General features: G+C 34.3%; 7 protein-coding genes and 1 long non-coding RNA gene across 24 annotated transcripts; 2 read left to right on the forward strand and 6 right to left on the reverse strand.

Annotated features, from left to right (window-relative positions):
- Window positions 1–1,142: 1,142 nt before the first annotated feature.
- Window positions 1,143–2,619, reverse strand: LOC120354735 (activating transcription factor 7-interacting protein 1-like). The gene is given in 5 exon segments (XM_039442181.1): window positions 1,143–1,436; window positions 1,439–1,467; window positions 1,503–1,956; window positions 2,023–2,354; window positions 2,403–2,619. Coding segments are annotated over 5 exon segments (1,230 nt in total). The 3' UTR covers window positions 1,143–1,238.
- Window positions 2,620–5,055: 2,436 nt separating this feature from the next.
- Window positions 5,056–7,894, reverse strand: LOC120354889. Its single transcript, XR_005573279.1, has 2 exons — window positions 7,757–7,894; window positions 5,056–5,307 (listed from the first exon to the last, which is right to left on the reverse strand). It is a non-coding gene; the product is annotated as an uncharacterized LOC120354889 (long non-coding RNA).
- Window positions 7,895–29,166: 21,272 nt separating this feature from the next.
- On the forward strand, window positions 29,167–296,687 carry LOC111048178 (neogenin). Of its 11 annotated transcripts, XM_039442943.1 has the most exons (32): window positions 29,168–29,444; window positions 71,182–71,350; window positions 74,673–74,821; window positions 83,259–83,423; window positions 86,652–86,774; window positions 88,107–88,257; window positions 91,002–91,144; window positions 93,622–93,784; window positions 110,998–111,113; window positions 119,548–119,758; window positions 122,243–122,531; window positions 123,630–124,004; window positions 128,325–128,454; window positions 134,136–134,294; window positions 136,970–137,163; window positions 145,561–145,716; window positions 154,713–154,875; window positions 158,043–158,237; window positions 158,658–158,702; window positions 163,490–163,631; window positions 164,826–165,040; window positions 168,809–168,919; window positions 177,377–177,502; window positions 179,358–179,445; window positions 187,284–187,418; window positions 240,189–240,345; window positions 256,512–256,601; window positions 257,420–257,472; window positions 269,489–269,725; window positions 273,818–274,047; window positions 274,457–274,606; window positions 277,665–277,803. In XM_039442943.1, the coding sequence occupies exons 1-25, from the start codon at window positions 29,348–29,350 to the stop codon at window positions 187,318–187,320; spliced, it is 3,912 nt and encodes a 1,303-aa protein (XP_039298877.1). In that variant the 5' UTR covers window positions 29,168–29,347; the 3' UTR covers window positions 187,321–187,418; window positions 240,189–240,345; window positions 256,512–256,601; window positions 257,420–257,472; window positions 269,489–269,725; window positions 273,818–274,047; window positions 274,457–274,606; window positions 277,665–277,803. The 11 variants fall into 11 exon arrangements, with proteins under 11 accessions (XP_039298874.1, XP_039298877.1, XP_039298878.1 ...); XM_039442944.1 differs by lacking the exons at window positions 273,818–274,047; window positions 277,665–277,803 and adding an exon at window positions 294,296–296,687; XM_039442942.1 differs by lacking the exon at window positions 273,818–274,047.
- Window positions 214,885–229,109, reverse strand: LOC111048184 (transmembrane protein 134). The gene is made up of 3 exons (XM_022334049.2): window positions 228,623–229,109; window positions 227,217–227,367; window positions 214,885–215,173 (listed from the first exon to the last, which is right to left on the reverse strand). The coding sequence occupies exons 1-3, from the start codon at window positions 228,836–228,838 to the stop codon at window positions 214,989–214,991; spliced, it is 552 nt and encodes a 183-aa protein (XP_022189741.1). The 5' UTR covers window positions 228,839–229,109; the 3' UTR covers window positions 214,885–214,988.
- LOC120354736 (E3 ubiquitin-protein ligase HUWE1-like) lies at window positions 278,516–288,340 on the reverse strand. Its single transcript, XM_039442182.1, has 2 exons — window positions 288,194–288,340; window positions 278,516–278,821 (listed from the first exon to the last, which is right to left on the reverse strand). Exons 1-2 carry the CDS (start codon window positions 288,338–288,340, stop codon window positions 278,516–278,518), a joined length of 453 nt encoding a protein of 150 aa, XP_039298116.1.
- Window positions 296,688–298,635: 1,948 nt separating the features above from the next.
- LOC111054006 (unconventional myosin-XVIIIa) lies at window positions 298,636–482,645 on the reverse strand. 7 transcript variants are annotated; one of them, XM_039442931.1, is made up of 33 exons: window positions 482,365–482,522; window positions 477,203–477,357; window positions 474,893–475,558; window positions 472,635–472,748; window positions 470,296–470,487; window positions 464,800–464,979; window positions 459,693–459,896; window positions 458,956–459,108; window positions 456,459–456,626; window positions 447,881–448,034; window positions 446,430–446,604; window positions 444,951–445,125; window positions 442,986–443,193; window positions 439,959–440,121; window positions 438,648–438,762; window positions 422,117–422,227; window positions 420,716–420,940; window positions 416,625–416,753; window positions 416,017–416,160; window positions 413,569–413,658; window positions 389,407–389,526; window positions 380,312–380,533; window positions 377,132–377,286; window positions 374,938–375,061; window positions 349,140–349,289; window positions 340,016–340,181; window positions 332,617–332,870; window positions 320,680–320,877; window positions 315,831–316,082; window positions 312,023–312,327; window positions 307,502–307,597; window positions 304,581–304,674; window positions 298,636–300,749 (listed from the first exon to the last, which is right to left on the reverse strand). In XM_039442931.1, exons 2-32 carry the CDS (start codon window positions 477,335–477,337, stop codon window positions 304,626–304,628), a joined length of 5,592 nt encoding a protein of 1,863 aa, XP_039298865.1. In that variant the 5' UTR covers window positions 477,338–477,357; window positions 482,365–482,522; the 3' UTR covers window positions 298,636–300,749; window positions 304,581–304,625. The 7 variants fall into 7 exon arrangements, with proteins under 7 accessions (XP_039298865.1, XP_039298864.1, XP_039298870.1 ...); XM_039442932.1 differs by having other exon boundaries at window positions 300,614–300,749; window positions 304,581–304,671; XM_039442930.1 differs by lacking the exon at window positions 304,581–304,674 and having other exon boundaries at window positions 482,365–482,645.
- On the forward strand, window positions 351,187–358,863 carry LOC111059940. The gene is made up of 2 exons (XM_022347568.2): window positions 351,187–351,651; window positions 358,629–358,863. The coding sequence occupies exons 1-2, from the start codon at window positions 351,339–351,341 to the stop codon at window positions 358,658–358,660; spliced, it is 345 nt and encodes a 114-aa protein (XP_022203260.2). The 5' UTR covers window positions 351,187–351,338; the 3' UTR covers window positions 358,661–358,863.
- An 8,393-nt stretch (window positions 482,646–491,038) lies between the features above and the next one.
- Window positions 491,039–559,770, reverse strand: LOC111054009 (glucose dehydrogenase [FAD, quinone]). Its single transcript, XM_022340966.2, has 6 exons — window positions 559,638–559,770; window positions 505,210–505,287; window positions 501,951–503,285; window positions 496,891–497,186; window positions 493,568–493,900; window positions 491,039–492,772 (listed from the first exon to the last, which is right to left on the reverse strand). The coding sequence occupies exons 3-6, from the start codon at window positions 502,295–502,297 to the stop codon at window positions 491,868–491,870; spliced, it is 1,881 nt and encodes a 626-aa protein (XP_022196658.2). The 5' UTR covers window positions 502,298–503,285; window positions 505,210–505,287; window positions 559,638–559,770; the 3' UTR covers window positions 491,039–491,867.
- Window positions 559,771–559,889: the final 119 nt, after the last annotated feature.

A 559,889-nucleotide genomic window follows, 5' to 3' on the forward strand; every position in this document is an offset into this window, starting at 1 on the left:
TTTTTCCGGTGAGGGGTTATTAGCCCCTCGCCCAACCCCCAACCCTGAGGACCAGGTCATTTTTTTGGGTTTCCCTCCCTAGCCTTTGGTAAGCCAATACCAAACTACAAGGCAGCAGTCAATTTACTTTCAGGGTTTTCTTCCCTTAGCCTTTGAATATCCACTGATCTCCATCTGCAAGGCAGCAGTTGTTTGCTGGTTTTGGTCCACCCCGGATATTTGATTTCTCCGGTACCCCCGGATATCTAGGAGGCATTCCCCAATCCGCCACCTGGGGAGGCGCCCGATAGGAGACCAGCAACTCCCACGGGGACACATCCCTGCATAAAACATTTTTAATAATTTCAAGTCTCTGTTTATGAAGTAGTATTTTTTAATATAATATCTTCATGAATTATAATGTTTGGTTATAAATAAATTGATGTACAATTCAATTGTATATAGAACTAGCCTATTTCAATTAAATGAAAATTATTATATATTATCTCAATAATAATTCTTATACAATATGAAGGATAATTTTCCTACATTGGATTAGAGTCAAGATTCTTCACAAAATAATTTTTTTCACTCTTTGATCAGATACAATCAAATATCAATCATGAATTAATAATGGAATTATATACACTGAAATAATTATAATTACTGAGAAAATAAGAAAGTGCTTGAACAACTAGTACAAGAAAAACATAAATGAGATTCGATGAGGATAACAGTACCAGTTGAAAAAAATGTGTCAATAACTTTCAAATTGTTCCTAATATTTAAAAACTGATTGATATCAGGCGATACAAAAATGAAAAATAAAGGTAAACTACTTGTCAATATGTAATAAAAGTACAAAAGAATTGAATCAAAATATTCATATGTATAACATTTTTTGAAGTATTATTTCATTCATAAACTAATGATATTAACTTATTGTTATGAATATTACCTAAAAAACAAAAAAGCGCAATTATTTACAAGTACAACAATTCTAAGCTAAACAAACAACAATATTACAAATCGCTCAATATTTTTGTACATATCACTTAATTTTACACGAACTTTTATCAACCCATCAGGGGGTTCACAAGTCGAAAAAGGCTTCACATAAAACAATTCAACGTAAATAGTATCATATAATAAAAAATTAAGTCAGTTCTTGATAGTAGTATTAGGTACGTATTATATTAATGGCAGGGTATAAATCATTTTGGTTTGTACTGCTCTTCACTCCAATCTTCAGATTCAACTCAATTGAGTGTAATCGTGCTGGGTCCGCTAAAATGCCCCACCCGCGCATGGATGTCTACTGCCCTCACCGCGAAGTGGTACTTGTGACCCTCCACAAACTGTGTGAGGGTGCAGGCCATGGGCAGGGGCAGAGCTTTGACATCGCCAACCTTCTTCCAGAGTGTGGAGGTGGGTGGTGCTGAGCCTTCTTGGTAGGCTCAGTTTGCTAGGCATACAGCTGGTAGCTGGCTGTTTCTTTGTCCACGACAGCATAATACCGGCACCGTTAGGTGTCTTCCTGACCACCAATTGAGGCCTGGGCGGCGCCAGACGCCATCCTTCTTGATGAATGGCCGGCGGGCAAGGTGGCAGAGGAGCGGGGTGAGTCGCGCTCGTAACTCTGACTGTGTGCACAGGTTTCAATACATTACTCATTGCTCCATTCTTCATGATCATAGTACCATTTGCTGCCAATGTCCCAATCAGTAAATTGGCTGGTGGCATTTGTCTAACAACAGTGTAGCTGGTAGGAGTTTTTGAGTCTTGGTTAGCAGCAGCACCTTTTTCTTCTTTGTCGGTGAGATCAATGAGATCAATGACTTCGTGAGACTTGGCCGGAGATTGTCTGGCCATTTTGGAGGCAGTGATAGACACAGGGATGGGCACCGACGTTGACGTCCCAGCAGACGCCGACGCAGTCGTAGACGGCGAACTTGCAGCTGATGAACACAGAGGAGACTGTATGTTAGTAGCAGGTTGAGCAGGCTTCGAGGAGACGATGTGTCAAGGAGTGGATGAGCGCACATTTGTTGTTGCAGCCGGTTTCAACGAAGTCTGGAACCGTTCTTGTGTTTTTAGTAAACGTTTTTCAATATGCTCCTGATCCTCTTTAATGCGCTGTTGAGTCTCTTTGCGTTTCTTCTCGTTTTCTTCCTTCTCCTTCAGCTCTTCCTCCTTTTGCCGCTTCTCTCTCAATTGCTGCTCTTTGAGCTGTTGAGCATGCATCTTCCGCTGGCTGTGCTGCTGCAGCTGATGCAGCTCTTGCTGCTCCTTGTACTGCAGCTGCATGCGTTCCTCGTGCTGCAGCCGCTGCCGAGATTTCACCTGCTGTTTCCTAGGATTCGTCGGTTGGATGACTTGGAGACCAACAGATCAGCTAAATCTTGATGGTAGACTAAGTGGACCTTTCTCAGCCCTCAGCAACTCAAGATCACGCATATATTTCTTCAGCTTGACAGTAAACTCGCTATCAATTTTCTCAAAATAATTGCATCGGCGAATCCATCTTTCAATGCTTTCTTGAGCAGCTTGATAATTTGCCCTCAGTTCGCCCAACTCATTTTTGTAGGCCAGAATTTCGGTCATTTTGATTGTCATGAGATCTAAATCTGACTTTTTCATCCATCTAATACAGTGTAGGCTCATCCGTCAAGTAGAGTGTTGTCATCTCCACTTTATATTTTGATGGCACATTATTCTGATCAGCAATCTTCTCTTCTTTCTTTTTTGTTGGTATGATAAAATTTTCCTCATTTTTTACACGGTTATTTCAACTTTTATTCTTGGCACTCATTTTTGTCATAAATCGTTACAAATGCCAATATTTATTGGAGAGTTTGTGGTTTTAAAATTATTCAAATAGCCAACATCACCCATCACCTTTCAATTGACAAATTTCAGGTTGAAACCTGCCTGTAAATTATTGCAAACTGTGGAATGTGGAAATGAGTCCATCCTAACCTAAAAACACGCCATTTTCGAGAGCAATCTCACAATCATTCTTCATGTTCAGTTGATTTTTACTCTTCACCAAGATACTTATATCATTGACAACACTGATTCAGAAGGAACGAGATGAGCAGGCAGGTCATTCATATAAATGATAAACAAAGCTGGACACAACACAGAGCTTTGATGCTGTTTTCAACAATTAAGAATAGTAAATTTGCTGGAGACCCTCATTGAGAAGGACCGGATTAAAAAAATAGATAAAATAATTGTATTGCATAGAATTGTATTTTGTATTAGCATTCAAAATTATATTCTGGTTTTTGAGGTTAGTTTTCGATCTTTTGTTGTCTGCATATAGCCTATAGGTCGCGGGAATGTATGCAAAACTAATATAGTAGGGATGGGTATCAAAAGACAAAACATTGATGTTTTTCCGCCTTAACATTGATAAGTGAAGAACATTGAACAGTAAACATAGATGTTTTTAAACATCATTGTATCGCCCTAACTTTTCATGGATGATACTATGAAGACTATTTATTTTTCACCTCAAAGAGTTTATTTTTCACCTTATTTTTCCGCTTAGAGTGACTCATATAGTGAATACCAATTCCTTTTTTCATGTATATTAAAAAAAAGGGAGAGAGCTTTTGAAAAGTAGTTGACAATAAAGAAACATTATTGATTGGCAGCAGCCAAACTGAAAGTTTATAAATTGTTTGTAGGTAATCAGACTTGACAATTAGCTTAGCACAGAGATTTATATTTAATCAAATTTAAAAAAGAAAATCCGATATTCTAAAATATTGTTTTATGGATTTGAATAAATCTACTGTGATATATACTAATAAACTGCCTCTGATCTTTTGCTACATGCATCACTTTTGTCTTATCCAAATTCATTCGCATGTTCTTCTTCAGCAGCTCCTCCTGCCATATTTGTAAGTTGTTACTCAGACTTAGCCAGGAGGATGAGATCATCAGCAAAAGCAAGCTCCAATGCAATTACCCTTTCCATTACCCACACAAAACTTCCTTTGCCTCTGGTTGCAGGTCTTCATAACGCCATCTAATAGCACATTGAACAGATGGGGAGAGAGGACATCTCCATATCTCAAACCCATCCTCATCCTGAATTCCCCAGACACTAAGTTTCCCAACCTTACACAACCTCTGCAATTTTTATGCCTTCTATGAGATTCCTTGATACCTCTCTGCCTTCTAGCTCCTCCCACAAACCAGCCCATGGTACCATATCGAATGCTTTGACCAAGTCTATGAATGCTAGGTACATTCCATTCCCATACTCCAAGTTTTTCTCTATAACTTGTCTGAGCGTGAAGATCAAATCTTGTGTACTTCTATGAGGTTGGAACCCACATTGTGCCTCATCCAGTTGATGTTCTACTTGTTCCTGTAGCCGATTCTGCAAGATACAAGAGTAGATCTTTCCTGGAACACTGAGAAGTGTGATGCCTCTATGGTTTTTACACTCTCTATTATCACCATTTTTAAAATGGGTATTATTATTCCCAACTCCCAATCTTTTGGAATCTTCTTGTACTTCCAGGCAAGCCTCAGCACCCTCAGCAGTAGCTTCTCTCCATTCACCCCCATGTACTTGATCATCTCAGGTGTAATCTCATCATGCCCAGCTGCTTTTCCAACCTTCATTTTGTTAATTGCTGCTCTCATCTCTTCCTGCCTTATCCTCTTCCACATATATCCAAAGATAATTGTAATTATTTATCTTAAATAGTGAATTAGACATTAAGTTTTCTCATCTTTCAAAGTTGATTTAAGGGGACTTGATTTAAGCTTAGTTAAAGATCAAGTTGTGGAACAGCTTTGTCTGTCAGATGCTGTGCTTCAGGAATGGAACCAAATACTTCTTCCCCTACACACAAATTAACCAGGGTTGATATAATAGTAGGAGAAACAAAATAGATAAAGAATGTAGAATTTTTCAATAACTACTCTCATCTATCATAAAAAGACATTTCACCATGAATCAAATCGAAATCAATTGTATATGTACAATTTTGGTAACACAAAAAGGTAAATTGTGAAAAATCACATCAAAGCCAAGTAAAACATACAAAAAACTGCCATGTTCTAACAAGTATGTATTCAAAATACAAAAATACTTAATCAGTAAATTATACAGAAATTAAAGTAACACTTTACAAAATGAGTCGACATGACCAACAGGGAAATGAAAAAAGTTCACACAATGTCCAGATAATAATACTCCCACTAACAAATGAAATACACATTTCAATGAGGGAACTCTTCCTTACCTCAATTGAATAGACAAAACGATACAAAAAACTTCCTTTTGAATAAATAATCATGTACCTAGCTCAGATGATACTAACGCAGGAAGAATAATAATTTTCTCTTTAATATTAATAGGCTTACTATATGTTATATTATTCAAACTTCCATTGGAAAACTTTACTTTGGTAATTGTAAATGTTTTCAATTCCAATGAATCTGTTGTAGTAATTATTGTTGATATTATGATTAATTGATGGGTAAAAGTGTGAAACCCCTTTGGTGTGTGACTATTTGGACACCCAGTAGATTTGTATGTATTGATATCAGTACAGTATCCCTTTGGTGTATATTCGTACAGGGTTGGTAGGGGACAAAGTGGCCCTTATTCAAAGTTGTCCTTACTCTTGCATACACAAAACTTTTTTAAAATCATAATTATAAGATAACCAGTTTATGTGGCAGAATTTGAAGTTTAATCACTAGTTACAATAGAACACACATTCGACTCACTGCCCCCACTGTGCCTTTTTGGCTTAAATAAACTACATTTGACTCTGTGCCTTTTTGGCTTGAATAAATCATATTTGACTCACTATATTGGCTTATATAACTTTGCAATCTTAGATTCATATAATATACAAAAGGCAAAGACATCACATTTGACCTGCTGCTCCCGGTAGCATGTGGATTAATTTTGTTACAAAATGTTTCTCTAATTGGTGTAGATTCGTACAGGGTTGGTAGGGGACAAAGTGGCCCTTATTCAAAGTTGTCCTTACTCTTGCGTACACAAAACTTTTGGGAAAGTTTAAAATAACTTACTGATTTTCCAATTAAAATTGGCATAATGAATAGTTTCAAATCTTACAGTTAGTTTCTTAAGTTTTCCTAAGCAATAATTATCATGTTAAATATATTGACAAAGTGAAAGATAGTAATGCACAAATAAAATCACATCATATTGATTATATCTTATTGATTAAACCATTATCCACACACACATACACACATCAACTTGTTTTAGAAAGCGCATCATGTGAAATTCGTTGATGAAACCATTGGGCAATATTTAAAACATTCTTTGCTAGAATATCATTTAGGAAGACAAATTGATAATTCAATTCAACAGCAGGAGGGGTAGATTAGACAGAGAGGGAGGGTGACTACCCCCACCCTAACTAATCACTTGCACTTCAAAATGGTTTCACCAAAGATTTCAGATCAGCAAAGCTGCATCAAGTCCTGTCATACGAGACTGTTCGGAAACCTTCCAGCCTTAGAACAGTTGTTTATGGCTGCAGCCATTGGTTCTGCTATTTGTTCAGAAGTTGCCCTTAGCACAATAGTAGAAAGCCCAGGGATATCCTGTTTCCTGGAGCTCTTCAGCCCAGAAATGATGCTCCTGACCTGGGTAGTATCCACTGGTTTCCATGAATCCAGCGCTGCTGCACCTGACCAACATTGGCCACAGGACTTGAGCCACAGGTGCTTGGTGTAAATCCACCAGTATGTCATCAACCACACTGACAAAGTAGTTGTTGAACTCATCAGGGGTGAGTGGTGACTCAATTGGTGTTTTCTTGGGAGAGTGCTTTCTATGAGAGTAGAACTGCCCTGGAACACTGAGAAGTGTGATGCCTCTATGGTTTTTACACTCTCTATTATCACCATTTTTAAAAATGGGTATTATTATTCCCAACTCCCAATCTTTTGGAATCTTCTTGTACTTCCAGGCAAGCCTCAGCACCCTCAGCAGTAGCTTCTCTCCATTCACCCCCATGTACTTGATCATCTCAGGTGTAATCTCATCATGCCCAGCTGCTTTTCCAACCTTCATTTTGTTAATTGCTGCTCTCATCTCTTCCTGCCTTATCCTCGTCCACATATATCCAAAGATAATTGTAATTTTTTATCTTAAATAGTGAATTGGACTTAAATAGTGGAATAGTGATTAAGTTTTCTCATCTTTCAAAGTTGATTTAAGGGGACTTGATTTAAGCTTAGTTAAAGATCAAGTTGTGGAACAGCTTTGTCTGTCAGATGCTGTGCTTCAGGCATGGAACCAAATACTTCTTCCCCTACACACAAATTAACCAGGGTTGATATAATAGTAGGAGAAACAAAATAGATAAAGAATGTAGAATTTTTCAATAACTACTCTCATCTATCATAAAAAGACATTTCACCATGAATCAAATCGAAATCAATTGTATATGTACAATTTTGGTAACACAAAAAGGTAAATTGTGAAAAATCACATCAAAGCCAAGTAAATCATACAAAAAACTGCCATGTTCTAACAAGTATGTATTCAAAATACAAAAATACTTAATCAGTAAATTATACAGAAATTAAAGTAACACTTTACAAAATGAGTCGACATGACCAACAGGGAAATGAAAAAAGTTCACACAATGTCCAGATAATAATACTCCCACTAACAAATGAAATACACATTTCAATGAGGGAACTCTTCCTTACCTCAATTGAATAGACAAAACGATACAAAAAACATCCTTTCATGTACCTAGCTCAGATGATACTAACGCAAATTATAACAGATGAACTTCTAAAAGCAAAAAATTGATACAATTTGAAACCTCAGAAAACTTTGTCCCGCTTTTTTGAGCAAAAAGCTCTTATTCTATGCTGGGGAGAATAATAAATTTCTCTTTAATATTAATAGGCTTACTATATGTTATATTATTCAATCTTCCATTGGAAAACTTTACTTTGGTAATTGTAAATGTTTTCAATTCCGATGAATCTGTTGTAGTAATTATTGTTGATATTATGATTAATTGATGGGTAAAAGTGTGAAACCCCTTTGGTGTGTGACTATTTGGACACCCAGTAGATTTGTATGTATTGATATCAGTACAGTATCCCTTTGGTGTATATTCGTACAGGGTTGGTAGCGGACAAAGTGGCCCTTATTCGAAGTTGTCCTTACTCTTGCGTACACAAAACTTTTTTAAAATCATAATTATAAGATAACCAGTTTATGTGGCAGAATTTGAAGTTTAATCACTAGTTACAATAGAACACACATTCGACTCACTGCCCCCACTGTGCCTTTTTGGCTTAAATAAACTACATTTGACTCTGTGCCTTTTTGGCTTGAATAAATCATATTTGACTCACTATATTGGCTTATATAACTTTGCAATCTTAGATTCATATAATATACAAAAGGCAAAGACATCACATTTGACCTGCTGCTCCCGGTAGCATGTGGATTAATTTTGTTACAAAATGTTTCTCTAATTGGTGTAGATTCGTACAGGGTTGGTAGGGGACAAAGTGGCCCTTATTCAAAGTTGTCCTTACTCTTGCGTACACAAAACTTTTGGGAAAGTTTAAAATAACTTACTGATTTTCCAATTAAAATTGGCATAATGAATAGTTTCAAATCTTACAGTTAGTTTCTTAAGTTTTCCTAAGCAATAATTATCATGTTAAATATATTGACAAAGTGAAAGATAGTAATGCACAAATAAAATCACATCATATTGATTATATCTTATTGATTAAACCATTATCCACACACACATACACACATCAACTTGTTTTAGAAAGCGCATCATGTGAAATTCGTTGATGAAACCATTGGGCAATATTTAAAACATTCTTTGCTAGAATATCATTTAGGAAGACAAATTGATAATTCAATTCAACAGCAGGAGGGGTAGATTAGACAGAGAGGGAGGGTGACTACCCCCACCCTAACTAATCACTTGCACTTCAAAATGGTTTCACCAAAGATTTCAGATCAGCAAAGCTGCATCAAGTCCTGTCATACGAGACTGTTCGGAAACCTTCCAGCCTTAGAACAGTTGTTTATGGCTGCAGCCATTGGTTCTGCTATTTGTTCAGAAGTTGCCCTTAGCACAATAGTAGAAAGCCCAGGGATATCCTGTTTCCTGGAGCTCTTCAGCCCAGAAATGATGCTCCTGACCTGGGTAGTATCCACTGGTTTCCATGAATCCAGCGCTGCTGCACCTGACCAACATTGGCCACAGGACTTGAGCCACAGGTGCTTGGTGTAAATCCACCAGTATGTCATCAACCACACTGACAAAGTAGTTGTTGAACTCATCAGGGGTGAGTGGTGACTCAATTGGTGTTTTCTTGGGAGAGTGCTTTCTATGAGAGTAGAACTGCCCTGGAACACTGAGAAGTGTGATGCCTCTATGGTTTTTACACTCTCTATTATCACCATTTTCAAAAATGGGTATTATTATTCCCAACTCCCAATCTTTTGGAATCTTCTTGTACTTCCAGGCAAGCCTCAGCACCCTCAGCAGTAGCTTCTCTCCATTCACCCCCATGTACTTGATCATCTCAGGTGTAATCTCATCTTGCCCAGCTGCTTTTCCAACCTTCATTTTGTTAATTGCTGCTCTCATCTCTTCCTGCCTTATCCTCTTCCACATATATCCAAAGATAATTGTAATTATTTATCTTAAATAGTGGAATAGTGATTAAGTTTTCTCATCTTTCAAAGTTGATTTAAGGGGACTTGATTTAAGCTTAGTTAAAGATCAAGTTGTGGAACAGCTTTGTCTGTCAGATGCTGTGCTTCAGGCATGGAACCAAATACTTCTTCCCCTACACACAAATTAACCAGGGTTGATATAATAGTAGGAGAAACAAAATAGATAAAGAATGTAGAATTTTTCAATAACTACTCTCATCTATCATAAAAAGACATTTCACCATGAATCAAATCGAAATCAATTGTATATGTACAATTTTGGTAACACAAAAAGGTAAATTGTGAAAAATCACATCAAAGCCAAGTAAATCATACAAAAAACTGCCATGTTCTAACAAGTATGTATTCAAAATACAAAAATACTTAATCAGTAAATTATACAGAAATTAAAGTAACACTTTACAAAATGAGTCGACATGACCAACAGGGAAATGAAAAAAGTTCACACAATGTCCAGATAATAATACTCCCACTAACAAATGAAATACACATTTCAATGAGGGAACTCTTCCTTACCTCAATTGAATAGACAAAACGATACAAAAAACATCCTTTCATGTACCTAGCTCAGATGATACTAACGCAAATTATAACAGATGAACTTCTAAAAGCAAAAAATTGATACAATTTGAAACCTCAGAAAACTTTGTCCCGCTTTTTTGAGCAAAAAGCTCTTATTCTATGCTGGGGAGAATAATAAATTTCTCTTTAATATTAATAGGCTTACTATATGTTATATTATTCAATCTTCCATTGGAAAACTTTACTTTGGTAATTGTAAATGTTTTCAATTCCGATGAATCTGTTGTAGTAATTATTGTTGATATTATGATTAATTGATGGGTAAAAGTGTGAAACCCCTTTGGTGTGTGACTATTTGGACACCCAGTAGATTTGTATGTATTGATATCAGTACAGTATCCCTTTGGTGTATATTCGTACAGGGTTGGTAGCGGACAAAGTGGCCCTTATTCAAAGTTGTCCTTACTCTTGCGTACACAAAACTTTTTTAAAATCATAATTATAAGATAACCAGTTTATGTGGCAGAATTTGAAGTTTAATCACTAGTTACAATAGAACACACATTCGACTCACTGCCCCCACTGTGCCTTTTTGGCTTAAATAAACTACATTTGACTCTGTGCCTTTTTGGCTTGAATAAATCATATTTGACTCACTAAATTGGCTTATATAACTTTGCAATCTTAGATTCATATAATATACAAAAGGCAAAGACATCACATTTGACCTGCTGCTCCCGGTAGCATGTGGATTAATTTTGTTACAAAATGTTTCTCTAATTGGTGTAGATTCGTACAGGGTTGGTAGGGGACAAAGTGGCCCTTATTCAAAGTTGTCCTTACTCTTGCGTACACAAAACTTTTGGGAAAGTTTAAAATAACTCACTGATTTTCCAATTAAAATTGGCATAATGAATAGTTTCAAATCTTACAGTTAGTTTCTTAAGTTTTCCTAAGCAATAATTATCATGTTAAATATATTGACAAAGTGAAAGATAGTAATGCACAAATAAAATCACATCATATTGATTATATCTTATTGATTAAACCATTATCCACACACACATACACACATCAACTTGTTTTAGAAAGCGCATCATGTGAAATTCGTTGATGAAACCATTGGGCAATATTTAAAACATTCTTTGCTAGAATATCATTTAGGAAGACAAATTCAATTCAACAGCAGGAGGGGTAGATTAGACAGAGAGGGAGGGTGACTACCCCCACCCTAACTAATCACTTGCACTTCAAAATGGTTTCACCAAAGATTTCAGATCAGCAAAGCTGCATCAAGTCCTGTCATACGAGACTGTTCGGAAACCTTCCAGCCTTAGAACAGTTGTTTATGGCTGCAGCCATTGGTTCTGCTATTTGTTCAGAAGTTGCCCTTAGCACAATAGTAGAAAGCCCAGGGATATCCTGTTTCCTGGAGCTCTTCAGCCCAGAAATGATGTTCCTGACCTGGGTAGTATCCACTGGTTTCCATGAATCCAGCGCTGCTGCACCTGACCAACATTGGCCACAGGACTTGAGCCACAGGTGCTTGGTGTAAATCCACCAGTATGTCATCAACCACACTGACAAAGTAGTTGTTGAACTCATCAGGGGTGAGTGGTGACTCAATTGGTGTTTTCTTGGGAGAGTGCTTTCTATGAGAGTAGAACTGCCCTGGAACACTGAGAAGTGTGATGCCTCTATGGTTTTTACACTCTCTATTATCACCATTTTTAAAAATGGGTATTATTATTCCCAACTCCCAATCTTTTGGAATCTTCTTGTACTTCCAGGCAAGCCTCAGCACCCTCAGCAGTAGCTTCTCTCCATTCACCCCCATGTACTTGATCATCTCAGGTGTAATCTCATCTTGCCCAGCTGCTTTTCCAACCTTCATTTTGTTAATTGCTGCTCTCATCTCTTCCTGCCTTATCCTCTTCCACATATATCCAAAGATAATTGTAATTATTTATCTTAAATAGTGGAATAGTGATTAAGTTTTCTCATCTTTCAAAGTTTATTTAAGGGGACTTGATTTAAGCTTAGTTAAAGATCAAGTTGTGGAACAGCTTTGTCTGTCAGATGCTGTGCTTCAGGCATGGAACCAAATACTTCTTCCCCTACACACAAATTAACCAGGGTTGATATAATAGTAGGAGAAACAAAATAGATAAAGAATGTAGAATTTTTCAATAACTACTCTCATCTATCATAAAAAGACATTTCACCATGAATCAAATCGAAATCAATTGTATATGTACAATTTTGGTAACACAAAAAGGTAAATTGTGAAAAATCACATCAAAGCCAAGTAAATCATACAAAAAACTGCCATGTTCTAACAAGTATGTATTCAAAATACAAAAATACTTAATCAGTAAATTATACAGAAATTAAAGTAACACTTTACAAAATGAGTCGACATGACCAACAGGGAAATGAAAAAAGTTCACACAATGTCCAGATAATAATACTCCCACTAACAAATGAAATACACATTTCAATGAGGGAACTCTTCCTTACCTCAATTGAATAGACAAAACGATACAAAAAACTTCCTTTCGAATAAATAATCATGTACCTAGCTCAGATGATACTAACGCAAATTATAACAGATGAACTTCTAAAAGCAAAAAATTGATACAATTTGAAACCTCAGAAAACTTTGTCCCGCTTTTTTGAGCAAAAAGCTCTTATTCTATGCTGGGGAGAATAATAAATTTCTCTTTAATATTAATAGGCTTACTATATGTTATATTATTCAATCTTCCATTGGAAAACTTTACTTTGGTAATTGTAAATGTTTTCAATTCCGATGAATCTGTTGTAGTAATTATTGTTGATATTATGATTAATTGATGGGTAAAAGTGTGAAACCCCTTTGGTGTGTGACTATTTGGACACCCAGTAGATTTGTATGTATTGATATCAGTACAGTATCCCTTTGGTGTATATTCGTACAGGGTTGGTAGCGGACAAAGTGGCCCTTATTCAAAGTCTTCCTTACTCTTGCTTACACAAAATTTTTGAGCAAAAAGCTCTTATTCTATGCTGGGGAGAATAATAAATTTCTCTTTAATATTAATAGGCTTACTATATGTTATATTATTCAATCTACCATTGGAAAACTTTACTTTGGTAATTGTAAATGTTTTCAATTCCGATGAATCTGTTGTAGTAATTATTGTTGATATTATGATTAATTGATGGGTAAAAGTGTGAAACCCCTTTGGTGTGTGACTATTTGGACACCCAGTAGATTTGTATGTATTGATATCAGTACAGTATCCCTTTGGTGTATATTCGTACAGGGTTGGTAGCGGACAAAGTGGCCCTTATTCAAAGTCTTCCTTACTCTTGCTTACACAAAATTTTTGAGCAAAAAGCTCTTATTCTATGCTGGGGAGAATAATAAATTTCTCTTTAATATTAATAGGCTTACTATATGTTATATTATTCAATCTTCCATTGGAAAACTTTACTTTGGTAATTGTAAATGTTTTCAATTCCGATGAATCTGTTGTAGTAATTATTGTTGATATTATGATTAATTGATGGGTAAAAGTGTGAAACCCCTTTGGTGTGTGACTATTTGGACACCCAGTAGATTTGTATGTATTGATATCAGTACAGTATCCCTTTGGTGTATATTCGTACAGGGTTGGTAGCGGACAAAGTGGCCCTTATTCAAAGTTGTCCTTACTCTTGCGTACACAAAACTTTTTTAAAATCATAATTATAAGATAACCAGTTTATGTGGCAGAATTTGAAGTTTAATCACTAGTTACAATAGAACACACATTCGACTCACTGCCCCCACTGTGCCTTTTTGGCTTAAATAAACTACATTTGACTCTGTGCCTTTTTGGCTTGAATAAATCATATTTGACTCACTAAATTGGCTTATATAACTTTGCAATCTTAGATTCATATAATATACAAAAGGCAAAGACATCACATTTGACCTGCTGCTCCCGGTAGCATGTGGATTAATTTTGTTACAAAATGTTTCTCTAATTGGTGTAGATTCGTACAGGGTTGGTAGGGGACAAAGTGGCCCTTATTCAAAGTTGTCCTTACTCTTGCGTACACAAAACTTTTGGGAAAGTTTAAAATAACTCACTGATTTTCCAATTAAAATTGGCATAATGAATAGTTTCAAATCTTACAGTTAGTTTCTTAAGTTTTCCTAAGCAATAATTATCATGTTAAATATATTGACAAAGTGAAAGATAGTAATGCACAAATAAAATCACATCATATTGATTACATCTTATTGATTAAACCATTATCCACACACACATACACACATCAACTTGTTTTAGAAAGCGCATCATGTGAAATTCGTTGATGAAACCATTGGGCAATATTTAAAACATTCTTTGCTAGAATATCATTTAGGAAGACAAATTGATAATTGATAATTCAATTCAACAGCAGGAGGGGTAGATTAGACAGAGAGGGAGGGTGACTACCCCCACCCTGACTAATCACTTGCACTTCAAAATGGTTTCACCAAAGATTTCAGATCAGCAAAGCTGCATCAAGTCCTGTCACACGAGACTGTTCGGAAACCTTCCAGCCTTAGAACAGTTGTTTATGGCTGTAGCCATTGGTTCTGCTATTTGTTCAGAAGTTGCCCTTAGCACAATAGTAGAAAGCCCATGGATATCCTTTTTCCTGGTGTTCTTCAGCCCAGAAATGATGTTCCTGACCTGGGTAGTATCTACTGGTTTCCATGAATCCAGCGCTGCTGCACCTGACCAACATTGGCCACAGGACTTGAGCCACAGTCTGGCAAATCCACCAGTTTGTCATCAACCACACTGACAAAGTAGTTGTTGAACTCATCAGGGGTGAGTGGTGACTCAATTGGTGTTTTCTTGGGACGATGGCTGTTTATAATATCCCAGGCAGCTTTACAGTTGTTTTCAGCTGGCTCGATGAAACCTGGTTACCTTGATGTAACAGGTTTCCTGGAACAGGTTGGGTTTCCCTTCGCTGGTTGCATGAAAATTTCCTCATTGTCCTAGGGAATACAGAGTTCATAATATTCTACTAATAAATAATGGCAGAATAAAATTTGAAATTCCATAACTTTAAAAGCGAGAGAGGTAATCAGTATAATATAATATTTGAATGAATTGCCAATATTCATTCTACTACTAAATACATTAGACAATTGCAGTGTATCGTTCACACAGAATAAAACAGTGGAAGATGATAAGAGTTTTTGGGGGGGGGACGAGTGAGCGGCAAATACTGGGTGAATATCAAGAGAGAGAGAGAGAGAGAGAGAGAGAGAGATAGGAAACACCCAACACTACCCTCTCATTCGCTTCCACTAAAAATTGGACTACAGTTTAAAAGAGCGGGTGCACAGCTCACACCACCTACTTCTTTTATTACATCAATAATGAGATCAGGAATAATATTTAAAAACATTACTCAAGAACACTGATGACCACCTGGTGGTAGGGGTAGTGATAGGGAAAGGTTGAAACACCTTTGCCACTAGTGAAGAGCCCTCAACAAGAACTAACCTCAAATCAAATCATGATTTCATTTCAAGACACTACCGAAACTGGTCAAACTCAAACAATGTCAACAGAATGTACGAGAAATCTTCGTTGTGTCTAAATCTAATACTGAAATATAGATAGATTCAACTAAAATCAATCACACATTGTCAACACAATAAATAGACTTAAACTTTGTCAGATATCATTGAACTTGAATAGCAATCTGACCTGTTTCAATTTTTTGAATAAGTTACGTACTTTATAAAACGGTTAATTTATGAAGAAGCTACTTTATGAAGTTACATTCTACTTCTTCAACATATCAGGATGATGATAAAATTTTCATGATAATCAATATCATACATCAGAGTTAAGATTTACTAATGAAGATCAGCATCTCGAGCTGACAAATCAGTCCTTGAACACTTTTACGTTCTAGGAAAACTCTACAATATGACCAAGGTTACGTCCAAGAAAAACTTTACAAGATGAACAAGGTCACATTCAACAAAAACTTAAGGATGACCAAGGCTACGTTCAACAAAAAATTTGCAAGATGACGGATCATCTGTGATATTGGTGCAGCCCTTACCAGTGGCATAGACTGACCGACGAAATTAAAGTTAGTCAAACATAATTTCAATGTGAATTGAATGTGATGGCGACTCATCAGCTGCCTCTGAGGAATGCAGATGTTCACATGGATTCTCCCTCTGGTAGATACCAGTGGCATAGACTGACCGACGAAATTAAAGTCAGTCAAACATAATTTCAATGTGAATTGAATGTGATGGCAACTTATCAGCTGCCTCCGAGGAATGCAGATGTTGTTCACATGGATTCTCTGCCCAGGTGGTAGGGGGGAGGAAAGAATTCAGGGAGGTGGTGGAAGGGGTGGATCAGTCAAAGTCGAGTGCCACTCCTCACAGTGAGGAGGAAGCCCCTAACCTATTCAGTTTAAAAGAGCGGGTGCACAGCTCACACTTCCTACTTATTTTATTACATTAATAATGAGATCAGGAATAATATTTAAAAATATTACACAAGAACACTGATGACCACCTGGTGGTAGGGGTAGGGGTAGGGAAAGGTTGAAACACCTTTGCCACTAGTTATTATCAGCCTTTTTTCTCTTTAGATTTGTTTTCTAATATAAACCGCTAAGAGGAGAGAACAAGTCAAATCTGATTTAATCAAACTGAGGTTATCTATATGAGTAATTACAAAGAATGAGATTGAAGTAAGTTATTGATGCAACAAGAAAAATGCTTAATCACTAACGCTCATTATGAATAAGACGTCATGTTTGAAACTCCATCGATTTGGGCATCTAACAATGTAAAACACTGAACATACATTATTACAATAATGTATAACCTAACCTAACCTAAACTAACATACATTATTACAATAAAGCTGTAAAATCATAATTATAAGATGAACCAGTTTATGTGGCAGAATTTGAAGTTCAATCACTAGTTACAATAGAACACACATTCGACTCACTGCCCCCACTGTGCCTTTTTGGCTTAAATAAATCACATTTGACTCTGTGCCTTTTTGGCTTGAATAAATCATATTTGACTCGCTAAATTGGCTTATACAACTTTGCAATCTTAGATTCATATAATATACAAAAGGCAAAGACATCACATTTGACCTGCTGCTCCCGGTAGCATGTGGATTAATTTTGTTGCAAAATGATTCTCTAATTTAAAAAGTAGCTTTTCAGTGTTTATGGTTCTAGTGTTTATTATTTCTATGTTTCACAATTAAACTTTTTTGACCTGTTTGCCATGCTTTTTCAGCATTTTCTTATAAGGTTCTGCATGCTTGTGTTGAATTGATAGCAAAATTTATATTTTTGTTAATTCACTCCAGTTGATATTACAATTTAAAACATATTTACCAATCATTCAAGACATTCCTGTTTGTTACTAATTTTTCATTTATACTGTGAATGGTTGGTTATCTGATCTGATGAAAAATCTTTCTATCACATTTTGCATATTAGAAGCATTTGAATATTGTCAGCATGTATATTTTTTTTGCAAAATGTTTACATCTGTTTATAAATTTCAAAAAATCTTGACCATGTATTCATATTTCTTGCTTAATAGATGAATATTTAAGTTTATTTGTAAAAATATCATAAATATCTTAATATTTCTCAATTGTATGGTAATTAGGTTATACCTTTTTTTGTCTTACTTTCATAATTGTCCATTTATTTGTAACTTAGTTTGCTTATCATTACTTCTTTTGTATATTTAGAATAATATTTTCAATTCATTTATATATTGTAATTTCGCAATTGTAGGCTATAATTTCGATGTTTTTAAAAGCAAATGGGGTTTTCAAGAGCTGATATGTAATAAATAAATCAATCAATCGCTATGGCTGTAATAGTGGTACAGTTCTGCATAGATCTTCAAATAGAAAATTGGAAGTATTAATATCAAGTCCAACCTCCGTACAATCTTATTAAGGCAATCTGCAACAAATAACAAGAGCAAGCTCATTTTTGAGCATAGTGCATACTAACATATCAAGGTCGGTTGTTTGAAAAAAGAAGTTCAGAAACCGATCTCAAAAATGGTAAAAGATTGTATTGGTAGAAAGATATGGTATTGATTGTAATTGTTAAATGGTAAAAGATGTTATCCCTTTTAAATTCCTATCTCTTCTTTCACACTTCATGCAGGCCTAACCACTCTTCTATCCTGTAATGCTGCATGAAATAAAACATGAAACTTTATAATATTATTTCATTCACAAATAAGAGAAGAATCATGATTGACTTCCTTTCCCGTTATGTCACGGTCTGTGAGTACATTATAAAACCCTTCTGAAGTATAACGTAAAGTCTAGGTGAGCTACAAGAGGCTTAGGCTCACTTGTGCCTATCTTGGTGTTACCAGTGCACAATTTATGAATCTACCTGCTGTTTTTTCGGCAAAAGTAGCTGCAAGAGCCTTTGAGGACGGTCGGTTGTCCTGGTGTTGTTTGAATTGGCGTGAATCCGTTCAGAGGAGACTCGTCTTGGTGTTAGAAGTGTGGTTGGGCAGGTTGAAGATCTGGAAGGAGAAATGTCTATGCTGGGGGCTGATAGTACTGAAACCAAATATGAAAAGGGCCTCTATAGAAATCTCAAAAGTTCAAAGAAATACAATCAATAATAACTTTGCATCCACTCAAGTTTGAATTAATCAACCTACAATAGTTGTATGAATATTTTACATTAAAGTGAAGTTTACATTTCCCAGATAGGTGTTTACCCATGCTACTCCATGAGAGAGATATTGTCATAAAACATTATGGCACGAAAAAGCTTTGCAACACTTGTAAAAATAGAGTGAAGGATTTATAAAATGTATTAAATTGTGTGTAATTATTTAAAATAAATCCAATGACGACAACAGAAATAATACGGTATGTGAAAAACATGAAAACCCCATATTTTGGGGTAGAGTTATAGAGACTATACTGATAAAATTTGAAATCTTGATAAGATTTGCTAACTTTTTTGTCTCTTGTAATTTTTTTGTTAAGTAAACGGGTGTCGTGAAATTTGCAATCAAAAATTTAAAATGGCCGCCATTTTGAAAATTTACATTGAAAATTTTTATTTTATTTTTTATAGTTGAGTCTTTATAGCCTAAATATTCATTGTCAAATTTCAGATCAATACAACATTTCTTTCTTGAGATAAAAATTCCTAAGTGAAAAAAAACAAATGGCAGCATAACTGCTGAGTTTTGGACACTTCAAATACGACATTTGTAGTCTCCTATCATCCAGGAACAATACCTTAAAATGTTCGACACTTCAAACCTACTGTCAAGATAGGGTTTCCTTGGTCGACCTCTACCTCTTCTTCCTTCAGGGATGGCCTCCATTATTTGCTTGGCTTTCCTATCTTCTGACCTTCTGATAAGATGCCCATACCAATTATATACTGCCTTGAAGATCTGCATTTTCACTCCCAAGCCAACTTCTCTCTTTCCTATCAGGGTATTGTGCAAATGGTAGAAGATATGATCAGCTTTTCTTACTCTAGTAAGAGATTCTTGTTCCATCTTTCCAAGACGGTTCCCAAGTATTCAAAACGATTGACCTGCTCTAATTGTTCATTTCCAGAATTCTAGTAACTATGCATCTTGTATACAACTGATGAACAACATATGGTCTGGTAGTTTTGACATTTATGAGTATCACCATTTTTATGGATTGGTTCAATTAAATTTTCTTGCCATTCCAAGGGGATTACCTCCTCATTCCATACTCTATTGAATAGAAAAGCGAGCTCTTCTATCAGTAAACTAATATTTTTGAATTTGTGTAGACATATATCTTCACATGTTACATTCAAATAGACAATACATTTTTGAAAAAATTGTATGATACTCCATCCTCTCCTGGTGCCCTACCATCCTTTGCATTAGCCATCATCACCTTCCTCAGCTCCTGCATCTGAAATGATGCATCCAGCATGTCGTTCCAAAATAAGGCTCAGCATACAACACTTCGTCAGCTGTAACTGCTGGATTCAACAACTCCTGGCAATGCCTCACCCAATCCCCGACTGAAATGCTTGCACCCACTATGAATTGTTTCTTCTTGAGCAGTCGAACCAGTGTCCAGAAATCCCGTGAATCCTTTACAGCCCTGAATCCCTCTATGCACTCTTCTCCTGTAAAGCTTCCTTTTCTCTTCACAGATCCGTTTGTATGTTGCATTTGCTTCCAGACAATGCATTTTCAAAACTGATGAGTTGGTTTTCCTGTACGCTCTCAACAGACTGAATGCTTCTCTTCTCCTTGCTCTGTACTCTCCATCAAACCATCCAACCTACTTCCTCCTGCTGTTCTGACAGGTTGCTGATTGACAATGAAACTGATGACTCCTGTCAATAGCCTCAATAAGGTAGTGCCAATCTGCTTACATATCAATATTCCAAGCACCCCTACTGCTGACAGCTTCCTCCAACCGCCTCTGGTACTCGGCTTTCCTTGCTGGGATCCATTTTCTCTTAGGTCTGATAGGCTGAGTGTTGACTGTATGGTCAGCTCCACCCGCCACTCCAATGACTGTCTCTATAGGAAGGTGGTCAGACAGGAGCACTGGTATAACTGAAAAATCTTATATACAGGGCAGTAACTCCAATGACACAGCGCAAATATCTATGACTGAGGATCCATGATGTCCCAGAAAAGTAAATATGCCCTCCACATGCCCTGCTGTTCGTCCATTCAGTATCACAAGCCCATACTCTTCAAACAATTGGAGCAGATTTTTTCCATTCCTATTTCATACTAGGTCCCTGGAGTTCCTTTGGAATGACTGCAGACAGTGTAGCCCAGTTATCAATTCTTCCTCAATCGTCTGTTCACTACCGAGACTTCCATTCACATCTCCCATGAGCATAATGTTCTGCCTCAATTCCTGCATTACTGAACAAATTTCATTGAAATCATCATTCCAGTGATTGCAATTTATTTAAACTGGCAATATGTTCACAATGTGGGTTCCCAAATTCAGCTTGATAATATCATGATTTAAAACTTGAGTAAATTTAATGAATTTTCATGTATTTTTCCTTTTTTAATTCCATAAATTCTGCCACCACTGGCTCTTCCATAACTTGCAATTCTGATCGCTGGCACCCAAATTAACTCGTAGCCTGTAAACCTCAATTTGAATTGTGAGAAAACATCTTCATCATCAGAGTCTCAAACAGAAGAAAATGTCATATCTCTCGAGAAAGTTGATGAAATCAATAATATGTAATTTGTTCATCATTCCAGATACATTATATGCAAGGACACTGAAGGATTGTGTATTCACCTCGATGTAGTTATTGTGATTATTAGTGGGTTGAGCTGCTTGACGGTTGAAAAAATCAGTTCTTTCCGAAGTTGTCCTTGAACTAGATTTAGCAATTCCTGCCAGCTGGTCGCCTTCTCTCCTTCGTTTTTTCTGATTCTCTACCTGATGACGTTCATCACTCAAATCCGATTCTTCTATATTATACTTGCGCTTCACCTCTTCATAGCTCAAACATTCTCCATCAATGTCTAAACCTTTTCCTCTCATCTTCACCAAATGCTTCTTTAGTCTTTTGCTCACTCCATTCAGGTGACCTGTCCTTATAGGGACACTTACAGGACCTTATAGTTACACTTCCTAAACATTAATTGCTATCTTGAAAAAACCATAAATCATTCCCATCAAAATCAAACAAATAAACAAGGCTAATATCAAGTCTAGACTGGCAGCAATGAGCCAACAACCCCCATTTCAATTGAAAATCCAGAGGTACAGCACTGTCTCAAGCCTCCCACTTTTCTCCTATTTATAATAGCTTACATATTCAATGATATATCAATCAATAACTAGTAATAATATAATTTCTGTATTAAAACTTCAAATACGTAGAAATGAAGCAGAAAATTACATTTCTGAATGTATATTAATCATGGGGAGAAAACCCTGCAAGTATTTCACATCCATATGCTTCATGGTTTTTATATTTATATCATTACTATTTGTATATTTTACATGCAAATAGACTGCATCGTTCATAAAAATCATCAGTGTTCTAAAATCATTGAATAATTTAAATTATCTTAATTTAAATCTATTTTAAAAGTCATATTTTTTAATATTTATTTGTGTAGATCTGTATAGCTTACATTCAAATAACCAATAAATTATTCATAAAATTCATAATAAATTAAATTGTCTCAATTTAACTAAATTAAAAAAGTAATTTTCAAATTTGTATCTATTTGTGTAGATATACATTTGTATATCTTACATTCAAATAGACAATACATTATTCATAAAAATCAATGGTAGAACCATTTAATAAATTAAATTGCCTCAGTTTATCTAAATTTGAAAAGTAATTTTCAAATTTGTATATATTTGTGTAGATATATATGTGTATATCTTACATTCAAATACACAATACATTATTAATAAATATCAGTGTTAAAACCATTTAATAATTCAAATTATCTCAATTTAACTCAATTTGAAAGTAATATTTTTCTTCTTCTTTCCCCAAACACATGTGCCTTACAGCGTAGGATGTAGCTCAGACATTCAGATATTCTCCATTCTCGCATTTCACTAAAATGTTTGCCTCACTTCAAACCTGCTGTCAAGATAGGGTTTCCTTGGTCGACCTCTACATCTTCTTCCTTCAGGGATGGCCTCCATTATTTGCTAGGCTTTCCTATCTTCTGACCTTCTGATAAGATGCCCATACCTTTTTAGCTGCATCTCCTCCACTATGTTCATCAAAATAATCAGCTGGATCATCCCCCTAAATGAATCATTTCTTACCATATTCCATCATGACTTACCAACTGATTTCCTCAAATATAACGTTGAATAAACATTAAAAACTAGTGATAAAACCATTATTTTCAACGTTGAATGAGCATTGAAAACACGTGCACAAGAATATATGCTAAAAAATATTTATCAATTTCCTGTTAGGATATAACTTAGACTCTATCAGTTTCTCATTTGTAATTTTGGGGAGTGATTAATAAGTAGTATAAACCCTTAAACAAGGCTGAAGCAAGTAATAGTATACCTGAATAAAAATACAGTAAACTGTAGTGTTACAGAGATAATTGTCCAGTTCAGTACTTACATCATAGGCATAATTTGCTCTGTTGCAACTGATAAATGCTTCCCACTCTTCCAAATCATTAAGAGACCTTGATGGTAGATTTGGCATGCCATCTGGACGAACCAAGGTGCCAGTATCCAAGGCCACCCTTGAATTTGTCACCAGCTCCTGTAGAATGATGGAGTGCTGCTCCTGAACAGCACACATTGTCTCCAACCTCCGTACAATCTTATTAAGGCAATCTGCAACAAATAACAAGAGCAAGCTCATTTTTGAGCATAGTGCATACTAACATATCAAGGTCGGTTGTTTGAAAAAAGAAGTTCAGAAACCGATCTCAAAAATGGTAAAAGATTGTATTGGTAGAAAGATATGGTATTGATTGTAATTGTTAAATGGTAAAAGATGTTATCCCTTTTAAATTCCTATCTCTTCTTTCACACTTCATGCAGGCCTAACCACTCTTCTATCCTGTAATGCTGCATGAAATAAAACATGAAACTTTATAATATTATTTCATTCACAAATAAGAGAAGAATCATGATTGACTTCCTTTCCCGTTATGTCACGGTCTGTGAGTACATTATAAAACCCTTCTGAAGTATAACGTAAAGTCTAGGTGAGCTACAAGAGGCTTAGGCTCACTTGTGCCTATCTTGGTGTTACCAGTGCACAATTTATGAATCTACCTGCTGTTTTTTCGGCAAAAGTAGCTGCAAGAGCCTTTGAGGACGGTCGGTTGTCCTGGTGTTGTTTGAATTGGCGTGAATCCGTTCAGAGGAGACTCGTCTTGGTGTTAGAAGTGTGGTTGGGCAGGTTGAAGATCTGGAAGGAGAAATGTCTATGCTGGGGGCTGATAGTACTGAAACCAAATATGAAAGGGCCTCTATAGAAATCTCAAAAGTTCAAAGAAATACAATCAATAATAACTTTGCATCCACTCAAGTTTGAATTAATCAACCTACAATAGTTGTATGAATATTTTACATTAAAGTGAAGTTTACATTTCCCAGATAGGTGTTTACCCATGCTACTCCATGAGAGAGATATTGTCATAAAACATTATGGCACGAAAAAGCTTTGCAACACTTGTAAAAATAGAGTGAAGGATTTATAAAATGTATTAAATTGTGTGTAATTATTTAAAATAAATCCAATGACGACAACAGAAATAATACGGTATGTGAAAAACATGAAAACCCCATATTTTGGGGTAGAGTTATAGAGACTATACTGATAAAATTTGAAATCTTGATAAGATTTGCTAACTTTTTTGTCTCTTGTAATTTTTTTGTTAAGTAAACGGGTTTCGTGAAATTTGCAATCAAAAATTTTGGCCGCCATTTTGAAAATTTACATTGAAAATTTTTATTTTATTTTTTATAGTTGAGTCTTTATAGTCTAAATATTCATTGTCAAATTTCAGATCAATACAACATTTCTTTCTTGAGATAAAAATTCCTAAGTGAAAAAAAACAAATGGCAGCATAACTGCTGAGTTTTGGACACTTCAAATACGACATTTGTAGTCTCCTATCATCCAGCAACAATACCTTAAAATGTTCGACACTTCAAACCTACTGTCAAGATAGGGTTTCCTTGGTCGACCTCTACCTCTTCTTCCTTCAGGGATGGCCTCCATTATTTGCTTGGCTTTCCTATCTTCTGACCTGCTGATAAGATGCCCATACCATTTTAGCTGCATCTCCTCCACTATGTTCATCAAAATAATCAGCTGGATCATCCCCCTAATTGAATCATTTCTTACCAACTGATTTCCTCAAATATTTCATCTCAGTGGCTGTGATTCTAGATGAACATATGGTTGTGACTGGCCAACTCTCAGCAAGGTGGGATTATATACTGCCTTGAAGATCTGCATTTTCACTCCCAAGCCAACTTCTCTCTTTCCTGGTAGAAGATATGATCAGCTTTTCTTACTCTAGTAAGAGATTCCTGTTCCATCTTTCCAAGACGGTTCTCAAGTATTCAAAATGATTGACCTGCTCTAATTGTTCATTTCCAGAATTCTAGTAACTATGCATCTTGTATACAACTGATGACAAACATATGGTCTGGTAGTTTTCACATTTATGAGTATCACCATTTTTATGGATTGGTTCAATTAAATTTTCTTTCCATTCCAAGGGGATTTCCTCCTCATTCCATACTCTATTGAATAGAAAAGCGAGCTCTTCTATCAGTAAACTAATATTTTTGAATTTGTGTAGATATATATCTTTACATGTTACATTCAAAAAGACAATACATCATGCATAAAAATCAGTGTTAAAACCATTTAATAATTCAAATTTTCTCAATTCAACTCTGTAATTGAAAGAATAAGACTTTGATATTGTCAATACCTCTTTTATTTACTCGAAAATTAATTAATAATACAGAACCAAGTTTCATGGTAATACCTACCACATTTTCAGCTGAACTAATATGTTTGTTTTTGTTAGAGGAACAGGAAATTAGTTCAGCAACAACAACAATCATGGTAGGTATTACCATGAAACCTGGTTCTGTATTATAAATTAATTTTCAAATAAATATGCAGTGGTATTGACATCTTATTCTTTCTATTATGGAGAAATACCATAACATCTCATACCATACAATCAAATTATTCAATTCAAGAAGTAATTTTCAAATTTGTATATATTTGTGTAGATATATATTTGTATATCTTACATTCAAATAGACAATACATTAATAAAAATCAGTGTTAAAACCATTCAATAATTTAAACAATCATCTCAATTTAACTCAATTCAAAAGTAGTAATATTTTCAAATTTGTATATTATAGTACTGTATAATCTGATATTATACATATTGTTCATGAAACCAATGTTTGTCAAAAACAAAACGATTGTTTACACATTTAATAGATAAGTTTTTTGTAAATTTTTAATTTTAGAACTTGTTTATTTCAATTCGATTATGATGTCCTCTGCTATTATTTTGACAACAAAGCATTTTAGGGCCAATGTTAACGAAAACGTTTTCTTCATTCTGATGTAAGAAAAAACAACTCTGCACTCATTTTGTTGGTACATTTCAGAAACACTCTGTATATATTTACATTCAAATAGTCACTTTCTCTAATTATTCTAACCCACAAAAATTGAGCTGACAAGACAAGCATTTTTAAAAAGTAATGTTCATTTAAGAGAACACATTTAAAAAATGCTTTTTGACATTTAAAACATTATGACATTTAAACATTATTATTGTTTTGTATACTCCTTAAGGTTTGAAGCCTGGACTGACTTGTGTAGTTGCATTCCTACTATATACTATTGTTGATATTGTAAATGATAACAATTATTTTTATTCAATAAATAAAAAATCGAGAAATCTATTTGAAGCTTGTATGCCCAAGCCAAATAAATGTCTTTTTATGAAATTCTTTTCTTATCTGGCACCAAAGCTCTACAACCTCCTACCCTTGGAGATAAGACAATGCAAGGTGTAATCAAGGTTTCTGAAAGGTTTAGAAGTATTTTTTATGGCAATCAAGAATAATTTATAGATTTCTTTCAGAGTTTTTGCTTGCTCAATATTCTGGTAATAAATCTTGTTTTATCTTCATTTTCTTTCAAATTCAAAATTGTTACATCTTACTGCTTAATTAATATTCATTTTTCAATAAATAAATAAATAGTCAGCCTCAGTAATTGTTTTCTGTTTGGCACAAGTCTCATTATTATAGACCTATACCTAGGTAATACCATCTCATATAGGTATAGTACCTATAGATGGGCTCACACTCATTGGCATCTTTTATTGTAATAAATGTTTTATTGTAAATTATACAGTATAAGTTTACAATATGTGTTTCAAGTGTCGACATTGTATTCTTTCTTTTACTTTTTGCAATAGTGATTGTAAAATGTCCTATTTCTTTGCCAATAAAGATTATTATTATAAGTATGATGGCAGGAAAATCAATAAAATGGGTTTGGTCCTATTGTTTGACATTGTAATGCATTTTATGTTCTCTTAAGCTAGGTACTACAATGAAACTTTTATTTAATTACCAAAACCTACTTGAAAACTTATGACGGGCCCAACTTTAAATAACTCTTCTTTAGCACATTTTGTTTTATACTGATGTTTCAATTTTTTTGTTAAGAGTAATGAGTTTTGTGATGGAGATTGAAATTGATCCATTCTTATTTATGATTTTCAACTCAATAAATGTATTCATATTGGAAATAGGATTTTTATTTCATTTCAGTTTTATCCATCAACAATAATAATTTTAACAGGTACCCAGTAGAAGGGAAAATGTAAAGAATCTGGCCAGTCTGAGAAATCAATCTCCAGGGGCCTATTGTATGAGACTCCCCCCTCACGGTGTGATCAATTGCGTCATGACACCATTAAAAGGGGCTCTAATGAGTGGTACCACCCCTACATTGCTTTAAAACGAGTTTTCTTTTTTATATGAAAAATGAATCAAATAGTTTTCAAATACAATAGTATTGTGTAAGTACTAGAATGTAGGCTATACCCACAGGTGCAAAAACCTGCATTTTCTGTACCATACTTGCCAAAAAGAGCGTAGATGTGGCGTAAAGTTGTGCAATAACCTAATTCCTTTGTTGGAAATTGCACTCAAAAGTAAACAAAATAAACCAGGGCCAGCCCTTGTAGTATAATGTGTAATAGGTAGATAACACACCTGAAATAATACATACCTGAAAACCTAACAATGAATGAATGTGGTAAAGTCTGAAAATATTCAGTTATGTATGATTATGACGTTGAGACAGCTCTGAAGAGACCACTGATAACAGACCACTGCTGAAGATAGGTGAGGATAAGGGTGTGACGTGGCGAAGCTCTTGCGAACTAGCAAACTTCTTCTCAACAATAAAATTTTATCTAAAAAAACTAAAATTGTTTTATATCAATATTTTTTAGAATATTGTAGGATGAAGAGCTTTGGGAAGATATACCTGTATAATTACTATAAACATAACAATACTACTGTTTATACTACACTGTTTAATAATAATTACTTCATCAGGGTAACCGCTAGGGATTATAGTAGTAGGGTAGTACCTTGAAGGGAGTGTCAAGTGACGCGCGCTTTTTAAATAATATTATTCACAAATACCTATACATAATAATTATAATACACGTACAAAAGTTGCTTCAGTAATAATACTGATATCAATATGCAAAACAAACTGTAATAATGTTATACTAACAGTACATTTTACTGTTCTCTAGTAAGAGGACATTTAATCTTGGAAAATTACAGAATTCCAGCACTGTCTCTACTTCAAACTACTGACTAGTAGGCCTACTACTACTCGAGGTTGATGTTGATAATAAAATACTCTCTTCGCCAAATTTGAAAAGCTTCTAATGATGTAATTGAACATTTCATTTCATATGTCATAATTAAGACTGCGTTTTATTGTGTATTATAACTTAGTTGTTTGAGTTGAATCATACATTTAGTTGTCGTAGATGAAGTTTTGAACTACCCGCTCTCTAGTTAATGATCAGGGAATAATTTGTTCAAGTTATTACACGGAGATTATGACCAGTGAGAATGAGAAATGAAAAAAAGGTACCCAACAGATTAAAATGTTGTGTTTAATCCTCCAAGAAGGATTGAATTAATGTAATATTTTGGAAGATTGGAGAAGAATATATGTCTTATAGAAAAATATTCTGTGTGGGAATTTATTGCCAGTTGTGTTGGCATGAGTAGCAGCGCTTGAATTGTACATTGTAAAATGGCGTCTGGTAGTGTCAGTGCAACATTCGATTAGGAAGTATTGTTATGCATCTGTTCCAGTCGTGTCAAATTTGTGTTTGTTTACTTTTTTATTTAAATTTATTCTAGAGAGTGCAACTTGTTTATGTCAAGAACTAATTATGACATAGTATTTGTGGAGTAATAATGATTCCATCTAGCGTATATGCGCTATCTGAGAAGTTATGGCCACTCTTAATTGTCTGTTTCTTGGTACGATGTTCTGCAGTGTCTGGAGATGAAGGTAAGACTGAATATCGTTGATTTTATTAATTATTTCAATAAGTTATGCCTAAAATATAGATTATTCCAAAAAACGAATACATTTCCACTCATAACCTTATTTATATTCAATCTTCTAGGAGTAAGTTACATTCAAGGAATCATCTTGCTGAACTTTGAATAATAAAAAAAAAATCGGCCTAAATCACTTTTTCAAACTATGAAACTCAAATTTTTCTGGAAACGGAGTGAATTTTTATTTTCGAAAATAATTATTACATAAAACTGCTGATGTTTTTGGAACATGCTAGTGTTTGTTTACATGATTCATGACTCTTATCTTACCTAAATAATTAAGTTATTCAGTTATGACACATTCCTAATATATTATTTCAATTACTCTGAAATTATGACACATATATGGTCAAATTAAAAATGTTTTAGTTTTAATTTTAACTTTGATGTGATCAGTAGGCTATGTATTTAATAAAATATTACAACTAATTAAGTGAGAAGTTAACTGTCTATAATAGCATCCTATAATAAACTATTAAACTAAATACTTTGGGCTTACCAAGAATTTGCTTTGATAATCAACAGCTTTTTAAACGTTATTCTTGACAATCAAACAATCTTTTGTGTTGGGTTTCAGATGTATTATGACGATTTACAGTGTAATAAGTTAGTTGATGAAATTACATTACAGACATACACACACTTTACTTGAGCCTTGATAAAATTATAATACAGAATATATACTTGGGCTCCAACTATACGAGTGTCTCAGACGCACTGTATTTTTTTAGCTCGTTAGTCGGATGTAAACTACTGTCTCTCATAGGGTAAACTACATTCTATACAAGCGTAATAGACGCTTCCCATGAAATATATCATCCCATTTTATACCTAAGTTATAATCTGTACAAAATAATTTTTGAGTTGGAGGAATAAGCGGCGTAGATAAATGGAGGGAGATCAGCCTATTACTGTGATGATAGTGCCGGTTAAATTTTAATCGTGATTACTTCCACGAGAACCAATCAGAAAAGCCGTCTCATCAAAAAGGCCTTCTCTGATTGGTTCTCGTGAAATTAATCACGGTTAAAATATGCTACCGGGCCTCAGAATCTCAAACTAGCGCCTGTTTTTTCGTTTCGATATTGAATTTTTTATCCAATAAATAAGTTGAACTAAGCAAATCCGAATTTTGTGATTATTTAGCTTTATTTTTACAATCATTTGCAGATGTGGGATACTAATGTTTTGACTCACACTGTGTTACAATAGTGCATTGCATATACTTTTGAAATGGAATTTTACTTTCATCTTATAGTCCAGTCAAATGGTCGTTTTTCAGGAAACAGCCCCGAAAGAATTTTTCTCGACGGTCCTATATGTATTTTGGGGCGCTGAATTCGAATCTGAAATTTGCTGACACGCCAGAGGGCGGCTTCTCCCCCAAAACCCCCAAAATTTCGGACTTTTTTCAATTTTTCCATTCTCGTAAACCTTGAGTTTCTCAAGAAAAAACATTGTCGACAAAATTAAAGAGAATAAAATTTCCAATCAATTGAGTGGTCGCGCAGGATTCTACCATTTTTGGTTCCGGAGCTACGAATTTTCAAGAAAGGGGTATTTTTTAAGGGGTTTTCAAAATTATGCAAACCTACCACTTCTACCCTATAGAACTTGGATATTTTTCTAGTATAGATAACAAACACACATCACGTGAAAGAACAATTCATTATGTACAGGATTCCTTAGGAATTTTAGAATTTAGTGGAGGGGGGAGGGGGAATACACTAAAAATAGAAAATCATGTCCCACAGCCAAAATACAATTTTTTCATTATTATACCTTTTCAAGGCCTTCCTAACAAAAAAATACATATTTCGGCTGAAATCATCTCATGAGGGTTATTTTCTATGAGAATCACCCGTTAGAAACATTTAATTTCAGTATTTCCTAGTGGGGGTACGTCATAAGGATACGTCAAGGATCAAAACTTCAAACATTATAAGTGTCTATCAAAACTTATATAGCATGTAATTATCTTTCATTTGAGACCAATTGCAAGTTTCTATCATGTATCTTAGTCGTTTTAGAGACTCTTGAATAACAGTAAAATCGCTGAAAAAATGAGAAAATGAAAAATCTTTTGAATATGCGAAAATTTTTTGATATGTTAACCATTTCCACAGTCTCGCATATTCAAATTTGCGTATCTTGTGAAACACTTCAGATAAAAAATCGAAAAAGTAGTCAAGGTTGTAGAGAATTTTCTCCTCTTACCGCTCCCATGAATCGTTTTTCAGATTTCAATACCGTTCAAAAGTCACAGCTAATTGAAAAAAATATATATTTTCATTTTCTCATTTTTCCTGCGATATTACTGTTATTCAAGAGTATCTAAAACGACTAAGATACATGATAGAAACTTGCAATTGGTCTCAAATGAAAGATAATTAGTACATGCTATATAAGCTACGTTGCCTTAAACCCATCTTGCATGACTGTTTATTATCGGAAAACTGTCGAGACTGTGAAAATGAGGAAAATATGGCAAATTTCTTGATTTTTTTAATCAAACGTATTTTACCTCACGATTATATTTTTAAAATTCTTTTACCTCACATGAAAGAGGAAATTCTGTTGTTCAAATCAAGATAAAGTATCATTTTTTATCATTTCGGGTTACCGAGATACGCACTTTTGAATATAGAAATTGGCCATTTTTCTGTGTATTTAAATAGGGGCTAAAAATACACTAAAAGAGGATTTTTTTATTTTTTCATCAAATTTCAGTTATGATACATGATTTTGAACCGCCTTGACGAGCTGAGAAGAATTAGCTGTAGTACGAGGAGATCTGATCATTCTGTCGAAAGTTATAAGTGATTGAAGTTTTGATCCTTGACGTATCCTTATGACGTACCCTCCACTAGGAAATACTGAAATTAAATGTTTCTAACGGGTGATTCTTATAGAAAATAACCCTCATGAGATGATTTCAGCCGAAATATATATTTTTGTTAGTAAGGCCTTGAAAAGGTATTATAATGAAAAATTTATATTTTGGCTGTGGGACATGATTTTCTATTTTTGAGTGTATTCCCCTCCCCCCCCTGTACTAAATTCTAAAATTCCTAAGGAATCCTGTTCATAATGAATTGATCTTTCACGTAATGTGTGGTTTTTTATCTATACTAGAAAAATATCCAAGTTGTATAGGGTAGAAGTGGTAGGTTTGCATAATTTTGAAAACCCCTTAAAAATACCCCTTTTTGAAAATTCGTAGCTCCGGAACCAAAAATGGTAGAATCCTGCGCGACCACACAATTGATTTAGTCTCTAAAACGACTAAGATACATGATAGAAACTTGCAATTGGTCTCAAATGAAAGATAATTACATGCTATATAAGTTTTGATAGACACTTATAATGTTTGAAGTTTTGATCCTTGACGTATCCTTATGACGTACCCCCACTAGGAAATACTGAAATTAAATGTTTCTAACGGGTGATTCTCATAGAAAATAACCCTCATGAGATGATTTCAGCCGAAATATGTATTTTTTTGTTAGGAAGGCCTTGAAAAGGTATAATAATGAAAAAATTGTATTTTGGCTGTGGGACATGATTTTCTATTTTTAGTGTAATCCCCCTCCCCCCTCCACTAAATTCTAAAATTCCTAAGGAATCCTGTACATAATGAATTGTTCTTTCACGTGATGTGTGTTTTTTATCTATACTAGAAAAATATCCAAGTTGTATAGGGTAGAAGTGGTAGGTTTGCATAATTTTGAAAATCCCTTAAAAATACCCCTTTTTGAAAATTCGTAGCTCCGGAACCAAAAATGGTAGAATCCTGCGCGACCACACAATTGATTGGAAATTTTATTCTCTTTAATTCTGTCGAGAATGATTTTTCTTGAGAAACACTCAAGGTTTACGAGATAAAATTGAAAAAAGTCCGTCATTTTGGGGGTTTTGGGGGTGAAGCCGCCCTCTGGCGTGTCAGCAAATTTCAGATTCGAATTCAGCGCCCAAAAAAAGAATAGAATGACTGCCTTTATTTCATACCTGGGAGGGCGAAGTTAGGGCGCAGTCGGCCCTCTCTTACACTTAACCCTCCAATACAATACAAAATTATAATCTAACAAGCAATACTCAGTAAAATAAAATAAAACAAAACTATATTTTAAGTGAAAAAAGTAAAAAAAATAATAATAATAATAAGTGGAATATTTGAATAAACTTGAAAGCATTTTTAAAATGTAAAATAGCAAAGATCTGTTGGGAAATAAATACAACATTTATGACGGAATGATAGGATCGAAGAAGCAAAAAAGAGCAATATGGCTAAAAACCTTACAAGCAAGATGAGAAAATAAGGAAATTAATAAATACTTCCAGCATGAAATAATTAATTTTGAGAGAGAAAAAGAGTATTTTTTATATCTGTCTTTAGAGTTTACTTTTAAAGTTGAACTTGATTCTCTTAAAATTACTCTAAAGAAATTAATTTTGAGACTGAATAAATGAATGTATCAAAAGTATGAAAGCATGAAAATACATATAGAACCGTCGAGAAAAATCCTTTCGGGGCTGTTTCCTGAAAAACTACCATTCGACGGGACTATTATTACTAACAAGAAACCCGTGCTTAGGGTCTAATTAAACACTTGAATACTGAAATACTGATGAATTTAATATAGGCCTATAACCAACCTCGGTAAATTGAAAATCTACATGCAAAATTTCAAGTTAATTAAGATATAGATATAAAAAGCTTGGCATCAGCTGATTAAAAGTGAATTGCTCATGTTCGCGGCGCGTAAATCTGTACGCACCTTTATTTATAATAAAGGAAAGAATTGGCTTATACACGTATGGGATAGGAAATTCACAAATGAAGTTTCATCACGTCTCAACTACCTCTTCATTTGTGAATTTCCTATCCCATACGTGTATAAGCCAATTCTTTCCTTTATTATAAATAAAGGTGCGTACAGATTTACGCGCCGCGAACATGAGCAATTCACTTTTAATCAGCTGATGCCAAGCTTTTTATATCTATATCTTATACAGTTTCTGTAAAAATACAGATATAATCAGCTGATTAAAAGTGAATTTCTCATGTTCGCGGCGCGTATATCCTTACGCACCTCTATAGATATAGATGACTTGATGAGTCTAAACATGTATCTTGAAAACGAAAAATAGAAGGGTACTGAATAATTCTTCCTTAAAAACCCATCAACACCAATGTTTATCAAATACTGCAATTATAACGTGGACCTCACTTTACTAATCAATGCTAGATATAGGGTAATTTAATGTCGAAATTCAGTCATAATAGGCTAGAATCATGGTATTATAATATTAAGTAACTCTTAACCTATTAGCTTTGAATATTTTTGGTTTGTATTTTAGAATATTATCACGGCAAATGTACCAATAATTTAATTAAAGAATATTTTCGAACTCATGGCTGGAGCTCAAGGCTTCTTTTTCCAGCCACACCAATGTATATTAGTTGATAAGTGTAAATTTCTAGTGAATTGGTAAAATAGTAAATTTGAGCTTGATTTGCGTATCGATCGCAATAGAATTATTAAAATAATCACTTACCGTACATGATATCCAATACTTCAGAGCTGGAGTCTATCAGTCGACACTGATTGCTAGAACTGTACGTCGAAATAAGGACTTAACCTCGCCAATTGATCGAAAATTATTATGTCATCCCCAAAAATAGAATTCCAGCTTGATTCTTCATGTTATCTCTACTAATTAAAAGTAACAAAGGTTATACCCTCCCTATTCACTGATAAAAATGGTCTTAATTAAATTCCTTATCTGCCGGTTCTCGGATTAATATTCAACTTTATTGAAAACTAGCTGGTAACCCGTGCTCCGCAAGGGTCTGCTTAAACCACAAATATACAGGGTGGGTGAAAAGTCCGAGAACGGCTTAATATCTCATACACAAAGGTGATTTGATGGTGGGTGTGATTGGGGATCTACTCAAATTGAAAATACTACTTTACTATGACTTTAAAAATCCGCCATATTGGATGCAACTTTATTTTTTTACATAGGAAGGTGGGCATGTAATACATGATTTCGATATGAAATTTCAAGAAAAAATTAATGGTGAAGACCGCACATCGATATCACAAACCGTTCAGAAGATATTCACATTATTAATCAATATTTTTTGTAAATTGTATTGATGGCAAATAAAAAGAATTGAATTGAATTGAATTGAATACCACTTATGTATCTCATTTCTGATATGCATGATATTGATTAATAATGAGAATATTTTCTGAACGGTTTGAGATATCGATATGCGGCTTTCGCCATTCTTTTTTTCTTGAAATTTTGTATCGAAATCATGTATCGCATGACCACCTTCCTATTTAAAAAAATAAAGTTGCATTCAATATGGCGGATCCAAGATGGACCAGATTTTTGATGTCTTAGTAAAGTAGTATTCTCAATTTGAGTAGGATCCCCAATCACACCCATCGTCAAATAACCTTTGTGTATGAGATATTAAACTGTTCTTGGACTTTTCACCCACTCTTTGTTTAATTTAGTTTTATAGTTCCTTGCTGATATCAAGAGTATTAACAGGGTGGCTACCTACTGGGAAAACCGGAAGAACCTTGAATTCGTCATGATTTTAAAACAGGGAAAACTACCTTGAATTCCTCATGAATTTTTCCAATTACTCATGAATTTTTCATAAATTTCAATTAATTTAGTAAAGAAGTATAGGCTACATTAACATATTCAATTAGTAAACTTCCTATTAATTTTGGTTAGCCTTTGCTTTTTTAAATGCTTCTTAATGTACTGATAACAGTCCCTCTGGTGCAATAATAAAGTATTTATGGTCTGTAAGGGTGTAACTGAAGACTGTTGGCCTAGTAGATTTCATATAATTTCTGGTTTCAATCGATTTGTTAGCTTATTTTGAGTATAAACACTGAAAAAAATTTGGCGCGCACTTATCGTTTATTTTAAAATGATCATATTTAGTCACGATATAAATCAATTGCATTTCAAAATTGAATAAATTGATGGCTTCATTCTCTTTGGAATGAAACTTTCTTCAAGGTTTGAAGAGTCATCAACAGCCGCAATCGGCTATGATACTGTCCATACATATATATGGCTTCATTAGTAAACGTATGACTCAGAATACATAATAAATGTTCAAATGTATTGATAACTTTGACACTGTAATCTATTCTTGTGAGGAATTTTTCGTTTTTTAACTACTCCCTGAGTTGAAAATGGACTCTGTCCGAAAGCACTCCACACACATGAGTAGTTAAAAGAACGTACTAATTACTAACACTCATAGAATGTAGTGTCAAAAATTGACAATATATTTAGAAATTTAAATATGCTATTCGCAATTCGTCATGGAAGATCATAAAGATTACCATAATAAATTCTTTACGAATGTATCTTGCTCCTCAAATACCGGAACTCCACCTGGAAAATATTAAATTTTACTCTGGAAAACCGGGAATTACTCATGATTTTTTATTTCAAAATGGCTGGCCACCCTGATTAACAACTGTAATAATTTACAATAGAAAAAGATTTGATGAGGCTTTCATCTTACGTAAACTTTGCATCAAAAATTGAATATGTTTGTTTTAATTATTAAAATTATTTTTATTCGATCAACAACACTCAATAAATGGTCTACCCTTCTGGTAGAATTTATTGGTATTAAGAGTGGATTAAAGTTTTTGTTCTTGTAGATCCAAGTTGAATGTAAAAGTCAAACTGGTTCAACATCTTCTTGATTTATGAACATTTGAGAATTCAAGTTTATAACTTGAAGGGTCTAGTATTATGATTGGTGTAGTGGATTCAAGTTTCCGTTCTAGTAGTCTATTTTGGTATAGTGGATTAAAGTTCTGTTTTAGATTCAAGTCTACATTGCTATAGTGTATTAATGTTTCAGTTCTTGAATCCAAGGAAACTTGACTAATGTAAACAACGCTGCTTTACGAGAAAATAACTTTTTGTACAATAAATTTGTAGCAGATGTCTTTTACTGTTGATCATATTACGGGTTGTGCAGGAAGCATTTGCAAAATGATGTAAGGGTTGCTTGTCAAGCGGATTGGGAGAAAGACAAATGAAGATGTTAGCCCCCAGTGCCGTCCGTTGAAACTGTATCACATTTCCCTCTCACTTCCTTATTCAATTACAATCCCCCCTCACCAACCCTCCTGGGAACGGACACAAGCGAATACCTTGTACTTGAGGGGAGGAGGCGTTTATTTGGTAGTGTGACACTTCCTACGGTGGCCTTTCCTACGAACCCATTTAGCATGGCGTCTCCTACGAACCAAAATTCAGTCGTGGACTTTCCTACGAAGAACTGCTGTCTGTACTTAAGTTGTATGTTTTACGGCTACTGGTATTTGTATGGACCAGATGGGTGGACTCTCGTGTAGTGACACTTCTAAAGGAGCGTACAGATTTACGCGCCGCGAACATGAGAAATTCACTTTTAATCAGCTGATGCCAAGCTTTTTATATCTGTATCTTACCGTTTCTGTAAAAATACAGATATAATCAGCTGATTAAAAGTGAATTGCTCATGTTCGCGGCGCGTATATCTGTACGCACCTTTAGACTGTACTCAAGTACGAACCAAAATTCAGTCGTGGACTTTCCTACGAAGAACTGTTGCCTATACTTAAGTTGTATGTGTTATGGTTACTGGTATTTTTATGGACCAGATGGGTGGACTCTCGTGTAGTGACACTTCTTAGGCTCCCCACTAACGATAGAACATGCATACTCGTCATTACAGCGAAACGCTTCGAGCAACATTTTTTGAGTTTAGGATTTTGTATATCCAATTTATTTGTTCATTTTCTCTTTGTTGCTCCATTTGAGGTTAAATTATATTCCTAATTAATTTTTTTAATTTTTCAGTGGTATATTTATTGTCGTTGGTTGTTTATTTTATGTTAGAAGACTCTTGCTGATGATGAACATGTGTATGACATGCATGTTTTATCATCTGGTTCATAGGAAACGCCACGCTCAATGGGTTCGTAGGAAACGCCACCGTAGGAAATGCCACGTAGCCGTTTATTTACCTTTGAATTCAGTGACACCAGGTTTTCACAATTCCGGCGTCCCCTGAGCTCTATCCTGTTCTTCTGTTTGCACCAGGCAAATCCCCCTTCCAACTCCCTCGTCTCTCCTTTATTGATCAGGTTATGCCCAATTTAGTCTAGTGAATTTGCACTATTTCGTCTTTCCTCCGAACACGGCAAAACTTTTCTGCCCTTCTATATTTTATTGGCAAACAGAGTAACGTTTTCCCTCTGTTTCACTTTGAAAAAAGAACTACATGTACAATCATTGATTGTTTTATTTGTTTTGATTCACAATCGACAGAGAATAGAGTAAAGAATTGAAAGAGTGCTTTACATCCAAATTAACACAGTACAATATAAAATACAAACACACATATTTACGGCTTGATTAGACAATCGTCAGCCGGTCATTCACAATCGATATCAAATGCAGTATTGTCTCTGAATTTTTACTAAAAGCGGTCACTGGATCACTGTCATCTGAATAGTTGTGTATTGATCCACGTGTATTGAGTTTTATGACGTCATTAATCCAACAAGTGTGGGTAATGAATGAAGAAGGTATCATAATAATAATAATAACCTGGCTGGCTCAGGTCTGGTGTCAGAGTTTTCGCTTTTCGGGGTGCACCTGATCAATTTATAGCAATGTAGAATTAAAATAGTTTATCATAATTTATTACTGAATCATCGAAAATTATATTTCCTCGATGAATAAGATATAGTTGATCATTTCCAACAAGAATGGACAGTTGATATCACATTAGATATACTGGTATCAGCTATCATCTATAGACGATAGTGACAAGGCAGAGAATCGGCTATACTGTCTTTCTCTATTATTGTCTTTATAAAGTGGACCTCACTATAGTAGACCTTGAGGCACGAAACAATATCATTTCATTTTTCATTATAAATAGTATATTAGAAAACCGTAGTTAGTTTCGAATGATTTTTTTTTCATTGAAATTCTTTCCAAAAGTGTGTAAAGATTTTTTCGCCACACTGCACAGAAAGCAGCTGTTTTCCAGTCCCTATGTAGATCTGAAAGACATTGTTTGCAGACGACTCTCGTCTGTCGTCAGAACAGGTTTCTTTCCGGCCTAGGCCGGAAAGAGTACCCTTTCCAGCCGCTAACATGGAACTAAGAAAGGTGATCAAAAAACTTTTCATTATTAAATAATTAAAACATTTATAATAATATCATCTTATTGTCATTTGAAAGAATAAAAAAGTATAAACTCAACCTCCCACATAATTGAACATAATCTTTTAGGTTATTTAGACAAATCAGAATAAAAAATAAAAATACTTGGACAATTTCCTGATTTGAGATTACCTCAGATTTGCTAGAGCTATCACCTTCCACTTCTGCTTTCGGAAGTGCTTAGTAAACAACTATTCTCATATATATATTTTTTATTTTTCTGTGTGGCGAAAAATAGCGTTCGCACCACGGGCAAAAATGTTTTTCCGGCTCTCAATCTTTTCTAGTCCTCGACCTACGGCCTCGGACTTGAAAACCGATTTCGAGCCGGAAAAATCTCATTTTCTGCTCTAGGTGCGAAATATACTATATTCATAACTGATTGCTGGAATAAATCGTTTAGGGCCGTTTGCACAGTATAGATTGCTAAACTCGATTAAGTTAATCGAGTTTAAGTTAATCTGAAAGTTTAAACTTGAATGGGTTTCTCAGTGCATTTACTAATCCAGTTTAAGTTAAACTAGTTAAGCGTTAAGTTGATAATAGAATGTCATCGTTTATAATATCAGGAAGGGTAATTTTTACAGGAAATTTGCTATTTGTTCACAAACCATCAGCAAATTGAGGTTATGTAGCTACTATTTCCTGGTTCCAAATCCACAGAGCTGTAAGCTGTACGGTAATAAAAGTGAAAAGCGACCAAGAAATTCTTCAAAAAATGATGAAATGCTATATTACTATTAGAAACAAACTTAAATTTAGTTGGCATCAAAAAATATAATCTAAAATGTAAGATTTCTATCTTCTTATTTTGTTATGAAAATCTACTTAAATCTACTACGGTCTTCCTCGTTTATCAGAAATCTCTCGAAAGCAAAATATCTCAGTTATGTGTTATTAAAAACATGTTTTCTAATCAAAAATCACTGATAAAAATTGTCTTATTTTCTATCAAGTGACTTATTCAATTAAATACTAAATTGGCACTTGCTTTACTCAAGGAAACCCGTTAAAAAATTCTCTATCATCCCAGAAATTTAAATGATTCGTTTTTTGCCCGATTTTTCTCAGTTCCAAAATTTCTTCGAGTCATCTCTATCAATCGCATGAAAAACTTCTATCAATTCCATCAATAATGATTCACTATAACCTAAATAATTATTATCGTCTACATAAGCATTAAAAACAAACGTCGGAAAATAATTTACTATTAGATGTTTCCCCATCAAATTTTACAGATGTCTATTTAATCCAAATTATTTGGTTTAAACCTCCTGTTTTGGAGGTTTAAACTTTCCTAGAGTTTAAACTCAATATAGAGTTTAAACTAATACTGCGCAAACAGAATATTTTAGTTTAAAAAAAAAATCCAAATTTAGTTCAAGCATTAGTTTAAACTTACACTGTGCAAACGGCCCTTAGATGTCTAGAGCTCTAGAAATACCAAACCTTGAACTTCTTAAGGTTTGTTCCTTGGAACCTCGTTCATTTGATTTCCTGACATTATTCCTCATTCTTTCCGTTTATTCCTTCGATTTTAGAAACCCACTAGGACTAGACTTTTTATGAGCTATTGTTTTATGAAATATATCATGGATATGCTGCCAACATTTTACTTCTCTGCCACTAGGAGTTGCTAGCCAAAACAGTTGGTTTTAACTGAAGTGGTTACATGGATAAAATCGGATGAATGTATGAGATGTTTGGATTTTGTTATTGTAAAAGTCACGCACCAGATTTCGTACCGGAACAATGTGTTACTCTTTCCCTGTTGTGGAAATGGCCATTAAACTTGGCAGGAACCAGAAAGCATGCTCAGAATGAACAAAGAATAACAAATAATTGCCAGTCTCTCATCTTCATGTGTTCCTTCGATTTTTATTGGCCTTTTGGAAAACTTTATTGTTTTTGAAAAACAACTGTGCCAAGATGGTTGCTAACATCTGGACGTATTTCATAGCTGTCATATTCTCATTGAAAAAGTTTTTTAGCTTTTATTGAGGCTAAACATATTGATTGAAAACTACTTTATATTTTCAAAACCACTAACTTATTAAAACAATTCAGGGTATTTATTTATTTATCATATTGTGTATTTATTACAATTTGGGGTATTTATTTATTTATCATATTGTGTACAAATACTTGACATGAGGAAAGGCACAACAGGCTCATGCGCAAAACTGTCACATTTCTAATTTATACTATACTGTCCGAATCAAAATGTAGGTTATGTCCACTTTTCAAAAAAACAATTTACTCTCATCAAAGCTCAGAAAAACGAGAAAATTTTGAATCGTATTATGAAAGTCTGAGTTAACAGAATCTAGAACATTAATCATTTAAAAAAGTTTAAATTTTGAATGTAACTCGTGCCAATTTTTATCAAGCTCTGGATTTCCAGAGCTACTTGTCAATAGTCCTGTCACCACAGTTTTCATTGCTTTTTCCCTCCAATCGGTACGATTTTATCATCTCTTTCCATTATTTATAACCCTGTGTGTTTCCGATCATCCTATTTTGAATTATCGTGCTTGAAAACTCATTAGCTTTATGTGATATTATCAGCATTTTGAAAATATCGTAAGAACTATTTTGTTAGGTCCACGTTATATCGGCAGTGGAGAAAGATAGGAGAACAACGTTTCCGGTTTTCTGCCTTGCCATAGAGGATACTGGTATATCTGATGTTATAATTTTAACTGTTCATTACAGGGTCACTCCTGTGTTATCGGATGGGCACGTTAAGCTTTCGGTCCCGGCAGAAGTATGACAGTCGTAAGGCTCATTGACTCCCCACCAATAAAAGCCATAGAGAGAAAGCCAAAAAGAGAGTTTATCAGAGATTGACAATGGTGTAATAACCGAAACCGGTCTTTCTAATTATCTATAAATCATTGGTTTTTTGACAATTTCTTAGTCTTTTTCATTCAAAAAGCCATACGAATATTATTATTAACTGTTCATTCTTGTTTAAAATAATCAATTATATTCCATTCGTCAAGAATATATACTTTTCTATGATCGAATAATAAATTTTCATTATTGAGGTTGAATATTTTGCTCATTTATTATATTTCTACATTGTTCAAAAACTATCTGAAACGTTGTGTTGCGTCGCTATGTGTTTTGTAGAATGATAGACTAGAGTAGCAACACGAATGTTGATCAAATACTGCCATTATAACGTGGACCTCACTGTAGTTTATGATTGTTCAATTGATTCAGAATACTGCATTCTAAGTGCCGTTTGCACAGTGACAGTTTAAACTGGAATATTGGAATATCTTGTACTATTTGTTGAATAAGCGAAGCGAATTCTATGTTTCAAGTCAATCGGCGTTTGTCTGTTTGTTTGTACCGCAGTTATGAACCGATTTGGATAAAATTTGGTATACAAGTACTTTGAAACAAGGCGTAGAAACTATATATTTCAAATTCTAAAATTCATCCCCGTTCCAAGATGGCGGCCCTTCATTCGGAAATTTTACCCTAAAAATCAACCTAACTTTTCAATACCTACTTTATCGGATCAGGTTCAAATTGGGCTCATTCGTCTCAGCGCTTCAAAGCGGTATTATTTCAAGTATCACATGCTCAAAATTGTTTAATTTTTGAAATTCGAATTTTTTTCCAAGTCCTTATTCAAGTTTAAGATTTTTTATCTTTTCAACCATGCATCCTAATTCAAAAGTGTAAAGAACATCTATTTCTCAGCGTCCTCCACCGATCCTATTGCATATATCATATCATACTCTAAATCCAATTTGTATGTGTGTGTTTGTGTGTGAATAGGTGGGAGTGTGTGAGTAGTGATGTTAGTAAGTGTAGAGAGTTCTACTGTTCTCCGAATTACTAGTATTATAGACTTGAATAGATAATAACTTGACACCAATATAGACTCGTTATAATCATTGAATAGTATTCGTGAATTATATTTATAGGAATTTAATTTGTTGATTTCCTATGTTGAAATTGATTAAACATCATTGATTAATCATCTAGATGAATGATGAAATATTTTTAATGTTGGAATGACAAAATTGAACTCTAGATAAATATTGAAATAAACTGTTTCAAGTGATAAACAAACTCAACCAGTTGAAAACATCACAGGTGGCAATCATATGATTCGCCACATATTGCTGTGCTTTACAAGTTTACAATATCTGGCCAATAACTTTATTCTATCCCAGTATGTTAGCCACCATAATCGTTCACTGCATTTTGTTAGTTCTGCATTGTAATGAAATTTATGAATAGGTGCTTAAAGTTTATCTGTGGATAGTGAAACCTCAGTGCTGTTATGAACTCTTACCAGCCGCCAGTTAAATAAACCATTAAACGTCTCCGTTCAGTTCTTCTTGTTTGTATTTTCATCCATTTGTCAAACATCACTCCCCTTCTCTAAATAAAGATGCTTGGTCGTGGTCGGATTCATTAAATAATGCCCTTCCTCTACTCAATCTCAACTATAAATAGTTGTTAATTCAGCTTGAAAATATCCTGAGAGGGTTTTTTTGTTGAGCGGAGAACCATCCATGGAGGTTATGCCTTGTTAAACTTATCACTTTGATACAAATGAGGGTGATACTTTTATACTTAAATGAGTTGGGAAATGTCACCTTACAATCTTTGTTCTTGTCAGTTTTGGATTTGTTGTGATATCTCTTGATTCGGATTTGTTTCACTCTTTCTCTCCAAATAAATTTTTTAATATTTCTGTTGAGAGTCTTAAGGTGCGTACAGATATACGCGCCGCGAACATGAGCAATTCACTTTTAATACATGAGAATGTACCCTAGTAGACTACTATTTAAAGAAATTGATTTACCAACATTGAGACAAACATACGTAACTAACGCAATTCTGTACATTAATAAAAACAAAGACAAATTCACTACTCGTAATACACCATATCTAATACGTCCAAATGTTTTCAATACCTACAATAACCTATTCACTAGACTTACATCTTGCAAACACCAATTGTCCTTCTATTGCCATAGAATAATAAATTGTCTACCTGAAAAATTCATTTTAAATAGAATTACTAAGTGTTTAATTTATGAAATAAGAGAGTGGGTATGTAGGAAAGTTTACTTCGGACTTGAGATTTCAGAAGATTAATTGACTTTTTGTTCTAGTGCTTACATTGTTATATTATACATACATTCATATTGCATATTGTTTCTTCTGGTACTAATTAAATTGTCTTAGACATCCATCCTAATTACCGTTAACATTTTTGAACTCTCTTCCAGAGCTCAAGCATTAGCTTTTCTGGGAGAGCCAATTATTTCAATATTAAAATATTAAATAATCAACTGATTATATCTGTATTTTTACAGAAACGGTAAGATACAGATATAAAAAGCTTGGCATCAGCTGATTAAAAGTGAATTGCTCATGTTCGCGGCGCGTAAATCTGTACGCACCTTAAGAGAGAGAGAATCGACTGCGCCCTAACTTCGCTCTCTAGGAAAAATAGAGGCATTCATGATAATTCATATTTTCTAGCACGATTCCATTGAATATGTTGTGAACAACAGTAAAACTGTAAAATTGTAAAGCTGTAAAACAACTTACTTCAACTCATGTAGTAATCGGAAGAATAAGACGTTGATGTCAACACAATACTACAATATAATAAGAATAGAATAAGAATGTTTATTTCGCCAAAATTACATAATACAGAGTGAGTCATATGCATGGGTTCCCTTCAATAAATCGGACAATGTTGTTGATATGATACTGTGACATTCAAGATAAGTTATTGGTCAAATACTCTACTTTTTGACGTACAACTGAATTTCAACCCTTCATAACGGGGTGACTTAGGGGTTGTAACTCGAATATTTTGAATGTAAACATCCATTGTGTGGTACATCATTTTAAAGGCCTCTTTAAAACAAGAAAGATGGCATCGATAAAAATGTTCTATGATACTTGTATCCAAAATGGCGGCTGATTGAAGATTTAGTTCTTAAAGAAATGAAGGTTTGTAACTCGGAAATTTTAAATGTAAAAACCCATTGTGTGACACATCATTTGAAAGGCCAATCTTAAACAAGAAAGATGACATCAATAAAAATGTTCTATGATACTTTTATCCAAAATGGAGGCTGATTGAAGTTTTAGTTTTAGTAATAATTCATAAAGTTCAATCAGCCGCCATTTTGGATATAAAAGTATCATATAAGTATCATATAAAAGACCTTCACACAATGGGTTTTTACATTTAAAATATTCGAGTTACAACCCTTCATTTCTTTAAAAACTAAAACTTCAATCAGCCGCCATTTTGGATAAAAGTATCATATAACATTTTTATTGATGTCATCCTTCTTGTTCTAAAGAGGCCTTTAAAATGATTTATCAGACAATTGGTGTTAACATTTAAAATATTCCAGTTGCACCCCCTATGTCACCCCTAAATAAAAAAACCCCTTATGAGGGGTTGAAATTCAGTTGCACATCAAAAGGTAGAGTATTTGACCAATAGCTAATCCTGAAAGTTACAGTATTATATCTACAACAGTCTCCAACTTATTGAAGGGTTCCCATATACAGTCGAACCTCTGTATAACGAAGTCGATTATCCCGAGAAAAAATTCGCTGCAGAGAGGTATTCGTTATTGAGAGGTTGCTCTCTCAAGAAAACTGCTACGATCTTTTGGATCTTATAATATCGTATCACGGCGGTAAATAAATGAATATGGTACATAAAACATATCATCGCGAACGTAGGTAGGGTACCTATTAGGCCAATATTAATATGGAAATTTGAAAATTCATGCAGTTTAAAATAAAAAAACATGTTTTTTAATATTTACAGGATGTAATAAGTAAGTGAACACACCAATTTATCCCCAGAAAGCTTGATTTGTACTATTAGTAGAGTTTAATCAAAGTACATACTCTGTAGCAATATTTTTCAACTTTATTCACCAAAGTTATTTTACTACTTTTTACACTACTATCAGATTGAACGCTAAATACGGTACTTTTGTCAATAACTTCACTATAAATACTATAATAACTCAACTTTACTATTTTTTAATGTTTTATTTGAAAAAGTGAGTAATTTCCGGTTGAATTTTGTTTGCATTTGGATAAAACATCATGTTTATAATAAACGACTCACTTCTATTCAAACAGTCGAACAAGTCGAATGTTGTCTGGTACATTTTTCAGTTTTAATCCTTGCCTGATGATTTTGAAAGCTTCTAGAATTTCTTGATCTGACGGATTCTTTTCCTCAGGTTCGTCACAGCCATCATCATCATAGTCAGTTCAATGAATTGAAATGTGTGACAAGAGCAAGAATGGGAAAGTCCAGTCGTTCACCTGCCTGGTCTACAAATTTAAGTTATTGGAATTTAATTTCCAGTAACTTGCATTCAATTTCAAACATGTGTTTCAACCTCTATTGATTGTGTACCACCCTATCTTCTTCCTACCTGAATTTCCATTATTTTTAGTCTATTGACCTTTCTGCTGAAACTGAACAATTCCTTGAGAATCACTGTCTGCTTCTTATACACACTACATTTTGTTTATTGAAGTCAAGAGAAAACTTTGTTGTTGAGAGGTCCTAAATTCGTTAAATAGAGGTAAATAAGCAGCCAAAACTCTAAAATGTCATGGGACCAGGTAAAAATTCGTTGTGTAGAGGATTTCGTTAAGTGGAGGTTCGTTATAGAGAGGTTCGACTGTATATGACTCACTCTGTATGTTGTCCATATTGTTATTGTATATAGTGGTATTGACAGATTCAACATCTTATTCTTTCAATTACGGAGAAATACCTCAACATCTCCTCCCATACAACCAAATTATCATCTAGTAATATTTCTCTGGGATCAACATTTTTCAATTCAAATATCACAAGTAGTTCTGTGAACAGTAGACCTCACGCAGTATTCTCATCCACAAGTACCTGATTGAAACTATAGACCTTATGGAAATACAGCAATAGACTGGCTTCTCCACACATCTGTGTAATCACTTGTCAGCTGATTTATGATGAATATCTCTAAAATCTAATTTTTACTCCAATATTGGCGTATGAAGGAGGCTCTTTTTTCCTTTTATATTATCCTTGAAATGCAAAATCTCCAAAAACCTTGTATATACGTCGACGCGCAATTAAAAAAGGAACATACCTGTCAAATTTCATGAAAATCTATTACCGCGTTTCGCCGTAAATGCGCAACATTTAAACATTAAGAGAAATGCCAAACCGTCGACTTGAATCTTAGACCTCACTTCGCTCGGTCAACTACAGGATATATTTCGTCTGCAATTGACAGGAGTGCATTCAGTTCTAGGCGTTTCACCTACATGGAAATGAATATGTAGGAGGACAGCAATTCGGAATTCATGTCAGAGTGACGTTTCAGTCGTGTTTTTATAGCTTCCATCACTCTCACAGAGAGCAGGCATGTCATTCTGATGACTTCTGACCATAATTCATGAGTAGGATCTACAAGCTCTGGCTTTTTTCACGCGGTCCCTCGTAACCCACCATCCATATAATTGAGTGCTTTGATAATTTTAATTAATGGACTCAAAATAATGACAGATGATCATCTTAGGTCATGATAAAGCAGTCTATTGACTGTTTATTATCGGAAACTTATCTTCATATTTTAGGGCAGTATTGAATTGAGGATTATTATTCATCTCATCTGTACCCTTGTCAGAGTGATTAAGTTATTATAAAATGAAATGGATAGCTGTTTTCTGTAATTAATCACGGAGCAACGTTTATTCTTTGTCGTCTATGCTTTCTTGTATTTATTAATTTCCTTTTTTTCTCATTTTGATTGTAAGGTTTGTAGCCGTATTGCTCTTTTTTACTTTCCTTGCCCTACTACCATAGGTAAGGAAAGTATTGCTTTCCAAAAAAAATTAAGGTACCCCAATTTCAAGTTTTCTATACGTTTCAAGGTCCCCTGAGTCGAAAAACATGATTTTTGCTTCTTCGATCCTATCCGTCCATCCTATCCATATCCGTCCATCCTATCCATATCCGTCGATCCTATCCATATATTCCGTCATAAATGTTGTATTTATTTCCCAACAGATCTTTGTTATTTTACATTTTAAGAATGCTCTACTTTTAAGTTTATTCAACTATTCCACTTATTATCATTATAATTATTATTTTTTACTTTTTTCATTTAAAATATAGTTTTGTTTTATTTTATTCTACTGAGTATTGCTTGTTAAATTATAATTCAGTATTGTATTGGAGGGTTAAGTGTAAGAGAGGGCCGACTGCGCCCTAACTTCGCCCTCCCAGGTATAAAATAAAGGCAGTCATTCTATTCTATTTTATTCTATTCTTATGTAGTTACATATATGCTTTCAAACGCTCATTTCAATTATTGAAACGTTTCTTACTTCCTCCCTCCAATATTTGAGGAGCGATTCACGGTAAGATTATCTGTAACCGTCGGACCCAGATGCCTAGAATGAGTCGTTAGGTCACGTCAGAGGCCCTGAAATTGATCAGGAGCTACCTGAAAACTGTCTACTGACTACTAAACCAAAAATCCAAACTTAGTTGAATAGCACAACGGACCGTTTTAAAGTGACGAATATAGAGTTAACAATAAGCCAGTTAAGGCTGTGAGGTACACCTTTTTATTTTTATTTAAATTGGATAATCTTTTTCAATATAATTGTCAAGATCATTATGAGAGTGAGAAAAAGTGGCAACTGAAATTTTTAAGTGGTCTAATAAGCTAGTTATGGGTCGTTGAAGTGCTAAACTCCGTTTTCTTTCCAGATCATGAACGATTTCGAATTTTCCATTGGAGTTTTTTTTTTATACATTCAGTATTGGCTTTGTTCTAATATGAGTTTTTCGCGATTAATGCCAAAATAAACAAGTTATTGAATTTACAAAAAATGTTACTTTTTTATTTATGAACGATATGGGGAATAAAATGTTTTAGTTTGGAAAGATACATTTTTTTGAATTTTTAAGAGAAGTTCTAATAATATAGTTGAAACCGTTTATGATTTGGAAAGAAAACGGAATCTGGGAAGTTAGCACTTCAACAACCCATAACTCGCTTATTAGACCACTTAAAAATTTCAGTTGACACTTTTTCTCAATCTTATAATGATCTTGACAATTATATTGAAAAAGATTATCCAATTTAAATAATAAAAAAATGTACCTCACAGCCTTAAGGATTCATAATCGTACTGAAAGTTGATTTAATCATCCATTAAAATAACTTGAAAAAAATATATATAAGCTTATGCTTTATGGGCCAGCATGTGGAAGCGTCACAAGCGACTTGTCATAATTTAAAAAATACAAAACAGAAATTACATCAAAGATGTACATTGAAGGACAGTATGCCTTATTAATACTGTATATTTTGGAATGGCCTTCTATGGGTCTGCCTCAAATGTCAATTTTCTGTAATACTCCTTCGATCCATTTAAGCCCTATATCACTTGAAAAATGAATAGCTGACGTTGCTGGGTGATTCAAACCCGTAATATTTGACAGTGTGAATCAAATTTGATTACTTTTTCTCAGTCGCCACATTGAGAAGTGATATTGCGGTCATGCCAGTTGTGTTTTCAGAACTTTTCAAATAAACCGCGGCAGGAAGAGAGTTTCATTAGCTAAATTAAGAGAGGAGGGTAGCCGTCAAGTGGCATTTAATGGAAGCGTAGGAATGCAAAAAATTCATAACTCAGTTGAGATCCAATGTAAGCCTGGAAAACGGATGATTGTCGGTACAGCGAAGTCCACGTTATAATGGCAGTATTTGATCAACATTGGTGTTGCTATCCTTGTCTATCATCCTTGTATCATCTTCCTATAGTGAGGTCCACGTTATAATGACAGTATTTGATTAACACTGGTGTTGCTATCCTTGTCTATTATCCTTAAATCATCTTTGTATCATCTTCCTAGTGAGGACCACATTATTATATGGCAGTATTTGATTGACAATGCATGCTATCCTTTTCTATCATTCGACGAAGCAGATAGCGCTATCCCGTTCTGCAGTGTTGCCAGTTTGCCAGAAATATATTATTTCTACTTTTGACAGTGACTATACAGATGTAAAAAAATCTTCAGGTCATCCGTTATGCTTTATTTTGGTTCTAACAAATTTTTTTTGAGTAGACATCAATCCGCGTAATTAATTTTTCAATATTTTGTTTTTGAATTTGTTTAGATATTACTATACTAACACGAATTTACTTTCAATTACATTTAACAAGTTGATAACTTTGACCATCCTGGACTTAGTCCGCCCTCAGAAACTTGCTTCAGTTAAGGTGCGTACAGATATACGCGCCGCGAACATGAGCAATTCACTTTTAATCAGCTGATGCCAAGCTTTTTATATCTGTATCTTACCGTTTCTGTAAAAATACAGATATAATTAGCTGTTTAAAAGTGAATTGCTCATGTTCGCGGCGCGTATATCTGTACGCACCTTTAGCCTACAGGTTACCAGTACCGGTTTAAGGTTATTTCAGAATTATTTCTATTGAAATTATTTTATTATGAGTAGGATTTCTATTTGCTTTAATACTGTCAAGAGAAATTGCCTACCGAATAACTTAATCCCTGTTGATTTGAAGTTCAGATTATTGTATCAAAGCTTTTAAAACTAGCCGCCGAGATTTCAGGTGTGTATGAGAATAAAAATGTGATCGCAGTTGTGAAAGTTTTGAATAAAATCATAAAAAGGGACATTTTATTGATTAATTCAATATATTTGACATGAAATTGATTATTAGAACAAATGTAATGGGATGATTTGAGTTACAGCTATCCAATATAGATGGCTGTGTTCTAGTACAGTCTGTGGCAAAATGGAGTCAAATTATAGAGAATCGGCAACTCTGTTCTTCCATCTTTCTTCACTGCCATTATAACGTGAACCTCACTATAGGGGGTGGGTGGATCTGCTGGAGGAAGGTTATCATTCAAGCAGTGCTATTATTACTTCTTCTTCTTCCTGCCATGCAAAATGTCAGAATTCCTTCATCAAATAACTCACCTGTTCTGCTCTCTCTTTTTCTCGCTTTTTCCAATTCGCTGTGGAGTTTTTCAGATTTAATTACGTTTGTCTTTATTGACGTAACTCGCGAGTAAAGTGTACGTTCCAGGGGATATGAATCCTCATTGTTGTTTGCTCGGATTAACGTTTGTTTCCTCTTTTAATTAAAAAATCTTCTTCTATCCACCTGACCTTATTGAGAACTAGCAGGTACCCCGTGCTCTGCAAGGGTCTAATTAAAATCTTGACAAACTGAAAACTTGACCCACTGAAGATATAGGAAAAGAAGATATAAGGATAAGAATCTATGACAATGGTCGCCAAACTGATGAGCCTGTGAGCTAAAAAAGCATTTATAAATCTTCTAGTGAGCTACCAACGAATATTAGAATAAAGAAAGTATCTTTCATCGCCTATAAAGATACAACAAGTATAAGTATAACAAAAGTTGAAATGTACATTTCAATGAGAGCAGTGGAACTCTTTTTTGGTCATCAAGTATTTTCTTGATGTTTGGAGTGTACGTTGTAGCCGCCATTCTGACGCAGTTGTCCAATTGTTCCTATATCAATTTTTATGAATTTCATACTTGAAAAAGATGCTTCACACAAGTATGTAGAGCTGAACATGGCTTCCAACCTCGATTCAACTTGGAATAATATTTGGATATTTTTCTTTTGGGACTTGAGGTCAAATATTTCCAGTTGTGGAAAGTGATCTGAAAGACAGATCATTTTGAAAATCCACAAATACCATTTCAACTGAACCCTGATATCCACCAAAATGTTGTACAACATAAGCTGCAAAATCTTCTGCATAGATCTCTACGAAAGAGAGTTGATGAATTTACCATATTATTTGATATGCTTTTAAAATCTTGAAATCGTTGATCAAACTGTTGTAACAAGTCTGAAAGAATTGCAACGTATTCTTGGTTATTGCTGCGGTGCTGTGGAGGATTTTTCTCGTCATTCATTTTCTTCAGACTGGGAAAGTGTATATATTCAAATTAATGTTGTTTTCCATGACGAAACACTATATAATAACTTTGTTATAGTTCAGACACTGTGTTACTTGTAAATATTTGAAAAAAAAAACATTTACTTTTCTTGGAGTATTGAGGTATTGAGTAACTCAAATATTTACTAGTAACACAGTGTCTGAACTATAACGAAGTATATATTCAAACTGGACTACATTCTTTTGCACGAGCGTTTCTGTGAGCTACCAAAAACTACTCCACGAGCTACCGGTAGCTCGCGATCGACTGTTTGGCGACCACTGATCTATGACCACTCTGAAGCAAAGTATAACAAACTGGAAGCTTGCGAATTGAAAACTTGATGTGATAAAATCCTTAAGAAGTGAAAAGAGGCTTATAACCATCCTCGAAAACTATATGCAAAATTTCAAGTTAATCAGTTGAGTAGTTCAGACGTGATGATGTGTCCGTCATTCGCGAATTTCCTATCCCCTATAAACCGATTCTTCTTTCCTATATATTATATTATCATAGCCACCTCTTATACAAGGCCGCGGCCTACGATATTGCAACGTCGCAGTGTAGGCCTAGAATCTAATACATGATTGGTGAAAAAGATCAGCTGGTATTTTTTAAAATCTTTTTTTAAAATCACCTCTAATACAAGGCCGCGGCCTACGATATTGCAACGTCGCAGTGTAGGCCTAGAATCTAATACATGATTGGTGAAAAAGATCAGCTGGTATTTTTAAAATCTTTTTTTAAAATCACCTCTAATACAAGGCCGCGGCCTACGATATTGCAACGTCGCAGTGTAGGCCTAGAATCTAATACATGATTGGTGAAAAAGATCAGCTGGTATTTTTTAAAATCTTTTTTTAAAATCACCTCTAATACAAGGCCGCGGCCTACGATATTGCAACGTCGCAGTGTAGGCCTAGAATCTAATACATGATTGGTGAAAAAGATCAGCTGGTATTTTTTAAAATCTTTTTCACGAATCATGTATTAGATTCTAGGCCTACACTGCGACGTTGCAATATCGTAGGCCGCGGCCTTGTATTAGAGGTGGCTATGATATTATAGATGAGAAAATGAACATTATTTTCTCTGTGTAGTGTAAATTGATTTTGTGACAAAGTTGAGGAATTCCACTTTATTTCAAAACTATTGGGTTGGGTTCCCTCCACATATTTACTTTGATATGTTTGGAAGATTTGTCAACCGCGCCTATGTCTCCGGTTCACCAAAAGCATCTCCACAATAACGGTACATACTATGAATACCGAAAACATTGAGTTCCTAGTTGTTTTCAAATTAGTATTCTAAATTAATAATTATAGAGATTGTATATTAGTTGAACAGTCATATTTGCTTTCTGAGCAGTTGTTTATTTATTTATTCATAAACAATAAATGCTTTTGTGAAGGTGACATTGTAGTAGTTATCCATTTTTAATAAAAAGTCTAGATGTTCAGCTAAAAATCGAAATACCGGTTCCGGTTGTTACACCATTATCAATCTCTGGATTTATTTGGATCAAGTGGTAACTTCAGGAGGGATGTCAATCGATCATTTTTCTGCTAAAAAAATAATTATTATATAAGAAAATATTATATAAATATATAGAATATTATTATTATACATTAAAATATTATTATTTCCGCTAATGCTCCTCTCCTTGCTGATATTATCTTTTGTTTGTAGGGTATTTATCGACAGGATCTTGAATTTGAATTTAAAAACGTAACTTCTTGTGTCCTATTCTGTAACTTATATCTGTCTATGGCCCGGCTTTTATGACACTTATTGAATCCAATGAACCATTAAACCCATATATTTGAAATGGACTAGAATCTAGTTGCTATAGTGAGGTCCACGTTATAATGGCAGTGGATAAAGATAGGAGAATAGCGATGCCAATTCTCTGCATTAATTTATTATATTTCTACACTGTCAAAAACATAATTGGCATCGTTGTGGACCTAGAAAAGGATAGTACCACCGGCTTTGTCGAATGATAGACAAGGATAGCAAAACCAAAGTTGATCAAATACTGTCATTATAACGTGGACCTCACTATAGCAACTATAATGAGGTCCACGTTATAATGGCAGTGTAGGACTAACAATACTGTTGCTGTCCTTTTCTATCATACAACAAAACAGATAGCGCTATCTCTCTCTAGCTTTGCGATGTTGTCTGTTTTCCAGAATATTTTATTTTTACTTTTGACAGTGACTTTACAAAAGTAGACAAAGAATTCTCAGCCGCCATTTTTTTCTTCATTCTATCAAAATACTTTGGAACACAAGTCGTATAATTGATTTAAAATGTATTTTTGAATTAATTAAATAAATTTTAGACATATTCTTGAAATGACATTTTAAAAGTTGATAACTTACCATCCTAGACTTCATCCATACTTCAGTTAGCCTACACTTATAGGTTAGACCTACTCGTACCGGTATAAATAATATTAAAAGGTTATTTCAGAATTATTTCCATTGAAATTACTTATTTTTAGTAGGATTTCTATTTTTCTCATATTTTTAAAAGAAATTGGAATAGAAGACCTACCAAATAACTTAATTTCTGTTGTTTTGAGATTCAGATTGGTGTATCACAGCTTTTTAAAATAGCCGCCATTTCAGGTTTGTATAAAAATAAAATCTGATCTCAGTTATGGAAGCAAATTTTTGAATCAAATTATGAAAAAATATATATTCTTGACTGATTTGACATTAAATTGATTATTTTATCAAGGAAATTATTATTATTATTAGATCAAATTTAATGGGATGAATTGAGTAACAGCTGTGTACAGTCAGTGGCAAAATGGAGAGACTTGGCAACGTTTTTCTCCTATCTTTCTTCACTGCCATTATAACGTGAACCTCACTATAGCCATTAGTTCTATAGTGAGGTAGGTCCACGTTATAATGGTAGTGGGGGAAGATAGGACAACAGCGTTGCCGATTCACTGCCTTACATAGACGATAGCTGATACCAGTATATTTAATGTAATATTATGAACTGTTCATTCTTGTTGATAAACGATCTGACAACGTCGCGGACATGGGAAAGGATAGCTTCATCTGCTTTGTCGAATGATAGACAAGGATAGCAACACCAATGTTGATCAAGTACTGCCATTAAAACGTGGACTTCACTATACAGAGTGGGTGAAAAGTCCGAGAACGGCTTAATATCTCATACACAAAGGTAATTTGACGGTGGGTGTGATTGGGGATCCTACTCGAATTGAATATACTACTTCACATTGACTTTAAAAATCTGGTCCTCCATCTTGGATCAGCCATATTGAATGCAACTTCATTTTTTTAAATAGGAAGGTGGTCATGTGATGCATGATTTCGATAGGGAATTTCAAGAAAAAATGAATGGTCGAAACCGCACATCGATATCTCAAACCGTTCAGAAGATATTCATATTATCAGTCAGTACCATGTAAATCAGAAATGAAATACATGAGTGGTATTGATTAATAATGTGAATTATTAATCGGAAAAGGTTTGAGATATCGATGTGCGGTTTCCACCATTCACTTTTTCTTGAAATTCCGTATCGAAATCATGTATCGCATGACCACTTTCCTATTTAAAAATATGAAGCTGCATCCAAGATGGCGGACAAGATTTTTAAAGTTATTGTAAAGTAGTTTTTTCTATTTGAGTAACATCCCCAATCACACCTACTTTGGAATCATTTCATTTTATGAGATACTAAGACGTTCTTAGACTTTTTCTCTCCTTTCTGCTTCAAATAGTATTTATTAATAATGTGAATATCTTCTAAACGATTTGAGATATCGATGTGCGGTTTCCACCATTCATTTTATCTTGAAATTCCCTATCGAAATCATGTATCGCATGACCACTTTCCTATTTAAAAAAATGAAGCTGCATTCAATATGGCGGATCCAAGATGACGGACAAGATTTTTAAATTCATTGTAAAGTAGTTTTTTTCAATTTGAGTAGGATCCCCAATCACACCCACCGTCAAATTTCCTTTTTATATGAGATATTAAGCCGTTCTCGGACTTTTCACCCACTCTGTATATTGACTTCTGTGCTAAATTTCTCCTATAACACAACCCGGTACTAATAGTATTATTGTAGGAGGGAGTTTCCCTTTGAAGTGGTTTCTGCACTTGGAGCTGTGAGCTGCTGTATTTGGTCAAAGCAATTTGCCCTTTCGTGAATTTCAATTTGTGGCTTTCTTTGTGAGAAGTTCCATCGAAAATCAAAATTTCCCTCTTGATTGGACAAGAGAATTTTAACTGAAAAAGCTGCTGGTTTCCATAGAATATCTAAATTTCCCTCTTGATTGGACAAGACAGAAGCTTGTTTATGTTAGGAAAATTATCGTTTAATCCCACAGATAAGACTATTTAAAACAAGGGGTAGCCACCTATTCCAGAAAATCTACAACAATCTCTCGTTATCTGCCAATAACGAAGTGGATAAAAGAAACTAAGCTATTTCATTGACAATTTGCAGGGAGTATGTGTAGAAATAGAGTATAGAGTATGGAATGTAAAATTTGTAAAATATAAACTTTTTTACTTTCTTAAACGAACCCCCAAATTAAATGCTGTAATTCATCCCGAAGACTTCTGCTACTGCAAATATTGACAACAGGGTAAACAGCTAGATGGAAATTCGATATGAAAACGCTCATCGAATTCCCATCTAGCTGTTTACCCTGTTGTCAATATTTGCAGTAGCAGAAGCCTCCGGGGTGAATTACAGCGTTTAATTTGGATTTTCGTTTAATAATAATTATTAATTCATTAGCATTTAAATAATTGCAATATCTCAGAAATTTCCATCTGTAATAGTACTTTTTGTCATACTAATGCCCGGTTGCACAACAGCCGGTTAAATTTTAACCGTGATTAATTTCACGAGAACCAATCAGAGAATGCGTTTTTGGAAAGACCGCTTCTCTGATTGGTTCTCGTGGAATTAATCATGGTTAAGATTTAACCGGCTGTTGTGCAACCGACACTTACTCAATTGCAGCTGTTTCCATGAATTAAATCTAGCCAGTAAACAGCTGTTTACAGAGCAAGAAAACATGTGATTTTCATTACAGTATACTATACTGTAAATAGATCATAAGTTCTCTTTAAAGTCGAGTATGTTAGGACTCCACTGAGTCCTAATAACATCTGAGTAATAAATTAATATACTAACTCAAATAATTAAAGAATTCATTTAAGGAGTTTCAAGTTATAAAAACTCATCTGAAATCTTATAATTCAGGCCTTTATTATTTTATTTGAGCTCGATGGGTCTGTCTGTTATGAACTAGGCGCTACGGGCTAGGACATGTTCATAGAATGCAGTAGTTCGAGCAGAAGCCGGTAATGGTTTCTGTTTCTCAGCAATATTATTCTTTCTCAGATAAGTATGACAAAAAATGTTGTACGTAACGTGTACGGTAACGTATTTACCGCATTCGTAAGATAATTCTGCAACAATCATACTTATGCGGCAAATTATTGTTACCGGACTTGTTACGTAAAGTACTATTACATTCTATACTCTGGTAGATATACTGAGATAGTCGAGGTAGTTAATTTTTATATTTAGTTTAGCTTTTTTTAGTAGATCAATTTCTATTAGTGTAGTGATTAAGCTATTTCTATTGAAACGTTTGGCAAATAAAATTTGACTCAAGACAATGAAGCCTGTTTATTCCAACAAGTTTAGGTTGGAATGAGGAATAACATACATAGAAAATGTATTAAAATCAACAATTCAGGTGATATTGTTTGGGAGGAGTGATAAGAAGTGAGACCGGTAGATGGAGCCAGATTGAACGTAGGCTTTTCTGTTTTTGAGAGCTGTTCCTGTTGTAGATTCCTGGAGATGACACTTGGACGTCACTTGAAGACAAAGAGACCCTTTTCACCCAGCACTGTTCAAACAGGCCACCCTTTGACATTACGAGACCTTATTAAATACACCCCACCTCGTGAAAGTCCATCCGATGCTAGAGCAATAATAACCACATCCTGAGGTTATCAGTTCACTATAGTGAGGTCCAAAATTATGCAATGAAGATTACCATTTGTGTTGCTATCCTTGTCTATCATTCGACAAAGCAGATAGTGCTATCCTTTTCTAACTCCGCAACGGTGCCAGATCGTTTTTAACAATGTGTAAATGTAATTAATTAGTGATAATAACACTGAGGGTGATGCCCACATAAGCTCTTAGGCTTGTGCGTGGATAATGATGAGTGAGAGGGATGATGATGAGAGATAACGACTACTTTTTAGGTAGTCGGGACCGACGGCTTATCGTCTCCTCCGAATGACGGGGTGGCCGTATCTATGCTGTGGTCAAAAACTTTTGCCCCAGTCGAGATTTGAACTCGGGCTCTCTTGATTATTAGACCGGCACGTTATCACTTACTCCAACCAACTACCCAAAAAAAATTCAATCTCATTTATGAAAATTCATTATCTAGTCATTGAAAAATATTTTTTCCAGGAATGAAATATAATTTATCATTTTCAACAAAAAAAAAAAAAACACTAAAAGTTATCAAGTACCCTTTTATTTTATCGGAACACAACTAATTCCAACTCTTCAACATCCATTTTCAAGTGTAAATAGTTTACATTAACTTATAATATTTTTTTTTAACATCTTTATTGCCCATAAAAACAAATACAAAATGAAAAACTTACAAAAGAAATATTCTAGATTATAATATTATGCTATTTTACAAATAAATTAAAATTACATGGCACCACCCAGCAAGGGCAAAACCCTGACCGCTGAGTGAGAGTATCAGCTGTTTAGACAATATAAAAATTTATTTACTAATAATCAAAGCTAAAAAAAATCGAAGTTAACAATAAATTACTAGTAATTATAATATCTGACTGATGTCGAAGAAAAATTCTTGTATCACCCACTTATTTATCTGTTCCATCCTCTGTCTACCCCTATTAGAAAGATATTCTGACAATGCATTTGGCATGATATTTATTATTTTTGAGCTAAGATACCCCAATTGTCTTCACACTATTGTCAAATCTGAATAGTTGATATTATAAATGTTATGAGATATAACTCTCAGGTTATACATAGAAACGTTATTATTCACTGTAAATTCATCCTTCCTCATCCATGCATAATAGAGAAGTTTCTTTATATAAATTTGACGTACTGTCATCACTTTAAATTCGGCAAATGTTTCACTACTAGAAAAAGCCCTTGGCTTATTAAGAATTGCTTTTATTATCATTTTTTGAAATGTAAAAATTTTATTCATGAAAACATCATACGCTCCTCCCCATACCACTAACCCATATTGCAGCACCGATTGAACATAGGCAAAGTAAAGGACCCTAAGTAATTTAATGTCTAATATTTTAAGGACTTTATAAAAGATAGAGGAAATAAATTTTAAGCGTTTACAAATATATTCTATATGAGGCTCCCACTTAAGGTGGGAAATTATTTTCGAACTATCAATATTTAGTTTAAAGATGTCGTTGATATAGAGTAAAAATAAAATCGGGGACAAGACGGTACCTTGTGGTAATCCAAAGTCGTTAAGTTTTGTAATATTTGATTTGTAACTGTTGTTATCAGATATTAATTGTGTCCGATCACTTAAATAATTCTTAAATAATTCAAGGTGGAGTCCTCTAATCCCGTACCTCTCCAATTTTTTTAGTAATTTATTGTGGGGTATGGTATCATAGGCTTTTGCCAGGTCAATCATTATAGCTAGGCATTTGTTGTTATTGGAAGACATGGCTTCAGAAACTTCATTTGTGAAGGCGGCCAGAGCATCCTCAGTATTTTTGTTACTTTGGAAGCCATATTGATCCTCATGAATTATGTTGTGATTGTTTATAAAACCCATCAATCTAGTTTTGATTGCTTTCTCCATTATTTTTGCTAGATTACTGATTAAACTTATGGGTCTATAATTCTCCGGAAGATCAACGTTACCTGACTTGAAAAGCGGTTTAATTCTGGCTGTCTTGAAGCAAATCGGGAATTCACCAGCCTCAAAGCATTTATTAATGATGAAACATAAAGGTTCTGCAATCCAAGTAGATATTTTCTTTATTGTAATATTATTGATATGGTCTAGTCCGGGGCTTGCTGAATTCTTCAAATTTTTTATAATACATTTAATCTCATCACTCGTAACAGGATTCAGGGTAAACTGTTCGTTTATTAATGGGAAGTGGTCGTTGTATATTTCATCACAATCTACATTTATAGCCGGAATTTTACTAGCATATTCTCTACCTACATTTGCGAAAAAATTGTTTAATTTATTGGGGTAATATTAACATATACACTTGAGTATGGCTCTTAAAGAGTTGAAATTATGTGTGTTTTTATAAAATAAAAGGCAAATTGCTGAATTTATATTGTGTTTCAACAATCTCAGAAGCCCTGAGATTAGTGAAATTAATGAAAAAAGTATTTTGTGATTATACAGAGTGAGTCATATGTATGGGAACACCTCAATGAGTTGGAGACTGCTGTAGATATAATACTGTAACTCTCAGCATAAGTTATTGGTCAAATACTCTACCTTTTCACGTACAACTGAATTTCAACTCCTCATAAGGGGGTTACTTAAGGGTTGTAACTCGTATATTTTAAATGTAAACACCCATTGTGTAGTACATCACTTTAAAGGCCTTTTCAAAACGACAAAAATGACACCAATAAAAATGTTCTATGATACTTTTATCCAAAATGGCGGCTAATTGAACTTTATCAATTATTTCTTTAAAAACTAAAACTTCAATCAGCCGCCATTTTGGATAAAAGTATCATAGAACATTTTTATTGATGTCATTTTTCTCGTTTTGAAAAGGCCTTTAAAGTGATGTACTACACAATGGGTGTTAACATTTAAAATATTTGAGTTACAACCCCCTTATGAGGGGTTGAAATTCAGTTGTACGTCAAAAGGTAGAGTATTTCACCAATAACTTATCCTGAAGGTTACAATATTATATCTACAAGAGTCTCCATTTTATTGAAGGGCTCCCATACATATGACTCACTCTGTATAATATCATACAAGTTAAGAAACTTGAGTTAGTCTATCAGAGTTCAAAACCACCAGTTTGTGCTCATTAGAGTGAACTTATCTAAAAAATAGAATGCAGTTCAACAATGAAAACACTTAAAAGCTCAACCTTAAGCAATTTTTCAGAAGATTGAATTATTGTTCCACTTGGAAATAAGGATGTGTTTGAAAACGTGACGCGAGTGTGAATTGAACGAATCAATGCAAATGTGTTTCTTTATTTAATTGCAGCTTTTTATTGAGCGCTTTAAATGGAAATTTATTGTGGTGGGACGTAACTTGCTTTCGTCAATTGTGAGGCTCTTGATCCGTGGCTGTAAAAATCTCACAGAGGGACCAAACCGATTAGGCCTCTAGTTAGGAACACAGAAATATTCCATTGTTGATGGCACTCGAGTCAATTGTTCTGTGTGGGGCGAGTCGCTGAAATAATAGACCAGTTGCTTGCCTCGTTCGATTTCATAGACTGATAGAATACGCCTATTCAATGGAACATATTATTCATACTCAAATAGAATGGCATTCTTTATTGATTGATACAGTAAGTAAATCGTCAAAATGTAGGGAGAAAAAAGGTAACCTTGTACTATTCCTCTCCCAAATTTAGATAAGGTTTCACAGTCCGAAATAGGTCAAGTCTTGTAGTTGTTCACTTCACAAAATTTTCAGTACCTAATTATTTCACATGTTTCACAAGTCCATTTGAACTGAAAACGTGAAGTTACTTGTGTTGATTCAGTCCTTAATTATTTTCACATGTGTCACAAGTCTATTTGAACTAAAAACGTGAAGTTACTTGTGTTGATTCAGTCCTTAATTATTTTCACATGTGTCACAAGTCCATTTGAACTCAAAACGTGAAGTTACTTGTGTTGATTCAGTCCTTAATTATTTTCACTTGTGTCACAAGTCTATTTGAACTAAAAACGTGAAGTTACTTGTGTTGATTCAGTCCTTAATTATTTTCACATGTGTCACAAGTCTATTCGAACTAAAAACGTGAAGTTACTTGTGTTGATTCAGTCCTTAATTATTTTCACATGTGTCACAAGTCTATTTGAACTAAAAACGTGAAGTTACTTGTGTTGATTCAGTCCTTAATTATTTTCACATGTGTCACAAGTCTATTTGAACTAAAAACGTGAAGTTACTTGTGTTGATTCAGTCCTTAATTATTTTCACATGTGTCACAAGTCTATTTGAACTAAAAACGTGAAGTTACTTGTGTTGATTCAGTCCTTAATTATTTTCATATGTGTCACAAGTCTATTTGAACTAAAAACGTGAAGTTACTTGTGTTGATTCAGTCCTTAATTATTTTCATATGTGTCACAAGTCTATTTGAACTAAAAACGTGAAGTTACTTGTGTTGATTCAGTCCTTAATTATTTTCACATGTGTCACAAGTCTATTATTTTCACATGTGTCACAAGTCTATTTGAACTCGAAACGTAAAGCTACTTGTGTTGTTTGAGATTATTAATAAGTTTTTCATAGCTATCATAATATTTTATGGTCTGTTTTCCGAGTTCCAAATCCACCCTTTTCATCCCAAATTCTAATGAATTCACATTCACGCACACCTCCGTTTATCTCTATTCAAATGCGCAATATGAGCATCCTTTTCGGAGCGAGCTGTTATTGAAACAGACCTGTATGAAAAATGCGGGGGAACAATAGCTTGAATCACTGGTTGTGCCTAGAAGGGGAAAAGAAGAATAGAGCTGTGGATTTTCATCATGAGTATTGTGGAAGTTTGGTGCTTAGTGCTTAGGCGGTAAAGGGACTTCTCATTTTTACGCTTGTATGATGGAGCTGCTTCTCAATCACTTGATATGTCCGAGGGGAAAATGAAGAAAGAAGAAAGGAGAAGAAGATATTAGTAGGAGGAAATGGAAGGGGTTGGAAAGAGATAGGGGAAAAGTAACGGGTATGAAAAGGAAGGGAAAGAGATAGGGGACGGATTACTCTTGGAAAGATCTCTTCTGCCTTGAATACTGAGACAAAGCTGATGTAGAAGTTATTTGCATTGTGATGAGGTAGGCTGTAGGCAGACATCTCTCCCCCGATCGGAAAACTTTTGCTGAAAGTGTAGCATGCCAATCGTCCTCTGAAAGACGACCAGCAAAAGTCATCGAATTCTGCAGCTCTATTGAAAGCTTCAACAAAGTCCTCTTCCATGGAAAATTCTTTGACTTTTCAAACTTGCGTATTCCTATCTTCCACGAATATTAGAAATTCTCAAGTGAGTTCCACGTTATAATGGCAGTGGAGATAGGAAAACAACGTTGCCGAATCTCTGCCTTGCCACTGCTTTCTCTAGAGGATGGCTATATATGTAATATTAACTGTTCATTCTTGTTTAAAATGAGCAATTATTGTTTATAGCCCATAAATATTTTTCAATGAGTGTATAATGAATTTTCGTAACTGAGAATAAATATTTTGTCAAGTATTAATATTTCTATAATAATAATAATAATAATAATAATAATAATATCGTGTGACCTGGCTGGCTCAGGTCTGGTGTCAAAGTTTTCAGGTCGTAACTGATCAATTTCAGGGCCTCTGACATAACCTAACGACTGCTTTTTAGGCAGCCGGAACCGACGGCTTAACGTGTCCATCCGAAACACGGGAGTGGCCCGAGAAAAATATCTTACCCGGGCTGGGATTCAAACAATATTTTATATACCTCACTATACTGTGATTTTTACTGATTAGCTAATATGAAAACCCTTCGAAATACTACGGTTAATTAGGGTTTTCTTCTTTGCCAGTTAGGAACATTTCCCACTGAAAGTTATAATAAAACATGTCCTGCTCTTTTCAAGTTTACGGATTTTCTTTGCCAGTTGTAAACTTTTCCCTCTGATAATATTATGATCAAAATTCGCTCTTATAAAGTAGTATTGTAAGTACTATCATGATCATCATCACTAATTAAAATAGTGTTCTTATACTCTGTCCAAATAGGCATGCGCTCTGGAGGATTAGGCCGACCCTCCTACTTCTCACACACACACACACACACACACACACACACACACAAGCGCAGTCTCCTTTTGTGTGTGTGTGAGTAAAGGGACGGTCTGCCTACCTGTATACTACGTAGTATACATAGTATATCAATGGCGCAAGTAGGCCGGGCGTGTGTGCCTGCGCGTGGGGGAACGAGGGTCGGCTTAAACTTTCAGCGCTCATGGCAGTCTGGACAGAATATAGTAATGTAACTTGAGTCTGTGCAAAGGCTAAAAATAAACTTTTTACTCGTGATATTTTTCAAAGTTTTCTCACCGAAAAATTTTTTTGTGATCATTACTTTTTGAGATATGAGCGCCTAAAGTTTAAATTTTTGGGACAACATTTCAAATTCGGTAAGAGATGAATACATGAGATTTAGAAGGATAAATACTTCATGTTATTGTTGATGGAATTAAACAAAAATGTTTTGAAAATATCAATTTTTGAGAAAGTTATTCAATTTGCCAAAAAATAACTTTTAGATGAGTTAACTCATGAGACATAACTCATCTAAAAGTTATTTTTGGTAAATTGAATAACTTTCTCAAAAATTGATATTTTCAGAATTTTTCTGGTTTACTAGATCAACAATACTATGAAGAATCTACCCTCTAAATCTCAAGGATTTATCTCTTACCGAATTTGAAATGTTCTGTCCCAAAAATTCAAACTTCAGTCGCTCAGATCTCAAAAAGTAATGATAGGAAAAAAATGTTTTCCTGAGAAAACTTTTTCATTTTGATAGCTTGATGATATACAAATCGAAAAACTTAGAAAAATATCACGAGTAGAAAGTTTATTTTTAGCCTTTGCACGGCCTTAATGAAGGCAGTGACAGAGAATCGGCAACTCTGTTCTCATAGTTTTCTACACTGCCATTATAACGTGAACCTCACCACAGAGCAGTAATCACAGGCTTGACGCTTCATTAAACAACGATCGGAAATACAACAGCGTTGTAGTTACCTCTGGAAGGGTCCTACAGTTGCAATGTTCTACGTAGAAACTTCTTGCCCCATAAGTGTACCGTTCACCCAAAGAAATCTGCTCAAATTGCTTAGTTAGAAAAACAGGAAGCTAAAGGGAGGTACAAGGATAGTTATGTTCGTCCTCACTCGAAAATAATTGCAGATAAATGTGTTAAATGTTTGCATAATCATAAGAGTGAGCTTGAAACCATTCAACTATTATAGCAAATAATAATGTACCGCTCCCAACGATGCGAGACCAAATCACAATTTAGCTTTAACTATGCCATCATTAAAGAGATGTTTAAGGAGTGTCCTTTGATTTCATTGCCTTGAACGTGTCTGAGACTCCCCTCTTCAATCAAACCGTTAGACAAGACAATTGAAACTTCACAACGAAATTATTATTATTATACTACCAACGAATCTCAATGGTTGGAGGTTGGTAGACTGCACGAATAAAAGTTTAGTTTCATAAATGAAATGGGAACTTATATTATAGAACTAGTTATCTCTCATCATAGATAAATCTTATACTTGAAGATCTTTCACATGATATATTAAGGCTGTGCAAAGGCTAAAAATAAACTTTTTACTCGTGATATTTTTCAAAGTTTTTCGATTTTTATATCAGCTATCAAAATGAAAAAGTTTTCTCAGGAAAACATTTTTTTCCCCATCATTACTTTTTGAGATACGAGCGCCTAAAGTTTAAATTTTTGGGACAGAACATTTTAAATTCGGTAACAGATAAATCCATGAGATTTAGAGGATAGCTTTTTCATAGTATTGTTGATCTTGTAAAACAAAAATTTTCTGAAAATATCAATTTTCAAGATAGTTATCCATTAACTAAAAATAACCAAAAATAACTTTCAGTTGAGTTATTTTTGGTAAATTGAATAACTTTTTCAAAAATTGATATTTTCAGAAAATTTTTATTTTACTAGATTAACAATATCATGAAGAATCCATCCTCTAAATCTCATGGATTTATCTCTTACCGAATTCGAAATGTTCTGACACAAAAATTTAAACTTCAGGCGCTCATATCTCAAAAAGTAATGATGGGGAAAAAATGTTTTCCTGAGAAAACTTGAGAAGAAGATGATAGCGCTATCTTCTTTGTCGAATGATAGACACGGATAGCAACACCAATGTTTATCAAATACTGCTATTATAACGTGAACCTCACTACATATTGAAAAATAAATCTATTGACTCTGCAATATAGAGATTTGACAGAATAATATTGAACTGAGTATGATTCTGATTAAACGTTTTTGTCTGATGAGAGATTGAAACAGCCATTGTGAGGTCCCGTTATAGTCAGTATTTGATTGATTAACATTGACGTTGCTATCCTTATCTATCATTCAGAAAAGTAGATAGCTCTATCCTTTTCTAGCTTCACAATGTTGTCATCGTTCTTCAGTAATGTTGAATCGGGGAATTTGCGTTCAAATCGACTTATGAGTAGGTTTGTAATTTTGTATTCAAATTTTTCAAGTAAGTGTAATATTTCTAAAGTTTTTTATTCATTTTGATACATTCTGTGATTCTTTTAAAGTACTATGTCAACCTTCAAAATTCAAAATCTTTAAATATTATTCCTGGATTAAAAATCAAGTGAAGAAGCAGTGAGTGTGTGATATCATAACCTCAAACTTTGGACAACATTAATTTTTTATCAAAATTTTGGAGAGAAATAGTACAGGCTCAGCCTATTTTTTCCTCCAATGTCATAATTATATTATGATTGTAGTATTTTGTACAATTAGAAATTAAGAAATAAATAATGTAGAAATATAATTAATTTACAAAATTTTTAATCTAAATTATGAAAATGTATAATTGAATCATAAAAAATATTTTCTTGACTAATAAAATTGATCATTTTTTAGAAGAATGATATTTCATCAGATATACCGGTGTCAGCTATATTCTATAGAAGGCAATGGCAAGGCAGAGAATCGGCATCGCTGTTCGTCTATCCTTCTCCACTGGCACTTATTATGAGGACCTCACTGTAACACTGATGTAAAGTGAAATACTCGTTTGACTGTATTTTGCCGATACATGACTTTCCCATTCAGTTACTGGCATTTCCATATTACCCGAATCTTACCAAAAAATTATTGGAGCTGAGGAACAAAATCAATCAGACATTGTATTTGTGGAAAAATGAATTACCAAGAGAAGGCTAATTGTACAGGAAAACTGGTCTCTACATTGCATAAGAATATTGTAGACATAGAAATAGAAATGGATATTTATGAAGTTGCAAGGGTTTCATTGATGATTACTGGGTAGAATTCGAGTTGTATTGTCGTTTAGATAGTGTTTTCGGAGCATGCCGAACGGCAAATTTGATTATGAATGTTTTATTCCTGTGATTGTGACACCTTTCCAGTCAATGTGGAGTTCATCTATTATTAATTCGCAGTGAAAATTGTTTTCGGAACGAGCAACTCGGTTTCAATAGAGCTGGCGAAATTATCTCATGAATAAGAGATTTGACTTGGTACCGTTGTTGAAAAAATTCAGTAGACTCTCGTGTTTCTTTCCACTGCGGGTCTTTGTATTAATAGTCTACGAACAAAGGTTACAATATAGAATTGCCTAGTTGTTCTTCCCACTTAATACTTATAGAATTTCACCCTCCAAGGTCTCTGCGTATTTTTCACTTACGGGGCGTTTACATTATTCAAGTTTTCTTGACGTTTGAGTAAAATGAATGATCTTTGCAAACTTGGAGTCAAGTTTACAAGAACCGAAACTATATCAATATGTAGATACTGTTGATTCAAGTAGATGTTGCCTTTAAAAATCAACTTGAATCATGTAGCTACAATTCAACCTAGAAATTGAAAAATGAGATCACAACTGTTGTCAGTAAATGTACTTACTACTTACTCCATGGTACTACAGCCCATCCAGGGCCTTGGCCTCCTCAAGAATGCCTCTCCACTCCTCTCTGTCGGCAGTCTTGCGTCTCCATCCCCTAACGCCTATTTTCCGGAGATCATCTTCCACATCCTCCAGCCAGCGCTTGCGTGGACGTCCTTTCAACCTTCTTCCGCCTGGGTTTTCTCTGAAAACTTTTTTAACGGCTCTTTCATCGCTCATTCTTTCTACATGACCCAACCAGCTCAAGCGTCTCACTTTGATCTCATGTACAATAGGTGGTTTTCTGTACAGGTCACGCAGCTCTTGATTCGAACGAAGTCTCCATTCTCCATCAATACATACTGGACCGTATATTCTTCTCAGAATCTTCCGTTCCCATATACTCAGTAGGTCTTCATCCTTCTTTTTCAAAACCCAGGTTTCTGCCCCGTATAACACAACTGGCTTCATAACAGTTTCATAGATTTGTTGTTTAATTTTCCTAGACAGTGTTTTGGATCTCAAGTATTGGCTAAGTGCATAATAACATCGATTTCCTGCCGCTATTTTTGCTTTTATATCAACTTCAACATCGTTATCTTCTGTGATAATAGAACCAAGATATTTGAAGCTTTCCACTCTTTCGAATGTGTAATTATTGCACTCTATGAATGTGTCGCCAATCTGCCGGGCTCTGCTGCTTGCCAGATACTTTGTTTTACTCTCATTAATTGAGAGTCCCATTTCTGTTGATCCGTCATCGAGCTGTTTGAAGGCATCTTTTAGAGTTTGGATATTTCATGCAATCAAGACTACGTCATCCGCATAGGCCATGTACTGCAACATTCTGTTCATTATCGTTCCTCTTGGATTTATTACTATTGTCAATAAATGTAGAATGAATAAAAACATATAAATAAAAGAGTTTGATTCAGATAAAAAAGAAAACATAGATATTAATTATTGTTGAACAAAAATCCTAACTAAATGCTGTAAATCATCCCGAAGACTTCTGCTACTGCCAATATTGACAACAGGGTTAACAGCTAGATGGAAATTAGATGATAGCTACTATCCAAAAATTATTTGACAGCCCGGGAATCGAACCCGGTACCTCCTAATTGCTAGTCAGGATTGCTTTCTGGTACACCAAACTGACTCTCTGGATAGCAGCGCTCATAGTATTTCAAGTCTACTGTTCACTCTCTCTGAGTAGTTTTACCAATTGTTATTGCAATCTTTACACCATATTGACTAGTTGGTTGATTTCTAACCTTACAACAAGTCAGCAATGTGACACTTTGCTTGGAAGGTCGTAGATAAAATTGTGCATATATGGTCTTTAACGCACTCCTGATAAGTTAAAGAAACGCATTCGCTCACTTATCTCTACATCTAACTCGTGCTTGAAAAACCCTTATCATAAAACTGTTGTACAAGGTGCGCCGAGAAACTTACTTATTTGAAAGGTTAATAAAAACAAAAGTACTGTAGAATATTGTTTCAATCTTTTATATGAGAATACAATGTCTAAATTGTTTTCCATGCGGTCTTGAAAATGACATCAGACCAATGGCGACCCCCATTGCGCATATACTGATAAAGTCGATTTTTGAAATTTCGTTGCAGTATATCAATCGGTATGTTGGCAAAGGTGTCGCGAATGTTGTTCTTGAGGTGTGCTATGGTCCGTGGTCGATCGACATAAACCAGGGATTTCAAATAACCCCATAAAAAAATCGCATTGAGGAAGCGCATGTGGAAATGAGCCTTGTCAAATGACCGCGTCTTCAGGCAGGTTGTCAATCAGCATATCACATGCATTTTGACGGGCAACAAAATCGCGTTTAGTCATTTCTTGAACAACAGCCAATTTATAGGGATGAAGTTGAAGGTATTTAATGGAAAATTCGTCGAACAGTGGAGTCAGAAATTGCCATATCAGCAGCGTGTTTGCAAGCCGCACAACTGACTGCCTCACTCTTTCCATATTTTCTGGAGTACTGTTGGTACGTTGAAGTACATTTCTGGGTTTAGCGACACTTGCACACACCTGAAATGAGTTAACCCACGACAGAATCCAATTATGGCCAGGAACGAGTCTGTGGGGATGAATTTCAAATCGAGCGCGGAAGATGATCGACCATTAGAAAAGAAGCTATCAACTGCGAAGGCCCGCTGCTCTCTAGACCGGAGCATGATGGCTATTTACTTGAGGGTGGATAAATTTGAAAATTTCTCCCTCCATATGCGCCCCCTCCTACCCCTCTACACGACTTATTCAACGCACGGGAATTTTTTCAAATAAGTAAGTTACTCTGACGCACTTTGTATAATCTACTGTTTAAATTCAATTCAATTCTGGTTACAGGTTCCCAGGTGCGATTATCCCTAATCGAAGAGCCAAACAATGTTGTAGTGACTGAAGGCAGCTCAAAAGTGCTGAATTGTGCTGCCGTATCTTCAGACGCCCGACAAACCCCAATCATAAAATGGAGGGTGAACAATGATCCTCTCACGTTTATTGGGGATTCTCACAGGTAAGAACTAGCAGATAACTCATGCTCTGCAAGGGACTGTTATAAACACAAATATTATTGAATTTAGTTTTACTGTTCCTTTGAAAGTGTTAACAACTGTAATAATCTACAATAGAAAAACGATTTGATCTTACGTAAAATTTGCATCACAAATTGAAAAAAATTGTTCTTAATATTGAAATAATTGGTTACAAAAATGAAAATAGGCCTCTAACCAACCTCGGTGAATTAAGAATCCTTATGCTAAATTTCAAGTTGATCAGTTCAGTAGTTCAGACGCGATAATGGTGTGTCAAACATATATATTTGGAATCCCATACATTATAAGCTTATTTCTCCTCTATTTATAGTATAGATATAGGAGAAGAAGATATCGATTGAATAATAATATCGAATGACCTGGCTGGCTCAGGTCTGGTGTCAGAGTTTTCAGGTCGCAACTGACCAATTTCAGGGCCTCTGACATGACCTAACGACTACTTTTTAGGCAGCCGGGACCGACGAATTAACGTGTCCATCCGAAACACGGGAGTGGCCCGAGATAAATATCTTGCCCTGGCCGGGATTTGAACCCGGGCCTCTGAATCATAAAGCTAGCATCTGGTCCACTCGACTACGGCCATTCCATAAGAAGATAGAAGATACAACCGTTGAATAAACTACAGTATTTTATCTACGACCACTCTCAAACAAAGTATAACAAACTGGAAGCTTGACGAATTGTATGTAAACTTGATGAACTTTGAAAACTTGACGTTCTTAAATCTTGGAGAATTGCAAATAGGCCTTAAACCAAGTCTTGAAAATTATTCAACCTTCTATTCTACAGCTACCGACCCATTTTTACCCTATTACCATAGGTTAGGAAACTATTGCTTTCCAAAAAAATTTAAGGTTCCCTAATTTCAAGTTTTCTATACGTTTCAAGGCCCCCTGAGTCCAAAAACATGATTTTTGTGTGTTGGTCTGTGTGTGTGTGTGTATGTGTGTATGTCTGTGAACACGATAACTCCATTCCAAAGTAACCGATTGACTTGAAATTTTGTACTTAAGGTCCTTTTACCATGAGGATCCGACAATAAGAAATTCAATAAAATTCAATTCAAGATGGCGGAAAAAATGGCGGATAATTACTAAAAAACCATGTTTTTCACGTTTTTCTCGAAAACGGCTCTAACGATTTTCTTCAAATTTATACCATGGATAGCTATTTATAAGCCCTATCAACTGGCATGAGTCTTATTTCTGGGAAAATCTCAGGAGCTCCGTAATATTCTTGAGAAAAATGGCGGATAATGACTAAAAAACCATGTTTTTCACGGTTTTCTCGAAAACGGCTCGAACGATTTTCTTCAAATTTATACCATGGATGGCTATTCATAAGCCCTATCAACTGACATGAGTCTCATTTCTGGGAAAATTGCAGGAGCTCCGTAATATTCTTGAGAAAAATGATAGTTACTAAAAAACCATGTTTTTCACGTTTTTCTCAAAAACGGCTCTAACGATTTTTTTCAAATTCATACCCTGTATAGTTATTTATCAGCTCTAACAACTGGCATCGCTATCTGCTTTGTCGAATGATAGACAAATAAATCAACACCAATGTTAATCAAATACCGCTAATCCTGGGAAACTAATGGGGGGTCCACCCCATCCTTGAGAAATGGACTTTGTAACCTCCTTCTCGTGCATGAGGTAGTTAGGTAGAGCAGTTTATAAAAAGAACACAGTCATAGTCAAGGTATTTCATCTGTAGAACAGTTGTTTTGACGACTTCTATAAAAATCATCGAATTTCACAATGTTCACAAAAGAAAAAGTATTCTGAAAACAATGATATATACACATATATAGTAGTCTGATCGTAGTTTCAAATATGTTGCCGCCAATCGTCATTATGTTATTCCCCTAAATTATTCTCGTTTGAGAATGAGGCTTACAGTTCAATGAGCAAGGAAAGTTATGTGAGTGTACCACACCAGATTTTTTCTAATGCAATCTTTCATCAATATAAATTTGGCAAAATGAATGATGTGATTAAACGTTTTCCGAATAGTTAATGAGTTGATGATTGGTCAATTATCTATGAATTAAACAACTAAGCAAGATGAATGCTTTAACCCTATAACCTCATTTTGGACAATTTATTGGTCCAAATTTTGGAAAACAATAAACATTTTGGGCTGGCGCCTGTATTTTTTTTCATTCCATTGTTGCGAATGTTGTGATACAATACATACATAAATATCTGTCTGCCAATAAATTAATTTTTTAGTTAATTATAACTGATATATTATAATTATTTGATGTGATTGATAAATTTAATATCAACAGTGATGAACTGGTTTTTACACCCAATAAATTATTTATTCACCAATTAATGAAGACTCACTAGTTAACATTGGTATCCTTGCTCTATCATTTGACAAAAAAGATAGCGCTATCCTTTTCTACTTCTGAAACGTTGCCAGATCGTTTTTCAACAACATAGAAATCAACGTGTTCTTTCAACAACGTAGAATTCAACATGTTTTTTGCTTCCAGTTATACTTTGTTTAAGAGTGGTCATAGATAATAAAATAAATATTCTTGATGAATAAAATATAATTGTTCATATTAAACAAGAATTAACAGTTGATATTGCCTAAGATATACCGGTATCCTCTATAGAAGGCAATGGCAAGGCAGAGAATCGGCAACACTCTCCTCCTATCTTTCTCAACTGTCTTTATAACGTGGACCTCACTATAGTATTAGATATTAGTCATGAAATAATTTAACGATGATTTATATTAAGACAACAGTGATTCATGCTTTGAAAATTAAAATCTTTAAAAATACGAGGTCTGTCTATAAAATAACCAGATTGTTGCAGAGTATGAGTCTACAATATAAAGATTATGATGAATGAGTATAGAATAGAGTGACTTTATTAGATGGCGTGGAGAGTATCATTAGTATAGTTTAGAGTTGGGAATCATACAGTTTAAAGAGAATGTTTTTTTGCTGCAAGTTAGGTAGATGAATATAATAATATAATATTTAATAATTCAAAAAATCTTTATTGACATCAACCACCACAAAAAAATAACTTTATAAATTTTCTACAGCAATGGTCTTCAGGCCGTCTGCCAAGGTAGATGAATATATCAAAGTTCCAAAGTGAAATCCACGTTTTAATGGCAGTGAAAAAGATACTATTTCTCGAGCTTTTGATTTCATAATTAGAGAATATAGAATATTTATAGAATTTCTATGCCGTGTCTTGTTTCAGGGAAAGTTTTAACAATTCATTAAAAGTTTGCAATTTCTGTCAACAGGCGACAGCTGAGTAATGGATCTCTACACCTCATGAAATTGTTCAGTGAGGATAATGAATACTCAGACGGTGTTGAACATTATCAGTGCGTAGCCAGTTTGGAAAATGTCGGATCCATTGTTAGTCATACAGCAAAAGTTTCACTCGCAAGTAAGTATTCATTTATTCATTTTATTTTTAGTCATTATAGAAATAACTATTACCCTCTTTGTACATCTATATAATAAGAGAGAGTAGGGTTGTGTTTGTTCGTGTGTTCGTATGTTTGCATCAAAACATGTCAACTTGTGGATTGCATACTGGAAAAACGGGAATGATTTAGATCTCCAAATTTTGCACATAGATTCTAAAAATATCAATCTCGTGCACCTGGAAGCCCAAATTTTAATTTTCCTTCTAGATTTTTCAGATTTAATGTTAAAATTTCATTAATGGTACATACGATTTCATAAAAAAATCACCAAATCATATGGTCGAAATTAAAAAAGGAACATCTGTTTCTATTATTGCTTTCCACCTGATACCACTTAAGCTCAATAATATTGTTTTGATAATTGATAAATATTTTCAATAATAATTATAATATTTTTATTATAAATATAATAATAATAGTATTGTTTTGATAATTAATGAATATTTTCATTTTCACAAACTCTGTATAATAATATGGTGAATGTGAAACAGCTGCATCAAAGAAATTATCTCAAAAACATCTGTTTAGAAAAAACATAGTTTAGAAACTTCGTTTTCCTGATGCAATGTTTAAGGTGCGTACATATTTACGCGCCGTGAACATGAGCAATTCACTCTTAATCAACTGATGCCAAGCTTTTTATATCTGTATCTTACCGTTTTTATAAAAAACAGATATAATCAGCTGATTGAAAGTGAATTGCTCATGTTCGCGGCGCGTATATCTGTACGTACCTTTAGGCCTACACGTGGCATGGATTATTAATTTTTGAGCTAGAACAGTTTTTTGAGACAAAGTGCTTAATAAACGTCTACAGTTTTATCAATGCTGTATCGGCAATATGGAAACAACGCATGCAGTTATGTCTTTGAATAAAGGTCTAATATGTCTTTGAATAAAGGTGTTGATATTTACATAAAAAAATTATTCTCTTCCATTTTTATTTAATTAAAATTTCAAAATTATTCGAGCCCTGTTAGAATGACTGACTCACTGTACAGTCATTCGATAATTTTAATATTGGAATGAGGGGTATTTTGGCAAGCTGAGCAAAAAATAAGGTCATATGCACCTTTTCGTTATATTTTCAAATAAAAAATGAGTTTTGTGGGTTGTTAAAACTCCCTCTGAGAGGGAAACTATTCAACTTATTCTACCTTTTACTAAAATAACAATGATCATCCATCCATCTATTATCTTCTCTACTATAATACACGTATACAGGTGTAAAGTATAGGAAAATTATGTTGGACGCATCATCACGTCTGAAGTACTGGACTGTTAAACTTGAAATTTTGCATATAGATTCTTGCTTAACCGAGGATGGTTATAAACCTATTTTTAATTCTTCAAGATTTGATTACATCAAGTTTTCAATTATTTGTCATGCTTTCAGTTGTTGTAAGGAAGCAGCAGAACATTTCTCTTAAAAGGGAAATTAGAAGATAGGTATTAGATTGGGGATCCTTTCCGAATGATAAAAACAGGTTTTCCGTCGCACCCAAATTTTTTCCGACATTTTGGAACCACCATTTTGAATACAACTTCTTTTTTTAATTGAAAGGTGATACATGATTCCGATACAGGATTTCCAGAGAAACGGTATGGTGAAAACCGCACATCGATATCTCAAACCTTTCAAAATTTATTATCATTCATTTCCTTGATTATAGTATAGAAGATGATAGATAGGTGAATGATACATCCATCTATCTATTATCTTCTATACTATAATAAAGGAAAAACTGACTTGAACACGTATACACGTGTAGAGGATAGGAAAATTATGTTTGACGCATCATCACGTCTGAACTACTGGACTGATTTACTTGAAATGCTGCTTATAAATTCTTAATCAACCGAGGATTCTTATAGGCCTATTTTCATTAATTCTTCTATATTTCATTACGTCAAGTTTTAAAATGGACCCTTGCGAAGCATGGGTTACCTGCTAGTTTCTATATAAACAAGTTTCGATCACTCATGCCATTTTCAAGTATCAAAATGAAAACACATGAACCTTGGAGAACTTGTAGGATCTATAGTTTCCCTCTTACTTTCCTTGCCCTATTACCATAGGTAAGGAAAGTATTGCTTTCCAAAAAAAATTAAGGTACCCTGATTTCAAGTTTTCTATACGTTTCAAGTCCCCCTGAGTCCAAAAACATGATTTTTGGGTGTTGGTCTGTGTGTGTGTATGTGTGTGTGTGTGTGTATGTGTGTATGTCTGTGAACACGATAACTCCATTCCTAATCAACCGATTGACTTGAAATTTTAAACTTAAGGTCCTTATACCATGAGGATCCGACAATAAGAAATTCAATAAAATTCAATTCAAGATGGCGGAAAAAATGGCGGATAATTACTAAAAAACCATGTTTTTCACGTTTTTCTCGAAAACGGCTCTAACGATTTTCTTCAAATTCATACCATGGATAGCTATTTATAAGCCCTATCAACTGGCATGAGTCTCATTTCTGAGAAAATTTCAGGAGCTCTGTAATATTCTTAAGAAAAATGGCGGATAATGACTAAAAAACCATGTTTTTCACGGTTTTCTCGAAAACGGCTCTAACGATTTTCTTCAAATTTATATCATAGATAGCTATCTATAAGCCCTATCAACTGGCATGAGTCTCATTTCTGGAAAAATTGCAGGAGCTCCATAATATTCTTGAGAAAAATGGCGGATAATTACTAAAAAACCATGTTTTTCACGATTTTCTCAAAAATAACTCGACCGATTTTTTTCAAATTCATCCCCTGTATAGTTATTTATCATCTCTATCAACTGGCATGAGTCTTCTTTTTGGGAAACTAATGGGGGGTCCACCCCATCCTTGAGAAATAAACTTAGTAACCTCCTTCTCATGCATGAGGTAGGTAGGTAGCGCAGTTCATAAAAAGAACACATAGTTGAGTTATTTCATCTGTAGAACAGCTGTTTCGACGACTTTAAAAAATTGACGACTAAAAAAATCATCGAATTTCACAGTTTACACAAAGGAAAAAGTACTCTGAAAACAATTATACATACACATATTATACAGAAGTCTGATCGTAGTTTCAAATATGAGCAAGGAAAGTTGTGTGAGTGTACCACACCAGATTTTTAATTTTCTATTCTTATAATAAACCTTCTTATAATAGAGTAGTATTCACATCAAACTCGGCATCTCTGCAGAGTCTGTGGCCGGCTTAAGCAATGCAGGTATTCACATCGCACTCTGCGTATATGCCAGCCGACGTTTTCAAGAAAACTCTGGGAGCGATTTTCTCCAGGTATCCGAGCAGACGTTTTCGATAAAGTTCTCTCATCAAAAACCTAAATCGCGTAAAAATATTCTAATTTCAGATTCGGATTCAGCGCTTTAAATTAATAATTTGGCTCGCGTTTGTTTGAAAAAATAAAAAATGAGGAATCGGCAGAGATCTTGAAGAAACGCCTTCTAAACATTACTACAACTGAGAACAGAGCGAAAAGCTCTGTCGGCCCACAGATGGTTTTTGATGTGAATACAAACTCTGCGGACGCTCAGATATCTGTGCTCTGTTGCTCTGCCACTCTGCAGATCAAAATAGTTTGGTGTGAATAGACCTTACTCAATAAAATATTGTCTGAGTTGAGTTGAAAACTTCACTGAAAACGATTCATTTATTGATAACTATTAAACTTCTTATTTATTTATAATTGCAGTTATTCACCTTGAAGTTCTTGAAGCATTTCCAATTTTTCTTTTTAATTTTCGATTCTTGAAATAAACAACTCTTTTACTCCATAAAATACTGTCTTGAGTTGAATAAAAGTAGAAATCCAAGTACAATTTTTAAAATTATTTAGTCACAAATGTTTCGGCTGTATGATATTTATTTTCCAATCACTTGATAATGGCATCATTTTTAGCCGAAACATTTTGTGATTAAATAATTTTAAAAAGGGTTTTTAGAATTCTATTTATATTTATATTCAAGAGTAGCCCTAAAGAAAAAAAGGCAATTTGATGACTGTCTGAGTTATGTCGGAGTTGAAAACTTCATTGAAACTATTATTTCATGGAGTGAAGATCTATCTGTCTATGCATTTATAGAGCGCAAAATGTAGCTTAAAAATTGAGAGAAAAAAATGTTTGTCGAAGACGCCTGTTTGAGATGCTCAAGGGGTAAACAAGGTGGCTTACCATACCAGTTTCAGTCTGGAATGTGTTTATCTGTTCTAACTTGAATACTACGGGAATGTCTTCATCCTTCTCTTGTTTCACGACACTGTTTTATTTTCGTTGAATGTTACAAAAGTGTTTTTCCACTTTAGTATGGACATGCAGTATGTTAAATCGTCATTTTGAGAGCTATCTATTCATTTTGAATTGCATTTATTTACCTTGAAGTACTTGGAGGATTTCCAGTCTCTCTTGAATTTTCTATACTTTAATTAACCCTCTCACTTCGTGAAATATGATTGTTTGAGTTAATTATCACTATAGTGAGCTCTACGTTATGAAGTCAATGGAGAAAGATAGGAGAATAAGGTTGCCTTCCATAGAGTAAAAATAATATTATATTATAATATTGTTTATTTGCTGCCTCAATGAATTGAAAACTGATATTCACCTTATAATATTAACGGAGACCTGGTTGACTGCAGATATGCCGTTCATTTTCAACATTCCTGCATATACGGCAATAAATAAGTACACTAAACAGAATAAATGTGATGGATTATGCATGTACTTAGAAGATTGTATAAGATTCAATGAAGTTTCACTCGATATTACTGATGCCAATGTAGTTAGTGCTGACTTAAGAATTGATGATTTTATTGTGAAGGTGATTGGGGTTTATAGATCACCAAGTAATCAAAATATTGATAATTTTCTTAATAGTCTGAGTAATGAAATCAGTAAAATTCCTAATGGAATAAATGTTTGTGTGGCGGGAGACATGAATATACACATTCAACTAGTGTTCCTGTTCAAGATTATCTGCATATTTTCAATAGTAATGGCTATAAGTCTTACATAACTGGTGATACCAGAGTAACAACCACAACAAATTCTTGCATTGACCACATTTTTTATAAAAATTCAGGCAACCATTCTATGTCCATTAAAGGAGCTATATTTAGGACAACCATAACTGACCACTACGCGGTTGTACTGAACTTGGTGAAGGTTCCTATCAATAAGGATAATAGAAACGTATTGATAAACACATCAACTAGAACCAACTATCATGCACTATTGGAACGCATAAGGAATGAAGATTGGGAAGAAATCTATACCGTGAATGGAAGCATTGACACTATTATGGATAAATTTGTCGATCGTTTGACCAGTCTCATCAATCAATGCAAGAAGGTAAAAGAGATACCTAACAGACTTCGTCCCCTGAAGCCCTGGATATCTGAAGGCATCATAAGATCAATAATCACGCGAGACAAAATGCATTCTAGACTCAGAAGAGATCCTAATAACAATATCTTAAAGAATGAATATAAGGCTTATCGTAATGGTTTGAATAAGATCATAAATCATGCAAAGGAAGTCTACTATAAAGGGAAAATTGAAAATTGTAATAACAACAGCATGAAGTTGTGGAAGTGCATAAACGAAGTTATAGGTGAGGACAGTATCAAGGACAAGAGTACTGAACTTGATGCTCACTCCCTCAACAATTATTTCACAAATGTGGGTAAATTACAAGCTCAAACTATCAATATCCCTTATAATACTGGTGATCGATTTCCTGCAATACAGATCGATAACACGTTTTTTATGAGACCAACGTGCCCAGTTGAAGTTGAGGCAACTATTAAAAATCTAAAGAACAACTGCAGTCCTGGTATTGATAGTCTAGGTAATATTACGCTGAAGAAAATAGCCAATTTTATATCTCAACCTCTCGCTTTCATTTTTAATAGATGCTTTGAGGAGGGATATTTTCCCGAGCACCTCAAATCAGCCAAAATAAAACCTCTATTCAAACAAGGTGACCCGACTAATCCCTTTAATTATAGACCGATTAGTCTTATCAGCAACCTTGCTATAATAATGGAGAAACTAATAAAGTCAAGAGTTGTTTCTTTCTTGAATCTTAACAAAATAATCAACAAGAACCAATTCGGTTTCCAAGATGGTAAAAGTACATCTGATGCTCTAATAAAATTCATCAATACTTTATCTGATAAAATAAACTCCAATAAGAAAACTATTGCGGCCTTCCTGGATATACGCAAAGCTTTTGATACAATACCTCATAATACTTTGTTCAATAAACTGGAGTCCTATGGTTTCAGAGGAGTCTCACTTAATATTGTTCAAAAGCTATCTGAGTAATAGAACCCAGTCCCTAACCATAAATGATCAATCTAGTGTAACTAACTTAACTTCTTTTGGTCTTCCTCAAGGTACTGTACTTTCTCCCATCCTTTTCATACTCTATGTAAATGACTTTTTAAATTTAAGACTTCTAAACTCAACTGTGATATCCTTTGCAGATGATACTGCAGCTATTTTTCACGGTAATTCATGGAATGAAGTTCATACCATAGCTGAAAATAATATGCTTTTAATTAAGAAGTGGTTAGATAAGAATACCTTAAGTTTAAATATTGAAAAAACTAATTACATAACTTTCTCTGCAAATAGAGTAGGGCAGCCTAACGAGAATCAAGATTTGAGAGACTCCATTCTCAGTGCAATTTAAACTTATGGGTAATTGTGATTGTCCCACCATTAAAAAAGTCAATAATACTAAGTACTTGGGAATCATAATTGATGAAAACCTTAAATGGGATGTTCATATTAAATACATATGTAGAAAAATTAGATATTTATCTTTTAAATTTTACCAAGTTAACAGTTAACAGAATTCTTAATAAGAACCACCTGAAAATGATGTATCATGCTCTAGTCAAGTCAATTCTGCAGTATGGCATAGTTGTTTAGGGAGGTTGTTTCAACTGTCATATTGCTGAATTATTTGTAGCACAAAAACTGATAATTAAAACTATATTAAGCAAACCCAAGCTCTATCCAACGGATATGGTTTTTAGTGATTTTGAGGTCATGACTATACGTCAATTATACATAAAAACCGTAATTGAGTACTTAATAAAATATAGATCCGATTTTCCTCTCACAATAAACTCTACACTTAATTATTATAATCTAAGGACCACTGCTAACAAATATGTAACCTATAACACTAATATTGAATGTATAAGGAGGCAGTTAATTTACATAGGTACTAAAATAATAAACCTCATTCCAAATCACTTTCTCATGGACAATAAGATCAGCGGAAAAATTAAACTGGATATTAAAAACTGGACATACAGTAATTTCTTCTTCCATTTAGATATATGACTCGAGATTTCTGCTCCAGCATTGTTTTTCTTTAGTTTTTTCATTTTTCAGTGGACTCGCTTACCTTTATTTTGAGTACCTATTCCTCTGTTTTCTTCCTTCCTCCCATTTCTCCCTTCCCTTTTCCCTCATTACTTCTCTTCTCTTCTTTGCCTGCCTATTACATGGGAAACCATAGTTGGCTAGGTATCTTCCTCTCTTTTTTTCTCTTCTCCAACACACCCAACCACAAACCCCGTGGTTTTTTATATTTGTAACATTTTATTGTGTTTTATTTGTTTCGTAATTCTTTGTAATTTTGTTTTGTGTGTTTTTAATAAATTGAAAAAATAATAATAAATCAAAGCTAAAAATGATTATTTATTAGAGTATAGCTGAAGGGATATCAACTGTTCATTCTTATTTGAAATAATCAATCATATTTCATCCGTCAAGAATTATATTTTTCAATTTATAAATAATGAATTTCAATATTCATAGTAGCACATAACCTTTATTTGGACAATTTATTTTATAAAATTGGGATGAAAAGAAGTTTTGGACTGTAGTCTGTTTCTTTGTCCTTAAGCTGATTGTAAATGATGAATAAATGAAAATCTATTAAATATTTTGTCAATTAATTATATTTTTAAACTGTTGGAAAAGTATCTGTCAACAATTCAGAGTTAGAGAATGATAGCGCTATCTGCTTTGTCGAATGATAGACAGAGATAGCAACAACTATGTTAATCAAATACTGCCATTATAGAGTTGATTTCATTTTTACTGAATGTTACATTTAAGTTTAATGCTATACACACACGATTTTTATTTTATTACTGACAAGCATTAGCCTATATAGATTATCTTGAAGTTAATTTATTTTTTGTTGTACAATTGGAATGAATAACTGAGAAAACTGTGAAAGTGACTGATAACCAAGCTACACTTGGACTGTAGTATGAATTAGAACTTGAACCGTTTTGGGCTTAAGCCTGTGGTACTGGCTTGTGTGAGTCTGAATATATAAATAAATATTCACTTTTTCAGGGGTGCCGAAATTCATCAAACAGCCAACCGATATACGTGTCTTTCAAGGGCAAACTGCTCACTTCAACTGCCTTGTAGAATCTAACTCGGAAGTAACTAGGGTATGGCTGAAAGATCAAAGACCACTGAGGTGGGATGAAACACGAATGTTTATTCTCCCGTCAGGTAAATAAGCTCTCGTTCACTTTTATTTGCTCAAAATATTTTATCAGCTTTGTGAATGCGCATTTATGTTTCCTCAATCGATTAATTCAATTTGCAGAAATTATTTCGTGAAAAGATTCTGTTGATTCAACTTTCAGTGAGATAAATATTCCATCTCTGAATGTCTGTAGGTTGAAATCAAACGGAAATATTTCCAATATATTATCTGCACAACAAGTTATAGAATTTCAATGACGTATTTTTAAGTCCTTCTATTTTGAAATGAGTCATCAATTTATTGCTTTATTTATCTTGAAATGAATCATCAATTTATTGTTTTATTAATCTCTTTTCATTAATCTTCAAATCAGTCATTACTTCATATTGCTTAATTAATTTCTACATTCTATTCCTTTATTAATTTCTCCATCCATCGCTTTATTAATATTCCCATTCCATCAAAAAATATAATGAATGGAAACAATAACTTACATCTTCCTTAATTGATCCTTAATTTTATTGTATTGGCTTTTAAGAAAATTAAAATTGACTAAGGGCCGTATGCAGATGCTTGGTTTAAACTTCTTGTAGCCCATTAATGGTTTAAACTTGAGGGCCGTTTGCACAGTCTAAGTTTAAGCTAAAGCTTAAACCAAATCTGGATTTTTTTTGGTTTAAACTAAAATTCCGTTTGCACAGTATCAGTTTAAACTCTGTGTTGAGTTTAAACACTTGGAAAGTTTAAACCTCCAAAGCAAGAGGTTTAAACCAAATAATTTGGATTAACTTGACTTCTGTAAATATTTGATGGGGAAACACCTGATAGTAAATTATTTTTCGACGGTTGTTTTTAATGCTTCTGTAGACGATAATTATTAATTTAGATTATAGTGAATCATTATTTGAATGTAAGAATAATTATAATGGAGGAATTGATAGAAGTTTTTAATGCGATTGATAAAGATGACTGCGAAGAAATTTAAAACTGAGAAAAATTGGGCAAAAACAAATTATTTAGATCTCTGGAATGATAGAGAATTTTCTTGACGGTTTTCCTTGAGTAAAGCAACTGCCAATCCAGTATTTGATTAAAATCAACCACTTGATAGAAAATAAGACAATTTTTAACAGTGGTCTTTGATTAGGAAACATATTTTTAATAACACATAACTGAGATATTTTGCTTTCGAGAGATTTCTAATAAACGACGAAGACCGTAGTAGATTTAAGCGTAACAAAACCGCTTTTTTAAAAACATTCTAAAATATATTTTTTGGTGCCTACTAAATATGAGTTTGTATCCAATAGTAATATACCTTTTCTTCATTTTTTGATCGCTTTTTACTTTTATTACCGTACAGCTTACAGCTCTGTGGATTTTGAACAAGGAAATAGTAGCTACATAACCTCAATTTACTGGTGGAGTATTTTACCAAATATGTTGGAGCGTTTGGCGTACTATGCGAGCTGTATCAAGCAGAACAGACTTCTGCATTTTCCCTACCAGAGTTTCTGAGACATCAATAGCCTTACAGCTCTCCACTGTTGAATTAAGAACCAGACCATTCACAGATATTACGATTGGATTATTCTAACATTATTGAGCCCATACATATCTTTGAGCTCAAATGCTAGCTCTTGATACTTCCTCAATTTCTCACCTCTTGCTCTTTGACAATTTTCATCTGCTGGTATGGCTACATCAATTATCAAGGCTTCTTTTTGATTCATGTTCAACATTAGGATGTCAGGCTTGTCAGGCTTGTTAAAAATTATTTTTTATTATTATTATCATTATTATTATTATTATTATTATTATTATTATTATTATTATTATTATTATTATTATTATTATTATTATTATTATTATTATTATTATAGTGAGGTCCACGTTAGTGGTTTCCACGGCAGTGGAGAAAGATAGGAGAACAACGTTGCAGATCCTTTGTCTTGTCAATGCCTTCTAAAGACTGTACCTCATGCAGGTTTATTGATGTCATATTAACTGTTTATTCTCGTTTAAAATGATCAATAATATTTTATTAAGCAAGAAATTATATTTTTCAATAATTTCATTAATTAAGATGAAATATTTTGTTAATTAATTATTAATTCTACATTGTTAAAAGACGATCTGGCAACAGAGCAAAGCGAGAAAAAGATAGCGCTATCCGCTTTGTTGAATGATAGACAAGGATAGAAATACGATTGCTAATCAAACACTGCCATTATAACGTGGACCTCTCTATAGGACCAAGTTTATTATTAGCAAATTTTGTAGTATGTGTATTATAATTATCATGTATTTGTAAATAAACTCGCCTGGTTGCAATTTATTGGCAATCAGAGAAATTATTATTATTACAATCCACAAAATAGTGAAGAATACTTTGCTTTTATTTTGAAAATCATAGTAGATAGTCAACAAAACGAATCAAGACTGTTAATTCTTCAATATTGAAGACTTTATAAAAATGTAGTGAGATCCAATATCTAAACTGTTAGCAATTCTCATCAATACTGTAACATCAGTGCTTCCATTCCAGCCAATGATAACAGTTCAACAGAAAGTTTTCAAGATCTTGGAAAATAATCTTATTTGTAAACATTCTTTCCTCATCCATTAACTATAAATCTCAATTAAAAAAAAAATGAGATGACATTCAACTATTGAGTTTCATTTGCATTTGCATTTTAGGGTAAACTATACTTCTGACGATATATTAAAAGTGTTCTATGTGCCCTCCTTTTGAGGCTCGGACGACATCTAGACGGTAGCCTAATAATTCATCCCAGACTGTTCGCAAGATGTCTTCTTCAACAAGAAGACATAGAACATCAAGTTCTAAGGGAGGAACAACGTTAAAGATTATGTTTATGTTCAATTGATATTGAGGAGCTAAAAACCATGATAACTGATGCAGTAGCTACTGTCCGAGACGACATTTTGCGAACAGTCTGGAATGAATTTGGCTACTGTCTAGATGTCGTCCGAGCCTCAAAACGAGGGCACAGAACACTTTTAATACATCATCATAAATTTTATATTCCTGTGAGTAATTTGATGTAAAATTGGTTTTTATAATAAAACCATTCTAAAAAATAAATATAACTGTTTAAAATTTGGTCATTCTTTTTGAAACACCCGGTATTCCAACTTTAAATACTACAGTAGAAATGTCATTCAATTCATGTAAAATGTAGTTTCCGTTCCTTCCAAAGATAAATAACGATTATTTTTTGTCACAGGTTCATTAGAAATTGACGAAGTCAGAAGTCAGGATAGAGGAATTTATCAATGTAATGTATCAAACTTGGCTGGAAGACGACTTAGTGATAAAGCCATTTTATCTGTTGAAGATGACGACTTAGGTAAGATTCAGTTTTCAAATTGATTGGATTCAACAATCAAATTCATATTTTTTGTTTCATTTCCTTAAAATATACAACATGATATTAAATAAAATAAAAATATGATGTGATATCAAATTCTGGCAATGAAGAATTGAATTGAAAATAATAAAAACGAACATTTACTTTGGAAAATTGAAAAATTGTATTTAATAGTATATTTTCCACCTAGAGCAGAAAATGAGATTTTTCCGGCTCGAAATCGGTTTTCATATAAATCGGTTTATATATATATATATATATATATATATATATATATATATATATATATATATATATATAATATATATATATATATATATATATATATATATATATATATATATATAGTTGTTTACTAAGCACTTCCGAAAGCAGAAGTGGAAGGTGATAGCTCTAGCAAATCTGAGGTAATCTGAATATCAGGAAATTGTCCAAGTATTTTTATTTTTTATTCTGATTTGTCTAAATAACCTAAAAGATTATGTTCAATTATGTGGGAGGTTGAGTTTATACTTTTTTATTCTTTCAAATGACAATAAGATGATATTATTATAAATGTTTTAATTATTGAATAATGAACGCAAATAATGAAAAGTTTTTTGATCACCTTTCTTAGTTCCATGTTAGCGGCTGGAATGGTTACTCTTTCCGGCCTAGGCCGGAAAGAAACCTGTTCTGACGTCAGACGAGAGTCGTCTGCAAACAATGTCTTTCAGATCTACGTAGGGACTGGAAAACAGCAGCTTTCTATGCAGTGTGGCGAAAAAATATTTGAGTACCTTATTCCATAAAACTTACAGGTTCTGTATTACAGGTAAATTCCCTGTATTATTTGACGTCATTTCATGAAACTTCCCTCTGTTATTAGTCAAGATTACAGTTCTGTGTTCCTTAGAATTTTATTACAACTGCAAAACGATTTACAGGTGATTCATCTGTATTACAGGAACATGTAAGAAGAGTTTACAGTAATTTGTTTTATAAAGAGTGTGTCATGTATTACAGGACCTGTAAATTTGATAACATTTTATTATTGAATCATTACCTAACCATTGAATTAATAGAAGGATTAAAGAATTATTGTTTGAAGCACCATAAAAGTTCCAGAATGCTGCAATTCTGCACGAATGATTTTTTTAAATGACGCCACTTTGCATTGGGATAGCATTGTTTACTATGAATTATTACTATTCATTGTTTTATGTGTTGTTTAAATAATCTAATAGATGCAATTATTATTCTATTTTAGAATGGTTTCAATTCTAAAAATGATTATTCTCTATAATTAAAGTGTGTTGCTTTTTCTTACAGAATTATCAATAAATTCGATGACAGTTTTTATTGCGAAACCACGAGATACTATAGCAGTTGTAGGCAGTACAGTAACTCTAGATTGTGCAGCAAATGGGAATCCGCAGCCATTATTTGTTTGGTTGAAAAATGGCGTGAGCTTAGACATGGCGTGAGTATCATTCAAACTCAATTTCATTCTAATTATTCTCCTAAATTCTTCTAAAAATTGAGAATTTCCTCTAGCAATCTGCTAACAGCTATTCTATTCTACAGTGCGTTCATTAAGTCGCGCACATCTAAATAAACCTGTCTGTAAAAAGTTGGGGTTTTATATCCGTTTTGTGGGTACCGCAAGATAGCATTATTATTTATAGATATGTACGAATTCTATTTGAATTCCACTACAGAATAAACAATGCTTTAAATTCAGAAACTATTCATTTTTCTGTGACTTCTAATCTTGAGTTCATAACGTCTAGAACTGTACTATTTATTTATGGTATTACTTTGAATAATCTTATACACATGTCCGTATATAAACATGTTTATGAGATCACTTCTGATCTGCTAAGGCTTCCCAGGTCATATACCACTTGTTTCCAGAAATCGTTTGTATTTCTAGGTCCGACATTTTTCAATAATTTACCTTTTGAGGCAAAGAGAATATATAATAGGAAAGTGTTCAAATATTACATTCTTAAATGGCTTAGAAATATCTTGCCTGATTGTTTAGAACACATGTTTTTTATTCTTTCTTAGTTTTCGACATAATAATTATTATAGTTGTTGAAAATCATATCAAAAAATAATTAAGTCCAAACTGGAAATGTATGAGAGGTGAGTGAATGTGTGAGTGTGTGTTTTCATTTTTTTCTTGCCCAAAAAATTTTTTTTTCTTCTTTCTGATTTTATTCAATTATATTATAAGCACTCCTGCTTGCACGCGTTAAGCATCATATGCTTACAGCAAGCTAGAAATATTCTGTTTCAAAAAAGCTTTGTTTTTTTTCATAATACATCTTACACGTAGAAAGCCTTATTACATAAATTATATTTAATACAATTTCTTCAGTGCACTTTGTATTTTATTTCCATTTTTGATGTTTGATGTATTTGAAATTTTGTATGTATTTGATTTTTGAATCAGAATAAAACAATTTGAATTTTTGAGATCAAGACAAACCTTTATCTCAATCAAATTTCCTCCATAATATAAAACATGTGTAAAGCCATCTAATGTGTACTGGGTTACAACTGGTCTGCCGTATTATTTTGTGTATGATGATGTAAGCATGACGTTTTGCCAAGAGCAAGCAATGTTCCATCTTGAACAGTATTTTACCAATGTTCAAACGCATCCTGATATGGGTTATCTCGAAGGGTTGAAAATAAGCCTTCTACTCTGAATTAACTGAAAATTAACATTCAAGTGCAATACCTTAGAGGCTTGTCGACACGCGCGCAGCTATAAGCAGGCAGCTCGAGACGCGTCGTTACAGCCGTCACATAACCTCTAAATTCATTACATTCGATGATTTATTGGATTTTTATGTTGTATGAACGTTATGGCGGCAGATAAATTAGAAGTGTTGGATTCATATCTAATGAATCATCCAATCTAATAGATTTATAGGTTATGTGCTCTAGCCGTGACGGCTGTAACCGCGCGTCTCGAGACGCCTGACCTCGCATCTTGACACGCCTGCTTATAGCCGCGCGTCTCGAGACGCCTGACCTCGCATCTTGACACACCTGCTTATAGCCGCGCGTCTCGAGACGCCTGACCTCGCATCTTGACACGCCTGCTTATAGCCGCGCGTCTCGAGACGCCTGACCTCGCATCTTGACAAGCCTGCTTATAGCCGCGCGTCTCGAGACGCCTGACCTCGCATCTTGACACGCCTGCTTATAGCCGCGCGTCTTGAGACGCCTGACCTCGCATCTTGACACGCCTGCTTATAGCCGCGCGTCTCGAGACGCCTCTAAGAAATATTCCTTAACAGAGGAGATTAGCAATAGTCGTTCAGGGGTAACAAGTTTATAAAACAGGGATAACAGTATTAGTTCATAAAATATCAACAAGTGTGGTAGAACAAATTTTCGCGTGTATTAATGAACAAGGCTATTATTTTCAACGTTTTGAACTAATAAATGTTATAGAATTTAATATTCTTCTTCTTCTTCTTCTTTGGCTGTGCCTTATCCCATTTAAATGGGGTCGGCATTCCTTTCTCTTAGTTTGTCTCTCCACAAAGCCCTATCCAATGCTTCCTCTCTCCTCCAACCACTCTCCCGCAAGTCAGCCTCTACAGCTGCAGTCCTCAGAGTATCAGCCTATTACCCACCAGCCTCTGAAGGAACAGACAGGTTTATTTGGATGTGCGCGACTTAATGAACGCACTGTGTTTTATCTTGGAATTCTAAAACACTCTAACCCTACCATGGCTAACCCGGTTCATTTGTTTTAAACCGCTTTTAAATTTCAAAGTCTCTTGTTTCAAAGTTTTTAATGCCTAACGATTAGTTCATTATAAACTCATGCTTTTCTTGAATAAATTTCAATTTCTACAGCATTTTATAATCACAGCTTGCCAATTGAACAAAAGTCTGAAATGCAAATGCTCATGTTCAATGCGGTGCTGCGAGCTGTTCACCGGAATTATTTAATTTACCACCGGAAATTATTTACTAAAACATTTTCTTTTCTTTAATAAAATATTATTCTATTTTCTTTATCCAATCAATTATAATTTTAATAATTATAATAAAATTTTATTTATATTTGTAAAATTTTATTTATATTTGTAACATTTTATTTGTTTTGTAATTCTTTGTTATTTTGTTTTTTCTTGTTTTGTGTGTTTAATAAATTGAACTGAAATTGAATTAAAGCAAATAAATGTGTGATTCTAGTGATCTGGACAGCCGATTTAGACGGGTTGGCACCGGCAGTCTTCAGATTTCCAGTGTCGAGGAAAGCGATACTGGGAGCTATCAATGCAGAGCCGGTAACAAAGAAGACTCCGTCGATGCCTTTGCTTCTCTTCGCGTACAAGGTAATTATCTAAAAAATAGATAAATTATTTTGGAGTGATCCGTGGTCTAGTGGATAGAGTGCTCGCGTAGCAGCCTAAAGATCCCCGGTTCACAAACCCGCTCATCACCAAACGTTTTTGAACAGTTCATTCCCGTGTTATCGGATGGGCACGTTAAACTGTCGGTCCCGGCTGAAGTATGACGCTCGTGAGGCCCGCCTTACCACATTTGTAGTGAATACAGTAGAACTCCAACCATCCGAATTAATGGGGACCGGGACCCATTCGGATAATCAAATATTCTGATAATCGGAGTTTTTTTTTTAAATTGGCATTGGGGAGAAAAAAGCTACGTTTTGATATTGCACTATTTTTTTATTGAATTAAATGAAAGAAACATGATATTTTCACGTGTTTTAAATATAAATAAAATGTACTTATGTACAAGGGAAGGACAATAGTGAGCGAACGCGCAAACACTGGCATCGCGGTGGGAAGAATAATAGCGCACTTGAACTTTTTTGGACATATTTTTTTCTGAAAGTGATTCGGATAATCGGCGATTCGGACAGTCGGAGTTCGGATAATTGGAGTTCCACTGTACAATTATACTCCGTTCAAATTAACTTTTGACTTGGGATGCACATGCGCAGTAGAGAAGGCATACAGCGGCAGGGATACAACGGCTGCTATGTTGCCGTTGTGTTCTGGCCAGCGTTCTCTAATTTCCAGTGAGTATTTAATCGCTCATGTTAAACTTAGGAAGTTTCCTCTCTTCAATCACTGACTCGACTGACTCTATTCGACAAATTGACAACTGCGCTTCCACCTATGACTCAATCCATCACTGCAATTGGCTGATCTCCCTCCATTTCTCTGCGCCGCAAATTCCTCCAAGTCTGAAGAAGATTTTGCACGGAGTATAAATACATTTTGTATTTCTCAATAAATAGGACAAATTTGCTGTTGAATGACGCTTTCCGGACATTTTCGTTGATAACAATTCGATTGATGAATTTTTTCATTTTTGAAATTTATTTTTCAATAGAGAATAGAGAGAAGATATCAAGCAGGCATTTGAGTGAGTTGGGTAACATTAGCGACCTTTGCTGCCTTTTGTCAAGCTTGTTATGTCACGAGAGACGCGTGTCTGCTCTACACAGGTGACTTAGTTTTCATATTGCTTTAGTAGGCAAATGAATGGGAAACCTCATTCAGAAGCAAAGTTGCTAGTTGCGTATTGTTGGTTGCTTGTTGCGAGCAGATTATGACCACACATGCAAACCAACTTCATTCACAAATGAAATAACAGTTGATGCATTTGTACAGGGGTCTCCAACATTTTTTATTCAAGGGCCACATTGTTAATTCTTGGGAGGCTTGGAGGGCCAATAACAAGGATGTACGTGGAAATTGACTTGTGGGGACTCACACGACAGGGGATTTGAAGGGTGTAAAATTATTACATTTCCATTTAAATAATATGAAGAGTTTCAAGTAGGTTTATTTAAAAAAAAAAACAGGAAGAAACAAACCGATTCATTCCATTTCAATACAAAATCCAATTTATTGAGTGTAAAAAAGTCATAAGTAAACTTGACAATGCATGAATTTAGCAAGTTAAACAAAATGATAATAACTTTTCTACTAGTAATAAGACAACTTGACAAATCACGAATTTACAGAAAGTTACCAAGCTAAAAGAGAATACTTATTTTTAGTGAGAAGATTGCATTTCTTTTCCATTTAGAATGTCCGCCCATTTAGGATCAAACTTTGTGGTTACGATCATTAAAATTGTTTTCAAATGTTCATCTGACAAGGAAGATCTGTATCTGGTTTTAACAAACTTCATTTTTGAATATGTCTGCTAACACTTGAAGGTAGATCCAAAAAGAGAAAACATAGCTTGAGCATGGTTTTTTATGTTTTTAGAGTATTTTTCTGGGAGAGACATGTACAGTCCGTGCAGACCATTTGCTAATATCTCGCGATGGTTGATTGCTGCTTGTTTACAGCTAATTTTACACTTATTAATAAATGGAGTGGCTAGTAAGAGAAGAGTACTGAACTCACAGTTTTTGTCAAAAATGTGTATAAATATATATTTTTTTAAATCTGTAGCAATAACTCTCGGCGGGCCGGACAAAATCTATCCGCGGGCCGTGGGTTGGAGAGCCCTGCATTTGTAGGTGAGAAAAATTCTCATGTAGTCGTGCACTAAAATTGCTCAAGTGTTCGAGCCGCCTTAAATATCAGTTGAATTTTGGATTTGAAATACTTTTGAAATGATCAGAAACAAAATACTTGTCCAAAAGATAACCACCCAAAAATAAGATCCAAAAATGTCAATTCATTTTGAACAAAATAGGCTACTTTACACGCAATTAATAAAAAAACATTCGAGGAAGATTACTATGATTTAAGGGTTTCAAATTTATTGTTTTATCTACAACTACTTTGTTCCATTCTTTAATTTTTGATCTTTATTTTTACAGTGCCTCCAAGTTTCATTCGGAAACCAGCTGATAGGACAGCTAGAGAAAAAGATGATATTGAACTAGATTGCCAAGTTTATGGTATACCAGAGCCCAAGGTGCAGTGGTTGAAGAATGGGGAAGTACTGAATGTAAACACGGACTACATGCAACTCGTTAAAGGGTAAGTTGTTCTTCAAGTTCATATAAAGTAAGGACCAGTTGCACGTTAAATATGGGCATTAACGCCGATTAACAAATCAGCGTTAGTTTTACGGATTCATTTCTGTTCCACAAAAAAAATCCTTATTTCCCAAAAAAAAACTAAAACTACAACATCAATTACAAAAATATTAGATAAATTACAATATTACATACAATAGTTAGTTACAAAAGATTCTTATAATGTGTTCTCTACTTGTTTAGTTTTTTCTGTGTGGAAATTGACCTACACCACTATGGCGTACTATGTTCTAGAGTAGGTTTTGTTAATTTTTTGTGTGTATTATCAATTAGTTAGTGTTTAGTAAGTCATTAGGTGGTTAGTTGTTATTTGAAATAATGTTTTCTATGTTCTGTCTTCCTTTGCTCATCAACCAATTGTGTACTATTGCTTTGAACTTTCTAGGAAGATTAATCTGTTTAAAGTTTGCAGGAAGTAGATTATATAATTTTGGTGCTAAATGATTGAAATGTCTCTGGTATAGTGCCTTCCTTGCAACACTGGTGATGAGAAGATTCCTGTATCTGGTGTTGTGGTTGTGGTTTCTAGTTTGAAATGTTGTTGGGTTCTTGTGTAATCTGCATAGTATCTCCTTGGAGTAAAGCTGTCTTGCATCCATCACGTCAAACTCATTGAATAGCTGGTCTGATGAATAGCGTGGAGGCTTCTGGTTGATGACCCTCATGATCAGCTTCTGCACCCTGAGGAGCGGTTCAATGTGCAAGAAGCTTGCACCTCCCCATCCCACAATCCCATACAGCATGAGGGACTGTGCTAGAGAGAAGTAGACAACTCTTAGACATCCCTTGTCGACCAGTGTCCTCAGAATCCTGAATCTGTAGATGGTCTTCCTCAGTCTCCCGCATAATTCATTGAGATGATGATCCCAGCGCAGAAAAGAGTCCATAGTAACTCCCAGGTATTTCTGTGACTGTTTCCTGTGAACTGTGTATGAAGTGTTATTCCATTGATTCTTGATTACTATCTCATCTCCTGTTGGCTGTCCATGTTGAGTCGCCGAAAAGGTCAGAAAGAAGGTTTTCTCATGGTTCAATGTTAGCAGATTTTCAGCCAACCAGCGAGACACCCTCTGAAGTCCAGTCTCGGCTTCTCTCCAGGTCATCTCCCAGGTCGGTTCAGAGAACAGTATAACAGTATCATCTGCAAAGGTGGTGATTGATCCATTTATTACCATGTTGCATAATGGATTTATGTAGAGAAGAAAAGAATTGGTCCTAGTACTGTTCCTTGTGGCACTCCAAACTTTACAGTCAGCTTGTTGCTTATACATCCATTGACTCTGACACATTGTGTTCGGTTTGATAGGTAGCTCTTGAAAAGATTCCATGCGACTCCTCTTATTCCATAGTTATCAAGCCTTGAAAGAAGAATGTCATGTGACACCGTATCAAAAGCCTTCTTTAAATCTAAGAATACTGCTAATGGTTTCTCTTCAGTGTTTATTTTATCGGCAATCTGAGTGGTCACATAGTGGATAGCATCATTTGTACTGCGACTAGATCTAAAACCATATTGGTTTGGCGATAGAAGATTATTTTTTTCAAGAAAGCTGATCAGTCTTGTTTTGATACACTTTTCAAAAATTTTTGATAATGTACTGAGTAATGATATGGGTCTGTAGCAATTCATATCTTTCTTATCTCCTGTTTTGAAGATTGGACAAATGACAGCTTCCTTAAGACACTGTGGAAAAACACCTTCCTCAAAAATTCTGTTTGCAATATGTGTTAAAGGCTTGGCAAGTATAGTATTATTCTGTTTGAAAAAATCTGGTTTTAAATTATCGAGTCCAGGTGCACTATTAGCTTTAAGACTATTAATGATTTTTATCATTTCGTCCTCACTGACAGGTGTAAAGAATAATGACCGGCAGACTATCTGATCAGCTGCCGCATGCTCATCTGCGCCATTACAATCGCTATTTAGAATGTCCTGGGCCAGTTTTGATCCAATACTAATAAAAAATTCATTGAAAGAATTTGCCATATCTTTATCATCATCTCCCAATTTCAATTCTCTCCCTTCCAAGTTGATTTGGTGGATTTGTGTTCTTGGCCGTTGCACTTCGGTTATTTCTCTTATTACTTCCCATGTTTGCTTAGAGTTGCTGGAAGTTTCAAATCGCCTTGAAAAGTATTGTTTCTTCGCATTTTCTATTACAGTTGTTAGTAGATTTCTGTACCTTCTATAATACTCTCTAAGCTGTAGATTCGCTGTATTATTCTTGCTTTGTCTGTGTAATTTATCTCTCTTCCTTATTGATGTAATTAATCCATTTGTAATCCAAGGCTTAATTTTTCTTTTTGTGTGCGATACTCTATTAATAACTTTACATTCTTCTGTGTATTTCTTCAGTATTTCTATCATTCTCTTCAAAGCACTATCAGCGCATTCCTGCAGGTACACGGAATTCCAGGTCTCATTCGTTAGTGCTAATGAAAGTTTATTATAATCAATACTTTCATAGTAGGTTTTCTTCTGTTGTGATTGTGTTCCACCGCATCATATTTTATTCCCAGAATAGTTATAAAATGATCTGTGATAGAATTTGGGAAAACTATTGGTATTATATTTGAAGTTTATCAGAATATGATCTATACATGAAGCGCTATTATTTCCAATACGAGTTGCCTTCTTTATACAATGTAGGAATCCATATTCACTGAGTAGATTATCATAGTCTTCAAGTTGCCTGTGCTGATTTGGTTCTTTTGTGTTGATGTTCAAATCTCCTAGAACGATGTGAAAATGCTTTCCATTATCATCCAAAATCTGCCTCAGATCAATGAGAAATTCTGTTAAGTCCAAGTGTGATGGAGATCTATATAACGCTGTTATAACAAAAGTATCTTTCCCAATTTTTAAATGCATATTCAAACAGTTGGCTTGCCTAACTGCAATTTCTTTTATTTCGACAAAGTAGTCGGATTTGACATAAATTATTACTCCATCATTCTGTAGAATATTGTTTTCTGTTTTGTGGCAGGTATAATTATTAATTGATTTCAAGGAAACACCACCAGCAATCCAGCATTCCGTTAAGACTATCACGTCGAAATCCACGTTCAGGTCTTCCAGTTGAATAAGAAATTCTTCAAAATTTTTATTGTAGCTTCTGATGTTGAAATTGATGATTTTCAAGTTGAAAGGTTGGATTGTATTGTTGACATCTTGTGAATTTGGAATCGAAAAGTCTTCAATGTCTAATAAATCCAAATCCTCCATCAAATCAGCCATTTTTGTTTTTGTGTTTATAATTATTTGTGTGCCAATTGTAGATATCCTTGTCCTCAACTGATTGTATTTTTTGAGTTAATGACAGCATGAGATCTTGCTCTCCAACTGTTAAATATCTGAATGAGTTGGTATGCCTACTAAGTGCTACTATTATGTGCTGAATGCTATTGTAAATCTTGAGTGGTTTAGTATTTTTCCTCACTAGGATAACATCTCTAAACGTTAAACCCTGAGCTTCATGTATAGTTAGTATTGTTAATGAGCCAGCGGGAGCCTTGTTTTTAACAGCTTCCAGTACCATTTGTTTTTCTGATTGCGTGAATGTGAGGATTAAAGTTTGTGGTTGTAGGTTGTGAGGTTCTCCGTTAGTTATTGTTGGTTTAATTGATCGAATAATTTTATTTGTAGTGCAGATATCATTGTAGTAGTTAGACAACAGACAGCACACATCCATTGGACACCTGTTGGTTACTGATTGGTAAGAATCCGGATCCGCGAAAACAGAAATATTTTTCCAGACTGCTGGTAAACCACTTCTCTCGATGTAAGATATTTGTTTTGAGTCTCCAACCAGTACTATCTCGTCTGCGCCTGTCAGCTCAGAGACGAATCCCACGAAGCCGGCGTGCATAAGGACAGCTTCATCGATGAATACGCGCTTATATTTTTGTGGCAGCCATTAATTAGAAACGACGTCACGGTTCTGTAATTTGAATTGATGATTGAGTTGAATTCATTTCCGTGTTTCTCCTGTATAGTTGATCTTATTCCTTTGATTGCGGCTCTTGTTTGAGTTAGTATGAGGTCTTCCATTGGTCGATGTTTATCAACAATTAGATGTGTTTTTCCGCTCCCTGGAACTCCATCAATCCATCTGATTCTTGGTATCTTGCATCGAGATATATCAATTTTCGAAACAGCATCCAACAGTTCCTCATTAAGCATCACTTGAGTGTCTCGACTAACCATAATATATTTTTCATTGGTTCTAAATCTGCGAGAACTGTTGTCAAATGATACGTAAGCTCCGCCTCCCTCCATACTGAATCCCATTCTATATTTTGAAGTAGTTGGTAGAAGGAACATTTTCAATTCATTATCGTAAACATTCATACTCCTCAATTCAATTTCTCTGAAGACCGACGATGAAGCATGAAGATTTTCGGTTCGAAGTGTTAAAAGAGCTTCTTTGAAAATATCTGCGTTTATTTTATCATATTGCTGTAAAAGATTTTTCAATTCAATCATGCAATTTAGAAAGTTATGGTGCTTGCTATCTTCTGGTAGATAACCTCTTGGGCATACTTTTTCTTCTGGCCGATCTGGTTCTGGAATATTGAGAAAATTCATGCTGTTAGTGCCCCTATGATAAAATATATATTTCAAATGATTAGTTGATAAGATAAAACTGAGTAAATCAATTGAGGATAATTCTGCTAGCTGGCTGAATTCATCTATGCCTACGACAAGTGGATAATTCATTGATGCCCATTCATTTATTTCCAATAGCACTTTTTTAATTTCTTCTAGAGCATTATAATCATTTACTGGCAACAAGTAATTCCGAATTAATTGTTTACTGTCAGGCGTGTTGATTGTTTCCAGTAGGATCGCCGAGCATTTGTTTTGTAGACTAATTGGCTCAAGGCTACACCACTCCTCTAGCGTCAACGATTTTGACTTTAGTACGTGCGAGAATCCATCTGAGACTCAAATCTTATTTTCTCCTACGTAAGCAAACGCTAAATTAGTATCGGAATATTCACTGTAATTCTGAATCAATGATACTCTTCTTTTTGACGTTTGTTTATTTACGTGTAGCTTATTTATCTTTTTTAGAGAATTTTCAATAGTCGACGGCTCTCTTCTATTGATGCTAGGCTTAATTGGAGTTTCTTTTTTCAATATCCTATTTTTCATTTTTTTAAGCAATCCCATAGTTCGTTCTATCAATAACTTGTTGCAGTGCTCTTCTATAACATGGGCATTTTGCGTCATTGGCTTTATGATTAGCTGGCTTATTATTCTTTTTACAATTAACACAAGTTGGAATTTCCTTTTCGGAAGGGCAGTTTTTAGAATTATGTCCTATAACTGAACAGTGCCCGCAGACATCCTGTTCTTTTTTACAATGCTTCATCACGTGATTAAACCCATGGCACCGGAAGCATCTCTGAGCTACAGTATAGTCGCTGGCTTTGCAGCATGTAAAGTCGATAAACAGCTTTACCTTGTTAATTATCAGCTTCCTTATTTCAGGATCGCATTCAAACACCCAATGAAGGGTATCTTTATCTCTTGGGCCTAACTTGAATGATGGGACGCAGCCTTTGACAGTCTTATTTTTGGATTCCAGAGTTATAGAAATACTTTTCATAGATGATCTCTGACAGCTCCTCTTTATTTACATCTGATGGGACATCGTACAAGATTGGCTTCTTGTTTGCAGGCTCCGTGATTTTTATCCCTCCTTTTTGTAAGCTTTTGTTTGTTAGTATTTTTTTCTTATCATCCAATGTATCCAGAACAATAAGAAGGCCGCCGCCTCGAACATTAACAGTTTTCTTCACTCTTATATTTTCTTTCTTTGGAATGTTTTCCTTCAGACTTTTCCTTATTTTTTCACTACTCTGCTTCTCATTATCTCCTACCAATTCCAATTTTGTAGGTTTTAGAAGAAGTACATGCTCTTTAGGTTGGATTCTTCTTACGTTTCCTATTTTTTCTGCTGTTGATGCCTTCTTTGGTAACTTAATCACTTCAGCAAAACTGGGTGGTTTATTACTGATTTCCTGCATTTTTTTATTTAAGCTGACTATTGTTTCTTCTAACTTTGGCGCACCTGAATTGAGATTTTCTGTCAACTGACTGATAGTAATAGCCCTTGTTTCGATTCTAACGACAGATTCCGTTGTTTCAACTAACATCTCTGAAAATCTATCATAATCTACTCTTAAAAGTTTCTTTCTCTCATATTCAACTGCAGCCCATTTTTTAAAATCCAAGAGTTTATTATATAGTTCCTCAATATCCTTTTTGAATTCATTGGCCATAACTTCACTTATAGTATTCATATTATTACCTTTTTGCAGCTCCACCTCCTGGTCCTGTTTTTGTTGTTGAAACGCCTCTCCTTCTTCTTTCTCCTCCTCTTCTTCGTATTCTGGAATCACTCCATATGGTGGTTTTTTTGGTGATTGCATTTGTTGAAAAGACACCACACTATAATGTTGATGGTACTACACTATATAGCTGATGTTAAACTAACACTATTCTATTGACCTACTTTTCACTGTTATTGAAAGCTACTCTACTCACTAATTTAGATGTTTACTGTACGACTGCTCGACTACGACTACGACAAAGATCGGTTAGTTTTTAATCCCTATTAAGTTTTCCGGTTAACTAATCAAGATTTTAACTGTTTCAAAATCCGGCAACACTGTAATTTTACCGACAGATGTTATTATTCTGAACAAATGGCACAAAATTGAGGTTATGTTATTGAAGCGGTGACCATTCATTAGGAATGCGCCTTAAAAATGCTCTGTCGCCAGTGTCAAGTGCTATCTGCAGACGACAACAGAACGAAAACTAACCTCAAAAATCAGAATATAATTTTAAATGCTAATATCAGCTAAATACACTTCTCTATTCTATTAACGGATGAAAACCATTCATATATTTAGCTCATACTTTGAAGTTTGTAGGTTTTTTACCAAAAACTAATTTGAAGACAACTATCAGTAGATACCTAACCGGCGTTAGTTGGATTTAATTCACCGTGAATGGCCTGTTAAAAATATTTTACGTCGATTAGTTTAACCACCGTATTTTCGATTTTTACCTTTGTGCATCCAAATTTTCTTCGTTTCAACTAATCGCTGTTAAAATTGTGCTAACTAATCAGAATTAAAAATTTTTACGCCGGTTAGTTTAATCGGCGTTATCGCTTGAAATTTCTGTTTTGTGCAACCAAATTGCATCGGTTAGCGCTAATCTCGATTAAAGTATAGCATATTAAAGTATATATATTTAAGTTAATCGTTATTAAACATTAGCCGACGTACGTGCAACTGGCCGTAAATCTTTAGTCTCAATAAATAAAAATAGTCTCAATAAATAAAAATAGTCTCAATAAATAAAAATTTCTACTATGATTGTGTTCTTTTGAATAAACTGCTCTACCTACCTACCTCATGCACGAGCAGGAGGTTACAAAGTCCATTTCTCAAGGATGGGGTGGACCCCCTAATAGTTTACCAGGAAGGAGACTCATGCCAGTTGAAAGAGCTGATAAATAACTAATACAGGGTATGAATTTGAAAAAAATCGGTCAAGTCATTTTTGAGAAAATTGTGATAGAAATTTAACAAAATCAATTTTTCTCAAGAATATTACAGGGCTCCTGCGGTTTTCTCAGATATGAGACTCATGTCAGTTGATAGAGCTTATGCTATTTATAAGCTCTATCAACTGACATGAGTCTCATTTCTGAGAAAACCGCAGGAGCCCTGTAATATTCTTGAGAAAAATTGATTTTGTTACAGGGTATTAATTTGAAGAAAATCGTTAGAGCCGTTTTCGAGAAAACCGTGTAAAACATGGTATTTTAGTCATTATCCGCCATTTTGAATTGAATTTCTTATTGTCGGATCCTCATGGTATAAGGACCTTAAGTTTAAAATTTCAAGTAAATCGGTTAATTAGGAATGGAGTTATCGTGTTCACAGACACACACACACACACAGACCAACACCCAAAAATCATGTTTTTGGACTCAGGGGACTTTGAAACGTATAGAAAACTTGAAATTAGGGTACCTTAATTTTTTTTGGAAAAGCAATACTTTCCTTACCTATGGTAATAGGGCAAGGAAAGTAAAAATGAATAATATTTTATTGCCAACATGTTATAAAAATTGAAAGATAAACAGTCACTTGATATCATCATAGAGAAAAGATAACATGACGCTAGCTACACACACACACACATCGTTTTTTGTTCGTACGATTTTCTACCGTCCTTATAAATTCTATCAGATTAATCGGAACTTGACAAAAATCATCTGTTTTAAAAAAATTAATAAGGACGGCAAAAGATCGTACGAACAAAAATCGATATGTGTGTGTGTGTGTAGCTAGCCTAAGAAGATATCTATCTCATGGTTTATTTCGTTCATAATTCAATTTCCAAGCCGACATTTTGCTAACTCAAGTCGATTTCTGTCGACTACTGTCTATTATTAGTGTGTTGTTGGGAGTGTAAGAGTGGCACAATATGAGAGACTACCAGCGTCACATAGATTCTCGAAATAGTATATAACGCTTCAAGCCCAGAAGGTTAGTATTTACGGTATGCGGATAGTTTCCCGGGCGAGGCTTGCCGAGCCCGGGAATATGTTATCCGAATACCGTAAACATCTTTCTGAGAGAGTCGCGTACGATATTTTTCGCCACACTGCAGGTATAGCTGACGCCAAAAAGTTAGGCGGTTTCGTGGGTCTCTTGTGCGTTCCAACAGCTGATCTTGTCAAGTAGAGTTGTCATCTAGCTTGGCTTAGGTGATTATTTTTAAATCAAAAGAGACAATAAATAGATGCATTACATCAGCTGTGAGTAGGTTACACCATGTGATCCATGAAGCCGCCTAACTTTTTGGCATCAGCTATATAAGAATAATAAATTGAATAAGAATGTTTTATAAGGGGGGGGGGGAACTTTGATGTATCATATCTCAAGAACCAGACGTCGTAGGGTACTCAAAGTGGGGTGGAAATTTCCGATCTCAACCTTCTGAACACAATGCACCATATGGCACAGTTGTCCAAACACATTTTCAAACATTTTCAAAAAGCGGCCGGAAAGGGCACTCTTACCGGCCTTAGCCGGAAAGAAACCTGTTCTGACGTCAGACGAGAGTCGTCTGCAAACAATGTCTTTCAGATCTACGTAGGGACTGGAAAACAGCTGCTTTCTGTGCAGTGTGGCGAAAAATAAGTATTATGACTATCAGCTTGAGTTAACAGTGAAATTTGAAACATAAACACCCTATACCATGGGATGTCTTTTTTGCTATCTTTTCTCTATGATATCATATGAAGTAGTTAAGTGGTAGAGTGGACATTACTGTCCAAACTTCGCCACGTCAACAAATAAAAAAGTCATTCTATTATTGAGATCATGAACATATTGAGGGAACTTATTTGAAACAAATTGGAAGCAAATACGTTTTTTTTCAAAAATGGCATACCATTGAAAGCGAAAATCTCGAAAACTATGAAAGATGCAGGAAACATTAAGGCTGTGCAAGCGCTAAAAATAAACTTTCTTCAGGTGATATTTTTCAAATTTTTTCGATTTGTATATCATGAAGCTATCAAAATAAAAGAGTTTTCTCAGGAAAACATTTTTTTCCGATCATTACTTCTTGAGATATGAGCGCCTAAAGTTTAAATTTTTGGTACAGAACATTTCAATTACGGTAAGATATAAATCCATGAGATTCAGAGGACAGATTTTTCATGGTATTTTTAATATAATAAAACAAAAAATTCTGAAAATATTAATTTTTGTGAAAGTTATTCAATTTACTAAAAATAACTTTTGGTCGAGTTATTTTTGGTAAATTGAATAACTTTCTCAAAAATTGATATTTTCAAAAAAAATTTGTTTTACTAGATCAACAATACCATGAAGGATCTATCCTCTAAATCTCATGGATAGATTATCTCTTACCGAAATTGAAATGTTTTGTCCAAAAAATTTAAAATTTAAGCGCTCATATCTCAAAAAGTATGATCAGAAAAAAATGATTTCTTGAGAAAACTTTTTCATTTTGATAGCTTCATGATATGCAAATCGAAAAACTTTGAGAAATATCACCAGTAGAAAGTTTATTTTTAGCCTTTGCACAGCCTTAAATGAATATTTTAGGAAATTATGTAAGCTTCAAATTTATTAATTTTCAACATAATATTATTACCTAGTTTTTTTTTTTTTTTTTTTTTTTTTTTTTTTTTTTTTTTTTTTTAATCAAATTCAATCAAATTTATTTATTTACCAATTCACTAGAAATTCACAAAATAACACTTATCAACTAATATACATTGGTGTGGCTGGAAAAAGAAGCCTTGAGCTTCTTTTCATGTTTGACTTTGTTTACTTCTACAATTTCATAAAATAAGTACTGTACGGTGTTACTAACCCAAGTTTATTTACGGAAAATAACTTCCGTAAGATGTTGTCCATCTTCATTTATACACATCAGGAGCCTTTCTTCAAAGTTCTCCGTCACCTTCTCGGTGGTTTCCTCTTCAATCAGTGAAATTTCGTCGCGAATGGCTTCCTTTAGTTCAATCAGGTTTCGGGGTTTGCCGGGGTTTAGGCTATGTACACATGGTAGCGTCGCACCGCGCGGTGCGACGCGCGTCCAAAATTCTGCAGTTGTACACATGCGAGCGTTTTATACGCAGCGTCCACCTCCAGTTTAGCAATGGAAGTTGAAGAGGTAACATGTATGTGGCTTGTGTATCGTAGATATAAAGCGAGAAAACGAAGGCAAAGAAACTTTTGCGTTCACCCTATTTTGACCAATAGTGCATGGTGCTATTTTAACGCATGGTGCTTTTGTGACACTTTACCCTAACTTGAGGAAATACGAATCCAAATTTTTTAACTATTTGCGAATGTCGATTTCATCTTTTGACGAGTTGTTGGAGATCGTAAAAGACGACTTGGCATCAAGTTCTTGTTCTGTTCTTGTAATCAGGACTCGCCATATCCCATATGACACGTCGACTTTTTACTTCTTCTATAAACAATTCTGTGTCAAAATTGTTCATTTCCATGGCTGCACACTGAACAGAGTTGCTGTAAAATCACTACACAAAACAAGTGAACTAGATCAAAACTGGTGTCCGACTGCTCTCATGTGTACAGTCCAACTGACTGTAGTGTACTGGGAACTGCGCTGTCGCCGCGCGGTTCAGGTTGAAAGTCTGGGCGGCGCAGTGCGCGACGCGTCCACATTTGAGTGAGTGTTGCATGTGGACGCTGCCATTATCTCCATTGTATATCGCACCGCGCGGTCGGACGCGCGTCTCAAACCGCGCGGTGCGACGCTACCATGTGTACATAGCCTTACACCTTCAGATATCCCCAGAGATAAAAATTACACATTGACAGATCCGGTGATCTGGTGGGCCAATGGACGTCACCAAAGCGTGAGATGACATGGCCGCGGAACATGCGTTCCACAACATTCATCGAGTTGTTTGCGGTATGGGCTGTTGTACTATCCTGTTGAATCCATATTCGTGTATAGTGAGGTCCATGTTATAATGGCAGTGAAGAAAGATAGGAGAATAACGTTGCCAAGTCTCTCCATTTTGCATCTGAGTGTACACAGTTGTTACTCAATTCATCCCATTAAATTTGATTTAATAATAATTATAATTTCCTTGATTAAATAATCAATATTATTTCAAATTAAACAATAAATTTTTTTTCATAATTTGATTCAAAAATTTGCTTCCATAACTGAGATTAGATTTTTATTTTTATACAAACCTGAAATGGCGACTAATTTAAAAAGCTGTGATACACCAATCTCAATTTCAAAACAACAAAAATTAAGTTATTTGGTAGGTATTCTATTACAATTTCTTTCAAAAATAATAGAAAAATAGAAATCCTATTCAAAATAAGTAATTTCAAAGGAAATAATTCTGAAATAACCTTTCAATATTATTTATACCAATACGAGTAGGTCTGACACGTAAAGCCGTCGGTCCCGGCTGCCTAAAAAGCAGTCGTTAGGTCATGTCAGAGGCCCTGAAATTGATCAGTTGCGACCTGAAAACTCTGACACCAGACCTGAGCCAGCCAGGTCACTCGATATTATTATTATTAACTTTTAAAATGTCATTTCAGGTATTTTAATTTGTGTTTCTCATACGGTAATGTCTAAAAATTATTTCATTGTTTCAAAAATACATTTTAAATCAATTATACGACTTGTGTACTAGAGTATTTTGATAGAATGAAGAGAAAAAATGGCGGCTGAGAATAGTTTGTCTACTTTCGTACAGTCACTGTCAAAAGTAAAAATAAAATATTCTGGCAGATAACATTGCAAAGCTAGAGAGAGATAGCGCTATCTGTTTTGTTGTATGATAGAAAAGGACAGCAACAGTATTGTTTATCCTACACTGCCATTATAACTTGGACCTCACTATAGTGTCCACATTCAACTCGCGAAATGTTGGCGCTAAAAAGTTACGAAGCATGTTGACGAAGCGCACTATAATAATTATTATAATAATTAATTATAATTATAATAATAATAAAAAAAATCTCTTCAATATTTAACAAAATAAAAATATTCAACATAATAAAAATATAGATATAGCCTATATGATATTACACATAATTGTCACATTATGTGAATTCAAAGTCACAGTTGTGTCGTTCTCTTCAAAGAAATAAGGTCCAATAATCCCTAATTTCGATATCCCGCACCAAACTGACACTTTGGCACTGTGTAGAGGCTTCTGGTGTAACTGTTTGGGATTATCGGCCGCCCAATATCTGCAGTTTGTTGTCATAGCCGTCTAAATGACAATGAGCCTCATCTGATATCATTAGCACGATATTGTCCCCCGAGAACAAAACGTCCAGCATTTGTTCACAGAAACGTTTGCGGTCCTCAAAATCTCGTTAGTGAAGTTTTTGAGTAATTTTTCCCTTTTTGTGTAGTTGGGAAGTTGATATTGTGGTAATTATTAATATTAAATGAAAAAGACTAAGAAATTGTCAAAAAACCACAGATTTATTGATACTTGGAAAGAGCGGTTTCGGTTATTACACCATTCTCAATCTGTGATAAACTCTTTTGTAGTAACAGGGGCGAGGCGTGACTTTTTGGCTCAGTCATCTCCATGAACAATTCAGTTGGAAGTTTGAATGAAAGCTGCACCCCCTCCTCTACTTTAAAGATAATGTATCATATTGGATGATTGATTATTTATCGAGAAAGATGACATCTAGAATAAGATAAGTTTACTACTCAAAATCCTAGAGTTGAAAAGTCTAGAACTTGGCTAAATCTCAAGCTCGGAAACTGGCCCTCAAATTAATTAAAGAAATTTAAATGAAATTCGTTATTCTTTATTGATTCTTACAACAAGTACATCATCAAAAATGACAGGGAGAAAAAAATAAGGTAACATTGTGCTATTCCCCTCCCAAATTTAGATAAAGTTACACATAGTCCGAAATAGGTTAAGTCTTTTAGTTGTTCACTTGACTAAATTTTCAGTGCTTAGTTATTTTCACAAAGTAGATTTTTAAATTTAGGTGCTTCAAAACCAAACATAGAAGAAATAATTATCAATAACAAATTGCAAACAAAATAATAATAGTACGGTTTGCAACACTTGCGCGGAACAGTGGAATCGCAGAAAATAGCGATGTTTTTGACCGTTTACTCCACCATCGTTTACGGGGAGAGGGAGAGTGATTAATGATGCAGAAGAGTGGTGTTAGCGAATGCTAAAAAGCATTACTGGAATCGCATATTTTTGAGAATCACATTGAACGGATGGAACTGATGGTGCAGTAGTCTACTTTATTCAAGCTTGGCGCGCTCGCAAAAAAGTTTCTCTTTTGGTTTCTCCACCTCTTTTTGTATTTATTTTCAATTTAATATTATAAACATTACATATCAATTTCTGCCCAGTCATCGGCGAATCCAGAGATGACCGGACGCCTCGCCTCTGTGTAGTAATCATAATTTTGTATGGTTGGAACTTCAACTCACGCTGTAGAATAAGCTGTAAGGAACGGCGACTGGAGCTCGCCCCCTGGTGGATCGATGGGGACTTTGAAGCACTGATGCTCTGACATTCCCCACGTTTTCTGGAGTAACTGCTGCGTGTGGACGCCCAGTTTTGGTTTGAGTTGCTACTCATTTGATTTGCTACTCATTACAGACCCTGTAGCCCGAAAGGCAGTGAACCATCGCAATATTGATCTGCGATCAGGAATTGGTCCAAAACGTGCTACATTAAAATGTTGCCGAAACAGCCGCTGCACTGTGATGGATGAGTCGTTTCTAAAAAACTGCTCCAGAGCGAAAACACGATGCTCAACCGTCCACTGCGCCGACGTACTGACGGCCGTTGAAGGTCACTCTCCCACTCCCTCTTCTACAATTACGCAGTTCAAATCCGACTATTCTTTTTGCGCCACTCAGTATATATATGGGAAAACTCAAAAAATTGTAGCTTTGATTGACCGAGCGAAGTGAGGTCTAAGATTCAAGTTGACGGTTCGGCATTTCTCTTAATGTTCATATGTTGCGCATTTACGGCGAAACGCGGTAATAGATTTTCATGAAATCTGACAGGTATGTTCCTTTTTAAATTGCGCGTCGACGTATATACAAGGTTTTTGGAAATTTTCCATTTCAAGGATAATATAAAAGGAAAAAGGAGCCTCCTTCATACGCCAATATTACCGTAAAAATCAGACTATAGAATTATTCATCATAAATCAGCTGTCTAGTGGACTATAATACTACCCGTTCAAAAACATCGAACATATTGAAAATGTATCTTTCCATCAACGTTAGTAGACAGTTGTCTACTAACTTTGTCTTTCCATAAGCTGAGGCCACGATTCTGTTTTAGAGTTAAAAACTCTATCAAGTTATTGATAGAATGTTTTTTTACATTTTTCTTTTTTAATCTGATGATCAAAATTGCAACAAATATTATTGAAAAGAAATTGATTTCTAAAATCATGAAAAGTGAGAAATGAAGTTTGTAGGAAATCAGCATTATGATAGTTCATTTTGTTCATTTCAACACACCGATTTTTCGCCAACACGACAACACAGAATGTTCTCTGATGGGTTGATTGGATTGGCGTATCGACGGCAGCCAGACCTGATAACAGCGCTCACACTCACATTCCGGGACGACACGTCACGGTCGATAGGACCGAAAGCTCTATGTTTATTTAGGATTTTTTCTAGACATTTTAAATTGATATATTATGTATTAATTTTTGTGAAAACATAGCAACAGGTCAATCACTTACTGAGCGCGAGGTCTACTGTTCACAGAACTACTAGTATATCTTCTGACTTTTGATATCTTCACCGCCTCACTACCCTAAACAGTGTATTCCGGTCGTGTGTTGATGGGGAGGATATTATTTTATATCCTTTTCAGAGACTCGACAATTATATGTTGAAACACCGCTGATTTGTGTAATTTCATTACAATATTATATTATCGATCAGTTATTATAAAAATTACTAGTACCCTCTTGAATAAGAATATTTATTTGCCATTAAATACAACACTGTACAATAGGCATCGTCATTTTGTTTGGAAAAGAACAAAATACAATATATACACATATATAATCTATGCTGTCACTAGGCATGTCAGTGTAGTTCATATATTCATTTAAATCATAAAATGCTTTTTCTTTCAGCCAATTGCAAATAACTTCCTTATATCTTGGTTCCGGTAGTTGTCTAATTCTCTGGGGCATCTTATTGAAGATTCGGAACGTCTGGAACTTGTGACTCATGAAGGTCTTGTTGAGACGGATATGAGGTGTTGTCAGGAACGAACGCTGTCTTGTTGCGTAGCTGTCAATCTCCTCTTGTCGTATATATTGACTCTTTGATATTGACTATATTGATACTTTCTTATACACTTTATAAAAAAAAACTAAAAAGAGGGTACTAGTAGTTTCTATAATAATTAAGCAATTCAAGTAGCCCTTTAAAATCCTTCATTATAATCGTTATTCAAATTTCATTCAATCTTCAGGATTCAATTAATAATTTTTCATACTTTGAATAACGAGCTATACTGTTATTTATCATACTGTTATTCATAATAAATTAGTGTTAAAGCCAGACTATATTGTAACTTACATGAATAAAGTACTCCAATCTAAACAGATGTGCGGGGTCAATCATTGTCTTCGAAGCAATGCCCTTCACAACTCCTTTTCAGCAGGCGTTGCCGGGACTAATATAGATCATGGAGACTTCAATAAATTTAGCTCACTTTTGATTAAATTTGTTTCAATTTTATTGAAATTTATAAAATTAAATACAATGTATAATCATAACATCAAACAATATTATTCAGAAATTTGTTGTTGGTTATCCATCTTCGTCACCCTCACATACCACAACAATAAAACTTACAAAATAGCAGCATCATTCAAGAAAATAAAATACAACGTTGCATACAGAACAAAAAACTCACTAAAAAAACTCTTGTCCCCACACAACATCTCTCAAAATCAATACAATAGACCAGGAATTTATAAGCTAAAATGTAGAGATTGCAGCAAATTCTACATAGGTAAAACAGCTAGAAATTTCAATATAAGATTCAAAGAACACACAAGAGCCATTACCCATCCGTCCTCCCATTCCACCTTTGCAGAACACATTATCTCCACTGACCACACACACCCTGACATAGACAACAACCTCGAAATACTCCACTATTCCCACAAAAACAGAAAATTAAATGTACTAGAGCAGTTTGAAATATACAAACACACCAAACAACAGCCAAACAATATTCTAAATGACCAAATCAACTTTTCCTCCCACACCCTGTTTGACAAACTCATTTAAATACTCCTCCATTAACCACCAAAACTCCCCTCCACCCCAACCAAATTTCACCCTCATAACCTTAAACACTTCCTGTTTGGCTTGAAAATGTGCAATACCAGCACGAAACGGACGTCGCCACATCAAATAATGTGAGTGCTTTTTCACTTTGAAGTTTTATAAAATTTAATAGTGATAATATTATTCACATCTGTTGTAAGCTTCTGTTAGATTTTTATATTTATTATTTATGCCAACAGGAATAACTTGAAAATAATGGGATTGATGGCTCAAGATGCAGGAATATTCCAGTGTACTGCCAGTAACCCTGCAGGAAATATCCAAGCATCTGCTCATCTAACTGTCTTGAATTTAGGTATGTATTGACGTTTTTGAAAGTAGATAATCTAAAAAATAATTTCTTTCAAATTTATTCCGATGTGATCCAAGTAGGCTATATTCGTTGTCTCTAATTTTTAAAATAACACCATATTACCCTTTAGAAATAAGAAATTATGGAGCCCTTAATATATACGTTTTCGTTGTTTATAATGAATGTATAAGGTTATCCTCTGGTCATATAATTTATTTTTTTAATGTAAGTATGTAGCCTAACATATTTTATTGAATAATTATTATTAAACGAAATCCCAATTAAAATTAGCATTTGGACAAATTCAACTTCCAATTTATTTCCATCTGTAGACATATTTTTATCATGAATATTGTCTTATCTAACTCATTTTTTATTGTCTTATCTAAAATGATGAAACAAAAAAAAAGCAACAAGAAATAATATGTTTCTACTCTGAACTTTAACTATGAACCTTCGAATTGTAACCTCAGTTTCTTAATTCTTTATTGATTGATACAATAAGTAAATCATCAAAATGATAGGGAGAGAAAAAAATCAGGCAACCTTATGCTATTTCTCTCCCAAATTTAGATAAGGTTACACATAGTCAGAAATAGGTTAAGTCTTGTAGTTGTTAATTTCACAAAATTTTCAGTCCTTAATTTTTTCACAATGTAGATTAAAAATACTTAATTACAAAATATACGTTAATATGCAACTGAAGCCACTTCCCGACCAACACGTCGAGTCGCCGCTCGACTCAGTATCACAGTCTAGAGCAGTGGTCGCCAAACAGTCGATCGCGAGCTACCGGTAGCTCGTGGGGTAGTTTTTGGTAGCTCACAGAAATGCTTGGGTTGTCAACCATGCATTGAGAAACATGACTACAAAATTCTGTATTTCTCAAAGATATGAAGTTGAATGATTTAAATTTGCAGCTTCAAGGGAAAGATAAGGACATCGGTGGAATGATTTGAACTGTAAAATCGTTTTCCAAGGAGCTTGAGATGTGGGAAAAGAATGTCCTCCAGTTTGAATATAATCACTTTTCCAATCTGAAGAAAATCAATGACGAGGAAAATCCTTCACAGCACCTCAGCAATAACCAATAATATGTTACAGTTCAGACTTGAGACAACAGTTTGATCAACGATTTCAAGATTTTAAAAGCATATCGAATATGGTACAATTCGTCAACTCTCCTTTTGTATAGATTGATGCAGAAGTATTGCAGTTTGTGTTGTAAAAACTTTTGGTGGAGATCAGGCTTCAGTTGAAATGGAATTTGTGGATTTTTAAAATGATCTTGTCTCAGATCACTTTCTACAACTGGAAATATTTGGCCTCAAATCCCAAAGAAAAATATCCAATTATTATTGAAGTTCCATTGAGGTTGAAAGCTATGCTCAGCTCTACCTACTTGTGTGAATCATATTTTTCAAGTATAAAATTCATAAAAAATCGATATAGGAACATTTTTTGGACAACTGCATCAGAATGGCGGCTACAACGTACACTCCAAACATCAAGAAAATACTTGATGGCCAAAAAGAGTTCCTCTGCTCTCATTGAAATGTACATTTCAACTTTTGTTATACTTTTTGCTATGAGATAAGTAGATTTCAACACTAGAAATGTATATTTATAGACAATAAAAGATACTTTGTTTATTCTAATATTCGTTGGTAGCTCACTAGAAGATTTATAAATGCTATTCTAGCTCACAAACTCATCAGTTTGGCGACCACTGGTCTAGAGGTTGCAGAGATTAGAATCGACTGGTCTGAATGTCAACATTTGAAAACACATGATACGTCGTGAAGAGACTGGAGTGGAGTCGCAGTCTCTTCCCGACTTGAGTCGCGTTGGTGCCAGTTGTGCCTAAATGTTAGGACGCTTTCGAGAACTCTGCCTCAAAGGCTGAATTACCCTTCAATTGAGCATGCTTCCTCCCGTGAAATGTCAATATAGACTCTCAGACTCCATTGAAGACAGTCAATGTAAAAGAGAAAAGCCAAATAAATGCAGTGCAAATCCCATGTCTCCGAAGAATAGTTGGAAAAACAAGACGAGACAGATAAAAAATGACCGCATAAGAGAAGAATTGCACATTAAAGCGGTTGAAACAGCAATCGATGAACTGATACTCTGATGGTATGGGCATCTCCTGAGAATGGATGAGAACAGAAAGCCTCGCCAATGCATGGAGGCCAGGGCACTAGGCAGGCGACCGACAGGAAGACCACGGGTGATATGGGAGGCAGCTGTTTCACGGATAGCAGCAGAAAGGGCAAGACTGTGAAGCAGTTGAAGAGAATGGCTGCTGGCTGCGGACTGAGAGCAGTGGAGAAGATGGATCCGAGGTGACCACCCAACGCTGTCAAAACGGCACATCGGGTTAGAAAAAGAGGAGGAAGAAGAAGAAGAAGAAGAAGAAGAAGAAGAAGAAGAAGAAGAAGAAGAAGACTCCAATCTCTAGTTGACTGAGACAATGCAGAAAAACGCTTGAAACGCCGATTTTGGGGGTGTATTGATGTCGAACTTTTAAAGCCTTCTCCACAAACCGTTTTTAGACCCTAGCAGTTGTAAATTTGTCTCTCAAATCTTGTCTCTTGTTGTCTCTTACTGTGTTGGCCTACTCTCAACTTTTAAAAATACGATTCATTCAACGTGTCAGTCTCAAAGATTCAGTATTTTGACAACAGTAGTAGGCCTAATTCAGCTACGAGAAAAGTTCAATACTTCAATTGTAAATAGGCCTACTTTACGGTATTTCAATTACAAACTGATAACAATTAATGCACTTGATATTTATTATAATCTGTCTGTAGATTGTATTTTAACAGCTTTGTTTTAGGAGTAAGTTTGAGTTTCTTATCAGGATTTTAAATTTTCAATTATTGTACAGTATTTTTACTTTCCTTGCCCTATTACCACATCATCATCACGTCTGAACTACTGAGCTGATCAACTTGAAATATGGCAGTAAGATTCCTTATTTACCAAGGATGGTTATAGGCCTATTTTCATTTTTATTAATCAATTGAATCGAATTTATTCAATTTGTGATACAAAGTTTACGTGAAATAGAAGCCCAATCAAATACTTTTACTTTCCTTGCCCTATTACCATAGGTAAGGAAAGTATTGCTTTCCGAAAAAAATTAAGGTACCCCAATTTCCAAATTTCTATACGTTTCAAGGTCCCCTGAGTCCAATAAACTGGTTTTTGGGTATTGGTCTGTATGTGTGTGTGTGTGTGTGTGTATGAGTGTATGTGCGTCTGTGTACACGATATCTCATCTCCCAATTAACGGAATGACTTGAAATTTGGAACTTAAGGTCCTTTCAGTATAAGGATCCGACACGAACAATTTCGATCAAATGCATTCAAGATGGCGGCTAAAATGGCGAGAATGTTGTCAAAAACAGGGTTTTTCGTGATTTTCTCGGAAACGGCTCCAACGATTTTGATCAAATTCATACCTAAAATAGTCATCGATAAGCTCTATCAACTGCCACAAGTCTCATATCTGTAAAAATTTCAGGAGCTTCGCCCCATCAATGCAGATAGATTCCCAATTATCAGGCTTCAGATACAATTGAAACGAAAAAAATCAAGTGGAATAGATTGAGCATGAAAATCTCTACAATTAATGTTCAGTAACATTTTCACCTAAAATTGAAAATAAGCTTTAAATTCGAGAAAATGTGATTGTTCAATTGCAAAATTATTGTTGATTCTATTAAATCATTCACTATGAAGAGATAGCAGACCTCATGTGTGTCTCCAGCGTTATTGCCCTGTCACCAGCTGGCTCAAATCTTTGAATAGTAGACTTGAGATGCGCGGGAACACTAGCGTCAGGTGATCAATTTTCATAACGGCAAGGAAAGTTGTGTGAGTGCGTCACACCAGATTTTTCAGTTAGCCTATCAGTGATTATTTATTTAATTTGGTTTTCAACTTTTCTAAATTCGAAATTCCCAGTTTATAAATATTTTGGACTCAAAATCGGGCAAAAATCATGAAGTCATGATTTCATGAGGTCATGAAAGTCAGTTTCATGAAATCATGAAAATCATAACCTATTTATGGACAATTTCCATCTAAATTTGGGAAAGGAACAGTATTTTCAATTATTGATACAGTATTTTTCAGTTATCAGTGATTATCTATTTAATTTGGTTTTAAACTTTTCTAAATTCTAAATTCCTAGTTTATAAATATTTTGGACTCAAAATCGGGCAAAAATCATGAAGTGTGAACATAACCTATTTATGGACAATTTCTATCTAAATTTGGGAAAGGACCAGTTTTGGGCTTTAAGCCTGTTGTTCCTCCCCCAATCATTTATAGTTGAGAATTATATTGTATCTATCGATGTATAAATAAATAAATAAATGATATTGTAAGCTGTTAATGAAGATGGAAAAACATATAATTCGTTTGTCGTACTTAAGATAAAATTTTAAGTTATTACAGTAGAAATAATATTTGATTGACAAATAGAATTATCATTTTATCATATATTATAATAAAAAATTGACGTCTATATTAGTTTAATCTAGATTTATCAATTAGTTTTATTTGATACGAAATAAATGATAACATAACCTCAAAAAGTGTAGACTAGATCCTTTAGGCCTGTAGCAATCAACCTGCTTTTTTTCTCCGGTTCTTTTGGAACTTGATTTATGATTTATCCTTCCTACAGCAATGTTAACAGTCAGGCAAAAAGTACATAATAATTATTTATCTGATACATTTTTAAGTGAGATTATAAATCGTAATCGATAACCTGAAAAAGTTACATATGGTAGGCTACGGTAAAGGTGCATTTTCGTCTGTGCGTAAAAAGACGGCAAACATTGTTGACATTCATATTGTCCAAATTTCAAGTGTGCTAAAAACCGATAAAATAACTTTTCATTATTTGTTTTTTTTATTCAAGAATAAAAACATTTCTAATAATATCAACATATTGCCATTTGAAAATATAAAAAAATATAAACTCAAGATCCCTCATTAAAACATAATTGAATATAATCTTTTAGATTATTTAGACAAATTGAAATTTACCCAATGTGAGATCCTCACCCTGTCCTGGTCGGCGACGGCATTTACGCATAAACCGAAACCCAGCTTCATAGCAATCAACCTTGATTTTAATTTTCTTCGGAAATCGTTAGAAACTGAATTTATCCTTTCTACTGTAATGTTTACCGTCAGGTAAAAAGTACATAAAATTTATATGATAAATTTTTAAATGTCTTATTAATTGTTTGGAAATAATAATCGTGTAATTGGTTTTAATTGTATTTAACCTCATTATCAGGCTAGGTTAATTGTTGACTGTGACGTCACACATACACAAACTTCAACGAGTTCCACATATCAACAACAGATAGCGACAGGTGTCCATTACTTCCACACTAAGGTCTAAATTATCTTTAAATTAACAAAAAATAATTCAAATTAACTGGAAATATGTGAAATTTAGTGATAAATACTTATTTTTTGTGATACCAAATGTTTAAAATAGATATCAACTACGAATTCGATTGCAGTAATCAATAAACTGTTGCGAGTTTCCTCAACTCTCGTTTGAGCTTTGTGCAAACATCAGATACCCTGACCAAGTAAATGTTGATGTTTACGCAAAGTGGGCGAGTGATAGGGCGAAGGATAAGGCCGAGATAGAATGCCGCCATTGTGAAGGAATCCATTGCTCGGATCAGTGCTCCAATTGGCGATTGACCACAGCTAGTGAGAGATACGAAGCAATTGTTCATTGTGATATGAGCTATAGCTTCATGCCTCTCCTTTGCTCTGTTAAATCGTTATTTGGTGACATGCTCCGATCAATGTATTCGATCACAATGTCAGCATTCTATCTTGTCCCTTTTCTTGCCCTATCACTCGCCCATTTTGCGTTATTATAAATTAAAATATTATTGTCGCCAACCTGTGACAGTGGAGAAAGATACAAGAACTGCGTTGCCGATTGTATTAATATCTTCGCCAACCTGTAGTGGGGAACACGTTGTAATGGCAGTGGAGAAGAATATGAGAACAACGTTGCTATTTATGCGTTATTTTGTAACTTGTTACCAACACACAAAACAAGAAGGGTTTGCTGGTAACGCCAATTAATTTAAATAAATTCAATATTTAAGTATTTTTGGTACTTTCAAGTTATTAAAAAATATATTATTTATTATATTTAGTATTATATACATTTTAGTGTACATGAAAAGAAATAGTGAGATAATTGCTGACAACCACCCCATTCACAGGTTTCCTCAGCGTAACAACAATATTTATTTGCTCAAAAGACTTACCACCTATGGGTAGGGTCTTTATATTCCGGCATAAAAATATACAACTCTTTGAAAAACGAGTTTAAAGCTGAGACTAATTTGAAAGTATTCAATAATAAAATAGGTGATATACTATTAAGGAGTTGTCCCTATACTGTTGAAGAGGGAATGTGGTCCTTGTCTGGTAGTTTGGACATACAGAGTCTGTATAATAAGTAACCGGACTGACCTCAGGAAACTTTTTATTGGCAAAATATGTACAATTTTTCATTAGATATCTTCAAGGTAGTCCCTATTGGAGTCGATAACACACTGATACCGGATTTTCAAAACCCTGAACGCTCCCTGGAAGTCGGCAACCTCTATGCTGTCTAGAGCCCTCGTCGTAGCACGTTGAACGTTTTCCAGAGTCCCGAATCGCGTCCCCTTAGGTGTCTCTTGATCTTGGGGAACAAAAAGAAGTCCGGTGGTGTCATATCCGGGCTGTAAGGAGGATGTGGCAACGTTACCCTCGACTGTTTGGCCAACTGCTCGGTGCCGAGCAGGCAGGTGTGCGACGGAGCATTGTCGTGATAGAGGATCTACGAATCGGCAATCCCCGGACGGACTTGATGAACCCGGGCGGTTAGTCGACGGAGCACCTCTCTGAGGTACTGGCCGTTCACAAAGAGTTAGTTCCACCCGGGCAAACTGTAAACGACCAGTACTACAGAGAGGTGCTTCGTCGACTAACCACCCGGGCTCATCGAGTCCGTCCGGGGATTGCCGATTCGTGGATCCTCCATCACGACAATGCTCCGTCGCACACCTGCCTGCTCGTCACCGAGCTGTGGCCAAATAGTCGAGGGTAACGTTGCCACATCCTCATTACAGCCCGGATATGGTACCACCGGACTTCTTTTTGTTCCCGTTGTCAGTCCGGTTACTTATTATACAGACCCAGGTTAAGAAAATTAGGCCTTATATATTGGAAAATGTATCTAAACCAATCTTGTATGTAACCTATATATATATATATATATATATATATATATTATATATATATATATATATATAATTGATAGGTGGCATGTTGTGTGAGTTTTAATGAAGCTCACATATATACAACTAAGCGCCATGAATAACAAAAATAATATTATATAATATTATATTAGTTATAATATAAAAACTCCATTCTACTCTGGAATACGTTATTTTAATAAATTACCTGCAGCCATCAGAAATCTAGATTCAATAAACAAATTCAAACTAAAAGTCAGAAAAATGCTAGTAGACAAAGCCCTATACTCTGCTGCCGAATTTTAATTTGTGAAAAGAGGCTGTAGAGTGTAACTTAACTTTTTGTGACTTTCATTTCCATGTGAATTTGATGAGATACATCATAGAGTGTATTTATTTATTTATTTTACTTTCAAGAAGTTAGAACTAAGTCTTTTAAATATAAAATTGATGTAATGTGAAGATAAATAAGTGAAATGAAATAATAATAATGAATTGTTTATATTCCAATGTACGGTTTTAGGTATATTTTTCGTATTATCTGAGCAAGCAAAGAACTACAAGACTTAACCTATATCGGACTATGTGTCACCTTATCTAAATTTGGGAGAGAAATAGCTCAAGTTTACCTTATTTTTCCTCTCCTTATCAATTTGATTATGTACTTATTGTATGAATAATGAATAAAGTATTAAAGCTACTACATAAGTAACGGAGAGAAATAGCTCAAGTTTGCCTTATTTTTTTCCTCTCCTTATCAATTTGATTATGTACTTATTGTATGAATAATGAATAAAGTATTAAAGCTACTACATAAGTAACTTCCAATTGGTTTTTCGATTTCTCAGCTATTTTTACATTAGAATTGTAATTTATGTGATATCTTGACTGGCTATATCTTCAGTTTTGTTTATTTTTTCGTTTCATCATTATTTAATCCTACCACCGTAATAAATTCTGTCATCTTTAATTTTTTTATTTTCCTAATTTGTTTTATTTTTGTTATTAATTATTTTGTTATTTTTATCTTCTTCCTTCCTTTTCCTCCTGTTTCTCCTTTTTCCCATCCTTTTATTTATTTGTTTTTTCCTCGTTCTTCTCAAATCTGTCCTGCCAAAACTGAAATCATGCAGGATATCCCAGTACTCCTATCATTCCTGACCCGCCTTCGTTTACAGATCCGATTAGAAAACAGGAAGAAAATAAAGTTCCTTCAGCGCCCTCTGATCTGGAGTCGGTCATAACGGGTGCACGGTTCATCACATTGAAATGGAAACCTCCCAAACACACCAGAGGGGAAATACTTTGGTATACCATCTTCTACAAACCCCAAGATTCATCAAGGTAAGCTGCATTTTCGCCTTAAAAACAACAAGTCTATGTTATTGCCAGTGGCATATTCTCAAGGCTAGCTGCGAAGCCTTAGGCCTACTAGTTGTTATAAATAAATATATTATTATAAAAACTCAATTATTATAAAGTATTAATAAAGTATTATAAACTTAAGTAGGTATAAAGTCTAAAAAACATCAATTCCATGTTTTAACGTCAAATTGAACGTTTGCGATCAATGTGGAACAAAAATGCATAAAAACACTCAGGGGCGATTGTTGAGATCGGGTATGGCTTACCCCGGCGCAACGTTGGTCTAGCGCAACTTTGGTCTCGGCTAAAAAATCGGTTTGCTGAGATCGAGTTTAGCCGTCGGTCATCTCTTGGTCGAGAGCAACTTTGATCCCCAGGTTTAGCCTGACCGACGCTCAAGTTTTGCCAGACCGAGGCGCAACTGGAGGAATCCAGGGGGAATTATTGTCGCAATGTTGGCAACAGCCATCTCGAATGCTACTTTGGCTCTCACACGCTGTCTTTGCGTATTGCTTTTGCACTCTCTCACTCACACTCACTCACTCTCCCATCATTCGTTTCTTTCTTGTTTTTTCTTCTTCCCCTCCCTTCCTCTCTCTCTCTCTCTCTATATATATATATATAGTAGGAAGAGTGGGGAAGAGAGGAAGGGAGGGGAAGAAGAAAAAACAAGAAAGAAACGAATGATGGGAGAGTGAGTGAGTGTGAGTGAGAGAGTGCAAAAGCAATACGCAAAGACAGCGTGTGAGAGCCAAAGTAGCATTCTATATTATATCTCACTCTCTCTCTCTGAGAGGTTTTCCTATAAGATTTATCTAGTGGAATTTCAAATAATATTGTTTTTAGCCGAGCGCAAGAGATAATCCCGATCTCAGCAATCGCCCCAAAGAGATGCAAAACCGTCGATTTGAATCTTGAACCTCACTTCGCTCGGTCAAAAATACAAAGTGTACGGAAAGTCGCTGTGCACTTGAATTATGGAAATGAAATACTCGGTGCACAGTGTATAATCAACCGTTTGTTGGCTGAAAAATATAACGATGAAGCAAAACGTGAATACAATATATGACGGTGTGGATTATCTTCTAATGGTTATGTAGATTTACGGTGTGTCATTCGTAAGTGTGATACCTCAATTGTGCGATTATTTTAAATCTATTCGTGTTTATTATCTAAAAGTATCAATACATTTCAAATAATATTAACATATTGCCATTTGAAAACCAAAACCTAACCTACCTATCTTTTCCTGTTGACTTTGAAACCCAATTGAACAGAACCTTTTAGGTTATGTTCTTACACTAGACAATTTGAAGTCTCGCAGTATTAAGGCACTCCCACTTTATGCCATTTTTGGATTGTGTATGTAATATTTCAAATAACTTATAACACACGTTCATCTTCTTCTTCTTTGGCTAAGCCTTATCCCAATCATATGGGGCCGGCATTTCCCTTTCTCAGCCGTTTCCTTCACAAAATCCTGTCCATCTCCTCCCCGCGTCACCAACCATGTCTCCCCACCTCATCCTTGGCCTTCCCTGCCCTCTCCTGCCACCCAGATCCAAATCCTGCACCGCAATCCTCCTCACTCTCTGCACATGTCCAAACCACCTCATCCTGGCCTCCTGCATCTTTGTACCATCCCAAATGTACCTCTAATTTTATGATCTCTAATCAATGCATTACGAATCCTATCTAAATCTAGTCGATTTTGCTCAAATTATCTTTAATCACAATTACAATACTAGATCGAACTCTGATCTTCTGTCTCCCTATATAAGATTATCTAAGACTCATAAAAGTCATATGTACCAGAAATGTGTAATATATAATAAAGTTCCTCTCGAGATAAGAATGCTACCGGTAAAAAAATTGAAATTGGAATGAATTTAAACTGAAATGAATGAATTAGATGTGTAATATATAATAAACTTCCTCTCGAGATAAGAATGCTACCGGTAAAACAATTCAAATCGGTTATCAATAAATGGCTAAGACAAAACCCATATTTCAATTTAAAAGAATTTTATGGATTGTGATGTTAATATTGTTACCTAATTGTGTTGAAAATTTAAATGTTTTAATAATTTATTGAAGAAATTTGGACTCAATGTATTGTTTTTAAATGTCTTGACGAAGCGTATTGCATGTTTGTATAATATTTAATGGCTGGTAAAAATTCTTATTCTTAACTTCCTTTTTCGTGATCTATCCCAGCATTCTCATCTCACTCACTTCCATTTTCTTCATTTTCGCCTCTTTGTAACAGGCCAGGTTTCCGCACCATACAACATAGCTAATAACATATCCCAAATAACTCACGTTAATATTATAAATAAATTTCAATTTTTACTTGGGGGCTAATAACACATATCTGTTTACTTGGTAAATGGTAATACTTGAAAGTATCGTGATAACTGATTACTTTAAACCTCTACAAATCTTTTTGTGATTGATGTGCAGGGAACGAGCCGTAAACACAACTGGATCAAAGCTGGAAGAAGTTAATATACAGGGATTATTGCCAGACAGGAGCTATCACTTCAGAGTTGTAGCTTCGAACGTGGTGGGCTCTGGACTGAGTTCGTCTCCGCTTGTGTTGAGAACTCAACCGGAGGATCACGTGGATGTCCCGGGTCCACCCTTGAGACTGACCGCCGTTGCTACGGCACCCAACGAGCTCAGCGTCCAATGGCAACCTCCCATGCTCAACAATGGCCCCGTTCAACGATATAAACTGTTTTACATTGAGGTGAGATGGCTTTCAATTCATCAAACTTGACCCGTTCAAAGATATAAACTGTTTTATATTAGCACCTCAGGCAGCGGCTGCGAAAGCTGAACTATGCATTTGGTCAGCTGGGGTAAGTCCTGGGTGCCGGTCACTGTAGGAACGTTTATCATGCTTATGTTCAGTCCCTGCTCGAATATGGCATCTTGGCGTGGGGGGTGCCTCATCCAATGTATTTGCAGCCCCTTGCAGTTTCACAAAGATCACTAATTAAAACACTTCTTTTGAAAAATAACAGATACCCTACTCATCTATTGTTCCTGGAATTTCCAGATGATCATATTGGTTGTGATCGTATCTGGTATAGTTTCCTCTTCCTCATACGAATTAGTTGAGCTATTCTACTATGAGCAAAAGGTGATAAGCTGCTCCAGACTAGACTCACCTTTTTTGAAGCATTTGCTTCAAAAGTTGAGCAAATGCTCTAGATTATTCATACAATTTTGAGCAAAAGCTTTTACTTTTGAGCAAATGCTCAAACTATTTTTTGATGAGCATGATCAAAAGGTTTTGCTCACGTTTATTCATAGGAAATGAAGCAAAAGGTGATAAGCTGCTCTAGACTAGACTCACCTTTTTTGAAGCATTTGCTTCAAAAGTTGAGCAAATGCTCTAGTTTATTCATACAATTTTGAGTATAAGCTCTTACTTTTGAGCAAATGCTCAAACTATTTTTTTGATGAGCATGATCAAAAGGTTTTGCTCACGTTTATTCATAGAAAATGAAGCAAAAGGTGATAAGCTGCTCTAGACTAGACTCACCTTTTTTGAAGCATTTGCTTCAAAAGTTGAGCAAATGCTCTAGTTTATTCATACAATTTTGAGTATAAGCTCTTACTTTTGAGCAAATGTTCAAACTATTTTTTTGATGAGCATGATCAAAAGGTTTTGCTCACGTTTATTCATAGAAAATGAAGCAAATATTTTAGAAGTATAAGCAAATGCTCAACTTTATTCATATGGCCCATTGAGAAGCTGGGTGAAGTGTATAAATTGGAGTGTATGAAGAAGTGTATAAATTTTTTGGACCTCTATTTTCATGATTTTCATAACTTTCAGGCGGATTCTTCAGAGCAGCACCATGTTGTAACACAGCATACCAAGTACCTACTGACGGGACTGAACAACTATACAGAGTACAACTTATGGGTGGTGGCAATCAACCAGAACGGCCAAGGCAGTAGTGGTGAGGAGATATCGGCTCGCACCGTATCCACTCTGCCTTCAAAGCCACCTCAGAACGTAATCGTGGAGCCCAACAGCTCTAACAGTGTCATCGTGAAGTGGGAACCGCCTCCAAAGGACAGTCAGAATGGTGTCATAACTGGCTACAAGATGAAGTACAAGAAGAAGAAAGGAAGCAAGAGAGTGTCTTCGATTATTATCTCGGCCGATCGAAGGTCGTATCCTCTCACCAGTCTCGACAGAAGTTCGGTATGTCATAAAGGTTGTGCAGAGGCTAAAAATAAACTATCTACTGATGATATTTTTCAATGCTTACCGCTTTGTATATCATCAATCTATCAAAATTGAAAAGTTTTCTCAGGAAAACATTTTTTTTTCTGAACATTAATTTTTAGATATAAGCGACTACAGTTTAAATTTTTGGGACAGAACTTTTCAAATTCGGTAAGAGATAAATCCATGAGATTTAAAGGATAAATTCTTCATGGTATTTGTTAATTGAATAAAACAAAAAGAGTTGGAAAATATCAATTTTTGAGTAAGTTATTCAATTTACCAAAAATAACTTAACTGAAAGTTATTTTTGGTCATTTTTAGTATATTTTCCGAAAATTTTTGTTTTATTCAATCAACAATACCATGAAGAATTCATCCCCTAAATCTCATGGATTTATCTCTTACTGAATTTGAAATGTTCTGTCCCAAAATTTAAACTTTAGGCGCTTATATCTCAAACGAATGCTGAAAATAAAATAGACCGATAGAATAACAAATGAAGAAGTATTTCAAAGGGCTGAAGAGAAACAAAAAACTCTATTTAATCTCTTAGGGACAGACTGCATTCTTGGATAGGACATATTATAAGACACAGCGAATTCACGCTAACAATACTGGAAGGTGCAATCAGTGGACAACGGGCTCGTGGAAGACCCCGGCTACAATATTTGAAGCAGATAACATGGGATCTTGGGGTCCAGAGCTATACCCAACTAAAACAGCTGGCTCTGGACAGACAAAGATGGAAAGCTGCCAACCAATCGGACGATTGAAGCAGAAGAAGAAGATCTCAAACAGTAATGATCTGAAAAAAATTCCTGAGAAAACTTTTCCATTTTGATAGCTTGATGATATACAAATTGATAAACTTTGAAAAATGTCACCAGTAGAAAGTTTATTTTTAGCCTTTGCCCAGCCTTAATTTATTTATCTATTTATAAAAACATGTCACAGGCTATTCAGAATAACATTGAGAATCGTCATACATATAATTCAATATAATAACTACAGATACAGAGTGTTCAATGTAAAACAGAACTCATTAGCTTGTACTAAATGTAATTATTTTGGAAAATGCATATAAAAATTGGATAGAATCATGAAGTGTAAACATGACCTAGTTTTGGACAAGTTCTGTCTAAATTTGGGAAAGGAATAGTTTTTCGATTTAAGCCTGCTGTTCCTTTCCCAATCATTCATAATTGAGATGATATTGTATGTGTCATGTATGTATAAATATAGTCAGTTACAGTCTTTACGGGTCTTGTAGCTTTGCCTATCGGCCAAGGGCCACTACACTACAATATCACAGTATACATACAGTATGGAAACTCGGCTAGTACCCTGCGCAAAAATCCCCCATCTTGCTAGGAACCGCCACATTGTAATATAGTGAGGTCCACATTATAATGGCAGTGTACGACTGACAATACTGTTGCTGTCCTTTTCTATCATACAACAAAACATATAGCACTATCTCTCTCTCGCTTTACAATGTTGTCTATTTGCCAGAATATTTTATATTTACTTTTGACAGTGACTGTACAAAACTGAACAAACTATAGTCTCAGCCGCCATTTTTTTTATCTTCATTCTGTCAAAATACTTGAGTACACAAGTCTTATAATTTATTTAAAATGTATTTTTGAAACAATGAAATAATTTTTGAACAAATTAAAATACCTGAAATGACATTTTAAAAGTTGATAACTAACCATCTTAGACTTCATCGATGCTTCAGTTAGTCTACCTGTATAGGTTAGACCTACTCGTACCGGTATAAATAATATTGAAAAGTTATTTCAGAATAATTAATCCATTGAAATTACTTATTTTTAAATAGGATTTCTATTTTTCTATTATTCTAAAAAAGAATTGGAATAGAATACCTACCAAATAACTCAATTTCTGTTGTTTTGAAATTCAGATCGTTGTATCACAGCTTTTTAAATTAGCCGCCATTTCAGGTTTGTATAAAAATAGAAATCTGATCTCAGTTATGGAAGCAAATTTTTGAATCAAATTATGAAAAAATATATTTTCTTGATTAATTTGACATTAATTTGATTATTTTATCAAGGAAATTATAATTATTATTGGATTAAATTTAATGGGATGAATTGAGTAACAGCTGTGTACAGTCAGTGGCAAAATGGAGAGAATTGGCAACGTTTTTCTCCTATCTTTCTTCACTGCCATTATAACGTGGACCTCACTATAGTATTGATGGGAGGTTCGGATCACTTTACTGATCCGGATCAATTGATCTCGGTCACTGCCGCGAGCCAATCAGAAGACCAGGATTGGAACTTCCTAAGGTCACGTGACGTGTCTAGCATTGGTTAGATAGGCGTTTGATTGACAGTTTCCATTCTGTACCTATTCTGTGACAATACTACCCGTTCAAAAACATCCAACATTTTTGAAAATGTATCTTTCCGTAAGCAACAGATTCTCTTTTGTATCTTCTCAAAAGCAACGGGTTGCATCCGAAAATATACACAAGGAGCTTTTTAGAGTTACGTCCTTTTAGCATGACACAGCCTATCAGCTGACATTCGTTCAACATTCTTTGATAAGTTTCAACTCTCTTATTCATGAAGAATTTCTGTGGGAAGCTTTCTCCATGTAGGGATCCAGGATCTCTGAAGCCTGATGTTTTTGCTAAGCCATGAATATTACCCCGCATACCATACCTTGCCTTTGTGTCGTTTCAAATTCACGGAGACAAAGCTACGGGACCCGTACTATACCACTACCTCCGTAAACAAAGCCGTAGTGCATTCATGTGACGTCATCATAGGTAGGGCTCCTGCACCAATAAAAATTCGTCGTTTTCAGCTGATCTATATCAGCTAGTGTTTTTATTGTGTAAGCACGATATGGACGGCGGGAGAAACCTCCACCAAATATGTAAGCAATATTTGCCTTCACCGAATATGTAAGGGTGGCAAAATGAAAAACAAGAACCACAAGAAAAGATCGTACAGGTTTTTGATATTAAAACAAAACAATAAATTATTTATTATGAAATTAGAATTATAATTTAGAATTTATACGAAATAATAATCATCAGATGAATATTTCAAGGGCTACTCGCTTTGCTGCTAGTGAGGATTCATTTGTTGTGGTTATGAAAAATTTGAAACAATGACTCAGTAGTCACCTGCCTTTATGAAAATGGCTTCCCACTTTGGCATCCACTGGTTGGAAACGCGACGTTAATTATTAATTAAAAATAAAAAAAACTGATCTAATGAAGTGGGTTCAGATCCCTTCCTATTTAATAATACAATTCTCTTTAAACTGCCCGAACTGTGGCAGGAAAACTGTATTATAAAACAAGAACAAAATCTATCCCCTTCACCAGAACAGCCGGACTTTACTCACAGTCCTAACGAACGAGCTCACACACACTACACAGCCCAAAAGAAAAATTTTGGGTATTAAATATAACTCAGTCAATGCCAAACATGAAAGCCATTTCAGTACATATTTTTATCTGTCGCACAAGCGGCACGTTTGTTATTAAAAACAAAAGAGAAGCTACATTAATTTTGACAACAAATGAAATAAGCAATCTTTCTGTCGATGACAAAAATCGTTCAAAGACAAAAACACTGTTATTTAAACTTTTCTAAATTAAAACTCTAAAATCCTGATCAATATGAGATAAATATATGATTCATATATATGTCCCATATGACCAGGTGACAATTGGTGTAGGAGTCCTACCTGTGCTGACGTCACACGAATGCACTATGGCTTTGTTTACGGAGGTAGTGGTACAGTACAGAAACATCAATTTTTGGATATTCGATTTGCTGCCATCATTATGAATTCTATAAGATTAAACGGAATTTGACAAACATCATCTGTTTAATCTTATAGAATTGATAAGGACGGCAAAATATCGTACGTCCAAAAAGTGATGTGTGTGTAACTATAGTGAGGTCCACGTTATAATGGCAGTGGAGAAAGATAGAAGAAACACGTTGCCGATCCTCTGTCTTGTCAATGCCTTCTATAGACGGTAGCTGATACAGGATTATTGATGTAAGAAAAAGTACTCTGAAAACAATTATATATACACATATACAGAAGTCTGATCGTAGTTTCAAATAATATGAGCAAGGAAAGTTGTGTGAGTGTACCACACCAGATTTTTTATTATTGATTGTGACGATTAAATGTTGTGAAGCTTGTCTTTTATATGTAACTACTTGAATAAATGAAATTTGATTGATTGATTATAGATTACCGGCATCCTTGAATATGTGATTGTTTTTGTAGGCCTACCAAGTGCGTCTATGGGCCATGAATGTGAATGGAACTGGACCTCCCACTGATTGGATCAATGCCACCACTTATGAAAACGACCTTGACGAATCTTCAGTACCAGGACAGCCACAGTCAATGAAAGGTAATCAATTAAAATAGTTATTTGTATATCTAGAGTGAAAAGTACGACTTTTTCTCCCTGTGGGAAAAAGTTTGAAGCCCGAGGCGAAGCCGAGGGCAGCAATTTTCCTGAGGGAGAAAAAGTATTTTTCGCTCGTGATGTACACAACATTTTTCCTCCATCTAGATTTTTTTATAGAAACTGCAAATAAAATCATTCTAATAACTTACGTATTGGTGACAATGATTCCTAACAACATAACCTAAATCTAAAACCTAAAAACCGGTCGTCTGATTGGCACTGCCGATTGCGCTATCTATCGGCAAAAGTTGTAAAAATTATATCAGCTGAGCAGCTACCAAAAATGGCTGACTCCAGATCACGCGGTTCAGATTTGAATTGCAGATCAAAAATATTTGTTGGCTGGTATTTTGAATAGAATAAAATATTTTTAAAATTGTATAAATTTTTATCGTCTACTAATATTAAGAATATAATAATTATCATACAAACATATATTTCATGTGTTGATCAAATTTCTGGTTGTGGTATTGAATTCAGTTGACTCAATGACAGACACCTCTATTATGCTTTCTCATTAGAGCTTAGACCTTCTAACCTATTACAATGTAAGTTTCAAAATAGAGATGCTCCCCATGTTATTTAAATGGAGTCACTTTTACTCCCTAGGGAGTTTTTCAGTTTTTTACTACCAAGAGCGAAAAAGTGACACTTTAGTATTATGTTTCAGGGAGTAAAGTAAGTACTTTAGACAGTAGGTGGAGAAAAAGATAATTAATTATCAAGTGAAAGAATAAGACGTTGATGCTACCAATTTTTGTTTAAATCTCTCACCATACCATCAAATTATGAAGTATGTTAGCACATTGGATGCATATACAGAGTGAGTCATGTGTATGGGAACCCTTCAATAAGTTGGAGACTGTTGTAGATATATAACTGTAACTTTCAGGATAAGTTATTGGTCAAATACTCTACCTTTTGATGTGCAAATGAATTTCAACCCCTCATAAGGGGGGTGACTTAGGGGTTGTAACTCGAATATTTTAAATTTATACACCCATTGTGTGGTACATCATTTTTAAATCAAGAAAGATGGCATCGATAAAAATGTTCTATTATACTTGTATCCAAAATGGCGGCTGATTGAACTTCATCAATTATTTCTTTAAAAACTAGAACTTCAATCAGCTGCCATTTTGGATAAACGTATCATAGAACATTTTTATTCGTGTAATTTTTCTTGTTCCAGAAAGACCTTAGAAATGTTGTACCAAACAAACAATGGGTGTTTGAGTTACAACCCCTCATTTTCTTAAAAATTAAAACTTCAATCAGCCGCCGTTTTGGATACAAACATAATAGAACATTTTTTTCGCCACACTGCACAGAAAGCAGCTGTTTTCCAGTCCCTACGTAGATCTGAAAGACATTGTTTGCAGACGACTCTCGTCTGACGTCAGAACAGGTTTCTTTCCGGCCTAGGTCGGAAAGAGTACCCTTTCCAGCCGCTAACATGGAACTAAGAAAGGTGATCGAAAAACTTTTCATTATTTGTGTTTCATTATTCATATTAAAACATTTATAATAATATCTTATTGTCATTTGAAAGAATAAAAAAGTATAAACTCAACCTTCCACATAATTGAACATCATCTTTTAGGTTATTTAGACAAATCAGAATAAAAAATAAAAATACTTGGACAATTTCCTGATATTCAGATTACCTCAGATTTGTTAGAGCTATCATCTTCCACTACTGCTTTCGGAAGTGCTTAGTAAACAACTATTCTCATATATATATATTGTTTATTTTCGTGTGTGGCGAAAAATAGCGTTCGCACCACGGGCAAAAATGTTTTTCTGCTCTAGGTGCGAAATATACTATATCGATGCCATCTTTCTTGATTTAAAAATGATGTACCACACAATGGGTGTATAAATTTAAAATATTCGAGTTACAACCCCTAAGTCACCCCCTTATGAGGGGTTGAAATTCAGTTGCACATCAAAAGGTAGAGTATTTGGCCAATAACTTATGCTGAGAGTTACAGTATTATATCTACAACAGTCTCCAACTTATTGAAGGGTTCCCATACATATGACTCACTCTGTATATGCAAGTGTTTGGTTATGTATGACCAAGCTTACAGATGAGGAACAAAATATGGAAAGATCTATTGGAACACTGACACTAAATGCTTGCACTTGCTGGTTGCGTTCAGTGTGAGCAGCTACATGTAAGTCACAACGTGTTTCAATGGCGCTTTCAGATTTTGTTTTTCGGCTCATTCATGATTTGACGGCACTTGCACATAATACGCATTCTCAATGTGATCACACCCTAAGGTACTCAATCAATCAAGAGCCTTCTTCTCTTTCGAAAAATAAATTAATGAAATTGATTTGTCTCAATTCCATTTCTATTGCTTATTGAGAACTACAATATTTTATAGAAATGACCAATATTATAATGTAATATTATATTACAATAACTATCATTTGGTCAATTGCACGAAAGCAAATAGAATTTGTTCTCTAAATTAAATCGTGATTTCAATCTTTTATCTAAAAGTATAGATAATTATTTCTGGGTTCTGCTTTTTGAAATAGAATTTGAAGTAATGCATGCTCTATCTCGCCATTATCTATTTGTTAATAATTGTATATATCTATTATGGTCATTTACCCTTTATGTATTCATCATGTATTTATTTATTTATTATTGCGGATGATGCCGTTATGAGCTTTTTGGTTGTACGTGGGTAATGGAAAGTGCGTTGGTGAGATGATGATGATCAAACGTCCATGACATCGATGGGATTCGAACCCACGAACCAGGCGGTGCTAGCAGACCGAAGTCTGTAACGCTCTCTACGACTAGGCCAACCTGCCGGCAATATGTATTATGTATTATATTAGTCATTATATGATTAATAATTTATGTCGAATCGAATCAATCGAATAATAAATAAATAAATAAATAAATAAATACAATTTTATTGTCAGCCAGTAAAGAAAGCACAAGACAAAGTCACACAAATAGAACATGAAATAGACAGTCACACATTAAGAGACACATTGTTACTATTACATTGCTATTTAGATTACATTTCCAAATTTTACAAATAACAAAAACTATATTAAAAAATTAAGCAGCTAGTTCATACGTGTTAACAATAAGAATTAAGGTATGCTGATTCTGCTCTCGTAAAATTCACTCAATTTATAGAAAGGATTTTTTGCCAGCCAATCGTGCACCTTTAATTTGAACAGTTGTAGGGGTGTTTGTTGGAGGTGTAGCGGTAACTTATTATACACCTTTTGCCCAACTGCTTCAAAACTGTTTAAAGATTTGGACAATCTTTGGTATTGAATATAGATCTGTCTATTGTTTCTGGTATTAACAGAGTGAATAGTATTTCTTAATTGATAACGATGCAGATTCTCCTTAGTGTATAACAAAACAGAATATATGTACTGATTTATTACTGTCAGATGTTTATTATTTATGAATAAAGGCCTACAGTGTTCTAAATAAGGTGATTCCGTGATTATTCGCACGGCTTTTTTTTTGTAGCAGGAGAATATCGTTAATGTGCGCCGAATTTCCCCATAGAAGAATACCATAAGACATGAGACTGTGAAAGAAAGAAAAGTATGCTGTCCTTAAATATATTTTTGGTACCGTATTAGCAAGGCTTCTCAGCAGATAGATCACTCTACACAGATTAGTGCTTACATATTTGACATGAGGCTCCCAAGTGAGTTTTGGATCTAAATGTACTCCAAGAAATGTTATACTAGATGCGTTGAGAGTAGCTCTGTATTTCAAATTGAAATTGATTCTTTCTGTCTTATCTGAATTCAATACAAAGCCATTCGCCCTGAACCAGAGAGATGCTCGTTCCATCGTACTCTCCGTCTCTTGGATAAGGCCTCTCAAATCATTATTGAGAGGCCTTATGATGGAATAACTTATATCAGGTTCTTAATTTATAGAGTTTGTAATGTGAACAAATTTTATTGGTTGAATCGCTGAGACAATTCTCTTGTTTTATAGATTATCCTCGTAAATAACTGTTAGAATCAGCCTATGTACTCAAAAATTTGTTAACTGTTATATTTTTAGTTCGTAGTTGCAAATCATTGGAACAAAAACACTATTGAATGTCGTCCATGGCTATTTAATGTCGATAATTCAATATAGCATAATGTTCTGGGGTAGTGGAAAAAAGAATCTCAATTCTGTCTTCAAAAAGCAAAAAAAAAACCCTCAGAATTGTCGACAACTTGAAGCCTTATGAATCTTGTAAAAACTCTTTCAGAAGCCTTAGAATTTTAACAGTTCCTGCACTGTACTTCCTCGAAATTGCAACTATGACGAAGAAAAACGAGAAGATATTAAGAGAGAGTCATATACATCATAGTTACAATACTAGAAACCAGATAGTTCATCTTGAGTACCCGCAACACAGAACAGCAAGCTTAGAGAAAGGGCCACATTATAGCGGATTAAGAGCTTATAACTCTCTTCCTATTGAAATAAAATGTATTGAGAGCCCAAAAAGGTTTAAGAATGCAATAAAAGTTAAATTGATCGATGCATTTCCGTACAGTGAAGAGGAAAGCTTCAACTGTTGGCGCGTGTAGGTATTTTTTGCTAGCATATATTTTGAACTACTTTGTATGTTCTGATTTTCTTATTTTTTTCTCTATTTTATGATTACTTTTTTTTGAGTATTGTACTCAATACTTTTTGACGTGTCATATACTATCAAGCTTTGCTTGATTATGTAGTGTTACATGACGAAAAATAAACTTAACTAAACAAAACATTTTATTGATGAAAATTTATTAAATTATGTATCTTCATTGTTCTAGAATTGATAAATTTTATTTAAGTAATAATGATAATATCGAGTGACCTAGCTGGCTCAGGTCTGGTGTCAGATTTTTCAGGTCGCATCTAATCAAAGGCCTCTGACATGACCCAACAACTGATTCTATTTTAAGCAGCGGGATTGACGGCTTAACGTGCCCATCTGAAACACGGGAGTCGCCCGAGAATATCTTTTGAAAAAAAACATGACATGTTTGCTGTAATTATCACATTCACATGACTAACAGTCGTAAGATCACTGTTTTTGTGACTTTTCATATTTTTCTTGACTTTGGCTATGCATTGTACAATGCTTTTTCATGTCAATTAACAAATTTCTATTCATAAGAATTGACATTCTTTAAAAACACTTCATTCACATAGGTTACTTTCAAAATTAATAAAACAATATAAAAAATCTCAATGCACAATTTATTTTTAAAAAAAACTTTAAAATAGTTTAACAACTAGTTTCGGTGATCACACCATCGTCAGGTTATAAAATATTAGACTATTATTGTTGTTAAACTATTTTAAAGTTTTTTTTAAAAATAAAGGGTGCTAAGATCTTTTATATTGTTTTATTGACATTCTTTGTTTACTTCTCTAAATTTAAGAGAGGAATAGCACAAGGTTACCTGATTTTTCGCTCCCTATCGTTTTTGATGATGAGTACTTATTGTATGAATCAATAATGCATAAATAACTTTGTTTAAATATATTGTCTTGTGTGTAATTATGTTGAATGTAATTCAAATAAATGAATGAATGAATAATAAAGAGTTTATAATTTTTTCAGTGCAAGCTGGTACGGACTCTCTGATTGTCATGTGGATGCCCCCTGTGAATCAGAATATAATGGTGCGCGGCTATACCATAGGGTGGGGAAAGGGGGTACCCGATGTGTATTCACAAGTACTGGATAGTGAGCAACGTAGAGCTATTATCAAACCTCTTGGTAAGTTTATTCATCACTTTTTAAAAAACTGCAATTTTTCCACTTCTCATTTTAGGTTAAAATTCGTAGATGAATATGCATATAGTGAGGTCCACGTTATAATGGCATTAGAGGTGGGTAGAGAAGAAGCATTGCCAATTCTAGCAGATGAATCCCGCAATGAAGAAGCTAATCCCTGAACCTAGCTCCGCAGTGCAGGCTGGATGCTTGTCTGACTCGGACTAGACGCTGAGACAGCAAATAATAGCAGCGTTGGTGGGAATGCGAGCGGCCACAGTAAGCTCTTCCACCCAGCAATGGTCGCCTAGCGGACAGACGAAAGATCAATCCAGTCGTTTTTTTGATCCCTCCAGCCAGGCTCAGCCGAGACAATAGACCAATGGAGTGACGGTCTTATTCGCGTTCATCAGCAGTTTTCTTTCTTACGATTATTTTGATTTTTGTGTTACCTATAATCAATAATAACTCCAGTCACCAGTAAAAAGTTTCCAGAAACGTGGTGTACTACCATATTAATGACTTTTCATTATGATATTTAATTATTTAAAAACATTGTTGACATTCTGAGCCTTCAGGCTAAACTTGAGGTCGCTGAGAACGAATCTGCAATCAGAATTTCTCTATCAGGAAAAAACCCAGTAGTTGATCTTCCGGCAACCGTTAACAGTCATCCTGCAATGCGGCCGAAACACTTCCAAGCCAGACACCCATCTCAAATGACAACAACGCCAAGCTGTGAGAAACCATCCTGCACTGCGGCGCTAAGTTGAAGTCCTGTTTCATCACTGGGTAGAAGGACGACAATCACAGTCAGTGTAGTCACTGTAGTCAGGAGAGCTGAAACACAATTCATTCACACTGATTAGCCTATCGAAATATTTCTAATCGATTTCCAATGTGTGCTTGAAACCAGGGGTATTTCCTTAAGAACATCACAAAAATTCAACTATAGTGAGGTCCACGTTATAATGGCAGAGCAGAAAGATAGGAGAACAGCGTTGCCGATTCTCTGCCTTACCACTTCCTTCTATAGATTTTTATAGTTTAAGGGCCGGTTTTCGAGCTCAGGATTCAGCTAAGTTCTAGACATTAAACAGCTGTAGTCAGAAAATTGGCTTTCCGAAACGGGGCGTAGTCGCAGCTTTTATGATAATCTTTATTCTTTCATTTCTATAATTGGAATCGTTTTACCTTGACGAAATGAAACATTCCTAAATAATTCAAAATAGCTTAAACTTTACACTATTTTCTCTTTACTTAAGTTTGTAGTGTTAATGTTGATGTTGTGGAACTTTTCCATAATTGAATAGACTTAGAACGTTGTCAAAAATCTACTTTAATTAAATAAAAATTAATATTAATTTTTAATTTTTATTTAATTAAAGTGGATTTTTGACAACGTTCTAAGTCTATTCAATTTCTCTTTACTGTCTAGCTAGGCCAATGGCAGGCGTTCATGTCCTTAGTTACATCTGGTAACACCTAATATTATTGCTGACGCTGTATTCCATTGTAATGCTCGATCATAGTACTTTTAGTCAGTCTACTGCCAAACTTCACCGAGAGCACTTCTCTCTTATTCGCTATATATTTTATAATTATGTATTTCAAAATAAAGTTTTCTTTTTAAAAAGGTGTTTGGTTACCCCAGAACTACAGTATAACTCTTGACCAATAGCTGTACTCGGCTACTAGTATAAATTCTGCAGCTCTTGTATTTAGTTTTAGTTTATCAAAGATTGACAATGGTCTAACAACCGAAACCGGTCTTTCTAACTTTCATTAAAATCTGTGGTTTTTAATAATTCTTACCCCCAGTTTTTCGTACGTCGGTTAACGTTTAATCACTATTAAATGCTATACTTTAATCGAGATTAGTGCTAAACGATACATTTTGGTTGCAAAAAAAAAAAAAAAAATTCCAAGTGATAACGCCGATTAAACTAACCGGCGTAAACAATTGTTAATTCTGATTAGTTGGCACCATTTTAACCGCGATTAGTTGAAACGAAGAAGATTTGGTTGCACAAAGGTAAAAATCGAAAAATAACGCCGGTTAAACTAATCGACGTAAAGATTTTTAACAAGCCATTCACGGGGAATTAAATACAACTAACGCCGATTAGGTACAAACTGATAGCTGTCTTACAATTAGTTTTTGATAAAAAACTATAAAATTCAAAGTATAAGCTAAATATATGCATGAATTTCATTCGTTAATAAAATAGAGAAGTGTATTTAGCTGATATCAGCATTCAAAATTAAATTCTGATTTTTGAGGTTAGTTTTCGATCTGGTTCGTCTGCAGATAACACTGGACACTAGCGACAGACAGAACATTTTTATGGCGCATGCCTATTGAATGTTCACCGCTTCAATAACATAACCTCAATTTTGTGGCATTTGTTCAGAATGATAACATCTGTCGGTTAAAGTACAGTGTTGCCAGATTGTGAAACCGTTAAAATCTTGGTTAGTTGACCGGGAAACTTAATCGGGATAAAAAACTAACCGATCTTTGTGGAACAAAAACGAATCCGTAAAACTAATGCTGATTTGTTAATCAGCGTTAATGTCCATATTTTACAGACGTACGTGCAACCGGCACTTAGTCTTTTTATTTAATAATTTTTATAGTTTGCCTTTGCATTTCTCAATTATTGATGTTTTTACAGAACCCAATTCAGAATACGTGATCAGTGTTAGAGCGAATAATAATAAGGGTGATGGAGTGCCTATATATGAGCATGTCACAACAACCTTGGAAATTCCGCCTGAACCAAATGTGCCTCTAATGCCTCCCGTTGGCCTAAAAGCTATCGTGCTATCACCAACTGAAGCTATCATTCAATGGATCGACTCACAGACTGTAAGTACTTCACAAGTTTCTAGCTAATAGTTTCTAACTAATAGTTATTTGTATATCTAGAGTGAAAAGTACTGTTTTTTCTCCCTGAGGGAAAAGTTTGAAGCCGAGGGCAACAATTTTCCTGAGGGAGAAAAAACATTTTTCACTCATGATATACCGTACACAACATTTTTCCTCCACCTACATTTTTATAAAAACTTCAAAAAAAATAATTTAAAAAAACGTACGTGACTAAACAATGTGTTACAACATAATCTAAAAAGTAAACAGAAACAGCTGGCTTGTAATCACAGTTCTCCGCCTACAGCGCTAACTGTCGGCAAAAGTTGTAACAACAATGGCCGCCACAACTACAGTTATGATGAAGTTCCCGTTTCAAATTTGATTAGGTAATGAGGAATATTCGTTGGCTGGTATTTTGAATAGCATGGAATATAAAAAAATATACATTTTTTTAGTATAGTGATATGAAGTTTGTAATAATTTTAGCATACAAACATATTTCATATGTTGATCAAATCTGGTTGAGGTATTGAATTCAGTTGGCTCAATGACTGACTACTCTATATGCTTCCTCATCTGAGCTTAGACCTTCAAACCTATTACAATGTAAGTTTTTAAAATAGAGATGCTTCCCATGTTATTTAAATGGAATCGCTTTTCCTTCCTAGGGAGTTTTTCTGTTTTTTACAAAGACCTTAAAGATGCATAGACTCACATATAGCGCTAGTATCGTACTTGAAATTGAAATCCGCCATTGAGGGGGAAACCCATAAGATTATTACATACCAATGCCACCAATGCCTTTGTGATCTATTGTATTACAAATATATATAGATATAATACTCGTGCTAAAATACCCCAATGGCGGCCTTCAATTTCAAGTAAGAGCTATCATTGGGAAGGCATAGGCATTGTGGGTCCATATCTCTTCAAGGTCTTTGGTTTTTTACTACCGAGAGCGAAAAAGTGACACTTTAGTATTATGTTTCAGGGAGTAAAGTAAGTACTTTAGACAGTAAGTGGAGGAAATAGTTATTTGTGCAACTAGTGCGCAAAGTGACAGTTTGCTGCATCGAAAGAAACGTTTACGCCCGAGCCGTAGGCGAGGGCGGAATGGTTTCTTGAGTGCAGCAAACGAACTTTGCGCACGTATTTCACATTAAATTTTTCCTACAGTTACCATTGAATATGAAAAGTGGGTAATTATGGGTAAAATTGCCTGAATAATGTAGTAGTGTTTGAATGGCGAGTGTGGTGTGTGCTGTGGTGGCACTGTGCTGTCCTTGGTTATAATATCTACTTAATAATTAGCGCGTTGTGCTTCGTTGCACCTCTGCTCACTATAGCAGCCACAGCAGTCACTGTTACCAACTTCATTTTGATTTTGCTGCACTGTTGCTCCATATAACCTACTAAGTAATTTGCGTTGTCATGCTGCAAATCTGGAGTACGCAAAGTACTCACTTTGTGCACTAGTGCGGAAAAGTGATTCTTTGCAGCCTGCAATCAGTGCACAAATGGTCACTTTTCAGGGTATCTGTAGGAAAAGTAATTTTTTTCAACTTCCCATCAAATATCATAAAGCCGGCTCCAGACATGCGTCATTCAGCAAGCAGCGAATGTTCGTCGTTCCGTGAACTATACGTCTTGATATATTTGCCGACTAACGAGCACACATCTACACACATGCGTGGTTTGCCGAGTACTTGCTTGTTTTGGGAATAGCTAATATTCGTCAACTGAATGTCATCTACCGTCAACATGGATCTCGATATTGAAGATGCTCTTCTTGCTTATCCTGCTTTTATAATAAACCAAACTAACCCTATGTACCCCGGTCAATAACTGTATAGCACATGAAAAACCCTAGAATTTCAACTTCAATTGATTAAAAATAAATATTGGTAGAACATTTTAAAACATTTAAAGAATTCAGGTTATAATACAGTAACCTGGACGGTTATTATCTAGTTTTCATCAAGATTTGAATTATTCATTAACTAGCAGGTAACCCGTGCTCCGCAAGGGTTTATTTTAAAAGTTGACAAACTGAAAACTTGAGCGAGTGGAATCTTGAAGAGGTTGAAGTTTAGGCCTAGAACCATCCTCGGTTAGTTATATGCAAAATATCAAGTTAATTTCAGTCCAAGTTCTTCAACTTGGTAGTAACATAATAAAGTGACAGAACTCAAATCTTGTTTAGAAACCTTCCTCAACTTAATGCCAACCTTACAAAATTGAACTGGCTATTAATTTAGTTACCAATTTTAACCATCTGTTTCGAAGACGTAGTATCTCATTTCATTTTTATTTCACCACCTACATCACAAGGATGAGGGGCACGTCAAGGAAGCGAATGAAAGTCGCTACTTTTGAATTACACTCTTCACTGGAAATTCCTTCAGTGAATAGAGTGGATTGTCTAAAAAGTATTTTTTTAGAGCTTGCTTGAATGGTTTAGGCTCTTTTATACTTTTTATATCGTGTGGCAGGCAATTATGAAAGCGGAAACCCTGTGTATGTGGCTGTCTCTGTGTTTTCAGCAGTCTACTGTATGGGAGGTCGAAATCGTTTTTTCCTCTTGTATTATGTTCATGTATATTGTGTCTACATGGCCTAACCGTTACATACTTTTTTATATATAGAATTGTCTTGTAGATATAGAGGGATACTACTGTAAAGATTCTGTCCCTCCTGAAATAAGGCCTGCAGTGAGCGTCATATGGCAAACAGTTCATAATCCTTATTGATTTCTTTTGTAATATCAGTATTTGTTCTATGTATGTGTGCGGTGCGCTTCCCCAGGCTACTATGCCAAAACTGATGTGTGAAGCGAATAATGAATGATAGGCCATCATTGCAGTGCTTTTATCTGCTATACTCCTTACTCTTCTTATCCCATAGAGTGATGCGGATAATTTGCTACACAGAGATTCAATGTGCTCTATTCAATGAGATTCAATGTATCACTAGATTAAGTTCTATATCAACATATGGTATGTACATTTCATGTGCCTTTTGCCGAATATTCGTCCACTTTGATGTTCCACCCTGACCGAGAAAACAACGAGCACGAATGTTCACTGCTTGCCGGATAGACAAACATCCATCCACACTACTAGCGATTCGGCGAGTCGCTGCTCGGTGTTTGCCGAATGTCGCATGTCTGGAGCCGGCTGAAGCAACGACCACGAATATTCGCTGCTTGCCGAATAGACAAACATCCATCCACACCTTAGACCAGTTATAGAATAGACACGCTGGGAAGTCTAGCCTCTGAAGCCAACATCTACTGCCAAATCCACCCATCTTGACGTCACAACAGTGACGTCACGCATCGTATGGAAAACTTTCAGATTGTGTCTATTTCAGATTCATGGGGTTTTTAGGTTATTTCTAGCTACGGGCAAAAACGATATCGGTTAAGTTATAATGTGTTTAGTGATATCGGCTTCAAAGTTATAATGTGTTTTGAAAATAATAAGATACGGTAGCCTACAAAACTAATTTATTGTCATGCTGCAATGAGTTCACTTACATCATAACCAAGGATAATATTACAGTTACAACTTACAATATTTATGTGTATAAATTTCAACTTACGCATGAAAAGATATTCCACTTTTTTTCCTAAAAATTCTAGTGCAATTATATGCTGCGCAGGAGATTACCATTTTCATAAATAATAATTACATAAATAAATAACAATCTGCTATGGAAAACAAGCTATGTTTAACAACAATGTAAGTTAAACAACACAAACACACAACAAACTCAAAAATGTTTTCTATAATTTATACGATGCGTGACGTCACTGTTGTGACGTCAATATGGGTGGATTTGGCTGTAGATGTTGGCTTCATCGACTTTCAGTATGAATATACAATGGGCCGTGTCTATTCTATAACTGGTCTAAGATCTACACTACTAGCGATTCAGCGAATCGCTGCTCGGTGTTTGCCGAATGACGCATGTCTGGAGCCGGCTTTAGACACAGACAAGCGGCATGGGGATAATTTTACAATTATTATTTTTTTAATTTTATACGGACTATATGTAACCTTATATAAATTTGAGAGAGGAATAGCACAAGGTTACCTTATTCTTCCTCTCCCTATCATTTTGATGATGTACAGGGTGCGGCAGTCAATCCCGCATTTTTGAAATAGGTGTAAAAAATAAACGGACGTAGATAACAAAGTTATATTCATAAAATATTTTTCTACATTAAAAAGCATTTAAGAAACATTGAAAATAATCACTGTTTGAAAATAACATCAGCAAGATGGCGGCCTTCCCGAGTACGGCATTCGCGCAGGCGATTTGCGAAGCTGTTCATAACATCACGAAGCATAGGCTGAGGAATTCTCTCAATTTCTAGCCGGATTCTTGCCTTCAGTTCACCAACAGTATGAGGTCTTTCTTCGTATACTTTACTTTTTAGGTAACCCCACAAGAAAAAATCACACGCAGTCAGGTCTGGTGAACGGGGCGGCCACGGAACCTCGACTGGAGTCGAGGGATTTTAGTCGAGCCAGTGTGAGTTGAGCCTAACTCGACAACAATTGACAATCTGGCCGCTTCGATCACAGGGCGTTTGGTGAGGAACACAAGCTCTGTGAAATTCTTACCATTTTTACTCCTCCATATAAGTACAGGGTGCGGCAGTCAATCCCGCATATTTGAAATAGGTGTAAAAAATAAACGGACGTAGATATCAAAATTATATTCATAAAATATTTTCCTACATTAAAAAGCATTTAAGAAACATTGAAAATAATCACTGTTTGAAAATAACATCAGCAAGATGGCGGCCTTCCCGAGTACGGCATTAGCGCAGGCGATTTGCGAAGCTGTTCATAACATCACGAAGCATAGGCTGAGGAATTCTTAGGCTGAGAACTTTAGGTATTGGAGTGACCAGAACCCGCAACAATTACATCAAAAACCTCTCCATTCATCTAAGGTAACAGTTTGGTGCGCAATGTCCTCGTCGGGTATCATAGGCCCTCATTTTTTTGAAAACGAAAGAGAGCGATCTGTTACTGTGAATGCTGAGCGCTATTCAACAATGTTAAGGACATTCTTCATTCCTCAGCTTCGGCAACATGAAGTGAATGAAGAAACATTGTTTCAACAAGATGGAGCAACAAGTCACACAGCCCGCGTGAGCATGAATGTTCTTAACGGAGTTTTTCCAAACCGAGTGATTCCCCGCAATGGCCCGGTTCCGTGGCCGCCCCGTTCACCAAACCTGACTGCGTGTGATTTTTTCTTGTGGGGTTACCTAAAAAGTAAAGTATACGAAGAAAGACCTCATACTGTTGGTGAACTGAAGGCAAGAATCCGGCTAGAAATTGAGAGAATTCCTCAGCCTATGCTTCGTGATGTTATGAACAGCTTCGCAAATCGCCTGCGCGAATGCCGTACTCGGGAAGGCCGCCATCTTGCTGATGTTATTTTCAAACAGTGATTATTTTCAATGTTTCTTAAATGCTTTTTAATGTAGGAAAATATTTTATGAATATAATTTTGATATCTACGTCCGTTTATTTCTTACACCTATATCAAATATGCGGGATTGACTGCCGCACTCTGTACTTATTATATAGAGGAGTAAAAATGGTAAGAATTTCACAGAGCTTGTGTTCCTCACCAAACGCCCTGTGATCGAAGCGGCCAGATTGTCAATTGTTGTCGAGTTAGGCTCAACTCACACTGGCTCGACTAAAATCCCTCGACTCCAGACGAGTTGACTCTCGACCTTACGACTTTCTTGCTCATTGTCACTACTTCAGTTCCATGCTACTCCATTCTCTAACCTTACTTTATTAAAAATATAAGATCTAATTCGTCACTAATTTGCATGTAACACATTTTATAATATTTTATCTTATATAATTCTTGTTATTGTCTTATCTAAAAAGATAAAACATCACTTTCATGAAACATGACCTCACTTTCATTAAAAATGCACCGTACTACGCAACTCAAGTCGAGGCTCGACCAACGTGTCGAGTCGACGCTCGACTTAGGTTCAACGCACATTCACGCGACTCAGGTCGAGAAGAGACTCGACTCTAGTCGAGAGCATGTGTTTCCAAATGGTGACACTCAGACCAGTCGATTCTAGTCTCCGCGACTGTCACCATTTGAAAACACATGCTCTCGACTAGATTCGAGTCTCTTCTCGACCTGAGTCGCGTAAGCGTAAATGTGAGTTGAGTCTAACAAATAGGCTACCGAAAACACCAGATTTCAAAATTTTGTACAGTGATATCATAGAGAAACGATAGCATAATTAGATATCCCATGGTATAGGGCGTTTATGTCACAACTTTTACTGTTATCCCAAGCCGATAGTTCACATAGTTCTTTCCTATGCAGCTGTGTGACGCTGGTAGTCTCTCAAATTGTGCCGTTCATACTTTATCACTCCAATAAAACAGTGAAAATTGACAATAATCGACAGTAATCGGCTTGAGATAACGGTGAAAGTTGCGACATAAATTCCGTATACCATGGGATATCTACTTTTGCTATTGTTTCTCTATGGTGATATCAACCAGGAGGATCATTTTTCAACCTCAGATTGGCCATACATAATTGATGAATGTATATAATAGTATATTTCGCACCTAGGGCCGAAAATGAGACTTTTCCGGCTCGAAATCGGTTTTCAAGTCCGAGGCCGTAGGCCGAGGACTAGAAAAGATTGAGAGCCGGAAAAACATTTTTGCCCGTGGTGAGAACGTTATTTTTCGCCACACAGAAAAATAAACAATATAAATATGAGAATAATTGTTTATTAGGCACTTCCGAAAGCAAAACAGGAAGGTCATAGCTCTAGCAAATCTGAGGTAATCTGAATATCAGGAAATTGTCCAAGTATTTTATTTTTATTCTGATTTGTCTAAATAACCTAAAAGATTATGTTCAATTAGGTAACAGGTTGAGTTTATACTTTTTATTCTTCCAAATGACAATAAGATGATATTATTATAAAAAATGTTTTGATTCTTGAATAATAAACACAAATAATGAAAAGTTTTTTGATCAGCTTTTTTAGCACACTTGAAATTTGGCCAAACTGAATGTCAACGTCAACAATGCTTGTTTAGTTTAGGTTAGAAGTTCTATCCTACTCTGAAAATCGAATTTGAATAGTTTATAATATATATCTTATCTGTATTTTATTCATCCAAATAAAATGATAGTATCTTATTGCAGAATACTTATTCAATTCTAGAAGCATAAACTGATTCCGTTTCATAAACCATTTTGTAAACACGTTCACATCAAATCAGAATCAGCTGACTTCAAGGTTATTTTACAGCCTAAGGGCCGTAAAACTTTTACCGGCCTGGTCAGAAAACAATCATTTTCGGCCTCCATATGACGCACGAAAACCAGCTCATTACATCCAAGTGGGGCGAAAAATAATAATTTTTCCACTGAAATTTACTTACACTCATGATTATCCTCCAACATAATTGCCGTGAAGATTGAGGCATTTGTTATACCAGTGGACCAGCTCACCAAAACCCTCTTCATAAAATGCTGTCGCCAAAAGAGTTCAAGTGGGCTATAATGTTGTTTTGGAGCTCCTCGTTAATTTGGAAGTTATTCATAGACACACTGTTGCTTTCAGTTGAAATCAGAAAGATTAAATCAATTTGTTACTAGTAGTTCTGTGAACAGTAGACCTCGCGCTCAGTAAGTTACATTGACCTGTTGTTATGTTTTCTCAAAAATTAATAATTTATCAATTTAAAATGTCTGGAAAAAATCCTAAATAAATATAGAGCTTTCTGTCCTATCGTACCGTTACGTGTCGTCCCGGAATGTGAGTGTGAGCGCTGTTATCAGGTCTGCTGCAACTGTCTACAACGTTGATGGAAACATACAATTTTCAAGATGTTCGATGTTTTTGAACGGGTAGTATTATAGTCAACTGTCTACTAACGTTGATGGAAAGATAAATTTTCAAGATGTTCGATGTTTTTGAACGGGTAGTATTATAGTACACTAGACAGCTGATTTATGATGATTACTTCTATAGTCTGATTTTTACGGTAATATTGGCGTATGAAGGAGGCTCCTTTTTCCTTTTATATTATCCTTGAAATGCAAAATTTCCAAAAACCTTGTATATTATACGTCGACGCACAATTTAAAAAGGAACATACCTGTCAAATTTCATGAAAATCTATTACCGCGTTTCGCCGTAAATGCGCAACATAAAAACATTTAAACATTAAGAGAAATGCCAAACCGTCGACTTGAATCTTAGACCTCACTTCGCTCGGTCAACCAAACTTGAAGAAATTCCAGTGTTATTTAATGTCCCTTCAAAATATATTTGAATAAAATTCTGAATTTTCTTCTTTTCAGAATCCCTCTGACAAACGTATCTATATCATCAAGACTGTCGTTCCTCACTCCGCTTCAAATCCACGTTACAAATATTACAATTCCACTGAAATGAGCTACGAGATAGATGATCTGAAACCAAGTACACAGTATGAGTTTACAGTGAAAGTTGTGAAGGTAAGTTACGTATTTTATTTCAAAACATCTGAATTAATCATAATAATTATGATTACAATATTATTGTTATTATAACTATAACATCTATGTTTTCAGTCAATGGAATGTGTCAATAGAATATGAAATTTGATTCACAAGGTGCGTACAGACTTATGCGCCTGGAACAAGCTCATTTCACATTATATCTGAAATGAAATGAGATGAAAAAGATTTTATTCATCTAAAAAACAGTACAATAACAGGAAAATCTGTTTCTTATCATCGGAACATAGAAATGTGAAGTAATAATGATGTAACAAATAATGATAAGGCTCTTTTATAAGAATGAATAAAACAAAAAACGCCCCGAGGCCTAGCCTGTGTGGGGTGGTATACATAAATCTTAAAACTAGAGCTAAGAACTACGTAGATGGGTAATTTGATGCGACCGACTGGTCTCTAAATATTACAAATATACTGCTAGAATGACATAAATTAGAAGAAACAAAGTGGACTTCACATAAATAAGCTATTATAATAGGATATACAATTCTTAAAATACACTGACTACCAAATCTATCATATGAAATTAACCTCTAACTCTATAAGGGGTATGATGATGAATGATGAAATCATTTCACATAGAGCAATTCCACGGGAAAAACATAAAGATACAAATGCAAAGTATACGCACAATAATTCAGTGTAAAAACACATATGCAGATAGCATGTATAAATATCAAATCAAATCAAATTTATTTGCCATAATATCGAAAATACAAATCAAAATAGACAATACAAAGTTTTACATATTAATATAAACAATTTCTATAAGTACATAAAAATAAACGTTGATAATAAAACTTATTATATAGGCGCTGCCTGCAAAACCTCTAAGGTTTGTGTGCTGGCAGCGAGTATCAATAACAAAATACAACACTAACAAACTTATTGAAGTGAAAAAGAAAAAAGAAATGAACCTGGACCTAATTATTTAAAAAAAGTTGTTAAAAGTACTTCATATGTGTATAAAATGAGCTATGTTTATTGATTTGATCCAGTCTGCTATTTTTTTATATTAGTTTTTGTTGTCTTACTTGTAATTAGGTTCGATGGTATTAAATTGATCAACCTATTGCTTATATATGTGAATTGTCTCCGGCATACAGTAAGGTTAGATCTGTTAATTTGGAAATTGGATTGCATTCGAAAATTATAAGTTCTGATTTGTGGTGTGAATAGGTTTCTGTTTTTAATTATATAAAGTATAATATTTTTCACATAAAGTTGTTTAACTATTAAGACTGGGAATTCTGTAAAAATAAGATGTGTGGGGTATCGTCTGGGTCGACCAAGGGCAGCTTTTATTATATGTCTCTGAATCAAGGAAATTTTGTTGAAATGTTTGTCCAATGCTCCACCCCAAACCCTAATCCCATACTGAAATACAGACTGAGCATAAGCGAAATATATTAATCTCAAAATAGATAAGTTTCCCAGACCGTTCAATCTGTAAAACTTGTGGATAATATGTTTCAATTTTTGACAAGTCTTATTTATGTGCGTATTCCATTTTAGTTGAGAATCTAATATCACACCTAAGTACTTGGTCTCTCTCACTCTCTCTAATGATTGACATGCACAGTCTCCACCTCCCTCCTGTAAGCCTTCACTATGGTTATAATGATAGGCGCAGCAGTCTGAGTGAATTTTTATTCCGTTACGAAATATGTCTGCAGGTATGGACCTTTCAGATGGTGAGAAAATCATGAAAACACTTTTTCTTATATTTAAAGTTAGAGTGTGGTGATCTAGCCACATCTTAACTTGGGCCAGACCAGATTCTGCCAAACTCCTGACCTCTCGCCAGTTAGATGCTGTAAATATTAGGGCTGTATCATCAGCAAAGGAGATTGCATGACAACTATTCATTTGGATCCTCAAAAGATCATTAATATAGATCAAAAATAAAATCGGCGAGATTACTGTCCCCTGTGGAAGGCCATATTCTGACAGTGTAACTTTACTAGAACCAAGAGTCTGGATTCTTTTACTCAAATAGCTTTTAAATAGCTTCAACACTGGTCCACGGAAACCTATTCTCTCTAATTTGTTCAGAAGGGTATTGTGTGGAATGGTATCATAGGCCTTAGCCAAGTCCAGATACACTGACAATGTTTTTTTATTACTCTGGAAATTATCGGTCACTATTCTAACCAGTTCAGTCATAGCGTCTTCAGTGGATTTACCCTCCTGGAAACCGTACTGATTACCAGCTATAAATTGATATTTTTCTAGATATTTTATAATTCGTACTTTAATTATTTTCTCGAATATTTTAGATAGGTTACTAATAAGACTTATGGGACGGTAGTTCTCAGGAGCTTTTTGGCACCTGATTTATACAGAGGGATTATTTTTGCAATTTTGAAATGAGATGGAAAATGGCCTAATTCAAAACATTTGTTGAATATTATCGACAAGGGCTTCGTTATGTATTCTGATATATATTTTTTAAGCATATATTTCCTAGTCCATCCACCCCAGGAGAAGAATTAGTTTTTAAATCTTTAATAGTAAGCAATACCTCATCAGAGCTCGTTGGGTACATAAAAAATGAATTTGGAGTGTTAGTCGCATCACAATGTGAATTCTGTGAATGTACCAACTGCAATGTATCCCCAGTATCAATCCTCTCCGCATAAGTTCTTCCTACCTCAGAGAAGTATTTATTCAGCGTTTCCGGGTCGATGTCAGGTGGTTTATACACACGTTTTCTGTCTAAAATTTCCTCAATACATTCCCATGTCTTCTTACTATTACCTTTGGAAAGCGATATTTTATTTCTATAATAATCGAATTTAGTTTGTTTTATAAGGTTATTTAATGTATTTCTGTATGTTTTGTATTTATTCCGCAGTTGTTGATTGAACGGTTGACTATTTATTTTTTATGCATTTTGTCTCTTTCCCTAATAGATCTAATAAGTCCTGAGTGATCCAGTTTTTTAGAGGTCTATTCCTGTTTTTAATTTTTATTTGATCAGTGGAAGATTTTATGTAGCTAACTAGTTTACTGTAAAAATTATCAACTTTATCGTCTAAATTCACATTGATTTCATTGAAGCAAGTTTCAGTTTCCCAGCTTTCCCCCTTCAACTTATCAATCAATTTCATGTAGTTAATTTTCTCAGTAAAGATCTCTCCACTCTTCTCTAAAACTGTGATTGGATTTCCCAAATGAAAAGTTGTACAAAAATGGTCCGTTATGCAGTTTTTTGTATAGAGCTCAGTACATAACTCTCTCCAAAATGAACATTTTTCCAGAATATATGATCTATACATGTTTTTGTGTGACCTGAAATACGAGTAGGCTTATTTATCAGGGATTGCAGACCATGCATTTGCAGAAGACTGCTATATTCAGTTGATAAATTACTGTTACTTAAAATATCAATGTTTAAGTCTCCAATAAGAAGAACATTTTCGTTTTTATGAATATTAGACATATTCTCATCTAAGTCATTTAGAAAAGTTTCTATGTTTGAGGATGGAGATCTGTACACTGCCAATAATGTGTTAGGGTGAATAAAAGCTACTAATCTAATCGCAATAATATCTGCAGCCGAATTTTCAAAGTTAAGATAATGAACATCAAACGATTCTTTCACAAAAATACATAATCCATTACTATTATTCAGTTGCCCTGGCTTATCAATAACTGTATAGCCATCTATGCTATAATCAAAATTCTTATCTTTTGTCATCCAAGTTTCCGTTAGAATTATTATATCGTACTTTATTGTACAATTTTGCAAAATATAAACAAACTCATCAAATTCCTATTGATACTTCTAATATTCATATGTATAATATTTAAAAAATCAACAGTATCTGTTATTTCACCATCTATACTAGAACGAAAATCAAAACTAATAATATCATCATTCTCTATCGTATCAAAACATTCCAAATTTATTACTTCATCGAAACTATATTGAGTATTCATTATTAAATTGAATGGAATTTAAAAAAATTATGTCCTGTAATGGTTGTTATATTCATGCTTAACACTAATATAGATTTATGTATAATGACATTGAAGTACAGCAGGTTGAGTTATATCAGGGATATGAAAAAAGTATTAGTATTCTCTAATTTTTGGATAAGTTTGGGAGGAAATTGAAAGGTATAAGGTGCAATGTTAAGTGAATATTGTGATGTTTTTTTTTATAATATTGCTGTTCCATAGCATAAATGAGACAAAATAAGTTTGGGAAAATGTCCAAAACTTTTCAATGTAGAGGATTCAAAAACTTTCCATTTCAAAGAATCTGACATTAAAAAATGAAGAAATTATGATACGATTTTTGTTTTGATTTAATTTGTCAAAACCTTTCTGAAAAAATGAATATTCAACCCGGCCGGGTTGGTCTAGTTAGTGGTCAGGAGCGTTAAGTTTATTAAACTTCAGTCTGCTTGCACCGCCTGGTCATGGGTTCGAATCCCGCCGATGGCATGGATGTTTGATCATCTCATCACCCACGCACAAGTAAAAATGCTTATGTGAATACCCCATCCGAAATAAAAAAATTGCATAAGGTACTTCTTCACTTCTTTAAGAAAAGTGTGTTTATTATCCAATGATTTTAGCGTAATAGGGAGTAAATTATAAAATACAGTATCAGTATTTGTACAGAAACAGTAAGATACAGATATAATAAGCATCATCTGATTACAAGTGGAATGCGAGTATTTGTGGTACGTAAGTCTGTACGCACTTCTACAGTAAGCAAATTGTATAATTCACAGAAACGACTTTTCACAGTGTTACATTTGCCGGTTTTTGACTTTCATTGCTCAGAAAAATAAGAGATAACATGTGGTATTGTGATCACCTTGGATCTTTTCTTGACCTGTACTATTTTCAGTCTAAAGGTGCATTTTCGTTTGTGCATAAACTTCCGCAGTCGACAACGACAAGCATTGTTGACATTCATATTGTCCAAATTTCAAGTGTGCTGAAACAGCTGATCAAATAAATTTTCATTATTTGTCTTTATTATTAAAGAATTGAACATTTCTAATAATATCAACATATTGCCATTCAAAAGAGTATAAGCTCTACATGGCCCATTAAAACATAATTAAACATAATCTTTTAGGTTAGGTAGACAAATTGAAATCTACCCAATCTGAGATTGTCTCCCTGTCGTGGTCGACGACGGCATTTACGCACAAACGAAAACCCAGCTTAACTGAACGAATCAAATCAAATCAAATTTTTTATTCTCACAATTTACAAATAATACAGTACAGTTACAGTACATTTATACAGTATAACCCTTACTTTATGAGAGACTCACATGTAGGCTTAAGCCTGTGTTTGTGAGGGCCTGGCGTAATTCGCTGAATTTAAAATCGATAAACTAAATTATGAAAATTGATATTTATTAAACTAAATTGAGAAAAATACAGATTGAAAAAAAGATATGAGTAAATGTTGATATTATAGGCAGAAAAACAAATAATTGACTGCAGAAACAGCCAGTTATAATTAATGACTAAAAGTTAGTAAAACTAAAAGGTAGATACACTATAGCAATGCAATTAAATACCAAATTATAAAGAATTTTCCAAACTTAGAATGAAAGATGGTGATGACGATGGACAATCCAATCAAAAACATGTAATACTATAACAGTAAACTACACTGGCTACAAAAAAAATAATAATAATAATAAGCACTGTGGGACTTGGATTTCGAAGGACCACAGACAAGATCACCAAGTTCCACACTCCCTACCTATATACAGAGAGCAGCACGCGTTCAGACTCCTCTTGGTCACTTATAATTAACCACTTCTCAACAAGTCGCTTATACTGGCCTGATCTGTAATTTTGAAAAGTTTTAAGATAGTCAGGTATGTTTCTAAGTATTATGTGTGACAGGTACTGAATATTAGTTGTTGAATATGTTTTATTTAATCTTGGAGTCTGTATATTGTTTATATGTTATGCTCTGGTGGGGTATCTATGATCTATTGTATTTTTAAAAATTTGGTTATGGTGAGAGTGCATGTAAATTAAGGCAGATCTCACAAATAGCTGCATTACATTGAACACTTTAAAGTCCTCATATAATTCTTAAGTGGAACATCTGGGACCTCTCTGCAATGCGATCCTCAAGATAGAATTTTGAGAAACTTTTAAAGGCTCAAGAACAGTTTTATAGCATCCCCCCACGCAATTATTACAAGCAGTGAGAGAAGAAGAATTCTGTGAATGATTAACATAAAATGAGTTTGATTTCCATAAGCTGCTATTTTTTTATATCTATATTTGTACAGTAACAGTAAGATACAGATATAACAAGTATAGCTTCATCTGATGGAAAGTGAAATGCGCGTGTTCATGGCACATAAGTCTGTACGCACCTCATGAAGATCATTGAACAAGAATATTTTATTTCAGTATTTTCAAGCATTCACGCAGTGAATAGTTGAAGTAAAACATGTGAATAATTTATTGAACATCAAGTATTCAATCTATTTGAAGACGCTTCATGTTTTATATGTTTCGTTCAAATAATCTCTTTATATTTACCACTTATCTATCTTTGCGTTTAATTACAAGACAAATTGGACAACAGGGTCAATTATCAATAATCATATCACAAGATCCAGATTTTCTTTGAGAATTGAACCACACAGAACGACCTTTTACAAATCTAGCTCACAGCTCACAGCATATGGCTAAGAAAGTATTTAATTCGTTGCCGAACCTCTTGAAAGAGGCTCAAACACTAAGGGCCGGTTTCCGAGCTCGGGATCTATAAGTTCTGGACTTACAGAGTCCAGGACTCAAATAAGCTCTCGGGTCTAAATTGACTTTCTGAGTCACGATTTTATCTTCTAAACTCCGCAGTCTATCAAGCTCTCGACTTATTTGAGTCCAGGACTTTAACGCAATAGATATGAGGGAAATTCACAATATTTTGCTGTTGTATTGTTGGCATTATAGCAAAATGGAAACAGCTGATTGCAGCGGGACAATTTAAATGAACATGCTCTCCAAACTATTTTGTAAAAATACGTTTCGATTTCTTTGTAGGCCTATTCAAAGCAAAACCTTTGAAAGGTGAATGAATAAACATTTCATTTTACGTTACCGATATGCTGTTATTGATCATTGATCCTAACCAGTGATTTTGGAATAAAATTTTCATTACCGTAGGCTATTGAGTTTGAAAACGTATTTGTTTTGAAAAAACTGGAGTAATAGTTTATTATTGTTATTATTATTAATATGTTGAATATGACATTGATTAATAACATTCATATTGGAATATAAATTCCAAGGCAATCCTTGTATTATTTTGCTTGATAATTTTTAGGTTATGTCATAAAATGAGGTTAGTTTTTTACGCATAATTCTGATACAATTATATTCCAAAATGAACTTGCAAACTATAAATTATGAATTTAGATTGACTAATCCAATTAAATTAGGTATTCCATGACATCTATTTGGCTTTTTATCTACTCCAAAACAATAACTGAATTGTGTTTGCTCAGTTAAGTCTAGAACTTGAATTTAAACCCTACCCCAGTCGAGGGTTTAAAATCACGCTGTTCTAAGTCCTGGACTTGAAGATTTTTTATAAATCCTTGACTCGGAAAGAGACGAGAAACTAATTCAAGTCCTGGAATTATAAGCCCTTCACTCAGAAAGCGAAATTATAAACTCCAGGGTCTAACGTGATTCTTAAACTCCAGAGTCTATTTAAGTACTGAACTACGTTAATGCTCTGACTCGGAAAGCCAATTTTCTGACTCCAGAGTTTAAAGTCAGTTAAAGTCTAGAACTTAGGTAAATCTCGAGCTCGGAAACCGGCCCTAACAATTTTTAGGGGAAGACTGAAAAGCTGGTTAATAGCCCAGTGTCCCTATAGTTGGCAATCTCTAATAAACTGATTGGAGAATAATAAAATATAACTGAAAAAATGTATTAAGACTCTCTCGTGTTACTTTCGAGTAGCCTATAATGTTCATGTTTCCAGATTTTATTGATGACTGTTTCTATGTAGGATTGAGCTGTAACATTATTATTTACTAGTTCTTAAATTATATTTTCCTACAGTTACCTTGAAAAGTGACCATTCTTAAATTATATTTTCCTACAGTTACCTTGAAAAGTGACCATTCCTGCACTGATTACAGAATGCAAAGAATCACTTTTCCGCTCTAGTGCGCAAAGTATTACTTTGCGTACTCTTAATACTTTGAGTATTATCTTGCAGCCATCCTAATCAGCTGTTGACATTGTTGGCGTGTATTTTGAATGCGAATTTGTTTCATCTATATTTTTTCTGATTTTCAATTAAATAGAAATGAGAACTCATTAAATTATACATTTTTAATATTAATTATTCATTATTTCAAATAATATTTTTTTCATTCATAAATTGATTGGTTGAAAAATTATTTAGAAATAAAAGATTTACTCAAAATTATTCAAATTTTCAAGTTAATTGAATTAATTTAATTTTTAATTTGAATAAATTATCGATTATTAATTTTCAATTGGATTATCAAGTTTAAAATAAATTAAAGTTGTTATTAATAACAAAATTAAACAGACAAACATTTGATGGATTTCAGCCTTCATTTAACCCTTAATCAACCACTTTTCATATTCAATGGTAACTGTAGGAAAAATTTAATGTGAAATACGTGCGCAAAGTTCCTCTGCTGCACTCAAGAAACCATTCCGCCTTCGCCTACGGCTCGTGCGTAAACGTTTCTTTCGTTGCAGCAAACTGTCACTTTGCGCACTAGTTGTACAAATAAGTATTTCACTATTTTAAAAATTATTTATCAAGTTCAACTTTGTATATGAATGTTATATTTTTTTAATGTGCAATATCCTACTATCAATGCTTACTGTTGTTTAGCCTGTGACAAATAATAAATTGAATTGAAGTGAATCATGTTGTTATGCTATCCATTTTTGTAGGGAAGGAATGAAAGTCCTTGGAGCATGGTTGTTCAGAACACGACGTTTGAGGCCGTGCCCACGACTCCGCCACGTGATCTGACCGTTGTGCCTGTCCCAGACAATCCTACCATGGTTAATTTGAATTGGCAACCACCGAAAACTCCCAACGGACAAATTAAAGGTTTCTAAACTTATCCTCATAGCTATAGCTTCAAATTTCGGTTCAGTTTACTTGCTAATCCATCTGAATATGTATGTTTATATTAACTACACTACATTTAATCTACACTAAGACTCAACTCACACTACCTCGACTCCAATCGAGGATACTCCAGTCCCTCGACATTACAACTTTTTTGCTTATTGTTACTACTTTAGTTCCATGCTACCCCATTTCTAACCTTAATTTATTAAAAATATAAGATCCAATTCGTCACTACTTCGCAAGTAACAATTTTTATAATAATTATTGTGAATAATATTGTATTATATTATAATATAATATTAATTATATTGTCTTATCTAATTCTTATTATTGTCTTATCTAAAATGATAAAACATCACTTTTATAAAACATAACCTCACTTCTATTATAAAAATGCATGGTACTAAGCAACTCAAGTCGAGCCTCGACCAACATCACAGAATAGATACAGAATGGAAACTTGTAATCAAACGCCTATCTAACCAATGCTTTTTACATGACCCCAATACAAAACACGTCACGTGACCTTGGGAAGTTCCAATCCTGGTCTTCTGATTGGCTCGTGGCAGTGAACGAGATCAATTGATCCGGATCATTAAAGTGATCCGAACCTACCATCAATACTATTACAATGCGGCGCTTCCTAACAAGATGGCGGATTTTAGCGTCAGGGTATAGCCAAGTTTCTGTACTGTATGTATACTGTGCCAACATGTCGAGTCGACGCTTGACTCAGTCTCACAGTCGTCGGAGACTAGAATCGACTGGTCTGAGTGTCGCCATTTGAATATTTATGCTGTTTCGAGAAGAGACTAGAGTCGCAGTCTCTTCTTGACTTGAGTCGCGTAAGTGTGAGTTGAACCTAAAAGATTAGAGAGAAGGTAGGTAACGTTTTGTTCAGGGAACGAGAAGCTTTTTCCCCCATGAAGGGAAAACTATTCAACATGTCGTAGGGTATGACTCATTCAATGCGGTATACTGCGACGAAATAACAATTATATGTAATATTTCTTATATATTTGGTATTGAAACATCTAAATTTGAAAATCTGTTTGTGAAAATTATTTTATACGGAACATTTTGTTAAGTGAAGGACTAGACGACTTGATAACATATTTCGTACTATGTGTAACCTTATCTAAATTAGGGAGAGGAATAGCACAATGTCACCTTATTTTATCTCTTCCTATCATAAATAGAAAGCTCCATATCAGGTCTATTCTTTTGTACGCATTTAAAAACAATATTACTTCCACCAACATCATAAATCATGAATATGCTACAAGAAGTGCCCTACGGCTACAGTCAGGACTGCCCAGGAATCTTCGCTCAGTGTGTGTCCTACCTAATACATATCATTCTGAGGAATTGCCTTACAGGAATAAATAACCCTTTAGGTTATTCTGTATCACAATATAAAAGAACCCTGGCTGATTGGCTATCTGGTCTAAGCCAGGGGGATTGCGGGCGTCTGCTTCGATCTGTTTATGTTTGACGTATCCTTGTGTGAATTGGATGGCTTTATGCATGAGGGAGCATTTTAATTAAAATCAAAAAAATTAATAAATAAAAATAATAGCCTAATAAAAAAAACAAGAAAAAAAATATTTAAAGAAAATAATAATAAAAAATTGAAAAAAAACCCGCACATTCTATCGAGGCTTAGTAGTTCATAATCATAAACTTTCTCAGTTGCATCATCTGTCGCTGGGTTCCTTTATGCATGAGGCTGTTCAGTTGGACCTGCACATAGATTATAATAATTATAGTTTCCTTAAAAAAAAATTCTTAAACCTTAGTGACTCCTTTAGCAGCTATCGTAGTGACTCCTGTAGTTCTCCTTCTCTTCTGTTATCCTCATCCTCGCGCGCGCGCGCGCGTGTGTGTGTGTGTTCGTGGTGTGTATGTGTGTGTGTGTGTGTGTGTGTGAGAGTTATTGAATTTTAATTTACTAATTTTTTTTAAAGATAAAATTATATAATATGTGTATGGTTCTTATAATCATTGGTACTGAGTTATTATTATCATTATTATTATTATAATCAATAGATTCAACTACTGATTTATAACAAGCTGTTTTTTATTAGGTAAGATTCGATGTATTCTCTTCTTTTTTATTTTTGCTATAGTAACGTTTATATTATTGTATTACTTTATGATTGGCTACCTACTGTAACATCGACCCAAATACAGACCCTAGAGGTCCATATGGGCGATTTGAAGTGATTGTAATACTTGTTTTGTTTTTTTTTTTGAATAAATAATTTGAAATATTAATGATGTACTTATTACTTTTATTTCTATGTGGTACTTTTACTCTTATTGTAAGAGTAAAGAATAATATGTATCTGGGGAGTCCATCAGTTCGTCAAGTACCTATTTTGACCATTCCTTTTGAAATACTGAAAAAATATGGGTGGTTGAGCTACTCAGTGCGTCAACCTTTCACGATATCAAGTTTTCATGTAATAAAATGTAAATTGTGTTCGATTTGGACATCACCTTAACATAAATATTTAAAATCTGAAAGAAAATTGAGGAATTGAAGGAGTTTGGGCATTATAAATGAATATATTTTGTAGCACTGCTACTTATTATACACTGTTTAATTATTTATTTTCAAAGGAAAAACTAGGCTAAGCCTGTACTATTTCTCTCCAAAAATTTTGATAAAATGTTAATGTTGTCCAAAAGATAAGGTTATATAGTCACACACTGCTTCGTCGCTTGATTTTCGGTCTAGAATTGATGATTTAAAATTTTGAATTTTGAAGGTTGATTTTATACTCTAAATGAATCACAATAAATTAAAAACTTTAGAAATATTGCACTTAGAAAAAATTTGAATACAAAATTAAAAACCTACTCACTATTTGTTATTGAATTATTATTAATTATTATTATTAATTATTAATTATAAAACTTGGATCATCCATTTGGGCCAGTTACACGTACGTCGGTTAACGTTTAATCACGATTAAATTCAATACTTTAATATTAAACTGATCTTATAAAATGTATAAGATTAAACTGATTTAACTCTAATTTATGATTACGCAGTCATTGAGATGTTAAATTTAGTGTACATAGAATCATGTAATTCTGTTCTTGATCTCACAATAAAGTGAATGTAATTTTTTCAGGGTATATCGTGTCCTATACAACCGACTTATCCAATCGAGATACTGACTGGGTTGTTGAAAATATAGCTGGAGATAAAATGACTGCCACCGTAAAAGGCCTAACGCATAGTACAACGTATTATTTCAAAATCCAGGCGAAAAACAGTAAGGGGTACAGTCCCACTTCACAAACGACTAACTTTACAACAGGACCAGGTGAGTAAAATAAAAATCGATCTTCCATAACTCTGAAAGAATCCTTCAAATTATTGAAAACATAACCTGAAAAGTCAAAATTTAAAAATCTGGCATTTTTCCTGCTTACAATAGAATAATTTCTTTAAAGTATTGACGATATTGTTCGTGAAATAATAAATTATAATTTGTGACTGAGAGTATTCCGTGTGAGTAACGTTTTGAATTATTGCTCTGCTGTAAGTGAAAAAAATGAGTACATTATTCTCCAAGAATATGATGAATATGAACTTTTCAAGTACTGTACTTTACTTCTCTTGTATGTTTCAAAATGATGTTGAATACTCGGAAAAATTATAAAAATTGGTTTCATCTATGTAAATATCTAAAGCTTTTCTAGTGAGTGAATTAAGATTCTAGTTTTTATTTTTAATTTTCCAGGCAGTGACACAAGACATTTCCATGAAGTTGGATTGAATGTTAAAGGTTTGTATTATTCATTTTTTTTCAAATAAGCTCCCATAATCAGTTCCCATCAATACTGTAGTTTTTCATTATAAGAGAATAAGATGCTTGTAAAACCAATTTGAAAAGGTTTTTGAGTTTACTGTACAACTCGATTATTTTGGAGTTGCATCTTATACAACTCCTTGTTCTTGTAATGTATAGAAATTTGAATTTTGAAATGAATGATACTGTATTTTCAAGTATTATTACCTGTATTATTGAAGATCCATTTTATTTAATTATTCAACTGTATTTTCAAGTATTATTACATGTATTATTGAAGATCAATTTAATTTAATTATTCCACTGAATTGAGAATGATGTGATCTGAATTAGTACTACTGATGTACAATCCGGGTAGAAGTATTTATACTCATAGGTATTTGTTAATAAGTGAATTGTTGACATACTTTTGTAAAGATACAAGGGCCATTTTTTCAACCGATTGGCCATAAATAGTTATTTGTGCAACTAGTGCGCAAAGTGACAGTTTGCTGCACCGAAAGAAACGTTTACGCCCGAGCCGTAGGCGAGGGCGGAATGGTTTCTTGAGTGCAGCAGAGGAACTTTGCGCACGTATTTCACATTAAGTTTTTCCTACAGTTACCATTGAATATGAAAAGTGGGTAATTATGGGTAAAAATTGCCTGAAATCCATCAAATGTTTTTTTCTGTGTAATTTTATTATTGATAAAAACCTTAATCCTAAAATCCTAAAGTCCTCGTTGTCCTTGGTTATAATATCTAATTAATAATGTGCTCGTTGTGCTTGGTTGCACCTCTGCTCACTATAGCAGCCACAGCAGTCACTGTTACCAACTTCATTTTGATTTTGCTGCACTGTTGCTCCATATAACCTACTAAGTATTTTGCGTTGCCATGTTGCAAATCTGGAGTGCAGAAGAATTTTTCCCGCACTAGAGCGGAAAAGTGATTCTTTGCGTTCTGTAATCAGTGCAGCAATGGCCACTTTTCAAGGTAACTGTAGGAAAAGATTATTCTTTTCACTAAAAGCTACACCTATGATTATTCTTCAACATAATTGCCGTGAAGGTTGAGGCATTTGTTATACCAGTGGACCAGCCTACCAAAACCCTTCATAAAATAATGCTGCCGCCAAATGAGTTCAAGTGGGCTATGACGTTGTTTTGGAGCTCCTCGTTAGTTTGGGAGCTCTGCTCTTAGGGCCGTTTGCACAGTGTGAGTTTAAGCTAAAGCTTAAACGAAATCTGGATTTTTTTTGTTTAAACTAAAATTCCGTTTGCGTAATATCAGTTTAAACTCTGTATTGAGTTCAAACTCTGGGAAAGTTTGAACCTCCAAAACAGGAGGCTTAAACCAAATAATTTGGATTAACTCGACATCTGTAAGATTTGATGGGAAAACAGCTAATAGTAAATCATTTTTCGACGGTTGTTTTTAATGCTTCTGTAGACGATAATAATTATTTGGGTTATAATGAATCATTATTTGAATGTAAAAATAATTATAATGGGGGAATTGATAGAAGTTTTTAATGCGATTGATAAAGATGACTGCGAAGAAATTTTGGAACTGAGAAAAATTGGGCGAAAAACGAATCATTTAAATTTCTGGGATGATACCGAATTTTTTTAACGGTTTTGCTTGAGTAAAGCAAGTGCCAACTTAGTATTTGATTAAATAAACCACTTGATAGAAAATAAGACAATTCTAAACAGTGGTCTTTGATTAGAAAACATGTTTTTAATAAAACATAACTGAGATATTTTGCTTTTGGGAGATTTCTAATAAACGAGGAAGACCGTAGTAGATTTAAGTAGATTTTCATAACCAAATAAGGTTTTTATCTTACATTCTAGAATATATTTTTTGATGCCAACTAAATATAAGTTTGTTTCTGATAGTAATATAGCATTTAATCATTTTTTGAAGAATTTCTTGATCGCTTTTCACTTTTATTACTGTACAGATTACAGCTCTGTGGATTTTGAACGAGGAAATAGTAGCTACATAACCTCAATTTACTGATGTTTTGTAAACAAATAACAAATTTCCTGTAAAAATCAGCCTTCCTATTATAAACGATGACTTTTGTATTAGAAACGATGACATTCTATTACCAACTTAACGCTAAACTGGTCTAACTTAAACTGAATTAGTAAATGCACTGAGAAAACCGATTCAAGTTTAAACTTTCAGATTAACTTAAACTGGATTAACTTAATCGAGTTTAGCAATCTATACTGTGCAAACGGCCCTTAGTCGTGTCTTGAGTTTGGCGAAAGGTTTGAGTCACTGGTGATCGAAATCCACAATTTGATTTGCTGGAGAAGCCGTTTGGTTGCATCAGCACTGTGAGGTCGAGTTTTCATGCATTACGACGATTCCGGAACTCATTTCAACTGACATCTTTAATTTTCCGGTACCACTCACGCAAAACATCATCACTAATAACGTTGGCTAAACGAAACGAGACGAGGCCGCGTTACCTGTACACTGGGCTATTGCTCCAAAAAGGTTCATCCTCCAACTCTCGACTAGATACTTCATTGTTCTCTGATTCCGCTTCATTTCCTTCATTAGTGTGCTGTCTTGAAGGCAATTTTAGCTGGTAGCACCAACTTATCTATTACTTTGCACCTTACATCTGTTGCATTTTCTACAATTATTGAATCTAAGTCAGTGTTCCAGTACTTGTAATTGTATTATTCTCATTCATATGATGAAACTCAACTTTCTCAAAAGCTGTACCTATACAGACCAACTTGAGTTACATACAATTCAATACTTATTGAACGATATGAAAAGGATTGGCGTCCTTTTGAATTATATTATATTGAACACAACTTGGCAAACATATGATGTGTTTGTCAAGCTCCATTCAATCTCGTAGAATTTATAAGGACGGCAAACAAATGTGCGTCCAAAAATCGATGTGGGCTTTACCATAGAGAAATAATAGCGTAAGTAGATATCCCATTGAATTGGACGTTTATGTCGAAACTTTTACTGTTATCTCAAGCCGATAGTCCACGTAATTCTTTCCCGTGAAGCTGTGTGACGCTCGTAGTCTCATACTGTGCCGTTCATACACTCTCATCCCAACAAAACAGTAAAAATCGACAGTAATCGGCTTGAGATAACAGTAAAAGTTGCAACATAAACGCCCTATACCATGGGATATCTACTTACGCTATAGTTTCTCTATGATAAAGCCCACATCGATTTGACTAAATGTGTACTTGTCATCGATAGTAATGTGTGTGTTTATCCAATCACTGTATGCTACCACTGGTTTACAGCTGAGATTGCCTTCAAGTAACCACACTGGTCCACCAGTATATTCCTCGGAGTGGAAACCACGAAAATGTCGAAATTCAATAACAATAGGCGACCACTGAAGGGTAACCAGAACTTCTACCTGTCCATCCATTGTTTTCGGCGGCCCCGTTTCGTTTCTTTAACCCCTCAAATCTTAGATTTATTTTAAACTAATGCCTTTTGCTTTTAAAAACGAATAACGCAAGTAGTACGTGACGGGAGACTAAATTGAGGCGGCCATGTTTGTGGATCCATTACTGGACAACAATTGACGATCTGGCCGCACCGATCACAGGGCGTTTGGTGGGGATAACAAGCCGTTCAGCTCTGTGAAAATCATCCCCCTACCGCTTGTCTGTTGAAAAAATGACTACCCTTGTCTTGTTGATGATAATATAGTATATTTCGCACCTAGAGCAGAAAATGATATTTTTCCGGCTCGAAAACGGTTTTCAAGTCCGAGACCGTAGTCCGAGGACTAGAAAAGATTGAGAGCCGGAAAAACATTTTTGCACGTGGTGCGAACGATATTTTTCGCCACACTACAGGTATTGCTGACAAAATAAATAAAGAATACTTGTTATCGTACCTATCTCTTGATTTTAGTGGTAGAAGATTTGCAGTCAGGATTTCAGATTCTTTTAAAATTTTACTTGGAATATCACGGGCGTCGTCATCTTCAAGCATTTTTGAAAATTCGGAATGCGCTAATCAACAATAAATAATTGAATAAAAATGGTTGCGAAGCGAATGCTGAATTAGTTTGATTCGAAATCATGGCGACTTCAGATAAGTGGACACTCGCCGATCTAGCGGATGACTCATTAACTACGGACTTCCATGAGCGGCTGGAAAGTGACCACTTTCTAGCCTAGACCGGAAAAGAAACCCTTTTCTGTCGTCAGACGAGAGTCGTCTGCAAACAAGGTCTTTCAGATCTACATAGGGGACTGGAAAACAGCTGCTTTCTGTGCAGTGTGGCGAAAATTATTAATTATTAATAACTCAGCTTCACTCATAGTGAGTAGGTTTGTGATTGTTTTCCAAATAATTGCAATTTTTCTTAAGTTTCCAATTTATTGTTTCCTGTGAATAGAATGTACCTATTTACTAAGTCAACCTTCGAAATTTTCAAATAATTTTTCCTAGGCCGAAAATTGAGTGGCGAAGCCGTGATGAGATGAAATTGAAAATTCTTTATAAGTCCTCTCCACCACTCAACCTCGAGTGATGTGTGATTTCATAACTAATAATACTTTGGACAACATTAAATCTTTATTAAAATTCTGGAGAGAAATAGTACAGGTTCAGCCTAGTTTTTCTTTCATGGTCATATTATGATTATAGTGTTTTGTACAATGAATGAAATAAATAAATTTACCTCCTATAAAATCAACTTATGCTTAATTATGTCTTGCTTTTACTAATCATTGTTTCTTATACTAATTGTACTTTTTCTACAGATGGAAGATCAGGACTAAGTAGTACCACATTGCTCTACATCCTAGCTGCTTGCTGTCTCTTATTCATATCTGGAGTGGCAATAGGTATCGCCATAGTTTGCTGTAGACGAGTTACTGATGCACAAGAAAGAAGCAAAAAAGGGTGAGTGTTGTAAAGCTTTTTAACTAATTATTTTTATATTGGTATTTAATTCTTGATCGGAACATAGGAATCCAAAAACATGTATAAATTAATTGACAGTGAACGTCAAGTTCCCATGTTTCACTGCCATAAGCTAGAGTGGGAACACATATTACCCTGTAAAACCTCATTAGTGTATCCTTTCTAGCTTTGTTTCTTGAATACCTATCACACCACACACTGAACTAATTTTTTGTTTGCTGAAAATCCTTGTCTTGGTTATAAGTGATGTCGCATCCCAGATAATTTTAATTTCCTACTTGTTCCAAAATCATATATTATCTAGAACTATTTTGATCTGGTTGGCCATTTTCAATAGGATACCATCACTTGCGTTTTCTTCTTCGAAATCTTAATTTTGAAATAGCTACTTATAACATGCAGCTTATACAGAGTGGTGCAGAGGAAACGCTAGTTTTATAGTGGTTTTTCGAACCGCTAGTACTCGGCGAAAGGAGGGGCTATTGCCATGGAACGAATGTTGGGCAGACGGCCCATACTATGCCATTTCAGTTGCTATGAGCGTTGGAACGTTCAACATCGTGTGTTCGCTGTCGAGCAGTTTTTTTAGAAACATTGAATCTGTAGTCACAGTACAACGCTTTTCTGTCAATATTTTAGAGTTGGGCGTCGAGGTGCAATGCCCAAACGAAATACTGTACTCCGATGGGTTGCAGCGTTTAGGAGTACTAGTTCTGTGATGAAAAAGAAACCGCCTGGTCTTCCTCGTTCAGTCCTTACTCCTAAAAATGAAACCTAGTCAGTGTCGTCTAGTCCTGAGATCATGTCGTCGAGTCGATCGTCTCGAATCTTGAATTGAATTGCCTGGGACTAGTAACAACTGCCATTCTAACTCGGTCTACATTCTCCGGGGGGCAATACCCCCTCACGTCGCCGAGTACTAGCTGTTCGAAAAACATGCGTTTCCTCTGCACCATTCTGTATAATGATATTTGTAGCTTGTCTTCATATTACTGCAGTGTAACTATATCATCGGCAAATAATAAATAGTTGATGTATGTTTGTTAGGCAAGAGGGATGTCCTCGTCCACTTGTTAATTCATTTATTCGTTTTTTTCAATACTTTCATTTGCGCTAAAAATAAGAGTGAGTATTCTAAAAAATATTGACCTAATAATTCTGGACGTATTACAGATACATGAAAGGAAACGCTAGCAAACCTGGTCAGAGTAGTATCAAGCCTCCAGATTTGTGGATTCACCATGATCAGATGGAATTGAAAGCAATGGAGAAATCGTCTCAAGGCAGTTTGGATATGGGACCTAGAGACATTGACACAGACTCTGAGCCACCCCCCAGACACCAGCCTACCAATTCCTTAGATAAACGCTCCTATTCCTCGTGTGTTGGTGAGTTTTATTTCTTGAATTCATAGTTCTTGAACACTAATTCTTTCTAGAATGATTTTTGGAACTCGTCTCGTAAAGCCTGTATCGAATGGTGGAATTTTAAAAAGAATATCATTGGTTGAATGCATTGTACCATATATATATAGTGAGGTCCACGTTATGATGGCAGTGGAGAAAGATAGGAACAGCAACAGCGTTGCCGATTCTCTGCCTTGCTACTGCCTTCTATATAGGATAGCTGATACTAGTATGTCTGAAGTAATATTAACGGTTCATTCTTGTTTAGTATAATCAATTATCTTTCATTCGTCAAGAGACTATTTTTTCAATTATTAAACAATAAACTCTCATGATTGAGATATAGTATATTACTCTATAAGCCCAGAAAGTTAGTGTTTACGGTATGGGAATATGTTATCCGAATACCGTAAACACCTTTCTGAGAGAGTCGCGTACGATATTTTTCGCCACACTACAGGTATAGCTGACGCCAAAAAGTTAGGCGGTTTCGTGGGTCTCTTGTGCGTTCCTACAGCTGATGTTGTCAAGTAGAGTTGTCATCTAGCTTGGCTTAGGTGATGATTTTTCAATCAAAAGAGACAATAAATAGATGCATTGCATCAGCTGTGAGTAGGTTACACCATGTGACCAACGAAGCCGCCTAACTTTTTGGCATCAGCTATATAACAATAATAAATTGAATAAGAATGTTTTATGAGTGGGGGGGAACTTTGATGTCTCATATCTCAAGAACCAAACGTCTTAGGGTACTCAAAGTGGGGTGGAAATTTCCGATCTCACCCTCCTGAACACAATGCACCATATGGCACAGTTGTCCAAACACATTTTCAAAAACTTTCAAAAAGCGGCCGGAAAGGGTACTCTTTCCGGCCTTAGCCGGAAAGAAACCTGCTCTGACGTCAGACGAGAGTCGTCTGCAAACAATGTCTTTCAGATCTACGTAGGGACTGGAAAACAGCTGCTTTCTGTGCAGTGTGGCGAAAAAATATTTCGTTGATATTTTAAAATTTTGAAACAACAATCTGGTATTGCTATCTGCTTTGTTGAATGTTAGACTAGGATAGCATCATCAATGTTAATTTAATGCTGCCATTATAACGTGGGCCTCCATATAGCCCACACACTTGCACCCGGGTTATTCTAAGACTTGACAATATAGATGCCTCTCAAGCATGGATTTCTCTTAAAAAATTATGGGCTAAAAAATTTTAGAGGATCATAATTTGACTTTTATACAACAGAGTGAAGTAATAATTTAGTCTTGGTGAAATTATCAGTAGTGTGGGTTGATTTTAATATTTTAACAAATTAATGTACATGTAAATACACTGTGGAGTGTACCCGTTCTTCGCAACAGATCTCCTCGGATTAGCAATATACTATAAGAGCAGGTGTTACCCGTGCTCCGCAAGGGTCTGTTAAAAACAGATAGATTGGATTCAGTTTTACAGTCCCATGCTGATTTTAAAACTATTAACAACTGTAAGTATTTACAATAGAAAAAATCTGGTGTGGCGCACTCACACAACTTTCCTTGCCGTTATGAAAATTGATCACCTGACGCTAGTGTTCCCGCGTATCTCAAGTCTACTATTCAAAGATTTGAGCCAGCTGGTGACAGGGCAATAACGCTGGAGACACACGAGGTCTGCTATCTCTTCATAGTGAATCATTTAATAGAATCAACAGTTGCCAACAGTTTGCAATTCGATAATCACATTCTCTCGAATTTCGAGCTTATTTTTAATTTTAGGTGAAAATGTTACTGAACATTAATTGTAGATACTCATGCTCAATCTTTTCCACTCGAAATTTTTTGTTTGAATTGTATCTGAAGCCTGATAATTGAGAATCTAAAATCAAACTTTGCATAGATGGGGCGGAGCTCCTGAAATTTTTACAGATATGGGACTTGTAGCAGTTGATAGAACTTATCGATGACTATTTTAGGTATAACTTTAATCAAAATCGTTGGAGCAGTTTTCGAGAAAATTGCGAAAAACACTGTTTTTGACAACATTTTCGCAATTTAGCCGCCATCTTGAATCGCATTTGATCGAAATTGTTCGTGTCAGATCCTTATATTGTAAGGACTTCACGTTCCAAATTTCAAGTTAATCCGTTAATTGGGAGATGAGATTTCGTGTACACAGACGCACATACACTCATACACATACACACACACACACACACACACACCACACACACACACACACACACACACACACACACACACAACACACACACACCCACACACCACACACACAACACACACACACCACACACACACACACACACACACACACACACACACACCACACACCACACACACACACACCACACACACACACACACACCACACACACCACACACACACACACACCACACACACACACACAACACACACACACACCACACACCACACACACACACACACACACACACACCCACACACCACACACACACACCACACACACCACACACACACACACACACACACACACACACACAACACACACACACCACACACACACACACACACACACACCACACACACACACACCACACACCACACACACACACACACACACACACACACACACACACACACACACACACACACACACACACACACACACACACACACACACACACACAACACACACACACACACACACACACACACACACACCACACACACACACACACACACACACACACACACACACACACACACACACACACAGACCAATACCCAAAAACCACTTTTTTGAACTCAGGGGACCTTGAAACGTATAGACATTTAGAAATTGGGGTACCTTAATTTTTTTCGGAAAGCAATACTTTCCTTACCTAATCTAATAGGTAAAAGTATTTGATTGGGCTTTTATTTCACGTAAACTTTGTATCACAAATTGAATAAATTCGATTCAATTGATTAATAAAAATGAAAATAGGCCTATAACCATCCTTGGTAAATAAGGAATCTTACTGCCATATTTCAAGTTGATCAGGTCAGTAGTTCAGACGTGATGATGTGTCAAACATTTATTTCGTATCTCGTGCATGTATAAGCAAATTCCTTCCTTTATATATACTAGCCTCTAGATTATGTAATTAAAATATTGGGATGTATGCTTCAGTTTTACAAGAGGAATTTTCCGGGATTGATCTTATCAAATAATATTCTTTGTATTAAGAGGTAGCTGAAATGTAAAGTATTCATGAAATTCACTCTAAAAATACAAAATTTATGAGTTCTGAACATGGAGTTATTAGAAACATATATTATCATATCCACCAGGAGCCTATTGCATGAGTAAATTCAATCTATTAATATTAGTAGTTAGCTGTTTATTAGAATAGAAATTACAAAAATATTAGCTTGTATTTTCTTATGCAACAGGGCCCAGGAGATATTAGAACCGTTCAATGGTTCATTCATAATCGACATTGATATTTCAATTTCCACAGAGGTTGAAATTTATATTAATTTTTTACTAAACATTTCAGTTCAGATATGTAGCATGAGTTTTGAAAAGTGAATGATTTTATAACTATTTCATAACTACATGATTATCACGCTTCGATTTTCATTATTGCTACTTTTAAATTTGTTTTTATTCAAAACATTTTCTGCACATATCTGAGTTCAAATTTATTCATTTGCATTTTGACAGTTATTTTGTGCATGATGTTTTTATCTGTGCTTGCGTGAATGAATTGCATTAAATGTGTCAAATTTAGGAAGTGCATCCCAGCCTCTGTTATTGCCTGAAGAGAAAACATCAACCGCTCGTCGTGTGCTAAAACCCAAGCCAATTACATTGCCTGTTGAAACGCAGCCTTTGCGAGAACGTAAGTCTATGTTTTTGTAACTGTATTCTTAGTTTCAGCTTCTACATTAGTAAAACCATAGAAAAATCATTAGAAACTTCATCACCACGTTGAAGAATAAGGCTAGTATTTTGAACTGTTATTATAGAGAGGTCCACGATATAATGGCATTGAAGAAAGATAGGAGAACAGCGTTGCCGATTCTATGCCTTGCCACTGCCTTCTTTAGAAGATAGCTGATACCGGTTAATCTGATGTAATATTAACTGTTCATTCTTGTTTGAAATAATCAATTTTATTTTATTCGTTAATAAAATATATTTTTCAATGGTTGAATAAAAACTTTCATGATAGAGATAAAATATTTTGTTGATTAATCATATTTCTACCATGTTGGAGAATGACCTGAGAACGCTGTGGAGGAGGAAAGGGATAGCGTTCTCTACTTTGTTGAATGAAATTTGCCTAAATGTCTTTATTGATAAGGTAATGTTGGAATTAGTAAACAGTACACGATTCCTGTGTTTAGAAATCGACAGTAATTTATCCTGGATTAGTCATGTTTGTCAGGTAGTGAAAAATATCTCCCCTGGGTTGTATGTTCTAAAACAAATGTCGAATAAATGCATGCAGTCTTCCAACTATGAAATAGTATATTTCGCACCTAGGGCCGAAAATGAGACTTTTCCGGCTCGAAATCGGGTTTCCAAGGTTCGTGGTGCGAACGCTATTTTTCGCCACATAGAAAAATAAAACAATATACATATATGAGAATAATTGTTAGTCACTTCCGAAAGCAAAACTGGAAGGTCATAGCTCTAGCAAATCTGAGGTTATCTGAATATCAGGAAATTGTCCAAGTATTTTTATTTTTTATTCTGATTTGTCTAAATAACCTACAAAATTATGTTTTAATGTGGGAGGTTGAGTTTATACTTTTTTATTCCTTCAAATGACAATAAGATGATATTATTATTAATCTTTTGATTCTTGATTAATGAACACAAACAATGAAAAGTTTTTTGATAAGCTGTTTTAGCACACTTGAAATTTGACCAATCTGAATGTCAACGTCAACAATGCTTGTTGTCGTCGACTGCGGAAGTTTAGGTTAGAATTAGAAGTTCTATCCTACTCTGAAAATCGAATTTGAATAGTTTATAATCTGTATTTCATTCATCCTTAGATGCAAAACTGATTCAGTTTCATAAACTATTTTGTAAACACGTTCACATCAAATCAGAATCAGCTGACTTCAAGGTTATTTTACAGCCCTAGGGCTGTAAAAATTTTACCGGCCTGGTCAGAAAACAATCATTTTCGGTCTCCATATGACACACGAAAACTAGCTCATTACATCCAAGTGGGGCGAAAACTCTTTATCACTCATTAATACACTCCTATCTGGCCTATGGTCTATGCATATGCATTTACGGAGCCACGACCAAGAGCAATCTTGATAGAATTCACATACAACTGAAGAAAGCACTAAGAATAATGATGCATTTAAAAAGAATAGACTCTGTAAAACTGAGATTTTGCAGCTTGGCATTCAATCTATCAATCAAATATTTTTATTGCCATTAACAAATACATGTATCGACAACGTCAATGTAACATAGAGCTAAGCTAAAACATTACACATAAAAATGTTATTCTTACATTTTACTGACAATATGTTTTTGATATTATTATGTATATTAGAGAAATTACCCTGTAGAAGAACTACGGAATGAGACCATAGAGAAACAATAGCATAAGTAGAAATCCCATGGTATAGGGCGTTTATGTCGCAACTTTCACTGTTATCTCAAGCTGATAGTCCACGTAGTTCTTTCCTGTGAAGCTTTATGACGCTGGTAGTCTCTCATATTGTGCCGTTCATACACTCCTACCCGGTCGAAACAGTAAAAATCGACAATAATCGACAGTAATCGGCTTGGGATAACAGTAAAAGTTGCGACATAAACGCCCTATACCATGGGATATCTACTTATGCTATTGTTTCTCTACGATGAGACTCATGGCTACTATGCATGCTAGATTTGGGAGGATAACGGAAAGACACAGGTAAGAATTTTTCAAGAAAACTAGGCACTAAATGGGAAGGAAATACTTAACAATGCTGCCTTTAGTATTACAAGCAATAGAGAACATCAAAAAATATAAAACTCAAGGAGTATTTGTCTCTGCCCTCCCTACAAGATTTTACTGATCATACTATTGATTTATGACTGTAGTTTATCACTTCTCGTTATTTCTATAGAAGGTTTAAGACTGTTTTCTACTGCTTTTTATGTTATGTTTGTTTGTATTTTATTGACGCTGTTCCTGATGTATCTATACATTATTATGAATAAAGAGTTTTTCATTTCAATCCAATTCAATAGACAGGCATAGCAACACCAATGTTAATCAAATACTGCCATTATAACGTGGACCTCACAATAGGTTCGAACATACAGTACGGGTTCGAACATACAGTAAAAACCGGCACAGCGAGTCATATCCTAGGCTAATCTAATCGTCTCTATTGTAAATCAGTTTTGATAGTACCATTTTGCATCTGGATGATTTTCAATAGCATGATTCTTCGATCTTATTATTCTTGATTGATACATTCTTTCATTATTGAAAATTGTAAGATTTAGCATTTTTGTTATCAATCATTTCGTTCTTTTTCTCTACTTCTTTATACGAAAGAGTGATGACATAGAGAAAAGAGTTTTCTCCGTACATAGTTTTAAGTTTTGTGTAAGTGTATATATATGTGTGTGTGTGTGTGTGTGTGTGTGTGTGTGTGTGTGTGTGTGTGTGTGTGTGTGTGTGTTTGTGCGCATGTGTGAATGTGTGTGCGTATGAATGTGTGCGCATATGTGAATGTGTGTGCGTATGAATGTGTGCGCATATGTGAATGTGTGTGCGTATGAATGTGTGCAAGAATAATTATAAATATTGACATATTGATTTATTTCAATATAATACCATATTCAATTATTATGTTCTTCATGATATAATATTTAAATTTGTATATAAATATTTTATTATATATATTCAAGTGTCCCCACACAGGGTAGCCTATAGGGAACACATATTAGAAATTAGGAAACAATATTGTATTTGATTTTTGGAATACATTTGATTGTTTAATTATTTTTTTGAATAAAGAAGAATTTGAAAAGATAGCATAAGAAGATATTCTATGGTATAGAACGTTTATACTCCAAATTTCACTGTTAACTGAAGCCGATAGTCCTAGTAGTTGTTATTTGGTGACGCTGGTAGTCTCTCATACTGTGCCGTTCTTACAATCTCACCCCAACAAAATAGTAATAATAAACAGTAGTCGATAGTAATCGGCTTGAGTTTTTCTGCTTGAAATTTGGAACATTGAGGGCCGTTTGCACAGTATAGATTGCTAAACTCGATTAAGTTAATCCGAAAGTTTAAACTTCAATCGGTTTTCTCAGTGCATTTACTAATCCAGTTTAAGTTGAACTAGTTTAGCGTTAAGTTGGTAATAGAATGTCATCGTTTATAATATCAGGAATGCTGATTTTTACAGGAAATTTGTTATTTGTTTACAAACCATCAGTAATTTGAGGTTATGTAGCTACTATTTTAGTATTTTCTTGTTCTTGCTCAAAATCCACAGAGTTGTAAGCTGTAGGTTCTAAAAGTGAAAAGCGATCAAGAAATTCTTTAAAAACTTACGTTTAGTTGGCACCAGAAAATATATTTTAGAATGTAAGATAAAAAAGTTATTTTGTTACGCTTGAATCTACTATGGTCTTCCTCGTTTATTAGAAATCTCTCGAAAGCAATATATCTCATTTATGTGTTATTAAAAACATGTTTTCCAATCGAAGACCACTATTAAAAATTGTCTTATTTTCTATCAAGTGGTTTATTCAATCAAAATACTAAATTGGCAGTTGCTGTACTCAAGCAAAACCGTTAAAAAAATCTCTATCCCAGAAATTTAAATATGTTTTTGCCCAATTTTTCTCAGTTTCAAAATTTCTTCGCAGTCATCTTTATCAATCGTATTAAAAACTTCTATGAATTCCTCCATTACAATTATTTTTACATTCAAATGATGATTCACTATAAACTAAATTAATAATAATTATCGTCTACAGAAGCATTAAAAACAACCGTCGAATAATAATTTACTATAAGCTGTTTCCCCATCAAATCTTTACAGATGTCAAGTTAATCCAAATTATTTGGTTTAAACATCCTGCTTTGGAGGTTTAAACTTTCCCAAAGTTTAAACTCAATACAGAGATTAAACTGATACTGTGCAAACGGCCCTAACGATCTATACCATGGGATATCTACGTATGCTATCTTTTCTCTATGGTGATGATTAGTGAATATTTCTATAACATGGTTGAAGACAACATCTTTATAGTCTTTCAGTATCAATTTACATTTAGAGAAATTATAATTTAACTACAATCGGTGAGTCATTCTATGCAAGTGCCTTGTCACCTTGAAGTGAACCATTCTACTAACTGCCTTGTCTACCGCCATATTTGTCTTTGTTGAAGTTTATTTTGATTTTTGCTCGAGTAAGTCCTACTTTTGAATAACGATTTCAGTTCAAGACAATTTACTAAAGATCTTATTTGAATAAACTTGAAATCGTTTTGATTACGGGCCTATGGAACATGAAACGTTCAACATTCCGGTAGTCGCGCCCTACTCAATCATACGAGCAGTGGCGAGTTGTATTTTTTACAGCATCCAATTTTCCAAGTTTCATGTACTCTGTTTACTACTGTCAAAACATATTAATTAATAATTGTATAATTACTTTTTCCTACAGTTACCTTGAAAAGTGACCATTCCTGCAATGATTACAGAACGCAAAGAATCACTTTTACGCTCTAGTGCGCAAAGTATTACTTTGTGCACTCTTTATACTTTGCGTATTATCTTGCAGCCATCCCAATAAGCTGTTGACATTGTTGGCGTGTATTTTGAATGCGAATTTGTTCTATCTATATTTTTCTGGTTTTCAAATAAATAAAAATGAGAACTCATTTGAATTATACATTTTGAATATTATTAATTACTCATTATTTCAAATAATATTTTTTTCATTCATAAATTGATTGGTTGAGAAATTATTTGAAAATTAAGATTTACTCAAAATTATTCAAATTTTCAAATTAATTGGATTAATTTGATTTCTAATTTGAATAAATTATCGATTATTAATTTTCAATTGGAGTATCAAGTTTAAAATGAATTAAAGTTGTTATTAATAACAAAATTATACAAACATTTGATAGATTTCAGCCATAATTTTACCCATAATCAATCACTTCTCATATTCAATGGTAACTGTAGGAAAAATTTAATGTGAAATACGTACGCAAAGATCCTCTGCTGCACTCAACAAACCATTCCGCCCTCGCCTACGGCTCGTGCGTAAACGTTTCTTTTGGTGCAGCAAACTGTCACTTTGCGCACTAGTTGCACAAATAACTATTCCCATCTTCTTGGATCATTTTACGCCTATGAAATGTTGACGATTACTATTTCATAGCTCAATAAGGTGCATCAAGCAAATCAATTCTGTGCTATTGGTTCGTTTACAGTCTTTCCCCATCTTATGCACAGTGCGACTTATGCACTGTCGCGACTAAATGGCACCTAAAGACTGAACCATTGCTCGGTTGATACTGCAACTCAGTGGAGTGATGGGGAGAAAGTTTTGGAATGCATAGGTGACTCATTCACTGACACCACCCCATTCAATAGTTTTGTGCAGATAAAAACTGACACTGTTGTACTTTTTACAACAGCGCGACTGCCGGAAGGTTAAGCCATGCTTAGAGTAAACGCATTTAAACTTGGACGCCGTTCAAACCACGTTTAGAGTAACCGCGTTTAAACTTGGACGCCGTTTAAAATACGTGTAAACGCGTTAAAACTTGGACGCCGTTTAAACCACGTGTAAACGCGTTAAAACTTGGACGCCGTTTAAACCACGTCTAGAGTAAACGCGTTTAAACTTGGACCCCGTTTGAATCTCTAGCCGGTATGCTGAACAGAAACGAATTGAACGTTTAGTTTGAACTTTGAACGGCTTTATTGAAGCACAACTACTATGAGTTGGCTAACCTGATTTCTCATTTATCCAATCAGAATACAGAAAAAACTTGAACATTAATATGTTGGCTTTGATCGATTTAGTGAGTATTTGTCAATTTCAAATACATATCATGGGAAAAAGAATGTTTACAATACAAATTATTTTCCAAGCTCTTGAGAAATTTTTCTTGTGAGATTCATTTTAAACTGTCTGCATGAATGGAAGATAATCATTGATGTTATTTATAATATAATAACTTATGATAAAATACTTTGAAGATTAAATGTCTCGATTCTTTTTGTCAACTGTCTATCTTCAAAATGAACAAAAATTATGAATACTTCACAATTTGGTAGATTATCATCGCAAATAAATTGAAATATAATGTATAACTGCAATTTACTATTAGTAATAAAAGTTGGGTTACAGCTTATTCTTTACTAGCTTACAGCTCATTCTGTTTACGCCTTGTGCTGGTTTAAACTCTCAAATTTGGTTGTTTACTCTGAAGCCTTTTTGAACAGCGTTTACTGGCTTCAGACGGAAATATTTTGAGATATTCGAATGTAAATTGTTATTGTAAGCATTCATTTCTCCCATATGTATTTGAACTTCATAAATACTTACCAGTTCATATGAGTAAAGCCAGAATGGTTTAAAATCGTCTACACGAAGATTGAATATAGGCTATATATTACCACCATTCAGGTCCCAGGGAAAAGAAATACTTTTTCAAGCATCTATTCACTTCAAATCCACTCTTTGATGAATATTTGATATTCATCAAAGAGTAGATTTGAAGAGAATAGATGCTTGGATTAAAGCCGGGTCCAAACGCTCAAGTTTACTATCAGTCTTTTGCTCAAGCTTTTACTCAAAAGACTGATGTAAAATTGCGTCCACACGCATCCATCTTATGTCGTCCGTTTTCCTATTTTGTGCTCACCAGTTCAGTTCTTGATATGTTTATTTATTTATTTATTCAATCATTCAGAACTATACAACTTACAGAAAAGTACCACAGGCTAACTTACGCCCAAAACGGTTCCAATTCTAATTTTTACAACAGTCCAAAGTAGCTAGAGGTTATGTGTCACTTCACTATGAATTGTGATTTGTGATATGGTTCATTGAGTCTGAATTATATACGGTTGACATATATCTGGTAGATGAGTAATAATTATATCGTATTTTTTCGCTGATTCAACTGGATAATGCTAATTATTAAACATTATTGAAATAAATATTATTTAACAACATAATGACAAAAATATCACTGTTAATCGCTAAATGGCTTTGTTTACATGTCATTTCTCGAGACACAGTGATTGTAAATGGATGAAATTTTGTAGATAGTATCCTTATCAACAATCAACAATATAGTACATATTAATATATCTTGATAGTAAATCATAATATCAACATCAAATTCTGAGAGTATCATGAGAATCAAGAAAGAAAGAAAAGGGTTAAATGGCGTTATATACAATCGATAAAAAACTTGCTTATTTTCAAGTACTCGCGAGGCATTTTATTAATTTGAGAGCGCTGAATCCGAATCTGAAATCATAATTTCTCTATCTCCATTTTTACGCGATTGAGGTTTTGATGGATAGGCAGAAGACGGACGGTTTGATGGGAAAAGATTGCCGGTCGATACATTTTAAGTTTGACGACTTAAGCTTGAAGACCCCTCCGTTTTACCGTCCAGACGCAATTTCTTTTCCCTGGAACAAGAATAGTGGTAATATATAGCCTGTATTTATATATTTTTTAAAACAATCTCTATTTTATTTTTTGTAATTCCTGAGACCTGAATGGTAATCATATTTTCCATTTGATCTCTGTTTTGTTTTAGTTTTTCCTATTAGAAAATCTTATTTGTTTTTTCTCTCTCAAAACTTGTTATTACTCTTTTGTTTTGTTTTTTTTTGCAGTGATATGAAATAGTTTTTTCTTGTCATCAACTTGATTTTGTATTGTTTTATTTTTAGAATTTATTTTGAATCTGACTTTTTTGCGACTTCCACCAGCGGTCAAAGACTTTTCTTTTGCTAGTGTTGCCTAAAACAATTTTTAGTTTTTTAGTTCTGGGTAGTTCATTTTATTTTATTTTCTTGTGACAAGTGTTTGATTTATTAACCTTTGATTTGTTACGTTGTTAAATTTTGGCAATAAAGAATTGGAATTGAAAGAATTTGAAGTTTAAACCGAGCAGAATGGTGAGCTTCATTCGCGTTCTACTGATGGTTTTAATTTATCTTCTAATATTAATTTTATTTGTGTTGCTATTTGGTGTTGTTAAGCGTCGTGTGCGTTTTACTGATTGTTTTAATTTATGTTCTAATATAAATTTTATTTGTATGTAGCTGTGGCCACTGCAACACCTGTGGGAGGACCAGCATCCACTCAATCTGCCATAGATCCTGCTCGACCTCTGTATCCAAGAACCCAGTACTCAATATCACGGGCACATGTCACTATAGATCCCAATCGTAAGTCATTTTTATTTCTATCTTCTGTTTAATCGATAATTCAATTAATGAGCGCTATCCAAAAAGTAACAAACGTTTTGGAATAAAATAAAAATATTTAATGAGACAATAATTGTAATATACAGGGTGTTTCAGAAGGGTGTCGGACATTTTAGGCTATTGCTCCTGGATGATAGGAGACTACAAATGTCGTATTTGAAGAGTCCAAAACTTAGCGGTTATCCTTATAGCTGCCATTTTGTTTTTTTCCACTTAGGAATTTTAATCTCAAGAACGAAACGTTGTATTGATCTGAAATTTGGCATATTTATGCTATAAAGACTCAATTTTAAATTTTATTTAAAAAATAAAATGAAACATTTTCGATGTACATATTCAAAATGGCGGCCATTTTAAATCACCATTGTTGATGGCAAATTTCACAAAAACTTTTCAATTTACAGAAAATTTACCAGAGACAAAAAAGTTTATCAATATTTCAAGGATAACTTATTTATGATTGGTCAAAGAATAACAGAGAAATTAGATGTAGACTCGTAAATTAGGTGTAACAGTTTAGTTGTGACAGTTTGCTGCACTGAAAGAAACGTTTATGCACGAGCCGTAGGCGAGTGCGGATTAATGGTTTCTTGAGTGCAGCAGAGGAACTTTGCGCACGTATTTCACATTAAATTTTTCCTACAGTTACCATTGAATATGAAAAGTGGGTAATTATGGGTAAAATTCCCTGAAATCCATCAAATGTTTTTCTGTGTAATTTTATTATTAATAAGAACCTTTATTTATTTAAAATTGAATAATAATAATAAAATTATAATGATTAGTAATTCAATTGAAAATTTATCTGACTGCTTGAAGGGGGTTTATCTTATGTTAGCATTGAAATGACTATAATCAAGGCACATAATAAATAGGCAATGCTGTTCTCCACTGCCATTATAACGTGGACCTCACTATACCACAGTCAGTTTTACCAACAATTTTGATTCCCTGCACTGGTGCTCCATATAACCTACTAACTATTTTGTGTTGTCATGCTGCAAATCTGGAGACACAAAGTACTCACATTGCGCACTAGTGCGGAAAAGTGATTCTTTGCGGCCTGCAATCAGTGCAGAAATGCTCACTTTTCAAGGTATCTGTAGGAAAAAGAATTTTCTGTTACTTACTATATTACAGAGTTGTGTTTTGTGTGTGATGTGGTACTTTTCTTAAATGGGAAATAAAATAGTTATTTGTATATCTAGAGTGAAAAGTACGACTTTTTCTCCCTGAGGGAAAAGTTTGAAGCCCGAGGCAAAGCCGAGGGCAACAATTTTCCTGAGGGAGAAAAAGTATTTTTCACTCGTGATGTACACAACATTTTTCCTCCATCTACATTTTTTTATAGAAACTGCAAATAAAATCATTTTAATAACTTACGTATTGGTGACATTGTTTCCTAACAACATAACCTAAAATCTAAAACCTAAAAACTAAAATCTAAAACCTGTACACAACATTTTTCCTCTATCTACATTTTTTTATAGAAACTGCAAATAAAATCATTTTAATAACTTACGTATTGGTGACAATGTTTCCTAACAACATAACCTAAAATCTAAAACCTAAAAACCGGCCGTATGATTGGAACTGCCGATTGCGCTATCTATCGGCTAAAGTTGTAACAATTATATCAGCTGGGTGTTTACCAAAAATGGCTGACTCCAGATCACGCGGTTCAGATTTGAATTGCAGATCAAAAATATTTGTTGGCTGGTATTTTGACTAGAATAAGATATTTTAAAAATTGTATAAATTTTTATCGTCTACTAATATTAAGAATATAATATCATACAAACATATATTTCATGAGTTGAGAACCCATATGTGGTACAGAGTGGTATGGGCGCTTATGAAAGTGTTCCACATCCGCCCTCAACTAGTCAGACTTCAAATTATGGGTGAGTTGCTTTTTTGACAATAATATTTCGGTTCTTGTTCAATTTGGATGTGATAGGTGATTTGGATAGTCATTATCATTATTGTGCTCTAATACTCAAAATTAGTATTGTGTTATGTATTAGTATTATTGTATTGTATTTATTATTATTATTAAACGAAAATCCTAATTAAATGCTGTAAATCACCCTGAAGACTTCTGCTACTGCAAATATTGACAACAGGGTAAACAGCTAGATGGAAATTTGATGAGCGCTACGGGTACGCGACTAGGTGCCACCCCGACTACTTGTCCCGTTTTAAAACCGGTTTTTAGGGGACAAGTAGACGTGAGCCATACCCGTCTACTTGTCTCCTTTCTGAGGAGGTGACAACTAGTCAGGGGGACACCCTGTCGCGAGGGTGCGAGGTGTCAAGTTGACGTTTATGGTCATGACTAGTTGGCACCTCTGGTCCAGTAGGTATCAAGTAGTCGGAGTTACAACTTGACGGCAATGGTATATTTTTACGAGGGTACAAGTAGTCGTCTACGGTCACGACAACTTATCCCCTCGACTCCACTCCACAAGAAATCACCATTCCAGCTGGCTCTTCATTTGAAAGTGATAATGAAGCCTAACTATCAAGTTCTATATGAAAAGGAATTCCTAATTTTGATATAATAAGATATTTTCAACATCATGTCTTTGTGAGTGAGCCTTTTCAACCATGGTGCAATCAAGAATAAGTATAGAAACAAGTGTATATAAATAATTATTTATCCTTATATTAATTACCAGACTTCATGTAATACCTCAGTTGATAACCAGACTAATAGCTTCATCTGCCATATCATTGATGGTTGAAAATTTGACTGTCCTAGCATTAGGCTCAATTTACTCGTAAACGGTGTGTCTGACAGGAAAATATAACTGAATAAAATGTGTTTAGAATTGCTGTACATCTGGTTCAGTCATCAAAAGGGCTTATTATTCATTTTTTTCTGTTTTCAACCAACTTGAAAAAATTTGTCCTAAAAATAGCAAAGACGGCAAATATCTCCCGAACCGTGCGTTTGACGGGAAAATGTTACTGAACCAAAAGTGCTTAGAATTCAATTTTACATCATAACCAGTAATAAAAATTGTTTGATCCCTCCTCCCCTACGCCGCGGGGGTGTAAGTTGTGCCAACTCTGTAGGTGACAAGTAGTCAGGGTGACACCTTGACGCCAGCGTGCAAGGTGTCATTTAGATGTGAGCCATCCCCGTCTACTTGTCTCCTTTCTAAGGAGGTGACAACTAGTCGGGGAGACACCCTGACGCGAGTGTGCGAGGTGTCAATTAGTCGTTTACGGTCATGGCTAGTTGGCACCTTTGGTCCAGTAGGTGTCAAGTTGTCGGGGGGACAACTTGACGGCAATGGTATATTTTTACGAGTCGCCTATTTCCAAAATGACCAGGTGTCAAGTAGACGGCTACCCAGCGCTACTATTCAAAAATTATTTGTCAGCCCGGGAACTGAACCCAGTACCTCCTAATTGCCGGTCAGGAATGCTTACCCTTACACCAAACTGACAATCTCTGGATAGCAGCGCTCATTTTATACGAAGCCATAGCGGCCAGCCAGTCTACAGATGTAAATTACTCAGATATTGCAATTATTCAAATGATAATGAATTAATTATTATTAAACGAAAATCCAAATTAAATGCTGTAATTCACCCCGAAGACCTCTGCTACTGCAATTATTGACAACAGGGTAAACAGCTACATGGCAATTCAATGAGCGCTACTATTCAAAAATTATTTGTCAACCCGGGAATAGTTTTTTTTATAAAATTAATTAATTTTTTGAATAGTAGCGCTCATCGAATTTCCATCTAGCTGTTTACCCTGTTGTCAATATTTTCAGTAGCAGAAGTCTTCGGGGTGAATTACAGCATTTAATTTGGATTTTCGTTTAATAATAATAATTTATTCATCAGCATTTGAATAATTGCAATATGTCAGTAATTTCCATCTGTATTGTATTCAATTCAATTTTTATCTCCACATGAAATTACAAGTTTGTACAATATAATTCAGTTACAACTAATTAATAAATATAAAGATAAATTACATAAATATTTTGTTTTAAAATTGTTGCAACATTGAAAAGATGGATCCCCCAAGAAGACTAAACGTCTGTGAATGGGGGAGACTTCCTAGAAGCTAGCTAATAACAAAATGAAAGTAAATAAAGAGTGAAATATTTATAAATAAATTAATAAATAAATGAATGAATATTTATATACCAAGTCAACCTAACATATATGCTAGTATGATAGAGTGCAACCTACAGACTATTGCACTTCCCCACCACTGTTTTTGTCACCATTTGTGAAGAGTGCATAATCAAGACAAAGTACTCAAATAAAAAGAAAGAGCCAAAAAAGAGCAAGAGGACCTAAGACCGTTACGATTTATTTATTAAATTGTAGAGATTGCAGAAGCATAAGAATGGAGTAAGCCCTGTGTTCCAGCTCAACCTATGCCAATGAATCATCTCAACAGCTTCCTTTTATACACCACATCGCTGCAGCTCTCAGACTCCCTGATATCATTGGGAGGAATTTCTATAGACGATTTGTGCTAGATAGTGAGGAGACCTGAGTTCTATTCCGTGATCTATTGAGGTGTTTAATATCCATGGTTATTTCTGTGTCGAGTTTGATAGTTATTATGTTGAATATTGGTGAGTAGTTCTATTTTGTGTCTCCTGATATATGTGAGAAGTGTTTTAATATACAGTTGTCTTAAATTGAGCACATGGAAGTCTTAGAACTGTGGGATGTGGGATATTTGGGTTCTTTTTTAAGATTTTTTATAATGTTGCGCTGGGTAACTGCAAGAGGCTCCAGGCAAGCAGATGATACCACTCCCCAGACAATGATACCATACTGTAATACTGACTTGCATAAGCGTGATATATTCTTTTACTTAATCTGGTATCAATGTAACATTATTGTGTTTGGTTTATTGTTCCGATTCGCTTCACCAATTTCCACCATTGAATCCATTAATCCCTATTGGGGTGTTTATATTAATCAAGTATACTTGAATTCAAGTGTTGTGTAAAATGAATCAATTTGCAAACTTTAAGTGAAGTTTTCAAGAACAGAAACTTGAATCCGCTATACCAATGTAGACCATTCTTCAAGTTCTGTTGAATCAAGTAGATGTTGAACATGTTTGAATTTTGGATTCAACTTGAATCTCGAAAGTACAATTACTTATAAGTATAAGTATAATTATATCCAGTTAAAACTAACTTATGATTTTTACCAAAGATTAAGAAATTTGATTTCACACCGAAAAAATTTCAAATCTAACGCTACGTGTGTAAACAGGAAAACATAACCCAGAATATCATGAATGTTTGGGATGATAGAGAAATCGTCAGAAAAGGATACAGATACAGCAATGAAGTATAGCTTCTTTTATGTAGTGATGTTAAAAATTGAAGGAATTGATTAGTTCAATGTCAAATAAATCACAGTAATTCAAATTTACTTATTTTTAGAATACATATGAGTTTATTGAAAATAGCTTAATTATTCATCCAGGTTAGTTATTGGTTATTGATATTTTATGTTCTCTCACATTGATTAGAATAGATACCAAATTTGTTTTCAAATACTATTGTTGATATCAAATTCAAATATGCTCCTGAATACTACAATTATTTATATCAACACACAGCTGGGAGAAGTTGTAATGAGTATAAACATATAACAAAGACGACTTTCGACTCAATATGGCTAAACAAACCTTAGCCATATTGCCATATACTTCCTTAATGAAAGATTACAGAAATTGACTGACCAATATTGGCCGGTTAATTCTTCAACGACAAGTTATAGTCCCTACAAAATTAATTTCCGACTTGGAGAAATATGCGGAGCAGAGAAATGGAGGGAGATCAGCCAATTACAGTGATGAATAGGGTCATAGAAAGAAGTGCAGTTGCCAATTTTCCGATTAGCTTCAGTCGACATAGTGCTTTCAGAGAGGAAACTACATAACCGTATCATGAGCAGTTGAGAACCCATTAAAGACTACAGAACGCTGGCTTGTTTGGCACGGCAACATCTCCGCCGCTGTATCCCTACTTTCCTCTGCTCCGCATATTCCTCAAAGTCGGAGTTGTTTTCATGGACTATAGTCAAAAGTAGCTCTAACGACGTGTGGTGAAATCCGATTTTGTCAGTTACGCTACCTCTAACGGCGCGTTTAGATCCTGGTAAAATCTACTCTAAACCTAATATAGATAAGATTTTGTTTGAAAAAAGTCAATGGCCCATATGAATAAAACCAGAGCAGATGCTCATGAGCAAGAGCATGGACCATAAGGTTTTTGCTCATGAGCAAAAGGTAGAAGCAAAAGCATTTGCTCATTTTTATATGAATAAGCTTTACCTTATACTCTTACCTTATGCTCCTGAACTCTGGAGCAAATGCTCACGTATTTTAGAGTTTTTTCATCAGCTGATTCGCTTGTGTAGCCTTAGTTTGTTTTTATAGCTCACGGAAGCGCTAAATATGCAAGTAGGGTGCACCGCTCTGTTTTCTATTTATGAATAGAGTTTTAGGTTAGTTGAGTTTAGAATTTTGAAATGATAGCGTGGAAAAATGTCATCTCTATAATAATCTTCAGCATATTCTTATAATATCAATAGCCTTCTTATAATCGTCCACACTTTCATCTTCTTAAAATGCCTATCTCCTATTTTGTGATGGCTAACAGGTATCTTTTGTATTTATTCTTACTTTACTTTACTTTACTTTTCTTATTCGTCACAATTATTGAACTGCATTAAGGGAGCAACGATCCCGCAGTATATGACACGTCAAAGTTTAATCTAATATCTACCATCCCTCCTATTTCAACACTACAGATCCCACATAACATACATCAATCAAACACTACTCAACAAGGAAGTCTGCTAACCTGTACGGACACAATACAATAAGGAATTCCCCAAGTGTTTTTTTTGAACTCCTTCAAGCCATCAATTTCTCTTATGTGAGATGGGATTGAATTAAATATTTTCATTCCCATATATAACGGGCCACTCTCCAGCAGGCTTAGTCTGTGATGTGGGTAAACAAAACCTCTAAATCGAGTATTATGGGGATGACTCACCTGGTTCTCCTCATAAATTCGTCTATTTTTAAAAACGAAGATTGCTAAATCTAATATATAAATAGCAGGAGCCGTCAGCAATCTCTTTTCTTTAAAATAAGGTCTGCAAGAGCGCATTGTATTAATCTTATAATTATCCTAATGGCTTTCTTCTGCAGTATGAATATTCCATTATTCTCTATACTTTTCCCCAAAAAATAACTCCATATCTCATAACTGACAGAAAATAAGCATGATATACAAAAAGAACAGTTTTTTCACTCCCTACTCTAGCCATTACTCTTAATGCAAACAAGGCTCTATTCAATTTACCAGTGACATGAGAAATATGAAGCTTCCACTTTGAATCACTCTCCATCATCAGACCCAAGAATGTCGTGGAATCAGAAGTTTCAACTCTACTTTGCGTATTCAAGTTTATTCCAAAACTTTTATAGTCTCTACTGAAGGGAATTACTTTAGTTTTTTTGCAGTTCAAACTAAGACTATTCTGAACAAACCACGAATCTAATTCAGCAAGACACCTCTCAGCCTCTCTTATCAAACATTCACTGTTCCTACTGTGATTAAAGCTGTAGTGTCGTCCGCAAAAAGAGAGAGTTTGAAATTGACGTGACTCTCGATGTCATTAACATAGACCAAGTATAAGAGGGGACCCAATATTGAACCCTGCGGTACTCCCTGAGACATAGGTAACCAAGAAGAGCTGCATGTTTCATTACCACAGATATTGACACTCTATGGAACCTCCCCGATAAATATGACTGGAACCAGAGTATTCTTTCCCATTTACACCATAATATTTCAATTTGTGCAATAGAAGATCATGTTGAACATTATCAAAAGCTCCCGACAAGTCACAGAAAATACCCAGAGCCTGTTCAGAGTCATCCCTAGCCTTAAGTGTCCCCTGGTTAATTCCGAAAACAGCATCTTCAATGGATCTGCCCTTTCTAAATCCAAACTGTGACTTGCAAAAAAGAGAGGATTTTTCAAAAAAATTATTGAGCTGAGTATGAGAAGCCCGTTCAAAAACTTTCGAGAAAGATGAGAGCAGAGCTACTGGTCTAAAATTAGCAACATCATTCTTATCCCCCTTCTTGTACAAAGGTTTCAAAACAGCGTATTTCAACAAGTCAGGAAAATGTCCAGTATCAAAAGAGAGATTAATCAAGTATGTTAGAGGCTTAAGTATGAGATTACATGACTTTTTAATGATAAATATAGGAATGCCATCCCACCCCGCTGAACTCTTATTTTTTAAGCCTGTCATTATGCTGAGAACCTGCCCTTCCGATAATGGTTGAAATCTGAACTGTCTAATACCCCTATTATTCTCTATTCTATGTTGTCTGAATGCTTGTAGGTACTCTTTGTAGGGATAATGGTGATATATATCATGGTTGAATCTAATAAGAGCTTTATAGTTCTCAACTATTGGTTGTGATCGTATCTGGTATAGTTTCCTCTTCCTCATACGGATTATTTGAGCCATTTTACTATGAGCAAAAGGTGATAAGCTGCTCTAGACTAGACTCACCTTTTTTGAAGCATTTGCTTCAAAAGTTGAGCAAATGCTCTAGTTTATTCATACAATTTTGAGCAAAAGCTTTTACTTTTGGGCAAATGCTCAAACTTTTTTTTGATGAGCATGAGCAAAAGGTTTTGCTCACGTTTATTCATAGAAAATGAAGCAAATGCTCCATATTTTAGAAGTATAAGAAAATGCTCAACTTTATTCATGTGGCCCAATGAAGCTCTATTGACTTTATTTATATATTACTCTATTTGGTTATATTCTTGTCCTGAATACAAGCAAATCTATGGTTGTTCCATTTTCAACAAGACAGAGTCAGTGTGTCCAAATGTAGCTATAAATGGTGAAATTTTAGAAACTAAAAATAGTACGTGATTCTTGGGTCAGTTATTAGATAGCAATCTCTCGTGGGATAGTCATGTTTGCCATGTCATGAAAAAGATATCTCCTGGTCTTTAAGCTCTGAGACAAATGTCCAACGTGTGTAGTATCCAAACACTAAAGTCAGTATACTATGCTGTAATACATGCACATTTAGCATATGGCCTGTGCATATATAGCAGTACGAGTAAAAAATTTGGATAAGATTCTTAAACAACAGAAACGGGCAATTAGAATAATGTTTAACCTCAGAAGAAGCGACTTAGTAAGATCACTGTTCTCTCAATTTGGCATTTTAACAATATTTATGGTCAATATGTATTCGATGTGATCATGTTTTTCAGGGAGCAGTCCAATGTATTAGAGTTAAGAAATCAGACTCACACCTATAATACCCGTTTTGGCCTAATTATTGAGAGACATAGATTGGATCTTTTTGAGAAAAAAAAACAATTTTCAAAGGAAAACATTTTTTATCGATTTACCAGGCAATTTAAAATTAATTGAAGATATCAAAATATTTGGTAAGAATCTGAAGGAATACAATCCTTAGTTTAGGTGAGCTTATCTCTGTATTCTTTGCAGGGGTTTGACAATAGCAATCGTTGATTTTTTTAAATTATTTTTGTACCAACTATAGTTAAGACTCTTATATGTAATTTCAAACTGACGCTATTCATATGTATTTGTACATGTTTGATGAATAAAGATTTTTTTCATTATTCACTCATTAATATTAGTTAATGAATTATTACAGTGAAGGGGACAACAGCAGCTGCCGGTGGTACGGGTAGCATTGGCAAAAGGTTACAAGGGCATCCTCTGAAAAGTTTCAGTGTGCCGGCCCCACCTCCACAATCCGCTCCTTCTACGCCCCAACAGAAACATGTTGGTGAGTCAATATTATAAGCAAAATCAACCAAATACTTCATCCTACTATACTCAGTTGAACTTAGTTCTATTATAGAGAAAAATAGCATAAGAAGTTATCCCATGGCATAAGGGAAACCATTGGAACCTTATTCAACCGATCTGTTCGGCCTTTGGATCGGTCGAACCTGCCGGCCGTCAACTCGGCCGAATACGGTCATCCATTGGAACGTTTTCGTTAGCCCAGTTCAGTAGTTGGCTGGTTGCCAGAAAGTGAAGAAAATGATATTGTTTGATAACTTTGGAGGGTTATTCGAGGACACAATTATTATAGAGTATGATGATGTGTTGAATTTTCAGTTGTCATTGAAATAAACAATGCTTGTATTGTTTATATTATAAGCAAAATCAGCCAAATACCTCATCCTACTATACTTAGTTGAACTTAGTTCTATTATAGAGAAAAATAGCATAATAAGTTATCCCATGGCATAAGGGTAACCGTCCACTGGAACCTTATTCAACCGATCAGCCGGCCGTCAACTCGGCCGAATACGGTCGTCCATTGGAACTAGGGATGTCAATCCCGGGATCCCGGGACTGATCCCGGGATTGGCGAAAATCAGTTTAATTCATTTTTTACCAATTGTTCCTCCTCAATTACATGTTCAGTAACAGTGTGTGTAGATGAAAAAGGGCCGATTAAAGAGGGAGAGGCTATAATTAAAATGAAAAAAAATACTTGGGAATAATATTAAAATTGAACATTCTATTTCTATAAATGTTTTCAAGATTAGGAGCAACTGTTATATTCCATGTCCTACCTTAAATTTGCTGTATCCTAGATGATAGTGAGAACTGAGGAAAGCAAGATAACTCATCAGAGTCTTTTTTATGTGGAACAAGAGCATTTCTATCCTACATCAGGACGGGATAGAGCTCACACTTTAATTACGTCAAATACTGTAAAGTGAATTAATATCACTTGAATTAATAATATTAATAATAAAATAGAATACTTTTTGTAAGACCATAACGCCATACCGACCAAACAACGCGAAAGCTGCCACTACACTACTAAATGAAATTTCGAAGAGCAAACTAAAATATTTACTTGAACTAGATATTCTACTTATAATAGAGAAAGAGAAGAGGAGAGGAATAATTAGACAGAGAGTGAATCGTTTAGTGCTTTTTTATTTCTGATTTCTGAAGTCTTTTCAAAGTTCGGAATGCATTTCAAGGAAATGCCATCAGCACTATTGCAAATATTGCACCGTCTAGACTGGTAATTGTGGTGCTGTGTAAACAAGTTTAGAGACATAACAACCATTCTGCCAATTATGCGAACTGATAATGCGAATTCTATTAAGCCAATAAAGAGTACAGTATACAATCAATATTATGTATATGAAACTGTAGGCTGTGCCTGTAGAATGGATTAGTCAAACACTTAGAACAATAAATTAGTTATAAAAACTCATATTCATCACCGTAAATGAATTCAATATTGAATTGTTTTTTGGAAAAATATGATTCACAATTTCAGGTTTACAATCCCGAAAATCCCGGGATTGACGCTGAAAAATCCCGGGATTGTTAGGTATCAAAAATGGACCGGGATCCCGGGGTTGACATCCCTAATTGGAACGTTTTTGTTAGTCCAGTTCAGTAGTTGGCTGGTTGCCAGAAAGTGAAGTGGCAAGCTAGTTAGTTGGGAAAGTGATTCTTTTTTGTGTGTTTACTTAAAAAGTCTGTAAGATTTCATCCATTGAATGGATTTCGATGAGATTATGCTACTTGAAAGTACCCACTAATTATCAATTAAGACAATTATTTGTACTTTCTAATTCTACATCAGTAGAATTTTATACATTCTTCCACTTGAATTCAGTTTTTTGTTGTTAGTAACAGAATACATAACTCATAATTTCCCTAAAACATTAAAATAGCTGTTTAAATTAACATATATTTATTCATTTACATCATACAAAATTATATTGATATGATATTTGTATCATCATACAAAATTCATTATTAAATATTTTTATTAGTTAAATATCAACAAAAGTATGATTATTTTATCTTAAAATGATATTGTTTGATAACTTTGGAGGGTTATTTGAGGACACAATTATTATAGAGTATGATGATGTGTTGAATTTTCAGTTGTCATTGAAATAAAACAATGCTTGTAATAGTACTTTACGTAACAAGTCCGGTAACGATAATTTACCGCATAAGTATGATTGTTTCTGCCCGAAACGGAGTTGAGGGCAGAATTATCATATGAATGCGGTAAATACGTTATCATACAAGTTACGTACAATATTTTTTGTCATACTTATCTGAGAAAGAATAATATTGTTGAGAAACAGAAACCATTACCTGCTGTTGCTCGAGCTTCTGCATTCTATAAACATGACCTAGCCCGTAGCGCCTAGTTCATAACAGACAGACCCTTAGAGCTCAAATAAAATAATAAAAGCCTAAATTATAAGATTTCAGATGAGTTCTTATAATTTGGAACTCCTTAAATGAGTTCTTTAATTATTTGAGTTAGTATATTAATTACTCAGATGTTATAAGGACTCAGTAGAGTCCTAACATACTCGACTGTAAAGAGAACATATGATCTATTTACAGTATAGTATGCTGTAATGATAATAATGTTTTCTTGTTCTGCAAACAGCTAGTTACCGGCTTGATTTAATGCATGGAAAACAGCTGTAGTATGACAAAAATATCTTTATAAAACAGAACAACTTCAAAAACAAAAATAAACAAGACTGTGGAACAATTAAGGGTTAGGAACATTAGTTGTTGACTCAGCTCGACAAGTTAGTTCGGCCGGATAGAGTCGAAAATCCCATCCAATTCGGATCAAAAAATTGATCGACAGGAGACGGCCGTGCACGGCTGTATGAACCTGTTGCAATAGGCGAGCATCTATTCCTTTCTTTGTTGGTGGATCTTTCGGTCGAGTTCGGTAGTTTTCGGCCGATGCTAGTTCGGACGAAAACGGTTCTAGTGGACGGCCCACCCAAGTCGTTTATGTTCCAAATTTGAAGCCGATTTTTTGTAAACTCAAGCCGATCACTGTCGACTGCTGTCTATTATTACTGTTTAAGCCGGGGTGAGAGTGTAAAGGTGCGTACAGACTTTCGCTCTGCTCCGCAACCGAACGTCACTCGAGCAGAGCGATTGATGATCGACCGGGGAGCAAGAGTGGAACGCGAGAAGAGCTAACATCTCCCGTAACGTTCATGATCGGAGCGACTGTGGAGCGGAGGCGGAGCGATGGTGGAACGAGGGCGGAGCTTGCGCGGAGCGGGTTGGAGGCGCGTATATCTGTACGCAGCTTTAGAACAGCACAGTATGAGTGACTACCAGCGTCTCATAGCTTCATAAAAAAGCTACTAAGACTATCGGCTTGAGTTAACATTGAAAATTGTGAAAATTGGAACATAAACGACCTATACCATGGTTTATCTTCTTATTCTATCTTTCCTCTATGACATTATCATCTAAAGATTTCAAATACTTCATTCTATTGTATGCTAAGTTTGTGCTATTAGTTTTTTTTTCAACTCTCATTCTCATTTATTCTCATTTATTTATTTTTCTCATTTATTTATTTACCAATTCACTAGAAATTTACAAAATAACACTTATCAACTAATATACATTGGTGTGGCTGGAAAAAGAAGCCTTGAGCTCCAGCCACGAGTTCGAAAATATTCTTTAAATTATTAGTACATTTGCCGTGATAATATTCTAAAATACAAACCAAAAGATAGTAAACCAAAAACCAAAAATATGTATAAATAAACACACAAAATCAATTCTTGAATCAAAAATCAACAAGCCCAATAATAGAAATAGGTAATATAGAAATTATAATAATAATAATAATAAAAAAAAAATTCTTTTAGGTAATCAAAAAAACCAAGTTTAAACTGAGCATGTTTGGTTCTATTATGTGCTAAGTTTTCTAAATAAGTACTGTCTTATATTGTTGTGTTTTGTTTGTTCTGTGAAATCAAAACATATTCTATAGGGTAAACAAGCCCACGTTGGGACACCGAAATTCAAACAGCTTTAACTTGTATTTATAGTTATATATTTATTGTATTTGCTTACACTTTCATCCTTGAGGATAACAAATGCATTGATTGTCAATTAATTTTTTTATTGCAAAAACAATTTTTTGGGAGTGTCCCAACCTGGGCTTAAGATCGGCCCACGATGGGACATCTCTTGCCCAGATTGGAAAATTGAATTAAAAATAAGAAATCCATTATTTTTGTTAATTTGCATATTTGTAAAACATATTTGAATTTACATTTTATTACAAATATTAATAGTATGAATACTATAATTATAATTATGACTTGTTTTTAACACGCTCAGTTTAAACTTGGTTTTTGTTTTTTTGATTACTTAAAAAAAAAATTTTTTTTCTTATTATTATTATAATTTCTATATTACCTATTTCTATTATTGGGCTTGTTGATTTTTGATTCAAGAATTGATTTTGTGTGTTTATTTATACATATTTTTGGTTTACTATCTTTTAGTTTGTATTTTAGAATATTATCACGGCAAATGTACCAATAATTTAAAGAATATTTTCGAACTCGTGGCTGGAGCTCAATGCTTCTTTTTCCAGCCACACCAAAGTATATTAATTAGTTGATAAGTGTTATTTTGTAAATTTCTAGTGAATAAAATAAAAAATACATTTTTTGAAAATCTCAAAGTGTGTATGAATTGGGCTACCTCTGAAGATAAATTACATGCTGTACTCATTTTATAATTTATTTCATTTATATGTAGCCTATTTCAAGTAAAATAAGATTCAGAAGCAAAGCATTATCATGATTACAGTGTCTCAATGTGGGCTGTCACAAGGTGGGCAGATGGTCATCACTTTGTTTTAGACAGAATAACTGGAACAATAATAAAAGGACAATAATGTTCTATATGTGGAAATATTCATAAAATAATACAGAAGGCATATTAAGATGTTAGACTTTCCTTGAATGGTGGATTTTTAGAGTGAAAATTAAAATCCTTCTTATTAAAAAAAAACTTTGCGGTTACAAAAATATGTTTTCAATTTTCTCTTAATAACGACTGGTGCTACAGCTGAAATTATTATGTCTGTAATTAAGGCTATGAACAGCTGATGAAACAACACAGTTGTTGCCAACCTAACACTCACTAATTCTCCACAACCTGAAGTGTCCCAACGTGGGCTAGTTTACCCTACTATTATAATAACCCATATTCCAAATGTTCAGTGTTGATATGCAGACTTAGAGTTTCCTTCAAATACCTACATTGCAGAGTCCTCTAAAAACGTGGATATTACCTATCATGCAAGTGAATAATAGTTATTTGTATATCTAGAGTGAAAAGTACAACTTTTTCTCCCTGTGGGAAAAAGTTTGAAGCCCGAGGCGAAGCCGAGGGCAGCAATTTTCCTGAGGGAGAAAAAGTATTTTTCGCTTGTGATGTACACAACATTTTTCCTCCATCTACATTTTTTTATAGAAACAGCAAATAAAATCATTCTAATAACTTACGTATTGGTGACAAACAATGATTCCTAACAACATAACCTAAATCTAAAACCTAAAAACCGGTCGTCTGATTGGCACTGCCGATTGCGCTATCTATCGGCAAAAGTTGTAACAATTATATCAGCTGAGCAGCTATCAAAAATGGCTGACTCCAGATCACGCGGTTCAGATTTGAATTGCAGATCAAAAATATTTGTTGGCTGGTATTTTGAATAGAATAAAATATTTTAAAAATTGTATAAATTTTCATCGTCTACTAATATTAAGAATATAATAATTATCATACAAACATATATTTCATGAGTTAATCAAATTTCTGGTTGTGGTATTGAATTCAGTTGACTCAATGACAGACACCTCTATTATGCTTTCTCATCTGAGCTTAGACCTTCTAACCTATTACAATGTAAGTTTCAAAATAGAGATGCTCCCCATGTTATTTAAATGGAGTCACTTTTACTCCCTAGGGAGTTTTTCTGTTTTTTACTACCGAGAGCGAAAAAGTGACACTTTAGTATTAGGTTTCAGGGAGTAAAGTAAGTACTTTAGACAGTAGGTGGAGGAAAAATAATAAAATCTTGTTGTGTTTGATTTTAGTGAGACCTCAACCGGGTTGCGGGTCCAGTCCCTATAAAAAAGGCGGCCATTACTCTGGACAAGGCCCTATAGGCGGCCTATCCTCCCCTGCCATCACTAAGACTGTCCGCACCACAGAACCCGAGCCTCCGAAGATGCAGCCATCCTATAGCACTGAGGAACTCAACCAAGAAATGGCAAATCTCGAAGGACTCATGAAAGATCTCAACGCAATAACAGCTTCCGAATTTGAGTGCTAAATAGACAAAAATTTGCAATTTTGCAATTGTCAATTTAAAATTGACTGTTATTTGGCCTATCCCACGCTTGCCTGGTTCCACTTATAATGCTGGATTGGCACGCAACAGTGACTATATAATTCCCATCAGTTCTAATGATATTATTCATACATATCCGATTAGAACTCGTGGCAATTATTCAACCATTTTTGGACGAAAATATTCTAAAAAACCTACATTACAATTTTTGTTCTGTAAAGTTTCCCTCTAAAACGCATATTTTATTAGTTGTAACTGTCAAAAGCCCTACAAAACGTTTTTCTCTCAGTTTTCCAAAAATCTGAAAATTATATTTTCACTGTAGTGTGCAAATGTAGCTTAAGGCAGCTTTAATTTTTGGAAAATCAATGTGCTGTTCTGAACTGCTTATCACACAACTCATGTTATTTACAACAATGCTAGTTGTAAAGTAAGAATGTACGTGTAGAATTTTGTGTAAACTTGCCTAATATTTATACCTCGGTTCAATATTTTTATGTAAAATTAACGGAAGCATTTGCCAGAAGAGAAATAAGTAGAGAATGAGTGTTTTTATATTTTTTTAAGTGAGAATGAGGATTGAAGCTAAGGATTTTCTAATAGAGTCACCATCATATAGCTCCTTCTATATTCATCTACGATGTAAAATCCGCTAAATTACATGAATATGCAAGGAACTATTCCACAATTTAATACTATCAGTAATGCAAGTGCTGGAAATGTAGGAAGATGTGGCATTGTGCTAATATTGCCAAAATTTTTGTCATTGTCATGTGATCAGTCGTGTGTATGATTGTGAGGCAAAGCAAACCTTTAAGCAAATCGATGTAGTTCACCATAAACCCAGTGTGATTTAATTTTTCAAATTAAAAATATTTTCTTAATAAACGTGAAGCTTGAATGCATAATAATTAACAAATGTATAAGTGTTATTACTAATTTGATTAGACGAGCATGTTAATACAGAAATGCACATTATTATTTTTTAGCACAGATTAATTAATATGTTTTGTTCCCCTAGTTTTTTCTACATAGACCTATATTACTCTAATATGCTCATGAATTCAAAAATATATTATACAGTAAATATAAAATATGGCACAGTATGATTGATGACTTTCGATTCAATGATGCAGGCGTGACTAATGTTGATTCACTGTAAATCAAATCGAAGCAAATTGGAATTTTCCGAATTTGCAGTTTTATTGCTCAAACCACAAATGACATTTACAGATATTTTTGTTCAGTTATCGAATGAAAATTATCTTCTGCCATAAACGCATTTCTGAATAAAGAAAAAACCAATACCTCTTGTAGCAACTATTGTTTTAAGAATTAGAAGATATGGTTTTTCATATTAGCAACTTATTGAACGATACTTTTCTGGTTCAAAAACTTTTCTATTTAGAGTCATTCTAAAATCATTGAGCATTTGTGATGTCTTTATTAACTCGTTCCTTAAATCTAGATCAACTTTGCAAACACTTTGTATCAACTCTGAGATTGATTTTCATTTGATTATTGTACTCCATTCGCATGACAATTGTAAATGAGACATTTTGTTGTTAAATTTTTAATATTTATATGTTAGCAAGTTCACCTGAGAATATTTATTTTTTTACATCACATAATTAATTTTCTTTTTCTATTTATTTAAATGATATTTGTTTCAACTATGAGATTTATTTTTATTTGATTATTGTACTCTCTCTATTCACATGACAATGGTACTTGAAACATTATGTTGTAGAAAGTTTGATATTTATTGCAAGTTCAACTGAGAATAATTCTATTTTTTACATCACAGCATTTATTTTATTTTCCTATTTATTTTAATACTCCAATCTCAGCTTTAAAACTATACAATCTGTCCACATTCAAAACTATTTATTAGTACTTTCTAGATAATCTAGATTATAAAATCATTGTTTTACTTGAAAATTCCTTTGTTGTAAAGTGAAAATGTATTTAAATAAGCTTAATAATTTGTATTTATTTGAGTGATATTTTTAATCAAATTGAATTAATTTTTTTGTAGACGTTAGTTATTTATAGACAGTGTATATTTATGATTTTAAATGTTTTTCAAGGTAATATATTTAATTAATCACAATTTTTGATTTTGTATTCACCCTTCAAGCCATTGGCTTGGTGTGTTTATCATAGGTTGTCTTTATTTCATGATGATTCTTGTCATTTTGTTATTGTGCCATTAATTATTTTTCTTAATTTGATTTATTGGCTGTAATTGTATCATTTGGCTTGCAATTATAAACTAAGTATGCTTACAAGAATGTACACGACAGTGCTAAATACTAGATACTAGAAGCCTACCAATTTGTGAAGGCTTTTTATTTTCATTTTTTCTCTAGATTAACTGAATTCAATTTTTCCGAAAATACTGTTATACTGTCAATTAGCCTGGACTTGTAGGTAATTCTGAAAATATTCACTATTTAATGATGAAATAAATCATTCATCTTTATCGGTTATTAAAAATATCAATGATGCGAAGACACTGGTTATCTGTATCACAATCACAACCAAAGTTCTAAGTGAGTATGGAATGCATTTATTTTTCATAATATCAGTAACAAGTAGAATGAAATTCTTGGGAAATAAGGCTTCAATATGGAGAAAACATTCCCAAAATCTTTTTTAAACACCCTCAAAAGAAAAATATTCAAATGTCAGAAGGTGAAATTAATTTCAAACTACAATGTTATATTTCTTTGTTTCCAAGTGGTATTCTGTTTATTGGGAAATTAGTTGATATAAATCCGTTTATACTAATAATTAATATGAATTATTTTCAATGACTAACACTTTGATTTTATTACTAAATTAGGTTGATTTGCTATTAAGTTGTTTTCCAATAATATTTTCATTAGATAAGAGTTGAAAATTCACATTGAAAAACACATTTATAATTTCTGAGTATCTCTAAGAAAAATCAGTCCTCTGAGATGAAGAGTCATTCAAAGATAAAGACATGCTTTGATCATTTTAAAGAGTTCCTGATAATTATATGTTTTTGTCCGCGTTATTCAAGGTTTCAAATGAATTTACCACTTTCAGAGTAACTCACAAAGTTACATTCATAATTCATCCAATAAAATTTACTCTCCCAGAACTGAATACTAGACACCAATAAAATTCCACACTGAATGTTGATGAACAATTTTCTTTGAAAAATGGTTATTTCACAATAAATACGGTACCATATCCCAAACGGCTTCGAATGGAAAGTGTTTCAACTAACATCCAAGACTAACATAACTAATCAACTAATGCAACCTGTATGAGTATGTTCATGATTGTCTGAGTGATTTTGCTTGTGATGTAAATGCATAATTCTAAAATCAAATGAAGTACAAATAAGTAAATTGTCACTGAAATATGTATTAGTGCCTGCAAAAAATTCTCAGATCGAGCACATGATTGACAATATCATATAAGAAATCGTTTTTCGTTTTATTTACTAACATTTAATCAATAACGGGACTAGTTAATTGTTATTTCAAAATTTAAAACACATTCAGAATATGTATATGTACTCATAATTCTTTTATAATATAGTTATTCTAATTTTTTACTAACAATTGCTGGCTTAAAAAATCAAACAAATTCATAGCGTTATTGCTATTCTACAATCGTCCTTTTCAATAATAAAATACTTATGATGTTTCTAATCAACAAAGTCCCTAAGTAAAGAAAACCAACTGAAAAAATCTGTTCGATCATGAAGTATATTTGTAATAATTATTTTTATCAACGTTTCTAGAACCTGCCGTTGGCATTTCGATTGCAGTGTTTGTTATCGAGTTGAATGAAATGGTCTAGATGATTCTTTACTTTGACGATTTCGCAGGAATGCGGAAAGCAATTATTTAGTGTTATTGAGATGAAATTTGTTTTATTTATAATTCTTAATGGAAAGTTATGAATTGTGTCTATCTTCTCCAGTACTCATAATCAGTTCTAGAATACTCATCCTGTCTAAATTTTTGTATTTTTGAATTGAAAAATTATTATTTGAGTTTAATGGCATCTATTTTTATCTATGTAATTTATAATAAGGTGATGATATAATATCAACTATTATATTATTATTTCTATCTATTACTAGAATATTCATGTATCAATGTTTCGGATTGGGAATTAATATTGATAGTTCGATTGCATTTATCAAGAGTTTATTGCATTTATGTGAATGAGTCTAATATACTATTTTATTTATACATACAATTGAGTTGAGCGTAACTCATATTAATTATCATCTTAATAACATGATGAGCATATCCATCCAATTCCTATACATGTTTTTTATTTACTTGAATGTATGTTTTTACACTAAGTACTGTAGGTTACATAATAACTAGACTTCACGATATAATTACAAGCCTCATCACTGCCTTATGACAATTTGACATTCCATTTTTTTATTTCTTTTGTAGTATTTCATAGGCCTAAGAATTATTTATTCCTCAGAAGTATTTTTTTCATTTCATCGGTGATTGAAATAACTCTTGAAAGAGACATTTGAAATTTCAAACTTGTAATAATTTTTCCCAAACATAGCATGATTGAGAACATTAAGATCCTCATGCGTTTGAGAACAATAGTATGGATTCTGCTAGGAGAAACAAATGTACTAACTTCTCTAATCTTATTCTATGGTAGAATCTACATAAAATCCATACTATTCCTCCAAAACCTAATTCAAGTTCCTTTAATCTCAAATTATTAAGGCTGTGCAATACCCTAAGAAAAAACTTTTTACTGGTGATATTTTTCATTATTTTTCAATTTGGATATACTATTTTATTTTAATACTTGATAGTATCTAAATCGAAAAAAATGAAAATATCACTATTAAAAAGTTCTTTCAGGGTGTTGCACAGCCTTAATCCATGATGTTTTCCTTTTTGTTATATTATAACTTTCTAAGAGTTGTCAACTAAGAGAGGGCTGTTTTGAAAATTTTGGAATACAGCTAACTTGAATGATTTCAAAATGCTGTTGGCACGATCATAATTTTGCTGTAAAATAATTCAAATGCTGGCCTCATAATTTTATTGTTTTCCGTGCCTCAATAATAATTAAAATGACAAACTGTAAAGAATGTTGTGAACAATGTATTCATCCTTTGTACATTATAAAAATTATCTTTTTTATTGAGATAGACTATTTATAATTTAGCTAATTGACTATCATCCTTCAAGATGGTTGATTGTGACTTGACGACTGAAATTCGTGTAAATCTTCAGTGTATAACTTTAATAAAAAAAACTTGGTAAATAACTGATTATGTATAAACATGAAACTTATAAATTTCTAGATGGATGCATATTTACTTTTATGATTATCTTGGAAATTTTTCAAAATTGTTTCTGATTGATTAAAAAATCAAGCGATGAATTTATTTCTAACAAAAGGTCTCCCGATTTCTTTTATTATTCGTTGTTTATAAGATTATTTCCTTTGGCATTTATTTTATCTGTTCTGTACTACTCCTTACTATTGCAATATAGATCGATATTATTCAAAAATGTAACGGTATAGCTTCAACACAGCTTTGTCAATTGAAATAGTGGAATTAATTTCTTATTAGTATTAAGTAATATATTATAGGCGGCTATGTAATTGACGGTGTATTTATTCGTAATCAAATATTATTTATATTAGCAAATACAATGGAAATTTTTTTGTGAAAAAGTGGAAAATAATTCAATCTTTACAATAATATTGATTGCAATAAATATTAATTTTGTGCTGTATGCAGTGGATTTGAACAATGTCTGAATCTTGGGTACACGTCATGAAAATATTACTTTGCTATACCAAGATTTGATAGTACAATGATGTTTGGGAGCATATTTGGAAAGCATTACTAGTTGATAAATATCATGAAGTGCTTGTTATTGCTGTGAAAAATATTTCAACTTAATTAAAAAATTTGTCACTAGATTCTCAGGCATAGTTTACAAATCACGCATTGTACGTAATTTATTCATAGGAACCCGTCTTTATACAGTATTTGGATTTTTTATGGAATCTTGTAAATAAACTTTATATATTAAATTGAAATTAGTATTCATTTATTGATCGAATGTTCTCCAACTCTCATTATTAACCATCTGAAACACAAAGTATCTCAGATTTGGCTAAAATTAGCACCATAGATAAACCTTAACATGAGAAATGTAGGAGCTAAATTTGGCACCCCCAGCTACTATACAGGTTGAGTTATGAAGCTGCAAACATAAAATTTTCAAATAGTAATATCTCCTGAACGGTAAGGAATTTTGCAAATATGATTCCAGATTCGTGTCTCTCACATCAAAGACCATACGATCACGAAGTTTGAGCGGTTTTTGGTTTTCACAAAAAATTGAAAAAATCAAGGACTAACCATCGTGAACCACACTGGAACAAAAAGTATCTCAGATTTGGCTTGTCACGTTATTTCTTTCAATAACGGGTTGCCCTGGTTGGCTGCAGTCGATAGAGCATGAGTAATAAATTATATAACCCTTGTTGTGGTTCTTAGAATATAAATTATACCAAATTCTTACTGGCTCACCCAGGAGCTCCCGCAATTCTCTGCTCTTGCCATATATGCGAGAATTTGCGCTGCTACAACTTAAAGCTATAAATTTGAGACTCTTCTGGTCGTATTTAATGGTACTGGATAATTTATATAAATCTCTGGAACGTATTAGTTCCAAAGATTTGACTATCAACGCTGTATATCGCTGTCTTAACCAACTTATTCGGTGAAGAATATTATAGTCGGATGGTAATCTTATTAATATTTCAATCAATACTGGCAACTAGATAAATAAAAATGAGATTGGTCATGCATGGAAGTAGGGAAACAAATAAAGGATACACCATAAAAATTGATACAAGTATATTACACAAAAATCAACGAATAAATAAATATAGATATGTATAGAGCAACAAGCAAAAATAGAAAAAATAAGAACAAAATATATATCAGAAAAGAAAGTATCACAGATTAGCTCACTAGTTTTTTAGCACGAAACGTTACCATGTGCTTTTTAAATCATTAATCATATGCATTTATTTTATGCAGCTCAGATATCGACTTGCTGCCGCTTGTCGATTCAAAAATCTCAATATATATCTTCTTTCCAAATTAATAAAAATAATCAATTGATAAATCTCAAATATTAATTATTTAATTATTGATATATATATATCAAGAGCTCAGCAGTACTAGAAAAAAATGAATTGCCAAATTGAATACAGAAGGTGGGATGCCCTCGAAGAAGCTGGCATAGACAGAATGTACATTGACGTGATTAAGAGTCTATATGATAATACAGAAATCTATGTGGAGCTGGAGAGAAAAGGAAAGAGCATAAAAATTGAGAAAGGATTGAAACAGGGCTGCCCACTCTCCCCAATATTATTCAACTGCTGCTTGGATTACATTTTTCGAAGGCTGGAGTGGGAGGATAAGGGCCTCAGAATTGATGGGAAAAAACTATCAAATCTTAGATTTGCAGATGATGTGATGGTTGTGGCAGAGAGCGCCGAGCAAATGGAAGAGATGATGAAGGAACTGCTGAAGGCTAGCAAAACGATTGGCCTCCACTTGAATGCTCAGAAGACCAGATTAATGACAAATTCCGAAAAAATAAGGGTAGAAATCGACTGTGGAATTCTTGATTACGTGGAAGACTACGAATATCTGGGCCAGGTTATATCGTTTGTCAACAGATCTGTGAAAGAAATCAAGCACAGAATTGATAAAGGGTGGAAGAAATATTGGGCACTGAAACGCATCTTCAAGGGCAATTACTCAAATAATTTGAAAGGAAAAGCGCTATCCATGTGTGTCTATCCGACGATATTGTATGGCTCGCAAACATGGGCGCTCACAGAGTACTTGGACAGGAGGTTGGAGACCACACAAACGAAAATACTGCGTAGCATTCTTCGCATAAGGCTGAGTGAACGTTCAAGAAACACTGATATATTGAGAAGAGTGCGCGTCAAATACCTACAACGAGAGGCGCACATATTGAAGTGGAAGTGGGCGGGCCACGTCGCGAGAATGGACGAAAACCGGTGGACCAGGACTTGCACTGAGTGGGTGCCGAGGGACAGGACCAGGAGCAGAGGACGGCCACCAACCCGATGGAGGGACGAGCTATGTCAAAGGGTAGGACACGCATGGGCAACCACTGCAAGAAATCGACAGTTGTGGAACAAAATAGTGTCTAAGTTATAATTCCAAGAACTATTGTGAAAAAGATTTAAAATCCTGTAAATTTGTAAATAGCTTGATAAATTGCCAACCTATCATTTTACCTCATACAAGAGAGGCTTTTGTTCAATTATGAATGCCAATAAAGCTTTTATTATTATTATTATTATTATATATATATATCAGGGCTTAAGGTTCGGCCTCTGATGGATATATATATATCTCAGGTCTTAAGGTTCAGCCTCTAATGGAAATTAGATATATCGATTTATATAATAAATCGATAATCGATTTATCCTTATAATTTGCTAATAAAATTAATAATTGAGTGAGCTGTAAATCTGATATAGTTCTTAATTAATAGAATATGTTTTGTACTTTTTAAGACTTGCGCAAGTTTTATATCAATTTCAATATTTATACAACCTTTTGACAAGCTAGCTTTTTATATTTTTATTTCACTCGAAGCACTGAGGGCGCCCTAAATTCATATATTTCGATAATTTTCACTCACGTGCTGAAATTCCCAAGATGATGGTGGCGATCCAAATTTCCTATCATCCTGGATTTTCTGGTGGCTGAAGTTGTCTTCTCCAAGGGAATAAATAAATATCTAAATGACTTAAACTTTAATACAGCATCACAAAGTCTTATACAAAATTAATTAATGAATTTAAACTTTAAATCTTTCAAATGTACAATTTAACAAAAAGGGACTTGTGCTCTATAAAATTTGGTGGCGTTCCATGGCGGCGTCTGGCAAGCAAGTGGGCTGATCTACCCCTATTTTCTACAATCATACTTCTGACTTCCAAATTTGCATATATTTAAATATTCAGTTACTATGCCATTATAAAAATCAAATAGTCCATGCCAATCTGCTAAGTTATTACCTATATCTTAGGTATTACATTTTACAATTACTTGGATTACATCCGATACATAAACTGGATAACTTATAAATTCTTATCATTTATATAAATATCTATGTTATATTTGAATCGGCTCGTTATTGCCGCCCATCAACTACTGCAATTTGATTGGTTCATCCAAAATTCACAAATGTATCCATGCGCCTATTGAATATACATACTTCCTCAATATTTTTATTTATTTTATGTATTTTGTACATGCTCATTTTATACAATAAATTTTTATAGACCTTCTCAGTTGTTTTTCCATTTACAATAGCACGCAATGTGGTTACCAAATCCTCTAGTTGAATACTATTTGTTTACAACAAAAATTTGCCAAAGGTGTCTGGCTAGATTTCAAATTACACGGCTTGATCGATTATTAGGTTGCCGACCAGTAAGTATTATAGCCTAACCTCAAAATTCCAATATTTTATATAATATAATAAATAGCAAATAAAATTCTTTACCATTTGGCTGTTCTAATTGTAGCCAGGATACCCGTTATTATCTAATCTTTCACTTGTTGCTATCGCACCCAGCAATAATAGAGCAGCTGTTTGCTCGAGACCTATAAAATCCTTTCAGTTAGCGATTTTGCTTGCTTATCAAATTTAATTTATTACAGGCTAAAATTTTGTAATATCTCCTTAATGGTAGGGAATTTTGCAATTATGATTCCAGATTCGTGTTTCACGCATCAAAGACCATGAGATCACGAGAATTGATCGATTTTTATTTTTCACGGAAAATTGTAAAAATACATAGACAATAAAAAAATCGTGAAACACACTGAAACAAAAAGTATTTCAGATTTGGCTTAAATTTGCACCATAGATAAAGCTTGATCTGAGAAATGTCAGAGCCAAATTTTGCACCTCCAGCTACTATACAGAGTGAGTTATGAATCTGAAACATAGAATTTTCAAATGGTCATATTTCCTGAACGGTAATGAATTTTGCAAATATGATTCCAGATTCGTGTTTCTCGCATCAAAGACCATAAGATCACGAAGATTGAGCGATTTTTATTTTTTACGGAAAATTGAAAAATCCATGGACTAACCATTGTGAAACACACTGGAACAAAAATTATCTCAGATTTGACTGAAATTTGCACCATAAATAAAGCTTGACTTGAGAAATGTCGAAGCCAAATTTGGCACTCCCAGCTACTATACAGGATGAGTTATGGAGCTGCAAACATAAAATTTTCAAATTTTCAAATGGTAATATCTCATGAACAATAAAGAATCTTGCAAATATGATTCCAGATTCGTTTTTCTCGCATCAAAGACCATAAGATCACGAAGATTGAGTGATTTTTTTCCACAAAAAATTGAAAAAAACGATGGACTAACCATCGTCAAATACACTGAAACAAAAAGTATCTCAGATTTGGCTGAAATTTGCACCATGGATAAAGCTTGACCTGAGAAATGTCGAAGCCGAATTTGGCACCCCCAGCAACTATACAGAATGAGTTATGAAGCTGCAAACATAAAATTTTCAAATTTTCAAATGGTCATATCTCCTGAACGGTAATGAATTTTGCAAATATGATTCCAGATTCGTGTTTCTCGCATCAAAGACCATAAGATCACGAAGATTGAGTGATTTTTTTCCACAAAAAATTGAAAAAATCGATGGACTAACCATCGTCAAATACACTGAAACAAAAAGTATCTCAGATTTGACTGAAATTTGCACCATAGATCAAGCTTGACTTGAGAAATGTCGAAGCCAAATTTGGCACTCCCAGCTACTATACAGGATGAGTTATGGAGCTGAAAACATAAAATTTTCAAATTTTCAAATGGTAATATCTCATGAACAATAAAGAATCTTGCAAATATGATTCCAGATTCGTTTTTCTCGCATCAAAGACCATAAGATCACGAAGATTGAGTGATTTTTTTCCACAAAAAATTGAAAAAAACGATGGACTAACCATCGTCAAATACACTGAAACAAAAAGTATCTCAGATTTGGCTGAAATTTGCACCATAGATCAAGCTTGACTTGAGAAATGTCGAAGCCGAATTTGGCACTTCCAGCAACTATACAGAATGAGTTATGAAGCTGCAAACATAAAATTTTTAAATTATATCAAATAGTCATATCTCCTGAACGGTGAGGATTTTTGCAAAAATGATTCCAGATTAGTGTTTCTCGCATCAAAGACCATAAGATCACGAAGATTGAGTGATTTTTTTCCACAAAAAATTGAAAAAATCGATGGACTAACCATCGTCAAATACACTGAAACAAAAAGTATCTCAGATTTGGCTGAAATTTGCACCATAGATCAAGCTCGACATGAGAAATGTCGAAACCAAATTTGGCACCCCCAGTTACCATACAGGATGAGTCATGGAGCTATAAACATAAAATTTGTAAATGGTTATTTCTCCTGAACGGTGAGGAATTTTGCAAATATGATTCCAGATTCGTGTTTCTCGCATCGTAGACCATAAGATCACGAAGTTTGAGCGATTTTTATTTTATAGAAAAAATTGAACAAATTCATGGACTAACAACACATCGTGAAACACACTGTAACAAAAATTATTCCAGATTTGGCTGAAATTTGCACCATAGAAAAAGCTTGACTTGAGAAATGTCGAAGCCAAATTTGGCACCCCCTGCTACTATACAGGATGAGTTATGGAGCTGCAAACATAAAATTTTCAAATGGTCATATCTCATGAACGATAAAGAATCTTGCATATATGATTCCAGATTCGTGTTTCTCGCATCAAAGACCATAAGATCACGAAGATTGAGCGATTTTTTTCAACAAAAATTGAAAAAATCGATGGACTAACCATCGTCAAATACACTGAAACAAAAAGTATCTCAGATTTGGCTGAAATTTGCACCTTAGATCAAGCTTGAAACGGTTATATCCAATGAACGGTAAGGAATTTTGCAAATCAGATTCCAGATTCGAGTTTCTCACATCAAAGACCATAAGATCTCAAAGTTTGAGCGATTTTTATTTTTCACAAAAAATTGATGAAAATCATGGACAAACCATCGTGAACCAAACTGAAACAAAAGGTATCTCAGATTTGGCTGAAATTTGCACCATGGATAAAGCTTGACCTGAGAAATGTCGGAGCCAAATTTGAATAAAACATCATGGATTTTTGCAAAAATGGTCAAAAATTAAAGTTGCTTAAACTCTCAGGAATGGTAGTACTTGATGAGAGGAACAATAACGTCATCACATTGGCGAAATTCACTCTTATTCTTCAGTTATAAAAGCATTTGAAGATGAGTGATTTTTCTGATCTCAGTACAGTGTTTACATCGCTGGGGGGGTGCCCAGCTACTTACTATACAGAGTGAGTTATGACGAAGCTTCAAAAATAAAAGTAACAAATTTCCAAACGGTCATAACTGATGAACTTTGAGGAATTTTGCAAATCAGATTCCAGATAGTTTTCTTCGCATAAAAGAGAATAAGATCACAAAGTTTGAGGGATTTTCATTTTTCACAAAAAAATTGATATAAACCATGGACCAAATTGATATAACCATCGTGAAACACACTAAAACAAAAAGTATCTCAGATTTGGCTCTGAACGGTAAGGAATTTTGCAAATATGATTCCATATAATATATATAACACATATTATGTGTTTCTCGCATCAAAGACCATAAGATCACGAAGTTTGAGCGATTTTTTTCAACAACAAATTGATGAAAATCAATGACTAACCATCGTGAAACAATAATTATCTAAGATTTGGCTGAAATTTGGTCATATCTCCTGTACAGTAAGGTATTTTGCAAATATAATTCCAAATTCGTGTTTCTCGCATCAAAGACCATAAGATCTCAAAGTTTGAGCGATTTTTATTTTTCACAAAAAATTGATGAAAATCATGGACTAACCATCGTGAACCACACTGAGACAAAAGTATATCAGGTTTGGCTGAAATTTGTACCATAGATTGCTTGACTGAGAAATGAAGAAAATTGATAGAAACTGAGAAAATTGCTTTCACTGCATTTGCTTGACCTGAGAAATGTCGGAGCCAAATTTGGCACCCTCAGCTACTTACTATACAGAGTGAGTTATGACAAAGCTTCAAAAATAAAAGTAACAAATTTCCAAACGGTCATAACTGATGAACTTTGAGGAATTTTGCAAATCAGATTCCAGATTCGTTTTTCTCGCATCAAAGACCATAAGATCACGAAGTTTGAGCGATTTTTATTTCTCACAAAAAATTGATATAAACCATGGACCAAATTGATATAACCATCGTGAAACACACTAAAACAAAAAGTATCTCAGATTTGGCTCTGAACGGTAAGGAATTTTGCAAATATGATTCCATATAATATATATAACACATATTATGTGTTTCTCGCATCAAAGACCATAAGATCACGAAGTTTGAGCGATTTTTTTCAACAACAAATTGATGAAAATCAATGACTAACCATCGTGAAACAATAATTATCTCAGATTTGGCTGAAATTTGGTCATATCTCCTGTACAGTAAGGAATTTTGCAAATATAATTCCAAATTCGTGTTTCTCGCATCAAAGACCATAAGATCTCAAAGTTTGAGCGATTTTTATTTCTCACAAAAAATTGATGAAAATCATGGACTAACCATCGTGAACCACACTGAGACAAAAGTATATCAGGTTTGGCTGAAATTTGTACCATAGATTGCTTGACTGAGAAATGAAGAAAATTGATAGAAACTGAGAAAATTGCTTTCACTGCATTTGCTTGACCTGAGAAATGTCGGAGCCAAATTTGGCACCCTCAGCTACTTACTATACAGAGTGAATTATGAAGCTTCAAAAATAAAATTAACATATTTCCAAACCGTCATAACTAATGAACTTTGAGGAATTTTGCAAATCAGATTCCAGATTCGTTTTCCTCGCATAAAAGAGCATAAGATCACAAAGTTTGAGCGATTTTTATTTTCCGCAAAAAATGAGAAAAACCATTGAAAAATCGTGCGTTTTGAAACAGTAAAAAAGTGACTCAGATTTGGCTGATATTGTCATCATAGATGAAGCTCCACCTGAGAAATGTCAGAGCCCGAATTAGCCTCCCCCCCCCCACCGGCTACTGTACAAGGTAAGTTAAGCAGCTTGAAACATAGAATTTGCAAATTTTCAAATGGTTATATCTAATGAACGATATAGGGATTTTGCAAATCAGATTCCAGATTTGTGTTCCTCGCATCAAAGAGCATAAAGTCACGATGTTTGGGCGAATTTTATTTTTCACAAAAAAATGAGAAAAACCATGGAATAACCAACCATCGTGCGTTTTGAAACTGTAAAAAAACGTATCTCAGATTTAGCTGAAAGTCGCACCATAGATGAAGTTTTACCTGAGAAATGTCCTAGCCAAATTTGAATAAAACATCATGGATTTTGGCAAAAATGGTCAAAAATTAAAGTTGCTTAAACTCTCAGGAATGCCATCGTGCGTTATGAAACTGTAGAAAAACGTATCTCAGATTTAGCTGAAAGTCGCACCATAGATGAAGTTTTACCTGAGAAATGTCGGAGCCAAATTTGGCACCCTCAGCTACTTACTATACAGAGTGAGTTATGACAAAGCTTCAAAAATAAAATTAACATATTTCCAAACCGTCATAACTAATGAACTTTGAGGAATTTTGCAAATATGATTCCATATAATATATATAACACATATTATGTGTTTCTCGCATCAAAGACCATAAGATCTCAAAGTTTGAGCGATTTTTTTCAACAACAAATTGATGAAAATCATGGACAAACCATCGTGAACCAAACTGAAACAAAAGGTATCTCAGATTTGGCTCTGAACGGTAAGGAATTTTGCAAATCAGATTCCAGATTCGTTTTCCTCGCATAAAAGAGCATAAGATCACAAAGTTTGAGGGATTATCATTTTTCACAAAAAATTGATATAAACCATGGACCAAATTGATATAACCATCGTGAAACACACTAAAACAAAAAGTATCTCAGATTTGGCTCTGAACGGTAAGGAATTTTGCAAATCAGATTCCAGATTCGTTTTCCTCGCATAAAAGAGCATAAGATCACAAAGTTTGAGGGATTATCATTTTTCACAAAAAATTGATGAAAATCATGGACTAACCATCGTGAAACAATAATTATCTAAGATTTGGCTGAAATTTGCACCATGGATAAAGCTTGACCTGGGAAATGTCGGAGCCAAATTTGGCACCCTCAGCTACTTACTATACAGAGTGATTTATGAAGCTTCAAAAATAAAAGTAACAAATTTCTAAACGGTCATAACTGATGAACTTTGAGGAATTTTGCAAATCAGATTCCAGATAGTTTTCTTCGCATAAAAGAGAATAAGATCACAAAGTTTGGGCGAATTTTATTTTTCACAAAAAAATGAGAAAAACCATGGACTAACCCATCGTGCGTTATGAAACTGTAGAAAAACGTATCTCAGATTTAGCTGAAAGTCGCACCATAGATGAAGTTTTACCTGAGAAATGTCCTAGCCAAATTTGAATAAAACATCATGGATTTTGGCAAAAATGGTCAAAAATTAAAGTTGCTTAAACTCTCAGGAATGGTAGTACTTGATGAGAGGAACAATAACGTCATCACATTGGCGAAATTCACTCTTATTCTTCAGTTATAAGCATTTGAAGATGAGTGATTTTTCTGATCTCAGTACAGTGTTTATCGAGTTTCAGTCCAAAATAATGACATAGATGTGATGAGAAGAAGGGTTTCCATTAGACAACCTATAGAGGTACACAACTGGATTAGTAAATTTGTAAAACTAATGATTAGTAAATTCGTATGGCTTTTGTTGGAGGTCCCTTGCAGGAAAGTCTCACCTCACTGGAATATATTATTTAAGTCGTCAATGGGCCTTATGACCCAGTCATACTTCAGTCGGGACAGTCAGTTTATTCAATAATATTGTAGAATATGGACTGATTAAAAATAATATGGGTTACGGTAAGTGGAAAGTCGCCGAGAATTTTGTGTGAAAAACAAGTGCAAACATTTCGCCAAACTCGATAGAAGACCATTGACCATAGACTCGGCTAAATGTCATACGGTCAAATTCTACCTCGTTTGGCAATAATGGCCAAATTTCTATAATCGTTGCACAAACATGATTGATTTTGATTTGATTGAACAGCTTCAATACAACAGTTTTATAATAAAGGTCTTCAATGCATTTGTGGAGTTAACATATCACAAGTGCCAAGGAGATGTAATATGATAAAAGATTTTAAATTAGATGAGCTACTTAAAGTTATAATGGAGGTACAATATTGTGCGCATCAAGGGACTAAAGTACTAGATATACCTCAGGGAAATTATGTTTGAGAAAGAACAGCTGTTTCCACTTTACAGAGAAAAAGTGCCAGTTTAGACCTTAGATGAACAAAAATAATCGAGCAAAAGTCAAGAGACAAAAGGAATTGAATTAACTGACAAGTAAAAAATAGTCAAGTACAAAATTTATCATCTTAAGAGGATACAAACACAATGATAGAGATACAGTCTATTTAAATTATAACAGGCATGAGACGAAGCATAACATACATATTTCACAGTATACAAAAAATAGGAAGGCAAGATTAGAACAGACTTGTTTCAAAGGTTTAAAAATGTAAGTTATAATATATAATAATAATTTACATTTTTCATTAACTCAATATAGAAGCAAATGGTTGAAATGTTTTGAGTATTACAGTATACACAGTTGAAGTGTCTTATTTTAAAGCTAGAAAGAAAAATAATTACAAAACATTTGCAAACTTATGTTTATATGGACGTTAACATAGCATGTCAAAAGGAGCGGAGACAAAAATAAAATTATTTTAGCATTTGACATAGTGAGGCCCGGTTAAATTTTAACCATGATTAATTTCATAAGAACCAATCAGAGAAGGCCTTTTTGATAAGACGGCTTCTCTGATTGGTTCTCGTGGAATTAATCACGGTTAAAATTTAACCAGTTTTTGTGCAACCGGCACTGAGAGATCCTAATCAGGGTGTCAGGTTGTGTGCACAGAATGAGAGGTCACACTTTCCGTGTTCTTGAAAACTCAAGTTAATTATTGAAATATTTCGAAAGACGCTTATCATAATATTATTATTAAATTTAAAATGAAGCTACAGAAAAAGAGGAGTATCAGTAAGGACGCAACCAAGACAGTGGTAAAGTAGTGAGGTCCACTTTATAATGGCAGTGGAGAAATATAGGAGAACAGCGTTGCCGATTCTCTGCCTTGTCACTACCTTCAAAAGAATATAGCTGATACCGTTATATCAGATAAAATATTAACTATTCATTATTGTTAAAAACGATCAATTATATTTTATTCGTTAGGACAATAATGATTTAATAATACATTTTCATAACTGAGATGAAATAGTTTATTAATCAATTATATTATTTCTACAATGTTGAAAAACTATCTGGCAAAGTAGTGGAGGTAGAGAAGGATAGCGTTATTTGCTTTTTGGAATGATAGAAAACGATAGCGACACTAATCAAATACTGCCATTATAAAGTGGACCCCACTATAGATACATTTGAGATCAACTTCTATGTTGGCAAACGAATAGAAATGCATGTGTTAGCGAGTCTTCCATTATTGCAGTTTTAGCTGTCGTTAAGTTACTGATAGATACTATCTTCTTTTTCTTCAATTTAGAAATGCCAACTATGGTGAGGTCCACTTTATAATGACAATATTTGATCAACTTTGGTTTTGCTATCCTTGAGGGTTGAGTGTAAGAGAGGGCCGGCTGCGCCCTAACTCCGCCCTCCTAGGTAAAAATAAAGGCATTCTATTCTATCATTCTACAAAGCCGGTGGTACTATCCTTTTCTAGGTCCACAACGATGCCAATCATGTTTTTGACAATGTAGAAATATAATTAATTAATGCAGAGAATTGGCATCGTTATTGTTCTATCTTAATCCACTGCTATTATAACGTGGACCTCACAATAGCTATTCGACCGCTGACATTCTGTCCATGCAAAGAACGTGCACAGCAGAACTCAGAAGGCCTAACCTAACCTAACCGCACACAGCTGCACAATGTTACAACAATTTTAGTGGTTTGTACCTTTTATAGTAATTTGTTATGGGTTGTAAATTTGCATTGTTCACCCATCGGATATGAGATTAGGGAATGCCTCAGATCTGCGAGATTCCAAATTTTCAAGTGAATGAACATACCTGAAAGGCTTTGTTGAATTAGGTTTTAAGGTAAAAGGAAAAGTTAGGAAGGTTAGTTTTTATATTAATCGAAATTTTCTGATAATTTTAGATAATAAACACATATAACTAAAAGTTGAAATACTCGCACATTTGAGATATTGCACGTATGAATGACACCCGACTAAGAGATTAGATAATGCTGTCCACACAAATAAGTTACTCAGTTAATATCATAATTGAAACAATAATTTTTCGCCACACTGCACAGAAAGCAGCTGTTTTCCAGTCCCTACGTAGATCTGAAAGACATTGTTTGCAGATGACTCTCGTCTGATGTCAGAACAGGTTTCTTTCCGGGCTAGGCCGGAAAGAGTACCCTTTCCAGCCGCTAACATGGAACTAAGAAAGGTGATCAAAAAACAGCTGATCAAAAAACTTTTCATTATTTGTGTTCATTATTCAATAATAAAAACATTTATAATAATATCATCTTATTGTCATTTGAAAGAATAAAAAAAGTATAAACTCAACCTCCCACATAATTGAACATCATATTTTAGGTTATTTAGACAAATCAGAATAAAAAATAAAAATACTTGGACAATTTCCTGATATTCAGATTACCTCAGATTTGCTAGAGCTATCACCTTCCACTTCTGCTTTCGGAAGTGCTTAGTAAAAAACTATTCTCATATATATATATTGTTTATTTTTGTGTGTGGCGAAAAATAGCGTTCGCACCACGGGCAAAAATGTTTTTCCGGCTCTCAATCTTTTCTAGTCGATTGAAAATCGATTTCGAGCCGGAAAAATCTCATTTTCTGCTCTAGGTGCGAAATATACTATATTGTAGTTGTGATTTGCCAAATATACCCTACTTCAGCATTTGGACTAGACTATAATGCAGATATTACAGAAAAAAATGTTTTGCTCAATAAGTTGAGTATTTTTCATGAAAGTGACACAATATCAAAAGTCAAACTAAAAACTATAGCTACGTTTTACATTGGTCGATTTTACTTGAATTCAAGTTTTTTAACTATTGAGTTGAATGGAAGATTGTGAAAGCTTGAATACAAGTTTTCATAACCTCAAAAGCATATAATTGAGGTCCACTAAAAAATTCAAATATGAAGTAAAAAATTTAATTTAATTTTAAAAATTAAATTTAAAAAAAAAATAATTTTTTTAAAAGTTTTCTTCTTCATCTGCATCTTACTTTTCTATTTGGTTGTTTTTATACATTCTACATTGACTGACAACTGCTTTCATATGATTTCCCATTTTTGTACGTTATATTGTGTAATAAATAAATAAAAAGTTGTTCCTTCAAGATTCAAGTTGAATCCAAAAGTCAAACATGTTCAACATAAACAAAACTTGAAGAAGGGTCTACACATTGGTAGAGTGGATTCAAGTTTCTGCTCTTGTAAACTTTGACTCCAAGTTTACATTTATTTAATATATTTATTTTATACAAACGTCTAGAAAACTTGAATTCAAGGAAACTTGACTAATGTGAACGTCCCTTGAAAACTCGTTCATGTTTAAAACAATAAATAAACCACGACAACTTTCACAAAGTTGTTACTCTATAAAATATCACAAGATTAAAATTGAAAGTGAACTAAGAACTTATTCAAATTGAAAGTGAACTTACTATGAGCTAATAGTAAGTTCATAAGCTTTAGCTGCAGTATTTCTTTTCAAAATAGCTGTAAAGCTTCATGAATAATCATAAAAATTTATTAAATCCTAGATTTTAATAACAATTCAATAAATACATTTTTATTTGAAACGAAACAAGAAGAACAGAGCTGCAGAATAAATTAGCATAATCTCTTAAATTGACATGCACTTATACCATAATAAAATTACTCTGGATTAGAAATATACATTACATTAGTTATGAATTAGATGAGAATTCCATAATTTATTAAATTTAGGCTGCTTGAAAAATGAATGGTTTCTAAATGGACCAATCTTTCTTATTAAACTCCTCCTGGGACAAAATCGTTCTTTTAATAATATTCTGCCTAGAAAGTTCCATTCCATTACATAAAAAGTAAGTGATGATATTGTGGCAACGAAAGTCATTACTATATCTATTATGACTACATTATTTAAATTCAAAAAATATATGAGAAGAATGAGCCCCAGGCTTAATGCTTCAAAGACTAGAATAACACACTTGATCATGATGAGTTGCATGCTTTGATTGATTCATTCATTAATATTAATTAATTGAGGGCACTGTTTCCAAAGCTAATTTATACTATAGTAGGCTCACAGAGTACAGAAGTCGACCGCCTCGAATTATTTCTATAAGAAAATTACAAAATCACCTAGAAAATGAGATAATGGCACTGGGAGGTAAAATTGTTTAGTCCTACTTCTACATCAATTTCAAGATTGTAAAATGTTCTTATACTTTTAGAATAGTAGAAAGTTCACAGATAGGTTGTTTCTCTTATGTTTGAAAAACATTTTTTTATGTTTTTCATTACACATAACGACATGCTAATAGCAGCATTCCTTATCAGATAAGTGTATTGAAAAATATTTCTAAATCAGCCCTGCTCGATTTACAATTAGGTTTATCGAAAACAAGAACTTGGCATGAAATTTGCAATTTGATAAATACATTCATTCACAGGTCAATACTGTTGTTCAGTCACTGGTTAATTACCCGCTTAATAAACTCAAACAATCGAGAAGTTATTGATTGTTTCTTACATACAATGAGAAGTTTTCAACTTTCCAATTTTTCCAACCTTTTCAATTGAAAAGGGGCAGATGGTAGAAATCATATCCTCTTGTGCCCTTTACAGCTAGATATATATAGACTACATGATAAGCCCCCGGTATGAAGCAGATGAATCCCGCAATGAAGAAGACTAATCCTTGAAGTCCTGTTTCATCGCTGGGCAGGAGGACGACAATCACAGCTGTAGTCAGGAGAGCTGAAACACAATTCATTCACACTGATTAGCATATGGAAATATTTCTAATTGATTTTCAATGTGTGCTTGAAACCATGGATATTTTCTTAAAAACAAGGAATCAGCATCCACAGAAATTCTAATATAGTTAATTTTTTAGTTTAATTAAATATATAATTTAATTAATAACTATAGTGAAGTTCACATTATAATGGCAGAGCAGAAAGATAGGAGACCAGCGTTGCCTATGTTCTATAAAGGCTAGTAATGTGTGCTTAAAAAGTAGGAATCAGCAACCACATATCATTATAGTGATGACCACGTTTTAATGGTAGTGGAGAAATAGAATAGAATAGAATAGAATATTTTTATTTGTCCAAGAACAATTACACGATTGCATCAGACATTGTCAAGATAGTTATAATACATTACAATTACATCTTAATATTTCTATACAATATAAGTCATAATAACATCAAAGTATACATTTTTTTAAAAGTCATAATACATTCAAATATTCACTTCTCATAGTACTCTTTCAAGCTGTAAAAGGGATTTTTGACTAGAAAATTGTAAAGTGCTTCTTTAAACTTAAAAAACGGGAAATTTCTTATTTCTTGAGGAAGGTGATTGAAGAGTCTCAAACCTACATTTACTAACCTTTGATAACCGTACTTGTGGTATATACAAATTTGCATAGCTTCTTGTATGGTGTGTGTGGATGTTTTTGTTGCTGGTTAGATTTGTTTCCTCAGATTTGACATGTAGTAGCAGGGTGTATATGTACAAACAAATAACTGTCATTACTCTACTTTTAATAAAAAGTGGCTTACAGTGGGCTCTCATCTCTGAATAGGTTATAATTCTAATTGCTTTCTTTTGTAATAACAAAACTTCGGATACTCTTGCACAATTTCCCCATAGAATAATACCATAATTCAATATAGAAGAAAGGTAGAAGAAGAACAGCATTGCCGATTCTCTGCCTTGCCGCTGCCTCCTATAGAGGATACCTGATACCGGTGTATCCGATCTAATATTAACTGTTCATTCTTGTTTAAATAATCAATAATTATATTTTAGTCGTCAAGAAAATGTATTTTCCAATGATTAAATAATTCATTTTCATGATTGAGATAAAATATTTTGCCAACTAATTATATTTTTACATTGTTAAAAGCGATCTGACAACGTTGCGGAGCTAGAAAAGGATAGCGCTACCTGCTTTGTCGAATGTTAGACAAGGATAGCAACACCAATGTTCATCAAATACTGAGCTTATTCATCGATATTTCACAGGAATACATAGTCTGTATAATAAGTAACCGAACTGACCTCAGGAAATTTTTTATGTGCAAAATATGTACAATTTTTCATTAAATATCTTCAAAGTAGTCCCTATTGGAGTCGATAACACGCTGATACAGGATTTTCAAATTCCTGAACGCTCCCTGGAAGTCGGCAACCTCTATACTGTCTAGAGCCCTCGTCGTAGCACGTTGAACGTTTTCCAGAGTCCCGAACCGCGTCCCCTTAAGTTGTCTTTTGATCTTGGGGAACATAAAAGAAGTCCAGTGGTGCCATATCCGGGCTGTAAGGAGGATGTGGCAACGTTACCACAGAATATACAGAATGGAAACTTGTAATCAATCGCCTATCTAACCAATGCTTTTTACATGACGCCAATACTAAACACGTCACGTGACCTTGGGAAGTTCCAATCCTGGTCTTCTGATTGGCTCGTAGCAGTGAACCAGATCAATTGATCCGGATCATTAGAGTGATCTGAACCTACCATCAATACTATTACAATGCGGCGCTTCCTAACAAGATGGCGGATTTTAGCGTCAGGGTACTAGCCAAGTTTCCTTACTGTATGTATACTGTGACGTTACCGTCGACTGTTTGGCCAACTGCTCGGTGACGAGCAGGCAGGTGTGCGATGGATGGAGGATTCACGAATTGGAAATTCCCGGACGTACTCGATAAACCCGGGGCGGTTAGTCAACGGAGCACCTCTCTGTAGTACTGGTCGTTTACAGCTTGGCCGGGTGGTACAAAATCTTTGTGAACGGCCAGTACTACAGAGAGGTGCTCAGTCGCCTAACCGACCGGGTTCATCAAGTCCGTCCGGGAATTGCCGATTCGTGGATCCTCCATCACGACAATGCTCCGTCGCACACCTGCCTGCTCGTCACCGAGCAGTTGGCCAAACAGTCGAAGGTAACGTTGCCACATCCTCCTTACAGCCCGGATATGGCACCACCGGACTTTGTATGTTCCCCAAGATCAAGAGACAACTCAAGGGGACGCGGTTCGGGACTCTGGAAAACGTTCAACGTGCTACGACGAGGGCTCTAGACAGCATAGAGGTTGCCGACTTCCAGGGAGCGTTCAGGAATTTGAAAATCCGGTATCAGCTAGTTATCGACTCTAATAGGGACCACTATGAAGATATCTGATGAAAAATTGTACATATTTTGCCCATAAAAAATTTCCTGAGGTCAGTCCGGTTACTTATTATACAAACCCTGTATGTATCTATTATCTATTTCCTCACTCATCCTTAGTATGATGAACACAGTTTGTCTTTTTACTTTCCTTGCCCTACTTCCATAGGTAAGGAAAGTATTGCTTTCCAAAAAAAATTAAGGTACCCCAATTTCAAGTTTTCTATACGTTTCAAGGTCCCCTGAGTCCAAAAACATGAATTTTGGGTGTTGGTCTGTGTGTGTGTGTGTGTGTGTGTGTGGTGTGTGTGTGTGTGTGTGTGTGTGTGTGTGTGTGTGTGTGTGTGTGTGTGTGTGTGTATGTCTGTGAACACGATAACTCCATTTCTAATTAACCGATTGACTTGAAATTTTAAACTTAAGGTCCTTATACCATGAGGACACGACAATAAGAAATTCAATAAAATCCAATTCAAGATGGCGGAGAAAATGGCGGATAATTACTAAAAAACCATGTTTTTCACGATTTTCTCGAAAACGGCTCTAACGATTTTCTTCAAATTTATACCATGGATAACTATTTATAAGCCCTATGGACTGACATGAGTCTCATTTCTGGGAAAATTGCAGGAGCTCCATAATATTCATGAGAAAAATGGCGGATAATTACTGAAAAACCATGTTTTTCACGGTTTTCTCGAAAACGGCTCTCTAGATTTTCTTCAAATTTATACCCTAGATAGCTATTTATAAGCCCTATCAACTGACATGAGTCTCATTTCTTAGAAAATTGCAGGTGCTCCGTAATATTCCTGAGAAGAATGAATTTTGTTAAATTTCTATCACGATTTTCTCAAAAATGACCGATTTTTTTCAATTTCATACCCTGTATAGTTATATATCAGCTCTATTAACTAGCATGAGTCTCCTCCTTGTGAAATTGACAGGGGGTCCACCTCATCCTAGAGAAATTTACTTTGTAACCTTCTTCTCGTGCGTGAGGTAGGTAGGTAGAGCAGTTTATTCAAAAGAACACACATGTCGATATTTTATTTTTAAAACAGCTGTTTTGACAACTTTTAAAAGATCCTCAAATTTCATAATTCAAACAAAGGAAAATGTACTCTGAACACAATCACAGTATAATCGTAGTTTTAATTATTTAGCCGCCAATCGGCATAATGTTATTCCCTAAATTATCCTCGTTAATGAGGCTTATAGATCAATGGGCAAGGAAAGTTGTGTGAGTGTACCACACCAGATTTTTTCAATTAGGAAAAAATATCGAGTGACCTGACTGGCTCAGGTCAGTTTTTTTAATTGATAGGTATTCTGTGAGTTTAAAGTTGAGGAACTATAGGGCCTATATAGTAACATTTTTACTAGGTACTGTATATTATATTGAATCTTGACGAACTCAAGAGCCTTCTACAATACAAAAAAATGATTTGATTTATTAAAATTGAACATTCACAGAATAATAACCAATAGAGAACAATATTGTCCTATTAATAGGGCTTCTACTGAAGTATTTGCGGTCTGATTCACTGTGTTTTCACTTTTGATTGGATTGTATAAAATAATGTTAAGTCTTGTTTAGTATTAATACTTTAATATTGTGGGGTCCACGTTATAATAGCAGTATTTGTTTAACATTGGTTCTGCTATCCTCGTCCATCATTTCACAAAGCATATACCACTATCCTTTTCTAGTTCCGCAACGTTTTTTTAACAATGTAGAAATATAATTAAGACAATATTTAATAATTAAAAAATATTTATTCTTGGATAGTGATATGAGGTGGAAAACACACTCTTCTGAACTTTTAAAGAAACTGAGTAGAGTTATATTTGCTATCGGTATGATTTCCAGGGTGATTGACACCAGGACAGCTTTAACTGTTTATGATTCCTATTTTGTATCCCGCCTCCGTTTTGGTATCATTTTTTGCGGCAACACAACGGAGTTTGAAGCTGTTTTCACGTCTCAAAAGAAAGCTTTGAGAATAGTTTTTGGCCTTATTAATAGATGCTCCTGTAGACCCTTATTTAAGGAACACAGCCTTCTTACTGCACCGGTTATTTATATATTAGAACTGGCTATTTTTGTTTTTAGGAATAGAAATATTTTTGGTCAGGACGGGTGACGCTTTCGAGGTCTTATCTACCCAAATCATAGACTCACATTACTTGAGAAGGCCCATATTGCATGGGGATAAAAAATGTTCAATGCTTTGCCACATAGAAACACTCTAACCGAAACATGGTCAGAACTGACCTAAACCGAAACATCCGGTCTCACAGACCGGGTCTTGCTTAAAGTGTTATATTTGATATATTTTCTACTAAATATGAATTTAAATATCTTTCATTGGTGAATTTCAATTATAGTAAAGTATAATATAGATTTCAGTTGCAAATCAAGTGATGGAAGAATAGAAAAAAATTTGGAAACATTGATATGTAATAAATGTATGATGTTGGATTTAAGAAAAACACACAATACAAAAATCCGTGTAAGATATACTATCAGTTACTACTCAGAACAATAATCATGGAGAAATATATTATCAATATAGGCTTTATAGCAAAACTGAAAGGTAATCATTGAAAATACTGTAATAATGTTTTTCATTGTTATCAAGAAACTTGTTTGAGCAAACGTTTTCAGCCTCCAGTTATTTTATTAGCAAGAAAAGTTCATAAAATAACTATGGTGGTCGGAATCATCTATTTCGTCAAGTGAATGTTTATTTTGTGACACTTCATTGTGAAGCATCAAGTTCCAAAGGCTGGGGCTTGTATGGTTGATAACTCATCCATTGTCATCAATTTTCCTAAACCAACGTTTTCTAAATTACAAAAATTAGTTTTTCGAATAAAACATGCCAATAAAATACCGAAATAATGAAGAGAAAAACATTAGAAAAAATTGAATGCTCAAAATATCTGTTATTCTTAGTCGAAACATCCGGTATTCTAGACCGGTAAAAAATGAACGTTATCCGAAAGATCCTGTAGCTGAGACCGGTACGTTTTCAATAGATTAATGTTTACCTGATAACCGTGAGTTAGGGACTGACGAACATTGTTGGAGAATGTTGAGGAATAGTGGCGGAGAAGGTATTGTAGCGGGCAGCAATTTTTTATACACAATTTTGCCACTATAGAAAAAATCTGGTGTGGTACACTCACACAACTTTCCTTGCTCATATTTGAAACTACGATCAGACTTCTGTATATGTGTATATATAATTGTTTTCAAAGTTCTTTTTCTTTGTGTGAATAATTGTGAAATTCGATGATTTTTTTAGTCGTCATTTTTTTAAAGTCGTCAAAACAGCTGTTCTACAGATGAAATATCTCGACTATGTGTTCTTTTTATGAACTGCGCTACCTACCTACCTCATGCACGAGAAGGAGGTTACTAAGTCCATTTCCCAAGGATGGGGTGGACCCCCCATTGGTTTCCCAGAAAGGAGACTTATGCCAGTTGATAGAGCTGATGAATAACTATACAGGGTATGAATTTGAAAAAAATCGGTCAAGTTATTTTTGAGAAAATCGTGAAAAACATGGTTTTTTAGTAATTATCCGCCATTTTTCTTGAGAATATTACGGATCTCCTGCAATTTTCCCAGGAAAAAAAACTCATGCCAGTTGATAGGGCTTATAAATAGCTATACATGGTATAAATTTGAAGGAAATCGTTAGAGCCGTTTTCGAGAAAACCGTGAAAAACATGGATTTTTAGTCATTATCCGCCATTTTTCTCAAGAATATTACGGAGCTCCTGAAATTTTCCCAGAAATGAGACTCATGTCAGTTGATAGGGCTTATCCATGGTTTAAATTTGAAGAAAATCGTTAGAGCCGTTTTCGAGAAAAACGTGAAAAACATGGTCTTTTAGTAATTATCCGCCATTTTTTCCGCCATCTTGAATTGGATTTTATTGAATTTCTAATTGTCGGATCCTCATGGTATAAGGACCTTGAGTTTAAAATTTCAAGTCCATCGGTTAATTAGGAATGGAGTTATCGTGTTCACAGACATACACCACACACACCACACACACAACACACACACACACAACACACACACACAGACCAACACCCAAAATCATTTTTTTGGACTCAGGGGACCTTGAACGTATAGAAAACATGAAATTAGGGTACCTTAATTTTTTTTGAAAGCAATACTTTCCTTACCTATGGTAATAGGCCAAGGAAAGTAAAAATAATTTTGCCTCTGGTCTCACAGACCGGTGTTTCGGTTAAAGTGTTAAAGACTGCGCCACCCATGATCGTTTCAAAGAAAGCAAATATAATATAGTCTCTTGAATATTTGCCCATTTAAAATTGAGGATTTTTTTTTAAATCTCCACTGTAACTTAATGCTATACATATCCTAATATGTATCATCCAATCATTCATCTTCATTGTTTCCATTTATATTAAGTTGACGTTTCATACATCACTAGAGCTTTGCTCTATCAAGTGATTTCATGTGAGAATTGAGTAACAAATAAATTTCTGCTAGACGAATAAAATATTATTGATTTCAAACAAGAATGAAAAATTATCATCTATAGAAGGCAGAGAATCGGCAACGCTGTTCTATTATTTTCCCCACTGCCATTATAACGTGGACCTCACCATCGTCTTTAAAGCAATCAGATGGGACTTGTTCACACATTTAATGAAATTGTAGAATGAAGAGAAAAATGTTATGATAAAAAGCATACAACGTGGACCTTACTATAAATACACTGTTTCTCTGCTTAGCCTCCCACTCTACCCATTAGGTGATGAGGAGATCACAAGTTTTATCCACCTATTTGGCATGCCATCTTGATTAAGTGTAATTAGTGTGGACTTTTCTGTTTTTAATTTTTCACTGACGAAATTTATCCAGCACAAGCTGGGGCATGTTTCATAAAAGTTACAAATCCTGTAATACAGGAAAAGTTCCTGTATTGCAGGTGAAAATTAAAAGTTTGTGTTTCATAAACAATTTTCCCTGTAAAAAAATTTACAAGTCATTTCCCTTTATTAGAAGTAAATAATACATCGTTGTGTTTCATAAAAAGAAACTTCTTGTATTACTGGACCTGTAAGTTGTTGAATATTTTATCATTGTTTAGACCATCCTAAAACTTTTACAAGTGAAGGTAAAATCTTGAAAAGTGACATTTTGTTGTAAAGGCATCGTGTTAAAATGGATGAAGGTAGTAGTTCTAGTAAAGATGACTATGTTATTATTCGTAGGCCAAGAATTTTGCAAGGACAGAATTTCATACAATATGATGTAGGAAACTTATGAATATAATGAACGGTTTAGATTAATCTTTTCTCAGTAAAGCGTTATTGGAAATATCCAGAAAATGTACGTCCATAATGTTTTCTGTTTTTTATTAAACAAATATAACATATTTCAATTCAATTCAATTTCAATTCAGTTTATTTCCAAAAACATATTACACGAATAAGAAATACAATATACAACATATTTTGGAATCCCCCTACTAGACTATCCATCTGTGTGTAGGGGGGGGAGTTCCACTTTATAAATAAGCTTAATCTGCTCATAGAAGTAAATAATAGAGAATACACTTATATTATGGATGTATTATTAATATTCTGATTATAAAATAGATAATATATGTGCTGATGTATATTTAAGAATGAGTATGTAGGAATATGTATGTAGGAATAAGTATACTTAATACCTTGATTGATAAAAGAATAAATAAAGAAGAAATAACAATATTTTTTGAAGACCGCAGTGGCAGGGATTCCAGAAATTCTCAGAAGAGAGAATGAAAAAAAAGCATAAACCAGAAAGGCAAAACAGTCAAATCGGTTATATCAATGATAAAATAAATACCAATCAATTGTCTGGAAACCTTGAAGTCGTGTTGGTCACCAAGCATAACGAGATTGGAGTAGTTCTTCTGAAGCTTCCCAACCAATCTGGTACAGCCACCTGTCCACCCTCTTCCTAAACACTACCAAACTAAATGCCTCTGCTTCCCTAATCACCCCTGGCACATTTCTGTACAAGACATGGGCCAGGTATGAAGGATTTGTCAATTCAGAGCCGTGAGTCAGCTGAGGTATCTCAAAGCTGTAATTGGATCTGTGGCGAGTTGAGTAGCTATGGTTAACTGTTTCTCCCAGAAGTTCAGTTTTGTATTTTTTTATGTGGATCAACAAGGATTTAAAAAAAGTTGTCTAACATTCAGTACGGGAAATTCGATAAACAATTGTCTTGTTGGGTATCTAAAGTCTCTCTTTAAAATTGTTTTTATAATTGATCTTTGGGTGACTGCGAGAGGCTCAATGACTGAGGAGGAAGCCCCTCCCCAAGCTAGAATTCCATATAGTATTATAGATTGGACATAGGCAAAGTAAACTACTTTGCACTGATCCACACTCAGAACATTACTAAGCTCTGAAAATGCGTGAAGCAGCTTTCTGAGCCTATTCTTAGCACACTGGACATGTTGTACCCAACTCATCATATTGAATTTAATGTCGTTAATTTAATTGATAAAATTTGATTAACTTTTTTTGAAACATTAATACTTACATAACTGTTATAATAAGTTATAGAAGTCAAGTAGTTATTATAATTTCTCAACTATTTATCATTAAGTAAGTTATTTTCCTGCATGAATACAATCTGTCCATCGTCAGAAATTTGATAATGTGGGTTTTCCACAACCTTTGTTCAGATATTATAGTAGGCTCGCAGGCACGTTCAATGTGATTCACTGTGGGTCACAGTGTTTGAGTCCAGTTACTACGAAATGAAAACATCAATTCAAAATAAAAGAACTGTAATACAGGCGAATTTACCTATTTTCATCAATCCATGACCAGGGGCCTGTTTCATAAAACCTCTGTAATACAGTGCCTGTATAGGTCACATATTCGTGAGGTCACAGTGTTTGAGTCCAGCTACTACAATGAAAACATCAATTCAAAAAAATCTGGTGTGGTACACTCACACAACTTTCCTTGCTCATTGAACTGGGAGCCTCATTCTTAAACGACAATAATTTAGAGAAATAACATAATGACGATTGGCGGCAACATAATTATTTGAAACTACGATCAGACTACTGTATATGTGTGTATATAATTGTTTTCAGAGTACTTTTTCCTTTGTGTAAATTGTGAAATCCGATGATTCTTTAAAAGTCGTCAAAACAGCTGTTCTACAGATGAAATATCTTGACTATGTGTTATTTTTATAGACTGCTCTACCTGCCTACCTCATGCATGAGGGGATGAGGTTTCAAAGTCCATTTCTCAAGGATGGGGTGAACCCCCCATTAGTTTCCCAGAAAGAAGACTCATGCCAATTGATGGAGCTGATAAATAACTATACAGAGTATGAATTTGAAATAAATCAGTCGAGTAATTTTTGAGAAAATCGTGAAAAACATGCTTTTCAGTAATTATCCGCCATTTTTCTCGAGAATATTACGCAGCTCCTGCAATTTTCCCAGAGATGAGACTCATGTCAGTTGATAGGGCTTATGAATAGCTATCCATGGTATAAATTTGAAGAAAATCGTAAGAGCCGTTTTCGAGAAAACCGTGAAAAACATGGTTTTTTAGTAATTATCCGCCATTTTTCTCGAGAATATTATGCAGCTCCTGCAATTTTCCCAGAAATGAGACTCATGTCAGTTGATAGGGCTTATAAATAGCTATCCATGGTATAATTTAAAGAAAATCGTTAGAGCCGTTTTTGAGAAAATCGTGAAAAACATGGTTTTTTAGTAATTATCCGCCATTTTTTCCGCCATCTTGAATTGAATTTTATTGAATTTCTTATTGTCGGGTCCTCATGGTATAAGGACCTTAAGTTTAAAATTTCAAGTCAATCGGTTAATTAGGAATGGAGTTATCGTGTTCACAGACATACACACATACACACACACACACACACAGACCAACACCCAAAAATCATGTTTTTGGACTCAGGGGACCTTGAAACGTATAGAAAACTTGAAATTTGGGTACCTTATTTTTTTTTGGAAAGCAATACTTTCCTTACCTATGGTAGTAGGGCAAGGAAAGTAATAAAGGAACTGTAATACAGGTGATTTTACAAGTGTAGAATTATTTTTATGAAACATAATTTTACAGGATTGTAAATTTTAATTTATTAGTCCTGTAATACAGGACTAATATAATTATTTTAATAAATTTTAATTTATTAGTCCTGTAATACAGGACTAATATAATTATTTTAATAAATTATAATTTACAATCCTGTAAAATTATGTTTCATGAAAATAATTCTACACTTGTAAAATCACCTGTAAATACGCCTGTATTAGGCTAGCTTCACACGCATTCGGTTTCATTCGGTTCGGTTCGCTTCGTCACCGTAAACGAATGAGGCTTTCATACATGTCAGGTTTTAATTCTAACCGTTCTAATTAGGTATTTTCTTCTCAAACACAGCTGTGTTTGGATTTTCACAGTTCATGCTGGTATATTTAAATATAACAGCTGGTGTTAAATTGTAAGATGTTATTTCTTGAACAACATTTTAAAGTTAATTAAAAATTGCTAATTATTTGAATAATTTATTTTTGATTATTATTTCAATTTTGGATGTTCAGAGAGATTATTTTTTTAAATTGAAAATTTGTTCCTTGTTTTGACACATGGTAGATAAACTTCATCTCTTCTCTCCATTGATGGAATCATGTAATATTCGTGGAAAAATAAAAATTCTCCCTTTTAATTTATATCTTTCATATTTTTTTAGGAAACTATTCATAGAGAAAAAAATGTTCATGTAAACTAGCAGAAATGAATTGACCATATGATTTTTACTTGGAAAATTCTGAAACAGATAATCACGCTATCAGGTTAAAATAAAAACAAAAAAGGCAAGCGTGTGTAAAAGACATTGTTTTTTCCTGTTTCCCTAGCAACGAATTCGAATATGATGAAACCTATTCGTTTCGAGGGGGCGTTCGGTGCTATGTGGTTGATAGTCGGTACCGAACTCAAACCGAATCATCGTTTCACACTTATCGGAATTTGCCGAAAACGAAACGAACCGAACCGAACCGAAAGTGTGTGAAAGTAGCCTCTCGCTAGCAACGAATTGAAACCTGATGGAATTTATTAGAGTCAAGTGGGCGTTCGGTTCTATGCGGTTTCTATTCAATACCGAATTCAAACCGAATTACCGTTTCACACTTATCGGAATTTGCCAAAACAAACCGAAAACGAAACGAACCGAATGGGTGTGAAACTAGCCTTACAGTTCCTTTATTTTGAATTGATGTTTTCATTGTAGTAGCTGGACTCAAACACTGTGACCTCACGAATATGTGACCTATACAGGCACTGTATTACAGGGGTTTTATGAAACAGGCCCCTGGTCATGGATTGATGAAGAATTAAATTCTCCATTTGCCTGCTAACGTTTGTTAAATGCAGCTGTAAATGTGATTTTTGAAGTTCTATATTTGGGGCTGATGGGATCTATAGATAAGTTTTTGCTCTTCCTATATCATTTTAGTGATAAGTAATTTTGTACTAATGAATAATTAAATAGTAAATTGAGAATGCTCTTACCTGCACCAACAAACAGCAAAAGAAATGCTCCAAGTACTACTTTCCAGTTTTCCCTGATTTTTGGATGTTCCCAACACGTCTGCTGCGTAGAATCAAATAATCCAGTATAATAGTCATCGTGCATGGGTGTATCGCTGTCCACTGAAAGAGTCTGTAAAAAATAGAAAGTCATCATATTTATTACACTAAGAGCCATATGCACCACCTACGTTTTAATCTAAACTACGTTTACTTGTAGATATGGTTGCATATTTATCATAATGTGTGTCATACGGGATTTAAACGAACAACTGACATTTTCTCCATTTAAACCGAGTATTTGCATACGGGTCTTAGTAAGTTTTTTTTCTATTTTCAAGTATTGGTTTGTAGGTTAGGTCAAACTTATTGTCTGATACTAACCTATAATGAGATCCACGTTATAATGGCAGTAGTTGATTAATATTGGTGTTACTATTGTTGTTTATCATTCGACAGAGCAGCCATAATGCCTAATATGGTATAGCCCTTAGCTACGACCCCAGCCGCATTGTTACAGTCGTCACGGCTGGAGCACATAACCTATAAATTCAATAGATTAGATGATTCATTGGATTGTTATGTTGTATGAACGTTATGACGACAAGTGAATTAGAAGTGTTGGCTACTTTATTGCTTTTATGATTCATATATAATGAGTTTATAGGTTATGTGCTCTAACCACGCCTGCTTATAGCCGCGCAGCTCTCCTCTAAGGAATCGCACCATTACATCAGATATACCGGTATCAGCTATCCTCTTTAGGAAGCAGTGGCACGGCAGTGAATCGGCATCGCTGTTCTGCTATTTTTCTCCACTGTCATTATAACGTGGACCTCATACAGGCCTATCACACAATATTTTGCTATAATTATTTAGTCTAATTATAAGCATACCAGCCTATGGAAATATTGGTGATCAGGGGTGCCCGCAGGGGGGGGGTTTGGCCGCAGACTGCGACTTTGAAATCTTGGGTGGGGCTCAAAATCAAACCTTGATTTGATTTTGGGGGTGTCAAAAAAAAGTCAGTAGTATTAAGAATGACTACCACTGTTTGGATATAATGATTAGAGTATACTACATGTGTAGAAGGTAAGATATTATGATAAATACAGCTGAATTAAGCAGCAGTTAGGTACTATAGTATGCTATTTCTTGTTATATATAATTTCATAATGTTTCATCACTAGTGTACAATTTTGTAACTTAAAGCCTCTATTTCAATCCAAATATTGGTAATTTCTATTACACTCCTGACAACACAAATTTATAAGATAACCTAACCAACAAACATGGTATGGAAACTAAGGGATGTTCACTAGTCACATCAGCCAGAAACAAAGAATAGGCCTACACATAGATAGAATACATAAAATGATACTACTTACATCATCGGTATTTTTAAATCTAGCATTTGGAGAACAATGTCTGGGAACGTCCACATGAACTAAAACTGAATCATCAAGAGACATGATATTATTCCTAATTTTAGGTTTTAATGGAGAACGTTCAGTTGTAGAACCGTACACTTTGATAGCTTCATCATTTTCTTCTTCAAACGCATCATCGATAGAGAAACGTTTTCCACAATTGACACTTTGCATATTTCTACTACCAATGATCCAAATCTTGAATGACTAATCTTAATAATAGATTGACATTGAAATTGTTCCGTATCATCACAACAGTGTTTTATACTTCTAGATATTGTATGTTATTCTAAAAGACTGAAACATATTCAATTTTGAGATAAGATCACTAGGACTTTACACAAATTGACATTATCTACATTTTAGCCATAATGACAATAATAAAATTAATAAGGCTATGCTATCAGTGATGATGACAATGGCGAGAATACTGAACCAAAGAAAATGTTTGTTTTGTTTTGTTGAAATATCGACTAGTGAAAATACCGATATGGTAAGTATCGAGTATCGATGCCAAAGGTCGATACTGTAGGTCGATAAAGGTTAATATTGTAGAGCGTAGAGAGAGAGAGAGAGAGAGTGTGAGAGAGACAGAGAGTGTGATTGATTGAGAGAGCGTGTGACACGAGTGAGTGCGAGTGAGAGAAAATAATAATATTGTGTGATTAGAGCCTTTGATTATGGATACAACCAGTGGCGTATCCAGGGGGGATATGGGGATGTATCCACCCCGAAATGGAACTTGAATTTTTTTGTGGCTGGATCAGCTTAAAATTAGCATCTAATGCCATTTTTTTGTTACCGGTATATTGTACTATGTCAAGAATTATTTAAGGGATGAGAGAATAGCATAGCAATGATAATAATAATTAATAGCTTTTTCTTATAGAAAGTGAGTGGTCTAGTGCGTAGGGACTAGATATAGCAGAGGGGATAGAGAAACTACAGATATAGCACTTCAAAGTTAGTTCGTCACTTTTTACCATCTTTATTATGAAGAAATTCAATATAGCTTAATAGCTTATATTTGATTATAGTTTATTCAGTTCCATGCATATTCTTAAACAAAGCTCCAGCAGCTTCTTCTAGAAAGTACGGTATCCCGGTTATGATGAACGGGCGTAGTTTCTACCGTGGACAGGAGGGACACATCCCCCTAGTATTTAAAAAAAGGTTTTATCCCCCCCAAACCAATTTAAGTTCGAATTGAACACTCAAGTAGAAAATGTAAATTGGAAAAAATTGTTAATCAAGTTAAAACCAAGCCTGGACATATCCCCCTTATATTTGAGAATTTGAAATAAAATGTTTTATCCCCCCCTTAAACAATGTAAGTTTGAACACTCAAGTAAAAATCATGTAAATTTGAAAAAATTGTTAAGTTAAAACTAAGCCTATAAAGTTCGTTGAAATAGTGCTTTATTGGAGCCAAAATTTAAGCATTCTAGCTTGTTATCTAATAATGAGTAGGCCTTCTACAAAATCACTATTTTTAACAATTGAATGACTAATAAAATTCTACTACATTCCATTCTATTTGTTATTTAATCGGAAACCCATAGGCCTATGCAATTTTCAAGGAAAATGGAAATAATAAGGGTTTACTGATCACCAAAAAACTTGACTGGAATGTTTGTTTTCAAGTGGAAATTGCATAAAATCGCACCAAATTGAAGGTATATTCAACTGAAATTTTTAAGTGGTCTAATAAGCGAGCTATGGGTTGTTGAAGTGCTAACTTTCCAGATTCCGTTTTCTTCCCAAATCATAAACGATTTCGAATATATTATTAGAACTTTTCTTAAAAATTCAAAAAATGTACCGTATCTTTCCAAACTAAAACATTTTATTCCCCATATCGTTCATGAATAAAAAAGTAACATTTTTTGTAAATTCGATAACTTGTTTATTTTGGCATTGATCGCCAAAAACGCATATTAGAACAAAGCCAATGATATATACGGTACTGGATGAATTAAAAAAAAATCCAATGGAAAATTCGAAACCGTTTATATGATCTGGAAAGAAAACGGATTTTAGCACTTCAACAACCCATAACTCGCTTATTAGACAACTTAAAAATTTCAGTTGCCACATTTTCTCACTCTTATAATGATCTTAACAATTATATTGAAAAAGATTATCCAATTTGAATAAAAATGAAAAGGTGTACCCAGGCACGGCCCTAGGGACTTTGCCGCCCTGGGCGAAATCGGCAAACGCCGCCCCCCCCCACCACCAGGTATCCCGTCTAATAATTGTTTACTTAAATATTTGCCCGAAGGTTATCAGCTTTTCCAGTTAAAAATGACATTTGAACAAATATTTGACAAATATAAATATTGAGGAATAAGTGCAGGCAACGAATGCTCAAATAAAGGTATGGAGGAAAATTTTGGAACACAATTTTCAACTCTACAGCTCTTTTAAGGATAGTAAGAGGATTAAGATATCAAAAATCCTCACCCTTACCCCATGTGCCAAAGGGGTGGGGGTGGTTTGAAAGTACCATTTTTTAATTTTTCTCATATATCTCGGAAACTATGCATCTTATGAACATTTGTACTCTGTACAAAATTGAAGCTCACAAAATTACCAACAAGGTTTGTTCTCTACATTTTCTTCATATATCTCATAGTTTCTGAGATATCCGCTCTTGAAGGTGAGACATTTTTTGAGAAAACACTTCTGCCTCCAATTTTTTCATCTTTTCGGCCTTATAATTTTGAACGATTGATGAGAAAATCCGTGCTGATTCTAATTATCTTCAATTTTATGTATATTTTCACTATTTTACGCATTTCCCTACGACTGTTGCAGCAGTTTTAGTGTTGAGAGTAAAATTTTCTGTTCAGCAACAATAGATCAGTTGACAATGAAATTTGAAGGGAATGTTTGGAACTCAATTTTAGACTTTGCAGCTCTGTTGACACTAGTTTGGAGGTGAGCATATAAAAAATCCCAACCCCTACATCATGTGCTAAAGGGATGAGGGTGGTTTGAAAGTTGTATTTTCCACTTTTACTTACATGCTTATATATTGGAAACAATGAGTTCTATTGACATAATCATCCAAATAAAAATGAAGCTCAATGAATTTCCTACAAGTTTTGTTTTGTAGAGGTTTTCAATAAATATGATACTAACTTTCCGAGATATATATGTTCTAAAGTGATTCATTCTCAAAAACCCAGTTTTTCTTTCATTTTTCGCTCTTTCAAGTCTTTTAACTTCTCAACAATTGATGAAAAAAGAATGTGCTAATTACGAGATTTTAGAACATTAAATCATCTTCCATTTCATGCATAATTCGACTATTCCAAGCATTCCCATACGACTGTTGCAGTAGTTTTAGTTTTGATTGTCTTGTTTGGTAGGAAGTTTAGAAACACCCCTGTGTTCAGTTCCGCAGACGTTCCAATACGTCTGGTACCAATAAGTTCCAGGTTCTCAATATGGATGTTCATACTGAAGCACATTCCAATTTATGATCACAGAATAGTGATATTCAAAAAAAGTCACTACTTGTTGCAAATCTTGATATTTGACTCTCAAACCTAAAACTGCTGGAACAGTCATAATTATTAGAATGCATGAAATAGTCGAATTATACATGAAATGAATGATAATTTAATGCTCTACAATCTCGTAGTAAGCACATTCTTTTTCCATCAATTGTTGGAACGTTATAAGAATTGAAAGAGCGAAAAATGGAAAAAACTGGGTTTTTGAAAATGCATCACTTTAGAACATATATATCTCAAAAAGTATCAAATTTATCGAAATCCTCTACCAAACAAAACTTCCACACTCAACACTAAAACTGCTGCAAAAGTCGTAGAGAAATGCGTAAAATAGTGAAAATATACATCAAATTGAAGATAACTTGATGCTACAGTGTACAAATGTTCATAAGATGCATAGTTTCCGAGATATATGAGAAAAATGAAAAAAATGGTACTTTTAAACCACCTCCACTCCTTAAGCACTTGAGGTAGGGGTGAGGACTTTTGATAAGTTAATCCTCTTAATTACTATCCTTAAAAGAGCTGTGGAGTTGGAAATTGTGTTCCAAACTTTACATTCTATAATCTTTAATTGACTGGACTAGAACAGTAACACAAAATATCTGAATTTGCCGCCCCCAAAAATCTGCCGCCCTGTGCGGCCGCCCGGTCCGCCCACCCCTGGGGCCGGGCCTGGGTGTACCGAACAGTGTTAAAAACACGAATGACGCATCATCACGTCTCAACTACTCAACTTCAAATTTTGCATATATAGGTAGATTTTTAATTTACCAAGGATGGTTATAGACTTATTTTATAGTTTCTTCAACATTTCATTACCGGTAGGTCAAGTTTTTAATTAAATCCTTGCGGAGCACGGGTTACATGCTAGTCTATATAATAAAGGAAAGAACTGACTTATACACGTACGAGATAGGAAATCATCACGTCTGAAATACTGGACTGATTAGCTTGAAAATTTGCATATTTTTATAGATTCTTAATTTACCGAAGATGGTAAAAAAGTAAATTCGTATGGCTTTTTGTTGGTGGGGAGTCCCTTGCGGGAAGGTCCCACTGCCTGAATATATAATTTAAGCCGTCAATGGGCCTTACGACTGTCATACTTCAGCCGGGACCGACAGAATTTAACGTGCCCATCCGATAACACGGAGATGGTTATATGCCTATTTTAAATTGTTCAAGATTTCAGCTTGAAAGTTTGTAATTAGACCTTTGCGAAGCATGGGTTACCTGCTGATACACATAAATAAAAGAAATTGAATCGTATAGATAACTTTGAATGCCCCGAGTCATTTAAAGTGCAAATGGTCTGTTAAAAGCAGAAATAGATTGAATTTAGTCTCATAATTTCATGCTGGTATTAAAAGTGTTAAAAACTGTATACTAATAATTAATTTAGGAATCATGGAGTTCCGGTATGTATAAATATAAAGAAGCAGTTTATTTACTTGATCGTTGTTGACTTTGCAGGGTTTACATGCGTCTGTTAGCCAAGTATTTCAGAAAATGTTGAAATTTCATAGCGACAGGGCCACAGGGCGGGTGTCTTTGTTTTCTGGCCGCCATCTGGGAGCTGGAGGAGTGCAACATTGAAAAATCTGGTGTGGTACACTCACACAACTTTCCTTGCTCATTGAACTGGGAGCCTCATTCTTAAACGACAATAATTTAGAGAAATAACATAATGACGATTGGCGGCAACATAATTATTTGAAACTACGATCAGACTACTGTATATGTGTGTATATAATTGTTTTCAGAGTACTTTTTCCTTTGTGTAAATTGTGAAATCCGATGATTCTCTAAAAAGTCGTCAAAACAGCTGTTCTACAGATGAAATATCTCGACTATGTGTTATTTTTATAGACTGCTCTACCTACCTACCTCATGCACGAGATGGAGGTTACAAAGTCCATTTCTCAAGGATGGGGTGAGCCCCCCCATTAGTTTCCCAGAAAAGAGACTCATGCCAGTTGATGGAGCTGATAAATAACTATACAGAGTATGAATTTGAAATAAATCAGTCGAGTAATTTTTGAGAAAATCGTGAAAAACATGGTTTTTCGTAATTATCCGCCATTTTTCTCGAGAATATTACGCAGCTCCTGCAATTTTCCTAGAAATGAGACTCATATCAGTTGATAGGGCTTATAAATAGCTATCCATGGTATAAATTTAAAGAAAATCGTTAGAGCCGTTTTTGAGAAAATCGTGAAAAACATGGTTTTTCGTAATTATCCGCCATTTTTTCCGCCATCTTGAATTGAATTTTATTGAATTTCTTATTGTCGGGTCCTCATGGTATAAGGACCTCAAGTTTAAAATTTCAAGTCAATCGGTTAATTAGGAATGGAGTTATCGTGTTCACAGACAAACACACATACACACATACACACACACATACACACACACACACACATACACACACACACACACACACACACACACACACACACACACACACACACACACACACACACACACACAACACACACACAGACCAACACCCAAAAATCATGTTTTTGGACTCAGGGGACCTTGAAACGTATAGAAAACTTGAAATTGGGGTAGCTTTTGTAGTAGGGCAAGGAAAGTAAAAAGCGCGCAATCACCTAAACATTGGAAAACACATAGGCCTACTCAGACTTCTTCACTTGCAGCTTATCCATCTGGAATTGATCAATTGAACTTGAACTCCATCGATAAAAAGACATTCGTCTCCAAAAGTTCTTCTATTCTCCTTCTTCTTCTCCTTTCCATCCTCCTCCTTCTCATATAACAAATATGGTGAACATGGTTGAACAACAATTATGTTCGACTCTTTATAATGAGACAAGTTGTCATGGCTGAAATGATGTCTCCAGTAGGCTATATCAAAAACAGCACGTTGTGCTGAATTAAAATATCAATAATAAATTGATTTCTCGGTATGCACTAGCAGCTTATACCACAGAATTATAATTATAGGAGTTTTCTCTGCTTATACACAATACACACGTATTATATGCTGTGTGTGCGTTTAAAACTAAGCTTCACTTTTCCAGGAATGTCGCATCATCATTCACACAATCTCACAATGCTTGACTAATTATTATGTTCTTGTTATGTTTTCTACAAGTCTACAACGCGTTTTCTATTGTTGGATCATTGTTGGCTGAGATGAGAAGGTGGCAACATCTCAACGCAATTACAAAGTAATATTCAATAAATAGTTTGAGCACATTTAAAGTTATTTTCTGAGTTTGGATACAATAGAGTAGTTAAAAGTGAATTTGAATTGATAAGTAGACATCACCAATTACACTGTACAATAATTCAACAATCCTATTATTATTCAACTACTCTGGTGTGGTAAGTATAGCCTAAATTGCGTCAATATTTTTACAATTCTATACCATCTACTACATTTATATCCTCTTTAACTTTCTCGTACATCCTGATGAAGTGCTCTCTTAAAAATTGTACTATATTGTAAATTCCACGTGTTATCGTGGCAGTATTTTATAACATTGGTGTTGCTTTATCCTTGTCTAGCCTATCATTCGACAAAGCAGATAGAATTAGTCTATTATTTGAAGTGTTCTTCTGTTTATGTTTCCAATGTAAGGACTGACAACGCTAAAATTAAATGAAAAATTCTACTCTTTAAATTGAACATTTCTTAAATAAAACTTAATTAATACTGTAAGTTAAACATAAATAAGATGACACTATTTAAATTATTATTAAATTTCATTAATAAATTTGATTAATAAATTGCCAAATTCATATAAATAATTCACAAAACATGGAAAAAAATCAGTTTCATACATTAGAAATTTACTAACACAAATACAAAAGCTTTTATTGAAACTAAATAATAATAAAATATATAATATTGGCGTTGTCAGCAAAACAAAGTTTGTACGCTAGCAACGAGCATTCAGTAAGCACTCCAATTTGAGAAAAAAAGTAATTGTAGAAACAAAAAACTTCAAACAAAAAATTAGCATACACTATCAAAAAAGAAAAAGAAAAAACATGATAGTGGAGTAGTTCATAGTATAAACATAAACGTAAACAAAATATAATTCGTTGAACAAATATTCATTTTGATATAATTATCAAGAATTTGAAATTAGTGCAGGAGAACATTATATAAATTGGGTTCAGTTTGAGAGACAACTTTCAATAGTAAAGGGGGAAATAATTAATTTGAATCAGTGCAGGATAACATTATATAAATTGAATTCAGTTTGATAGACAACTTTCAGATATTAAAGGGGGAAATAAATGAATAAAACATGATAATAAATAATTTATAAATGCCTAGAATTAAAATATTTTGACTACAACATTTTCGGTCTTGATCCAGTTCTCAATTTTTGTTTTAAGTGCTTTTGAGTGCTTTAGTGCAATAAGACTGTATTAATTTGAAATATTGTATCTAAAATGACGAATTTTGTTGGTGTTGATATTTTTTCTTATTTATTTCTCATTTATTTAGTTCTGTATGTGTAACCAATAGATATTCAATTATGAGGCTTGTTTTGACATAAATCTGTGAGCCTCTATATGTTGTAATTTGTGCTATTGATGCAAATAATAAATATATTGCTATAAATAATAAATTTGCTATTTAAGTAAATAATGAATTTTTCTCTCCATTCAGAATAGTGAAGAGAATTTCTGTAAGTTGAGAATAAAACAAGATCAATTCGATGAAGTAATTATATCAGATTCAGAACACCTGCATTATTGGCCGCAGTTTATTATCTGTTTTCATTTACAATTCACATTATTAAACTATCGTGAGACTACCAGATTGAAGAGTCAGCGTTGATTAAATAGGATGCATTGTTTGTTGTTTATTAGGAATTCTGACAGTTTGGAATGAAATTCACTACAGTTGTTATCGGATACTTTTAATAAGATGGTTCTCTCTCATTTATTAATTTTCTATATCTATTTCCAACATTGCTTATCTTTCCTTATCGCTTGACTCTCTGCTGTAATAAACGATTACAAATCACTTTCACAGACTGCAGTATTCAATTCTTAGTTCATTCAATTGAAAAGGTTAGACGAATCTAGACTGGAATCTTCTTCACGGTTTTAGCATAATATTGTTAGTGAAGTTTGTTATTTTGGTCGTCCGTTCTTTCAAACTTAAATCGGTGAAATATTTAGACCAATCTGGAGATTTGTATAGCAATTGTCAATAAATCATTATTGTCGATAGAAGGAAGACCTGTGCTTAATTTGCGGGAATCGTATTCTTGAGAAGTAAGTATATACGGTAGTGAAATTTACATTACACTATATTAGCATTCCCTATAAATAACATGGGCTAAAATTAATTTATCCATAATATTCCTTTTTTTGTCTTGAAACTTTTCAAAAAAGTACAATATTTCTCAAGTTTTTAACCAAATTCCTCATTTCAGATACAATCTGTAACTGATGGAAATTACTGAGAACTGAGAAATTGCATTTATTCAAATGCTAATGAATTAATTATTATTATTAAACGAAAATCCTAATTAAATGCTGTAATTCACCAAAACGACTTCTGCTATTGCAAATATTGACAACAAGGTGAACAGCTAGATGGAAATTCATATAGTCTTCATGGTGAATCACAGCATTTAATTTGGATTTTCGTTTAATAATAATTTCAATATTCAAAATGAATACAGTTTTATTAATAAAATTCAGATGTACACATCAAATAATTATATTTAAATAAATAAATTTTATTTGTTTCAAGCACATATGCTCATACAAATGAGTTGAGTTGAATACAATCATTACATTTCATGATATCACATTACTTGAATAAAATCATTACAGCTTTCCATGTTATCACATTACTTTTATGTCTTAAATCATGCTTTATTATATATCACAAGTAAGAGTACTTTAGCAAGTATATGTTTCTAATATACACAAGAATATTACATTCGAAAAATTTGAATTTTATGTAAATAAAATATTTATCTGTACAATTTCATGCAATAACAATTCCATATTCATCAATCATAGTTTGTTTCAAGCCTCAATAGCATTCCAGTATTATAATTATTATTTTACGAAAATCCCAAATAAATGCTGCAAATCACCCCGAAGACCTCTACTACTGCAGACATTGACAACAGGGTTAACAGCTAGATGGAAATTCGATGGGAACTACTATCCAAAAAAATATCCAAAAAAAATTTTTTTTTTGGATAGTAGTTCTCATTGAATTTCCATCTAGCTGTTAACCCTGTTGTCAATGTCTGCAGTAGCAGAGGTCTTCGGGGTGATTTGCAGCATTTATTTGGGATTTTCGTAAAATAATAATTATATTTTAATTAGCATTTGAATAAATGCATTCTCTATTTAAATCCATCTATTCCAGTATTATATAACTATCTATACATATTTTATAAACGAGTAATAACAGTTCAACTTCAAAATAATACATTTTATAGAAAATTTATCTAATACTACATTTTTTACATATGGTACTAATAAAATACCTTTTATAATAATCAACAATAATAACATTTTGGTTTTAAATATCTACCCATTCGTATTTTATAAACGAAACGAGTAATAACAGTATTAACTTCAACAATAATAAATTTTAGACAAATATATCCAATAATACATTTTTATATAATAATCCGCCACACATACAATAATCTAATTCAACTATCTTACATTTTAGAGCTCAATCTATCCCCATCAAACTTACTTTATTCAGCTCACTGCATTCCCCTCTTCACCGTCCAAAATGAGCATAGAATACTTTCAATATCTTCAATGATAACCTCTATTTCCTGACTATAATTATCAGGCATCATTCAAGTGTTCATTATCATAGATCTGATTACGATTGCTTCCATTGTATATACATACAAACGGTTGATTTTCTGCTACGTAAAGTTCGAAAGTAAAACCATGAGTTTGTCATCGTCAGTAACTATATTTGTAGTGAATTTTACTAAATAGTGTCTTCTTATTCCACCATACATCGGGCACCTCAACAGAAAATGCTCTACATATTCCTTCTCTTTCATATTACAAATAGGGCATTCTAATGAGCTGTTGATCCATACTCCCAGGTCTCTATTATTATAAAAATAGAAAGAGTTTCTAGTGGCTAAGTGCAGTTAGGCGACGCAGCGCTTTTTCGCAAAAGACATTTCATACAGTAGTTGTTCGCCAATCATGAAAAGAGAGTTCAATCTTTTATAATGTGGGCAGCTTGTTGAGTTCAGAGCTGCTTCCATATAAATAATCATATTTAAATATGTTAGCTAATTTTTGTAAAGTGTTATTTCACCCTGATAAGAGAATAGTTAAATGAATTGAGTAAAGGACATTACCCAAATAAAGGCCTATATGTTGAGAATTTATAACCTATCCATTTTCTCTTTTTATTAGAAAAAACTCGATGAAACATGAAAGCCCCTTTGTGCCTATAAAACCCAATGGTGGCCTATACTTTGAACAGCAACGTAAGTTATCAAAATGATCTACTTGAACAATACTCTGGATAGTATAATTATAATTTAACGAAAATCCTAAATAAATGCTGCAAATCACCCCGAAGACTTCTGCAACTGCAGACATTGACAACAGGGTTAACAGCTAGATGGAAATTCGATGAGAACTACTATCCAAAAATTAGTTGTCAGCCCGGGAATCGAACCCGGTACCTCCCAATTGCTAGTTAGGAATACTTACCCTTATATCAAAATGATCTACTTGAACAATACTCTGGATAGTCATCCATTTCATATTGTTTAATAATTTTTCTTAATGTAATATGCATTTAAATTGAATTGATTTCCAACCAAACAAAATATTATATTATACTGTCTTTTGCAAGATCATGACTATTCCATAGACGGGTTTAAGAACTTGGCAATTAGTTTAATATTATTATGTTATTCATATTCTCAAGAGGTTTGTTTGTATAATCAACAAAAGACATTCAAGTTTTTCTTCATGTTTATTTTCAGTAACAATAAACGGCGTTCTCCGGCAACGTTATTTGATGGAATTTATTCATGATGGCGAAAGATTGTGGGTGGGGTGACCTATTTGGCCTCATTCAAGCGGCCGGTGAATCCCACCCCTGAGGGTGTCAGGAAAACCCTCAGGGAATGGGTCCTAACTGTAAGTTCAACAAACTGTTTCCTAGTAAATATCACAGAAATTAATAAATTTCTAATATCATTACAATAATTAAATATCAAGCCATTATATTTATTTTATGATAATACAGTGCCTTCATTGAGTCGCCCACATTCAAATAAACATGTTTGTGAATAGTGGGGCATTTGAATTACTTGTGTGGTTAGTTGGTTACCGATAGATAGCATCACTATTTATGTATAAAATCGCAAAGTAAAATAATTTGCATGTTACAGCAGGTCTTCAGTACATAATGTTTTGAGTACCTACAATAATGTAAGCATGTGGTTTTGCCAAGAGCAAGGAGTATTCCTTTCTGAACAGTTTTTCACCAGTATCTAATGCCTATAGATTTTTTCCCTTGGGGTTATCTTGGAGATAAACTAGCCTTTATATTCTGAGTTCTGAATAAACTGAAAATGAACATTACAACAAAGATTAGCAGTATTTGTTCAAGGATACTTCATAAACAAAAGTGTTAACAAGTGTGGCAAAACAAATTTTAGCATATTTTAATGAACATGGCAGACATTTTGAACTTATGTTATCAAATTTTGTTTAAACTTTTAGTTTATATATATATATATATATATATATATATATATATATATATATTATATATATATATATATATAAAATATATTTTATTATATATACATAGATATACACTCATATGTATTATTAATTCTTATAATTATTATTATCAACCCCACCGGAGAAAAAAAATCTAGAGGTATTGAATACTGATAGAATAATGTTCAAGAAGGAACACTCGATGCTCTTGTCAAAATGACATAATTAGGCCTACATTACTGGACAGAAAACAATGCTGCAGATATGTTGTATGTTGTAACCTGTACATATTAAATGAATGTTCATATCTTTTATGTTTCATACCATAAATGGTGATTGCAGTAGCTACACAACAATACCGTAATGTAAAACACGTTTTTGCTATTAAAAAGAACGACTAGCAGAGACTAAACTATCAAGAGAATAAATTCATTTACTGAAAGAATCTGACTGCAAGTCGTCCTTTTTAATAGCAAAAAAGTGATTTAATAATAAGCAGTTCGTGATGGTAAACAGCATTGAAGAAATATAAAACTCCCACTTTTTACAGACACGTTTATTTGAATGTGTGAGACTTGATGAAAACACTGTATAATACATATTGAGTTATTATTATATACAATTAGAATAGAATTGAATGAGATAGATTGTAATGGAACAGCTATAGTGAGATTCATGTTATGAAGACAGTGGAAATGAAAGGAAATCATTGTTGCCACTTTTCATCACCTTCTATAGTAAATGGTTGTAATTCTAGTTATCCCGGTAAATCTGACTTGATATTAATGTTGATTATTTTCAATAACGATCATTTCTATCTGGATTACATTAATTCCACCAAGAAGATATATTTATCTAAATTTTTTTGATGATACATTTTCATTATTATTGAGATGAAGTAATTTGGTAGTTCATATTTGTACATAGTCTAGAAACAGTTTGACAACAACTGTGTGGAGTTGGAAATGGATAGAGCTATGCTTAGTCTGCTTACAGACCAATGCTGATCAGATTCTGACTTTATAACTTGAATCTCACTAGAGATAACTCAGCATCATCAAGTGCCACTTGGTTTTTTCTGCTGCTGTCCTATTCATAATCTTTTAGTGACTCCAAGAAGCAACATTAATGTATGTGTAAAAGATGTGGGATAGAGCCGAAGTATAATATAATATTCACTTGTTTCACATTCTTGACTCAATCAAACAAGAAATTACAAATATATGCTTTCAATAAATACTTGAATTAAACATTGCGAACACTGTTGCAAACCACATGACGGTGCCGTCAGAGGGAAAATGGTTGAAATCGCCGCCGTCGTCCAATGCGATTCGCACCCCTGTTGCAAGGGTTTGTGGCGTGCGTGGCTCTCTAGTAGCGCTGCCACCACCAGGTTTTTAGGGTCCTGGGCCCTGCTACTTTTATAGGATAATTCAAATAAATACGCAAATTCACCAAAACAATCTCACTCTATTGAAAAAATCCCATAACAAACATCTATACTCTCTCTCTCTCTCTCTCTCTCTCTCAACATAATCACTCCTCAATCACATTACTAGAAACTACATCTCACTATTTCACGCACAACATTCCTCTAGCGCGCCTCGGAACGTTCTCCCTCTAGTTTCGCCTCTACGCGGTCATCAAGCACTCTCTCAGCTCACCAGTTCAAAAGACCAATTTGGTGGCCTGAGTGATTTATTTATTTATTTGAAAATTTACATATTTGAGGGCACCAGGAGCTGAATCCCATTATTGCCCTCATAACACACATTGAGCATAATACAATTTGAAAATACAATACATTAAAATGAAAATAGAATACTTACTTATATACTATTGAGTTTTAGAAAAAACAAAATACAACAAAAAATAATAGAAAACCTTGCAAATATGAAACTTATAGTATAACAGATAAAAGAAGAAGAACTAAGTATGTAACTAATACTGAAAAATTCAAGAAGAAAAGAAAAAAGAAATAAAGAAAAGAGAATTATGGAAACTTTGCAAATATGAAACTTATAAATAAAAACACTAATAAATTATGTAAAACATAGGAAAGAAAAAAAAAGACAAAACTCAACAAACATAAATCTTATTCAAGTCCCACCTGAACACACTGTCTTAATCAAAAAAATCTAATGCATTATTAAGCCTATTGTATAATTGAAGAGAACTAAACAGGGGAGCATTGTAACCACTGACCGTTCTACATCTGATAATATCAAAGGTGGGATGATCTCTGGAATTGAACGCAGGAACATGGAACCTGATCAATGAGAGCAGCGAAGGAGAAGAAAATCGACCCCTTAACAGACCATGCACGAAAATCAATGCGTCTCTCTCCCGTCGTAATCTCAATGATACAAAGTGAAAGGTACTTCTCAAACTGACAGAATCCAAGGTCAGGGCAGTGGACTGTGAATGATAGTTGGTATAAATACCTACAAATAAATCTTTGAATTCTGTGCATAAAAATACTGATAGCTTGAAGTGTGGTAAGTACGCCAATAAAAGACTAAATGAGTCAACAAGATAAGATTTAATAATAATAAAATAATAATAGGCAGATGGCCACATACAAAAACAATGGTAAGTAGATTGAGTCGAGAAATCTTGGGATAATTACCATGTGATAAAAAAACGTTAGAGAAATACAAAATTTAAATGAGATTAGATCAATGACATTAATGACCATTGAAGCCTGACAATAATCGAAAAGGTAATATTAATGATACCTGAATTGTGAATATAAATTGAGTGCTATAATGAAAAGTTACTGCTGCAAAATTCAATCTTAATGATTTACAAGAGGAATAATAATAAATGACAATGATTTACAAAAGGAATAATAATAAATGACAATAAGCTGTAGATAGTGCTCAACAAATAGAATACATAAAAATATAGGCGGCATAGGCCTTCAGTAAATTAAATGTCAAGTTAGACATCAATTGAGCAATTAATAGGCGTCAGTGGCCTCAGTGAATTGAATGTCAAGATAGACATCAATAGTACAAAATGAATAATAACAAATGACAATGAGCTGTAGATAATGCTCAACAAATAGAATACATTAAAATATAGGCGGCATAGGCCTTCAGTAAATTAAATGTCAAGTTAGACATCAATTGAACAATTAATAGGCATCGGTGGCCTCAGTGAATTGAATGTCAAGATAGACATCAATAGATCAATTAATAGGCGTCGGTGGCCTCAGTGAGTTGAATGTCAAGATAGACATCAATAGAACCATTAATAGGCGTCAGTGGCCTTAAAATATCACTTGTAAAGCCAAGGGTAGCTGTCAAATCCAATGAAATAGTTGCTACTATTGAGTACAATTATATAGGCGGCATAGGCCTTCAGTGAATTAAATGTCAAGATAGACATCAATAAAACCATTAATAGGCGTCAGTGGCCTCAGTGAATTGAATGTCAAGATAGACATCAATAAAACAATTATGTAATACATACGTAAATGAAAATTGAATAGAACGATTTACGTAACCTGAATAAAGTTTTGAAGAGGAGATGCAGCCAGGCGGACAGGCAATGAATCCGCAATACCCAAAGGAACAGGACATCAGCAAGCGACGATGTGATCTGGCCAAGCGATGACAAGAATGGAAGCGTCCACCACAGCAGGCAAATCCCCCAGTGGAAATGAGAACAGGAGCATGTAGAATTCCAAACGAATAATCCAACCTTCAAGTTGTGGAATTTTTAGAATGATTTCCAAACGGTAGAGATGATGAACTTGAAAGTTTGAGTTACACGAGGTGAAGCCAATTGTTAGAAGAATGGCAATTGAAGCCCACACGAGGTTGTGAACTTGACAAAGTTTATCAGCATAAATATGTGAAGAAATCAATGAATAGTTGAATCACAAATTGAAGAATAGAACAAACAAATTAATTTGCAGAAGTAATTCACACTTTAAAAACATTCCATAGATCAAATAAATAGCGATAAACGCCCACATGAGGTTGCAATTTTGACAAAGTTTATCAGAGTAAATAAGTGAAGAAATCGATGAATAATTGAATCACAATTGAAGAATAGAATAAACGAATTAATTTGGAAGAATAATTCACTTTTAAAAACGTTTCGTAGATCAGATGAATATGGATAAAAGGTTTAGACCGAGAGCGTAGATGCACTCTCGACTAGGAACCATTGCAAAAGACAAGAAGACAGACCCACGCTCAGCAACAAAAACGAAAACGGAAATGTCATCCACGAACATAACACGTTTACAAACGTTTGGTGAAAAAGTAGCAAATATCTAGAAAGTAAGATGCCTAAAGACAAAAATAAAATCCAAAAAATCGAATAGTACAAATATTAAAATTGAAATGACAAATAACACAACGAATAATATAGGAAACCAACTTGATTAAAGCAGTGCCGAGGAACCGTGACTGAGACGTCACTGGCCAGCACAGACGGACAAAATGACGACATGATGTCTACGTAGTAACGGAACGAGTAACAAGTGGAACCGTTCCAATAAATGCTTTGTCAGATTTTACACAAACGGTCTGTAGGAAAACCCAAAGGACAGGATTGGCCGAAGCGCTTGTAATAGAGAAACCTCAAAAACTTATTCTGAACTACCTCAAGACCATGAGTACACAAATCAGTATAAGGGTTCCAAATCACAGAGCAATATTCCAACACACTCCGGACCAATGACACATAAACAGTACATATTGCATCAAGGTTATTGAAGTTGGCTGTATTCCTCATAACAAAACCTAGCATTTTATTGGCTCTAGCTATGCTATAGTCCATGTGCACTGAGAACCTGAGACAGCTATCAAAGATTACACCCAAATCCTTACATGTATCGACTCTTTCCAGATTCATACCATGTACTTCATAAGAAAAGTTCATCTTCAAATTTTTTCTAGAGAATGAGATACACTTACACTTCCTAACATTCAAGTCAAGTCCATTGATAGAAGACCATCTAGCCAATCTGTCAAGATCTTGCTGCAACAAATTACAATCATTGGAGTTAGTAATCTCCATGTAGAGCTTTACATCATCAGCAAAGATCAAACATTTTGCTTTCTTTAACTAGAGAGGCAGTTCATTGATCAATAGAAGGCATAAAAGAGGACCGAGTACACTCCCCTGTGGAACTCCTGAAGTGCTGAAAAAGGGAGTTGATCTAGAACACCTGACCATAACATAATTGGTATGATGGAATAAGTAACTTCTGAAAAGATTCACAAGTTGCACACAAAAACCCAAATCATCAAGTCTCCTCAACAGTGCTCCCTGATCAACACGATCAAATGCTTTTGCATAGTCTGTGTAAATGACATCAACCTCACCTCCAGAATCCATTACCCTCGAAACATCCATAGTGAACTCCATCAAATTGGTGACCACAGACCTTCCAGGGAGAAACCCATGTTGACAGTCCGATATCAGAGGACGGGAGTAACACAAAATCTCACCATACAAGAGACGCTCAAAAATCTTAGCGAAGACTGACAGCAGGGAGATCAGACGATAGTTATCAATCAGATCCTTTCTGCCAGACTTGAAAATGGGTATTACCTTGGAAATCTTCCACCTTGTAGGAAATAAACCTTTCGCCAAAGATAAATCGAATATATATTTCAATGGGTCAACCAACACATCTCTGCAACCTTTCACTATGAATGCAGGAACCTCATCCTCACCAGGAGTAGTGAGTGGCTTCATTCTGTTAATTGCCCTCCTTATGCTCTCAACAGAAACTGATGAAACAGCTAATGAACTGGAAGCCAAATCCCTTCTAATTCCATTTTCCTCACTAATCTGATTCACGTTATCACTAAAGGTGCAAGTAATTGGAGTATAAACCGACTTGAAGTACTCAGCAAAACCATCGGGCAATTCAGATCCCACAAAGGCCCTATCACCGAGCTCCATTCTCTGACAGATCCCCTTAGCCTCACGCTTACTATTCACAAACTTCCAGAACTCCTTCGACTCACCCTTGATATTCCTCTGTACCCTAGTCATATACTCATCATGAGAACGGGATATGAGATTCTTCAGCTCTCTTCTAATATCGTTGAACCGATTTCTATGATAGGCCGAAAAATTTTTCTTCTGTGCGAGTTTGTTTTTCCTCTTAATCATCTGTATGATATTCCGATTAAACCAAGGAGGATACTTCGAGTTAATTGCATTGACACGTTTTTTTGGGATGGTGAGATCAAAACATGAATATATGATTGAATAAAAAAGATCTACCGCTGAATCAACATCTTTAATACTATAAAGAACCTGCCAATTATAATCTCTAAGGATATTGTAAAGAGAAAGATAGTCCGCTCTCCTGAAATCATACTTCAACTCCCATCAGATTGATGCTGATGACTCCCCCGACTCAACTGGACACCCGTCAGCAATTCCATGCTCAGAGCTGGGTGATGTTCAACATCTTCATGGACCAAAGGCAAAGACTCATGTTTGAGCCCTTCAATCTGCATACTAGACATTACCAAATCAAGTGTACGGCCATTGGCATTTTTAACATTATTATAAGATTGAAGATCAAAAAAATCCTGAGAAATTGTTTAACTTTTTTGCACACATAGTACCATTCATTAAATCAAAATCCTTGTCAGTTATTTCAGGTAAGTTGAAATCACCAGCTATGAACAATTTATCTTTAATTATATGAGAGTATGATTCGATGTGATCAAAATATGATTCAAAGTCACCTATGAGAGCATTATTACAAAAGTAGACAATGTTAATATATATAGGACAAGTGGGTAATAGAATACGAATCATCAGATTCTCTGAATTTCTGAGATTATGAGACAAATTAATATCAAAACATTCCTCCGAGGGTATGTCCCTACGAACGGCAATTAGCACACCTCCACCACGACAAGAGTCGCTACCAGGTCTGTCTCTACGATAAACAGTGTATCTCTCATCAAAAAGTTCAGAATCAACAAAACTAGAATTAAGCCAAGTCTCTGTTATCAAAATCATATCATAATCACAGGCAAGTACCGATTGAAGGAAACCATGAGTCTTCGTTCTGAGACCCCTTACATTTTGATAATAAACTTTCAAGGAATTAATGCAATAGTTCATTGAGAAATTGAGAATCATAAGATCATCTTACCAGCCGCACATCAAATAGAATAATTCAGTTACAGTCAGGAATATAAGTACATAATATCATAATACATAAGTATACATAAGTATAATAGTACATAATATAACCAATTGATTAAAGATTAAAAATGTTTAGAATTAGATAAAGAGTTCTGAATGTAAGCAAATGAGGATGAAAAGATGATTTAACAATAGAAAAAATGGAATTTAGAACTAATTAATTAATCAAAGAGCAATCACCAAAATACTCTCAAGATAAAAATGGAAGAGAAAAAGAAGCTGAAAAAAGAAATGAGCTGATGATATAGAAGAATTAATTAATCCAAAGAGCAATAAGCGAATATTGATTTGAATAATGATAAAAAAATGTTTAGAATGAGTTGGAGTTGAGCAAATAAGGAAGAGAAGATGATTTTACAAAAGAAACTTATTAATTAATCCAAAGAGCAATAAGTGAATGCTCTCAAGATAAAATAACAGAGAAAAATCTGTATGAGATAGAAGAAAATATCCCACCCGGGACCACCAACAGCCTAAGCCTCCAACCACACAGCCTAACCCACAACAACTAAAACAGAAAAAAAACAATACAAAAAAAAATGTGATTGATTTTTGAAGGAGCATCGATGTTTAAAGGATGAATGAAGGAATGCTCATAGCACTGTCTCAACACAGCTCTTGATAAATTAGCTAGGATAGAAACGCCTACATTAGGTTTAATTCAACAATGACAATAAAATATAATATTCTACTGGATCAGTCGATAAAAAAATAATAATAACGGATGAGAAAAAAATATATATATAGGCCATATGAGTGTATTAGGTGGAAGCAAACTCTATCTAATCCATATAATACTTCATTGGACTCTTATCAGCCTATCAGCTATGAACTGCAGCCTATCTACTTATCAGCCTACTACCTCCGAAAAAGTATACCATGTTACTAATCTGACATTAATGTTCAATCCCGCTAGATGAAACAAAACAATATCCTACTTCGTAAGTATCTCGATTGATTGAATGAACTTTAAATTATCACTTATAGTAATTAAAAGTATTTATATAAATAGAAAGGTCGTTCGAATAGTCACAGCTCGAACGGAATATTCAATAAGCTGGTGGCTTAAACCATATAGGGAAACGAAATTCTATAATAAATTTGATCCACGAAACACTATAACTTTTACAGTATATAAAAAAAATGGATAATAAAATTTCCAATACAAATAAGCACTTTGAGATACTATTTTAAATAATCATTCCATATGAACGGTATATTATTCATAGATAGAGTAATAACCATAGAGATTTCTGCCTAAACTGTAATGAACCACATTACAATCAGCGAGAATTTATATAGATTGATCCATAAAAAAAACAATTTAGACAAGGGTGACACTCTTAAATTCCTTAAATGTATACATAATTATGATACAATCATAAATAAGTTTAAAAAAAAAAAATTTCTTTACTTCATTTATAAAAAACCTAAGCACGGAACAAAGACTTTATCAATGTTATCATTAATATTGTATTCGTTAAGCAAAGAGCAAAATTACTAGCAACAAGTACAAAGAGACAAAAATGTTTTCAAAAATAATCAAGAACAGATAAACTAATGAAAAAATTCGAGTTCATGAATGGGAATCTTCTATAACTTGGGAAAATTCAAGTCTTCGGCATTCTTTACAATATTTGAAGCTCCGTTGACATCCTTGCGAATTCGAACTCGCCCCTGTCTGTCAACCCACGCATCTATGATTCGCCCGTTCTTCTTGAGCTGCCGGGCCAAAACCAGTAGTTTCCTCCTTGTAGAAGTTAGACTTCGGTTGATGTAAATCGGACCCTGGCCGACTAGACCGTGTATCTGTTCCCTCTTGATGACCCCAAACTTCCTCCTCTGCTCCATCAATTGGTTGGCGTCGAGACGCCTGACAAATCTGACGATTATAGCCGGTGGCGGTGGAGGTAACAACGTTGTTGCTCCGTGATTTCCAATAGGCCTCCATTTCTTCACTTCCAATCTATGGCAGGCGTCCACCATATCTGGAGTTATGCTGAAACCCACCACCCTTCCCACCTCAGTCACCGTCTGAAGCACATCCTCCTCCGGTTTCGCGGGAATACCTTGAATTTCGAGAGTATTTCTCCTGGAATACTGTTCATGCTCGTCCAAACGCTCCTCAGTGACCAGTAGCTTCTGACGAATCACGTCCAGTTCCTTACTCAGAGTGTTAATAAGGCCTTGCTGATTGTCTATTATTTCATTCTGTTTACTTATAATCATGGTAAGTTCTTCCTGTTTTTCTTGACTGGTGCCGACAATAGTTTTAATTTCCTGAATGCTCCCGTATAATTGCTCACGAACACTATTTATCAAACTTTCTAAGGACTCAAATGAAGCGGAATTTCCCTCCAGCCGAACCATACTCGAGTCCCTATTACCTTTAACTGGTGTAGAATCAGTTTGTTGAACACTCAACGAACGCTGCTTTTTCAAACACTCGGGGCATGACCACGTCGAACCCTTCATAAATGATAAATCTTCTGGCTTAATGTTGAGGCAAGAAATATGGAAATAAGACGTACACTCCCTACAGCAAAGTTTATCTGTATTGCGACTAAGAGGCTGCTTACATTTGCCACAAGAACTCATCTCGAATGCGTGATTTTGTAATAAGCACAAAAAATAATTTCAAAATGAATAACTCACAGTGAACACTCACAAATAGGCTGGAAAGCTCAAGCCGTCAGTAGTCCATAGGGCGAAACTAAGCGATAATCATTATCGAAGATAAGAGAGCACAAAACAACACTACCGTCTCGACCAAGCTCTAGCTGCGTACACACTGATGACTCCGCTATTCTAATAATTAATATCCTATGAGAGCGGGGTGTTTGAATTGTTACATCACCCCTCCGCATGAAAAAGATGTGGCATATACAATTACTGGCACATCTTTAAACTAAGTTGAAATCAAATTAAATTTAAATCTTGACAATATCGTTAAATATAGTTAATACATCTTCATATTCATTACATTTTAAAAATTTATTTATTATAGCATTAGCACACAACCGGGTGAGAGAGAGTGAGAGTGAGTGAGAGTGAGTGAGTGTGTGTGTGTGTGTGTGAGACAGAGAGAGAGTGATAGAAAGGCGCAGGAGTGATAGAGAGAGGGTGAGTCAGGGAGAGAGAGAGAATGAGAGAGTAAGCAATAGAACTAAATAAGGTTGAGATAGGAGACAATGTCACGCAGGAGTATTGTCTAATGGTGGTCACACACACACTTCTACAGTCACACTAAGTTATAAACAGAATATTTCAAAGAAAGTACAGTCTGTGCCAAAATTCAAACCAGTTTACTTCCTAGCTTTTCTGTCAGCTTACCTGACATAAGCGACAAAAGCTGATAGCGACAACCAGAGACTGTTTTCCAGGTAGAGAAATTAGTCACGGACTCGCCCCGCCAAAACAAGACACTTCTTTTTCAGCACAAGAACGACAAGAGTTGCCACCGCCAAAACAAGACTGAATTTCAGTGCTAGGATGGATGTGTCTGACTTTGACGGTGGTGTATACTGACTTCGCCCCATGGTCTATGAAATAGTCATGATCTTGCAAAAGACAGTATAATATAATATTTTGTTTGGCTGGTAATCAATTCAAAATAAATGCATATTACATTAAGAAAAACTATTAAACAATATGAAATGGATGACTATCCAGAGTATTGTTCAAGTAGATCATTTTGATAACTTACGTTGCTGTTTAAAGAACAGTCCATTGTCATCGACAACCACCATTGCCGGAAAGTAGGGCTGTCTCCCAAGTCGGCTCCACATGAGCTTACCAACAACTGGAATTGTCAGACAGAATGTTCATAAATAAATTGCCCAGTTTTCAATACATTTTTGATCATTTCTAAAAAGGGTCAAACACCTGCTACAATTAACAAATTGAATTATTAGCCTACACTCTTTATACTGAATGCTACCATTCATAATTCAAGGGGCTTTCATGTTTTATCGAATGTAAGTGAAAATGTGGCAATTTTTTATCTTGGTTTCAAGTGAAATTTTAAATAGTTTAAAAATTGTGATTGAAGTAAATGTGTAATTGTGTGAAGTATTGTGTATTTGGAAGTAAATTAATCAGATAAATTCAAAATTCTAGGTGACCTTTTTGAACTTAGAATTGTGTGTAAATCAAATCATGAACTCTATGAATATTTCATGAATAGGTACTTACTTTCAACCGAGGGTGGTGGTGGGAGGACATCAACCTCAACCTCCACCCCTCTGCTCTGCTCTGGCTGTTGCGGTTGCTGTGGTACTGGTGGTTGCAGGGGTGCCCACAAGGGGGGGGGGCATGGCGCAATTTGCGCCATCAACATTTTTGGGGGGGGCATGACTTTTTTATATTGTATGTCAACATTTTGAATCATGGCTAAAAAATCAAGGTATTAAATAGAGATATCCTAATGTAGTTAATTTTAATACTTTTTCCCACCTTTACAATGTTATATTCTGCAAAGTGTAACTCAATATAAAGCATAAAAAATACAATTGATAATAATAATTATGTTGTATGCAGGAATTTTAGTAATTTTAAGCCTATGAGTTTGAAGGTAAATCTTTGAAAAAAATAAATTATAACTTCATCATCCACTATTATTTTGATTTCCTTTGCTTAATTTTATTTTTAATGGTCCTGTGTTTGAGTTTCCTCGCTGTTGCAACCAAATTTTCTTAAAAGCACAATGATAAGTTAAATTGTAATGTACATTTTAATCTAATAATTATTTTAATTTCGAAGGCGTTTTATGATGATATTAATGTCTCTGAAATGGGAATGCAATTATAAACAACATCGCTAACTAAAAGAATCTCCTCTTTTATGTGATATGAATGATTTTTGTAAAAATATAATCGTGAAGTAAGATACGTTTGATTCAAAAAATCAAGAAATTTTCGATATTTTTCTCATTTTTACAGTTTTTCGATATAAACAGTGATGCAAGATCAATTTTTGGCAACTCAGCTTATAGAGCATGAAATTTTCTCTCATTTAAGACCAATCGCAAGTTTCTATCATGTATTGTACTCATTTTAGAGACTCTTTAATAACAGTAAAATCGTAAGAAAAATGAGAAAATAAAGATCATCATTCAATTGGCTGTAACTTTTTAACGGCATTGAAAACAGAAGTATAATTCATGGGAGTGAAAAGAGGAGAAAATTCATCACAACCTCGACTACTTTCTGGATTTTTTATCTGAAGTGTTCCACAAGATACGCAACGTTGCATATGCGAGACTGTGAAAATGGGGGAAATATCACAAATTTCTCTCACATTCAAAGTTGTGTATCTTGTGTATCTTGTGGAAACTTCAGATAAAAAATACAAAAAGTAGTCCTGCGCGACCAGTCAATTCATTGGAAATAAAATTTTATTATCTTTAATATTATATAGAGAATGCTTTATCTCGATAAATTCAAGGTTCTCGAGATTAAATAATGGAAAACTTAAAAAAGTCCAAAATTTTGGGGGTGAAGTCGCCCTCTGGCGTGTGAGCAAATTTCAGATTAGAATTTAGCGCCCCAAAATACAGATAGAACCATCGAAAAAAATTCTTTCGGGGCTGTTTCCTGAAAAACGACCATTTGACTGGACTATAAGTTGTTATCCTATTATATTAAGCGAGCAATTTCTGTATATCTGTTTGTATTTTTCTATTTTTATATCTGGTTATCTGGCTATCTGGTTATATGGTTATTTATGTTCAACGGATCTCGGAAACGGCTCTAACGATTATCACGAAATTCGGAATATAGTAGGTTTATGATATCAAAATTCGATTGCACTAGGTCTCATCCCTGAGAAAACTCCCTGAAGGACATGAAAAGGATAATTCATCCTTGGAAAAACAGATGATGATTTCGTCGTCTTTCGATAACAGAAGATGCGTGTGGGAGATCAGCTGTGTAATCAATTAGCTCATCGTATCTCGCGTGAAATCTAGAAATTTTAATTGACTTGATCAAAATACAGTAATCTGATTTGTTGACATGAGATTGTATATTATATCATAATATACAAAGTTAATCATTATTTTACAGTTCTAAGTGATTAGTGAGTGTTATTTTGTTATTCAATTTGGTGTGTAAACAATCTAAGTTAGAACTTTTATGTTTTCAAATATTTGGACTGAAAATTTCACTTGAATTCAAGTCTATGAAACATAACCTACTTTTTGGAATATTAAATATTCCAAATATAAATTTTATAGTGAATAAATCAAAATTCGGGTAAGAAACAGTTTTGGGCTGTGCCTGTTAGTCCTTCCCCAATCATTTCAAAGAATTGAGTTCTGTTTATCAATGAATAAATAACGAGCAAAGCTTGGTGCCCCGATATTTGGTATTAATAGATAGAATTTACAAAATGTACTTGTTCAGATGATATCTTTATTCCAAAAACCAAACCACTTGAAGATACATTTTGTTCGACTTGTGTTATTATTTACTCCTGTAATGTTAAAAAGTAAATACTACCAACAACACAACATCAGTGACAACCTGTTCCGATTTATGATACAATAAATATTAAGATTAAATATCGGGGCACCGAGCTCCGCTCTGGGGTACCTACAAAAGCATATAAAAATTATTAAGAAAGAAGAAATTATAATAAATATTCATAGTTCATATAGAAAGGTTCTATCTAATCACAGTGGATTGAGATTAATTCGCAGAGGAATGCAAAAATTTCTCTCACAAAAAGCATGTTAAATTTTAATCCTGATTAATTTCACGAGAACCAAATCACAGAAAACCATCTCAAAAAGATAGCTTATCTGATTGGTTCTACTGGAATTAATCAGGATTAAAATTTAACCGGCTTTTGTACAACTGCCACTAAGTACCTGATTGAATTAGGTACAAAAGTTCAACAGCTGAGTCATAATTTTGTCTGAGTCCCACACACATGCACTCGCTCACTCACTTCCATCATCAACAGACAACTAAATTATCAGCTGTTTTTCCAAGGATGAATAAATTCTTTTAATGTCCTTCAGCGAGTTTCCCCAGGGATGAGAACTAGTGCAATCGAATTTTTATATTATGAAAACAGAAAGAATTCCTCACAAGAACAAAGGTAAATAATGCCCTTTGGAAGATTAGAATGTAAGATGTGAATTTTATTGTCATACACTGACTAATGCAAAAAACTAAAGGGTTGGGAATTTGGATACTTTGGGGGGGGGGCATTACACTTGGATTGGGGGGGGCTTGCGCCATTGCCCTTGGGGGGGCTGGGCACCCCTGGGTGGTTGTCTCACAGCACTGGAAATAAAAAAAGTTTGAAAACCTGGTTGGTTGCACTGTCATTTTTACCCTCAGTGTCAGTCCAATAAATAATTCCATCAGAAGACCACACATTTTTATAATCAACTCTTTCACATAATGAATTATAGACCTGTATTCTACGAATAAGTGCCAGAATCAAATAAGGAGAACACTGATCAACTAGTGATCGATATTTGCAAGGACAAGCTGGGTGTTAATATCGAGCTGCAAGACATCGATCGCTCGCATCGCGTGGGGCGTCGGCTGGCTGCTGCGGCCTCCACCATGCCGCCACCACGACCCCACGCCATCATTGTCAAATACGTAAGCTATCGCCAATGGAATGCACTTTTCTCTCAAAAGAAAAAGCTAAAGGGTACTGGCGTTATTATAAGGGAAGACTTAACACAACGTAGAATACAGGTCTATAATTCATTAGGTGAAAGAGTTGGTTATAAAAATGTGTGGTCTTCTGATGGAATTATTTATTGGACTGACACTGAGGGTAAAAATCACAGTGCAACCAACCAGGTCTGAGATATGTATTTACGCTTTCAGTTTCTGAATTTTCAAAAATAACACGATTTAATTTTCTTCACGATAATCAATAGATTATTCTTTTCTTTGGTTCCCTTTAATTGAGTATTCTATATTATTTTATCTATTCTGTATTGTTTATAGCTTATTTGTCCTTTACTCACATTTGAGGGATGGATGACAAATCATGTCGTTATTAGGAAAAACACCAATTGATCAAGATGGAAGTAATTTGAGATCCAACCCTCAATTTAGTTTACACTTAGTTATAACTTAGTTTAAACTGTTGCTCTTCAAACTGGCAATACAGCAGAAAATATCAAGCTTCTCAACAATCAGTCAAATAAGAATGTGCTTGGATCTAACACTCTACATTTCAATATTACCCAGTATTGGAAAAATTATATTATTTTAAATTCATATTAGATGGGTTTCCCTTCAATTAAATTAACTTAAATTAAATGGTTATTACCTTAACTTAAATTTTGATGGTTCTCACTCTTGTTTTTAAAACCCATTAATGTTTGTGTGCTATTTTTGCAGAACGATGTATTTGAAGTGACCGACTCCAATACTTTTGTTAGTAAAAGCTACTAAAGGTTCAAAGAAAGTCAGCAGAGGCAATGAGTACAGGTAAACTTGGTTTGGCTCTTCTTCTCTTCAATTTTACTATTTTAATCCTGTTGTTGGAACCCAACTATCTCAGTTAGAAGTTAAATACAAACAGGGATCATTAATAGACCTATTACTTTTCAAAGATTGAGCTGAGATATTGGTTTACTTGAAAGAAGATTTGACGAATGTTCAATTTAATTGTATAGTTAATAAATTACCGTGACTTTGTCCACCCCGGGGTGACTTTATCCCACCTCGCGGAAAAATATTCAATTTATTGAGATATCCAATCTCTATCATCCTAAATCGATGTTTACCCGTAGCCATGATCATTTTCGAGGTTCTACAATCAATATATTGTCGAATCTCGATATATTAGTTGAATTAACTGCCTGCTTTATCTTTTTGTTGTTGCATAACTTTGTATTAGAAAACTTATTTCTAAAAGACTTATGACATCGTCGAGTACATTTTGTTTTTGCCTGTTTATTATATTTCAATTGGTATATCCATAACATCCATAGTTGAACTGGTTAGGGTTCTGTGACTACTTAAATACAACAAGGTCATTCTTAGGTTAAACTTGGGGTGAATTTGTCCCAGTATAAAAATTGTGATATTATGCAGGATATGATGCAAATACAATTCAAAATATGATAAATATAATGTATTCTACGTAATATTCACCTTACTCAAAGTTAATATGTTCTCAATATATATTTATATTTTTTGCTGATTCTGCAGCTGGAGCCAACATGCCTTGACGCTACAATAGATTTTTAGGCAGCAGAAACTCAAATATTCTTCAATAAATTATTTGTGATTTTTTTATGTAGATTGCAGACTTGGAGGACGAACCGAGACAGGCGGTCGAACTCAGTTCTGCTAGGTAAGTAAAACAACAAATTCCCTCTTCTCGCATTCTCTTCTCTAATATTTCATTACATTGTAAGATGCGTTTTGTAAAGTGTCAATATCATGTAGTGTCAGCACATGGCTTGCCATAGTGGAGTAGAACAGCAACAATTTCCATATCAACAATATAATTGTTCTTGGAAAAATATAATTCACATTGAAATGATTGTATTAGATTATCAATTACCGTTTTGGTTAGGGCTACTCTGAATAATTATCAAATATTCAAATTGATATCCTTCCTTAATGATTTATCCTGAAAAAGTGAAATATTCACTCACTTGAAAATTACATTAATTTTGAAACATGTAGTGAGTGAAAAAAATTAAATAGGGTACTTGGATTTTCATTCTTATTTCTTGATAGATTAACTATGTATCCAGTTTGCTTTAAATAAACCAATGGATTTTTTTTTGTTTTAACAAAATGCTCTAAGACCATATTATTATAATATAATGAGAATTCGTAAATGATGATTATTTAATTATGATTTAGATGAACATTATTCTTGTTTTGGATTTCTAAATTGGGATTTTATCATAAATGTAGGGTAGCCATTGAAATGATTCTTATCTAAATCTAACCACAGTCATTTTTACCAACTTAATTTTTGTTTTCGTGCACTAATCATAACCATAACATTTACTTAACCTATAAATGCGATTTAAATATAATAGTTTTATAATTGATAGAATAAATAATATAATAAGTAATATGAACTCAATTGATTTACTAGAAGAGACTGATTCAATTTGATATTGTTATCAGTAACTGTAACGTTGATAATTTTCATTTCGAGATTGTTTGCTACCTTTGCCTTGATTTTTCATAATATGATTTAAAGAACTAGTTTTTGAAGTAGCCACTATAACGGATCGTCACACAACAGAAACCGGTCTTTCCAACTATCAATGAAATCTGAGGTTTTTGACAATTTCTTAGTATATTTATTTAATATGAATAATTACCAAAATATCAACTTCTCAACTACACAAAAAGTAAAAGTGAACGATTGTATTGATGTGAAATAATTTGAAAACATTGAAATTAAAAACACGTATGAAGTGAAAAATATGTTTTAAATTCAATGTTGAATTAATAGTGAAGATGGAATTGATATGCAACACAGTAGGCCTAATAAAAAACATTTGCAAGATGCATGGTGAATGTGATACTGTACTACAACAATAATTGATGATGATGATTCTAATTCATATTATATCCTAATCCATTGATAGAATCGTTTTCATGGGGTTCAGCTCAGGAACCCACCTTCCAGCCGATAATATTGTCTATCTCCGCCAGTAGTATACCATGAAGATATATGTGCAGGACTGTTGACAATAAAATTTAGGAACAAATCACTATTCATGGAAAGAAAAATGCTTCTATTTTTAAGGGGTCATAGCTTTCTCAATAAAATACAATGGACTCGATATATTTTCGTGGAATTTTCAAATGTTTGCCAAAATCCCTAATGCAAATTCAATGATATTATTCTTCAATTTTGGTGGAGAATTTTAGGGGTTAATGATCAGAAGGTACAATTATGAATACAATAGTTATTGTTTGATATTTCAGCATATATATAAAACACCTTCACGTTCATTAAAACTCAGTTTTTAAAAATAAATTTCATTTGCAAAAAATACATAAATTAACACATCAAGTGGCTGAAGTGGACTAACTAAAATGAGCGCGCTGAGAGCGACACTAAGTGGTACTGACAAAAATAGTAGTCAGCACATTAATTGTTTAGGTTTACGTAATTCCTCCCTCCTTAAGTTTTTTTTCGTCCCGAAAAATAAGTTTGGGACACTCAAAAATTACAAAAATTAAAATGAAGTTACAAATTAAAGTTTACGAACTTAGATCTAATTTCTAGGTGGTACAATATAGCTTATGGTAGGGGTTGATGATATTGGTACTTGTGTATCAATTCGGTGATTTAGTACACTGGTTGGCTTCTTAAATTTGTAATAAACGATTATCAAAATTACAAGAAGTATAAATGTACTTAAAACAAAAATTACAATGTGGCGTGTCTTAAGGACGAAAGAATCTTCAAAATTTATAAAATCAAAATCTCTAGGTTCAATATCATCAAGTTTACTAACATCTTTCAAATCGATAAGTTTAGTATGAATTTTATTTGGTACATGACTTAATTTTTGTGCATATGTGGTAACTGAAGTAAACGGTAATTTTACATCTGTCATTTTATCATTGATATCCAGATTGATAAGGAAAGATGAGGGAGTATTTATAGTGCCATTATTGATATTAATTTGATCAAACTTATATCCTAAAATACAATTACAATTTTCGAAATAATTCATAAATGGTCTATCATTAATTATTTCTATTCTTACACAACTATCCAAATCCTTATTATTTATTACAGACAAAATACAGTTATCATGTATAATTTCTCCTGAAGTATAAAAAGAAATAGAAGAGAATTTTTGACAATTTGTCAGTTTCCAAAGCTTTTTGTTTTGAGACACAGATATCGATTTTTCTTTTAATTTCATGGTGTGAACATTTGATTCCATTTCAACAGGATAAGACAGAAGGTCATATTTTTCAAATAAATTGTTTAATTTCGGTAAATGGATAATGTAAGTTATAACAGATTTCGATAAAATACAAGTGCTATTACTAATTTCCCATAAAATACTGGAATCTCTACTAGCTAATGAATAATTCTTATAATTAATTAACCTACGAAAATCATCAAAGCTCAAAATTGATGGATGAAGTTTCCCTTCTTTGTAATACATCAATGAGTTAACAACATCATTTATTTCATCATCCAACAATTGTATAGTCAAAGTAATTAAGTCAACAGCTTGCATATTTTCGACAATATTGGCAGTTTCGTTAGTAATATTTTCTAATGCTCTATTATTTGAATTAATATGCTCAACATCGAAATTAAATTTCTTAATTAACTCATGGTTCATTTCAAAACTATGTTTTTCATTTTTAACAAGATGTAATTCATTATTTTCTATTTTATCAATAACTTTGTCGAGGTGTTCTTTGTCGTCAGCAGTCTTAAGTCCTGTCAACCATGATATGGCGTTTCCTAATCCGTTCATTAGTCCACGTTTTACCTTTTTATTTTTATTTTCAGAAATCATTTCTAATTTTAAATATTGGTTGAGTGAAATTTTCTTCAAAGATTCAATAATGTCAGAGGATATGTAAGCGACTTGCAGATTATTAATATGAGTCTGTAATTTCAAAGATTGTATTTTAAGGTCAGTCACGTTAGTAAAATGTATAACTTTGTATGTGTCATTAATGAGCATAGATTGTCCTATTTTAATAGGAATTATTCCTGCTGTCTTTGTCGAGTCTGTCAGTCTGTACGTCAACGTTGCTGGGATCAGGAACAACAGAAGGATGGTCATTGCCTTCATCTGCAACAATTAGATTATCTTTTACTTTTTTACGAGGCCTTTTCATTCTGTTAGGGTGGATTTTGATTAAATTTCTTTTCAATTTAAACCTATCACCTTCCTTAGTAGCTGTGCTATACCTTGGAACATTTTTGTGAAATTTCGGGTTTTTGATGAATATCCTATCTGGTATTTCAGGTGGTTCCTCTCTATTTTTGTTACCTTTTTCTGTTCGTTTTTCTTTTTCCTCGATTATTTTCTTGTAAACGGCATCATTCAACGCTTGTATTTCTTTGAAGTATTGATTAGCAAGTTCTTCAGTGATTACTGCGGGATTATCCTGATCTTGATTATTTGGTAAATAATTCTGAATTCCGAAAGTTAGTTCATTTGGGCTTAAGTTGAATTGATCTTTTATCGAATTGTTATAGGTTCGCAAAGCTAATCGAAGTTTCTGTTCAACACTATATTTTGGGAATTTAATTTCGAGTCCTTGTAGAATTTCAATAATTGTGGAGTGTGTTCTTTCTATTAGTCCTTGAGATTGGGGATGATAAGGTGTGGTGAAGTAAGTTTCAATACCATTTATTTCAGTGAATTGATTGTAGCCTATAGTGCATTGTTGATTCTAATCCGTTATCGGTTTGAATGCATTTTGAAATTGGGAAAACTGAAAGATAGTTGTTTAGATTTTTTATTATTTCGATACTGTTAGCTGATTTCAATGTGAAAGTCTTTTAGAATCGACAATTGTGAGGATTTAAAATTATTATACGTGAAAGTGTCAATCTGAAGTTTTTCGAAAGGTTTAGTAGGTGTGGGAGTTACTTTGAATTTAATTTAATTGGGTTTCTTTCATTCTTGTAAGGTAGTACGAGATAAGCGCTAGAAGTGAAAGGTTGTGTTCTGTGAGCTCCGGGTTTTTATTCGATTAGTCAAGTTTTTATTAGGTGAGATACAATCAATTTATATAGTTAGATACGTTACTGTACCCTGTTTGTTTTTGTGAGAGTGTATCTGAAGCTCAATATGTAGAAAACGTTATATTTTCTCGATATGAATAGAATAGTGACAATGTTTGAGGTTAGAATCCACAGAAGAAGAGTATGCTAGCAGGCTGAACGGGAGATTATAAATTGGACTTTGGACCTTGATTATACATAGCTCACCATTCAACTACTGTCATATAAAACTGAGCCAAAATTCTTATCTAATAAGTTCCGTTGTTCTATAGCTGAATAATCTTTCTGTTCGATAAAAACGAAAAATAGTGAATAATAGACTAATATTACAGAGAGGTGTATTGATAGAACACTACTGAATTACCATCACGTTTTACTAAATTTCAATAAAATGGAGAAGAAATTGGACGACGAGATTCTGAAAAAACTAAATAAGCTAGATGGCTTGGAAACAAAAATTGATAATATTACCAGCAAATTCAATGACGAAATTGAAACTTTGAAGAAACAAGTAGGAGAGCTTAAATCCGAAGTGCAATTACAGAAAGAACGGAAACAAGAGGAATACAGAAGAAGAAATATAATAATATTCGGTATTAAAGGCGGTAACAATTATTGGACTCTAAGAGAAGAGATAATGAAGATACTCAAATATCTGGATGCTGATATCAGAAACCAGGATATGGAATACTTAAAAAAGCTGAGCAAATCAGAAAGCGATGGTCCAATTAGAGTAACGTTTACGTCGTCTTTCACAAGAAATAAAATACTCAGGAAAAAATCGAATTTGTCAAAGGAAGGGAAATATAGTTGTATAAAGATACAAGAAGATCTCGACTTCAATACTCGCGCCGTCAGGAAAGAATTATCACACTTCATGTACGTTTTAGGAAAGAAGGGAAAAAAGCTTATCTCAAAAAAGATAAGCTACTACTTGAGGGAAAACTTCTTGGTCTTGATAATTTGAGAGAAAAGTATAATAAAGAAAAGAAAAGACGTAGAAGTGATGGAGACTCACCCACCAAGATTGACCAAAGTGTGAACACAGGACGACTCGGGAAAAAGAGCAATTATACATTAGAATCATATATAACGGTAGGAGACAAAGGAAATAATCAAGATATGGAAGGATCTTCAAAAAATAAGTAGCAACCACCGATCGGAACGACAATTAAGGACAAGAAGGATGAAGGAAAACAAACGGATGTAAATTTTGGAAACGGCAAGGCTACAAAAAACGCAAATAACGAAGACAACATAAATATAATCACATACAACTGTAGATCTCTTAGAGCAAATTGGAGGGTGGAACAGTTGTTAGAAGAGCTGGACAACATCGAGTGGGATATTATAGGACTCGCGGAAGTAAGGAGAGATGGTGAGCAGTGTATGATCATGGGAGATGATAGGATGCTCTATCTGAATGGGAATGCTTCTACTGGAGGAACAGCATTTCTGATTAACAAGGTATCAAAAAAGAAAATTGTAAGCTTCAAGTAGTATACACACCGAATCTCTGTGATGATTTGGAAATTACAAGGACACATTAAAGGAAGAATCAAACTGATACAAGTTTATGCACCAACGTCAGCGTCATCGGACGAAGAGCTTGAATATTTCTACGAGGATCTGGAAGAGGCTCTCGAAAATGATACATGCAAATATAATATTGTTATGGGAGACATGAATGCGAAAATCGGGAAGAGCAGGGGTGAAAAATGTGTTGGAAGGTACGGAATTGGGGAGAGAAATGAGCGAGGTGAACGACTTGTCGAATTTGTCGAAGGCAAGAGGATGTATCTGATGAATTCATTTCATTCTTCCAGAAACACGAATCAACAAAATGGACTTGGTTGAGCCCCGATGGAGAGACAAACAACGAAATAGACTTTTTCATGATAGACAAAAAATTTATTGTTCAAGATGTAGATGTAGAGGATGGGATAAATATTGGAAGTGATCATAGGCCTCTGAGAATGGTGATAAAAATCAATAAGAATAGAATAAGATATTACAGCGAACGGCTCACACGACTGGGAACAGAGGACTTGAGAAACCTAGGATTTGAACAAAAATTACAAAATAACTTGAATGAAGAGAGAATCAACGAATGTGAGGATATGGAGATTATAACTGATAAACTGACTAATACCTTGAGAAAAACGAGACAATTGCTAGGAAACTTAAGAGAAAACAAGAAAAGAAAAGTTCCAAGAGAGATAGTTAAATTGTTAGAGAAGAAAACTAAAAAGACACGGCAGAGGAAAAATTGAATTTAGTGAAATCCCCAAACTAATTCGAAGGAAATGGATTGAATGGTCTAATAATAGGAAAACAAAGGAATTAGAAGAGACTTTGAAACTCGGGACAAGCGTCAAAGAGTTTAACAGGCAGCAGCAATTAGGAATGAACACACTGATTTGTATGAAAGATGAGAAGGGAAATGAAATAAGAGAAATAGAAGGGATACTTGGAATAATTTGTGAATTCTATGAGAGCCTCTATAAAAAGGATGAACTGGAAGAAGATAACATGGAACTGAAAAATGGAGAACGCGGCAGGAATGAGTATAGAAACGAAGAATGTCCACCGATTATGGAAAGAGAGGTAGAACGGGCAATTGTGCGTCTCAACGAGGCAAAAGCTGCAGCACCACATACAATATCCAATGAAGAGTTGAAAGCGGCAGGAAAAAAGGTGATAGAAATACTAACAAGGCTGTTTAATCTATGCCTCACTAATGGAAATATTCCTGAAATATGGCTCAAAGCTAACTTGTTACTGCTCTTCAAAAAAGGTGATAAAAAGGAAGTCAAGAATTATTATCGACCAATTAGTCTCCTGTCAAGTATATACAAAATATTCATGGCAATAATTTCGCACAGAATAGACGGATATTTGACCGCAGCAACTCCAATCAGCCAGACCGGATTTAAGAAAAACTTTTCCACTCTGGATAACATCCTAGTCCTACAGGAGTTGATAAGGAATTCTAAAGAATATACATTTCCACTAGTGCTACTATTTATAGACTTTGAGAAGGCTTTTGATAAAATCAACACAGCAGCTGTCATACAGACACTTGAAGACCTGGGAATAAGCAATAAGTACTTGGAAATATTCAGATTCAGCTACGGAAATATGAAAAGTGAGTTCAGCTTGAGAGGAAAAAGTAGAGTGATGCAAGTGAATAGAGGCTTGAGACAGGGAGATACCATCAGCTAAAATATTTAACGCAGTCTTAGAAAAATCTCTAATGAAGTTGCAATGGCAAGAGAGAGGCATCAATATCAACGGTGTGAAATTAAATGCCTTGAAATTTGCTGATGATATTGTTATAGTTGGAAATGATACGGAGGAGGTATGCGGTATGTTGAAAGATATGATTGAAGTAACAAAAAAGATTGGAATGAAAGTAAATTTTGATAAATCAAAAGTAATGACATATAACAGTGATGAAAATGATAGAGTATTGGTGACTGAGGACGGAAGGATAGAGAAAGTAGATCATTTCATTTACCTCGGTCAGAAAATAGGGAGAGAAGGTCAATGGGGAGAAGTTACCAGAAGAGTAGCAATAGGATGGGCAATGTTCAAAAAGTACAGCTATCTATTCAGATCCAAGATATCAATGGAAAATAAGAAAAAGCTGCTACAAACGTGTATCCTACCAGCAATTTTGTATGGCTGCGAAACCTGGACTATAAATGAAAAAAATAATTAAGAAACTTAGAATTACCGTGAGGTCGATGGAGAGAGTAATGATAGGAGTGACAAGAAAAGACAGGAAAACAAAATTATGGATTAGAAATGAAACAAAAATTGAAGATGTAGGCAAGATGATAATAGAGAGAAAATGGAATTGGGCTGGACATATCGCAAGAACAACGGACGAAAGATGGACGAAAAGAATACTGGAATGGTACCCACGTAATTTGAGAAGAAGTAGAGGAAGGCCTTCGTATGGATGGGACGAAGAGTTCAGAAAAGTATGCGGCGGAGCGACGTGGCAGAGAGTTGCAAGAGAGAGAAAGGAGTGGGAGAGAATGAAGAATGTATACAAGGAAGTATGGCTGTACAAAGATTGACACACTCGCTTTGGTTGAAAATTTATTTTTATATGGACTTAAAATTGATGTACTCAACAATATTCTATCACAAAAGGATATTCCCCAGCAGCTGCTGATTATTGCTTAATACTGTAATTAATTTTATTATGTTATATAATTTTATTTGAAATTTTGTAATGAACCTGAACAAAGCAATAAAAGGGATATTTATTTATTCATTTATTTATTATTTTCTTGTAAACGGCATCATTCAACGCTTGTATTTCTTTGAAGTATTTATTAGCAAGTTCTTCAGTGATTACTGCGGGATTATCCTGATCTTGATTTTTTGGTAAATAATTCTGAATTCCGAAAGTTAGTTCATTTGGGCTTAAGTTGAATTGATCTTTTATCGAATTGTTATAGGTTCGCAAAGCTAATCGAAGTTTTTGTTCAACACTATATTTTGGGAATTTAATTTCGAGTCCTTGTAGAATTTCAATAATTGTGGAGTGTGTTCTTTCTATTAGTCCTTGAGATTGGGGATGATAAGGTGTGGTGACGTAAGTTTCAATACCATTTATTTCAGTGAATTGATTGTATAGTGCATTGTTGAATTCTAATCCGTTATCGGTTTGAATGCATTTTGGAATTGGGAAAACTGAAAGATAGTTGTTTAGATTTTTTATTATTTCGATACTGTTAGCTGATTTCAATGTGTAGGCGGAAAGTCTTTTAGAAAACGAATCGACAATTGTGAGGATTTTAATATTATTATACGTGAAAGTGTCAATCTGAAGTTTTTCGAAAGGTTTAGTAGGTGTGGGAGTTACTTTGATTTAGTTATAATTGGGTTTCTTTCATACTTGGTTTTCAAACAGATTTCACATTTATTTACAAATTCGGTTACGTCTTTGTGTATTGCGGGCCAATAGTAGTTTTTACGTATTTGTTTATAATTCTCGTTAATTCCTCTGTGGAAGTTTTTGTCTTCATGACATCGAGCTATTATCATTGTTTGTTCATCTACATCAGCTATGTCGGCGTTTATTCTTTTGTAGATTCGGAATTTTATGTTGGGAACTATTTTGACAATTTCATTAGTCATTGAACTTGGAATTTCTGTTTTTAGAGCTTCAAACAATGTACTTTCATTTGAAAATACTATACCGTACACAGTATCAGGTTTCAAATATTCTCGTATTTCTTCTACGTTGTTTCCAATGTCACGTGCGTCTCTGTATTTGAAAATTATTCTGTTTTTATTAAAGATCTTTTTGAATTGGGGTTTTCCTTCACCTCGTGAAATAACTATTTGGTTTGCTTCAGTGTTTATGATACTATTTTCGTCCATTATACCTATTCTATCATCTGAACTTTAAATGATGTTGTTAACTCATTGATGTATTGCAAAGAAGGGAAACTTCATCCATCAATTTTGAGCTTTGATGATTTTCGTAGGTTAATTAATTATAAGAATTATTCATTAGCTAGTAGAGATTCCAGTATTTTATGGGAAATTAGTAATAGCACTTGTATTTTATCGAAATCTGTTATAACTTACATTATCCATTTACCGAAATTAAACAATTTATTTGAAAAATATGACCTTCTGTCTTATCCTGTTGAAATGGAATCAAATGTTCACACCATGAAATTAAAAGAAAAATCGATATCTGTGTCTCAAAACAAAAAGCTTTGGAAACTGACCAATTGTCAAAAATTCTCTTCTATTTCTTTTTGTACTTCAGGAGAAATTATACATGATAACTGTATTTTGTCTGTAATAAATAATAAGGATTTGGATAGTTGTGTAAGAATAGAAATAATTAATGATAGACCATTTATGAATTATTTCGAAAATTGTAATTGTATTTTAGGATATAAGTTTGATCAAATTAATATCAATAATGGCACTATAAATACTCCCTCATCTTTCCTTATCAATCTGGATATCAATGATAAAATGACAGATGTAAAATTACCGTTTACTTCAGTTACCACATATGCACAAAAATTAAGTCATGTACCAAATAAAATTCATACTAAACTTATCGATTTGAAAGATGTTAGTAAACTTGATGATATTGAACCTAGAGATTTTGATTTTATAAATTTTGAAGATTCTTTCGTCCTTAAGACACGCCACATTGTAATTTTTCTTTTAAGTACATTTATACTTCTTGTAATTTTGATAATCGTTTATTACAAATTTAAGAAGCCAACCAGTGTACTAAATTACTGAATTGATACACAAGTACCAATATCATCAACCCCTACCATAAGCTATATTGTACCACCTAGAAATTAGATCTAAGTAAACTTTAATTTGTAACTTCATTTTAATTTTTGTAATTTTTGAGTGTCCCAAACTTATTTTTCGGGACGAAAAAAAACTTAAGGAGGGAGGAATTATGTAAACTCAAACAATTGATGTGCTGACTAATATTTTTGTCAGTACCGCTTAGTGTCGCTCTCAGCGCGCTCATTTTAGTTAGTCTACTTCAGACACTTGATGTGTTAACATGTATTTTTGCAAATAAAATTTCTTTTTAAAAACTGAGTTTTAATGAACGTGAACGTGTTTTATATATATGCTAAAATATCAAATAATAACTATTGAATTAATAATTGTATCTTCTGATCATTAAACCCTAAAATTCTCCTCCAAAATTGAAGAATAATATCATTGAATTTGCATTAGGGATTTTGGCAAACATTTGAGTATTCCACGAAAATATATCGAGTCCATTGTATTTTATTGAGGAAGCTATGACCCCTTAAAAATAGAAGCATTTTTCTTTCCATGTATAGTGATTTGTTCCTAAATTTTATTGTCAACAGTCCTGCACGTATATCTTCATGGTATACTACTGGCGGAGATAGACAATATTATCGGCTGGAAGGTGGGTTCCTGAGCTGAACCCCATGAAAACGATTCTATCAATGGATTAGGATATAATCTGAATTAGAATCATCATCATCAATTATTGTTGTAGTACAGTACATAGTATACCAATCAACAAAGTATTGTTGCCAAATCAACAAACTTTCGATTCTATGCTATTATGGATATCTATATAAGTATCCGTGACGTCATGCTTATCATGACGTCGAGACTCTGCTCTCTTCCTTGTGAAAAAGTGTTCACCGCAATGGTGAAGACACGTTCTCAATAATCAACCCTAGAGGGGTACCAAGTATTCGCTAGTATGCAGGCTCCATATTCTTGTCAAGCCGATTGCCGAGTCGCTTGAGCTCCCAAGTTAGTTTGTCTTGGTAGATGGCTGCTGGGCCAGTACTCGCCTTCACTGTTGGGTCATTTGGCAAGCAACTCGGCAATCAGCTTGACAAGAGTGTGTAGCCGGTATCCGGCATATAATAGCAATACTGATTACCCCTCTTAGGTTAAATGATAGTGCATTTCCCGAAATGCATTGCGATCTAGGGTGGAAGAAAAATAGTTCCCCTTGTACAATAATTAACATCCAAATAACTCCAGTATAAGGTACTCCACGTTATTAGTTTGAAAATTGGTGTATTCCTTTTAATTACCAAGTGTTTTTGTACAGTTAACTGTGGAAGCTGAGAGAAGACAGAGAACCTGAGAAGAAGTTGAATTAGTATGCCTACGCCATTTTGACTGGTTGAGGTGTAAAGTTGGAGCTCTTTGTCTCTTCTCTTCTTTGTTGTCTTGGGGTCGAGTGCAGACCACCTGTCTTGGCTCCTGTGATTCCTTTGTATTTTCTACTCAAATTCTTCCTGTATCACTGGATCAGAACAGATTTAACTGCCTTTTCACTTTTTTGGTGAGTAACTGCTCAACTTTCAATTAATTTCAGGCGTAGTTTCCCTTGAAACTAGAAACTTCTAAACTTGAACAGCATGACGTCTTTTCAAGTTATGCAATGAAAGGAATTATTCTGAAAGCATCACTGAAACTTTTATAAACCATTGTTGTGCTTGTTTTGAACTGATCAGTGTATTATTTTTGAAGTTGCTATAGTTAATATCTAAATTATCATGTCTAATCATGTCTAATTCGGTAAGAGATAATCAATGAAATTCTGAAAATAAATTCATTTGTTGATTGAATAAAAAATTCTAAATATATCAATTTTTGAGAAAGTTATTCCATTTACAAACCATGATCGAAAATAACTAATTTTAGAGGCTTATGTCTAAATATAATTCACAGGCTTATAATTTTAGAGGCTTAACTTAAAAGATTCTAAATATATCAATTTTTGAGAAAGTTATTCCATTTACAAACTATGATCGAAAATAACTAATTTTAGAGGCTTATATCTCAAAAAGTTATGATTGGAAAAAATTTTCCTGAGAAAACTTTTTTATTTTGATAGCTTCATAGTATACAAATCAAAAATATCACCTGTAAATTATTTTTAGCCTGTTGAAAAATTCCTAATATGGGCCTATATCGCTAACGGTTTTAGCCTATATAAATCATTCACATTCAAAACTTCTATGTTCAACTAATAATCCACTATAACCTGAATATAGTCTAGTTTACTGCAGAATTGAAAACAATCGTCAGATGCTTTCCTATCAAGTCTATGGATGTAAAATTAAACCAAATTATTTAGTTTTAACCTCCTGGTTTGGTAGTTTAAACTTTTCCAGAGTTTGAACTGTGCAAACGGAATTTTAGTTTAAACAAAAAAAAATCCAAATTTGGTTAGCTTGAACTTACACTGTGCAAACGGCCCTAAAAGATTTTTCCTCCCACAAGTTTGATTAACTCAAACTTTAAACTTGTATTTCAAATAGTAACTATTTGTTTCACCATAACTGGAAAGTAAGTATGCTACTAGAATTATCAATATTTATAGTATATTTCTGTAACTGGCCAATTTGGGAGGAAAATGCAGCTTATTTTGAAAGATTGTAGGAAAGAAATTTAAAATAATTTAATAAAAGTTGTGAATCTCAAGATCCTTACTTAGAAACAATTTACTAATACAAATAATATTCCTTTTTTTTGATGATACAGTCTATTGCTTATTCCATTCACTCTTATTTACTGGATTTTTTACTATCCTACCGACATGCAAATTTCTGGTGCTTATCAAAATGCAAATTGAACACCACCTGGATTTCGCATGTTATCATTATACAATTATACTTGAATATAATATGTTATATAATCTTGAAAATCATACCATATATAATCTTGAATATGATACCTCCCTCGCGTTCGCTACCTTTCAGCCTGCCGCTCTGCTCTGCTCCCCACGCCACGCATCAACCAAATGAGTGGTTGACCCACCCGCCACCAGGGTGCGCCTCAGTCGCCGCCACCCGTTCCTGCGTTTCTATTGGCCGAGCACCGCCGGCCAATAGCAGCGCAGGTGAACTCGGGGACTGTGAATAAAAGGGGGCTACTCAGCTACCCTCGATAGCACTTGCTCACTAGCAGCCTTCCACTGAAGAGCCAGAAGAGACCACCAGCCGAGACCACTACCGAGACCAGGAGCAGAGCAGCGAGCAGGCCAATGAGGAACCACGGCGAGACTAACCGCAACCTGAGGTGTCTTCCTTGTCTACTACCCAGCCGATGCCTAGGAGGAACCGAGCCGGCCGCCGAATCCAGAAGAGGAGGGCCCTACGTCAGCTTCGCCAGGTGGAGGAGAGGCTGAGGCTGTACACCGCCGCGCCAGCTGCGCCCCAAGACTTAGCGCCCCAGCCTAACAACTGGCGCGCGGTTCTGGATGCGCGGGTTGGGTGCCGAACCGACATCGGAGTGTGTGCAGCGGAAGCCTACGACCCTGCCTGCCCGGGGTTTGACCGAAGGCCCCTTCTAAACGAGGAAGTGGTCGAGGAGGTCCTCCCGGTGGAGATTTGGCACGACCTCTGGCTAGTAGATCACCCGGTCGGCCCTCTCCGTAGCCCGGGTAAACCAGAGTGGAGACTGCGAACCATTGACTTGAGCCCCTGCCGGCCTGCTCTCGCACCAGACGGACCTGCCCGGGACCCTCGCGCGGCGTGGTATCGCGCCAGTCGACGACTACTAAACATCTAGCCTTCCTTGGTCCCTTTTAGGGCCACCAGCAACAATCTTGGTCCCTTTTCAGGGCCACCAGCAACAAACTTGACCCTTTTTAGGGCCACCAAAAGCCATTTTTTCAGACAGTGGTAACAAACCCCTCGCTCGACCCGACTGACTAGCCCAATTGATGAACGAGCCACACCTTCCGCCATATCAAATATTATACTATGTTATATAATCATACCATCATTATCAGTTTCTGTCTCAACATTAGAATGTTTTCATCATCTCTCATACCTTCAAATTGATACTGTCTGATTCTGGCATAATTCAACTTATCTAAATTCTAAAGTAGCCTACCTATTTAAAACAATATAGAAAATGTAATGAATAACATTCCAAATTTCAGTAGTAACTAGATGCTTTATAGGATGGAGAAAAACGATCCAAGTGTTAAAATAGTTACAATAATTCAAAGATGGAAACTTTGGAAAACCATTATTGTGTTCAGTTGAAACTTATCTGTGAATAAGACAGTGAATTATTTTTTGGTGTGACTATTGTTCACATCTAAATTACCCGAACTGTTACTCATTTATTGTTAATAGGAATATTCGATTTGGATGTGATAGCTTACCCTACCTTATCATGGAAAAGATTACTCTAGAATGAGTGATTTTCTTGTATGAAATCATTATCTGATGTGATACAACAAAGATTGAGATGAAAATAGTCTTATGATGATTATTCTACTCAGCTTCGTCTTTGTAAGGTTTTTTAAATTTGTTGATACTGAAATATGCTCATAGTAGCAATTTTTAATTATTTTGTGTTTCATTCGATTAGAATTTCTTCAGGTAGCTGGATGTTTTGTTGCAATTTTTATGTTCACATTGTGGTGTGGCCTATAAGGTATCTGTCAGTTAAAGTTAATAATTAAGGCTGTGCAAAGGCTGAAAAAATCTTTCTACTGGTGATATTTTTCAAAGTTTTTTGATTTTTATATCATCAGGCTATCAAAATGAAAAAGTTTTCTCAGGAAAACATTTTTTTCGATCATTACTTTTTGAGATATGAGTGCCTAAAGTTTAAATTTTTGGAACAGAACATTTCAAATTCGATAAGAGATAAATCCATGAGATTTAGAGGATGAATTTTTCATGGTATTGTTGAATGAATAAGACAAAAAGTTTTTCAAAATATCAATTTTTGAGAAAGTTAATCAATTTACCAAGAATAACTCAACTAAAAGTTATTTTTGGTCATTTTCAGTAAATTGAATACTTTCTCAAAAATTGTTATTTTAAGAACATTTTTGTTCAGTCAATCAACAATATCATAAAGAATTTATTGTGTCTTCATTCTAAAAAAAATAAATAAATAAATTTGTCCTTTAAATCTCATGGATTTATCTCCTACCGAATTTGAAATGTTCTGTCCCAAAATTTATACTTTAGGCACTCACATCTCAAAAAGTAATGATCGAAAAAATGTTTTCCTGAGAAAACGTTTCCATTTTGATAGCTTGATGATATACAAATCGAAAAACTTTGAAAAATATCACCAGTAGAAAGTTTATTTTCAGCCTTTGCACAGCCTTGAGTTGAAAAATAATGTCATCTCTTACCCAAGGACGGTTTGGAGTGCGAGAGACATTTTCCAACACATATAAGACCCAGACAGGTGGTAGGGGGGCGACTTTCCCAGAGCTTTAAAGCTTGTCATCCTCACCAAACGCCCTGTGATCGAAGCGGCCAGATCGTCAATATTGTCGAGTTATAGACCCACAAAAATGGCCGTGTAACTCTCCCGCCAAATACTAGTTGTGTCGCTTTATTCTAGTACATAGTCTATCAAGTTATTTACTTTGTTTTGTTTGACACATACACAGGAGATGCTCATGCTGTTCGGCATTGATATTCATATGTGGTACGGCAGTGTAGTATAGGGATGGAGAGTCAGTCCCTCGAAGTCCCTACGTGCTGCTTGGCATTGTTATTCAGATGTGGAAGACAGTGTAGTATTGGGATGGAGAGTCAGTCGCTCGATGAAGTCCCTACGTGCTCCTCTTTAAACAAAATCAAGTTGAGTCTAAAACGTGTTGCCTCGAAAAATGTTCAGGTGAGATAAGTGAGAGTAAATATTTACGATAAGTATCGTAAATATATAGGTAAATATTTAATGTGAGATATCGAATCGATATGCGGTTTCTGCCATTCATTTTTTTTTTAAATTCCCTATCCAAGTCATGTATTGCACAAACACCTTCCTATTTCAAAAAATGAAGTTGCATTCAATATGGCGGATCCAAAATGGCGGACCAGATTTTTTAAGCCATTGTAAAGTAGTTTTTTTCAATTTGAGTAGGATCCCCAATCACACGCACCATCAAATTACCTTTGTGTATGAGATATTAAGGGTTTAAGAACTTGGCCATTGGTATAATGTTATTATGTTATTCATATTCTCAAGAGGTTTGTTTGTATAATCAACTAAAGACATTCAAGTTTTTCTTCATGTTTATTTTCAGTAACAATAAACGGCGTTCTCCGGCAACGTTATTTGATGGAATTTATTCATGATGGCGAAAGATTGTGGGTGGAGTGACCTCTATTTCTAGCGGCCGGTGAATCCCACCCCTGAGGGTGTCAGGAAAACCCTCAGGGAATGGGTCCTAACTGTAAGTTCAACAAACTGTTTCCTAGTAAATATCACAGAAATGAATAAATTTCCAATATTATTACAATAATTAAATATCAAGCCATTATATTTATTTTATGATAATACAGTGCCTTCATTGAGTCGCCCACATTCAAATAAACATGTTTGTGAATAGTGGGGCATTTGAATTACTTGTGTGGTTAGTTGGTTACCGATAGATAGCATCACTATTTATGTATAAAATCGCAAAGTAATAGTATATTTCGCACCTAGGGTCGAAAATGTACGTTTTCCGGCTCGAGATCGCGGTTTTCAAGTTCGAGACGAAGTCGAGAACTTGAAGCGTTCGAGAGCTATTTTTCGCCACACCAAAAAAAAACTTCCCAATATTTATAAGAAATTGAAAAATTAATAAAATTCAAACAGCCTATTTTTATAGTTTGAATCTTGGTTATGACAACTTTTACTGTCAATTAATTTCAATATTACTAATTAATAATTTACAATAGTGACCATATTTTTATACTATTAATATTTCGAATAATTGTTTGAATTTTTATAGCTCGCGCTTTGCGCCCGGTGCAATATCTCATGGATAGATGGATGAATAGAATTTTCATTACTATTTTGAAATAATGTGATGAAAAAATTAATATAATTGCATATTTCACAGTTTTGTCTCAAAATATATCTAAAAAATTGATTGAAATTTAAATTATGGTAACTAATATAAAAAATAGCTAATAAAAGTCGAAATTCATCGACAAAAAAAAAATGTCATTGACCGAGATTCGAACCTAGATCATGTTTGTTATTCACTGAGCTGAGTTCAGTTGTATCACGCCTTTACGCTCTCGGCTATTGGGTATTGTTGAAGGAAGAGGCCTGACTGATAACTCTTAGCATACACGTAATACTGTAAACTAGACTTCTAAAAAAGTTTACTTCACTCCTAAAAAGCGTACAACCTTTGACTATAGAAAGAAGGTTGTTCTTTCTATAGAAGAAGGTTCTTTCTGTAGTCAAAGGTACAACAGACTTTGGCTCATGACTTATATTATTAAAATTAATATTATTATCTGTTTCACAATAAAATTTTCACTCTGAATTAAGTCAGGTAACGTATGTAGGCTACTATAATATAGTGTATAGTGGCATATTAATTTGAAGCCGGTTTGCCGGCATTTTCACAACAAAATATTGCTCTGAAATCATAGAGAAAACATTCGAAGATTCAATCTTGAGTGGGCCTAATGTTTTCTCTATATGGTTCAATATTAAAGGAAAATTATCTAAAAGTTTTAATAATGAATTACGGAAAAATTACTAAGAATTTTTTAGTCAAGGCTGAGTTTCACCAGTAGGCTTACCTTAAACTTCAGATCTCTGCTGTATTTTCTTGTTATTATAGTTGATTGTATTGCATTAAGAAGTGGAATTCGATAATAAAAAAGAAACAATTATTACTCTACCTCACTTTTAAATATTGATACAATTATTGTACTTTGATTTCAAATTCGATTCTTCACTTTTAAGTACTTGCGATACGTACCTTTCTGACAATGGACAATGCAGCCATTGTATTCATTGTTTGATATCAAAAACACAATAAATATTAAATTATTAAACAGTAATTTATAAAATATATTATAGACATAATACCGCGATTCACGATACATAATTATATAGATTATTACAGTCGTTATGAGATTATCTCTCTATGATTTTTGTGAGATCGGGATCGGACACGATCAGCTGTTATTCAAGGTCATTTTACAGCCCTAGGGCCGTAAAGTTTTACCGGCCTGGTCGGAAGACAATCACTTTCGGCCTCCATATGACGCACGTAAACCAGCTCATTACATCCAAGTGTGGCGAAAAATAATTTGCATGTTACAGCAGGTCTTCAGTACATATTGTTTTGAGTAGGATAATGTAAGCATGTATTGAATATCTACAATAATGTAAGCATGTGGTTTTGCCAAGAGCAAGGAGTATTCCTTTCTGAACAGTTTTTCACCAGTATCTAATGCCTATAGATTTTTTCCCTTGGGGTTATCTTGGAGATAAACTAGCCTTTATATTCTAGCCTTTATAAATTTGTTCTGCCACACTTGTTAACACTTTTGTTTATGAAGTATCCTTGAACAAATACTGCTAATCTTTGTTGTAATGTTCATTTTCAGTTTATTCAGAACTCAGAATATAAAGGCTAGTTTATCTCCAAGATAACCCCAAGGGAAAAAATCTATAGGCATTATATATATATATATATATATATATATATATATATATATATATATATTATATATATTATATATACACTAATATGTATTATTAATTCTTATAATTACTATTATCACCCCACGGGAGAAAAAGATCTAGAGGCATTGAATACTGATAGATTAATGTTAATATGTGAATATCTTCTGAACGGTTTGAGATATCGATGTGCGGTTTTCACCATTCATTGTTCCTTGAAATTCCGTATCGAAATCATGTGCTGCATGACCACCTTCCTATTTAAAAAATAGAGTAGCATTCAAAATGGCGGATCCTAGATGGCGGACCTGATTTCCGAAGTCATAGTAAAGTAGTATTTTCAATTCGAGTAATCACACCCACCTTGGAATCATTTCTTTTTTTGAGATACTAAGCCGTTCTCAAACTTTTTTCTCTCTTTTCTGCTTTGAATATATTGATTAATAATGTGAATATCTTTGAAACGGTTTGAGATATTGATATGCGGTTTCTGCCATTCATTTTTTCTTGAAATTCCCTATCCAAGTCATGTATAGCACGAACACCTTCCTATTTCAAAAAATGAAGTTGCATTCCATATGGCGGACCAGATTTCTAAAGTCATTGTAAAGTAGTTTTTTTTTTAATTTGAGTAGGATCCCCAATCACACCCATCGTAAAATTACCTTTATGTATGAGATATTAAGCCGTTCTCGGACTTTTCACCCACCCTGTATGTAATTTCAAACTTACGCTATTCATATGTATTTGTACATGTTTGATGAATAATGATTTTTCCATGATTCACTCATTAATTAGTTAATGAATTGTTACAGTGAAGGGACAACAGCAGCTGCCGGTGGTACGGGTAGCATTGGCAAATTACAATGGCAGTTACAAGGTCATCCTCTAAAGAGCATTGATATCCAAGTGTGTAGCAATCAACTCACGGAGGACGGAGGCTGTTTCCAGTATTTTTCATACCATTCTGCTTAACAGGATTCTGCTTAAGAATGATCAGAGTAAAAGAAGTTTTTCTTGCCACTACTTTTTTAAAGATGGCAATGGGAATGACAGAGAAGTATGTAAGAACGTTTTTAAGCACACATTGAGAATCTCCGACCAGAGAATTGCAACTGCTATCAAGAAAAATACTCCTGAGGACCTGCGAAGGAGACATTCACCCCATAATAAGACACCAACATCTATAGAGATCATCTTAGAAACTTCATTAAGCTATTTCCAGCTTACCAATCCCACTATTAATCCCACTCGTAACAAAAACCCACATAGACTCTACTTGTCACCCTCACTGAACATGGGCATTATTTATAAGCTATATTTGGATCACTGCAAAGAAGTAGCTCCAGAGAAATGGACCTTGCATTTTTTTTATTTTCATAGACGTTTGATATACTTTCGATGTACCGGTCACGAACTGAAGGAACTTTGCCCTTTCAGATAGGTTGAATTCATGTAGGGCTCTCCAGAACCATTGAATCTGGAGGGAGCTGTGCTGGTAATTGTAATACTCAGTGTTTGCTTTGAGATCATTGATGAAGATTGGGTTGGTCGAAAATGAGCAATTCGAGTTCCTGTTTGTTGAAAATACCCATCAGTCGGTTGGGAATGATGTAAAATCCTTCGAAGAAAGCATCCAGTTGCTTGCGGATGGCTCCAATCATTTTCATCTGACAAACCAGATGTATGTACTTGAGCTTGTTCTCTTCAGTGACGGGTATGTTCTTTGTCCATCTGGTTTCAGTTCCCTAACCTCAGTCACTTCAACTCCTCGCACCTCTGCACTGAATGTCAAATCATATCCAATGCTAGAGATATGGTTCTTCTTCAAGTAGGCGAGACTTTTGTAGAAAGTGTAATCCTCACTTTCCATATCTGTGTACTTGATCGGAATATCCAAAATATGCTTGTAGAAGGAACGAGTAAAGTAGCACTCGAGTAGTTTGTTGTCATAGATTGCTTTTGCAATCACCCTCCAAGCCATCAGTAAGCAGAGGCAAGAGAGGGGGCGGAGTGGCCAACTCACTCGAGAGCTAGCACTTCCCTGGCTGCTTGTGGCTTAGCTGCATGTGGCCTGGTCGCTTGTGGCCTGGTCGCTTGTGGCCTGGCTACTGCCCTGGTTGCTTGTGGCTGGCTACTGCCCTGACTACTGCCTTGCTCGCTTCCTTTGCTGGGTACTGCAGCCTCTGTGCTGCTGGCGTGCACTATAAAGAACGCTTCGACGCCCGGCTGCAAAATGAGACAGGCGTGAGTGTCTTGAGTCTTGTCAAGTTGACACAAACAGTCACTGAGCGATGTTCACAGATCATCCAGTTTCAGAAGTTTGCTGAGAGGTGTAGGAGTATTCCTTTTTCTCTCTCTGCCAGCTCCTTGGCCATTTTCATCAGCAGCCTTCCTGTCATTGCTTCTCGCCTGTGCCTGCAGGTATAGCTACTGATCCTTATCTTCTTCCTCTTCCTCATCTTCATCATTTACTTCATCGTCCTTGTTTCAAAAGTGCAAGTTGAACTTCTGATTTGGACAATGACTTTAAAAAGACGCAACATGGAGGCTTAGCTGGATGTTTTTGAGATCAAAGGTCCCATTGCAGACAGTTGAAGATCGAGACCGGTCTTCACTCTTTTTGGAGTGGACACCACTACTGTATCATTCATAAATCGGTTCCTCAAGATTCCTTTCCCGACGGTCTTGGTTTCGTCATTCTTTTCTTCATTCTCCATCTTGTGCAGTCTAATATCTCTCCCAACTGTAAAACAGGTATTGGAATTAGGGTATTCTGGTTATTATTTAGAGAGTGGATTCATTCAGAAGTTAAAATCTCTGCTTGGTCCTGGTGACAGCATTGATTATAATAGGTACATTCAAACTGAACTGCATCTTATTATTGAAATTGAATTTAATTTTACCTCATCATATTTCATCATAAAAGAAAAGTTATTGCAAATCTGAAATTGACTACCAAAAAATTGATGAATATTGTAAGTTAATACTGCAACCGAACAATTTCTTGAATATTCATTCTTGAATACTTAACTAGAATTTATTCTAAATACTCATAATTTTTTTTTCTTTTTGTGTAGTTGAGAAGTTGATATTGTGGTAATTATTCATATTGAATGAGAAAGACTAAGAAATTGTCAATTTTTTGACAATTTCATGGTCTTTTTCATACAATACTCATAATTATTATCAATCAGAGTATAAGTATAATATCCAATTGCATTGCTACTACAAAATGTATAATTAAACCTAAAAGCGAGTAAGAGATGAATGCAATGACCTCATTATACTTTCACGATTGCTATGTTCAATATTGGATTTTGATATATACATATATATATATATATATATATATATATATATATATATATATATATATATATATATATGTACCGTGGATGATTGTCAATTGTTATTGTTCGAGAATGGATCAAGAAATCAACAATACTATAAAAATGATCCTACATAGACCTATATAATTAAAAGACTTTTCTTTTACTTCTACAGAGTTACTTGATAACTTTATTATGTGATAATTAGCTTGATCTAAATTATTATTACATTTAATCACTAGCACACTTTTATTATTTTGCCATTTTTGGCTAATCAAGTTTAAAAATGAATTATTAGTATTAGAAAGTAAACTTTGATCACCCTAGTAGACCTACATTACCTTAGTAAACCTTAGTTTATTTCCGTATATTCCATATTGACACTTTATAATAGCTACACTCTACATCGAAGCATCAAAGGAAGTAGAAGGGTACCTATTGGTGATTTTTTTTTGTGGGAACAGTAGGATACTTTATTTCTGGGTTTCTCCTTGTTAGGCGATCCTCTCACTTTATAAGAGTTATATACACAATACTTGGGAGTCAAATATCAATAACTTAGCCAACGAGATTAAGTAATACCGCACTCTCGTAGAAAAAGAAATGAAGACTAATTTTGTAGAAACATCATCACCTATCTGGGAATATTGACAAACCAAAACTCTTGACTGTTATTTTCAGTAGAGGAATGCTACTAATAATAGACAATAGTGGAAGAATGCCTTTTCTTCTGCTGTCTTCCTAGCTCTGACATTTTGTTATTCAAGGGTTGGTTAGGCTATATATTTAGGGAGTGCAATCAATATACCTGTATTGGACTATCCCTCAGTGGGGCGATCTCTCACACAAGTGGTGAACTTCCAGCAAAGAACTTTGGAAAGGAAGTACATTGTATTTTGTTAATACTCTGAATACTTCATTTCACTGGTATTTCCAATTAAGATATCAATTATTTCTATCACATTTTTGGCTGTCAAAGAATTTATCTCCAATTCCTTTTTCGTTTGAAGGAGATCGTATGACCCAGCAACTCACAGTTTATAAAATAAAATGATTTGGCTCTTTTTCTTATGGGAAACTGAAATTTTATTTCATGAATCTAGGAATGATCCATTGGTTGAGAGATTTGAATGTCTTATATACATCTATGTTTTATTCATTTATTAATTATAACTGTTAATTTTTTTTTATACAAGCCTTCTTTAAGCAGATGGAAACATTTTTCTAGAAATCCCCATGTATAAGCACCGCTTGGTTTCTTCTTCACCAAAGCCAAGTCAGACGCTCTCTTGAGGGCTGTCACAGATTAGCCCTTAATAGCACTGGCTTAAGCAGATGGAAACATTTTTCTAGAAATCCGCACTGCTTAAGCAGATGGAAACATTTTTCTAGAAATCCCCATGTATAAGCACCGCTTGGTTTCTTCTTCACCAAAGCCAAGTCAGACGCTCTCTTAAGGACTGTCACAGATTAGCCCTTAATAACACTGGCTAGCAGTTGCTAGACTAGCGTGGAAATCTCTGTTTAGCAATTTCCAGAATTTCTGAAGATCCTTTTGCAGCTACAGGCTCACATTTCAGAAATCCCGCTCAGCTAAATTCGGGTTAGGGTAAAATGGACTTGTAGTACTATCTCTTATCCCAAGTTGGAAACGAAAGTTTTTGAATTTTGATAATGTGAATATTGAAGCATTATCGGAAATGATACACTTGGGTGTTGAGAAATTTATGAAAATTGACTTCAATGCTTTTATCATTGATTCTGAATTGGCTTTTCATAGTGGAATCAACCAACAAAATTTTGAGAATACATCAATACAACTGAAAATATACATATTCCCTTGAGTCTGAGTGTCGATGTGAAACATGACTAATGGTTCTTCCTCTATTTTGGAAGAAATAAATCCATAGTTTGTTTGTTGTGCAGACCTACTCTGACCACATATTATACATGTTTCAACTAGATATTGAATATCTATCATCATATCTGGCCAATAAAAATGTTCAAAGATTCTGTTGATAGTTTTTGAAATTCCAAGATGTGCACCGAGAATGCTGTCATGATAGTATCGAAATATCAGTGGCACTAGAAGTTTGGGTACTAAAATTCTGAGCTTTTCTTGGTTTCGAATCTTTATTACTAATACTCCATTGGAAATACTGTAAGGAAACTGATCATGGTTATTAGCAATTCTCTTCATTATGTCAGAAATGAAAGGATCATTTTCTTGATGTGTTCTGATGTCGGTAAACACTAGTGGGAAATCTGTGATTCCCAATGTATTCACGAGATTCCACACATTTTCACTTTCAATTTCCTTATGCTCATCCTCTTCTTCTTCGATATCACTCTCATCTTGATACATCCTGAATAAGCTATCGGCGGTCACATTCAAACGACCAGGAGTATGTTCCACTTCAAATTGGAATGCTAGAAGTCTATGTATCCATCTTCCTGAACGACAAAATTTGTTTGTCCTGTCATAGAATCCATGATAGTGCACTGTTGTCGGTTAATAATAGGAATTTTGCTTGTTGAAGGTAAAGTTTGAATCTTTCCATTCCAAAAATCGCAGCATAACATCCAATTTCATAAGTTGAGTACTTACACACTTGCTGAGTTAGTTTTTCAGATGCGTGAGCAATGGGCTTCAATAATCCATCAATTTCCTGTGAGAGTATAGCTGCTACAGCTTTGCAGCGTCCGTCTATTCGCAATGCAAATTGTTTTGAAAAATTGGCAGTTTTCATTACTGGTGGGTTCATGATTGCATACTTCAATTGTTGGAATGCCTTGTCATGTATCTCTTCCCATACAAACTTGACATTTTCCTTCCTCAAATCATTCAATGGAGCTGCGATTTCAGCATAGTTTTGGATATATTTATGATAATACCCAGTCATACCAATGAATCTCGCTATAGCTTTCGCATTTTTGGGCTTTGGAAATTCTCGAATGGAATTTGTTCTGTTAGGGTCGATAGTGATACCATTTCGATCAACTAGATATCCTAAAAATGAAATGAGTTTCTTTGCAAAATTAGTCTTTTCTGGTTTCACAGTAAATCCGGCTTCTCTTAATTTTAACACAACTTTAATGTGTACTAAATGAGATTCCAAATCCTTTGAATAAATAACTATATCATCAAGATAATTTAAAACAAATTTGAATTTAATATCCTCAAAGATTGTATCTAGAACGGAAGTCAAGGCTTGTGTACCTATACTTATACTGAACGGAACTCTATTATACTGATAGGTTGTCCTCTGAGTACAGGAAGTTGTTAAATGTTTACTTTCCTCAGATAAGGGCATCTGATAATATGCTTGATTTAAATCTAACACAAAAAAATACTCGGCATTATGGAACCAGTGGAACATGTTATCCAGATTGGGCAGCGGAGTAGAATCTAATGATATCTTCTCATTTAGTGCACAGTAATCAACGACTACACGTTCACCTCCTCCCTATTTTGATACTAAAAACGCTGGGCTAGAATAACATGAAGTCGACTTCTCAATTATTCCCTCTTTGAGCATCTTCTTGATTTTCTCATTCATGATTTCCATTTTCATAGGGTTTAATTGATAGGGAGCTTTTCTTACCGGTTCCTCTGATATAAGGCGAATTCTAGAAATCCCCATGTGTAAGCACCGCTTGGTTTCTTCTTCACCAAAGCCAAGTCAGACGCTCTCTTAAGGGCTGTCACAGATTAGCCCTTAATAACACTGGCTCGCAGTTGCTAGACTAGCGCGGAAATCCTGTTTAGCAGTTTCCAGAATTTCTGAAGATCCTTTTGCAGCTACAGGCACGCATTTCAGAAATCTTGCTCAGCTAAATTCGGGTTAGGGTAAAAGGAATGATTTTATTCGTTAAAGCTTTAGTTTTGATCTTCTTGAAAGATTTCTGCGACCTTCTTTTACAATTTTTATCAAATTTATTTTTCCTCTCTCTCTCTCTCTCTTCCTAGCTTTGAGTAATTCATCTTTACTTCTTGATTCATACTTCGAATCAATGGAGTTTATATAATTATCATTATCAATGTTATGCACTATACCTCTATTCGCATTAGCATTGCAGTTTCCTCTCCTTGGCCATTTTCATCAGCAGCCTTCCTGTCATTGCTTCTCGCCTGTGCCTGCAGGTATAGCTACTGATCCTTATCTTCTTCCTCTTCCTCATCTTCATCATTTACTTCATCGTCCTTGTTTCAAAAGTGCAAGTTGAACTTCTGATTTGGACAATGACTTTAAAAAGACGCAACATGGAGGCTTAGCTGGATGTTTTTGAGATCAAAGGTCCCATTGCAGACAGTTGAAGATCGAGACCGGTCTTCACTCTTTTTGGAGTGGACACCACTACTGTATCATTCATAAATCGGTTCCTCAAGATTCCTTTCCCGACGGTCTTGGTTTCATCATTCTTTTCTTCATTCTCCGCCTTGCTTGCTTTCCAGTAGGCAATCACTTCTTTCATCAAAGTCTTTATTTCTTCGTTGATTTTCTGTGCAAAACTATTGCAACTGTCAAGCAACATGTTTTGGATCAGCTCTCTGATTGGCTTGAGTCGAACGGACATGTGGAGCAGAAGTGCGGTGGCATCCTGAATGCCCTCCTCAGTGCAGCAAATCGATTGAAAGTTACCTAAGTAACAGATACTTTTTCTGGATAAGTTGGGGAACAACCAAAGCGAATTATTCAAAAACGACGATATTGGTGTGCCACAGGGTAGTATCTTTGGTCCTGTCTTCTACAAAATATATATATATATATATATATATATATATATATATATATATATATATATATGTTAACTCAATTTCAAGCATTATCGGAAATGGTGACATTTTTATGTATGAGCTGATGAAACAGCTTTAATTGTTGGGCATAAAAATCTTAAAGTTGCAGAGCAACAGTTGCATTCTGAGTATAATAGGATTCTTAGGTGGTCACATGACAGAAATTCACTTCAATAATCTTTCTAATGTACAATTTTTTTACCATACACCAATTCCAAAAAAATTCTATATTTATAAGATTATAATTTTTTTCAAGAATAATATTAATACAGATCCTTTGCTCCACCATCTCCTTACAATTTAAGATCACCAGTTATATACCAGTTACCTCGATTTAGAAATATTTATGGAGAAAGATCACTCCTCCACATGCTTCCTAAATTATTAAATGAATTGCCTCTGAATATTCGAGATTATTCAAAAAGTGATGTTCTTAGCTATGTAATAAATAACAATAATCTCATATAAAGAAACAGTTAGCAGAGATTTTGCTGGTACATCAATTTTATTGAGTCACTGCCGCCAGCTAGAGCAACCACTTATTCCTTGAAATTAAAACTTCATTTCTCAATTTTTTCCCCCATGTATGTTCATTATAATTTGTGTTTTCATAAATAGTAAATACTCATTTTTGATGATTTATGATTTTATTTGATTGATATTTTTCTTTCACTTGAGTAGTCTATCTTATTTCTTTTCTTTAATTTCATTATTTATAAGATGATTGTATCTAGAACGGAAGTCAAGGCTTGTGCATCTATACTTATACCGAACGGAACTCCAGTATACTGATAGGTTCTCCTCTGAGTACAGAAAGTTGTTAAATGTTTACTTTCCTCACATAAGGGCATCTGATAATATGCTTGATTTAAATCTAACACCGAAAAATACTTGGCATTATGGAACCAGTGGAATATGTTATCCAGATTGGGCAGCGGAGTAGAATCTAATGATATCTTCTTATTTAGTGCACGATAATCAACGACTACACGTTCACCTCCTCCCTATTTTGATACTAAAAACGCTGGGCTAGAATAACATGAAGTCGACTTCTCAATTATTCCCTCTTTGAGCATCTTCTTGATTTTCTCATTCATGATTTCCATTTTCATAGGGTTTAATTGATAGGGAGCTTTTCCTACTGGTTCCTCTGATATAAGGCAAATTTTATTTTCAACTAAATTCGTTTTTCCCAATTTAACAGTGAGCACATCATCAAAGTTGTCTAGTACTCTTTGCAATTTTCTCTGTTGCTCAGCATTCAAATTATCTTCACTCATGTCTGAACTAATTGCATTTTGTATTTTCAATAAATCTGGATTCATTTTACTTTCAAAAGAAAAATTGAATTGTGGTCTAAAATTGAAATAATACCTCTTGTTGAATAAATCAATTACTAGCTGTGTGTGATGTATAAAATCACAACCGAGTATAACTGGAGCTGAAGGATCTTCACTAATATGAAATCGAAATTTCCAATTGGAGTTTTCTACTCAAACTTTTATGAACGCTGCTTCCTTCAAATTCAAACATACGTTATTAGCTGTGATACAATTTGGGATTTTTTGATCTCATAATTTAGGATTAGCAATCAATAACTCATCGAAAACCTTTTTTGAAATGATACTCCTACTTGCACCGGAGTCTATCAAAGCGGTTGCATGCACGCTATTGTTCCCCCACTTCAAAAACTACAAAAGGAATGATTTTATTCGTTAAAACTTTAGTTTTTATCTTCTTGAAAGATTTTTGCGACCTTCTTTTACAATTTTTTCAAATTTATTTTTCCTCTCTCTCTCTTCCTAGCTTTGTGTAATTCATCTTTACTTCTTGATTCATACTTCGAATCAATGGAGTTGATATAATTATCATTATCAATGCTATGCACTATACCTCTATTCGCATTAGCATTGCAGTTTCCTCTCTTATCAAATTCAACTAGTCTTGCTTGCTTATTTCTACATTCATTGGCATAATGTCCTATTTTCTGACATTTTAAGCATTTCATATAACGCATGGTTTTAGTGCCATTAGTAGAATTTGAAGATTCTATTTTATGTTTCATAATCTGTTCTTTAAAACTGTCATTGTTAGGATTTGATCTACACACTTTAGCCATATGACCTAATTTTTGACAATTATAACATCTTGATGGGACTGTACCCCCTTCTTTAAATATTTGTTGTACGTTTCTATCTGAATGTGACTCAAATCAATCTCTTTCTACATTCGCAAATAGAAGATTTTGTGATTGAATGCATATTTCGTCGAGGTCCCTGAAATTTCTAGGCTTGAACTAGAATACTAATCTTGATCTTTCCTCGGGATTTGAACCTGAACATAAATTAGTGACAATCTCTTCTTCTGATTTTTTAAATTGCATTAATTTGACTGCCTCTTTTATAGAGGCATTAAAGTGGATTAAGCGAATCTGAAGCCCTCCAAGCACTCATGAATGGCTTTCAGAAGGTTGTTTCGCAGCTCCTGACTGTCCTCATACACTGGCAGGTCAAGTTGATTGAAACAGACTGTATGGGCCGAAGGAAAATCTGTCAGTTGACCTCTCGTCATGGTGTATCTGGAATCTCTGGACTCCATTCATACCCTCAAGGGCTGAGAAGCCTTGGAGTGGCACTTTCGATGTACCGGTCACGAACTGAAGGAACTTTGCCCTTTCAGATAGGTTGAATTCATGTAGGGCTCTCCAGAACCATTGAATCTGGAGGGAGCTGTGCTGGTAATTGTAATACTCAGTATTTGCTTTGAGATCATCGATGAAGATTGGGTAGGCCGAAAATGAGCAATCCAAGTTCCTGTTTGTTGAAAATACCCATCAGTCAGTTGGGAATGATGTTGTAAAATCCTTCGAGGAAAGCATCCAGTTGCTTGCGGATGGCTCCAGTCATTTCCATCTGACAAACCAGATGTATGTACTTGAGTTTGTTCTCTTCAGTGACGGGTATGTTCTTTGTCCATCTGGTTTCAGTTCCCTAACCTCAGTCACTTCAACTCCTCGCACCTCTGCACTGAATGTCAAATCATATCCAATGCTAGAGATATGGTTCTTCTTCAAGTAGGCGAGACTTTTGTAGAAAGTGTAATCCTCACTTTCCATATCTGTGTACTTGATCGGAATATCCAAAATATGCTTGTAGAAGGAACGAGTAAAGTAGCACTCGAGTAGTTTGTTGTCATAGATTGCTTTTGCAATCACCCTCCCGATGAATTTGAAGTGGAGAAGATTGTCCGGGTTGTAGGCAATGAGGTATTTATAGTGTACATCACTTTGTCGCCCTCTGATGTAGTGAAAAGTGCATAATCCGGGATGAAAATCTCCCTCGATAATATGATCATATACCATTCTAACAACAGGCCTCTGGCATCCTGCCCTTCTTCCCTTCGAAGACTATGTAGAAGGGTTCTTCCATTCTTCAGGAGTAAAATGGTGCAATTCGTGGAAGAAGTCCTCGAAGATGGATGCCCTCTTAATGTGCTAAGTGAGTTCTTTGCGATGAACTGCCTCGTCAACACGCTCCAGCTCACTGCGGAAGTAACTTCGTTTCACATCAAAGTCCAACATGCAGGTATGATTGACCAACACCGAGAAAGGCCTCAATAAATAAATTGATTAACATGACAATAAATTGAATAACATATTGAGTGATACATATCTTTTGAAGCATAATTATACCTGTGCTTAGCACGCAAGTGACTAACGTCAAATATACACTTTTAGGATTTGAAATATTTAATTTTTTCTCTTTTAGGTTGAATAATGAATGCACAACAAGAAAGCATTGATATCCAAGTGTGTGGCAATCAACTCAGGGAGGCTGTTTCCAGTATTTTTCATACCATTCTGCTTAACAGGTCCAGTATTTTACAAAGCATAATTATACCCGTGCTTAGCACGCAAGTGACTCACGTCAAATATACACTTTTAGGATTTGATATATTTAATTTTTTCTCTTTTAGGTTGAATAATGAATGCACAACAAGAAAGCATTGATATCCAAGTGTGTGGCAATCAACTCAGGGAGGCTGTTTCCAGTATTTTTCATACCATTCTGCTTAACAGGTCCAGTATCTTCAGTGTGCCGACCCCACCTCCACAATCCGCTCCTTCTACGCCCCAACAGAAACATGTTGGTGAGTCAATATTATAAGCAAAATCAACCAAATACTTCATCCTACTATACTTAGTTAAACTTAGTTCTATTATAGAGAAAAATAGCATAAGAAGTTATCCCATGGCATAAGGATAACCGTCCACTGGAACCGTATTCAACCGATCTGTTCGGCCGTTGGATCGGTCGAATCTGCCGGCCGTCAACTCGGCCGAATACGGTCATCCATTGGAACGTTTTCGTTAGTCCAGTTCAGTAGTTGGCTGGTTGCCAGAAAGTGAAGAAAATGATATTGTTTGATAACTTTGGAGGGTTATTTGAGGACACAATTATTATAGAGTATGATGATGTGTTGAATTTTCAGTTGTCATTGAAATAAACAATGTTTGTAAAACGGCTTTATAAAACAACAAGACTGTGGAACAATATTGTGGGTTAGGAACACTAGTTGTTCACTCAGCTCAAGTTAGTTCGGCCGGATCGAAATCATGTATCGCATGTCCACCTTCCTATTTCAAAAAAATAAAGTTGCATTCAATATGGCGGATCCAAAATGGCGGACCAGATTTTTTAAGTCATTGTAAAGTAGTTTTTTCTTCAATTTGAGTAGGATCCCCAATCACACGCACCACCAAATTACCTTTGTGTATGAGATATTAAGGGTTTAAGAACTTGGCCATTGGTTTGTTTGTATAATCAACAAAAGACATTCAAGTTTTTCTTCATGTTTATTTTCAGTAACAATAAAAGGCGTTCTCCGGCAACGTTATTTGATGGAATTTATTCATGATGGCGAAAGATTGTGGGTGGAGTGACCTCTATTTCTAGCGGCCGGTGAATCCCACCCCTGACGGTGTCAGGAAAACCCTCAGGGAATGGGTCCTAACTGTAAGTTCAACAAACTGTTTCCTAGTAAATATCACAGAAATTAATAAATTTCTAATATCATTACAATAATTAAATATCAAGCCATTATATTTATTTTATGATAATACAGTGCCTTCATTGAGTCGCCCACATTCAAATAAACATGTTTGTGAATAGTGGGGCATTTGAATTACTTGTGTGGTTAGTTGGTTACCGATAGATAGCATCACTATTTATGTATAAAATCGCAAAGTAAAATAATTTGCATGTTACAGCAGGTCTTCAGTACATAATGTTTTGAGTACCTACAATAATGTAAGCATGTGGTTTTGCCAAGAGCAAGGAGTATTCCTTTCTGAACAGTTTTTCACCAGTATCCAATGCCTATAGATTTTTTCCCTTGGGGTTATCTCGGAGGTTTAAAAAAAAGCTTTCATATTCTGAGCTCTGAATAAACTGAAAATGAACATTACAACAAAGATTAGCAGTATTTGTTCAAGGATACTTCATAAACAAAAATGTTAACAAGTGTGGCAGAACAAATTTTAGCATATTTTAATAAACATGGCAGATATTTTGAACTTGTGTTATCAAATTTCGTTTAAACTTTTAGTTTTATATATATATATATAATATATATATATATAGGATACACACGACACGGATAGATTAACAACTTACATTTAAACGAGAATTTTCGGGAGCTGGGCCCCCTTTGTCAATCAAACAGGAAGTAAAGTGGTGCAGATTTGAACATTGTAACGGTCGTGACCACAGAGACGCGGTAGAGATGTTGTGTAGACCATAGAGCACAGACGAATGGAGGCTTCAAAGGACTTTGACTTTGAAGCATTGGTCAAAGTTCTTGTTGTGCTCAGAGCCATGGGTGGGGATGGGTAGGGAAGTATTATTTTTAAAGGAAGCCCTGTGATTGTTGATCCGGAGGTTTAGGGCAGTGGTGGTTTTACCTATGTAGAAGGCAAGACAGAAGTTGCAGGAAAGGAGGTAGATGCAATTACTGGATTGATGGGTGTAGTTGGTGATAGAACTGGTAAAGGAAATGGAAGGATCAGTGATAGGGCAGGTTTTACAGAGGGGCGTTTGCAGGGTAGGGTACCAGGTGGAGTTGGGATTTCATCGGATGTGAGTGATTGGTTTTTATTAAAAATTCTATTGAGGTTGGGAGGCTGCTTGTAAATGAGGGTGGGTGGTTGCTGGAAAAGATGTTTGGTAGAGGGATTGGAGAAGACGACATGGAACAGATCTTTAAGGACAGGCTTGAAGTTTTCGATTCCAGGGAAGTAGGTAGTGCAGAGCTTTGGAGTTTGTGGGATTTGGGAATTTTTTGTGGTTGGATTAGTGTCTGTTTTGGAGGAGATTTGTTTCTGTAACAACCTTTCAGGATAGTTACATTTCAGGAGGGGTTGGTGGAGTTTTTTGAGGTACTGCTCAAGGTGGTGGGGATCACTGCAAATTTTTTGGCCTCGGATTGAGAGGGAACGGGGGAGGGATCTTTTGATGTGGTAGGGATGGCAACTCTCAAAGTATAGGAACTGTTGAGTGTGGGTGGATTTGGTGAAAGTATTGATGGATAAGGTATTGGAGTTGGAAAGGATTACGTTGACATCTAGGAAGTTGATGGAGGATTCAGAGATATTCCAGGTGAAGAAGACAGAGTAGTTGGAGTTGAGTTGATTGAGGAAGTGGGAGAGGGTATCATGTCCATGAGGCCATATGAGGAATATGTCGTCAATGAAACGGAGCCATATCAGGGGGATAGGGTTTGTTTAGAAAGGAAATCCTGTTCAAGAAGGCCCATGAACAGGTTTGCATAGGATGGTGCCATCCTGGTGCCCATGGCTGTACCCTGAGTCTGAAGATAATATTTATCTTCAAACCTGAAGGCATTGCTTGTGAGCACCAGTTTTTCAAGGTTTACTAGGAAGGTGGTTGAAGGGGTGGAGGGTGTGGGACGTGAGGAGAGGAAATGCTCAAGGTATTTTAAGCCTAGATAAAAATTATATATGTTTAGCTACATAAAAGTTACACTGTCGTTGTTAGGCTAGCTACACACATCGATTTTTGTTCATACGATTTTTTGTCATCCTTATAAATTCTACAATATTAAACAGATGATCTTTGTCAACATCCGTATAATCTAATAGAAATCATACGTCCAAAAATTGGTGTGTGTGTATCTGGCTTTAATTGTGAAGACTGGGCCCAAACTATTGGTGAGGTACCATTTGCTTATGGTACTGTATTAGCCCCCTCAAGATATCATTCTTCAGTCCATGATCCTCTTTTAAAGGTCAAAATACCTTTAATTTCTATGTTTATATCGAAAGTGAAGAAATAATTATGTTTACAGTGGTATTTGAAAGAGACTGAATAGTTTCATTTATCAGAGGGTGGTCACTAACAGCTGGACAAGTGCTGAACATGTGTGTAAAAACATGTCGTCATACATTGTTGTTTATGTTTTTACTATAAATGGCCAGTTTAGTGTATTAATGCTTCATTATTGGCACGAAATTGTAATTTGGAAATTCGAAGTTTATAATTTTGATTTTTATCCACACATATTTCTGGGTGTCATTCATATGTGCAATATTCATTTGAATGGCAATATGTTGATATTATTTGAAATGTTTCGATATTAAACTGAAATATAACAAAAACTTGAAATACACGCACATTTGCGATATAGCAGTCTTGAATGAAATCCTGCAGTTTTCCATCTATTTTCATCATGACATGCTTTCTCTCATTCTTCAATTTTATAAAATGAGCGAAAAGTCCCTTCTTGGTTGTCCATCTCTTGAGTAATAATAGGGCTTCACAGTTTTTGTAATGCCAGAAACCCTGCCAAAAATATTTGAGGCTAAGGCTCAACTCACACCTACGCGACTCAGGTCGAGAAGAGACACGACTCTAGTCGAGAGCATGTGTTTTCAAATGGTGACAGTCGCGGAGACTAGATCGACTGGTCTGAGTGTCACCATTTGGAAACACATGCTCTCCACTAGAGTCGAGTCTCTTCTCGACCTGAGTCGCGTGAGTGTGAGTTGAGCCTTAGAGAAGAACAAGAGAAAGCATGTATAGTGAGGTCTAAGTTATAATAGCAGTGGAGAAAGATAGGAGAATAGCGTTGTCATTTCTCAGCTTTGCCACTGCCTTCTATTGAGGATAGCTGATACCGTTATTTCTGATGTAATATTAACTGTTCATTCTTGTAAAAAATAATCAATTATTCCGGGTGTTTCAAAAAGAATGACACAATTTCAAACGTTTATATTTATTTTCAAAAATTGTGCACACAACCCAATTTTACATCAAATTACTCCCAGAAGTATCAATTTATGATGATGTATTAAAAGTGTTGTATGTGCCCTCCTTTTGAGGCTCGGGCGACATCTAGACGGTAGCCAAATATTCATCCCACTGTTCGCAAGATGTCTTCTCGGATTGTAGCTACTTACTGCATTAGTTATCTTAGTTTTTAGCTTCCTCAATGCTCAGTATCAAGTGCTAAGGGAGGAACATAAACATATAACGTTGTTCCTCCCTTAGCACTTGATATTGAGGAGCCAACCAGGATAACTGATGCAGTAGCTACAGTCCGAGAAGACATCTTGCGAACAGTGTGGGATGAATTTGGCTACCGTCTAGATGTCGTCCGAGCCTCAAAAGGAGGGCACATAGAACACTTTTAATACATCATCATAAACTTGATACTTCTGTGAGTAATCTGATGTAAAATTGGTTTGTGTGCACAATTTTTGATAATGAATATATGTTTGAAATTGGGTCAACATCTGGTATTTTATTCGTCTTGACATGGTGAGTTGGTGCGTGGCCCCACAGGAGCAGGCCATAGATGATGTGGCTTTGAAACATAAATTCAAATAAGACGCTTCACTTGAATGGGCTATTTTTTTATAAATTAATAGAAACAATATGAAAAATTGTAGTACCCTTTATTATTTAAAACTTGAAAATATTACAACGACTAGTTTTGACAATAGCTTAGGTCATTTTCAAGTTGAAATCAACTTGGTTTAGGTCATTTCAACTTGAAAATGACATAAGTAAAAATGGTCGAAACTAGTCGTTGTAATATTTTAAAGTTTTAAATAATAAAGGGTACTACAAGTTTTCATATTGTTTCTATTAATTTACAAATATGAAGCTCTATGGTTGAACGTTATATATCAAGCTGTTATCAAATGGGTCACCACCCTAATTATTAGCACCACTGTACAAGTCGGATCTTTTTTGCCATTTGATTTAATTTTGATTCTGTTGTATGAATATTGCAGATGGCGGCCGCTGTTATGAAGGAAAAGGATGAAAGCAGAGAAGAACCAGCTCCAGAGTGCAGCGCAGTCTGATGCTGATGGCATCTCAGCAGACAGACATGTGCCACTAATCAGCTCATCGCACCGATTATGATGATAACTTCATATATGAAACCCCTCCCCCTACCCAGTATCCATGTGTGTGTGTGTGAATGAATAAAACTATGGTGAATTATGTCTTAACATTAGTCATAGTTTTGGTTACCTAAATTTTAAGTGATAGTTGTTATAGATAGTTAGTAAGTTAGTTAGTTTGTTGTAATATTTACTTGTAATAGATAGTTATAGTTGGCCAAGCGAAAATGGGTCTCTCAAGGCCACTGCAATGTTGCCACTGTTGTCCACCCCTCACTCGACCACTCTATATACATTGACTATATTTCTACACCCTGAACATCACTCTTTCCTTCTCATACCTTCCCTCTTCCTCTTTTCCGTCACTATACCTGTCACAGTTAACATTTGCTTGTAGAAGCAAGCCTGCTGTATTTCGTAGAGTTGCAGATAGTGTAATCAAATCACAAGATAGTCACAGCACTACTGGGTCGCTCGGCTGCCCGAGAACGACTCATTCAACGATACTAACTGTTAATTTTTTTATTATTCAAACCGTAGCAGATGTAATGCCCACTATTTACATTATCTCCTTTTGGGCGATATAAAGGAGATTATAAATGATATTTAGGAGATTTATAAAGGATATTTAGTTCCTATAAGGTTCCCTGACTGGCACTCTGAAAAACGACTAACATGCTGGGGCGGTCTGGCAGGCCAGCTCAAGCACAATTGGTGTTCTCACCCATTGACGCACGCACTCCCCACACCCACAGGGCACTACCATTTAAACCTACTCAAAGATATATTTTCATTTATTCAAAATACATTAAGTTGTTTTCTATCTCAGTATCTCTTTAATGATCTTCTCGGCTGCACCCATATTTCAGATGCCTGTAGTCTACTTTTCTCTGGCCCTGACAGCACCCTGGTTTCACACCCATATAGAAGGGTTGGTGCAGCTGTAGTTTTGTAAAAAAAAATAAAATTGACAAAATAAAATTGAACTTGAGATATAAATAATTATTGAACAGTTCCACATCAGTATTGATCAGGATCTTGGTCTCAAGAATATACAGTGTGATTAAAGTCAGTAGTTGATATTCTTCAAAGAGCGGCTTACAGTGATGCAGTCTGTCATCTCCCAGTATTGTTCTTAGGGTCTTGTTTTGTATGACAAGTATCCTTTCCAGGTGTATGACTTGTGCAATGGCTGTTCACAAGAAACCCCCTTTCCAAGTCGGTCGTCTAGGCCCCCGCTAGAGTATTTGCTCTGTTGATTAAGCAAATCCGAAGCCCTCCGAGCACTCGTGAATGGCTTTCAAAAGGTTGTTTTGCAGCTTTTGACTGTACACTGGCAAGTTAAGTAGATTGAAACTGAAAATTGAAACGAAAACATTGGCACAATGGAATAGGCGGCTATAGATTTATTCAGCCCCATGCCACAATGAATAATAAAAGAATTTGAGAATAAAAAAGAATTGTACTTTTGAGAAAAAATTATTATACTACCTATCTATCTACATGACTGCATATGTGAAGCATTCATTTAGAATTGAATGACCAAACACTCGAGGTATGTAACCACCAGGTGCCTGTAGTCTACTTTCCTCTGGCCCTGACAGCACCCTGGTTTCACACCCATATAAAAGGGTTGGTGCAGCTGTAGTTTTGTAAAATTTTTGTCTTCACATAGAATTGACAAAATATAATGAAATCAGATTTCCCACTGGTATTTCCTCCTCTGCATCCTGCAATTGAATTGGAACCAGGTTCAATCGAGTAATTTAAAATTGTGCACCGAATTGCACCCAGCCTGGCTCAGCTGGGGGTCCTCGGCTATGGCTGATTGCAGGGCCCCCCACCGGGGGGTCTGGAATAGCCCCCAGAACGAGAGGGGCCTTCCCTGGAAAATTTTGTTCAAATTTCGTCTGTGTTTGGCGTCAAATCAAATGCCATCTTCTGATCAATTCAATGCTTCATCATATAACAACGTTGAGCTATCACTTCACACGGGAGGTCCAATGACAGCAAAACTTCCGGAAGTCCTTTGTGCCTTATGCAGGTCTTAGATTTTAGGGGGCCCCTTGGCCTCGGGGATCCCCGACCAGCCTACCTGGCCAGACCGACCCTTTGTCAAAAGCTTCATAGGACTGTCTTTACTTTCCAATTTTAAGAGATCATATTTTAATAAATTTTAGGATTATGTGTTTGTGTTTTTATGTGTTAATGTATTTTATTTATGTGTTTGTGTTTTATGTCTATGAATATTGTAAATAAACTGTATATTGAATTGAAATTACAATTAGTATTCATTTATTGATCCAATGATCTCAAACTCTCATATGTCACCTATCACGCTGGAATCCCACATTTCATTACCTTGAGTTGTTGCCGGTTCAGCTGAAATCTCCAATGATATGATCACATTGGATGGAATTGACGAGAGTCTAGTTAACAATAATATGTCATCGCATTGGCGAATTTCACTCCTGTTCTTCAGTTATAAGCATTTGAAGATGAGTGATTTTTCTGATCTGAGAGTAGAGGTAATATTTTATGTTTGAGTGAATAACTCACCCTGTATTGTAGCAAAACGTCTCATATTATAGCACGACACTTGTCAGGTCAACCTCTACCCATAGCCCGAATATCAACCAAATCTGGAAGATTAGCATTTTTCATGAAATCCATGAATTAACATTGGTGCTGTTATCCTTGTCTATCATTCAACAAAGCAGATCAAAAGGGCTATTTTTTCTAGCTTTGCAACGATTCCGGACCGTTTTTTAACAATGAAGAATAGTTATTTGTATATCTAAAGTGAAAAGTACTGTTTTTTCTCCCAGAGGAAAAAGTTTGAAGACAATTTTACTGAGGGAGAAAAACATTTTTCACTCGTGATATACACAACATTTTTATAAAAAACTGCAAATAAAATAATTTTTCCTACAGATACCTTGAAAAGTGACCATTTGTGCACTGGTTGCAGGCCGCAAAGAATCACTTTTCCGCACTAGTGCGCAAAGTGAGTACTTTGCATACTCCAGATTTGCAGCATGACAACGCAAAATAGTTAGTAGGTTATATGGAGCACCAGTGCAGCAAAATCAAAATTAAGTTGGTAATACTCATAGTGAGGCCCACATTATAATGGCAGTGGAGAACAGCGTTGCCTTGCCATTATGTGCCTTCATTATAGTAATTTCAATGCTTACATAAGATAGACCCCCTTCAAGCAGTCACATAAATTTTCAATTGAATTACTAATCATTATAATTCAATTATTATTATTCAATTTTAAATAAATTAAGGCTTTTATTAATAATAAAATTACACAGAAAAACATTTGATGGATTTCAGGGAATTTTACCCATAATTACCCACTTTTCATATTCAATGGTAACTGTAGGAAAAACTTAATGTGAAATACGTGCGCAAAGTTCCTCTGCTGCACTCAAGAAACCATTCCGCCCTCGCCTACGGCTCGGACGTAAACGTTTCTTTCGGTGCAGCAAACTGTCACTTTGCGCACTAGTTGCACAAATAACTATTTTAAAAACTTACGTGACCAGTAAAATGTGTTACAACATAAAACTAAAAATTAAACAGCTGGCTTGTAAACACACAGTTCACCGCCGACAGCGCTATGCGCTCTGTAGCAAAAGTTGTAACATCAATGGCCAACAGGCCAACTCGACTACAACTATGATGAAGTTCCCGTTTCAAATTTGATTAGTTAATGAGGAATACTCGTTGGCTGATATTTTGAATAACATGGAACATAAAAAATATTTATACATTTTTATAGTATACGGTACTGATATGAAGTTTGTAATAATTTTAGCATGAAACATATATTTCATATATTGATCAAATGTCTGGTTGAGGCATTGAATTTAGTTGGTTTAATGACTGCTCTATATGCTTCCTCATCTGAGCTTAGACCTTCTAACCTATTTCAAATGTAAGTTTTTAAAATAGAGATGCTTCCCATGTTATTTAAATGGAGTTACTTTTACGCTCTAGGGAGTTTTTATCTTTTTTCCTCCCGAGGAAAATATTTTCAGTATTAAAAATTTAAAAATACTTTAGTATTATGTTTCAGGGAGTAAAGTAGGCTCTTAAGACAGTAAGTGGAGGAAAATTTTATTAATGAACAAAATATTTAATCTGAATATTATGAAAATTCATTATTAAATTATTGAAAAATATTTTTTCTTGAGGGATAAAATATAATTGATTACTTCTAACAAGAATTAACAGTTTAATATTAAATCAGATATAATGGTATCAGCTACATTCTATAAAAACAGTGGCAAGGCAGAGAATTTGCAAAGCTGCCTTGCTATCTTACTCCACTGTAATTATAACGTGGTCCTCACCAGAGCAACTTATAGTATAGTTCCTATTCACTAGATTCTAATTTTTATTCAATCAACACATTGAATGGAATAAAAAACTTTGCAAATAGTTTTATATTTCATGTATTTTTGTCTAGTACTGACATTTTCAACAATTTATAAGTTGAATATAAATCAAATAATTATATGCAATGACCACACAGAACATTTCTATAGAATTTCAAAATATTGGATGATATAATTATACAAAAGCTAATTTTTTATTTCTACATATAAGGAAAATCTAAATAATTGCTTGTATAGGATGAGAAAATAAGTGTTCAAGTGAATAAATTATGAATCATGATTGAAAAAATTGAAATTTAGATTCAAACCTGGAGCGGATGAAGTAAGCTCTTACATAAATTAAAAAATAGAATACATCAATTAAACGTGTAAATAAATAGCGTATAGTTTGTTGTATACGGATGAAAGTTTATAATTGATTGTACAATATGCAAACTAATAATAAAACTAATAATAATTCTAATTGTATACAAGATTAAACATTAATATAAATCTGGTCATTTTGAAGGCGACATAATCAAATACTCCTTAACATTCAAGCTTAATTACATACACAAAATACAATTTTAGATAATACAATATGTTTTTTGGGAGACAAAATCCAAATTTATTCCAGTACGAACATTGAATTAGAGATAAAGTGTAATGGAATCACTTGAATGAATGACAATTAGATTTAATTTATGTAACATTATACACTAATTGGTGTTTTTATCATAAAAAGAAATAAATGCGTACCCTTAATGACTGAAATTTGCTTATTGTCTTGTTAATAACCAAGTTGAAATAAAAAAGTTCTAGTATTTAATAAAATTATCACCATTTTCGAAATGCTGCCAGCGCTTTTCGCTTTTTTCTACCCTAGAAAAAAATCAGGAGCTAGTTAATTAGCATTAAGCGTATATGTAGTATATTTTTACATCAAAATTGATAGAATTTTATAAATTTCCCAGTATATTTAAATAGAACAAGTATCTACCATAATTGATTGATTAATTTTTGCTAGTATATTGTATACCAACCTTGTACTCTCAAAATTACCTCATCAGGTATTCTAAAATATTCTTATACAAACCCGTTGAATAATTTATTATATTGAAAAGGAGTATGTTTAATAATCAATATTATTGGAGAAAATATTATTTCTAGAATAAAGCGCTTTTCGCTTTTTTCTACCCTAGAAACAAATCAGGAGCTAGTTAATTAGCATTAAGCGTATATGTAGTATATTTTACATCAAAATTGATAGAATTTTATAAATTTCCCAGTATATTTTAATAGATTACCATAATTAATTATTTATTTTAATATCTACCATAATTGATTGATAATTTTTGCTAGTATATTGTATACCAACCTTGTACTCTCAAAATTACCTCATCAGGTATTATAAAATATTCTTATACAAACCCGTTGAATAATTTATTATATTGAAAAGGAGTATGTTTAATAATCAATATTATTGGAGAAAATATTATTTCTATATGTTATCTAATGGATATTATTCAGATGAATTTTGTTTATTCTTAAATTTTCACTAGTATTTTCTAAATAATTACATAGTCAAATAACTTGAGAAGACCTACACAATTTGATGAGAACTATTTCTTACAATAAGTACAAGATACAAGAATCAATCTGACAATTGGAGAACCCTAAAAGTAGTAGTACAATAGTGGTATGATTTTTGGTATTTTGATTAAACATTTGTACATAAGCTATGGATATACTTTTCTATGTAATTTTAAGGTACTTGAATTACAATAAGAATGAACGTTTACCACACATACCTCACCGTTATATATGATAGGATAGGAGAAAGAAGAGAGGAAAAGTATTTTAAAACTAGATAGAAGAATCTTTGGTCGGGTTCTTGAACATCGTTCAAGCTCTTGGATACACCAGGTAGGCTTCTCTCAGCTGACTGGTAACTGCAAAATTATTAAAAAAAATATTAGTTTAAAATACTTATGAAAAATAGTTTAATAAAGAAAAATAATTGAATATAGACAAAACTTTATTCTCAATTATGGTGCCTAGAGCACTATATTGTGATCCACGTTATAATGGCAGTGGAAAAAGATAGGAGAACAGCGTTGCCTTGCCACTGCCTTCTATATAGAATAACTGATACCGGTATATCTTCTGATGTAATACGAACATTTATTCTTGTTTAGAAAAATCAATTGTATTTTATTTAAAAATAAATTTCAATCTGAATTCTATCTGAGATTGAATATTTTGTTAATTCTACTTCTGCATAGTTAAAAACCGATCTGGCAACATTGTGGAGCTGGAAAAGGATAGTGTCTTGTCGAATGGTTGACAAGGATAGCAACACTAATGTTAATCAAATACTGCCATTATAACGTGGACCTCACTGTAGAGATAAGATGTAATATACTATTCATGAATCCACCTCAATCGATATTAAAAAACGAGCTGCCAAGTTGCTAATCTCTTGACAATATTATCTCCATCCATACAATTTGAATCACTTTAAAATGAAAAATCTTGACAAGTTCTGTTGAAGTTTAATTTTTAGTTTTGTGAATATTATTACCCAAAAATACCAAATTTCAAACTCAATTTAGTTTAGGAACAATCCATTTCAAATACTTATAGAGCTTGACAGGCTCACTTCAGGTTTAATTATTACCTTTTTGAATTATTATTAAAAAATACCAAATTCCAAATTTAATTTAGTTGTAATAGTATATTTCGCACCTAGGGCCGAAAATGAGACTTTTCCGACTCGAAATCGGTTTTCAAGTCCGAGGCCGTAGGCCGAGGACTAGAAAAGATTGAGAGCCGGAAAAACATTTTTGCCCATGGTGAGAACGTTATTTTTCGCCACACAGAAAAATAAACAATATAAATATGAGAATAATTGTTTATTAGGCACTTCCGAAAGCAAAACAGGAAGTTCATGGCTCTAGCAAATCTGAGGTAATCTGAATATCAGGAAATTGTCCAAGTATTTTTATTTTTTATTCTGATTTGTCTAAATAACCTAAAAGATTATGTTCAATTATGTAAGAGGTTGAGTTTATACATTTTATTCTTCCAAATGACAATAAGATGATATTATTATAAATGTTTTGATTCTTGAATAATAAACACAAATAATGAAAAGTTTTTTTGATCAGCTGTTTTAGCACACTTGAAATTTGGCCAATCTGAATGTCAACGTCGACAATGCTTGTTGTCGACTTTGGAAGTTTAGGTTAGAAGTTCTATCCTACTCTGAAAATCGAATTTGAATAGTTTATAATATATATCTTATCTATATTTTATTCATCCAAATAAAATGATAGTATCTTATTGCAGAATACTTATTCAATTCTAGAAGCATAAACTGATTCCGTTTCATAAACCATTTTGTAAACACGTTCACATCAAATCAGAATCAGCTGACTTCAAGGTTATTTTACAGCCCTAGGGCCGTAAAACTTTTACCGGCCTGGTCAGAAAACAATCATTTTCGGCCTCCATATGACGCACGAAAACCAGCTCATTACATCCAAGTGGGGCGAAAACATATTGTTAACCATAGATTTAAAAACCTAATTAAACAATTACAATAATACTATATGGTAATGAAAATTTATTATTCAAATTATAAATTAATCAATATGAAGTATCACGCATACGTTGAGTTGTTACCATTCCTAAAATTTCCAGTCATTAAATACTTTCTGATGAAAAAATGAGTTGAAGAAACTCATATCTGAGCAGGAATTGGTGAAGTTAGTAAACTAGCGGATGGTACCATAAATATCAAAACCATGGACGATTTTAGTTCTATTAGACGGGATTCAAAATTAATAGCAGCAAAGAATACTTAGGGCCGCCGGATTCCGAGCTCGGCATTTGGCTAAGTTCTAGACTTTAAACAGCTGGAGTCAGAAAATTGGCTTTCTGAAACGGGGCGTAGTCGCAGTCGTTGTCAAAGTCACGTTTGAATTAAATTTCTAAAAGCTAGAAAATTAAACATAAGATAAAATAAAGGAAAATAGTGTAAAGTTTCAGTTATTTTGAATCATTTAGAAATGTTTAATTTCGTCAAGGAAAATCATTTCCAATTATAGAAATGAGAAAATAAAAACTGCTACTACTGTTATAAAAACTGCGATTACGCCCGTTTTGGAAAGCTATTTTTCTGACTCCAGCTGTTTAAAGTCTAGAACTTAGCTAAATCCCGAGCTCGGAATCCGGTCCTTAATGTTTTATTGTGAACTGTCATGTAAATCGCAAAATGAATGAATGGATTTTAGTATCAATGAACAAATCGTGTTATTTGCAATGATGGGTATTTTTCCAAGGTAGCATGACACTTCGTACTGTGGCGTTTCCTACGAACCGAAATTCAATCGTGGACTTTTCTACGAAGAACTGCTACCTGTACTTAACTTGTATCTGTTACTGCTATCTGTCCAGTAATAAAACTGTTAGGCTCAACTCACACAGGTCGAGAAGAGACTCGACTCTAGTCGAGAGCATGTGTTTTCAAATGGCGACGTCGCGGAGACTAGAATCGACTGGTCTGAGTGTCACCATTTGGAAATACATGCTCGATGTTTTAAAAATACTCATGGACTCCCCAACCACGTCTCTTGCTCACACCCACACATAGATGCTGAAAAATATCATCTATACCAATGGTCGCCAAACTTATGAGCCTGTGAGCTAGAATAGCATTTATAAATCTTCTAGTGAGCTACCAACGAATATCAGACTGAAGAAAGTACGGTACGAAAAATGAAATTTCACACTTTTATTGCACTTTTTTACTTTTTCACAATTTTTAGACATTTATACTTTCAAAAGTATAAAAAAGTTGAATGTACATTTCAATGAGAGCAGTGGAACTCTTTTTGTTCATCAAGTATTCTCTTGATGTTTGGAGTGTACTTTGTAGCCGCCATTCTGATGCAGTTGTCCAAATGTTCATCAGTCAGTCTGTTCCTATACCGATTTTTTATGAATTTCATACTTGAAAAGATGCTTCACACAAGTAAAGTAGAGCTGAACATAGCTTTCAACCTCAATGGAACTTGAATAATATTTGGATATTTTTCTTTGGGGACTTGAGGCCAAAAATTTCTAGTTGTAGAAAGTGATCTAAGAGACAGATCATTTTGGAAATCCACAAACTTCGTTTCAACTGAAGCCTTATCTCCACCAAAATGTTTTACTACACAAACTGGAAAATCTTCTGCATAGATATCTACAAAAGAGAGTTGATGAATTGTACCATATTTGATATTCTTTTGAAATATTGAAATCGTTGATCAAACTGTTGTTCAAGTCTGAAAGAATTGTTACGTATTCTTGGTTATTGCTGCGGTGCTGTGGAGGATTTTTCTCGTCATTGATTTTCTTCAGACTGGGAAAGTGTTTATAATCAAACTGGACGACATTCTTTTGCACGAGCATTTCTGTGAGCTACCAAAAACTACCCCACGAGCTACCGGTAGCTCGCGATCTACTGTTTGGCGACCACTGATCTATACATATGCAATATTAGACATATGACAGTAACAAAATTACTACATAGAATACAACCGTAACAGATACAAGTAGGAAAGTCCACGAATGAATTCTGGTTCGTAGGAAACGCCACCGTAGGTAGTGCCTTTATACAATACGTGGGACTGAGTGAAGCGTGGAAAATTTTTAATAATTGTTAATGACATACTGTTATTAAATTTCCGAACACCTAAATGATTATTCCACACATTTTTCACGAATAGTATCACCTCAAGAATTGAGAAATGCTTCATCGAATGTTTCTTCAGAGACGATCAACTTTCATCATTCTCCAGAATTGGCATTAATTTTTTCCTTCTTCTTCTGGACATACATTGCAATTGAAAAATAAGTCACTTGAAAATGCAATTTTTATAAAAACTAATAATATTCAGGTAAGTGATATTCCGATTTTGATAGAATCTTATTATAATGGTACATTAGGCATTATCTAAAATGCTTCTTCTACAAAGAAACACTTAAGTTTTGTATGTTTCACTGAACTTTTTACTCTAATTTTTGTATCATCTCATAAAGGTATTCAACTGATTCAAGTACTTAACTGATCAGAATGAAAATAGGAATTAACTAGACTGTCACCAAAATCTATAATATATAATTATTATTCAACGAAAATCCTAAATAAATGCTGTAAATCACCCCGAAGACTTCTGCTACTGCAGACATTGACAACAGGGTTAACAGCTCATGGAAATTCGATGAGAACTACTATCCAAAAATTATGAAAATAGGAATTAACTAGACTGTCACCAAAATCTATAATATATAATATTATTATTTAACGAAAATCCTAAATAAATGCTGTAAATCACCCCGAAGACTTCTGCTACTGCAGACATTGACAACAGGGTTAACAGCTCATGGAAATTCGATGAGAACTACTATCCAAAAATTATTTGCCAGTCCGGGAATCGAACCCGGTTCCTCCCAATTGCCAGTCAGCATTTGAATAATTGCATTCTCTATTTAATTCCATCTGTAATCTATAATATACTTGGTAATTTAAAAAAATGGAATAACTTATAGGTAAACCTACACATGGTTTAAAGTAATGATCTGAAAGTCTGAACCAAGTAATTTGGTAACAAATAAATATTCAATAGGATAAAATAATCTGGAATATAGTATCAATCATTACAATGAACGCAGAATAAAAACTCAAATTGACTATCGCCAATATCAATAATATACTACAGTAATTTAGAAATCTTTAGACGTGATAAACATTTCCTATATTTGGACAATTTCTATCCAAATTCGGGAAAGGAACAGTTTTGGGCTTTAAGCCTGTTGTTCCTTCCCCAATCATTCATAGTTGAGAATTATATTGTATCTATCAATGTATAAATAAATAAATAGTGCTGTTTAACCAATCTGTGAATTTCTATATTATAATGTAGCTTATTGTGAATTAGTGTAAAAACTAGCTGATATTGAAACATATATAAACAATGAGATGTAATACAAACTTAGAAAATTTTTGATTTTTCAGAGTAAAAATAGTATCTGAAAAACATATTGATACTAGAAAAATTTAGATCTAGAGTTAATTACAGACATTCTATATACTCAGATCCATTTAAATGTCGAACTTAAATACCTCAAGCCAAAAGAAAGTAATTTCAACGTTTTTCTCGTCCCTATTCAGAATAAGAAATTAGAAATAAGAATAAGAAATGCCAGATGAATGGCGAAGTAGTGTATTGGTTCCCATCTACAAGGGTAAAGAGTGCAATAATTATAGAGGCATAAAGCTAATGTCTCATACAATGAAGGCTTGGGAAAGGATTATTGAGAAGAGACTAAGACAAGAGACCACAATCAGTGAGGAGCAATTTGGATTTATGCCAGGAAGAAGAACAACAGATGCAATATTTGCTCTCCGGCAGCTGGTGGAGAAGGCAAGAGAGCTAAGGTCTCAGCTGTACATGGCATTTGTTGACCTGGAAAAGGCCTATGACAGGGTGCCCAGGCAAGAGATTTGGCGAAGTATGAGAGGAAAAGGTGTGCCAGAGAAGTATGTTGGATTGGTGCAGGAGATGTACAAGGGAGCCATCACTCGAGTGAGAACCAGTGTGGGAAGGACCCAAATGTTTTCTGTGCAAGTTGGCCTTCACCAAGGTTCAGCACTTAGCCCATATCTGTTTGATCTGCTCATGGATGTCGTGGGTGCTGCAGTCAAGAGGCCAGCACCATGGTGCATGCTATTTGCAGATGACATCGTGCTCTGTGAACCTACCAAAGATCAGTTGGAAGAAGGCTGGAAAGCTGGAGGAAGACTTTGGAGGAAAATGGACTGAAAATTAGCCGACCAAAAACAGAGTACAAGGTATTGAGAAACAATGATGGGCTACCCTTACAGCTTGAAGGAAACCAACTCCAACCAGTTGCAAGTTTCAAGTACCTGGGTTCAAGTGTACAGAGAGATGGAGGGCTTGATGTGGAAATACAGCATAGAATAAATTGTGGATGTATGAACTGGAGAAAAATGAGTGGTGTTCTTTGTGATAAGAGAGTAAATTGTCAAATGAAGGGAAAAGTGTATAGATCAGTTGTGAGGCCAGCTATGCTGTATGGAACAGAAACATGGCCCATTTCAAAGAAACAGGAACGAAAGATGGAAGTGACTGAGATGACAATGTTAAGATGGATGTGTGGGGTTACAAGAAGAGATAAAATAAGAAATGAATTGATCAGAGGCACTGTAAAAGTTGGACCACTGGGAAAGAAAATGCAGGAGACAAGGATGAGGTGGTTTGGGCATGTACAGCGACGGGAGGAGGATTATGTTGGACGAAGAGTGCAGGATTTGGTTTTGGATGGTGTGAGAGGACGAGGTAGACCTAGGATGAGGTGGGGAGATAGAATAGCGGGAGAGTGGTTGGAGGAGAGAGGAAGCATTGGATAGGGCTTTGTGGAGAGGCAGACTACGAGAAAGGAATGCCGACCCCATTTAAATGGGATAAGGCACAGCCAAAGAAGAAGAGGAAGAAGAAATTCTAACTATCGTTATCTAAATCTACGTGATTTGGGATTTCAATAAATTTTGATTTAGTCCCTGCAGAAGCTGAATGCAATAAATGATCTACAAACTAAAATAAATGACAAGAATTTAACAAATCTCACTTACCTTTCAAATGATCCTTTGCTTGTACTGGGACTACAAACAACATTATTTGTGAGATAAGTTCCCAACGAATCATCTGAGCTTCCACATTCCAGATCACTGTAACATAACGTAATAAAGAAATATTGTTAGATTTGAAAGTAATCAATTTGAAATAAGTTGTTGATGTAAAACTTGACTCTGTATCCAATATTGGCATTTATGATACAAGGTGCACACGAGAAACTTACTTATTTGAAAGGTCAATAAAAACAAAAGTACTTCAGATATTGTTTCAATCTTTTTTTATATGAGAATACAATATCTAAATTTTTTTCCATGCAGTCTTGAAAATTAAATCAGACCAATGGCGACCCTCGTTGCGCATACACTGATAAAGTCGATTTTTGAAATTTCGTTGCAGTATATCAATCGGTATGTTGGCAATGGTGTCGCGAATGTTGTTCTTGAGGTGTGCTATGGTCCGTGGTCGATCGACATAAACCACGGATTTCAAATAACCCCATAAAAAAATCGCATTGAGGAAGCGCATGTGGAAATGAGCCTTGTCAAATGACCGCGTCTTCAGGCAGGTTGTCAATCAGCATATCACATGCATTTTAACGGGCAACAAAATCGCGTTCAGTCAATTCTTGAACAACAGCCAATTTATAGGGATGGAGTTGAAGTTCTTCATGCAAAATTCGTTGGACAGTGGAGTCAAAAATGCCAGTTCTGATGGTTCGTTGAAGTTAATTTCTGGGATTAGCGACACTTCCACACTCCTGAAATGAGTTAGCCGACGACAGAATCGAATTATGGCCAGGAACGAGTCTGTAGGGAGGAATTTCAAATCGAGCGCGGAAGGTGATCGGCCATCGGCCATTAGAAAAGAAGCTCTCAACTGCGAAGGCCCGCTGCTCTCTATACCGGAGCATGATAGCTATTTACTTGAGGGAGGATAAACTTGAGAACTTCCCCCTCCAGATGCACCCCGTTCAGCCCATCTACACGACCAATTCAACGCACGGGATTTTTTTCAAATAAATAAGTTTCTCTGGCGCACCTTGTACACACCTTTAGAAGATAAGACACTATAGTGAGGTCCACGTTATGATGGCAGTGGAGAAAGATAGGAGAATAGCGTTGCCGATTTTCTGCCTTGCCACTGCCTTCTATAGATAGCTGATAGGATATAGGATAGATGATACCTGTGGCGAGCATGACAGTAGAGCAGCCACCACCACGTTTTTAGAGGTCTGGGCCGAGCTACTTTTATAAGTTATATCATAGAGAAACGATAGCATAAGTAGATATCCCATGGCATAGGGCGTTTATGTCGCAACTTTTACTGTTATCTCAAGCCGATAGCCCACTTAGTTCTTTCCCGTGAAGCTTTATGACGCTGGTAGTCTCTCATATTGTGCCGTTCATACACTCTTACCCGGTCAAAACAGTAAAAATCAACAATAATCGGCTTGAGATAACAGTAAAAGTTGCGACATAAACGCCCTATACCATGGGATATCTACTTACGCTATTGTTTCTCTATGGTTATATCATGGAATAAATACACAAGTCCACTCAATCAATCACTCTCTATCGACAAATCGCATAATTACATCTACTCTCTCTACTTAATATACCAGTAACTCTTCAATCATATTACTCAAAAGCAAATCCTGGTCTAGCGCGCCTCGAAATGTTCTCCCAGTTTAGTCTCAATCATCACATCAAAAACGATCTCTCTGCCAATAAAAGCCATAACAATTTATTTAAATGAATTAATCACACTCTTAGCTCACCAGTTCAAAAGTCCAATTCGGTGGCCTGAGTCATGACTCCGCTATTCTAATAATTAAACTATTTCAGCGGCGTATTTGAATTGTTACAGAGGCAACATTTTCTTAAATCAGCAATTAATCGATCTATTGTATCAATACCTTGTAAATAATCGTAGCTTATATGATTTATGTAATCAAAATATTCTGAATAAACTCCTCTAATCGAGTTGTACCCCTGACCGAAGAAATTATGATTATTTTCCTAGTTTGCTCCTTCACAACCAGCTGGTTGGTATTTAGAGTGCTTACTGACCTATAGTCAAGTAAGCGCGCTTTATTGAATAATTTGTTGTCTATTGAAGATAGTTCATATTGAATAGAAATACAAATGCCAGTACCCTTTTTTACTTTCCTTGCCCTATGGTAATAGGTAAGGAAAGTATTGCTTTCCGAAAAAAATTAAGGTGCCCCAATTTCTAAATTTCTATACGTTTCAAGGTCTTCTGAGTCCAAAAAAGTGGTTTTTGGGTATTGGTCTGTATGTGTGTGTGTGTGTGTGTGTGTGTGTGTGTGTGTGTGTGTGTGTGTGTGTGTGTGTGTGTGTGTGTGTGTATGTGTGTGTGTGTGTGTGTATGTGTGTGTGTGTGTGTGGTGTGTGTGTGTGTGTGTGTGTGTGTGTGGTGTGTGTGTGTGTGTGTGTGTGTGTGTGTGTGTGTGTGTGTGGTGTGTGTGTGTGTGTATGAGTGTATGTACATCTGTGTACACGATATCTCATCTCCCAGTTAACGGAATGGACTTGAAATTTGGAACTTAAGGTCCTTACACTATAAGGATCCGACACGAACAATTTCGATCAAATGCAATTCAAGTTGGCGGCTAAAATGTCGAAAATGTTGTCAAAAACAGGGGTTTTCGCGATTTTCTCGAAAACGGTTCCAACGATTTTGATCAAATTCATACCTAGAAAAGTCATTGATAAGCTCTATCAACTGCCACAAGTCTCATATCTGTAAAAATTGCAGGAGCTCCACCCCATCTATGCAAAGTTTGATTTTAGATTCCCAATTATCAGGCTTCAGATACAATTTGAACAAAAATTTTCAAGTGGAAAAGATTGAGCATAAAAATCTCTACAATTAATGTTCAGTAGCATATTCACCTAAAATTGAAAATGAGATAGAAATTAGAGAAAATAAGATTATTCAATTGCAAACTGTTGGCAACTGTTGATTCTATTAAATCATTCAGTATGAAGAGATAGCAGACTTCGTGTGTCTGCAGCGCTATTGTCCTGTCACCAGCTGGCTCAGATCTTAGAAAAGTAGACTTGAGATGCGCGGGAACACTAGCGTCAGTTGATCAATTTTCATAACGGCAAGGAAAGTTGTGTGAGTGCACCACACCAGATTTTTGAATTATTTTATCACAACATGTTTCAGTATATAGTGGAAACAGAAAAGAGACAATAGTTCATATTATACATTTATCAGTAACAAACATTTGTAATTTATTATTATTAATTTGAAATCTCGAAAATCTGAGGCACTCCCACTTCGAAATTACTTTCACTTTTCATTTTTATTCAATTCTTTTCAATTGCAAAATAACCATATTGTCATTAGTTTCTAGTAAACAGTCCACTGAACTATGTATAAAGATTACCACAGATATTTACAACAGAAACTAGTTCCAAGAGGATATGCCTTCTAGCATTTTCATTAAATACTTTCAATCTCTCATCTTTCTCCAAATACATGAAACTGTATGATTTCTATCATAACCCAATCATCAATTATATCATAGCCCATCAAATAATAATAATTTTTTATTGCAAAAATTAATACATGTTACAATTCATAGCAAGTATAGTATAACATCATCCTATTAAATCCTTAGAAATAATTCGATAATTGAGAACAAATTTAAAGAAAATTTAAAACAAAACAATTTAAATACACTATTGGCATCATCCAACAAAGGATACATCCTGTCCGCTGAGTAAGAGCATCAATTCAAAGCAAAATCAAGCTATCATGAAAAAAAAGAAACCAAAGGAGTTAATAGTGAAAAAATAAATTACAATAGAACATATAAAAATAAACAAAAATAAAACAATATAAAATCTTATAGCACCCTTTAATTAAAAAAAACTTTAAAATAGTTTAACAACTAGTTTCGGTGATATCACACCATCGTCAGGTTATAAAATAACAATTTTATCAATTTTAAAAAGTAGCCCTTGTCAATGAAGTGTTTTTATAAATAATAATAATAATAATATCGTGTGACCTGGCTGGCTCAGGTCTGGTGTCAAAGTTTTCAGGTCTTTTAGGCAGCCGGGACCGACGACTTAACGTGTCCATCCGAAACACGGGAGTGGCCAAGGATAAATATCTTGCCCGGGCCGGGATTTGAACCCGGGCCTCTGAATCATAAAGCCAGTATCTGATCCACTTGACTATGATTTTTATAAATTACAATATATTACATATATCCTAACTCCGCCTAATAAAGATTTTTTTCATTTTCATTATATTACTGATGTCAAAGAAAACGTTTTCAAAGATCTAGTGCCGGTTGCACAACAGCCGGTTAAATTTTAACCGTAATTAATACCACAAGAACCAATCAGAGAAGCCGTCTTTTTAAAAACGCCTTCTCTGATTGGTTCTCGTGAAATAATTCACGGTTAAAATTTAACCGGCTGTTGTGCAACTGGGCCTTAGTCAATGACTTCCATTCCTATCCTTGAACAGGTTACCTGTCAGAAATGATGTCCCCTTCAAGGGCGCACTGCAAGTCCTCAATCCTCTGCATAGCCAATCGCAAATCTTGTCTGACAGCGGAAGTTTCAGCCTCGGATGACTCCAGACGTTTTTCCAGCTCCTGATACCGAGTGTTGAGGTCCGACTCCCGAGTCATCATCAGGGCGAGTTGGTCCTTGGCCTCCCGCAATGAACGTGAGATCTTACGGACTGCCTCTTGAGCTGTGCTTTCTTTCATGCGGAGTGTCGTGTTTTCCGACTGCAGACGTTCTGTTTGTTCACGCAGACGGTTAATCTGAGTCTACAACAGAAAAATCTATATATATAAAAGCGAAATGGCACTCACTCACTGACTGCCTCACTCACTCGCAGAACTAAAAATCTACCGGACCAAAAACGTTCAAATTTGGTAGGTATGTTCAGTTGGCCCTTTAGAGGCGCGCTAAGAAATCTTTTGGCAACATTTTAACTCTAAGGGTGGTTTTTAAGGGTTTAAAGTTCTTTTAGCATGTATATTCTTCTTATTCCAATATCTTTAAATTATAATTGAAATGTCCATACCATATGTTAATATAGAAATATAATCTAGAGAGAGTACCTCTTCGAAACAGTTGTTAACTGGTAACTAAATTAATAATTTTGTCAGGTTGGCATTAAGTTGAGTTGACTTTGTTAGGTTGGCACCAAGTTGAAGATTAAAATGCATTTATCGCGGAAAAATTGATTGGGCACTGCTACTTCAATCAGAGCTATTCCTGAGAATATTATATTACTAGCCGTCAGGCTTGCTTCGCTCGCCATATCCGTTAAGCCAGACATTTAGTCTGGACCCCCGACTGGATCGTCCTAACAAATGAAAAATGCAGGCGAGCGAAGCGAGCCTGCTGATCTCATTCTTGGACGATCCAGTCGGGGGTCCAGGGGGCGGAGCCCCCTGGCTAGACGGATATGGCGAGCGAAGCGAGCCTTACGGCTAGTCTATAATATAATAATGGAAATAGTTAGCTTATAGTACGTCATACTGTGAAAAGCCAAAGGATGACATACTATAAAACGTCATACTATAGTACGTTGGCTTTCAGTACGGAATTGGAAATTCATGAATGACGCATCATCACGTCTGAATTACTCAACTTGAAATTTTGCATATTGATTCTTAATTAACCGAGGATAGACCTTGTTCTGGCCAGAGAACTCGAATTGTAGCGCCAGAATGCCAGACTGTAGTTCTGCCAATAGCGGGCTTGTGTTTGCGCCGGCGCAGACCGTCCTGCTGCGTGGCATTGTGGATTTTTTTTGTAAGTCTTGTCTGTCTTGGTTCGTCGGCCCGTTGTTTTGCAAGACAAAATTTGTGTTTGTCTGTCATGTAATTTTCGATCGGAAATTTCTTGTAAATTGTTTGAGTGTAGTGTGTGTGAATTATGAATATAACAGCGTAAATAGTATTGAATTGAATTAATTAGAATCGGATTTGAATTTATAAAGAATCCAGTTTGAGCTTTGTTCAAAACACAGTGCATAGCCTGCAAGTTGAACGCGAAAAGGCAGCCCGGAAGCAAGAACCTGTCTATTCCCAGATTTCGTCCCACCCTGAACCTGACCAAAACACCTAATAAAGGCTTCGAAGGGCAAGTAGTCAAGATTGGAATAAATTTGGTGAGTTTTTGCTCTTTTTTATTGTTCATTAATGCAGAGTTTAACTGTACAAATAACCTGGCTCAAATTGAAGATTAAATTTTGCCCCTTGTTTGTATTTGATTATTTAAATAGTAAATTACAGTCCTCTGGTAGCTCTAGCCTGAGCTTTGTTCAGAACAGGCCTATTTCTGCAATATTTCAGTACGTCAAGTTTTCAGTTTCAAGTTTCTAATCAAACCCTTGCTGAACAGGGATTACCTGCTAGTAATCAATAAAATTTCTTGAATAAGAAAATTCTTCCAAAATTGAAAATACACAATTTTATTTTTGTCAGATCCACATTTATTAGACTAAGGGTAACGGTCCACTGGAACCGTGGACCTCAACCGATCCGTTCGGCCGTTGGATCGGACGAATCTGCCAGCCGTTAATTCGGCCGAATATGGTCGTCCATTGGAACCGTTTACGTCAGTCTAGTTCAGTAGTAGGCTGGTTGCCAATTATTGAATCAACTACTATCATAGCCACCAAAATTTTTCATAAACAATGATTATATTGAGGTTTTGAAAACTGAATAAACTAATATCCACTAAATTAGTTATTCATTATAATAATCTTATCTTCAGAACCTTTTTGTTCAGCAATCTTTGTCCACAGATTCCTTTAACATCACAACGATGATATCTTTTGTCTCGCACATCCCACAACGGAACATGCTCTTGAACCAAACTCATCAACTTTTCATTGACCGTAGTTACAACTTTATAAAACAGAACAACTTCAAAAATCAAACAAGACTGTGAAACAATTTTAGGTTAGGAACACTTTGTTGTCTCAGCTCGACTAGTTAGTTCGGCCGGATAGAGCCGGAAAATCCCATTCATTTCGGATCGAAAAATTGATCGGCCGTATGAACCTGTTGTAATGGACGAGCATCTATTCCTTTCTTTGTTGGGGGATCGTTCGGACGAGTTCGGTAGTTTTCGGCCGATGCTAGTTCGGACGGCCCACCTTATACAGAGGACTGCCTGCAGTTCTTACATATCTTCAGCTCAAGTCCTGAAACTGTTGTCCTGTGTACAAGTCTAATAAATGTGGATGTGACGATAATAAAACTGTTTTTTTTTTCAAAATAATAGTCAGTTGTATGGAGTTATAATTTGGAGAAAGACTATTGAGAATAATGGAATAATCTTAATGCAGAAGAAAGCTCGAATTGTAATTCTCTCAAACGGAGGAAGAATGTAGTGATGCAAACATAGCAACCGTTATTTATTCAATTTCTTAATTCCTCTTATTCAACCATTCATATTCAGATCTAGTTGATTATTTACCTACATTTCTGAAAAAATCACTAATTCTATTACAACCAGTCACATCTTTAGCTCTTTTGAGGAAAGAATGTTTTAAATTTTACTTTTCTAGACTGTATATTTTGCAATGATTAAATAATACATTTCCATAAATGAGATTGGATATTCTGTTAATTAATTACAATTCTACATTGTTAAAAATCTATCTGGCAACGTTGCGGAAGTAGAAAAGGATGGCGCTATCTGCTTTGTCGAATGATGGACAAGGATAGCTACACCAATATTACCAATTGCTTGCCAATGCAAGGACACCTGATACCGGTATATCTGATGCAATGTTGACTGTTCATTCTTGTTTAAAAATAATCAATAATATTTTATTCTTCAAGAAAATATACTTTTCACTGATCTTCATAACTGAGGATATATCTATTGTTAGTAATATTTCTAAATTGTTAAAAACCGATCTGGCAGGGATAGAGCTATCTGCTTTGTCGAATGATAGACAGGGATAGCAAAACTACTTTGTACAAAATTAATTTTGACTTGGGGGAATTTGCGGCGCAGAGAAATGGAGGGAGATCAGCCAATGACAGTGATGGATAGATTCATAGGTGAAAAGCGCAGTTGCCAATTTGTCGATTAGAGTCAGTCGAGTCAGTGACGAAACTTCGTAAGTTTAACATGAGCGCTAGAATACTCACTAGAAATAAGAGAATGCTGGCCGTTTCAGAACGGAAACATCGCCACCGCAGTATCCTAAACCTTCTCTGTTGCGCATGTCCATCCCAAGTCAAAAGTAATTTTGTACAGAGTGTAATGATAATCAATTATAACGTGGACAAACAGTTACCTCTAGGCGACCCTTAGTTGTCTGTTCGAGGTCCAGTTTAGATTCGAGCTCCTTGTTTTTGAACTGTAGCATTTTGACGGTGAGTGACGAGCTGGGATCGCCCAGCGACTCAACACGACAGTTCAGTTCAGCCAACTGTTCACGCAGATTTGCTCTCTCACTCTCCAACTCGGCTACCCTGCCAGCCTGTTCTTGTTGTGCTGCTTGCTCAGCTGACAGCTGATTTACAACCACTCTGTATTTCTTCAGAACCTATTGAAACAAAACAACAGTTTACTTTACTTTACTTTACTTGTTCGTCACAATTACTGAACTGCATTAAGGGAGCAACGATCCCGCAGTATATGACACGTCAAAGTTTAATCTAATATCTACCATCCTTCCTATTTCAACACTACAGATCCCACATAACATTCATCAATCAAACACTATTCAACAAGGAAGTCTGCTAACCTGTACGGACACAATACAATAAGGAATTCCCTGAGTGTTTTTTTGAACTCCTTCAAGCCATCAATTTCTCTTATGTGAGATGGGATTGAATTAAATATTTTCATTCCCATATAAAGGGTTCAATAATAATTGAATCGAATATCCAATGAAAACTATATAACAACATTTCATCATCAGACAGACAGAAAGATATTTATTTCCAAAAAAATCAATTTACAAAATTAAAATGTTATGTACTCAAATACAGTTTCAATGACAAACAACAAAAAATAGAAACAATCTCATGGACACACCAAGCTAAAGAACTTATTACAAAATGGTTAAGGTTGTGCGCAAAGGCTAAAAATAAACTTTCTACTCCTGATATTATTCAAAGTTTTTCGATTTTTTATATCATGAAGCTATTAAGTGAAAAAGTTTTCTCAGGAAAACATTTTTTCCGATCATTACTTTTTGAGCACCTGAAGTTTGAATTTTTGGGACAGAACATTTCAAATTCGGTAAGATATAAATCCATGAGATTTAGAGGATGGATTCTTCATAGTATTGTTGATCTAGTAAAATAAAAATTTTCTGAACATATCAATTTTTGAAAAAGTTATCCTATTTACCAAAAATAACTCAACTAAAAGTTATTTTTGGTTATTTTTAGTAAATTGAATAACTATCTTAAAAAAATATATTTTCAGAAAATTTTTGTTTTACTAGATCAACAATACGATAAAGAATTTATCCTCTAAATCTCATGGATTTATCTCTTACCGAATTTGAAATGTTCTGTCCCAAAAATTTAAACTTTAGGCGCTCATATCTCAAAAAGTAATGATCAGAGAAAAAATGTTTTCCTGAGAAAACTTTTTCATTTTGATAGCTTGATGATATACAAATCGAAAAACTTTGAAAAATTATTACGAGTAGAAAGTTTATTTTTAGCCTTTGCATAGCCTTAAACACTAATATCGTTTTACCAAAGTGTAAATATACTCTTATATATAACTAATATCGTTTTACCAAAGAGTAAATATACTCTTATATATAAGTTAAGTAATGTGATTAGTTTTGGTTCTAAAACTGAGCTGTTTATTCATGTAAAATCAACAAATTATAATGATAGGGATAGTAAAAGCTGATGTAACAGCTGGGTTTACTAACTGCTCCCCCCCCAACAGTCTTCACTATCCCTGCAACAAACATAAAAACAAAATAACAATGAAAACAAGCCTATGTTTGTTCGTTTGGCAATCTGGTGATCGCCTCTTGACTCTTCTTATCTCATGAACATGTGCTATCTCAGAACGTTTTGTCATTCCTTGCAATTTTCCAAGCATCAATCGATTCCTTGAGAGAAGTTCCTGGACAATAAAATGTCCTATAAAACGGTGATCTCCTTTAGTCCGTTTATAATGGTTCCTTTTGAAGACTATACACCAACTTTAATCTTTTAATCCACTTGTTCGGTTTCCAAATTATGTCGTGCGATTCTATTCTTCTTCTCTTTACACATCTTTTCCCAAATTGGTTTGCGATGAATGCTGATGAATTAATTCCAGAGGCGTAAGAGATAGAGATTGTCTGTTAAAATACTATGTAATCTCTCAATCATGCCGTGGGATCTTGTCCTGTTGTTGTAAAATGATTTGCGATTCCAAACTCTCGTAATACTGCCTTCACTCGACTATTGCAAAACTCTTTCCCTCGGTCCATAATTAATTCCAGTGTTGGTATAGCCCCAAAAGTCTTATCAGATTCACTACTAAGCATTTATCTGTCTTGTTTTCAAGAGGCCAAGCACTGGCAAATTTAGTGAACCAATCAATTGAAGTTAAATATTTTTTTGTTGTAATGGAAAGCATCGACGGAAGGGTCGTTCAGGTGTGGGTGTTAACTGTAGAGGTGTCTTGTAAGGGACTCTATCATATTTCACTTTTTCACAAGTTTCGAATGCACTTGGAACATTATTCACAGTTTTGAACATATTGTGCCAATAATACTGTCGTTTGAGATGTTGAACAGTCTCTTTTAATCCTCGATGATTAGTTCTTCCGACAAGATACTGTTTGATAGTTAAGCTGATGTAACAGCTGGGTTTACTAACTTATAGTATATACTCTAATACAGTCGAACCTCCACTTAACGAAATCCTCTACACAACGAATTTTTACCTGGCCCCATGACATTTTAGAGTTTTTGCTGTTTATTTACCTCTATTAAACGAATTTCGGACCTCTCAACAACGAAGTTTTCTCTTGACTTCAACATACAAAGTTAAGTGTTTATAGAAAGCAGAGGGTCATTTTCAAGGAATTCTTTAGTTTCAGCAGAAAGGTCAATAGACTAAAAATAATGGCAATTCAGGTAGGAAGAAGATAGGGTGGTAGACAGTCAATAGAGGGTGAAACACATGTCGGAAATTGAATTCCAAGAGCTTGTAATTATTGTAGACCAGGCAGGTGAACGACTGGACTTTCCCATTCTTGCTTTTGTCACACATTCACAATTCTTTGAACTGACTATGATGATGATGACTGTGACGAACCTGAGGAGAAGAATCCGTCAGATCAGAAGTTCTAGAGGCTTTCAAAATTATCAGGCAAGGATTAAAACTGTAAAATAGTGTACCAGACATTTCCGACTGATTGAATACATGTGAGTCGTTTATCGAACATGATGTTTTATTCAAATGCAAAATTCAACCGATATTACTCACTTTTTCAAATATAAAACAAAAAAAATAGGAAATTTGAGTTATTATAGTATTTATAGTGAAGTTATTTACAAAATAACCGTATTTAGCGTTCCATCTAATAGTAGTGTAAAAAGTTGAAAAATATTGCTACAGAGTATGTACTTTGATTAAGCTCTACTAATAGTACAAATCAAGCTTTATGGAAATAAATTGGTGAGTTTACTTATTACATTCTACAAATATTAAAAAACATGTTTTTTCAACAGCATGAATTTTTAAATTTTTATATTAATATTGGCCTAATAGGTACCCTACCTACGTTCGCGATGATATGTTTTATGTACCATATTCATTTATTTACCGCCCTGATACGATATTATAAGATCCATGAGATTGTGGTCGTTTTCTTGACAGAACCTCTCAATAACGAATACCTCTCGGCAGCGAATTTTTTCTCGGGATAATCGACTTCGTTATACAGAGGTTCGACTGTATATAGTATATATACTCTAATATAATAAATTATATCCAGTCCTATAATATATTCCAGGGTTTTGAATAACAAATTGTGGTTGATATGATAATGGTTATTAAATTTTAGGTAGTGTGAAGTGAATGCCCAGTGGTTTATTTCCTAAGAGAGGTTTCGAGACTTTTTTACAGGTGAATTTGAAAGGAATTTTATGAGAAAATAGATAAGTAGTATATGAACTGGTGTCTACAAACAGGTACGGTAAAACTAGTAATATAAATTTGCATACTGTTTCAGAACAGTACAAATAAAAAGTTGAAATACTCGCACGTTTTAGATATCGCACTTACGAATGACACCTAATTCAATGGGCCATATGAATAAAGTTGAGCATTTGCTTATACTTCTTAAATATGGAGCATTTGCTTCATTTTCTATGAATAAAATGTGAGCAAAACCTTTTGCTCATGCTCATCAAAAAAATAGTTTGAGCATTTGCTCAAAAGTAAAAGCTTATACTCAAAATTGTATGAATAAAGTAGAGCATTTGCTCAACTTTTGAAGCAAATGCTTCAATAAAGGTGAGTCTAGTCTAGAGCAGCTTATCACCTTTTGCTCATAGTACTATGGCTCAACTAATTCGTATGAGGAAGAGGAAACTATACCAGATACGATCACAACCAATAGTTGAGAACTATAAAACTCTTTTTAGATTCAACCATGATATATCACCATTATTCCTACAAAAGAATAAACTACCTGATATAAAGATAGCCATCACAAAATAGGAAATAGGCATTTAAGAAGATGAGAGTGTAGACGATTATAAGAGGGCTATTGATATTATAAGAATATGCTGAAGGTTATTAAAGAGATGACATTTTTTCACGCTATAAATTCAAAATTCTAAACTCAACTAACCTAAAACTACTCATAAATAGAAAAAACAAAGCAGACGACGCAACCACAAGCGGTGCCCCCTATAAAAGCGCTTCCGTGAGCTATAAAAACAAAGTAAGGCTACAAAAGCGAATCAGCTGATGAAAAATCTTTAACATACGTGAACATTTGCTCCAGAGTTCAGGAGCATAGGGTAAGAGTATAAGGTAAAGCTTATTCATATAAAAATGAGCAAATGCTTTTGCTTCTACCCTTTGCTCATGAGCAAAACGTTATGCTCCATGCTCTTGTTCATAAGCATTTGCTCTGGTTTTATTCATATGACCCAATGTGCTTACCTCAGCAAGTTCCTCCTCGTTTTCTTCGAGCTGAGACTGAATCTGGCCTTTCTCTCGGATGGCCGCACTGAGCCTCTCCTCAGCCTCGGTCCTCGACCTCACAGCCTCCTCCATGGCACAAGTCGCTTCTGCCAGGTCAGCCTCAGCTGCTTGTCTCCCCTTTACTGCCGCCGATCGAGCACATTCCGCGTCTTCCAGCTAAATTAAATTGAAATTAAATTAAATTGCTTATTCACTTGAAATATACAAACTATTTTTGTTTATAATACAGGGACCGGCATATTTGACGATTTTGTAGTAATTGTTGTGTTGACACCACTGTCATTGTAAAGGCGGGAATATTGTACATCGAGTGGTCTATTCATGCCATTCCAGTAGCCAGCATGTCGTGATCAAGTGAACATCGAGCGTTTGTTATTATTATTATTATTGTTATTCATGGCGCTTAGTTGTGTATATGTGAGCTTCATTAAAACTCACACAACATGCCACCTGTCAATTACATATATTTTTACATACAAGATTGGTTTTATTTAATACATTTTCAAATATATTTATTTTCTTAAAACCTATACGACGTCTAAACTACCAGACAAGGACCTCATCCCCTCTTCAACACTATAGGGACAACTCTTTAATAGTATATCATTTATTTTATTTTTGAATACTTTCAAATTAGTCTCCATTTTCAAATCGTTTTTCAAAGAGTTATATATTTTAATGCCTGAATATAATGCTCCCTTCTCATAGGCGGTAAGTCTGTGCTTGGGCAAATAAAGATTGTTGTTACGCTGAGGAAACCTGTGAATGGGGTGGTTGTCAGCAATTATCTCACTATTTCTTTTCATTTACATTAAATGCCAATCATATATAAAGCCGGAAGGTTTAAAAGGTTGAGTCTGCGAAATATGGCCTGCAAGAATTGTGATTGGAGCTTATTTTAAAATAAGTTCAATTTAACTCAGCGTTGTTATTCTAACACAGCGTTTATTTCGCAGTCATTTCAATTTAAATCGACACGCACCTGATCCCAGTAGGAATACGATCTTGTTGTGGGTAAAGAATTTTAGAAACACGTCGTCTGCTTTATAAACAAACTCAACAGGACGGAAACGGACTGTGAGAACGCCTGAAAATATTAAACACTAACACGGTAAGACTGGCTGTTTCACGGTCTCCATGACGTTCAGCAGCGAAACATGTTGTTGCGCTAGCCATTTCTGATCCAAGTGTACGACGAATTCTTCATTCCGACTTAAAATTCCATCCGTATAAGATAATGTTAGTGCAACAACTCAATGCAAATGATTGTGCACATTGCAAAGCCGCTTACGAGATCATTCTCGAAAATGTCCACCAGGATGCCATTATTCTTTCAAGTGACGAAGCACATTTTCATTGGTCAGGATTTGTGAATAAACAAAATTACCGTTACTGGGCAGCCAATAATCCACAGAACTAGAGGAAGTCATTCAAACGAGAAAATGAAGTAATTCCACAAGTGATAATTGATTGAGCAATGGCAAATTTTAGAATTAGGTTGAGTGAGTGTGTGAAAAGTAACGGAAAACATTTGGATGACATAATCTTCAAATAGAGAAACTTTTGTGAGTGATCTATGTAATTCACAGTAAATTGCAAAAATTGATGTTTAATTTGATATATTACATGTTTTAATTGTAGTAAACACATTTCAATTTTTATCCCTCAAAACTCGTCAAATTTGTATGCCGGATCCGGTATATGGCGATTTCCAAACCATTTTATTGTTGTACATGCAATGAGAAATAAATTCAATTAAATTCACAATACATTACATACAAGGACAGAAGTGAGCAATAAGGTACTTCTCACAAAAGTCTAAATCAAATCAAATTGGTTATTCACTGAAAATATACAAGAGATTCACAATAAATCTGACAATTTCAGAAGTGAACAAGGTAATACATACTTACAAAATTTAAAATCAAATGAAAATGTTTATTCAGTCAAAATACAAATAGCTTATTGTTCTGATCTTGCACATTCGGCGTCTTCCAGCTCAACATTTCAATCAAATCAAATTGGTATTTACTGAAAATATTTACAGAAAAGAACAAGTTCAAAAGTGAACTAAGTCACCAATATGTGAATCAAATCAAACTCGTTATTCACTTGAAATAGAAAAAAAAATTCACAATAAATACACGGATAAGTGTACAATAAGGCACTACTCACAAAAATTTTAATCAAACCAAATAGTCTACTCTTTCGGTAGCAAAGCAAGCATGTAAAATACTCGTAATAAAAAAAAATGAGATGTAAAATACCCGTCAAAAGTTTTACAGTCTCAAAGTTGTCTCTACTACCTTCACTCTAGGAGATCATCTTTTCCAAGATTTCATAATAACTCAAACGAAATGTAGACCATGTTATCTGATGGTAAAAATTATGATTGGATTTGTGATTATCAAGAAATTTTATGATTATGTGTTTTTGTCTTTGTTGATAAGTGTTATGTATTTTAATGATTTATTTTATTTATTAAGATTATGTGTATTTGTGTTTGTTGAATAAATAATAATTATAAATATGGTCTCATAAAAATGTATTGCTTGAGATGTAAAATACCCGTCAATAGATTCACAGTACAGTCTTTACTACTCAATTACAGGAGAAGCTATGGACAAGGGTTTGCTATTGTTGGATATTAAGGAGGAGAAAAAATCGTGCCAATTTTTTCCGATACACATGAGTGTGTTAAATATGTGTGCTTGATGAGTGATGATGAGTTAGGTTTACAATTATGACCAAGATATCTTTCAGTAACAAAACATCTATTAAGAAATGAGACAAAACGGACAATTTTCCTGTTATTTGTTGAATATTTTATCTCAACACAATTTATCTGTTTATTTTATATTCTAGAGTTCTGCGCAGCAGGTTTGGAATTGGCTAAATGACGTTTCAAACTTCACCACCATGTTGATCGCTGATTGTTTAAAAAAATGTCATGAATATTCATTTTTTGCCATAAAAATTACAAATTATAAAATAAGTGTTATCATAAATGTCTTATAAGGCCCTATATATTATTTATTATTACTAAGATTTGATAATAGTACGAACGATAATTGGACAATGATACCCGTTGGTGGAAATTGTGATGAGGCTGCAAATAAAGCATCTCAAGATCGAGGTCGATACGAGGTTATTTAATTGATAATTAATAAAATCAATATTATGATGAATAAAATAGAATAAGGTTGCAGTCACAACAACAAGCCGCAGAGACGCAAACTGCGCACGCGCAACAGCGATTTGGTGTCGACGCGACTTGGATGGCGGACGACGCGACAAGAAGAATGGCGATCGCTCGATGACAGCTCACGGTCGCGCAACAAATATTACAGCGAGTCTGTCATCACTCACCCTTTCAAGCTCTACAAAGTAGTCATGTACTATAGTGAGGTCCACGTTATAATGGCAGTGAAGAAAGATACGAGAACAACATTGCCAAGTCTCTCAATTTTGCCACTTATTGTACACTTCTGTTACTCAATTCATCCCATTAAATTTGATCTAATAATAATTATCATTTCCATGATAAAATATTCAATTTGATTTCAAATTAATCAAGAAAATATATTTTCATAATTTGATTCAAAAATTTTCTTCCATAACTAAGATCAGATTTTTATATTTACACAAACCTGAAATGGCGGATAATTTAAAAAGCTGTGATACAAACTGAATTTCAAAACAACAGAAATTAAGTTATTTGGTAGAAATTCTATTCCAATTTCTTTTAAAAATGATAGAAAAATAGAAATCCTTTTAAAATAAGTAATTTCAATGGAAATAATTCTGAAATAACCTTTAAATATTATTTATACCGGTACGAGTAGGTCTAACCTAAACGTGTAGGCTAACTGAAGCATGGATTAGGTCTAGGATGGTTAGTTATCAACTTTGAAAATATCATTTCAGGTATTTTACTTCGTTTTTCTCATACGGTAATGTCTAAAAATGATTTCATTGTTTCAAAAATAAATTTTAAATCAATTATACGACTTGTGTACCAAAGTATTTTGATAGAATGAAGAAAAAAATGGCGACTGAGAATTGTTAGTCTACTTTTGTACACTGTCAAAAGTAAAAATAAAATATTCTGGCAAACTGACAACATTGCAAAGCTAGAGAGAGAGATAGCGCTATCTGTTTTGTTGTATGATAGAAAAGGACAGGAACAGTATTGTCAGTCGTACACTGCCATTATAACGTGGACCTCACTATATCCAATTTAAGAGAATAACTTAGATATTTTGATAACAGTAGTTCAGCAGTTCGATGATAATAATAATTCAGTAGCCTGTGGGGCAGGATGAAGAAATCTTGGTTCCATATTATTATTATTATATTATTATTATTATTATTATTATTATTATTATTATAGTCATAAGACGCAAATCATTGAGAAGAATACATTTGTGTCTCCACAATCAATCAGAAACACACCACACGATCCCCTCCAAGGAAGGAGTTGAGGGACAGTGGGAGGTGGCCAATATCAGAAAGCAAGTGACCAAGGTGCAAAATCACTGGAAAAATTTGAAAAGTCAACAGAAACTGCTGCAGTGCGCGTTCGCTCATCAACCGCCTCCTCAGAAAGAACTGGCTCTCCAATATTGGACAATATTGCATGCTATTGCACAATTTCTATTGTTATAGATGACTGTCTCTACTACCCAATTTTAGGAGTACACTATGTATCAAACATCAAGAGATAAAGTAGTTGACCGAACGAAGTGAGGTCTAAGATTCAAGTCGACGGTTTGGCATTTCTCTTAATGTTTATAATTATGTTGCGCATTTACGGCGAAACGCGGTAATAGATTTTCATGAAATTTGACAGGTATGTTCCTTTTTAAATTGCGCGTCGACCTATATACAAGGTTTTTGGAAATTTTGCATTTCAAGGATAATATAAAAGGAAAAAGGAGCCTCCTTCATACGCCAATATTAGAGTAAAAATCAGACTATAGAATTATTCATCATAAATCAGCTGACAAGTGATTACACAGATGTGTGGAGAAGCCAGTCTATTACTGTATTTGTATAAGGTCTATAGTTTCAATCAAAGACATTAAAGAGGTATGCATCTTTAAGCTGGGTTTACACCAAAGTTATAACAAAATGGTTATAAATTAATCCTTACAGATTCTATTAGATTGAACGGAAGTTGACAAACACATATATTCATCATGTGTATGATAAGTTATGTTCAATCTAATATAATCTAAAAGGATTGAGTTATTAACATTTTTTAAATAAATTTGGTCTAATCGCAGCTTTAAGGTCTTTGGTTTCAATATTTTGTTTTGCAGTCATGGTATTATTATGCGTGCCCATCAGTATTAATATTCTCATATTCGAAAAAAAACTAATTTAATAGGTGAATAAAAAAAAATGAACTAAATAATGCTGGAGAAATTATAACATTTTTGATTCTAAATAAATAATTTTATCAGATAGAAAGATCATCACGGAACTTGATGAATTATATCATATGGAATACAAATTCAAACATTCAAACGTGAACTGAGTTTGTTAACATTTAAAACAGTTGACATCTGGTACTTGTGGATGAGAATACTGCGTGAGGTCAACTGTTCACAGAACTACTAGTAAGAATGGCTATTCGGGTAGATCATCAATAAACCAACCTCCCAAGTCAAATGAAGATATTTACATGAAATGTAATTTACATGATGTTTGCAGGCGAGAGACAGAACTATCGAGCAAATTAATGAGCGATGCTCTCTGGCTGAGGCGATGCATCTTTCTGACAGATTGAACCGATCGGTCGGTTGATGCCGACCAAACACATTAAATGGCTGAGCAAGCAAAGTATTTAGACATGAAACATGAGCCCGAAATGGCCATACTGAATTGGAAGGAGGTTCAGCAGGAACTGAAGCACTACAGATACGAGGGTAGACTGATAAGTAATGCACATATGCTTGTAGAAGGCAAACAAAAACAAATAGCAAGATTCGGTAAAAAATAAAATTAAAGTACAAACCTTTAACTTCAAAATCATGTATTTATTTTTCTACATAGTCACCGTTAAGCATTACACATTTCTCCCAACGTGTTACAAGTTTTTTTATTCCGTCACTGAAAAATTCTTCTGACTTTTCTCGAACCCACGACGCGACAGCTGCCTTCACTTCACTGTCCGAGCTGTAATGATTTCCCTCCAGGTCTCTCTTGAGTAGAGGAAAAAAATAAAAATCACAAGGCGCAAGGTTGGGAGAATACGGAGGGTGGGGAATCGGTTCAGACTTCAGGTTTCTCAGAGCCTCTTCAGTTGCACGCGAAGTGTGTGGCCGAGAGTTGTCATGTTGCAAGATTATTGGCGCCAGGCTGCCTCTAACACGACAAACTCGACGTCGGAGGTGTTTCAGAGTCTTTATATACTGAGCAGAATTTACTGTTGCCCCTCTTTCCAGATAATCAGTCACATAAACTCTGTGAGCATCCCAAAACACAGTCAAAGAATTGTTTTGCATCCGCTGCATGTTTCGTCAACAATTGAGGCTTTTCCAGGTTGGCAATCTCGAAATTTTATAACCCATTGATTCACGGTAGACCTATCAACAGTATTGTCACAATAAACAGCCTTTAAACGACGATGAATCTCACTAGGATTCACTTTCTCAGCAGTTAAAAATTCGATAACAGCGCGTTGTTTAATTCGCGTTGACATAACACCAGAACATGACGCCATACTTTCACTAACCAAACCAAACTGGATGAACACAACGCCTTCAAACTGCGCAGCCGTGTAGAGGAGAAATAGTACTTCCACATGCCACCAGGCGCGCTTCTGAAGTTTATTTAGTTTGTGCTCTACAAGCATGTGTGCATTAGTTATCAGCCTACCCTCGTATTTGTTGAAGATCGAGATACTGAGATTGAAAGCTACAGGAGTGAGTACCTGGAAGCCCAACAAAGATATAGGGGAACAGAAGAGATACATGGAGAAACTCAATATACAAAGCCGTGGAATCAAGGAGCAATTGTTAACAGAACTCCAACAGTATAAGAGTCGAATTCAGGAGAATATTGCTGAACTGTTACCATTTCCTGAGACGTTGAGGAATGCTGAGCTGAAGATAACTTTATAGCAGGGAAGCGTTGAAGAATATTGACTAGGGAATTGAATATAATTAATACAAAAACAATTCATCAAATCTAACTAAAGAGGAAAGACATGTGCTGTTGAAGAAGTGTACAAAGTGTCACCTGGTCATATGGGACATATATATGAATCATATATTTATCTCATATTGATCAGGATTTTAGAGTTTTAATTTAGAAAAGTTTAATGAACAGTGTTTTTGTCTTTGAACAATTTTTGTCATCGACAGTAAGATTGTTTATTTCATTTGTTGTCAAAATTAATGTAGCTTCTCTTTGGTTTTAATAACAAACGTGCCGCTTGTGCGACAGATAAAAATATGTACTTGAGATGGCTTTCATGTTTGGCATTGACTGAGTTATATTTAATACCCAAAATTTTTCTTTTGGTTGTTGTGTGAGCTCGTTCGTTAGGACTGTGAGTAAAGTCCGGCTGTTCTGGTGAAGGGGATATATTTTGCTCTTGTTTTATAATACAGTTTTCCTGTCGCAGTTCGGGCAGTTTTAAAGAGAATTGTATTATTGAATAGGACGGGATCTGAACCCATTTCATTGGATCAGTTATCTTGATTTTTTCAATTAATAATTAACGCTGCGAAATACCAGTGGATGCCAAAGTAGAAGCTATTTCAAAAAGGTAGGTGACTACTGAATCATTGTTCTTAAATTTTTCATAACCACAAACATTGAATCATCATTATCAGCAAGCGAGTGTTTCCCCATTAATTCATATAATAGTTATTTGTGCAACTAGTGCGCAAAGTGACAGTTTGCTGCATCGAAAGAAACGTTTACGCCCGAGCCGTAAGCGAGGGCGGAATGGTTTCTTGAGTGCAGCAAACGAACTTTGCGCACGTATTTCACATTAAATTTTCCTACAGTTACCATTGAATATGAAAAGTGGGTAATTATGGGTAAAATTGCCTGAATAATGTAGTAGTGTTTGAATGGCGAGGCGGCTGTGTGGTGTGTACTGTGGTGGCACTGTGCTGTCGTTGTCCTTGGTTATAATATATAATAGTAATAATTAGCGCGTTGTGCTTCGTTGCACCTCTGCTCACTATAGCAGCCCACTCACTGTTACCAACTTAATTTTGATTTTGCTGCACTGGTGCTCCATATAACCTACTAACTATTTTGCGTTGTCATGCTGCAAATCTGGAGTACGCAAAGTACTCACTTTGCGCACTAGTGCGGAAAAGTGATTCTTTGCAGCCTGCAATCAGTGCACAAATGGTCACTTTTCAGGGTATCTGTAGGAAAAATATTGTTTTATAATCAAATTAATCTTGTTTTGTTCAAATGTAAATATGTTAAAGATTCATTAATTAAAGTTCTAGTTATTCTGTTCATTTCTTGTATTCATAGTTCTTTTCCCCTTACATATTGGGTGTAGGCATATCTTGCTTACAAAAGGAGGATCGAAACTGCAAAACGAAAATGTAGTATACAGAGCGGTTCCTCGAGATTTGAAGAACTGACTCAACACAATGAGTGGCTGTACGAGGAAAAAGTGCACGAAGTGACGCAGCTTTCTGCTACACATAACTGTCTTTACTTTCCAATTTTAGGAGAACACCATGTATCATAAAAAGAAAAAGTATGAATAGATCCATAATTAGGGTAGATCCATCAATAAACCAACCTCCCAAACCATCCCTATGTAAATTCAAGACGAGATTGTGAGTTAAGGGAATTTGTAATCTCGTCCAGGGAGAAAGGGATGCATAAATGCATTCTCTATATTGACTGCACAGGCAACAGCGATTTGGTGTCGAGCGACTTGGATGGCGGACGACGCGGCAAGATCGCTCGATGACAGCTCACGGTCGCGCAACAAATATTCCAGCGAGTCTGTCGTCACTCACACAACGAAAACTTCTCAAGCAAAAAGTACCTCTTCAGGCTCTGTGTGAAAACACAGTTGAGGACCACAACACATCATATCAGGGTCAAAAAGGCAATAGATTATGACAACCTAATTGCTGATTTCGAAGCTGAAGTAGTATGGAAAACTAGAAAATTACAGGCAAAGTTTTTGAAAAGCTCCTCCATAAGAAATTTGCTACATATTCTTATAATAGCAAACTACCATCACAAGACCAATATGGAATCAGAAAAAAACTGCGATACTGTGTTGAGCCTAGTAAGTAGATGATCAGTGATCTTTCCATTCTAGTAGAAAAATATTCCCTGATGGTTTAAAAAAGTTAATTATGATACCTACTTTTAAGAAAGTTGACAAGTCGAAACTAGAGAAAAACTAGACAAACTGGTCCAAAAACTCTCATATGGCTGACATAAACGATTAACAAATTGTGTGACAATTGAATCTTCCAAGATTAGATTATTTATTAGACTAAAAATTTGACTGAGTCACTGTCGATGTTGTAGAACCGTTCCATCTATATAATAAGAGAGAGTAGGGTTGTGTTTGTGCGTTTGTTCGTGTGTTCGTTTGTTCGCATCAAAACATGTCAACTTGTGGATTGCATACCAGAAAAACGGGAATGATTCAGATCTCCAAATTTTGCACATAGATTCTAAAAATATCAATCTCGTGCACCTGGAGGCCCAAATTTCAATTTTCCTTCTAGATTTTTCAGAATTAATGTGTAAAATTTCATCTATGCTACCGTACATGAAGTTCCATAGGCGGTGGGTACTCACTAGTGATGAGATAAAACACACATATGTAACCGCCCCAGATGGGGGTAGAAGAGAGATCTAAATTCTAAAGGGCGAGTCATGGGACTTTATTAACAACAAACTTTTGCGTTCTATTAAGCTTATAAATTTTATTGAATTGATTAATCCAATTTAAATTTGGACAACAAATAATTTGTATCGTTTCATTGCACATTCTATATAATGATTAGTACGATTTTGTAAAATTCTTATTGTAAATTCTTAAAATTCTTACAGATTGTGCCTGTAGGATTTTGCTAACTGTTCGTCTGGAATTCTAACTGTTTACTATAGTAGTGTGAACTTTATTTATTTTATTAAAACAATGAATAATTGGGGACTCGGTCAATATAGGGATTTTAACATGAGCTGGGAAATATAAAGGCACTCACAACAGTTCAATTTATAAATACATCAATATTAGAATTTCCACTACACTAGGATGTTCTCGCTAATACTTTCAATAAAAATTACTCATTCACTTCAAACAATAATTAAAAAACTTTAATTCATCCCGCGATGAAAACTATTACATTTCAACAAATTTAGACAACAAAAACATTCAACAAACACGTATATTGTGGGCCCTCGAGGCCCGAGGCTACCACTGGATTTCAATCTGTTTCGATTCGCGGCTTGGTTGAGACTAAACTTTTCCACGCAAATTATGCTCCCCTTCCACCAACGAGACGACGGTCCACGTGGAGACGAAGCACAATTCCGTGGGAAAGGAAAGTGCAAGTTTGAAATATTCCCAAATACTCTTGTATTTTCCATAGCTAATAGAAATACAGTTCCGTGAGAATACTTCAACCCTGCATAAAATTTGAGTCTTACCGGGCACAAGTTGGCAAAATATTAATGTGAGAAAATTATTTTTCAACAGAAAAAATAAATTTCTCACGACAAAAATCACACGGAAAATTCAACTAAATGAGAACAAGAGTCTGATTGAAAAAGTCCTAGTTCTACACCTGTTTAAATGAACCCAATCAATAAATTTATTTCAATAATCATCACCATTACACATTGTCATACATGACATCAGAACCTATTCAATTTTTGAAATATTATTTTGTGAATTGGAAATCTGGTGGCGGATTTAATTATTAAATATAATTGATAAAGCGAGAAGATCTCCAATGTACAAAGATGAAACGTGTGTTTTATCACGTTTCGTGAAGGCAATATTATGGGTTTTAGCTCCATGCTATACAAACAAGAGTGAGTTGACTTTTGGTCTGTGAATCAAGGCTGCATGTGTTTTTCACATAAATAGATTTGGAATTTTTCTTTCGTTGCCCGTATACTTGAACCGTTTGTGAAGTGAGTTGTTGAGTTAAGGCATTGGTTACCTAAAGGATTCTGTCTTGAGAATTCAATTATAGGCTGTCACAGTCCGGGCAGTTTAAACCTACATAATTGTGTTTTCAGGATTTGAATCTTGTAGGGAAAGCTGGTGTTTTTGATTCATCAACTGGCAGAGTTTTTTTATATATTTTTTTATTTTAATTTCGGGAGTGTTTTAACTGGACCTTTTGAAGAACAGGCCAAAGGATTTTGTTAAGGTAAAGTAAGATCAATAATTCTAAATAGTAATTTTAGTTTTTTATTGTTATTATTATCATAAACTGAACGACCACAGATCAGCAAAGCGAGTAGCCCCTGAAATATTCATCTGATTATTATTATTTCATAATTTCTAATTATAATTATTCTAATTTTTGTAATAAATAATTTATTGATTTGTTTTAAATATCAAAAACCTGTACGATCTTTTCTTGTTTATCATTTTCCCACCCTTACAACATATATTGTCAAATTCTACCGTCTTATTTGGTAAAGGAGTTTGAAAATGTGACAAGTGTGGTGACGGAACCATGGTCATGTACCAAATAAAACTGTAGAATTTGACAATATATGTGTGTTTTTATTTCATTATTTATTAGCCTATTGATTATTGGATTATTGCTTGGACAAGCACAGATTATTGCTTGGAAAATGAAATTCTATTCTATACTAAAAATTAAAAGAAAACTGACTTTATTAATGTTGTGAATTTACCTGATTGCGTAGTTGTCTGACAACTGACTTGGACGCGCCATCGTTTGAAGATCGATTGATTGTAGATTGCGCGTCTCTGAGCAGCACTTTGGTCCGATGCAAGTCACGCTTCAATCGCTGCACCGTCTCTTGATAAGTAAGTTCAGCGGTGCGAAGTTTCTCTTCGCTCTCACCAAGACGTCTGTCTAGTTCGTGTCGTTCACGAAGCAATCCCGTCCTCTCCTCATGCTCACTCTCCAACTGGCATTCCAGAGCTAAAAACGCAAATAATAACTGTTTTATCATTTTTAAAATCAGGGCAAGCTGAAAAATGTCTTTCAAAGGTTATTATTCCTATTACCATAAACGGAACTGAAAGTCAAGCACTGATCGATACTGGAGCAACTGGCAACTTTATTGACGATACCTATGCAAAAAAACTGCATTTAGAAGTTATACCAGAGATAGGAAAAGTAACTTTAGGCTCAAAACGCTTCACACCACAAATCCGAGGCAAAGTTAACGTGAATTTTGTGAGATTTGGATTGACCTAAGGGTACTCAATTCGATAAATCGGAATGGACTCACCGATTTTTTTTTAAGCATTCGTCCTCTTCTCCTAGACTTCTCGGAGAAAGTTCAGGGAGAAAGTTATACAAACACAACCTTAATGCTTATGCAACAAGACCTCTGTGAAAATATTATTCTTGGGCACGAATTTATGAACAATTTCTCCAGTATAGAAATACCATTTGGAGGTAATAAGCCATTATTCTAGCTCTTCAATGGTCTCTATTTATTACAATTTTATCGCCAATTTTGACGCTAAGTTTAAGTATCAGGATCATGCTTACTGCGTCTTACAAAGGTCTTCATCCATGCCTCCTTGGCGTTGATCAGCCAGGATGGCAAGTTTGTCATAGATGTGGGATTACGAGGATGAATGAACATTCGCTCGTGAGGTGTGCAATTGATGGTCGTGCAGAGAAGCGAGCGAATGCTGCTTAGTGATTCTAAGAGTACCTTTTCCCAGTGAGAAGTATCCATGTTCCTGGACCGTAGGGCTAAACGGATTGTCTTCCAAATTATTCCATTGTAGCGCCAATGTGGACGCTGCCAAGCAGCTGCGCGACGACTACCCCGCCTTCAAGAGCAACGTGGCGCTATGTTAAGTTTGGCGCTTAATTTTTTTATTCTTCAATGTGTATTCCATTTATTCACTCACTAGCTGGCCCGGCAAACTTCGTATCGCCAGATAGTTATTGCATCTCATGACAAACTTTAGCTGGATGCACACCTGAGGAGGCGCGTTGCGGCATTTTGCATCCAGGTGCTTCTTGCTTATTGGTTTGAATGGAAGAACTCACACACACTGAATCGGGCATGGCGTGGAACGGTGTGATAAAGCAATCTCCATAAGATCAACACTTTGTATCACCAAGCCGCGCCTCCTCAGGTGTTCTTAGCCTTAGTTTCATGTGATGCACTATATTTTTATGAAAATTATACAACAATCAGTATTTACATTTATATCTCAATATGGACTTCTAATGTGCTTAGTTAGTTGTACAGCAGTTTGTATTTTTAGATATAGTTGAATGCAGCTTGCTGGGAAATTGAATGGTATATCTCCTTGCTACTGATTTTCCCGTGCATATTAAATTTACAGCATTTCGAGTTCTACGACTCAAGTTTGGACGTCGTTCGTACCGCGGCATTGTTATTAGAAAATAGAAAAACAGATCTACCGACAACTGTTGGATGATGCAATGATTATAACAGCTGATTTTTATTTCTGTGTGTGGCCAGCTCACAAATCTTCTCCCATAAGGATTACATATAAACTTTGAAGGACCGTAGGAAAGAGTCCTGAAGTCGGACCATAAATTTGATACATAAAAAACACAACTATAAAAAATCATCAAATTCGGTGCACACATAAAAAGTTATTGAATGTCAAAATTTGAGGCTCGATTTTTATTTATATAGATTAGAATAACATATATAACAAACTAACAACATGTTCAGGCCAGTTTCTTTGTACAGTAGTTTTAGTTTTCCATTATCCGCTACATAGTGCTGAGTAAGAGATTTTGTCTTGCTATCTATTATCCCTTGCCACTACTAGAGCCTTCCCTTCCCTCCGCTCGAGGCGAGTGCGGCCTGGCAATTGAGCTCAGTTGCAAAACAGATCTAATTGTCGACAGACCAAATCGTCGACAGACCAAATCGTCGACAGACCATTGTTGTTCGTTGGATAGTTCGATCCTAATTCGATCATTTAATTTTGTTATTCTGTAATATAAAATCGTGATGAATTCGGCCCAATAGTTTTGTAAATATATATAATCGTTTGTACAGTGATTTGAATGATTATAACTTGTGCTTGTGGAAATATATTGTAAGTGGAGCCAACGCCCTAAATCTTTTAAATACTTTGAGTGAAATACATATATCCAGTCAGTACAACTGCGTGAGGACTAAAGGTGCTTACAGACTTTTGCTCTGCTCCGCAACCGAACGTCACTCGAGCAGAGCGATTGATGATCGACCGGGGAGCAAGAGTGGAACGCGAGAAGAGCTAACATCTCCCGTAACGTTCATGATCGGAGCGACTGCGGAGCGCGGGCGGAGCGATGGCGGAACGAGGGCGGAGCTTGGAGGCGCGTATATCTGTACGCAGCTTAATAGACCAGGAGCGGATCACACACCATCGCAGTATAATATAGATTTGTTTTTGGCAATCTGTCTCCTTCATAAATTCCTTATTCCAATTGATCACCTAAATTGAATAGACTTAAAACGTTGTCAAAAATCCACTTTAATTAAATAAAAATTAATATTTTACAGGAACATGCTTTCGTGTGTGCTCACACATCACATCTACTTCCCAACTGTACTGTAACTTACAGCTGATGATGTGTGAGCACACAAGAAAGCATGCTCCTGTGAAATATTTTTTTTTTTAATTAAAGTGGATTTTTGACAACGTTTTGAGTCTATTCAATTATGGAAAAGTTCCACAACATCAACATTCACGCTACAAACTTCATCACCTAAAACCCTGCTTGTAATAAATCGGCATCATTACGCCACAGTTTGGATTGGGGTAAGTGGTTTTCCTATTTATTTTCCTGGGTCTAAATACTGGTGTGCCGAATTGGATATATGAATGTGTTTATTCGTATCATACAGTCCAACCTAATATTATTTACATTTTTTTGCTGTCTTCATTCAAATCTAGGCATGATTTTTTTTTTGCTTATTTTTTTTCTGGGTAACTTATTGTTGAAGATTCATAATCCCATCTTGTGAAAAGCACACTGATTATTGTATAAAATTTACTTTATTGTTTGATACCTCAAAATTGTTATTGTATTATAATTAAGTTGACTCAACTAGAGAGCGAGACATCCCTCAACACAGGTTTAGCCTAAAGAGGGATGCACTATGTTTTTTTCTGTTACATGCTTAATATTATTATCTATGTTCAATTATTATGCTTAAGGTATGTATTTGTATTACCAATTGTAATGTTCAACCATTATGTTTAAAAAAGCAGAGGTAACAAGCCTATGAATTCTTAGTTTTTGTAACACAAAAACTGTTCTATATCATCATATATCATGAATCTATTATTAGAATTACAGAAATAACAAACTAACAACCCGTAGTAGTTGGTGGACTTGTATCGAGTGCCTCCCCCGTTGGCAGATGCCTCCTAGATATAGGTGGTAAGGGTGAAATGAGACAAACGGGGTGGACCAAACCTTGCAGATGGAGTTCAATAGAACCTCAAAGGCAAGGGAACAAACCCCCAGCAGAAAATTGACTGCTGCCTTGTAGTCTGGCATTGGGTTTCCAAAGGCTATCAAATCAAATAGTTATTTATTTATCATATTTATACGATATAAATAGTGTCAAGGTGAAAATAAAATAATAGGCTAATTTACAATAATCAGTTGAGAAAGTCTTGTATTGAATATGGGCTACTTGAAATTAAATATCAAAAGATAACTTAAAATTAAAAATAAATAAATAATTAAATAGCTAGGGAAGAATACAAATTGCCTGGCCCTCCAGGTTGGGAGATGGGCGTGAGGTTAACTGCCTAACCTCGCAAAACATGGATTGTCAGGAAACCCACAGCATCGGAACACGGATCGGATTAACGAAAATGGAAAACGGTAGAAGAAACATGACTTGAGGAAGAAGAGGATGGAGAGCTGATGATGGTGGAGAGGATGGTGATGGAGGCCAAGGTCCACGAGGGACTGTAGTGCCACATAGTAAGTAACAAACTAACAACAACTGTTCTATATCACATGAATCTTTATCATATCACCAAAATCACCTCAAACTCAAAATCCTTAAAAATGCTCATTCCTTCTAAGAATTTTGTTAAAGTGAGGTTCACGTTATAATGGCAGTATTTGATTAACATTGATGTGCTATCTTTGTCTATCATTCGATAAAGCAGATGGGGCTATTCTTCTCCAGCTCCGCAACGTTGCCAGACACCGTTTTTCCGTAGAAACATAATTAATTAATTATATAAATTTATTTTTTAATTATTGATAAATAATTAAAAAACAAGAATGAACAGTTGAAATTAGATCAGATACACCGGTATCAGCTATCCTCTATAGAAGGCAGTGGCAAGGCCATGAATCGGCAATGCTGTTTTCTCATCTTTCTCCACTGCCATTATAACGTGGACCTCACTATAGAGGAATAGTTATAGAGATCTATTGATTGAAACATCTTTGTGCGAAATAATATGTTCTAATCGTGAGTTGGGTATCAGTAATGGAGTCAATAATTGCAAGCCCGTACGTGACTTGATGATTATTAGGCAGTCGGTAACTAAAGTAAGTTAATGACTAGTAATAAGTTACTATTTTATTGATATTATATCTTCATCTGGAGCAGATAAAGCAACTGCTATGAATTAGGCCAGTTACACACACATCGATCTTTGAACGTACGATATTTTGCCGTCCTTATAAATTTTATTACATTAAACAGATTATGTATGTCAAATTAAGGCTGTTCAGTACACTTCTTTTTATTTAAATTGGATAATCTTTTTCAGTACAATTGTTAAGATCATTATAAGAGTGAGGAAAAGTGGCAACTGAAATTTTGAGTAGTCTAATAAGCGGGTTGTTGACGTGTTGAACTGGGTTTTCTTTCCAGATCATAAACGGTTTCGTTTCCATTGTAGTTTTTTTTAATACATTCAGTATATCATTGGCGTTGTTCTAATATGCGTTTTTTGCAATTTATGCCAAAATAAACAAGTTATCGAATTTACAAAAAATGTTACTTTTTTATTTATGAACGATATGGGGAATAATAGTTTTAGTTTGAAAAGATAAATTTTTCGAATTTTCAAGAGAAGTTCTGTTAATATAGTCGAAACCGTTTAATATGATCTGGAAAGAAAACGGAGTTAGCACTTCAACGACCCATAACTCGCTAATTAGACCACTTAAAAATTTCAGTTGCCACTTTTTCTCACTTTTATAATGATCTTAACAATCATATTGAAAAAGATTATCCAATTAAAATAATAAAAAAAGTGTGCACAGTGTAAGTTTAAGCTAAAGCTTAAACCAAATCTGGATTCTTTTTTGTTTAAGCTAAAATTCCGTTTGCACAGTATCAGTTTAAACTCTGGGAAAGTTTAAACCTTCAAAGCAGGAGGTATAAACCAAATAATTTGGATTAACTTGACATCTGTAAAGATTTGATGGGAGAAAGCTGATAGTAAATTATTGTTCGACGGTTCTTTTTAATGCTTCTGTAGACGATAATAATATTATTTTAAGTTATAGTAAATCATTATTTGAATGTAAAAATAATAATAATGGAGGAATTGATAAGAGTTTTTAATGCGATTGATAAAGATGACTGCGAAGAAATTTTAAAAATGAGAAAAATTGGGCAAAAACGAATGATTTAAATTTCTGGGATGATAGAGAATTTTCTTAACGGTTTTGTTTGAGTAAAGCAACTGCCAATCCAGTATTTGATTAAATAAACCTCTCGATAGAAAATAAGACAATTTTTAACAGTGGTCTTTGATTAGGAAAAATATTTTTAATAACACATATCTGAGATATTTTGCTTTCTAGAGATTTCTAATAAACGAGGAAGAACGTAGTAGATTTAAGCGTAACAAAATCGCTTTTTTAAAAACATTCTAAAATATATTTTTTGGTGCCTACTAAATATAAGTTTGTATCTAATAGTAATATTTATAGCATTTCATCATTTTTTGAAGAATTTCTTGATCGCTTTTCACTTTTATTACTGTACAGCTTAAAGCTCTGTGGATTTTGAACAAGGAAATAGTAGCTACATAACCTCAATTTACTGATGGTTTGTAAACAAATAACAAATATCCTGTAAAAATCAGTCTTCCTGATATTATAAACAATGGCATTCTATTACCAACTTAACGCTAAACTAGTTTTAATTAAACTGGATTAGTAAATGCACTGAGAAAACCGATTCAAGTTTAAATTTTCAGATTGACTTAAACTCGATTAACTTAATCGAGTTTAGCAATCTATACTGTGCAAACGACCCTTAATCTGAATTCATAAGGACGGCAAACAATCGAACGCCCAAAAATCGATGTGTGGTAACAAGCTTTAGCCCCTGTTACACTCAAATATCAAATATTTTTGACAAAGTGATTCTTTAAATAATATATTTCGCACCTAGAGCAGAAAATGAGATTTTTCCGGCTCGAAATCGGTTTTCAAGTCCGAGGCCGTAGGCCGATGACTAGAAAAGATTGAGAGCCGGAAAAACATATTTGCCCGTAGTGCGAACGCTATTTTTCGCCACACACACAAATAAACAATATATATATATATATATATATATATCTATATATATATATATATATATATATATATATTATATATATATATATATATATATATATATATATGAGAATAGTTGTTTACTAAGCACTTCCTAAAGAAGAAGTGGAAGGTGATAGCTCTAGCAAATCTGAGGTAATCTGAATATCAGGAAATTGTCCAAGTATTTTTATATTTAATTCTGATTTGTCTAAATAACCTAATTATTCAATTATGTGGGAGGTTGAGTTTATACTTTTTTATTCTTTCAAATGACAATAAGATGATATTATTATAAATGTTTTAATTATTGAATAATGAACACAAATAATGAAAAGTTTTTTGATCAGCTGTTTTTTGATCACCTTTCTTAGTTCCATGTTAGCGGCTGGAAAGGGGAAACCTGTTCTGACGTCAGACGAGAGTCATCTGCAAACACTGTCTTTCAGATCTACGTAGGGACTGGAAAACAGCTGCTTTCTGTCCAGTGTGGCGAAAAAACTTTTTCGATAGGTATTTCACTATTAACTAAATGGACTTACATTTTGCCTTCTTGTAAGCATTGCAGCGGACTTCTTCGATTTCATCATCCTTCTGAGAGAGCTCACGCCGATATTCCTTGCGCAATTGTTCAATGCTCATCTCAAGCCGCAGTTTGGCCTGTTCCAAAATCTGTACTTGACCAGCGAGATCGTCCAACTCTTCTTCCTAAATTATCAAATAGAACATAATGTTTATTATTAATGTTATAATTGCGAGTAAACAAAACTATATAAACTATTGAATGTATATTCTGGATATGTCCATTCACATCAGCTATATGGCGCTATAAACTATTTGAAACAGAAACTCAAGAAATACATAAGAGTATTCTATCTCTTAAGATCAGTGTGTAACTCCATTCTATTAAAGTCTGTATACTATGCTTTGATAAATTCTAAACTCGAATATGGTCTGGCGTTGTGGGGAGGAGCATACACTGTAACCCTGAGGCCGATAGTTGTTTTACAAAATCTTTCATTCGCATTATCTCCTTCAAGGCAAAGTTGCAACACACAACACCTCCATTTAGAAAATTAGCTATACTTCCATTGAAAAATTTATATGTCTACAAAGTGCTCAGGAACTTCTTTGATAGAAGCGTTAATGGCAATAAAGTATTTTAATTTGAAAAACAATAATTTGAGAAATAAATACGAAGCTTGTATACCTGAACCAAATAAAAGTCACTTCATGACATTTTTTTCTTATTTGGCTCCAAAGTTCTACAATCTGCTGCCCTTGGAGATAAGGCAGTGCAAGATACGATCAAGGTTTTTGAAAGATGTCGAGAGATTTGTAATGGAATGTGAGAATATAGATACTTTTTTTAGAATTCTCATGTAGACTTGTATATCATAATATTGTACAATATACTTCGAAGCTAAAATTGATAAATCATCGATACTGTTATGTAACATGTGTCACTTCATATGCGACTGTCGGCCTCAGTAACTACATTTTAGCGCTTTAGTTTTGTAATCAATTTTATATCACCATCTCAAACAGGTTTAGTACCTCGAGATGCAAATACTCAATTGGCATTGCATTTTATTTTGTAATAGTATTTTCTCATGTTGTAAAATTTGTATTGCTTTTATTATGTATTTCTAAGATGTTGTTATTTTATATTTCTGCCAATAAAACATTTTTTCATAATGTGGGCAAATTGCAGCTACTCCTTAAACCTTTTTGTATTACAAAAGAGAACTATTTGCAATGAACCACCTCTCTCTCATTGCAAGCCTTTATTCATAAGACTGGGAACTATAAGTTTGACATGTATTTTTAAATAACCTACCAATGCTTGTTGTTTGTGAAGTCTAATTTAAATTTATTTTCTAGTCATAATAATGTCCACTCTCACTACACACTGAATCTATTAAACATCCGAAATGAATTTCACTATAATAGATCTTGTCATTGTCAGACTAGTTCTAAGGCCTGGCCAATCAGATTTTATAACCACCTACCATTAGATATAAGAGAACTACCAGAGAAGGAATACAAACAGAAAATTAAAAAGTTCATATTGAAGAAATGTTTTTATAGTTTAGAACAGTATTTTAGCATTAGGTTGGTCAGCATAGATTGATGTGATACTTTTTTATGTTTAATGTTAAGTTGTATGATTTTTATGTATATTGACAGAGTCTGTACAATATTTTATATAATGTGTCTTGGGCAATAAATGAAATTTGAATTTGAATTATATGACTAAAACTATGAACATGACCTGTCCATTTAATTTCATCACAAGGATGAGGGGCATGACCTGTCCATTTAATTTCATCACAAGGATGAGGGGCATGACCTGTCCATTCAATTTCATCACAAGGATGAGGGGCATGACCTGTCCATTTCATTTCATCACAAGGATGAGGGGCATGACCTGTCCATTTAATTTCATCACAAGGATGAGGGGCATGACCTGTCCATTTAATTTCATCACAAGGATGAGGGGCATGACCTGTCCATTTAATTTCATCACAAGGATGAGGGGCATGACCTGTCCATTTAATTTCATCACAAGGATGAGGGGCATGACCTGTCCATTTAATTTCATCACAAGGATGAGGGGCATGACCTGTCCATTTCATTTCATCACAAGGATGAGGGGCATGACCTGTCCATTTCATTTCATCACACGGATGAGGGGCATGACCTGTCCATTTCATTTCATCACAAGGATGAGGGGCATGACCAGTCCATTTCATTTCATCACAAGGATGAGGGGCATGACCTGTCCATTTCATTTCATCACAAGGATGAGGGGCACGTCAAGGAAGTCACTACTTGTCAATCACACTCTTCACTGGAAATTCCTTCAGCGGATAGAGTGGATTGTCTAAAAGATATTTTTTAGAGCTTGCTTAAATAGTTCAAGCTCTTCTATATTATTATCTCATGTGGCATGCAATTATGAAAGCGAAGACCCTGCGTTTGTGGCTGCCTCTGCGTTTTCAGCAGCTTACTGTGTGGTCAAAATCGTTTTTATCTCTTATGTTATGTTCATATATTGTTTCTAAATTGCTTAACCGTTTTATATTTTTGATGCATAGAATCGTCTTGTAAATATAGAGGGATACTACTGTAGAAATCCTGTATTTTTTGAAATAAGGTCTGCAATGAGCATCATATGGCAAACAGTTCATAATCCTTTTGTAAGATCAGTATTACTTTCCTTGCCCTATTACCATAGGTAAGGAAAGTATTGCTTTCTAAAAAAAATTAAGTTACCCCAATTTCAAGTTTTCTATACGTTTCAAAGTCCCCTGAGTCCAAAAACATGATTTTTGGGTGTTGGTCTGTGTGTGTGTGTATGTGTGTATGTCTGTGAGCACGATAACTCCATTCCTAATTAACCGATTGACTTAAAATTTTAAACTTAAGGTCCTTATACCATGAGGACCCGACAATAAGAAATTCAACAAAATTCAATTCAAGATGGCGGAAAAAATGGCGGATAATTACTAATAAACCATGTTTTTCACGATTTTATCAAAAACGGCTTTAACGATTTTCTTCAAATTTATACCATGGATAGCTATTCATAAGCCCTATCAACTGACATGAGTCTCATTTCTGAGAAAATTGCAGGAGCTTCGTAATATTCTTGAGAAAAATGGCGGATAATGACTAAAAAACCATGTTTTTCACGATTTTATCAAAAACGGCTCTAACGATTTTCTTCAAATTTATACCATGGATAGCTATTCATAAGCCCTATCAACTGACATGAGTCTCATTTCTGAGAAAATTGCAGGAGCTTCGTAATATTCTTGAGAAAAATATCGGATAATGACTAAAAAACAATGTTTTTCACGGTTTTCTCGAAAACGGCTTCAACGATTTTCTTCAAATTTATACCATAGATAGCTATTCATAAGCCCCATCAACTGACATGAGTCTCATTTCTAGGAAAATAGCAGGAGCTGCGTAATATTCTCGAGAAAAATGGCGGATAGTTACTAAAAAACCATGTTTTTCACGATTTTCTCAAAAATTATTCTACCGATTTTTTTCAAATTCATACCCTGTATAGTTCTATCAACTGGCATGAGTCTTTTTCCTGGGAAACTAATGGGGGTTCCACCCCATCCTTGAGAAATGGACTGTCCGACTGTGTAACCTGAGGTAGGTTAGAGCAGTTTATAAAAAGAACACAGTCATAGTCGAGATATTTCATCTGTAGAACAGCTGTTTTGACGACTTTTGAAATAATCATCGAATTTCACAATTTACACAAAAGAAAAAGTACTCTGAAAACAATTATATATACACATATATAGTAGTCTGATCGTAGTTTCAAATATGTTGCCGCCAATCGTCATTATAATATAATATATTATATTATTCCCTTAATTTATTCTCGTTTAAGAATGGGGCTTACAGTTCAATGAGCAAGGAAAGTTGTGTGAGTGTACCACACCAGATTTTTTATGAATAGAATCGTCTTGTAAATATAGAGGGAGACTACTGTAGAAATCCTGTATTTTTTGAAATAAGGTCTGCAGTGAGCATCATATGGCAAACAGTTCATAATCCTTTTGTAAGATCAGTATTTTGTTTTATGTATTTGTGCGGTGCAAAAGCAAGGATATTATGCCAAAACTGAAGTGAGAAGCAAAGAGTGAATGATAGGCTATCATCGCAATGCTTTATCTGCTATTCTTCTTATCCCATAGAGTGATGTGGATAATTTGTTACACAGTGATTCAATGTGCTCCTGCCATGTCAAGTTTCTATCTAATATTATACACCTGCTCTAGAACATGGGTTTCCCATAGTTGAGTAGGTTAATTTCCGAAAAAATGCAATTTATTTATATTTGTAGTAAATTTCATATATTTTATTTTTGAATATTATGTACATTTTATTGATTAGATTGTTTATTTGTATATTAATAGAAATAAAATTTATTTGTATTGTATTATGCCCAGGAATCTTGCTGAATAAATCCAAATATGTAAATACATTTCACGATGGAGGATATTATTTTAGGAAATGAAATGACAAAGCAGTTTCTGCGGCTAAATCTTTGAATAGTATTTGACTCTGTGTGCCCCAAGACACGAAAGAAGAAAAATATTGTGAGTAAAAAATTACAATAATTACTGTTCACTTTTTGCCAATATAATGCGCTAATGCCCCACTAAATCTAGTTATTTATTTCATTCAAATACAAGCTCAAATCATAGAAAATTATTGAGAGATGACAACAACTGATAGAGATTGCATTGATCAATCTGTGGTAGCAATGCAAATTGCATGGAGACATGTGCAAACTTATTAAATTCAATTCTTTCTAATTTATTCATCCATTTACACACACAAGATACAAAATAACAACACAAATATACATGGAAATAAAATATCAAAACTCATAGTATAGAGTACTAAACAAGAACTGTGTTGCATAAATAAAGGGTGTATTGGAAGGTTTTCCAACTATGGTTATCCATGTACTAAAGTGAGGTCCACGTTATAATGGCAGTGGAGAAAGATAGGAGAACAATGTTGCACATCCTCTGTCGTGTGAATGCCTTCTATGGAGGGTGACTGATACCGGTTTATTTATAAAATAATTAAATGTTGATTCCCGTTTAAAATGATCAATTATATTTTATCAAGCAATAAATAATATTTTTCAATGATTTCATAATGAATTTTCACAATCAAGATTAAATATATTGTTAATTAATTATTAAAACAAAATAAATCTTATAGCACCTGTTCAAAAAACAAAATAAAGAAAACGAACAGAAATACTCCAAAACAAGTTTTCAAGTGCAGATATGCACTAAAATCACTGCTCATGAACTAGAAAATATAATGACTAATTTTAGAACTTCCTCGTGAGATTTAGATTGTTGATAAAATAAAACTGTACTCATAAAAAAATTGTTGAGAAAATAAAACTGTACTTATAAAAAATAAGTTCCTAATCTTAATAAGAGTAATCTTAGGCTCAATTGACACTTACGCGACTCAGGTCGAGAAGAGACTCTAGTGGAGAGCATGTGTTTCCAAATGGTGACACTCAGACCAGTCGATTCTAGTCTCCGCGACTGTCACCATTTGAAAAAAGCTCTCGACTAGAGTCGAGTCTCTTCTCGACCTGAGTCGCGTAGGTGTGAGTTGAGCCTTAGAGATAGTGGCCAGAAAAAGGATAATTTCGATTCAATTTAAATTGTTCTGAACTCGTTTAAGAAAACCCTTACATTATTCGCACACAGGAAACTAGCAGAAATATGTGTATGTTTCAAGTTTCAATATTCATTTTATTCATCAGGCTACAAAAGATGCAGGCAATTCATAAATAATTATAATTATTCCAAGACAGTTACTGAAAAGTGAATTCGTATGACCTTTACTAGAGGGGAGTCCCTTGTGTAAAAGTCCCACCTTGTGTGAATATACAGGGACCGACATATTAATCTGACGATTTTGTAGTAATTGTTATGTTGGCACCACTGTCATTGAAAAGGCAGGAATGTTGTACATCGGGTGGTCTATTCTTGCCATTTCAGTAGCCAGCATGTCGTGGTCAAGTGAACATCGAGCGTTTGTGATTGAAGATTATTTTTAAAATAATGACTTGGTTATAACACAGCGTTCATTTCGCAGAAATTTCAATAATTTAAATCGACACACGCCTGTTCCCAGTAGGAATACGACCTTGTTGTGGGTAAAGAATTTTAGAAACACGTCGTCTGGTTTAAAAACGAAAGCAACAGGACGAAAAAGGACTGTGAGAACGCCTGAAAACCTTAACGCGGTAAGAATAGCTGTTGTAGTTGTGGATGGATGAACTGGAAAAAAATGAGTGGTGTTCTTTGTGATAAGAGAGTGAATTGTCAAATGAAGGGAAAAGTGTATAGATCAGTTGTGAGGCCAGCTATGCTGTATGGAACAGAAACATGGCCCATTTCAAAGAAACAGGAACGAAAGATGGAAGTGACTGAGATGAGAATGTTGAGATGGATGTGTGGGGTTACAAGAAGAGATAAAATAAGAAATGAATTGATCAAAGGCACTGTAAAAGTTGGACTACTGGGAAAGAAAATGCAGGAGACAAGGATGAGGTGGTTTGGGCATGTACAGCGACGGGAGGAGGATTATGTTGGACGAAGAGTGCAGGATTTGGTTTTGGATGGTGTGAGAGGACGAGGTAGACCTAGGATGAGGTGGGGAGATAGAATAGCGGGAGAGTGGTTGGAGGAGAGAGCAAGCATTGGATAGGGCTTTGTGGAGAGGCAGACTAAGAGGAAGGAATGCCGACCCCATTTAAATGGAATAAGGCACAGCCAAAGAAGAAGTAGCTGTTACACGGTCTCCATGACGTTCAGCAGAGAAACATGCTGTTGCGCTAGCCATTTCTGATCAAAGTGTACGAAGAATTCTTCATTCCGATCTGGAATTGCATCCGTATAAGATTATGTTGGTGCAACAACTTAATGCAAATGATTGGGCACATCGAAAAGTCGCTTGCGAGATCATTCACGAAAATGTCCACCAGGATGACGTTATTCTTTCAAGTGACGAGGCACATTTTCATTTGTCGGGATTTGTGAATAAACAAAATAATTACCGTTGTTGGGCAGTCAATAATCCACAGAACTAGAGGAAGTCATTCAATCGAAGCAATTCTACAAGTGATGATTGAGCGAGCAATGACAAAATCTAGAATTAGGTTAAGTGAGTGTGTGAAAAGTAACGGGAATCATTTGGATGACATAATCTTTTTGAGTAATCTATGTAATTCACTGTATCTATGTAACGAATCTAGATTCCCACGGCAAGTAGATATACATAATTACAACACAAGAAATAAAAATAATTTTACAATAAAGAAACACAATAAGGAAAAATATAAACAAAGTCCAACGTACATGGGTATAAAATTTATTGGTTGTCTCCCAGGTTGCATAAGACATGAACCTGATAGATCAAAATTTAAGAAATTGCTGAGAGCATATTTGATGGATTTAGCATGCTACAGTATAAACGAGTTTACTGTAAAAAATGAATTTTATACAGTCACTAATTTCTCTTTAGCTTTAAGTTAGTTTTTAGTTTTTGACTTTTTCATGTACATTTTCATGTATGTTCTGGAAAGAAATAAATGATTGATTGATTGTAGATTGAAAATTTTGATCTTTAATTTGATATATTACATGTTTTAATTGTAGGAAACACACTTTAATTATTATCTCTCAAAAATCGTCAGGTTTTTATGCCGGACCCGGTATAATTTCCTGATATATTTTTTTTATTTTATAATTTTATTTTTATTTTAATAAAATTAATTTTATTTATAATTGAATTTAATTATATTATATTTATAATTATATTATATTTTAAATTTAATTTTTAATTTTATTTATATTTTATTTTATTTTTAATTTTCTAATATATAAGCCGTCAATGGGCCTAAAGACTGTCATACTTCAGCCAAGACCGAAAAATAACGTTTCTATAAGATGACAAGGGAGTGACCTGGCTAAAAAATTTTGTTCATATTCGGGTTTGAACCCGGGACCTCTAGGCTGCTTCGCAAGCACTACATCCACTACACCACGCATCACTCTAAAGCCTGGTTTTCATTATTAGAGATAGTGGTAGAGTTTCCTGGGCAAGTACTAACTATCCCAATGAAAACGTTCATGGTAGAGTACTAGTTTTTAGTAGAGTAGAGTGGGATAGTAATCTACCACTTGCCTTCCCACACCACCGCTTCTCACTCTATTCTACCACTACTATGCTAATGAAAACAATCGAGCTAGTAGAGTAGTCGTGCTGTAGACTATCAAGTTTAAGAAGTATTGTTATTTATTAAAATTCGTTGAAAAGTGTTCAAGTGTTAAGTTAATTTATTAGAAAGTATTGACATTTTAAGGATAGTTGTGTTCACTAGACAACACACTTCACCTACTATTCTCAATATTGTAGTGAAAACAGTCACTCGACCAAGTAAGTAGAGTTGAGTTAGTATGCCAGTTAATCGACCAGTTAAGTGAAAACCAGGCTTTAGACAGATGTCTATCAACTATCTATCCCACTCTTTAGTATGGGGTAATTCATCTCAACAAAATATGGACAGAGTGTTTAAGATTCAAAAGAAGGCACTCAGATGTATAGAGAAAGTGAATAGGTTAGACTCTTGTAGGGCTTTATTTAAAAAGCTTGGTTTATTAACTGTGCCATCTTTGTATGTATATGAAGTTGTAATGCATGTGAAAACGAGTGGTGTGATCCAGAATTCAGATGTTCATGAGTATAATACGCGAAACAGAGCAGATTATCATATAATGGGTCACAATAGTAGGTTATTTGAACAAAAACCAGATTATATTGGTAGGAAATTTTATAACAAGCTACCTCAAATCTTGAAAAGTAATGATGATTTGAAGATTTTCAAAAAACAAATGAAAAAATATTTAGTTGATAGAGCTTTTTATAGTGTACAAGAATTCCTTTCAAACCTAAACTAGGTTGAACTACTTAGTGTTATAATTATTATGTAATAACATGACTTGTCTTATACTCCATGACTGGAGTCTTTAGGACGTAATCTAAAAAAAAAAAAAATGTTGAAATGTTGAGATGAATAAATTGACTCACCTGATCCGCCAATTTACTTTCAAGTTGATGCTTCATTTTTTTGAGTTGAGCCACATCTTCCTCTGTGTTTCCACTGAATGTGAGATCTTCCAGTTCCTGGCTTAGATTTGCTATTTTCTGATCCTTCAGCTCCAGTTCAAGTTTCAGAGCCTGTAAAAAATTATTTGTGAGATAAATTACAATTAGAAAGATTGCAGTAAAAAGATTGAAAAGGTATCAGTATAGAATAGATTACAATAGAAAGATTGAGAAGATATCAGTAGGATTCAAGTCAATTCAAAGTTTCAACTGAGTTGTGGTCGATGTTGTAGAAACGTTCCATGATGAAATAAAAACGCTTGAAGTCAGCTTGAAAATGTGACCTGTGTGGTCACGAAACCATGGTCGTGTACCAAATTAAAGTGTAGAAAACTGACAACATCTATGTGTTTTTATTTCATCAATTCAAAGTTTTTAAATAAAATTCATTGGTTTCTTGCCCTGTAGATGAGTGTCATGTTACAGTGAGGTTCACGTTATAATAGCAGTATTTGACAAACATTGGTGTTGCTATCCTTGACTATCATTCCAAAAAAACAGATAGCATTCAAAACGCAATCCTTTCCCAACTCCACAACGTTGCCAGATCGTTCTTCAACAATGTAAAAATATAATTAATCAACAAAACATTCAATTTTTATTTTCAAAAAGTATAATTAAAAATTTTATTTCATGACGAATGAAATATAATTGATCATTTTCAACGAGAATGAACAGTTGATATTACATCAGATATACCGGTATCAGACTATAGAAGGCAGCGGAGAATCGGCAACGATGTTCTCCTATCTTTCTCCACTGCCATTAAAACGTGAACCTCAATATAGCTTTTTCTCAGCTTCTAAACTTGACTAGAATTTAATTCTTGTAGATAATTTCAAGCGCGCCACTAAACGGATTTGAGGAAAATCAACTCTATAAACAACAATCACTTGAATTGAATTGCTGTTTTTAAAAAAAACCTAGGAGGGCGAAGTTAGGGCGCAGCCGGCCCTATCTTACACTTCCCTCACACTTACCCTCGAAATAGAATAGATCAGAGTATATAATAGAGTGGAAAAGATAGGTGCAAACTGTACGTAGAGCGTAGTACAACCAAACAACTGTACAAAACATTCAATATATTAGGTAATTTTTGTTTCGATTCTAATAGCACGGTACTAAAAAGGAGTATTTGTTCAAGAAAATCAAAACTAATGTTCAAACTAAAACCATAGAGAAACAGTAGCTTGAGTAGATAACCCATGGTTTAGGGAATTTATGTCGCAACTTTTACTGTTATCTCAAGCCGATTACTGTCGATTATTGTTGATTTTTACTGTTTTGACCGGGTAAGAGTGTATGAACGGCGCAATATGAGAGACTACCAGCATCAAACAGCTGCATAGGAAAGAATTACGTGGACTATCGGCTTGGGATAACAGTAAAAGTTGCGACATAAACGCCCTATGCCATGGGATATCTACTTATGCTATCGTTTCTCTATGCTAAAACTAAACTAGTACAAAAAATATGTATAACCCAATGTATTTACAGTAGAATACCTGAATATATAGAGAATGTTAGTAAGGAAATGTTGAATATTAATTATGAAATAAACTTGCTTTCTATTTTCTAGCAGGTAACCCGTGCTACGCAAGGGTATAATTAAAAACTTGACGTACTGAAGAATTTAAAGCAGGCCTCGGTCAATTAAGAAATTAAGAATCTATATTCAAAATTTCAAGTTAATCAGTTGAATAGTTGAGACGTGACGATGCGTCATTCGTGTATTTCCTATCCCATACGTGAATAAGCTAATTCATTCCTTTATTATATTATAGATAATAGAAAAATAATATTTTATTACCGGACATCTGATTTGATTGGAAACATTCGAACATTTTATATAGACTACTGGATGAACGAGTTTTATTATTTTGCGATACAGTTGGCAGTATATTGTGAATCAACTGTTTGATTGGTGGAATGAGTTGAGTCATATCCCTACCGCGCCCCGCCAGCTGACTTGGTGTCCCTTCCACTCGGCCGGTCATTCTCCAGCTAGAAGTCCTACCGTTCAGACGTTTTTCTACTCATTCCTAAAATCTACGCTAACTAGAGCTCCAGAGCTCCTAACAGCTTTACATTATTTCTGACTAAGTTTTCCCCCGCGCAAAAATGTACATACTGACGCGTATAGTGTTGGCAATATTGTTTTTGATTGCTAGTATAAATTGGAACAGAGTGGAGGAGTTGGAGAATGAGGCCCCTAATCCAGGGAATCCGGACGCCCAGCCCAGGGGCATTTGCCCCCATTGCGGGGCCGAAATCTTGGCACCCAACGAGAACGAAGGGGAGCGTCGCAGAAGGCCCCAGCCTCCCCCTTTGATCCGCAGTACCATCTCCATTGCCAAACTGGTCATCACCTATTGGATAGTCTGGGTTGCATCCGACCAACTTTTCCGCAATGGCGGCGATCACAATAACACTGGTAAGTCCACTTCAAATCATTCAACAACTTTTCCATCTTCCATTAATCATTACAGGTGCATGTATCATATATCATTCGATCCTATGGCACCATACTTTGGGGTTCCAGAGCTTACAGTATTAGACTTTTTATAATACAGAGAAAGGCTATCAGACTGATTTATGGGCTTTCTAAGCGAGCACAGTGTGATGACTATTTTAAACTTCTGGTAATATTTACTCTACCTTCAATATTTATTCAACTGAGCCTTATTTATGTCAAGGAGAATTTGGAGAAGTTTGTGGAACAGGGAGTAGTTCATAGCCATAACACTAGAAATAGGGGTAATGTGACTACTTATTCTAGTACACAAAAACATTTCTATTTTTTCCATAAAATTGTTTAATTCACTTCCTGAACATCTAAGAAATATGGAGGTTGGAACTTTTAAAAATCATATGAAACGTTTCTTAGCAGCTAACCCTTTAAACAACATTGACGATTTTTATACAATAGCTAGGAATATTGGCAAGTTGAGAATCAGGTGAAATATTATCATAGGACCTCAGATATGGCTGCAATTAAGTTTCTATTCTATTCAAATATACTAGAAACATCTTCCCATGTTTCCATTTTTTCCTACTATACGTGAAAACATATTTCTATGTTTCCATTTTCTTTGATTGCTCATTCCAAAGAGCTTTATCATTTTAAAGATTTTTTTTGAAATGTAAAGGAAGTGGAAAGTATGATTTATTAGGCTAGGTTAGGACTTTTTTACCACTCAAATTTCAATTTTCGATGGCACATCATCTTTCCATTTTTTCTATGTAAGAACATAGTTTTATGTTCCAATTTTCTTTGATTACGAGCATTGTGAATAACTGAAGATGTGGAAGAAGTGGAAAATATTATTTATTAAGAGTAGTTAGGACTTTCTAGTTCTCTCTACCTCTCAAATTTTCCGTACGATTCAAGTTGGAACTCTGTTGTTTTCGATTATATGAACTGCTTTCTTCTCATTAAAAGGTGAACATTGATTATTAAGGGTGGGGTCAGGAGGACCGTTCAAGTTGAAATCAAAATTTGAAAATATTCTTGATGAATTAGAATTTCTGGAATGTTGATAAATTTAAGATGGATGATTACATTAGTTTATATACTTTATACCCAAGATCATATGTTTATACCCAAGTTTATATGAAAATATATTGAAATGATAGTGGTAACCAGTGTATAATTCACTACCTCAAATAATTATCAATTAATATAAATAAAAATAGAAATCGAGTACCCTTTAAAATTATTCATTATCAAGTAAGTTTGAATGACATCATATAGCCGAAACATATTGTGACAAAATAATTTTAAAAGGGTACTCAAATTTCTATCTTGAAAAAATACATTAATTTGTATCAATTAATGTATTTAATTTATCAATTTAATGTAAGGATAATAAATTCATTAATATTATGTTTATGAAAATTGATGATTAAGAGTGTGGTCAGTTGAGAGATCAGCACCATTTAGGTAGAGGTAACCCAGTGAAGAACCTACTACCTTACATTATTAATTAATTCATTTGCATTTGATAAGGATAATAAATTTATAAATATGTATAAGGAGTCCCCCTGTAATACTATACGTCCATATTTGAAGCGGATATATCTTTAGATGCATAGGCTGTACAGAAGTTAGAATTCTAAACCTAAAAGATTACCTAATAAGCAAATACATCTATGAGTTCTGAAACATTCACAAAGTATATTATACGGTGGATTTGATTCATGAATCCAGTTAAAAAAATACTATTGGAAATGATGACTAATGCTACAATACTCATGGCACAATTCAAAGCATTGTGATTTTTTTATTAGTTCCTTTTGATTAATATTAAATTTAGAGACAAAATATAGTCTACTGTTTCACTTTAGAACTTTCAACTTTCTATCACGATTCTCCGTCTTCAGTTCGACTATAATGAGTGGATTCGATTCATAAATCCAGTTAGAAAAATCACTATTGAAAATGATGACTAATGCTACAATACTCATGGCACAATTCAAAGCATTGTGATTTTTTTATTAGTTCCTTTTGATTAATATTAAATTTAGAGACAAAATATACTGTTGCACTTTAGAACTTTCAACTTTCTATGACGATTCTCCGTCTTCAGTTCGACTATAATTGTTTCAATTCAAATCAAATCAAATTTATTTCCATTTAAAATACAGTTTACAAACATAAATATAAATTACATTTTATGGAAAAGATTGTGAGGTAGGAATGGATTGTGAGGATTGTGAGGTTTGGATTGTGAGGTTGTGAGATTGTGAGGTATGGTAAGATTGTGATAATGAGGTATGGCATTCATATTGCCATTATCATGGCAGTATGTGATCTAAATAGGTGTTGCTATCCTTGTCTATCATTCGATAGATATGATAGGTAAGCAGGTAGCGCTATTCTCTTCTACCTCAGCATTTGCTAGAACGTTTTTCAATCATGTAGATATATAATTAATTAACAAAGTATTTCTTTTCAATTATTAAAATGTATTATTTAATCACTGTTGAATATATTTTCTTGACGAATAAAATATGATTAATTCAAAATAAGAATAAACTGTTAATGTTACATCAGATATTCTGGTATCAGCTATCCTCTAAAGAAGGCAGTGGCAAGGCAGAGAACCGACAACGTTGTTCTCTCATCTTTCTCCACTACCATTATAAAGTAGACCTCACTATAAGACTCAGTAGAACTTCCTATCTTGAAAGATCTTGAAAGATCTTACTAATAAACCTTACTAATAAACCTTAAAATTCATTTCTGGCCTTGCAACAGGCTAAAAAAATTTTTACTCTGAATATTTTCCCAAGTTTATCGGTTTGGATACTATCAAGTTATCAAAATAAGTTTCTCCAAATTTTTTTTCATTGATAATTACTTTTTGAGATTTTAGCGCCTAATGTTTAAATTTTTGGAACACATATTTTCAAATTCGGTAAGAAATAAATTCATGGCATTTTGAGGATACATTCTTCACGGTATTGTTGATTAAATAGAGAAAAACTGTACCAAAGTTTCAATTTTTTAGAAAGTTATTCCATTTTCAAAAAAATGAGTTAAAATAACTTAATCTGAGTTATTTTAAAAAATGGAACAACTTTCTCAAATATTGATGAAAATGTTTATTATTCAATCAACAACACTAAGGAATGTCTCCTAAAAATGTAATTAACTTATCTCTTACCGAATCTGAAAAGATCTGTTTGAAAAAAGTTTAACCTTTGGGCGCTCATGTCTCAAAAAGTATTAACCAGGAAAATTTTTTTCCAAGAAACTTTTCTAAGTTGATTACTTTATTGCATAGGAATCAAAAAATTTTGAAAAAATATCACTAGTAAGAAGTTTTTCTTTAGCCTGTTGCACAGTCTTAATAAATGAACAATTAATAAATTGATATACAGCCTGTAAATTAAACATTCTTGTAGGGAATTGGGTTATTTTGTACCCTAAAATCAACCTGCTAACAAATTTCCGTGCTTTTCGAAAACCCCACATTTCCGGCTTGAACTTCACAACATAGATTTGGATTAAAATTTCGCCTATAGTGAGGTCCACGTTATAACGGCAGTGGAGAAAGATAGGCGAACAACGGTGCCGATCCTCTGTCTTGTGAATGCCTTCTATAGACTGTACCTCATACAGGTTTATTGATTTAATACTAACTAACTATTCATTCTCGTTTAAAATAATAAATTATATTTTTAAATAATTTCATGATGAATTATCATAATTAAAATGAAATATTTTGTTAATAATTATTAATTCTACATTGATGAAAGACGATCTGGCAACAAAGCAAAGCAAGAAAGAGATAGCGCTATCCGCTTTGTTGAATGATAGACAAGGATAGCAATACCATTGCTAATCAAACACTACCATTACAACGTAGACCTCACTATAGTAGAGGAAATTTAAATAAAATGTCGAGGAAATTTAAAGTGCAGTAGCCTCAAAACTATTCAGCTCGTCGTTATCGATTTAACTGATTGCCGCGATAATTGGCCATAAGTATTCATTTCCTATTTTCTTGAATAAATCGATTGCATTGCCAGACGGTGATGACTCATAAAATCAAACATAAGACGGAGGGAGTGAGTCGTTATGCATTCCTTCCACAAAAACGGGCCGATAATTTTCAACGCAACAGACATCCATTGCAAGCCCTGGAAAATGCCGCCTATAGATAGTGAAATGTTTATTATTCAGTTTCCCCACCAAGCTTGGTTCTATTTCGTCACCAATCATTGTTTATAGAAAAAGGTTTATTCTAAATGAAAAAATTGGGATCTGTAGCTTCTCAATGATTAAGGCTGTGCAAAGGCTAAAAATAAAATTTCTACTGGTGATCTTTTTCAACCTTTTTCGATTTGTATATCTTCGAGCTATCAAAATGAAATAGTTTTCTCGGGAGAACATTTTTTCCGATCATTACTTTTCGAGATATGAGCGCCTATAGTTTAAATTTTTGGGACAGAACATTTCAAATCCATGAGATTCAGAGGATAAATTATTCATGGTAATTTTGATTAAATAAAACACAAATTTTCTGGCAATATCATTTTTTGAGAAAGTTATTCAATTTACTAAAAATGACCAAAAATAACTTTTAGTTGAGTTATTTTTGGTGAATTGAATAACTTCAACAAAACTTGATATTTTCAAAATATTTTTGTTCTATTCAATCAACTATGCCGTGAATAATTTATCCTCTAAATCTCCTAGATTTACCTCTTACCGAATTTGAAACGTTCTGTCCCAAAAATTTAAACTTTAGGCGCTCATATCTCAAAAAGTAATGATTGGAAAAAAATGTTTTCCTGAGAAAACTTTTCCATTTTTATAGCTTGATTATATACAGATCGTAAAACTTTGAAAATTATCACCAGAAGAAAGTTTATTTTTAGCCTTTGCACAGCCTTAAGAAGCTATTCAAATTTATTGAAGTTTAAATGTTTAATAATTTATTGAAGAAATTTGGACTTTAATGTATTGTTTTTATATTGATGAGGCCTATTGCATGTTTGTATAGTAAATAAATTAATTTCTTTTTTCTTATTCTTAAGACGCAATTACCCAAATTCAATTGAAATAATTATTATTACTTATGTAATAATTATTATAGAATTTACTAGTACCCCTTTTATACTTTTTTACATGAACACAACTATAGTGAGGTCGACGTTATGACAGTGTTTGATAAGCAATGGTTTTGCTATCCTTGTCTATCATTCAACAAAGCGGATAGCGCTATCTCTTTCTCGCTTTGCTCTGTTGCCAGATCGTCTTTTAACAATGTAGAATTAATAATTAATTGACAAAATATCTAATCTTGATTATGAAAATTCATTATGAAATCATTGAAAAATATAGTTTCTTGCTTGATTATTTTAAATGAGAATGAACAGTTATAAACCGGTATCAGTTACCCTCCATAGAAGGCATTGATAAGACAGAGGATCGGTCACGTTGTTCTCCAATCTTTCTCCACTGCCATTAACGTGGACCTAACTATAGTTTCGGTCACTCATGCCATTTTTCAAGTGTCAAAATTAATTGTGTTTATTAGAAAAAGCATAAAAGGGGTAGACCTACTAGTAATTTCTATAATAATTGAACAATTTAAGAAGCTATATTATTTTCCTTGAATGAATATGTTTATTATGAGCAAACACCAATAATTTTACCCTTTAGCGCCATTTTTTTCCCATTTAGATTCTCATTAAACTTTCAGAATATGGTGGAAGCATTGTTAAAGTTTTGAGAATGATACAATTGAAAAAATCATGTGTTTGTCATGGGAAGTTGAAACGTACAGAAAACTTGAAATTGTGGTACCTTAATTTTGTTTGGAAAGCAATTCAATTCAATTCAAAAAATTCTTTATTCCTCATAGAAAACAAAACAATATGATTTACAATCTGCTGTCAGTTCTACAAACTCTTACAAGAACTCATAAATAAGAATAATATTTTGTACAATAAAAAAGTATTTTATCATGATTAAGATTCATAACTTATCAGGGAAGAGTCGTGAACCGACAGTGCTTTAATTCAGGAATGATCTTCACATGGACCTGAGGTTTGTGTGTGAAGACTAGTTCTTCGGATTGCCAATACGTTTGGAAGATTCGGAGGAATGATTCAGATTTTTGTAAACATTCACGTTAATAAGGATTGAAATAGATAATATTATACTAGATATTACAAAAACAACAGTTACAATAATCTGTTGGTGATTGTGTTTAATAGCACTATGTCATAGGGTATTGGTACGCAGACCTGTTGTCTGGATGACGATGACTAATCCACAAGAAACAGGCGCGGGCCCCAACAGATTGACCAATTTGGGATATTGTAATGGTCTCAAGTTGTAGAATAATAATAATAATGAATGGTTAGTTCAATGTTAAAAATGAGTAATTAAAAAGAAAAAAATATATGTAGTAAAATGTGAAAAATATAATGTAAAAAATTAATAAACTTATAAACCACGTAGATTTGGAGGATCAAAGCAATACCTACTTTCCTTACCTATAGCCTAAATTCTTTATTGATTCATACAATAAGTACATCTTAAAATGATAGGGAGAGAAAAAAATAAGGTAACCTTGTGCTATGGGGTAGTAGTTGAGACAAGGGAAGTCATTTTTTTTCAATTTCAAATCAACTTTTAAAAATAATTCACCTGCAGCTATTTCATCTTAAGCAATTATTTTTGTTATTTTAAGTGGTGAGATGCAAGTCGATTCTAATGGTATGGAATAGCACACTAATCATGTTAATAATATGATTCTTATAATTCAGAACTTTTACAGCTTCATTTCAACTTCGAACTATCCACGTTATACTGAATACTCTGAAATTCTACGCTTAGAAATAAATGTTGATATTTTGAATAATGTTTTTATTTTGTTTTTGATGTTTTAGGCGAAGCAGATGCCGACTTCAATGAAGGATAATGATGGACGACGGTGAACATCACCACAATCAACAATAATTAATGTAAAAACAAAAATTTTAAATTTATATTAATTGACTTTGTAATGTGGGATAAGTAATTTCAATAATTTATAATGTTTTAATTTTTTCAAAATGTTTTCAATTTTTAATTTTTTAAATTTTGTAATGAGTAATGAGAAATAAAATGATTTTGAAGTTTTAATCACGATTTTGTTGAATATCGCTCTTGAATAATGCATGAATAATAATTTAAATAATTATTTTGATTATAGCCTACAGCAGTCGATGCTGAACCATAGCTTATACCAGTCAAAAGTTTACCATTCCATTTAACCAGTCCATTGTTTTGATATGGCACCTGCTGAAAAACCCATGGGTTTAGCAGGACCCAACATTGTAAAAAAATTATTTTCCAATAAAATTGATTGATTGAACTGAAATAACTATAGTCAGGTCCACGTTATGATGGCAGTGGATAGAGAGAGGAGAAGAGCATTGCCATTTCTCTGCCTTGCCACTGCCTTCTGTAGAGAATAACTGTTAACGGTATATCTAATGTGATATCAACTGTTCATTCTTGTTTCAAATATTCAATTCTAATTTATCCGTCAAGAAAATATATTTCCCAATGATAAGTTGATAAATTTCATAATTGTGATTAAATATTTTGCTAATCGATTATATTTCTGCATTCTTAAAAAATTATCTGGCAACGTTGCGGAGCTAGAAAAGGATGGCACTACCGGCTTTGTCGTATGATAGACAAGGATAGCAACACCAATCTTAATAAAATACTGCCATTATAAAGTGGACCTCACTTAACCATTAAAATCATCAAATAAGTCGATATTCAATGGCGACTTTCTTCATAAAATTCGTGAAATCCATGAAATTTACTTTGGATGAATATTTTATAATAAAAAAATTAGAAATTGACAAACCATAGATTTATTGAAAAACTAGCTGGCCCGGCGAACTTCGTACCGCCAAATAGTTAATGGATTTCATGACAAACTTTAGCTGGATGCACACCTGAGGAGGCGCGATGCGGCATTTTGCATCCAGGTGCTTCTTGCTTATTGGTTTGAATGGAAGAACTCACACACACTGAATCGGGCATGGCGTGGAACGGTGTGATAAGGCAATCTCAATAAGATCAACACTTTGTATCACCAAGCCGCGCCTCCTCAGGAGTGCTTAGCCTTAGCTTAATCTGATGCACTATACTTTCATGAAAATTATCCAACAATCAGTATTTACATTTATGGACTTCTCATGTGCTCAGTTAGTTGTGCAGCAGTTTGTATTTTTAGTTATAGTTGAATGCTGCTTGCCGGGAATTGAATGGTATATCTCCTTGCTACTGATTTTCCCGTGCATATTCTAAATTTACAGCATTTCGATTTCTACGATCCAAGTTTGGACGTCGTTCGTACCGCGGCATTATTAAGAATTACAATTTTGTTAATTAGTAGAAAGAGAACAGATCTACCGACAGCTGTTGGATGACGCAATGATTATATCAGCTGATTTTTATTTCTGTGTGTGGCCAGCTCACAAATATTCTCCCATAAGGATTACATGCAATCTTTGAAGGACTGTAGGAAAGAGTCCTGAAGTCGAATTATAAATTTGAATAATTTATAATTCTGAGTCGAATTATAAATAATAACTTAACATAATTTTCAATTTATTTCAATTTCAATACACATCTCATTAAATACAAAATTCATAATATATTTTTAATCCCTCTAGCTTTAAGCTATTTGAGGAATATTAAAAAAAAATACTAAAAACATTTACTATGTTGCAATAACTTACATAATAAACAAATATAAATATATAATATATTAAATGAATGTTATTAACAAAGCAAATTAGATATTCATAAATAATTACTTATAATAAAATGTAAAACATTCCCATATAACTATTAAATGATCGCTAGTCTGAGAAACTATTGTGAGCTTGCATTTCTACTGTAAATCCAACCATATGTCATATGTCAATCATCAATTATTGCAATGAAAAATAATTTCAATTTTGCCCGAACTTCACCCCTTCTTTGTAAATTTCGCAATTCCAGAGGCAATGAATTCAGCAGATATGGTATTCTGCACTCTGGAGTTCTTTTACCATAATTATTGTTGAATCTCTGGGGTCTAAATATTCTGTTTCTCAATTCATAGTTTCATTTATTTCTCTAAATTGGCTTATGAAATAATTCCTTGTCAAATCAGTATGATTGGCTAGGGCCCCCATTATGATAACGAACAAAACTAAAAAAATCATTAAACTCGGTGCACACATAAAAAAGTTATTGAACGTCAAAATTTGATGCTCGATTTTTATTTATATAGATTGCGAAACCGGTATCAGTTGTTATACCATTATACTAGTTGTTATACCGAATTCACCAGAGATTTTTAATGGAGTAAAAAACGAACCCGGTATCTTGATTTTTAATAAAACTGTGGTTGAGCAAAATCTACTACAGTATTACTATTCAGTATACCACAATATCACCTTCACAATTACTCAGAAAACATCTTCTATAGTGAGGTCCACGTTATAATGGCAGTGTTTGATTAGCAATGGTACTGCTATCCTTGTCTATCATTCAACAAAGCGGATAGCGTATCTCTTTCTCGCTTTGCTCTGTTGCCAGATCGTCTTTCAACAATGTAGAATTAATAATTAATTAACAAAATAGTTCATCTTAATTAATTAAATTATTGAAAAATATAATTTGTTGCTTAATAAAATATAATTGATTATTTTAAACGAAAATTAACAGTTAGTATTAAATCAATAAACCTGTATGAGGTACAGTCTATAGAAGGCATTGACAAGACAGAGGATCGGCAACGTTGTTCTCCTATCTTTCTCCACTGACATTATAACGTAGGCCTCACTATAGTTATTCATGTAGAGTATGAGTCAACTCTTCAAGAATGCGGCTATCAAAAATACATCAAGAATTATAGACTCTTCCTGTTGAATGGCATTGTTCATTCTGTGACTCACTTTACTTGAAAATATTATTTTATAGTTACTTCAAAAACTGAGTAACATATGAATAGAGTTTAGCTTTGGTTATTAATTATGAACGGAAATTACTTTGAAAGAGAGTTCGGCTATCTAAAAATCCTATTTGAATAAAATACTTGGATAGATTAGCTAACCTAAGATGGGATAGCTGATCTAACTCTACACTAGAGTTGTGCCCTTACTTCGTTCTCTAGGAAATATAAAGACAGGCGGAACTTCTCCATAATTAAAAGAAAAACAGATTTTATTGTCATTTTCACTAGTCAAAATGAATAAAATTTCCGCATAATAATTAATACGGTAGCATTAATCACTCAATTTCGGTTTTCATAATGTTCTTATAAATACCCATTGAATAGATCTTCACTGTTGTAATATTTGGATGTCATAATACTGCATAGTGTCATACATGACATCAAAACCCATTCAATTTTTGAAATATTATTTTGTGAATTGGAAATCTGGTCGCGGATTTAATTAATTATTAAATGTAATTGATAAAGCGAGAAGATCTCCAATGTGCAAAGATGAAACGTGTGTTTTATCACGTTTCGTGAAGGCAATATTATGGTTTTAGCTCCATGCTATACAAACAAGAGTGAGTTGACTTTGGTCTGTGAATCAAGGCTGCATATTTTTTCACATAAATAGATTTTGAATTTTTCTTTCGAGGCCCGTATTCTTTGAACCGTTCGTGAAGTTAGTTGCTGAGTTAAGGCATTGGTTACCTGAAGGATTCTGTCTTGAGAATTTAATTATTATAGGCTGTCACAGTCCGGGCAGTTTAAACCTACATAATTGTATTTACAGGATTTGAATCTTTTCGGGAAGGCTGATGTTTTTGATTCATCAGCTGGCATAAGTTTTTTTTATTTAAAGTCGGGATTGGTCTAAACGGACCTTGAGGATTCAGACCAATGGATAATTTTTAAGGTAAAATAAGATAATAGTTAATTGTACTTTTTCAGACCCATAATTCTAAATAATAATTTTTTCGCCACACTTGGATGTAATGAGCTGGTTTTCGTGCGTCATATGGAGGCCGAAAATGATTGTTTTCTGATTGTTTTCGGTAAAAGTTTTACAGCCCTAGGGCTGTAAAATAACCTTGAAGTCAGCTGATTCTGATTTGATGTGAACGTGTTTACAAAATGGTTTATGAAACGGAATCAGTTTATGCTTCTAGAATTGAATAAGTATTCTGCAATAAGATATTATAATTTTATTTGGATGAGTAAAATACAGATAAGATATACATAAGATATGTATATTATAAACTATTCAAATTCGATTTTCAGAGTAGGATAGAGCTTCTAACCTGAACTTCCGAAGTCAACGACAAGCAATGTTGACGTTGACATTCAGATTGGCCAAATTCCAAGTGTGCTAAGACACAGCTGATCAAAAAACTTTTCATTATTTGTGTTTATTATTCAAGAATCAAAACATTTATAATAATATCATCTTATTGTCATTTGGAAGAATAAAAAGTATAAACTCAACCTCTTACATAATTGAACATAATCTTTGAGGTTATTTAGACAAATCATAATAAAAAATAAAAATACTTGGACAATTTCCTGATATTCAGATTACCTCAGATTTGCTAGAGCTATGACCTTCCTGTTTTGCTTTCGGAAGTGCCTAATAAACAATATTATTCTCATATATATATATATAGTTTATTTTTCTGTGTGGCAAAAAATAACGTTCTCACCATGGGCAAAAATGTTTTTCCGGCTCTCAATCTTTCCTAGTCCTCGGCCTACGGCCTCGGACTTGAAAACCGATTTCGAGCCGGAAAAGTCTCATTTTTGGCCCTAGGTGCGAAATATACTATTATTTTATCCCAAAACCCTGAACGACCAAAACTATTACACTTTTCTTTCTTCCCACCCACTTTACAATAGGGATTCGAACCCACCTCTGAGATACAACTGTTACAACATTAACACTAGGAACAGGAATAATATAAATTTTCCTCAACATCGAATAAGAAAAAGAATAAGAATATTTATTTGCCATTAAATACAACACTGTACAATAGGCATCGTCATTTTGTTTGGAAAAGAACAAAATACAATATATACACATATATAATCTATGCTGTTACTAGGCATGTCAGTGTAGTTCATATATTCATTTAAATCATAAAATGCTTTTTCTTTCAGCCACTTGCATATAACTGCCTTATATCTTGGTTCCGGTAGTTGACTAATTCTCTGGGGCATCTTATTGAAGATTCGGAACTGCTGGAACTTGTGACTCTTGAAGGTCTTGTTGAGACGGATATGAGGTGTTGTCAGGAACGAACGCTGTCTTGTTGCGTAGCTGTGAATCTCCTCTTGTCGTATGAAGTTGGTTTCATTTTTTCTCACGTGCATCAGATTACAAAATATGTACATGCATGGAAGTGTCATTATCTGAAGTTCTAGGAAGGCTTGTCTGCATGATTCATCATTCCTCAGACCAACGATGCATCTGATTGCCTTTTTCTGCCATACAAAAACCCTCTTCATACCAATGCAGTTCCCCCATAGGCGAAGTCCATAGCTCAAGTGAGAATGAAATAAACCGTAATAGGCTGATATCAGCACTTCTTTACTGACACAAAGCCTAAGTCTCTTCAGAGCGTATAAGCTGCGGGATAGTTTTCTGCAAAGGAAATCAATTTGATTGGTCCAGCACAGCTTACTGTCTAACATGACTCCTAACAATTTCACAGGGTTCATATAATTCTCATACTGTTCACTAGATGTATTTCTCAATGAGAATATTATATTTTCACATTTTCTCTCATTCAACGCCAAGTGATTGGCTGTGTACCATCGCTTTGAACTCTCTAAAGCATTGTTGAGTTGACTTAAAACAACGTTCTCATTCTTATCAATGCTCAGAACTGTGGTATCGTCAGCATATAATACTGAATAAGATGGGACATTCACACTGTAGTCATTGATATAGACAATGAACAAAAACGGGCCCAGTACAGATCCTTGCGGAACGCCTGCTTTTGTGAATCTAGGAGCTGAATAATTATTATCGACTCTGACTATTTGGATTCTATCTTTTAAGTAGCATTTGATCAAGTTCAATTCAGAGCCCCCAATTCCATAATATTCAAGTTTCTTGCATAGAATTGAGTGTGACACAGTGTCGAAAGCCTTGCCTGAGCAAGGCTGGATCTGAATCCAGCAGGCCACCACCAAATAACTGAACCTCTCTCAAATCCCTCAATTATAAACTCCACAATTTTCTCCAAAGCCATAGTAGTGGAGCATTTGTTTCGAAAGCCAAATTGATTATTATTGAGCAATTTATTAGCAGTGAAATGTTCAGTAAGTGGTATTAATATACAAGTTTCAATCACTTTACTGACAATTGGTCCTATCGCAACAGGTCTGAAATTTTCGGGTAGCTTCTTATCACCCTTTTTGTGAATGGGGTTGACTACTGATTGTTTCAAACAGTCGGGGAAAACTCCAGATTTAAAAATAGAATTTATTATGAATACCAATGGAATATTGATTAAATCAATGATGTTCTTCAGTAAGAAATTTGAAATTCCAAAGACATCTTCACTGCGTGATGAGCTCATTTTTATTACAATTTTCTTTATTATATTCGCGTCCACATCAATCCAGGAAAACTTACATGCAGTTTCGTTGTCATTCCTTCGTATACCTGTGTTGGCTCTTAGAAAATCTGAATAGGTAAGTGAGTTTTGACAGCTCTGCTGATGGCCAATGACATTATCAGGAACGTCTACAAAGAAATCGTTAAATTCATCTGGTGAAATCTTCACATCAGTTAGTGCAGGTGATTTAGTGTTCTTAATAGAATTTATTATTTTCCATGCAGTTTTGCATTTGTTTTTTGACTCCAAAATCAATTTATTATTTGCGGCAACTTGTGCTAGTGTCAATGCCTTTCTATACTTTTTCTTGTATTCTGTAGAGTTATTTTTCTCTACATCTCCTCCTGTGGCTTTCCATAGACTATACAAAATCATAAGATGTTGTTTCATTGTTGTCAATTCCGTTGTGTACCATTTCTTATTTTTCATTTTTGTAGATCTAGGCTTGATTAAAGGACAGTGTAGATTGAGAAAATACACAATAGCATTTAAAAACATGGACGTCATTCTATTTACATCATATTCAGAATATATTTTTGACCAATCATAATTTAGTAGTGACTCATTTAATTTATCTAGGTTTTCCTGTCTCAGTAGCCGAAATTTTCTTACTGATGGTTTCTTTTGATTCAAACCATTGCGATTTTCAATTAATTCATTCAATGGCATTCCAAATTCAAGCAATAATCCAGCATGATCTGAAATCAAGTCTTGTTTGTAAATGAAACAATTATAGCAATTTGGTCTCAAATCTGTAAAAAAGTTGTCAAGGCAGGCCTTTTTCCTTGTTGGACATGAATGAGATTTGTAAAGATTGAATGATCTCATTATGTTTTGAAACATTTGAACTTCAGAGTTATCTTCTTTGAGAATGTCTATATTGAAGTCGCCTGCTAGCACTATAGATCTATAGGATTTCGAATTCACGAATGTTAAAAAATCTTCTAATCTATTGAGAAAGTCTCTGAGATTGGGGTCTGGTGTTCTATACATGCTCACTACTATGATATTTGATTTAACTATCTTTATTGCTGATACTTCAAATAGCGTTGGTAAACAAAACTGTGACACGTCAACAAGGGTGAAAGATAATTCTCTCTTAATTAAAATAGATGAGCCACCTCGAGCGAGAGGAGGCTCTCTGCAATATGAGGCTGCTAGTACAAAGCCATTGGGCACATATAAAGACACTTCATCACCAACCAACCAATGCTCATTTAAGCACACAATATCCAAGGATGTATCTTCAGACAACTCTTCTAGTTGACTAATTTTCGACCTCAATGAACATAAGTTTACAAAGAAGATTCTCGTCGTCAACACGCCTGCTTCTACAGGTGGCGTATTCGGGAATAGGTCAGATCGATCTGAGTTAACATTGTACCATTCTGAGGAAGAATCCTCGTTTGAGTCATGTTCTTTGTTCTCATTCAACTGAATAAACACAAAAATCTCCAATACATGAAGGACCGCGGTTCTTCAACCTTCTCCCACCTTGTCTTAAATCCATAGATAGCAAAAGTCTGTTTATTTAAAAATTGAAACACTATCTATTACACAAAAAACTACACAGTTTCAGAATATGTTCAAGAACATACTTTTCCTTCAGCAACCTCGGAAAGTTGCTGTTCCTGTACTGATTACAGAAAGCAATGAATCACTTTTCCGCTCTAGTGCAGGAATTTTTTGTGCAGGAGTTATTTGTGCAACTGGTGCGCAAAGTGAAAGAAACGTTTACGCACGAGCCGTAGGCGAGTGCTGAATAATGGTTTCTTGAGTGCAGCAAACGAACTTTGCGCACTTATTTCATTAAATTTTTCCTACAGTTAACATTGAATATGGAAAGTGGGTAATTATGGGTAAAATTCCCTGAAATCCATCAAATGTTTTTCTGTGTAATTCTATTATTAATTAAAACCTTAATTTATTTAAAATTGAATAATAATAACTAAATCAATCAAGGCACATAATGGCAAGGCAACGCCGTTCTCCACTGCCATATTATAATAACGTGCACCTCACTATACCACAGTCAGTGTTACCAACTCAATTTTGATTTTCCTGCACTGGTGCTCCATATAACCTAACTGTTTTGCGTTGTTGCAAATCTGGAGTACGCAAAGTAATACTTTACGCACTAGAGCGGAAAAGTGATTCTTTGCGGCCTGCAATCAGTGCAGAAATGGTCACTTTTCAAGGTATCTGTAGGAAAATTTTTTTCTGCACTCCAGATTTGCAACATGGAATGCAAAATAGTTAGTAGGTTATATGGAGCACCAGTGCAGCAAAATCAAAATTAAGTTGGTAACTGCACTGTCTGGGCTGCTATAGTGTTGTGGTGCACGTTATAATAATATTAAGGACACCGTGTTCGAGGACAGCCACCACATGAGTAACAGCCGCTTTCATTCATTTACTACTACATTATTCAATTTTATTTATTAATAATAAAATTACACAGAAAAACATTTGATGGATTTCAGGCAATTTTACCCATAATTACTCACTTTTCATATTCAATGGTAACTGTAGGAAAAATTAAATGTGAAGTACGTGCGCAAAGTTCCTCTGCTGCACTCAAGAAACCATTCCGCCCTCGCCTGTAAATGTTTCTTTCGGTGCAGCAAACTGTCACTTTGCGCACTAGTTGCACAAATAACTATTTCAGCATTCCTAGTCCTTTTGAGGTTTAAGCAATGACATCAGTTGATCATACTTTGGTCCCTCCACAACACCATATCGTTTGAAGCACTCATTTGACAATTCCCCAGTTAATAGACTGTGACAAACTTAACTGCTACCCGGATTGTATGTAATTAATTCATATTTCAACTTTTGACATCTTCAAAACAATAATTTTCGCCACACTGCACAGAAAGCAGCTGTTTTCCAGTCCCTACATAGTTCTGAAAGACCTTGTTTGCAGACGACTCTCATCTGACGTAAGAAACAGGTTTCTTTTCCGGTCTAGGCCAGAAAGTGTACTCTTTCCAGCCGCTTGGAAGTCCGTAGTTAATAAGTCATCCGCTAGATCGGACGAGTGTCCACTTTCTTCATCTGAAGTCGCCATGATTTCAGTTCGAGTTTCGAATCAAACTAATTCAGCATTCACTTAGCAACCATTTTTATTCAATTATTTATTGTTGATTAGCGCATTCCGAATTTTCAAAAATGCTTGAAGATGACGGCACCTGTGATATTCCAAGTGAAATTTTAAAAGAATCTGAGATCCTGACTGCAAATCTTCTACCACTAAAATCAAGAGATAGGTACGATAACAAGTATTCTTTATTTTGTATTCTTCATTTATTTTGACAGCAATACCTGTAGTGTGGCGAAAAATATCATTCGCACCATGGGCAAAAATGTTTTTCCGGCACTCAATCTTTTCTAGTCCTCGGCCTACAGCCTCGGACTTGAAAACCGATTTCGAGCCAGAAAAATCTCATTTTCTGCTCTAGGTGCGGAATATACTATATTAAGAACTTTCATATTTAGGAAAATTGCACGTTACAAGCTAACTGAAGTTGCAAAAAGAATTAACAATAGATGAAATTATCATAGGGTCTAGGCATTACAATTATACAATAATTGGAAAAAATATGTTATGAATATTGCAGTATAATATAAGTAAGAATAGGTAATGTATGTAATTAGATCATTTTTATAGTTTTATATCCATGGCATATTTCTATTTGGTGTTCACCACAAATCATTTACCGTTTCCAATGGACAAGATATTTGGCTAATCATGCAATGCAGATTCCAGTATGAATGAGTCCTTGAAGCATTGCTATAGTGAGGTCCACGTTATAATAGCAGTGGAGAAAGATAGAAGAGCAACGTTGCCGATCCTCTGTCTTGTCAATGCCTTCTATGGAGGGTAACTGATTGATGTAATATTAACTGTTCATTCTCGTTTAAAATAATCAGTTATATTTTATCAAGTAAGAAATTATATTTTTCAATGATTTCATAATGAATTTTCATAATCAAGATTTTGTTAAGTAATTATATTTCTACAAAAGACGATCCGGCAACAGAGCAAATCTAGAAAGAGATAGCGCTATCCACTTTGTTGAATGATAGACAAGGATAGCAATACCATTGCTAAACAAACACTGCCATTATAACGTGGACCTCACTATAGACGCCTGGCTATCAATGCCTTAAGAGTGTGGATGGATTGTTGATTTTATTGTAGAGAAGAAATAGCAATATGCTAAATTTTCTTCAAGATTCATGAGAGAAATTCCCTCATGATTAGTATTCTACAGTATTCTAGAAGTAAGCGAGTTGAACAATGAAATAAAACTGACGATTGGATCAGTGTTTTCCAATTCTATACTATTAGCCTACTTGGAAAATATTCAGAAAAAAATTATTCTGATCCATAAATTCAGATTGATGATTTGGTGTGGAAATTGGAATGGACATAGCCTACATAATATTTGGACAATTTAGGACAAAAATAGAAAATTGAAGAAATTTTGGGCAATAGCCTATCTTTTCTTTTCCGACTATTGTTTGCTCTATCCAATAGATAAATAAAATCTATAAGGCTAGTAGCACACATAGATTTTTGGACGTACGATTTTTTACCGTCCTTATAAATTCTATTAGATGAATGAGATGATGTCAAACAGACGATGATGTTTGTCAAGTACCGTTTAATCTGATAGGACGGCCAAAAATCGAACGACCAAAAATACATGTGTATGCAACTTGCTCAACTATTCTACTCTATTTCTAACTCTACTTGGCTAGCTACAATCAGAATTTTTAGAAGCTGTTCAGTTCAATATTAATTTATTTATCCATTAGTGCAAAATTACTTATCATTAAAATTTTATTGAAAGAGAGAAAATAGGCAAACCCTTCAATATTCAACTCCAAATTTGGATTAAAATGAGTTAGTAAAATGATCATTGATCTGCAAGTGGTAATAATAATACTATCGTAAAACACTCAACTCACATGGGCAACTTGTTAAATAACAAAAGTCTTATTTTAAAGTTTTTTAAAAAATAAAGGGTGCTTCAAGATTTTTATATTGTTTTATTAATACTATCGTTTATGGTGAGCTCTTATTCTCAACTTGCCCTGCGGTAACCCTTGCTCCGTAAGGGCCCAATTAAAAACTTGACAAACTGGAAACTTGACCTACTGAAATCTTGAAGAATTAAAATAGGCCTACAACCATCCTCGGTAAATTGAAAGTTTAAATTCAAAATTTCAAGTTAATCAGTTGAGACGTCATTCGTGAATTTCCTATTCCGAACATGTATAAGCCAATTCTTTCATTTATTATACAACTAGCGGGTAACCCGTGCTCCGCAAGGGTCTATTTTAAAACTTGACAAACTAAAAATTGACCGAGTGGAATCTTGAAAAGTTTGAAATAGGCCTAGAACTATCCTCGGTTAATTTAGAATCTATATGCAAAATTACAAGTTGAGCAGTCCAGTAGTTTAGACGTGATGATGCGTCAAACATAATTTTCCTATCCCGTACGTGTATAAGCTAGTTCTTTCCTTTATTATAGTTTTGACAAGTTCTTCAACTTGGTGCTAACCTAATAGAGTGACATAACTCAAATCTTGTTTAGAAACCTTCCTCAACTTAATGTCAACCTGACAAAATTGGACTGGTTATTAATTTAGTTGCCAATTTTAATTAACCATCTGTAACGAAGAGGTAGTCTCTTTAGATCAATGGTCGCCAAACTTATGAGCCTGTGAGCTAGAATAGCATTTATAAATCTTCTAGTGAGCTACCTACGAATATTAGAATAAAGAAAGTATCTTTTATCGCCTATAAAGATACATTTCTAGTGTTGAAATCTACTTATCTCATAGCAAAAAGTACAAAAAAAGTTGAAATATACATTTCAATGAGAGCAGTGGGACTCTTTTTGGTCATAAAGTATTTTCTTGATGTGTGGAGTGTACGTTGTAGCCGCCATTCTGATGCAGTTGTCCAAATGATCATCAGTCAGTCTGTTCCTATATAGATTTTTTATGAATTTCATACTTGACAAAGATGCTTCACACAAGTAAGTAGAGCTGAACATAGCTTTCAACCTCAATGCAGCTTGAATAATATTTGGATATTTTTCTTTGGTGACTTGAGGCCAAATATTCTACAAATAAAGTTGTAGAAAGTGATCTGAGACAGATCATTTTTAAAATTTACAAATTCCATTTCAATTGAAGCCTGATCTCCACCAAAATGTTTTACAACACAATCTGCAAAATCTCCTGCAAAATCTCTGCAAAAGAGAGTTGATGATTTGTACCTTAATATACTTCCAAAATCTTGAAATCGTTGATCGAACTGTTGTCTCAAGTCTGATAGAATTGTAACGTATTCTTGGTTATTGCTGCGGTGCTGTGGAGGATTTCTCTCGTCATTGATTTTCTTCAGACTGAAAAGTGTCTATAATTCAAACTGGACTACATTCTTTTCTACGAGCATTTCTGTGAGCTACCAAAAACTACCCCACGAGCTACCGGTAGCTCGCGATCGGCTGTTTGGCGACCACTGCTTTAGATTATAGTTCTATATTAACCTAATATAATATGTATTCATGTACCATGAATAAAATTTGAACATTAATTCTTAAAAATCTAGAAGGAAAATTGAAATTTGGGCTTTGAGGTGCACGAGATTGATATTTTTATAATATATGTGCAAAATTTGGAGATCTAAATCATGTCCGTTTTTCCGGTATGCAATCCATAAGTTGACATGTTTTGGTGTGAACAATCGAACTAACACAACCCTACCTCTCTTATTATATAGATTATAGATTCCACGCATACAAAACAGACAGGGACAGCACAGCACAGCACAGGACAGCACAAAACATAAAAGTTGAGGGGATTTGAAAAAAACGTTCTACTCAGTCCAAAACTTTATTCAATAGATAAAAATGAAAAAAATCTTGTGTATTTCCTGGATTGCCTGCATGAATAATGAATGAAAGCTGGATATTTCATTGAAGATTTGTCCAAGGGAATATACTATGCAAAAGACTGCTCAGAAAAGTCTAGATGTGTGGATAATTCGAGAAATTGTTCTCGCTATTCATATGTGTACTTATAAATAAAAATAGAAATCTTGTTCTAGCTATAGACTTCATCTGTGTACTTATAAATAAAAATAGAAATCCAAGTACCCTTATTAAAATTGTTTAGGTCGTGAAGCGACTTAGTAGGGCAACATTTGCGATATCAAGATTAACGACGAGTCTGAACAAGAAAGTAGTATTCTCGGCTTATTATGGTTACTTTCAACCGCTACTGACCTACGGCTTGATCTTGTGGGGCTCACCAACTGGAATGGTCAGAGTGTTGAAGGCACAGAAGCGAGTGGTAAGGGGAAACCTCCCATCACCCCTTGCAGGCCACTGTTCCAAAGTGCAAGAATTCTGACACTTCCCTGTCTATACATACTCGAGGCTGCACTACATGGACTCAAACATAGAGCTTCCTGGGATAGAGGATCAGATATACACGGGTACAACACGAGGTCTAGGAATGCTCTGAGACTAGATGCTCATAGAACGTATTTTTCCAGGGTAGTCCTGATCACATGAGCACGAAAATATTGAACTCTCTCCCACCTGTTATATCTGAGATCGACTCTGAAGTTTTGTTAAAGATTAAGTTGAAGGATTGGCTGATCGAAAAATCCTTTAACAGTATATTGGAATTTTTTGAATTGAGAAATTTTTAAAATGATGTGATTCTTGTCATCTTGGCAGCGAATTAAATTATTTTATGTTATTTAAATATCTTAATATTTTTTCAATGTAATTTACCATTGTGACTATGTATTTTGACTTGTGTCAATATTGTATTATTGTACAATGCATGACATCAATAAAATTGAAATTGAAATTTACTAACAACATGTTTCGGCTATATGATTCCATTATTCAATTTATTATTATTTATTCAATTTATTAAAAACACACAAAACAAGACAAAACAAAATTACAAAGATTTACGAAACAAATAAAACACAATAAAATGTTACAAATATAAAAAAAACAATGGGCTTAGTGTTTGGGTGTGTTGGAGAAGAGAAAAAAAAGAGAGAAAGGTACCTAGCCAACTATGGTTTCCCATGTAATAGGCAGGCAAAGAAGAGAAGATAACATTATACATTATCAAGGCATCATGACTAGTGAGTAAACAATTTTAAATAGGGTACTTGGATTTATATTTTTATTTATATTCAAGTGTAGCACTAAGTGGGAAAAGACAATCTGTGCAATTGTTGACTGCACCTCTAGTAATTATTTTCCTATTGCAATAAATGTCCACGTTTGGACATAAGGGTGTGATCACATCATATGTCAAGTGCACGTCAGATCATGCATGAGTCGAAAAACAAAATTTGACAAATTCCATTGAAACAAGTTGTGACCTGCATGTAGCTGCAACCAGCAAGTGCACGCATTCAGTCGGAGTGTTCCTATTGATCTTCCCAGATTCTGGTTCTCGTCTCAACATGTATTGTCAAGCGTGCACTTGCACATATACGCATTCAATGTGATCACACCCTTGGTAATCTTCAAAAAACCTGAGACTGTTTCATAAAAATTTAAAAACTGTATAGCAGAAACAGCTGACTATAAAATGCCCAAACACTGAATAAGCACTCTGACACTACTCACACTAGCGCGATTCAAATTTATTTATACATTGATACATAGGTTACAATATCATTCTCAACTGTGAATGATTCCAGCAATTTATACTTAAAATTATATATTATTATATAATATTATAATAAATTCATACGACTCCAAAATCGTATGATTCCAGTCGTGGATACCAGAATTGCAGTAATTTCAATTCGATTTTTTTTAAATTGTATACTAATTATACGCGTATTTTAATCAAACTTTTTAAATAAAGAATTTGATTTCTTATCCTACAAATTTAAGCGTTTTATGATTTATAGTCACTCTAAAACACTCGAATCCTAACCTCACATTCTTGAAGTTAAAGAATACTCAAGTCTCTTTGCGACTAGCATGTCGAGTCGCCAGGAAACTCAGTCACAAGTATCCAAAAACTGAATCTGGAGTTCACAGATGATTAAATATCCAAAAAAGGGGTCGTCATATCAGTTGAGGTTAGGATCATGAATATAGGGTTATAGATAAGTTGATTAAATGTTAAAGTCAGCTTAAGGAAAGGTTTGGGGTTGGATTCAAGCTTTTAGATGGCAATATGCTATCATCATTCAGAATTTTTGAATTTCGAATTTGTAATTTTGTCATTGTAGTTGACAAAGCACAAATTTGGAGAACTGATAGTTATGTTTTTTCGGATTGGTTTCAACGGTTTTGCAGATTTGCCGCCTAGTGAGATCGGACTCCCCAATGTATGAATTATGAAGTTGCTATAGTAAATTTAGTGAAGGTGGGCAGCTTGTATTCAGCCATTTTGAATCATCAGATTATTAAATTTTGTAAAGCAGGCCACAGGTTTCAATTCAAGAGATACTAACAAAGAAGAATAAAATGCATTATCACAGCATCAGTGAGAGAGAGAAAAAACATTGGCTTACACTAAAGTTCTGCTCCAAAGTACATTTGTCTCCTAGCGTCATCTCTTTCTCTCTGTAAGCTCTTTCTCGGTTTGCTTTCTCTTGGCGTAAGTCATCGGTTAAAAGTTGGAATTCAGCATCAAACCTTAAAAAAAAACAAATAACATTTTTCATTCCAATTCAAGTCTCACAAGAAAAAATTACAAAAGAAATAAGTTTAACACAAAACATAGATGTAAAATGTTCATGTCAATCAAAAACATAGAAGGACAAAACGTTATTCGTTCAATTTTGTAACTTAAAGTGAGGTCCACGTTAAAATGGCAGTGGATAAAGATACTAGGGAAGCGTTGCTGATTCTCTGCCTCCTATAGAGGATGGTTGATACCGGTATATCTGATGTAATATTAACTGTTCATTATTGTTTTAAATAATCATATTATATTTTAAAATTGAAAAAACACAGTTTTATGTTTGTCACATCCACATAAATGTGGATGAAGAAATCCACATAAATGTTCAAATGAAGAAATATAATCAATTAACAAAATATTCTATGTCAATTTATATTTCAAACAAATTTTATCAATCATATTTTATTCAATATATTTTTCAATTATTGTATAAAACATTTTCATAATTCAGATAGAATATTTTGTTACTTGTTTATATTTCTACATTGTTAAAAACGATGCAGAGCTAGAAAAGGATAGCGCTATCTGTTTTGATGGATGATAGACAAGGAAAGCAATACCAATGTAAATCTACTGCCATTATAACGTGGACCTCACTATGGTGATATTATCTTGTGATATTCATTTTCCCAGTTCTGACCGTGATATTGTTAAATTGTTATTCTGACTTGAAGTATTGTACTGCAAGTATTTTATGACTGAAATTAATCACTAAATAAATCATTCAATCAACAATTAATCAGATGTAAATTAATGAGAAATTGCATTTTGTTAAAATTCTAATGAATAACAGAATAAATAATATTATAATTGAACGAAAATCCAAATTTAAATGCTGTAAACCACGTAGAAGACTTCCGCTACTGCAAATATTAACAACTGGGTGAACAGCTAGAAGGAAATTCGATGAGAGGCAACTATCGAAAAATTATTATCCAGCCCGGGAACCGAACCCGGTACCATCTAATTGCCAGTCAGGATGCTCACCCTTACATTATACCTTATGTTGAAAGGTAGGGGTGAGCATAACTGACTAGCAATTAGCAGTTGCCGGGTTCGATTCCCGGGCTGGATAATAATTTCTCGATAGTAGCTCTCTTCGAATTTCCTTCTAGCTGTTTACCCTGTTGTCAATATTTGCAGTAGCGGAAGTCTTCTAGGTGGTTTACAGCATTTAACTTTGGGTTTTCGTTCAATTATAATATTATTTATTCATTAGAATTTTAACAAAATGCAATTTCACATTAATTAACATCTGATTAATTGTTGATTGAATTATTTATTTCACCCTGTTGTCAATTTTTGCAGTAACAGAAGTTCTCATGGTTGTTTACAGCATTTAAGTTTGAATTTTCGTTAAGGCTGTGCAAAGGCTAAAAATGAACTTTCTACTCGTGATATTTTCAAAGTTTTTCGATTTGTATATCATCAAGCTATCAAAATGAAAAAGTTTTCTCAGGAAAACATTTTTTTCTGATCATTACTTTTTGAGATATGAGCGCCTAAAGTTTAAATTTTTGGGACAGAACATTTCAAATTCGGTAAGAGATAAATCCATGAGATTGTGAGGATAGATTCTTCATGGTATTGTTGATTGAATAGAACAAAAATTTCCTAAAAATATCAATTTTTAAGATATTTATTCAATTTACCAAAAATGACTCAACTAAAAGTTATTTTTGGTTAATTTTAGTAAATTGAATAACTATCTTAAAAATTGATATTTCTAGAAAATTTTTGTTTCACCAGATCAACAATACCATGAAGAATCTATCCTCAAAATCTCATGTATTTATCTCTTACCGAATTTGAAATGTTCTGTCCCAAAAATTTAAACTTTAGGCGCTCATATCTCAAAAAGTAATGATCAGAAAAAAATGTTTTCCTGAGAAAACTTTTTCATTTTGATAGCTTGATTATATACAAATCGAAAAACTTTGAAAAAAATCACGAGAAGAAAGTTTATTTTTAGCCTTTGCACAGCCTTAAACAATAATAAATAATTCAATTACTGTACTTACTTGCGCTGTTTCTTCTCCAAGAGATTATTGCGTGAGTTTTGCTCTTCAAGTAGCAGCCGCAAATCATTAGTTTCAGCCGTTAGTTTTTGAACTTTTCTCTTCCACTGGCTGACAACTTGCCTTTGCTCTTCGACCTCTTCATATGCATCACTCAACTGAAACAAAAACACATTCATTATAACAATTTAAACAACTTACGAAATTATTATTAGTAAAACTCTGCAACGTTTGCAATTGCTTTTGCAGTTCATTCCTTAGTTTTCCGAAATTGTTCATATTATGGCTGCTCGCATACTTGTGCAGCATGCAACAAGCAATTCTAGTGCACGGCTACACAAGATTTTTCTCACCTGCGAATGCATCAGCTGTTATTTCACGTGTGAATGAAGTTGCTTTGCATGTGTGGTTATAGTCTGCTCGCAACAAGCAACCAACAACACGCAACTACAGTGACGTTCAAGTTATAATGGCAGTGTACGATTGTCAATAGTGTTGCTATCATTGTCTATCATGCAGATAGCGCTATCTCTCTCTAGCTTTGCAATGTTGTCAGTTTGCCAGAAATATTTCATTTTTACTTTTGACAGTGACTGTACAGATGTAAACAAACAATTCTCAATCGCCATTTTTTCTTCTTCATTCTACCAAAATACTTCAGTACACAAGTCGAATAATTGATTTGAAATGCATTTTTGACAATGAAATAATGTTTAGATATTACCGTATGAGAGACACAAATTATACCTGAAATGGCAATTGAAAAGTTGATAACTTTGACCATCCTGGACTTCGTCCATGCTTCAGTTAGCCCACCGTATAGGTTATGGTACTGGTACCAGTATAAATAATATTGACAGGTTATAACAGAATTATTTCCATTTAAATTATGTTATTATGAATAGAAATTCTATTATGAAACAATAGTCAAGTTCAGATTAATCATATCCTTGAATGTTCTATAAACTGCAACATAAACAACATCATTTTCTGTATGATAAACGTGTTTCAAAATGAAAGTAAATTCGTATGGCTTTTTTTGTGGGGAATCCCTTGCAGGAAAGTCCAACCTTGCCTGAATACAGAGTGCGGCAGCGAAACTTCCTTTTTTAAAAGTAAATAAAACTTTTTATATGGATCAGAAAGTTTGTATTATTTTTGTAATGTAGACACATATGTTTCAATTAGTTTTGGATATCAAATCAGGTAGGTGACGTCCCCCATTCTCCATACACTGAGTAAACCGATTTCTTGCGTTAGTCATGACTCTTGCCAGCATTTCAGGCGTTATATTAGCAATTTCTTTCCTGATATTAGTCTTCAAATCTTGTAGGGTCCTTGTACGGTCCACATAAACAAGGGATTTCCAAAACTCTCCATAGAAAAAAATCAGAAGAGTTAAAATCGGGAGATCGAGCTGGCCACTTCAAATCGCTCCTAATTGAGATGAGGCATCGTGGAAAGTGCTCCCTTAATCGAAGTCATGTTCAGAATGTTCCTGCACAATTGTATGAATGGAAATGAAGATCATCATAAAGAATTAGTCTCACAGAACGATCGGAAAGTCCAAGAGCAGACGCTTGTTTGAGCGCAGAACGCTGTGGTGATCGCAACATTGAAACTCTCACTGCCTCAACGTTCTCAGGTGACTTAATGGGCCGAGGGACTTCAGTTCTTCGTGTTGTCGCACTTGCAGTTTGACTGAACGTAGTGACCCACGTAACAATTGATTTCCGGTCCGGGACAGTAACCAAAGGGGCTAAATTAAAGCGATTTCTAAATGTGCGCTGGGTTGCGACCACAGAACATCCGCTCGAAAAATAAATCTCAACTGCAAATGCACGCTTCTCATTGTTCCAATGCATGATGGCGAATGAACATGTCGGGAAGAAAACTTTACGATCTGACCTCTCTAACGAGACCAAATTTGCTCTACTACTGAATGGCGTTCACTTTAAAAAAGGAAGTTTGGCTGCCGCACCCGGTATAATATAATCCAAGCCATCAATACTTGAATCAACAAAACTTGCCCTACTACCATAGGTAAGGAAAGTATTGCTTTCCAAAAAAAATTAAGGTACCCCAATTTCAAGTTTTCTATACGTTTCAAGGTCCCCTGAGTCCAAAAACATTTTTTTTAGGTGTTGGTTTGTGTGTGTGTGTATGTGTGTATGTGTGCCCTATTATCATAGGTAAGGAAAGTATTGCTTTCCAAAAAAATTAAGGTGCCCCAATTTCAAGTTTTCTATACGTTTCCCCTGAGTCCAAAAACATGATTTTTGGGTATTGGTCTGTGTGTGTGTATGTCTGTGAACACGATAACTCCATTCCTAATTAACCGATTGACTTGAAATTTTAAACTTAAGGTCCTTATACCATGAGGATCCGACAATAAGAAATTCAATAAATTCAATTCAAGATGACGGAAAAATGGCGGATACTTACTAAAAAACCATGTTTTTCACGGTTTTCTCGAAAACGGCTCCAACAATTTTCTTCAAATTTATACCATGGATAGCTATTCATAAGCCCTATCGACTGACATGAGTCTCATTTCTGGGAAAATTGCAGGAGCTCCGTAATATTTTTGAGAAAAATGGCGGATAATTACTAAGAAACCATGTTTTTCACGATTTTCTCAAAAATGACGACCGATTTTTTTCAAATTCATACCCTGTATATTTATTTAATCAGCTCTATTAACTGGCATGAGTCTCCTTTCTGGGAAACTAATGAGGAGGGGTCCACCCCATCCTTGAGAAATGGACTTTGTAACCGCCTTCTCGTGTATGAGGTAGGTAGGTAGAGCAGTTCATAAAAAGAACATATAGTCGAGATATTTCATCTGTAGAACAGCTGTTTTGACGACTTTTAAAAAATATCATCAAATTTCACAATTTACACAAAGGAAAAAGTACTCTGAAAACAATTATATATACACATATACAGTAGTCTGATCGTAGTTTCAAATATGTTGCCACCAATCGTCATTATGTTATTCCCCTAAATTATTCTCCTTTAAGAATGGGGCTTACAGTTCAATGAGCAAGGAAAGTTGTGTGAGTGCGCCACACCAGATTTTTTTTCTTGTAAACTCATGTTTGCAAAATATATTAACAAAACTTGACTAATGTGAACGCCCTTTCAACATAAGGAAAACATTTTAGGGAAACATCAACGTACCTTCTTTTCCAGTTGTTTTTTAAGCGCGACAAGCTGCTCTAGATCTTGCTGATGAGTCTGTTGCAGCCGACGTCTGGTGACTTCCAGTTCCCTCAAAGCCTGCTTGTAGCGCTCCTGGAAGGTATGCTCGCCTCCCGAGGCATCCACCTGATCAGCTGATCCACTGCACAGCAGTTCAAGCTCTAAGCGTTCACTAGTTTCTATCAGACGCTTTTTTTCTCTCTGTGGACATAACACAATCAGTCAGCAATCGACACATCAATCACAACATACAAAAATACACTGGAAAAAATAGTACAGTAGAAGAATAAATTACAATGGACCCGTTCCGGGTACATGAAAGGTGGTAAATTGTCCGATACACAATTTACCCGGTAAGAGGTTTCGCGTCCCATGGGAACAATTTTGACGGATTCTTTACCAGAAACTAGTTACCAGTAACAAATTCCTGTCCCACAGTCGAAGCCTGGTAAATTGTGACAGTACCACAGTATGTGACAGTGTGTATGTGACAGTACCACAAGAGCTCTCATTGGTCGATTGAATTGTAGTCTGCTTACTTCTCTACGCATACTCAGGCAAAACAAGCTATCTTCTGCTTTCTCCACATTTTAGAACCATTCTATTGCCTATTGAACTATTATGAAAAGTCAACCTGTCCTGATAAAATAATGATAATGACAATAATAAAATGCTTCAATTTAAAACATAGCAAACCTAGAACCTATAAAGTATTCTTCTATCTATTATAGCCAACATAGAATATTTGCGTTCACCAGCACCAGCTACTTGATTTGAATTTATACTATTGCTTTGAATCATAAAATTAATTTTATAATTGAAATAATTATTAGGATAATACACTACAGCGGCCTTTGTTGATTTACGCAATTACGCTCAGTAATGCAATCGTATGCAATAAATGTTTTGAAGGATACATGCAGTCAGGGTGTCTTACTGGACGTCTACACAGGCTACTTCGAGAGTTTAGTAAAGAACGGGATTGTATTTTGGAGTGCATCATCTCAGTTAGATAAAATATTTAAAGCCCAAAAAATATCATTCGGCGAATTTTTAATTTGAGATGGAGACACCCATGTAGAGACATCTTCAAGAATAAAAAAATTCTCACCGTTCCCTCAGTTTATATTTACTCAATACTCATGTTAGCATTCAGAAACCTCAATATACTGAACAAAAGGAATGGAACAGCAAGAGAAACAAGAGCACATAATTATACTACCCAATGCATAGGACAACTAAATTTGAAAAAGGAGCACTATATAGAGCAGTAAAATTCTTCAACAAACTTCCAAGCAAAACTAAAGTTTTTAATCCCAAATTTCAATTCAAGAAGAATATCTTAGAGTATTTGACAAATAGAGCTTATTACTCGGTTCGCGAGTTTTTAGATGAATGACTGATGATTTTAATTTGTGTACCGCTTTCCTCCCTCGGATCCAACTGCAACCTATCTAGACACAAGGCTTGATTCGATTCAAATCAAAAACTTGTAGCCTTATAATAGTTACTAAACTTCTCTAGTGTCTTATTATGTATTTTATAAATTTGTGAGTTATATAATAGAATTGTGACAATGCAGAAATTCTTTACATGTTGTGAATAATATTGTAAACGGATGAAATTGCAAATAAATAATTTAAATTTGAATTATTCTACGACATTCTTTGGTGGAAAATAATTTCAAGAGTGCGCGCCAAAAACTGGAACCGAAGATCTGAAGTGGTGTTCCATGGGAATCAAATCAAATCAAAATCCATTTATTGCCAAAGACAAATTACAATAATTTGTATAGGCCACGTCATGAGAAAATTACATAAATCATTACATATATAATCATACTACATAAAAACAACAAGAAATCATCACATCAACGTCTTAAAAATTCTCCATATTGAAGGCAAAATATTCATCATTGGTATAAAAACAGTTTCTTATAAGAAAATCCTTAATTTTAAGTTAATATTCACTCACTAGTAAGCCTCTTATATGTAACGGTAACTGATTATACCAATTATTCATAGTCTGGGGCTGTTCTTCACAAGCACAAGACATTTTCTTAATGCAGAAAAGGGCTGTCAGAGTCATCGCCAGGGCGCGGAATCGGGAACATTGTAGAGATATTTATAAAGGTCTTCGAATTCTAACTTTATATTCATTATATATATATATATATTATATATTGCAATGCTTACTATTCCTGAAAGCAAATCCAGAGAAAATGGAGTTGAGAAATGCAATTCATTCTTATAATACAAGATCCAATCAGACGCTCAATGTAACACGAAGCAGACTGCATAAAACTGATCAAAGTCCCTCGAATGTTGCAATTAAATTGATGAATAGGCTTCCTATTGAGGTGAGGCAACTTAATCACAGGAGGTTCAAAAAGATTTTAGAAATATTTCTCTTGAAAAACCCCTTTTACTCAGTTAAAGAGTTTATCGGCATGAAAATGAATGTAGAAGATTTCAATATTTAGAATTTATTAATATTACTGTTATATGGATAGGATTAATATACCATACATGTTTTTATTGTAAATGTGACTTTGTATTGTTTTTTATTGACAGTATTTGTATTGACTGAGTGTTGTTTTGTTACTGTTATATTGACTGGCTAATAAATTTATTTATTTATTTTATAAAACCTAATTGCACAAGCCCTAAAACTAATATGACCAGATTTGTACCGACAATATTCGTTTCTAAGGTTCAACCTATTTGATTGTATGGTATGAGATGTTGTGATATTTTTCCATAATTGAAAGAATAAGACTTTGATATTGTCAATATCACTTTTATTTATTCGAAAATTAATTTATAATTCAGAACCAGGTTTCATGGTAAAACCTACCACATCTTCAGCTGAACTAATAAGTTTGTTGTTATTGGAGGAACAGGAAATTCAATTTTAGGTTATGTGTTGGGTTTGTATAGGGGAAGGAGAATGAAATTTGTTAGTGGGAATGGATGAATTAATGATGAAATTAAACTATGTTAATATTTGAAGAATGGAAAATTACATTTTAAATGGAAATCTAGACATCTTAAAATATATATATATATATACATCAAATTTGGTTGGTAGCTTACTGGTGATTGTATAATCATTTATGGTTTTGAAATTCTGTCTCAATTCTAAAGGTTATAATAATATTATAAAATTATAAAAACAAAGGATATTATTATGAAAACAATTCATAATAATTTTGTGATTAGTCTAATCTAAAACACAATAAGATAATCAGTCTTATCTAATTTTTTTAGGGTAATTTTTGTTAATTTTTTTTAATGTTTTTTTTTTAATAATTAGTCTAATTTTAGGGTATATCAATTAGTTCAGGTAGACCCAATTATATTAGTTCCTTATTTTAAATTAATTTGTACATATCCATTATTTTAATCTCAGATTTTTGATAAGAATTTGACTTGAGTATCTATGTAAATCTCAACTAGAATATTATCATACTACTTGCTCACAACTACTCATAGTTTTAAGTATAAACAATTATTGCCTATTTGATAACATTCCAATTCAGTTCCCATTACAAGATCTGGCCAATATAACCTAACATAACAAGTGGACAGTGGGTATTATCATTTTCATACTTAGCTCCAATATTTAGTATTACTCAACTTTTGAACCCAAGAGGGATCACCTTTCTCTCTTTTTTCAAAATCCAAGCAAATTGTAGGATAAGCAATTGATTAATGATATATAACAAGTAGATAACTTCCACAAATCAATAACAGTTATCACCATTATCTTGAGAACTTATTATAGTTGTTATATTCTAGTCCATAGTCTATGAAACAATCCATATAAGCTCAATTATATTGTTCTTCTAATTTTAGGGTATATCAATTAGTTCAGGTAGACCCAATTATATTATTTCCTTATTTTAAATTAATGTGTACATATCCATTATTATAATCTCAGATTTTTGATAAGAATTTGACTTGAGTATCTATATGGATCTCAACTAAAATATTATCATACTACTTGCTCACAACTACTCATAGTTTCAAGTACAAACAATTATTGTCTATTTGATAACATTCCAATTCAGTTCCCATTACAAGATCTGGCCAATATAACCTAACATAACAAGTGGGCAGTGGGTAATATCATGTTCATACTCAGCTCCAATATCTAGTATTACTCAACTTTTGAACCCTAGAGGGATCTCAATTTCAGGCCATGATCTCCCACTAGCAATAATAATTAACCCCAAAGTTGAACAGAATAATTCAATTACTAAGATCCCCCACCCCTTTATCAAATTTCTTATTAAGTTCTCTCCCCTCTCCCACTACTATATCAAGCACCTTATAAGGTTAAGTGAAATTTAATATTCTAGTTTGATAAATTTCTCAAAATTAAGTTTATATTCAAGTTGGTGCCATGACCAGTACCAACCTAAAGGTAACATTGAGAAAAAAAAACAAATTAGATAAGACTGATTATCTTATTGTGTTTTAGATTAGACTAATCACAATTATTATGAATTGTTTTCATAATAATATCCTTTGTTTTTATAATTTTATAATATTATTATAACCTTTAGAATTGAGACAGAATTTCAAAACCATAAATGATTATACAATCACCAGTAAGCTACCAACCAAATTTGATGTGTATATATATATATATATATATATATATATATATATATATATTTTAAGATGTCTAGATTTCCATTTAAAATGTAATTTTCCATTCTTCAAATATTAACATAGTTTAATTTCATCATTAATTCATCCATTCCCACTAACAAATTTCATTCTCCTTCCCCTATACAATCCCAACACATAACCTAAAATTGAATTTCCTGTTCCTCCAATAACAACAAACTTATTAGTTCAGCTGAAGATGTGGTAGGTTTTACCATGAAACCTGGTTCTGAATTATAAATTAATTTTCGAATAAATAAAAGTGATATTGACAATATCAAATTCTTATTCTTTCAATTCAACCTATTTCTTGTGTTGTGCGAATGAACATCAAAATGACTAGAGAATAAGAGCAAGTTAGTCTTTACAAATAATAAACATTGAAAAATAAAAATACACGGCACACACATAATTCTCAATCTAACAAATAGCGGTTTGTAGTGCGTAAGGGGACGAACATTACACATGGTTCTTATTGATCTTTTTTGTAACACAAAAAGTGAATGGGAATCACTATAATTGGCCCATAATATAGCTCCATACAAAAGATGTGAATGCACATAACTATAGTGAACATTTACTAAAATTTCTTGACACATTTCCTTTAATCTTCTCAACATAAAAACACCTCTTGCTACCTTGAATTGAATTGAATCGCTGCCTTTATTAAAAACCTAGGAGGGCGAAGTTAGGGCGCAGCCGGCCCTCTCTTACACTTAACCCTCCATACAGTTCTAAGTTACAACTAAAACAACATCATAAACAATGAACTATAGTAAAAGAAAACAATAACTTAGAAAACAAATTAACATATAATAAACAAATTAACATTTATAACAAGAAAAAAAATATAAATATAATAAAAATAAAAAAAGAGAAAACTTGAACTCCTTTCGATTTTTTTTACCTTGGGGATAGTGCAGTCAATATGACACTTCCATTTCATATTATTTTGTATATTGATGCCTAGAAATTTGACAGAATGCCCTGAATTCAAGTTATTATAAGATACAGATAAGTTTTGCGTTTTGTTCAAATTCAGAGCAAGTTTATTAGCATTACACCAATCAGACATCAGTTCTAATTTTTCATTTAATAAGGTTTACAAGTAGTTTTGCACCAGTCACGTGATGGAACAATTTACGATTGGAACTGGGACAATTTACTGTACACAGAACGTACACAATAACAGTTACAATAAAATATAACGCAACAATGATGGGAAAAAATTGCAAAAATTTATGTGTTGTGCTAGAAAAAAGGGAAAATACCTTGCCAACTAAGGTTTCCCATGTATTAGGCTGGCAAGGCAAAACAAAGAAACTGTAAAGGCGTGAACGGGAAGTGGAAGAAGGTAGGTATGATAGACAGGATAACGATCCAGGTTGTAGCAACGAATGAAATTATTTTAAAATTGGAAAAATAATTGCTTTTTATCCAATTAATGATTTCCTGCTTTATTTTGTTTGTAATTTTGGCATTGTTTAGATGATGATCCGGAATTTTATTGATTATTATAGTTCATAGATAAATGAACTGCCTTCCAATATTAGTATTATTTTATCGTTTTCTTATTTGAAGTGGGCTCAAGCTGTATTGTCAATTTAATGAGCAGTTGTTGGTGCTAGGAAAATTGGTTCTATGTTCTATTAAATATTTAATTACATTTTCAATACATAACTGTCTATCTTTCAAAACATTTATTTATATTTTTTACAGAGAAGCACTGATTGAGAGAGAAAAACTAAGGATACTCCTTGTACTATTTCTCTCCCAAATTTAGATAACACTTTAATAGTCCAAAATAGGGTTATGATTTCACTTTACTGAAATTTAGTCCACTTTCACTCAAAAACAACGAAAACTAATATTTTAAATTTTGACGGTTGAAAACAGAATAAAAAAACAAAAATATCACACTCAAATCACCATTAATTGGGACATTTTTGAGTAATTTTACAAAATTTAGAGCCAGAAAAAACACAACTCACTATTCAGCACAGCTGATATTAAAATTGTCATTCAAAATATAAGGTTGGTCGAGAAAAAAACTGGATTCATCTGAAATAGATTTGATGCTTAATTTCTGCATTATGAACAGTTACTCCATATTGCATTGTCGAGCGATAGTTTAGAAAATGACAGTTAAACGTTAGAAAAAATATTCATCAACAATACTCTCTCCGTCAAGTATAGTTATTTGAATTTGAATCTATGCGGACTAGACTCAAACTATTTTGTGTTTATTACTATAGTTAATTTATGTGAATTACTATAGTGAGGTCCACGTTATGATGACAGTGGAGAAAGATAGGAGAACAACGTTGCCGATTCTCTGCAATGCCATTGCATTCTATAGAGAGGATAGCTAATACCGGTATATCTGATGTAATATTAAGACTAAACTCCCACTACTTCGACTCAAATCGTACGGCTCCAGTCTCTCGATTTTCCTGCTCATTGTCACTACTTCAGTTCCATACTACTCCATTTCTAACCTCACATTATTACAAATATGAGATCCAATTCGTCACTACTTAGTATGTAACAAATGTTATAAGAATTATTATGAAGCAGTGTAGTGGAGGTGTTTAGACTTCAGAAGTGGGCATTGAGGGTGATGATAGGGGAGTCAATCCGAACTAGTTGTAGGCCCTATTTCAAAAAACTTTGAATTCTCCCACTTCCTAGCCTATATATTCTGGAAACAATCTGCTTTTTAAAAAAACACATAAATGAATTTAATACAGGAGAAACATTTAACCAATATTCGACCAGATACATGAATAATTTTAGAGATGATGCACAACGTAGTACTATGTATGAGCGAGGGGTAAAGAGTTCAGGTATCCGGATGTACAACTTATTGCCATCTCACATAAAAGAAAAGTCTGGTAAAGCTTTCAGATTTTTATTGAAAAAATAGCTGCCATCCATATGTGCCTACTCAGTGGAGGAATACAAAGATTTTTACAAACCTCAAGATGGAGGTTTGAGAAGATAGAAAACATGTTACTGTTTGATTAATGACAAATTGACATATCCTTACACCCCTTTTACAGGTGGTCAGTGGATGAAATAATACTAATCTATTGTTTTATTTAATTCTTATTATTGTCTTATCTAAAATGATAAAACATCACTTTAATAAAACATAACCTCACTTCATTGAAAAAGCACGGTACTATGCAACTCAAGTCGAGGCTCGACTCAGTCTCACAGTCGTGAGGTCGCGGAGACTTGAGTCAACTGGTCTGAGTGACATCATTTGAAAACACATGCTGCGTCGAGAAGAGACTAGAGTCGCAGAATCTTCTTGACTTGAGTCGCGTAAGTGTGAGTTGAGCCTAACTGTTCATTCTTGTAGAAAATAATCAATATTCGTCTGGAGAATATATTTTTTCTACAACTGCGCGTAAAGAAAGAATTTACATACTCAATTCTCCTCGTAAAACAGCTTATTTCTGAGGAGAATCTACTTTTTCGCTCGCTATCATCTGCACATGCGCAGTAGATTTTCTTTACGCTCGCTAATCATTCGCGCATGCGCAGAAGAGTTTCTTCACGCTCGCTAATCAGCTGATGATAAGCAGCTCGCCAAAAGACAAACATTCTCGGTCAGATCTTAACCTAAAAAGTCGGTAATTGTACTGATTCTACAGCCATGATGGATATCAGTGTAGACGAATTATTATAAACTCCGCCAGATATAAGTGATTTAACAGGTTTGTGCAGTTGTAGAAAAAAAATTGTATGTAATTCGCGCGTAATGCTTCCTTTGTCGCTCTTGCAAAATTTTGCGCGAGCGATAAAGTCGCGCATTACGCTCTTAATACATAAATAGCTATTTCATTGATCAAATAATATAATTTACTTACTTTCATAATTGAGATTGAAAATTTTGTTAGAAAACCATCTGGCAACGTTGCGGAGCTAGAAAAGGATAACGCTATCCGCTTTGTCGAATGATAGACAAGGATGGCGACACTAATGTTAATCAAATACTACCATTATAACATGGAGCTCACTATAGTGTTTGTTCTCAGTGCTATAAATTTTCGGCTCTAAATTTATTGTCTAAATTCAATATTTTCTAAATTTGGCTTAAAGGTTTTGTGTTTTGTTTCGGTTTTGTATATGTTTGGACTTTTTAACATCAAAATGAACTTTATTCCGAAGTGAAAAGTGTAAATTTAAAGTATTGTGCTGACTATAACCTCAGTGTCCGGTTTCCCATTAGGGAACAATGGACTATATACGGCGAGGTGGAACTACCCGTGGTACTCCCCACCATTCAAAGCCATACGCTAATAATAATAGTTCAATTCCGTTTGTTCTGCGCAGCTGGAAGTTTGTTTTTATAACGGGAACATCACTAAAAGGGAAAATTGTACACACCTGCATTTCCATGACTTCTTTTTCGAGTCGCATTCTTTCGGTCGTTTCTAACTCCAACTGGTTCGAAGACAATGCAGCACATGATCTCTCCTCTGCTAGATCTGCACACACTTCAGTCAACTGTAACAATAAAAATGTTTTACTAGAAATAAGCATGAAACTTTTTCCTATCAATTTTAAAAATAACGTAGACTATTTGCAGAAAACATTAAAAAGTGTTATAGCGACATCAAAATAAATAGAACTAGCCGTCAGGCTCGCTTCGCTCGCCATATCCGTCTAGCCAGGGGGCTCCGCCCCCTGGACCCCCGACTGGATCGTCCAAAAATGAGATCAGCGGGCTCGCTTCGCTCGCCTGCGTAGACCTCAGCGGAATCTCTGTACCGAATTCTGGCTGGACCCCCGACTGGATTGTCCAAGAATGAGATCAGCGGGCTCGCTTCGCTCGCCTGCATGTAGACCTCAGCGGAACCTCTGTACCGAATTTGAACGTATTATGTCAATTTGATCTCGAAAAACACCTGTTACTATATCGGCGTATCCTTGGCGAACAAAATTCTTCCACCTTAGCTAAACCTGTGTACTGAATTTTTTTTAATATATTTCCAACCATTATTGAAAAAGGTGAGAAAACGCATAAAAGCTGAGAAAACGCTAATTTTGGGCGTATCTTTGGCGTTATTTCAAATTCCTTCTAACACAACATTATTGCACCCCAGCTGAGCTTCTGTAGTTAAATTGAACATTTTCTGTTTATTTGCTCTTGATATAGCTGAGAAAACGCTAAAAAACGCAGATTTTGGGCGTATCTTTGGAAATTTTTCCAAATCCGTTCTTATTGCGCCTCTAAAGGGCCAACTGAACACACCTACCAAATTTGAAATGTTATGTCGTATTTTTATCATATGTTAGGACGAACCAGTCGGGGGTCCAGACTAAACGTCTGGCTAAACGGATATCGCGAGCGAATATAATATTCCCAGGAATAGCTCTGATTGAAGTAGCAGTACCCAATAAATTTTTCCGCGATAAATCAGGACCTCCTAAATAGGTATTTAGGAGGTACTGGATAAATTGGTATTTAGGAGGTCCTGGATAAATGCATTTCAATCTTCAACTTGGTGCCAACCTAACAAAGTCAACTCAACTTAATGCCAACCTGACAAAATTTTTAATTTAGTTACCAGAAAAAGTTTCGAAGAGGTACTCTCTCTAGATTATAGTTCTATATTAACATATGGTATGGACATTTTGAATGAAAAAAGACTAAGAAATTGTCAAAAACCACTGATTTATTGATAATTAGAAAGACCGGTTTCGGTTATTACACCATTGTCAATCTCTGATAAACAGATAAACAGTTTATCAGAGATTGACAATGGTGTAATAACCGAAACCGGTCTTTCTAATTATCAATAAATCAGTGGTTTTTTGACAATTTCTTAGTCTTTTTTCATTCAATATGAATAATTACCACAATATCAACTTCTCAACTACACAAAAAGTATGGACATTTCAATTATAATTTCAAGATATTGGAATAAGAAGAATATACACGCTAAAAGACGAACTTTAAACCCTTAAAAACCACCCTTAGAGTTAAAATGTCGCCAAAAGATTTCTTAGTGCGCCTCTAAAGGGCCAACTGAACATACCTACCAAATTTGAACGTGTTTGGTCCAGTAGATTTTTAGTTCTGCGAGTGAGTGAGTCAGTCAGTCAGTGAGTGAGTGCCATTTCGCTTTTATATATATATATATATATATAGATATAATCCAAAGCAGTTGAACACAAAGTGGATTCGCTAAAATCGTCTTCACCCTGGAAAATCGTTATAATGCCTGGTTTTCACTAGTAGAGCTAGTAGTCAAGTAACTGGCATACTAACTCTACCGAGCAAACTCTACTCTACTTACTTGGTCGAGTGACTGTTTTCACTACAATTGAGAATAGTAGGTAAAGTGTGTTGTCTAGTGAACACAACTAACCTTCAAATCTCAATACTTTTTAATAAATTAACACTTATTAATAAATTAATACTTTCTAATAAATAACAATACTTCTTAAACTTGATAGCCTACGGTACGACTCTACTCTACTAGCTCAAGACTGTTTTCATTAGCATAGTAGTGGTAGAGTGGAGTGAGAAGCGGTGGTGGGGGAAGGCAAGTGGTAGAGTACTATCCCACTCTACTCTACTAAAAACTAGTACTCTACCATGAACGTTTTCATTGGGAGAGTTCACAAGATAGTTAGTACTTGCCCAGGGAACTCTAGCACTAACTCTACTAATGAAAACCAAGCTTAAGGGCTATAAAAGCCTGTTTTTCCATTTTATGATGTGTTTTACTTTCCTTGCCCTATTACCACATGTAAGGAAAGTATTGCTTTCCAAAAAAAAATTAAGGTACCCTAATTTCAATTTTTTTATACGTTTCAAGGTCCCCTGAGTCCAAAAACATGGTTTTTGGGTGTTGATCTGTGTGTGTGTATGTGTGTATGTCTGTGAACACGATAACTCCATTCCTAATTAACCGATTGACTTGAAATTTTAAACTTAAGGTATAACATGAGGATCCGACAACAAGAAATTCAATAAAATTCAATTCAAGATGGCGGAAAAAATGGCGGATAATGACTGAAAAACCACGGTTTTCTCGAAAACAGCTCTAACGATTTTCTTCAAATTCATACTCTGGATAGCTATTTATAAACCCTATCAACTGACATAAGTATCATTTCTGGGAAAATTGCTGGAGCTCCGTAATATTCTTGAGAAGAATGGATTTTGTTAAATTTCTATCACGATTTTCTCAAAAATGACTTTACAGATTTTTTTCAAATTCATACCCTGTATAGTTATTTATCTACTCTATCAACTGGCATAAGTCTTCTTCCTGGGAAACCAACAGGGGGTCCACCCCATCCTTGAGAAATGGACTTTGTAACCTCCTTCTGGTGCATGAGGTAGGTAGGTAGGTAGAGCAGTTTACTCAAAAGAACACAATGTGTTCATAGTCGAGATATTTCATCTGTAGAACAGCTGTTTTGACGACTTTTAAAAATCATCAAAATTCACAATTTACACAAAGGAAAATGTACTCTGGAAACGATATATACTATAGTTTTATATTATGTAGCCGCCAATCGTCATTAAGTTATTCCTCTACATTATTGTCGTTTACGAATGAGTCTTAGGCTAGCTTCACACGCATTCGGTTTCATTCGGTTCGGTTCGTTACCGAAAACGAATGAGGCTTTCATACATGTCAGGTTTTAATTCGTACGGTTCTAATTAGGTATTTTCTTCTCAAACACAGCTGTGTTTCGATTTTCACAGTTCATGCTGGTATTTTTAAATATAACAGCTGGTTAAATTGTAAGATGTTATTTCTTGAACAACAAAATTTAGTTAACAAAGTTAATTAAAAATTGTGAATTATTTGAATAGTTCTTTTTGAAAAAAAAATTCTTCCCAAGTTTTAATTTATATCTTTTATATTTTTTCAGCAAACTATACATTGAGAAAAGATGTTTCTGTGAACTAACAGAAATGAATTGACCTTAAGATTTTGACTTGGAAAATTTTGAAACAGATAATCACGAAATCAGGTTAAAATAAAAACAAAAAAGGCAAGCGTGTGTAAAAGACTTTGTTTTTTCCTGTTTCCCTAGCAACGAATTCGAATGTAATGAAACCTATTCGTGTCGAGGGGGCGTTCGGTGCTATGCGGTTGCTATTCGGTACCGAATTCAAACCGAATCATCGTTTCACACTTATCAGAATTTGCCGAAAACGAAACGAATCGAACCGAACCGAACCGAAAGTGTGTGAAAGTAGCCATAGGTTTCCATTGAAACCTGATGGAATTTATTAGAGTCAAGTGGGCGTTCAGTTCAATGCGGTTTCTATTCGGTACCGAATTACCGTTTCACACTTATCGGAATTTGCTGAAAACGAAACGAACCGAATGAATGTGAAACTAGCCTTACAGTTCAATGAGCAAGGAAAGTTGTGTGAGTGTACTACACCAGATTTTTTCATTTTATGATTATGTGTTTTATCTCATAGACATAGATTAAATTTCAGATATGGTACTCCTAGAGCCACTTTAGCTCCAGCAAATAACACCCCATTTTACATTGTGCACCTCCTCTACCGAAATTTGCCTACATCAATCCAGGAGGCTGAGGGGCGCAGTGTACCTGTTTACAAAAGAAAAATAGTCCAATGGCTATTCAACATTGGTAGGGATGCTTCGTAGGCCCTTGTCAATTCACCCTACACCTAGTTTTTGTCTTGGATATTTGTCTACAGATATTCCCATTTTTCATTTTGTTATAAGCCATTAGTTTTTCCGTGTTTCGTTATTTTTTCTTTTTCTCTCTCTCTTCTTGCTTGTGTTTAGTTTCTTGTTTTTGATGCAGCGCTCTATTAACTCTTTCGACCTTATAGCACCAACCTATATCAGTAATAGATTTAACCTATTTTATTTTCTACATTTGAAGTTATTGTTTAATTAAAGTTCATTTTTTGTTTAGAAAAAAAGTAAAATTTTCAAGTTTTTTAAGAAATGATTTCGATTATCCTGTATTTATTAAGGCTTTTCTAGATAGGAATTCTTTCCCCACACACGGATTTATAGTCTAAGTGGGGAAATATATTTCCTGGAATTGTTTTTGTATAACTATTATTGTTATTAGTTATTTTGTATAACTGATATGTATATGATTTTTTTGAGGAAATAAAATTGAATTGAATTGAATCATTGTTGAGTAAATAAATAAGTAAATATTTCAATGATAAACAGGAAATTGGTACCTCATCAATTTCAGAGTAAGTATCCCGTACACTGGAGGCCCGAGAAGATGTGGGGAATTCACTGCGCAAAGGGATACTACGGCATTCACTCATGCATCGTTTCCACTCCCGTCGACTCTGATCGGTTTTGCTCAAAAACTCCGATATTCTAGAGGAAAGAGACGCCGACGAGGGAGATCCGAAAGACCGTCTTCTGGACGTGATGGGTCTGTACGACCACTTCAACTCAGGCTCGGCACTTCTCCGATACAAACTTGTGGAAATTGGCATTTTGGGTAGGTCTAGATATAAAATCTAACAGAGATAAACCTAGACTGTCCTTGTGTTTGGATGGGCGTGAATATTAAAATCAAATGGAAGCAAGTCTGGAAAAACGTTATGTTTGGACAGGCCTTAATATCATAATCAGTGTGGACGGCTAGAAAGACGTTGTGTTGAGAAATACCTAAATATAAAAATTGAATTGAAATAGGGTAGGAAAGACGTTGTGGTCAGACAGGACTAAATATAAAAACCAGATTAAAATAAGGCTAGAGAGACGTTATAATGTTTGGATAGGCCTTAATATCAGAATCAGTGTGGACGGCTAGAAAGACGTTGTGTCAAGAAATACCTAAATATAAAAATTGAATGGAAATAGGATAGGAAAGACGTTGTGGTCAGACAGGACTAAATATAAAAACCAGATTAAAATAAGGCTAGAGAGACGTTATAATGTTTGGATAGGCCTTAATATCAGAATCAGTGTGGACGGCTAGAAAGACGGTGTGTTGAGAAATACCTAAATATAAAAATTGAATTGAAATAGGATAGGAAAGACGTTGTGGTCAGACAGGACTAAATATAAAAACCAGATTAAAATAAGGCTAGAGAGACGTTATAATGTTTGGATAGGCCTTAATACCAGAATCAGTGTGAACGGCTAGAAAGACGGTGTGTTGAGAAATACCTAAATATAAAAATTGAATTGAAATAGGGTAGGAAAGACGTTGTGGTCAGACAGGACAAAATATAAAAACCAGATTAAAATAGGACTAGAAAGACCTTGTTTCAGAAATACCTGAATATGGAAATGAGGCTAGAAATACAATGTTTTGACAATGTACAGAAATATAAGAGTATAGGGTATACTCTTATATATCATAGAATAGGGTATTCAATGTATCTTCGAATAAAGTTTCAAATTATTTGACAGCATAAGGATAGAAAACAGTTTTTTGTTGTTTCTAATAACTAGTAAAATATAATTGGATGATATTTGAAGAGAACGTTTTCAATAGACAAATTGCGCCAATTATCTAAATATTTACAACTGATAGCATACTTGCTGATATATAATATACTGTATTATCAGTGAAATAGAAGGTTATGCTGCGATTAATGTAATAGATTATTGGATAAAAAGACTAGACATTGTCCACAACTACTCGAAAAGAAAATAGATCATATTAGAATGTTCTATAGGTTTTAAAAAATGGAAGTGCGAGGTTATAATATTTGAGTAGAACTTGGAGATAACTCTTGATCTCAGGGTTACTTTCTTCTTCTGAATGGAGAGGCAAATAGTCAGCAATTTCACTATCACTTCCAGAAAAGAAAATAGATCATATTAGAATGTTCGATAGGTTTTAAAAAATAAAAGTGTGAGGCTATATTTGAGTAGAATTTTGCGGTGTAAATCTTGTCAGCACTTTCACTATCACTTCCTCTAAGTGAACTCTCAAGTAAAAACAGATTGGAAAAGCACACTAAGTATAACACTAAGCAAACCGTGGAATGAATTCTGGAACTGATACTTCTGGTTAGGATGAAATCGGAACTGGCAAATCTATTTCGGAGGAGCAATTCGAACTGAGCGCTGCAGAAAAACAAAAGCTGGGAAGAAGTGAGCGTCAGTTGGCTAGAGGCCAGTAGGCAATGGCTCACCCATTGTACAACATACGCTCTCACTCGTCAAAAAATCTTGAAGAAAGGGAACTGACGTATTCGATCATCTCTTGAATTCAACAACAATTAGATACTGTTGGTGACATGTAGTGATATTTATTAAACATAACTTTCACATCTTATTTAAATTTGGGAGAAGAATAGCACAAGGTTACCTTATTTTTACTTTCCTTGCCCTACTACCATAGGTAAGGAAAGTATTGCTTTCCAAAAAAAATTAAGGTACCCCAATTTCAAGTTTTCTATACGTTTCAAGGTCCCCTGAGTCCAAAAACATGATTTTTGGGTGTTGGTCTGTGTGTGTGTGTGTGTGTGTGTGTGTGTGTGTGTGTGTGTGTGTGTGTGTGTGTGTGTGTGTGGTGTGTGTGTGTGTGTGGTGTGTGTGTGTGTGTGGTGTGTGGTGTGTGTGTGTGGTGTGTGTGTGTGTGTGTGTGTGTGTGTGTGTGTGTATGTGTGTGTGTGTGTGTCTGTGAACACGATAACTGAAATGAAATCGGTTCCATTCCTCCATTCCTAATCAACCGATTGACTTGAAATTTTAAACTTAAGGTCCTTATACCATGAGGACCCGGCAATAAGAAATTCAATAAAATTCAATTCAAGATGGCGGAAAAATGGCGGATAATTACTAAAAACCCATGTTTTCACGATTTTCTCAAAAACGACTCTAACGATTTTCTTTAAATTTATACCATGGGTAGCTCAAATTTAAAGCCCTATCAACTGACATGAGTCTCATTTCTGGGAAAATTGCAGGAGCTGCGTAATATTCTCGAGAAAAATGGCGGATAGTTACTGAAAAGCCATGTTTTCACGATTTTCTCAAAAATTACTCGACTGATATATTTCAAATTCATACTCTGTATAGTTATTTATCAGCTCCATCAACTGTCATGAGTCTCCTTTCTGGGAAACTAATGGGGGGTTCACCCCATCCTTGAGAAATGGACTTTGTAACCTCCTTCTCGTGCATGAAGTAGGTAGATAGAGCAGTCTATAAAAAGAACATATAGTCGAGATATTTCATCTGTAGAACAGCTGTTTTGACGACTTTTAAAAAATCATCGGATTTCACAATCTACACAAAGGAAAAGGATTGAAAACAATTATATACACACATATACAGTAGTCTGATTGTAGTTTCAAATAATTATGTTGCCGCCAATCGTCATTATGTTATTTCTCTAAATTATTGTCGTTTAAGAATGAGGCCTCCAGTTCAATGAGCAAGGAAAGTTGTGTGAGTGTACCACACCAGATTTTTTATTTTGATGATGCACTTATTGTATCAATCAATAGAAAATAAAGAAGATGACACCATAGGTATTGAAACATGACAAACATTTGATGGATTTCAGCCACCATTTTACCCATAATCAACCACTTCTCATATTCAATGGTAACTGTAGGAAAAATTTAATGTGAATGAAATACGTGCGCAAAGTTCCTCTGCTGCACTCAAGAAACCATTCCGCATGAATGTAATCTATAATATAGTAAAGGAAAGAATTGGGTTATATGCGAGATAGAAAATTTACGAATGACGCATCATCACGTCTGAACTACTCAACTGATCAATTTGAAATTTGTCATAAAGATACTTTATTTACCGAGGATGATTATAGACCTATTTTGAATTCTTCAAGACATCAGTAGGTCAAGTTTTCAGTTTGTCAAGTTTTTAATCAGACCCTTGCGGAGCACGGGGCACGGGTTACCTGTTAGTTTTTAAATAGATTGGTTATAATTCTAGACAACATACAAGTGTTTCATAATCAACAACAATATTGTCACTGAAGAAATCAGTTAAAATATTTTATAATTATTATAAATATCTTCTTCTTCTTCTTCTTCTTCTTCTTCTTCTTCTTCTTCTTCTTCTTCTTCTTCTTTCAAGGATTAGGCGTACACACTTGTTCCGGTTTCAAAGGATATAACTTCCTCTAAGTGAACTCTCAAGTAAAAACAGATTGGAAAAGCACACTAAGTATAACACTAAGCAAACCGTGGAATGAATTCTGGAACTGATACTTCTGGTTAGGATGAAATCGGAACTGGCAAATCTATTTCGGAGGAGCAATTCGAACTGAGCGCTGCAGAAAAACAAAAGCTGGGAAGAAGTGAGCGTCAGTTGGCTAGAGGCCAGTAGGCAATGGCTCACCCATTGTACAACATACGCTCTCACTCGTCAAAAAATCTTGAAGAAAGGGAACTGACGTATTCGATCATCTCTTGAATTCAACAACAATTAGATACTGTTGGTGACATGTAGTGATATTTATTAAACATAACTTTCACATCTTATTTAAATTTGGGAGAAGAATAGCACAAGGTTACCTTATTTTTACTTTCCTTGCCCTACTACCATAGGTAAGGAAAGTATTGCTTTCCAAAAAAAATTAAGGTACCCCAATTTCAAGTTTTCTATACGTTTCAAGGTCCCCTGAGTCCAAAAACATGATTTTTGGGTGTTGGTCTGTGTGTGTGTGTGTGTGTGTGTGTGTGGTGTGTGTGTGTGTGTGTGTGTGTGTGTTGTGTGTGTGTGTGTGTGTGTTGTGTGTGTGTGTGTGTGTGTGTGTTGTGTGTGTGTGTGTGTGTGTGTGTGGTGTGTGTGTGTGTGTTGTGTGTGTGTGTGTGTGTGTGTGTGTGTCTGTGAACACGATAACTGAAATGAAATCGGTTCCATTCCTCCATTCCTAATCAACCGATTGACTTGAAATTTTAAACTTAAGGTCCTTATACCATGAGGACCCGGCAATAAGAAATTCAATAAAATTCAATTCAAGATGGCGGAAAAATGGCGGATAATTACTAAAAACCCATGTTTTCACGATTTTCTCAAAAACGACTCTAACGATTTTCTTTAAATTTATACCATGGGTAGCTCAAATTTAAAGCCCTATCAACTGACATGAGTCTCATTTCTGGGAAAATTGCAGGAGCTGCGTAATATTCTCGAGAAAAATGGCGGATAGTTACTGAAAAGCCATGTTTTTCACGATTTTCTCAAAAATTACTCGACTGATATATTTCAAATTCATACTCTGTATAGTTATTTATCAGCTCCATCAACTGTCATGAGTCTCCTTTCTGGGAAACTAATGGGGGGTTCACCCCATCCTTGAGAAATGGACTTTGTAACCTCCTTCTCGTGCATGAAGTAGGTAGATAGAGCAGTTCATAAAAAGAACATATAGTCGAGATATTTCATCTGTAGAACAGCTGTTTTGACGACTTTTAAAAAATCATCGGATTTCACAATCTACACAAAGGAAAAGGATTGAAAACAATTATATACACACATATACAGTAGTCTGATTGTAGTTTCAAATAATTATGTTGCCGCCAATCGTCATTATGTTATTTCTCTAAATTATTGTCGTTTAAGAATGAGGCCTCCAGTTCAATGAGCAAGGAAAGTTGTGTGAGTGTACCACACCAGATTTTTTATTTTGATGATGCACTTATTGTATCAATCAATAGAAAATAAAGAAGATGACACCATAGGTATTGAAACATGACAAACATTTGATGGATTTCAGCCACCATTTTACCCATAATCAACCACTTCTCATATTCAATGGTAACTGTAGGAAAAATTTAATGTGAATGAAATACGTGCGCAAAGTTCCTCTGCTGCACTCAAGAAACCATTCCGCATGAATGTAATCTATAATATAGTAAAGGAAAGAATTGGGTTATATGCGAGATAGAAAATTTACGAATGACGCATCATCACGTCTGAACCACTCAACTGAACAATTTGAAATTTGTCATAAAGATACTTAATTTACCGAGGATGATTATAGACCTATTTTGAATTCTTCAAGACATCAGTAGGTCAAGTTTTCAGTTTGTCAAGTTTTTAATTGGACCGTTGCGGAGCACGGGTTACCTGCTAGTTTTTAAATAGATTGGTTATAATTCTAGACAAAATACCAGTGTTTCATAATCAACAACAATATTGTCACTGAAGAAATCAGTTAAAATATTTTATAATTATAAATATATTATTTATTAATATTTAGTCATGGACAGAAGATTAAAGTTTACTTCAGTGTGGTTTGAGGAACTATAGTGGGGTCCACTTTTAATAGCAGTGAGGAAGGATAGAAGAACAACGTTGCCGATTCTCTGCCTTGCCACTACCTCCTATAGAGGATATCTGATACTGGTATATGTTATGTAATATTAACTGTTCATGCTTGTTTAAAATAATCAATCATATTTTATTCGTCAAGAAAATATGGGCTTCAATGGTTAAATAATAGTACATTTTCATAATTGAGAGTACATGTTTTGTTAATTATATTTCTACATTGTTAAGAAACGGAGCTAGAGAAGGATAAAGCTATCTGCTTTGTCGAATGATAGACAAGGATAACAACACCAATGTTAATCAAATACTGTCATTATAACGTGGGCCTTACTATAGGAAATAAAATGTGGGCTGATTTCAGCATTAATGAATACAATGTATGCATAAAAACACTTCACTTTTATGGGCTACTTTTGTACAAATTAATAAAAACCTTGTACCCTTTATTATTAAAAACTTTAAAATATTTCAACGACTAGTTTCGACTCTAACTTATTTCATTTTCAAGTTGAAATGTAGAAAATAAATAAATGTTTATGCCACTATATATGTTTATTTATTCAATAAATGTTTATTTATTTTCAACATTTCAACTTGAAAATGACCGAAGTTAGGGTCGAAACTAGTCGTTGAAATATTTTAAAGTTTTTAATATTAAAGGGTACTACAAGGTCATCAAATCAAATCGTTTATTGCACAAAAAACATAATATATTTTGTTGTATTCTGTATATTATACAGATTACAACAAAAAGGAAAACAACATTGTGCTACACGCCGGAAAAAGAAAACTTATACGCCGACGTGGAGTCTTAATATATCTTATTCACTTGTACATTAATATTAATATATAAAATATTATAATATAGGCTTACGATAATTAACATTCAACCAACTCAATATTGCATTCTAAGAAATGACAATAATTGAAAATATACATAAAGCTGAATTTTAAATTCATACAACATTAATCAATATCAAACCAAATCATTAATTGAATAAAAATAATTTTCTTTCACCCAGGTATGGAGTTCTTTTATTTTAGGCTTCTTTATCAACCATCCTCTTGGAACTTTATTATAGAGCTTATTTCTCAAATATGAAATACTGTACTTGTACGGGATAGGGTGCTGTCAACTCTTTCAATTATGATTAAGTTTTGAGCGACTTGTCTAGTTACTCCTTGAAAATTTTGCATATTTTTTAATTTGAGCACATGTTTCTTAATAGTCTTTAAAATGAACAATTGTCTTATAGTGAACAGATTGGAATTTTGAAACAATGTGCCACTTGGGAAATCTCTTGGATACTTCATTATTGTTTTGATAACTAACTTTTGTAGAACAAATAAAGGTTTTAAAGCTGAATCAAAATTTCCTCCCTATAGGTTTTTATTAACTTATATGCATAATAGTTTTTTGTATATCTAGAATGAAAAGTGCTGTTTTTTCTCCCTGAGGGAAAAGTTTGAAGCCCGAGGCGAAGCCGAGGGCAACAATTTTCCTGAGGGAGAAAAAACATTTTTCACTCGTGATATACACAACATTTTTCCTCCACCTACATTTTTATAAAAACTGCTCATAAAATAATTTTTGAAAACGTATGTGACCAAACAATGTGTTACAACATGTCATAATCTAAAAAGTAAACAGAAACAGCTGGCTTGTAATCACAGTTCTCCTCCGACAGCACTATTTGTCGGCTAAAGTTGTAACAACAATGACAGCCAAAACTACAGCTATGATGAAGTTCCCGTTTTAAATTTGATTAGTTAATAAGTAATATTCGTTGGCTGATATTTTGAATAACATAGAATAAAAGAAAAAAATATATACATTTTTTTAGTATAGTGATATGAAGTTTGTAACAATAATTTCAGCATACAAACATAAATTTTATACATCGATCAAATGTCTGGTTGAGGTATTGAATTTAGTTGGTTTAATGACTACTCTATATGCTTCCTCATCTGAGCTTGGACCTTCTGACCTATTCCAAATGTACGTTTTTAAAATAGAGATGCTTCCCATGTTATTTAAATGGAGTCACTTTTACTCCCTAGGGAGTTTTTCTGTTTTTTAGTACCGAGAGCGAAAAAGTGACACTTTAGTATCATGTTTCAGGGAGTAAAGTAAGTACTTTTGACAGTAGGTGGAGGAAAAATATTATTCGAAAATGTTTCATTGTGAACGGAACAAAACTTCTTTTATAGGCTATAGGTTTTTATATTCTTTTTATTAATTTGTATGCATAAAATATTATTCGAAAATGTTTAATTGTGAACGGAACAAAACTTGAGACAAGTGAATACTGAAAGACGTTTGAGTGCGAAATCAGATACGTGTCCACTGATTAATGAGGTAGCAGAGTTAGGAAGCCAGCCAAGTCGACCAAACATCAGGAAATGAACAACGCTGCAAGTTTATTCGACACTGAATCATGGATATGATCCAAAATGCATATTGCAACTCCATCAACCAATCGAATTACTAGATAATTTTAAGCGCACACGTGAAAATGTGAGAACTTACTTGATCGTATAGTGAGGTCCACGTTATGGAGAAAGAAAGGAGACCAGCGTTGCCGATTCTCTGCCTTGCCACTGCCTTCTATAGAGCATAGCTGACCGTGATACCGGTATATCTGATCTAGTATTAACTGTGCATTCTTGCTAAAATAATAGATTAACCCCCAGTTTTTCGTACGTCGGTCAACGTTTAATCACGATTAAATGCTATAATTTAATCGAGATTAGTGCTAACCGATGCATTTTGGTTGCACAAAATAGAAATTTCAAGCGATAACGCCGATTAAACTAACCGGCGTAAACAATTTTCAATTCTGATTACTTGGCACCATTTTAACCGCGGTTAGTTGAAACGATGAAGATTTGGTTGCACAAAGGTAAAAATCGAAAAATAACGCCGGTTAAACTAATCGACGTAAAAGATTTTTAACAAGCCATTCACGGGGAATTAAATCCAACTAACGCCGATTAGGTACCAACTGATAGCTGTCTTACAATTAGTTTTTGGTAAAAAAACTATTAAATTCAAAGTATGAGCTAAATATATGCATGAATTTCATCTGTTAATAAAATAGAGAAGTGTATTTAGCTGATATTATCATTCAAAATTATATACTGATTTTTGAGGTTAGTTTTCGATCTGGTTCGTCTGCAGATAACACTGGACACTAGCGAACTTTTTTATGGCGCATGCCTATTGAATGGTCACCGCGTCAATAACATAACCTCTATTTTGTGGCATTTGTTTAGAATAATAACATCTATCGGTTAAATAACAGTGTTGCCAGATTGTGAAACCGTTAAAATCTTGGTTAGTTAACCGGAAAACTTAATCGGGATAAAAAACTAACCGATCTTTGTGGAACAAAAATGAATCCGTAAAACTAACGCTGATTTGTTAATCAGCGTTAATGTCCATATTTTACAGACGTACGTGCAACTGGCCACTGGCCCTATATCTTATTCATCAAAAATTACATCTTTGAATGAATAATTATTATTAAACAAAAATCCTCATTAAATGCTGTAAATCACCCAGAAGGCTTTGCTACTGCAAATATTGACAACAGGGTTCAGGGTTAACAGCTAGATGGAAATTCGATGAGAGCTACTATTCAATAGTTATTTGTGCAACTAGTGCGCAAAGTGCCACTTTGCTGCACCGAAAGAAACGTTTACGCACGAGCCGTAGGCGAGTGCGGAATGATGGTTTCTTGAGTGCAGCAAAGAAACTTTGCGCACGTATTGCACATTAAATTTTTCCTACAGTTACCATAGAATGTGAAAAGTCAGTAATAGACGGTGAACATGTCCTATACCAAATAAAATGTTTGTTTGTGTGAATCTTTAGTATTTTTAATGATGATAATAAATATTGCAACCATTTCCACAACAGAATTGTTTCAAATTCAGTCTAAATGACAATAGAATGAATATTATAAAGTTATATGAGATTCAATTATAATAATACTTCATCTACAAGAAGTCATCAGCAAGTGTGGAAATGGCCATATCACCTGTCTGAATATGTTTTTGAGTCATCAATGAGCCTCACAAACGTTATACTTCACCCGTGACTAACAGTGCGATATTCTCCTATCCGATAACATGAAAGTTTTGCAGCAAAACTTTGCTTATACTTATACGGTGCTCATTAATTTGTCTATGCGATCAAAGCTGTAAGCTTATGTTTTAATTTTTCTATTAATGTAAATTAATAAAAAAGCTAATATGCCCAGGACTGATTAAGGATTAGGCTAGTGATCAGCCCTCAGGACAGACTTGAGTCTAACCTGACCATTCTATGAAATTTTCATGTGTACTATTTATTCCAGTTCCAAATATCCTCAAGTTTGAGTCTGAATGATATATTATACACAATTAGTGTAAAAATATAGTTTCAGCTTGTTTTTTCTTGTAAATACATTAGTAAACGTGTCAATTTGGCCTTTGTGCTTTTCTGGCCAAGCGACAAGTAGCCGCATGAAACGTATAATTAAGGTTATACTGCATTATTTAAAACGTGATTAAATTATATTATATAGACATTACATTTACCTGAAATGCTGAACTTCAATCATTCAAGTCACTGTTGAGTAAACAGTATATTGTAAATCCAGTGTTTTTGTTTACGGTATTCAATAACATCTATTCTGTAGCCTATTCTGTTTCTAATTCATCGACGGCATTCATTATAGTTGTTCTACAAAAATGTAAGTAGAGATTTTTCGGGGAGTTGAAGACTGAATAACTTTTTTTGAAGTGTATATATTTATGTTTCAAACCTAATAGATTCATTATTGTTTTGAAAATATAACAATCACAGCTTTAGTATCACTAACACGACACTAGTAACCTAGTGCTGACAATAAGTCACGAATAAGTGCATTTCGACTCTCATTAGCTTTAGTATCACTAACACGACACTAGTAACCTAACCACAAAAGTAAATAGAGATATAAAAATACTTTATTCCTTGATCATAAAAATGGTCGATAAATGTTTCCAATGTATTCCAGTTAAAAATATAGGCATCTCACACATAAAAAATCGTTCATGATAACTTGAATAGAAATAAAATACTGATATTGAATACTATCAAAACTTCTTGTTTATTTACTGTTTATTATCCAATATCTATCTCGCGGTAATAATCAGCTGGTTTACAAAAATTTTCAGCAAGCAACATATTCAGGTTGTTTTGCAACATATTCAACATTTCTTTTACTTTGCCGCACTCTACCGTCATAAAGCGTGTTAACTATTTTGTGTTGTTATGTTGCAAATTTGGAGTGCGGCAAAGTACTTTGCCGCACTCAAATCTACATTCCCGCACTGGGTGTGGGAATAAGGTATTTTGCGTACTATAAATGATGCGGGAATGAGTACTTTTTCGGGTAACTGTAGGAAAACATTATTTGCCAACCCGCATTAGAGCAGAAGTCTTCGGGGTGATTAACAGCATTTAATTAGGATTTTCGTTTAATAATAATTATTCATTAATTATTAGCATTTGAAAAAATGCAATTTCTGATTTATTTTCATGTGTATTTTTGAATGATTTGATTATAAGGATGGAAGATATTTTTAGAAATTGCTTGCTATGAACCAAATGCTGAAAATAATTTGAAAACACATTTCTATAATTGAGATCAAATATTTAGTTGATCAATTATATTTCTAGATTGTTCCAAAACCATCTGGCATCGTTGCGGTGCTAGGAAAGGATAGCGCTATCTGATTTGTCGAATGATAGACAAGGATAGAAACACCAAATGTTAGTCAAATATTGCCATTATAACGTGGACTTCACATAGGACAAATTTCAGCTGAATGGGCTTTGCGAGTGACGTGCTTCACTATTATTGATGTCGATTATCCTTGTGCTATGTTTTGTAACTTTTAAAATAGAAATACCTCTTGGAAGATCTGTAGAAGCAGTTATCAGGAACCTATTTTCCCACAGAAAACCCGACACCGGTTATGATTTGTATTTAAACGAATTATTTACTTGTAGTAATTAGTTACTTATAGTTGACTGAATTCATTTATTAATGCCAAGACAATTTGAAAAACTTTCTGAATGTGTCAATAGTTTTAAAAATAATTTCAAACAAACTGTCGATGGCACTATTGATTTTGTTTTGAGTAATATGTCATCCACATGGAAGAAAATAAAATTCGATCCAAAAATCTTTCAAAAACAATTCAAGAAACTAATTCAATGCCACAGTTTTATTTACTAAACAGAATTACAGAGAATCCAATTAATTATTATAATTGTTGTCAAAAATAAAGTTTACGGCAAATTAAATGAGGTTTTTTGGCAAAATTACAGAAATTCAGTCTTCTATGCAAATGTTTCTCTTAATGAGATCTTTATTTGAAGCGCCAGTCTATTAGTGAGGTTCACCACTGGAGTAGCTGAAAAATCTATTTCTATCACTCACTAGTCAGTCTGCGCGCTAAATTTAGAATTACAACTGCACTACTCTTCATCCAGGCAATAATAAATTCGGACACTGCATATCTTTCTTGGATTTTATGCTTCCACACCAATATTATACAAAGCTTACGATTTATAGTGCTCTACAGACGGACGATTAATGCAACTTAGTAGTCACAGAATTCGAAATAAATTTACTGAAATACGAGTTTACAGAAATGATTATATTCTTGATTAGCAGGTAACCCGTGCTCCGCAAGGGTCTAATTAAAAACTTGACAAACTGAAAGCTTGACCTACTGAAATCTTGAAGTGTTGAAGAATACAAAATAGGCCTATAATCATCCTCGGTAAATTAAGTATCTATATGCAAAATTTCAAATTGATCAGTCCAGTAAATGAGACGTGATGATGCGTCATTCGTGAATTTTCTATCCCGTACATTTTTATTGTACAATACTATAGCTATCTAGTCTGGAGACTAATGAGCTAATTTTTTCTACCCTAACATACTACTTGAAAATGTTAACAGCGAATATCTCATTAGATATTCTCACTGATATTGATTGTTTAATTAATATGTACACTTATGACTGTACTATAAAAGCTAGATTCACTCAATCACTGCTCTGCTCTTTCACTGGACACTAATTGAACAAGCACTACACTAGCTCATACGGTTTCCTCCTTTTGAGCCTCCGCACCAACCCTCCATTGTCTAGCAGCTGGATCGCCTCAACGTTGTCGTGTTGGTGCAGTCGCCCCTCGTGCCTCTCCGCATGCCTCTGGATCTCGGTGGACACCAGGTCGACGTGCAGGTCTCTATGAAGATCGCTGTTCCTGATATACCAAGGAGCATCCACAATGTTCCTCAGCACCTTGTTCTGGAACCGTTGTATTACATTGATGTTGCTGTCTTTGGTACACCCCCAAAGTTGTATACCATATGTCCATACTGGCTTTAGTATCTGTTTGTACAAAAGTACTTTGTTTTGGATTTGTAAGTTGGAGTTTTTACCGATCAGCCAATACAGCTTCTTATATTTGATTCCAAGTTCCTCTCTCTTCTTCTTGACATGGGCCTTCCAGCGAAGCTTTGCGTCCAAGGTCATACCTAGATACTTGGCATCATTGGCATATGGTACAACTTGGTTGTTGATTGTTATTGGTATGGGCAGGTCCTTCTTATTGGTGAAGTTGATGTGAATCGACTTTGCTTCATTTAGTTTCATCCTCCACTTTCTAGTCCAATCTTGAATTTTGTTGATGGATCTCTGTAGTTTTTCTGTTGCAATATGAATATTACTGTCTACTGATAATATGGCTGTATCGTCTGCAAATGTTGCTGTAGTATTCTCATCAAGGCTGGGAATATCGCTGGTATAGAGTAGGTAGAGAAATGGTCCTAGAACACTTCCTTGAGGAACTCCTGCTTTTATTTCCTTCAAATCAGAATATGAATTTTCATGCCTGACTCTAAAGTATCTGTCAGTCAGATAGGATTTTAATATATCTGTAAATTGCTTTGGTAGCACTTTTTTCAGTTTGAAAAGAAGACCTTCATGCCACACTTTATCAAAAGCTTGCCCTACATCAAGGAAAGCTGCTGAACAAACTTTTTTCTCTTCAAGGCTCTTCTCTATTACATTCACAATCCTATGCACTTGGTCTATTGTTGAGTGTTTCACTCTGAAGCCAAATTGGTGATTTGGAATTATGTGCTGTCTCTCAATTATTGGTGTTAGCCTACTCAGTAAAATCCTTTCAAACAACTTGGCAAGCACAGGTAGCAATGATATTGGCCTATATGATGATACTTCATGTGGCTCTTTACCTGGCTTGAGTAGCATTATAACTTCTGCTACTTTCCATATTCCTGGTACAAATTTGAGTCTGAAAGAGGCATTCAAAATGTGTGTTAATTTTACTATTGCTTTTCTTGGTAGGTGCTTGAGGACTAAGCCAGTTATCATTTCGAATCCAGGGGTCTTTTTGTTATTCAGATTTCTTATTTCTCTTTTCACCTCTTCTACTGTGACACACATTATTTCTTGATTTGGCTGTAAGATGTTCTCCTCTGCTTCTAAAGTGTCTTCTTCAGTTGTGTTGTTTGGTTTAAAAACGTTTACAAGATGATCTGCAAAGGTCTGTGCCTTTTCATCACTACTCCTTGCCCATTGTCTGTTCTGCTTCCTGAGAGGAGAAGATTGATGAATGGGTTTTTTTATTTTTTTAGCTGCCTTCCAGAGTGAGTAGTCTGTACTGCGTTCTGCTGTTAAGTTTATCAAGTAATTATTGATTGATTCATTCTTGATACATTGAATCTCTCTCCTTAGTTCTTGAGTTAGATTGTTTAAAACTCTTTTGTCTTGAGGGGAACGTGATTGCTGCCATCTCCTTCTTGCTCTTCGTTTTTCCACAATCATTTCTCTGATTTCCGCAGGGTAATTATTTCCAGTGGTTCTTCTTCTGAATTGTGGAGTATTACACCATGCTGCCTGTTGGATATCAGTAACAAACTTCTCTAACTCCCGATCAATCTGTTCTTCGTTTCTTAATGGCGAGTTCAACTCTATTCTTTCATCCAGCATCTTTTGGAAACCATCCCAATCCGTGTGGCTGTTGACTAGCGCAGGACAAGCATTTTCCTTCTGTAGAATTGAATCACTGAGAGTCAAAATGATGGGTGAGTGGTCCGAATTTAGATCGAAACTATCCTCTAAATGCAAATAATTTACCGATATATTCTTTGTCAGAAAAAAATCTATAAGATCTGGGATTTTCCTCGTATCGGTGGGCCAGTAGGTTGGTTTACCAGTTGAAAGAGCTTCGCACCTCATCTCTCTCATTGCTTCATAGAGCTGTCTTCCCTTGTGTGTTGTTAAGCGCGATCCCCAATGCACGTGCTTTGCATTGAAATCTCCACCAAGAATGAATTTGTCTCCTAACATATCAAGCAATGATAAATATTCATCTTTTCTGATGGAATATCTGGGAGGACAGTAAATAGCTGCAACAACAAAATGATAATTGACTGCTTTCACTGCTACACCTGTCAATTGTATTCTATCACTTTCGAGTTTCACTTGTTCATGATGTTGTAGATTGTCTCTGATGATGATGGCACTCCCACCCCTTGCGACATTGCTGGGATGTAAAGCATGATAGATCCTATAGCCTTTGAATTTTATAAACGACTGCTTTGTAAAATGAGTCTCAGATATAAGACATATATCTATTTTTTCTATGTTTAGAATTGCTTCCAACTCCTGTTGCCGTTGTAACAATCCATTTGCGTTCCATTCCATTATTTTTAGTGAATGAATCATTTGAATTGCAGTAGTTTACTTTGTTCTAACTTCTGGAATTTAGACTGCAGTGAGGTGATTATTTGTTCTTGTCTATCCAGTTTTGCCAAGATGAGCTGCAAAATATTATTGTTATCTCCTACTTCACTTTTTGGCTCTCCCAATTTTGGTCTATTTTCTTTTGAGACAATCTGGGCGAAAGTTAATTTCTTAACCGCGCTTTCATTGTTTGGATTGTGGGTTTGTGTATTTTCTGTGATTTTTGGTGGAATATTCTTCACTGTGTTCTTCCGTAAATCTGGAATATTTTTTGTTTTATTGGAGTTTCTAATCTTTTGCAATTCGATTGCGACAGTGCAGCCTCGATAGCTGGCTGGATGTGCTTCTCCGCAATGAATACATTTTGGTAAAGCATCACTGGGTTTTGTACAGTCTTTTGTTTGATGTTTACCTGCACACTTTACACACCTAGGCTCCTTGTTACAGTATTTTTGTGTGTGACCGTATGCTTGGCATCGTTTGCATTGCGGTATCAGGTTGGCCTTCTTCAGTGCTTCCACTTCCACTTTGCAACCAAGTATATTTTTAAGTTCAAAAACTTTTTTTATATTTTCTTCCGCGCTGAATGAGACTATGAACATATCTAATGGCTCTCTTGTCTTCCACTTTAGCTTATTTACAACTTCTAGAACTTTCAATCCTCGTGTCTTCAAATCTTCCAGTATCATGTCTGTACTACAAGAGTGATGAAGTTTTTTAATCATTACTCTTATTGGTCTCGACTGCTTATCTTCATAGGAATGCCAGTTAAATCCGTCATTAATCAGTTCTCTGGTAACATTCCGATAAGTTTCGGAGTCGACTGCATTTATTTTGAACGTTTCTCTACTCAAGAGTTTTATTCTAAATTTGTCAGCTGGCGACACTTTTTTCAAACTCTTAAGGAGTCCATCTAGATTCTTGATACCATCCACTATGATTGGGGGTGGTGGCATTTCTTTCTTCTCTCTCTTCTCCACGTCAGTGGTTTTAGAATTTAAGTTCTGTTGAATTCTTTTTGCAGACACATTTTTGACTTCTGGCGATGGAGTACTAAGCTTCCTCTTCTTGGTAGCCCGCTTAGTACGAGTCCTGATCCATTCCGTTTCTTTGGCCAATTCTTCCTCATTTGTTGAGTAGTTCTCGGCTGCTGAGCTGGTAGGCTGTGAGCTGTGAATCTTCTTCTCAATATTCAGAAATCTTGCTTCCAAATCCTGCACTTTTTTTAACAGTTCTAAGTTGCTCTTCTCCAATTCCTTCCTCTTCTCATCGGTCTCTTTCCAGGCGATGAAAAGTACCTGCTCGGTTGAAGTTTCGAGTTTATTTAATTTGATATATTTATCCGGTGAACACTGGATTTCTGATGTATTTAGCATGGTGTTGGTGTCCATACTGTCGTTAGTGGCTCCCTGTTCTCTTTGCTCTTCTGTAGGAATACTAGGTGGCTTCACTAAATTAGACATATTTTGAAAACATACCTTTCAAACAGCCCTCGTATCAACACTCACGCACACGGAAAAGCGAACGCGAGCTTTAGAACGGCCGCGAAAAGCAGGTCGCTTTGCTTGCATGAATTCCGCGGTCGACGACCGATATTCGATGCAATATTTTTGTTCCACTTTTGATGGCGAACAAACTGCTGACTCACTACTTCTACACTACACTATCACTAACTACTCCACTATACGTCCGTTCTCTACGAGTTCTAACGCAATACTGATCCCGTACATAAGCCAATTCTTTCCTTTACTATATTATAGATTACATTCATGTTTCAACTCTTGAAAAATTAAAAATATGCCTATAACCATCCTCGGTAAATTGAGAATCTATATACAAAATTTCAAGTAAATTAGTCCAGTAGTTCAGACGTGATGATGCGTCAAACATGATTTTCCTATTCAGTACATGTTACAGTTAATTGGTGATTCTTCCTTTACAACCGCAATAAATTAATCAACAATATTTTTCCCAAAAAAAATTCAAATTGATCTATGAAGCCCCCTACACAATCTGTAAAGCAGTAGTTCCGTTCTCATATAAACTTTATTGGTATATCTGATAAAAATTAAATATTTTTGCAACTAGTGCGCAAAGTGACAGTTTGCTGCGCCGAAAGAAAGGAATGGTTTCTTGAGTGCAGCAGAGGAACTTTGCGCACGTATTTCACATATAATTTTTCCTACAGTTGCCATTGAATATTAAAAGTGGTTGATTATGGGTAAAATGATGGCTGAAATCCATCAAATGTTTGTCTGTATATTTTTGTTATTAATAACAACTTTAATCTATTTTAAACTTGATAATCCAATTGAAAATCTATAATCGATCATTTATTCAAATTAAAAATTAAATAAATCCCATTAATTTGGAAATTGAATAATTTTGTGTAAATCTTAATTTCTAAATAATTTTTCAACCAATCAATTTATGAATGAAAAATATTATTTGAAATAATGAATAATTAATAATATTCAAAATGTATAATTTAATGAGTTCTCATTTTTATTTATTTGAAAATCTGAAAAAAATAGATAGAACAAATTCGCATTTAAAATACACGCCAACAATGTCAACAGCTGATTGGGATTGCTGCAAGATAATACGCAAAGTATTAAGAGTATGCAAAGTAATACTTTGCGCACTAGAGCGGAAAAGTGATTATTTGCGGCCTGAAATCAGTGCAGAAATGGTCACTTTCCAAGGTACCTGTAGGAAATAGTTATTTGTGCAACTAGTGCGCAAAGTGACAGTTTGCTGCACCGAAAGAAACGTTTACCTATTCAGTACATGTTACAGTTAATTGGTGATTTTTCCTTTACAACCGCAATAAATTAATCAACAATATTTTTCCCAAAAAGAATTCAAATTGATCTATGAAGCCCCCTACACAATCTGTAAAGCAGTAGTTCCGTTCTCATATAAACTTTATTAGTATATCTGATAAAAATTAGTTATTTGTGCAACTAGTGCGCAAAGTGACAGTTTGCTGCGCCGAAAGAAAGGAATGGTTTCTTGAGTGCAGCAGAGGAACTTTGCGCACGTATTTCACATCAAGTTTTTCCTACAGTTACCATTGAATATGAAAAGTGGGTAATTATGGGTAAAATTGCCTGAAATCCATCAAATGTTTTTCTGTGTAATTTTATTATTGATAAAAACCTTAATCCTAATATCCTAAAGTCCTCGTTGTCCTTGGTTATAATATATAATTAATGCTGTGCTCGTTGTGCTTCGTTGCACCTCTGCTCACTATAGCAGCACAGTCACTGTTACCAACTTCATTTTGATTTTGCTGCACTGTTGCTCCATATAACCTACTAAGTATTTTGCGTTGCCATGTTGCAAATCTGGAGTGCAGAAAAATTTTTCCCGCACTAGAGCGGAAAAATGATTCTTTGCGTTCTGTAATCAGTGCAGCAATGGCCACTTTTCAACGTAACTGTAGGAAAAAATAATTAATACATTTCTTTACCTTCGCTTCCAATTTGGTGTTTTCTTGTTTCAAGTCAGTTCTCTCTTGCTCCAACTTCTCAACCTTCGACCGCAAAACTTCAAGCTCCTCCTAATAATTAAAAATTATTTTAACATCTTACTATGAAATATCTTTCTGATAGTTACAAAGAATATACTAGAGAAAACACTTCAATAATCTGCTCGACAACAAAAAATGATACTAATCAAATTGTGCAAACAAATGTATTATATTTTTTAAAGAATGTGTCAAAACTAACGCTGCGTTACTAAACGAGAGATTAGAGTAATCAAAATGGCAGTGACCTGCCATAACAAAGGCATGAATAGTGAATAATCAATGAATGAAAAGTGTGTAATCAAGAAAAAAATAACCTGGGAAATCATGAATGTTTGAAAAGATAGAGAAATCGTCAGATACAGCAATATACTGGGTGATTACAATGAAATAGATAACTTCAATAGCCTGTACAAAATGGTGTATTTCAACATAGTAAGTGATATAGTTTGTAGGGAATTTCTTAAAGTTTATGTTGGTAGAACTGTTGCTGGCTATTGTTGGCTGCTCCGTGTTACAACAGCCAGTTTAGTTTAGCAATATGGCCGCTACTCAAGTGGAGAAAGCTTATTGTGTTCTTGAATTAGCCAAAAAAAACTCTGTTATTGTTGTGCAGCGTCATTTCAGAACAAAATACGGTAAACCACCACCAACAAGGCAATCAATTTATGACTGGTATGAACGTTTTGAAAGCAGTTGATGTGTGTGTAAGAAGAAGAGTACTGGAAGACCTTCTGTTACAGAAGAAAAAATTGATAGTGTTCGTGATGTTTTTGTACGAAGTCCAGGAAAATCGACTAGATCAGCGAGTTTAGAATTGCAAATTCCTCAACCTACTGTGTGGAAAATTCTGCGGAAACGTTTGAAAATGACACCTTATAAATTGCAGTTAGTACAAAGTTTAAATGACAATGATAAAGTTGTACGTAAAAATTTTTGTCAAGAGATGCAACATTGTCTTGAAAATGACGACACATTGTTTAATCGCCTAATTTTCAGTGATGAATGCACTTTTCACATTAGTGGAAAAGTTAACAGACATAATGTACGAGTATGGGGAACAGAAAACCCAAGAGAGACTGTACAGCATATACGCGATTCTCCTAAAGTGAACGTGTTTTGCGCTTTATCTTGTGAAAAGGTTTACGGGCCTTTCTTCTTCCAAGAACCATCAGTAACCGGAAGAATTTATCTGGACATGTTAACCGAATGGTTAATGCCTCAACTCCATGAAGATAGTTGTAACTTCATTTTTGTACAAGATGGAGCTCCGCCTCACTGGTACTCAGAAGTCAGAGGGTATCTGGATGAACATCTTCCTAGACGATGGATCGGCCGTGCAAGTGAGGAAAACGTTGTGTTTCAGCCGTGGCCACCTCGTAGTCCGGACCTAACGCCCTGCGACTTTTTCTTGACAACGAATCATAAATGCTCTTGCTACAGTTAACCGTGAGATGCTTAGTCGTGTGTGGTCAGAATTTGACTACCGTGTTGATATCTGTCGTGTTGCAAATGGTGTACACATTGAACATCTGTAAATTTTCAATAAAAATTCAAGAATTCTTCTATGTAATCATGTAAGTAATGATCTAAACTTTTAAATAATAAATTCTCTACAAGCTATTCAAACTGTCTATTTCATTTATAATCACCCGGTAGTATAGCTTTTTTAATATAGTAATGCAGAATATTGTAGGAGTTGATTCATGCAATTTCAAGTTACAGGAACTAAAATTCACTTATATTTTGAATATAAATTAGTTTATTGAACATAGTTTAATTATTCATTTAGGTCAGTTGATGATTATTGATGTACTATGTTTTCGTATCATTAATTAGAATGGATAACAAATTTTTTCATGAAATACAGTACCATAATAATTGATATCAAATTTAAATAATGCTGAAATTTATAATTATTATTCATCTACCCACAGCTGGGAGAAGCAGTAATAAATATAAACCTAGAACAGATTACTTTTGACTTGACAGTAAACAAACCTTCGCCTGTCATATTCATATATTTCCTTAATGAAAGATGACAGAAGTTAACTTGCCAAGACTGGGCAGTTTATTGTTAGTCAAAAGTAGCTGTAACGGCGTGTGGTGAAATCCGATTTTGTCAGTGTAGTGTTAAGCATATGCTGTATTTATAATATTATCAGCTGTCCTAAAGAGTTGAGTTTGTTATAGTAATTGAAATAAGCACTCACTTTAGAACACATTCGCTAAAGAGTTATTACTAATATTTTGTAATTATATTTTATATTTCTTCACAACTTTACAGTCAGTTACTGCCTAACTGAAGATTACGCTACCTCTAACGGAGCGTTTATTTGCTGGTGAAATCCACTCTAAAATATTAAGAAAATGTTAACAACACGAACTTACAGTCTTTTCTCTCAGCTCTTCTTCAGTTCGATGAATATTTAACAAGGGTGTAATTTTGACGAGAAGACGCCACCAAGGCCAATTTCTAACAGAGAGAAATTTACGGACATTCCTTTGTATACATTTCACAGCCAGTTCTTGAACCTGGAAAACATATTATATTTATTAAATAAATGTTTATGTCAATACTATAGCTAACTAATCTAAAGACTACTGAGCTAATTAGTTCTCTCCCAACATACTACTTGAAAAATGAAACAGATTCAATATCTGTTCAATTCTAGATCTAATTCAATTTTAGAAACTGCTATTGATCATGAATATTTCATAAATAGCACATTTTTATTTTAAATAACTTTACATATGGAATTAAATTCTCTACAAATTTTACTGAACATTTTTCTTTGTTTATAGGCAATTTACCCAAGTTACACAAAAGTGTGTTTTTGATCGAGTTAGTCCTTCAAAGCTTCGTACTTCAACCAAATTAGCTTTTAGATAATCAATTTATTTTTTCCAGATCAGCTGCTGCCCTAATTAACCCCTAAAAGTTTATCATTGTTTACTTCTAGAAGAAGATAATTTTGAAATAATTTTATTGTTCTCACCTTGCGTTTCACAATCTTTTTCCGTGTTAAATAGCTTCGACAATAAGCCTGGAAGTGTATTATTCTACTAGTCAACTTCTCGTCCCTTTGAGCTTCAATCACAGCCAATACTCCGTACCTGAAAAATACCTGTAAAAACACAAAATCAAAATTTGAAACTTCTTTTATAAGTTTACATTATAGAAAAAGATACAGCATGAGAATAAACGCAATCAAAACAGAAATACTAGTCTGCAGAAGAAACAGGGAGAATAGTAAAGAAATAAGGCTGAGGAATGAAGCCATCGTAAAGAAGTTCAACTATCTTGGAAGCAGGGTCACTAATGATAGAAGAAGTAGTAAAGAGATATAGCTAGCAGGATTTATCAAGCAAAGAATGCTTTCAATAATAAGAAGCGGGTATTGACTGCAAGAGCAGAGCATTGAGTCTAGAGGTGAGAAAACGGTTGCTAGAAACCTATGTATGGAGCATTGCAACGCAACCTATGGCAGTGAAGCTTGGACGATGCGTGTCAAAGAAGAGAGACGAACTTCTGCTTTAGAGACATGGTGCTACAGAAGAATGCTGAAGACCAGTTGGAGAGAGAGAGAGAGAGAAGGTAATGAATGAAGAGGTGTTTGAAAGTAGAGTTGCAGAGAGTGGGGGATGTCTAGTGAGGGGAATAAAAAGAGGAGAGCAGAGAGCACAGTTAGTTGGTCATATTGTTCGACATGAGGGACTACGCTAACAAAAAGGAATAATGGAGGCAAGCAAGGCCACAACTGGAGTACATACAACAAATGAGATGTGCCAACTACAGTCACCTCAAAAGGATGGCGGATGACAGACAGGCATGGAGAGGCATTATACATTTCTTCTTCTTCTAGCTGCATCTAATTTTTCATTCAACATGATTATATTATAGTGTGGAAGAGTTCCTCACTGATAGATAAATATTGTTTATTTCATAATGTCTTTAGTATTTAATACACGTGGTTGGATTGCTGGCTGTGACATGCTTATTCATATGACATTCTTTAGGCTATTTTGAATTATTCTGACGATATATGTTAAGTTTTTGTGATATCTTCTTATAGATTTTGTGTATTGTTTTACAATGTATTGTAAATATTGTCTTTTGACTTTTTTAAATTATTGTATTGAATTGAATTTATTTCAGCAAAATTTACACAATTTACAATAATATTTCAACAGAGCAAATACACAACTTGAGATATGTAATACAAATAATACTATTAATACCTTATCCTATTCCCTATCATATATATCTATATTATATTTATGATAATAATATTCCTAGTTTAATCCAGTTCAACAATGTTTTAGCATATATTACTGTGGTATAACTTATCTTATTGCACCTATCCCAAGTGGATTCACTCTATTTAATGAAATATAAGAGCCCACATAGACCTTTTTGGCCTGTTCGTGGGTCAATGAGTCCAGTACTGTGTGATTAAAGTATACATTTTTTTCCTGATTGAACTTAAGAGAAATAAGTTTTTTCAATTTCATAATCGCACACACACACACACACCACAGACACACACACACACCACAACACACACACACCACATATACACACACATACACACCACAGACACACACACACACCACAGACACACACACACACCACAGACACACACACACCACATATACACACACATACACACCACAGACACACACACACACACACACACACACACACACCACAGACACGTTGGTCATCACAAGGTGAACCGCTAGGCAAAAAGATATATTGATTGGGACAAAGAGAATATCCAAACATTAGAAGTAACCAATATCCTATTGATAGATTGAAGTAGCCGTTCACATTGATCTTCATTCAGCGTTTTTATCCAATTTGTAATTATTGATTTATATTTTGAGAAACTACAGCGCCCGGCTGACTTATTTCTTGAGGAATGTTATTCATAATAGTGTGGCATAGGTATGATATATTCCTATCACAGGCTGAACGGGTGTTTCGTTGAAGACCCGAGTGATGAAAGCGGGAATGTCTTGTCATGTAATGATGATTGGACTCTGAATTGAAATGTATTTTATTCTTGATCATGTACATCAGTACTGATTTAATGAATAGCTGCCTGATTCTGAAAACGTTGAAGACCTGAAACAATCGTACGGATGAAAATCTTCTGCATAGACCAAGGCCAACTTTTATTATAGTTTTCTGAGACACTGATATTTGATCTAACAACGCTTTGGGTGCACTTCCCCAAAGGATAATACCGTAGGAAATAATGGACTGAATGTACACATAATACACTGTTCTCAAATGATTTATATTGAGGATTCCCCTAAGCTGGTTGAACACATAAATCATTTTTCTCAGCCTACTATTAAGGTATCTAACATGAGAGCTCCATGTCAATCGACTATCTATATGAATGCCCAAATATTTATATTCATAGACAGTCTCTATTAAATCACAGCCACACGCATTACCCCAATCAGCCCCGCACGTGTGAACCCTCAATTCCAAGTTGGTAGGGGGAGCACGACTGTCACGCAGGAAAATAGGCAAACACTTAGTTTTTTTTGTATTCATGCTGAGTATATTGATATCAAACCAGCTTTTCAATTGTCTTAGCTCACTTGAAGCTACTCTGTACACATTTTCCCAACTGTCTCCCACAAAATAAACGGCTGTGTCATCAGCAAAAAGCATCATTTTACCACTCATATTTACCTGAATAATATCATTAATGTAGACCAGAAATAGAATTGGTCCGAGGGTACTGCCCTGAACCACACCATAATTGATATCTTGGATGCTACTTTCGACTCCTGCAATAGATACCAACTGGCAACGCTTTGATTGTAAATATTGACTTGGCCTGTACTTTCTTGTATTGTTTATGGCTTAATAAATATCTTATCTTATCTTACTTTTTGCATTTTGTTCTCAGTAATTCTTTGCACGTGTCCCAGTCAGCATATCCTTCTAGCCTTGATGAACCGAAGAATAGTCTTGCCTTGCAGAAGACCTCTATAAATACTGGCCCATATGAATAAAACCAGAGCAAATGCTCATGAGCAAGAGCATGGAGCATAAGGTTTTGCTCATGAGCAAAAGGTAGAAGCAAAAGCATTTGCTCATTTCTATATGAATAAGCTTTACCTTATACTCTTACCTTATGCTCCTGAACTCTGGAGCAAATGCTCACGTATTTTAGAGTTTTTTCATCAGCTGATTCGCTTGTGTAGCCTTAGTTTGTTTTTATAGCTCACGGAAGCGCTAAATATGCAAGTAGGAGGCACCGCTTGTGTTTGCGTCGTCTGCTCTGTTTTCTTTTTATGAATTGAGTTTAGAATTTTGAAATAATAGCGTGAGAAAATGTCATCTCTATAATAATCTTCTGCATATTATTATAATATCAATAGCCTTCTTATAATCGTCCACACTTTCATCTTCTTAAATGCCTATCTCCTATTTTGTGATGGCTAACAGGTAGCTATCTTTTGTATTTATTCTTTTGTAGGGATAATGGTGATATATATCATGGTTGAATCTAAAAAGAGTTTTATAGTTCTCAACTATTGGTTGTGATCATATCTGGTATAGTTTCCTCTTCCTCATACGCATTAGTTGAGCCATTTTACTATGAACAAAAGGTGATAAGCTGCTCTAGATTAGACTCACCTTTTTTGAAGCATTTGCTTCAAAAGTTGAGCAAATGCTCTAGTTTATTCATACAATTTTGAGCAAATGCTCAAACTATTTTTTTGATGAGCATGAGCAAAAGGTTTTGCTCACGTTTATTCATAGAAAATGAAGCAAATGCTCCATATTTTAGAAGTATAAGCAAATTCTCAACTTTATTCATATGGGCCATTGAGGGTTTCGGATAGTTTTGGATGAATATTGATGGTTTTTGGATAGTTTTGCATGGATATTGATGGGTTTTCGATAGTTTTGGATGGATATTGATGGTTTTTGGATGAATATTAATGGTTTTTGGATAGTTTTGGGTGGATATTTATGGTCTTTGGATAGTTTTGCATGGATATTGATGATTTTTGGATGGTTTTGGATGAAGATTGATGGTTTTTCATAGATACTAACCTGACTGAGTCCGATCCTGTAGGACGCTGAATCCAAATCCAGACACTCCAGGATCTTTTCCACGGCTTGGCGTTGTTGTGAGACGCTCAAAACCTTGCTTGTGTTGGTGATTGAGTGATCACTGGCTAGGAGACTGAATCGTCGGTAGAACTCGGAAAGAGACATGTACTTGGGGAAGCCCAGTTTGTGGAATCTAGCCACTGCTAGCAATTGAGAACCTCTTAGCTGTAACATTTGCAAAATAATCGAATCAAATATTTCATAACACAACATAAATTGAAGCGATTTAAAATAATTTATGTTACGTAAATAATAGAAAAATTTGTCGATAGCTGCAACAATTAAAAATTGAATCAAGTTGAAAAAACATTTCAGAACACAACATAAATTGAAGCGATTATAATAATGTACGACAGAATTTGTTGATTTGGAGTTTTCAGAGATTTATCTCTGAAAACATAAATTGGAGCGATCTAGAAAAAAATACACAACAGAATTTGTTAATATAAAAATATTTAGGGATTTGTAATATTCCAAACTATGCTAAAGCATCTGTAAATTGAATCAAGTTGAAATATATCTGAAAAATATTTCAAAACAAAAACGAACACAACAAATTAATCTTTGATAACATAAATTGGAGCTATTTGAAAAATGCACAGTAGAATTTGTTTGATTAGAGATTTCAGGAATTTATTATATTCCATATTATGCCAAAGCATCTGTAAATTGAATCAATTTGGAAAAAATATTTCAGAACAAAAAAATAATATCAGATAAGATAATTTGGAGCGATTTAAAAAATGCACAACATAATTAAATTTGTTGATTCAGAGTTTTTAGGGATTTATATATTCCCTAAACATTATCTATGCCAAAGCATCTGTAAAACATAAGTAAAAAGCCTTCAAATTAACATTAATAATCTAGAAAAATAAAATGTATCTTAACTATATTATTCGTAATCTGCTGAGAAAATAATGGATATACACAGATAGATAGATCTTTTATTCATTCAACACAGCATACTATCATACAAGCACACAATTGAACGTAGTCAAGTCAAAAATACTGTCCTCTGAATCTATTGTCAAATGAAAAAAAAACATATTCTACCATAAGCTATAGGTAGTCATGTTACATGCAAGTTAGAATTATCCAGAACATAAAAAATATGCTTCATATTTAACTGATCCAACGAAAACGTTAACCGCGTATGCGCAGTTATAGGTTGGTTCGCCCTACGGACAAAGCTCGCGCTCTGTTCTTGCTCGACCTGCGATCATCTAGCGATCTGCACGTGTAACGTTTGCGGAGCAGAGCGTAAGTCTGTACGCACCTTAACAAATCTCAAACATGATAAAATTATACCTGGAATGATCAATTTTGTAATGTAATTACCTGTGATCTTAGTAGAGGAACATCAATTAATGTATCATTGTCATTATTATGAGGTAGAAAGCAATGCACGAATTTCGTCCTAGTCCTTTTCAGGGTGTCGATTATACCATCCTTAAAAAATACAAAATGAAATAAACGTTAGTGGAAATCTAATAGTACGGTACACTAAATTGATGGAAATACTTCGCTATGTATAGCGAACTTACTTGCAATAAATGTCGTCTTCCACATTCATATTCCACAATTCAGACCAGTTCAAGGGAACATTAGTTCCTGGGAAAAATACTCTGGAATATTGGTATGACTACTCTCATACCGATCTGGTGCACAATACTCAGCCACACTGCAAACTAAGTCCTCAGAAATTTGTCTCCAGATCTCCAGGTGGAACTAACGAGTTCAAGTTGTCATGATTTGACCATTTCAAGATGCTTCTGAAAGATCCATTCCAAGATGATGATGATGAAAATGCTAATGTAGTTAATTTGTTAGGTTTAACTGTCGATGACAAATTGTCATGGAATGAGCATGTGGATAGGGTGGTGGGTAAAATTAGTAAGGGACTCTTTGTCTTAAGATATATTGTAAAGTATGTACCATTAAACGTAGCAAAATCTGTATACTTTTCTCTGATTTACACTCATCTTGTCTATTGTATTGAGCTTTGGGGAAGTACATCTATTGGAAACACTCAAAAAATTTTCATTTTACAGAAGCGTGCAGTACGGTATTTGGCTAAGCTTGATTAAAATCACCCCTGTAGAGATGCCTTCATAGATTTAAAAATTCTAACTTTACCATGTATTTACATCTACAGAGTTGTTCTTTTTATTGCTAATAACTTAGACTCATTCAAAACTAATTCTGATATGCATGGCTATAATACACGAGGTAGTGGCAATCCATGTATTGTTCTCCGACAAAGACCCTCGAACCTATGGTCTGGGACTATTAAATAAGCTACCTAGATCTCTGTCCATGTCATCTGCAACTTTTAAAAAAGATCTGTATACTTTTCTTGCGGAGAAAGCATATTATAGTGTGGAAGAGTTCCTCACTGATAGATAAATATTGTTTATTTCATAATGTCTGTAGTATTTAATACACGTGGTTGGATTGCTGGCAGTGACATGCTTATTCATATGACATTGACATTCTTTAGGCTATTTTGAATTATTCTGACGATATATGTTAAGTTTTTGTGATATCTTTTTATAGATTTTGTGTATTGTTTTACAATTTATTGTAAATATTGTCTTTGGACTTTTTAAATTATTGTAAATATTGACTTGGCCTGTACTTTCTTGTATTGTTTATGGCTTAATAAATATCTAATCTAATCTAATCTAATCAAGTGAGGCAGCGATCAAGTTTTATGCCCAGATATTTTGGAGCATCTTCATTGTTCAATTTCATTCTCCCAAGGAAGACATTCATGTCAAGAGAAAGGAAGTACATGAGGTTTTTACTTTCCTTGCCCTACTACCATAGGTAAGTAAAGTATTGCTTTCCAAAAAAATTAAGGTACCCCAATTTCAAGTTTTCTTTATGTTTCAATGTCCCCTGAGTCCAAAAACATTATTGTTGGGTGTTGATCTGTGTGTGTGTATGTCTGTGAACACGATAACTCCATTCCTAATTAACCGATTGACTTGAAATTTCAAACTTAATGTTACCATGAGGACCCGAAAATAAGAAATTCAATAAAATGCAATTCAAGATGGTGGAAAAAATGGCGGATAATTACTAAAAAATCATGTTTTTTCGGTTTTCTCGAAAACGGCTTTAACGATTTTCTTCAAATTTATACCATAGGTAGCTATTTATAAGCCCTATTAACTGACATGAGTCTCATTTCTGGGAAAATTGCAGGAGCTCCGTAATATTCTTGAGAAAAATGGCAGATGATTACTAAGAAGCCACGTTTTTCACGATTTTCTCAAAAACGGCTCTAACGATTTTCTTCAAATTTATACCATGGATAGCTATTCATAAACCCTATCAACTGACATGAGTCTCATTTCTGGGAAATTGCAGCAGCTCCGTAATATTCTTGAGAAAAATGGCAGATGATTACTAAAAAACCACGTTTTTCACGATTTTCTCAAAAACGGCTCTAACGATTTTCTTCAAATTTATACCATGGATAGCTATTCATAAGCCCTATCAACTGACATGAGTCTCATTTCTGGGAAAATTGCAGGAGCTCCGTAATATTCTTGAGAAAAATGGCACACCACATTTTTTTGGTTTGTCTTGTCGCGTCCGAGTTTAGGGTAGATGTCTGCTTGTCACCCCGTCAACTAGTCAACCCGTCAGGATGTCACCTCTGAAACCGGTTCTTGGAGGTGACCAGCTGGCACCGACAAGTTGTCTCCTCTCTAAGGAAGTGACATGCCGACGGGGGGACTAGTTGACGCGAGCGAGCAGGTGATACTTTGTCGTGCACGGTAACGACAAGATGTCACCTGCTATTTCAGACGGGGAGACCACTTGATGCAAGCGTCAAGGTGATACTCTGTCTTTGCCTTGGCAACGACAACATGTCACCTAAGATTCCAATGGGAGCCATGCAAAACAGTTGACAAGACTGATCTCAAAGTTTTGAAAGGGTCACGCAACTTGGCACTACTGGGTCCACTTGGCACCCAGTAGTTGGAGATTAATACAAGAAAAAAAACATCCATCAGACTACTTCCCCAAAAGAGAAAACTCAAGCTTGGGGAACGAGATTAGCTGGACAATTAAAATTAAAGTACATAATTATTATTTTCATTGCATCCCAAACATCCGAATGATCAGACTGAGGATAAGTCAAGAAGAGCAACCTAAAGGAGGTTCTCTAATATATATGGTATCCCGTCCTGTCCCCAAACCTATGGATTGGGGTACAGTTAAGATTTAATTCACGAAAACGTCGACAACCCCAAAAGTAAGTCTTTAATTTGCACTAACCTTGGAACTGGCGAGGAAGTGGACTGTATCTCGTGTGTAGAAGTTACTGCTGACGATATCCTGTCTTTATGCGTAGGCCTATATGATATTGCACATATATCACGAAACGAAACGAGGTAATTGCGTTCAGCTCGAACGCCACGGAACGAAAACGAAAAACGATGGGAAAAAGGAATAGGAAAGGAAAACGGAAAACTTAGGGTGTGGGTTAAACTAATAGGGAAGTATGGGGGCAAGTTTCCTAACTGGCCTAACATACTCACCAGAGTTAGTTTTCACGTGAGCTGAGCGCACAACACCCTTAGCATCACTTATGATTTGGGTGACTCTACCTAACGGGTATGATAAGGGTGATGAATTGTCCTCTTTAATCCATACTAACTGCCCTACCTGAAGGTTTGTGTCACTCTCAAACCACTTATTCTTCTGTTGAAGAGTGTGGAGGTATTCACTCTCCCACCTCTTCCACAATCTCTGAGTGAAGCGATTAACCTTTTCCCAACGAGACAGTCTGTACTCGTTGACATCACTCACGTCAATTTCAGGAACCGCCAACAGAGGGCGATGAACAAGGAAATGTCCGGGAGTCAGCGCCTCGTAGTCATCAGGAGATGAAGAGAGCGCATACAACGGTCTCGAATTGAGTATCGCCTCAATTTTCACCAACAGAGTGGAAAGCTCAACAATAGTTAGGACCGAATTTCCCACTTCACGAAACAAATGGAATTTCACATTTTTAATATTAGACTCACAGATTCCATTCATGAAAGGAGCATGTGGAATATTAAAACGAAATTGGATGCTTTTAGATGACATCGCATCACAGACGTTGGATTGATTTTCTGATGATCTGAGAAATTCAACAATTTCCTTCAATTGTCGCGCAGCACCTTTGAAATTCGTCCCTTGATCACAGAATATTTCTTTAGGCAATCCACGCCTAGAAACAAAACGATGGAGAGTGTTAATAACTCTTCGGATGAAAGACTTGTAAGCACCTCAATGTGACAAGCTTTTGTTGCCAGACAGACAAACAGTGCAAAGTATGCCTTGTACGTACGAGCTTTGGGCCGAATACTCTCTTTGACAGTGAAAGGACCAGCTAGATCGACCGCAGCCTTCAGAAAGGGAGCACTGGGAACAACACGAGAGCTGGGAAGATCACCCATCACGGGAGCAACAGGAGTTGCATTGAATAAACGGCAACGAGTACAATTGAAAATCACATTTCTGATAACACTGTGTGCTCCAACAATCCAAAAATAACGCTGAATAAGAGCACGCACTATTCTTGGTCCAGCATGAAGATGAGAAATATGATAATACTCAATGAGGAGTTTAGTAAAATGACTATCTTTATGTATCAAACAAGGATGCTTGACTTCATATCCTAAAGCACTATTTACCAATCTACCACCAACACGAATCACACCATCACAATCCAAGAATACAGACAATTTTTGGAAACTCTTATCACAAGGTTTACCCTCTTTCAATAGGTCGAGTTCACGATTGAAATGACACTTTTGAACAATTTTAACACAATAAATTTGTGCACATTTCAACTCTTGAACACTAAGTGCGCCTGATTTACGACAAACACCACTAATTGATGCTTTACAGTTATTCACGAAGCGTAAAACATAAGCACAGGAACGTAACAATCTCATGTATGAGGAGAAACGTGTTATCTGAATAACAGCAGTCTCTTCAGTGATATTCAAAACAACACCTTTATTTTGTTTCACATCAGGCAGAATTTCAGTAGCAGGGTAAGTCATAGATGACAACGGCCAACATGACAACGAATTAGAACACCACGTTGGAGCATTGAACCAATCTTGCGAATTGCACAAGTTTTGGGGAGAAACGCCTCGTGAACCAACGTCGGCAATATTGAAATCAGTAGCAATGTGATTCCAATCAGAAATATTAGTCAACTCTAATATTCTCACAACACGATTTGCAACAAACGTTTGCAACTTGTAAGGAGGTATATGCAACCAAGATAAAACAATAGTTGAATCACTGAACAGAAACGTAGATTGAAGATTGATTTTTTCCAGTGAAGGAAGGACTGAAACATACAATCGCGAAAGCAACAACGCAGCTTGAAGCTCTAATCGAGGAATAGACAGAGTTTTCAACGACGCAACTTTAGTTTTAGCTTTCAACAGGAAGCATTTCACCGTAGATTCTGACGACACAACTCTCAAGAAGATACAAGCACAGATTCCTTTCTGCGATGCGTCGGAAAACCCAAGTATTTGACAAGAAAAAGCATCGCCATAAACGCATCGAGGAATTGAAATTGAACTTAGAGCAGGAAGCTCTCTCATCAGCTCGTTCCAGCATTCGTTGTAGTCAACAGGAATCGGCGTATCCCAATCGATGTCCAACTTCCACAGCTCTTGTAAAAAACATTTCATTTTGAATATTACTGGAGCTATAAAACCGAGAGGGTCATACAGACGCGCGATAACGGACAGAACAGTGCGCTTAGAGTTTTTCTTTTGAAACTCTGGAACGGAGACTTTAATATGAAAACAATCAGTAGTTGGGTTCCACATTATGCCAAGAACTTTCACATTTGAATTAGGCTCATCACTGATATGAAGTGGTACTTGAGTGTTTTCAGAACGAATCAAATCCAAGAACTCAGGAGAATTACTGCTCCATTTATTCAACTTGATATGAGCACAGTTTAGAAGATTACAAAGTTGTGATTTTATTTCACAGATTTCTTCCAACGAATTAGCACCTGTGAGAAAATCGTCGTGATATATATCATCACGAATAGCTGCTGCTGCCAACGGAAATTTATCTCCTTCATCTTTCGCCAGTTGAATGAGAGCACGTTGAGCAAGAAAACCAGACGGTTTCAAACCATATGTGATTGTTTTGAGCTCATAAACGACAATATCATCGGAAGGATCTTTACGAAACAATATGTGAAGGAAAGAACGATCTTCTTCATCAACGAGGATAGCACGATACATTTTCGTAACATCACACGTGAATACGAATGAGTGAAGTCTGAATCTAGTTAACACATCACATATGTCATTTAACAATTTTGGACCTGAATGAAGAACTTGATTCAACGAAATGTGACTCTTTTTAGCAGACCCATCAAATACAACACGAACCTTTGTTGTAGGTGATGACGGATTGAATACACAAAAATAAGGAATAAAATATTTACCTGGTTTTTTAGCAACTTCCATATGATCCAAAAGAAGATACTCTTCCATAAATGATACGCAATCAGATTTCAAACGAGCATCACGCAGCATACGACGCTCCAACGACAGAAAACGATTTAAAGCAACATCATGAGATTCATGAAACTTGAGTTGATTAGTGTCAACTTTGAAAGGGAGACGAACAACATATCTTCCTTCAGTATCACGCGTGTGAGTTTCAGCAAAATGTTTCTCACAAAACTCATCATCGGGACTAGGAAATTTATGATTAGGAATTTCTTCACTTTCCCAAAACTTATGAACCAAATTATTCAACGAGTTCTCAGAGGTGGGACACGTCATTAATGCAGTCAATGACTGATTAAGAAGACCGGAATGATTTGGAAATTCACCCAAAATAATGTCACCAAACACGGTAGGAATCACGCAAAACGAACACTCTTCACTAGATGAGACTTGACTATGATGACGTAATATTTTGTTGAATAACTGACATCCCAATAGAAGATCAACGGAACGTTGTTCATAGAACACAGGATCAGCAAGGTTGAATTTTTTCAACTCATTTTGCACTTTCGAACTGAGATAAATAGGGGGCAATGAACCAACTATTTTATCAATCACATAAGCCTCAGCTTCTAAACGAGGGTGATTTGAGCCCTTAGGTTTCAACAAACATTTCACAACACCAGAAGAATTCCCTACACTCGAGGAATTCAAACCAGAGAAATTTTGATGACAATCATGAACAGATAAACCAAGTTTCATAACAAGATCTTTTGTGATGAAATTGGCAGTACTACCAGAATCAATCATTAAACGAACCAGATGAATTTTTAATAACTGCTTGAGCAGTACCTAGAACAACACTCGTTTTAGGAATTAAACTAACAATTGATGACTTATCAATAACATTATCAGTGATACCACAATGCTTAGAAGAATTTGAATTCTCAACAACATTCATAGTGCTGTCAGTTTGAGTGATCGAATCAACGGATTTCGATTTCAAAGCAACTTTAGAGATGTTATCAGTAGACTTCTGATAACGAACAGGAGAATTCGAACGGCTATTATCACTACTACGAGGATAATGAAGTAATTTATTATGCATACGACCACAATAACACAACGATTTAGACTTGCATTGGTTTACAGCGTGAAATTTGGAGAAACAATTGAAACAGACTCTCAATGATTTAATAAATTCATTCCTAGCTTTTGGATCTCTTTTCAAGAAAGCAGGACATTTGAATAACGAATGATTCGTTGAGTTGCAAAATGAGCATTTTGTTTCAGCACTATCATTCAATTCACAAGTAACTAAGCTGCTTTTATTTCGAACGCTGTTATTAGCCTGAGTAGATAAGACAACCTTTTTCTGAAAAGACTTATTTTTCGGCTTTTCGATAGATTTTTGTTCATTAACAGACGGCACATCAGATGCAGATAATTGATAAGATCTAACTCTCTTATTCACGAAATCAATCAACTGTTGACAAGAAGGAAAGCTCTTATCAGCTACCTCGAGCTCAAACGATTCACGTAATATTTTGTCTAATTGACGAATAGCTAATGAGTACAAGATATAATCAGCCAAATCAGGAACTTTCAACGATTTCAGAGTGGTAATACTATCACCTACTTTAACAAGAAAATCTTGAAGCGATTGTAACGAAGGTTTAAATGGGATTGAACTAGTTTTCAAAATCTCATTTACGTAGTAGTTAGCTAGCACCCTATCACTTTCATAACGCTTGCATAGAGTTTTCCATGCCAAATCAAAATCACTACTTATCTGAAAAGATTTCACTACTCTGGCTGCTTCGCCTTTCAACAAATTATGCAAAATATGAGATTTATGAACAGGAGAATAATATTTATCATCCACAATCAATGATGAAAAGATATTTTTGAATCTAGGCCAGTCTGAAATATCAGAGCCATCAAACGGTTTTATTTCAGTTGGAGGTAATATCATGTTCAAACGGGGAGAATGAGAGGTTGAAGGTGAGGGTTCACTTTTCTCCTTCGGTTTCTCATTTTTAATTTGATTCAATTTATCACGAGCATTTATTATTGCACAGGATAAATTATCAATAACGGTAAGTGATTGATATTCAGGTTCTTTAGTAGGTTCAACTTGAATAGATAATTCATTGATTTCATCTAAGAGTGCAGAATATTCTTTCACAGTATTTTCAATAGATATGCTTCTTATCAAAAATTGAGATTGAATTTTAGGATCATTGATGTCCTTCAACAAGTCATAAGCTTGTTGAACACGGCTAAACAAAGTTTCTTTCTTCTTCACTCGAATAGTAAGCAAGGCTTGTGGGCTTGCCATTGTAACTAAGTAACTGATTAGATAAACAAGGAGATTTGGAAAGGAACTTTGTAACTGGATTTAACATGGATATCAGTGCATGTATCAACAAGTAACTCTACTATTAACGAATTGAAATTTAAATTGAAAAATAAATCTCTTGGAAATAGAACATATCCCAGGCCTGGTGGACCATGTGGTAATCCCGTCCTGTCCCCAAACCTATGGATTGGGGTACAGTTAAGATTTAATTCACGAAAACGTCGACAACCCCAAAAGTAAGTCTTTAATTTGCACTAACCTTGGAACTGGCGAGGAAGTGGACTGTATCTCGTGTGTAGAAGTTACTGCTGACGATATCCTGTCTTTATGCGTAGGCCTATATGATATTGCACATATATCACGAAACGAAACGAGGTAATTGCGTTCAGCTCGAACGCCACGGAACGAAACGAAAAACGATGTTGACTTCTCGACAACGCTTCTTGAAGTGGTGGTTAGAAAGATAAACAGGGAGGATGAAGGAGGGGTGAGGGAGAGAGGTTATCTTGCCTCTTTGGGAGAGGGGGAAGGGGAGGAAAGCACAAACCAAATCAACCCACAATCAAGGCTGCCGATCCTCCGTGAATCCACCAATATATATATTATATATATATATATATATATAATATATATATATATATATAATATATATATATATATATATATATATCTATATATATATATATATATATAAGGGTTATTCATAATTATGGTAAAATAATTTAATACGTGATAGTAGAGGTAAAAATAAGAAAAAAAGTTCTCATAAACATATATCCATAAACACTTCATTAGCGAGCTATACAGGGTGAAAGATTTCGCCCGGAATTCAGTTCCTCTGGTGAAATACACCGATGCTGAATTGTTTGGGGACTAGGGGACTGGGGACTTTTTGAAAAACTTATGCTGGATTCATATAGAAAAATATCTGAAAAACTGAATAAAACTAGTCTGGATGCTGTAGTGTGAGTAGTTTTTGAGAAAAAAGTTGAAATATGCAAAAAATTCAAGTAGAAAAACACAGACTTCTACGTTTGATGCCCAATAACTTTCTTTAATGACCAGTAAACAAATAATTTTTCACAATAAAAATTGTAGAGAATTCAATTCTGAGAAGAATGATGTAAGCTGTGTAAACTAAATTCGAATAAAAGTTGGATAAAATGTATTCTTATGTAGTACATTACACCACAAAAATTTGCTGTTTTATGAGGAGAGAACTAATAACTCATAAGTTGTACCTGATTGCAAATAAAATATTCGGTTTTTTATGAAAAGTTTTTTTTATATGAAAGTAGCATATCTAGATGACATTAAACTTATACCAAAAGACTAGTAGATTATGCCATTAAGCCTGGAAGGAAGCTCGAACAGAAGTAGATGATCTCCTATGATTCCTGCCCAAATGTTTACTGAAAACTGATGTTGTGGAAGATTGGGATTGATGGCATGAGGATTCTCAGCTGCCCAAATATGTTAGTTGTGGACGTTAAAGATAGCTGTTCTTGTAAAGTGTGCCTCGTCGGTAAATAAAACGGTTGTTAAAAAGTTTGGGTAAACAAGTTTTACTAAAAACCATCGGCAAATACCAGCACGGGGAATACAGTCTCGTGGCAATAGAGTATGAACTTTCTGGAGGTGGTATGGATGTAATTGTTGCTCTTTCAGTATCCTCAAAATGATAGATTGATTGACATTAAACTGCACTGACAATTCTATTGTGTTCTTCTCGGGATGTTCATAAATTCCATTAAAAACTTGTTCTTCTAACACAACAGTCTTAGTAGATCGTGGTCTGCCTGCATAAATGTGCTCTTTGGATATCAAAGAATCTGTCTCAGACAGACGTTGATGAATAGTGGCAAAAAACCTTGAACTTGGACATACTCGGTTAGGAAAGTTCTCTTGATACAAACGTCTTGCTTCAGTACTATTACAGTAGTGCCCATTCCATACATTAAATGCATGTCAGCTAATTCGGAGTATGAATAATGTCTAAAATTACCTGCCATTTTTTTAAAAGTTAACACTTAACACAAAAGCAAAGTGAAATGGTTACAAATAACTGGTTAATAGGTTAAACAAAAAACCCAACGCGGCTACAGTAGGCCTAACTTACAGTTTGTTTTTTTGTTCAACAGTGAGCTAAAATATTTCTGAAAATAATTTTCAGCTGATAATTTCTTTTAATTTTTTTTTTTTATTTAAAACAAAATATATCAGCTGTTTTGTTCCAAAGGCCTACTGTAGCCGCGTTGTGTTTTTTGTTTAACCTATTAACCAGTTATTTGTAACCATTTCACTTTGCTTTTGTGTTAAGTGTTAACTTTTTAAAAAATGGCAGGTAATTTTAGACATTATTCATACTCCGAATTAGCTGACATGCATTTAATGTATGGAATGGGACACTACTGTAATAGTACTGAAGCAAGACGTTTGTATCAAGAGAACTTTCCTAACCGAGTAAGTCCAAGTTCAAGGTTTTTTGCCACTATTCATCAACGTCTGTCTGAGACAGATTCTTTGATATCCAAAGAGCACATTTATGCAGGCATCATGTCGGAAAACAAGCGACTCACCCTTAAGCGATTCAAGCGACTGGACCCTCATAAAGTGCTATCCAGTCATAGAGGGAAATACTGTTCTAGGAACAATCGAATCCATATCTGGGAATCTGATCACACTAGGCTACAAAGTTGCAAAACCATAGAAACAAATATTTAAAAAATATTGAGCTTAAGGCCAAAATTCCATTGTCTTTCTCCCAGGATCTAAGCTTGCCTTGAACTCGTCTAAATATTGAAGACGCAATTTATTGCAAGCGAAAATGTTTGGACGAGATCTGTGACTCTACACAAGATAACAACGTACTAATGGATTACTGTAATGCATTACTGAGCTACCGGATTAATCTGATCTATGAATTCCAAACATTGTAAAGGCTGTAATTTTTCCCTTAGGGTTACTCTCGAATATAAATATAAATAGAAATCTGAGTACCTTTTTTAAAACTGTTTGATCACAGCATGTTTCGGCTATATGATGCCATTATTTTCTCTTATGTTTTTTTGTAGCAGGGTAGGTCCAAGTTGGAAGTTTTTGATGAACATGTTGCAGAACCCTATCATCACACATGACACAGTGTGCATGTCCACACAACATGAGCAGGCGCATTGCCACTGGTTCAAAGATCATCACCATTACGTTCGAGTTGCTCACTTTATCTGGCTTTGATTGGTGGCCTCATTCTCTAGCCTCTTTATTTATTCTTCATCCGTGCATTCTTTTTTCCATAAAGCCTTTACAATATAAATTAAAATGAAAATAGAAATCTAACCCCCAGTTTTTCGTACGTCGGTTAACGTTTAATCACGATTAAATGCTGTACTTTAATCGAGATTAGTGCTAACTGATGCATTTTGGTTTCACAAAACAGAAATTTCAAGCGATAACGCCGAATAAACTAACCGGCGTAAACAATTTTTTAATTCTGATTAGTTGGCACCATTTCAACCGCGATTAGTTGAAACGAAGAAAATTTGGTTGCACAAAGGTAAAAATCGAAAAATAACGCTGGTTAAAGTAATCGACGTAAAAGATTTTTAACAGGCCATTCACGGGGAATTAAATCCAACTAACGCCGGTTAGGTACCTACTGATAGCTGTCTTCCAATTAGTTTTTGGTAAAAAAATTCAAAGTATGTGCTAAATATATCAATGAGTTTCATTCATTAATAAAATAGAGAAGTGTATTTAGCTGATACAGTATTAGCATTCAAAATTAGATTCTGATTTTTGAGGTTAGTTTTCGATCTGTTGTCGTCTGTTAGCAGCATAGCACTTGACACTGGCGACAGACAGAGCATTTTTATGGCGCAGGCGCGCATGCCTCTGTATTGAATGGTCAAATTCACCGCTTCAATAACATAACCTCATTTTTCACCTTAAAACATACCTATCATTATCAGTTTCCTATTATGTAAATATTCTCTCTTATTAGAATACTAATTCTTATTAGAATTAAATATTAATAATAATTCTTATTAGAATCTAATTCTTATTAGAATAACTATTAGTTAACCGTTAAACTTAATCGGGATTAAAAACTAACCGATCTGGTGGAACAGAAATGAATCCGTAAAACTAACGCTGATTTGTTAATCGACGTTAATGTCCATATTTAACAGACGTACGTGCAACTGGCCCTAAGTACCCTTTTTAAAACTGTTTGATCACACCATGTTTCGGCTATATGATTCCATTATTAAGTAATTGAAAAATAAATGAAATTACATTAAATAAATACTATTGCAAGCTTCTTATTTTTGATCATTCAAAAATAGTTTGTACATTCATATGATCTTATAATTATAATTTTCAGTCCTAGTTTATAAAATCATATGACTGTACAAACATATGATCAAAAATAAGAAGCTTGCAATAGTATTTATTTAATGTAATTTCATTTATTTTCCAATCACTTGATAATGGCATCATATAGCCGAAACATGCTGTGACTAAACAATTTTAAAAAGGGTACTTAGGGCCAGTTGCACGTACGTCTGTTAAATATGGACATTAACGTCGATTAACAAATCAGCGTTAGTTTTACGGATTCATTTCTGTTCCACCAGATCGGTTAGTTTTTAATCCCGATTAAGTTTAACGGTTAACTAATAGTTATTCTAATAAGAATTAGATTCTAATAAGAATTATTATTAATATTTAATTCTAATAAGAATTAGTATTCTAATAAGAGAGAATATTTACATAATAGGAAACTGATAATGATAGGTATGTTTTAAGGTGAAAATGAGGTTATGTTATTGAAGCGGTGAATTTGACCATTCAATACAGAGGCATGCGCGCCTGCGCCATAAAAATGCTCTGTCTGTCGCCAGCATTGATATATATAGTTAGATGACTAAGCTATACCTTCAAGCGTTTGGAAGCATGATGCCTCCTTCATTTCTCGTCGCCATTGAATATCGGGCAAGAATTCAGGCGCCCAGACAGACTTATATGGGAAAACATGGAATTTCATTGCGTTATATCTTTCGACATACTTGATGGATTTCAATATATTTTTTTTCAACTTTTCGTCATTTCCATTACCATATGATACAATGATTTGTTCATTGAACATTATTTTTAACTCGACCAAACATCTAATTTAGTGAACCTACCTCACTACAGATTTTGATCCATTCTATTAGCAAATGAATCTTATTTTTACAATATTTCCCTATTACCATGTATTTAGGATATGGAAAATAAAACATTAATTTATTATAGATCGCTAATATTACCGTATATTTTATTAGAATAATAAATAATAAATTAACTGTTATCACAATATTTCGTGAAACTGTTTCCATTCGTTTTGCAACTTAAGTATAGGTACCTAACTATACTCCATACTGTACTCCTATATTTAATATAAGATAATAAATAACTACATATATAAGAACGGTACCTAACACTATACTCTATACTCCTATATTTAATACAAGATAATAAATAACTACATATTATAAGAACGGGAAAAATAAAACAATAGCAATAATGAAGAATTTATAGACAATTTTAGCAAATAATATTTTTTATAATACAAATTTAGCAGACAATATTTTCATAGTTCACAAAATATTACAATATAAGACAAATTAATGGAATGGAATATGGATACCTATATTGGATCTATGGAAATAAAATATTTATTATAATATTACCGCAACTTATATTTTATTACTTGGCAAATAATGATAATGAATCAACCTAAGCACAATATTCCTTGAAACGATCATTTGGCACTAGGCTTAGCCTGCTTGAAACATGACCTATGAAAATATAAAAATACTTATGTATGAAAACAAATATTTTTATCTGGCGCATGCAGATTCGTTCATCCATAAGCACTGCATGAAACTACCATACTTTGAATATTTTTTATTGCTTCAATAAAAAAATATTATCATTTGAAAAAGGCTCTTTTTCTACACAGCGAATACAAATACCCGACTTCTTGCCCGAAATTTCTGGTAGCTACACTAGCGCAGTGGCATCATAGCGGACTTCGCTCTTCTTAATCTTATTCTCTATATCAATGGTCGCCAGTGTCAAGTGCTATGCTGCTAACAGACGACAACAGATCGAAAACTAACCTCAAAAATCAGAATCTAATTTTGAATGCTAATACTGTATCAGCTAAATACACTTCTCTATTTTATTAATGAATGAAACTCATTGATATATTTAGCACATACTTTGAATTTTTTTACCAAAAACTAATTGGAAGACAGCTATCAGTAGGTACCTAACCGGCGTTAGTTGGATTTAATTCCCCGTGAATGGCCTGTTAAAAATCTTTTACGTTGATTACTTTAACCAGCGTTATTTTTCGATTTTTACCTTTGTGCAACCAAATTTTCTTCGTTTCAACTGATCGCGGTTGAAATGGTGCCAACTAATCAGAATTAAAAATTGTTTACGCCGGTTAGTTTATTCGGCGTTATCGCTTGAAATTTCTGTTTTGTGAAACCAAAATGCATCGGTTAGCACTAATCTCGATTAAAGTACAGCATTTAATCGTGATTAAACGTTAACCGACGTACGAAAAACTGGGGGTTAGATTTCTATTTTCATTTTAATTTATATTGTAAAGGCTTTATGGAAAAAAGAATGCACGGATGAAGAATAAATAAAGAGGCTAGAGAATGAGGCCACCAATCAAAGCCAGAATAAAGTTAGCAACTCGAACGTAATGGTGATGATCTTTGAACCAGTGGCAATGCGCCTGCTCATGTTGTGTGGACATGCACACTGTGTCATGTGTGATGATAGGGTTCTGCAACATGCTCATCAAAAACTTCCAACTTAAATAAATAAATAAAATAAATATAATTTTATTGCCACTCAACATTACAATAGTTATGGACAACGTCAGAAATTATTGTTTAACAAACATAGTCAACCTATATTATAACATGGAGGGTTAATGTAAGAAACACCAGTCAAAATAACATACACGTAAAATATTACATAGAAGAAATAGCATGAATACTAGAAATAATAGTATAAAATAGTTCATCTTAAAGAATAATTTGTTTAAATTCGAAAAACTCTTTCAAACTATAAAAAGTATTTCTAATTAACCAGCTATGTAGCCTATTTCTGAATAATTGAAATGGAGCTTCTATCCACTCATGTGGTAATTTATTAAACATTCTCATTCCAACAACTTCATAGCTATCCTGAGATTTAGTCAGCCTACAGAAAGGTATTTCTATATTTCCGTTACTCCTAGTGTTGTGGGAATGTATATTTCTCCTTAGCAGATTATTAGGCAAGTTATTTTTCGTATAACTTATAGGAGACAAGTAAAAATATACAGGTTTATTACTGTCAGTATACCTATTTGAGCGAATAACGGTTTACAATGAGCCAATCTTTCAGAATTTGTGATTATTCTTATAACTTTTTTTTTAATTATCAATATATCTTGAACATGTGGACTATTCCCCCAGAGTAAAAGCCCATACGCGATTATACTCTGGAAAAAAGCAAAGTATGCTGATCTGACATAAGACGTGGGGACACTTAGACCTACCCTGCTACAAAAAAACATGAGAGAAAATAATTTATGATGAGAAAGATATATTCATCTTTGATCAAAGTGGCAATGCCTCTTTATTGATTGATACAAGTACATCATCAAAATGATAGGGAGAGAAAAAAAATATGGTAACCTTGTGCTATTCCTCTTTCAAATTTAGACAAGGTTACACATAGTCCGAAATAGGTTAAACTAGGTTAAACCCAAACCCTGCTTGGGCTCTGTTGTTGGACTAACAGAGTGAGTGGATATGCACACATCAAAACATTTGAAGAGATTTGAGAAATTTCTCTATAATTAGCTGAAGAATCATCTCCAAAAAATTGCAGAGGTCTTCTGGGAATATATATGAAATTTTACTCCAAATAATGAAAATTGAAAACTCACCACTGCAAATTTGACTTGAAATGAAATAGATTTTCTTTTCATGGCCGCAAGTGTCCCAGTTCTTTGACGGATTCCATCATTACCAGCTAAAGCAAACAGCTGTTTGATTTCCTGTCTGTAAAGGTTCAATAATTTTACATTAATAAATAATTTCACATCGATAACATATTCACAATTTTTCATGAAGTGGGCATGATTATACAAAGATTTATTCAGTGAAAACTAACACCTAATTCTTTAAAAATTCCGAAATATAATTCCTATATTCTGGATAAAATACCTGAGAAACAAGTTTAGACTGACTGTACCCTCGAATTCAATTCAGATTAATTTTCTTGTATGGAAATATTCAGTATGCCGTTTCAGTGTAGGCCTACTTGTCTGTTCATATTTGGAATTTATTTATTCAATAATTCAGAATTACACAACTTACAGAAAAGTACCACAGGCTAAAACGCCCAAAACGGTTCCAATTCTAATATTTATACAACAGTCCAAATGTAGCTAGGTTATGTGTCAATTCAAAATTCTTCAATTACACACTCAATTTACAATTCGAAGCACACAAGAATTAAATTTAAAAAAATACTTCTAAATTGAATTAAATTAATCAATTTCCTACACAACAAAAGATTTCCACTTTAGCCTATAAATGTCAAACACTCTTACAATACATAGTAAACAACGATTTTTTCGAGTTCCATAATATATTGTTTCTCTATGAAAAACTCCTGTATTGATTGACAAGGAAATTAATCAGACACTGGGCTGTAAATATCATTATAGCAGACAATAAAGGTGTCTGAGTTAATGAGGAAGCTAGGAATGTTTTAATCGAAAGCAGTATTTTATATTCAGGCTGAATTGCTTCAATATTTTTCAGGTAGTTATTGATCAACCTTAACAATACCTTGATATTTTTTATTTCTTAAAATATTGTTGATGGTTTGACTAGTGTCTTGCATCTAAAAGCACTTTGAGATATACTTTATCTCACGCTTTTGAGGCTAATCAGGCTAAAATGTATCAAAGTAACTGAAACTAAACTAAATATATATACATAAAAATTAGTCAATTTGATTACTGAAAGAGTACATCATTAGTTGTCATAAAAAACAAATAATTATTAATGAATTATCTGTGACTTACATTGTTCCTGTGAATTATTAAAGTAAGCTCGAACAATCAGATTGGACTATATTATATTTGGATTATATTATTTCTAGAACTTGCATTACAAATATGAAATAAAATAATATCAATATTAATTCATAAGGTTTTTGGTGAATTAATACAGATACCATGACTAACCTGTTAGAATCGTGCAATATAGAAACAGCTAACCGTGAAATGGGAATTTCTTGAGAATATTTTGACCAACCCTTCACGGAATAAAGAACAGGATTTGTACCTTGACAGTGTCTAATGCTGAATTGATGTCGGGCAGATCCTTTTCCCAATAAACCTTGATAATCTGTAAATGCAAAAATCAAGTAAACAATTAGCACTTTGACTTACTTAGCATTGTTCTTTTAAATTTACCTAGTCGACAAAAAAATAAAACCGAAGATTTCCTTTTTATAGATCCATTGATTTCCTGTTTGGATGTGATCATAATTTTTTGGTTTTACCAGTATAGACAGCCCACAGATTTTAAGATGATGTGTTCAAAGATGATTATTTATAGCTTTTCATAAAAAGACGGCAGCAGTCATGATAAAAGTATGGTTTGTTTATTTTCTTTTAATATCTTCCCACAAACTCTTAACAGTGTATTGTCAAAAAAAAGTAGAGAGAAAACACAAACCGTAACAAAATCAACACACCTGTACATAAACTCTTGTGTGATATAAAAGACCCCATCTTGTAGAAAACTTTACAACTTCTTACCAGAAAATTCTAAAATCACACGTTAATAAAATAAAATCACACACAATAAAATTAACACACAAAGGATCCCTCCCTACAAATATACTCCTGTGTGGTATAAAAGACTCAATCTTTTAGAAAACTTTTCAACTCTTTGCCGAAACGTTATAAACCCTCACAATTTTTCATGTGAAGGGGATGCTTTCTAAAACTTCACGTGCCATCTTCTTCTTTAGCTTCAATCATTCAATTGGTAGACAGCTTTCCATCACTATCTGTCCAGATCGCATACACTTCTCAGTTGGATGTAGCTCTGGATTCAAGTCCCATATATGGGAAGATTTATAAGAAAATCAAGTCCCATACATGGGAAGATTTATAAGAAAATTAAGTCCCATACATGGGAGATTTCTAAAAAAAAGTATGTCCCATGTATGTTGACTACATTTCATAAAAGCTGTTCTATGGTAATGGGAAGTATAGTCTCCTCTACTCCTTGTGTCGTAGGTGTGATTGTCGCAATTCCTTGTCAAATCCTGATTTTTGCAATGTCTAATTAATTCATAATTATAAAGAGACGAAACAGCGAGAATGCCCACATCATTAAAATGACATATGCAGGACTCAATTGGCATGATTTCTTCAATTTATTCCTTTTTTTCTAAAGACTGAACAATCTTTACAAATTCTAGCATGATGCTTTTTTATGAAGGCTATTATTCAATGTGTAGGAAACTTTTTTTTCATTAGGGAACCATGTGTTAGGAAATATACTGTGTTAAAAAACAGAATTCCATCTTTAGACATACTCAGCTGATTTAGGCTTTTTATCCTTTCTAGGCCCTTGGTGGGAAAAATGATGACAGTGGAGAAAGATAGGAGAAAAATTGTTGCCGATCATCTGTCTTGTCAATGCCTTCTATAGACGTTAGCTGATAAAGGTTTATTAATGTAATACTGTTCATTCTCGTTCAAAATAATCAATTATATTTTATTAAGCAAGAAATTATATTTTTCAATGATTTCATAATTAATTTTCATAATCAAGATAGAATATTTTGTTAATTAATTATTCATTCTACATTGTTAAAAGACGATCTGGCAACAGAGCAAAGCAAGAAAGAGATAGCTATATCCGCTTTGTTGAATGATAGACAAGGATAGCAATGCCATTGCTAATCAAACACTGCCATTATAACATGGACTTCACTATATCTTTCAGCACTAAAAAATGTTTAAGCCTATTATAAATACTCCAAAAATATATTCATATGACTTTATTGGTGGGGAATCTCTGACGGAAGTTCCACGTCACCAGTGTAAATAATTTACGCCGTCAATGGGCCTCACAACTGTTACATATCAGCCGGGACAGACAGTAACGTGCCCATCCGATAGCAACTGAACGATCCCAATGAACGTATTTATTTATCTATTGCATTTATTGTACAAAACACTATAATCATAAATATAAAGAAAATAAAAATCTCAGTACCCTTTTTTGAAATATTTTATCACTACATGTTTCGGACATTTATGCCATTTCAAGTGATATGAAGTAAATAAATTTAATACTACTGGAAGATTCTTATTTTGATCATATGTTAGTGTATTCATAATTATGTTTTTATGAACTAGGACTGTAAATTTTGGGTTTAAATTCGCATTATTCTATCAAAAATGGGGTTATTGGTGTCTAATTGGATTAAGTTTATTATTTTATCTCTGTTTAATTTTGCTGCTTTATAAATATGGAATTCTTCTTTGACATTCAGTTTTTGACTTTTATTACCATAATTAAGTATTTTCATATTGGAATTTATATCTGTAAAATTATGGCCTGAATCTATCAAGTGTTCAGCAAATGCCGACTTTTGTGTATAATTTTTAGATTTTAGTGCTTGGATATGTTCTCGAAACCTGATATGGAAATTTCTACCCGTTTGCCCGATATACACTTTGTCGCAATTACTACATTTAAGTTCATAGATTCCAGATTTTTTAAACTTATCTTGCTGTACATTTGAATTTAATTTCTTTTTATCAGTTCGAATGCATTATTTGTTGTTCTATAACCTAGAATGAATTTATTTTTTGTAAATGGCATAAATGTCCGAAACATGTAGTGATAAAATATTTCAAAAAAGGGTACTGAGATTTTTATTTTCTTTATATTTATATTACAAGTAGCCCTATACAGGAAAGAGACTATAATCATAATATGATTATGAACATTGAGGAAAAACTTGGCTGATCCTGTACCATTGCTCTCCAAAATTTTGATAGAATATTAATATTGTCCAATATATTATTTTGTTATGGAATCACGTATGAGTTCCGTTCTCAAGTACTGGAGATAAGTTTATTTTATTCAGTTTATAAGTCGATTTTGATTTACTTTTAAACTTTTAAATACATTATCTATGTTGGAAAAACAATCTATTAATAATGTAGCTAATTAATAATTACCTCTCTCGTCATAGACTGAGAAAATTTTATCAACAAAAGTATTATCAGTTGATGATGGATTGGCTGATACATCATCCAGTAAACTGAATAATCCAGGCTTTCTTTCGGATTGAGCCACTGAGGACTGGACTGCACAGTCTATTAGAGATACTACCGTCTCAGAAGAGCATTCTTCAGCTTCATCTAGAGAAGGAACTTCTATTTGCTCCTGAAAAGTGAAAATAAACAAGTGAAACAATCTGGTGTGGTACACTCACACAACTTTCCTTGCTCATTAAGCCTCATTCTTGAACGAGAATAATTTAGGGCAATAACATAATGACGATTGGAGGCAAAATAATTGCAACTACGATCAGACTACTGTATATGTGTATATATAATTGTTTTCAGAGTACTTTTTCCTTTGTGTAAATTTTGAAATTCGAAGATTTTTTTAAAAGTCGTCAAAACAGCTGTTCTACAGATTAAATATCTCGACTATGTGTTCTTTTTATAAACTGCTCTACCTACCTACCTCATGCACGAGAATGAGGTTACAAAGTCCATTTCTCAAGGATGGGGTTGACCCCCCATTAGTTTCCCAGGAGAAAGACCCATGCCAGTTGATAGAACTGATAAATAACTATACAGGGAATGAATATGAAAAAAATCGGTCAAGTCATTTTTGAGAAAAACATGGTTTTTTAGTAATTATCTACCATTTTGCTCAAGAATATTACGGAGCTCCTGCAATTTTACCAGAAATGAGACTCATATCAGTTGATAGGGCTTATAAATAGCTATCCAAAGTATAAATTTGAAGAAAATCGTTAGAGCCGTTTTCGAGAAAACCGTGAAAATCATGTTTTTTTTTAGTAATTATCCGCCATTTTTCTCAAGAATATTACGGAGCTCCTGAAATTTTCCCAGAAATGAGACTCATGTCAGAAGCTAGGGCTTATAAATAGCTATCCATGGTATAAATCTGAAGAAAATCGTTAGAGCCGTTTTCGAGATAACCGTGAAAAACATGGTTTTTTAGTAATTATCCGCCATTTTTCTCAAGAATATTACGGAGCTCCTGAAATTTTCCCAGAAATGAGACTCATGTCAGAAGCTAGGGCTTATAAATAGCTATCCATGGTATAAATCTGAAGAAAATCGTTAGAGCCGTTTTCGAGATAACCGTGAAAAACATGGTTTTTTAGTAATTATCCGCCATTTTTTACACCATCTTGAATTGAATTTCTTATTGTCGGATCCTCATGGTATAAGGACCTTAAGTTTAAAATTTCAAGTCAATCGGGTAATTAGGAATGGAGTTATCGTTTTCACACACACACACACACACACACACAACACACACACACACACACACACACACACACCCGAAAATCATGTTTTTGGACTCAGGGGACATTGAAACGTATAGAAAACTTGAAATTAGAGTACCTTAATTTTTTTTGGAAAGCAATACTTTCCTTACCTACGGTAATAGGGCAAGGAAAGTAAAAATAGTGAGAAACCACACAAGAAACAGGTAATACTAGAATTTAAGTAATATCTTGATTTTTGAATAAAAGAACAACGTTTTTAGTGTTTATTGAGAGTGATTTCGTTATTTAATTTGGGTTTTGATCCATCTACATTCAAAATTTATGTTTAAATGTGTTTACACTGGAAATTGGACCAGTGAGGGGACATAGCCTAACCTACTTTCTGCTGTGACATCAACTAAATTTGAAAGAAAAAAAATAGCACAAGGATTGCCTTAGTATTTTATCTACCAATGCTTTCACATCAGTGTCGTTTGTTACATAAATAAATACACAAGCAAGTGAAAATATACAAGTAACTATCTAAGAATGACTTATAAATTAGGGTAAATATGATTGATGATGGTGATTGAAAAAAAAAATTAGGGTACCTTAATTTTTTTGGAAAGCAATACTTTTCTTACCTATGGTAATGTAAATTTAATATTACCTGCATATATTTCTCTCTAGGGGCCACCAAATAAGTCTGGTGGAATAGGAGCTGCAGTCTTTCAGCTAAATAATTATGACAAAGATCAAAGTAGCCAGCCCCTCCTTCTCGGCTTTGAAATCCAGGACTATCTACCAGTAATACTGAGAACACGCTGTTGGCAGTCGATATACTCCTGTTAGAACACAATTAGAAAAATCGATATATAAACAAGTTCAATTAATAGAACTATAAATGGTCAAATATAGTTCCTCAATATCAACCCTTTGCAAAAAACTTCTACTTGGTTGGTGAAAACATTTCATTTTTCAACTAAAACAATTGAGTTAATTTCATGAAAATTTTACATGATTGTAGCTTTTTACAGGATACAATAATGCTAGCAATACAAGCAGAACAACAATTCAAATTAAAGCTAGATACTACATGGCTTCTAAACTAGAATAAAATATTGTATTAGAAAATCGTACTGCACCTTGATTGCGGCGGACCAATTAGCCACTTGAAATACAGTGTAATACTCTATGTATGGATCAGAAGGTTTGCATTTATTTTTTGTAATGTTGACACATGTATAATGTTTTGTTTCAATTAGTTTTGAATATGAAATCAGGTGATAGGTGACGTCCCCCATTCTCCATACAATGAGTAAACAGATTTCTAGCGTTTGTCATGACTCCTGCCAGCATTGCAGGTGTTATGTTAGCAATTTCATCCCTGATATTGGTCTTCAAATCTTGTGGGTCCTTGGGTTCACTTAAACAAGGGATTTCAAAAACCCCCAAGAAAAAAATCACAAGGGTTCAAATCGCTTCTAATTGAGATGAGGCGTCCTGGAAAGTGTTCCCTCCATTGAAGTCACGTTCAGAAAGTTCCTGCACAGTTGCCATCTTGTATGGATGGATATGAAAATCATCATGAAGAATTCGTCTCACAGAACGATCGGAAAGTTCAAGAGCAGAATTTTTGTGCGTAGAACGCTGCGGTGATAGCAACATCGAGACTCTCACTGCCTCAACGTTCTTAGGTCACCTAATGGGCCGAGGGACTTAGTTTTTCATCTTGTTACCCTTACAGTTTGTCTGAACGTAGTGACCCACGTAAAAATTGATTTCCGTTCCGGGACAGTAGCCAAAGGGGTTAAATTAAAGCGATTTCGAAATGTGCGCTGGGTTGTGATCACAGAACATCCGCTCGAAAAATAAGTCTCAACGTCAAATGCACGCTTCTCATTGTTCCAATATATGATGGCGACTGGACATGTCGGGAAGAAAGCTTTATGGTTTGACCTCTCTAACGAGACCAAATTGCTCTACTACAACATCAGCTGACTGAATGGCGTTCACTTTAAAAAAATATAAGTTTTGCTGCCGCACCCGGTATAACTTGTTTTGACATGTCACATACTACTGAGATATACTTGATTATGTAGTGTTTTTGTGATGAAATAAATTTTATTCTATTCTACAAATAAAATACCTGTTGATTGCAGCGACTACAGCATTTACAAGCTCTCCGTAGAGTCCCGCTAGGAGTCCATCCAGTTGCTGGTTTTGCAGAATATAGCTAAGCTCATCAAGACTGGTACCCAGCAACTGAGCTGCCCAGTCGGCATTATCTGTACTCCTAAAATGCCATCTGTTCCCGGCTACATCTAAAAAAATAATCCATTTGCAAATTAGTAAAGTTTTCTTGGTCTTGAGAAACACCCTTGGAAAAAACGATTGATCAAAATAGGATCAAATTTTTGATATCATCTGATGGAATGAAAGAATTTGTGAAACTTTCAAAGTACATAAAATTTTTGGCGGGACGACTACGGCGTTGCCTCTTCATTACCTTGTGGTGGGTTCGAATCCAGCCGGTTGGCGTGGACGGTCGATCGTCATCAAATTCATAATCCACGCACTAGCTAGAAGAGCTAATGTGGGGAACATTCGCAAAAAAATACTTTTTGCATCACTATTTCTAATCTTATTGAAATTTTCCATTGTAGAATAGACAAAGATTGTTAGTTTCCATTCTACTTGGTAAAATTGGTGGAAAAAAAATGTTCAAAAGCTTTAAGAGACTAAATTAGAAGCGAAGAGTAGATGAGGAAAGATAAGGGCAAGAATGAGACAGATAGAGGAAGAATAGAGAACAATGTTCAAGTAAATTTCAGGATGGAAAAGAAAGAGATAGATGATTAATCATTGAATGAAGATTGGAAAGAGACCAACCGTCATGTAGGACTGAACCAAGCAAGTAAATATTACTAAGACTAAACCAAGCAAGTAAATATTACTAAGTAAGAAAACCTAAGTAAGTAGGCCTATATAAATCAATTCAACGTAAGCAAATGAATGGAATTGAAAAATACAGAAATTATGATTATTTTAGTAATAATTATTATCAAAAATTCTTTTTGAATTATTATTGAACGAAAATCCGAATTAAATGCTGTAAATTACCCTGAAGACAACTGCCAATATTGACAACGGGCTAGATGGAAATTCGATGAGCGCTACTATTCAAAACTTATTTCTCAGCCCGGGAATCGAACCCAGTACCTCCTAATTGCCGGTCAGGAATTCTTACCCTTACACCAAACTGACAATCTCTGGATAGCAGCGCTCATTTTTTGTACTCATCGAATTTCCATCTAGCTGTTTACCCTGTTGTCAATATTTGCAGTAGCAGAAGTCTACGGGGTTATTTACGGCATTTAATTTGGATTATCGTTTAATAATAATTATTAATTCATTAGCATTTGAATAATTGCAATATCTCAGCAATTTCCATCTGGATTTTAGTAATGTTTTCAATAAAAAACTTCAACCTCTAAGCTCTAATCAAATTTTAACATTACAGTTGTGTTGTATATGATATCGTCGTACTTTTGCAATTGAATTATTCATCTTATGTGGATTATTTAGACTATACATTACTTTTTGTAGCACCAGCAGACGATAGGTGAAGAATGGCAGATATAATTGACCAAATAGCTTTCACCTCGGCATCAGAAATGTTGAGCGTGGTAAACATTTCACACAGACAGCAGAATTGTTGGCTCAGTTTTTGTCTTTCTTCTTCATCAAGAATCTATAACAAAAAATCAATTGAATCTATTAATTAGTGTCAAAATTATTGAATAAAAAATTTAACTATAATGAATCAGAACTTTACAACACTCGACACATTAAGGGCCGTTTGCACAGTATAGATTGCTAAACTCGATTAAGTTAATCCGAAAGTTTAAACTTGAATCGGTTTTCTCAGTGCATTTACTAATCCAGTTCAAGTTAAACTAGTTTAGCGTTAAGTTGGTAATAGAATGTAATCGATTATAATATCAGGAAGGCTTATTTTACAGGAAATTTGTTATTTGTTTACAAACCATCAGTAATTTGAGGTTATGTAGCTACTATTTTAGTATTTTCTTGTTCAAAATCCATAGAGTTGTAAGCTGTACGGTTCTAAAAGTTAAAAGCGATCAAGAAATTCTTTAAAAACTTACGTTTAGTTGGCATCAGAAAATATATTTTAGAATGTAAGATAAAAAAGTTATTTTGTTACGCTTGAATCTACTATGATCTTCCTCGTTTATTAGAAATCTCTCGGAAGCAATATATCTCATTTACGTGTTATTAAAAACATGTTTTCCAATCGAAGACCACTGTTAAAAATTGTCTTATTTTCTATCAAGTGGTTATTTAATAAAAATACTAAATTGGCAGTTGCTGTACTCAAGCAAAACCGTTAAAAAAATTCTCTACCCCAGAAATTTAAATTATTTGTTTTTTGCCCAATTTTTCTGTTTCAAAATTTCGCAGTCATCTTTATCAATAGCATTAAAAACTTTTTTCAATTCCTCCATTACAATTATTCCTCCATTCAAATAATGATTCATTATAACCTAAATTATTGATAATTATCGTCTACAGAAGCATTAAAAACAACCGTCGAAAAATAATTTACTATAAGCTGTTTCCCCATCAAATCTTTACAGATGTCAAGTTAATCCAAATTATTTGGTTTAAACCTCCTGCTTTGGAGGTTTAAACTTTCCCAGAGTTTAAACTCAATACAGAGATTAAACTGATACTGTGCAAACGGAATTTTAATTTAAACCAAAAAAAATCCAGATTTGGTTTAAGCTTTAGCTTAAACTTACACTGTGCAAACGGCCCTATGGCTCAACTCCCACTTACGCGACTCAAGTCGAGAAGAGACTGCGACTCTAGTCTCTTCTCGACGCAGCATTTGTTTCCAAATGGTGACACTCAGACCAGTCGATTCTAGTCTCCGCGACCTCATGACTGTGAGACTGAGTCGAGCGTCGACTCGACGTGTTGGTCGAGCCTCGATTTGAGTTGCGTAGTACCGTGCATTTTTAATGAAAGTCAGGTTATGTTTTATGAAAGTGATTTTTTATCATTAAAGATAAGATAATACATCCATAATAATTCTTATAAAATTTTTTACATGAGAAGTAGTGACGAATTGGATCTTATATTTGTAATAATGTGAGGTTAGAAATGGAGTAGCATGGAACTGAAGTAGTGACAATGAGCAAAAAAGTCGTAAGGTCGAGAGATCGAGTCGTACGATTTGAGTCGAGGGAGTGTGAGTTGAGCCTAAAATAACATTGAAGTATGATTAAGTCTTCTGACTTGAAAACTAACGAAATGTCCTGAAAAAATGAAATGAACAAACTCATTTCTAAGCAAATAAAAAAGCATCGGATATTGTTATACGTATGATATCGAGCAGAAATAAAATCTGGTGTGGTACACTCACACAACTTTCCTTGCTCATATTTGAAACTACGATCAGACTTTTGTATATGTTTATATATAATTGTTTTTAGAGTACTTTTTCCTTTGTGCAAATTGTGAAATTCGATTATTTTTTTTAGTCGTCATTTTTTTAAAGTCGTCAAAACAGCTGTTCTACAGATGAAATATCTCGACTATGTGTTCTTTTCATGAACTGCTCTACCTACCTACGTCATGCACGAGAAGGAGGTTACAAAGACCATTTCTCAAGGATGGGGTGGACCCCCCATTAGTTTCCCAGAGTGGAGACTCATGCCAGTTAATAGAGCTGATAAATAACTATACAGAGTATGAATTTGAAAAAAATCGGTCAAGTTATTTTGAGAAAATCGTGAAAAACATGGTTTTTTTTAGTAATTATCCGCCATTTTTCTCAAGTATATTACGGAGCTCCTGCAATTTTCTCAGGAACGAGACTCATGTCAGTTGATAGGGCTTATAAATAGCTATCCATGGTATGAATTTAAAGAAAATCGTTAGAGCCGTTTTCGAGAAAACCGTGAATAACATGGTTTTTTAGTGATTATCCGCCATTTTTCACAAGAATATTACGGAGCTCCTGCAATTTTCCCAGAAATGAGACTCATGTCAATTGATAGGGCTTATAAATGGCTATCCATGGTATAAATTTGAAGAAAATCGTTAGAGCCGTTTTCGAGAAAACCGTGAATAACATGGTTTTTTAGTGATTATCCGCCATTTTTCACAAGAATATTACGGAGCTCCTGCAATTTTCCCAGAAATGAGACTCATGTCAATTGATAGGGCTTATAAATGGCTATCCATGGTATAAATTTGAAGAAAATCGTTAGAGCCGTTTTCGAGAAAACCGTGAAAAACATGGTTTTTTAGCCATTATCCGCTTTATATAATAAATTGAATTTTATTGAATTTCTTATTGTCGGGTCCTCATGGTATAAGGAAGGACCTGAAGTTTAAAATTTCAAGTCAATCGGTTAATTAGGAATGGAGTTATCGTGTTCACAGACATACACACATACACAAACACACACACACACACACACACACACACACACACACAGACCAACACCCAAAAATCATGTTTTTAGACTCAGGGGACCTTGAAACGTATAGAAAACTTGAAATTAGGGTACCTTAATTTTTTTTGGAAAGCAATACTTTCCTTACCTATGGTAGTAGGGCAAGGAAAGTAAAAATTCAACTATTATTGCAAACACTGGTTGAATGATTGAGTGAGAAATTCGATGGAATTACTTTCTGATTCTGTAGAAACTCCATAACCAAAGTGCGTTCATATCTCACACATTACTATTAATCTTATCTATCTATCTTGAACATGTCATTACTATTTTACTTGTCTATCTTCCTATTTTGTTTTCAGTGTAATCAACGTTATTAATATACTCATCTATTATAGTTTTAGTTTTACATTATATTTATGTAAGTACAGTGCTATTTTGTTTTTGTACAACTATGGGTCTCATTAAATTCAGTGGAAATTGCCATATTGTAATAATATAGTATATTTCGCACCTAGGGGCCGAAAATGAGACTTTTCTGGCTCGAAAACGGTTTTCAAGTCCGAGGCCGTAGGCCGAAGACTGGAAAAGATTGAGAGCCGGAAAAACATTTTTGCCCATGGTGAGAACGTTATTTTTCGCCACACAGAAAAATAAACAATATATATATGAGAATAATTGTCTATTATAAGCACTTCCGAAAGCAAAAGTGGAAGGTCATAGCTCTAGCAAATCTGAGGTAATCTGAATATCAAGAAATTGTCCAAGTATTTTCATTTTTTATTCTGATTTGTCTAAAAAACCTAAAAGATTATGTTCAATTATGTAAGAGGTTGAGCTTATACTTTTTATTCTTCCAAAATAACAATAAAATTATATCATTATAAATGTTTTAATTATTGAATGATAAACACAAATAATGAAAAGTTTTTGATCAGCCGTTTTAGCACACTTGAAATTTGGCCAATCTGAATGTCAATGGAAGTTTAGGTTAGAAGTTCTATCCTACTCTGAAAATCGAATTATTTGAATAGTTTATAATATATATCTTATCTGTATTTTATTCATCCAAATAAAATGATAGTATATTATTACAGAATACTTTATTGAATTCTAGAAGCATAAAATGATTCCGTTTATCCACCATGTTCCGTGATAAACGCTGTACTAGGAGGTTTGAGGTTAGATTCTATTATATTCTGAAAATTGAATTTGAATAGTTTATAATATCTCATTTGTATTTCGTTCATCCAAATAAAATGATAGTATCTTATTGCAAAATTTTATTCAATTCTAGAAGCATAAACTGATTCCGTTTCATAAACTATTTTGTAAACACGTTTACATCAAATCAGAATCAGCTGACTTCAAGGTTATTTTACAGCCCTAGGGCCGTAAAAGTTTTACCGGCCTGGTCAGAAAACAATCACTTTCGGCCTCCATATGACGCACGTAAACCAGCTCATTACATCCAAGTGGGGCGAAAAATAAATTACTATGTCGACCGCACGTAAATAATCCGATGGAAATTGGAATAGATGAGTGCAACATTGCAAAATAAGAGTTGATCAACGTTCTCCACAGCTGATTATAAACGAGAATTGATTAATATTTTTATAAAACACCAGGAGAATTGACAACATTGGCGGCTCTGACTGTGAAAATTGAGTGGAATACTAGGCCTACCTATTTTAAATTGGATTGAAATATTGACCACAGAAGCGTCACATACATTTACACTTTTTTGGTAACTAATAAGTCAATCATGTTCTAGAATTAGCCTAGATTGATATAGTTAAAAAATGTCATAACTTTTTCAAATTAAATGAAAAAGATTCACTCACCATTTACAAATCACTGAAGCTTTTTTAAAGCAATTAATCCACACGAAATTCTTCAAGACACTTATTCGTAGCGTTATGGAGTATGGTTGTGTGGTTTGGAACCCATACCAGAATTTATTCACTGATACATCCTTTGGAGTGTGTTCAAAACAGATTCCTTAGAAATTTATATTTTAAAAAGTTCAACATTACATGCCCCTTCGACTTTCCCACATCACAACTCAGAATGATGTTCGGTGTGGAATCATTAAAATTGAGACGTGATTTTAATATGCTTTTGTTCGTTTTTAATGTATTCAATGGCAGAATCAGCTCAATGTTTTTGCTTTCCCAGTTAAATGTGTACATTTCTGCAGTGCCTCGCCGTTCCAGTTTTAGATTATTTATATCTTATTGCAACAATTAGAACTCTCCCATATATAGATCATCATTCATTTTCAATTGCTTCTCGGATCATCTTGACCTGTCATTCGGTTACAGTCGCTTCCGTAGGGATTGTAGGCGACTTCTGCGAGTGTGACTGTCGAGTGTTTTAATGTGTCTCTTGTCTGTTGAGTTGATGTTGTATGTTTTTTTGTTTGTTTTTTTTTTAAATCCACTTTTGTACTAGTCCTCAAGGGTATGATAAGTACTGATTCGGTTTTTTTTTGTTCATTTCTTTTTTTTCTATTATTTTTCCTCTTCTTTCATTGTAATTTTTCAATATTCTTCTTTTCTGTACTCTTACTATGTATAATGAACTATTGTAATTGTGTTGTTATGGAGTTTTTGGGAGAAATCCAATTTATGGAGTTATGCAATTTTTGGGAGAAATCCTGTATGCTTCCATGTTTTTCATAAATAAATAAATAAATAAATTATACAGCAGTCTTTAACATGTTATTGTAAAAATAAATACAAATATTAACATCTAAAATTGCCATTAAACATGTTTCTTTGTGAGTCTTGACCGAACATAGTACAGCTATTTATTTATTAGCCATACGCCGAATAGATAAAATAGTACAGTAAACTACAGATTTGCATTGAAAATTTTAAATTACAATCTTAAAAGACCGCGAGAAATACCGGCCGGCTGGCGGCCAATATTTTGCCTGTCTGTCAAATTTGATTGGAAAATTGGCAACACTGTTACATAGACTCAATGCTATAGAATCGGACGCACCTGTCCTGAATCCCAGACTGCAAATTGTGCAAAACTCGTAGTACAATGTCGCCACGTTGAACCATATCGATATTTGGCACAATAACTATTTAAAATTAAAAATTCAAAATGTTTTTATTGCCGTGAACAAATAGATTTTATTGACAAAATCATCAGGTAAACATAAATACATTATACATACATTAAATTTTGACATAGGTACTCAAAACAGAGAAATCCTATCACAGCCAACAGTCCCGGTACTTAGTTTCTTCACAGTTATATACAGTCATATTTTTAATTGGCAATAACAATATTATAATAGAGGTCAAATATTAACATAAAATATCAGCTGCCAACATCTCCTCAATCGAATAAAAAGCCCTATTTTTGAATAGTTTGGAAATTGCGTACCTGAACGATCTAGAATTTTTATCACGGATACTGTAAGGCAGTTTATTAAATAATTTTATACCGATATATAATACATACATATTTTGTGTTTTGGAGAGTCGTACCCGCCCGGTATCTATTTGTTTACGCTCTCTTGTAAAGTGCTGATGTACATCGATCGCATCTTAGATCGAATTGCCTCAGATTATCTTTGACAAATGTCAGAGCTTGCAGCATAAATATACAGGGCAGAGTTAAAGAATGGCCTGCAGGAATCCATTCTACCAAGATTAAAAATGGTTCGCAGAGCTCTTTTCTGACACAAAAATATGTCACTGGCACCACTTGAATTGCCCCACAATAGGGTGCCATACTGTAAATGAGAGTGGAAAAGAGAAAAATATGCCATCAACGTTAAACCAGCACTAGTACCACAATTTCAACCTCTTCAATAAGAATATTACTCTGGATAGGCGACTGCAAAGAGCTTCAGTGTGGGTACTCCAAGTGAGTTTGGAATCAAGGTTAATCCCTAGTAGTTTTACTCATCTTTTTACACAATTTCTACTCAAACCAAACAATATAGATTCTGTTTTGCTGTCGTTCACCATAAGCTTATTTGCAGAGAACCAAATATTGGCTCTGTTGGTCATAAATGTTGTGATAATTTTATTTATTTCAGAAGACTTATTCGAACACAGAAGCGTCGTGTCGTCTGCATAGAGAACAGTTTTATAAGGGATGTATGAGGGTAGATCATTTATATATTCTATAAACAGGAAATATAAACATCGATTGATCGTATAGCTTTGTTCGCGGCAGCGACAGATTTGAACGTTTGGTACCATCCGTCTAGACTTTTTACTATTAAAAATAATAGTAAAGACTTATAAAATGGAATGAAATGGAATACTGAATCCTTTCAATTATTAAATTTGCCTCAAAATGACAGGAGGACAGTGTCTGAGCGCCTACCTTCTGCAGCCGCTCCTGATTGAAAATAGAATACTGTATTGGCCATTAAGTAAACACTTTTTGTGTAGTTGAGAAGTTGATATTGTGGTAATTATTCATATTGAATGAAAAAGACTAAGAAATTGTCAAAAACCACAGATTTATTGATACAGATTGATCTATTAATCTGTGATTTTTTGACAATTTCTTAGTATTTTTCATTCAATTAAGTAAACAGTTTACAATAGGTTGCGGAGGTACTCAGCTGTTCCGATTTCCATCGGACTATTACAATGCAGTTGAATATAATCCTGGGACAAATGAGAAGTACTCAAGCTATATTCCACCAACCTTGAATCAGCTGATTATAGCTACTTGAAATGGTGCAAATAAACATAAATCATGACACTATATTGTATGAATGCAATTATGAAGAAAGTATAATTTGATTATTTGGTGCAACTCTTCATGAGAATTATTATCTTTCTTGTCTTAGAATGAGAGAAATATATTTTCAGTCGGTGGAACAAATATAATTAATAGCCAATGATACAAATACTCATTTAAAATAAATACCAAAGATCAGTTGGAAGAAAGGCTGGAAAGCTGGAGGAAGACTTTGGAGGAAAGGGGACTAAAAATTAGCCGATCAAAAACAGAGTACATGGTATTGGGAAACAATGATGGGCTACCCTTACAGCTTAAAGGAAACCAACTCCAACCAGTTGCAAGTTTAAAGTACCTGGGTTCAAGTGTACAGAGAAATGGAGGGCTTGATGTGGAAATACAGCATAGAATAAATTGTGGATGGATGAACTGGAGAAAAATGAGAGGTGTTCTTTGTGATAAGTGAGTGAATTGTCAAATGAAGGGAAAAGTGTATAGATCAGTTGTGAGGCCAGCTATGCTGTATGGAACAGAAACATGGCCCATTTCAAAGAAACAGGAACGAAAGATCGAAGTGACTGAGATGAGAATGTTAAGATGGATGTGTGGGGTTACAAGAAGAGATAAAATAAGAAATGAATTGATCAGAGGCACTGTAAAAGTTGGACCACTGGGAAAGAAAATGCAGGAGACAAGGATGAGGTGGTTTGGGCATGTACAGCGACGGGAGGAGGATTATGTTGGACGAAGAGTGCAGGATTTGGTTTTGGATGGTGTGAGAGGACGAGGTAGACCTAGGATGAGGTGGGGAGATAGAATAGCGGCTGACTTGGCGGGGAGGAGAGAGCAAGCATTGGATAGGGCTTTGTGGAGAGGCAGACTAAGAGGAAGGAATGCCGACCCCATTTAAATGGGATAAGGCACAGCCAAAGAAGAAGAAGAAGATACAAATACTTATTTATTACCTGATTCATTTGAGTTAGGAATGGATTGTCTGGAGGCAGATAATTGAGGTAGAGATCTCTATGTAGATTTCCCACAGATGGAGCCGCGGCCAATAGTTGATAGAATATATGGAATGAAAGTTCACCATCAGGCACTTGGATAGTACGCCATTTATCACAGATAATTATCTGAAAAACACCAACACAAATGAACATTACAAATATTATGTTTGTCATTCAAATTTATTTGCCATGAAAAAAGATTTTTACAAATAATAAAACAAAGTAAAATGTCGTACATAGTGTTATTAATAACGATAATAATAAAAATGAAGTGGAGAAATAAATAATAGCAAAATTATAAATTTATTAGAATAACTTGGCATCACAAGCAAAATAATAAACCTTGCCCGCTGATAAATGTTGCAATCAAACAGTTTTGATAATTTAAACAGGTTTGAATATTCAAAGCAGGATTGAAAAAATGGCTAATAGAAAAGTGCCTTTATAGTTAACAATGTCTCTTTGATGTTGAGGAAAAAAAATCTCTGTTTTTGATTATGTAAGTCTTAAGGTGCGTACAGATATACGCGCCGCGAACATGAGCAATTCACTTTTAATCAGCTTATTATATCTGTATATTTACAGAAACGGTAAAATACAGATATAAAAAGCTTGGCATCAGCTGATTAAAAGTGAATTGCTCATGTTCGCGGCGCGTAAATCTGTACGCACCTTCAGATGTGGACATGTGTTCTGATGGCAGTTTTACAATAATAGATGCTAAAGTCCGTGAGAAATTACTTTTAACACGGCTTTTTCTCGAAGACGGAGAGGTCCGATGCTCTATCCTCCACTAGTCACTCCCACTGCCTAACAGCATTCTAACGCGTCGCGCCAAAACTCCCCTTCAGCTATTGTCTGGCATTGTTCTAAAATTGTTTACTGGTCAGCAGATATATTGGTTTGTGTGATTACGGAGATGTGTTCATCACAAGAACGTAAAACGAAATGATACGGCGCATCCAAATGTGCGCAGGTTGACCGTCTGTGTCTATGCTACAAACTGTGGAAGGAGAAATGGGTTTCTCCACTTCATGTTAAAAGTAATATCTCACGGACATTAGTGACTTCTGATTTAATTTTGCATATATGTTTAAATTTACTGTATTACAATTGTCGATTACAATTGTATTACATACCATTTATTGTTAGTCATGATAAATAAATGAATTGAATAGACTTAAAATGTCAAAAATCCACTTTAATTGAATAAAAATTAATATTTTACAGGACCATGCTTTCGTGTGTGAAATATTAATTTTTATTTAACTAAAGTGGATTTTTGACAACGTTTTGAGTCTATTCAAATTAGGGAAAAGTTCCACAACATCAACATTCACGCTACAAACTTAATTAAAGATGATAAATAAATATGAAACAGTTAAGCAGTCTTTCACAGCAAATCAAAGTTGAATATCGCCATCAAAATTAATATTGATACAGATTAAAAAATAATGTGAAGTCAACAAAATACAATGAGAAATTATTTACAACCAGAAATATTCAAATTCAAATTCATTTTATTTGCCATAAAATAATACAGATTGATAAAATAACTATTCTAACTTACAAAATGGCACTACCGGCAAAGAAAACTTGTGCGCCGGCAGTGAGTTCGAACAACTAGGTACAGCAAACATGTCAATAGAAAGAAAAAGAGCTTATTCAAACCACTAGAATAAATAAAATTATGGAAACCAGGTCACATCTCAATACTTACAAACGATAAGACAAAGTAACAAAATCACAAGCAAATGACAAACTCAAAAAGACCAATTCAAGGAATCCATGACAAATATTTTTTTTAATTTATAGCACAAGAATGAAACACTACATAATGGATATAGATAATTTAAAATAAACATTTATCCTAATCCAATCCAGTATAAGATTCATTATGGATTTTGTAATTCTATTAATGATGAATTCAGTTTGGACTTTATTTATAAACAAGTAACACTGATATTCAAACTGACGTCTACATACACTTAAGCTTGTAAAATCAATATCAAATTGTAATGGATTGGAGGGACGCAAATTATATGGATTATTCCTTAAGTTGAATGTATCACTATTCTTATTAATGAATAATATGAATTTTTAACATATGTTTGCCTCACTGTAAGCACCTGGAATTCTTGAAAAAGAAGTCTACTAGGGTACAATCTTGGCCTGCATAATGCAGCTCTGATAAGGTGTTTCTGTAATGTGAATAATTTGTTCATATGGATATCATTAGCAGCCCCCCATATCTCAATTCCATATTGGAAAAGTGATTGCGCATAAGCATAATAAATCTTTTTCATTATTACCAAATCAGCTATTTGATTTAGTTTATAAAACTTATAAATTAGATATTTAAGCCGTCTGCACATATATTCAATATGAGTATCCCATAATATGCATAATTTTATGCACAAGCATGTATTGAAAGCAGGAATATGATTGAACTCACGTTTAGAGTGGACGATACGATCTGACCACTGAAATCAAAACCAACACTGAATGAATGAGACAGCCTTGATGCATTATTGTTGAGAAGAGTTCGAGCATTCCCAAATGACTCCAAAATCAGCCAGATCGCGTTCAGCTTCTCTGCTGTTATCACCTGTCACATAAAAACCGCCGATTATTAAAAACGTTTATTGTAAACAAACAATAACGTTCACAGTGATATTTAATTAATGCAAACAATTAATTAATAACTAAGTATTATTATAAAAGGTAATACAGTAATTGATCTAAAATATAATAAAGAAAAGAATTGGCTTAAACACGTACGGGATAGGAAATTCACGAATGACGCATCATCACAACTGATTACTCAACTGATTAACTTGAAATTTTACATGATATAGATTCTTAATTTACCGAGGATGGTTAAAAGTCTATTTAAAATTCTTCAAGATTTCAGTAGGTCAAGTTTTCAGGTTGTCAATTTCTTTATTAGACCCTTGCGGAGCACGGGTTGCCTGTAATGATGTTCATGAGTATTTTCCCTCAATAAATGAAGAAATTTGGATTTGAATGAATTGATGGAAGGAGCTGAAAATATATGATATACTGAGCTCTACAACTAGGAAAGACCATTGATAATCTCATAATAGTTTTATGAAATTATTTAGAAATTGATCTAGATGAAAATTTCATCCCATCTTAAAAAAGCTGTAATAAATCATACAATAAAATTACCTTATTTGTAAAACCAGATGATAAGAGGAGGTAGTGCAATGTATGCCTGTAGTTATTAGTTTTTCCGCTTGCTGACCGTCCCAAAAATACGATGGAATGATCAGATCGAGATGATATTGCACTATGGTAAGTGGACTGCGCAACAGCGTAGATATGAGCTGGCATTTCCTCTTCAGATTTGAAGCCATGGAATCTTTTAGCAACCTAGAAAATAAATAAATCATAGTTACAGAATGCATTAGATTAACAAAGTTGAACATCATGTAGAATTTTCCAAATGTTTTGAATATTGTTTTAAAAGATGTTCCAGAATTGTTTCATAAAAAATGAAACAGAATATGTTGTCTTCTCTACTTGATAAGTAGAACACGCCGACAGTAGAGGACTCTTCTAAAAGCACAGAAGCGACAGTGGAGGACTCTGACAGTTGAGGACTGCGACCGTGGCGACAGTTGAGGACTGCGACCGTGGCGACAGTTGAGGACTGCGACCGTGGCGACAGTTGAGGACTGCGACCGTGGCGACAGTTGAGGACTGCGACCGTGGCAAGAGTTGAGGACTCTTTAATTTTTGAAAAACAGTCCTCAAATGTCACAGTTCTCGACTGTCGCGTCCCCGTTGATTTTACCAAGTGAAGAATCGCGTTGTATAAAGCACTATAATAAGGTCCACGTTATATGGAGAAAGATGGGAGAACAGCGTTGACGATTCTCTGCCTTCTATAGAGGACAGCTGATACCGGTATATCTGATGTAATATTAACTGTTCATTCTTGTTTAAAAATAGTATATTACGCTACAAGCCCAGAAAGTTAGTGTTTACGGTATGGGAATATGTTATCCGAATACCGTAAACGCCTTTCTGAGAGAGTCGCGTACGATATTTTTCGCCACACTACAGGTATAACTGACGCCAAAAAGTTAGGCGGTTTAGTGGGTCTCTTGTGCGTTCCTACAGCTGATGTTGTCAAGTAGAGTTGCCATCTAGCTTGGCTTAGGTGATGATTTTTAAATCAAAAGAGACAATAAATAGATGCATTGCATCAGCTGTGAGTAGGTTACACCATGTGACCCACGAAGCCGCCTAACTTTTTGGCATCAGCTATATAAGAATGATAAATTGAATAAGAATGTTTTATGAGGGGGGGAAACTTTGATGTCTCATATTTCAAGAACCAGACGTCGTAGGGTACTCAAAGTGGGGTGGAAATTTCCGATCTCACCCTCCTGAACACAATGCACCATATGGCACAGTTGTCCAAACACATTTTCAAAAATTTTCAAAAAGCGGCCGGAAAGGGTACTCTTTCCGGCCTTAGCCGGAAAGAAACCTGTTCTGACATCAGACGAGAGTCGTCTGCAAACAATGTCTTTCAGATCTACGTAGGGACTGGAAAACAGCTGCTTTCTGTGCAGTGTGGCGAAAAATCAATATTAGGCTATTATATTAAATGGGTAGAATAATACTCTTCATGAGTGAAGTTTAGTTTTTCCTTCGCCCACAGTCAATTGACTAGGGGATTGTCAAATTTTTCTTCACCCATCATATTGTCTTGTGGGGTGGTCAAAGTATGATCAACTGATTATATCGCTTAAACCTCAGAAGAACTATCTTAAATGCTGAAATAGTACTTTACGTAACAAGTCCGGTAACGATAATTTACCGCATAAGTATAATTGTTTCTGCCCGAAACGTAGTTGAGTTGTATCATACGAATGCGGTAAATACGTTACCGTACAAGTTACGTACAATATTTTTTGTCATACTTATCTGAGAAAGAATAATATTGCTGAGAAACAGAAACCATTACCTGCTGCTGCTCGAGCTACTGCATTCTATAAACATGGCCTAGCCCGTAGCGCCTAGTTCATAAAAGACAGACCCTTCGAGCTCAAATAAAATAATACAGGCCTAAATTATAAGATTTCAGATGAGTTCTTATAATGTTTGGATATTCTCTTTGTCCCAATCAATATATCTTTTTGCCTAGCGGTTCACCTTGTGATGACCAACGTGTCTGTGGTGTGTGTGTCTGTGGTGTGTGTGTGTGTGTGTGTGTGTGTGTGTGTGTGTGTGTGTGCGATTATGAAATTGAAAAAACGTATTTCTCTTAAGTTAAATCAGGAAAAAAATGTATACTTTAATCACACAGTACTGGACTCATTGACCCACGAACAGGCCAAAAAGGTCGATGTGGGCTCTTATATTTCATTAAATAGAGTGAATCCACTTGGGATAGGTGCAATAAGATAAGTTATACCACAATAAAATATGCTAAAACATTGTTGAACTGGATTAAACTAGGAATATTATTATTATAAATATAATATAGATATATATGATAGGGAATAGGATAAGGTATTAATAGTATTATTTGTATTACATATCTCAAGTTGTGTATTTGCTCTGTTGAAATATTATTGTAAATTGTGTAAATTTTGCTGAAATAAATTCAATTCAATTCAATTCAATAGATAGAGCTTTAATTTTGCAATAAACAGACTTTTGCCGTCTATGGATTTAAGACAAGGTGGGAGAAGGTTAAAGAGTCGCGATCCTGCATGTATTGAAGAATTTTAGTGTTTATTCAGTCGATGTTAAGGAAAATTTACATTATTTCAGTTTCTTGTGTTAATTTTGTGACAATTGGATCTCAGAGGTAGCTTCGAATTCCTATAGTGAGGTCCACGTTATAATGGCAGTGTTTGATTAGCAATGGTATTGCTATCCTTATCCATCATTCAACAAAGGGGATAGCGCTATCTCTTTCTCGTTTATCTCTGTTGCCTGATTGTTTTTTAACAATGTAGAAATATCATTAATTTAAAAAATATTAAATCTTGATTATGAAAATTCATTATTAAATCATTGAAAAATATAATTTCTTGCTTGTTGAAATATAGTTGATTATTTTAAACGAGAATGAACAGTTGATATTACATCAATAAACTGGTATCAGTTACCCTCCTTAGAAGGCATTGACAAGACAGAGGATTGGCAACGTTGTTCTCCTAGCTTTCTCCACTGACATTATAGCTTGGACCTCACTATAGCCTGTATTATGACCTGCAGAATATATGTTGTTCCGACATTGAAGATCTTATTCTGAACAAATAACGGTTTGCAATGCTCCATTTTATTAGCCTGGAAAGTTGTTCTAATTGCCTTTATCAGTAGTCTTATGTGGATAGAGTAGAATACAATATAATTGTATATATTGATAGGATAATAATCCTATCTTCAAGGTTCAGAAGCTAATTTTGAGGATAATAGGACGCAAACATCCACTCTTCCCTTCAGTACTACTATACTCGGAGCTCAGCATCCTCAGCATCAGACAGATTTACATTCACAGACTTCTAACATTCACCAGAAAGAACCCACAACTCTTCATCAATTTGAATCACCCGCAAGGAACACGCAGAAGGAACATGGAATTGGCAATTCCCAGGATGACAACATCAGCTGCTCAGAGGTCAGCCACATATTTAGGACCAAAAATTTTCAATAAACTGCCAATAGCTATTAAAGAAACAGTTCCAATCAATTCATTCAAATCGAAAACAAAAAAGTGGCTCCTGTCCAATAGAATCAATCATGGAGAACAATATTAGTTCTATGAAAAATTTTCCATACTGTTTCATTCTCATTTTCTTTATTATAATGATTTTTTTCCCATGAGTATTATAAATGTTTTTTATGTTAAATTTTTATAAAATTTCTACATCTTAGGTTATCAATTTTCTTTTTTAAATTTGTATATAGAAATGTGGTTTTTATGAACTTCTAATGACTCGCAAAATGTATCTTTATGAGAATTTTTAACTTTTGGCATAAAATCTTAAACAATAGCAAAATTAGTGGCATCCCGACACATCTATATAATAAGAGAGAGTAGGGTTGTGTTTGTTCGTGTGTTCGTTTGTTCGTTTGTTCGCATCAAAACATGTCAACTTGTGGATCGCATACCGGAAAAACGGGAATGATTTAGATCTCCAAATTTTGAACATAGATTCTAAAAATATCAATCTCGTGCACCTGGAAGCCCAAATTTCAATTTTCCTTCTAGATTTTTCAGAATTAATGTTCAAATTCATCTATGCTACCGTAGGCTACATGAAGTTTCATAGCCCAAAGTGTGTCTGTTCATGAGCAGGTTATAAGACTACCATTCACGAACGTCTATGTAGCGCAGCGGTAAAAGGCCTGCTTACGGAGCGATGGTTCCTCGGTTCGAATCCCCCCGAGGCCTTCCCATTTTTTTGCTCTTAATTTTTTCCCTCGAAACGTATTATTATCAATTATTTTTTGAAGGAATTTGTTTTCATTACTATTGAACTTGGATTTTATCAAATAATTATTTTTAATGTAAAATTTTGCCACCAGTACAAATGAATTGGACATAGTCTTCATGCTGTAGGCCTATAATTGAATTTCATAAGAAAAACATGAATTGATCACAATAAAATAAGAAATAATTTATATTCTTCAGTTATAATGTACTATCAGACACGAATTCCCAGTGAAACGAGTATTTTAGGTATTTTGTTTGGAATTGGGAAAACAAAAGGCTGCCTGATTCAAATTGAGGAGGATCCTAATCGAACTAAAATTTATTGATGTATTGGAAAAATCAATATGATTCTGTGAGGTTTCCAAGTATTATGTATTCTTCAGTTTTCTATACTATAATAAAGGAAAGAACTGGTTTATACACGTAAGGAATAGGGAATTATGTTTGACACATCATCACGTCTGAAATATACTCAACTGATTAATTTGAAATTTTGCATATAGACTCTTCATTAACCGAGGATGGTTATAGGTCTATTTTCAAATTTTGATTTTTATTACGTCAAGTTTTCATTTTGCAGTTTTAAAATAGACCCTTGCGAAGCACGGGTTACCTACTAGTATTCATATATAGTGGGGGCCACATTTTCTTAGATCAGCAAGTAAATAACCAATTGTAATAATACTTTGTAAATAATTGTACCTTATATGCTTTTTGTAATCATGTCTATAATTTGAATAAACTCCTCTGGTCGTGTTGTACCCTCGACCAGAGACATTATTATTATTATTATTATTATTAATTCAAGCATACCTTTTCCGAATAGATAAGACTAACAGGTGCCATGGGGTTTATGATGCCTAGACATTCTCCCGCGTAGGTGTGGATTAGATTTGTAGCAAACCGCTGTCTGAGTGTGTGAAGAGCACTAGTCTCATTCACGTAACGGAGAAGTGACAGATCATCCACTCTATCCAGCACAGATGGGTTTGCCTGTAATTCAAGTCAAATCAAATCAAATTTATTTCCTCTAAAATATCAGTATTTGAAATAAAATCACTTCATCATCACGGGCTACTTTTCAATTATTAAAAATCTGGTGTGGTACACTCACACAACTTTAATTTATTTCAATTTCAATACACATCTCATTAAATACAAAATTCATATATATTTTTAATCCCTCTAGCTTTAAGCTATTTGAGGAATATTTAAAAAAAATACTAAAAACATTTACTATGTTGCAATAACTTACATAATAAACAAATATAAATATATAATATTAAATGAATGTTATTAACAAAGCAAATTAGAAATTCATAAATAATTACTTATAATAAAATGTAAAACCTTAAACCTTCCCATATAACTATTAAATGATCGCTAGTCTGAGAAACTATTGTGAGCTTGCATTCTTTTTGTAAATCCAATCATATGTCATATGTCAATCATCAATTATTGCAATGAAAAATAATTTCAATTTTGTCCGAACTTCACCCCTTCTTTGTAAATTTCGCAATTCCAGAGGCAATGAGTTCAGAAGATATGGTATTCTGCACTCTGGAGTTCTTTTACCATAATTATTGTTGAATCTCTGTGGTCTAAATACTCTGTTTCTCAATTCATAGTTTCTTTCATTTATTTCTCTAAATTAGCTTATGAAATAATTCCTTGTCAAATCAGTATAATTGGCTAGGGCCCCCATGGACATAATTCCCAATAGCTGGCGATCAATACCATTAAAAAGAGTTCTTATTATCCTTTTTACAATATTCTGTAATGGCTGTTTTATATATTTCGGAGCTAAACTGTATATTGAGATACCATAGTACAGAGTACTCTATATCATTGAATAGTAAATAATTCTTTTAGTGCCAACCGGAAAATAGCTACTTATTCTAGAACACTTATAAAGTGCTGCTCTCATTATGTTTTTTAGTGAATCGTTGTGTGATTTGAATCTCATATCAGAATCGAAAGTTATTCCTAGGTGTTTTATACTTTTACTGTAATCAAGTTTTTGGCAATTGCAATCATTCATTCTTTGGTTTCTCAGGCATACTGTTTCATGGCAAGTCATTTAACAACTTCTCTTTCATCAACATTAGTTCTTTGATTCTTAAACACTATAGCCTTTGTCTTTTGGGCATTAATTTTTATACTGTATTCTTAGCCGTTTTCTCCTTGCACATTGAACTGTAAGCCTCATTATCAAACGAGAATAATTTAGGGGAATAACACAATGACGATTGGCGGCAACATATTTGCAACTACGATCAGACTACTGTATATGTATATATAATTGTATTCAGAGTACTTTTTCCTTTGTGCAAATTGTGATATTCGATGATTTTTTTTAAAGTCGTCAAAACAGCTGTTCTACAGATGAAATATCTTGACTATGACTGTGTTCTTTATATAAACTGCTCTACCTACCTACCTCATGCACGAGAAGGAGGTTAAAAAGTCCATTTCTCAAGGATGAGGTGGACCCTCATTAGTTTCCCAGGAAAAAGACTCATGCCAGTTGATAGAGCTGATAAATAACTATACAGGGTATGAATTTGAAAAAAATCGTTAGAGCCGTTTTCGAGAAAATCGTGAAAAACATTTTTTTTAGTAATTATCCGCCATTTTTCTCAAGAATATTATAGAGCTCCTGCAATTTTCCCAGAAATTAGACTCATGTCAGTTGATAGGACTTATAGATAGCTATCCATGGTATAAATTTGAAGAAAATCATTAGAGCCGTTTTCGAGAAAACCGTGAAAAACATGTTTTTTTAGTAATTATCCGCCATTTTTCTCAAGAATATTACGGAGCTCCTGCAATGTTCCCAGAAATGAGACTCATGTCAGTTGATAGGGCTTTTAAATAGCTATCTATAGTATAAATTTGAAGAAAATCGTTAGAGCCGTTTTCGAGAAAACCGTGAAAACCATGTTTTTTAGTAATTATCCGCCATTTTTCTCAAGAATATTACGGAGCTCCTGCAATTTTCCCAGAAATGAGACTCATGTCAGAAGCTAGTGCTTATAAATAGCTATCCATGGTATAAATTTGAAGAAAATCGTTAGAGCCGTTTTCGATATAACCGTGAAAAACATGGTTTTTTAGTAATTATCCGCCATTTTTTACGCCATCTTGAATTGAATTTTATTGAATTTCTTACTGTCGGATCATCATGGTATAAGGACCTTAATTTAAAAATTTCAAGTCAATCTGGTAATTAGGAATGGAGTTATCGTGTTCACAGTCATACACACACACATACACACACACACACACACACACACACACACACACACACACACACACACACACACACACACACACAGACCCAAAAATCATGTTTTTGGACTCAGGGGGCCTTGAAACGTATAGAAAACTTGAAATTAGGGTACCTTAATTTTTTTGGAAAGCAATACTTTCCCTACCTATGGTAATAGGACAAGGAAAGTAAAAAACATAAAGCACCCTTTATTTAAAATATTTCAAAGAACAACTAGTTTCGGCCTTTGCCCGAAATCATGTGATTACTCCTAGGTCATAGCTGCAGCTACCTAGAACTAGCACATGATCATTTAACTGAATTTGATGAATCAGCTAGAACTAATGGCTAGTTGCTAGCCACTAGAGTCTACAATTTATTCAATCAATTCATTATATCACAACAAGAATGGGATAAGTACAATGGAAAGAGACATTGGCCCATATGAATAAAGCCAGAGCAAATGCTCATGAGCAAGAGCATGGAGCATAAGGTTTTGCTCATGAGCATTAGTTAGAAGCATAAGAAGTTGCTCATTTCTATATGGATAAGCTTTACCTTATGCTCCTGAACCCTGGAGCAAATGCTCACGTATTTTGAAGATTTTTTATCAGCTGATTCGCCTTTGTAACCTTACTTTGTTTTTAAAGCTCACGTAAGCGCTAAATATGCAAGTTAGGAGACACCGCTTGTGTTTGCGTCGTCTGCTCTGTTTTCTATTATTTATGAATTGAGTTTTAGGTTAGTTGAGTTTGGAATTTTGAAATAATAGCGTGAAAAATGTCATCTTTATAATAATCTTTAGCATATCTCATAATATCAATAGCCTACTTATAATCGTCTACACTCTCATCTTCTTAAATGCCTATTTCCTATTCTGTGATGGCTATCTTTATATTGGATAAGTAACTTTTGTTTTTATTCTTTTGTATCATGGTTGAATCTGAAAAAAGTTTTATAATTCTCAAATATTGGTTGTGATCGTATGTGGTATAGTTTTCTCTTCCTCACACAAATTAGTTGAGCCATTTTACTATGAGCAAAAAGTGATAAGCTGCTTCAGACCAGACTCACATTTTTTGAAGCATTTGCTTCAAAAGTTGAGCAAATGCTCTAGTTTATTCATACAATTTTGAGCAAAAGCTTTTACTTTTGAGCAAATGCTCAAACTATTTTTTTGATGAGCATGAGCAGAAGGTTTAGCTTACGTTTATTCATAGAAAATGGAGCAAATGCTCCATATTTTAGAAGTATAAGCAAATGCTCAACTTTATTCACATGTTCACCGGTCTGACAACCTGTCAAACTATCAAGCAATAACTGAACAACTTCAATAAATTACATATTGGGATCTTTTATAATTTGATTAGAAAATCATCCAGTACATCTAATTTTCTGTTTGTGTGGGAATAGCGGAGTATTTTATTGTTTGATCATCATTCAAGAAAATGAAATACAAGGTTGCATACAGAACCAAAACTCATTGAAGCTCTTGTTTCCACACAACACCCCTCAACATCAATACAATAGACCAGGAGTTTATATAAACTAAATTGTAAAGATTGCAGCAAATTTTACATAGGGAAAACATAAGAATTGAAGAACACACAAGAGCCATTACCCATCCTTCCTCCCATTCCACCTTTGCAGAACACAATGGGCCATATAAATAAAGTTGAGCATTTGCTTATACTTCTAAAATATGGAGCATTTGCTTCATTTTCTATGAATAAACGTGAGCAAAACCATTTGCTCATGCTCATCAAAAAAATAGTTTGAGCATTTGCTCAAAAGTAAAAGCTTATGCTCAAGAGTGTATGAATAAACTAGAGCATTTGCTCAACTTTTGAAGCAAATGCTTCAAAAAAGGTGGGTCTAGTCTGGAGCAGCTTTTCACCTTTTGCTCATAGTAAAATGGCTCAACTAATTCGTGTGAGTAAGAAGAGACTCTGCCAGATACGATCACAACTAATAGTTGAGGACTATAAAACTCTTTTTACATTCAACAATGATATCACCATTATTCCTACAAAAGAATAAATACAAAAGATATAAAGATAGCCATCACAAAATAGGAAATAGGCATTTAAGAAGATGAGAGTGTAGACGATTATAAATAAGAAGGCTATTGATATTATAAAAATATGCTGAAGATTATCATAGAGATGACATTTTTTCACTCTATTATTTAAAAATTCTAAACTCAACCTAAAACTCAATTCATAAAAAGAAAACAAAGCAGACGACGCAAACACAAGCGGTGCCTCCTACTTGCATATTTAGCGCTTCCGTGAGCTATAAAAACAAAGTAAGGCCACAAAAGCGAATCAGCTGATGAAAAATCTTTAAAATACGTGAGCATTTGCTCCAGAGTTCAGGAGCATAAAGTAAGAGTATAAGGTAAAGCTTATTCATATAGAAATGAGCAAATGCTTATGCTTGTACCTAATGCTCATGAGCAAAACCTTATGATCCATGCTATTGCTCATGAGCATTTGCTCTCGTTTTATTCATATGGGCCATTATCTCAACTGACCACACACACACCCTGACATAAATAATAACCTTGAAATACTCCGTTATTCCCACAGAAAATTAGATGTACTGGAAGAGTTTGAAATATACAAGTACAACAAACAATATTCTAAATCAACTTTTCCTCCCACAATGACAAACTCATTTAAATCCTCCTCCATTAACCGCCAAAACACCCCTCCACCAGCACTTTGAACAAATACCCACCCTCATAACCTTAACTACTTCAATTTCTGTTTGGCTTGAGAATGTGCAACACCAGCACGAAACGGTCGTCGCCACACCAAAATAATGTGAGTGTTTTTCACTTTGAAGTTATAAAAATACAATGGTAATGAAAATTGTTGTGATATGAAATTGATCCGACTTTAAACATTTTATTGGGACAGAAGAAGTTTTGGGCTATCGCCTGTTTTTTCATTCCGATATTGCAATTTATATCCAATGAATAAATAATAATAATAATAATAATAATAATAATAATAATAATCCCAGCTTCTCACCTTTTCAATATCATCCTCATCGACATATATATCTTCGGACGAATTTTCAAACGATACAATCACCTTATCGGTTTGTGGACACCTGGACACTTCTTTAACGGCCGAGAATCCCAAACTATGTGCATACCACAGTTTTTCACGTTCACTCTCCAACCAATTTCTCTCTTGCGCCACTTCCTCCTCCGATTTGGCCTGGGAAAAAAATAGAAGCGTGCATAAATATTTCAAATTGAAATGAATCATAACAGAAAATACAAATTTGTTAATGTATGAATTTGGAATGTCAAGAGATTTCCTCCAGGAAACTATTTCAAGCTTATAACTGTATGTTAGTGGACCTATAGTGAGGTTCACGTTATAATGGCAACGGAGAAAGATAGGGAAACAACGTTGCCGATTCCCTGCCTTGCCACTGCCTTCTACAGAGGATAGCTGATACCGGTATATCTGATATAATATTAAGTGTTCATTCTTGTTAAAAATAATCAGGTATATTTTATTCGACAAGAAAGTATTTTTTTAATGATTAGCCTAAATAATAAATTTTCATCATTGAGATTGACTATTTTGTTGATAAATTATATCTCTATATTATTAAAAAACGATCTGGTAACGTAGCATAGCGTTTATCTGTTTTGACGAATGATAGACAAGGATAGCAACACCAATGTTGAACCAACACTGCCATTATATCGTGGATCTTACTATGCCTCGATTCACAGGATTTTTGCCATGATCAAATCCATGCATTTTCTTAGTAAGCTAAGATTTCTTGAAACCAACTGAAATTGATAGTTATTTTATTACAAAAAAAATTCAAAGTGGAATGTGAGAGTAAACCAATAATAATTGACATTACCGAGAATATTTATTTATTTGCTTGTTCCTCCTGATTTAATACTGAGGGCAGACTTGTTGTTTGGTAAAAAATTGTGCAGACAAAGTTAAAGTTCCAGAACTGCACAAAGATCTTAAAGATATTATGGCCAAGGCTCCTAAGAAGCCTAGGGGCAAATATGAGCTGCACGGGATTTATTTATTTATTCATTCATTTACAAATAGAAAGATAAAAGTTTGGAAACATCAGGCACGATAGTTTATGATATCTAATCGTATACTAAATATAATATAATCTATAGTAAACGCAAATTGGTGAGGCGGGTGATGGTGGAACCATCTCTGAGTGAAATTGGTAAATTTCAAGCTTTAAATTGCATATTTTATTCTAAATATTGGGGATGTGTCAATCATATGACAATTTTAAAATCAGGTTTTATTTATGTTCTAGAGAAAAACAAACAAATACTCGTTACTTGTACAATTACAAGTACAAGGAGGTTACAAGGCTTGAATTGATGCTTGAAATGTTGATGTCCATTCCAAATTATTCAGTTAGAATAAAATGTATGACTGAATTTCAAAAATCTCGAAGAAAATATTCTTAATGAGTAGTCAAATCTTGAATTCTTTTTCTTTTCAAAGAAACAAATTCTTTTCAAAAATCTTAAAATTTTTTTTTTAATGAGAAGTTAGGTTAAGATGACATTCAAATGTAAACAAACACGAAGCAGACAAACTTTTTTACTGCTTGAAATTTTTCCAATTTCACTCATAGATGGAGCCATCATCACCCGCCTCTCCAATTTGCGTTTACTATAATAATTATGATTATTCAAAGTTTGTGATATAATCTAAATTATGCATTCATATAAATGACTTTCTTATAAATGTTGTAACACCTCACAATCTGATATAATAAGTTGTGGGTTGAGTGGAATACTCTTATTGCCTGAACTTCGCGCACATCACTTGCAATGTTTTACAGTGTAAAATAAAGGCAACTATGTATGTAAGACAGTTTTTAAAATCATTTTATTTTAGTATAAGGGCAGATATGTACCCTCCCCATATGAATAAATCGATTCTATGTAAAATAAATATATTCTCACACACAATACCACGCTATTACTTTCAACTCAGCCCTTTAAACGCCGTCGGGCTGAATTTTTTTTCTATCTTTGGTTTCAATATGTATCATTAAAATAAACTTTGTTATTATTCTTTTAATTTTTTTATTATTCATAATTTCTATCTTTGGTTTCAATATTTATCATTAAAATGAACTTTGTTATTATTCTTTTAAATTTTATTATTATTCATAATTTGTGATTTATTTTATTATAGCTAGTGTTTTGCTTTTTGTCTGATAATTGCTCTCTGCACATGGACAAATCATCCATGCAGGAAGATATTCATGTAATCCATTACACAGTTATATTTTGTAAATATGCCATATTTTATGAATAAACTAATTTGAATTTGAATTCTACTGATGTTACCATTTTCTCCTTGATTCTCTTCCTCAATGTACCGGTTCTTATGGTCGTTTCTTCTTCCTGGGTTTGACTCGAATAGCATCTACAAAGTTCACTAAGTTCAGGTACAGGTTGGACCTGGTCAAACAAAACAGAGACAGAAGATAAGTACGCTAGAAAATAGTTATTTGTGCAACTAGTGCGCAAAGTGACATTTTGCTGCACCGAAAGAAACGTTTACGCACGAGCTGTAGGCGAGGTGCGGCAGAGGAACTTTGCTCACGTATTTCAAATTAAATTTTTCCTACAGTTACCATTGAATATGAGAAGTTGTTGATTATAGGTAAAATCCATCAAATGTTTGTATAATTTTGTTATTAATAACAACTTTAATTTATTTTAAACTTGATAATCCAATTTAAAATTAATAATCGATAATTTATTCAAATTTAAAATTAAATTAACACTCTAACAGAAACATGTCAGAACTGACTTAAACCGAAACATCCGGTCTCACAGACCGGGTCTTGCTTAAAGTGTTATATTTTCTACTAAATATGAATTTAAATATTTTTCATTGGTAAATTTCAATTATAGTAAAGTATAATATAGATTTTAGTTGCAAATTAAGTGATGGAAGAATAGAAAAAAATTGGAAACATTGATATGTGATAAATGTATGATGTTGGATGTAAGAACACACACAATACAAAAATCCGTGTAAGATATACTGTCAGTTACTACTCAGAACAATAGTAATGGAGAAATATTTTATCAATAACTTATAGGCTTTATAGCAAAACTGAAAGGTAATCATTGAAAATAATTATGTTTTTCATTGTTACCAAGAAACTTGTTTGAGCAAACGTTTTCAGCCTCCAGTTATTTTATTAGCAAGAAAAGTTCATAAATAACTATAGTGGTCGGAATCATCTATTTCGTCAAGTGAATGTTTATTTTATGACACTTCATTGTGACGCATCCTATTGATACAAGTTCCAAAGGTTGGGGCTTGAATGGTTGATAACTCATCCATTGTCATCAATTTTCCTAAACCAACGATTTCTAAATTACAAAAATTAGTTTTCCAAATAAAACATGTCAATAAAATACCGAAATAATGAAGAGAAAAACATTAGAAAAACATTGAATGCTCAAAATATCTGTTACCTAGTCGAAACATCCGGTATTCTAGATCGGTAAAAAATGAACGTTATCCGAAAGATCCGGTAGCTGAGACCGGTACGTTTCCAATAGATTGATGTTTACTTGATAACCGTGAGTTGGGGACTGACTAGCATTGTTGAAGAATGTTGAGGAATAGTGGGGGAGAAGGTATTAGAGCGGGCAGCAATTTCTGATTCACAATTTTGCCACTATAGAAAAAATAATTTTGCCTCTGGTCTCACAGACCGGTGTTTCTGTTAGAATCCAATTTATTTGAAAATTTGAATAATTTTGAGTAAATCATAATTTCTAAATAATTTTTCAACCAATCAATTTATGAATGAAAAAATATTATTTGAAATAATGAATAATTAATAATATTCAAAATGTATAATTTAATGAGTTGAAAATCAGAAAAATATAGATAGAACAAATTCGCATTCAAAATACACGCCAACAATGTCAACAGCTGATTGGGATGGCTGCAAGATAATACGCAAAGTATCAAGAGTACGCAAAGTAATACTTTGCGCACTAGAGCGAAAAAGTGATTCTTTGCGGCCTGTAATCAGTGCAGAAATGGTCACTTTCCGAGGTACCTGTAGGAAAAAAGAATTTCCAATTTACTTGACATAGGTTAACAATCCCACCGAAAGATGAATTCTCTAACGTTACTACAAAGACGAGGTCTCAGAGACCGATTTGATTTGCCGTACTTGATTTGCTGTATGTTTTTTTTCTTCAGTCTTTCTGCTTGACGGAGAATATTATGAGGTTCATCAAGCAATTGCTCCGGCAACTCTATTATTCCCAAAGGTTAATCAGTGTTAGAATCAGTAGAATTTTTATTCCTGTAGTTTGTCAAAATAAAATGTGGATCTGCATCGGAATCTATTCCATTTGAAATATTTTAATCACTGGACACTTCATCAGCACCAAAAAGCATTATTGTTGTATTCTGTTCACTTAGTGTTCTGTTAGTTAGGATTTATTGGTGGAGGATAACTGATTCATTTTACACAAACGTCAAGAAAACCCCTATAGCCCCTTTAAAGCAACAAAATCTGTAATGAAAGATACAAAACAATGTTAAGCTTTGTTGAGACTTGACCTACCTTGACAACAACGGAAGATCCAGATGACTTAATCATTTCTATAACCTCCTCCCTGGACTTATCATCCACACTGACACCATTTACTTGCAGCAGACGGTCGCCGGGAAGAAGACCCTGAACTGACTGAGAGTTGGCACTCGGTTCAGCCAGTATGACAGACTTCAACTGGTACCCTCCACTCGGGTGCCGCTCAACAGTCACCGCTTGACACAACGAAAACCCGAAATCGTTCCTTGGATGGGGTTGCCTCGTGATTGCCAGCTCCCTGGCGGGCGGTAGCACCAGAGGGGCCACATCAGGCAGAGGCAGATCCCGTCTGATTGGACTGATACTGAGCGGAGTCGTGAAGCTGGAATCCGTCAGACTGTCCATGCTAGGCGATTCCGCCTGCACATTCTGGTAGATTATCATTTCATTGTGCAGGGTGTTTTTGATGACGGTATCATCACTGCAAGCGTTCGCTGAGGATGGTTTGACGGCTTGTTTGAGGATGCCCCGCTTGGGAGGTCGAGGCGGAGGTGCGTGAGATTGCGATCCAAGACTTGCTTCCGAGCTGTCACTCTGAGTCAGGTCCCCCAGAAACGAAGCGCTGTAATCGGCTGTGATACCACTCGGCAATTTCTCTTTTTCTTTGTGACGACCGCGGATTTTCAATGATCGACGAACCTGCAAAAATCCAACAATCATAAAAATCGAAACTAAAAATACTGGAAAAACTAAAACTATAACTGACACGTAAAGGTGCGTACAGATATACGCGCCGCGAACATGAGCACATGATTCACTTTTAATCAGCTGACTATATCTGTATTTTTACAGAAACGGTAAGATATTGTATTGTGTCCGTACAGGTTAGCAGACTTCATTGTTGAATAATGTTTGATTGATTTGTTATGTGGGATCTGTTATGTTGAAATATGAGATATTAGATTAAACTTTGACGTGTCATATACTGCGGGATCGTTGCTCCCTTAATGCAGTTTAATAATTGTGACGAACAAGAAAAGTAAAGTAAAGTAAAGTACAGATATAAAAAGCTTGGCATCAGCTGATTAAAAGTGAATTGCTATGTTCGCGGCGCGTATATCTGTACGCACCTTAAGACTTAACCTGCCAGGTAAGTACAGACAAAAATAAAAGATAGTATAAGAAGATATCCCATGGTATAGGTCGTTACAAGTCGATTTTTTTCAACTCAAGCCAATTACTGTCGTCTACTGTCTATTGTGCATAAGTGCACTACTGTCTAAGTGCATAACTATTTTACACGTGGTAGTAGAACTAGAAATCCATTCATTGAACATCATCGGTTAAAATTTTCAGATAAGAGTCCGATTGTTTATGGCTTGCAACTTTTCAGCAAGCTGCCTAAAAATTTGTCAAAGTTAGGTAGGCCTAATTTTAAGAGAGATTTGTATGCATTTCTGGTTGACAAGGCATATTATAGTGTTGGAGAGTTTTTAAATGATAGGGTGTTATAATTTGTTCAACTGTAAAATTACAGTTATTTGTATGTGGAGTGTGGAAGAATGTTGTAACTTTATGTGACATGTGCTATATTTTTGTAAGCTTATGTTATTCTATTTATTCATTTTCGGTATTTTTCAATACCTGTTGACCTGGCCAGTTGTGAAGTGTTTTGGCTTAATAAAATTGAATTTAGTTATTATTACTGGCCAGATGAACTTGCAAGAGCGGCACAGTATGAGGGACTACCAGCCTCTCATATCTTCACGAAAAAGATCTACGTGGACTATCGGCTTGAGTTAACAGTGAAATTTGGAACAAAAACGCCCTATTTTCTTATGCTATTTTTACTCTCTGGTACAGACTTATGCACCACGAACACGCGCATTTCACTTTTAATCAGCTTATGCTAAGGTTATTATAATTATATGAATCTTACTTTTCCTGTACATATCATACAGTTATAATTAGCATATCATCAGCTGATAAAGAGCAAAACGCGCTTGTTTAGAAGTCTGTACGCACCTTACTACGTATTTAAACTGTTGTATTAATCATAATAGGAACCAGTTTTGGGCTTTAAATTGGTGTGCCTTTCCAAAACTTTTAGATTATTGTATATAATGAGGAAAATTAATAGAAAAATTATATAAGCTACATTTAAAAAAGAAAATACATTGTAATTTACAATTTTCTTTAATAATCAATAATTTAATCATTATCTCATGAGCTACTAACATGCAGAAACAATAGCATAAGTAGATATTCCATGGTATAGGGCGTTTATGTCGCAATTTTGTAATAAACAAATGTTAAGCTTTACATTAATCCAGGTTTTATTACCTCATCCAAACGTAGTAATTCCTCAGCTGTCATATTGCTCCGTTCTTTCTTTTTCAGCTCCTTCTTCTCCTTCTTCCTTTTCTCTTTTTCTTCTTTCTCCACTGCATTTCCACCTTTTTTCATAAAACTGAACATTATTTAGACTAGCGGAGTACCTGAAAATAAAAAATAAAGTTTTACAAAATTACATGTAAAGAGATCTATCAATATCTGTAGGCCTATAGTGAGGTCCACGTTATAATGGCAGTATTTACTCATCTATTTCAACGTTCTAATAATAGTATTCTATTAACATTGGTGTTGCTATCCTTGTCTATCATTCGAAAAGCAGATTTCTACCTCCACAACGTTCCCAGACCTTAAAAATGTAGAAATATAACTAATTAACAAAATATTGTATCTCAATTGAGAAAATTTATTACTTAATGATTGAAAAATACATCTTTTAACGACAAATAGAATATAATTGATTATTTCAAACAAGAATCAACAGTTAATATTACATTAGATATACCGGTATCAGCTACCTTCTATAGAAGGCACTGGCAAGGCAGAGAATCGGCTAAGCTGATGTCCTTTCTTTCTATTAAAACGTGGACCTCACTCTATATATTATTCGGATACTGTAATGTTCCTTGAGAATTTAAATATCATCAAGTTTCACCAATTCATTTTCCACCGCAAAAATATTCTTTAAAATATATATATATATAAAAATAACTATACAAATATAAACTAGAATTTAAACTTTTCTTCCCACTGTGACACTGATAATTCACGATTACGTAGCCACACATATAGGAACTTGAATGAATGTAGAATAAAGAGTACCGCTAACATGGAGCATGGTTTGCATATCAAATCACTTCTTGTGCTTGCTGTATGAATTAAAAATAGCTTCAATGGATACTAACGGACTGGTATTGGAATTTGGAGCTTCCTTCCTGCTTCAGCCAACATAGGAGAATAAAAATCGGCTATTGGGTGAGGATATGCGTATATGCTATCCCAATACTTCTATAGATTTCCATATTATAAATTGCTGTTGAAATATTAGTTACCTTACTAATTGCTGTACTTTATGCATACCTACTCAACTGCATATACCTTCTTATTGTGTGAACATATTGAATGCGTATATGTGCAAGTGCACGTCAGATCATACATGAGCCGAAAAATAAAATCTGGAAAGTGCCATTGAAACACGTTGTGACTTGCATGTAGCTGCTCACACTGAACGCAACCAGCAAGTGCACGAGTTCAGTGTGAGTGTTCCTATTGCTCTTCCCACATTTTGTTTTTCCATCTGCGAGCTTGGTCATGGATTGTCAAGCGTGCACTTGCACATGTACATGCATTCATGTGATCACACCCTTACGTTTATTTTTGATGCAAGGAGAGATGATCACCTTTTTATAGGACACTACAGAGGCTAAAGCTGAAGGAAATAAGACACTGATTTCGTCTACTGCAGATACATTTACATCATGGAAAATATATATGAGTTTCATTATAATAATTCTAAATGTTGGCCCAATGAAGGCCAATGACGGCCAGCGTCAGTGTGTGGATGGGTGGTTTACCAGCGCTGGCCTTCGCTCCGATTTTTGCTGAATGGAGGCCAGCCCAACGTGGGCCAATGAAGGCCAAACCACCCATCTACACTAGTCAACCAATAAATAACCTTATCTTGGACTTTGTCACCTATAAATTTGGAAGAAAAATAGCACAAGGACTACCTTATTATTTTATCTTTCAATGTTATTACATTAGATATACCGGTATCAGCTACCTTCTATAGAAGGCACTGGCAAGGCAGAGAATCGGCTAAGCTGATGTCCTTTCTTTCTATTAAAACGTGGACCTCACTCTATATATTATTCGGATACTGTAATGTTCCTTGAGAATTTAAATATCATCAAGTTTCACCAATTCATTTTTCACCGCAAAAATATTCTTTAAAAAAAATATATATATAGCCTATAAAAATATAAACTAGAATTTCAACTTTTCTTCCCACTGTGACACTGATAATTCACGATTACGTAGCCACACATATAGGAACTTGAATGAATGTAGAATAAAGAGTACCGCTAACATGGAGCATGGTTTGCATATCAAATCACTTCTTGTGCTTGCTGTATGAATTAAAAATAGCTTCAATGGATACTAACGGACTGGTATTGGAATTTGGAGCTTCCTTCCTGCTTCAGCCAACATAGGAGAATAAAAATCGGCTATTGGGTGAGGATATGCGTATATGCTATCCCAATACTTCTATAGATTTCCATATTATAAATTGCTGTTGAAATATTAGTTACCTTACTAATTGCTGTACTTTATGCATACCTACTCAACTGCATATACCTTCTTATTGTGTGAACATATTGAATGCGTATATGTGCAAGTGCACGTCAGATCATACATGAGCCGAAAAATAAAATCTGGAAAGTGCCATTGAAACACGTTGTGACTTGCATGTAGCTGCTCACACTGAACGCAACCAGCAAGTGCACGAGTTCAGTGTGAGTGTTCCTATTGCTCTTCCCACATTTTGTTTTTCCATCTGCGAGCTTGGTCATGGATTGTCAAGCGTGCACTTGCACATGTACATGCATTCAATGTGATCACACCCTTACGTTTATTTTTGATGCAAGGAGAGATGATCACCTTTTTATAGGACACTACAGAGGCTAAAGCTGAAGGAAATAAGACACTGATTTCGTCTACTGCAGATACATTTACATCATGGAAAATATATATGAGTTTCATTATAATAATTCTAAATGTTGGCCCAATGAAGGCCAATGACGGCCAGCGTCAGTGTGTGGATGGGTGGTTTACCAGCGCTGGCCTTCGCTCCGATTTTTGCTGAATGGAGGCCAGCCCAACGTGGGCCAATGAAGGCCAAACCACCCATCTACACTAGTCAACCAATAAATAACCTTATCTTGGACTTTGTCACCTATAAATTTGGAAGAAAAATAGCACAAGGACTACCTTATTATTTTATCTTTCAATGTTATTACATTAGTGTAATTTGCATTGTAAATAAATAAAAATGCTTGCTGTTTCCTGTTTTATCGTCTGCTCTGTTAGTTATTCTATGTACTGTGTAATTGAGTTGATTTTCTGTGAATTTTTATTGTGTTCCTTCTAGACAATATTTTCAACCTCCAACTCCATTTTCAATTTGCCATTTTATCAAGTCTAGCGAGCGCTTGCCAAAGCTAGCTACTGCTGACCTTGATTGGGCACGCAGTGTGGATGGCAAGAGTAACGCGGCAAAATTCAGTAATTCAGTATATTCAGTCCATGACCGGCAGTCGCCAGACAGACTTCGTCAAAATATAAAACAATCAATACACAAAAAACGAGAGATGGCCGCAGATAGGTTGTTTCGTGTGGCTCTGTAGATGGACTGCCATAGTAACTCATGAAACAATCTCAAACTGGTCTACAAGTCCACTGGTCTCATCATCTCTCAATGAGTAGAGAGGGTAGTTGATGAGTTTTTCACGTACCAGCCTACAAAACTTCCCATACTCCAGCTCACGAACACAAATTGGCAGTCTGTTAAAAATGTTTAGCATCCGTAAGGGGTAGCATTCGTGTGCTTTCGATAGTCTGGAGTAGGGCAGGTCAATGTTGCCCCGTCTCCTGGTATTGTGGTTGTTGCAGCTGGCCCCTCTCCTGGTAGGCATGAAGCTCAAAGCTTACCAGGTTGGGCCAGCGACTGGGCCAAGAGTGAACTAGGCATAAGCTGGATTCACACACAACAGTGACAGTGAAACTATAATTCCTATAAGTTATAATGGTAGTATTCATATTCCCTCGACCGGGCTGAGTGGGAATAGTCCAATTAGAGATTGTGGGAGTTTTATTTTCACTGTTGTGTTCGAATCCATGCTTGTTATGTTGGCCCAGCCTGGTAAGCTTGGCAGCGTCCACACTGCGAGCCCAATAAAGGCCAGCGGTAGCCAGCTATAATAACTATATCAACGCAGGTTAATGCCGCATCCACACTCTCACCAAGTGTGTACAAATAACGACGAGCGCGAAAGTGTGGATGGGTGGTTTGCCAGCACTCGCTTTCACTTGCCATCGCTCCGATTGTTGTCGAGCGAAGGCGAGTGGCCAGCCGAGCAACCACAAATGATCACATTGCTGTGAGGATGGCAAGACCAACGTGGCCAAATTTACCAGCTCAGCCAGTGACTTGGCGATAGTGTGGACTAGGCATTACAATCCCTATCGTTGCCGTAGCACTAGCCTATCCCAAGTGTTGTCATTGCTGTTTACAACGTAATGATTTAGGAAATTCATATAATTGAAATAATATGTTTAGATATCTACTTGATTCCTTGTCCACACGTTTGCTCAGTTAGCTGGCCAAGCCTAGTAAGTTTGGCCGCTTTGGTCTTGCCATACACACTGCAATGTGACCAGTGCCCCATCAAGGCCAGCGGTAGCAAACGTTGGCGAGCGCTCGCTACACGGAGCGCCGCATTCAAAATGTTGAAGGTTGAAAATATATACTACAAGGGAAACCATAGAAACGATAAGTAACGCTGTTATGCCGCATCTACATGTTGGCCCAGCCTGCAATGAGAGCAGTGCCCAATGGAGGCCAGCGGTAGCCAGCGTTGGCAAAGCGACCCTTCACACACTGGCGCTGGTCGACATTGGGCTAACATGTGGATGTGACATAACAATTAGGCCTATAGAAAATATTAGCCCTACACTCAATTACATAGAAAAAACAGAAGAACAGACGACAAAACATGGAATAGCGCGCACTGGTTGATGGGTGGTTTGCCAGCCCTGGCCTTCAGTGGGCTTGTCTCCGCTCGACAGATATCGGCGCTATGGCCAACGTAGGTCAATAAAGGCCAGTGCTGGCAAACCACCCATCCACACTCTGGCGCTGGTCGTCATTTGTACGTGTTGGGCCAACGTGATGATGCGGCATCAAACTTGCAGTAATTATATCGGTCAACTGCTAAAGTAAACGTACTGTAGCCTTACACAGTTTACTAGTTGTATTGCACACTAATAATCCTTTAAGGCTTGTACATGTACGTAGTATATTCATTATGACAACTATAATTATAAAGGAAATTCATGGTGGTTCATAGTGTTTAACAATAAATAATACTCACCGAACAAGTTTCAGGTTAGACTTCACTAACGACCATAACAAACTCATTCGCTTATGTGTTGGAACGTCTCTTACTAAAAACGTTGCATTTCTAAATCAAGAAGTGAAATATTTCTACCACAATACATTATAACAGTTCTGATCTACAAAACCACTCACAAATCAAACTGTTCCATTGATAATACCACAGAAAACCCAATAAATAAACGAACTCCACCTCAAAATACTAACCAACAAGTAAAATAACCAATAACTAAATTGTAAATTCCAAACGACAAAACCTGCAGACTACTGACCACTGACAGACAGCAGACGCTACTCAATACGTTAATGGGTTCCAGTTTTTCTGAGCGCATTTTATTTGGACTCACCACTCTTAGAAGAATAGATTCTACGTTATGGTAGTTGACTCAAAATCAACATATACGAAATCCCATCCACCGTCGTATAGTGTGGTCCACGATATAATGGCAGCTCTGTTGCCAGATCGTCTTTCAACAATGTAGAATTAATAATTGACTAACAAAATATTTCATCTTAATTATGAAAATTCATTATGAAATTATTGAAGAATATAATGTATTTCTTAATAAAATATAATTGATTAAATTGAAAGTAAATTACTCCCTATTTACATAATGAAAAACTTAAAGTACCCTTCTTTAATTTAATTCTCCTGAAAAATGTCTCCCTGCAAAATTGAGCAAGGAATAACTGGACAAAAGTTATTGAGGTAGGCCTATCATTGTTGAGAAACACACTGATCTTCAAATGTAAATTATCTTTGAAGCTTCATACCTTCTCATTTTCTAAATTTCTGACCGATTTGAACTTATCATGACATAGTAAATTTTATTCTCTTCAAAAATGGTTTCAATAAAAATTCACCCACTATTAAGAGTTTAAAAGTTATAGAGAAAAAACTACTGAGAAATTCATTGTTGACTTTACTCTCAATACTTTTGAGCCTCTACAACTCCCTATTTCTTCAATTTATTACTATTAAAGATGTATAAAACTGTAGTAAATTTTGTTGTCTTCAATAAAGGTTATTATCAAAATTACAATATGTTGAACCGTTCAGAAGTTATGGTGGAAATACTGGAACATTCCCACAACAATCTCTAAAGCTGTCAGCCATGAAACATGAAATCGAACAGAAATATTGTTGGAAAGATGCCAGAGTTACAAAATGAACAGCTTACGACATCTGACGGATGTTTTAAAATTATATTAGTAATTTGGCTGAAGAGAATACATTTTTAGTGAGTTCTTTGGAGTCGGAGAAAAATATGAGACAAATTGATTTTGAGGATTCTTTGCAATGTGAAGAGGTAGCGGAGGGCGAAATCAAATCTCTGAGAGTGGAAAATGAATCTGCTTTTATTAAATAAAGAAGTTCATGACAAGGGTGCAATCATTGATCTACTAAAAATTGACTGTGAGAGACTTTCTGTCACAAATCATTTGACTGAGAATAAAGAAGTTGGAGATCAGATGAGAGCGATGTCTGTGACTATTGAAACCTTGGAGGCGGACAACAACACTTTAAGGAATGAGAACATTTTTTTAAGAAGTAGCGCTATTAAATTGAGTAATAAAAATAAGAGCTTCTTGAGTTCCAAATCTAAGAATAATGTTATCAAGCAATCAGGATTTAAACCAAGTCGATCAAGATGTTTAAATTCAAATGTTGATAGTGATGCTGCGGTTGCAGAAGATTGTGAATCCGTGTCCGTCCCAGCATCTCCTAATCTCACAGTGCACCACTATGCCGACAGCCAGGGTAGAGATGTCGGAAGTCAGTTCAGGAGGAAGAGCAACATCAATTTCAACTCGTTTGTAAAGCCAGGAGCCAGGTTTCGTTGTGCCGGATAGATTGGCGGATTTCGGCAGGAAGGATGTTCTGGTGATTCAAGGTGGTTCTAATGACATCAGCAGAAATGAGGCAAATGAAGTCCTGACAGCTTTACGACAGTGTCTGCCAGCCCTCTAAGGAACCAATGTCATCATTTTCTCGATTCCACATCGCTTTGATTTGGCGGACTGGTCATGTGTGAACAAACTGATCAAAGACACTAATATATCTATGAAAAAAATATGCGATTTGTTTCCTAATTGTAAGTTTGTTGATATAAGTCATTTGGGAAGGAGATTCCATACAACACACGGACTTCATCTTAATAAGTTTGGCAAAAAGATTATCAGCGATTGTATTGTAAAGTGCGTACAAAGTAATTCCATGATTACAAAATCTACTCCTGCTATTCCACTTTATAGTTCTTTTTTAGTTCAGACCACATAACTTCTAGCTCAAATTTGGTAATTGATAATGTTGTTCCTATTGAAAATCGATATAATCTTAATAATTTCATTGGTGTAAAGCGAATTTGTGATTCTTTAGATAATTGTAATAGTCTACTTAGTAACGATCAGTCATCTAATTTAGTTGTTGCTCATTGGAATGTTCAAGGTTTGATAAATAAATTGGATGAACTCACAAGTTTCAACTGCAAATTTGATGAAGACATATTATGTGTTTCTGAACATTGGTTGGGTTCAAATGATCTGACTGAGATTGAAATTGGTGGCTATACATGCATCAGCGCATATTGCAGGCCTACAGGGCAAAGAGGTGGATCTTTGATCTGTGTTAAGTCATCCTTAATTGCAGTTGAAATTCCATATTTGGTTGAATTATCCGTTGAAAGGGTTTGTGAGATTTCAGCTGTGTTGATTGAGCAATATAATGTTATTTGCATTGAAATTTACCGTGTTCCTTTAGCGAGTAATTTTGAGGCTTTCATAGAAACGCTTCTCGGCATGCTTGATGTTTTAAATAGCAATAATAGTACTAATGCTAGCATTATCCTCTGTGGGGATTTCAATGTGGATTTGATGATAGATTCTAACTACAGTATGGTCTTAAAAAATTTGCTGACAAGTTTCAATCTCAATTTAACAATCAATGAAGTTACTAGACCAGGTGAATCTACTCATTGTGAGGGGACGTGTATTGACAATATTGATACATCAATTCATTTTGAAAGAATTATCTCAGCAGAGGTTGATCCGATGATTGTCTCTGATCATTTTGCTCTAGTGCTTAGCTGCCAACTTGATGTGACTGATCATACAGCTTCAAAATATTTAATTATAAGTAATAATAAGTCTAGAAGAATTATCAGACCACTTAATTACACTAATATTGTTAAATTTCAATCAATAATTGCAAGAACTAATTGGTTAGATGTTTATGCAATCAATAGTATTGAGGATAAATTTTCCCACTTTTTCAATAAATTTCTTTGTATTGCTGATGCAGCTCTTCCCATCAGATGTGTTGAAAGTGGCAGATGTCCTCCAGTAAAATTATTTTGTTACACTGAAGAGATTAAAAATATGAAGGAGCAATGTTTACTTATGTACGACCTCTATAAGATGTCCGGTTCTGCCACTCATAAAAGCATATATAATCAGTTAAAAAGATCTTTTAGAAAAATGGTAAAAAAGACTAAACTCGATTACAATAATAATCGTATTTTGCGTGCTAAAAACAAGCCAAGGGAATTGTGGTCAATAGTCAGAGAGAATTTGAATAGGAATGAAGTAGCTAAAGGTGATAAAATATCTAGTCATACACCAGATGGTTTCAATGATTTTTTTATTGACAGTGTAGATGAAAAATTGCGTTCAATAGCAGATCCTGTCCATGACGTTTTTCATTATATTGACAATTACAAAAATTCAATGCCAAACTCTTCAAAACCCTCTTTCTCTTTTCATCTTACTAGTGTTGAGCAGGTTCATAGTGTAATACTATCCTTAAAGAATAGTGCTTGTCTTGATGTGTATTGCTTGTATTCTTACTTGTTGAAACTGGCTTCTCCCCATATTTGTGAAGTACTGTGCTCTCTGTTTAATGATTGTATTCTTGATGGCGTTTTTACTAATTGCTTAAAAATTGTCAAAATAATTCCTCTTTTCAAGAAAGGTTCTGCAAGTGAGTATAATAATTTTAGACCGATTTCTATCATTCCAGTTATTTCTAAAATCTTTGAGGTAATTTTGTAATGTCAGATTGTTGAGGTTTTTGAAAATAACTCACTGTTCTCCGATAGTCAATTTGGGTTCAGACCTAATAAAAGCACAAATACAGCTATATCTGAATTCATGGAAAACTGTATCTATTCTATTGATGAGAAGTGTAATCTACTAGGCAGCTTCTATGACATGAGCCGAGCTTTTGATACAATATCTCATCCCATCTTATTACAAAAGCTCAAATTCTATGGTTTTGATGACATGTCAACCAATTTAATTGCCTCTTACTTGAGTGATAGATTCCAAACTGTTTTTTATGATGGCTGTTTTTCTAATTATTTAAAAGTGTTATCAGGTGTTCCACAGGGTTCCACACTAGGTACTATCCTCTTCATTATATATGTTAATGATCTTCCTGCAGCAATCAGTTGTAAAAATGTAAGACCATTTATGTTTGCTGATGATTTAGCTGTTCAAATAAGAAATAATGGTCTTTCTGGGAGCTTACATACGGTTAATGAAATAATTGAAGATTGGATAGCTTCTAATTCATTGTGTCTTAATAAGGACAAAACTCAACTTTTGGAATTTGGATTTAGATTGCAACCTGACAATGCAAAGTTTCTCGGTATTACAGTTCAAAGCAATTTAAAATGGGGCTTACACATCAAAATATTATGTGGCAAACTGTCGAAGGGAATTTTTATGTTAAATAGATTAAAGTTCATTGTTGATAAGAGTGTTTTAATTTCAGTGTATTTTATTGCTTATCTTCATTCCCATTTGTATTATGGTGTTGTTGCCTGGGGTAATGATACGAATGTAAATAAACTATTTGTGTTACAGAAACGAGCAGTAAGGGTCATTGCTAATGTGAATTGTCGTTTTCACTGTGTAGATTTATTTAAAAAATTAAAGATTTTGACAGTACCAGCTATTTACATTATTGAATGTCTTATGTATGTAAAAATTAATTTAGCAAGTATTTCTGTAAATAGCAACGTTCACAACCATTACACTAGAAATTCTGAATCGCTTAGAGTGAACCAGTGCAATTATGCAAATACATTGAACTGTTTTAAGGAGTTCGATATAAGAGCTTATAATAAGCTTCCTGCACATTTAAAAGAGCTAGAAGTTGGTAATTTTAAAAGAGCCATAAAAAAGATGTTAATAGAAATATGTCCATAAAGAAAAGAGGAGTTTCTAATTTGAGGGTATTTTGTTTGATGTTTGTATGCTTGTGTTTGTATTTTTATTTCTTTGAATGTAGCCTAAATACTTTTATTTACCATGTTTAATCTATGACGATGCTATGCATTTGTATAAATGTTTTCTGCAATAAAGAAATCTTGAATCTTGAATCTTGATTTTCAGAGAACTACTTGCTCTACTCGACATGTGACACCATTGTAAACTACCGCCAATTTCAAAAATAACATAATCACACAAACTTTGCTAATCACTCTGTTGTTTGAGAACTGATTTTGCTCAACCATAGTTCAGATTTTAAGCTCTTTATTATGTTTATTCCTGAACAATTTTTCTCAAAAATTGACCATATCTACTCATGCTATCTTTTCTGCTCCCTGGTAGGCTATCATCCAGCAAGAACAGTAATTTAAATTTTTAATTTGGAAATGATTCAAACAATTCATTCACAAAAATGATTTTCTTGAATTAATGGGGACATTGGTAGATGGATCTATGAATGAATAATGCACATCTATATATAAAATTCGATCTATTTTGTTTTGAAGAACAAAATACAGCATAGGCTAATGTTGAACTGTACAAGATAAAAAAAATAATCAGAGAACAGCTTCAACAATGATTGAAATATTGTATTGTATATTATTGAATTTTACTGTTATCTGATAGCTTATAGCTTCTATCGAGTAAAAAGATTGATATATAAATATGCCTATATATCTTACTTATTTGAACATTCTCGCAAAATTCTCATATAATGAGCCTAAAATATTATTTTACAAAATGATTTGCCACACACTGGATAACTAATACCTATTCATTATGTTGAACGAGATGACCACAAAATAACTAACAATTAATGTCAATCAGTGATACACATTTTTGAGAATGTTCCTACTACCTATTTCTTATTGTATGCGGATTTCGAATATTTTCTACATAAATTATTATTATGTTACACATATTCTTACAGAGGCACATATTCACTAATGGAAAGGCTGTTTAACACTGTTCATACATTTTATTGATACGCCTGTTGTTATTGTGATAGACGCTCATTTGAAGATAGATTTTTGGTATTTTGTACTGAGTTCTTCATTTTTCAATTATCAAATTTAAAGTTTAGGCCCTTGATAATAATTATTATACTATATAGTAGGTAGGCTACTAAATGATAACTATATGTTAAACTAGAGTAAGACTTCCATATAGCTTATACTTGCACAGTGAGCCAAGAAAGTAATACAGATAGCATAATCGCTTGAATTAGAATAAACATCATTAACTTTACTTATATTAACGGTTTAAAAAATGTCATTGATTGGTAACAAATGTTTAGTTTTGGAAACTTGAGAATATTTCACAATATAGCCCATCAATGAAATTAGGCCTACATAAAGAGTCACTTTATTGGCTACCGTACTCGAATATACATTTCAAATTTTGATATATTACATTATTTGAAATTCGATGACTCATTCAAAAGTTACATATTTACATTATAAGTTTAGAGTTGCACCTCGATCATCCGTCGTCAGTTCCTGATCTTGTCCATTAATTTAATATTATTTAAAAAAATTAGGAAGCTTGAACATAAAATTGTCATACTTTTGTTCTTCTCTAAGCTAATGTATTATTATCATGTATAATTATTAGTCTTCAAGGCACCTAAAATAAAATCATCTCTTTTCATTTTTAAAATTCTAGCTTGTAAATTTCTTGGATTTTCAAGTTTTCAATAGATCTCATCATGCATTCATAAAATAATGCTGTCATTTGTAATTTCTATATACAGTAAATAGAATGTACTGGACCAAATTAAAATTCCAAATTTGAGAAGATTAAAAATAATAAATGCATTGTAGTCCTAAATATATTTTTTATCCAGTCTCCTTGAATTATTAAATACAAATTCAAGGAGATTGGATGAAAAATGAAAATAGTAGGTATTTATTTTTTTATCCAATTTATTCAAAATCTGATTTTTCAGTAGACTGCTAATAAATATATTACTGGTCCGGTCCAATAAATGTTTATATCTTTGTTCAAATGACTACTCTATCTATTCCATCCAGAATCTTAGGCCTACTATAGGTACTTACTTTTTTAACGTTCCGATACAGCTATAATTTGGCATCTGGGATGAATAATCTAGGTGCTATTAATGTAGAGTTAAAATATTTACATTACCTTTCTATAAGGTTCATATTTGGTGATGATAAACTTTATCTTAGGTCAAATCATAGTTACATGAAATCATTATGGTTACCTACATAATTATAGGGCATTATAGGTTCTATGTGCGGTATAAACACAATAATTGAATCAAAATTGTCACAACCACTTACTTATGCCTAAGGAGAAAAATTTACGGTAAAATCAATCTCTACGACATACTTGAGAGCTCTGGGATTTTCGAAAAATAACAACTTACAATAATAGCTTACTTTTAAGCTTCCACGTTTCTGGGCCATGTAAGTTGACATAATATATTAATAATATTTTATATTTGAGTTGAGTCATACATTTTTATATATAAATGTCAGATACACTAATAATATGTCAGATAAACTCAAGATTGAATCACTTTTCCAACCCTTTCAGCACAGATAACCATCAACAGATTTCAATCAATGCTGATCTTTAATCATCCTATTTTAGATTTTAGTAGATGAAAAAATGACTAATACCAACAAACCATAAAGAGATGGTACGTTATATCTTATCCAGGTATCCGATCAGGATTTATTGGAACTACAATAATTTGCTGTTGATGATCTCAATAATATGATATAATAGTTACTGTTTATGTTTCAATGTATATAACATGTTGACTTTGTCTTGTGCTTTATGACTTGCTGAAAATGAAGAATTATTTATTTATTTTTCCTACAGTTACGTTGAAAAGTGGCCATTGCTGCACTGATTACAGAACGCAAAGAATCACTTTTCCGCTCTAGTGCGGGAAAAATTTTTCTGCACTCCAGATTTGCAACATGGCAACGCAAAATACTTAGTAGGTTATATGGAGCAACAGTGCAGCAAAATCAAAATGAAGTTGGTAACAGTGACTGGGCTGCTATAGTGAGCAGAGGTGCAATGAAGCACAACGCGCAAATTATTAGTATTATATATTATAACCAAGGACAACATTTTTATTCAATTTGACAATAAATTAAGGTTTTTATTAATAATAAAATTACACAGAAAAACATTTGATGCATTTCAGGCAATTTTACCCATAATTACCCACTTTTCATATTCAATGGTAACTGTAGGAAAAACTTAATGTGAAATACGTGCCCAAAGTTCCTCTGCTGCACTCAAGAAACCATTCCGCCCTCGCCTATGGCTCGGGCGTAAACGTTTCTTTCGGTGCAGCAAACTGTCACTTTGCGCACTAGTTGCACAAATAACTATATCATTATTCGATCTGAATCAACCTTAATCAATACAATTCTTTCAACTATCAAATACATACCATAATTTCTATTTTGACAAACAGCTTGAAGGTCATTGATATAAAATCTCACGAAATATACAGTACCTACTTTATATTTCTTGTGGAATGTCTTAATAGAAACTATTGTCGAATTAGTTGTATTTTAAAAATCCTTTGCCTCGAATAACCTCCTGAGTCCTGCCATAAAATTTGATTCAATGCATTAAATTCCTGATGTGCAAATTTTAGAACATTCCATCATACTCAATTGAGTCCTGGCCGAAAATAGACGTTTCTGCTTTGAAGTCATGATATGCTATTTTTAAAAAAATCATTTCTACTGGAGGAAGTAGTTGATCCTAAATCAATCTGATATCAGTGTATCTGACAGTGTCATCTTTCACATAGAAAATTGATTGTCAACCTACACATGGTTCACAAACATGTTAAGTCTGCTAAATTTTTAGTATTTTATACTGAGTTCTTCTGTCAGTTGATAATTTAGGCTAAACGCTTATTCCCCTCTATAATTTGCTATAATAACAATTTTATTGTTAAATTTACATACATTTTTATTGTACAACTAACGGTTTAAAAAATGTCACGGATGATTCATCATAGTTATTTTTGTAAAATTTCCCAACAGCGATGAAACCATTGACCTGACTGAAGTTGTGGAGCTTCTGATCACCCAGCTACGCCGGCTATGTCTGGTCAGTCTATCAACATCACTTTTACACTGAAATTTCACCATGAAACATGATGAAGATTCAGATTATCAACATCACTTTTGCACAGAAACTTCATCATACAACATCTTGTTGCGACCAAAATTCTTTAATCATGTCTGCCCCCTTTTCAGCAATCATGATAACAGGTGCATTGATGTTGCCACTTGTAATCTGAGGCATAATGGATGCATCAATCACCCTGAGTCCTTGAATTCCATACAACCTGAGTTGCGGATCGACCACTGCTTCAGGATCTGTGCTGGGACCCATTTTACAAGTACCTGACATGTGGTAGATTGTCATAGTGTATTGTCTGATGAAACATTCCCAGTATTCATCGGTGAAAGGGGGCAGATGTTTGCAGCCCGGCACAGTTTTCCTGTGGAAGCGGGCTCCAAATCTCTTCATTGCTAACGTCTCACCAATGGCTAGACTAGCTTTCACTCCTTCCCTCAGGACCCTGAGATCCTCAGGATGTGTGAGGTAGTTATGGTACATGAGAGGATAATGGAGAGCGTTGCTACTCTTTAACTTGATCCTTCCCCGACTTTTCGGCCTGAGGATCATGGGGAACACACCGAACACATCCTTGTTCGACAGATCCCCCAGGAAATCATCGTAGAACTCCTTGGTGAGACCATGTGCGTTGGCAGATGCTGTACCCCCATCGGAGCTGGTAGTTGTCGAGGTCAACATAAACTCCATGTCAGGCCAGTCGTCTGATATGTTTCCGTATTTTGTGGTGATGAATCCCACTGTCTCAAGACCGACGCTGGAAGTTAGAGGACCATCTCCGCTCACTGCATACCTGAGAGCTGCGTTCAAGTTGACCACTCGATTCATGACAAGACTGACTGGGTAGTCCACTTGGAATACAATTCCTCCAACGGCGATGTGATCCATCAAGTTCTCTCCTACTCCTGGAGAATCGTGGATTACTGGGATATTCAACTCGTTCAAATGGGCTGCTGGTCCAACCCCTGCAACAATTTCACAATCTCCAATCAGATAAGCATATACAGCTGTGCTTTTCGAATATTAAGTTTGTTTTTTGCTCCTGCAAAATTATTTCTTTAATATGTGAATATTTCCTATTTTAGTGATAATAATGTGAAATATTTCCTCTATGTTTGGTTTTGAAGCATTTAAATTTAAAACTCTACGTTGTGAAAATAATTAAGGACTGAAAATTTTGTGAAGTGAACAACTACAAGACTTAACCTATTTCGGACTATTGTGTAATCTTATCTAAATTTGGGAGAGGAATAGCACAAGGTTACTTTTTTTCTCTCTATCATTTTGATGATGTACTCAATCAATAAAGAATAGAGATAAAATCGCCCCCTTGTGTAAACATTGCATTAATTGGAAATATAATGGGCCTACACATACAATTAATTATATAAAATATTAAATTATATTATTCATTTTAGTAGTAGCCTTAACTAGTCACCTTAGAAAATAACTAGATTACTTATCCTTCAAATATTTCTCTCAAACTATACACGACTAGTTCCGAGATTTATGTTATAATCAAGTGTTCGTTTTTCAAATACTCTTTGACACCATAGATGTTAAAACATGTTTGTAACTTTTGATTAACCTCGTTATATTTTTAGACAATATTCTAGTGTTATATTACATTCCCATTCAAATAGTAGGCTACATTGACAAAAATATTTGTTATTATAAACATTTTAATGGGTTATCAATACCGGTACATAAAGTGAAGAAATTCACTAATAATAGTCACTTTTCAATATCAGTTATCTCACCTGACACCATGAGTAACTGAGGTGACCCGATTGCGCCAGCAGAGAGTATCACTTCTCGTTTGGCGAGGACGGTTTTCTTGACGCCGTTCTTAATGAATTCGACGCCATACGCTCGTTTCGTCTCGGCATCTATTAATATTTTCGTCACATGTGACCATAATGACACATGAAGATTTTGTCTCAGTCTGACGGGTCGCAGAAATGCTTTCGCCGCACTGCATCTATAGCCACGCCGCATCGTGAACTGGTAGAACGAAAATCCGGTCTGATTTTCACCGTTCACGTCGGTTATGGGGTAACCCATTTCTTCACCTGCCTGCAGGAACGCCACACCTGAAAAAAGGTTTCTTTTTTAAAGAGAATTTTACAGCAAACTCAAAATGCAATACTCAGTTCAATTTTATTCAAATCAACACAAGATACACAAAATGAATCAAAATACAAAACAACACAATCAAATTACAAATTTCTAAAAAATACAAAGAGCTTCATGGTGGGGTGTGCTGAAAAGAAAAAAAGGATGAAAAATACCTAGCCAACTATGGTTTCCCATGTAATGGGCTGGTAGAGGGTATAAAAATAAGGAATGAAAAGTGAAGAGGAGCAAAATCGGAGTAGAAGATGGGAAAAAAGAGAGAAATAAAATATTAGCAAAAATTTGTGAGCGAGTCCACTTCTAACAAAAATATCTAAAGAAATTATTTCTGTAATATGTAAATATTTCCTATTTTAGTGATAACATTGCGAAATATTTCTTCCATGTTTGGTTTAGAAGCATTTGAATTTAAAAATCTACGTTGTGAAAATAATTAAGGACGGAAAATTTTGTGAAGTGAACAACAACAAGACTTCACCTATTTCGGACTATGTGTAGCCTTATCTAAATATTTGGGAGAGGAATAGCACAAGGTTACCTTATTTTATCTCTCCCTATCATTTTTATGATGTACTTATTGTATAAATCAATAAAGAATCGATAAATGGCATTGCAATCAGTAGTTTGAGAGAAATCTTGAGCATTATACGTCGATATGGGAGAAAAAGCAACTGTGAGTCCTGTTTTTTTATATCAAGTTTAGTTTTTCTACTAATCTTAGAGTCTGTGAGAAAGTAATCCGGAATAAGGTTTATTATCAGTACTTATACAGAACAACTGTTTCCTTAAACATTCAATATTGGTGTGATATGTGACATATCTAATTGCTGTGGGCGTTTAAACAACGTTTGCTGGCTTCAGATGAAATCAGCATAGACATCTACAGTTTAAACTTGAGTTTAATGGGCTAGACGCAGTTTAAAACGAGCATCTGCATAAGACCCTAAGTTTCTGGGTGTCATGATAGACAGTAAATTGTGATGGGAGGCACATATGAAATACGTTTGCACAAAATTGTCCAGAGTCTTATATTTATTAATAAATTTGATAATAGATGTTTGATAAGCTATCTTCCAGAGTCGTATGTAAGGTCAGCCCATTTTGCCTTTATCCAGAGCACTTTATCATATGATCTTTTGCTATGGGGTAACTGCGCACATGTCCAGGATATCTTGCTGCTTCAAAAGAATGCCAACAGAATCATTTCATACTCTGATAGGCTGGCTCACTGCAGGCCATTGTTTAATAAATATAAAATTCAAACTGTTATAAATCTCTACATTTACTCTGTTCTGTTGTACACAAAGAAAAACTTGAATGAACACCAGCTAAGGAAAGATATACATCCCTCCAACACAAGAAGTAATAGAACTATTAATACACGTTTTTGTAAGCTATCAAAATCGCAGAACAGCTATGAAAACGTTGGCTTAAAATTATTTAACAAACTGCCACAGGAATGGATAGAGGCTCCAGCTGGTCTATTCAAACAGAGGGTGTATAGCTGCTGGCTACTAAGAAATCCTTTTTATTCACTTAATGAATTTTTAGAATTGCAAAGTATTGTGCTTTTTACTGTATAAAATATGTATGTGTATGAAATTTGAACTGTATTATCAAGAGTAGCATTTTAAACATTGGGACATTTATATTAATGTGAGACATTTTCATTAATAACAAATTATTATTGACAAAGAGTCTTTCAATTTCTATTTCAATTTATTGGAAAAATATTTACATTGTAGTGAATCAGTGTGGATGCGACAGGCACACTGCCCAAAACCGCACTCCACACAAAATACTAGAGAGGAAAATAAACAACTTATACAGAAATTAAACAAATTTCAGAATTACATGCTGAATCTTAAAATAAAATACTAATTATTTATATAATTATATTCGTATCGTACAATATGAATAAGTTTAATTAAAATAAGAAAAATGAGTTGACTAATTAAACTAAACAAAATTACAAAGAAAATGATAAAATAGAGAAGAAGTAAGGTAAAGTTATATATTTAGAGATAGAGTAGTATTTAGAGATAAGTCTTACGAATCTCTTGTAAGAATAAAATATTGGGATTATCGACCATTTAATTGAATTAATTAAATTAACTTGTGATTTTTATTAGATATGGACTTGATATTTTAGATTTTCCTATTTTAATGTTACCTTATTATGTAAATTAGATAGGTTCATTTTTCAACCCATCACTAAGTGACTTCACTTTATATCTTTATATAAATGTGTTTGTGTTTGTATATATATGTTTGTATATATATATATATTTGTTTGTTTATATATATATGTATGTGTGTTTGATATTGAATTTGAATTCGAATTTGTTGTGTGTTGAATTAGAATTAGAATATGACGTTGACTGTAGCTATAATCAGTTGAATGTCAATAAAATTATATTTATTTATTCGTTTATTTAGACTCTTCAATGTTTGATTCATAATGTAAGTAGAAGCTAATACCTGACTGCTATGTCGTAATTAATTGTTCAAAAGTGATTAATCATTTAGGGCCGGTTTCCGAGCTCGGGATCTAGCCAAGTCCTAGACTTTAAACAGCTGGAGTCAGAAAATTGGTTTTCCAAAACGGGGCGTAGTCGCAGTCATTGTCATAGTCACGTTTGAATTAAATTTCGAAAAACTAGAAAATTGAACACAAAATAAAATGAAGAGAAAATAGTGTAAAGTTTCAGCTATTTTGAATTATTTAGGAATGTCTAATTTCGTCAAGGAAAAACGTTTCCAATTATAGAAATGAGAAAATAAAAACTACGACTACTGTTATAAAAGCTGCGACTACGCCCCGTTTTGGAAAGCCAATTTTCTGACTCCAGCTGTTTAAAGTCTAGGACTTAGCTAAATGCCGAGCTCGGAAACCGGCCATTAGACTGCTTATATGGAGAGAAGTTTCTGGTTTTTGGTAACTTACCAAGAGGTGTCATCCAAGGGGCATCCATGACAGTGAGGTAGCCCCCAGTGCCGTGATACCTAGTGTTTCTGGCCAAATAAGGATTGGTCTGGTCCTGCGATTTCTTAAAATAGGGCAGGATATCCTCGTAGCCCCAGCCCTCGTTTCCCAGGGCTTCCCAGTAATCATAATCCCTCCGGTTTCCTCTGATGTAGAGCATAGTGTTCAGTACAGAGGATCCTCCTATCACTTTTCCTCTAGTCCAACAGCATCTTTTGTCCTTCATCGCTTGACATGCTGTATCTGATGGTTGTGTTCTGTGTTATATCGTAAATACATTCATTAGTTCTTAAGATCTATATGGAATACTTTCTTTTATATATAAAAAAGAGTAATAATACCCTTTGAAATTAATGAAATAACAAATTAAGAATACAAATTATAACTACTAGTTTCATTATTTTTATCATTTACTGGCTGGCCCGTCGAACTTCGTACCGCCAAATAGTTTAATGCATGACAAACTTTAGCTGGATGCACACCTGAGGAGGCGCGATGCGGCATTTTATTTATATAGATAAATTCATACTGCAAAATAAATAATTTACTAAAAATCAATTAATTCTGAACACCGGAGAGAGCACAATTATTCGAAACAAAGCAATGTCTTTAGAGCATGTAAGTCTTTAACCTGAGGCCGCACTGCTGGATGGTTATACACACAACAGTCATTTTGTTTTTAGTCTGGGCGTTTAGAATGAAATACATGGGCGGTTATGGAGCAGCACACACTCTTGTCTACTATTTACCGATGATTATAACAGCTGATTTACATTTCTGTGTGTGGCCAGCTCACAAATCTTCTCCCATAAGGATTACATGAAAACTTTAAAGGACCGTAGGAAAGAGTCCTGAAGTCGGATTATAAATTTCATAGGCCATAAACCTTGTCCTGAACATAACGAACACAACTAAAAAAAATCATCAAATTCGGTGAACACATAAAAACGTTATTGAATGTCAAAATTTTAGGCTCAATTTTTATTTATATAGATTATTATTTATAATAATTATTTGAAATTTTATAACCTGACGATGGTGTGAACACTGAAACTAGTTGTTTTAGACTTGAATTTTAAAAAACACTTTTGAAGTGAAAATACACTTACTTTTGTAGTGACGATCGTTTCGACCTGTTGTTGGTCATCATCAGACTGTGGGAATTTACTCAGATGACAAGGCTATGTGTGGTAAGGGATGAAGGTGGTGGAATAGGTTGTGGTCGCCTGAATTCCCACAGTCTGATGATGACCATCCAACAACAGGTCGAAACGATCGTCACTACAAAAGTAAGTGTATTTTCACTTCAAAAGTGTTTTTTAAAATTCAAGTTTAATTTTAACAGTGAAAAAGTATACAACGCATACAACAGAGAAGTGAAAATACACTTACTTTTGTAGTGACCTTTGTTGGTCATCATCAGACTACAACAGAGTAACTAGTTTCAGTGTTCACACCATCGTCAGCTTATAAAATTTCAAATAATTATTATAAATAATAATCTATATAAATAAAAATTGAGCCTAAAATTTTGACATTCAATAACGTTTTTATGTGTTCACCGAATTTGATGGTTTTTTTAGTTGTGTTCGTTATGTTCAGGACAAGGTTTATGGCCTATAAAATTTATAATCCGACTTCAGGACACTTTCCTTTAAAGTTTTCATGTAATCCTTATGGGAGAAGATTTGTGAGCTGGCCACACACAGAAATGTAAATCAGCTGTTATAATCATCGGTAAATAGTAGACAAGAGTGTGTGCTGCTCCATAACCGCCCATGTATTTCATTCTAAACGCCCAGACTAAAAACAAAATGACTGTTGTGTGTGTAACCATCCAGCAGTGCGGCCTCAGGTTAAAGACTTACATGCTCTAAAGACATTGCTTTGTTTCGAATAATTGTGCTCTCTCCGGTGTTCAGAATTAATTGATTTTTAGTAAATTATTTATTTTGCAGTATGAAATTATCTATATAAATAAAATGCCGCATCGCGCCTCCTCAGGTGTGCATCCAGTTAAAGTTTGTCATGCATTAAACTATTTGGCGGTACGAAGTTCGACGGGCCAGCTAGTAAATGATAAAAATAATGAAACTAGTAGTTATAATTTGTATTCTTAATTTATTATTCAATTAATTTGAAAGGGTACTATTATTATATTTTATGAACATTCATTAGTATTCAACATCCATTAAATACCATATTATTGCCTACAAATAATACACAAAAACAATACACAATATATTTAAAAAAATCACTTGAAAGTGAAAAAAAATCATATTGATTTAAATTTCTTAAAATTCATTGGCGTTACCAGCAAAACCTTATTGGTTTATGTTCTGGCGACGTTTTTGGCGGCTCTAGCCTATTATAACTACGACATCTATGATCCGGAAAATCAACCACTAAATACGAACATATCAGGGAAGAATATGACTTCATAGTGGTGGGGGGAGGGTCAGCAGGATGTGTGATGGCTAATAGACTGACCGAGGTGCCTCAGTGGACCACACTTTTGCTGGAGGCCGGAGGCCAAGAGACTGAACTCACCGATGTGCCAGTCCTATCTCTCTACCTCCACAAGAGCAAATTCGATTGGAAATACAGGTAAAACAGCCAACAATTTACATTTTCTTATTTATTATTATAGGAATTACTAGTACCCTCTTTCATACAGAGTGTTTACTAACGGGATTCACAGGATTTCTTGAAGGTTTGGAAACGGTCAGCAAACAAATTTTTCAATTTTTTTTTCAAATTTACATAGAATCTTGAGCAATAAAGTTTATACAATTCAAGAAATGATATAATATACTTATTAAAACAAACAACAAAATATAGAACTATACTAACAATCTTGAGCTATCACAATTTTATTCTTGTATAAAATTCTTGTATCAGATAGGAAAGAGCTTACATAGGCAACAAAGGCCTGTGCGTAAGCTCGAGTTATCGTAACAATATGTGTTATATCTATAATTATAAAGAGAGATCTCAATTTTCATTAGAGATCTAAACTACATTAAATAATTTTCAATTATGAAACTATAATCCCCATGCATTAAGAAGGGATAAAAAAGTGAAAAACTAAATTATAAATAACTTTAAATTTAGAAATAAAAGATGATGAAAACCAAGGAATAGCGAGGAAGGCTACAATTTAAATAACAAATTCAAGTCATGAAAACAGATCAGACAAGCATGACAGAACTGAAAAAAATCTAAAATGGTATTGCTAACGTATCAATGCAGTGGCTTATTCTATTGTACAAACGTGAAGTTCTGTATAGCCTATGTAAGAATTGTAATGATGAGTCGTTCTGATGAGTGGCATGTAAACAGAATATTTGGTCTTGGTCTATTAGATGAGACATAAAGTTGCAACATATTTATAAATTCTGGCATGAATACTTGATTGTTTAGTATATTATATAATAGCAAGAGGAAACCGACATATCTCCTTTCTTCCATTTTTTGAACATTAAATAACAACCTTAGATTGCCTGTTCAAAAAGCTATCGGACAGTATACGTTGAACTTTTTAAAATAAAGATACCTTAAAAATGTATTCTGATTTTCTTCCAAATCAAGAATTGCGCTGCTGTGAAATGGAGTGATGTGAGATGGATTGTTTAGCAATGGTATTGCTATCCTTGTCTATCATTCAACAACGCATATAGAGCTATCATCTCTTTCTCAATTTGTTGTGTTGCCCGATCGTCTTTTAACAATGTAGAATTAATAATTAATTTAAAAAATATTTCATCATAATTATGAGAATTCATTATGGAACCAATGAAAAATATAATTTCTCAAATTATATTTTTCATTGGTTCCATAATGAATTCTCATAATTATGATGAAATATTTTTTAAATTAATTATTAATTCTACATTGTTAAAAGACGATCGGGCAACACAACAAATTGAGAAAGAGATGATAGCTCTATATGCGTTGTTGAATGATAGACAAGGATAGCAATACCATTGCTAAACAATCCATCTCACATCACTCCATTTCACAGCAGCGCAATTCTTGATTTGGAAGAAAATCAGAATACATTTTTAAGGTATCTTTATTTTAAAAGTTCAACGTATACTGTCCGATAGCTTTTTGAACAGGCAATCTAGGTTGTTATTTAATGTTCAAAAAATGGAAGAAAGGAGATATGTCGGTTTCCTCTTGCTATTATATAATATACTAAACAATCAAGTATTCATGCCAGAATTTATAAATATGTTGCAACTTTATGTCTCATCTAATAGACCAAGACCAAATATTCTGTTTACATGCCACTCATCAGAACGACTCATCATTACAATTCTTACATAGGCTATACAGAACTTCACGTTTGTACAATAGAATAAGCCACTGCATTGATACGTTTAGCAATACCATTTTAGATTTTTTTCAGTTCTGTCATGCTTGTCTGATCTGTTTTCATGACTTGAATTTGTTATTTAAATTGTAGCCTTCCTCGCTATTCCTTGGTTTTCATCATCTTTTATTTCTAAATTTAAAGTTATTTATAATTTAGTTTTTCACTTTTTTTATCCCTTCTTAATGCATGGGGATTATAGTTTCATAATTGAAAATTATTTTAATGTAGTTTAGATCTCTAATGAAAATTGAGATCTCTCTTTATAATTATAGATATAACACATATTGTTACGATAACTCGAGCTTACGCACAGGCCTTTGTTGCCTATGTAAGCTCTTTCCTATCTGATACAAGAATTTTATACAAGAATAAAATTGTGATAGCTCAAGATTGTTTAGTATAGTTCTATATTTTGTTGTTTGTTTTTAATAAGTATATTATATCATTTCTTGAATTGTATAAACTTTATTGCTCAAGATTCTATGTAAATTTGAAAAAAAAATTGAAAAATTTGTTTGCTGACCGTTTCCAAACCTTCAAGAAATCCTGTGAATCCCGTTAGTAAACACTCTGTATGAAAGAGGGTACTAGTAATTCCTATAATAATAAATAAGAAAATGTAAATTGTTGGCTGTTTTACCTGTATTTCCAATCGAATTTGCTCTTGTGGAGGTAGAGAGATAGGACTGGCACATCGGTGAGTTCAGTCTCTTGGCCTCCGGCCTCCAGCAAAAGTGTGGTCCACTGAGGCACCTCGGTCAGTCTATTAGCCATCACACATCCTGCTGACCCTCCCCCCACCACTATGAAGTCATATTCTTCCCTGATATTGTTCGTATTTAGTGGTTGATTTTCCGGATCATAGATGTCGTAGTTATAATAGGCTAGAGCCGCCAAAAACGTCGGCAGAAACCATAACTTCGATATCCCCACCAAACCTGATGCGGCTTTCAAAGCGCCCACCACTATCGTCCCGATGTCTACCATTTTCACGATAGTCTCAAATTTGAATTGGTTAATTGTTCCAACACTACACACTGTAGTTTCAATTCAATAACACTACACACTGTTACTTGACTGAATATTTTAACAATGATGATTTAATTTCTATAAGAAATTTATATTGATTTAGTTTCGGAATGATGACTTAGTTTTTCTTCACAACAATCAACTTGAGCGAATTTAGTAGTTTCACATTTAACACCACACAAAAATGAACTACTTAATAAATTGTTTAAAAATGAACTAGTCTTACAAAAACAAAGCGTATTTCCCAAATAATTGCTACTATATTGTATGTCAATTAATCTTAATACTGTTCAAAAATGAACTAGTCTAAGAAGAACAAAGCGTACCTTTTTCCAAATATTTAATACTATATTGCCTCTTCAATCTTGGTCTCTACAAAAATGAACTAGTGAAAGAAGCGTATTTCCCAAATGATTGGTACTAGATAGTCTCTTAATTTCAATACTGTCATTAATATTTTGGTATGACTGTTACTAATGAAATATTTTACTAGTTCATGTAGATTCAAATATCACGCACTCTATGCATCAACAATTTGAACGTCACAATTTGTGACTAACCTCGATTTTGTCACATAATAGTTAAACTAGTATCACGCTATTAATTTAATCTGCTGGTTTTGAAGTGATGTATCATTGATAAACTATTTTTATGAATGTCTCTGTACCAAAATTGTTCGTTCTTTGAATGTCTATTATTTATATGATCGTACAACTTTGGCCCCATATCTATAGTTGTACGAAGTAATTATCAAACGTTGCACACACTTTGGTTGATTTTACATGTTTGTTGTTGTCATTTCCTTTGGCATCTTTTTTATATTGATTTTTCCCAATTTATCCTCCTCTGCTATCGGTTGTTAACTTGTTGTTACAAGCAAATTTGTCATGAGTTGCTGGATCACTGCAGTAATGTATTGCTCAACTTTTATGTCTATATTAGTACCCTGTAAAAAAACATCAAATCAAGTTTATCCAACATAACAAATTTATATTACACAGTTTATATTACTTGCCATTGAATACAATACTGTCTGCTTGAGAAAAACAGAAAACTGATGGAAATTTCTGAGATATTGCAATTGTTCAAATGCTAATGAAATAACAATTATTATTAAACAAAAATCCAAATTAAATGCTGTAATTCACCCCGAAGACTTCTGCTACTGCAAATATTGATAACAGGGTAAACAGCTGGATGGAAATTCAATGAGCGCTACTATTCAAAAATTATTTGTCAGCCCGGGAATCGAACCCAGTACCTCCTAATTGCCGGTCAGGAAGCTTTCCGGCAAGCATTTCATGACAAATAATTTTTGAATAGTAGCGCTCATCGAATTCTTATCCAGCTGTTTACCATGTTGTCAATATTTGCAGTAGCAGAGGTCTTCGGGTTAATTATAATTACAGCATTTAATTTGGATTTTCGTTTAATAATAATTAAAAAGTAGGATGAAACTAATATAAACTTAAAAAATTCACGTTGTTCCGTAAATTTTCTGTTTTTTTTTAAACTATCATCATTCTGTTTTTAATCAATCATCTTCGAGAGAGTATTAACTAATGTGTGTTCTGTTGGATTTATATAGACTCAATATTATGAATTCTGATAAATATATAAATAAATATGATTTTATTGCCGTTAAATTCTAAGAACAATAGGCAAAGTCAAATATTGAATACAGTACGACAAAAGATGAAAAAAGGTTTTACAGCAACTGTACACACAAAATTACATTAAAAATAATACAGTAAGTAAACTGTAAGTCAATTAGATTTTTCAAATACATTAATACAATTCATTTGAATGCACAAAACATATTCCTTACAGCACAACTTGAGCCTTTTGAACAATACATAAATACAAATAGAAACCTCTTAACTCTAAGCAACAATTATTTCACTCTCAAAGAACTCTTCAACACTATAAAAAGGATTTATCACAAGCCAATTCAATAATCTCGTCTTAAATTTCTTTTCTGTCTCTAATATTAAATCTGTAGGTAATTTATTGTAAATTTTATACCAAATGTATCATAGCTTTTGGCTGTTTTGGATAACCTCTGATAGGGAATATCAATCCTAAGACAATTTCTTGTGTTATTACTATGTGTTTGATGTAAATATCTTATATTTGATTTTGTTATACCTATGTATTTGATGTTCGATGTAATATATAGTTGTTCAGTTTAGTAAATAAAATAAATATCTAAAATATAATATAGTTTCTATATGGTTGTCAAGTGTAATAATTCAGTGTTTCACCTTTCTGATTAGCCCAGGTACAAAATGTTCAGTAAAATGTATATTTGGACTGTACCTTTTTGTGATCATCATGATAAGTGTTCACACAACCTCATTTAGACTATTTTTATCAAAATTAGGGAGAGAAACAGTTTTGGGTTTATCTTGTTGATCCCAATCATTAATTTGATATTTGTGATTGTGGAATGAATGAATAAATGAGCAATATCAAGTTGGCCAATCTTAGGCTCAACTCACACTTAGGCGACTCAGGTCGAGAAGAGACTCGACTCTAGTCGAGAGCATGTGTTTCCAAATGGTGACACTCAGACCAGTCGATTCTAGTCTCCGCGACGTCGCCATATGAAAACACAAGCTCTCGACTAGAGTAGAGTCTCTTCTCGACCTGAGTCGCCTAAGTGTGAGTTGAGCCTTAGGGTTTCGCCCATACTATCTGCTGCTCGATGTTTGAGCTTTCATTTCGCTAGAGATTAATAGTGGTGTGAAAATCGAAACTAGTATCTCAAATGTTTAAATGAGTGGTTTTACAATAAATCATGTTGCTTTCAATAATCTACCACATCATCTTCACAACATAGAAAGAAAAAATAAAATTGAAAGAGTTACCTTATCTTTGAATGAGCATCATTTTTTGAAATCCTTTAAAACTCCAGTCTGAAGGAGGAGATTTTCAGTAGCTCTTATCTGGAATTCAAGAAGACAATCAGTTGAGTACATTGAATTATAAAAAATCAAGAAATATATGTTTTATACTATATACTGTAGACAGCTGTTTCACTTTGAGTTCCTGCATCTGAATATATAATGTTACAGGGTTCTGAAATCTAGATCATACCTATTAGTTTATCACATAAGAATCATTAGCGACTCTAAATAGAAGAGAAATGATACAAAGATGAACATTGTTTCCAATCGAAACAAATTAACCATAGTTTTTGTGAGAGTCACACTAATTATCATTATAATTTTGTCATATCACTAGGAAATGCCATTTGATGCTGTAAAAAGGCTAACGATAGTAATAACTATGATTGCGTTAGGTTACTATAATGATTATACGGGAGAAAAACGCGCATAAAATCTTTGTAAATTATTCAAAATTAGATTTCTACATCGATAAAATTAATGAATGTTGGTTTTTGCTCGCTTAGTTATCCTGAGATCTTGCTATGCCACCAATATTATAACAAGTCATCTATCTTCCACGATTTTTTTAAGTTAATGAAGCATTGAGAGAATAATAAGCGAAGAGAAGTTTCTTAGGGAAATCCCTGAAGAAGTGAGACATCATGCTTAGAATTACATATGAAAGAGAAAGCTGAATCATACATTCACGCGCGGAAATATTACTCTTGACATTACTATCTATATACATATAAAAGTGATATGGTAATGATTCATTCACTCACTCATTCATAATCAACAGAACTAAAGATCTACTGAACCAAATACGTTCAAATTTGGCAGGTATTTTCAGTTTGCCATCTTAGAGGCGCACTTGAAACAAATGTCAAAAATACGTCCAAAATCTGTGTTTTCTCAGCTCTTTCAAAAACTAATTGACAAAAAATGTTCAAACTTTGTACACAGGCTCAGCTGAGGTATTAAAATTTTGTATTGGAAGTTGAGTCCGTCTAGAGTTAAGACGCCTAAGTTCCGCCCAAGATCGGCGGTTTTGTAGCGTTTTTCCTGCGTTTTCTATGCCTTCATGATTATGTTCAGATTTGATACAGAAGTTCAGCAAGGGTCTAGAAATTTTGTCATGAAAGAACTTCAGAATTACGTCAAAGATACGGTCAAGATGGGAGGTTTTACTGCGTTTTCCTTGCTTTCCCTAGCGTTTTTCTGCTGTTTCTAACATTTTTCAAGAATCAATTGAGAGAAAATGTTCAAACTTGATACAGGAATTCAGCTAAGGTCTAGAAATTATGTCTTGAGAGGACTTAACGCCAAAGATACGCTCAAAAGAGGCGCTTTTACAGTGTTTTCCAAGCGTTTCCCCAGCGTGTTTTAGTGAGTTTCTTCTCTCGAGTTTTTCATTGAGTTTTCAATGCATTTTTCTACATTGCTCAAGCAGATTGAGCGCAAAGAACACACGCATTTCACTCTTCATCAGCTGATGCTAATACTATTATCACCGTTTCTGTAGAAATACAGATAAAATTATCAGCTAATGAAAAGCGAAATACGCGTGTTCTTGGCGCAAAAATCTGTATCCAGATCAATGTGATAACACACTAGTACAAGTCTGTACCATAGAGAAACAATAGCGTAAGTAGATATCCCATGGTATAGGGCGTTTATGTCGCAACTTTTACTGTTAACTCAAGCCTATTATTGTCGATTATTGTAGATTTTTACTGTTTTGTTGGGGTGAGAGTGTATGAACGGTACAATATGAGAGACTACCAGCGTCACACAGCTTCACAGGAAAGAACTACGTGGACTATTGGCTTGAGTTAACATTGAAAATTGCGACATAAACGCCCTATACCATGGGATATCTACTTACGCTATTGTTTCTCTATGTCTGTACGCACCTTAACATTCGACAGAACCGAATTTTCAACTTTCTTATAAAAACCGAACTGCTAGACTCGTTTTTCAAGTGACTTTGTAAGGAGGAATATCCAAGAGTGACTGACTTATTTTAAGCCACGCCGTGTCTGCAGGAAATTCCACTGGTTGTTACGTATTATTGCTGGGTTGAATACTAACAGTCGGCCGCCTCGTGACTTGTTCATGACTCCAAACTCACTGCTGTGTCCTACTATAGAAGTGTCCTCAATCCCAAACAACATCACCTTTGAGCCCGCACGCGCAATGAATTGATACCGGTGAATCTTTCTGCGTGTTGATAAGAATTTGCATTCTTTCTTCCTCATTGTTTACGACGATGATGCAAACAATTAAATTGATGTTTGATTTTTGAACCGGACCAAGGAGTAGGTAATAGTTGAAGGAGTTTGTAATCGCTGACAAAAAGATTATCTCGTGATTTTAGGATGATTACAACAATTATTTAATAAGAACACTTTTTTGTTAGTTCAGGCCATTACTGTCGACTACTGTATATTATTACTGTTTTGGCCGAGTGAGAGTATAAGAACGGCACAGTATGAAAGACTACCAGCGTCACACCGCTTCACGAAAAAGAACTACATGGACTATCTAAATGTCTTGAGGCATTTGTAACATAAACGCCCTATTCCATCGACTATCTTCTCTCTATGCTTGTAAATAGAATCCTCAATGTTGCCTTGTTTTTATAATCCTCAATTGTTGCACTGAAATTAACTGATGAATTATTATCTTCTCCGAGAAGACTACCGTAGTTCAACATCTCATCAGGAATCCGAAGTGTAAACAGCAGAGCAGCTTCCTTCACTACTCTCTTTGTCTGAGCTTGAGAATGAATGAAGGTCAACGATCAGCCTTCTACCTTCTCGCTTCCACCTTCTATCCTGTATCATCTACCTTCTTCCTTGTACCTTCTAGCTTCTACCAACAATGGCATTGGCCTCCGTTAAGATTACTGTCACTTTCTTTGCAGACGACTCATAGCGCGTTGCTAATGGAATAAGCGCGCTCTGAGAGAAAGTAAAAAAAATAAAACAATTCTCATACATCTGTTCACGGTGGATTCTCCTATCTACCCATATTAAAAACCTTTTTCTAATACAAAAATTCATCATAAAGACAATTTTAAAGAAACCTAGAACTTATGATAGTAAGATTTTGTTCAGTGAATTTGATGTTAAAACTATACGACAGTTATATCTTAGTTGCATAACAAATTACAGTTTTAAATACGAGCATAATTTTCCCTCTAGCCGATGACATAAATTATAATCTTAGACCTAATACAATAAGAAAATATGAAATATATAACACCACTCAGCTCTTCTTAGAAGGCAACTTTACTACATTAGCAGTAAATTCATAAATATACTAGAAAGTGAATTTCCACTTATAATTTCCGAAATAATAAACACAGAAAAAGAGCCATAGAGGCATGGCTAAACTTGAATTATTTCCAATCGTTGACTTTTATACAATAATCAACTTCATATTATAAATTATATTTTCGAACACTTCATACGCTAGATTCAAGTTTATATATTACATCCCTGATTAAGCTGATTTACGACTCACACTGGCGCACAGGGAATCTTCCTTTTGCCGGTGTTTTTGCCTCACCTACTGTACTTATGCATGTGATCATTAATTGAATCTTCATTTTAAAACTATTGTTTGTAATGTAAAGGATATCATTTCGTTATTATATCTAATCAAATAAATGTATGTATCTTGGTTTAAGTGCAGTAGCATATACTTATATTTCTTTTTTGTATTTTGTTTTTGGCAAATTAAATTCATTCATTCATTCATTCATTCATTTATTAGATTTATTAGATATAATAACTCCTATCTAGTTATTATATTACAAATTGCTTTTTCATAACATATACAGTTCAATAATTATTTTCTTAGTCTATTTTATGTAAATCATCTATAATTGTGCTGTATTGTAAGCTATTGTATATAAGTGTATATTCTAGTATATATTGTAATCTACATAAATAAAGTACTCAATCAATCAATCAGTCAATCTATAGTGAGGTCCACGTGAAAGAATACCGAATAATAATCTATTCTCATCCAAAATTCATACTTGGTATTTAGGTAATTTTAATATAAGCTACCTGTAACAATATATTTTTTTCCTACAGTTACGTTGAAAAGTGGCCATTGCTGCACTGATTACAGAACGCAAAGAATCACTTTTCCGCTCTAGTGCGGGAAAAATTTTTCTGCACTCCAGATTTGCAACATGGCAACGCAAAATACTTAGTAGGTTATATGGAGCAACAGTGCAGCAAAATCAAAATGAAGTTGGTAACAGTGACTGCTGTGGCTGCTATAGTGAGCAGAGGTGCAACCAAGCACAACGCGCTAATTATTATTCATTATATTATAACCAAGGACAACATTTTTATTCAATTTGACAATAAATTAAGGTTTTTATCAATAATAAAATTACACAGAAAAACATTTGATGCATTTCAGGCAATTTTACCCATAATTACCCACTTTTCATATTCAATGGTAACTGTAGGAAAAACTTAATGTGAAATACGTGCGCAAAGTTCCTCTGCTGCACTCAAGAAACCATTCCGCCCTCGCCTACGGCTCGGGCGTAAACGTTTCTTTCGGTGCAGCAAACTGTCACTTTGCGCACTAGTTGCACAAATAACTATTCCGTCTCTCCATATTATTTATTTGTATAGCAATAGACTGTATCATCTATTTGTAATTTATCTATTTTATATCAGCCAATCTGATGACCTTTTAGATGTTTTCTCTAACGCCTTAAAAAAATATGACACGTGTTAGTTGAAAGTTAGGGCCTGATTCCGAGCTCGGGATTCAGCTAAGTTCTAGACTTTAAACAGCTGGTGTCAGAAAATTGGCTTTATTCTTTATAAAATGGGATTTAAACTTTATAAAATTGGCGGGGCGTAATCGTAGTACACGTTTAAATTTAATTTTGAAAAACTAGAAAATTGAACACAAAATAAAATAAAGAGAAAATAGTGTAAAGTTTCAGCTATTATGAATTATTCAGGAATGTTTCATTTCTTCAAAGAAAAACGTTTCCAATTAAAGAAATGAGAAAATAAAAATTATCATTAAAACTACGACTAAAGATGTTTGTTTCATGGATTCTTCCAGATTTGGTTGATATTCGGGAATTCGGGCTATGGATAGAGGTTGACCCAACAAGTGTCGTGCTACAAGATGAGACGTTTCGCTACAATACAGGGTGAATTATTCACTCAAACATTAAATCTTCCCTCCACTCTCAGATCAGAAGAATCACTCATTTTCAAATGCTTATAACTGAGGAATAGGAGAGAATTTCGCCAATGTGATGACATATGATTATTCCTCTCGTCAAATACTATCATTCCTGAGAGTTTGAGCGACTTTAATTTTTGACCATTTTGCAAAAATCCATGATGGATTGATGAGATAAATTCATGGATTTCATGATTTCCCCGTTTTGGAAAGCCAATTTCCTGACTCCAGCTGTTTAAAGTCTAGAACTTAGCTGAATCCCGACCCTTAACAACCAAAATCTTTTCTCGAATAGAATAGTTATTTGTGCAACTAGTGCGCAAAGTGACAGTTTGCTGCACCGAAAGAAACGTTTACGCCCGAGCCGTAGGCGAGGGCGGAATGGTTTGTTGAGTGCAGCAGAGGAACTTTGCGCACGTATTTCACATTAAGTTTTTCCTACAGTTACCATTGAATATGAAAAGTGGGTAATTATGGGTAAAATTGCCTGAAATGCATCAAATGTTTTTCTGTGTAATTTTATTATTGATAAAAACCTTAATTTATTGTCAAATTGAATAAAAATGTTGTCCTTGGTTATAATATATAATGAATAATAATTAGCGCGTTGTGCTTGGTTGCACCTCTGCTCACTATAGCAGCCACAGCAGTCACTGTTACCAACTTCATTTTGATTTTGCTGCACTGTTGCTCCATATAACCTACTAAGTATTTTGCGTTGCCATGTTGCAAATCTGGAGTGCAGAAAAATTTTTCCCGCACTAGAGCGGAAAAGTGATTCTTTGCGTTCTGTAATCAGTGCAGCAATGGCCACTTTTCAACGTAACTGTAGGAAAAGCCAATTTCCTGACTCCAGCTGTTTAAAGTCTAGAACTTAGCTGAATCCCGAGCTCGGAAAACGACCCTTAACAACCAAAATCTTTTCTCGAAAAGAAATGTATAAAGTAGCCCATAGTGATGTCCGCGTCTTTCATTCGATAAAGCACATAGTGCTATCCTTTTCTAGCTCCGCAACGTATCCAGAACCTTTTTAACAATAAGAAGTATAATAATTTATTAACAAAATATTTTATCTCAGCTTTGAAAATGTATTATCTAATCATTTGCCACATTCTTAATAGAAATATACCCGCCTACATAAAGCAAATAGAACCCCTTAGCCTTAGCATATATATTTTTGAATATGTGGTTACTTGAAAGTTTGAAACCGGCAGTGATGCCGCTGATCAGCTCATCTACTCCTCTTACCGATTTTAATTCTATGATGAATATAAGAAAGCTATCAAATATATATTAAATGTTCAATAAAAATGAAAAATAAATTTCATTCAAGTTCAATTCTACAATTCTTTTCTCCAATTTTAGTCTAATTCTTTTTTGATTTCTAATTTTAAATCTTTTTTCGTTTTGTGTAGTTGAGAAGTTGATATTGTGGTAATTATTCATATTGAATGAAAAAAGACTAAGAAATTGTCAAAAAACCGCTGATTTATTGATAATTAGAAAGACCGGTTTCGGTTATTATTAGAAAGACCGGTCTTTCTAATTATCAATAAATCAGTGGTTTTTTGACAATTTCTTAGTCTTTTTTCATTCAATTTTAAATCTCCTCTTTTCTATCAGTTCATAAGCTACACCTTTCCTTATTCATAACCCACTCAAATCTTAAATATCCCGTTTGTAACCGCCCCCTAAATACCCCATAATGTCCCCTGAATCTGTACCCTTTTTCTCTCCATTCGTCTGCACCGCGTAATCTGTGGTCTCTGCTGCTACAATTGAGTCTCCGTGCGTACTCTGTGGTCACACGACCGTTGGATTTCAAACTGCAGTCTGCTCGGTTGAGGAAGGGAACTCAGTTCCCGAAAATTTCCCCCCATTTCTAATGTAAGTTTTTAAGTGCTTTCAATCTATTTATGTCTTATGTCTCCTGTTTTAATTCATATATATATATATATATATATATATATATATTATATATATATATATATATATATATATAAAATTTAAAAGTAAATGAAATTCAGTGAAGAAAGTATAGATGTTTGAATTGAATAATTACGATATAACTATTACGGTGTACGCAGCCTTAACATGGCATGAGATAAAATTTATATATATAAATATTATCAACATCATCAATATATTGCTCATAATTTATCATTGTTCAGGTTCTAGATTTTATCTTATGCCATGTTAAAGCTGCATACACCGTAATAGTTATATTGTACTTATTCAATTCAAACATCTATACTTACTCCACTGAATTTAAATTACTTTTAAATTTTTTAAGTTATATTGTGAATATCTATTATTCTCTTTTTAGTTCCAAGTTATTTTTTCATTAGAACTCTTTCCCCACACACAGACAGACTTGTCTACGGTATGTGGGGAAAATTCACAAGTGTTTTATATTATTTAAACATGTACTGCATTTGATTTTGTGAATAAACTCGATTTGAATTTGAAAAATTTGAAAAATTGAAAATATAATGACGAATAAAATATAATAAGAATGAACACTTGCTATAGCTTCAGATACCGTATACCGGTATCGTCTATCCTCTATAGAAGGCAGAGAATCGGCAAAGCTGTCCTTCTATCTCTCATGCTATTATAAAATGGAGCTCACTATAGTTGTAAAAAACAGGATTACTCATAAGGTGTAGCATGTTGACAAAGTATCATCAAAATATCTTGAAGAAGAATTTTAGTATCTTCAGACACTTTGAAAAAGTACCTATCCTTACTGTTGACTGGATCTTTCGTTGACATATAATATTCTGTGTTCTCTTCTGTAAATTTTTCCTTTCATTGATTTTCATTGTGAAATTATTCCACAACTAAGCTGCAATACAAACCAACGATTGCTGATATGAGATACCAGATTTACAGAAGCTGTAACGGTCACCCATCCAAGCGAAACACCAGCGGGCGTAACCTAACACCACCATCATACGATCTTCTCACTTTACAGCATAACAAGAGTTGAATAGGCTTCTACATTTCACTCGAGAAACCAGAGTATAGAATATAATTCATTACACTCTGGGAGAAACTCGCTTTTACCACGCGAAAATCGGTATTGCTACATACATATGTGTGTAGTGAGTATGTGAACTTACACACTAATACGAAGTGAAAGAAGAATAGTTAATTAGGCACTGTTATGAAAAAGTAGAAGTATTCGTGTTGTCAAAATACAATCACCATTTACAAAGTGATTAAGTGCTATTTGGTGATTTCGTAATTTCTCGTTTTTCAAATGCACGACTCAACGACTCAACCAAAAACTTGCAGGTCCTTATATTGAACAAGTAGACCAGTATGAAAATTTAGACGAAATTGGAATGTCGTGTGATGAGTGTTGAAACGTTGTTACTCGAATTCTATCGGTTTTATTCCGGTTTTCATGAATATGAAATATCAGAACAAGTGTGCTTGTGAAGTGGAAGGTTCATGGCAATGATGCCCAGTAAACTGACCGATAGATTACGATGTGAAGAAATTATATAATAGGTCAGAAGACCAATTTATTGCACGGCTTTCACCTGTGATGACTTGATGCGCGGAAAAATCAAGTGCTTTATATCAATACCATAATTATTTGATGCTCTTCGAGAGTTTAGAAACATTACTATGGAAATAGAGGCGTAATTTGAAAGTCAGTAGATGTACTAATCACTAAATTACTATCCAGGTATATTGACTGCTGATTACGTTGTTCAACTGTATGGATGAGTCAGTATTATTGTTGAACAATACTAGTAGTTTGTGAACAGTAGACCTCACGCAGTTTTCTCATCCACAAGTATTTGATGTCACCTGTTCTAGTTGATTCAGTTGAATCACAATTATTCACAGTTGAATCATAATTTACTCTTAAAACCATTATTTGTTTTCTCCAAGATCAAAAACTCACTTATGTTAATAAACTCAGTTCACGTTTGAATTTGTATCCCATATGATGAATTATCCAGTTTCGTGATAATCTTTCCATCTGATAAAAATATTTCTCAACTATTTTGAAATTAATTTTTTTTGAATCAAGAATATTATAATTTCTTCAGCATTATTCAGTTCATTTAATCATTTTCTATTTTATTTTCAATCACCTATTAAATTTGTTTTTCAAATGTGAGAATATTGATACTGATGGGCACTCATCATAGAAAATATTGAAACTCTACCTTATAGAAATAGACACGGCAAGGCATCTGTGTAATGCATGCAATGAATAATCCACTTGTCAGCTGATTGATTATGATTAATTCTATAGTCTGATTGTCTGATTGATCCTATCTTCAAATTAAAATTATATATAATTATAGTGATATCAGAGTATGGAGCAATTCCTTCTCTTTTCATATTATCCTTAAAATGCAAAATTTCAAAAAACCTTGTGTATACATGGACGCGCAGTTGAGAAAGGAATATTCCTGCCAAATGTCATCGAATTCTATCAACGCGTTTGGCCGTAATCGCGTTACATACAGACAGACAAAAGAAAATCGAGTTGAAACATAGACCTCACTACGTTCGGTGAATGAATTTTCTATTCTAATCTATATTTCTTCTGATATACTTGTGCCTCTCGCAGCTGACTCAAGTTTCCCATCATAAGGCCAAGCCAAACGAAGGCGTGATATACGAGGATAGAAATAACATTATTTATCAAATTTGCCATAATAACATGGACCTCACTATAGAGAGGGGAGAGAGGGGACCTTGAACAGCTGACTACAAATATATTTGATAGTTGATAGTATAATTGACCGTACGAAGTGAGGTCTAAGATTCAAGTCGACGGTTTGGCATTTCTCTTAATGTTTAAATGTTTATATGTTGCGCATTTACGGCGAAACGCGGTAATAGAATTTCATGAAATTCGACAGGTATGTTCCTTTTTAAATTGCGCGTCGACGTATATACAAGGTTTTTGGAAATTTTGCATTTCAAGGATAATATAAAAGGAAAAAGGAGCCTCCTTCATACGCCAATATTAGAGTTAAAATCAGACTATAGAATTATTCATCAAAATCAGCTGACAAGTGATTACACAGATGTGTGGAGAAGCCAGTCTATTACTGTATTATTTGTATAAGGTCTATAGTTTCAATCGAAGACCTTGAAGAGGTATGCATCTTTAAGCTGGGTTTACACCAAAGTTATTAACAAAATGTTAATAACTTAATCCTTATAGATTCTATTAGATTGAACGCAAGTTGACAAACACACATGTTCATCATGTGTATGATAAGTTATAAGGATTGAGTTATTAACATTTTGTTAATAAATTTGGTCTTATCGCAGCTTTAAGGTCTTTGGTTTCAATATTTTGTTTTGCAGTCATGGTATTATTATGCGTGTCCATCAGTATCAATATTCTCACATTCGAAAAAACTAATTTAATAGGTGATTAAAAATAATCAAATGAACTAAATAATGCTGAAGAAATTATAATATTTTTGATTAAAAAAAATTAATTTTCATTAGATGGAAAGATTATCACGGAACTGGATGAATATTATATAAATTCTGGAATAGAAATATATTCTATTCATTGTTTAAATTAACATAAATATTAATAAATTATGGAATACAAATTCAAACGTGAACTGATTTTGTTAACATTTAAAAAAGTTGACATCAGGTAGGTACTTGTGGATGAGAATACTGCGTGAGGTCTACTGTTCACAGAACTACTAGTATCTATATCGAAGCCACACGAAGTGTTTTTCCAGGCGTTTTCAGACGAGTCGACAAGGCAGGAAGCTGTCCGATTGCCTGATTATCAGCCGATTCCTGAACGTCAACCCAATCTGCCAATCTGAGACCTTCCTGTTATGCCGAATCGTCTGAAAACGGCTGAAGAAACGCCCAAGTTGTCTCACCCAGATATTCGTATTCAAATACTATTTTTGATATTAAATAAATCCCTTCTGCTGACAACATTGGTGCAAGTAAATGTGATTCGAGTAGAATATTTTAAATCAACCGCTCGATTGAAATAGGAATCAACTTTTAGGGCCGATTTCTGAGCTCGGGTTTTAGCTGAGTTCTAGACTTTAAACAACTGGAGAAAGAAAATTGGCTTCCCAAATCGGGGCGTAGTTGCAATTTTATGATAATCGTTATCTTCTCATTTCTATAATTGGAAACGTTTTTCCTTGACGAAATGAAACATTCCTAAATAATTCAAAATAGCTGAAACTTTATTTTATTTTGTGTTCAATTTTCCAGTTTTTCGAAATTTAATTTGAACGTGGACTGCGACTACGCCCCGTTTCGGAAAGCCAATTTCCTGACTCCAGCTGTTTAAAGTCTAGAACTTAGCTAAATCCCGAACTCGGAAACCGGCCCTAAATCAACCTCTGGATTGAAATGGAAATCAGCTATCAAATATACAGGGATATAGTTTGTATATCCCTGTATATAGGGATAGAGTTTTCAATAACAAATGGTTAGAGTTAAATTGGCTGGGTGAAATCAATGGAATGCACAGCATCGCATATGAAGTTTCGTAACCAAAATAATGTAAGACATGATTTTCAAACTTACGGTACCCAACTTGAAACTGAGCTGATTGAAATTCCAACAAACAAGTTGTAAGCTTTTCCTCCTTAGTTTATTGCATGTCCTGTTCATCTATTAGCTCATCAATATCTATTCCCCCGATGCCCCGATGCAGCACTGTATTCATATATTCTCTATTTCTTGTATACTTATATAAATATTGACTAGACTAGGATCACTTCGTGTTTACGAGCTTTACCGTTCTACACTTATAAATCACTACCGGTTTTGCAATATACAACTTTTGTATTTTGTTGTAATTCATCTTCTTTGAGTATCCTTTATAATCGTATTCATGGAACCAATTTACCCGATATTAAACTTGAATTCTTAAAAAAATTATAAAGTGAAAATGCACTTACTATTAGTAGTGACGATCGTTTCGACCTGGTGTGGGTTATCATCTGTGGAAACTCACTCTAACTTCCTTATTGCTAACCGCAGAATGGACACTTGTCCAAAATTTTCATTTTTCTTTTTATTAGCTGAATGAAGTTTACATGGATAGATGTATAATTTACTGTAGAAATGGAACTTCTACACAGTCAATAAAGTCTTAATAGCAACATGTGATATTGACCACTTACTGCAGATAGAGAACAGTCCTGAACATGTTACCTTTCTGCTGTAAATAGAAAACTTCTCCTGTAGGTAGTGCTAGCGGCGCTAGCATAAATAATGTTTAAATATCGGACAGATGATCTGTTTTATCCGAACCACTTGATGCGCTTTTGGGGGTCACGACTGGGCTGCGTAATGGCTGATTGAAAATGGCGGATCCAGCGTTCATTAAAACGGCCATAGAATGGTTACCATTCATGATAGAGACCTCTATTGAACGCGAATCGAATCACAATAAACTATCCTACAAAGTTTGTTATCACATATTTCCACCTAAAACTTGATTTTAACCGACAAAAATGCACTTTTTCAAAAACATTTAATTTTTCAAGAGTATGTTTTCTGAACAACTACTTTCAATGACGATTTCTAGATATTAAGTGACAAACAAAAGTTCTTTGGAATGGAATTTATCATCTATTACAGTTTGTTTCAAGTCTTAATCATCTGTTGTTCTGGAGTTATGATTTTTTTCATGATGTCATTCTAGCCGCTGAACCATGCATCTTTAAAACTGAACTATAAGTCTGCATGCTGATAAATTTTGTTTAAGAAATAGCCAGTTGAATCTACAACTTCCGAAGGAACACAAGGACAAGCTACCCATCAATTGTTTCAAAATAAAATACATAAAAAATGTCTAAAGTACGTTCCGGATGATAAGATGGAATTTTGGAATGGAATTTTAAAGTTTCCAACAGAAAAAGGGGATACAAGTGAAGAGCATGTTTAAGAACCAAACAAATAAATTCAATTCTTATCTAATCACGAATATATGTATCCACTCACATATAATTGTGTAAAATAAACATGTTTTTTCCAAGAAAATAATCCTTTTATTTTGACTTATGACTGCAAAAAGGTAACATGTCCAATTGAAAAGATATTTTTTTAAAACTTCTGTAGAATGAAATTTAGGTCAGTAATTACATAATATCATGTACAATATAACTATACATATTCACATAAAATATTAAATAATTCTGCTTGTTAGTTTTCCTATAAAGTAGTTTTTTGCTTCTCCGGTAAAATTAGGAATACTGGACATGTACCCCTTCTGCAGTTAGTGATTCCTTTATTTCATTAGTGGAAAAGTATGGATAAGCAACACAGTTCCCGATATTGTTTCCTACTGAGATCTTCTGTTCAAATCGCGAGTAAGAATAAGGAAGGATTAACAGGTAAATTCTTCTATCAATATTATCCTACATGATACTTATTATGAGGAATCTCCCTTTCATTATGTTCTTCAAGCTGGGAAAGAATTCATTATTACGATGTCACTTGAAGTGCAGTTTCAAAATGCTCCAGCCTTTTCTATTGCTTATACGATATAGTGAGGTCCACGTTATGATGGCAGTGGAGAAAGATAGGAGAACAGCATTGACGATTCTCTGCTTTGCCACTGCCTTCTATAGAAGATGACTGATACTGGTATATCTGATGTAATATTAACTGTTCATTCTTGTTTGAAAATGTTCAATTATATTTTATACGTCAAGAAAATATATTTTTCAATGATTAAATAACAAATTCTCATAACTAAGTTTTAAAATTTTGTAAAATGAAAAATTTAAAAAGAAAAACGCATTATATACTGTGTATAACGATGCCACTTGGGATGCAGTTTAAAAATGTTCCAGCCTTTTCTATTGTCTATACGTTCTTTGTAGATATAGGTGTCGGCTAATTCTCTTGATATTCACTGACATTAACCATAAAAGAATCATGTGAAAAGTGTTATTTGTTATAAAGTGAAGTCCACGTTATTCTATTAACATTGGTGTTGCTATATCCTTGTCTATCATTTGACAAAGCAGGTAGCGCTATCTTTTTCCTACCTTTTTCCACTGCCATTATAACGTGGACCTCACTATAGGCCTAAGTGGTGGCAGTGGACAAATGTACTGTGATCAAGGATCTAGATGACGATCGATGCATGACAGGATCGAGGATATGACGATTGGTCAGTCTGAAGATCTTCCATTGCGTTCACAATAAAATAGTTGCAGTAGTTGCCGGTAGTTGCAGTACGCAATAATGTGGTCACGTGTTTTAACAATGTGGCAACACCGGAAAAGAAATAGGTAATTAAGTCAAGTGCAACGTTCGATAAAAAGCTAATATATGGATCGTGCTAAGTTAATAGATCGTGAATATTGTCTCAAGCTGATTAATGTCATTTGAATGAGGTAATCCCGATTTACCGTCGTTTAAATACACGGTGAAAAGTTTCTATAGTGAGGTTATAATCGCAGTGGCAGTGGAGAAAGATAGTAGAACAACGTTGCCAATTAACTGCCTCTATAGAAGATAGCTGATACATTTATAACTAAACAGCTCATTCATCTATATACAATCATAAATGCGAAGACAGGGAATTGTACAGGCAGGGTATATTGGTAAGTAGAGCAAATATTATGCTGATTAATTTTGTAATCACACGCTGGTGATATTACAGTGGATAGTAAAATACAAACATGCAACATTCGTAATCTCTATTTCAATAAACCATGAAATAATATTCTAGAATTGTCCAATACCAATAGATAGGAGAAAAGGTCGTTTGAAAAGATAGAACGATATTCAACCACTGTAGATCAACTGTATAATTTAGTGTCACTTCTGAAATTGAGCCGTATGTATGAAATACACCTGCAATTTTTGCAGCTAAGTTGTGTGTGAAACACTTAATTACTATGTGACAAGACACGAGAGATGTGAGTTGACATTGTCAAAAAATAGGCCAATGTTAACAAACCTTATAATTATTCCATTCACTAATTCTAGCACTATAGTCTGATGTGTTCATAGGAATGCTAGAAACAGATGCAGGTTTCTTAAAATGTAATTACTGGGTAGAGCAATTCCGTTGTAAAATATGTGATAGGAAGTCGAAATTCTAATCTTTAGTTATATTCAGTTTTGCCGATTCTATGCCTTGCCTGCCTTCTATAGAAGATAGATACCAAGCCAACCTAAACAATATTTCCTTTTAAATTTCCGTTGTTGTATTTTACGTTTGATTCGAATACAACTCAATAAATAGTAAGATCCACTTTATAATGGCAGCATTTGATGCATTGGTGTTGCTATCATTCGACAAAGCGGATAGCTCTAAGCTTTTACAGCTCCTCAACGTTGCCAGATCGTTTCTCAACAACGTAGAAATTTCATTAATTGACAAAATATATTATCTCAATTATGGAAATGAGAATTGCTTTATCATTCAATCATTGAAGAATATATTTTATTAACGGATAAAATTTATTTGATTATTTTAAACAAGAAAGAAATATTACATTAGATGTACCGGTATCAGTACCGGATAGAGTTCTATCCTCTATAGAAGACAGTGGCAAGGCAGAGAATCGGCAACGCCGTTCTTATTTTCTCCACTTTCATCATAACCTGGACCTCACTATATTTAATGTTTTGCTTGATTTGGGCTTCATCGGCTAAAGCAGGGCTCTCCAACCTACGGCCCGCGGGCCACATCCGGCCCGCGGATGGATTTTGTCCGGCCCGCGGATGGATTTTGTCCGGCCCGCCGAGAGTTAATGCTTCATATTAAAAAAAAAATATTTATACACATTTTGACAACATCTGTGAGTTCAGTACTCTTTTCTTACTAGCCACTCCATTTCTTAATAAGTGTAAAATTAGCTGTAAACAAGCAGCGATCAACCATTGCGAGATATTAGCAAATGGTCTGCACGGACTGTACATGTCTCTCTCAGAAAAATACTCTAAAAACATAAAAAACCATGCTCAAGCTTTGTCTTCTCTTTTTGGATCTACCAACAAGTGTGAGCAGACATTTCCAAAAATGAAGTTTGTTAAATCCAAATACATATCTTCCTTGTCAGATGAACATTTGAAAACAATTTTAATGATCGGAACCACAAAGTTTGATCCTAAATGGGCGGACATTTCAAGTGGAAAAGAAATGCAATCTTCTCACTAAAAATAAGTATTCTCTTTTAGCTTGTTAACTTTCTGTGAATTCGTGTATTGTCAAGTTGTCTTATTACTATAAATAAGTTATTATCATTTTGTTTAACTTGCAAAATTCATGCATTGTCAAGTTTTCTTATGACCTTTTTACACTCAATAAATTGGACTTTGTATTGAAATGGAATGAATTGGTTTGTTTCTTCCTGTGTTTTAATTAAACCTACTTAAAACTCCTCATATTATTTTAATGGAAATATGATAATTTTACACTCCCCAAGTCCCCCGTCGTGTGTGTCCCCACAAGTCAAACTCCACGTACATCCTTGTTATTGGCCCTCAAAGCCTCCCAAGAATTAACAATGTGGCCCTTGGATAAAAAAGGTTGGAGACCCCTGGGCTAAAGTAACAAATTCCCGGGCTGACAAATAATTTTTGAATAGTAGCGCTCATCGAATTTCCATCTAGCTGTTTACCCTGTTGTCAATATATTTGCAGTAGCAGAAGTCTTCGGGGTGAATTACAGCATTTAATTTAGATTTTCGTTCAATAATAATTATTAAAACAACAAAGTTAGGTATTCGAAAATGACTAGGAATTTCTAGATTTGAAGAACTCTGCTCGAGTACTTACTTACATCACTCCATTAGCGAAAGTCCGTCATTACTGTCACAATTAATTATAATGGATTTCTTAATTTGGCTTTTCAATCTGCTGAGAGTAAGTAAAAGTATAGCAGCTATTGAAAGAGTATGATGTCTGTTACGTGTGGTTTATTGAAGCCTTTCTCGCGAGCAAAGACAGTTAATTGTAAAAAGTCGACCAAGTCTCAGCTGGAGTTTGGCCTAACAGTTGTGTGTGTGAGTAGCTCTCTCTCTCTCTTTTCAATAGCAACCCACAGGTGACTGCATCCATTTAAACACGTCAATTATATTACGTCATGATGTCTGATACAGTTTTACGCCTGCTAAAAAAAACGTGTTCAAGTGGGAAGCTATAGAAGAGTTGTAGAATCTCCTATCTATAGCGGGGTCCACGTTATCATGGCAGTATTTGATTAACATTGGTGTTGCTATCCTTGTCTATCTTTCGACAAAGCTGATTCGTTTCTAGATCTGCAATGTTGCTAGATCGTTTTTTAACAATGTGGAATTATAATTGACAAAAAATCAAACTGGCTAATTCGTCAGGTAAACAGGTGTGTAAAACAAACTTGTGTTGTAGAAATATTGAAGTTTTAATTACTTAGCAAGAAAAGTAGGCATAATGCTCTCTTAAGTTGCGCTTACACCAAAGTTATTAACAAAATGTTTATTTCTCCGTTCTTATAGATTATATTAGATTAAATGGAACTTGGCAAACACATATATTATGTTCATCATGTGTATGATAAATTATCTTCAATCTAAATAGAATCTATGAGGACGGAAAAATAAGCATTTTGATGATAACTTTGGTGTAAACGCAGCTTTACAGTCTCTTGTTTTAAAACTACCATCTTATTGTGTACCGAACATAAAAATAGTTTTTTCAGATATTTGTGTTACTGTTATCCAATGTCAATTGTAACTTTAACAGGTGATAACCTTCGGGTAAATTTTTAAGTCGACTTATAAAAAATATTTCTGCAACCGGAAAAATAAAAATGAAACAAAAATAATTTTAAAATGTGCAATTTACACTTGGGGCCGTAGTAGATAATTAGCCTATTTAAGAGTTTACTGAGAAACTGTGGTACGAATGGCGCGATCGCATCACAGCGAAGGCAAAATAGTTAGGCGATTTCTCAAGGAAGGGGTGGAATCCGGGAGTAAACAATTAGACGGGACACCTGTGGGAGGGGGGGGTTCGGCGGTTGCAGAAGGGCCGTGCCCAGGGCCGTGCCTGCTTCTCTCCACTCTCTCCAATATATATAACAAATATTTCCTTCTATGCCTGCTCTCTACTCTTATATTATGTCATTCAAAGTATATACCACAATATATCATGTTTATAGTAATTGTAATAAAGGTTGTTATTATAATATCTTGATACCTGGCTTTATTTCTGCGCTGTTTTCCGTGTTTATACGGTGTTGGAGTGAGTGGTTTTTGTAGTGATTTTCGTGAGCTAAGAAGAATGCTTCACTGGCTCGAGTTCAGATTGTACTTGCTCATTTGAAAAGTGCTTTCAAAGTTCTAGCACAAAATAAAAAGTGAAACTCAACGCAAGAAAGCGAAACTATTTGATAAAACAATAGAAACAATCTAATAAAACAATCAATTGAAACAATTCTATCTAATTAGTACACTGGGAAACAAGAAAGAGAAGACGTCAAAACGTTGAGTTCTTCTGAATCTTGATAGGAAAAACAAATGAAGATTATACAAAATTGATCAAATATCAGTTTCGATCCAGTGAAAGTTTTTTTGACATTATCTTGTCCAGCTGAGGACTTGAGACTTGAAATCTCTATGGAAATCACTTTACAAATCATTATTCACACATCTACTGGTTTTAGGCGCTCTCAAGTACTAACTACTAAGTATAGTAGCTGCAACAGTTTGAATTTGAGAGATTGATTGATTGATTGAGTACTTAATTTATGTAGATTACAATATATACTGGCTTATACACTTATATACAAAAGCTTACAATACAGCAAAATTATGGATGAATTTACAAAATATAAATTAAGAAAATAATTATTGAGCTGTATATAGTATGAAAAAGAACAATGTGTAATAACTATAGATAACATAGATAATATTGTTATGCATCTACATAAATTGGCGAAGCTTTGGACATATCAATGTCCATTCTTTGGAAAGAATATTCGAAGTATTCTTCCCACTAACTCTCTACCAAAAAGAGAGACAAAGTGAGAGAGAGTGCGAGAGAAAAGCAATCAGCGTAAAGTGATGGATCTAGTAGGAACCAAGAAGTTTGAATAGACATAAATAATAAAAAAGAGGGCAAATAAATGATAGTGGAATACAAATGAAAGCGGAACTTCAGTTTCTCTCACACATGCTGTATCATCTAAGAATATTCTTATTATTGAACTATTAGATTATTTAAGTATAATTCGAAAATTATTGGTCCGATTATTTTTTATCAGTGTACAATAGAATGCAAGAAATAACTACGTATTATCTGAACAAAGCTTCAAACAGGAATATTCATAATAAATATTATCTTGTGTGATAGTTCTAGAAATATTCCATGAAAATGTATTATCATAGAGAAACAATAGCGTAAGTTGATATCCCATGGTATAGGGCGTTTATGTCGCAACTTTTACTGTTATCTCAAACCGATTACTGTCGATTATTGTCGATTTATACTGTTTTGTTGAGGTGAGAGTGTACAATATGAGAGACTACCAGTGTCACACAGCTTCACGGGAATGAATTACATGAACTATCGGCTTGAGATAACATTAAAAGTTGCGACTTGAACGCCCTATACCATGGGATATCCACTTATGCTATTGTTTCTCTATGGTATTATACAATGGTGATAACTTTCTAATATCCTATTATATTAAGCGAGCAATTCCTGTATTTTTATATCTGGTTATTTATATTAATTTATATCTGGTTATTTATGTTCAACGGATCTCGAAAACGGCTCTAACAATTTTCACAAAATTTGGAACATAGTAGATTTATTATATAAAAATTCGATTGCACTAGGTCTCATCCTTTGAAAAACTCGCTGAACGACATTAAGGGCCATTTGCACAGTATAGATTGCTAAACTCGATTAAGTTAATCGAGTTTAAGTTAATCTGAAAGTTTAAACTTGAATCGGTTTTCTCAGTGCATTTACTAATCCAGTTTAAGTTAAACTAGTTTAGCGGTAAGTTGGTAATAGAATGTCATCGTTTATAATATCAGGAAGGGTAATTTTTACAGGAAATTTGCTATTTGTTTACAAACCATCAGTAAATTGAGGTTATGTAGCTACTATTTCCTGGTTTAAAATCCACAGAGCTGTAAGCTGTACGGTAATAAAAGTGAAAAGCGATCAAGAAATTCTTCAAAAAATGATGAAATGCTATATTACTATTAGAAACAAACTTATATTTAGTTGGCACCAAAAAATATAATTTAGAATGTAAGATAAAATCCTTACTTTGTTATGAAAATCTACTACGGTCTTCCTCATTTATTAGAAATCTCTCGAAAGCAAAATATCTCTGTAAAGTGTTATTAAAAACATGTTTTCTAATCTAAAATCACTGATAAAAATTGTCTTATTTTCTATCAAGTGGCTTATTTAATCAAATACTAAATTGGCACTTGCTTTACTCAAGCAAAACCGTTAAAAAATTCTCTATCATCCCAGAAATGGTTTGTTTTTGGCCCAATTTTTCTCAGTTCCAAAATTTCTTCGCAGTCATCCTTATCAATCGCATTAAAAACTTCTATCAATTCTATCAATAATGATTCACTATAACCTAAATAATAATTATTATCGTCTACAGAAGCATTAAAAACAACCGTCGAAAAATAATTCAATATTAGCTGTTTCCCTATCAAATTTTACAGATCCAAATTATTTGGTTTAAACCTCCTGTTTTGGAGGTTTAAACTTTCCCAGAGTTTAAACTCAATACAGAGTTAAAACTAATACTGCGCAAACGGAAATTTAGTTTAAACCAAAAAAATCCAGATTTGGTTTAAGCTTCAGCTTAAACTTACACTGTGCAAACGGCCCTTAAAGGATAATTCATCCTTGGCTGAAACAGGTGAGACTTTCATCGTCTGTGGATAGTAAAAAAGTGAGTGAGCGAGTGAGTATGTGAAAAATCAAAATATCGCATCCCCGAAATTCATAAGATGACATATAGCCAGCTATGAAATATAAACACGATCATTCTAGAGAATTGTGTTCTGTTTATAAATAAATAAAAATAACGAACGAAGCTCGGTGCCCCGATATTAACTATAGTAAACAAATAAGTATAGCTAGTACATGAAAGCCATAAGACGTAAAGTGCCAGACTGCTCCAATGTATTATTATGCAGTTTGAACCAGCTTATGACTTTCATCTTTGTTGTTTTTCTTAAACTTGTTAATGAAACAATCTATTACAAAGTTCAGTGTAATTTATTTGATAAAAGTTTCATAACACAGCTACCGTACTTTTTTAGCTAGGCTATGATAGATATAGCGCAATAATTATTCATAATTTTTGTAGAAAAATTCCATGCATTACTTATTGATTTAAATGTAGTGATTATTTATTTATAACCAGCAGGAAACCCGTGCTCCGCAAGGGTCTATTCAAAAACTTGAGAAACTGTAAACTTGACGTAATGAAATCTTGAAGAATTGGAAATAGGCCTATAACCATCCTCAGTTAATTAAGAATCTATATGCAAAATTTCAAGTTAATCAGTCCAGTAGTTGAGTCGTGATGATGCGTCAAGCTAATTTCCCTATCCTCTACGTGTAGGTATAAGCCAGTTCTTTCCTTTATTATAGTATAGATTACTCTTCCAAGTACACCAGTTTTAGAGTTTCAATGAAACATGAAATAGTAAGATACACGTTACAATGGCAGTGTTTGATTAGCATTGGTGTTTCTATCCTTGTCTATAATTCTACAAAGCAGATAGCACTATCCTTTTCTAGCCCCGCAACGTTACCAGATCGTTTTAACATTGTCGAAATATAATTGATCAACAAAATATTCAATCTCAATTATTATGAAAATTCATTATTCAATCATTAAAAAATATAATTTGTTGAATAATAAAATAATATAATTGATTATCTTTAACAAGAATGAATAGTTTATCCTCTATAGAAAGCAGTGGAAAGTTAGAGAATCGGCATCGTTGTTCTCCTATCTTTCTCCACTGCCATTATTATATGGACATCACCATAGTATACTCAATAGAAAATATTCTATTGAAATAATTATTGTGTAATGAGAAGCGACATCAATATTCTACATAGGGATTGTTGGTTGCCTTAACTGGTAGGCCTATAGCCTGGAGGTTATATTTGTACAATTTCATCATTATATAGATTAGCATTACTATATACTACTCCAAATACTATTACAACACCTCTGACGTTTAGCAAAATACCTACATAATTATATAATACTTATGAACATAACAATTTGCCTCCTGGTATTCTGAGGTAATTGCATTGAAATATCCGTAACTATTGAAATGTTTCAAAAATAAATAGTAATCGTATAGTATTGATTCTTCACTCTTTGCAACTCCTAACAATTTAACGTATTTTCCACATGTTAAAGTATTTAGTACTAGCAGGTAACCCGTGCTTCGCAAGAATCCAATTAAGGACGTGGCCATCTGAAATCTTGAAAAGTTTAATAGGCATTTAATCATTCCCAGTAAATTATGAATCTATATGGAAAATTTCAAGTTGAGTAGTTGAGACGTGATGATGCGTCATTCGTGAATTTCCTATGCCCTACGTGTATTAGCCAATTCTATTCATTATTATCTATATAATAAGAGAGAGTAGGGTTGTGTTTGTTCGCATCAAAACATGCCAACTTGTGGATTGCATACCGGAAAAACGGGAATGATCTAGATCTTCAAATTTTGCACATCTATTCTAAAAATATCAATCTCGTGCACCTCAAAGTCCGAATTTCAATTTTCCTTCTAGATTTTTAATGTTGAAATTTAATTCATGGGACAAGAATACATACCATATGTTGATGTAGAACTATAATCTAGAGAGACTACCTCTTGGTTAAAATTGGTAACTAAATTTAAGACCAGACCAATATTGTCAGGTTGGCATTAAGTTGAGGAAGGTTTCTGAACAATATTAGAGTCATGTCACTTTATTATGTTAGTACCAAGTTGAAGAAGATTTCTATAATATAATAAAGGAAAGAACTGGCTTATACACGTACGGGATAGGAAAATTATGTTTGACGCATCATCACGTCTCAACTACTGGACTGAAATCAACTTTAAATTTTGCACATAGTTTCTTAATCAACTGAGGATGGTTCTATGTCTACTTCAAACTCTTCAACATTCCACTCAGTCAAGTTTTCATTATGTCACGTTTCAAAATAAACCCTTGCTCCGCAAGGTATTATATATATATATATATATAAATACATATACTGAACTACAGTTTGTGATACTGTATAATGTGTATGGTATATTTATAGTGAAATAGTCATACAGGTGAGGAAACTATAATTAAAGTGAAACAGTTGCCAAAAAGTGAAATGAAAATTACGCGGTTTCATAAACGTGTGACTTACTTTTCAGTAGACAGTTTAAACTAGAGTCACATGTTTTACTTGCGGCGAATTGGGATTAGAGAGGTCCACGTTATAATGACAGTGGAAATAGATAGGAGAACAGTGTTGCCAAGTCTCTGCCTTACCACTGCCTTCTACAGAAGATAGTGCTGATACCGATATAATAATAAATCATATTTTATTCGTCGAGAAAATATTTTTTTTCAATGATTCAATCATAGATTTTCATAATAATTGAGATAAAATATTCTGCTGTAGTGTATTTATAAGTGTTTAAGGCAGTATACTAATATTGTGATATGCATAAATGAAGCACTAGATCAATCAATCTTATCTTTTGAGCGTGTGCTGTCGTAATCATTTATTTAACCATTTGATCATTTATTGAATCATTTACCACAATACATCTTCCAGAAAAGTACCACAAGCATTAGGATCAAAATGGTTCCAAATTATACGACAGTCCAATTTAATGTAGCCAGGTTATGTGTCACATTCACATTTTTAAATGTAGCCAGGCTATGTGTCACAACATGAATTTTGAATGATTTTTTAATGTAGCCAGGTTATGTGTCACATTCAGATTTTTTAATGTAGCCAGGTTATGTGTCACAACATGAATTTTGAATGATTTTTTAATGTAGCCAGGTTATGTGTCACATTCAGATTTTTTAATGTAGCCAGGTTATGTGTCACAACATGAATTTTGAATGATTTTTTAATGTAGCCAGGTTATGTGTCACATTCAGATTTTTTAATGTAGCCAGGTTATGTGTCACAACATGAATTTTGAATGATTTTTTAATGTAGCCAGGTTATGTGTCACATTCAGATTTTTTAATGTAGCCAGGTTATGTGTCACAACATGAATTTTGAATGATTTTTTAATGTAGCCAGGTTATGTGTCACATTCAGATTTTTTAATGTAGCCAGGTTATGTGTCACATTCAGATTTTTGAATTACATACTGCACACTACACAATTCACAAACAAATCACACATTATTAAATTTAAAATGAATTAAATTAATTAGAAACTATTAAAAAAGTCCAAACTTTGAAGAAACTGTAACATTTTGAGACTAAAAAACAAACACACTAGAACTCAACACAGCTGACAAATATAATATGATAAATATAATTATAATATGTCATTACATTGGCGAAATTCACTCCTGTTCTTGAGTTATAAGCATTTGAAGATGAGTGATTTTTTTGATCTGTGAGTGGAAGTAATATTTATAAATAACTCACCCTGTATTGTAGCGAAACGTCTCATATTATAACACGAAACTTGTTAGGTAAACCTCTATCCATAGCCTGAATATCAACCAAATCAGTTTTTATTGATTATATCAACCAAATCTGGACTTACTTATATGTCCAGAAGCATTGGAAAGGATCACTTGATAATAACTTTGAAAATTATCCCAAGTCAAATTTGATGAGCTTAGAAATTACTGAGGGAAGTGAAGAATGGACTGTGGAGCAAAAAGCTGTAGGAGGAAAAAGCTTCTATAATTCCTCTCAAATCTCATTTATTAGGTCAGAAATGAAGATGAACTCTATCATCTGAGATTAACGCAACTGTTCATCAACTTTGGGGTTCCGTGCTCTATTACCTTACTGGTTATGCAGTCTTATTTCTCCCTGGCGGAATGATGAGTTGTGTTACCCACGTTTTTGAATGTTCAACTTATGCAAGATACAGTCTGCGACTGATTCGCTCTATAGTGAAATCCACGTATAATGGCAGTATTTGATAAACAATGGTGATACTATCCTTGTCCATCATTTGAAAAAGCAGAGAGCGCTATCCTTTTCCACCTCCACATCGTTCTCATATAGTTTTTTATCAATGTAGAAATATAATTAATTAACAAAATATTCAATCTCAACCCTGAAAGTTTGTTATTTGTTTATTGAAAACTATATTTTCTAGATTGATTATTTTGAACAAGAATGACCAGATATTATTACATCTGAAATACCGGTATCAGCTATATTTTCTATAGAAGGCAGTGTCAAGGCAGAGAATCAGCACCGCTGTTTTACTATATTTCTCCACTACCATTATAACTTGGACCTATACATGGATGATAAATATGTTCCACGATTCAAGTGTTTTGCAAGAATTTATGCATATTAAATCATGTACTGCACTCCTTATAATTTAGAGGAGAAATTTGGTTGTATACTTTCTTTTAACATAAAGTTCAGACAAATTAAATTTGGAAATAAGAAAGAGATCGGTTTTTTTCAACAAGCTAATGCATGTTCCACTCCATATTGAATTTTATATCTATATAAAATTAAATAACATAGTTTACTCACTCAATATAAATTAAAAATGATAGAATTTAATTGAATTGTAACGAAACGTTTCATATTATAGCACAACACTTGTTAGGTCAACCTCTATCCATAGCCAGAATATCAACCAATTCTGGGCTTCTGGGAGATTAGCATTTTTCATGAAATCCATGATTAAAAACATCATGGATTCTTGCAAAAATGGTCAAGCATTGAAATCGCTAAAGCTCTTAGGGAGATAGTACTTGACGAGAGGAATTATAATTATTATTAAACGAAATCCCAATCAAATGCTGTAAATCACCCTGAAGACTTCTGCATTTGAGATTAACAGCATTTGATTGGGATTTCGTTTAATAATAATTATTCATCAATTAGCATTTGAACAAATGCAATTTCCAATTTATTTCCATCTGTAGACTGGCTGGCCGCTATGGCTTTGTATAAAATGAGCGCTGCTATCCAGAGATTGACAGTTTGGTGTGAGGGTAAACATTCCTGACCGTTATTAGGAGGTACTGGGTTCGATTCCCGGGCTGACAAATAATTTTTGTATAGTAGCGCTCATCGAATTTCCATCTAGCTGTTTACCCTGTTGTCAATATTTGCAGTAGCAGAAGTCTTCGGGGTGATTTACAGCATTTGATTGGGATTTCGTTTAATAATAATTATTCATTAATTAGCATTTGAACAAATGCAACTTCAAATTTATTTCCATATGTAGAGACATGTGTCATCACATTGGCGAAATTCACTTCTATTATAAATTCACTTCTACTCACTTCTATTCTATTTATAAGCATTATTTGAAGATGAGTGATTTTTTGATCTGAGATGGAGGTAAAATGTTATGTTTTAGTGAATAAACTCATCCTGTATTGTAGTGAAACGTCTCATATTCTAGTACGTCACTTGAAAAATCGACTATCAGAGATAAGTGATGATCTTAAGGGATGTTCTGGGTAAGATAAAGGATGAACAAGTTCTGACTTCTCTCTGCGAGTATGCAAACCTGTCTGGCAACTCTAATTGGATATGTAGAACTATTGTGACATACAAAACTCAAATATAGCAATTTTTGTTCCATTTCCGATGTTACGAAAAAGTGTCAGGCTGGAATGTGTAGGATATGGATATAGCAGATCAAGTTTGGTGATTCCAAACCGGTTTCATTGTGCTTTCCAATATCTATTACAACTTTTTCAATACTACTTTGTTTTTGGGCTGTGTTATTCAATACACTGACTCAACAATTAGGTAACGATTAAATCTGGGTTGTATTCATTATAATTTGGCAATTCTTTCGGCTATCTTCTAAAGGTGGTTAATAATAATTATTCGTACAGACAGTTTTCATCATTGATATTAACGTATGGAAGCCGAATAATTGGTTACACGTTGTAATGGCAGTATTGATTAGCATTGGTGTTGCTATCCTTGTCTATCATTCGACCAAACAGATAACGATATCCCTTTTCAGCTCCGCAACGTTGCCAGATCGTTTTTTATCAATGTATATAAATATAATTAATCAACAAAATATGTAATCTCAGTTGAATATGGAAATTTATTAATTATCATTGAAAGAATATTTTCTTAATTAATAATTTTAAAGAAGAATGAACAGTCAATATTACATCAGTTATACTGGTAACAGCTATCCTCTATAGAAGACACTGAATCGACAACGCTGTCCTCCTATCTTTCTCCACTGTCATTATAACGTGGACCTCACTGAAGAATTAACTTCCGCGTTACATCCTTGGGAATATTCTTTGATTCAACTTGGAGATTGTCTAAAATATGTAAATAGTGATTTAACACTTTCTACGGTTCATGTATATCATAATTATCAACTGAATCGCATTAAATGCTGAATCAACTTGGTAATACAACTGAATTGGTGGTAATTGCATGCCAAATTAACGTTTCTCGTACCGTCCACCAAAATAACCCAATCAAGGAGCAATGTATGCCGTTCCAATTTCAAATAATGAACGGTTCGTTGGAAACTAGTTGTAGCTTCTCTTGTAACAATGCATACTCCGGTAATACGACAGACATTATTCACGGCATAATAAATGTTTTAATTTTTACGAGTCCGTCCTGAGTGCAAAGACTACGGGAAATTGCAAAATCTAAATCTTTATGTAATGAAACAATGACAGGTAACTTACAGGTAATTTAATAGTACGCATGTGCATTTTTGTAATTTTGCAAATCATTTGTAACATAGACATTATAGACTGTAATTAATAGTATTACTATTTAGTATTACATTCTATACTCATTGATTATAGGATACAATTCATTCAAGAATTACAATTTAGAATTAGCCTAGATTCTATAGGCCCGCCGCAAAGTAGACCCACGCTAATCCACGAAAAGCAACCCACGCCGTGGGATGTTTTGTAAACCATTGCTCGGCTTCTCCAGATATCTGTTTAATGCATGCAATGAATAATCCACTTGTCACCTCATTGATTATGAATGATTCTATAGCAATGGTTTACAAAACATGCCACGGCGTGGGTTGCTTTTCGTGGATTAGCGTGGGTCTACTTTGCGGCGGGCCATACTCTCTGGTAACAATCAAAGTGGTCCCGAATTGACTCTCTAATATCATGATAGAAATCGGGATGAGAATGATGAGTTAAGTTTAGAGTTCTTTATGCATATATTTATGATAACTCACCCTGTATTGTAGCGAAACGTCTCATATTATAACACGAAACTTGTTAGGTAAACCTCTATCCATAGCCTGAATATCAACCAAATCAGTTTTTATTGATTATATCAACCAAATCTGGACTTACTTATATGTCCAGAAGCATTGGAAAGGATCACTTGATAATAACTTTGAAAATTATCCCAAGTCAAATTTGATGAGCTTAGAAATTACTGAGGAAGTGAAGAATGGACTGTGGAGCAAAAAGCTGTAGGAGGAAAAAAGTCTATAATTCCTCTCAAATCTCATTTATTAGGTCAGAAATGAAGATGAACTCTATCATCTGAGATTAACGCAACTGTTCATCAACTTTGGGGTTCCGTGCTCTATTACCTTACTGGTTATGCAGTCTTATTTCTCCCTGGCGGAATGATGAGTTGTGTTACCCACGTTTTTGAATGTTCAACTTATGCAAGATACAGTCTGCGACTGATTCGCTCTATAGTGAAATCCACGTATAATGGCAGTATTTGATAAACAATGGTGATACTATCCTTGTCCATCATTGAAAAAGCAGAGAGCGCTATCCTTTTCCACCTCCACATCGTTCTCATATAGTTTTTTATCAATGTAGAAATATATTAATTACAAAATATTCAATCTCAACCCTGAAAGTTTGTTATTTGTTTATTGAAAACTATATTTTCTAGATTGATTATTTTGAACAAGAATGACCAGATATTATTACATCTGAAATACCGGTATCAGCTATATTTTCTATAGAAGGCAGTGTCAAGGCAGAGAATCAGCACCGCTGTTTTACTATATTTCTCCACTACCATTATAACTTGGACTATACATGGATGATAAATATGTTCCACGATTCAAGTGTTTTGCAAGAATTTATGCATATTAAATCATGTACTGCACTCCTTATAATTTAGAGGAGAAATTTGGTTGTATACTTCTTTTAACATAAAGTTCAGACAAATTAAATTTGGAAATAAGAAAGAGATCGGTTTTTTTTCAACAAGCTAATGCATGTTCCACTCCATATTGAATTTTATATCTATATAAAATTAAATAACATAGTTTACTCACTCAATATAAATTAAAAAATGATAGAATTTAATTGAATTGTAACGAAACGTTTCATATTATAGCACAACACTTGTTAGGTCAACCTCTATCCATAGCCAGAATATCAACAATTCTGGGCTTCTGGGAGATTAGCATTTTTCATGAAATCCATGATTAAAACATCATGGATTCTTGCAAAAATGGTCAAGCATGAAATCGCTAAAGCTCTTAGGGAGATAGTACTGACGAGAGGAAGATAATATGTATAATTATTATTAAACGAAATCCCAATCAAATGTTGTAAATCACCCTGAAGACTTCTGCATTTGAGATTAACAGCATTTGATGCCAGCTTTAAACGTTTCTCTGTGGAGAAAAAATGATGAATTAGTGGACTGTATAGTGTATCCTAGACATTTAGATTCAAATCTACATAGCAATTGATTCCCTTTTCATCCAGGATATTTGTGGTTTCTTAAAATTTGAATTTGTTGACCGAGCGAAGTGAGTTCTAAGATTCAAGTCGACGGCTTTGCATTTCTCTTTATGTTTATATGTTCCGCAATTACGGCGAAACACAGCAATAGATTACCATGAAATTTGACAGGTATATTTCTTTTTAAATTGTGCCTCGACGTATATACAAGGTTTTTTGGAAATTTTGCATTTTAAGGTTAAATCAATGGGTAAAGTCTCCTTCGAACGCCAATATTACAGTAAAAATCAGAATAGAATCATCCATATAATCCAGCTGTTGAGTGGATTTTTAATTACATGCAATAACGCATGCAATTAATATATCAATGTAACTTAGTAAAAAATCAGCTGTCGTGTTGACTATTCATTGCATGCAATGACGCATGCATCAATAACGAAAGAAAACATAGTATTTTCTCTCGACCTTTATCTGTTTTCAACTCGGGCTGACCTGTTGCCAGTGTGTTGAAGGAGATTAGCTTTTGATGTTAGCATATTTTGATACACTAACCCCAACAGCCATTAGCCGTTTTCACACCGACATCTTGCCGACACAACATACAAACAGGTTTACTCTTATGGACAGTATGAGACGAGGCTGTGTTTGATAACTGCGCGAGGTCTACTGTTCATAGAACTACTAGTCCAGGATTAAAATGTCGTTTTACAAAAATCATCAAATATTTAATAATTCAATACAATGATACATGTACAATGTAAAACTGACTAGCACCGAGGTAGAATCAATTATTCTTAATGATTTGAATATATTTCAAGTTGTTAGGCTTCATTTATTCATTGAACACCTATTTTCATTATGGGTTATCAGAACCTATTAGAATTATGTAGATTGCCTCTAATGAATGATTGATTTCCATGTAAATTATTTCTACCAAACTCCAAAATAACTATTTAAATGTGACTTTCAATTGTTCAGGTTAAGGCCAAATTTGATACTGCAGTAACTTATACATTAGTGATATCCATGTAAGAAAGAACAGATTATATACTTCTAGATGGATGGAACAATATTGGAAAGATGTTATCCAACGGTATTTGAATACACACCCCTGACTGTTACTGTATGGGAGTACCACCAGTAATTTAAAATTTTCAATTCAAGAGAAGAGTGGTTATAGATAAAATAGTGTACTCAACGGTTATAATCTCTCCTATCTATATTTTTACTTTCCTTGCCCTATTACCATACGTAAGGAAAGTATTGCTTTCCAAAAAAATTAAGTACCCTAATTTCAAGTTTTCTATACGTTTCAAGGACCCCTGAGTCCAAAAACATGATTTTTGGTGTTGGTCTGTGTGTGTGTATGTGTGTGTGGTGTATGTGTGTATGTCTGTGAACACGATAACTCCATTCCTAATTAACCGATTGACTTGAAATTTTAAACTTAGGTCCTTATACCATGAGGATCCGACAATAAGAAATTCAATTCAGATAATCACTAAAAAACCATGTTTTTTACGGTTTTCTCGAAAACCGCTCTAACGATTTTCTTCAAATTTATACCATGGATAGCTATTCATAAGCCCTATCAACTGACATGAGTCTCATTTCTGGGAAAATTTCAGGAGCTCCGTAATATTATTGAGAAAAATGGTGGATAATCACTAAAAAACCATGTTTTTCACGGTTTTCTCGAAAACGGCTCCAACGATTATTTTCAAATTCATATCCTGTATAGTCATTTATCTGCTCTATCAACTGGAATGAGTCTCATTTCTGGAAAACTAATGTTGATGAGGTAGGTAGGTAGAGCAGTTCATAAAAAGAACACATAGTCGAGATATTTCATCTGTAGAACAGCTGCTTTGACGACTTTTAAAAAAAAATCTGGTGTGGTACACTCACACAACTTTCCTTGCTCATATTTGAAACTATGATCAGACTTCTGTATATGTGTATATATAATTATTGTTTTCAGAGTCCTTTTTCTTTGTGTAAATTGTGTGAAACTCGATGATTTTTTTAGTCCTAATTTTTTCAAAGTCGTCAAAACAGCTGTTCTATAGATGAAATATCTCGACTGTGTTCTTTTTATGAACTGCGCTACCTACCTACCTCATGCACAGAAGGAGGATACCATTTACAAGTCCATTTATCAAGGATGGGTGGACCCCCCATTAGTTTCCCAGATAGGAGACTCATGCCAGTTGATAGAGCTGATGATAACTATACAGGGTATGAATTTGAAAAAATCGGTCAAGTTATTTTTGAGAAAATCGTGAAAAACATGGTTTTTTAGTAATTATATGCCATTTTTCTCAAGAATTTACGGAGCTCCTGAAATTTTCCCGAAATGAGACTCATGTCAGTTGATAGGGCTAATGAATAGCTATTCATGATATAAATTTGAAGAAAATCGTTAGAGCCGTTTTAGAGAAAACCGTGAAAAACATGGTTTTTTAGTAATTATCCGCCATTTTTCTCAAGAATATTACGGAGCTCCTGATATTTTCTCAAAATGAGACTCATGTCAGTTGATAGGGCTTATAAATAGCTATCCATGGTATAAATTTGAAGAAAATCGTTAGAGCCGTTTTCGAGAAAACCGTGAAAACATGTTTTTTTCGTCATTATCCGCCATTTTTCTCAAGAATATTACAGAGCTCCTGATATTTTCCCAGTAATGAGACTCATGCCAGATGATAGGGCTTATAAATAGCTATCCATGGTATGAATTTGAAGAAAATCGTTAAGCCGTTTTCGAGAAAAACGTGAAAAATATTGTTTTTCAGTAATTATCCGCCATTTTTTCCGCCATCTTGAATTGAATTTCTTATTGTCGGATCCTCATGGTAAAAGGACCTTAAGTTTAAAATTTCAAGTCAATCGGTCGATTAGGATGGAGTTATCGTGTTCACCAGACATAACACACACACACACATACACCACACACACCACCACACACAACACACACAACCACACACACACACCACACACACACACACACACACACACACACACACACACACACAACCACTACACACACACAGACCAACACCCAAAAATCATGTTTTTGGACTCAGGGGACTTGAAACGTATAGAAAACTTGAAATCAGGGTACCTTATTTTTTTTGGAAAGCAATACTTTCCTTACCTATGGTAATAGGGCAAGGAAAGTAAAAATATCGAATTTCACAATTTACACAAAGGAAGAAGTACTCTGAAAACAATTATGCACATATACAGAAGTCTGATCGTAGTTTCAAATATGTTGCCGCCAATCATCATTATGTTATTCCCCTAAATCATTCTCCTTTAAGAATGAGGCTTGTTCAATGAGCAAGGAAAGTTGTGTGAGTGTACCACACCAGATTTTTTCTTATTATTATTTCTCATCTTCTTCCTCTTCTTCCTTCTTGCTTCTTTTGTCTTCTTTTTCTATTATCTTCTTCTTCTCGCTTGTTCTTCTCCTCCTCCTGTCGTCTTCTTCTTCTTCTTCTTCTTCTTCTTCTTTCTCTAGCTTTGTCCGGCAAGGACTGATTTGTTTTTGTATTATGGAGTCCCTTTTGTATAAGGTACCAAGAACAATAACAGGGATACTTCCAGGCTCTAGAGATAATAATACTAATTCCCTATGTCGTTTTGCTAAGTTGAAACGTGTAGCAACGTGAGTTGAAATGTATAAGTTGACCTAATTTTTGAAGGCTGATCTTCGAATTGATAAAATGACGACTTTATAGGAACATGATCACAAGCAAACCCCTAAGAACATAATGGAGACTATTCCTTTTAACAGAAAAGTGTTCCATCATCATTAAGTGTCATTATCCTCAAATGATACGAGTCGATCCATTCGGCGTATTCACGCCGATCCATTTCATCTAGAATACCATCATCTAAATATTATGGTAACAATGAGTGTGCGCAGAAAATCTCACTGGCACTGACTGTACAACTATGAGATTAATCAAGACTAGACAAGCTCTAAGATTCAAGTCGACGGTTTTGCATTTCTCTTTATTTTTAAATATTTTTATGTTCCGCATATACGGCGAAACGCGGCAATAAATTTCATGAAATTTAAGTATGTTACTCTTTAAATTGCGCGTCAACGTATATGTACAAGGTTTTTTGAAATTTTGCATTTCAAGGATAAACAAAAGGAGAAAGAGTCTCTTTCAAACGCCAGTATATCGTAAAAATCAGACATAGGATTATTTATCATAGATCAGCTGTCGAGTGGATTATTAATTGCATGAAATGAGCATGCAATTAATATCCCATGTAATTTGGTAAAAAATCAGCTGTCGTGTGAACTATTGCAAGCGATGAGGCATGCAATATTGATACTCAAAGTAGGTAGCTTATTATTTTCTCCCGACTATTCTCTGCTTTCAACTTGGTAAAGTGTACTTCAACTCGGTATGATTGTAGCTGTTTACAACAAATTATTAGCATTCTAATGATAATAATTTTACTTAAGATCAGTAATTATTGACGATACATTTCAAACAGTCATTAGTGGCTTACACACCGATATTTCGCCGACACGTCATAACAGCACATAATTCACCCTGATGGAGGCTGTGGTTTTTAACTTCGCGAGGTCTAATTTTCACAGGACTACTAGTTATTTTTTTCCAACTGAATAGGTCAACAAATTCTATTGGAGACATCAAAGGGAAATGCAAGGTGCTGCATTATGATAGTCACGTTCGGCAGACGCCAGTATGTTTTTTCGATGAATAAATTGAACGCAACTTTAGATCTCAATTAAAGAGATTTTCTCTAAGAGTGCTCTTTACTCAAAGGAAGAGTACATTCAACATTACTCCATATGAATGGTATTATGCTTTCTTTCCCTGTGTCTTGTGTATTTTTACTGTGGGCTGTGTCTTTTTGTTCGACCATTTAAATTTTTCGACAAGTTCCAAATCCCCTGATTTAGGTGGGCAGTCAATGCTATTTAATCTATCTATCTATGCATGTAACTGGTTCATAAATATGAAACATGAAACACCATTATGTAATGCACTTACCAAATGCAGTCCCAAAATAAGCACTACCAAATGCACTCCCAACTGGACAGTTGGGTTAAGCAAGCTTGAAGCTAGTTGAAGACACTCCCCTACACTTATGGAGGCTTATAACATTAATCCATTGTACCTTGTTGTTCAATATTGTTTTTTTCTCAGTAATTAAACAAAATAAAATAATTTTTCTCTCCACAGATGCAATACAAGAAAAACGTGGAAAAAACGATGTATGAACTTGAATACAAAAGAAATCGTTAATTCTATATTTATATACCAACACTTTAATAGTGTACTTCTACAGAAATACTATCTTAAACCAGAACCACATCTGCAAAGAAAATTAGTTGTAAATAGGCTACGATAGGATATGGTTGACGGGATCAATTCTACTTACTTATTATAATATTTACTATTCACTCTATAGTATTTACTGATTTTCCAAATTTGAATTGAATAAAAGCTTTTCAAAAATACAGAATATAGGTTTCAAAGTTTCGATCAGTGATTTACTTGTCAAGTGGTCAAATTGACTATATAGATTGTTTTTCATAGAGGATAAACTGAGATATAAATACAAGTTTTATAAAAATTGTTCTGTATGAAAATTTGCCTGAACAAAAATATCGAAATATCTATCACTTTTAAACAAAGTAGCTATATATACATAACAAAGATACCATGTTACATCATTATCGTATCAACGGTAAATAATATATTAATTGACAAAATTAAATATCATTTGCAAATTATGTAGTATTGAAAAGCAGTAGTAATCTACTTAATTGCTTCTTAAATTTCATATTATTGTTATGGAATGCAGAAAACTTCTTTCACCACCCTTAGACAATAAATGCTGTTTCAGATTTAAAAGATAAGATTGAAAAGATTGAAAGACATGCCGCTTCCAAAATCTATGGATATGGTTTTAGCACTATAGATATATATATATATATATATATATATATATATATATATATATATATGTAGTGTCGCATAAGATCCACATTATTTCCTCACCCACCATATAGCATATATAATATATCGAACTTTCTCACTCCCACTCAACCACATCACTCTCTCTCACACATACCCTTTCCTTCGGGCTCTCTCTCTCTCTCACTCTCACTCCTCTCTCTCAATCTCTCTCTCTCTCTCTCTCTCTCTCTCTCTCTCTCTCTCTCGCTCACTCTCTCCCCTCTCTCTTATCACACACATGATAATGAATTGAAACGCAGATTTCTATATTTGACACTAATATCATGCTTTAGTTAGATCAATAATGTTTCAATAGCCATCTAGATCTAGGTGAACTATTTGTAACACAAAAACTAATAATTAAACCACCCTAAATAAACCTGATTAGTCCCAACCGATATGGTTTTCAGTAACTTTAAGGACATGACAAAAGACAGTAATTGTGGGTTGGAAACGTAATTTTGAATATTTATTATAATAAAATAAAATCCCATTTCCCGGTGCTCTAAACTCGTTATTAATAAGCCTACAGTTAAAGAGCCATCAGAAGAACAAAAATCATAAACCTTATTCCGGGCCACTTTCTCATTAATTCTAAATTCTCGTATATGTGTGTGATAAACGAAATTTGAATTTGAAATCACAACATTTTTTGAAAAACGTGCTTATTCTACGAAAATTGAAACCCCTTTCTTAGCTGGCGTCTAGGAATAAGAAATATATTGACCGATAAATACAAACAATTTGGATGTAAGTAGATTAGGCGATTAGGCCTTGTCTAAAGAATTCAGCTTATAGTCTGTTATACAATAAATGAGCAATTCAATATTCATAACATCTTAGTAGTCATCTTATGAATAGTGTAGTCATTCATCAAATCAGTCTTATCAAGTCATAATTATCATTACTCATTACAATTGAATAAATTAAGTCATACATTGAAAAAAAAACTATTTATAATCTCACAGCACTGAATATCACATTTTCAATAATTTGAGAATCAATTTACGGAATAATAACATTTTCATTCAGAATTAGATTTAGTGCGTTTTTTAACTTATTCAGAGGCCAGTTTCTTCTAATATAAGATAGGGACAGATATTGAACATGGAGTACACTAAATAGGGATAAATTTCAAGCTCTTACTCAATCTGACATTAGGAGTTACAATACTCTAGTAGTCCAGATAACAGTAGACCTCACTGAACATCCTTTGCAATGTGGTAACGAGAATCCTTTGCCATCTACTACAAATGCTATCTACTAGGAATAAAGTCATTGTTATAATATCAGTCTTTTTTAAAATGTTTGCCACAGCATAAGAAATCTGATCAGGCTGGTTGGAGACTTCCAATCAACCATACGATCACATTATATTACATTACATTTATTATATATTACATTACATTACCAGGGCTACCAGACATGTTTTGCAGTAGTCGTCAATATACATATCATAATGGAAAAGTAGAACTTTTATATGAAAGTAATGAACTCACTTCGTTACAATAAAATCTATTGGTGTGCTAATCTAAATGTTGCACTACTTCAATCCTGTAAAAATGAATACCGAGATGTACTTATCCTGAATTGATGGAATCCCAAGTCCCATTGCGCTTATGATAATTTTTAATATTAACTCAGTAAGTTCAGAAAGTTATTGCTCAGTTGAATCAGAGCTACGATTAAAAGATGATTTGGGATTATCAAGTGGCACTTTTTGTTTTTCACTGGGATTTTCATTTTGTAACATGTAGAGACGCTTGTCGAACAACAATCTGTTTAATTTCTATGGGAAAGATTTCATGAGGAAAATGAAGTTTTTCATTGACATTATCATCCGTAACTCGGAACGCCATGATAAATCTTGGCATCTAAAGCGGCGTTTACACCAATCCTCACAGATTATTATAGATTGAACGGCACTTGAAAAACACATATGTTCATCATGTGTATGATAAGTTATGTTCAATCTAATAGAATCTATAGAATCTATTGTTGTTAACGCAGCTTTACTCTGTGACTGTCTGAAGTTAATAATGTTAATATTATATTAATTTGAATTTACAATTCGAGACCGCAGCTTGGAAAAGAAGAGATGATTAGCTCATAATATCGGGGACCGAGCTTCGCTCAGGAGTACAAAAGCATAAACAATTTATTACGAAAGAAGGAAGTATAATGAAAAACCATTTTGGCCATGAGGTTTTTAAGAAGCGGATGAATAGGTCAGTGGTAGGCTATTTGGCTTTTATATCTTCCATTCATATTCATATTGGATTATTCTTTCGGGTAGAAGGTTTATATATACTATTAGATATATTGGAATAGTTATCTTGGAGTTGTGGTAAAATATATTACATTTGCATAGAACTCAATTATATATTTAAGTTATCTTCATAATTCTATCTATCTTCTATCTAATTCTAATAGGTTACCAACCCATCCTATCTTATATGATAAACCTTCAATCATAAACATATACCTGCATGATTGAAAAACAGCAGACATTCAATTTACTAGAACAAATAATGGAGTGCCTTCAAGTTCAGATGTAGGCAACACGCCTAACTTCTTCCTACATTCGCTACCTTGTCTCTACGACACCGACCTTGCTTCTGTGAAACACCTTGTTTCAGTGAGAACTTGCTTCTGTGAGACTGCCATTTATAGCGCTACTACTTTGGACGGAGACCTTGTCTCTATGAAACTGCTTGTCTCTGTGGGAACTTGTTCTGTGAGACTGCCATTTATAGAAATACTTGCTCCTGTGAAACTTGTCTCTGTGACACTAATATCGTTCAAAAACACTACTGTCTCTGTGAGAACTTGTCTCTGTGAAACATCCCCAAAATGATTAATTCAAAAGTCTCCATGTGACTCTTTTCAATTTATAGAAATTTATAATTAGTGTAGAATGCATGTAACTTTGATGGTAATAGAAAACTAATGTGAAATGAAGAAAGAATGATTAGGCGTTCAGCGCGAATTACCCTCTGAATATGGCAGCAAACGGATATAAAGTATGATGGTGACTCAAAATCACTTACGTTACGTTAACCTTGCCAAAAAAAATATATTCTATTTTCGCCACTGATGTGAACCTCACGTCATAGTAGTGCACTACAGTCAGGTCCACGTTATAATGGCAGTGTTTGATTAGCCATGGTATTGCTATCCTTGTCTATCATTCAACAAAGCGGATAGCGTATCTCTTTCTCGCTTTGCTCTGTTGCCAGAACGTCTTTTAACAATTATTTCTTGCTTGATAAAATATAATTGGTTATTTTAGATGAGAATGAACAGTTAATATTACATAATTAAACCTGTATCAGCTACCGTCTATAGAAGGCATTGACAAGGCATTGAGAAAATATTAGCAAATGGGGTTTACTACAGTATTCAAGAATTTATGGATGGAGAATGAGGCTTTTGGGAGGATTAAATTGCAATGTACACTGTGGAATGTGATGTATATAATATATGTTTATATGTATTCCTTTATTTTTTTGACAAATAGTCCTTGACAATTTCCTATACTCTTTAAAGAGTCTCCAGAGGATCGGACAGAGTCCAAGACAGAGTCCTGCAATCCCAGGACTAGAAATCCAACCGAATCCTATTTTAATGACGCTAAACCATTGAAGGTTGATGAATGATATTATTACACTTTTATGATGTAAACTAGTTACACTTACGCATAAAGGTAAGTTGTTACGAAAGAACATTCACCTTCACCGGTTAGAGAGTATTCAAGGTGATTTCCGTAGCCTAAGGGCCACAGAAATTGCCCGCTTCACTTGTCTGCTGTTTTGAAAGTTCTCGATAACGCGGATTACCTCATGCAACATACGTAAACCGCTTTTCCGTCATTTTTATCTCCTTGTTAACTTGTTATCAGACATCTCATAGTCAACAGTAATGTTTAAATTGTGTTGAAGCATGTGATAACATGAATGTGAAGATATGACATTTGTCAACAGATTGATAGTTACTGAAATGTTTTTCTCATGTTTAGAAATGGTTATTTGTGCAACTAGTGCGCAAAGTGACTGTTTGCTGCACCGAAAGAAACGTTTACACACGAGCCGTAGGCGAGGGCGGAATGGTTTCTTGAGTGCAGCAGAGGAACATTGCGCACGTATTTCACATTAAATTTTTCCTACAGATACCATTGAATATGAAAAGTGGGTAATTATGGGTAAAATTCCCTGAAATCTATCAAATGTTTTTCTGTGTAATTTTATTATTAACAAAAACCTTAATTTATTTAAAATTGAATAATAATAATAATTGAATTATAATGATTAGTAATTCAATTGAAAATATATCTGACTGCTTGAAGGGGGTTTATCTTATGTAATCATTCTATAATCAAGGCACATAATGGCAAGGCAACGCTGTTCTCCACTGCTATTATAACGTTGGCCTCACTATGAGTATTACCAACTTAATTTTGATTTTGCTGCACTGGTGCTCCATATAACCTACTAACTATTTTGCGTTGTCATGCTGCAAATCTGGAGTACGCAAAGTACTCACTTTGCGCACTAGTGCGGAAAAGTGATTCTTTGCGGCCTGCAATCAGTGCAGAAATGGTCAATTTTCAAGGTATCTGTAGGAAAAGAATATTATGATCACCCCAATGAGTAGAAGTCCATATTTTAGATTCCATAGTTCAGTGTTAAAGAATATTATGATCACCTCAAAGGATCACCCCATTATGAGGACTGAGAAGTCGATATTTTAGATTTCATAGTTCAGTGTTGAAGAGTTCCTGGTTAATTATATTACAGTAGATATACAGATATTGTACAGAATACATTGAACCAATGAGTTCATTCAACTACGGAGAATGCATTTTCAATTTGTTCTAAGGAATGAAACTATAATAAATTATAAGGGGGATGTTTCACAGAGACAAGTTCTCACAGAGACAAGTAGTGTTTTTTGAACGATATTAGTGTCACAGAGACAAGTTTCACAGGAGCAAGTATTTTATAAATGGCAGTCTCACAGGAACAAGTTCCCACAGAGACAAGCAGTTTCATAGAGACAAGGTCTCCGTCCAAAGTAGTAGCGTTATAAATGACAGTCTCACAGAAGCAAGTTCCCACTGGAACAAGGTGTTTCACAGAAGCAAGGTCTGTGTCATAGAGACAAGGTAGCGAATGTAGGAAGAAGTTAGGCGTGTTGCCTACATCTGAACTTGAAGGCATCCATTATTTGTTCTAGTAATTGAATGTCTGCTGTTTTTTAATCATGCAGGTATATGATTATGATTAAAGGTTTATCATATAAGATAGGGATGGGTTGGTAACCTATTAGAATTAGATAGAAGATAACTAAATAAATAAATAAATAAATTGAGTTCTATGCAAATGTAATATATTTCTACCAAACTCCAAGATAACTATTCCAATATATCTAATACGTTACATATAACCTTCAACCCGAAAGAATAATCAATATGAATATGAAATGGAATATATAAAGCCAAATAGCCTACCAGACCTATTCATCACCGCTTCTTAAAAACCACATGGCCAAAATGGTTTTTCATTATAATTCCTTCTTTCGTAATAAATTGTTTATGCTTTTGTACTCCTGAGCGAAGCTCGGTCCCCGATATTATGAGCTAATCATCTCTTCTTTTTCCGAGCTGCGGTCTCGAATTGTAAATATTCAAATTGATATAATATTAACCAGACAGTCACAGAGTAAAGCTGCGTCAACACCAATAGATTCTATAGATTCTATTAGATTGAACATAACTTATCATACACATGATGAACATATGTGTTTTTCATGTGCCGTTCAATCTATAATAATCTGTGAGGAAACACAGCTGTGGTATAAACGCAGCTTTAGATGCCAAGATTTATCATGGCGTCCGAGTTACGGATGATAATGTCAATGAAAAACATCATTTTCTCATGAATCTTTCCCATAAAAAATTTAACAGATTGTTGTTCTACAAGCGTCTCTACATGTTACAAAATGAAAATCCCAGTGAAAAACAAAAAATGCACTTGATAATTCCCAAATCATCTTTTGAATCGTAGCTCTGATTCAATGAGCAATAACTTTCTGAACTTACTGAGTTAATAAAGTAACATTTAAAATTATCATAAGCGCAATGGGACTTGGGATTCCATCAATTCAGAATAAGTATTATACCGGTATTCATTTTTACAGGATTGAAGTAGTGCAACATTTAGATTAGCACACCAATAGATTTTATTTGTAGCGGAGTGAGTTCATTACTTTCATATCAAAGTTCTACTTTTTCCATTATGATATAGTACGACTACTGCAAAACAATGTCTGGTAGCCCTGGTAATGTAATGTAATGTAATGTGGTTGATTGGAAGTCTCCAACCAGCCTGATCAGATTTCTTAGTGGGGCCATTGGCAACATTTTAAAAAAGCCCTGATATTATTAAATGACTTTATTCCTAGTAGATAGCATTTCTAGTAGATGGCTGAATATTCTTGTTACCACATTGCAAAGGATGTTCAGTGAGGTCTACTGTTATCTGGACTACTAGAGTATTGTAACTCCTAATGTCAGATTGAGTAAGAGCTTGAAATTTATTCCTATCTAGTGTACTCCATGTTCAATAATCTGCCTTTATCTTATATTAGAAGAAACTTGCCTCTGAATAAATTAAAAAACGCACTAAATGTAATTCTGAATGAAAATGCTTATTGTTCCGTAAATTAATTTTCAAATTGTTGAAAATGTGATATTCAGTGCTGTGAGTTTATAAATAGTTTATGTCTTTTTTCAATGTATGACTTAATTTATTCAATTGTACTGGGTGATGATAATTATGACTTGATAAGACTGATTTGATGAATGATTACACTATTCATAAGATGACTACTAAGATGTTATGAATTGAATTGCTCATTTATTGTATAACAGACTATAAGCTGAATCCTTTAGACAAGGCCTATTCGCCTAATCAACATCCAAATTGTTTGTATTTATCGGTCAATATTTCTTATTCCTAGACGCCAGCTAAGAAAGGGGTTTCAATTTTCGTAGAATAAGCACGTAATTCAAAACTGTATGTTTTTCAAAAAATGTTGTGATTTCAAATTCAAATTTCGTTTATCATACACATAGGCTATACGAGAATTAAGAATTAATGAGAAAGTGTCCCGGAATAAGGTTTATGATTTTTGTTCTTCTGTATTTATACTAAGTGACATATTTATCAGTGATGGCTCTTAAACTGTAGGTTTATTATTAAATAACGAGTTTGGAGCACCAGAAAAATGGGATTATATTTATTATAATAAATATTCAAAATTACGTTTTCAACCCACAATTATTGTCTTATTGTCATGTCCTTAAAGTTACTGTAAACCATATCGGTTGAGACTAATCAAGGTTATTTAGGGTGGTTTTAATTATTAGTTTATGTGTTACAATAGTTCACCTAGATTTAGATGGCATTGAAACATAATTGATCTAACTAAAGCATGATATTAGTGTCAAAGACAGAAATCTGCGTTTTATTTCATTATCATGAGAGAGAGAGAGAGAGAGAGAGAGTGCGAGATAGTGAGCCCGAAGGAAAGGGTATGTGTAAGAGAGTGATGTTGGTTGAGTGGAGTGACAGAGTTCGATATATTATATGCTATATGGTGGGTGAATAATAGTGTGTCCCTTACGCTACACTCACAGATATATATATATATATATATATATATATATATATATATAATATATATATATATAATATATAGTACATAAACCATATCCATAGATTTTGGAAGCGGCATGCTATCTTTTCAATCTTTTGAAACAGCATTTATTGTCTAAGGTTGGTGAAAGAAGTTTTCTGCATTCCATAACAACAATCTGCAGACTGACGTCTCGGGTATTAGAACCAAAAGGCCTTGCTTTATAGAACTATAAATACTCATTCAGTATTACAATGCCTTGCTTCCATGAAACAAAGCAAATGTTTCCCGTTAGGTACTTCTGGAAAGCCGGTCAATTTGTCATCGGTGGTGTCCAGGTAGAACTACCCTGCTCATAGACTATGTTCACTGAAGCGTAAAACCAAAGTTAACCAAATGCTTCTATTTCTAAAAATTCTATTGCCAGGTATAAAGTACTGCACTTTGGCGGCAGGAAATATTTAACATGTGTTTTCTATATTGTACCCTTCCTGCAAAAAATAGATTTTTGTTCAGTATTGTTTGCCTCCCCTCTACGAGGATGCTACCTGTGCGTTTGCGTTGCGAGTTCAATAGTTGACAAAACACATTCAGTCGACATGGAATTGGTCAAGGAAATCGTAACGCACCGCAATACTACATTATATCATATTGACGATGGATTTTTCTATCGGGTGACCTCCAGCGACCAAACGCGTATCTATTTAAAATGTAATGTACGCGAGTGTGCAAGTCGCGTCTCAATGCCACTTCGTATGGCAAATAGAACTTTTGATAGTTTTCAAATATAATACTGTACATAAAATTTTTATATGAAAAACCTGTACAAAAATTTTTATATTGAAAAATTATAATAGGTACAAGAAAAAAGCATTCTACTAGCATTCTACATTCGAGTAGCCTACTTAGCTAGTAGTAGATTTGATTTTTATTGTAAAATATAATACTGTACATAAAATATCTATATGAAAAATTATATAGGTACAAGAATAAAAGCATTCTACTAGCATTCTACATTCGAGTAGCCTACTTAAGCTAGTAGTAGATTTGATTTTTACTGTAAATATAATACTGTACATAAGTTTTTTATATGAAAAATTATAATAGGTACAGAAAAAAGCATTCTACTAGCATTCTACATTCGAGTAGCCTACTTAAGCTAGTAGTAGATTTGATTTTTATTGTAAAATATAATACTGTACATAAAATTTTTATATGGAAAATTAGTAGGTACAAGAATAAAAGCTTTCTACTAGCATTCTACATTCGAGTAGCCTACTTAAGCTAGTAGTAGATTTGATTTTTATTGTAAAATATAATACTGTACATACAGTACACATTTTTGTCTTGGATTGGAAGTTTTCAAGAAAGACTCTATTAAGTTAATTTACTGATTTTCACTTTTCGAAGGGAAAAGTGTAAATTTCAAGTGATAGCTTCCTATAATAGTGTCTGGTTAACCCCTTACTTTGTACTACGTACGGCGAGGTGGAACATCCTTGGGTCTCCCCGCCCTTCAAAGCCATAAGCTAATAATAATAATAAAATTGAAATGTGTACTTATATTTTTTTGTAATCAATAATTCCCATTATAATCGATCTTTATTATTCATCAACTTACTAATAATTAATCTTTCTTTTAATATATCACTAGTATAATTAGGCCAAAAGGCCTACACACATGATTTTTCTTTGAGTACTAATTGATTCTTGACAACTAATATCTCTATAATAGATGCTGTATATTTCCTACTTGGTTAAGAAGAATCATTTATCAAAGAAATATGAAATTTAAGAAGCAATTAAGTAGATTACTACTGCTTTTCAATACTACATAAAATATGCAAATGATATTTAATTTTGTCAATTATTTTACCGTTGATACAATAATAATGTACATGCTATGTCTATATGTCTATCTATATATATATATATATATATATATATATATATATATATATATATATATAGCCTACTTTGTTTAAAAGTGATAGATTATTTTGATAATTTTGTTTTCAGGCAAATTTTTAATACAGAACAATTTTTATAAAACTTGTACTTATTATTTCTCAGTTTATCCCTCTATGAAAAACAATCAATATAGTCAATTTGATCACTTGACAAGTAAATCACTGATCGAAACTTTGAACCTATATTCTTTCTTCTTGAAAGCTTTTTATTCCATTCAAATCTGGAAAATCAGTGAATACTATAGAGTGAATATTAAATAAGTAGAATTGATCCCGTCAACCATGTCCTAGTCCTATTGTAGCCTATTTACAACTAATTTTCTTTGCAGATGTGGTTGTGGTTTAAGATTTGCATCTGTGGAGAGAAAAATTATTTTATTTTGTTTATTAGAGAAAAAACAATATTGAACAACAAGGTACAATGGATTAATGTTATAAGCCTCCATAAGTGTAGGGGAATGTCAGCTAGCCTTCAACTAGCTTGAAGCTTGCTTAACCCAACTGTCCAGTTGGAAGTGCATTTGGTAGTGCTTATTTTGGGACTCATTTGGTAAGTGCATTACATAATGTTGTTTCTGTTTCAAATCATGAACCAGTTACATGCATAGATGTAACTAGATAGATAGATTGAATAGCATCACTGCTCACCTAAATCAGGGGATCTGGAACTTGTCAAAAAATCTAAATGGTCGAACAAAAAATACACAGCCCACAGTAACAAATACAACACCACACACAGGGAAGAAAACATTATACCATTCATGTGAAGTAATGTTGAATATACTATTCCTTTGAGTAAAAAGCACTTTTAGAGAAATCTATCTTTAAAACTTTCGATGAGATCTGAAGTTGCGTTCATTCATACTCTTCATGAAATCAGGTAAAATATTATAATTGGATGCCAGAGCTTCTGTTGCATATTTTCCATTTTCATCGAAAACACACTGGCGTCTGCCGAACGTAACTTTATCACAATGCAGCACCTTGCATTTTCCTTTGATGTCTCTCAATAGAATTTGTTGAACTATTCAGTTGGAAAAATAACTAGTAGTCTGTGAACAGTAGACCTCGCGCAGTTAAAAACCACAGCCTCCATCAGGGTGAATTATGTGCTGTTAACGTTCGGCGAAATATCGATGTCTAAGCCACTAATGGCTGTTTGAAATGTATCGTCAATAATTATGATTAAGTATAATTATTATAATTAGAATGATAATAATTTGTTGTAAAAAACTTCTATCATACCGAGTTGAAATACCTACTTACCGAGTTGAAAGCAGAGAAAAGTCGAGAGAAAATAACAAGCTAACTACTTTAAGTTATCAATATTGAATGCCTCATCGCTTGCAATAGTTCACACGACAGCTGATTTTTACCAAATAACATTGGGATATTAATTGCATGCGTCATTTCATGCAATTAATAGTCCACTCGACAGCTGATTTATGATGAATAGTTCTATAGTCTGATTTTTACGGTAATACTGGCGTTTGAAAGAGACTCTTTTTCCTTTTGTTTTATCCTTAAAATGCAAAATTTCAAAACCTTGTATATATATAAACGTTGACGCGCAATTTAAGAGTAACATACCTGTTAAATTTCATTGAAATCTAATGCCGTGTTTCGCCGTAAATGCGGAACAAAAATATTTGGACATAAAGAGAATGCAAAACCGTCGACTTAAATCTTAGACCTCACTTCGCTCGGTCAATGAAACTTTGGATATCTGAGTTCTTTTTAAATTACTATTCTATTCTACTTGATCTACTGAGCCAGTACCATTTTGTTTTTTTTTTCATAGTACATGGCACTATTGAAATTAACTGTTCTATTGATTTATTCTAACTTTGTCTACAGAATTGTGAAACTGCATATATGAGGTACTGTATGTTTAATTTTTTTGTTATTCACGTCTGCATCTATTTTCAGTTTGAAGAACTGGATATCAATCTTGATTATTCAAATTTCTTATTGTTCAACATACACACACATTATTTACATACATATAAAAACAAGATGATACACAATTTTTTTGGAACAATAATGCTCAAGGTAAAAACCTGTGAGGGGAGAAAAATCTAAATTTTCACATGAAAACGTCACTCGAGAATAATTATATCACCCGGCCTCACAACAGAGAGTCTTAGAGTCCTTGACTTAGAATAGTTAATCTCACAGTTGTACAGTCAGTGTGAGTGAGATTTTCTGCACACATCATGCGTGAATACGCCGGATGGATCGACTCGTATAATTTGAGGATGGTGATAATGATGAGAAACATGATTCTGTTAAAAGGAATAGTCTCCATCTCCATTATATTCTATAGGGATTTGCTTGTGATCATGTTTCTATAATTTTATCAATTCGAAGATCAGCCTTCAAAAATTTAGGTCAACTTATACATTTCAACTCACGTTGCTACACTTTTCAACTTAGCAAAAGGACAGAGGGGATTAGTATTATTATTCTCTAGAGCCCTGGAAATATCTCTGTTATTGTTCTTGGTACCTTATACAAAAGGGACTCCATAATACAAAACAATCAGTCCTTGCCGGACAAAGCTAGAGGAAGAAGAAAAAGAGAAGAAGAAGAAGATGACAGGAGGAGAAGAAGAACAAGCGAGAAGAAGAAGAAGATAATAGAAAAAGGAGACAGAAGAATAAGGAAGAAGAGGAAGAAGATGAACAATAATAAGAAGAAAAAATATAGATAGGAGAAGATTATAACCGTTGAGTACACTATTTTATCTATAACCACTCTTTTGACGAATTGAAAACTTATAAATTACTGGTGGTACTCCCATACAGTAACAGTCAGGGGGGTATTCAAATACCGTTGGATAACATCTTTCCAATATTGTTACATTCATCTAGAAGTATATAATCTGTTCTTTCTTACATTGATATCACTTATGTATAAGTTACTGCAGAATCAAAATTATTTTATATTGACTGAACAATTAAAAGTCACATTGAAATAGTTATTTTGGAGTTTGGTAGAAATAATACATTTACATGGAACTCAATTTATTCATTGAAGGCAATCTACATAATTCTAATAGGTTCTGATAACACATAATGATAAAATAGGTGTTCAATGAATTAATGAAGCCTAACAACTTGAAATATATTTCAAATTATTTAAGATTAAATTGATTCTACCTCGGTGCAAGTCAGCTTCACATTTGTACATGTATCATTGTATCGAATTATTAAATATTTGATGATTTTGGTAAAACAACATTTTAATCCTGGACTAGTAGTTCTATGAACAGTAGACCTCGCGCAGTTATAAAACACAGCCTCGTCTCATACTGTCCATAAGAGTAAATCCTGTTTGTATGTTGTGTCGGCAAGATGTCGGTGTGAAAACGGCTAATGGCTGTTGGGGTTAGTGTATCAAAAATATGCTAACATCAAAATCTAATCTCCTTCAACTTACTGGCAACAGGTCAGACCGAGTTGAAAGCAGATAAAGGTCGAGAGAAAATACTATGTTTTCTTTCCGTTATTAATTGCATGCGTCATTGCATGCAATGAATAGTCAACACGACAGCTGATTTTTTACTAAGTTACATTGATATATTAATTGCATGCGTTATTGCATGCAATTAAAAATCCACTCAACAGCTGAATTATTATGGATGATTCTATTCTGATTTTTACTGTAATATTGGCGTTCGAAGGAGACTTTACCTATTGTATTAACCTTAAAATGCAAAATTTTCAAAAAACCTTGTATATACGTCGAGGCACAATTTAAAAGAAATATACCTGTCAAATTTCATGGTAATCTATTGCTGCGTTTCGCCGTAATTGCGGAACATATAAACATAAAGAGAAATGCAAAGCCGTCGACTTGAATCTTAGAACTCATTTCGCTCGGTCAATAAATCGAAATTTTAAGAAACCACAAATATCCTGGATGAAAAGGGGAATCAATTGTTATGTATAGATTTGAATCTGAATGTCTAGGATCCACTAAACAGTCTACTAAATTCATCATTTTTTCTCCACAGGAGAAACGTTTAAAGCTGGCTTCAAATGATGTCACCACATTATTAACATATGTAAATTATATATTTATATATGTATGTCACGTGGATTGAAGGAGCGTTGTTTGTGACGTTGTTTGTTGATTGAAGGAAGATTCTATTTTACTATTTAAATAAATCATAATGTAATTTACTTATCCACTTCGAGATTTACATAGTGATAATAAGTAGGAAATGAAATGTATAGCAAACACTTCAGTTGCTATGTAGGCCTACTGTATTGTATTCTGTAGTGTCTTATTTTTTACTAAAGTGATGAAGTATCAGAAAATACTATCATTCAGCATTGTTATGTATTATTTTCAATGTCATTTTTTTCTCTTTCTTTTCAATAATTTAAAATTTGTTATTATTTTAAATAAGTAGATAACTTAACTATTGTTTGTTTTTAATCATATTATTTGTATTTATTTTTTTCGTATTGTTATAATACTTGATAGAGAGTTGAGTGTAAGAGAGGGTCGACTGCGCCCTAACTTCGCTTTCTAAGAAAAATAAAGGCAGTCATTCTATTCTATTCATGTCACCATAATATATATGTATATATATTAAAAAACAGATGACATCCAATTTATTAGAGCAAATGGAATGCCTTCATCTTCATGTGTAGGCAACACACCACACCAACCTTGTTCCTGTGAGACAGACCTTGTCTCTGTGACACTACACTTGTTCGAATGGGACTCTACCCCTCTTCTTGTTCCACTGACACTACTTGTTCCAGTGAAACAGACCTTGTCTCTGTGAGACTCACCTTGTCTCTGTGAGACTCACCTTGTCTCTGTGAGACTCAACTTGTCTCTGTGAGAACTTGTTCCTGTGAGACTGCCATTTATAAAACGACTTGTTCCTATGAAACTTGTCTCTGTGACACTAATATCGTTCAAAAACACTACTTGTCTCTGTGAGAACTTGTCTCTGTGATACGGACCCATTATAAGCTCAACCCATGATTGATGTGAATGATTGACACTCAATAAAGAGTGTCAACGAACGAGATAACCGTAATTTGAGAGTAAAATGTTCGAGTTACAACTCCTAAGTCACCCTAACTCCTACCCCTAACTCCTAAGGGGTTGAAATTCAGTTGTACGTCAAAAGGTATAGTATTCGACCAATAGCTTATCCTGAAAGTTACAGTATTATATCTACAACAGTCTCCAACTTATTGAAGGGTTCCCATACTCAGTGTTGTGTTAAAAACACAATACATTGATTGATAAAGATTTTCAATTGTAAATTTTTTCCTTCACTGAACGAGAATATTATTCAAAATTACTATCAACAGTAGATTATGTGGATCACAAACTACAACACATTTTCAAAACTCATTTCATCTCTGTCTTATATAGAGTGAGTTATACTCACTGCTTCACCGCTCATATGTGCAAATATATTGATAGACATATGGCCTGCCACAGCTGAAACCTAGTTACAACTATTTGCCGAAATTAAAAGCATCAAATTGCAACTAATCTTTATATTCCATAAGAGTACTGTTAATAATTTGCGTTAAATTTTTAAAATGAAACAAAGATTATTAGATGTTCCAGAAAACAGTCAACTAGTCTAGTAACAACATGAATGCAATGGAAAAAATCTGGTGTGGCGCACAACTTTCCTTGCCGTTATGAAAATTGATCACGTGACGCTAGTGTTCCCGCGCCTCTCAAGTCTACTATTCAAAGATTTGAGCCAGCTGGTGACAGGGAAATAACGCTGGAGACACACGAGGTCTGCTATCTCTTCATAGTGAATCATTTAATAGAATCAACAGTTGCCAACAGTTTGCAATTGTATAATCACATTTTCTCGGATTTCGAGATTATTTTTAATTCTAGGTGAAAATGTTACTGGACATATGATGTAGATGTTACTGGATGTTATTGTAGAGATTCTCATGCTCAATCTTTTCCACTCGAAATGTTTTGTTTAAATTGTATCTGAAGCCTGATAATTGAGAATCTAAAATCAAACTTTGCATAGATGAGGCGGAGCTCCTGAAATTTTTACAGATATGGGACTTGTGGCAGTTGATAGAGCTTATTGATGACTATTTTAGGTATAACTTTAATCAAAATCGTTGGAGCCGTTTTCGGGAAAAACGCGAAAAACCCTGTTTTTGACAACATTTTCGCCATTTTAGCCACCATCTTGAATCGCATTTGATCGAAATTGTTCGTGTCGGATCCTTATATTGTAAGGACCTTACGTTCCAAATTTCAAGTTATTCCGTTATTGGGAGATGAGATATCGTGTACACAGACGCACATACACTCATACACGCACACACACATTCACATACAGACCAATACCCAAATACCATTTTTTTGGACTCAGGGGACCTTGAAACGTATAGAAATTTAGAAATTGGGGAACCATAATTTTTTTCGGAAAGCAATACTTTCCTTACCTACGGAAATAGGGCAAGGAAAGTAAAAAATGAAGTCAGAAGAAATTAATTTTCATAATTCACTGTTTCTCCGTATTGACTATTGATAACTGTCCCCTGGAGGTAAACATGAAAATTAGGATCTAATAGGTAAGATGATAATGAAAGAAGTGAGATGATGAGATATCCGATAAGAAATATAGTTTCTTTCGAAATTGATTCTCATAAAATCAGAGAGAACTGTGAACTACATTGATCCGTAACTCTATACTCTGCTTTAAAACTGGAAGGAGTAGTTTTGTAGTTTTGTAGGAAGGAGTAGTTTTGTAGTTTTTTTTGTAGTTTTGTACAAAAAAGTTCTTCTCGACTCTTGTTTTATATTACTTGCAGGTAAACCGTGCTCTGCAAATGTCTAAATCTTGACGAACTGAAAACTTGACCAACTGAAACTTTGAAGAATTTTGAATAAGCCTATAACCATCCTCAGTAAATTAAGAATATAATATGCAAAATGGCAAGTTAATCAGTTGAGTAGTTGAAACGTGATGATGCGTCATTTGCTAATTTCCTATCCCCTACATGTATAAGCCGATTCTTCGCTGCAGAGAGGTATTCGTTATTGAGAGGTTCTGTCAAGAAAACTGCCACGATCTCATGGATCTTATAATATCGTAACACGGCGGTAAATAAATGAATATGGTACATAGAACATATCATCGCGAACGTAGGTAGGGTACCTATTAGGCCAATATTAATCAATGGAAATTTGAAAATTCATGCTGTTTGAAAAAAACATGTTTTTTGAATATTTATAGAAAGTAATAAGTAAGTAAACTCACCAATTTATTTTCAGAAAGCTTGATTTGTACTATTAGTGGAGTTTAATCAAAGTACATACTCTGTAGCAATATTTTTCAATTCTTTACACTACTATTAGATAGAACGCAAAATACGGTTATTTTGTCAATAACTTCACTATAAATATAAACTTTTCTATTTTTAATGTTTTATATTTGAAAAAGTGAGTAAATTTCGGTTCAATTTTGCATTTTAATAAAAAATCATGTTCGATAAACGACTCACATCTATTGAAACAGTCAGACATGTCTGGTACACTATTTTTCAGTTTTAATCCCTGCCTGATAATTTTGAAAGCCTCTAGAACTTCTTGATCTGACGGATTCTTCTCCTCAGGTTCGTCACAGCTATCATCATCATAGTCAGTTCAAAGAATTGAAATGTGTGACAAAAGCAAGAATGGGGAAGTCCAGTCGTTCACCTGCCTGGTCTACAATAATGACAAGTTCTTGGAATTCAATATCCAGTAACTTGCATTCAATTTCCGACATGTGTTTCACCCTCTATTAACTGTCTACCACCCTATCTTATTCCTACCTGAATTGACATTATTTTTAGTCTATTGACCTTTTTGCTGAAACTAAACAATTCCTTGAAAATAACCGTCTGCTCCTATACACACTACACTTTGTATGTTGAAGTCAAGAGAAAACTTTGTTGTTGAGAGGTCCGAAATTCGTTAAATAGAGGTAAATAAGCAGCTAAAACTCTAAAATGTCATGGGACCAGGTGAAAATTCGTTGTGTAGAGGATTTCGTTGAGTAGAGGTTCGTTATGGAGAGGTTCGACTGTATATTACCATAGAGAAACGATAGCATAAGTAGATATCCCATGGTATAGGGCGATATGTCGCTACTTTTACTGTTATCCCAAGCCGATAGTTCACGTAGTTCTTTCCTATGCAGCTGTGTGACGCTGGTAGTCTCTCAAATTGTGCCGTTCATACACTATCACCCCAAAAACAGTAAAAATTGACAATAATCGACAGAAATCGGCTTGAGATAACAGTAAAAGTTGCGACATAAATTCCCTATACCATGGGATATCTACTTACGCTATTGTTCTCTATGATATTACATAGATTAAAGAATTGTATGATGTATTTCTCTGATGAAAAATCCTCAGATTTAAATGATTATTAATAAATGAATAAATACTTTGAGAAATTAGTAATAGGTTATCTATTGATATTCTATTCTATTGTATCCTTTTAATACAGTAAGAAATTAGTAACACTTGATAGGTTTGTATTACTTATGTTATGTTATCACATGAACTAACCTCTATCTGGTCGAAAGCAGTGAAACGAGAGAGAAGCACTAAAGAGGTAATCCACATAGGGCAGTGTAACACGTTCACACCGGCAGACGGTGAACCATACTGACGTCTGTCGTTGTAGAGAGCCTCATGCCTCCCCAGACCACAGACCAACTTTTACTCAACCAACCAACCAAACGACAGTGAAAGTCTTTCTCTCTCTGACTCAATCGTCGTTCTCTATCCTATGGATCCTTCCATCGGACGAGTCCTCCG

The sequence above is a fragment of the Nilaparvata lugens genome, chromosome X (genome assembly GCF_014356525.2).
Source record: "Nilaparvata lugens isolate BPH chromosome X, ASM1435652v1, whole genome shotgun sequence".
Taxonomy (NCBI): domain Eukaryota; kingdom Metazoa; phylum Arthropoda; class Insecta; order Hemiptera; family Delphacidae; genus Nilaparvata; species Nilaparvata lugens.

Bases quoted from the DNA above. Each gene is read 5' to 3' on its own strand.
- LOC120354736 (XM_039442182.1), bottom strand. From the start codon at position 288,340: ATGGTATATGATCATATTATCGAGGGAGATTTTCATCCCGGATTATGC. The intron at 278,822-288,193 runs GTGATTGCAAAA...ATGGCTTGGAGG, and splicing joins ACTTCAAATTCATCGGGAGG to GTGATTGCAAAAGCAATCTA.
- LOC111048184 (XM_022334049.2), bottom strand. From the start codon at position 228,838: ATGCAAAGTGTCAATTGTGGAAAACGTTTCTCTATCGATGATGCGTTT. The intron at 227,368-228,622 runs GTAAGTAGTATC...TATTTTTTACAG, and splicing joins GATTTAAAAATACCGATGAT to ACTCTTTCAGTGGACAGCGA. The intron at 215,174-227,216 runs GTAAGAGCATTC...ATTGTGTTTCAG, and splicing joins TTTGCTGTTTGTTGGTGCAG to CTCTCCTGACTACAGCTGTG.
- LOC111048178 (XM_039442937.1), top strand. From the start codon at position 29,348: ATGATTCCATCTAGCGTATATGCGCTATCTGAGAAGTTATGGCCACTC. The intron at 111,114-119,547 runs GTATGTATTGAC...GAAATCATGCAG, and splicing joins TCTAACTGTCTTGAATTTAG to GATATCCCAGTACTCCTATC. The intron at 137,164-145,560 runs GTAAGTACTTCA...TCTTCTTTTCAG, and splicing joins AATGGATCGACTCACAGACT to AATCCCTCTGACAAACGTAT.
- LOC111054006 (XM_039442930.1), bottom strand. From the start codon at position 477,337: ATGTTCAGTTTTATGAAAAAAGGTGGAAATGCAGTGGAGAAAGAAGAA. The intron at 446,605-447,880 runs GTAATGTATAGT...TTATTTTTTTAG, and splicing joins GTCTGCTGGTGCTACAAAAA to ATGTAGCCGGGAACAGATGG. The intron at 349,290-374,937 runs GTAAGCCAATGT...AATTTTTTACAG, and splicing joins CTTTGGAGCAGAACTTTAGT to GCTCTGAAACTTGAACTGGA.
- LOC111054009 (XM_022340966.2), bottom strand. From the start codon at position 502,297: ATGGTAGACATCGGGACGATAGTGGTGGGCGCTTTGAAAGCCGCATCA. The intron at 493,901-496,890 runs GTAAGTTACCAA...ACCTTTTTTCAG, and splicing joins CCCTTGGATGACACCTCTTG to GTGTGGCGTTCCTGCAGGCA. The intron at 492,773-493,567 runs GTGAGATAACTG...AAATTGTTGCAG, and splicing joins TCAGTTACTCATGGTGTCAG to GGGTTGGACCAGCAGCCCAT.
- LOC111059940 (XM_022347568.2), top strand. From the start codon at position 351,339: ATGTACATACTGACGCGTATAGTGTTGGCAATATTGTTTTTGATTGCT. The intron at 351,652-358,628 runs GTAAGTCCACTT...TTGATGTTTTAG, and splicing joins CGGCGATCACAATAACACTG to GCGAAGCAGATGCCGACTTC.